The sequence below is a fragment of the Chelonia mydas genome, chromosome 8 (assembly GCF_015237465.2).
Source record: "Chelonia mydas isolate rCheMyd1 chromosome 8, rCheMyd1.pri.v2, whole genome shotgun sequence".
NCBI lineage: Eukaryota > Metazoa > Chordata > Testudines > Cheloniidae > Chelonia > Chelonia mydas.
In genome coordinates this window covers 63034575-63507551 of record NC_057854.1, presented here as the reverse complement: position 1 = coordinate 63507551, position 472977 = coordinate 63034575, and the positions used below count along the sequence as shown (strand labels likewise).

Here is a 472977-nt window from a genome sequence, read left to right as displayed (position 1 = left end):
AAGTCTAAAGCAAAACAAGGCACTCACAGTGATACTCCCGGGGGGGGGGGGGGGGGGGGGGGGGGGGTGAGAGGACCTGAAGCCAGACAATAGTGTCCAAAAGTGAGTGATGCTCGCCCTGGCTCCCAGGAGATGTTCAGATTCAATGCATTTCCCAAGGCAGCATAGTTGGCATACATGGTTCATATTTTTAACTTCAAATACATTTATTTTACAGTTTGTTTTAATTTGTTAATTAGCATCACTACTATGTTACAGTAATGTGCTGAATTTCAGATTTAAAGTGTGTATCCAGCTCACAGAAAAAATAACTGGAGTTAACAAGGTGAAAATAATGTCATTACATGATTTTCTCTAAATATTGCTTCTGGTGAAGTGTTTAAGATTTGTAATCAGCAAAGAATAAGACTACCTCAGAACCTCAAACCCAGATGAGACAGCTTCACAGATAGGCCTGATCATCAAGTCTTCCGATTGTCTTAAATCTCAATCTCATCAGTCCCAGAATTAATAAAGCTAGAAGCGACCACCCTGATGAGCTAGTCTGACCTCCGATATAACAGGCCATAGGACTTCTCTGAATTAAATTCCTGCTTGAACTAAAGCATCTTTTAGAAAGTCCCATCCAGTCTTGATTTAAAAATTGCTTGGAGAATGGTGGAGAATCTACCATGACCCTTCGTAAACTGTCCCAATAGTTAACTGCCTTCACTGTAAAAATCTGTGCTTTATTTTTTGTGTCAACTCAACTATAGCCCTATAATACTCCTCCTTTAAAGAGGACAAGAAGAACAACTGCCTATGCAGAACCTGGCTTGGAACAAAGTATTGGCTGTACTGTACTGGGAATATGTGTCTCTACAATTTATGAAGCTGTATGAAATTATGAACCCTATGTCTCTGTCAGGCTGCAAACTGTGTTTTGAATGTGCAGGCATAGCATTAAAACTGGCATAAGATGAACCAAAGTTAAGAACAAATGTCAGTTTCTTCTGTTGGGGAAGATGTCTAGTGGGGTGCTGCAAGAATTAGTATTTGGCCTGATCTTATTTAGCTCCTTATTAATGATGCAGTTGGAGGGATTACTGAGACAGGCGGTGTTGCTAACAACTATGAGGAGAGAAGCATATATAATGATTAAATTTAGGACTGGGGACTCACCCACTGCTGAAAATATCAGTTCACATAGCTTATAGTAAATCAGAATTTGAATTATTGTGCTTTCGAGGGGAATGCGGAAGATACAAGAACTGCCCGTTACCAAAGAAGGCAGACACAATGGGGTTTTCCCAGAGATATAGGAGCTCATCCTCTCATCCCAACTGACAGATCTGATTCTGCCTCCTATTCAGCCAAGGAGGAGAATCCATCATTGGAACAGTGAGTCATTATGAGATTTAGAATATACAGAATGCAGTAGTAGTCTGCACTGCCTTAATTAAAAAAAATCTTAATTTAAAAAAAATAAGTTTGTACACTTGTTTCACCAAGATAGCTGTAAGGAATATGCATAAATTCAAATTATATCTTAAATTTATAACTGTTTGGTACTCTAGGATCTGATGGATAGTGATACAGAACTACAAGAATGCTTTGTTTTTATTTTAGCCTCAAAGCCGCTCCAATGCAGGCACTGCAACAAGGAAAGTTCTACTAAAATACAATACTGTGTACAGATATGAAGACCTGGCCAAAAACAAAAAACAACTTACTTATATTGTCAAAAACTTCAGAACAACCACATGTTGCCATATCACCTTTATTATTCAGGCTAATGCTTGAAACAAACAAACAAAATTACCAGTTATGGTCCTGGTCCTGCAAAGAATTACCCAATTGTTTAACTTTACTATGAGGATTTCTATTGACTGACATGTAACTCCTCATAGTGCATAAAGCAAAGCACCTTTATAAGTTTTTGCAAGATCAGAGCTTAGAGCGTTGTTTTCCAAAGGTTTTTAAATAATGTTATTAACAGAAGCAACATTTTTAGAAGAATGTTAATAAGCAGTATGCCAACTTATCTATTGCCTGATAATCTTACCTTTGTTTTGAGTCATACCATCAATCCAACTGCAAGGATGGTTATATTTCCCTCACATCCCCTGGTCATAGAACTACTGTAACTGTGAAAAGAAAAGGAGTACTTGTGGCACCTTAGAGACTAACCAATTTATTTGAGCATAAGCTTTCGTGAGTGATGAAGTGAGCTGTAGCTCACGAAAGCTTATGCTCAAATAAATTTGTTAGTCTCTAAGGTGCCACAAGTACTCCTTTTCTTTTTGCAAATACAGACTAACACGGCTGCTACTCTGAAACCTGTAACTGTGAATCTCCCTTGTCCATTTTCAACAAGGGAGGCACTAACCCACATAGGTTCACCAATGGGAAGTGTAAGAACAGAAGGTTAAAAGGAGCAATCTGAAATAAATCTGGTAACTCTGCTATAATGTGGAAATATATAGTGTTTAGCAGCTTGATACCTCATAGGAAAACAATTACTTTCATTTTTGCCTCTCACCTCCACTCCAACTTTTCCCAGTTGGTGATGCAGTAGGAGGCAAAAAAGAAAGCAGCTTTTTTCTGTGAACTAGAGGGCTGATGGTCATTGAATTTCAAGATAACTAATGAAATATTACATTTCTTTATGGCTTCTTTTTCTCCACAAATGCCTTAGACAGAAAAATCCAAATTAAACAATCCAATATCCAAAAACACTTGATCTCATAGCATTGCATCTGATTTATTAACTACTGATGACTAATTATGTGATTCCCCAAAAGTAACTCGATTAAAATAATCAATTATTACCTTGAATACCATGCTGAACACACTAAATGCAGTAAAAACCTACCCTCTTAGAATGGCATTGTATAATGGAGAAGAAAAAGTATTCGAATACCAACAATAACCTTTTGGAATTTGTTCTGTTTGTTAATTTTAAAATGTTCTTCCATTTACTAAATCCATTTATTTCTGTTCTTGAAGACTATTAAAATTAAGTACCTGTGGTTGAAACTGTGGAACAGGAGTCCCTTGCACGCCTTGTGACTGTTCATCCATTGTATCAAACAGGGCTTTTTATGTTCTGCAAAAACAATACATGTATATTCATTAAATTGCAATTTAGTTAATGTTTATATTCACTGTACCACTTACTACTGTGCTTCAATTATAATATTGCAATTAAATTATTTTACTGTGCTTCAGTTCACAATGAATTCACAGTTAGAAAATTTTTCTAATTTGTATGCTTGACTTTGCAAGCATTAAAACATTTCAGCCCTTTTTCTGAGAGGGGATTCTCTAGTTTTTGTTTTAAAGGACCACACAAAAAAAAAGAAGAAGAAGAAGAAATTCCATCACCCCAACCGCATAAGTCATCAGCAGAGAGTTTGAATTTGGGACTGTCAGATCCATACCACAAACATCTACGACTTGAACTAAACAAGTGACTTCATTAGACAAAAGCAATAATACCCCATCATTCTCTATGTGCATCAGCCACTAAAAGTAGACAGGTGGTTGCACAAGTACTTGCTAGACAAAATATCTTGGTTCTGGGACAGGAGTGTGAGAGCGGCTAAAACGGGATAGAGTTAAGACTTCTGGGTGGTATTTGTTGTTTACATAATATTCACTCATTTCTGAATTTCATGGAAGTCGAGCCATTTTAGAGACACGTAGTCAAACATGTACATTCACTATTCTAACAAGCTGTTTGGTTAAGAGGGAGCACCTTAGATCTGCCATATTAGGGGCCTGAATTTTATTCCCAGCTATGCAAACCTCTCATATCCTGTTACCACATCTGTAAAATGCAAAGAAGAATGCTTGCCTGCATCCTAAGATAGGGGTATGAGATCTCGATTAATATGAAGCGTGCAAACAGCGCACAATTGTTAACAATGAAGGATAGGAAGGAGTAGATTTTAAAACTCAATGTGTCCTGGTTCACAGCCGAATGAACCCTTACCAAGGCAAAATGGTATTTCATTAAGGGAATGCACCTGAAGCATCTGTTTTGCCTATATGCCTTGTGGAGCTCTCTCTCTGTCCATATTGTCTGGGTATGATATAGAAGGTTCATTAGCGCCTGGGAGTATATACAATGCAGTTGGAACATTCATATAATTAAGAGACAGGAGGTGAACGTGTTCTAATGCACATGAATAGAAAGGGATTTTCAGAAGCTTGTAACTTGGCCAAATCTGGAAGGTTTTTCATAGGAACAGCAAAAGTCACTTCTCTTTCACTTCAGAACCGTTCCTTTCCCAAATTTCAAGTTCCTACTACAAACCACGGAAGCACTAAAGTTGTTTTGTAAAAACCCATCTATAGAGTGTTTTAAAATTGGGAAATCTACCTGTTTGTCCCCCCACTAACCTCATTCCGGAAAACAACTCTATCGTTTTTGCTCAAACCTTTAAAAAAAATGCAAACCAAGAGATAACAAGCATGGAAAATTTCAGTACAAATAGCTTAAGCTAACGCAACAGAAAACAGAGGCTTACAATGGAAAGAGGTAGGCAGTCTTAACCAAAGGTATCACTTATAATATACTGCATATATCAGTTTTCTATAAGATGAGACAGTTGCAGTGAAGTGTTATTTATGTAAGCATACTCCTCGAAGATTTGAAAACACTATACACTTTAATGTTGTAACTTTATCTTTAGACACACAAGCTAATTGTGTGTTTCAAGGTTTTTTCCCCCCCCACGAACAAGTTTTACATTGTATGTTGGTCCTTTTATTATCTGGATGTTTTAATAAATTTGACTAGGCCAGAAGAAAGAGCTCTTTCTCTAGAAAGGATAACCTCCAGGCACAGTACAATATAAATAGGAACACAATAATAAATAACTTTAATTTATTTATCCTTGAATTAAGCTTAATAAATACCAAGAAAATCTTGCTAAGCAAAAACAGTTTTCTTCACCCAACCCACCTACTGACTAAAACCACCTTTGAAACACAGATTATAAGATGTATTGCCTCCAAACTAAAAAATGCATTAAAGAAAACTTGCCAGGAATTTTTTAGACAATTTGAAAAAAAATAGTGTATTAGGATTAATTCCTCACTTACTAGCAAAGAGATGGTGCATTTAAAAAAAAAAAAACCACACCTCTTTCAATCTCAAATGTTACAGAAAAGGTCTAACAAATAGCTAATATTCACAGCTGCGTAATCTTCCTTAAAGGACTGCACATCATGATGATAAGGTTACCAAGAAATTTAAAAAAAAAATTGTCACAATGATAATACAACAGCCGCTTTACAGGATGTAAAAATATCCCAATACACTGCTCTTCTAGAAGTTATATATATATTAACCTTGTACATATTAATACATTAAAAAATAAACCATAAAGTCAAGCTTGTTCACCAATATATGCATGATAGCATAATATATATAATAGTATATGCATTATCCACACCATTTTTTTATATATATGTATGCATTAAGCACCAACATTAAGCACAAATATTGTAACAAGGATATAACAGAAACTGGCCTACACCATAATCCTGTTCATTTATGTTAAGCATACCATAACACCTTGAAGTTGCTGAAGCAAGCATCTGGCATAAGAAGATAGAACAAATGTATCCTGATTTTGACAAGTTCCCTATGTGTTCGGTCTGGTCTACATTACAGACCTATGTCAATATAATTACGTCGCTCAGGAGTGTGAAAAATCCACACAACCTACACCCCTTGCAGCATATTAAGTGTAGACTTGCCCTTAATACAAGCAAGGGAAGTACCTTCACGGATCAGTACCTGGAATGCTAGAATCCAAAGCAAAGATAAGAACACAACAACCCAAACAAACAGATGGGTGCGATTTTAGTGACGTGTAAAGAGATGTAGAACTTGTAAAATCATCATATAAATAATATCAGCTGAAATGTGCAACTTTGGGAGCACATCTTCCACACAAAGTGGATGTAACATTGCTGTATGAGATGGTTTATTGGAGACTGATATCATATAGAACCATTTTCCTGTACTATATTATTATTGGCTTCGAGCAATAAACCAGACACTTGTTATTTGGCCTCTTGACTATATTTCATAACGAACCAAAGTGTGATCAAGAAACTGACTATACAATTTATCAACAAGCTTGAAAATCTGTATCAAGAAGAAACATGCATGAACAAAAGTAAAGATCAGGATCCATATAAAAGTAACCAATAATGGATTATAGTTAGCTAGTTATAATTTTCTTTGTTACCATTTTAAAGGCTTAATTCATGTAGCTTTGACACACAGATGCAGAAGTACTTACCTCAAACATTTTAGTTGGAGGGAATAAAAGACTTTTCTACAAATTATTATAAAAATCAGATCACAAATGTACAAGTGTAACTTAAAAACATTTTCCCATTTAAAAAAAGTGGGAACTACCAAAGGTATGTATTTCACATTAAATGATCGTATATTTTCAAAACAATTTCCCTATGTAAAGTTTGGTTTTCCTTCAGATTAATCAGAAAAGTTCTTTATGCCACTCTAAGTACCAGTTTTATACCATAGCTCTCTTTTGGAAATTTTTAAGTTTTCAGTAATCCTTCCTGTCCAGACCATGAACAGAGAGATTAGGTAGGAATACAATTTCCACCTATTAATTCTAAAAGCAGAGGTAAATCCTTTTTAAACCCTCAGGACAGACACTCTTCTTGACGTTCTTTGTATTGAATTTCAGTAACTGTTAGTTAACAAACACTATGGAGGGGGACATTACCTTGAACTAGAGAAGTATAGCTTCTATGTCTGAAAGAAATTACCACTGGGCAGAGGGTTGAGGAATAAAATGGAGAGTACAACTTTAACCTGGTAGCAACATCAGCAATTAAATGAACAGGAGTGAGTGAGTGGATGGATAGATACTATGATAATTGCAGGAAAATAGAAACACTAGGGTTACTGGTAATAGCCAAAGCCTAAAATGCCAAGAGCAGAATTAAAGGTTGGTTTTGGCCCAACTGTAATCATTTATCAGGAATGACATATTCCTGATCTCATTTTCACTCCTTTATTTGAAGAAGTCAGCCAATATCTTACCAACGGTGGTATCAAACCATACTACTGCCCTGTGGCTGTTCCAAACCAAACGGACTGTTGGGACTCAATCTCTTTTCTCTTTATCCTCAGCATTTCTGTGCAACTAGTGCACAGTTTTGGAATGCTGGCTGCACTTAATGCAGAGATTAATGAGATCTGAAGGTAGTTCTAAACAGTACTTTCAGGGGGGTGAAACTAATCCTTAAAACAAGAAGAAACAAACAAAGATGTGGAGTAAAGACGACGCAGGGGAAAAAACAGCTAGAGGAATTGCTCAATCTGTTAATGAGAGAGTCTTTACTAATCATCTGCAAAAATTCATGATAGCCCTGGCCCCCTGCCAGGAGAAGACACTGAAAAATTATTAAGATTTCTAAAAATATTAGAATGAATATGGTGATAAAACTGGAAAATTGCTGGCAGCTGCTGTTTGTTCCAAAACACTTGGCAGTCAGACCCTGTTATTTAAAAGCCTGACAAGGCCAATACTGGCAATTCTTTGCAGGATATGTAACATCTTTCATTTGTATTTTGCAGTGGGTTAGACGAGTCACAGTACAGTGGTAGCTTCCGCTGAAAAATTAGATCTTTGTATGTTTAATCACTAAAGAACACTGAAATACCCTGATTAAGTCCATCAACGTCTTTAACACCATAGTTGTCTTGCAATCAGACAAATCCCAGAGATAACCCAAGTCGCAGATTGTGTTTTAAGAATCTATATTTTCAGTTAGTTCTTTATTTTAACAGTCCTTTAACCACTGTAATAGATCCTGGAATTTCTTTAAAAACGTGACAGATGGCAATTACAACATCATTTACAAAAACAGAACCTTTAATAACCTGTTATTGGTACTATTCCAATCATTTTCTCCTACAGTGACATCAAAACTTTCCCTCACTTTGCTCTAACTACCTTTCTGTTTAGTTTTCTTTACCAATTTGGCTTTAGTGACTGGATTTGATTATTATATAAATCAAAGAATAAATTAGGATTTTATTTTCCAGATTTGCTTTAAACAATAGGCAATAAAACTGGGCCGCCCTTTGTTAGCACACCGTTCCTATAGAGCTCATAGCTCAACGTTGCAAGGCACATCTCAAAATCTCATTACATTCAGAAAATATCTTTAACAATCACCACTCTTACTACTACAATAATAGGACTTTAAACAGATAAATGTAGGGGAATATAACCACATAGTTATGCTCTTAAGAATTTTACTGAAGTGCAGGCTCAAAACTCCTGCCTTGATTCATAAACTCTGTTGTTTCCATGGAACAAAGCATTAATACATGGTGGGTACTTATTTGATTAAATACAATTATATTTTGCAGCCAATTCCACTGACTCTGAAACAAGACTATTTGGAAATGTTGAAGAAATAGAACTACTGCAGTTTTCCTTCTAGGATGCAAAATAATCAAGGATTTTATTTCCGAGTCTGTCATGGATTACCTTTGTGATTTTAGGTAAGTTATTCAACTTCTCCATGCCTGAGTTTCCCTGTACTAGGGCCTCAATTTATTTTATGAGCCGAAAAACAACCACTGTAGACACTGAATTTCTTTTTACATACACAAACTACAATACTTACATACTAAGTGATCTTATGACTCAAAAAATACTTCAGTTCATTCATCTGACTCTTAAAAAATTAAGAGACTAAGAGATGGCGTGCAGAGCAGAAAAGGTTTGTAACACATGGCAACCATACTTCTTTCGAGCTGCTTAGAATATTTCAAACATTTTTTCCAAAATATCTGATCTTATCTCTTTATAAAAGTCATGCTGCAAAAATTGCGAATCAGAATGAAGAGCAGCCATAGAAAGCACAGACTTCAAGGTTGCTTTATACTGAAGCATTGCTTGGGAGTGACAAATACAGGTATGTCTTCACTGACGAGTTAGCTCAGGCTCTTACCTGGATGGCATTTTACCTCCTTCCTAAGTTTGACCATCAAACTTAATATTTGTATGGCTTTGGCTGAACTACAGTAGTTTGATTTTATATTTCCCCCTCTGAGGATAATATCTCCTGAGCTTGTTTTTGTTATAGGTAAAGGCCTCCTTCTATTGCTTTTTATGTCTGTACACCTTACATATTATCTGGATATCTGACCCAGCTCTGGCAGGTTACCATTCTCCACTGTCTTGGTTTCCCTTTGGAAAACAATATTTTTGGCAGAGGTTGAAATGGGATGGTTCTCGGGGCTCAGTAAGCCAGTACTTTCTCCTGGATCTGTATCATGTTCCTGAATCCAAGCTTCAATTTAAAAGAACTTGCCGCTAACCCTTGTGATTATTAAGAAATCATTCAAAATTTGAAACAGATGTGACCGTCATTGTGATGTCTGCAACAACCTGAAACGTATGAGCTGACTCCATCCATCTCAATGTGGTGGTATTTCTGAAACCTAATGATGGTGATGTAAAGGTCAACATTGTTAACTACTTTACTTTTACAGAGCATAAAAAAATACTGATCATATTATGATCATATAAACTCTGCACAACCTACTATTTACAGCATCTCATTTTGGTGCCATTCGTGGGCAGAGTTTGGAGAGTACCACTACTTCTTCTCCCCTACATCTGTCCCTTGATTTCAGGTTACCACACTACAGACCATAGCAGTATGGCATATATTCTACTTAATGTGATAACCTGACATTTACAATATCTAAACACTGTATTTCACTATATTTCACATTCTAGTATGCAAGAAGCCTCTGAGAAAGAATTAAATAGTATGTGAAGAATCCTTATTAATATTACTGACTCAAACCACCATATGAGAATGCTTATAAATCTTCCTGCCCTTTTCAAAGACTTGTCTTTTATGGCACAGCCAAGCAAAGATAGACTAGAAGATAGCATGAAAACAGCATATGTTTGGTATTCATAGCTTTTTAAGGCCAGCAGGGATCATTATGATCATCTGGTCTGACCACCGAGTATACAGGACATGCAGACTAAGAACAGTCACACCAAAACCAAAAATCCAGTATTATGACGGAAATGCAGTAAACCATCAACAAAGACTATCCTGTATGCAAGTAATCAATGTACTTTCCTTTTTTCTGACAGGCTTTGCCTGTGAACAGACAGCTGCTTTCACAGACAGTCTCCTGCACACATCAGTAGCATTCTGTTAGTGTTGTGGTTCAGGGACTAACTCCTTCTCCCTTTAATCACAGAGAGAACATGCTATGTATTATAAAACCCAGAGAGTAGAAACTCAGATTCTATTTTCCTGAAACGTTCTGGGTAACTAGCATATTGTGCAACAATGCAAAATGAACATTAATGTGTATTCTTAAGGCCTCCTCACAAAAAAACCAAACAAGTTTATTATTTTCAACTATTTTGCCCAAATAAATATTAGTACAGTTTTGCAGACTTTGCAATCAATACATTGTTTATATTATTTTTGTTTTGTTTGTTTTTACCCTTTGTAATATGCAAACACCACAAATCCTGCTTAACCTTATTACAGTCTTGGGGCGGGGGGGAGAGAGAAAAAAAACAAGGAAGATGTGGGGAAGGCCCTTCTGCAACCCTTGTGGAGTATACCACTGACATGCATGATCTTGGGCAAGTCATTTCACCTATCTGTGCCTCAGTTTCTCCATCTATAAGGAAGAAACCCACACACCTGTGAAGCACAGTTCTGTTCCATGGTGCCTTTCTCCATGGCAGTACAGTGAGGAAGAGAGTTAGGGGCATGGCAAGGGTAATGAAAATCCATAGGCTTAAATCTCCTCACACAAAAGGTGTCCAGCAACACTCTACCTGCTACTTTACCTGCTGTTACTTAAAATGCACAGGCTGTAGAAGAGGCAACAAGGCAGCTACTCATCTACTCTGCCCTGGATTTTAAGGAGATAGGAAGGTGACGATTCATTCCCGCAGCCAATTCCCTTCCATTGTTTAGCCAATAACAACTAAGACCAAAAATCATCTTTTCAGTACAGACTACTGTACCATCAGATGTAATTAATCCACACAGATAATATTTACTCTGAGTATATGTACTATTTGGAGTTACCAGCTGTAACTCAAGGCTGTAGCAAAAGCAATCATGTGCAGATGCACCAGGGTGGATAACATGATAGAGACATGAGTACAGCACAAAACATTGGCATACAAATTGGTCATTAAAACCTCTCTCTACCCTTGGGACTCATATTCCAGGCTTGTTAAGTGGTTCTAGAATACCTTCCCTCAACCTTAGATGGTTTCACTTACTCAAATGGAACACTACAAAAGTTAAGCACAGATGGCAAAAATTTTAAATGTGACAACAAAGAGAAGAAATCCCTTGTTGTATATTACAAATGATTACTGAATGAATATTGTAGGAAAAAACTCAGAGTACAGTGTCTCATATGTTCTTATTTTACTATCTGATAAACATTATCTTTTACAAGTGTAAAAAATATACATTTTTAGTATTAATTTTCAAAAATTTTCAATAATTCAATAGAAAATGCACTGCATAGTGAAGATAATGTAGCAGAAACAATTACAGATACAGAGTATTAGGGGTCAGAAAACCAAACAGATTGCAACATGTCAAAAATTACAGTAATACATGCAGAATTTTAATATTTTATCCCAAATCAGTTTTAGTATTCTGATTTTAATAAATGAGTTACAGAAACAAACCCAGCTAAAACAACGCTATCAAAATGAAATCAATTGCATAAGTGAATTAAAAAGTAGTTTCGGTTACTGCATCTACCCATGTGGTTTTATCATAACATATGCCCTTTTTTCTAAAAATTACTTTCCCAACTCCACTGCTGTGAGAAAGACCCATACAAACAGTGGAAATTCTCAGACTACAGGGGAATCGAACAAAGATGGGAGAACAAATTTTAGTCTAATTTTTGCAACTACAATAACTACCTGTTTCTTCATAAAAATAGTATGGCTGTCAAGTGATTAAAAAAATTAATCACGATTAATCGCACTGTTAAACAATAATAAAAAAATTAAATAAATGGTATTCTGTTTTCTACATTTTCAAATATATTGATTTCAATTACAACACAGAATACAAAGTGTACAGTGCTCAATTTATATTTATTTTTATTACAACTTAATACAAATACTGCAGTGCAATCTCTTTATAATGAAAGTTGAACTTACAAATGTAGAATTATGTACAAAAAATAACTGCATTCAAAAATAAAACAATGTAAAACTTTAGAACCTACAAGTCCACTCAGTGCTACTTCAGCCAATCGCTCAGACAAACAAGTTTGGTTACAATTTGCAGGAGATAATGCTGCCCACATCTTGTTTACAATGTCATCTGAAAGTGAGAACAGGCTTTTGCATAGCACTGTTGTAGACGGCATCACAAGGTATTTACGTACCAGATGCGCTAAAGATTCACATGTCTCTTCATGCTTCAGCCACCACTCCAGGGGACATGTGTCCATGCTCATGATGGGTTCTGCTCGATAACAATCCAAAGCAGAGTGGACTGAAGCATGTTCATTTTAATCGTCTGAGTCAGATGCCACCAGCAGAAGGCTGATTTTCTTTTTTGGTGGTTCGGGTTCTGTAGTTTCCACGCTGGAGTGTTGGCTCTCTTAAGACATCTGAAAGCATTCTCTACATCACGTGCCTCTCAGATTTTGGAAGGCACTTCAGATTCTTAAACCTTGGGTCAAGTGCTGTAACTATCTTTAGAAATTTCACATTGGTACCTTCTTTGCATTTTCTCAAATCTGCTCTGAAAGTGTTCATAAAACAAACATGTACTGGGTCATTATCCAAGACCGCTATAACATGAAATACATGGCAGAACGTGGGTAAAACGGAACAGGAGACACTGAACTCCTTGGGGGGAATTGTGTCACAAATGTAATTAGCCCATTATCTTTTTAACGAGCATCATCAACATGGAAGCATGTCCTCTGGAACGGTGGCTGAAGCATGAAGGGGTATATGAATGTTTAGCATATCAGGCACGTAAATACCTTGCAAAGCTGGCTACAAAAGTGCCATGCAAAAAGCCTGTTCTCACTTTCAGGTGACATTGTAAATAAGTAGCAGTCAGCAGTATCTCCCATAAATATAAACAAACTTGCTTGTCTTAGCAATTCGCTGAACAAGAAGTAGGACTGAGTGGACTTGTAGGCTCTAAAGTTTTATACTGTTTTGTTTTTGAGTGCAGTGAATTAACAACAAAAATCTACATCTGTAAGTTACACTTTCATGATAAAGAGATTACACTAAAGTACTTGTATGAGGTGAACTGAAAAATAGTATTTCTTTTATTTTTATAGTGAAAATATTTGCAATCAAAATATAAAGTGAGCACTGTACACATTTTATTCTGTGTTGTAACAGAAATCAATATATTTGAAAATGTAGAAAAACATCCAAAAATATTTAATAAATTTTAATTAGTATTCTATCCTTTAGCAATGCGATTAATCGTGATTTTTTCAATCGCAGTTAATTTTTTTCAGTTAATCAAGAGTTAACCGTGATTAATTGCCAGACCTAAAAACCAGTATTTTTTTTTAAAGTAAAAAGAATGTGATTCTTTTAAATTGATGGCATCCTGTAAACCACCAATATGTATGTTCAAAATGATGATTTATGGAAGTTGTATTCCATGAGTATCAATAAAAAACTAGGGAACAGGGTATACTAGTCCTTTGAAGTTCCAGGGGAGAATCTTTCTAGGTCAACAGAACCTAACCGGGAGCTTGTGCCTTGGGACCTACCTCTATTGCAGGGGACTGGCCAGGACTAATAAGGGCTATGCACGCAAACTGGTTTGTTTAGCTAGTTTCCCCATCAGCTAAAGAACTATACAACCTACTGACCTTACCTGGCTACTCAGAGTCAAGAGGAAGTATGTTTTTTGTATCATTTCTTTTCTTATAATTGTTGTTTGGTGGATGGGAGGGTTTTCTCTTGGGTTTGCTTTATTCTGTTATAAGACTAAAATACACAACACCCCAGGAAGAGTGCAACACTTTTTTTTTTTTTTTTTTTTTAGAGAGTACAGTGTTGCTCTTGCAGAGAAGGTGGTGAGGGCTGCTTGGCTGTATTCTCTCACAAAATGCTGCTCTTTTCCCCTCATTTTCTCTACCCCACCTCTATCTGATTTGGAAGGGGATATGCTAAATTACCATTTTAGAGTAATGCTGCATCTCGGTCAGAAAAAATGCCAAGTGCCCAAAAGATGAGTTTTGTACTGATTGTGAGGATATGAAGGAATTGGTCCTTGCTACTGAAAGAGTTCAATCTCATAGCACTCCTCATGTGGTCCAATATTTGTGTCAAAATTATGGTTTTGCTTGGCATACCAAAACAGAAGCATCAATGAGACTTGGCACCTGGGACAATTCAAGTCCTTGACCTTTACAACAGTAAGCTTGTTTTATATAGAGAGAGACAGTGTAATACATGACTGATGGAATATTTAATATTGATTTATTTAGATTCAAGAATGATAATTAATACTATTTCTGAAATAAGCTTTCAAGCTTTAATTTAAAGGTGAAGGGGAGCAAAAAAAAAAAACCATGATAAAATAAAAATGTTAATTAGCTACTTTAGTTTATAAACTGCAATGTAATTTATCAAAGGAAAAAAAGTAAAACAAGACGAACGTATGCATATATCTTCAACCATCAATATGGTAGTCCTCCTCCCGTGCTTTACCATCACAGGACACACTGGTTTTATGGAAAATAGGCACTGGATGAAGCGAGGGGGAAGACAGCTAGACCACCAGCAACACAAGCTTCACATGTACCAAAGGTGACCAATTAAAAATTCTTATACTCTGATCATGCAAAAGGCAAAGGAAAAAAAAGTTTCCTTGCCTCTACGATAGGATCTGCAAAAAATCAAACAAATGAGGGGTCTCTTTCATGTGGTGTTTAGCCCACACTAATTAGGCTATCTCCACTCAATAGTTGACTTGGGTCTCTTCTCTTGCAATCATTTCTTGTTATTGTGCAGATAACATGGCTTGAATTCAGACAAGCTATATGACTCAATGATGCCTGAGAAAAAGGGAAAAGGAACAAATGTTAAGTCTTCTATTTGATCTGTGGTTACTAGTATCCTAGAAGTTTTGGAAGAACATTGGTTCGCTTCCTACACTTTGGACCAGGTCTTTCCTGGCTGGCAAAGTAATGGGTCCATTGCCGATGAAGAGAGTAAACGCCTCCTGCTAAGGAAGAGAGTGAGAAGGAAGTGTCCCCTCCATCCAGGAAACCATCTGTAGATACTGACATTTTGGTCAATTATTGGTCCATTCCAGATCTTCCATTCTTAAAATAAGATTACTGAGAAATCTGCAGTAAAATAACTCTCAATCTCTAGATTCCTGGGACTTCCTTGATCAGCAACCTAGGTATGGTACAGCAACTGCACTTGTTTTACTGACTGATCTTCCTGATGATCAGAAATCCTAGAAATCTGTTTGCTAAGGAAAAACACAGAATTTGTGTTTTTAAAGAGAATCTTTAGTTTTTACATTTTGTGAAAAAATAAAAACATATACAGTAGAACCCCATTTATCCAAGCCTCCATTATCCTGCTCTCTGAATTAACAGAAACACGCTGCCCAGGGCTGACAGCATGAGCCCCTGCCACCCGGGTCTGACAGCCCAAACCCAGACTCTGTCAGCCCCAGGAGGCTGGTGGTTTGGTTAGTATGGAGACCCGTATAATGGAGACTCAGATCAATGGGCTCTACAGTATATAAATAAAACACTGGGGGAATTCTGTGCCACTGCACATGCGCAGAATTCATATCCCCTGCAGATTTCTTTGCTTCCATGCAAAAAAAATGACTTTCTAACAGGGAAGCAAAGGGAAACTGCAAGAGCAGTCACACGCTACTCCCTAGTTGTGCAGGTACATTGTTTCAGGCACCCGAAGCAGCCAACAGAAAGGTAAATCACTGCAGGCCTGGGGACACCCCAGCAAGTGGCTCCTACCCTGAGCCTGGATCAGGAGTGGCTGGGGCTGTGTCAGACCCACCCCCAGAAACCTCCCCCAGCTGCAGGAAGCTCAGCATGCTTTCCTGCTTCCCGCCCCCATTGCTCCTCAACTCCGGGGAAAGGGTCACTGTAAGGGGAGCTGCTCCCCCATCTGCCCAACCCCGTGCACCCAGACCTCCCATACCCAGACACCCCCGCAAGCCTCACCCTGTACACCCAGAACCCCCCTAGCTCTCCATATCTGAATCCCACGCCACTGAACCTTAACCCCTGCATCTGGAGCCCCCTACCCCCACAGCCCCTTCCTCAGGACCCCCACCCCTGCACCCGGACCGCCTCCCACTGAGCTCCCTGCACTCAAACTCCCACCCAGATGAGCCCTACCCCCCTGCACCACCCTGAGCCCCCACATCCAGACCCCCAAGTCACTGACCCCCAACTAGCTGCACCCAGACCCCAACCCCATCAAGCCTCATGCCCCCAGCCCTCCCTGCTGAAACCCCCACACCCAGACCTCTCTGCTGAGCCCTAACCACCTTCACCTGGAAGCCTCTGCAGAAGCCCATTGCCCCCACACCTAGACCCCCGGCCCCTACTGAGCGGCCTGCACCCAGATTGTCCCACACAGAATCCTCTCACCTGGATCCCCCCATACTGAGCCCTTCCACGCTTGGATCCTGCCTGGTTGAGCCTGCCCACCCCACACCTGGTGCGCCTGGCGCAAAGGGGCAGGGCCCCAGAGTGTTTATGGGGCAAGCCCAGGCCTTGTGCTGTATCAGGGTCAGGTGCAGCCTCACCACTGACTGTGTCCCGGGGATGGGGAGGCTGCAGGGTGATTTCCCACCTTCATGCAACCAGTGGCCTGTGCTCCCCATTGCCATATTGGAGCTTCTGCATTTATTTATTCACAAATAAAACTCACAGAATTTTAAAATACTGTGCCCAGAATTTTTATTTTTTTGGCGCAGAATGCCCTCAGGAGCAGTTCAACTTATACCTATATATGTTGTGGCTAAGAAAACTAAAGTGCTGTGTTTCAGTTTGCCCTCAGAAAAACAGCGGGGCAAGGGACGTTGTTTTAATCAGAGAATTTTGATTCTTTTTATCACAGAAAACTAGGATCCCTGCTGATGATGGATGATCATGATGTCATAATGAGATTAATTGCCATTGATCAAAGAGTGTTAGATTCTCCTGTGGACACCAGTAGGAGCAGATTCACCCTGAGAGACAAGTGACTGTAAGGAAAGAAGAGGAGATGTCAGACTGCAGTACTGAGCAACTGCTCTTCGGCCTCAAGGGCACTCATATGGGTACGTCAAGGTAACATCTTGTCCCCACTTCGACATGTGTAAATGGTCATTAAATAGGTTAGTGAGAAAACATGGACCATGGCTTTACTCTGCTGACAAAACAAAGTTCTATCTCCAACTGAATGAGTGCTGCATCTGAGCACCCTAACCAGCGTACACTTAAGAATAGCATATGACGAGAACTGTCTGAGGCTTAGTCTACACTACAGAGTTAGGTCGAGGTAAAGCAATTTACGTCAACTTAATTATGTCAGTGTCTACACTACAATGCTGCTTCTGCCAAAGTAAGTGGCCTGCTACTCCCACATAATAACTCCACCTCCACAAGAGGCACAGCACTTATGTTGGTGTAGTTAGGGTGACACACTGTCCATGCAGACACTGTGTGACTTAAGAATGACAGCCAACTGCTATTGTGTCAGTGTCAGGGCTGCCTCCAGCTTAAAGCAGCAGCTGGGCTCACAGCTGCAGCTGTGAAACTGACAAGAATGTCAATTTCACTGCTGATAAGCTCCCTGCTGTGAAATTGAGCCTGGCTCAGGGCTCACAGATGCAGCAGAAGGACAGTAGTGTGGACACCAACAGCCAATTGAATTACTGCAGTGGCTGCAGGTCGACTTAAACTAAGTTGACCTAAACTTGTAATGTAGACAAGCCCCGAGACTCACTTCAGATGGGAAAAAGAAGATACTAGTAGATTGGGTGAAGCAACCAAAAGAAATGGCAAAGACAGCTGCTCCCTTGATTGAAGGTATTTATTCTCCACTTACTGAGCTCCCAATACAGAAGTGATTTTCCATCCTCACCTACTTTTCGATTATCAGATGGCAGCAGCGACCAGGACAGGCTGAGAGTTTTTCTTTCACGTGCTATGATTACCCATTCCTTTATCACTTTCAAATTAGGCTACTGTAATGTGCTCTAAAAGGGGCTACACCTAAAGATTATTCAGAAATGTAGGCTAGCCCAAAATGCCCACTTGCTAAAGGAGTAACTCATTGGGAAGTATGTTACAACAAGACTCCACAATCCGCATCGGTAGTGTATTCTTTTTATGGGTGGAGTTTAAAATGTTGATCTTGTCATATATAAAGCTCTAAATGGCCCAGGACCTGCCTACCTCAGAAACTGCCTCTATCCCTGTGTGATATTGCTGGAGTTGTGACTGGCAGAAAGTGCTAAACTGGCAGTCCTACATGTTTTCTCAGAAATTAGAGCTTCCTTGATAATTATTGTGAGGGGTGTCATCTGCAGAGTCTCTGAAAGAAGCACACAGCATAAGTACTTGGGGACGCTCTTTTACAAAGGAATACTGGGGGTGGGAGGGAGGGAGGGAGGGAGGGGCACTAACATACCTTGGTTTTTTCTCTTGCCTGTTCACAAAAATAAAATTTCAATTCCACATGTGCTGTGTCAGGACTTTATATATGCATATGGGAAGTGTCTTATTCTAGAAAGTGTTTTCATTGTTTTTGGGCAAAACAAAGGGTTGCTCAGTCACATTTCATGGCCCTTTTATCACCCAATAGCTTACTTACACTTAAAAATTACTAAAGGAGAAAGGCAGATGACCTCCTATAAACTATAAATTATTGATAATCAAAGTTCTACTAAAAGACTATACTAATAGGGTAAACTAGATTAAATATTGGGCTAATCATTTTTTAGGCATTCTGGTACACTGAAAGCAACATTTCAAACTGAAAGCATCCGATGAAGTGAGTTGTAGCTCACGAAAGCGTATGCTCAAATAAATTTGTTAGTCTTTAAGGTGCCACAAGTTCTCCTTTTCTTATTTCAGACTCAAAATATCTTCTCTAGCAATTCTTAGATTAGGACTTTCTTCCTTACGAACACTGTTTGTCAAACCAAAGGACAGTTTTAATATGTTTAGCACCTAGACTGGGCTGGCAGAATAATACAGCTCCTTTCAAAAGCAATTCATTTTTAATTTGTAAATTGATCAGTTTTCAGGCTGAATGTGTAAGGATACCTTTTTTATGCCCATAATGTGCTCCGATTTCAGTCTTTTAGAAATATATGTAAACAAAACAAAACCCTCTCTTATTCTATATTTCTTTCCTGTGACTGGCTCCCATCATTACAGACTGATTCATAGTCTCTTTTCTACTTGTCAGTTAGGCAGGCAGCAACCAACAAGAGCACAGTATTTTGGTCTCTTCCAAAGGGTCTGCTTACCCCCATACATTTAGGGCTTGTTTTCACTACCAGGGTAAGTCGATCTAAGTTACGCTACTCCAGTTACGTGAATAATGTAGCTGGAGTCCACATAGCCTAAGTCAACTTTCCTTACTCTTCTCAGAGATCTGGACTACTGGGAATGACTGGAGAGTGCTCTACCATCGATTTAGCAGGTCTTCACTAGACCTGCTAAAGCAACACCCGCTGCACTGACTGAAGCAGTGCACATCTCCCCAGTAGTGAAGACAAGCCCTCAGTTAAGATTTTTCAGAGCTGTAACTTCAGAGCAAATGAACCTACCAGCCCTCATACAGGCATTGCTAAGGGCAAGCATCTGCACATGTGGGATTATGTCCCAGTAAAGAATCACCGGATACCTAATTCACTTCTAAATAAGTTGCCACCAGAGCATACTGAGGGAATGTGAATAATTGCTTGCCTCTTCCAACAACAGAAACACATACAGGGGAGTCTTTTAAAAGCCCACTGAAGTCAATGGGAATGTTTCCATTGACTTCAAAAGAGCTATTTCAGACTAAGAGAGAAAAAAAACTCTAGGCACTAGACCTCCGTTGAGGCAGTAAATTTGAAAAAATTCTATTCAGGCCCTAATAAGGCCATTGCCTAACAGGATATAAGACACAACTAGGACATGCCAATTAATATAGCCTACGTAGGGTCAGAAAGAAACAATACTAAACCACGATCCTCAAAATGCAATGCAGCAACCACAAAGGACCAAACAAGTAACCTGCACCATTTGCTGAATGTATGCAAACAGCACCAAATAGCCATCTTCCAGAACCAGTCTTAGACCACATTCCATTTTCAATCTAGAATACTGAAGGCAACGAGAAATCTAATCCACTGGGTATAAACCACAGAAGTCTGCTAATCCTCTCAGAAACTCCAAACAGGATAACAGATTTGAGGATTTTCTGAATTCATAAAAAAAAACAATGGAGATAAATCCTTAAGTCTCTTCAATACATTTAGGGAACATATATCATAGCTTTTTCAACTCAGGGTAGAAAAGACCAGGGCAAGGAAACATCCTGAATGATTATGAAAGCCAAAAAGAAAAGGAGTACTTGTGGCACCTTAGAGACTAAGCAAAGCTTATGCTCAAATAAATTGGTTAGTCTCTAAGGTGCCACAAATACTCCTTTTCTTTTTGCGAATACAGACTAAAACGGCTGTTACTCTGAAACCTGTCATTATGAAAGCCAGTGACTACTTGAAGGAAAAACTGGGCAAGATTTAAAAACTAATTAATCAGAAGAGAACATGATCCAGAGAGAGAAATGAAGAAACTCAGTTTCCGTACACAATGATACAAGATGATGGCAACTAGGAACACCACTTTCAGAACAGTAAGAGAAGGAAAGCAGAGATGTAAGACAAAAAAAGAGAAGTGTCTCTGTGAACTTAAATACCAGATTAGGAACAGAAATGGAGACATGGTAAGAGGCAAAGCCAGTCAGCAGCTTTACGGAACCTAAAAACCAAGGGAGAATAATCTCAAGGGCGCTGCAGTAAACTGAAGAGCGAAGACACTCTTTTCAACACCATGCAATATCTAACACTCCAAAATGGGAAAGTTACCAAAATAGGTACTGGAAAAGTCCTGAAGGAATTCAGCAAAGAAACAATTCTAGAAGCAGAAAGAACAAAGTACCACACTCTTTCTAACTTTCTCTTCACAGATTCTGTTCGTTTCCTATCTCTGAAGAGGAATTTGTCCTCTGGAAAGTGCCAAAACTCTATGTTTCTATTAATACCTGCCAGACTGACAAGTGGAGGAGGGACCATCCATCAGTCCATGTTGATGAAATCAAATCACCTAAGATCCTGTTTCTTGATCTGAGTGGAAAATCAATGGAGAAAAATCTATACACAGCATCTTACTAGAATATGTTCTAAAAAATGTTAGAGAAGAAAGTATTAAAACAAGGTGGGGTGAAACTGCACCCCATATTCTTTGCAGTGATATTATGATGATATAATTACAACAATCATAATGTATTTTATGCAAGTCATATGAGGCATCATTGGAGAAGTTATGATTTCCTGAATATGATTATCCTATCTGTATGCGTGTATCATTTTTGTATCTGAAGTTATGAATATTGACTACGTATCTGTATTTCAAATGTAGTTACACCTGGGTAATGCCCACTAGACAAGATGTTTTCCGTCTAGATAGTGGATGGGGAAGGGCCTATTCAGGGCAATGTCCCATTAGGAAAAAACAATAGGCCTTAGGGGAAGCTTCTATTTCACCTGGGGAGCCTTCCTGAGAATGCTACAGACAGCCTCCGAGTAATGGCAGCTATAACTCTACAAGGACATGTGATGAGACCACGTCTCTATGCTCCATCTTGGAACGTAAGTATTCTTCCACAAGCTAGTCTGGGAATCAAGCTTTGGTAACAAAGGGTTCCCGCCATATGCGAAAGCGATATAAGGCAGGGAGTGACATCATCTGGGGTTCTTCACTCCCCACACAAGACGACTCCTGGAAACACCTGAGGAACAAAGACTGACCTGGGGGAAGTGCTGGACCCAGGCTAAAGGGATTTCTAGCCTGTGCATGAAACACCTGGGAATTCCAAGCTGTAAAGCAAGTGCAGCTTGCCCCTTAAGAATCTGCAGCCTGCTTGTATCATCTCTTAGGGTGAGAATCTGCTATTCATATCTAATCTATTTAGTATAGCATGCTTAGTTTGTGTGTTTTGTTTATTTGATAAACTGCTTTGAGCTGTGTGCTATCACTTAAAATCTCTCTCTTGTAGTTAATAAACTTGTTTTTACTTTATCTAAACCAGTGAGTTGGAGTGAAGTGCGTGGGAATCATAACTCAGGGACAAAAGGCTGTTTTGCATATTCCTCTCCACATTGAGGGAGGGGGTGAATTTATGGGCTTACGCTGTACAGTTCTCTGTGCAGTGCAAGACGTATAATTTTGGGTTTATACTCTAGAGGGGGTAAAACTTAAGGAGCAGGGAGTAGCCTTCCCATGCAGGGGATGGTCAGAGAGACTGCTTGTAACTGCAGCTGGGTACGCCCCTACCTGTATGTATGCTGGTTTTCGAAAGTACAGGCTGGAGGGATTTGCAGCTTGTCACAGCAGTACAGTGTGAGAGGAAGCCAAGGATGATGGGTCGGGAGGGCTCAGTGGTACCCCAGTTCCAGGTGGCACCCTGAGGGGAACCTGTCACACAAGGAATAAGTAAAACAGGAAAAGCCCACAGAATGACTGCTGTTCTTCACTGGAGAGTACAGTCAAAAATTCTGCCTTCATTCACCAAAACATACTCAGTCACCAACTATCCCATTTTCTATAGCATATTGTTTTCCTGATTGCAAATCTAGCGTAAAGATTAAAATAAAAACAAGACTTGCATGAGAGTAAGTTTTACACGATATAGATTGCACAAATGAAATAATTTTGGTTAGCTTTCAGATGCCCAATTTTTCATTATAGATTGTATTATCTTTCTCATAATAACTAGTCAACCATTGCTTGGTAGTAAAAGCTGCAGTAGTGATAGTTTCAATGTTATTTATACTACTACTGTCAGATGGCACACGCTGTTTTTTCTTGGGGCGGAGGGGAGAGATGGCGGTTGTAAGGGAGATGTGCGGTAACTTAGATGCTAAGGAAATTAATTAAAAAAAGTTAACATTTTACACAGTATGTAACATAAGGCATAACTGAGTGGGGCTTGAATTTGCTTAGAAAGACTTATTTCTAAATGTCTCTACAAAATATACTTAAAGTGCTACACTTTCAAAAAATATTCCTAGTTCTCCCATTCCCAATCAAGGATATCTCAAGAGAAAACTTTTAAAGAAAAAAGGAGTACTTGCGGCACCTTAGAGACTAACAAATGTATTTGAGCATAAGCTTTCGTGAGCTACAGCTCACTTCATCACTCATGAAAGCTTATGCTCAAATAAATTTGTTAGTCTCTAAGGTGCCACAAGTACTCCTTTTCTTTTTGCGAATGTCCATATAGTCTATCCTGTCTAGTAGCTAACAAGCATGTGCAATATGCTTGCATGCTATAACTCTATGGATTTTTATTTTTAAAAGGGTTATTGGCCTTTCTAAAAAAATTTCCATCCACTTCCCCCAAAAATCCCAAGCGCACTGACACACAGTTTTTTTTTTTATTAAAAAAAGCACCTGGAAAGTTCTATTTTGCAATCTTACCTATTAAATATTTAAACATAATTCAGCTGAAACCACATATTTTAAAAAATTAAATGGTGACACAGGGCAGTACTTTAATAGCCGAATAGATTGAGTTGTTTCAGGAAAGCGAGATTAAAATGTTTTGTCCATTTTACTTTCTTCTACTTTCTAGAACTGCTCTTGATAATGAACACAGTTGAGCAACATCAATCAGAGCAGTGGAAGTAATGTCACTACTCTACACCTTCAGTGTTATATTTACCATGTGAGATTTACCTCACGTAGACAGTACGCAGGAAACAACAGCTTTGTATTTATTTTTAAAGAGTTCCATAAAAAAAATATATATATACTGTCAGAATCTTCCAGGTGTTTTGCAACACAGGAAGGTAAAGTACAATACATATATAATAATTTATCTCAATTCAGATCTCTTATCCAAGATATTTAAAAATATTGTCCTCTCAAGGCAAATATTACCTATGTATTTTAGTGATAGAATTAGCTCTGCAGAGTCTTATATGGCGACATAAAAAAGGTGATTTACTTAATATTTCTCCTTCACACACATCCTGCTATGTACAACCAAATTTAACTAGTGTAGAATCTTACAAATACAAGTATTCAAGTGTCACACCCAATTTCAGCCTAGAGTATGTGTGTCAAAGGTTGTCTACCCTACTATAATCCTAAAAAACATTTTCTTTAAGTCTACTCTGTTAAATGTTTTTACATGCACTCAAAATCTAGTATTTGTCAACTTTTGAAAATCAGAAGTTTCCAGAATGCTCATCACATGCATGAGAAAACAAGAAAAAAAACTGTGAAATATGGATTTTTCCCAATTTGTTTGTTTCCCAATTTCCACACCCAATATGCTCAGTTTAAAAATAAAAACTCTAAAACTTCATTGTATATTAACAAATGTTCTTTAATATAATTGATTTTAGAAAATACTGTTTAAGTAATATGAAACCTCACTATAGAACTTTACTTCTTTGCTAAGCATGTGGGAAGAGGTACAGAAAGGGTGTGGATTTAATGTGCGAATTATGGGGAGTATGTGAGCAAGGTTCTACAGTACTGATGAGAATCAAGCTTTGCTCCCACTCTATTCTCCCTAGACTTGATCCTGTGAATTTCATCCAACACTATCTCCCCCTACACATATGAACAAATGGAGGAGTACAGATGCTCAAAAGAGATACATTTGGGAGGGAGAAGGGAATAAGATAGCTGTAAATGGTTAACCCTTCAGCATTATGTCTTGTTAAAATTCAACTATGCAGGTATGTTAAATTACACAGTTTGATTTTTTTTTTTTTTTAAAGTGGCAAGCCAAAAACAGTGTCCAATAAAGCAGGTTAAAGCTGTAACTAGTGTAGCAAAAGCTAACCAAATTTTATTTTAAATTACATAGTTCATTTAAATTAATTTATATTTTTCTGATGTGCCCCATAAAATAATGTTGAGCAGGTAAATATGTATAGTAAAATATTTTAAGAGACTATTACACAGGTATTGCATGTAAACTAAATAAAAACTTCAGTTCAATGGCTGACTGAGATTTTCAGTGCATATCTAAAGGTAAATTTTGTCTAGAAGACTTCAGAAATGAAAACTACAGCTGTTTGTATAAAATGATACTTTAAGACAAAAATCACACAATCTTAAAATTCTATTTAACGCCAACACTTTGTTCCCATATACATCAAAGCACTTTGCAAGAAGGGAATCCTCACTACTGCAGTTTACTTAGCAGCTCTTCTACTGTACTTTCAATTGTTTTTCCAAGTTTAGCTGGATGGATGATACTCATCTGGGTTGTAACTGCCAAGATACATTTCAACAAAATCACTCATTCACCTTTACACCACTGGAATTCAGGATTTCCTGATGCTTAACAGGGGTGCATTTTACATTAGGGGCAAGAAAACCTGACTGAAAAAATAACTTTCCAACTAATCGGAATAGCAGCAAAGATCATATATTTTTTCAGTAATTTATTATAAAGCACCTCTTCTTTTGATTAACCTAGATTACTAAATTAAGGGTTTGCCTACACAGGGGTTTTTTAATGGATCAAACTGAGTTAAGTCTGTTTAAACACACACACACACTTAGACGTGCATACTGTCAAGTCAATCAATCATTCTATAAAATTACATGTTCAGATAATAGTTTATAACAGGATTAGAACTGATGACGAAATAGAGTGACATTCTTCAAGTATTTATAATAGCCAAGCAATTATTATTATTCCATTAAATATGAAGGAGGAGACTGTAGCTGGCCATGCTCAGGGTTCGAGTAAGTGGAAGAATGGGCCACAAGGTTCTCCTGTCACTGTAGTTAATCCACCTCCCCAAGAGGTGGTAGCTAGGTCAACAGAAGAATTCCTCTGTCGATCTAGCACTTTCTACACCAGGGGTCAGGTCAGCATAACTAGGTCTCTCAGTGGTGTGGATTTTTCACACCCCTGAGAGACGCAACTATGTCGATGTACGTTTCCAGCACAGACTAACCCTGAGTGTGCAACAGACCAAATTATCCAGGTCAGCTGGACAGCCAGCTGCACAGGGACTAAAACAGGCAGGGAGAACTAAGAGATGAACAAAGTACGGAGCAGTTCAAGAGGAGAAAAGCACGGGTTAAGAACTCAACACCTTGCATAGACTTCAGTTTCCAGCCCTGGATCTGGCCTTCTCACTTTTGCACAGGGCCACATACTCCATGTAAGTTACTCCAGTGTGCAAGCTCAGAAAACTGAAAATAGCCTGCTAGAGGGTTCTTTCATCTTTCCAATTTGTCCTGGTAGGAATAGGATAGTTCCCTTCAACCAGACCATTGTTTTCAGTGTACACACAGTAAGAAGAGGATAAACTTTGGGACATACCTAATCAAATTTAGTTTAGCTTTGTAACTGAACTGTCAGCCAGAAAAGAGGTGCTACTGGCCCTTTACATTTCTTCCCTGGTTGACTAACATCTGTCAATGAGGGGAGGAAAGTCACTACACCTCTATCTGTCAATACTGTTTCCAAAGCCGTATTACCATATGTGGCAGAAGTAGGCATGACTGAGCAGTTGTTTAAAAGGAAGTAGCAACCCTTCTTCAAAATAACGTGCATTCAAGACAGCATCACTTTAACGCAAGAGGGCTTGCAGAGCCCAAGCAGGCCAACAGCTGGTATACAAATTTGGGCTGGATAGCTGAATTAAACCGATTAAGTCTCCAGACAATCCATATCTGAAAAAGTCTTCTCTACTTATTGATTTGATAACATTATCTCATTTAAAGACATTTTTCTATCATGCTTAGTTTTCACTAAGTAACCAAGGTTGATATTATCCCTGTCCTCCCTCCCCCCTTCTTCTTGCTAACATTTTATTACCCTCTTGTTGAGTGATCTCTGAAATCAGTTTGCAAGTTGCTTTGGACAAGGCTCACATCTGTATCTGTTTTAGGACATATTTAGAACATCTGTGTTGTTAAAAATAATAAATAAAAATAAGATTCTTTACTCCAATAGCATTAGAAAACAGTGTTCAAAACAAGACCACATACATTGCATGAAAAGCCTACTCAAGGTGGCTTCTGGGACCCATATAGAATCAATTAAATAATTAACATTACATTTAATGATTTGCACTTTTCCCATCTTTGTCCACAAGCATATCGCATTATTTTACTTTGAGTTATTTGAATTGGTCTGCTGCTATTTACAATTCAGATTTCAAACTTCTATAAAAAAAATTGCAATGTAACTTAACAGCACAAATTTCAAGTTGTACAGTCCACTGTAAAATTTGCACTTTGTTGCTGTTTAGTTATGCAACTCATCCAAGGATCAGAAACAGTACTATTTAACAAGTGTGTTGGTTAGTTACTGAAGTCATTTATTGTTGTCATTCCCTAAATGGACGAGTTAGCTGATCAACAAAGCAAACTACAAGTATCTTGGTATCACACTGACCTCCAACCCAGCCAACATACTAGAGTCTGCCATTTCCCCTCCAACTCCCACAGCCTCAGAAGCGAGGGGTGGTGGAGGGAGAGGAGGCAGCGGGGAAGGGAGGATTTGTCTGAGCCAGCAGGGGAAAGACAACCTCTTGGTCCTTTTTTAAAGAGTACACTCCTCCGCCCTCTTTGTGGGCATTCAGCCTCCTTGTAGCCCCGAAAAGGAGAGCACTGCAGTGCATGGTGGTACACAAGGGTTTGGCAAGTCTACTGGTTCCCACGCATTTAATTAGAGGGTTTATAAGCCCTTTCCCCCAGCCCCGTGGGCCATTCTGCTACATATCCACCTGCAAACTGAACACAACACGCACATATTTATTCATTTCATTAAGAACTGGAAATCTCAGGCAAACTATTATACTAAACTCTGTCATTCACCCAACAAACTGAGAAACTCTTTTACTATACAGAAAATACAAAGTAGCTAATAAGACCAAACTGAAAGTTTTGCTTCCTATTAGCCAAAAATTAGTGACATTTTCAAAAATGAAAATGTTTCATTATTTGCTCCCTTATAAATCTTGAATGAACTTCTAGTCCTGAAGAGTCTGTCAACATAAGGCTGATACACAAAAACTGAACACTTAGCACATCAAATTTCATAGAGCTTGAGTTGGCCGAGCACAATTTTTGTGTTTGAGGAATTAGGCTTCAAATGGCCGCTACCACATTTTTTCTGGTGGTGGTTTTGTGGGAGCATTGTACCATTAGGCCAACATAGGAGTTACATGCAGATGAAGGCAAATGTTTCTCAAACAGTGACTATCAGTCCAGCCCACTACAACAGTTGCCCACCAGTGGACAGAGCAATTTCCAGCCAAGATACTCACCCAACTCCCCACTGTTCAGACTAGGGTGATCAGACCAGTTACCCAGCAAAAAGTACTGTCACTTTCCAGTCACAACGCTGGATCTTTCTCCCTTAGCTATTTGGTGGCCTGCAACTGAAAATTCAGCCAGCCCACTCATGACTCCTCCTCTCCAGCTCATCAGTAAGACAAGTCAGGTTCTTTTATTTACTTCCCTGTGACCTGCATAGTTTCTATTGTATCTTTTTATTTGGGTCTCACACTCAAGTTTAGACAAACGTCCTTCAAGTATGTCCTATTTATTCTTCAAAGAAGTACTCCTTGATGGTTATACATGTACTGACTTGCCTAGTCGAGTGTTGGCTTATGAATATTTACGTGCATTAAAAATGGTAACTATTTTAAAAAGGTGTTCCAATCCAATCAAACAGATACACGCACCTATTCTGAATACATGCATAACAGAAGCTTGTACCATTTCTTTAGAGAGCTTTATAATAAGTAGAGTCATGGGGATCTCACTTAAAAAAAAAAAAAAACAACCCACAAACCCTTGTCCCTGCAATTCTTGAGCGCCCCACTGGCGTAAAAATTCTGTGTATTTGCTAAGGAGCGGGACATTTTCCTCCATTTCTATTATACCTTCTCTTCAGTTCCTCAGAGGTCTAAAGAGGAACAGACACTCCAGCTTGCCATATTCAGTAAAGCCACTGGGTGAATGAAACAAAGGACAAATTAAGCTTGATTCAGGTTTTAAATATGTACAATGAAATAAGTTACTCAAGCCTGGACTAAACTAAGGGACTAGGTCGATCTGAAGTTACATAACTTAATTAGTGTAAAATATGTAACTTAATTCAACGTAGCTTAGACAACTTACAGCAGTGTCTATACCATGCTATGTTGTCAGGAGACCCTCTCCCATTGACATAGCTTCCACCTCGCAGGGTCATGTAGTACTGAAGTCGACAGGAGCATACTCTCCCATTGACTTATCGCATCTGCACCAGACCCGCTAAATTGATGCCCGCTGCATCAATTGCAGCAGCACCAATTAAGCCAGTAGTGAAGACAAGCCCTCAAAAAGAGATGCATACATTTTACTCAATTAACTAGATTTTACAAATGAGTTAAGAGGAGGCAAATGATAATTCAAAAGGCAGGAACTACCCTTAGACATACCATATTATTGTTCGATACATAAAAGCCAACCTCTAATTTTAAAATTTGGTGACACTACACTAACGAATTGAAACATCTAATTACAACTCTATAGCATAATCTTGACTGCCAGGATCTTTTCCAGATACACCAGAGCATATATATAGAAAAGAGACTCCAGAGAAACAAGTCCCACAAAACTTGTCTATGTTATGTGAAAACAATGTACTTTAACCTATGCTTTCACCCATTCCTGCAGCTTACCACCTCAAACCTTGTGCCTTTTTCTAAATGGGGTGCACACCCACAACCTTGCCATCAATAAATAAAGCACATAGCAAAAACAAAAACAAAAAAAAACAAAAAGAACAAATTCTTCCTGGAGAGATGAAAGGAAGAAGAAAAAGGAACCACAGGTGACAGCTGCTAGATCTTTTAGTGAATTTCTGGAAGATGCTCAGATACCACAGCAAAATCTGCAGACTGGGAATCTGAACAGAACAGAATCCAATGCATTTTTCTACTACTACTTTTTTTTGTCTCTCATTTCTGTATGAATTTCAACTTTCTATTATAACTATCCACTGCAGTCATTTGTACAGGAACCAATAAAACAAAGTATTTAAAAGAAAAATAACCCTCGTGTTCCTCATTAATGCCAGATATTTTATGAAGAATAAACTATTTTGGAAAAACTGGGAACTAAAGTTCTAAAACTCATTACTTGAGCTTAAAAACAGGTTTATCAAAATTTTCTGAAGCGTCCAACTGAAACATCTGCCAAACACCAAAAAAGATGCAAGAGCAAACATCCCTCAGGAAAAGAAATTTAGATCTTATCACTAGCATCTCAATGACAGTCAAATGTATGCACCTTAGACCATGAATAGGATACAAATATAAATTAATCCAATGGATCTAAAGTAAATCAAATTGTTAAATTATAAGACTTGGATCACTTTTTTTTTTAAACTACAAATAAGGTCAACAGATTTAAGTGCAAGCTCCTGAATGTCAAATAAAGTTAACAGTTAGTGAATTGCCTCCTACGTTCAATAACAAGCAAAAGCTGCTGGTCTAACAAAATTAAGTAAATACAGTTCCTTAGCATAGCAACAGAGGTTATCATAGTATTATCTTTTGAATTATAAACGTATTGTTACTTTCCCATACATTACTGCATGGAAAACTGTACTGTTTAAACAGTACTAGATAATGGCACTTAAAATGATTAACTTTTTAAACTACAAAATCATGATTATAATACTGAAATCACAGTTGTCTCACATTTAACATGTATCAAAGAAAGCTTATCTTCACTAGAGAAATAATTTGTCTAACCACAGATCTCTTTCTCATGATTCTAAAACATCCTGTAATCCAAACAAAAGAAGTCCTTCAACAGTATCTTAGCTGTGCAATGACTCATATTGACTATCTTTACACTTACCCCTAAAGTTAAGCTCAACTGAGCCGGAATCATGTCAGCTGAATCATTCTGCTGCCCATATGTGGTCAGTGTCATGTTACAACGGAAATGGCAAATCAGTCCTCCAAAGGCTGCCCACAATGCCCCAGCCACTGCAAGAGTGGCCTCTTTGGCCATCTAATTTCCACTGGCCTAGGGTCAACCTGTCCAGAAGCAACTTACTTGTATACACTTCCCAGCACACATACGTAGCCTGTGGCTACATGCTGCTTCCACAGCGACTAACTTCTTTTGGAAACTGATCCACAAAGTTATGACTGATCCACATATTTCCAGATCATTGATCTATATTAGATAATTCAATACTCAAGAAACAGTTCCTAAATAGCTGTAGGTCCATCAGGAAATTGGGGATAAATTGCAAATAATCACAGGATTTTCCCTGGGGGGACTGCAGAAGTTATAATAGTTTCTTCCCACACTTGGCTGAATTACCGCAAGATCCCTGAAAGCTCTGCAAAATCATCCATAATGCACAGCTGCTTGAAGCAGTATCAAACTCTGGAATGCATACTCACAAAGCACGCCTGAGTATAGCACGAGCATGGATGCAGAATATCACAGGAACTCCACTAAGGGCAGTCTACACATACAGCAGCATAGCTGTATCAATGCAGCTGCACCGCTGCAACATCTCTAGTGAAAACGCTCTATGCCGATGGAAGAGAGCTCTCCCATCGGCATAATAAAACCACCTCCAGCAATGGCAGAAGCTATGTTAGCAGGAGAGCGTATGTCAGTGGAAGACCTTATGTTGGTGTAACTTATGTCATTCAGGACAGAGGGGTGGTTATTCACAACCCTGAGCGACATAAATTATGTTGACATAGGCCATGTCTATGCTACAGCCTAAGTTTGTACGCCACCTGAGTGCACACTGTCTCACTAGCTACAAGTGAAATAACTGCATCGAGTTAAGTACAACAAACACAATTCTAGTTCAGATAAGCCCCCAGAAAGTTAGAGATACAGAAAAGAGCAGAACAGCCCATCTACAGCTATTGCCTTATATAGGAAAAACTCAGCAGTTACACCACACAATACCACAAGATTCACTTTTCTGAGCCAAGTGCTCTGAACAATAGTTTGAGCTCCCTAACTTTTGTATTTGAAAACATTAGTCAAAGTAGTTACGCATCATCCCTTCATTTAATTTCTTACAGATTGTTTTAGGCTTCTACGTATGCCTCACTCTTAAAGGTGATCTACTTTTAAAAAAGGACCTGTTTTTGCTTTCCTGAAATCATTTCTTTGGTGGCGATGGGGTTCTATCTGCGTAGATCTCATCGGCCCTGGAAAGACACTTTGATGACTGGGAAATTTAGTGAAGTAACAAAATCATAAGAATGAAAACTGAGCAATCGAGAGGGGGAAAGGATTTTTAGTCAGACCTGCTTATTTTTGTATTGGCAATTTGGCTTCAATGACCATCCAAAATGTTGATTAAAGGAGATCCGTGATAAAGATTCAACACCTCTACCCCTTCAGCTAAGTTGTAAGATCTAGTAAAAAACGTACTCCAAGCGCCAACAAAAGATCCTTCAGGCAAACCAGTGAAAACCTAAACTTTTATTTTAGAAATATTGGGAATGTAAAAACTAACTAAATAAAAAAAAGTGGGAAAATCAGGCCTCTTTTATATATCAAAGAAAAAAAAACAAGCATTTTTTTTAAATGCTTTGCAGGTCAAAACTGAGATTCTTCCTATTTTAAGGATAACATATCGAGAAGGTGGGGAAACCACTGAATTTCTTCACCTATATTCTAGTCTTATTGCTTTCTACTCTTTCTCCATTTCTAGTGCAGCAGAAGTGAGTACAATATTTCAAATATGGATACTTCAGTCCTTCTTACACTGCAATAATACTGAATTGCATTCTAGGTAGTCTCAGGAAGAATCAATATTTGAATGGAGTTATTTGTCTTGATTTACAGATCTCGGAATCACAATAGTTATTTTACTCCTATGCACTGTCCTAAGTGTTATATACCCTTATATACTGTGAACACTATCTAGTGTTAGTTGCACAAGGCCAGTTGACACTGAGTCACCAAAGCTTGTGAATGTAAGGGTTAATGTGCCATTCACTGTAAATTCTACATCTCGGAGCTTATCAAATAAATAATTATTTATTGCAAACCTTATTCAAATACATTTCTTATATAAAGAAAAGTTATTTAAAACCAATTTTTATCTTGCTTGAACAGCAGTGCCATCATTAACATGTTAGAAAATAGCTATCACCTCAAGAAGTGAACTCAGCACTCAACTGGCATGAGAAGTGAAAAGACTTTCAGTCTATGCAGAGGAAATAAGTATTGGACTGATTTAAGAAACTGATTAATGGGCACTAATTTGAATGTTTTTTTTTTTCCTTTCTCCAAAGCACCACAAATAAATTTAAAGTAAAAAAAAGTTTCTACTGCAACTCTGTGGAGCTCCAAAGCTTGTCTCTTTCACTAACAGAAGTTGATCCAATAAAAGATATTACCTCACGCATCTTTTGTCTCTCATATCCAGGGACCAACATAACTACACTACCCCTGCAAATGTAAATGATCAGATATTCAGCATTTTAAGAATTTTAGAACCTAAGATCAGTATTACAGTCCTGGCATTCTATTGGGCCCTTGTTTTTCTTTTAAAATTTAGTTCCACAATTTGAATTCCTCCCATATAATTAAACTTGATGAAAATTACATTTATTGCAACAAAACAAAACACAAAAAAAAGGACTCATATCTCATATATTCAAAATTACTTTGGTTTAACAGGATAGTAGATATGGTCAAAATATAAGAGATTATTCTACTATGCTTTATGAAGTATCATGGACAAGCATAAATGGGGAAAACTTCAACACAACCTAGAGGTACTGGCAAAATCCATAGTTAGATATAACATACTATAAGTTTCAACATTAATACTAAAACAATAGGTACCTCATACCACCATGAAGCTGACCCTACACAACTAACTTTTCAGTGGGACTACTCATGTGGGTAATGTTACTTACAGAATTGAGCCTATATTGACCAAAAAACTTCCTAGCACTATTTGAGCTCCAGCCCACCTGCAAGACTGGAACATCCATTCAATATTAAAAAAAACACCAGATATGCCATAAAAAGTATCACAACAAAGAGAAACGAAAATATATCATTTCTGAATGGAAAGAAGTTTCCATTTTAATTTTAACTTTAAAAATGACATGAAAAGATGAGACGAAGGAGGATGAGAATAACCTACAAAAGCCCTGTAAAGATATGCATGTGTAAAAAGTGTTTGCATGTTCAGAGCTAAAGAATGACTAAATCACAAGATGTAAAACGAGGTGGAACAGACCCCATCAACAGGATCACCTTTAAAAAAAAAAAAACAACCCTATACCACATTTTCTCCGGTTGAGGGACAGAACTCCCCCATCATCCGTAGCAAAAGAGAAAGGTATTCAAACAAGTCCTACCATGAATAAGCTAGCCTCGAAAGATAGTTTTAGCCCCAACTTAAGCAATGAAATTCCTTGACGTTAAAGCTTTTGGAGGCCTGAGCCGCCTCTATTCCCTGCGGACTGTTTTCTGCAACCCTCTCAGCCAAAGACCGAGCAAATCCGCCTTTAGAACCTGTAGCTCCAGGAAAAGAGACCCCTTAAAATGACGCCCAGTCCGAAGCGCAGCGACCCTACACACAAACAGCCCCCACCAGAACGAGCACCGGCCGGGGCTGCCGCCTCCACGCTGCTGCTGCTAAGGGCACGGGCAGGTGTTGCCGAGCATGGGACAGGGGCTCCAGAGCCCCACGGCCCAGACCGGGAAGGAGACCAGGTCTCGGCGACCCCCCGGCACTAAGCACGTGCCACCGCCACCGCCACCGCCACCGCCCCCTCCTCAGAGTTTCACTCTGCACAGGAGTCAGGCTTAGGACACACGCACGCACACACTCTCCCCACCCCCCGCCTCGGGCGGAGCGGCAGCAGCTGCAGCCAATGGGGGCCGGACCACTAGTGATGGTGGCCAATGGGGCCCGGCGGGAGGTGGAATCGTCCTCACGCCGCGGCTGCCCTGTGTGAGGTAGCTGCCTTCAAGGAAGGGAGATTCTTGGTTGCGGCCGCAGCTGCCGACAGGGGCGGTCTGGGCTCCGCACCCCAAGCTCCCGGCGCCGCGGCCCCTTCCTTCCGCCATGCCTCACCAGACAGTCCTCGGTCTCCCGCCTCCTCCGCGCGCCGGAGCCCCGGAGCCGGCCTCCCTGCCTCCGCGGAGAGATCCTGCCGAGTCAGGGCCAGGCCGGGCCGCGCCGGAGGGACGCTCGCTGCGGGGCTCCCCGTGCGCGAACCGAGCGGCCGCGGCGGTAGCAGCCCAGCCTCCTGCTGCTGCTGCCAGGACTGTAAACATCCCGGCATCCCCGAGGGGAGAGAGGCGGGGCCGGCTCCGGGCTCCTCCTCAGCGCGGGCCCCCACCCCGTCCTCCTTGCGCTGAGCGGCGCGGGCGCGTCGTGTGCTCGGACAGCCGGGTGTGCCGCCGGGAGGCCAAGCTCGCCCTGGGGAGGTAGCTAGGCCGCGCGCACCGGAGCTGCTGTATCCCCGCAACTGCTGTTGCGGCAGGAGTTTGGTCTGGCTCGCAGAGCCCTGCAGCGCCCAGCGCGTGCCTCCAGGCTGGGGGGGGTTCTGGACTGGGGAGCGCCTGGTGCTGTGGCCAGGCCGCTGTCTGTCAGAAACAACGTGCCCGGGTGCTGTGCTGCTTTGGAAGGGGCAAGAGACTGGCTGTTACGCTGTGAAGAACCTAGGGCAAACCTGCAGCCATGTTTTTGAACCCAGATCAGATGTTGGGTGCTGCGGCAATTCCAGTTCCGGTTGTGTTAGCAAACTCTGCTGCAGGGCTTTAGCAATTCATAACAGCCTAGCTCGTCCTTGGAATTGCAATGCGCTTAAAAATGAACTGGTCCAGGACCAGCTCCTAAAAAGAAGTGGAGAGTTCATCCATGCATAAGCAAATGTATTCTCAACCAGCTACCTTCTTCCTTTATGCAGTGGAGTTTGCGACCAGAGATTGTAAACTCTCTCAGGCTGGAACTTATTTTTTATGTGGTGGTACATTGCCTACCACAGAAGTATCCTAACTCGTGCCAAGAACTCCTAGGCACTACAAAATATACAGCAGCTCCCCTGACAGGATTGAAAGGGGCTCAGCAGTTTGAGCTCTTATTGAAGTAAATCAGCAATAAGAGCCCAGGATTTCTGAAAAGCAAACAATGGGTCCCTAGAGAGAACCTTTTATTAGATCAGCCATCTACCTGACTTTGTCCCTGTTTTTAGTGTAGGAAAAGCAGGTATGTTTAGCAAACGTCAGCTAGCACATGATACTTAACATGTTTTTAAACACAACTAAGCACCTAGGTTAGACAGTGGTGTTTACAAATGTTAGCTGGTCATAGTTCCCTTGAGGACTAACCATAATCCATTAGAGAAAAATGAAAGCCTCCTACCAACCAGCAAATGGAATATTCCTGGCTTTCTAATGGCATGTTTCCTGTTTCTAGCAGTTCTCTCCGAGAACTGAAGTTAAACCTTTGTTTAGGAATTAAAAATAAGAACAGCTTCCCTAAAAAGTACAGACGAGAGAGTAGGCTCTTCTCTTTCTGGAGAGATGGAGAAGCTCTCCCTCGAGATCCTGATCCTCTCTGAATGCTGAAATGAGGACTCAAGAGGCACAAAACACTGGAGTGGAAGCAACAGGAGGAGACGGTGCTAGTCTAAAGAGTTTGAGGTTCTCAGTGGGTATGTCTACAATTCAATTAAAAACATGCCAGCTAACTCAGGATTAGGGACTGTTTAATTGTGTAGATGTTTAGCTTAAGTCCTACAAGCCCGAGTCAGCCGGGCCAGCCGCAGGTGTCTAACTGCTGTGTAGACGGACCCAGTGTTCTTCCCCAGTAGATGAAACAGCAGCAGCACCTGACAGGGAGAGAAGAGAGAGTTATATGTGGGAATTTTCTGTCTCCCTCTACTGTCTGCTTCCCTTCCAGAAGAAGAATTAGGGACTAGCATATCATCCTTAAAAATCACTTCTTAATCTAAAATTCAAGAAATGGCATGAGGGTGCAATCCACAAAGGTGCTTAGATGCCTGAGTCCCATTTTTAGGAACCACTGTGATCCACAAAGCTCCCACTCAGCTGCCATTTAACCCTGTAGGTGATTATACTCACATGGCACCTAAGTTTTTGTCTCTAGGCATGTGCATTGCTGCCTCACTGTAGGTGTCCAGGCACCTATCTCCTGCCTGAGCCTCACAGCAGATCACAAACCAACAAAGTCTGCTGCCTGAGTCACACAGATTTTTATGTCCAGAAAGGGCAATCATGGTCACCTAGTCTGACCTCCTGCACATTGCAGGCCACAGAACCTCATCCACTCACTTCTGTAGTAGGCTGAGTTATTGAAATCTTTAAATCTTGATTTAAAAATTGCAAATTACAGAGAATCCACTGTTTACTGTAATTCAAACCAGCAAGGAATCCATGCCCCTCACTGCAGAGGAAGGCAAAACAAACCTCAAGATTTCTTCCAGTCTGAGCTGGAAGAAGATGGTAGTCAGTTAGATCCTGAGCATGTGGAGGAGACCCACCAGCCAACCAGATACCTGGGAAAGTATCGCAGGGACCTGATCAGAAGCAGTCTATAATAGCTCACACAAAATAGCTATGAAGTTGGGGAAGAAGGACTTCCTTTATAATTGTTTGCCTAGTGTGAGCTCACAGGATGTGAGAGACTCCTAGTTCACGTCCCCTCTCTTGAACTGTAGAAGGAATTTGAACAGGGATTGGCCACATCTCAAAGGAGTGTCCTAACCACTAAGCTACACAGTCATTCTAACTTTCTCTGGCCAAATATTTAATTACTAAAGTATTTAATCTGGAACAAATTCATTAGGCAAGCTTGAGAAAGCCCTAAACCAGCATATTACATAGCCCAGTGGCTAGGTTATGCACCTGAAAGGTAGCAGGTGCCTCTTCAAATCCCTTCTCCCCTTCAGCAAGGGGGTGGGGGACTTAAAGTTCTTGGCTGAGTACCCTATCACTTGGCTAAAAGTTATGAGGGAGGTCCACACACATATCCAGCAGTTTTGTGTGAACTTTCCAGAGGGGCTGATCCAATAGGCAGCCTTTCGGTAGGATTTGTTATACCATCAACCTTTGTGTAGACGCAAACCAAATTGGCGAGCACTCCTATTTTGACACTACTGATACTTTAGTTTGACAACATCCTGTGTAATTTTGGTGAAGTTCCTGTTTTGTAGAAAGCAAAGTAGTGTTTCTGTAGTGGGCTGTTTAAAAAAAAAAAAGAACCACTTGAAGTTTTTGATAGGTTTGGAATGTTAGAAGTAGTCTTGGCTGTGATGGATTAGCAGCAGAGTGAAGAGGACTTAGTCAAAGGTGCATGATAAATGTTATATATAAGCACCAGTTCTGCATTGTGTACGTAAACACAAATATACACAGTATATATATTTTACACTCGTATTTGTAGAGTTGGTATCTGTTCCAGTGATATTTCCCATTTTAAGTATGAAGAATATGGCTCAAACTAGTAGAGTCTGCCAAAGGAGAATGAACTTCAAGTGAGCCTATTGTATATGCAAATAAATATAGACTATTCTGGTGACCCACAGAAAAATCCAGAGGGTTTCAGCTATATTGTTTGTCTATCAACTGGACAATGACCTGAATGGTCTTTCTTGATAATTACTCATTACCTCCAGTAGAAGAGCTGACAGCAGAACTTGACGGTCAGTTATATTCACGAAACCTTAGGTGCATCTTCAGATACTTCAGGTTTCCTTCTGCCCATTCCACTGTTTCTTGTTCTTGCCTCTTAGACATAAGTGCCCACAGGATTGCCTGGCCTTAGATTATCCTTACATGTTTATGTTCTAGTGCTTTAAAGGGGAAGTCCAAGGGGTGTGTGTGTGTGGATTTTTGCCATTTTGTCAATGATATATGAATACTCATTTTTTCCCCAACAATAAAGGGTGTGGAAAGGGCGATGCTCATTTTCTATATTAGATATTTAGGGTTTGTCTTAAAGTGACACTGCGAGTTAAGTGCAGGTGAACTGTGAAGAGAAGGGATTTTTTAATCAGACTGTTTAAGGCCCCAATACTGCAAAATACATGTGCTTAAATTTACCCAAGTGACTAGTCCCATTGACTTGAATAGAACTATTCACAGTGAGTAAAGTTAAACATCTGTATAAGTCTTTGCCGAATCTGGACCTTATACTGTTTATTTTTGTTATTACCTCTTTAACTTCAGTAACTAATTAACACTTTAAATAAAGGAAGACTTTTGAAGATTCAACATCCTCACCCTTCAACTAAGGTGTTAAGAAATCACAGCAAATATTTAATCACTAGTAATCCAAGAAAACACTAAATTTTACATTCTTGATATTTCTAAGAAAAACTTCAATACACAAATAAACCTTTCAGACTGTAAAGAAGTCTTGTGTGTTTTTTAAATTCTCTTGCAAGTCTCATTTTAAAAAAATTAAGACTTAAGGATGAATTTTTAGACGGTCCAAGGTCCAGCTTTTTCTTTCTCAAACACAATTTGTGCTCACAAAATGAATTGGTACAAGTCAGATTGCTTGGTCCTCCAATTAGCTGATGAAGTCGTGAAAGGCATAAAGCAGACGGATTGTACACATGGGCACAAATGGCACAGGCACCAAGGAGGCTGCTCTTTTACTATTTTCATCATTTAATTTTACCTCACCTCTAAATAGAGTTTCACTCTCAGTTCCCTATAAATAACTTCACACACTATGGATTGGATTGTACTCCAAAGACACTATCTTGCAAGGCATTGAGCAGTCTGACCTCAATCCCCCAAATTATGCTCTAAGCATAAGAACTACTCACATGCTTCAAGTTAAGCACATGTTTAAATGCTTTGCTGGATTGAGACCAGACTACTCAACACTTGCAGGACTAAGCTATGAAAGACTGAATTCACAAAGCACTGGAGGGTTCTGAAAACTACTGAGTCTGCTTTAACTGTGAAGAGAACCAGCTATCCCAAGAAACAGAAAATAGAGCAGGATTTTGCTCTTGGAGACCAAAGACTCAGAAAGAAAAGACAAAATGAGTTTAGAAAGGTGACTATACAACTGGTATACATTTCTGTATCAAATATGCTCATTTACATGTAAGAAACACAAACTCTAAACTAACTTTCAAATGGCTCTCCAAATCAAAGACAAATATATAAATAAAATTTGAGAATGTATATAGAATGATTCTTAATGAATGTTCATCGGAGTTCCCAATCCATGAACTGTGTTGGATTCAGGTAGTTTATCCAAAGAAATGTATTCCCATCCATCTAGAGGGTTGTGGTTTTTTTAATTCTGGCTTGGAGGAAAAAAGAAAACCTTAAATGAGAAATTTTATTTCTCCAAAACAAAGTCTCTTTTCAGCCCTGGAAGAAGTAACTGAAATTTTTCCTTTATCAGTTAAGGTGTGACTTGAATCAAGTTTGTTCCAAGGTGAATGGGAAATTTTGGGTAATAAGCTTCTCAGTATTTAAATAAAGTTTGTTCATGTGCCTCTTCTCACAAAAATATACCATCTTCTTCAGCTGAGGCAAGCTCTTAAGCTTTGAGATCTACTATTTATGCAGTATATGTAGTGAGAGCTCTAACAAAGGCCCTGAGGAAATTAATAACAATTAATAAACAATAAATTAATAATAATGCTGTAACAGTCTCACTTCTCCGAAGTTGCCAGATTTATTAATAATTCAACAATTTGCTATTCAATATAGCATATCATTTGATTTTGTCAGCCAGAGAAACAGCCTTAAACATAGCAGCAAGGTGACAATTCTGACTATGGAACTGGAAGTTAGACATAAAATCCACTAAGGGTGAAAGATTATTTTTAAATATCCTACAAAAAATAGCTTGGCATCAAGATGGGAGAGAAGAATTTTTCATTTCAGGGATCATCTTTCCCAGCAAGCAGTAGGGACAACTCCCCAAAGGGTGAGGATTCAGAGGAAAGATCCTTAACCTTTTTATTTCCAGAGCTAGCTTTAATAAAGGTACCATGCAACATCTATGACCCTAAACTCTCATAAAAATAATTTTCAATTTACTAAGCCAGAAATTATTTATTACCAATTTTTCCTATAGGGGGCAGAGTATCTCAGTTTTTCCTCAGATTATAGCATGAAAACACTACAGATCAAACAGACAATTTCAATAAGTTACTTAAAAGAAATATAATCTCTCCTGAAGATTTTTCCCCCTCTACCAATCAAAAGCCTAGTCTGCAACTGGAAATTTAATCAGGCAAGCCACCATGTATCTGTAGTAATTGTGATGGAAAAAGGAGGAATTTCTCTCAATTTGGACCACAGGAGATCGTGGGACATTGAGTAGCTAAACATCAGTTGTCTGCAGCTAAAAGCAACAACAATGGCTATCATTTCCAGACACTACTGATACAAAATCCTTTCCATCTTTTCCCAGACAGAAAATCAGTTGCTCATAACCACTAGGAGAGACTGAGACATATCAGGCAGCAATTCAAATACTCCCAAGGCTGGGTGCACTCAAAAGAGAATAACCTGGGAGGTCACTTGTCCTGTTCCAGGGGGCGTTCTCACTGCTTTTCTCCCTTTGCCTGTCTTTGCTCTCCCTTTTCCCTGACCCTGTGGGTTTTGTCTTTCGCCCTCTCTCTCTGTCTTACTGCACTGCTCACATACTTTACCCAGACTCCTATTCACTCTCCCTCCCCAACTCGCCCCATTTTTCTCTCGTCTAGGGATTTCTGTGGACATCACTAAACTTTCATCAATTTTCAGCTTCTCTCCTGAGCTGTCCAAATCCAACTATCGCTCCCAATGGTCATTTCCAACTGCCATGGAACCTTCCCACTCCAATATTCCATCCTTCATCCTGTTAAAGGACGATCACTCACATGCTGTTTGCACATCATGGAAACTAGAGATGGAAGAGACCACTTAGGTCTACTCAACCGTCTTCCTGGCCATGAAAAAGATATATACCCTATTGGATATTTCCTAGTGCTTTGTCCACTAATTTTAAAATACCCCAAGTCTCAGATCTTTCATCACTTCCCTTGAGAGACTATTCCACTATCTAATAAGTTTCATTGTCAGGGTGTTGTTCCTGGTATTCAGCCTATATTTACACTTTCTTAATTTCATCCCATAACTCCTATTTAACCACCACACATACTGCCCTAAGTAACTCTTCTCCCCTTTGTGAGGTTTATGCCTTTTAGCAATTTCAATTCTGTAATTTCTACAGTGAATACCAAATTTAGAACAGTTACTAATAGTGATCACTCATGCACATAGATTTTCCTAAACATTACAGAAAAATCTTACTACCACCCTTAGCCATCTGCTGCTCTACCTTACCCACGGGCACCTGTATAAAACAGCATACAGATCTATGCAAAAATTATGAAAGCTACATCAATCCTTTATTGATCATTAAAAAATGTGAATGTATAACCCATAATTATGGTCAGAGCTCAAGGGTGCCTAAGGCCATAACTATGATAACAAAAATAAAGAAAAAAATTTTTTTTCTATTTGGAGTAAGGATTGTGGGGTGGGCAGAAGAGGGCTAAGCATGGAACTAGAGAACAGTGTTACTCATTGAGTCTAGGAAACTGGGCTCCACACTAAGGCTTCAGGTGGCTAGGCATCACCGTTATAGGATAAGTGAGGGGCTCCACTGCTTAGCCTTACCTTCCAGCTTGGCTCCCCAGCTCAGCTCTGTGCAGCTCCCCCTGATTCATTTCTCTCTTACCCATGCCCTGGGCCCTCACCCAGGTTCCTTCTTTAATCCAGACTGCATTATTGATCTATAAAACAAACTCAGTGACAAATAAAGAAAAATAAAAATTTAAAAAACACTAATTAATGTGGGGGTAGAGGTGTGGGGTCAAAGGGTAAAAGGCAGTGAATCATGGGAGTAGTGGGTAGCAAGTTAGGCAGGCTCACCCATATTCAGCTATGCAACTCCAGCCCTTTCTTATAAAGTTGCCTCCTACACTTTTGACAGCCTTCCCCACACACAGTAGTTAAACACAGCAGGTCAGCCACAGTCCAACATACCTCCTTAGTTTCCATCAGCCCCAGGATCCCTTGGAATGAACCGTAAGAAGTTACAGGGAGCAGCTGCTTCTGGACCAGAGGTGCAAGACCTGGGTTTCTGAAAACTTGGACTTCTTGTTTTCCTCTGTCTTGGACCTTTGTTACTACTAGTGGCTAGAACAGAGTAGGAAAAGAGAGCATGTTGATGCCCAAGTAAGAGACTGGGAGCTTGCAGCTCTGTTACAAAGGCAGCTGACCAGTGGAACGTTGGAAAAAGGAAGAAGCTGATGGATCCAAGCTGCTCTATCAGCTTTTGTTAGAGGAGACTGACAAGGCATAAAGAAAAGGAGTACTTGTGGCACCTTAGAGACTAACCAATTTATTTGAGCATAAGCTTTCGTGAGCTACAGCTCACTTCATCGGATGCAAGGCATAAAGACTCTCCTGAAGGGTTACAAGCTAAGTTCCTGGCCTAGCATATGGATGATCTAGGTCTAGGCTATAAAAGCCCAGGAAAGCAGCTGCAGGTGTGGGTACCTAGAGTGAAGACTGTGTCCCTTCCCTCCCAGCTTTCAGAAATTTAGAAAGGCTGCTGCTGACTATGATCAAGGGTTCTGAGTTGATTTCATTTTGTTTTGTTCTGTGTTGCGTTCATAAAGCCAGCCCTGAGGAATGGGGCTTTACTCTACCTTCTCCAGGGCTTGTATCCGCCAACCAGTTTACAAAGACCAATTCACTTATGAGGAAAAAGGAAATCTTTTTGTGTTTAACTTTAAAAGTGGCTTGTGTCAGATATATATATTCTCTCTTTGGGAGAACAATCATTTAACTAAACCAGGTTACTTAGCCTGGAGTGTTGCAACTCCCAGGGGAGTTACAAACAGGTTTCAGAGGGCCATGCATGGCCACTATTCCATTTCCAATATAGCTAAGGGGAAGAGGATTCCAAAATGGAAAAGGCTGAGAATCACTGAGCCAGAAGAACCCAAAACCCAGGAGAATATCATGGCAAAATTTCACCAAGGGATAATTTTTATGTTTCTTTTTCAAAAATACATATTCTTTTAAACTAAATTCAGTCAATAAATGTGAAAGAGGATTTTAGTCCTGCTTTCAGTTAAGGATGTACTGAGATTTTTACTATAAAGTTGTGACTGGTGCCTCCATAATATAGTAATGTTCATTAGGCTTCCTATTCATAAGGTGAAGTACAGAAAATGTACACAAAGGATGGCTATACTTATTGAAAAGTACCTTTTATTTTCAGTTTGAATTCTAATGCAGTAGTCCAAACAAAATATAAATGACACTCTTTCAGATGAACAATCACTGATAGGGCCTAAAAAATAAAACATACCTTATTCATTAGGAAAGTCAAACAGCAAAAGCTAGAAGAGGATTCCGTTTTGCAGTATTGACACGGGGGGTTGTCTGATATGAAGCCTGGCAAGAAATAGGCATTACTCAGATCAGGAATTATTACAATTAATGATTATTTAGATGTTGCACAAATTGAATGGACACTAACGTGGAACTTCAGAGTTGTTGCAAACACTCTTTAAATGACATCAGAGCAGGGGAGTTTCTCCGTACTCCAGCATCTAGTTTTGTTTTCCCAACTGATGATCTTCCTAGAAGAACTTATTATGACATCGCATTTCAAGCCCTGGATACAACAGTTTAATTCCCAAGGAGCTGATGCCAGTTTTGCTCTATTGATTAGATGGCAGGTATGCTGCAGGAGCAATGTGGTCAGTACATATTCCATCCACTTGGCTGACATGTAACTTTCATGATGTGATTAGCAGCCTGAAACCATAGATCTATTTTTAACCCTGAGTCTTTCAGTTTGGAGAACAATACACAGGATGATAGAGGCAACATTTTAAGACTTTTGTTGTTGTCGTTTTTGTTAAGAAGTGTGAAGCAGTGCAGCCTACACAGTCTGGCTTTGGGCTAGCCACTGCCTCAGTTTCCCCTGATTCAGGTTGGAGCTCCTAGCCAGGACTCATTGCCCCACCCAAGTCTCTTTCCAGGTACAGTTTTAATCTTCAAACATAAAACATAAGAAAAACATCAAAAACAATACCAGTTCCTTTGCCCACCCTGGATTACAGCCCCCAGAAGCTTTTCTCCTTGCCTCTTTGAGTACCCAAAGGATGATACAACTTTCCTGCAGGACCTACCGCAAGGACCTACCTCCCTCAACTGAGTTCTGTCAACCCTTTACAGAAAACACCTGACCCTTTCTGAGTGGGGTCTGACAATTGAACAGGGTTGGCTGACCCCAGGCATCCTGAACCTTAAGAGGGTAGACAACATAGTTACACTGTGATCGTTAAAAAAAAAAAGTAGCCAGTGTGTGCACTTGTTTTCCCCAAAGCTGTGAATGTGATATGCTGTGTACTCAGTGAATCTGGGACTCAGTTCTCTCTCCTCATTTCTGTCTTGGAGGTGGACAGAAAATTCTAATCCCCGAAGCCAGTGCTAATACCACTGAGGCCTGGTGTACACAACATATTGCTATAACTATTTCAGGTAGGGGTGCTGTTTTTTTTAAGCGGACTAGTTATTGATATAATCCTCATAATGCAAATGCAGACATATCAGTTTAAAAGTGCTTGTGGCAGTACAGCTTATTCTCTTCCTATCGGGGCATAGCTATACCAGTAGAAAGCATCTTTACACCCATAATACTACCTCCACTAATACTAATGCAGTTCCACTTTCTAGTGTAGACGATGCCTAAGTTTATCAGTATGTACAATTTTATACTTGTATAACTGCATCCACATAAGGCGTTCTCCTACTTTATGCAAACTGCTACAGTTAATACAGCACAGCTTTGGGGATAGAAGAATCCTGAACAAGCTGACCTGTAAAGGTATGCAAAATCAGCAACTTGAGTCTCCAGGGCTCTGTACAAATCTTTTCTTCAATTCTATACCATGAGGGGTGAGGAGTGGTTAGCACTGCTGAATTTCACATTGAGTTCTGGGCATCAAAACACCTACAATTCACAGTGAAATTTAGCTGAAGCCACAACTGTCACTTTGTTTGACACAAAGTCAGAAATCAGCCAAGATTAGCTGGAAACTTGGCTGATTCTTACCAACCTTGAATCTTTTGATGAACTTGGACTGAGTTTAGAATTTGAAACTCCAAACCAGTTGGAACTGCACATAGTTTCAGCTTTTGTAATGAAACTTTTCCATAGTTTTGTTGATCAATAAAATATGATGGGAAATGTGGGGACACTGGCTTCTTCCTACTACAAATTGAGTCACAGTCCTGTAGTTCTGGCTTGACATGAGTAATTGGATGGGGGGTGGGGGATGGATTGAGCATTGGCCTGTTAAACCCAGGGTTGTGAGTTCAATCCTTGAGGGGGGCATTTAGGGATCTGGAGCAAAAATTGGGGATTGGTCCTGCTTTGGTCCTGAGTAGGGGGTTGGACTAGATGACCTCCTGAGGTCCCTTCCAATCCTGATATTCTATTATTCTATTTCTTGGGAGACAGGAGTAGGGAGGTAAATGAATTAGCAAGATGAAAACAGAATGTCTGTACTAGTTCAGATAAACAGAAACAGCCAGGGAATCATTTACAGTGGACAAGATAATGGATAAAATAAGTTGAAATATAAAAATAAGGTAAAAAGTAGGTCATACATGGACAGTGTATGAGCAAAACATGCTGTACAGGGATTGGTTCTGACAAAGTAACCAAGCCAATTCCAAAATATGTAATGCAATGTACAGTGAATGTAATGTAATATGTAAAATGTATATAAAGGAGGTTAATGTGTAACTTTGGATGGGTAGTACTCCCTATACCAACCCCACACTTGAATCTAATCAAATCAGCATAATTTTGCTGTATGTCAGATTTAAAAAAGCCTAAATAACAAAACCAAAGTTCTTAAAAAAAAAAAAAAGTAAAAAAGGTCTCAAAGGCTATCCCCACAAATACCAATCTTCGTTGACACTTTTGGGCTCAGCCCAGGAGAAGGGGCAATCTAAACTGGGTCACACCCACAAGAGCATTGGGAAGGAATTCTGACACAGACTTGGGCTTGCTCTGTGCTTAAAATTTAGGTCAGCATAGTGACATCAGAGATGTGAAAAAACCACACCCTGACAGACATAGCTATGCTGACCTAACTCCCAGTGTAGATGCAGCTTTGTTTGTAGCTACCATTGTTTGAGGAGGTGGTGTTCCCACAGCAATAGAAAAACCCTTTGCATCCATGTAGGCTGCATCTACACTACAGGGCTGTCATAAATATAAAGGGAAGGGTAACCACCTTTCTGTCCACAGTGCTATAAAATCCCTCCTGGCCAGAGGCAAAACCCTTTCACCTGTAAAGGGTTAAGAAGCTAAGATAACCTCGCTGGCACCTGACCAAAATTACCAATGAGGAGACAAGATACTTTCAAAGCGGCCGGGGGGGAGGGAAGGGGGACAAAGGTTCTGTCTGTCTGTGTGATGCTTTTGCTGGGAACGGATCAGGAATGATCTTCATAACTCCTTAAATTAGTAAGTAATCTAGCTAGAAATGCGTTAGATTTCCTTTTGTTTAATGGCTGGTAAAATAGCTGTGCTGAATGGAATGTATATTCCTGTTTTTATGTCTTTTTGTAACTTAAGGTTTTGCCTAGAGGGATTCTCTATGTTTTGAATCTCTTTAGCCTGTAAGGTATTTACCATCCTGATTTTACAGAGGTGATTCTTTTACCTTTTTTTTAATTAAAATTCTTCTTTTAAGAACCTGATTGCTTTTTCATTGTTCTTAAGATCCAAGGGTTTGGGTCTGTGCAAATGGTGAGGATCTTTATCAAGCCTTCCCCAGGAAAGGGGGTGTAGGGCTTGGGGGGATATTTTGGGGGGAAGACGTCTCCAAGTGGGCTCTTTCCCTGTTCTTTGCTTAACACACTTGGTGGTGGCAGCATAGGGTTCAAGGACAAGGCAAAGTTTGTACCTTCAGGAAGTTTTTAACCTAAGCTGGTAAGAATAAGCTTAGGGGGTCTTGCACGCAGGTCCCCACATCTGTACCCTAGAGTTCAGAGTGGGGAAGGAACCTTGACAAGGGCTGTGTTGGCGAAGCAATGTCAACGTAGCTATGCCATTTAATATCCATAGTGTAGCCATGCCCTCAGACAATTCCTCCCCTGCTCCCTCCTAGCTTGAGGAAGGAGGGCAGTTTACTATACCTTCCCTGTGCCCAGTCAGCTCAGTTGGCTGGTGCATGGAGGTGAAACTAAGGCTCCATCCCCATCTACTCCCTGATCACTTGTTCTTGGGCTGCAAGGGGACCATCAGGCACACAGCTCCCATTCTTTGCCTCCTCCACCCCACCCCCCCACACACACACACACAGCCCCAGAGTCACAATCTGGGAGGTATCTAGAAGACTGCAAAGAATGGTTGGGGATCATTATTCCCCTGCACAGCCACAGAGGAAAGGTGTACAAATGAGACCTGGGTTACTGATGGGTTCATTGCTAAACCTGATTATCCAAAAGAATAAGGCAAATGCCTGGGTCCTCCCCTTTATTATTATTATTTCACAATTTAAACAAAAAACATTTTAGCCTCTAGCAGAGGTGTCTGCAGGAATAAAAATTTGGTGGCTTTTGTGTACCCCCGCTGTGGCCACAGGGTCGGATGAGCTCTGTGCCCCTGCCAATTATAGGGAGGTCTGTGCCCTTGCTTTCCGCCCCCCTTGTGCATGCCCTTTCATGCCCCTACAGTATTTTCGTAATCAAAACCAAGAACAAGTCTTGAGCATTTATTTTGCTCACATCCCATGTTGGCCTACTGAAGCCTCCTGTACACTACTCCCAGTACTGTTTTTTATTATCATTATTAATTTATTTGTATTAATAGTGCATCTACAAAGCATAGGCATAGTCCAGGACACCATTGTGCTAGGTGCTGTACTAACAGAACAAAGAGCTAGTTCCTGCCCCAAAGAGCTTGCAATCTAAGTATAGCCAAGAGAGAAAAGGTGGATATAGACAGAGAGGGAACTACAATGAAACAACATTGGTCAGTCCAATAGGCAGAGCTCTCAGTACACCAGTGACCTATATATCATAATCTTAAATGTCTCCAATAATAGAGCCTCCATTGCAGTTACTTAGGTAGGGATGAGAAAACTATTTGGATAATCCAAGAATTGACCCAAACCTTTGACTAAAAAGTTCTGAGTGAATCATTTGCAAACAAATATATTTTAAATCAACAGCTTTTTTTCATCCTTATAGAATGTGTATAATCAATTTTCTTCTTAAATCCCATTTTTGTTTTTTGTTTTTTTACTCTATGGATTGACTGTGGCTATTTAAACTTTGAATTGTGTTGATGAGTTGCAACTGGTCAAATAAGTCACATGATATTATTTCTGTTTCCTGACTGGATGGATATTCTTACACATCTCAGGGCTGAACACTTCCATATCTTAATTTGAAATGACTTCGAAATTCATTTTCAGTGAACATTTGTAGCAGAAGAATTAGATCACTCAACTGTTTGTAGAAAACCATCACTATAGCGAGACAAACATGGCCAAAGAACTCACTTACAGTTCATGCCGACAGTCTTATTTTTGCATTATTCATCCAACTCTTCCCAAAATAATCAAGAACTTTTCTGGTTTTTTTTTTTGTTTTGTTTTCATTTTTCATTTTTATAGGACTCTGTACTTCCTGCTTTCAGCCAGCATTCAGGCAGAATTAACAAAATGCCAGAAAAAGGCTAGTCACTGGATTTCTCACCTGACCAGAACCAGACAGGTTTGTAAATCTTCTTAGAACACTTGCTCTCACAGATGTTCCTGAATTTTACCCAAAGACTCAATTCAGGATAAGCCTAAGACATTTCTGTCTGTGTCCATCACTGAGTTTATGTGTATTCAAAATTCCTGCTTGTTCTTTCACAAACTTGTTAGATAATATCTAGTTCAGATGTCTCAGTTCTTCTGGATAATCAGCTCTTTTGGATGATTGCTTTCCCTCCCTACTATATGGATACAGATTTATGTGCATCTACCTTAATCTTTTTTTCTATTCTCTGCTGCACAAAATATCTGCTCAGCCCAGCTGAAGATAGTGCCAGGGAAACTGTTTCAGGTTCCTGCTTCACGGGATAAATCTGCACTGGTCCTGGCCTACACTGTGTGAAAAGCTATTTCCTTTTATCAGTTTTTAATTTGCCACCTTGTAATTTCATTGAATATGCCTCTTGGAACTGCCAGTCTGGCTCAGAGTGTTTTTTCCTCCACACCAGCAGAAATCATTGAAATCTCATATAATTGAAAGCACCAGTTCATTGTCTTAGTCAATCCTCCTCATTTACCTATTTGATCAAGGTGGAGTTTTATACAACAGTGATAAGATCATTTTATATCAGTTTCCTGGTAAACTTTATTCTGTTATTCATTAACCTCTTTCCCACACTGTTGCTATAACATTTACTGTCTCACAAATGAAAAATATGTAAGAAAAACAAAACACTTAACACTTTAGCTAGTTAAAGTGGAAATATTTTAAAAACCTGATTTTCACCATTTGTCCATTTTTGAAAATCTGCCCTTTTGCACTTTATTCAACTTGGACAATGAAAATAGACTAGTCACTTTCATTTTCAAGTTCATGCTGTAGTCCACTGCGGCAATGTTTGTGGCACAACTAGTGCAATGGATTGTTTGTCTCCAAACAAAACTGCTTGCACTGACATTTTTTAAAAGAATCTATTAGGTTCTTTTTTAAAAAAAAAAAAAAAAAAAAAAAACCCCAACATCAAAAAACCAGTTGTATAATATATTGTACCTGACAATGGCCCTTTAAACATGCAATTCCTTTTCAGAAAAAGGAAACAACATGGATTATTCATAGAAAAAGGAACTGTAATGAAGGTGGAGAAGATTTTTAAATGTCAAAATTTATGATCCAAGGTTATGCTTGTTTTTCCAATGCATTTGTGTTTTATGAGATGACAGAGCATTGGAAAGTGCACATGGTACTTGCAATGTAAAAATATCAATATCACAGATATCACGACTGGTGCCCAGATCCATAGCTAGTGTAAATCAGCAAAGGCCCTTTGACTTCCAAGCAGTTCTTCTGATTTACATCAGCAGAAGACCTGGTCTTTAGTCCTCTAAAAGTGTAAGAAGATAAATTCAATTATCTTTCAGCAGAGTTGATTCTTTGCTCCAATAAATCATGACTGCTAGAAACTGCCTTACATCTAGGTTATTGCTGAGTAAAAGCCACATTAAATTAATAAAGGAAAGACAGAGTTGTTATTGTTTTAGTCACAAACCTGTATCAGGATCTATTAACGTGTACACCCAGGCAGAGTTCCATCTGACTGTCCAGGGAGGGGGAATGTCTAAGACACCTGGAGAATGCACTGATGCCCCAACCACAGCTTACAGCTCCCCTCCCTTGCTGAACTGTTGAGAGATCTGGCTGTGATGTTATTGACATGAACTGTGACCATATAGATTATTGTTGCAACCAAGGTCCTATAGTGGCACCAAATCTTGTACAAAGGAGGTCAAGTAAGGTGTCTATGAAAAGTTTATGATTTGCTGGTTATAATTATGCTCTGTATGCATGTATCATTTTGTATTTAAAGTTATAAGTATTGGCTCTATACTGTCTGTATTTCAAACTTGTGCTATGCCTCCGGGTGACACCCCAGACAGTTTGGCATCAGCACTGCCTAGCCTGCTTGATGGCCCATTAAGGACCATCAGCTATACAACTGACTCATTGAGAGAAGGCGGATACACCTTATGACTCAGCAAGGCATGTAGGGACATGCCTCCAGAGAGGCCTCTAAGGCTTTCAGGCCATGTGCTGGGCAACTTGTTTTTGGAACAACGGAAGCACAGGCTGCATGGCAAGAGACTATAAAAGGCAGCTTCATCATCTCCATTTTGTCTTCAATCCTGCTTCTTACCTCTGGACATGGGTGGTGAGTCCTATGGGCCCATGGTGCCTGGGCACCAGGAATATTCCTGGCCTGGGGCCCAGCTCCAGAAATGTCTGAGGCCAGGTCTCTCCCTCGGCCCTGCCTTCCGCCCCGGGAGCTCCCTGCCCTGCCCTGCCCTGCCCCCGATGCATCTCCCGGGCCATTTAAAACAGGCCAGCTCAGCAGAGCTGAGCAGCTTCTTGCCTGCTTGCTCGACATGGCTGCTGGCCCCTCCCTGCAGCCTCTGGGCAGGGTGGGTCTGTGTCCCACCCCAAGCACCCCTGTGGCCAATAGTAAGCTGCGGGAGCAGTGCCTGGGGGTAGCAGCACATGGATTCCCAGCCTGTCCTGCCTAGGAGCCCCAGGTAAGCGCCGCACCCCACCACCCCCTCCAAGAGCCTGCACCCCACCCCTTTGGCTCCCCAACTCCTTCCCAGAGCCTTCACCTCCTCCCTCTGCCCCCTCCCATCCCCAAGCTCCCTCCCAGAGCCTGCACCCCCACCCCCAGCCTGCACCCAAACTCAGTCCCAGCGCCTGCACCCATCATCCCCTCCTGCATCCCCAGCCCCTGTCCCAGCCCGGAGCCTGCATAAAGCACCAAAACTCCTTCCCAGAGCCTTCACCTCCTCCCTCTGCCCCCTCCCATCCCCAAGCTCCCTCCCAGAGCCTGCACCCCCCCCCCCCCCAGCCTGCACCCAAACTCAGTCCCAGCGCCTGCACCCATCATCCCCTCCTGCATCCCCAGCCCCTGTCCCAGCCCGGAGCCTGCATAAAGCACCAAAACTCCATCCCAGAGCCTGCACCCCCAACCCCTTCCCACCCACCCCCATCCTGCCCCCAAACTCCCTCCCGGGACCTGCACACCAGCCCTCCGCACTCCCTCCCAGAGCTTGCACACCTCACCGCCTCCTGCACCCCCACCCCTTGCCCAATCACAGAGCCAGCACCCAAACTCCATCCCAGAGCTTGCACCCCAGACCCCCTCCCAGAGCCCAACCTCTCACCTGTCCTGCACCCCAATTCCCTGTCCCAGCCTATGGCCTACACCCCAGATCTCCTCCCCACACCCAACCTCCCTCCCAGAGCCTTTGGCAGGTGGGGGGTGGAGTTGGGGGGGGGGCCGGGTTCTGGGCACCACCAAAATTTCTACAAACCTGCCACTCCTATCTCTGGAGGAACTTTGCTACAAACTGAAGCTCTGAACAAAGGACTAAATGACCCATCCAAGCTGTGGATGTACTCCAGAGACTTGATTTGAGCCTGCAATTTATTCCACCACTGCTACAAGCCTGAACCAAGAACGTTGCCATTGCTGTATGCAATTGATTACTTTGACGAATTGTAGCTCTCATCTATATTTCTTTCTTTTTATGAATAAACCTTTAGATTTTAGATCCAAAAGGATTGGCAACAGCGTGATTTGTGGGAAAGATCTGACTTGTATATTGACCTGGGTCTGGGGCTTGGCCCTTTGGGATTGGGAGAACCTTTTTTCTTTTACTGGGGTACTGGTTTTCATAATGATTCATCCCAATAAGGAGTGGTGCTGGTGGTGATACTGGGAAACTGGAGTGTCTGAGGGAATTGCTTGTATGACTGCGGGTTAGCCGGTGGGGTAAAACCGAAGTCCTCTCTGGCTGGTTTGGTGTGCCTTAATAATAAAGGACGTGCAGCCTTGGGCTGTGACAGCCCTGCTCTAAGGAATCACAGAATATCAGAGTTGGAAGGGACCTCAGGAGGTCATCTAGTCCAACCCCCTGCTCAAAGCAGGACCAATCCCCAATTTTTTCCCCCAGATCCCTAAATGGCCCCCTCAAGAATTGAGCTCACAACCTTGGGTTTAGTAGGCCAATGCTCAAACCACTGAGCTGTCCCTCCCCCCATGCAATTTGTCCTGAATTGATACTCCCAGTTGTGTCCCCCCAAGAGCCTGCTTCATTACATTGGCACATAAACACACTGCCACACCTCAGGGGTGAATCCACTTGGGAATCCAGGAAAACTATTTATAACCCCCCTGCACTAGCAGAGGTGAATTTAGTTCAGTGTCTATAAAATGTGTTGAGATTGTCTAATGGAAAATGGTATACAAGATAATTGAATTATTAGGCTAGTGTTGCACACCTCAAGTGGGTTTTGAGGCCGGAGGCAAAAAAGCAGATTTTGAGAGTTTTTCCATTGACTTCAGTGGAGCCAGGATTTCTCCCCTTGATACACACCCTATCCTGGATGATAGTTAGGGCCCAATCCAACAGTCACTGAAGTCAATGGAAAGACACACTAACTTCGGTGGGCTTTGGAACAGCCCCTTACAGAGAATGGCTTCTTTTTATATTTCATTAAATATATTTAATATTTGGGGGAAGATTTCAATATATTCTGCCACCATAACCCTTCTTTTATTAGAAAGAGGGATAAGTAATAAGGACAGGTTATGAAAATATCAGGACAAATTCATCCCTGGTGTGACCCATTATGTTTTTCTAGGCATTAGAGCTGGGCAAACGATTCACAGTGAACAGTTTGCCAGATTTAGTTTTTTATTCTGTGTGGGCAAAATTCACCTCGTTGCAGATGGCCAGCCTAGGGGCCATGCATCACTTAAGTTTTATTTAAATCCTTATCTATTTTGATGGCTTATATGAGACTAAAATGGTTAATGAGTGCAGGAGACTGGACTAGATGATCTCTCAAGTTCCCTTCCAGTTCTATACTACTTTGATTCCATCAACCTTGTGTTGACTTGCTGGACAAGGGTAAATTTCCCCCTTTGTGAATGTGTCTTAACGCATCATGATTTCTGGAAATTTGTGAATTGAAATTGTTCGACCTATAATTTTATGCAATCTTCTTGTGCTACCTTCAGCAAATCTCTCTGTGCCTCAAGTCCCCCCCCCCCCCTATAAAATGGGGATACTACAACTGTCTTTCTCCTACTCTTTGTCTTAGTATAGTTAGATTATGAACACTTCAGGACAGACCTGTCTCTTTCTGTGTGTTTGTACTGTACCTACCATAATGAAGGCCCAGCCTCTCCTGAAATACAAATAATTAATAAGTCATGATGATCTTAGGAAGGGGATGACAAATGGAGACAAAGATACAATTATGTTCATCTACAAAAATAACTGTTAGCCCCCCTAAAACTAAAATTAGTTTCCAACCCTGAAATCAGTGGAAAGTACATGAATTTCAGTGGCAGTATTGCCTGAATAAGAAGTCAATCTTTCCATTGACTTCAATGGGCTCTGGATCCTACCCTTACAGAAGTTGTTGTACAATACCAATATGTGAAAAAATACTGTTTGCATTTCATAATATAATTGAAGTGTATTTTATCGCTGGCTAACAGTATGCAGTCACCCTTAGTCAAAACAATCCTTTCCCTATGCTTGTTAAAAAATGTTTCACGTGCCAGCAACCTCCCAAACAACTCAACACTGATCTCTTAACTTACATGAAAGCCTAGAAATGTCCACTTGAGTCATAGTTCTCAGTGCCAGTCCTCTTTCCATACCTGCCATTTGAATTCAGAGCCTCTGAGGGAATTAAAGCTAACACATTAGTTCCCAATTAAATCCCAAAGCGATGTGAAATGTAACCAAATTCAGCTTCATAGAATTTCTTGGGATTTTGATAATGATTGAAAGGATTATACAAATTCATGTTTCTCCTTCTTTCAATTCATCAAAAGCCTCTTGAGTGTTCTGTTGACCCCCTTTAATTTCCTCTGTTTGACTCTTCAGTTTTCCTCCTACAAAATACATTTAGAACAGATTGGTGAAGGTTTGTAATGATTTAGCAAGATTATAAAGAAATAGTCATTACTATTGCAAACCTTTTTTCTTCAATTAGTATTTCTAATCACATTAGACATGTATTACATATCCAGAGAGGATGCCTGATCCCTACAGCTATCGTGAACCATTAACTTTAATTAAAATTTACAAGTCTAATGTTGTTACATCTGCTAAAAGCATTAACTGCCATGTTAATTACCAAAATGTTAATGTTGCGTTAAAATATGAATGTTCCCTTTTGACAGTTCATCTGTGATTTAATTATTTATTTGTGGTAGAATATATCCTAAAAAAAAAAAATCCATAAAAGCAGAAAAGTATGAATGCAAACTGAATTGAGAGATACTAGCAAAACTTCATCTATGCAGAAAACTTCTTGGCTTAGAAAAGAATTTATCAGCTAAAAGTTCATTTGTAATCTTTGTCCAGCAGCTAAAATAAATATGCAGTGCTTGTCTCATGTCTGAGATGTTATTTATAATTGCAGCACATTCTTTTATTATTACTTCATAGAGATATCTAATCTACAGGATTTGGTTCCAACCTCCCCATAGTTTCAAATACTGTGCAGTCCTTCGGCTGTATAATACAAAACTTCCTCGAAAGTAGGGTTTACGGGACATTCTATTTAAAAGAATTACTGATTTTTGTATATACAAGCTATTACAAAGTAGACATATAAAAGGGGTACCCACCCACAGCCCACTCCTGAAGTTTTTGGATTCTCTATGGAATAGATTAGGTACCCAAGAAATGCAGGACCAGAGCATAAAAGTTTCTTCAAAATACTTTAAATTTGCAACTGATACAACAAATACTTGCAATGATCAATCCTCTAAAGGTAACAAAAACATCCGATTTAATAGAAGTTAGGCAGTCATCTGCTGTACTCCATGTTACAAAACTTCTCTATCTTATTATTAAGACAGACTGTCTGAAATTTATAAGTGAAAAGGTTATGATGAATCCAGTGTTCAATATAATTGTTACACATTTCTATCTTTTCAGATAATTATTTTAATGGCTGAAGTAAACAGTATGCCAACTAATTTCTTAGTATGATTGTAAATAAGTACTGTTAAACTCCATGCCATATTCTATTTCTTAATTTACATGAGCAAATCCTAATTTTGCCTGTAGATCTTCTATGCTACTTGTCAAATGCATATTCTTCACTGTGTTCTGTCTCTTGAATGTTGGAAATAGGCAGTTGTGTAGTGGGAGGCTCATAGTTCTTGTGTGGGTCTGGGGAGAAAGGGTGGACGAGAACAGAGAGTCCTAAAGATCAGATGTTCAGTTCACAAACTAAGATGATTTACTGATACAGTAAAGACAAACAAAACATGTACAAATCACACAGAACTATTCAACTTGAAGTCATTATTCTAAACTTTTTAGTAACTTTTCAAGCAGGGCTTCCACTATAGTCAAGATTCTATTCCCACAGCTCTGACAACTCAGGACTCTAGGTCTAGGAACTCCTCCTTTAACCTACAAGTAGTTGGCTTTTATTACATTATTACATTTATTATTATTTATTTTATTACTCCTTCTTTAACCTACATGTAGCTGTAGAGATTCCCATAAGGCTTGCAGCTAGCCAGTCAGAATGTAATGCCCCGTTACCATACTAATGCTAGCCACTTTCTAATGCCATGTTCCTCTCCCAGATGCCCTGTGCTGACAATAGAGTGTCCTACTCACCAACTAGGTCTTTCCTGGTAGTACATTTAGTGTTCATTTCTCAAGATGTTGTCACTGATCCATATTTTTTTCATCTCTTCTGATGAGATTTGTTTACGTTCCCTCTTCCTTTCATGTTAAGATGTTAAAACTATGAGAAAGGATTGGGATGAAGCAACACATTTATATCCATGTTTCTTCTTTCTCACCCTCAGTAATAGGCTATGTTATCTACCCCAGGATTTGATAGACCTCCATCTCCTGAACCCCAGGGCAATAACTTAAATGCCAGGGTCATCCAGTAAACTGGCCTGCTATAGAGTGAGCATCTGCAGCCTTCCCGCTATTGGATGTGTTTTTCAAAAGTGCCTGTTTGACTTAGGATTCTAAGTCTTGTTGAATGTCAATGGAACTTAGGCTCTTAAGTGCTAAGCCACTTTTGAACATAGTGTACTCCTTGTCTGCAGATGTTCTCTGCTGGATCAGCCTCCAGCACCTGCATTCTCTGGTGTGCAAAGTGATCCTAAATCATCCAGATTGCCACTGGAGCATCCCTCTGTAGAGAGAATCTTTGACAGCACAAAGTTGGCAAGGACAGCTCCACTACTTCCTGAATCAGCTATGCTGTTTCCTGTACTGGAGCTCTTGGCTTCAGAGGGAAGGGGTGGGGTGTGTTAAGCATATTCTGTTGGTGCAGCAGGGGAGGGGGCCTGCTGGAGGTTTTGCTACACCCTATTCTCTATTGCCAGAGGGTACCCAAGGGATTTTATGTTGATGGCATAAGATAGAACCACTTCCTTGCAGCTTACATTTATACAGAGTCTGTGCAGCAAAGAGCAAGGTAACTGTGACCAACTCCCTGACAGCTCCTCCTTACAACTTTGAGCAAAGCTTAGGTTCATGAATAATCAAGCTGGTAAAGGGCCCATTTCTACTAATACTGATCTCTGAGTAGCTTTGCTCACATGCAGTCCTACTCAAATTCAGTGGGACTACTCACACAAGTGAAGTTACTCTGGTGTGGAAGTGTTTGCTTGAGACTTTTTTAAAAACACAAACAGCTCCAATTAAAATAATGACTATTTTCAAGAATAGATTAGGTTGCTGGAAAAAAATGGTTTTCTAATAGTCCACCAGGAGGAAACCTACCTCCCGGGCTTTGTTAGCTTTTGTAGATTTCATTGCCTGCAGCAATATTTCTGAAGTCAAATTTACCAAAACTTTGGTATCTCTTGAGAATAGCTCTGGGAGAGGAATACCTACAGAACCTCATTATTTGTTTACTGAAAATACAAAGATTTATTTAAAATTATTGATTTGCAATGAATCTGATATTAGCTTTCCAGCCTCTATGGACCACTAACTTAGATAACTTTTTGCATATTTACACAATGCTACCAACCCTGTAATGTTAGGTTTACCTCTCTTGGAGTCTTTAAGCTCTTAAAATATCCTGGGAACTGAACCTTAAAATTCTGTTTTTCCTCAGTAAAAAATAACAAAAAACAAAAAAAATCCCACACTTTTGCACTTTGGTTGTGGCAGCTTGATTGATTGTCTTTAATATTTTACACATAATGGCCCAGCATGTGGTAGGCCCTGCACAACTGCCCAGGAGTGGAAGAGCAAACAGGAAGCATCCCCTCTCATTTAAGTAGGTGCTGACAATAACAATCCCTACACTTTGGCTGGTGTAGTACCTCCCCCCATGATCAGAAAGAAGCCCCAGCAGAAATTTTGCCTCTCAAAAGTACAATGTTTCTGGGTGTTCCTGCTGCAGCAATACATCTAAACACAATCTCTACTCAGGGCTGTGGCATTAAAGACACAATCTACCTTGTATACAGAACAGATCTTGTCAGAGACATTGCATGTGCATCAAGAAGAATAGGAGATGGACTTCTTCTAGTTGTGAAGCTCGTCCTTAAATTTTCAATCCCTGCACTGCATTTTGCTTGGTTTTCTTCATCCACCCGCATTTTTTCTTCTTCTCTCAGTGCATAAAAAGTTCCCGAGATGCAAACTTTAAAAGACTTGTCTATGTTTCATTCAGCAGCAACCTTTTGGGGTACGCCTGTCAAAATAAGTTATAGTAGTTGGGAATCAACCTACTGCAAGAACCAACTTATATCTTTGTAAAACAAAGCAGCCTTCCTACTACTGGTTAATTAAGAGGCCAAAGTAAGGACAGTGTTTATGGTTTCTTTCAAGATATGTTCACAACACTTTTTAATCTGGGAAAACATCAAGAGATAAGCTGTATAGTTTTGTTGTGCAGAACTTTTTGATAAAAAATTACTAAAAAGCAGTGACAGGCTCTCAGCTCTGCAAGTGAAATTTTCTTGACCTTGTGCATTTACTTACACTCTCCAATGAGTAAATAAAGTGAAAAATGGTGCACCTTTATAAATACAATGAAGTCCTTAAAACGTAGACGATGCAAGTTGAAAGTAATCGTGGGGGACAAACATCTGCTCTCATTATAAATCTGGAGTTACTTTAGTAAGAACAGATTTCAGTACACGTATCTAGTTCTGTCCTCAAAAGGATGTAGGCACAAGTACCTTCCTGAACTGGGGCCAAATTTTAAGCATGCGAGTAGTATGGGACTATACAACCATAATCAGTTAGCTATCTAAATATTAAAGGCCACACATTGTATTTGTCAAACAGATACCCTACTCAATTTTTATGTCCCATAATATAATCCCTGTGATCATATTATGTCAAGGATTAATCTAAAATAACCCCCAACACCAACCTTGGAACAGCTGAAGTTAATGGGGAAATTTTGCCCCTGACTTCTATAGGGCCGGATTTCACCCCAAAGGTTTAATTTTCTTCAACACCATGCCATCAACTATTCAAATTATTCATTCTCCTGTGGTTACCTGTGATATTGTTTAATGGCAGACAGCATATGCTCTGTTGACTTGACATTTAGCAGACATCTATCATCAGTCAGTCATTTTTCAAATTTGAAGTTTATACAATTTTATTGAGATTTTGAACTACTGAAAAATATGTTAGCATCTACATAGAGCAGTATTTTATTGATTAAAAACAACTTGTTATTCTAGATCTTCATCTTTCAGTTCGCATTTGAGATACTGTAATGATTATATCTCTTGATCTGCCAAGAACTGCAGGCCCCAATTCTGCAAACACTAATATACAAGAGTAGCTTTACACAGGTGAGGAGTCTCCGTTAGAAACTCTTTTGACTACATCTTACCCTAGTTTCCTGAAAGTCCTTTTTTTTTCTTTTTATTTGAAGCCTTCTTATGAGAGAACTATTTAATTCTCAGAATCTGTAAACATTAGTATCATCATTATGAACTGTGAGAGTATAGGTTTTTATTACTTGATGTTATGGTGCTTGATACATATTACATCTCTGATATATAGTTACATACTGTGGGCTCAATTTTCAAACTTGGCTTGTTGTACCAATAAAATAAAAACCAGCAGGATCTTATTAAAGGGAAAAAGGCAAAATACCACATTTATTGTGAATACAGAAAGAATCATAGTAAGCAGTTAGTTACAGCTGTAACATTCCATTCAATCTCATCTTTATTCACACATTCATTCATACACACACACACACACACAGGTTCTGCAAGGTTGTTATCATAGTAAGCAGTTAGTTATAGCTATAACTTTCCATTCAATCTCATATTCATTCATACACACACACACACACACACACACACACACACACACACACACAGGTTCTGCAAAGTTGTTATCATAGTTACCAGCCTTAGAGTTGCTCATGCCAAGCCACTGGCCAGGTGGCCTGGACATGAGGAGGGAGCAGGGCCTTGTCAGATGCTCATCTGATGCTCCTGGAAGTTGGTTTGCAGAATCAGACCCCAAAGTTCTCACTTTTTAGAGTCTATTTTTATAGGGATTTCTTCCTATGCCAGTCTATGGGAATTGCTGCATCATGCTGTTGCTGAATCAATCAGCAGATAGCACATTCCTGATGGCTCCAAGATGTTATCTTGTTCTTTGGTTCTCCCATTCTTGAGGCTGTTGGGTGGATTCCAGTCTGCCCTCCGGGGGTCCTCTGGTTATTTCCACTTCACGCCTTCTTCAGCCGATGGACAATGGATTCTTAGGCTGGCACCTCCCTGATCATTTAGTTATTATCCACACCAAGCATCCATCCACATACATCCTCTATCTCTATTTTAATCACAATTGTTAATACAACAAAAGGGCGGGGAGTTTCTGGGTGCTGTTTCTGTTGTTAGAGTATTGCTTTGAGTCTCTCTCTCTCTGTGAATTGCTTTGAGAACAGACTCTGTCTTAGAATGTACTAACACAATTAGCAGCTTGCAAGTTTCACACATAGAGGGAGAGAAACAGTACCAAAAACCAAGAGACCTCTTAATTAGTAATACCCTGGAATTTAAACTATGGGGAATCAAACTCATTTGTGATTCTAATACAGAACTTCTTTAATATGATCCAACATAATCCCCCTTTTGACACTAAGATTTATAATCGTCAGTGTCACTTTCTATGTAGCCTATTCAAGAGAAAGTACTGTGAGGCAATTTGAGTTTGTGATTCCAATTCATGCCACATATATGATCCTAGTGATGTATCTTTACTACAAGGTTCCGGGGCAACAGGCAAGGTGAGGCACACCCACTTTTGAGGAGTCCATTCGGTAGAACTTCTAGTGTCCAATAGCTTCCCTCCCTCCCCAGCCCACTGGCTCAAGGTCCAGGGTAGCCAGAAGGATCCCATGTGTAATATGGGGAGTGGGTTAACCTTCAATACCTTTGCCTCCAGGGACTGTTGGTGTGCAATTTTGACAACAATTTCTCCCATTAACAAGTCTGGTTTACAATACTGGAAACATATTGCATCCATTCATATTGCTAAGTGTCAAACAATGATCTCTTTCTTTTTTAACAAATGCATCAAACCCTTAATATTTCCCAATATGACCCAGAACATTTTGTGTTCCAAAGTAGCTAGTGCAAGTATCTGCATTTCAGTGCGTCCCATAGCTATGGCTGTGTAGTTTCCTATTTCTAATTTTTTTTTTTCTTATGGATAAGCCATGTGATAGTATTAAGCCATTACTAAAGATTCCATCGGCCTTTTAGGTTACCCAGACCAATTTGGACCAAGTCTACATTGGCATGTACTTGTTTTTGTATCAGGCTGTCCTGTAGCTGGGACAGAAAGCTTAATTTATTTTTAAGTTCCTGCAGGTCTTCAGTATTTTTTTTTTAAACACACAACAGTGCTAGCAACAAGACAAACACAAGACAAAACATAGAACACAAAACACAATTTCTATTGTGACAGTAGATTCATGGTATTGGGTTGCTTTTCAGCTGGCATCAGCTTTTCCTGATTTTCTGAAAGACAAAAAGAACATGTTTCTACCCCTTTTGGGGTGGCAGATTATTGCTTAAAATATTTCTTTTGCAAATACCCTTGCTGATTGCAGGCAAAACAGAGGAATTGCCCCCACATTTTCCTGTTTTTGTTCTATAGGCAGGCCAGGTTTCAATGGCTTTTATCTTTTAAGGGTTATGGGGAAATTATCCCACTGTTTAGTCATCCCTGAGTTTTCCTTCTTATACAGTAGACCAAGTTTATAATGTTTTTCCTGCTGTGTTAAGCTTTAAGTTTTATTTACAGGTAATAACTGAGAAGCATCATTACCATACAACCTTAACGGGTTTTTCCAAAAATCATACTCACTATACGTTGTTACAGGGATACTTATTATCATTAAATTTATTAAAATTATCTTGTTATCCCATGCCTTTTATTTAGACAGTTTGTTTGCTGACCAGGTATGTCCTTTATCTGCAGCTTGTGCTAGTTCTTTCCTTCCTTTATCATTTAGGTAATTTGCATTTTCACAGAAGCTTCCTGCTTTTGGATTTACAGCCATCAGCAGCTCAGAGACTCTATCTTAAAAGGGACACAATCAACTTTCACCAGAGTTTTGATTACTTTTAACTTCTGCTTCCAAAACACACAGCAATCTGAAAAAGAAAACCCAACCTATTGTGGCTCCCTTTGGAGCCCTAATAGCATTTTAATTAAGTAGCATGGTATTTTTGCATTTCTTTTGCCCCTTCTACAATATACCCTGCACATGTTCTGGGGCAAATGCACATTCCTTCCATAGTTTAACTTCTATAACATTATCCAAATCCATTTTTACATAAGGTGTCACTATCCAAATCCATTTTTACATAAGGTGTCACTATTTCTTTTTTTTTTTTTTTTTTGCTTACAGAGTTTTCATGTACCTTTATCAAAGTGACAGTCTGATTACTCAGAGCCATTTTAAGACTCAGTGTTTCTAACATTGCTTCTTCTTGTTTTGTGCACCTCACCCCTGCTGTTGCTTCAGAGAGGCACTGTCTTTTTTTTTTTTTTAATTTTTTTTTTTTTACTACAACTCTCATCTGCTATTTTGTTACAAAAACAAACAAACAAAAAACAAACAAACAAAAAGAATCCAGAATTTTGTTTTTATATTCTCCTGATTTTGACCGCCCTGCTGCAGCCACAACTTAAAAACATTTTAAATTTTGTAAAGCATTGAGTTACCTTTTAAGGGTTAAATGCCAAATCCCAAAGCCAAATAACACTAATTACCTGTGTCTAGCAAAAAGGTCTGTCAGTTTTGCAACTTTGAATTAAAGAGTCAAATGGATTTTTAGTGGCATTATTTAAAACAAAAACAAAACCAACTGGTCCTTAGAACTTTACATATTTACACACACATAGACAGATACATATACATTTTCTTTTCCTTAACATCCCTTCCACACTGGTCTGTTTTTTACATCTTACATTCCCTTTATACATTTGAGGCAGTTAAGTTCCAATAGAATCCTCTTATGTTCTTTTAGCAAATTTGACTAAATTGTCCAATCAAATGATTTTAATCAGATAGTTTATTTTTGCCTGGCTAATTTACAGACATTCCTTTGGAAAAGGGCCCATTTTTCTTTCAGAATGGCTGCAAAGAAACCAAGAATGCTCTTTTTCTAACACTTTTTTCCTTTTTAACATTTTCACAAAGTTTAACTGCTTAATTCCCTCCAGCCTCTGCAGAGTTAACTTTTTTTTTTACTCTCTTTTCTCTTTGTAATTATGCCTGGGGGTGCCGTACATAGGACCTTCTCCCCCTTTACCTGCCTCCCTCCAGCCTCTGCAGAGTTAACTTTTTTTTTTTTTTTTTTTTTTTTTCTCTTTTTGTATTCCTGGAGTGCCTCTTTCACTATTTTCAGCTGGCTTTGGGTATTTGTAGCCAGCACCTTCCAATTGTCTGCTCCCTTTTCCATTTGTGCCTTTTCCTCTTTACATGAAGACAAGCTGAGGGAAGAATCCTTACATGCCTCCCACAACAACCAAATTGCTGCTGCATCTCTTTTGGCAGCACTAGAAGGTTTGTATATGAGGATATACTGAGCCAATCTATCCTCTAGGTCCGAAATAGTGCAGACATCAGCTAGGGCTTGTTTAGTCCAAGGACTGTGGCCAAATTTTTGAAGGATTTGTTTAAAAGGTGTAATTTCTTTAACAAAAGGTGAGGTTGGAGTTCCTTCTGACTCCATTCCTCCCTCTGGTACTGGCTTACCCTGTTTTCTTTTAAACATCTTAACATGGATATTTCAATCTCTTTGTCACTGATGGTATTACTTAGCAAGTGACACAGCCTAGATTCTGAAATCATAGCTTAATCTATGCGTTTTTCTCCTGCTACCTTCCCGGAGGCCAGCAGGTTCCCTGCTACCTTCCCGGAGGCCAGCAGGTCCGGTTAACCTATTTCTCCCTGCTACCTTCTCGGAGGCCAGCAGGTCCGGTTAACCTGTTCTTCCCTGCTACCTTCTCGGAGGCCAGCAGGTCTGGTTTAATCTGTTTTCCCTGCTACCTTCTCGGAGGCCAGCAGGTCCCCTGCTACCTTCTCGGAGGCCAGCAGGTCTGGTTTAATCTGTTCTTCCCTGCTACCTTCTCGGAGGCCAGCAGGTCCCCTGCTACCTTCTCGGAGGCCAGCAGGTCTGGTTAACCTAATAGAAATGCCTAGCTCACTAGAGCTGGCGGTGTGCACACCAATATTTACAATAACTGAGGTTTTTTACCAATATTCCCCCTTTCGCAATTCTCCACCAAAATGTTGTACCAATAAAATAAAAACCAGCAGGATCTTATTAAAGGGAAAAAGGCAAAATACCACATTTATTGTGAATACAGAAAGAATCATAGTAAGCAGTTAGTTACAGCTGTAACATTCCATTCAATCTCATCTTTATTCACACATTCATTCATACACACACACACACACACAGGTTCTGCAAGGTTGTTATCATAGTAAGCAGTTAGTTATAGCTATAACTTTCCATTCAATCTCATATTCATTCATACACACACACACACACACACACACACAGGTTCTGCAAAGTTGTTATCATAGTTACCAGCCTTAGAGTTGCTCATGCCAAGCCACTGGCCAGGTGGCCTGGACATGAGGAGGGAGCAGGGCCTTGTCAGATGCTCATCTGATGCTCCTGGAAGTTGGTTTGCAGAATCAGACCCCAAAGTTCTCACTTTTTAGAGTCTATTTTTATAGGGATTTCTTCCTATGCCAGTCTATGGGAATTGCTGCATCATGCTGTTGCTGAATCAATCAGCAGATAGCACATTCCTGATGGCTCCAAGATGTTATCTTGTTCTTTGGTTCTCCCATTCTTGAGGCTGTTGGGTGGATTCCAGTCTGCCCTCCGGGGGTCCTCTGGTTATTTCCACTTCACGCCTTCTTCAGCCGATGGACAATGGATTCTTAGGCTGGCACCTCCCTGATCATTTAGTTATTATCCACACCAAGCATCCATCCACATACATCCTCTATCTCTATTTTAATCACAATTGTTAATACAACAAAAGGGCGGGGAGTTTCTGGGTGCTGTTTCTGTTGTTAGAGTATTGCTTTGAGTCTCTCTCTCTCTGTGAATTGCTTTGAGAACAGACTCTGTCTTAGAATGTACTAACACAATTAGCAGCTTGCAAGTTTCACACATAGAGGGAGAGAAACAGTACCAAAAACCAAGAGACCTCTTAATTAGTAATACCCTGGAATTTAAACTATGGGGAATCAAACTCATTTGTGATTCTAATACAGAACTTCTTTAATATGATCCAACAGGCTGCTCAAGGAACCTAATTATTTACTTTTGGCACCAAAGTGCCAATATGATTGCAAGATCTGGGAATAATAGGATGCCTTGTTTAGAAAATTGGGCTCCCAGTGCCTGATACTATTATCAACTATGATGCAGCAGGAGAGTGAGTTTGTGGGGGGGGAGGGGGAGGGAGTGGTGAGAAAACCTGGATTTGTGCTGGAAATGGCCCACCTTGATTATCATGCACATTGTAGGGAGAGTGGTCACTTTGGATGAGCTATTACCAGCAGGAGAGTGAGTTTGTGTGTGTATGGGGGTGAGAGGGTGAGAAAACCTGGATTTGTGCTGGAAATGGCCCACCTTGATTATCATGCACATTGTAGGGAGAGTGGTCACCTTGGATAAGCTATTACCAGCAGGAGAATGAGTTTGTCTGTGTGTGGTTTTTTTTTTTTTTTTTTTTGGGGGGGGGGGGGGGACCTGGATTTGTGCTGGAAATGGCCCACCTTGATTTTCATACACATTGTAAGGAGAGTGGTCACTTTGGATAAGCTATAACCAGCAGGAGAGTGAGTTTGTGTGTGTGGTTTTTGGAAAGTGGGGGGTGGGGGGGTGAGAAAACCTGGATTTGTGCTGGAAATGGCCCACCTTGATTATCATACACATTGTAAAGAGAATGGTCACTTTGGATGGGTTATTACCAGCAGGAGAGTGAGTTTGGGGGGGGGGGGGGGGCGGAGGGTGAGAAAACCTGGATTTGTGCTGGAAATGGCCCACCTTGATTATCATACACATTGTACGGAGAGTGATCACTTTAGATAAGCTATTACCAGCAGGAGAGTGGGATGGGAGGAGGTATTGTTTCATGGTCTCTGTGTATATAATGTCTTCTGCAGTTTCCACAGTATGCATCCAATGAACTGAGCTGTAGCTCACGAAAGCTTATGCTCAAATAAATTGGTTAGTCTCTAAGGTGCCACAAGTACTCCTTCTTTTTGCGAATACAGACTAACACGGCTGTTACTCTGAAACCAATAAAAAAAATGTAAATCCAAAACTTCAAGTATTCCAAAGCATGTTACAATATGCTTTATGAAATACCTGTGACAATACATATGTGCTAGCTATTTTTCCTATCAGGAAAAGTTCATACACAACTTTTGGAACACACTGTTAACTGGGAAGCTAAGATAACACTGAACCCAGATGCTATCTTAAGTATACTGGTATGCACATAGGTCCAGATCTTCAAAAGGTATTCAGGCACCTCACTCCCATTGATTTCAAAGGGAGTTATGCACCTAAAATCCTTGAAGATCTGGGGCATGATCTCTACCTTTAATCGGCTGGTTTATAACTGGCTTTGATTTACAGAGTTTAAATTGTTCTATTCAACAGCATGGTAAAAAAAATTTAAAATGTGGGTAGAATATCAATAATAATTATAGCCAGGTAGAGAATAACAACAAGAACATTTTAGTAATGGAAGAGTGGATATGCTTTTAACTTACCTTTGTGAAGCAAGCAAACAGTAAGAAGAAAGAATAATAATATAGTATAATTTATGTGGTAAATCATCAAATGGTAAATTGATGGTGTAAGAATAACCTTTCCCGGCCTTTAAACTATTCTAATGACAGAATGAATGCAGCATAATGCTGCTATATTTGTAATGTTGCTAACTGCCTTCTAAATTGTAGTTCTGGTCAAAATTAAGTGCTTGGATCTATTATTTTTATAGACATATGCACAAAAATATGTATAACCGATACACTTTGATACTAAATATCAGTATTAGTGTAATTTAAATTCCAATTTAACTTACATTATGTTGACATCATTAGAAAGGAATTAACAAGTTCAAAAATCATCCCAAATACTTTTACTTACCTTTCATCCAAGCATCCTCATTTTTTCAGGTTTTAGTGTGAGAAAATCTCCTTCTGACTCCCCTTCAGATTATGGAAACACAAGATTCCTTATGCTGGATTTCCCTTTGTGAGTTTTACCCCACAAACTATTGCGTTGCCACTAGTAACTTTTCACATGAAACAGTGAAACTAAACTATGCTGTGATTGTGAACTTAATGATTTCCTGCACTGGTATCCTTAAGAAAACACATTTTTACATTAATGGGAATCTTGCACCAAAATAACCAAATCAAAGCAAGCATATATTGATTCTTTCATATTCCTGTTTTGCCATACATTTGCCTTTTGTCTGATAAAAAAGTCATTTCAATTACATGCAGTATGCAGAATGAAATATATCCATGTACATGGAATATCCCCTGCTGTTTACGAAGGACATCACTGTTCAAGTGTGTTGCTATCCTTTAACCCATCATTCCAACTGATTTCACAGAGGCCTGACACAGTTAAATAATGTTTTTAAAAGTTCTCAAATTTTCCCTCATGCCATTAAAATATCAACTATATGGTTCTAAACACATGCGGCTGGATCCTCAGCTGACATGAATGGGGTAGCTCCGATAATCTGTGGAGCTATGATCATTTACACCAGCTGAGGATCTGACCTGTACCATCACTTTGGGCTCCCAGCCATGCATTCAGGAAAAAAAGAATTACTCTCCGTTGTTTATTTCTTTTCTCTGATGAAAGCATGGCTTGCTGGCTGGCTGGCTGATCCTACCCATAGGAGTGTATAATATTGCTGTGGGAATATTTTAAAATTTAATTCCGCCCCCCCCCCCATCTCTTTCTGTTTATGGCCAAACTGAGTTCTAGTAGCTCACACACAATATTGTGTTGGTCTTTATTCCTGCTCATAAGAGGAGTTATGCTCTTTGATGTTTAATTTAGCTGTTATAGAGAAGATTCCCCCATTTTTCATTACTAAACTTTGGCAGAGTTAATCTGGACAGGTGACTCAAAAGCATCATTAACAGGGTAGGAGGATCAGCCTCATTTTCAGTTTGCAGACCACCCATCTTTGAGGATTACCATCCAGGAGAGAAATGAACAGGTAAGACCATTTTTCTCTATTAGGGATCTTAGTGGCTTGGCAAGGTTCTGACTATTGCTGATAAGGACCCTCAACAAGAGGCTCGCATTAAATCCCAGCCTTTTATAGAATTGCAAAATTGATCAGGATACAGAAAAAGAAAGTTAGTTTGGCTCCCCCAAGTGTTCCTCTCCTTTACACTCACATTTCTTGCTAATCTTTTACAGGAACACTCATTTTAAATTTTCTATTACAGTTTTACAAGCCCTTAGTATTTTAGAAGGGCTTAGATTTAAAAAATAACCATCAGGCATTAATTGGAAATGTTTAGGTTTTAAAGACATTACTAGATATAGCTGTCTCGCTGGCCAACACTTCTTAGTTTAATTCTGTTAACACTCATCCTATTGGCAGTTGTAGACACAGGTCATGTCAATTTATCTTCACCAGAATGACTGGAGAACTATAAGTGTATCATTTAACAGTGTAAAGATTTTTGTGATACAGTTTGTGAAAGAAGTCACACACTTGCCACCCAGCTGGTTTTTGACCAGTCCAGCAGTCTGAAGGTCAAAAGATGTATTGTATCAGAGGGTTTTCCTGCGTGCATGTGGCGACACAAAGCAATCTTAACCACCGGTCACTCATGTCATGGCTGGGAGCATGCCATGGCCTGGCCAGCACTGGGGTCCTGCTCTGTCTGTGTGCAGCATAGTGAGCCCTCACCTGCAGGCTCCAGAAACCACAGTAGCTTCTGTCAGTGCCAGGGACTGGCCAAGAAGCAAGATGTACCCATCACCAGAGGGCAAGGCTTACCAGCAGGGAGGGTAAAGTAAGGAGAAGGGTGGGGGAGCCAGGGCTCCCTCAAAGGTTCCAGGGAGTGAGATAGAAGAGACTTGCCAGCAGGGAGGAGTAAGAAGCAGCAGTGGGATTCCCAGAGGGAAGAGGCTCCTGGGAAGAACATGGGGTGGCTGTAAGGGCTCATGGGCTTGTGGCGGGGTGACATGACCAATTTTTCTGTTTAGGAGTTGCCTTCCGATAGTGCCTTAAAGACTGAGTCTTGCAAAGCAGACTGTATTAGTTTACACCACTGATTATTAGCACTTTTCAGCATAATTTGACATTTATGGCTACAAAGGAGGTAAATATCCCCATTTTGCACTTAAAAAAAAGAGGCATGGAGATAGGAAGTGACTTGCCCAACATTATACAACAGGTCAATGGCAGAGCTTTGAATAGACTCCAGGCTACTTGAACCTAGGCTAGTCACCTATTCATTAATAACACTGCCTATCTGATAGGAACAGACTGTCAGCACAATATATGGCAAACTTCAAAGCCCTATGTGTGACAGTTCACAGGAAGTTTACTGCCCTTAGCAAGACACTTAAGGCAAAAATATTCATAGGTTTTAAGGCCAGAAGGGACTATTAGATTATGTTGTCTGATCTGTGTAACAAACCAAAACAGACTGAGCTCCTTGTCTTACTGTAAAATATTGTTGTGGCTCTTCTCGGCACCTTCTCCAATTTTTCAACAACCTTCTTAAAATATGGACCCCTGAATGAAGTATCAAACATCAATTTAACCAGTGCAATATACAGAGGTAAAAATCACCTCCCTACTCCTATCACTATTCCCTTTTTATAAATCCAAGGATCACATTAGCCCCTTTTGCCACTGCACCAGGCAAGGAGCTCATGTTGTGTTGCTTGTCCACTATGATCACTATATGCTTTGCAAAGTCACTATGTTGAAGGATACCGTCCACCATTCTGTAAGTATGGCCTGTATTCTTTAATCCTAGATATGGCTAAATGTGAAGTTGTGTGTGAAAACTCGTTTGTTTGAGTGGGCCTAGCTTACCAAGCAATCAGGATCGGTCAGTATGACTGCCCTACCCTCACCATTACTTTTCACTCCACCAGTCTGTATCATCCACATTTTTTTTTAAATCAGCAGTTATTTTATGTATATTTGATTGTTTATGAAAATATTGAATAGCATCAGGCATAGTACACATCCTCGCAGAACTCCATCAGAAACATCAGTGGTGATTCAAAATATGCATAGTTTCATTCCTTTAATGAAGTACTAAAATTTCAGTAAGGAATTGCATTCAGACTTCTTCCAAGTCTTCAGTCCAATGTCACATCCTTGAATTAGAAGGTAGCTTAGGAGCAGATTTCTGGTGAAATTGAGGACTAACATGCACTTTGAGGCTGCTTAGATTCCTTTTCTGGGATATAGATTAATTAGCAGATAAACTGGAGTCCATCATGCTTCAATTTTGTGGAAAGCAGAGAGTCCAGTTGACCTACTCAGGGCCTTAGATTAGAGCTTCAGTCTCTCTCTTGTGGATTGGATCAAGGATAAGAAAACTTGGAAAGGGAAAAGAAAGATCATTCTAATGATTCAGATATAAATAAACAAACCATTTATGAAAGATTTGTATGCATCTGCACAAATCTGAGAAAAAAATTAGGATTCATTCAAAGTTTCTCCTGTTTACCGACAGGAAATAATGATTGTTAATGAGACTGACATTTCCACAATACAATGAAAACATTCTTCAAAACAAACTGCATAATTAACTTTACTAACACACAATTCACACCAAACAATATTAAATTAGGAAGACGTATAGGTCTGCGGAGTAGTATCCTCCAGAGGATGCTACCCTGATCCTAATAATGAACCTGGGGAAGAGTTCGAAGACCAATGGGGTTTTTTTTAGTCATGGGAGTCACCATTGCCTTTTAGGTGTCACTGTGAACAGTTAGTGAGCATCACCATGAAATTCTACATGTGCTAGTACCAGGTGCAGAGGGGCACAATTCCTTCCCTGCCGCACTTGCTCAACGGGGCTAGTAAATTGTTCTTGGTTCACATCAGCGGCAAAAAAATAGCTCTGCTGGTCCCCACATTTTTGGGGGAAAAGCCATGGCTTCATGTTCTCCCCACCCACCTGCTTGGTGGGTTGAGGGTGCTGCCCCACTTGCCTGACCCAAGGCAGGAGGAGGCTGTGTGGGACTATGAGAATTCTTTAGTGGTTATGCTCTTGTATGGGCATGTAGTCCAACCCAAAATCTAGCCCATAATAAATTTCAGATGACAAAATGTCTTATAACTGGAATGTAATGTCTAGCAATAAAACTTAAGACAAATGGAAGTTGTGGGGGACTCTTGTTTTGTAAATGCATTTCTCATCTATTATCTGAGTCTAAAAAGGGCCACTTTACTAACACATGGTACCATTTTTTTTTTTGTCATAAACCTGGTTGGCTCAAGTCACGAAGTTCAGAACTAGATGTCAAACACCCAAAGTTCTGAGGTGTGCAGATGTAGTATTTTTCTGTGCCCCATTATAAATATAGAGTACTGTAACAGGGCAGAGGAGCACAACTCGCTTCCCAGTGAACAGGGTTTAACTAATATTCTATGTCCTTGATAAGAGAATATTCTATAAGACTGTCTTCACTGATAAGTATACTCAAATACTGGACTATATGCATGCTCCACGTACTTGCACAGAGTGTCCATATTATGCTGTGCTGGACATGGATATAATGCTGTGTACACGCATATACCCATTTTACACTGGTGCTATTACATAATGTTAGTACTACCAGTTCCGGGATGCATCTCAGTGTTCTGTGCAGACAAGGACACATTCTAGAGCCTCTTTGCTGTGTGTTATTGGTGCTGTCCACCACTGTCACATGTTTGCTGATGGCAGTTCCTGATCACATTGCTCCCCACAAACTTGGCTGAAGACGTGGAGCAATGGGATGATTATCTAGTTTTGCTCCTGCTCCTGTTTGTGGAAGCAGATAGTTATCCAATGGAGTAAGCAATCAGCAAGATGCTCGATGGAACTTGGACAGAATTTTCTGACAATCAAACATGTCTGATCCTGAAGATCAATGACAATTAATTCAGATCACATGGTGCAGACATGGTAAATGCTGGTGTTTGCTGTGGTATACCTGTGGGCAGACCATCACTTCCGGTGCAGAAAAACCAGCACAATGTGGTGAGATCACATCATTTTGGAAGCCTTGGATGATTAGCAGTGGCTTCAAAGCGAGGAAACACCTTCGTGGAGCTGTACAAGGAGCTCGCACCAAACTTCCAGCACCAGAACACTCGATCCAGAGAAGCCAAAGCCATTCAGAACTGGGTTGCTATTGCCTTGTGGAAGCTGGCAACACTAGACAGCTATAGGTCAGTTGAAAGCCACTTTCATTTGGGAAAAGTCAAGTCAGGGTTGTGGTGGCAGGTTTATGGGGCAATTAACACTGATGTAACCACAGGTGGTTGCCGTAAGTTCCTGAAATAATGGATTTGAAAGGATAGGGTTTCTCAACTGTGCAGCGGCTATGGATGGCACCCATATCCCAATACTTTGCCCACCAAAAGAGGCATGTGAGTGTGTGAACTGAAAAGTTTATTTTCACTTGTTCTACAAGGCTAGGTGGACCACAGAAGGGAGATTCATGAATACAAACGTGAGAAACACTGGAAAGGTTCATGATGTCAAGGTGCTGAGGAGGTCAGGATTGCACTTGAAGGGGAAAGAAGGGACTTAGTTCCCCATAAACGATATTCTTCTGTATAGTGCATCTATGCAAACTTATTTGGGGAACCCTGCCTACCCGCTCCTAACTTGGCTCGTGAAACTGTACCCTAATCATTGTACCTTTGAAAAAGGGAATTCAAGACCATTCTGGAGCTACTGAATGTAATCATGGGAATGATGTCAGCAAAACTGGCTAACGAATCAATTAAAACACAACATTGTATTATTCCTTACCTACTCTGTGTGTACAATATAATTTTAACTAGCAGTTTTATGACTGATCAAGTCTAAGAATGATGCAAGTCATTTGCAAACTTCTCATTATGAGAAACCTTGAAGACAACAATTCAACATCTTATTGTTCTTTGCAAACTCAAAAAAGGAACTTGATACCTTTTGTGTGTTTAGTTTTTGGCTATCAAGTAGTTATTAGAAACGCATGCTAAATAAAAGATCTAGGGGGAAAAAAAGAACCATAGTCGACAGACTTTGATGTTTCCAAACATTGACTGTGAATTGAATGAGAAAGGAAAAAATAAAGGAAGCTGAAACTGTGCTGTCAGGACTTTTATAGCACAAAGGGTTTTTTTTATGATTTTAATGCTCTGATGACAGACATATGAAAATGAGTGCAAAATGCACGGAAGAAAATAAATCACTGCAGAATTTACATAGACAAAGAAGAAATAATTTTATAGCACTGAAGACAGCGTAAGCATAGAGCAAATTTCAGCAGAATTATTTTTGCAAAACACAGGCATGTTTCACATGTTTCAATTTCTAATGTGTCATTGTTAAATCAAAGCTCAAGAGTGGCTTATTTTTATTCAGGCATGCAGAAGAGTTAAGAAACATGAAGCAAGATATAATCCTACCAATAAAGCTTTCTTTAAAACAAATAAGAAATTTGTTTAAATTATTGTTCAAGGTCTAGACAACTGGTATCCTATGAATGTACAGCACAGTGGGTCCCATATGGACATGCACAATGTGTAAAATTCAGTCCTGCACAGAAAGCTCATACAAGACCTAAGCACCATTTAAATTCTACTTAAACCATTTATGAAGGCTTAAGTGGAACGTAAGTGGTGCACAGGATCACATGCACCTTCTGTGCAGGACTGAATTTCACTCTATTAAGTCCTTGCTTCATATACTGTTTGACACCCAAAGGACTAAACTGTTAGTGCCAACATGAAGCCTTTGAGGAAAGAATGGAAAAGATAAAGTGGCTGCTACTAAGAGAGAGACTTTGAGAAATGGGACAGCAAAGATGTCAGTGAACCTCAGTGGTGAAGAAACAGAAATCTAGATACTTATACAGCCCTTATAGTATTTCAGTGCTTCAGTCATTCAAGGATTTTATCCTCCTAGTATCCTTATGAGGTAGGGAAGTAGGATTATCCCCATTTACAGCTCGGGAAACTGAGGCATAGTTGATTAAATGACTTGCCCACTGTTACTAAGGTAGTCTAAGCCAGTAATTGGACCCAGCTCTCTTGAATCCCATGCCCTATTGACTAGATCCTCCTTCCTACACTAGAAAGAGAGGTTACAGCTAGAAAGGTGAAAGTAATGGCTGGAGGAATAAATGGATATTAGGTCAGACATAGGGCTGAGCAAATCCCTGGAGACTTGAAAACCAGGAGAGTTCCACAGTCATAAAAAGCCATATATTCTAAGTATGTATTTGTATAGCTTACCCAATAAGTGTGAAGTCCTGTGGGTCACAGAAGGTCCATCATGTAGATGACTTTCCACAGTCCTAGCATACAAGTGGGGATGTAATGCAAGAAGGGCCACACAGGCAGACTCCAGAGCCCACTGAGTGCTACAGAACCCCTTTGCACAAGAGCATAATGAAGGCAGGTCATAGGCACAAACAATAGACCTATTTAGCTGCATGGATCTAGTGATCCATGCAGATGCATATCATGGGAGTAGTGGCCTGTGGCCATTCCTGCTGCCATCTGTTGAGGAAGCAATAGTAATAACCATCTTTGTAAAGTGCTCTGAGCTCTTCAGGTGAAAGATGCTCTACAACTGCAAAAATATTACACTTCTACAAACTGCAGCATTATTGAACAGAACACTGATAAAGAGCAAAGATGGTAAAGAAATTAAATTTGCATGACCTACTAAAAATGCTGTGGTGTTTAGCTAGCACAACGATGCTTGAACTGAAGATCAGCAGGTACTTGGGGAGAACCATTACTTACTTGTAGATACAGGGGTTTATTCTTAAATCTCTGAAGTGAAAGGCAGTGGTTCCACCACACACTTTTCTGAGGTAGCCACAGATTCTGTGTATGCAATACCATACTCATGGTTGTGTGGGCACAGCAGATTCTGGGTGCAAATATTGGTAGCTAAACTTATATTTTTATGTCTGCATATCAGATAATTAGATGTCTGACTAGTAATGTTGAACATGAAGTTCACTGTGGGTACAATTATCTGTAGACTCATAACTTCACATATTATAATTTGACCCCAGCTTCTAACTTCTTCATATTTAAACAGCAGACCATGTTGTAAAATGCCACAAGCTAGATACTAACATGCTTCCTAGAAACCTGGAGGTAGAGGTATTAAAAATACCTTTTATGTCATTTGCTTTGCAAATGCAGAATAGCTGTAGCTGTGCCAGTCCCAGGATACTAGAGAGATAAGGTGGGTGATATCTTTTATTGGACCAGTTGCTGCTGCTGAGAGACAAGCTTTTGAGCTCTGTGTGGCTCAAAAGTTTGTCTCTCTCACCAACAGAAGTTGGTCCAATAAAAGATATATCTCAACCACCTTGTCTCTTGTAAATGCAGAATCATTTCACATTATGGAGAATTAACATTTCAACAATAGATAAGGGATTGCTGAGTCTTTTTCAGCCAGATTTCCATATTTACGGGAAGAGCAGATGAGTGAGTGGACACTGGACTTCAGATTGGTTTGGTGTTCCATCACATTTACCATTAATTTTTTAATTATTCCCTTACATCCTATCAAACATGGGAATTTTTTTTAAAGTGCTGTTTCTTGGAGAAGCTCTCAGTGCTATTGTTTAAGCTGTGCAGCCAATGGTGGCTTTTTATAATTATGCAGTATGTAATTTTATAAACACTGCTTTCCAGAATTCATTGGGTCAAATCCTGCTCGTTTACACTGCTACAACCCATTATGTTTAATGGGGCTCATACTGCTGTATAAGAGAGCAAGATTTGATCCAATATTGTTTGTAGGCAATTGAATTGTTTTATTTATACAAGTTCCTTTATTGGTTTTATAAGTAGGGTTTTATAAGTAGTAGAATACTAAAAAGCAAAGATTTTATGTCTGAAGATTATTGTAATTGTCCCATTTTTGGTGCCATTAAATACTTGAGCCTGAGATTGTACAAATAGTTACTGCCTATCCTTTGCACCAGATTCTTTAGTAACTAGGACCAGTTTCAACAACCCATATGTGTATTGTCCCATTCAACATGAATAGGAACTCTAGAATCAGGCCTTAGGTTTAGCAGGTTTCTGTCTTCTTCCTCAGCTCTTTATTATGTAGCTTCCTAACACGTATCCTAATTGAAGTTGTCCCTTGTGTTTTTTCAAACACTAATATACATTCAGTTAGGAATATCCTCAACATGTTATGTAATTTACTATCCATCTTTTCATACAAAATGCAGCACAACATACTGTTAGTTTCACCCTTTCTGACATTGAGGACATTTGACTAATGGCTACTTAAAATGCCCCTCAACCAGTAATTTAGAATGCCACTGAGTTTACTATTAAGTATTCCATCACATTGATCTTGGCTATTATTTATATTGACAATATGATGTCAGTACTATAGTAAAATAGATAGTAATATAGTACTCTAGTTATGAAAAAAAGTTAATATTTCTGTAGGTGGCAGCAGTACTTAAGAATCTGAAGTTTTCCATGATTCAGGCCTACTGGAACCTAGTACAGAGTCAAATCCATACATTTCTGCAGGTATGATTGCATGGAATTCTGACTCTAGTCTTCATCAATAGTCAGTTACTGTAGAACATCAAGCCATTCTATAGAAGTTTAGTTTGGGTGAATTAACTCTTGTCACTAAACAAAGTGCTCACCGGTGGCACGGGGCTTTTCGTCCATCTTCCTTAAGCAGAGTGTGCATATGGCTGTAATTGCCATTTTAGATTATTCTGTTCATTTTTGCTGTGTTGTACAGAGCCCTGGGTGCTTTGGTGGGATGAGAGTAATAGATAAATAAGATTACTGGGTCAGATTCTATGATCTGCTATGGCATGTTTGCAGTTCCAAGAGTTGTGGAGCCAGCTTAATCAGACAGCTGAGGGGTTTTTAAACCAATTCTAGGACTCTATCATATATAGACATGATGTGAGGAATGTCAAAAACTGGGAGTCGTTCCGCCACAGGTCAAGAATACAGAGCATGCAATCATCACTCAGAGCTAGAACCATGCTAGAGAGGACCCTGAAGGATGCCATCCATTGACAGTACATGGAAAACCTGAGAGGGAAGTGGGACCAGGGCAAGGCCTTGAAGGTGATGTGCAAGTGGGACATCAGCAACCACTTCCTCCCTGCAGGCAGTTTCACCTGATTTGCTGACTGAAGATTCATCCACAGGGCCTGGCTCAATTGCATCCTGCTAAATGGAGCTGTCCACCACGGGAATCGGGACAAGTGATGCAGAAAGTGCGGCTATGCCAATGAGACGCTACCCCACGTCTTGTGTAGCTGCAAGCCCCATTCCAGAGCCTGGCCACTGTTCCACAATGCCATCCAAGTTCGCCTAGTCAAAGCCATTCTGCCACCTGTGAGGAAGATAGCTGTGAACTCTGCTATCCCTGGAACAGACAGTCAACTGCGACCAGACATCCTCATTACCAACAAGGAACAGAAAAGGATCCTCATAGCGGATGTCACAGTTCCTTTTGAGAACAGGACCCTGGCCTTCCGTGATGCCCAAGCTCAAAAAGTGGAGAAATATGCCCCTCTGGCTGATGCCTTGAGATCTAGGGGTTATGAGGTTCAAATACACATGCTGATCATCAGAGGCCTGAGCACATGGGATCCCAGTAATGAGCATGTGTTGTGAGTGTGGGAGCATTACCTCTTAGGGGAACCCAGGGGTGGTTTCTAGTTTTCCCAGATTACTGGGTGGGAGCTTGAGCTGGGTCAGTTTTGTATTGTCATTTAGAGAAAGACCCGGCTCTTGTTGCTGGCAACTCCCCCTGACGGAAGGACTCCAGGTGTTTTCTGTGTTCTTCCAGAAGCCAGTGGAGATATGACAGTGTATACTAAGTGAATATCAACCTCATGGTCTGATTTTGTCCCCTCTACCTCTTAAGTCCCTTTTTTTTTCCCGGGGAATGGATGTTGTTGGGGTTTCTTTTTATGCCCTTAAAGAAATTGTCTTGGTAACTAAATAGTTCAAAAACTAAACTTATTTTAAAAACATCAGTATGTATTTAAAAGTGTACTGTGCAGCTTTTACAATAGCAGAAAAAAGTTGGATCTCACTCTAATATATTTGGGGAAATTCTCGAGTTAAAGAATTTCTGATATTGAGATATAGGTGTATTGTCAAACAAAAGCTATGTTTATTGACAGGCAGAATTTCATCAGGACATACGACATCCACCCAAAAAACTTACTTCCATGCTTTTAAAAGGTAAAGAGCAAGTCTAGTCTTATGCATTCCTTTTCACCTTCACATTGCCTACAACACAGTCAGTAACACTCAGTTTCCTCTTAAGGCTTTTACTTCCACCTCCATGCAGTGACTCCTGAGGTCACTGTTAAGGTTTTGTATTAAAGAGCAAGTTTGACAAAGTGCGGGTACATATTGCCTATTTACATTATTTCCCTAGGGTTTTTATATAGTGGATATCTTCCCAGAGACAAGGTTAAGGGCAGCTGGGTGAGGTTCTGTGGCCTGCAATGTGCAGGAGGTCAGACTAGATGATCACAATGGTCCCTTCTGACCTTAACATCTATGAATCTATAAGCTGCACTGCCTGGGAACCAGAGGGAGAAACTGTGCTTCTGAAGCTGCTCTCAACTACATCGACCCTTCTGAAGAGGTTGAGAGGCCAAGAGTTGCTTCAGTAAATATTTTGTGTCTACAGCACTTTATCCTCATTTAAAAGGAGGTACAGCAAGAGCAGCTGTTGTGCTTCCCAGGAGTACAGAGGGCTGTGAAGCACCTCACCACAACCAGCCTTTAGCCTGAGGAAGCCTTCTCTGTGCCTGCTTAGGGTCAGTTCCCCAACACCTCCAGCCTCTGGATGCACAAGCACCACCTTCCAGGCCTCTGCAGGCCTTGCTCTCTCTCTTTACAGGTTAGCAACAGGCACACACCAACCCTCCCAGTCCTCCAAGTTTCTCCCTGAATTCCCAGGTCCTGTTCCCAAAGGAACAGTACATCCCCATCTTACCAGTTACACAACAGAACACAGCTCTGTTTTGTGACGTCGCACTCCATATGTTTTTTGGAAATATGCTTATGAGTGTGAATATGAAGTAACTGGAATATGTTTTACGCAAAAGATCTCTTGTAAGGTATCATAACAAAGATCATAACCTACTGAATATATTCCTCCTATTTGTATGCATGTATCATTCTTGTATCTGAAGCTAGAAATATGAAGTATAACTCTGAGGTCCTACTGTAATTATGCAAAGTGTGGGCCATTAATGGTGGTTTAGAAACTTGATGGCTCCCATTGACAATTGGTTGTAAATGGTTTATTTTCCTGCATGCCTTCCTGTGTACATGTGGGCCAACCCAGGAAGAATGGAGACTAGGGGGGTCTTACAGTGACATGTGACCATGTCACATGATACTGGAATCCATCTTTTCCATTGATGAGGCAGGGATGGGGACAAGCACAGACAAAAGATTCCCGCCTTGTGCCAAAGCTATAAGAGGGGGTGGAGTAGGACAAAAGAGGCGGACAGTCATGAGAAAATCCCTGCCTACTGAGATGTCTGCTGGATCTAACAAAGGCTGTACCAGGGGAAAGGACTGGGTTCAGACTAGGAAGGAGTCTAGGCTGTGAAAGAAGCTTATTGGAACATCTTTGAGGGTGAGATATTACCTGTAATCAGTTTCTTAATGTATTAGGCTTAGACTTGCGTGTTTTGTATTATTTTGCTTTGTGACTTACTTTGTTCTGGCTGTTATTACTTGAAACCACTTAAATCCTACTTTTTATACTTAATAAAACCACTTTTTGTTTATTAATAAACCCAGAGTAAGTGATTAATACCTGGGGGAGCAAACATCTCTCTATCAGTGATATAGAGGGTGAACAATTTACGAATTTACCCTGTCTAAACTTTATACAGAGTAAAACAGATTTATTTGGGGTTTGGATCCCATTGGAAGCTGGGTGTCTGGGTGCTGGAGATAGGAGACCTGCTGAGCAGTTTTTGGTTAAAGTCTGACACTTTGAGGGCATGGACCAGACCTGGGTCTGTGTTGCAGCAGGCTAGCGTGTCCAACTCAACAAGGCAGGGTTCTGAAGTCCCAAGCTGGCAGGGAAAATGGGCTCAGAGGTAATTTCAGCACATTAGGAGACAGTTCCGAGGGGATCTCTGTGACCGAACCCATCACATGCTTAACACACAGTGCTTAGATATGTTTATAGAGCAAGCAAGTGTAAGATTATTTAACAGAGATTCAAATGATAGCAAGCAGAAATATTGGAAATAATTGTTTACATCTAAAAGAAAATCATAGCATGCATACAAAAGCCTACATAGAATTAATAAGACATTGTCATGTCATAAGAGCAAAAGCTCACCCAAAATCCTTCCAGCGTATTGCATACAGATTTGGCTGTGATCTTTCATTCATGAAACAAGCATGCTGTCCTCTTACTGCCTTAGTGGAAAGATCCAGAGTTTGTCTCGCTCTACAGTTGAGGTACAAAAATCCATTGTCTGCACTTGTAAACAGGATAATCCCCGTTGCTTGTGTTTTCCTGTGTAGGGTCTCCCCTGGAGAATTTGCAATCACTTGATTTTGTGAACCAGACAATACTCAATTTACATTCAGACAAACATCTCTTGCCTGAAAAATCTGCTTCTCACCTCTTCTGGTGACCAGCCCCAAGTTGCAGACCTTAAGAACATTTTTCAGCATATATTCATAACTCCTTACATCTTATCCATACTAACATTTCACACTTAATGAGGACCAGTGTGACACAGGCTTTCAAAACAAACCTTACATGGCACTCTTGGATAAACTGGTAGGTAGGTGCTAGACCCAAGGGATCCTTGTAACCTTTATGTACCCCTGTGCTCTATACTAGTTGGCATACGTGTACGTGTACGCCATACGTGTGACAGCTGCTATCTTGGCCAACGCCAGGGATAAAACCAATCATCTCCAGAACTAAAAGTTTGTGCTAATGAGCCAGGCTCTCAAGCTGAGTTGACACAGACTTGCATCCTCTGAATTGGAGGCAGAGGGGGACACAACTCACACACTGACTTGGTTACAAAAGCAAAATGTGAGACAAATGATTGAAGTGTGAATTTTGATGATTCACACAATAATGTACAGACTAGCAGAATTGAAGTACAAAGTCTGTTTTAAAGCAGTGTTTTTCGGTGCAACTGTACCACCACCATTCCTCCATACGTCAGCAATAGGGTTTGAACCACTTGACTACAAAGGATTTCATATCCCTAAGTTAGACCCTTACACTGTTTGAGATACAGGCGTAAATTCTAGCCCCTTTATAGACCAGCCACTGCAGAAGGACTTGACACACTGCAATAGTGGATTACACAACTATTTACTCATCATTGATAGAATACTGGTGATCAGGAATCCTAGATTCTATCCCTAGGTCTCAGAGAGCAGTGTTGTTTATACTAGTTAAAGACAGGATAACCAAAACTGGGTTAAGTGGCTCTGAAAGGTATCATGGTGCAGTGGCTAGGATGGGGGTGTGTTATATTAGGGAGCTTGGTTCTGGGCCTGCAGCAACCTTGCACATGTCTCTGCTGATTTATTTTTAAAAAATGCTATGATGGTGGGAAATGTTTAGTGGCTCTTCTTTATCTGTCTTCTAGGTTGGGGTTCATGGCTGTAGTCAATAACAAGGGGTAATGAATTCCATGGGGATTTAAACAGCACTCAAGAAAGGTGAAATTATGATTCTTGATATCCTCTTTCCTACTTCAGTGAACTTTCCCCAAGGCTGTAGGGATATTTGGTCAGACACCCCCCAACTTCCTTCCATAAGTGAGGGGCAGTATTTACACCATGGCAGATTTGTTGTTAAATTATAGTTATCAGATACTCTAGAGACAAAAACTACCAATATATCTGACACAGTCCCAGAGTGTTTTGAATTTCTTGCAGAAAGTGAGACAACTCAGTGAGGGGGGGAAATTGCTAAAAGTTGATTTTTAAATTCATTATTCTCTTTGTATCAGTTCAAGTTTCATCAAATCACCATGAAAGATTATAAATTTTGGGTGCTATTTAAATTTGTTTTGGTTTTTGCTATTTCAATGAGATTTTAATGGAAGGGAGGTTTAAAGTTCCTGTTAAAAATGAATTTTGCAATGCAACCTCAACACAGCTGCCATTGCATTATAATAAGAGTATTTCAAAAGTTTACTAATTTTGCAGATGGTAAAGTTACTTCCTTAACAGACTCCGAATTTTAAAAACTTTCAGAGAAACAACATTTTGGTAAAAAGAAAAGGAGTACTTGTGGCACCTTAGAGACTAACAAATTTATTTGAGCATAAGCTTTCATGAGCTACAGCTCACTTCATTGGATGCATGCAGTGGAAAATACAGTGGAGAGATTTTATATACACAGAGAACATGAAACAATGGGTGTTACCATACAGACTGTAACAAGAGTGATCAGGTAAGGTGAGCTATTACTAGCAGGAGAGAAAAAAAACCTTTTGTAGTGATAATCAAGGTGGGCCATCAGCCACACTGTCAGAGGCTCGTTCACTTGCACATCTACCAATGTGATATATGCCATCATGTGCCAGCAATGCCCCTCTGCCATGTACATTGGCCAAACTGGACAGTCTCTACATAAAAGAATAAATGGACACAAATCAGATGTCAAGAATTATAACTGTCAAAAACCAGTCGGAGAACACTTCAATCTCTTTGGTCACTCGATTACAGACCTAAAAGTGGCAATTCTTCAACAAAAAAACTTCAGAAACAAACTCCAGCGAGAGACTGCTGAATTGGAATTAATTTGCAAACTGGATACAGTTAATTTAGGCTTGAATAAAGATTGGGAGTGGATGTATCATTACACAAAGTAAAACTATTTCCCCATGTTTATTCCCCCCCCTACTGTTCCTCACACGTTCTTGTCAACTGCTGGAAATGGCCCACCTTGATTATCACTACAAAAGGTTCCCCCCGCCCCCGCTCTCCTGCTGGTAATAGCTCACCTTACCTGATCACTCGTTACAGTGTGTATGGTAACACCCATTGTTTCATGTTCTCTGTGTACATAAAATCTCCCCACTGTATTTTCCACTGCATGTATCTAAAGAAGTGAGCTGTAGCTCACGAAAGCTTATGCTCAAATAAATGTGTTAGTCTCTAAGGTGCCACAAGTACTCCTGTTCTTTTTGTGGATACAGACTAACACAGCTGCTACTCTGAAACTTAACATTTTGGTAAATTCCTACAACAGGAACAAAATTTGAAAAATATTTATGGTCCTGCTCTATCTTCCCCAGAAGTGTCATTCTTGGACCTATTCTGAGGAAGAGAAGACATTTGAAAGTTTATATAACTCAGATTTCTTTCCTTTTATAGAATTATCTTCTACAGCCTATAGATACACCCAAAGCAGTTAGAGATTATAAAAATCTAATTCAGCATTGTTAGAAGTTAGTGCAGTAAACCAGGGATGAATCTGGGCCACTACTTCCCTCTTAAATTTTGTCTCTTTATTACACTTCAAATATAAAAAACTTCAAGGGAAAAAATCTCATATAATATATGTTTATTGGTTGCCAAGGCAATAAGTCTAAGATGATAAAAATCTGAGAACTCTAATGAAAAGGAAATGGATATCAATTCCAGAAGCAGCTTCTTATGAGATGGGAACTTGTATAGATTTCAGAACAGTGAAGACAGCTTGGCAGTACTTAGAATCTATTTTTAGATTACATGCTGTACTATTTCCTTTCACTGCTTTTTTCTCCTACTTTGTGTGTTGAGATTCTTGAATGGAAGGTGCTACAGAATTTATATATAGGAATTTCTATGGCACTCATCATTGCAAAAGTTGAGCACCACAGAAGTGATAACTCTACACTATGCTTCCTTCTTCTATTTCCTGTTCTGCTTTTCTATTTAGATAAAAGAGACCAAACTTTTTTAAAAAATCATTTCTTCATATAAAATAGTTTTTTTTAATATGATGCTATATTAATATGCTTACCTGTGGCACTGTTTTACCTTAATCTCAGATTAATCTGTATTTTAAGGAATTCAATAAAATATTGAATATTAAAAAATGTTTTCATGGTTAATACAAATTTGGTTGATTTCCTGAAAGAATCAGATTTTAAGAGAGAAAAGTCTCAAGAGGGGATATTCCCTTAGGGGCAGGAAGCATGGGCTCAGTTAAAACCAAACGGTCTGGGGGTCAACAGCTCTACCGCAGATTTGTTGTGTGACTTTGGGCAAGTCACCTAACTTCTCTGTAACTCAGTTTCTCCTTCTGTATAACATAGATGCTATTTACCTCCCTCCCTCCTGGGGTGATGAGGATTCACTAATTAATAATGTTGCAAAGACAACATGATCTAGTGACCAGGGCACTGGACTTGGTGTCAGAAGCCCATGGTTTTTATTCTCTGTTCTCACAGGCGGCAGATCTAAGAGGCCAGGGGAGGGTAAGCCTCCCCAAACAGCCGGCCTGCTGCTCTTGGAGTGCACCGCTGCTGAAAGGGTGCACAGCCTGGCCGTGGCCCCACCCGCACTCCGCCCCAAGGCCCCACTCCAGCACATCCTCTTCCCCCAAGGCTCCGCCTCTTCCCGTCCCCACTCTGCCTGCATGTGGGCCTTGCTGGAGTGGGTGAAGAGATGCGTGCAACCGGTGAGTGGCTGGTGACTTGACTGGCCAGCCAGTGGGAGGACTGGGGGAGGGGGCAAAGAGGTGCCAGTGGCAGGTGGGGGGACTCAGGGAGTAGGTGGATTGGGGCCAGGGGTGGAGCACAGGCAGTGCTTTGGGGGGAAGAGGCTTGGGGGGGTGGGCCTTAGGGCAGGGCCATGGTCTGGAGGTGTGGCCACAGTCCAGGCGCACACAGCCTCCCCAAATGCAGGAGTCACGCACTACGCATCTGCTGCTGATCTGCTTTGTGACTGTGGGCCTCTTCATCTTTGGCTTCATTCCCACTGTTTCTGTCTGTAACCCTTCTGCCCACCAGAGCTGGCAGCAACAAGAGCCGGGTTCAGTATCTAGAGGTCCCTTTTCAATAACACAATGCAAAACCGGCTTGAGCCCCCACCCAGAGACCTGGGACAATTACAGAGGCACCCCCTGGGTGCCTCTAAGAGGCAATACTTCTCCTCTCACAAGCACAGAGTCTGGGTGTAGCAAAAGCCTTTTAATAAAGGAGGGAAACAATGTGGCATTATGTTGGGGAAACACCACAAATAGGATTCATAAACACAAACCATGAACCAGAAGACCCACCCCCATGTAGATTGGGCCATGTCCTTTCCCTTTGGGTTCTTAAGTCCAGCAACCCACTCACAGTTAAGTCACACCACTCACAGTTGCTGTCCTTGGTCAGTGCAGCCCCAGAATTCAGTGTTCACCTCCCAGCCTGGGTGAAAGGGGCGGGGGGGGGGGGAGGGGGAGGTATGGAGACACCTTACACGCTCCGCGGCTTGGGCCCTCAACGACTGATTGCCATGCCTCTCTGTGGGGTTCTGCTCCTGTCCTCACAGCCAGCTGCGCCTCTCGGCCAGCTGCTCACCAATATGTCTTCAGCCCCCACCCCCCCCCCTCCACACACACACTTAACACAGCTCTCAGTGATTTCAGAGGAAATTACTGTTTGTATAATGGCTAATATGTCAGGTTTGTTGGGCCTTGGCTCAGCAGCCTCCTGCTCAGGGGCTGCAGCCTCAGCTGATGATTGGGCAAAAGCACTGGGGCAAACATTGGAAAATGTTGTGCTGTCCCATGCTATGTCAAACTCCTGTCATAAGTTAAGGTTATTTGCTGGGGGATCCCAGCCCAATACCTGGGGAAGGGGAATCTGAACCCTGGTTAGAGCATACCACTGAAATGCTGCAGGAGTGGGCCATACCAGATGCAGAAAAGCTAAGATATCTGACAGAGAGCCTTAGGGGCCCAGCATTAGATGTCTAGTTGGCAGCCAGCATCAAGCAGAGTGCCCCAAGGGTTGGTCCTGGGGCCGGTTTTGTTCAATATCTTCATAAATGATCTGGAGGATGGTGTGGATTGCACCCTCAGCAAGTTTGCAGATGACACTAAACTGGGAGGAGTGGTAGATATGCTGGAGGGTAGGGATAGGATACATAGGGCCCTAGACAAATCAGAGGATTGGGCCAAAAGAAATCTGATGAGGTTCAACAAGGACAAGTGCAGAGTCCTGCACTTAGGAAGGAAGAATCACATGCACCGCTACAGACTAGGGACCTAGTGGCTAGGCAGCAGTTCTGCAGAAAAGGACCTAGGGGTTACAGTGGACGAGAAGCTGGATATGAGTCAACAGTGTGCCCTTGTTGCCAAGACCTCTAACAGCATTTTGGGCTGTATAAGTAGGAGCATTGCCAGCAGATTGAGGGACGTGATCATTCCCCTCTATTTGGCATTGGGGAGGCCTCATAGAATCATAAAATATCAGGGTTGGAAGGGACCTCAAGAGGTCATGTAGTCCAACCCCCTGCTCAAAACAGGACCAATCCCCAACTAAATCATCCCAGCCAGGGCTTTGTCAAGCCTGATCTTAAAAACTTCTAAGGAAGGAGATTCCACCACCTCCCTAGGTAATGCATTCCAGTGCTTCACCATCCTCCTAGTGAGAAAGTTTTTCCTAACATCCAACCTAAACCTCCCTCACTGCAACTTGAGACCATTACTCCTTGTTCTGTCATCTGCTACCACTAAGAACAGTCTAGATCCATCCTCTTTGGAACCCCCTTTCAGGTAGTTGAAAGCAGCTATCAAATCCCCCCTCATTCTTCTCTCCCGCAGACTAAACTATCCCAGTTCCCTCAGCCTCTCCTCATAAGTCATGTGCTCCAGCCTCCTAATCATTTTTGTTGCCCTCCGTTGGACTCCTATAGCACAATAATATCTGCAAAGTGCTTTTAGAAACATTTATGAGAGATACTATAGAAATCCAAAATAATTTCATCCTTGTCATAGTCAGAAGGATTCATCCGTTTATCCAAATGGTATCAATCCATACCCTCAAGTCCTTCAATAGAGGGGGCGGGGAGTCATCTTCTAATTATAGAAGAAATCATTCAGAGATGGCTATAAAAACGTTTGCTTTCCCTGGCTAGGCTGCTCTTCGAACTGGAAGAACACCACCATGTATATTGGAACCCAGAGGAGGTGAGGAGTTTGGGTGGAGGGGGAACCATGGAAGAGAGAGATGCAAAATTTCATGGACAGTTCAGAATTCTGTTGAATAACTGAGCTGTTGGGCTTAATCTGCTGTTAGCATTTCTGGCAACGCTTTTAATATTTCAACTAAAATATGTCCTTTAAGGTGACATATTGCTGACTATTATCAGACATGCTTTCTCTGTTTTGTTTTACAGTTTTCTTTGTTCTTAGAATTCCAATTTAAATACACATAATAATTTGTCTCGCTCTCATTACAATCATTTTCAAACACTTCTCTATGAACTATCTCCCTCCCAGTGCCATAACATATGGAAATATATGTCTGTAGCCTATGAAAATATTCTCTGGAGCCAATTTAGCAATGCAGAAGGCAGAAGTTATGAAAGCGCACTGGTGTACTTCAGACTCAGTTGCAACCCTCCAGTATGACATTCTTAAGTGGGCCAGAGAAAATGTCATCTAAACAGTCTACTGGGATTTGGGGTCACCTTTCCAAAACAAAAGCAAAAGAACGAATACACACTTGTTGACAGAAGGGGATTCATCATTCCTCATTCTTTCAAGACCCTCACTTTGGCTTTGGTTCCTCTTATGACGGGTGCCACCAACACATGGCAGGCCACACAATTCTCTCCTCCCTCCCTCCCCAGACACTATGAGGACTATGCCTGTTGAAACATACCACTTAACCTCACACATCACCTCTGAGCACGACCCTCTATGCCAACAAACCCACTTCACTGCCCCTCCTTCCCAGGCATCAGTAACATGCCATCCAACTTGGAACCTAAGGATGAATTCACTGTCACTGCCTTAAGTGGAACAATATGCTGTAAGAGAGAATGAGAGCATACCATTTCTCTTGTCGATATTTTTAGCTTACAGTATTTGTTATTACTATTACCATAACACCTAGGAGCCCTAGACCTGGATCAGGACCCCATTGTGCCAGATCATCTGTTCCTCAAAGTTTTAAATTTAAATACAAGACATGAGACAGCAGATGGATACAGGACTCACACACAGAGGGGCACAAGGAACTAATGATTGGCCAGTATGATAGGTGGTGGTCTTAGTACAAGTTTATTGTAGGCATCATGGCAGAGGAGAGTTTTAAGGAGGGGTTTGAGGGAGGATAAGGTGATTCTGCAGAGGTGTAAGGTGGGTTCTTCCCAAGTATGTGAAGCAGATGGGGAGAGAGCACAAAGGTGCTTTTTGAAAATTTAACAAGTGTGCAATGGAGGCGGGCATCATGGTCCTATTAGAGGTGGGAGTTGACACTTCAGTGGTGAATGAGAGATGACTGATAGGGTGGGGATAAGCCATGAAGGGTCTTGAAAGACAAGCAGCTTATGTTTGGTGTGGTAGAAAAGGGAGCCCGTGGAGGGATGCAAAGAGAGGGATGACGTGGTCAAAGTGACAGGCTAGGAGAACACTCTTTGGAGCAGCATTCTGAATGGATATGAGCAGAGCAAGACTGCATCTATCAAGGCCAGAGAAAAGGCTGTGGCAGTAAACAAGATGCGACAGGATAGCCTGGATGAGAATTTAGCTGTGTGGATGGATAGAAAAGGCTCTGAGATATGTTATGTAGAAAGTATCTGCAAGATTGAGATCTAGCCTGGAAGTGAGGCTCTAGAGAGACATCCATGTCAAAGATGATGCCCAGGTAGTGGGCCCGAGTGACAGGCAGGATGGCAGTGCTGTCCATAGTACCTTTGCTACTTATTGAGTTCCGAAGTTGGCTGTTGTTTGCACGTATAAGGGAAGACGCTGGAACAACTGAAGTAAGCCTTATCAACTCTCTGTACCTATTATCGCCAAATAGTCCTTCTTCCACCTTTCCTCCCATTGTGTTCCACAGCAGCCACTGGGGCTCTGCAGTTGGGACCAGTAGCCGACGACCCAAGGGTCAGCACTGCCTACCACAGATGTCTGTTGTCCCTTCCCTTTCCCAGTTCCCACCCCACTCTTCTGTATTTAAAAATCAGTGTCATTATGGTTGGGTGTCTTGCTGATGTCCAGCTGTGCTGCTGTGCCCTTGAATAAATGCTTTGTCTCAGACCCCATCCCCCACCATGCACCCGCACAACCCAGGGTGGGCCTGGCCCCTCTTCACTCTTTCCTCCTACCTAATTCTTTCCTGGGAGCTCCATAATACACACCTGGATAGTGTGCTTCTCCATGGATCCTTGTTTCCTTGTTCAATTACAATTCTCCAGTGAGCTTGGTGTCTTGTAATCGCTATATAATGGGTCTGTGAGAGTGCAAAATCTGTAATCAAATCAAGAGTTTGCCTTATGAGTTCTGCATATCTCTTGACTAGAGCAGCACCACTTTCCTGGGCATGTGGAAACCTTGCTAGGGTTTCTGAAAAATCAACACAAGTGGCATAGCCCTTAGACATGCCCCTGTCTCACCCCTTTTTTCCCTGCTCCTACTTTGCCACACAGAGTGCCAAATTTCCCCATTTAGCCACCCAAAATGCCACTTTCATCTATACAAGGATTTTGATCTTGGTTGTGTAGTGAGGCGGTGTGGTTCCCCACCGCCCCAGAGAGAGACGAGTCCCTCCGGACACCAGAGTGCTCAGAGCCAGGGAGCTCTGAGCCCGCCCCCACAGGGTCAGGCATTGCCCCAGAAGTATAAAGGCCTGACCTCAGGGCTCACTTGGAGAGCAGCCGCCGGGGAGGCCAGGCGCCTCTGGCCTAGCTCGTGATTGGGAAACCGCAGCAGCCTGCGGTAACCCAAGGACTAGCCGAGCTGCCCTGCGCCAGCTACCCGGAGGAGTTGCCGAGCCTGCCCCGCGCCAGCTATCCTGAGGAACCCCTGGTGCTGGACCTGCCGGAGGACACCACCCTGACCCAGGAACCTCCAGAGGGAGAGTCTGGAAGTAGCCTGGGGGCAGCCAACCCTAGTCTGGCTGCAGCACTGCCAGAACCCATGTCAGTGTGTTGCGGCCAGAATCCCCACTGACTCAGCAGCGGGTCTTCTGCCGCTGCTAGGGCCCTGGGCTGGGATGCAGTGGAGTGGGAGGGCCTCTGTGTCCCCCCTGCCTCCCAACTCGCGGGTGGCAGTCTCCCCTGCTCCCAGGCCCTTTGGAACCTAGGGCCTGGGCTCACTGTTTATACACTGCCTGAGGGCCTGAGCGCCTGACTCACCAGTGCCCCGCCCTGACCTAGGGCCTGGGCTTAGTGTGTTATTTCTACCTTCACAAAGGCCGCAGAGGACAACTCCTGCAGCTGGACTAATTCCCCGCAAGACCTATTCCCCAATTTCGTGAGGCAGTGTGGTTCCCCACCACCCCACAGCGAGACGAGCCCTGGCTAACTTCTCTACAGTGAATATAAGACAGGAAGAAAAAACTCCGACTTCAAATCAATACTGTACATCTAATTAAAAAGAAAAATAACTTTACATACAACAAATCCTTAGCATTCAGACAGAAAGTAAGAAAGGAAATTTCCTAATAAGAAGAGGTCAAATTGATTATACTCAATAAGAGTCAGCCTCTGCTTTCCCACAGAGTACTGGAAATTGGCAAGTTCAAACTGTAAATTCTGTAATTTTTTAAAAGAGCTTTAAGAATGGATAAACTATTACATTCTAAAATAAGGGACAGATCCTCAAGTGGTATAAACTGGCATTGTGTTACACAGGTGCACAGACTAGATGTTTGGAATCGCCCTTCTGGCGTAAAAAAAACCCTATGACTTAAATTCCATTGACTCCATTGGAACTTGAGTCTTTCCTCCTCTGGATACTGCTGAAGTATGCAGTTGATATACACTGATTTACATAGGATCTGTCATACTGGATCAGACCCACGGTGCATTTATCTAGTTGAGTATCCTGGCTTTAACAGTACTCACAGCTATATGCTTTAAAAGGAGTGCAAGAAACCCCACTGGAGGCAGATGTCAGATAAGCTGCCCCCCAAAGAGAGTTTCCTCCATTCTCCTAATAGAGATAAGGTTAAGCCTTGAAGCATGAGGCTTTATCCTTGCTAAAAGCATTTTTATTAGTATTTACAATTATAATTCTAGTTATATTAATGTCAAATCCTACTTTGAGACTTGCTACGTTCTTGGCTTCAAAGACTCATTGTGAAAATTCATAGATTCCAAGGCCAGAAGGGACCATTGTGATCATCTAGTCCAGTGGTCTCCAACCTTTTTGTGCACAAGATCACTTTTTGAATTTAAGATCAACCCAGGATCTATCCTGCCCCTTCCCTGAGGCCCCACCCCACTCACTCCATTCCCACCTCCTTCCAATGTTCACTCTCCCCCACCCTCACTCACTTTCACCATGCTGCAGCAGGGGCTTGGGGTGTGGGAGGGGGTGCAGGCTCTGGACTCGGGCCGAGGGGTTCGGACTATGGGAGGGGGCTCTGGGCTGAGCCTGGGGCAGGGGGTTGGGGGGCAGGAGTGAGGGGTGCAAGCTCTGGGAGGGAGTTTGGGTTCAGGAGTGGGCTCCAGACTGGTGCAGGGGATTGGGGTGCAGGCTCTGGGGGGGAGTTTGGTGCAGAGGGGACTCCAGGCTGGGGCAGAGGGTTGGAGTGCAGGAGGGCGTGCAAGGTGCAGGCTCTGGCCAGGAGGCGCTTACCACAGGCTGCTCCCGGCCAGCGGTGCAGCGGGACTCAGGCAGGCTTCCTGCCTGCCGTGGCCCCACAACACTCCTGGAAGAGACTGGCTGCTGGCAGTCTCTGTGGCCCTTGGAGGGGTGGCGGGGGCAGCGGGTCTCCTTTCACCACCCCTGAAGCTCCAGGCCAATGGGAGCTGCGGGGACAGTGCTGGGGACAGGGGCAGCATGCGGAGCCGCCTCTCCCCCCTCCCAGGGGCCACAGAGATGCCAGCAGCCAGCCACTTCCTTGAGCGGCATGCAGGGCCGTCGCTAGCTATTCTGGGGCCCTATGCAGCCCCCGCCATGGGGGGGGGGGGTGGAGCCCCAGGCAACTGCGGCGGGGAAGGGCCTGCACCTGGCTTGGGGGGCAAGAGGGAACCGCCCCCCAGCACTCACTGGCGGCGCAGCTGGGGCCGGGTTGCTGCACTTCCTGCTGCTGGTGAGTGCAGGCCCGGCGCAGCTGCAGTCCTCAGGGGAGTGGGGGTGAGGGTGGGGCTGGGGCGGAGTGGGGGCGGGGCTGAGGTGGAGCAGGGGTGGGAAGAGGTGGTGCTGGGGCCATGGGGAAGACGCAGGGCAGGGGCTGGAGCAGCACACAGCTCCGCAGGGCACCAGGAAATTTGGTGCCCCAAATTTCCTGGTACCCTACTCAGCTGCGTACTTTGCATATGGGTAGGGACGGCCCTGGCAGTGTGGGGCCATGGTAGGCAGGCAGCCTGCCTGAGCACCACTGCGCCACTGGACTTTTAGCAGCCCGGAGATCGTGATCGACTGGTAGAGGCTCCAGGATCGACCAGTCGATAGCGATCGACTGGTTGGTGACCACTGATCTAGTCTGATCTCCTACATAACATGGGCCACAGAACTTCCCAAAAATAATTCCTAGAGTAGATCTTTTAAAAAAAAACACACACACACAAAAAAACAAACAATTGAGTTAAAATTGCAAGTGATGGTGAATCCATCAGGACTGTTGGTAAATTGTTCCAAGGATTAATTACTTTCACTGTTAAAAAATTTAGACCTTATTTCCAGGCTGAATTTGTCTAGCTTCAGTTTTGAGCCACTGGATCATGTTACACCTTTCTCTGCTAGAGTGAAGAGCCCATTATCAAATATTTGTTCCCCCTGTAGGTACTTACAGATTAATCAAATCACCTCTTAACCTTTTCTTTGTTAAGCTTAAATAGATTGAGCTCTTTGAATTTATCATAAGACTGTGGAACCCATTTTCATTCCTAATGCATTGTATGAAAAAGTATTTCCCTTTCTCAATGAAATTGAATGTTCCCTTGTGTATAACAAGATGGAGAATAGAAGTTCCCAATCCACTTTCTCTGTACTAGGCCATCCATTATTTTCTATACTTTTAGCATGTATCTTCTTATTCACTCATCTCTGAGGTAATCAATCACAATCTTTTCACTCTCTCCATGAGAGCTTTTCTATGCCCCAATCATTCTAGCTGTTTGTCTCTGAATTCCCTCTAATCTGCAGTATCATGTTGGCTGCTGTGTTCAGAACTGGTCATCCCAACTCCATCTGTGAATATGCCCCTAGTATTACTTAATCATGCCATTCTGCACTGTGTTTATAATGAGCATTAAGGTTTAGTTCTGTACAGACACATACCTGTTCCTCCCACCATCTTCAGTGGGAGTTGTGTGCACACCTGAGAGCAGAATTTGACCTGAAACTTGGACAGTGCAGGTTTTAATTTCTGATATTATAATGTGCTGAAGTGCAGGTCTAGACCCATAATCCTTTGTTGGTTTAAACACCTTTGTTTTTATATCTGATTAGATCTGAATGAACATGTATAGTATGCATCTGAAGAAGTAGGTTTTTTTACCCACAAAAGCTTATGCCCAAATAAATCTGTTAGTCTTTAAAATGCCACCAGACTCCTTGTTGTTTTTGTGGTTACAGACTAACACGGCTACCCTCTGATACATATACAGTATGTGCATGCAAATCTTTTAATGTCCAATTAATCTTTGCTCTGCTACCAAAAGATCCCCCTCCCACCCTTTGTTACCTCACATTTGTATGCTTGTTTTGGACTACAATCTAGCTTACATCTTAACCCTAAAAAGCTGAGATACAGTAGTGCTAATAACCCCTAACAGGTTTAAACAGATGTTTATAGGTGCTGGCATGCCTAAACTCTTGATTTACTGCAGAAAGGTACTTGTTAAAATAATGTTAGATATGGAGTTTCTGGAAGTAAAGTGGGAGGACTGGTGTATTTATTTGAATACCAACATAGAATGCCATGAATTATTGTTATACAGGATTCAAAGTGAAAGGTGACTATATCTCCATTAAATCTTAGGTTTTCCTAGTGAAATGACAGGAGGAGATTTTGTTATAATAGCAACTCAAGGCAAGATCAGTCTTATTGTCTTGGGTATTGTACAATTTTATATAATAAAAGGCATTTCCTCCCCCACCCCCAAAAGCTTATATTCTAAATAGACAAGACACACAAAGGAAGTATTACTTCTCCATTTTACAGATGGGTAAATGGTACACAGAAAGCTTAAGTGACTTGGCCACAGTCACACAGGAAGATTGTAGCTAAGCCAGGAATTGATCCCAGACTTCCCAAGTGCCAGCTCAGTGCTTTAACTACTCGGCCATCTTGTTTTCCAGTTATTTTTAAGCACAACCTTCCCATTTTTTTTGCTAATACATTAGCAGATTTTCTATTATTAAAATCAGAAAAATCAAACTTGTTATTTAGTATTGCTATTTACTGTTAAGAGAGCTTATGAAATTTGTAAGTGTTGATATGGTTAGATTTTTATAATAAAAAGTTAGGTGCAAAGCATCAAAGAGAAGAACACATAATCCGACTACAAGAACAGGTTTTGACACTGTATTACATAAACAATTCAATATTAAGTCTTGGCAACAGATTTCCAGTTCTAGATTTTACAAAATCCATACACAAACCTGCTTATTCAAACATGGGAGATCAAAGATTTTAGTAACTCCTTATTTAATTCATTAGTTTGTTCCACAGATGTCAATAAAACTTATTATGCATCTAAAAAGTCTGTAGTTTCATTATAAGTGAAAATAGATAATTTATCCTCCAATGTCACCCAAAATGTGGCTGAGAAAAAAATAACTGCTTTCCCCCCCAACTTTTGCACATTATTCCTTAAGAAATCTTTATCTCTGTCTCTAACCATGTGTTTCCTTGATCATGCTGGGAAATATTAAAACATGGTGACTCTGAAAAATTGTTTTAAAAATTTTAAATCAGTTTTAAAAAACTGTGATTATTACATTCAAAAAGAAAAAAGTTCACCACTCTATCCTTTAATCCTTCTTCCCTCATATTGATAGGCAAAAACTTTTTCTATTTTTAAAAATATGTTTACAAATTCTATACTTAAAAATCCTCTTCTAATGAAATAGGCAGAGCAGTAAGAGGATATTGGTATATAGGGAGGTGACATCATGGTGGCAAGAATGGTATTCTGAGGGAGGTTGTTAATATTGTGGGGTTTCTGGAGGAAGTCAGTTGTGTCCTGGAGGAAGCTGGCCTTCTGTGTGGTGAGTGGTTTGAGGATAGATTCTATGAATCCTGATATCCATCACATCCACCACTAAGCATGCAGCTATACAATGCCTGAAATCCAACCACCAGATAGTTATCTAACCAGCAAACAAAGAGGATGCCATCATAGTTCTCAATTGTGGTGATTAAGTTAATGAGGCCAACAGACAACTGCTACCATGAGAAGCTGAGGGAACTGGACTTGTTTAGTCTGCGGAAGAGAAGAATGAGGGGGGATCTGATAGCTACTTTCAACTACTTAAAAGAGGGTTCCAAAGAGGATGGATCTAGACTGTTCTCAGTGATAGCAGATGACAGAACAAGGACTAATGGTCTCAAGTTGCAGTGGGGGAGGTCTAGGTTGGATATTAGGAAAAACTATTTCACTAGGAGGGTGGTGAAGCACTGGAATGGATGGTGGAATCTCCATCCTTGAGGTTTTTAAGGCCCAGCTTGACAAAACTCTGGCTGGGATGATTTAGTTGGTGTTGGTCCTGCTTTGAGCCAGGGGGTGGACTAGATGACCTCCGGAGATCTCTTCCAACCATAATCTTCTATGATTCTATGTACTCTAAAAATCCCTCAAACTACCCCACAATTTAAGGATCTCATCAAATCCGTCCCCAAACAAATCTAAAATAAACTCTGCAATCTCATCCCCCACAAAACCCACCTCAGGGGCCTTCTACATGCTTCCCAAGATACACAAGCAAGGGCACCCAGGCAGACCCATCATATCTGGCCACAGAAGCCTTACTGAGGGAATATTGGGACTAACAGAAACCATTCTCAAACCACTTACCACACAAACAGCCAGCTTCCTCCAGAAACTGCAATATTAACAGCATCCCTCAAAACACCCTCCTTGCCACCATGCCTCCCTATACACCAATATCCCTCATTGACAGCATTACTGCCTGCCTCAAATATCTACAAGAAAACAGACAACTCTCAGATACCCCACACCCCTGACACTTGCCATACTCATCCTTTCATCCTCATTCAACAATTTTATATTTAATAACAAACACCTTGTCCAAACCATGGGAACAGCCATGGGTACAAGGATGGCTCCCCAATGTGTCAGCCTCTTCATAGGCCACCTTGAGGAAGAGTTTCTGGACAAATCCTCCATGAAATCAGTGATACACATGAGATACATTGATGATATTTTCATCCTCTGAACAGATGAACTAAACTGATGCATAGATTTCCACTATAGCCTCAACCATCACCACCCATCCATCAAATTTCTCTCTAGAACTATCCTAAACGAGATCTGCTTCCTTGACGCCACAATCAACTTCAGCAATGGACTTCTACAAACATCTATATACACGAAACCCACAGATCACCACACTTGCCTCCACAAATTCAGTAACCATCTCAAAACACACCAAGAAATCTGTTCTCTACAGCCAAGCACTCACACCCCAGAATAAGCTCTGAAGAAAAAAAATTCCAGGATATACACCTTAACACACCTAAAACTGCTTTCACCAAACAAGGACATTCCACCACAAAAGTAGATCACATCATGGAATAGGTCACCCAAAGACACCCAGAGAACCTGCTTCAGTACAGAAATAAAACCTCTCTGACCACCCCACCCTGGAACCCACATGGGGTATCATTAAACAGTTATAACCCATACTCCCTGGGGATCACATAGTGAGAAATATTTTCCCACATCTCCTTTTCTGGCTTTCAAACAACCTTCCAATTTCCCCAAGCTCATCAGAAACAAGGTCCCCACAGACCAGGAGACACCAACTCAGACTCCACCAGACCCTGCCAGGACAGATGCATCTTCACTGCTGGGATGGTCAACAACCCTCCTTACCCAACACATTTTTCAGGATTCAGGGGTCCTACAGATGCCTATCACAACATGTTCTGCACCTCACCCATGGCACTAAATGCCCCAATAATTATGTGGGTTAAACCAGACAGACCATCACTACGATCTCGAATATACTCACACAATAAAATGATACGACAAAAATACCATATCAAATATGGGCAAAACACTTTTCATAAAACAATCACTCCATATCAGACCTCATCCTCAACGGAAACCTGCACAGCACCTTCAAAAGACAAGCCCAGGACCTTAAATTCATAACTTAGCTAGATACAATCATGGATTTAAGGTACTGGATTTATAACTTATTACAACAATTTATAACCTACTAACCCCACCTTTTTGTCCTGTGACTCCAGAGGTGTTAATGGGCCACTTCATGCCGAGTGGTCTCCGACAATGTGTTAATTACTTATGTTAAACAATCTGTTCTACCCTGTATTTAGTTGTGACACTACCTTTCTCAGACCTGAAAAAAGAGCTGTGTAGCTCATAAGCTTGTCTCTCTCACCAGCAGAAGTTTGTCCAATAAGAAGTATTACCTCACCCACCTTGTCTTGTGGAAAACTATGTGTAGCTCACCACCTCGTGACACCTGCCATATTAATCCCCAGGCTATATTGATTGATCTATTGAGTAAAAATACTAATTGCCCTAATCAGGTCCTGTTTTTAAAGGAATAAAAAAAATCCCCTTAATTAAATGGTTTTTCGAAAAGCTCTGTTTGCCACTGAAATAATTTTAAAAAATTGCCACCAGAAAACACCACTGAATTACTCCCTCATCATCCAGAAGGTTTGAAATCCCCAATTCACAGCCATACATTAAAAAAACAAACAGCCACACTTTATTAAAAATAAAAAAAAAAAAAAAAAAAAAAAAGCTAGCTAGTTCTCAGAAACTACATCTGCCTTTGGAAGGGACATCCCCAGTGGAGTGAAATCAGGCCAGCTGCTCTGAGTAGCCCTGGTAAGAATCCCTAGCAGGTGCAGCATATTCCTGCCCTGTTCAGGACGGGGTAACAAACAATGGCCCATTCTTTGCTATCAAAATGTATGTGTGTGGGGTGTGTAGTAAGATGAGCCCTGAAACATAAACCCTTATATCAGAGGCCCGGTACGGGGACTAATGCCTGAACTAAAGTAATGGTCAAGACTTTGCTAACATAAAGCAAAGTTAAGCTGTGAGCCAGAGGCAGGCCCTGCTCACAGAAACTGGCAAGAAAAGGGCTGATGCTGCAAAAAGATACATACCTAAAAAGGTACTGGACACTAGATATCAGAACACTCCAATATTTGCACATTCCACACACATAAGGAACAAGCTGACCCATCCTAAAGACAGGGGCAAAAGGGTAATATGATGGATAGAGTTGATTTGTTCGAACCAACATGTACAAGGTGAGAGGTGGCACCTTGCTACGTAGAGGGGCTGCACCTTGTTACGTAGAGGGGTTGCACCTCAATACATCAGGAGTGATGGGTAACTTGTTTGTACCTGTGTATAAGAATGCATACCCGGGGCGGTGTCTTTGTCTGGCCTAGGGGGCAGTGGAGAGTCCCGCCACTGACTGAGCCGGTCCATTGTCAGGGGGCATGTATTCGTAATATGTCCTGTAGAGTCTGCGGGGAACTATTACTGTGCTTCGTTTGACAATAAACCTCACTGGGTGCCTCTGTACCTTATCGGAGTCTGTGGTTATTGGGGTTTCTCTCGGGGTCTGCTGTGCCAGTGATATGGAGAGCCGGGGCAGCATGCAGAGGGAACACACGCACGCAGCCGACTGTTATCAACATTGAACAGAGCAGAGCACCACACCAGTGGCATCTTGACAACAGGTTGGATTTTCTTTTTTTGCAGACTGTGAAACATTTTAAAAGAAATAATGTTTTTAAAAACTGTAAGTTACCTTTGTCTTGCGACCTCTCATGGGACACACTGGGATCCGAGGTGGCTTTTTCTCAGGGTTGTGGTGTCACTGCATAGTACCCTCCACATACGTCTGACGTGGGACTCAAATTATGGAGGAAGTTTACAATTGTGCATTTTTTGACAACTGTAATTTAGAGAACTAGGGCATTAAGATGAAAACACAACTGCACCTGTTTGTTGAAAACGTTTTAGGTCAGATGTTGATAACTAAATCTAATTACTGAATGATATTAATGCACAAAATCCTCAATTTTAATATTGAAGGATGATTATCGTGTATCTAGAATTTCTTATTGACAGGTCTGTTCTTCTTGTTCAGTGGCTAACCAGATGAAAGATGACAAACCTTTTTTAATAATGAAAAAAATCAAACTAGCATTTCACATGAAGCTGCTGTTTTCTGAATGGTCTGAGTAATTATTCTTCCACTTTCTTCCTTAAAGTATCTTGAGCGAACATAGATAATTATGTCTGAGGCAGAAAACAACAAAACTGAATGCAAGTCCTTCTTTAAGGGATACTACAGAAAAAAAATCCAGCTATGTTTCAGTGGGATTGTCTGTCATCAAATATACATGAAAGACCAGGCCCCCTACTTGACCAAACATGACAATTTAACATTGCCTTTTCCATTGTGGTGATGCGATCATAAACATATTATCAAGTCCTGCAGAGTAATAAGCAACAGATGTAAAATTGAAAGTGTTGACAAGTTTTATCAGGATTTGAGCCTTATATTTTCTACCAAACTTAATTTGCTTTTTGAAAAAGCAAGAAACTTTTTTGAAAGACCTAATAAAACATTCAATTTTCTTTTCATGATTACATTGGATCAGCAAGCATGGTATCTGTAAATGCTAGTTTTGCCATAATACAATGGTGTTTGCTTTAGGTCACAAATCCTTTTTAAGATTCACCATTTTGCTCAGGAAGACAGACTTGTTAAATCAAAATTTTGTATTTTTCCAACGAGCCCTCAGGACAACAAGCCGTGCATACATAAAGTATAAGAAATAAATAAATAAAGTACACCCTGACACAATTTATTAAAATACATCTCCAGAAGAACCTGCATGAAGATAGAATTAAAAGTCAGAATTAAGTCCTCCAGAGCAAGAAAGGAATTCTACACTCCAGCTATACATTCAGCACTACAAAACCTTTAGTGTCCCTCTTTCCCACAATGTTGACTTGCGTGATTGGCAAGCAACTTAGTCTAGCCTGGGAGTGAGCAACCACACTGCAAATCTTACCCAAGTTACCGTGTCCTCACTAACTTGTGTGTGTTGCTAGGACTTCCGGGGACACTTCCTATGGTTCTTTGTGCTCCTGTACGCTAAGCCAGTCTACGAGTCTTGCCCAGTGAATTGTAAAATAACTTGTCTGTCTTTCTGGGCACATAGGGAGAAGTATGGGAAGGCATTGGAGGACTATCAATACTTCCGTGATTTAGCCTCCAATCTGCCCACTTTGCAGGGAGGAGAACAGCCTGGGTAAAAGCAGCATGCAAACTCCAACCTATGATCCTAGTTGGGCCAGCTAGCCCAGGTTTACAGCACCAAACTCAGGTGAGAAAATTGTGTGTGTGGTTGGAAGAGAAGTTAGAGGTGACATAAGAGCCCAAGTTAACTTTCCAGTGAAGACCTACCCATACTGTACATGAACCACATAAAATCCAAAGTTTTAGGCCTCAGTCCTGAAACATGATCTGCATGGGCAGAATTCTGCCCATCTGGAGCCCCAGTGAAGTCCATGGGGCTTTGCATGACTGATCAGATCAAGATCAGGGCCTTAATTGCCTATAGATCAGGGGTTCTCAAAACTTCATTGCACCCTTCTGACAAGAAAAATTACTACAGGACCCCAGGAGGGGGGACCGAAGCCTAAGCCCACCCAAGCCTGCCCAAGCCCCACCCCCCTGGGCATGGGGGGACCATAGCCAAAGCTCCACTGCCCCAGGCTGGGGGGGCTAAAGCCCCAGGGCTTCAGCCGCAGGCAGGGGGCCTGAAACCTTGGCCCTTTCACCCAGTGCTGAAGCCCTCAGGCTTGGGCTTTGGCCCCCGGGCCCCAGCAAGTCTAAACCAGCCCCAGTGAACCCATTACAATGGGGTTGCAACCCATTTTGGGGTCTCGACCCACAGTTTGAGAACCACTGCTGTAGATCAATAAAGTCTCAATGCATCTGTTGCTCCAAACAATACTTTTATCTTTATCAGTATCAAATATTTATTTTACTACATACCTATTTTCTTAAAATTTCGGGTGACATTACTCGTCATTTACACAAGATTTGGGAGCACTTTATAGGCTTGTATTATTAATTTATATGTCTACTTCATATCCAATAAACACAACAATTAAGCAGTAAGGTGTGACAGATAATGTACTTATCTCATAGTTAACTCCTGGGGCATTATAAAGTAGAAGGTACAAATGAATGTGTCTATTGCCTACTGGTATAATTATATTTAGAAAGCTATTTCATAGAGGTGCTGTAATATTTTTTATTGTGGATAAATGTTTCCAACATACACACTATATCTATATTCATATTATATCCTAAAGCTAGGTACTGTAAGTACGTAAGTGTACTGCTGATGGGGGCAGGAGGAAGCTAAGCTGTGTTATGTTGATCTCATAGTTTAATCTACCCAACTATGATATGCCATAAATCACAACATTATGTTAATAAAACATGAAGGCAAGTCCTCTGAACTGAGTGTTAGCCCTAAGATACTGAACTTCCATCCTTCACATCTAATAGTTAAGCCCATTTAAAATTGTCTGATTCATTCATTCTTTTAATGGAGATTTACTAGACAACATATGCTATTTTTGGAAGAACAGTGGTAGCGTACTGACAATTAAATCCAGAGTGAAGTCATTAGATTGCATTTATTCAATTTATTGTAGGAAGACCTTTCACCTAATATACACAGTGTTATCTCAAAGAGACCACAGACCAAGTCAAAGGTATGGAAGAGTTCTGAGTTACACACGAGGGATGGGATTCTGACCCGCTATTCAAAGGTATAGGGAGGCCTGCTAGGGGTGGGAGGGTGTGTGTCTGGGGTAGGAGCGGGAGGGGCCATAGAACACACTGCTACGGTCAGTCATTTTGGCTTGCTCTGCAAGCTGTAGGCAGCCCTAGGGAGAGTGTTGTAACTAGAATCATAGAAGATTAGGGTAGGAAGAGACCTCAGGAGGTCATCTACTCCAATCCCCTGCTGAAAGCAGGACCAACACCATCAGCCAAGGCTTTGTCAAGCTGGGCCTTAAAAACCTCTAAGGAAGGAGGTTCCACCACCTCCGCAGGTAACACATTCGAGTGCTTCACTACCCTCCTAGTTAAATAGTATTTCCTAATATCCAACCTAGACCTCCCCCACTGCAACTTGAGACCATTGCTTCTTGTTCTGTCATCTGCCACCACTGAGAACAGCCTAGCTCCATCCTCTTTGGAACCCCCCTTAAGGTAATTGAAGGCTGCTATCAAACCCCGAGGATGGGGGAAAAAAGTGACTTGAAGCCATCTTTGGCCCTCTTCTTCTGGACTGTGCCTCAGCTTGGAACAAAAAATTCTTCCAATTATGATAGTTTAGTCATGAAGTTCTCTGCAAGGTCTAGAAGCTCTTGTTTAGTTGCCGAGTTTCCCTTCCAAATCAGTAGTATACATGGTGGAAAGGAAGGAGAAAATAGAGTGTGAAACACCCAATTACCACTAACATTGTTTATTCATTGCTATCAAAGTATAGGGGATTCTGTCAGGAGGCCCTCAGCCAAAACTCCCACTTCTAAGCCAGTGGCATATTGTATTATAGCACTGTCATAGCAAATTGTGTTGGACCAAATTGGTAAGAGATGATCTAAAAAACAATGGGTGAACAGAACGAATGAGCCCATTAAGTTCCAGGAATTCCCAAATCACTGGGCAACACCTGAAACGACAGTTAAGAGTTAAGGTGAAAGGCATAAGAATGCACTTCCAAATTAGTCCCTTTAACTAACCAGAATGGGATAAGCTGGTACTTTGGCCTTGGTTTAATTGAGATAGAAAAGTTTTAAACAAAAAACCCCAAACTTTATTCTATCTCAAGGTATCCCTGTAAAGTAGTGAGTGAGTTAGACATAGATAGTATAGTGACTGCATAGGCAAACAATAGCCATTATACTCTCAGTAAGAATTCACACACTGTCTAAGACATTAGGGCCTATCATGCAGAGAGAAGGAATGTTAATCAGGGCATAACCTTGGTGCCCTATCCATACTGAAACTCAAATGGGATCTTTAATTCACACCAAAGGCAGATAGAAAACCTAGTCTTATCCGAAGAATGGCACTTTTAATGAGGTAGCATCCCCTACCTTCCACATCAGCAATGGAAAGGAGCCTAGTAAGAGAGCTGAACCCATAACCTTTGGCCAAGAGGTGAGCATGCTACAAATAGAGCCATGCTGATAACATATGGTCATGTTCTGACCCTTTGAATGCAGAACATGGTTTTACTTCTTTTAAGGCTCTCCATGACCTTGCTTCTATCTGCTTAACATCTTTCTGTAGATTCTTCTAGGCTTATTAGTCCTGTCCTCACAGCTATTATTTAGGCTTCTCTTTTGTTTGGGGTCCTTTGTGTTTTTTTTTTTAAACTTTCTGTTCTTTTTCTTTGAAGTTTATCTACTTATAATGTTAGCCAAGTCATTTTCCTATCCCAGTCCACTTGCCTTATAAAGTTTAAGATAAAAACACCTTAGGTTTGACTACAGTTAACTGAATGCTTATTTTCTACTTTATGGCCTCCTCCATGAATGTTTTGACACTTGTATATAAATTAAATGTCTTTATGAGCTTGAAAACAAAACTGAATCATTTCATAGGGAAAAAATAATTATGATGGTAGTATAAACTACAAGTAGTGAATTCCTAAAGCAGATCAAAAGGTTATGAAATCAAGCATTATAAAAAAGGCAGTGATAAGTATAGGTAACCAATGGAGAATATTAGACTGAAAAGCTGATAATCCTATTTAAGTCATTTGGAACAAAAGCTGAGAGAATTGCAATTAATGAGTAAAACAGAATTGAGATGGGAATGGCAATAAAAGTCGTGTAAAATGAGCTTGTCACTTCCTCCAGGGAATGATGGCGACCCAGACAAAAAGTAAGTTAGGTTTCATCTGTTTTGCTGAACGGTTTCTTTTGAAAACTAGAAACAGAAATCCTGCTGACAGATTCAGGACACACCTTCCAGCAGTGAAAAGTGGTGATTGCTCCCCTACTATTCTTTCCCAATTTGCTCTATGCAGTTATGACTTCCATGACCTCGCTGTCTGCACCTTCCAAAAAGATTCCAGGACACCTGGCACAGGAAAAACAGTCCAAACCAAAAAACTTATTACGTCCCACTACTAAATAACAGATCTACTAAACTTTCAGTGCCTCTCTTTTATTGCTTTTGTTTTTTCCCCAACCCAAGCCTGGTTTTGCTCATTTTTCCTTCCTTTTTAGGCGAGAGAGGAAAAAAAAAAAAAAAAACACGAAACCTAAAAATAGTTGCAACATCTTTGTTGGTTCCACTATTCTCCCTACCATTTATAAATCTGTTAAATGGGGCCTGATCCAAAGGCCATTGAAGTAAAAGAGAAGATTACCATGGACTTCAGTGGGCCTTGGATTAAGCTCATTGTGTGCAATATCTTTGGCTTCTTACATTCCAATTTTTTTTTAAAAGGCAGAAAAGGTTAAGGAAAACATTGCATGCCAATTAAGTTGTGGGTAACTTCATAATACCTCCATGTTTCCTAACTCTACTCAGTCCCTTACCTGTATGGCAGTCCCACAATCTTTATTTCAATATTAGTTACTATCCAAATAAGTCACTTCAATATCACTGATTTTTTAAAAAATATCTACATTGTTAACAGTTGGGTACATATGGAGACCATTTCACGGCATCCCACAACCCTGACACAAAACTCTGATTTGACTCAAATGTTTTCATTTCTTAAGCCCAGGGGATGTCCAGCTTGTAAAACAGAGGCTATTTACTAAAGTATGTAAATAAATCTATAAATGATTCATAAATCAAGCCAAGCAGACTGAGTGGTTATTTTATCCCTACTGCCTTTAGGTTTTCCCCTATGTTTTAATAGTTGGGAACGGGGGTGGGGGAGGGAATCAATACCTCCTCCCCACAAAACAGTTATTTAATGAACAAAAAACTTTCAAAAAAATCCATGTAGGTAACACTCCCTTCCCTTGAGTGTTATTAAAGTAGAATGCATCCCCATTCAGAGGCCAGTCCTGTAACGTGTCTTTTCCCCAGTCCAGCAAGAAGGGGATACTGTTTATACTGTCTGGGAATTGACAGTGCTCAGCACCTCCCAGAAGATGCTCATCATCTCACAGGATCAGACCTAGACAACTGAAGAATCAGAATACCTACCCTACTGTGAGACCATTAGTCATGTCCTCAAATGACCTACTGAGCCCCTGCAGCAAACAGAGGGAAGGGAAGACGGGATATGTTGACTATAAAAAGCAACCGATTTATTTTTTATTTCCAGACAGTCTTTTCACAGCATAAAGCAGCAGCATGTTTTGCTCCTCATCTGCACCATTAAGTAGTTCTTACTTACTGAACAGCTGGTTATCTGCATACTAAGTTACTGTATCCTCCCTTGAGGAGGGTGTTATTGAATTACATGAAAGAAAGGCTTCTTCTGAATGGCAGAATTCATATTCTTGTCTGAAAACATACATAAACTGGTAAGTCTTCCATCTATCTGTTTCGTGTGAAGCTGCTGGACAGAAGGCCTCTTCCTCGCTCAACCTCAGATGTTCCCCTCTAACCATAGTGGAATGTACATCTTTCCCTTACATGATTAACGCTAGTTTCAGGTTAGGGTCCCAGCAAGGTTCTTTCAAAACCTGCTGCTGTTTCCCCAGCATTATACTGGCCAGAACTTCATTATACTGGCTTCTGTTTCCCTAACAGTATAACAGCCCAGACTCCTGCTACCATGTTCCTTTGCAGTATATCGTGCCAGAATGTCTTAGTCTACTAAAGTTCTCACCTGTAACATTGCAGGCCTTACTAGCTTTCTTGCAGTGACTGAGGAGATGAAGCTGGCCGATTACTTGATTATGAAAAATATGGTCATATTGTCATCATATAAAAGCAAGAATGGTCTTACCTTGTCAAAAGACCCTAGGCTACTATCCCTAGACTTCTTGGTGAGACAGTCAAGTTAAAATAGTACTGCCCTGTTTTTCGAGTTGGCTATTAGCATGAACTGTTTTTTAAATGATGAATGGTATTAATTAATTCAGAATATAAAATCCTGTTGTCAGGGGCTGTCTTCTCTGTGTTCTATGTAGTATGTTCACTTTATTAAAGCGAACAAAAAACCTACAAAAATAATAATAAGAGGGCTAGAGATAGCAAACTTTATTCACATGAGTGGCCAATGGGACTACTCACATGAATGAAGACTGCAGGATCAGGGCCATAATTTTTTTATACTACAGAGTTTATCAGGAATCATGGAGAGGTGGGTTTTGAAGTTTCATTTTTTCCCATTCATTAGTTAATGGCTACAGAGTACCTTGAGCATGGACAGTGGTGCCATTGCTAAGTGTTATTCTTAAGATTTTCCTCTATACAGCAAGAACCATGCAATGAAGAGTAATATTAATTTTTAATAATTGAGATTAAGTCATAATGGCCACTAGAACATCCATGGTTAAATATGGGGGCTGAGGGGGAAAAAAAGTCATACTGAGTGTTTATAATACAAGCTTTAGAATGAGAGTGATAAGTACTTTTGGTCTCAACCAGATGGTGCTTATGTGTCCACAAAGCTGCCCCTGGTAACATTTAGATTTTTTTTCTGGTATATGCTAACTAGTAAACATATATAGTAAAATGAAGGCATGGGAGCTAATAAGTTATTAAACTGTCTGTAGCAAAATTCATGCTGTTTTGCAAGACTATCATGGCTTCTGCTTTAATGAATGATCATATCATTAACATTTTATAGAACTATCCCAAAATGAGGCAGTGCTAGCTTTTCTTAGATCTCTGAGGCGAGATCCTCAATGGAGCTATGCCACTTTACACCAGCTGAGGTTCTGGCCTTTAAACTTAGTGAGTCCTTGACACTCTCACCAAAGGTATTCTGAGGGTTATATTTGCTCCTTTCTCTGTGTTCCTAATTGTACTTTCTTCCAGCTGTATGTGTCTGCTCATCTCTATTCAGATTGAATCTGTGCATCTGTCCCAAATACAGCAACTAATTTCAGTCATGACATCCCCCTTCTTTGCATACTGCAATTTCTTTGGAGACAAAACTATCAATGTATTTATTAGACATTGCAATATTAAACCTTTAATAAATAATCTATGAGAAAGTACATTCATATGTATAGTATCTATAGTTTCAACTAATCAAACTCTTATATTGCATGCTGGCCATAACTAACTATTTATATTATTACAGGTCCCTTAGTATACAGATGCCTTCCCAAAGCCATTCTACTTATTAAACATTACCTGTACAAAACTGATATGGATTATTTTATCACTCAGCACACAAGAAGTATGCTTTCTGCTTCTACTGAAATGTCGTACAATGCTAGGGAACAGGGTTTGGTTTGGTCTTCCTGCACCATGAAACTAACATCCTGTAGTACAGGTTCAATGCAAGTTACAATATTGAATAAATTTTTATTCACATTTAATGGCCTGATTCTTCACCTTGTGAAGCCATTTATGCCGGTGCAAAGTGGGTGTAAGACAGGAATATGCTGATGTGGTAATGTTTTAAATCCACTTCGCACAAGTACAAATGGCTACCTAAGGTCCAGGACAGTGGAGAATCAGGCCCTTGTAAGTACTACAAATGTAATTATTAAATCCTGATGTGTTTTAGCATGAGTAGCACCAGAAATATACACAAATGGATATATCTGGAGTACCATATTTGGATACAGCTATCTCTAGAGATCTGCAACTCAAAAAAGTGGAAAATCAGAATATATGGTCTGTCCTTTGCATGAAACATAGGGTACATGTTCACATGAATTAGCAAATATACAAGAGTGCTATGGCAAAATTGACTTTGGACCAAGTTGTCCCCTCTGGACCTGGAAGAGATGAAAATACCTATAGGGTTTCTTCTTATTTCAACCACACAGTAGCTGTGCTGGGAGCTGGATCGGTGGACAGGGAAAGGAGGTGGAACAGCAGCGGAAAGAAGCAGGATTGTCTGTTGGGACTTATTCTCATGCCTCACTCATGAGCCATTGGCTTCTCTAGAGAGCTTACAACTGCGCAGCTACATCGATGTAGCTGTGCCACTGTAAGCTCTTTAGTGTAGCCGCCCTATTATGATAGGAGAGAGCTCTCCCATCGACTTAATTAATCCACCCCCAGCGAGCAGCAGTAGCTGTCCTTGACATAGCGCTATCCATGCTGGCACTTAGGTCGGTGTAACTTTATGTCGCTTGTGGGGAGGTGGCTTATTCACACCCCTAAGCAACATAAAAGTTATATCAACATAAGTGGTAATGTAGACATAGCTTAAAACATATGAAGTGCTTCTAATTTGGATCTCACTTACACCACTGAAACCTTGTTGACATAACCAAGATTGTCTAGCCTAACTGAAAATACTGTTTCTGATTTAGTTGACAGGAAAAGCATGATCTGGTTGACATATCTGTATCCCAATATATCTGATAAAAATAAAACTTTTTTGGAGTCTTGTGTCTTTCAGTTCTTTAACATTACCTTCTGCTTTCCCAGCTTTCTCTGATCGCCTCTGATTTCTTAGACATTTCTTAGCTGCTGGTTAGACGTTATTACTGTATGACATGTTCAACCTTTAAAACAAATAATTTATTTTGAAAGTTGGGTACTATATGATGTTTCATAAGACGGATGCACTCAGGTTATTTCAAGGATGGGATCTTCATACCTGAAAATACCATATCCTCAAAGCACATTTATATCTGTAATAAAATTGTTAACCTCTTTTGAAAATCTCAGATAAAAAAGGGGTGGGTTCTTTTTGATTGCTTGCTCAGTATTATATTAGCCCGTCTGCAGATGCCACTGATATGAAAAATGCGACTTTTAGCTTTTATCTGACAGCCACATCTGAACTAGGCAAGAGATCTACCCACGCCACTGCTAGCTGCCATTCCCACTCATGCTTCTGTGGAAATGGATGTCAGATCAGATAGAGCTGGAGGCCAAGCAGAGGGACGCAAAGGAGAATGAAAAGGGTAAGATAAGTCCCAAACCCAGAACTGGGGAGCATCAGATAAGCAACAAGCTCCTTCCACTCCCAGTGAGCCCGAGGAATAACCCTGCATGAACATTGCAGGGACACGTTGAGCTTGAAGGAAAGCAGAGCCTGGGAGCTGCTGCGCTTTGGGATGTTCCCTGGCGAGCCTGCAGAAATGCCACCAGAAAACAGAAGCAGCTTTAACTTCTGCTATTCCCTTTGGTGGAGCTGGGGGTTAGTGTGTAAGGATGGCAGGGTGCCACAAAGGCTTCATGGCTCAAGAGTCATCCCACCAATAAGAATATGGCTGGTCCAGTGTTTAAAGTACAAACCTGGAACTCCGAAGATCTGGGTTCAGTTCCTATCTCAGACCTTCTTCCTGCCACAGGCTTCCTATTTTTACCTTGGGACTTAATCTCTGGGCCTCAGAGTTCTCCATCAGTAAATTGGGGATAATAGTATTTCCTACCTCACAGGGGCATTGAGAGAATATGTATGCTAAAGATTGTGAAGTGCTCGTATAGTGTTATTTATATTGCTCCTGATAGAGAGGTAGCATGAAGTCAATGGGAACTTTGCTACTGGCTTCAACAAAATCAGTTAAGCTCTGTGGTCCTGATTCTTCTCACTTGCGTCAGTTTTACCTGGTATATGTCCATAAGGCTAGAGCCTCAGCTACTGCAAATCAGCATAGAGCCTTTGAAGCTGATGGAGCTATCAATTTACGTCCGTTCCTATTGGTTTCAATGAAGCTACACCTGACTTACACAAATAAGTGAGAAGACTCAGGTAATAGAATCCGAGAGCCACAGAGTTAAAAGGAACTCTAAGGGTTATCTAGTCCAACCCCCCTGCCAAGATGAGGGTCCTATATGTATAAACCACAGCATAAACTATGGTGCTGTATAAGTGATTAGTATCATTAAATTACTGGACTTCGCAGCATTTCAAAACCATATTCCCATCCTTCTCTGTGAAACCACATACCTTTTGTCCCTCAGGGAACAAGGACAGCAATGCTAAGCGCGAGCTTGTTCGGTTTGGGCTCTATAATATGGGAATATAAAGAGCAGCCTTCTTCAGATTGGAGGGAGGCCTGGAGTAAGCAGAGACATGGAGTGGGACTCTCCATCGGGAAGGCAGATTACATGTAGTCAGAATACAGAAGGACCCCAGAGTGAATCAAAGAAAGCAGTTGTGGGCAAAAGAAGCACAGTGGTTTGAGATGAGAATAGTGCTAGCTTTCTGTTCTTGGACTTATAACAGGCTTCCAGAAAAGGAGGGAGAAAACCCCATGCAACTACAGAGGGAAGATGAGGGCAGATTCCAGGAGGAAGGAATATTGAGCTGTTTAACTTGGAGAAGGCAAGCCACTATTGGCATCACTCATTTCTGCATCAACAAGGTGAAGGCTGAGTGCCAAAGACACTAAAGATGTATTGTGTGTATAGACCTTTGTTTACCTTAGGTTGAGAAGTTTTATAGTTTGCCTGGTGGGCTAAGTCATCCAACCCCCAAAAGCAATGGGAAACTGAGGCAATTGAGTGGAAGAAAATGAGGTAGGGAAGCCTCAGGCATGGTCATGTCCTGACACCAGAAAGGCAATGCACATTACAAGCACTGCTGCTTTTTTCCTTTACCTACATCCATTTTCAGCAAGTGAACTGGTGACTTCCTTGATCTCTTCCACTACTGATCATTTTGATTCCATGAAATGCCAACAGCAAAGTTCTTAGAAGCAGACACTAAAAACCACAAGTGGGGTTCTTAGGAATTTCCCCTGTAAATTCAGACCATTGCTCTTGATTAAGATTTGAAGGGGCCCCTCTTTCAAGCAGCATTTGGGGCCTCATCCAACCCCACTGAAATCAGTGGGAGTCTTTCCACTGGACATCTATGAGTTTTGGATCAGGCCCTGACATGTTAGGGATCAATAGGAAGCTAAAATCTGTAATATTTATATTTAGAAGGAAAAAGAAACAAAAATTATAGCAGGAAAACCAGATGTTATTTCCCTTTTTGTAGGCACTGTTTTACTTCCATAAGGGAAAGTTTTACTTTGCTTTAAGGTAATACTGGGTGCCTTACATTTCCATAGAAATCAGTGGGTGATTCAGATGCTCAGCACCTTGTAGAATCACTCTCCATGGGTCTCACCACTGTATATGAGCACAGACAGCAGGGTGCTTGGACGGGCTTACACCGCTCCCCCCAAAACAATTAGAGGTTTCATTAATAAGAGAAACCCTTGAATTTGGAACAGCTCATTCATCTTACTTGACTAAATTTGTCCATTTTATTACGAGTACAAGTCTACTCAAAGCAATATTCAACATTTAAATTTTTAATTCTAGACACAAAAGAGAAGTTGTCTGTGCCCCGTGCAAACTTAGAAAGCACATTGAAATTCTTTTATACACGTTGAGCAGTTTATCTGAGATCTGAAATGGGAAAATATTTCAGCATTGTTCAGTTTGTGTACAGCAGCTATGATTAACAAAAGATTGAGAAAGTTATGAATGAAGGGCCTGGGTCATTTTGGGGGTGTGAGGAATGCTCCACAGGGCCCTCACATGCCTTTTAATGAAAATGGGGGTGGTAAGCATTGCCTCAAACTATAAATGCTCTATTGCTCCTTTGGTATTTAGGACACTACAGAAAAGAACCCATAGAAAGGGGCCAGAGATTTTTAGTGTCAGCACAAGGGAATGTCATTTGTTTCTTTTCAGCGGAAGGCCTCAAATGAGTAAGGGGACAAGAGAAACAAATCTAGAGTTATTTTTAGAAATGCAGAAACCATTGCTCACATGGTGTGTTTCACTGAATTTCTACAAATACTGTACTGTATTAGGAGTATAAATAAATGGATTTATAAACCAATAAGAACTGGGTGGGTTTTTATTAAGGCTCAATTCTGGTTAATACGCTTAAGTCCCACTGACTTTAATGGGACTACTCATATGCATAGTCCAAACCTATTTAAGGATGGAATTCTTCAGAGGGCTTACCAATAAGAAACAAAGGAAGAAATTGCTTGATGTTACAGTACCGTTTGGGATCAGATTTGTTTTAAATCACGAAAACATAATTCCTCTAAAACCAACCTATTGTTTTCTACAACCCCTCTTTTGTAAAATCTAGCTTTTATCAATTGAAAATGTGAATAGCATTTTCTTTGTGGGTTATGGAAGTCTTGAGAAAAATATCTTCTAAGAGTCTCCTTAGGGCATCAAAACATTACTTATTTATGAAGTGTTTAGTCAAGAAACATAAGACAAGCTGGTTTCCATGAGGATGAAGATAAGTTAATAGATATGAAAGGGTTTTCTGCTATAGCTTCAAAATCTAAAGACACAATACAACTGTTTGAATATACAGAACAGAAGTGATAAAAGGTTTGGAAAATGAGGAAAGGTGAGGAGAACTGAGCCTGTTCATTCTAGAGAAAGGCCTGAGAGACATAAGCCTCTGCAAATATGTAATGAGACTACATAAGAGAAGAAGCAGCTGTTTTCATTTGTCCACAAGAGGTAATGAGTGAGCTGCAGCAGGGAAATTTTGGTTAAATAATAGGAAAATGTTATAGCTGCATGAAGAGTTATGAAGTAGAACAAGCTACCAAGGGAAGGTTGTGTGGAATCACTAGCACTGGGGATAATCATCATCCACTTATCAGGTGTTGAATAGTGCAAGGGGGGACCCTTTAACCTAGATGGTTCTGTGATTCATAAAGAATTCATTCTTATCAGGAGCAGATGGACATAAATTCAAGATCTGAAATCAGAATTTTGTTTTTATTGTACTTCCCACAGAGACTTTGGGGTGGCAAACTCATCTCTGAAAAGGAAACTGAGTAACTGTCTACATTCCAGTACACTAAGCTGTGTTCATCTGCAGTGCATATTATTTCCTTATTCCCTTACAGCTTCCGACATTGCAAATGCAAATTGAAGATGCTTGCAATATTTGTTAGCCCTTTGTGTTTAGGGAAGAGGGAATGGCATACAAACACCCAGGATAATGTGTGATCGTCTGACTCACTCACAAGCTAATATACAGTGGTGCAAAATATGTGTTCTCCCTGGGACTGACTCAGTAGTCTGTACGTGCTCAAGGGTTTATTGTTTTGTAGTTGTTTCACCCTCTAGTGGCAGAGAAGCCTCAACTCTCATGGATAATGAAGCGATAGAGGCCTGTGGTTTTTATAGTCAAACAGGCTGTGCTGGCATGTTTGCAGCTAGCTGCTAATGACTAATTTTGGTGTATTTATTGTGTTGATTTGTGGCAATATATCCTCTAAACACATACACATTACTTGTCATAGAGCAATGCAATGTATACTATTCTATACTAGAAGCATTAAAGTAATTAAGATGGTAATGAAGGGCAATAGTGTGTTAAGATAAGTAGTCATAACTCTGCAGATAGCGACAACCACTGTTGTAAAAAACCACTTGGTCCCCTCTTCCCCAATTCCAAGCCACCTGATTTAGTAGCAGTAATATTGTAGTAGTGCCCAAAGATCCCAGCACTGTACAATGCTTAGCGTAATGCAGCTCCAAACTCACATCCCATATTGAATTGTCATTTAAAGAACTGAAACGCAAAACAGCTGCCACCTTCTTCAAAACCTTCTCACCTTGATCTCTAAAGTAAAAGCCTTTATCCACTAAATTTCAAAGTATTATAGAAATAGGACACTTACATTTTATATATTTCCTATAATTGGGCTCAGTTCTGCAAGGTGCTGAGTATCCTTCACTGTCACCGTCCAGCACTTTGCAGGATTAGGCCCTTTATGCAGAACATGCCCAATCCCGTTTATTTAAATCAGTGACAGTTTTGCCATTGATTTAAGTGAAAACAAGGTTAGGCTCTTAAGAGTAGAAAAGGCTCATCCTCTTACCACATAAAATATGTGGTTCTGCAAGACTGTCTTGCATGTAAGTGAATGAATGCAGAGTTCTGAAAGAACACAGTTTAGCAGGAAAGTAGAGTTCCAAATTCTGACAAATTTTTCTGTTAAATAGCACGGCCTTTGGACAATTTCTTAAAAGGAGGATGTGTAAAGTACTGCATCCCCAGGGGAGCAATAGTGGACTCACCAACAAGCCATGTGGTTTAACACATCCAGTTATGGTACTATAAAAAAAAATCCATAAATATAATCACCCATTCAGTAAGTGGGGCATATGCTGTGCCTAAGTTCAGCAACTGCCTTTAGAAGAATTCTAATATGTCATGTGAATTTGTGTATTTTAGAATGTCTCTGACTATAAAAATCTTGCAGTATAACCAATGGCTAGTATTTTATAGGTAGCACTACCTACTTATTATGAAGGTTGTACAACACTTCCCACTATAAGAGCCTATATCCATTGGGGCAAAAAAATGTATGCCATGTGTGTATCTCAGGTTGAATGTTACTGGAAAATTCCAACCAAAGCTATTAGAGATTTTGAGAATGCAGCTAAGGGGGAAAAAAGACATTCTAACATGAGCAGAACAAATTCTAGTGACCTTTTCTTTGAAGAGTTCTAGCACCCCATATTTTGGAACAAGGACAGGAAATGTGGGTTTAGAGATTGGGCAACGGGAGGACCTAGTTGGGTCAACAGACAGATCCAATTAGAGGGTGGGGAGGGACTGGGACTGGGTGGGCAAGAAGACTGGAGGCAAGGAATTGTGGGGAGGAAGCTAGATATGGATGGACAAGATGAGGCATCTTAAAAAGGTATAAGACTAGGAGACTGGGGCATGAAACCTGGGACAAGCTAGGTGAAGAGAATGTGACTGGGATGAGGAGCCAGAGGTGAAGTTGATACAGGATTGGGACAGATTATAGGGGATGGGACAGAAGGAGTCACGCTTGGAGGAACAGGCAGGTGAATCTGTGTCCACTGGATCACATTCCTCTCCTGAGTTTGGAATTAAACCCCAGATTCCTGAATCTCACCTTTCCTCTATCAGCAAATATCTGTGAAACCCACTGTCAAAGTGTAACCCCATCCTCCTCTAGTGCTGCTCCACATAGACAGACAATGACAACCTACCACTGCTATCCTGGATCAGAGTTTTGAAATTTGGCAGGCAGTGGCAAGGGGTTACTCCATTAGTTCAAGTGCCAGAGGTCTATGTGGGGGGATCTAAGGGTTCCAGACTGGCTGTAGAACTATGGGCATGTCAATATGATGTCACTTGATGACACTTCTGGTTTTTTTAAGTTGACTTTGTTAAACAATGAGAAAGTTACACACACAAAAATATCTGATGTTAAAAGAACATTAAGGTTGTGAAGTCAAGCACTCAAGAGTTAGGAAATGCCATAATTAAGGTCACATGTGCAACCTTAATTCATCCTCCTTATATATATGCATTTGGATACAGTCTTTAATTGCATGATCACATACTGTTTTTCCACAGGATTCCTTATTCATTCAGTGCACAGCATGGACCTACTCTGGAAAAGAATCAAGGATGTGTAATCAAAAAGGACCCCTGCCTCATTTATTGAGAAAGGTGGAAGATGTGTAGTGAATGAGGTAGGGGATTATAGGAAGAGAAAGGATGGTCTCATGGTTAAGGCAGTTAAATGCTGCCCTGGAGACTTGAATTGTATCCCTGCCTGGGCCAGAGTTCTTATATGATGCTGGGCAAGACATTTAAACCAAATATTTCACAGGTGGTCTCTAGAAGGATGTTCCTCATTTTCTGGGTGTCCAACTTGAGACCCTGGGGTCTGATTTGCATAAGCACACACAGCTGCAGTCAATGAGATACGGGGTTTGAACATATAAAGTGCTATATAATGCTAAGTTCTCCAAAATATCAGGTCCTATGCATCTCAAATTTGGCACCCAAAATTAGTGAATATTTTTGACCTTAATCTCTCTGTGCCTCAGCTCCCCATCTGTGAAATGGGGATAATACCCCCTCTTGTCCTGGGGTGGTGAAAATAAAATTATGAAGTACTCAGATATAGTGATGATCACCATAGTTTAATTTTGTCATGTGCTTTTCTGTCTTCAGGAGGGGGTTTAAATAGTATGCCATAAATAAGGCCTAGGGCCACAGGTTAGACAATGAGCAGAAAACAAAACATTGAATTGTTGCTCACTCTGTGTACTGTTCACTCTGTGCACTGACCATACTACCTGCCATAGAAAAAATGGTTCAGCATTGCCATTTTAGGATCACCCCATAAAAATACTCTAATGAATTGTTCAGGTCCTTTAGAGGACTAAATTTAGCTCAGTTTTTTAATTTCTGTGTAGAAAAGTGTTAGAACTAAGGTCTTATTTTTGAGTACTCAACATAATAATGTTGAAGTTGCTCGAGCAAAGATAGGACTTCCCTTGTGTGTTAAAATTTCTTCTTTAATTGTATTATTACATGCAAATTCTCAAATAATCTAAAAAGTAGCTTTAGAAAATTCTTAAGTCCTTAGGGGACAGGAACTCCATCCACCTTTATGTTTGTACAGCTCCTAGCACAATTGGGCTCCAGTCCTATCTGCGATCTCTGGGCATTACCAATTAGACTAAGCATTCTGTACCATTTACATTTGTTGTATATTTAAACTAATTTTGTTGAGATTTACCATTTGACTTAGGGACAAATCCTGGGAAGTACTGACCATTCCTAGCTCTGACTGAAGCTGTACAGCACATTACACAACAGTGAGGGGAGAGGAAACTTGTAAGAGTAGCATTTTACAAAATGCAGTCCAGGCTCTGAATGTCAATGAAGCCAATAATGCTTCAGGTCTAAATCCTGGTCTGAAAAATCCACATGGTAAATTGCATGGAACAATGTGTCCCTGCCTTGTAGATTAAGGTCTGAGTCAGCTCTGCCTACGTTTAAAACAGCAGCTGCAGAAAAAGTAAATCTCAGATCGCATTTTTAGAGCGCTGAACCACCTCATTCAACAGAGCACAAAAGCTTCATTGTACCCATGTGGACTCTCTCTTTCAGGTCAGCTTTTCTCTGTGGAAGATGTTTGGGCCAAATATTTCCCCATTCCACTCCCTTCTCTACTTAACTATCTTGAGAAGCTCTCCCTCTCTGGACTCTGAAAGGAAGATCTAGGACAGAGGGAGGCTTGCTTGTTCTTTGCCACACAAGGTTCACTGCAATTCCAAGCAGGAGGCAAATAATTTCAAACTGTGCAAGCATTCCTTATTAATCTTTTAAGTCACCAATGAGGTAGATAAGCCTCCATATCCGCATTTTACAGATGGAAAAAAACAAAGAGTAAATGAGTTCTCAGGGAATTCACACCAAATAAGTGTCAGACTCAAGAGTGAACCCACTTCCTTTCACTTGCATGTTAGGCTCAATGACTAGTGGGTTAGGCTCTATCTCCATTTTTCTAGCTGGTTTTCAAAGATGCCTAATAAGAATATGTTGCAAGCACATAGTATTTGTTCATCTGTAGGTCTCAAAAAAATAGACAATGGCAAGCATTTGATAATGGTAAGTATGAGCAACCCATTTTACCAACAGTATAACAAATACAGTTTGAAGGAGCTGCTGGCAGAGACACAGCAGTCTTGTGAGTGAGACCAGGCTTTAACCAGCACAGCCATCAGTGATAAAGAAGGCTTATTGAGGGCGCAGGAACAAACCATCCCGAAGTGCAGAAAGAATAGCAAATATGGCAGGTGACCAGCTTGGCTTCATAATGAAGTCTTCAATGAGCTTAAACTCAAAAAGAAAGCTTAAAAGAAGAAGTGGAAATTTGGACAGATGACTATGAGGAGTATACAAATATTGCATGAGTACAAGTAGAGCATGCAGGGGTGTAATCAGGAAGGCCAATGCACAGTTGGAGTTGCAGCTAGCACGGGATGTGAAGGGTAACAAGAAGGGTGTCTACAGGTACATTAGCAACGCAAGAAGGTCAGGGAAATTGTGGGACCCTTACTGAATGGGGGAGACAACATAGTGACAGATTATGTGGAAAAAGCTGAAGTACTCGATATGAAGACCAAGGCAAAAAAAGCAGACAAGGTCAGCTCTCAGACTGCTGCACTGGGCAACACAGTATGGGGAGGAGGTGAGCAGCCCTCAGTGGTGAAAGAACAGGTTACGGACTATTTAGAAGAGCTGGATGTGCACAAATCCATGGGTTCAGATATAATGCATCCAAGGGTGCTGAGGGAGCTGGCTGATGTGATTGCAGAGCCATTCGCCATTATCTTTTGAAAATTTGTGGCGATCGGGGGAGGTCCCGGCGACTGGAAAAACGCAAATATAATGCCCATATTTAAAAAGGGGAAGAAAGAGAACCCGGAGAACTACAGCCCGGTCAGCCTCACTTCAGTCCCCAGCAAAATCATGGAGCAGGTCCTCAAGAAATCCATTTTGAAACACTTGGAGGAGAGGAAGGTGCTCAGGAACAGTCAACACGGATTCACCAAGGGCAAGTCATGCCTGACCAACCTGATTGCCTTCTATGATGAGATAACTGGCTCTGTGGCTATTGGGAAAGTGGTGGATGTGATATACCTTGACTTTAGCAAAGCTTTTGATACGGTCTCCAACAGTATTCTTGCCAGCAAGTTAAAAAAGTATGGATTAGATGAATGGACTATAAGGTGGAAAGAAAGCTGGCTAGATCGTCAGGCTCAATGGGTAGCGATCAACAGCTCAACGTCTAGTTGGTAGCCGGTATCAAGCGGAGTGCCCCAGGGGTTGATCCTGGGGCTGGTTTTGTTCAACATCTTTATCAATTATCTGGATGATGGGATTAATTGCACCCTTAGCAAGTTCGCAGATGACACTAAACTGTGCGTAGAGGTAGATATGCTGGAGGGTAGGGATAGGGTCCAGAGTGACCTAGACAAATTGGAGGATTGGGCCAAAAGAAATCTGATGAGGTTCAACCAGGACAAGTGCAGAGTTCTGCACTTAGGAAGGAAGAATCCTATGCACCACTATAGGCTGGGGACCGACTGGCTAAGCAGCAGTTCTGCAGAAAAGGACCTGGGGATTACAGTGGACAAGAAGCTGGATATGAGTCAGCAGTGTGCCCTCATTGCCAAGGCCAACGGCCTTAGTAGGAGCATTGTCCAGCAGATCGAGGGAAGTGTTTATTCCCCTCTATTTGGTACTGGTGAGGCCACACCTGGAGTATTGCGTCCAGTTTTGGTCCCCCCACTACAAAAGGGATGTGGACAAATTGGAGAGAGTCCAGCGGAGGGCAATGAAAATGATTTAGGGGGCTGGGGCACATGACTTACGAGGAGAGGCTGAGGGAACAGGGGTTATTTAGTCTGCAGAAGAGAAGAGTGAGGGGAATTGGATAGCAGCCTTCAACTACTGTACCTGAAGGGGGGTTCCAAAGTGGATGGAGCTCGGCTGTTCTCAGTGGTGGCAGATGACAGAACAAGGAGCAGTGGTCTCAAGTTGCAGTGGGGGAGGTCTAGGTTGGATATTAGGAAACACTATTTCAGTAGGAGGGTGGTGAAGCACTGGAATGGGTTACCTAGGGAGGTGGTGGAATCTCCATCCTTAGAGATTTTTAAGGTCCGGCTTGACTAAGCCTTGGCTGGGACGATTTAGGTGGTGTTGGTCCCACTTTGAGCAGGGGATTGGAGTAGATGACCTCCTGAGATGTCTTTCAACCCGAATATTCTATGATAAGATGTACAGACAAGGGAGTTTCAGAGTGGTAGCCGTGTTAGTCTGGATCAGCAAAAAAAAAAATGAGGAGTTGTGACAATGGAGTTGGGAGAGGACAGGAATCAAAGACGGTTGCAAATATCATAGTCTTGGTAGGTGAGTTAGTCTGAATTAAGGCCAGCACTAACAGACACTGTGGCAGGCTGAAGTTCCATGTATGTCAGCCTGCCAACCTTTTTCCATAGATAAGCCACATTCATTGTGAATATTCCAGTCAGGTAACTAGATTACAATACAGCCATACAAATGCCAGCACTAGGAACAGTAAGCCCTATAGTATTCTACTTCTATTTTTACTGATGGATGTGTTTAGGAGTCATGAAACAAAAATTCAGAAGCTTCCTCCCCTAAAAAAAAATAAAAATGAAGATTCCCTCTGTCCCAGTGCCAATATACCAGCATTTCACCCTTACAGATGCCATACTAATGCTTAATATATGTTATAACTAAAGCTAAACTAATAGCCCCATGTAGGAAGAGTCCTGAAAGGCTTCTTGGCAACACATGGACACTGCCTGCTTTTAAAGGGCCACGCACAGGTGTTGTGTTAGCGCCCACTGTAACCCTTTTAACAGGCTGTGGATCATGAGGGCTGCTACAAGCTATATTGATTTAATTCCATTCATTCCCTGAATGTGGCTAAGAGTATACAGATTTCTCTTTCCTGTGATCCTATTCTTTCCTCCCCCCAAATAAGCCACACGCAATCAGGGGTCAAACAAAAGGAAGGACTGTAGGAAGAAAGATCTCAGTTTTGAGTCTGCAGGCCTGATTTTCTTGAAACTCACATAAGTGTAATGGAGACACTTGATTGAAGCCAAATGAAGTAACATCGCTGTGAATGAGATCACAAGCTGGAATCAATTGACAGTCTCCATAATAGGAGACTTACACACTCTGCTCTAAGAGCTGTGCACATGGGCTCTCGTCACCCTGGGTTATGCCCCAGGGTATAGGTGTCTTTACAGTGCTTCTGCATATGGAATTTCCTTTTTCGGAACACGTGGAGGTTTTTATTTCCTTGTTTGTGGCTGTCACAGGGTAACTGATCCCTTCAAGAAAGAGAGCAGGATCCAGTGCACCTCGTGACATACTTTCCCACCCCTCTTGAGCCTTCCTATGCCCAAATGTATGCTCGGTGGCCATCTTTTGTTCAAGTTCTCCAGTCATATAGGCACTACTGCTTTCTCTGGCACCAAAAGGGCTAGCAATTCTTTGTCAATAGCCTTTGTTTTGCCACTCAGAAACTGTGTGATAAAAGCCAGGCCAGCACTATGTCCAATGAACTTTATATAACTCATGTAATCCCCCAGAGTTCTTGGCATGCCATAATTTATAACAGAGTCCTTGGGCTATCTTCCAAGCCATCTACAAGATCAGGCTGTGATCCTGGTTAAGTTTGTGTAAAGCTAGGGTTGTCCTGGAGTCTCCAAGAATTAAATATGATTTTTTAATTAAAGATGCCATGTGATGAAACCTTCAGGAATATGTCCAACCAAAATTGGCAACCCTAAAGCTGTTTCACAATTCTGAGGAAGTGCCTTCTCAGTGCACCCACTTTAGCACTGAGAATGTCAGTGACAATATCCATCTTCTTCTTAGGGTTTCCAATGACTCAGGCCTGCATACCCTTATCTGGCTTTCCTTTAACTGAACCCACTTCTGTTCTTCTTCCACCCACATTGTTATGGGAGTAATATCTCCCTCCACAGACCTGCTGTGTCCTTTCATACTTTTCTCCACAGCCAGAACATACTACCCGGGGGCATTTGTTTTTCTCCATCCAATCTGGGTCCCCATCATAGGAGCTGGAACTAGGTGCTGGCGGTGTGGCAGCACCCCCTGCCTGGAAGTGGTTTCCATTATATAAAAGGTTTGCAATTTGGTTCAATGGCTCTCTGCACCCCCACTATACAAATTGTTCCAGCACCCTAGTCCCCACAGTCCTTTATTTCAATCCCATAATAGTCAAGGCCCCCATCACCCTGTAACAGTGTCTTTAACAGTCTGGGCCTCCCCAAGTTTTCATAGGGTCCTGTGCAATGGGCCAGACCTCATAATGTGGATTAGGTAGTAGAAAAAAAAACCCACCACACAAACCTTTCATGTCCTTATTGCCCACAATCCATCCATACTGTTGGGTGGGGCCATATCTCTTTCCCTTTCTGCGTTTGGGGCAGCTAATCTCTTCCTGTCAGTGGATCCCCTCAAAATGTTGCCATGGAAGCCTGGAACTCCTATGGTCATTGATTCTGCTCTACCTGCTAACTTTGTAGGGTGGCTAACTCACCCACCCAGGAAAGACAATGTCAACAGCTTTCTCTTCTCCTTTCCCTCCTTGATTTGATGGTGGGGAGGGAGGGTGTCCATCTCACAATCTTGCAAACACCACCATATGTTAAAGGCATAACTGCCTGGTAGCACTCACTTCTGGCCAAGGATAGCTCTGCTGGGGCCTGCCTCAGTGTCTCCTTAACTCAGGCTCCCTTAAAAAAGGGGCAAACATTCCCCCTTCTGGAGTCCAATTTATTACATTCAACAAGAAGTCTTTGAAAAGTAAACCTCAAATCTTTGAAGTCTTCATCCCACTTTCAGCTGGGCCCAGCCCCTCCTCCCACACATCCTATCTTCCCTTCAGCATTCAAACACTCTTCTGCTTCAGTCCCAAGCGGGGCACAGCTCCCTCCCTGAAGGGCTGTTTTCTTGCTCTCCTAATACCTCTTGCCTGGAGTTCAGGCTTCACCAATGGATTGCTGGAAATGATTGGGACATATCTGCAGACACTGCAGGGAGTATGGTGGTTCCTGTAGGTCTCTGAGCTGGCACAAGAAGCTGTCATTTAAGTAAGTAAGTAAGTAAGTAAGTAAGAAAGAAAGAAAGAAAGAAAGAAAGAAAGGCCTAGGTACCTTTCCTTAGGCCCAGTTGGGCAGAAGCTAATCTGTCCAGGTGCAGTGGACACTGCTCCCTTCCTTGCAGGGCCAGTCACTCTGTGACAGGAGCCCTGTTGCTCTTATCTGCTGTGACACTTAATCACAAAGTGTTGAATTCACCTGTGCAGAAAGCCATTCTAGTCTTTATACACCACTTACCAAGGGCTTAAGTGGAGTTTAAGTTGGTGCATAAGCCTTGTGCTGTTTCTCCCCACAGAAGTGAATATCACCCATATAGACCACAGTCACAGAATAATATCAAGAAACAACACTTGTAACACCGGAAATGGTCAGCAATCCACAGGTGGCTTTACTCTGTAATCAATGGGGAAAAGTGACAGAACCTTCAGAGGATCTGAAGAAGCTCTCTCTGAACAGGACTGTCATTAGCACTACAGGTGAAAAACCACCCCAGGACACACTCTCCTATTAGCCAGAGAGGAAATGGTAGCCTGCATTCTGACACATGTCAGCATCAAGGTTGAGCAGAAAAGCAGTGATGCACATACCAGCATGTGTACTAGTGGTGTGATTATCCTCACTGCATTTTATATTTGGAATCAATTGACAATCACCACAACAGGGGATTTACGCACTGGGCAAACGGTTATCCTGCTGAGGTGACCTGTAAAAGGGTGGAATTGTTTGTTTTGAATGTTACTGTCACGCTTGTGAGTGGATTATGAGATTCTGCTCCCCTGTAGAAACATTGGCTTGCCTGTGTGTCGCTACGTAAATGGAAGGGGCATGAAGCCGCTTTCACCTTATGCTACCAAGAAATGTATGTATCTAGATCTAAAAAAAAAAAAAAAAAAAAATTTAGATAGGCTTTTCCACCTGTCCCTCTTCCCTAATCTGAAAATCATCTAGGCTGCCTCTCTCCCACCCACTCAGAAATTGTAACCCTTCTTCGAGGCTCAGACCTTAAAATCCAAAACCCTCCACCCTCTGTGTATAAAGATATTAATGACTAGCAAATTCATCTTCACTTACTGTATAGCTACATATCTGTTGCTCTCTCATATATGGAGGAGTAGAGGAATCACCATGTCAGTAATAACCTGAAATGCCAGAAGTATGTATTTCCATACTGTGCCAGCTTCCCAAAGAACAGAGTACATACAAAGAATCTTTCCACATATGGTGGAGACATCCATATAATAAATACCATTTATCTTTGCACTTCTTGACCATTTTCACTCTACTCGCCCACTAATCCATCTGCCCCCCAAACTTCTGAGCATCGTCAAACAGCTGCCATTTAAAAAACAAAAAACAAACGAAGACATAACACAACCTGCCAGAGAAATGTTTCACCAGTGCTGTACTAATGATGCGTGAAGTGCTTTGGGATCCTTTAGAATGAAAGAGCTATTAATGAGCTAAGAAATTAGGCCCCAATTCTGCAAGGAGTTACACACATGCTTACCTTCACCACCGATGGTAGAAAACTAACTGAAATGGTCTGTAGTAGACTACCATAATAGTGAAGCTAAGCATGTGAATAAGCGTTTGCAGGATCAGGGCCTTAGAGAGCTGGTATTTGAGCTGACTTCTTTTCTCATATTTCACCCTACTGTATTATAGGCTATGTTATGAAACTGTCTATAAGAGGCAAGCACTTTTCTGAGACTCCTGCATTATTCAATCACAACAGGAGAAATTAAAGATAAAAAGATAAGCTTCACTTCAGAATTTTCTTGCTTTTGTCAGTTAAGGTTATGGCCTTAATAGTATTTCAAACTTTTTTTTAACATATTCTGGGCTTGGGCTATCTTACGCCTGACTGACATTTAGAAAACAACATGTCAGTCGTCTTTTAGAGAGAACATGCTTGCAGCATGCAGCGCAGAAAATGTTAGCATAGCAAAGAATGCTGTGAGCAACAGAACATGTCAAGGTCCTTCCTAAATCAGTTGAAAATATTTTCCTGTGAGGAGGAGGATTGGATAACTCTAAAGCAGGAGTAAAGCTAGTTAGACTATTTATTGCAAATAATTTTAATTGCTGATTATTCTGCTTGCAAATTATTTAATTTTACAAATTATTTGTTGTTTTTAAATATTCATCAGATTTTATTTGGCTGCATTTCAGTTGCTGGTTTGTTCACTTCAATTATAGAGTTAACCATTCACAGTGTGTGATTTGTCACCTGAGTCACATGGTGTTGTTACTGCTCCCTGACTGGATGGCTGAAACTTTTTTAAATAAGATAATGAAAGTGGCAAATGATGATCACCACAAGTTTTGGACAAAAAATAATTTGAAGAGGTTTTGCATTGGCAAACATTTGTAAATACCCTGTATACTCATAATAATTAATATGATACTGTGAATAACAACAAACTGAACTCATCACCTGTCTGAATTTACTTCATATGATACCTGACCAGCTCTAGCCAGAACTGATGGTCAGTAAGATAACAAGAAGCTTCAGTTAATGTCATAACCATTACAGATAGGCCCAACATGCAAAGTTCAAGTCTGGAGATAAACTTTCACAAAGATCAGAGAGACGATCCGTTCAGATCCAAACTCTTAAAGATCAGGGTGTTCAGAACTGGCATTTTAGTGTAGGTATGTCACTATTGTTTATTTCCGCCCTTTGCAATTAACTCACCTTTCTTTTTGACTGCCTGGTTTCTACTAAACCTTCCCACTGCAGGTTTGCCCTCATATAGGAACTTTTCCCTACCATGCTTTTCTAGAGGCCGGCTAGCCCTTTGACTATTGAAGAGAAACACTCCTGCAGCCTTAAAGTGGCCATTTTGCCACAGCTTGCTCTTTGTTGCTATTCCTGCTTCCTGAGCTGGTAAGAATCCTTACTTTTCCATAGTTTTTCCTTTCTTCCTCCTCACAAGAGGACACATTCTCATAGCTCCAATGACCGTTCTGGTAACTGATCCCTAAAAGTAGTTCATCCTTCTCCTTGAAGGAGTTACTGAGGAATTATGTATAGATTGTAGCTATACAAACATACTTATTGGGGAAGAAACCTGAATTTGTGGGTCATTTTCATCTCTATGGTGCTTCGGAGCACGGTATTTCCTCGTGGGGTGAACTTGTGGACATTCTTATTTACCTGTTTGTTGCCCAGTTGCTCTTGTCTGCTAATAAACTTAATCATGTAGGGTCAAATTCACCTGTGCAGAGAACCAGCATAAGAATGATTAAAAAAAAATCATTTTTGTCATCTCCTTTACAAGTGTATGAAGGTGAAGGAAATCTTACTCATGAGGGAAGTGTGACATGTACTATGGAGCAACATGATGAAAACCTTCAGGGTCTGGTTTACAAGTCACCTGTATTTTCCTATTGTTCTATTGCTGGTGAATCCTGAACATACCTGCTCCTTTTATGAGCCCATAAGGATAATTTGCAGGCAGATCACAGCTCTATATTGGGAAAATCAAAGATGGAAAAGAAGCCAGCAGGTCTCCATCTCCAACTGTGCAAAGGGGAAGTGCCAATAAACAAGCATGGATCCTAAGATGGAGAGGGGCGATATGACAGGTTCCTGGCTGAAGCCTGTAGCATTTCCCACGGCCCTCTGAAGAGGGGAGCAAGGAACTAGAGGGCAGTGTCCTTTGTGGCATAGTATGAGGTAATCACCACCTTCCTGATCTCAGTGAGCTAGGTCTTCACAGAGCTGGCTAGAAAATAATCCCACAATAATGGATGAGCTTCTTCTAAATTCCCAAAACAAAACAAAAAAGTAATAGAAAAAAAACTAGGTAAAGGTTTCTTATGGTGGTAATAATACTTAGCATTTATGTAGCTCTTCTCACATTCAACTCATTTTATAAACATTGTGGAGAATCCTGCCGGCCTTATCACCTTTGTGCAGTACTTAGAACTCTGGTTAAGCAGTTTTTAAAAGATATGTTGAATGCTATTTATGCATAAGGCATCCAGAATTACACCTATTATCTAATGACTCCTTTCAGCAATCCTTTGAGCTAGGTACAGTTAGTATTATTTCCATTTCACAGAAGGGAAAAATTGAGACAGAAGGGATAAATAACTTGTTCAAGGCCACAGAGAGAGTCGTGTCACAGCTAGAACTTGAACTCAGCAGTTCTTAGTTCTTCGGAGTATATTCACAACAGTATACCTCTTTCCTTTTCTTAGAAGGGAGGATTAAGAGAGAAATGAGGACTAACAAACTGAACACAAGTTCACCAAACAAAGCAGCTGAGAAGAAAGTCTGCTCAGTTCTGGGAGGTGTTCTTGCTGAGGGATCGTTCTTACCAATGCACTATAGCTTCGCTTGTAAGACTACACCTGAGATACTGTGCACAGCTTGGATCTCCACATTTTAAAAAGATGCGGAGAAAACAAAAAATGTTCAAGGAAACTGAAATAAGCAATAAAAGGGAATCAGATAATTTGATTTAGCTGCAGTGAAAAGTAAAGGGAAATGAATTCATTTAGCCTTATGGCACAATGCTTAAGGGGATAGATGTGAACTTTGTGTTAATTAGCTATCAGCAAACCTGTTTTTAAAAAAGAAAAGAAAAAGAAAGATAGGCTGTCCCAGCCCATCCTACTATCCTCTCAAACCTTTGCCCCTTTCTAGCACTGACCTGAACTTACCCTATTTGAAGGATCTGAAACGTTTGATTCGCTATTTATCACATAGCCCCTCACTTCTGGGTTTTGTTCAGGACCAGAAAGACCAAAATACCATAAAAAGGCAGTTCTCGTGTTTCAGGCCAGACCCCAGGCCTTTGTAATGGGACTGTAGTTGCAACCTGAAATCCCAGAAATCAGGGTCAGGGAGCTCCTGCTCTCATCAAGTTTCCCAAGTACAGTCTGTAGATATACTAAGGTCAGACAGTTTCGATAAGATTCAGACAAACAGTTCTTCTCCAGATGAACCTTTTTGAGATTTTCCCATTGCTATTATAAATACTCAATGCAATGGAGCAAAAAGAACTATTGATCTGATCGTCACCTGTAAGGGCTTGTTCCTTCGAGTCCGCTAGTCTCTGAACTCCCATTGACTTTAGTGGCAGTATCTCAAACAACGAGCTTGTAGGTTTAGGTCCAAAATGAGAAGCAGTGGTTTTAAAGTAATTAATGTTTGTGAGGTACTCAGTTATCCTAGTGATGCTTGCCACATCATTACCTCGATAAAGATTAAATTGCAGAAGAGATTAGCTTATTTGATGTGGAGAATGGGGGAAATTTTGTAATATTTTTGTGAAGAATAAGTGTGACTCAGTTTACCCACTCACTTTGTATTGCTAAGCACAGGACATGAAGGAGTTAATTTCCTCCTCTGAGACAGGGGAAGAGAAATTGGTGGATGTCATATACACCAGACTCAGCTGGGCCTATCAAGAACCAAATGGAATGCACACATGTGAGTGGAGGGTCCTGCACAAATAATGGAAACCTCAGTGCCTGACAACCAAGGAAGAAGAACAGGTGGCCACGGAGCGGTTGATTCTGAAGACAAAAGGAACCAGTTTCGAGCAGAGTTTGCTGCTATGCTCAGACAGGGACATAGATCCAAAGAGACTAAGCTGGATACCAGCCAGTGAACCATGGACAAACAGGGCAGTTGCTTCTGCCAATATAGACTTAATGTTAAGCTGAGCTTTTCCCATGCTGACCTAAGAACTCTCAAAGACTGTATACCAGTTGACTAATAATTACTGGTTTGTTTCAAAAAGGCTTCCCTGTCATTGCAGCTACTCACTGGTTGCATTGCTCCCTGAAATGATTAAAGTCTATAAAGAGGGATCTGAACTCGTTGGGACTTGCTTCTTCTTAGCATATGCGCAACATGCCTCAGGTGCCACGTGATCAGGATTCATCACCAAATTTGGTCCACTGGTTGGATCATTAGCTTCCCCAGGTTGGGCCAGGTACTGACGGGGAGCGACGTGAATGCTGATCCATGCCCCCCTTTGGGACTTGCTGTAGAGCCAGCTGTAGTGAAAAACAGGGTACTGGTATCTGAAGGCATAGTCTGAGTTTTAGACCTTTAGGCTCATCCTTGTGAAAAACTGAGCTTCGAGTTTGGTAAATAATTGGGGTACTTCCAGAAGAGAGTGTAAAGGCTCAGGCATCAAACCACTGACACTTCACTATTAGAAAAAACTTGGACTAATGGGACAAAGAAAGAGTGGAACAATTTGTCTAGCTGAGGCAGTTAAGGTTGATTCAATATAGATACATAAGTCAAGACTAAATATGTGAAAAGAACAGAATAACTAGTTTGCTTGATGCAGTAGACCCTAACCCAAGATAATCTGATTCCTGATTGCAGAGCATGAAAATAGCATCATTAAGGTTAAGAGTTTGTCACAGTTCTTTTCAGTAAAGGTCACAGACAGGTCGCAGTCAATAAAAATTCACAGAAGCCCATGACCTGTCTGTGACTTTTACTAAATGTAATGGTGGGGGGCTGATGTGGGGATGACTGAAACCTTAGCAGGGTGGGATGAGAGCCTGACCCCCACTGCAGGGGAAGGGGGCCTAGCACCCACCACCTAAAACAAATAACAGCTCTAGCAGCTTGGGGCTGCGGGGCCCCTGCCGGCTGATAGCTCCAGGCCTGCAACCCTGGGGCTGATGTGGAAAATGTCACGGAGGTCTCTGAAAGTCACAGGATCCATGACCTTTGTGACATAATCATATTCTTAAGTGTTATTTAAGTATGTAATGGTCCTCACTCAGGGTCTGGTTGGGGAGTGTGGCCTAGTAGTCATAGCTGCAACCCCTGATTGCCAAGGGGCGTGTGGGGAGGGGAGCCCGGGACCTCCCACTCCATCAGGCTCTGACCCAGGGCCCTTTGGCTACCAGTAGTCTGGCAACCAAGGCTGCTTAAGGCTGTCCTCCCGAGGCCTCTTCCTCTTATCCCTGCCCTCCCCGCACCCGGTCATGTTAGCCCAAGGCTTTCCCCTGTTGGGAAAGTCCAAACCAAAATAAGTAAAAGAGGGTTACCATTGTCCACGGTCCATAGGCAGGAGAAAGGGGAATACTTCCATCTCTGATTGTCTTGTGGGATGGGTTCTCCCTTCCCTTAGGGAGGGCCCCTTTGGGCAGCTGTGATAGAGCCTTTAGACTTGGCTCGCAAGTTTGCTCACCTCCAGTTCTGCCCCACAAATGAGCTAATTCCCTGTTTTTTAATTCCTCCAGCAGATGGAGCATTTGCGGCAGGTGTGGCGGGCCAGGCTGGCTGAGCCCAGAATAATCCCATAACCCCTTGTTGCCCAGTGTGGGGTTTGTACACCCCATCACAAAGTACCAGACATAAGAGATTTATACACAGTAAGTCTTCAGCCATATATCCCAAAGTAACAAGAGGGGGCTTATGAGGAGAAACAAGATGCCTTCGAAATGAAAGTAGAAAGAAAGTCAAGTGTTAAGAATGACACCACAACTTCACCATTTTAAGAGCCACATTCTGTAACACCTGCTCATTAGGCCCCATGTGCCACAAAATGGGCATCCAGTATCGGTCATGGACTATATAGCACCCACTCAGCTTTTTCTTATGTAGCATATGTTTTCTCAAAGTGTTAAAATTTCATGTTGTGTCTATTAAATGTGCCAGACAGTCAGACCTACATAATGAGGGCTATTTTCTACCAGCTGAAGAAGTACAGTACAAGCAATGGCAGCAAAGGCCTTAGTCTAAAAAAAAGAGAGTTTGCCTATTAATTTCAAAATCAGTTAAGTCTCCAAACTTATTCCTGTCCTTTCTGCTGAGACTGCCCCCAAAGGATGTCTGCCGTGCTAGGGGGTGTAAGAGTTTGGTGAGGTTAGTTACCTGCTATGAACTGGACTGAGCTCACCAACACCTATGTGGTATTTTTTAAATGTACAGTAGTATTTTGCACTTGTATTTTGACCTTTTTTAATTTAACTTTTTTATTGGTTTCGGATATTTGGAAGCATTCCTTTTCTCTCTTTAGGACAATTATTCACCTCACGTTCTGTCCAGAGATTGTTCGCTGTGGCTTCTTTGCCCCAGGATCAGATTGCAGGGGGCCATAGCAGGCTACCAGCTCCTAGGCTCTTGGCAAATCCACATTCCTGAAGGAACAGTTAAGCAGACCAGCTGCTACAGAGCTCCAACTTCAAGTCTATGAACATTCTTCTTTCTCCACTCCCTCAGGCACCACAGAGCCTTAATCTGTCCATATTTGGTATGCTGTCCCCACAGTAATGATATAAGGGCTAATCATATAGGCAATGAGTGGAAGAGTCCCTGTGGTGGGCATATGTGAACTCTGTAGCCCTGTTCTTATGCTGTTCCTTCTCCATTATTTGTTTGGTTTAAGACAGCTGAGGGATATATGCAGTAGCCTTGAAGACTCAAAATGTTGTGCATGTTTCCAGACAGAGATCCCTACTGAACTGTGTAGTTGAAGTGGAAGGTAGACACAGCCAACCTTCATTCACTAGAAATACATTTTAAAAATGAATAATTATTGAAAATATTTTCTCCCGTATTATAGTCCAGTTTAAAAAGAGCACAAAACAGAGATGGACATAGGATTTGCTGTACTGAACCAGACCCATTGGTCTATCAAATCTGGTACCCTACTCCTGGGAGTGGCTAACGTCAGCTACTACAAAGGATGCTTTACTAGCAGTCTCAAGGCCATAAACAAAAGAAGCCCATTTGGCCCAAAACCACAACTGAATTCGCCAGGAAATGCCAATCATTTCTAATACTAATTGCCTTAATACAAGTTAGAACTGAGTTTACTTTTAAATTGTTTAATGGTAATTCACTAGTGGAGTAGAATACTCCTTTTTAGTAGCAAACAAGCTACTTCAATGACTGCAATAAGTCGCTGTTCTAGACATTACAAAGAACATTTGTCAAAGCAGTCTAGATTCACATACTTTTCAGGGCATTACATATTTTAATGTTTTGGTCAAATACTATAAAAAGAAAAGCCATACAGCAGTGGCCCCTGCTGTCCTATATGTCGCAAGCTTGTTCTGGAGGGAACGTTTTTTAGGAGCAAGAGAGTAATTCAATTTCATTCAGAGCCTGATACAAAAGCCCACTCAAGTCAGAGGGAGACTGCATAACTTCAATGGGCTATGGATCTGATTTTCAGTCATTTGACCTGCTCCTGCAAACCATTTCTCTAGCAACCAATTCAGAGTAAGATTTTGAAGGCGTGGGCCCACTGGCCTCTCTGTTGAGAGCAAGGGCATCATGTAGTGCTGAATGTGGTGAGATGGTGGTGCTTGTCCACTACAAACTGGATTAAGCCTCCCCAACTCATTTTCTACACCCCACGTTTTTGAAAACACTGATCTGTTTTGTGTTCTATTTTTTTGTTAGTTTGTTTCCAGTGGTTCCTTCTCTTCTGTTGCAGTCCCTACCATTTTAACTTGCTCATCTTTTCCTGTACTAAACAAGTATTGTCTTGTTTGGAACAAATCTAAGTGGGCTAATGTAAAGCTCCAGATGAGCCATAGCACCATGTGTACAAAACTCACTGAAGTCAATAGTAGTTCTGAGTATGGATCGATGAGCAGAATCTGCCCCTAATAGCACTAGTTAGATGGGACAGGTGAAATCTTGGCCCTACTGAAGTCAACGGGAGTTTTGCCATTGACTTCAATGGAGCCAGGGTTTCACCTAGAGCTTTTAGCTAACACAGTTTTCTCTCCAGCCCACTTTTAAATCAGATGAAAACTGGAACCACACAGGATATGAGTTTTAATGAAAGTATGACTCTAAGAATCAATGGGGGAAAGGAGTTAATCCATTTACTAGAGACCATGAACACGTTGATTTGCACAAGATTTTCCAGGGAATAGATAGATTCCCCACTCCCGATCCCACTCAGAAGTCTCTTACTGGTTAGATCAATTTCTTAAGGTTTGTAATTGCGTTATTTGTCTAAGCACAACAGAAGGAACCAATAGTATGATGTGATATGACTCATTGCTTTCTTACCTTTAGTTGCTCCATACAGCAATGCAGTTTAAGGATTTCACAATAGAGTTTAAATTCTCAAGCTGATTTGAACTAAGTCCTCTGAACTAAATTTTTCAACAGTATTTTACCACATACTGTAAAAATGTTATTTAAACAATATTCACCATAATTGCCGCTAGTAAACAATAACTAACTGTAGCTTGCACATTCTAGATACTGGTTTTCAGACGATTATTGAAGTAATCTGTGTGAAATTTTGTGTTATGTTGTTGTTGTTAATAGTATGTACTGGGCTTGTTTGGGTTTTCTCTTTAGTCTTCAGAAACTGAGAGTTTAAGAAAACATTCAAAATGCTGAGGATACACGTAAGTGAAATATTTAATGTCTGTCAGTATTCATAAAAGTTACATCGTTTACATAGGGTTCATTTCTATATAATAAAAATTTCATCTTAATGAAAAGGTTTTCTGGCAAGTCTCGTATATGTTAATTTGTTTAACATATGCTTTGGATATACAGCTAAATAGCAATATAGTTTAAAAAAAAAAAACCTTTCTGCAAATAGTCCTTTGAACAATTACAAAACCTCATTACTAAAGAATTGGTTATCTTTACACTTGCTTGTTGGCTTGTTAAACTCAGCTGTGATTTGGAATGGGCAAAGATCAGTTCTTTCTTAACAGTTCAACAAATTTGTTCATTGCATAGTCAAGATGTAAACATCTCAGGGTTCCATAAATTATACTTCTGTATGCTAAAAAGTCATAGATGGTTTTGCATACTATGCTGCATATGCTTTCCTATGCTGATTATACTTTGTTAGTTTTGTTGTTGAGGCTGATGGAATTATTATTAATCTTGTTTTAGATATGTCAATTGTACACAACAAAGGAAGAGAAGAAAATGAAAAATTTAAACACCAAAGGAAATTATTTTACACTTTGCAACAATATTGCCACCTCATTCTTTTGGTTTTCTATATATAACATGATGGAAATGTACTGTACTGCTTCTTCTCAAAAAAATGAGTTTAAATTAATTTCAACAGTTATCTATGAGTTTACATAAAGTTAACTATGTTTGCATCAAATAAAATGTTTATTAATGAAAGCTATTTATTGTACAAGAAACATCAAAGAGAAAATGCATCATACAGAAATGTACACTATTGGTGACAGATGGAAAAGTGCATGCAGATTTCTTTGTTTTATTAAAAAAAGAAGTCAGAAACAATCGTACTAAAATTACTTGGTTTTGATCCCTATGATCTTAAATGAGTGAAAAGTTTTTTCTCTGAATTTACAATATGCCATTTAACAGATATGACTAATACACATTAGCAAGCAGGTGGAATGAATGCATTCGGATTTTATTTTACAAGTACTTGTGCTTGACAAATGTGATTTTTAATTTGTTTTTAGGAAGAATTGTCTTCAAATATGGGCTGGGTAGATTGCTGCCAGGTTGCTCTGGTTTTATACACAGTTTCTCTGAATTTGTTTTTAATACCACACAAATTGTTTAAGCCTTTTGTTCTGATAATTAAACACCATAAAATAACATGTTTTGTTAACATTCAGGAAATGACATTTGAGTCTTTTATTTTATTTTTTAAATTTTTTTGGCTCAATAAATTTTTAAATATATGATTATCATAACCTAATATTGTCTTTGTCTTCACTGCAGTGGATTTCCGATCAAACTTTTCCCCTTCTTTTAATACTTTAGGGAATTTTCAAACGTCGGGATGTTTGGCTGTAATGCCCCAAGATTTGTTCTCCCTGAAAGAAATCATAGTGACAATTTATTAAACTACAGAGCAACCTGGCTTTTAGGGGTCTGCAATTCTAGTTTGTGTTCAATATACCTAGCATTAAATCTTGATTCATTTCATCATAATTATTTGTTATATTTTTCATGCAATTACTGTAGCTGCTAGTTATCTGATTTTTAAAATCCTAAGATAAGGTTGCAATATCAAATCAGTGGGGCATTACTTTTCATGTGCAAAAAAAAAGGGGAGGGGGTTTAAAAATTAAAACCTAAGTTGCGCCATCAATGGTAAGTACATTTACTATGAAGAAAGTGAAACCTAAAAAGAAATCACATTTATAAGCTTGCATTCCCATGTTTAACACCATTCATTCATTCATCCATAATAAAAATGCAGACACATAGATACAGGTAGACTTTAAATTTAAAAAAAAAAACTGATGGGAAATAAAACTCCTTGGATCCAAAATGATTTATTCACACAAATTTAATAGGATATATCACAATTGTTTGGTCCATAAATATTTAGGGGAAATAGTTTCTATACAATGCATTTATCAATAAACAAAGAAACATGGACAATTTTGCTAGACCACTTACTGTACTATAAACACGAAGCTCAATATATAAGATTATTGAATTTATCAACTATATCTGAAAGAGTGCACAACTGCTTTCTATGACATGTTTGTCCCCTCTAACAGGATACACCATAAAAAGAGTTTCAGAAATAAGAGGTAAAACAGTACAAAACTAGTGAGGTGTCAAAAGGGCTTAAAACAGTTAATTTAACAAACAACACATATATCCTGATTTTTCACAAACTTACTCCCAAGTTATATCATAAGGCACATAGTAGAACTGAGTTATAATTAGTCTACTTAATAAAGTAGATCTATAGTACCATATATTGTTCTGTCAAAGAACAAAATTTATAAGTATCAATATTTTTACCTGTAAAAGTGTATTAATAAAGATATCAGCCTTACCAAGGTTGTTTGGTCTGGTTAGTGGTAAATGCCCATAAGGTTATAGAAATAGGAAAAGTCAAGATTTAAGCTCCATAGAAGATGATAACCATACTTGCTAAATATATAATGGCAAACACACCTTTCTTCTATTACAGTGTTAACATCTCTTCCATCATCTTTTTTTTAAAAAATAAGCTACTTTTCTGTGCTAATTTTCTAAAAACCCTGAGCAAAAGTTACAATAATGCACTTTAATGTGGGCAGTGAACTGTCAATATGTAACCACACATTTATACAGCCAAAAAGGACACCTTTGAAATATATTAAATAGCCACTTTCACCACCAAAAGAGAGATTTGATGGGGTCTAAAAAGTGGATTCTATGTGCAAAGTTATTCTTAACAATCCACGAAAGCAAGATGTAGATCTTGACTGTTTTTTTTTATTTTTGTGTCTCAGACTTTCCACAATCTAATTATTTTTAACTACAATAAAGGGGAACAAATGAACATTCACCACTGCCCAGACCATTCAGACTTTTAGTTTTATTAAAATTAAAAAAAAATTAAAAAAGAAAAAAATGCTATTGTAAACTAGGAAATGTATTTAGATCAGCATCCACAAGGTCTTCTGAGTTTATCTGCCTCAAAGCTATTCACTGCCAATTCCAAATTTCATAGGAATTCTTCTAATGCTTTTTCTTTTATACAAAAGTTAAAAAATTAAAGTATATATTAGAAATATTAATGTACTAAAGATTTAAATTCATGTATTAAACAAAGTGTCTGATACAATCTCATGAAACATCTAAAATAAATTCAAAATAGCATGAATAGAATGTCCTAAAATCAGTTTCCTTAAACATCTTAATAAATTATATTTTGCTTATTTCCATCTTCCCTGAAAAAGTTTAATTCATCGAGAATTGCCTTAGTAATAAACATAGGTATACTTTTAGAACTTCATCCTACACTCACTAAAGTTAATGACAAATCTCCCATTGGCTTTAATGGTGCAGGATCAGGGCCATATAGAGTTAATTGTTTTCATTTATTTATTTTTTAAATTAAAATCAGCGGCATTTATGGCAGAGAGGGAAAAAATGAAATCTTGCCTCGGCAATACTAAAAATTATATTGAATTATTCAGCCTTGTGGCCCAATCCCACAAACAGTCATGCAACAGAGTAACCTTACTCCTATGAAAAAACTCATTGAAATCAATGGGACTCCTCATTTGAATTGTTCCTCTGGTGTATACCTTAGTGAGCCTCCTTACATAAGTAAAGTTACTCTGGAGCATAAGCGTTTGTAGGATTAGGGCCTTTGGTGTGCATAATGCAGAATTCACAGACCAAGGGCCCGATCTTGCAGTCCTTACCTACACACCACTCCCATTAAGCCTAATCCTGCAAATCCTCCATCCATGCCCTACTCCCATTGGTGTCAATGGACATTCCACATGGATGAATGTCTTGCAGGGTTGAGATTATTGACCTGCGTGGGAATTTTGGGTGCTCAATGAATACAGGGTCAAGCTCATAACTAATATTTATACAAGAAGAAGAAGAAGCATTGACACTTGGAATGCCTCTGTCTATTCCAATTCCTAATTTGATTTGTTTTGTAGGTGTGAAAAATACATAGTATGAAACTTGAACATGTATTATAAAAATAAAGTTAGACTTAGGACTCTGAAACTCCATAAATGCACATACAACCCTGGAGTAGCAAACTATTGGCTTTAAATGAACTGTCAGAGGCTTTCTCCAATTATCAGAGTGGGAATATAATTTCCTTCTCCCTCTCCTCCCCCCAAGATTCTGGAAATAAGTAACATACAATTTTAAGAGGCACTTATTAGAATGCTTCATAACTTTCCTTTCAATTGTCTGATGAATTAAAAAAAAATCCAAATACAATTTATAGACAAAGTATGTTCATTTATAATGGAGACATATTACTGCAAACTCATTTGCCAAGTGGCTGCAGATGCTACACACCAAGCTGTTTGTTTTCCCAAATATTTTGTGGGTTTGTTTAAAAAAAATAAAGAGTCTTGTAAATAATAATAAAGAAGAATAAGAATAAAAAAAATATTCAAATGTTAGAAAAGGTTCGTTAAGGTAGTTTGTGAGGGGCTCCCGGATTCGTGGCTGTCCAAGTTAGAGGTCACTGATGTCACTACAGTGATAGTGGGATTGGTCAGGTCTGTTAAAGTGGTCGCAGTGCCGGGTGGAGTGAGAGCGCCGCTGTCTGCTGAGGGCGGTGCCGGAAGTGACGTGCCATCAGCTTTATCGACACCCCCATTCTCCTGCCGCAAAAGGTTCCTTCTGAATTTGGCTCTTGCGTTTTGGAACCAAACCTGCAAACCAATCCCAATTGATTTCTTTACCGATGTTTGCTTTTTGTTTTTGTTTTTGCTTTTATGTATTTTTTATGTTTGTTTTTTGTTTGGCAAATCATCTAAGTAACTCTACATCTTTGTTTACTACCAGTTTGCTTCATTTCCGTCATACAAAGGCATCTGTACATTAGGTCCAACACTGTGGGTGCTGATTAATGGAACATTGAAGCCCATGATGAGGATCTCTTAGAGCAGCCTTGCAGAAGTCTACTCACCCACTCATCCAAGGAGAGTAACTTTTCTGATGGGCAAGTAACATATCCTTGGGGTGGGGGGTGTTGTTCCATTACCTAGGTCATCATGGTAAAGGATGCGTAAAGTAAAGATTTTGTGCTTGGGCTGGTGAACTTTTGTGACCATTTTTAAAGACTGAAAACTTAAAAAGGGAAACTGATACCATCCCCTATAGCACTGGCTATTAATAAGGGGTTCCTAGTCCTCTTCCCTATAAAGCTGTGGGTTCATTTTAAATGTTTTAGGTGACATGTAACATGGACAAGCAATTAATGCTAATAGATTCTCTTTTTGCCTTGATCGCTGCCTTCTCTCTGCACACTGCATACAGCATTACATACCTCACTTTAATTTTGCTGAGCTAACACACAAATGAGAGGGGATTTACAGTTATTTATTTTTTCAAACTGTAATTTTTTGGGGGAAGTATCTTAGGTAGGGGAGTGACTAACTGTTGACTTTACTATGGAGGCCCTTAAGGATAGACATGGAGAAAGGGAGCAATCTGGTGCTGGAGGATCATAACAGCCAAAGCTTGTTTGCCATATCCCAGGGAAACCCAGACTTTGCCCAACCAAGGGCCACAACGACAACTTAAAGGGAGCCCAAAGGCTGCACCTCATTTATGTAAAATGGAGCAGATTGCTTCTATCCCCTTAATATAGAAGTTACCACATAGAGACTACAAGTCCCAGGGTGCATTGCTTCCCTTGCAATGTCTGGAGATAGTTCCTGCATATCAAGGATGAGGGTGATCACAAACCACATTTCAGAATTCTGTGGGCTGAATTTGGGTGGTGAGCTATACACTGGGCACTCCTGCCATTTAGTACTTTACCCATTAAGTTCTCTGCACACTTTCTAGGGACACAGCAGTGTTATACTAAGAAGAAGAGATATACATATAACAGTCTAAATAAGGGAGATACTATTGTATTGGCAGGGGGAGGAGAGTTTTGTCAAGCCTGTGATGGTGGCTTCTTACCTGCAGAACTCTCTTGGTCAGGCCCGTTTTCTGGGCAAGCTGCTTGAGGTCCTTGGCATCTGGGTTGTGGTTGATAGCAAAGTAGGACTTCATGGTGCGGAGCTGGTGGTGTTTGAAGGAAGTGCGCATGCGCTTAGTCTTCTGGGAGGGGGGGTAAGGCTGCTGGTCTCTGTCCAGGTGATCTGCCTCATTCTCATTACAACCTGATCAGTAAATAACATGACACAACAAGGAGTTGGCTGTGATCATGCATCATACTGTAGTAAATAAAACTAAGGCAAGTTTCCAGAATCACACGCTCTTTTTGGAGAAGAAAGAGGGGACTGAACTAATATGGTGTCGGGATGGGCAGGAAGTGGTATTTAGATTAACAAATAAAGGTCAGGAGGATGGCCTTTTCCTGATCTTAACATTTATTATATCCCTCAGGCTCACACCTGCTAAGGAAACAGTATATTGAGGGCAGACCTGCCAAGTTTCACTCCTTTGGCACTAATTTTCAGGTCCCTCTGGTGATGAAGGGTTTTGTTATGTTTCCAAAGAATCATTTAAAATTTCACTCATTGAAACTGCCCTCGCTTCAGAGAAGAGTAAAGATCAAACCAACATTTTGAATCTTCCCAAATCACCAGCAGGCAAAAAAAGAAGCATTAGGTGGGAAGGCTTGTTTTGACAAGTATAAATACTGAACCGTTTGATGATAAAACGCAAAATAAATGCATTTGGATTCTGCCTAGAATTTTATATGAAAAATGTTGGGGGTTGATGCCTGCAGTGTTACCACAGCTATACTGGCACCTACATAGACCATTCTGCAGAATAGCCAACTACCAGACCACAGAGCTGAAGATGTGCCTTGATTTGATGATGTTTAAAGTTGTGAATGTGACTTTGCATGACAAATATATTACAGATTACTGCCTCATGGGTGTGAGTTGCACACCAGGCCAGTGGTAGTGCTAGGTACCTGGTGTCACTGCCTATGCTTGGGACAGGAATGAGACAAATACCAAGAAAAATAACAAAGTCATCCATGTTTTACTTTTAGGCCTGAAAAATAATCTGATAATTTTCAGGATTATATTTTACAAAGCTAGCTCAATCACACAGAGGGCAAACCTGATTGTCACATAACAAAGAACATGAATTTTAAAAAATCTAATTTAAAAATTGTAAAGAATGTATCATGTAAATTAGCCCTGGCTTCATTAATTCTTCATTTGAATTTATTTTAGTCTACTTCCCTACAGTTGGATTTATTAACTAGTCTTAGCCAACTCCCAGTGTCCCCCCCACACACACACACATATATGAAAAGCACACAGTTAGCACTTTGCATTGCATCAGTCAGTAGAACCTCTGAGACTTGCAGTGCTAAAAAGAGGCAAAACAGCTTTCAACTACCCCAAAAATAAGAAGCTCAAGTCTTCTCAGAGCTTTGCTCCCTACTGAATTAAGAGACAAGTTTACAGTTACATCTGGTAGCTGCGAAACACATAAACAAAGGATCAGGTGAATGTTCACCCAGGATGGAAGCGATTCTAGCTACAATTATAGTAAATATCTGTACTTTCAAATAAAATAAACTGACAGCTCTGAAACCATCTGGACGTGGAAATTACCTTGGAAGTAACTTAGGACCAGGTTTCCAATATTTTTACTCTTTCTGAATAACACTTTATTCCACATGCAGTCCTACTGCCTTCAATGGGACTGTTTGAGTGGTAAAATACTATTCACGGTGAACAAGGATATCAAAATTTGGCTCTAAGAAGTTATTTTAGCTAATCGCAGGCCATTTTTTATTAAAGTATTCAAGTTATGCGGCAACAATGCCTATTTATCTGACTGTCTAGCCTAGCCTCTTATAGCACATGATTTCTGAGCAGTTGTTTATTTATTATGGCTTGGCTTTTCCAAAGGTGCCTAAGTCAATGGGACATGGGCTCATAACTACCTCTGGTACCTTTGAAAATCCCAATTTATATAATAATTACACCAGTCTGTTCTCTAAATGGCTGAAATAGCATTGTGTGGCTTAAACTCTTACATTATTGCCTGAAAAACTAGTCTATAGCTAAAATTCAGGCAATACATTCCTGCATGTTTCTTTGCACCATCCTTTTTTTAGTGGCCAGCACAATACACTTCCCATTGCCAAGATCTCACCAAATACACTTTGCAAAGTGATTACATTTACACACCATAAGGGATTGAGTTCTTGAGCAATAGCTGTGCAAAACATTGCCCTAGGGAAAGAAAAATTGCCTTTATTTTGAGATAATTTACATTCTTCAGATGTGATGACCTTTCTGTCCCTTGGACAATTGTTCAACACAATTGCTCTCAAAATAGAAATTATTTCTAATATATGGTAGCTAATATGGATCAAGTAAATTATTTATAGGACACTTATCACTGTAGTATCTGAGCCCCTCACAAATATTAATGGTGTTAGCTTCATAACCCTTTGAAGTATTGTTAGGTCTCCAGTTTATGGTTGAGGAACAGAGAAACAAAGAGATTAAGTGATTCATCCAAGGTCACAAAAGAGGGCTGTGTCAGAGCCAAGAACAAAACCCAGTTCTCCTAGAGCCTACTCCAGTGCTTAGCCACAACACTATCCTGCCTCTTTATGTGTGCGCGAATATATAAACTATATACACATACATACACACATAATCTAAGCAATATTCATATAATCTTGTTTGAGAATAAACTTTTTCTCCATTGTGTGGTCAAATTGTTTGCTGAAACAGGGCTAGCAACACATTTAATTCAATTTTTTAGAAGTTTGGGTTGTTTCCATAATGTCCTACACCTTGCAGTATGAATAGGATGATATATGTGTTTTGATTAAGAAAGCATCTTGATTTATTGGAAAGGTAAGTTTTTGCCCCTCTTCAGAGACTCTTACATCGTCAGTTACCACTCTAGCTTTTAACACAACAAATGGATTCCTTTGCCCAGCTGCAGAGTGCAGTCCGAAACTTGATAAGTTTTAGCACAAATACGTTATGGAAATGTTTAAGTTATGTTCTAGTGTTCAGAGATGTTTTCACAGTGAATTACAGCTAAGAGACAAAACAATCACTGAGCACTAGTGTCCATGTTTAGGAACCCATCAGGGTCTAAAATTGCAGTTAAACAGGTCTAAAGACATATATTTTGACTTTAGTAATGATCAGGCTTCTGATAAACATAGTTCTTAAACGAGTTTTCAGCCTTTACCTGAGAAATACGCCTGCCTACAGATGCCACTAGGGGTCACTAACACATTCATTTAGCTATTTGAACACGTTGGAGTTTGAAAAGTAGGAACAGACTTGAAATTGCAATATTTTAGAGGTGGAAAAACTTACTGGCTTTCTTTCGTACAGAATTTAATGAAATACCACCAAGCGGAAAACACCTTTTTGTTCCCTGCCACATACAATTGAAAGTGATATTTAGTGAGGTCTTTTAAAACCAAATCCATCCTGCCTGACAAAATACTTTCACTTCATCCTTTCTATCCTGTTGTGTTGAATTAGATTAGAGAATCAGTACCCAGGTTTCCAGCTAAATCGTTAATTACACGTGCAAAAGGCCAGCACATGTTGTGGCTAATATCTGAGAGAAAGATACCCTAGAAGACTGCCTTTTAGACTCTTTCCTGCTTCTGGAAAGTGTAAGTGTCCCACTTTTCCGATTGCTCTAAATTCACGCTTTGAATCCTCTATGTCTATTTCTATTTAGATTCGTTACCCTTTGGAGACAATTACATAAAAGAACAGTTCTCAATCCTGAAGCCAAAGGATTTTAATGTATTTTTTTAAACGACTGCCTATTGCAGGGGTGTTTTTTTTCTTCTTTCAAATAACAATTATATCTATTTCATGTCATTCTATAAGCATCAGAGATTCTGTGGCTTTCTTGAGTGTTAAATTGGTCAATGGTTGGAATTATCAGCGCTAGACCGTCTTTAGTTTAGTTGTAAAATGTACTTTCTCGAGACCACGGGCCAGCACTGGCTTTTCATAGTCTTCCCCCACAAAAAATGACGTGTTAAAGCTACAGAAATTATGGTGGCTGATCTCGACTGACTCGAAAGAAGCCGGTCCGAAGTAGCTTCGCTTTACTCAGACATTCCCCCGTGTAAACTCTGCGTTCCCATTTGGGTGAGCTACATTTTGTCTCCTAGTCCTACATGCGGCTTCTTAAGCTCCTTTGCAGAGAGTGGCCCCGCTAACTATCTGGGGACGAGGCGGAGAAAGAAAGAAAAGACTTTTTAACTTAACATACAAACGCAAACACCACATTGCCTTTATAAAGGCGTTTCACTTCACCCTCCCCCCCCCCCAATAGTATTCAAGGGGTTTTTGCCGTAGCCTATTTTTTTCGCCTTTCCCCAGGCTTGTGAGCATAATTATCACAGTGAATGGCTTCTAAATGTTTGGTTTCGAGAGGTCTGGGCGAGCTCGGACGATTGTATGCGAATAAGGAATAACATGGAACCCAAACTGAATTCCTGACTCGCAATCCCGAAGCGGGTGACTGGGCTACAGGTTCCCCTTCCGTCAGAGCCATTCGGGACTTGATTAGGAACTGCTCAGTGCCCAGGGATTCCCATGTCATCTTCAATTAACAAAGAACAATTAATGCACTGATTGCCCTGGCTCCAAGGGCCACGCATCAGAGGAGCTGAAATAGCCTCGCACAGCGCTAAGCAGTTCCACACTGAAGCCCTCTTCACAAAACCGCCCCAAAGAGAAGCGGCCGCCCGGGGAGGACTGGGGGAAGGGAGAGGGAGGACTCTTTGCGTCCCCGTGGCAATGGGGTGAACTCGGGGGAGGAATTGCAGGCCGCAGTTGGTGCGTTGTTATAGCGCACAGAGCAGTTTCTTCCAAATGAAATAGCCGGGTCCCCTTTTCTGTGCACCCCTCCGCGGTGACCGCTTTGCTTCACTGAGCCAAGTTGTGAGTCCTCGAGCACCCCCAGCTACAGGACACGGACACACCAGCCCTAGCCTTTCCCAGGCAAACTGCAGGTCACCGCCCAGAATTCAGTCCCCCAGCTCAACTGGGAGTTAAACGTCTTGCTGCCTACCCAGGAAAACACAGAGCTACCCACTCTAACACCCCCCCCACACACACACACCTTTCCTTCCCTGTTACAGGGCAATTTCACGAATAAATGGAGACTCACTACAAACATTCTTTGGGGATCGGTCATTTTTAAATTCGGTTTAAATTCGGGGAATTCTTTCGTCTGCAGGTTAGTGGAACTCCGTGTGACTTGCCCGAAACGATTTAATTCGGGCCCGTGGCGCTTTCTGGTGCAGAAATAGTTCTGATATTTGGGTGACAAAGGTACTAAAGTTAAAAGCGTTTCAGATAATAACGCTCTTCCAGCTCAGCTGTTGTCCCTTCCTTTCATTGTGAACGGAACAGACACGCGGTTTGTTAATCTGCTTGTTATTGCCCCTCTGTGGGGAGCTGTTGGCGGAGGAGGGGGTAGGGGAAAAAAACTGCCAGCAAAATAGGAAAATATTCAGCCTGAGGAATGAGTTACAATAACTGAGTATCTACAGATTCACGTGGAGGCCTACGGAAATCAGACATGTTTCCTCCAGAGTTATTTTCTGTCGATCAGTTTAGGTGACCCTGAATTGGGGTCCGAGTGGTGGAGGGTTTGATTTTGAGACAATCAAAGCAAGCACATCTCCCGCATTCCTACAGAGAGGTAGGGCTGGGTTTGGGGGCGGGAGGGGGGGGGGTGTTGTCTTCACCCTGGGAAGTGACTGTGTGGGTATTTGACATTAATAGAGGAAGACAGCTTTTTAGAAGGGCTTCTGTTCGCTTTCCTGCAAATGCTCCAACCCTCAGAGGACTGTTTGTTTGATTTTCCAATGGTTAAGCAAGATTTGGCCTGGATGAGTTACAGATACACTGCCTGGCTGGGGAGGGGAGCCTGAGAAGGCCCCCTTCTGTGGAGCGGAAGGTTCAGGGCCCTGTTCTCACCTGAGTTGTAACTGACGATGTCCACTCCTAGAGCTGGGCTTTTTCTCTTCCTGGGCCTCCCTTTCTGGACTGTGCCAGTGCCATTGAAGTAAGGCAGTGCCAGCCCTCCGCTCTTGGCAGCCAGCTCAGTATAGCTCAACTGAGGCGGGTATTCGCCTTGCAAAAGGGTCTCGAAATGGGCCCTGCAGTAAACCAGGTTGTCCTTCATGCCAAAGTGATCGCCTGTGGTCAGAGTCTTGTTGCAGGTGGTGCAGGTGAAGCAGCTCAAGTGATAAACCGACTCCCTGGCTCTCATGACCATTTCAGAGGCTGAGATCCCAAGGTGGCAGCGGGCACATCTCTGCACGGAGAACCTTCTGAAGGAAACAGAAAAGTGGGCATCAACCAGAAAGGTGATAAGTCCTGCCCAGCCCCCGGGTGCTGCCCAGCTCCCCTGACTTGAATCACGCCCCCTCTCCTTCCCCCCCCCCCCCAGTTCTGCTCCTGAGCTGAGAGCCTAACAATATTTGCTCCCCAAATCTTGCAGCTGGACCCCTTTCTACCCAACCCTCAGAGAACGGCCTTCAACGTAGGCCTCTCCTGAAGCCCCAGCCCTGGCTAATGTAAACTCTTTGGGCTTGTTAGAAACTCTGTGTATGACAAAAGGAGAATGGGCCAGAAATAGTCCACTTTAATTTTCTTCAGGAAACTGATCTTTCTGCCTGGATTTTTTTTATTTGACAACTAGATAAAATTTGACAATCTCGACTAGCGTTAATAAAGCTTAATAAAGCAGCATTGGGAGAAAACTTTGTTCTCACTTCCCCTTCGTTCCTTAAACCCTAAACCGGACTGAGAGGCTGGGAGGGAGAGAGAACTGGGCACGGTGGGGAAAAAACAGAAACTCAAAACAAATCGAGCAAGCCACGAAACTGCGCTCTGCTGGAATTCTGCCTGTCTAGAGCCCCTGACCGATGAGAATTCAAAATCTAGCCGTGAGCTGCAAGGAGTTGATTTGATTTAGCAGAAAGGATGGTTTGCTGTACCAATAAGAGCTGCCTCTGCTATTCTTTACAGCGTCTCTCCGGAGCTTTACCATTAGCTTAGATACCTGGCCAGTTCAGGAGGGTGACCCCTGCTCTTGGGAAACGGGAAAGAAATATACACGCTACAGCGAGACCGAAACTTTTGTTTGAAACTTAGGCAGCGATCCCACAGCACCTAGACTATGTGGGACTCTGTCTCCTGTTGTTGTTTATACCTTACCATGCTTTAACATCGTGTCTCTTGAAAATGTCGATCCGTATTTTACACGTGCGAGATTTACAAAGGAGGCACATTTGATGTACTTGCCCTAAAGCCACGTCTATAAAATGCGGAGTCTGCCTCTAAGAAGTTATCCCGAGCTGGACATGAGAGGTTTGGCTGCTGCTGTTCTGGGGAGGAATGGGCATTTGAACCGGTAGGGACTGAGTGCTGTACCTGTAATAATCCTCCTTGCAGTAAATACTGCCGTCCTTGGCAAAGCAGGTGAGTTCTGACTCCAAAGCCAGTTTACATTCACAGCATTTAAGACACCTGAGGTGCCATTGTTTGTCAACAGCCAGCAGGTAATATCTGTCTGAGATCTTCCCTCCACAACCAGCACACAAAGCAGGCTTCTCGGGGCTCATTGGGGGCATGTTCTGCAAAACAACCACACAAAAGTGGATGAGAAAGCAAATCAAGACAAGCGGGCGGTGTGATGCTTGGACTGGGACTGCCGCAAGAACCAAAGCCTGGGCTCACAGAAAGAACCCCCAGCTGTTTGGAACCGAACTGGCTGCATTTGCTCTGGCCTTTCAGGTGGCCAGGCTACCTCCCCTAGGGGACACGACTTGGGTGTTTAGCCCGTCAAACCTTCTCTAATGATGTAACTTAATTTCAGTACCTGTAGCCCGGTGATTAGGCCTCACTAGGACACGAGAACTGATTGTTTTCTAGTCCTGGGGAAGTTACAGAGTTGGCCGTGGCTTCCCCGTTAGCTTTGAAACTGCACCTTTTGGTGGTAGGAAATCCAGACTAGCGAGTATTTTATAAGTAGGAAAATATCGCCTTGCTGCCCTGGAAATTTGCACCAGTGGAGACATTCCCAATTCGAATTCCTGTTTAAATTTGAATACCGCTTAAACTATTTAAAATCCCTCCTCTAAATGCAAATAGGCCACTTAAAGCAGAAATGAAGGGAAAATAGTTCAGGAAGAATTAATTGAGAACAATCAAAATGTTGGAGAGTAATCCTAATGAAAAGAATGCACAGGGAGGGTTTTTTCCCCTTAAAATTATTGCCTTTTCCTTTCATTAATAAACGTTTTCAAGTGTCTGTTGGCCTGTTTTCCATAAGAAATCCCACTAATAAGAAACGGAGATGGAGGAATAGTGTACATACCAGAATAACCCCCCAAACATGAACTTAAAATAGTTGTTTTTTGTTTTGTTTTAGGAAAAGAAAAAAATCCATCTGTTCTTATCACCGAATTCTTTTCAGCTGAAAATGCAAACGCAGTTCAATGTTTTTCCTTTTTGTAACAACTGGGGGGATGAGTTGAATTAACATTGCAAAACCCTCAGGAGTTTATTTAATAGGAGAAGAGAGGGAAACCCAATAGCTCAAAGCAGTAGAGCAGTTCCCCAGGCGGTTACTTTGTGTTCCAGTGCTCAACGGAAGTCCTACAAGTAGGAGAAATGCAGAAGCTCGCTTTGCAGAAGATATTGCATGAAGCTAGGGGACCGTTTCTCCAGACGTGGGGTGTTATCATTGCTAAGGTTACAACTCGTTTGCTAAGAAAAGAGATTATTTCCAGACAATGTAGCCGAAGAAATAACATTCAGCAGGGCTGCTCCCTTTTCAAACATTAAAGCTACATTTTTACTTTAAACATCGCCCCTCGCCCCGAAGAAAACAAACAATTTTGCAGCGAAAATTTCTACAGTCCAGTTTGGAAAGTGCCAGGGCTGCTAAGGGTAAAATGCACCTTTTCAAAACCCGGCCTGTAGCCCCTTGATAAATGAGAAAGCAAGGCTCCCACTGCAAACTATGCAGGAGTCAGAAGAGGTCTGCTTCGCTATAATGAGTTAAAAAGTGTTCCTCTTATGAAACTTTAAATATTTTCCCTCTTATGACTCAGATGAGCACACACACACACACACACATATTAGACGAATGCATGGCTCAGCCTCCCAGCATAACAGACTCCATTAGAGAGCCATTGGTGTTTAACGTGAGCCTCAGAAATGTTTCTAAACTTAAGGGGTGTAAGGGAACGGGGAAGGGAGGGAAGCAGAGTCTCTCTTCCCCCAGACTGTGTCTATGAGGGTGCAGGCTCGCATCTTGCAGTGATTCCCTTTAAAGGGGTGCTAGCTTCTTTCTTACCGTTTCCCGGCCGTTCATTTGTCCGCCTTTGGCCAGGCGGGACTCGGTCTTGGATCTCCTCTCCATCTCCTCCATGATTCCTTGGATGTGGCCTCCGGAGATCCCGTGGAAAAGCATGGCTGGGGGACGGAAAGGACAAGTATTTTCTTCTGCTCTGCACCCCACTATTTCCATATACAGACCCCAGAGTCTTTAGATCATCCAAAATGTCTACACCAAGGCGCACGGCGCAGGGAGAGGGAGATTGCAATAGTGGCTTCTCTTTGCACAAGCACCGAGGGCTTCCTGAAGATGTGCAGAAAACAAACAAGAGGGAGAGGAAAAATAATATAATAAGAATAACAAAACAAACAAACAAAAAACGAAGCAGGAGAATCTGTTACTGCGGTGGAGAGCGGGGGCTCCTGACTGAAGAGACTTGGAACTAGGGGCAGCCAAATCGGTCGGGAAAGGAAATAGTTTTGAACACAAAGAAAGCAAAAAGAAGTGCTATTTTCAGCAGTCCCTGGTTGCTTTAAAGTTCCCAGTGCCTGTAGGTTGGATTGGGGACTGCTGCTTTCCGGAGCTCTGTCCAATTTGTTAAGAGACTAAAGCCAGCCCATTTTTGATAATTTAGTAGGAGGAGTTCTCTCCCTAGAGCTACCACTGATTTTTATTCAGACAACAAAGACCTGTCATCCTCCTCTCAACCCCCGGTGATAGGCAAGCGGTGACAAACATGCCAGTTGGGGATGGTGGGATCTATACCCCCACCCCACCCCACCCCAAAAACACACACATACAGAGAGAGAGAGAGGAGTCCCAGGGAACGGGTGTTACAGGGAGCAGGGAAATTCAGAGCACCCTGTGCAGGGTTGCTGAGCTGAGAATTGCGGCTGGACTGTTTTGGTGGGTCTCTCCCCCTGCCCGCCCCCCACCCCCAGTTTACCCATAGAAGTGCAGGATCTTGCAGTGTTTATTGTCTCCCCTGGCGGTGCTGAATGGCCACGGCCGCCTACAGACCCCAGATTCACCCCCCTTTGGGCCCTTTGGTGGCGGCAGGAAAATGAGAACACCTTTGTAGGCGTAGGGTGGAGGTTACTATCCTGGAGAGCCGCTGGACCTTGCTAGCAGTGTAATTAACCAAAAAGCATTAAGCAACCCCCCCCCCCCAGTTATTGTGTCCACAGAAATGATGCTGGATAATTAGCCCCCCTCGTCTCGGGTGGACCCCGGCTCCCATGTGGAAGACGTAGCCGCAGACCGGGCAGAGATCACAAGCTGGGGATAGCGCCGGTCACCTTGCTCCTGCCCAGCCGCCGGGGGATCAGTAACCCCCCTGCACCCGCTGGTGAAGTTTAAACTTCCAGCCGTGTTAACGTCCCGCCGGGCAGACCCCCGTCCTTAGCCCTCAGCCTCGCAGTGCAAGCAGAGCCCAGCCGGAGCCCCAGATTGCCCCGTGAGCTGGGGGGTGTGGGGCAGGGAGGAAGCCCGCGCTGGAACCATTCCCCGGCTGCAGCGCTGCTCCGCACCACAGCCCCCCGGGAGAAGCGGGGATTTCAGCTGACTGCCCCGGTGTCAGCGAGCGCTGCGTGCAGGGGCTGGGTGGGACAGCCAGTCTGGGCCAGCTCTCGCTTCTCCCCACTTACTTTTCACACCATTCTCCGCCTTGCCTTTCTCTGCAACAGCTGCAGGCTGTTTCCTGACACCTCAATCCCTGCTGCAGGATCTTCCTGGCGGCGGTTCTGCTCCCCTGGCTCCCTTAGGGGCCTTCCGCCCTAAACTCCAGCATGACTCGTGAAAACACCCCCTTCAGCCCCCATTTCCTTTCGAACAGGGATTCCCCACCCCCCGCCCATGTAACCCCCAAATCCTCCCTTCTCTTTCGCCCCAAGCCGCTGAAATGAATGTTATTTGCAGATTGAGTGTTGCAACATTCCTACCAGTGCCAGAATACAGCTCATAAAACACAATTTCACACAAAGATGGAGCCAATCAAGTGAAATAAGCCGGTATTTTTTTCTCTGTTGGCACACTAGATCCTGGACAGCAGGGCTGCTATTTACTGTAAGTAATGTAATTAGCCCTTTTGGATGGAAATCAAATTTTTTTTGTTGTTTTTGGTTTTGTTTTATTCTGTTTTTTTAATAGGAAAGTAATTGCTATAAAACGATACGGCAGACACAAAAGGGTCAGGGATTCTCCCTTAAAAATGGGTAGGTCCTCTCACAAATCGCAGTTTCCTGAAAAGCACTCGACGCCTGGAAAAAAACGGGGTGGGGATGTTCAGAGGGGTAGGTGTTCCTTGGAGAAAACAAGTCAATTAGCACAACAAGCCACAAGAAAGAGGTAAACAAGGCGATTCAGTCTGGGCTGCGGGTGTTGTTTGCAGTGGAATTTCGAAACTTTAAAAGTATTCATTCATGTATTGCCGTGCTGCCCAAACCAGGCCAGAAAATGAAAAAGTTGCCCCCCCCCCCCAAGAAAAAACAGTTGGGGAGAAAAAAATACACAAGCCAGGATTGCACAGCAAGTGTGGGTAGATGAAGCTTTAGGAAAGGAATCCAGAAGCAACGGCGTTGGTGCCTAATTATAAAGATTGTAATGGAAGAGAAAAGGACTAATGGCTGAAGGGAAGAGGACGAACTCCACTCTCCACAGAGATTTAAACCGTTTGCAGAAAGTGTGTGTGGATACGTGCACACACCGATTCGAGAGATTACGTGTGTGCGCGCCTATATATACGGTGTGTGTCGCATTGTAGATTACAGAGCTATTTTGGAAATGATTAAAAATCTATTCTAAACAGATGGATGATACAAATATCCCCGTTATCGCTGTAAATCTAGTGAATTCGTCTTTGCCTAACGTGTTCCTTTATCCCCTTCCAAATATTCGCGTAGCAGTGGTAACAAGCCATGACCTAACTCACTGGCTTCCCCGTGTCTTCGGGTTTATGAGAACGATCAAGATTGCCCCGCAAGGCCCTATTTTCCAGAGCGGAAGTTGCTTGCGTTTGGAATAGATACGTGCTCAAAATGTGCCCGGACTCAGCGTGGAGGGGGCCCTACTCCGGTGTGTGTTTGTTTCTCTCCTCAGCAGGGACCGCTCGACCCCTGTCCTATGTGTGGCTGTTCCCTGCCCGACTGACTGAAGCTGAGACCGAGCAAACTCATCGCCTGTGCCCGGAGCCCAGAGAGGAGTGATTTGGCGCCAGCGGGCCTCTGGGACCGCACTGAAAATAAAGGCTAGTCTCCGTGCCCGGAAACAAGTACCATGAGCTGCAGGTTTCCCTCCACCAGGTCACTCATCCGAAAGTGGCTTCTTCTTGCCCTCTCTCCTTGCCAGCCAGCCCCAGCGGAAGCGGGGTTTAAAATACCAGCTCCCGGGCGCTTTCAGGCAAAGTGCTCTTGAAAAGTTGAAGGGCTCTCTCCCCTTTTCTTCCCCATTTTGTCTGCTAATGGCTTTTTGCTGGGTTCAATGGAAAACGTGCAGGTGCAGGGGGAAAGCTTCCGAGCCAGCCAGGGCGTTTGAGAGAGAGAGACCAAGCGAAAATATATATATATATCTCATTTGTTACATTTCTATCACTATGTTAGCTCAATGGCGCTATTAGGAATAATTGGGCAGATCCCATAACAAAACTCAGAAGTGACTAAACCCCTTACAATTGGGCGCACTTAATTAATTAGAGCCCTTTCTTTCTGCTCCATCAGCTAGGGTGAAGGATACACTAGCTGCTGCGGCTGCTCCAGCAAAGAAGGCCAGGGATTTCTTAAGCCTTTTCTCGTTAACATCCTAATGTTGGCAGACCACTCCTGACCTAGAGCGATACTAAAAGTTTGTTGCTAGCATCAAACGTGATTTCTTCATTTCCAAAAGGCCCGTAGTAGACCAAGGTAAACCTGTTTCAATATTCTTAAGATTTCACTTCTCTTTGTACATTGTAACTCTGCTGCTCTCAGGCAGGTTGGTGGGCGACGGACAGCTGGCTCCCGGTGGAGTTTTGCTGATTTGGTTGGGTGGGAGAGAGAATTCATCATTTAAAACCAATCCGATAGGAAATTTCACATCCAATCGAACGATTCTCCTCTGGGAATCGATTTATCCCAGTGCCCCACTGATTCTGAATTTGGTTTCTCATTTCACACGGCCTTTCTCCCCCTCCCCCTTCTCTCTGTCAATGACATTTTAGGAAGAATACAATGGTGCTGAGTAATATCCCGGCTATGTTCATATCGTGCTATGCGATTTTAGATTTTCCCTTACAAAGACAGAGACAGGGTGCGGCTTGGACTCCCTGATTAAAGGGGTGAGATGGATTCTCTTGTTTTTGAGATCATCCCAGCAGGTACAATGTTCCCTGTCTCTGTATCGCGACACTGAACGCTTTGCAGTGGTCACAAAACGCGCCTCCGCTTCAGCGCTTCCATGGACCCTTCCCTGCGACAGTTAACGCCACTTCCAGCTTTGCAATTAGCATGCGCCCGGGGCAGATTTCGTGCATGCGAATGCGATCATTTGGATCCGTTTTGCTATCGAGACCGTATTCTTTTTGCCACGGGCTACTGCCTCAAGCCTGTTAAAGCGTGAACGGATCTTGTGTCTAGTTCTGAGGATTTAGGACAAGGTCTACATACAAAGTAATAACTGACAAATAATAATTAGAAGAAGGGGGAGGGTATTCAAGCAGGCGGGCTCTTTAAGCAGAGGAGGTTTTGCCTTAGTCTACCTTAAATCAAGCGTTTGCTTGTTTGGGGAGAATGGCACCGTGGCAATGCCAGAGGGTGTGTCGGGCTGGCTGCTTAATGCTACTCTGGCGAGCCGGATCAAGGGTCGGACAGCTGACCACAGACACAAAACCGAGCAAGCTGCGCCCCGCCTCTTTCACGTGCCCGAACTTTTCCTGCAATTTCCAATTTAATTAACTCCGGAAAATTAAATAAATTAACAAACAAGCAACCCCCCGAAGCAGCAGCACCATTGATCCTGGTGCCTTCGAGTGCGGTGGCTCCAGTGAAATCTATTTTCAAATCCTAATGCTGCTTCCTGCCCTGGAAGGTAGTGATGGGATAAATGCTTTTAACGATCAATTTAATCACCCCACAAAAGCCGCGGCTAATACAAGCACAAAGGAGGAAAACCTGAACGTAGTTACATCCCTTCTGCAGTGGCCTCAGACGTCGCGGCTTTCAGCAGTTAAATGCATTGCATTTTGAGGAAACGATATTGGCGTGTAAATATCCGCTTCGATGTCAGAAATAGCCTCTCTGCCAGCATCGCCTTTTTTCTATCAGGTGAAGTCTGCTCGGATTCCCATAAATATTCTGCGGGCAACTTTCGAATGATCCAGAAATGGAGAAAGCTGGTGCATTACAATCTCAGAGAGTCACAAAATCAGCTTCTCTTCCCCAGGCTGGCGGTACGGTGGCTCTTGGTCTTTGAGTAACACAAACACGGATTATCTTTATCTATAGAACAATTGGAGGACAAAACCCGGCCAGAGCAAAGTGCTTGTATCTCCCGGTAACCTGGAAATGTGCATGTATTAATTGGCTTGAGGAGAGGTTGTTTTAATTACAAACAATGCGGCACAGTCATGCCAAACACATAGCCAAATGGGGAGTAACCACAAACACATAATCACACATCCCAAAGAAAGAGGCAGAGCAAGATTATAGCCTAGCACCGAACTGTGTTGAGCAGCTCAGAACTGTTAGCTTGTTAATTGTTTTCTATGAACCTTGTATTTGCACCCTGGTTGTAAGCAGAACAAGGACGCAAGAAGCTTCCCAGGGAACTGGTCATATTTTAGTGTATTTGGTAAAGAAGCTTTCCAAAAAAACAAAAACCAACCAAACAAAAAAACAACCAAAACCACTTCCCCCCCTCCCAACCTCTCTTTTATTAAGAAGAATGGCTCAATCTTCGAAGGCTGCTATTTCTAGATTAAAACACACTCACATGCACCAAATGTCGCTTGCGAATACACCTGGGGAAAAGACCATTCTGTGCGGCTCACAAAAAAAAAAAAAAAAAAAAAAAAGGCAAGCAAATGACATCGGTGAGGTCTAAACAGCTGTATTCTTAGCAAAGACTCAGGCAGGATCTTACCTTAAGACCTTAGCAGCTTCCCCCAAAACTGGTCCCTTCCTAATGAGTGAGGAATGGGGTTTTGGAAGGAGAGGAGACGTAGTGATCTAGCCAGTAGATGGAGGTTGTTCCTTGTTCCTAGCAGAGAATCCCTGTGTTAATTAAAATCAACAAGCTGCTTGGTGGAAAGATATTTTTCCTCTCCCTGCCCCACGCCACAGCCTCCACCACAGAATTGACGTGAATTTCTAACCTCTGACCTCTTACCAACAGGCACTTTATACCTGCCCTTTACTTTTGTGTTTACTCTTCAAAATGTTTTTAAACAAAACAAATAAACAAAAAAGCGTGAGAAAAAAGAAAACCCAGCTCCCCGAGGTAGCTGGTTTGCGGGGTTTTCCTGGCATAGCTCTCTCAGCCATCTCTCCTGATATAGCGCTCCCTCCTCAGTAATCAGGGGAGGTGCTAATGGGGAACGGGTTGTAAATAAAACTAGTAAAGCAAATAACATATTGGGGTTTGTTTTTTAAAAAGCAGCCAGGACTGGAGGGCTGTTCAAATATTGCACTATTTCCCCATCATGTCATCATTTCGCTCTTTGCCTAGTAACAGCTGAGCAGGAGCTCCTCTGTGCTGGGGCCACCTCTGTACTTTTTAAAAAAACCGTCCCGAACCAGCCCTGAATGTATCAACCCTTCCCACTTTCATAAAAAGAACCCCTCTCAAATGGAGTCTCTAAACAGCAGACTTCAGCCTGATGTGATGTGATATGATGTACGGATGTATGGAATAACCTCGCATTGCCAAACCTGATGAAATTGGGAGTTGTCATACAATACAACGCAGACAAACCTCGGATAATTGTAAAACTGAATCTAATTTAACGCATTAGAATAAAATCAGATGCCAAGAAGAATTGGAATCATTGCTTCTTAGGTGAGGGCATGGATGACAACTGATCCACTGACTCAAAACAATAGAAAAAATATGGATCTGAGAGTCATTTTTAAGAGTCATTCTCCTTACAGGGCCATGCAAAAACCCAGCACCGCCAGGAGCCCAGGGGTTTCAACCATGCACTTAGGGGAGAGCAGTACACCCGTCTTTCTCACCAATTATTTACAGAATGGTTTTCCTGGAGATGGGTTTCCTGTAAGAATCCTAACGGCGGGGGGGCAGTTGGTTCTGGGTCAGGAATACTAGATGATTTCCCCCACCCTTCCGCCTGTGACAAGTTTCAACTCATCTCTCCTAAGCAACGTGGTCATTTAGTGTTTGTAGCCAGCGTGATTCTTTATTCCAAACAGCAAAGAATGCTAATGATCTTACAAAGTCAAAAATAACGCTTTTGTGGTACAGTCATCGACAAAAATCTGTAAGTGTCTGAAAGCAATTAATCCATCACGTGCAAGGAAGGTGCAGCGCCAGGAATGGGCTAGGGCTGATCATGCACTCTTTGGCAGTTCAGCAAGTTTCCCCTAGTTTGCCTAGACTCTGGCAGTTGTGGTAGTTGTCAACAAACAGCTGCTGGTGTGAACCGAGTTCATGCTGCAGACAAAATAATAGCATCGTGTCACTGAAGTGTTCCTCTCCACGGCACGACTTTCAGCATGTTCTTTAAAGGTGGATCTCGACAGTAATCCCACGGTTGGTGAAGGCTCCGCTCCTGGTGTATTTAATATCTCTCTCTCCGGTCCTTACAAATAGCTAGATGGCTTATATAATAATGCAGGAAAATGTCATGCTGAACGCTTGAAATCAGAGTTTCAGGGGTGACATTCGGGGAAGGCTTGTTAATTTCAGTTCCCATAGTATTTTAACTTGGACCTGCAGTAAATACCACGATCTCGTGTTACAGCAACTCATCTGAAGTGACTGATTGAGCAGGTGTCAAGGAGGGAAAGTAATTAAAGTGCTATAATACTAAAAGCGTCGCAATCTTTTTGTAGGATGGGTATTTTGTGGGTGGGTGATAAAAAATAAATACAGGAAGTTTGACTTATTGACATTAAGGAGCTGCAGGTCTATTTTATTTTCATAATATGCATGGAGATGACACGTTTTTAAAAAGTTTTTAATCGAATCCACTTACAACCAGGGAGCTTAAAGCCAGCGCTGCCAACTGCAAGAACAATCCTTAATAGTGAAGAGCTTTAATCACAGCATCGGCATCTCTGTATCTGCTTTGAAATTGGCCATGTGCACGAATAAATAGATAAAGGTATATTTAAGTGGGCGTGTTCTATTTTGAAGCTTCTTGGGACACTGCACCTTCTGTATCTTTTCTTTTCTGTTTACTTTGAAGGAGCCTTTTTCTTGCCCCATGACAATACATAGTAATGCATTGCTGCTATTGCCAGGCTGTGTCTGCATTCGCTACTTTGGCAGAAGCATTGTTCCTCTCACAAAATAGAAAGGGGGCAAAGAGAGATTCCATTCTAAAGTGAGCTCCAGCAGTTTATATGGCCAGATGGATTGCCCTTTCCGTACGCAAAACGCACCCAAAGGAGCCTTCGATGCATTTTCCCTATCTAACAATTTCGTTTAGAAAATATCATATATATAATATCTTCTTCCAATTACCGACGCCCTAATGGGAGCAGGAGGCCGAGGAATATGCAAGGCTTATAATAAGCTACCTGCTGCGTCATGCCTAAATAATGTCATGCTTTATTTCATTGTTATTATTGCGGAGATGACATAACTAGACCTTACATTGGAAATTCTCCTGCTGATAAGATAACCAAAGCCGATGGATCCCCCTATGTTGACACAAGGGGAACCAGTTGCTTGTGGGTCCTTAAATTATAGTAACTAGCATTTGATTCCCCGAGTCACAAAACTGATGAGATTCTACCTTTGGATACTTTCAAATGCAGCAGATCAGTTCATTTAGGATTTTTACGCCTCCATTTCCCTGCAATAAAAATCTCCCTCTATGTATTTGCATGCATACATGGGGCTATCTAAACACCCCTAATAATCCTAAACGTTAAGTTACTATTTGCTAGAACGGTGATTCCAAGGACTTTCAGCTATTTGCACACATTCTGTTTAATGTGGCTTCAGTCTATTTACTTGCCAGACGTGAATGTTCATTAAGATCCAATTACCAAAACTAGGCAAATGGAATTTAGCTCCGAACTGCTGCTCTCCCATCTTAATGCATAAGGAATGATATTAATAAGCAAACGAAGTCCATTTGGATGTTTAATGTTACCAGAAGGCTGCGCTGACGTTCAAACGATCTAACTCTTAGCATCTGGGAGGCTGCACAGGGAGCTTTCTAGGATGGGTTTCAAGACATTTCCTTCAACCAAAGCTGAAGTGGACCAAACTGGGACACCAAACAACTGACAATAGTTTCCAGTCTAAGTAGACTCGGGTGCTCCACAATCCACAAATGGGGAGGGGAAGGGAAATCTTTCGGTTTATTACAACAGCTAAGAGTAACCATATCTCCCCCTCCTGTCCTTTTTCTAAGATGGAAGGTCCATCTTGGAGTTCTCAGATGACATCATGATAGATAAATGCCCAATCACTGCCTACAAATAACCCAGCTCGCACATCATATCTGAGGGGAGGTAGGTAGGGAGCCACTTCGACCTTAAAGATGTTTGTCAGGTACCTGGTGGGGGTTTGTTTGTTGGAAACATACAGTGATCAATGGAAACCTTAATCAGGCATATCTGGGGGCTATTTACTCCTAATGAGAAAGAGACAAAAAAAATTGCAACAGTCAAGATACCAACAACGTTCATGGGAAATAGAACAGGACTTTAAAATAAAATAAAGCTGAGATGTCTTAGTGAGGTGTCTTCTATCATATAACAGTTAAGTACCTCCTGGGTGCTCATGAATATTTGTAGGATATTTTACATTTCATTTTATGTTTGCAAACATAGTTCTCTCCTCTTTGCAAAGGCACTTGCTAATTTAGACACCAAACAGACTGATGTTCAATCAAACACTCAGAAGTTAAATTATTCAGAAACTCAAACGCATCTGTGGGACCCCCACTGCCCCTCCTTTCAGTTCCAGAGACTTTACCTTGGAATGAGTCTGTCAGGAAGCCTCCTTTGATTTTTACCTCAAGGTAATGGCAACAACCACCCCTTTCCACAGGGGTGGAAAGATCGATGTTTGGTTCTGTGTGTGCTTTGCCACCCTTAACGATGCTACGGTGTTTCACTGAATGGCAGATGGACTTGGTAATGACACATTTGTCTTCGTTCTCCTTGGACCAGAGTGGCGGAGGAATTGATGGAGGTGAAAGCTTGATGCTGTGGTTCGATCTAGGTTTAAAGCCACTCTCGGTGTCAGTGGTACTTCAGTTCAGACTAATTTTTTTAATGGCCTATCTAATGATCTTCGAATGTCAGCACGATGTGATAAAATAGCACGGGCCGTGCTCCAAACAGACTTCTCTAAAGACTGGTTTCGATTCACACAATATAACGCAATACAAATATATGGTCTTTTAAATTCTTACTGCTAGAATAAAACCGTTTTGCAATGGGATTACACTTCTTGGGCATTCTTGTAGTTACACATGGCATCCAGTGATGTAAATAATAAAAAAAAATCATTGAAACTCCTCGATTTACTACCAAAATCAACAACATCTCTTGAAGTGATTTACGGTGTATACAGTAGCAGCGTTAAGTAAAGCGATGGTAATCTGAGTACTACCTGCACCCCTATTCTTGATTTTACTGCGAAATTAATTGTGGTCTCAGTTTGTAACCTGTGATTTATAACGCTAAGGAAAGGGAAAGGAGTATCACTAACAATGTAGCATCTGAAACACCCAGGCACACACGGTTTAGCTTGTTTTTTATTACAATTGAAATGTATTCAGATAACCCAGCATCAATAACAGGAATGCCAATATTCATGCAGTCGAAGCCACAAAGACTTAGGTTTCTGCAGTCTTCATCGTAGATGGCATATGCACTGATTGTCAAGTAAAAAAAAATGAATTGAACCGCTTCTTTTTGGATGGGTCTTTGACGTTAGCTTGATCATATGGACACTGCAGAAGAAATCAAACAAGTCATTATTGCATTACTTAGCAATCAGTAAGAAAAAGCTCAACCCTGCTACGGTTAAAGAAGAATTGTTAATTATATTATATAAATCATTTGATCTATTGTGCCCTCTAGACTAACAGGAAAATAATGGCAACCCCAAGCAAATGGTCCTAATTAGTGCCCAAGAACCATTTCCTAAATATGCCCTTCCAACTCAAAGAATTTGACTGACCAAAGCAATCTCTTCCCCCCACCCTTAAATTTCTTTAGTTGGTGCATTATTGCAAAACGTTCTGCATAACAGAGCTCCTAGCAAAGCAAAGGGGCAGACAGGACAATAACATTCGAGCCTTTCAGTCTTGTCTGTAATAAGTGTAAACATTTCCTGATCATTTTACACTTGTTTTCAAACGTCTTACCAATTGACTCTCTCTTTATAAATGTACTTAATGAGTTTTAATCAAAGAGTGAGTCTTTCGCATCATTACTCACGTATTTCACACGGCAATAGTGGTATAAGAAAACTTTTTCAACTAAGAAACCAAAGAGGAACTAGAAGTGAGCAGTGCACATTCGAACTGTAAATTACCCCGTTGTTTCCCCCCTTTCCCCTTTTTTCGTGCGCTGTTCTTTAAACCATGTTCTAATAACTAAATTTACAAAGGGGAAATATACGTTACCCACCTGGGGCGTCAAACACTACTCGCCTGAGTAAAGTGAAATTGATCAACATATTATTAAGGGCCTGATCTTGTCAGCCATTGAAAGCTACGGGACTTTTGCTATTTATGTCAATGGAAGCGGGATTGTGCAGTGTGTGCAAAATACAAAACATCGCCTTCTCACACTGCACAACTTCGATTTCTAACTGGTATTCGGAAAATACCAACACTAAGTCCTATTATTTTAAAAATCACACAATATTCCACCATAGCCTACATCTTTTGATACTTTCTCAGTCAGACTGGAAAACAGACCCTTCAACATAATGCTAGAAAACTAAACTACATTTGTGGCAAAATGTCTCGGTTATGTTATCTCATTTCTTTAAGAGGAGAAAGTTTGCTCGGAATAGACTTTCTGATATGCTGGTTCTTTTCACAGGCATCTTGCACTTGACAACGAGAACATAACTTATATAAAACAACAGTCTATTAAATAACTCCTGTGAAATTCTCCTAGCAGTTCAAGGAGATAATGTTAACCTGAAATGTTGCAACATTCTATTTTAACGTTAAGAAAATCCCTCAGTGACCTTTCCTGGACTTATTGTCCTTGGCTAGTCTAAATTTCACAGTGAAACATGCCACATAGCTTGCTAGCTTTTGCTAATGCCAGCATTTAAAATATTTTTCAAAGTTATTTTAATGCTGCAAAGCAAGGATTTCATACTCACATGTCTGCATGCAGAACCACAGCATTTACCTCTCTGCAAGTGGGCAACTTTGGTGAACACTAAATAGCCAGTAACTGGATCCACATAGTTTTGCAGGCCAGCCTTAAAAAGAACCACCCAAAACAGAGTCAACCTCAATTCTATATATTCTTCATCTCTTTGCGATTTCAAACTGGAAGTGCTTTGACATTATCTCCCTAAAATCCAACTGCTTAACTGAAACCAGTTCAACCGGTGATTCATGATTAAATGCATTAATACCACTGTTATAATCTGACCCTTATACTCTGTAACTCAGATAGAACTGACAAATAAAGAGATTTGAGGAAGTAATAGAACATCAACAGTGCATATTTTAACATAGCCACAGATCAGCCTTTGCCATTCATTTCCTTAGAGATATCTTATATATTCTCTACATTATTCTAAGCTTTTCAGAAGAAAATGGACTTTCACTCCCAGGTTGCAGATCCATTTACACTTCGAATTATAAGAAAGTGTAAATGTATGATGCTGTATTTATGCTTCCAGAAAAGGGTCTAATCAAAGAAGCAGCTGATACTGGAGAGAGAATGTGACATTTACGTTCTTCCTGTTCACTTTGGACATTATACACTTTTGGACTTTTTATGCCACATTCTTTCCCCTTTCTAAATGTACCTGAGTTTTGATTACATTGTAAATGATTTTTAAAAATGGTTATACGATGTTGACACCTTCTGCTGCTTTCAAGTGCTGCTTGATCAAAAGCAACTTTCATCACGCCAGCTTTGATGCTAAAAAGTATAACTGCAATTTGCAAACACGGTGCAACTGTTAAACTATTTTATACTGGAGGGAATGTAAATACTTGGCTGGCATCCGCCTCTGCTGCTGGACAAGGCTGTGTGGTAGCAATATATCACCTTTTAATATTTAGGTCACTTTTTGATTGTCATTTCCAGTAAGTGACCTTTGCAACAATGCTTATAGCGAGCGGAAATGTTAAGATGCCAGGGTTTTGGATCGTGTCTTCGCCGGTATGGACATAGCTTTAAAATGTTCGACACCAAATACGTCACGCCTACGTTTCGGAGAGCAAAGATAACGCTCCCCGAGTTAAGCTGGAGCTGCACATTTCAAAAGTGGTACGCGAATCAACTCCTTTGCTTCCCTGTTCTGTTGCGCCTGTGCATCCGTAAAGGCACACGTTCCCTGGTGTTTGCCTCCAGCCCCTGAAATAGCGGACGGACTAAGACAAAGAAGCCCAAAGGTATTTTTAAAATTGGGCCAGAAAGCCTGCTAAACATCAGCCATCACTAATGGCGGCAAAGGCAGAGAACCAGCCGCCTGCGACAGGGAAGGCAGGTGGGAGATCTAGCCGGGGGACAGTTCCATGCCCACGTTGAGGTCATTTACTCTAACCATGCTGACTGCCTACAACTGCCATTTGACCCTCCGGCGGGCAGCTGCCTAGGAATGGGGGAATTCCTCAGTCCACTTCTGGGCTGGTTGGGAACCTCCTGCGGGGGCCGATTTCGCTGGAGCCAACGGCAAAACTCCGCAACCGGAACAGAATCGGTCGCCCAATGGCTGTCCAGGCCAACTCAGCGACTGCTGGCGGCGGAAGAGGGGCGCGCAGCACAAGGTGCTCGGAGATGCACATCCGTGTGAGGAGGGGGAAAGGGCCAAGCGTCGCCTTGCGGTGCGAGCAGGGTGCGGTGTCTAGAGCAGGGGGAGAGGAGGTGGACGCCACTTACTGCTACAGACAGTATTTACTGCAGGTTCTCATGGGCCTTCCATGGTCTCATGTATGCTGTTCCTACCGCTAGTGATGAGCTCCGTGCACAATGACAGCAGGTTGCTTCCATCTCTCCAGAAAACAAAACAAAACAAGGCTGCCCCGCTTTCCTCCGCCCTCCGGTATGGGAGCTGAGGTACCAGCTCTGCAGCTCTCCGCGTGCAAAGGGGAGCGGAGCGGTTATTAATCATGTCAATGCCGGAGTTGGAGATGGAAGGAGAGAGTCACTTAACATGTCGGCACCCTCTCTGCCTGGAGGCTGTTATCGGGACATAGTTCCCTTCCTGCAAAACACTCGTGCATTCCATAAAAACGAGAAATACAAGCGAGTTTGTCAGGCCCGAAGTTTGGGTAAATGACTGTAAATACATTTGGTGTTCAGGCTACCAGCACTGGGCAGTTTGCCGGGCGTCCAAGAGTTGCATTGTACCAGCACGTTGTTACTTTTGGACATATTTCTCCCTGACATAATCAATAACTAAGGTCTAGTGCTGTAAGTCCCCAGTGTGCACGCAGCATGGCTCACTCAGGCTCTGCATGAGCTTTCAGGCTGGGGACTGCTGCCCCTCCCCGGAAAGATTTCGCTTTTGCTGCCTTATTTGTTCTCTTGGTCCCAGGCCTTCCGTGACTTGCCCCAACCTTACAGAAGGCTGGGACCGGGAGCGCGCTCGGAAGGCTTCTCTGCTTTCCTGTGGGGTTTTGTGACTTTATTCTCTCTACAGCTCCCGTTGCACCAGGCAGCGTCTTGTGAGCAAATGTCCATCTCTGCTCGCGCAGAGGCACGTTCAATACTTCTGGGCAGAGAAGTTGGGGCTAGAAAGGCCATCGCTGTGAAATACCCCAAATGGACCCCCCCCCCCGACCACAGCAAGCCCCTGCCCCGGGGAAGTTGAAAGGGCAAGACGGTCAGGGATCGTTAATGTGGCACAAGTATTGCTGGGACACGGAGCTCCTGTCACTCTCTCGGTGGTGCACGTCCACTCCTTCCTTGTGACCGCAGCCAGCCCCGAGAGCAGCTCCCTGCGGTCATCCGACCGCCTTCGCTGCACCCCCAGGCCACGCGCCAGTGCGCGGGCCGCGGTGTTGGGCCGACCCCGGCATGCCCCCAGCTCAGGCTGAGGGAGAGGCCCGGGGCAGCCAACCCGTTGCCAGCCTTTCCCTGCGCTTCCGTGAGGCTGGCTGCAGAGGCCCAGGCAAGGCGGCCAGTGGGCGCGGCACGGAGCAGCCCCGGGCCGCCCATTAGCCGCTGCAGCGGGGGAGCGGGTCCGCAGGGAGCCCTCGCCTGCAGCACGCCGCCTGTGTGGGGCGCCGCCAGCCCCGCGGGCCCGCCTGGGAGCAGCCCGGAGCGGTGAGGCGGCTGCACAAGCGGCGCCCCGCGGGCCCGAGCGGGAAGCGCGGGGGACTCACCGCGCAGGCCTCCCGGTGCAGCGCCACGATCCGCTTCTCCGCCGCCGTCAGCAGCTCCTCGCTGCCCGGCCGGCTCGGCTGCTCAGAGCGCTCCCCGCCGGCGCCGCCCGTGGCCCAGCGCACCCAGGGGCCGCAGCCGCTCCGGCTGCAAAGAAGGGCCCAGGGTGGGGAGCCGCTTGCAACGGGGCGCCCGGGGCGCCGCTGCCACGGGCCCAGGGGCGGGACGCGGCTGCGGCCGGGAGTCCCTGCTCTGCTGCAGCCGCAGGACAGCCCCAGCCAGCTGGAGGGCCCCATTCCTGGCGCTTCTCGCCGGGGCGCCACCCACTCCCGCCCGCAAGTCTGGGTCACAAGCCCTGAACAGCCCCAGGCTGGTCTCCCGTTGGGGCTCGTCCGCCTGGGGAGGCCGACAAGAGAAGAACCGAGGTCTGCTCCTGGTGCTGTCACCTGTCGCCCACCTCGGCTCTCCCCCTGTTTGTTCTTCAAAGAACACCCAAGGCAACGGCAGGACCGAGCGAGCTTTGGATCGGGCCTTTAGATTGTCTTGGCTGCTTGTACAGGACCTCATAATTAATTATGTCTTTGCCCCTGCAATTGTGTTAGAAATGACCCATTCTACGTGGAGAAGGGATTTACAGAAAATATTTAATTTTTGCATATTTCTGCTATGTAGACCAATAGTTTCCAAAAGGAAAAGGAGTACTTGTGGCATCTTAGAGACTAACCGATTTATTTGAGCATAAGCTTTCGTGAGCTACAGCTCACTTCATCGGATGCATACTGTGGAAAGTGTAGAAGATCTTTTTATACACACAAAGCATGAAAAAATACCTCGCCCCACCCCACTCTCCTGCTGGTAATAGCTTATCTAAAGTGATCACTCTCCTTACAATGTGTATGATAATCAAGTTGGGCCATTTCCAGCACAAATCCAGCTTTTCTCTCCTCCCCCCTACCCCCCCCACACAAACCCACTCTCCTGCTGGTAATAGCTTATCTAAAGTGACCACTCTCCTTACAATGTGTATGATAATCAAGGTGGGCCATTTTCAGCACAAATCCAGGGTTTAACAATTGGTTAGTCTCTAAGGTACCACAAGTACTCCTTTTCTTTTTGAGAATACAGACTAACACGGCTGTTACTCTGAAACCTGTCAATAGTTTCCACTACATCCCAGCCAAATCCTGCTGGTACATGTATATGTGTTTGCAGGATCAGGCCTTAAAAGGAAAATACTAAATATGTCTGTTTTTTATTCTATATTAATTCACTTTTTAATAGCTGGGTTTCCTGCCGGGGCAAGGAAGTGAATATCCAGATCAAGACACAGTAAGGAGGCAGGCAAATAGCCCACCTTAATCGATTGGTCTCGTTAAGAGTTGATATGGTAACCCCCCATTTTTTCATGTTCTCTGTATATAGATTTATATATATATCTTCCTGCTGTATTTTCCACTGCATGCATCTGATGAAGTGGGCTTTAGCCCTAGAAAGCTTACGCCCAAATAAATTTGTTAGTCTCTCAGGTGCCACAAGGCCTCCTCGTTCTTCCAGCATGTGTCCCAAGCTGCATGTACATGTAACCAACCACTGTGTTCTGCACAGGATGGACCACTTTCAAATGGTCCTAACATTGTTAAATCATAACTAACTTATTTTCAACCCCAGTAAAGACCCTACTCTGCACTGAGGACTATTCATCTGCCGAGTGTCCCCGTCCGTATTTCAGTCAATTTTGTATTCTCGGTTGTATTCAGGTTGAATTTAATTGTATTTTTCTATTTTATTTGAAAATAAAAAGTATGGCATAGAAACTTATGAAGATCTTATTGTTTTATTCCACAGCATAGGAAGATGTTCATTGTTGGTATTGTCATCTCAGAGCATTGCTAAAAGTGCCCCAAATTGTGTCATTATATTTAAAAACTTTTTTTATATTATTCAGATAGCACTGTATGTGATGCTTTAAAGTAGCAAGAATACACATAAAATATTGCACCTACCCTGAAAAACTTAGTTTACCTTCTTTCCTATAGCGTTCTTTAATTTTATCAGTAAGATGAGTGCAACACTCTGTATTGGTTATATAATAGTTATAGCCCCCACAAAAAAACCTATAACTAACTTATAGTTAGTTGAGTTCATTTCCTGTCAAGGTGATCAATAAAAAACAAGGAATTCACTAGTTAGATAATACATGTTCAATTCACAGGCTTTTTCACCCACACATCATGATAGACAAACCCACTAGGCTTGATTCTCCTCTCACTAACACCAGTTTTGCACCTGTGTAACTCTACTGGCTTCAGTAGCATATTCTTGATTTACGCCAGTCCAAGTGAGAGGGGATTCAGCCCTACAGACATAGCTCCAAAGCAAAGTCCTTTTCAATTGCAGCAGATAACCCCAATGCACATATGCGATCCCTCGCAATCACACACACACACGCGCGCACACACACACACACACAGCTTGATCTCTGACCTCAGCTAAATTAAGATATATTCCCTATACACAGTGATGAAGTCTATAGTGTGTTATTTGTATGTGGAAAAGTGTGACCTTGGAGTTAAGGCTGTGCAGTTGAGTTTGGACGATGGAAGGAGGTAGTGAAAGTTGAGATAGGGAACTGGTAAGTGGAGTGCTGAATGACTTAACTACTTACTTGCTTGTTACAGTTTGGGTTGGTGGGTTATGCAGTTTAGCAGTATGATCTCTAACAATTTTTTGTGTAGGGGAATACCTATATATACTACAATATTCAACAGCTTCACAAAATGAAGATCCCGGCTGAATATCCTATTTCAAAAGTTTCTTTGTTGTAAATATCAGTAAAGCATGCTCATATTTGCAGATGTTGGCCCCTGTCCTGCAGTTCTTGTCGGATTTAATGCGTCTTTCAAATTTTGACAGATAAATTCCTCATGAACTTCTGCTATGAAATCCTGGGCACAGCCAGAACCAGCCAGCACATGTCTCTGTAACTTTTTCAGTGAGGATTTTGCAGACCATGTTGTGTAACACCTTCCTTCGTTTGTCACCTGAAAATATTGCCTGTGCAATGAGAGACCCTGTCACAAGCACACATTTTTGTGGACTCTAGGCATAACCTTGTACCTGCTGATTTCAGTGACTTCACAGCAGGGTGAATTTTGCTGGTTAAAGGTCAAGATGTATTAGAAGCGCAGAGAGCTGAAGTCCATGGGAGCTGGTTAAGGTCTGGAGTGTGTGATGCTGCTCTGTTATCACTGTGAAAAATAGCAGTTTTGCCTGTTGTTTGGTCCTATAGAACAACCAGTTCCGACATCTAGGCTAGCACCTGCCTGTGGAGGATTGTCCCAGCCAGTATATTCAACCTTTTTTTCAGTTTTAAATTACTCAAGCAGAAGGACTTCTGCTGCTTCCCATAGGATATTCTTCCACAGCCCGCTGGAGAAGGTTTGCCTGTTCTCATCATACAGGAGAGGTAAGATGGCTGCTGCTTTTCAAGGAGCCTGTGTGGTGGGAGTCGTAGAAGCATCTGAGAGCAGAACAGTAACTGGAGTTTCCAGCAGTGAGGGGACAATCTGGAGAAGGGATTGTCAGAACCTTGGCAGAGCTGGTGTGGCCAGGGAAACAGGATGTTGGTGGAGTGCTGTGAACCACTCAGCCTGGGACGAAGCCTGAAGGTCCCAGATTGCAGCTACCTGGAGAGTTTACTCCCAGGCTTCAGATAAGCAGTTGGTCATAACAGGAGTGACAATGAAGGATTGTTTGTAGGAACTAGAGGGGACTCAGTAGTAGAGATCCTGAATCAAAGTGTGCTGGGGCCTGGGTGCCATGTGGTTGCTGGTGGAGATAGGTGGGGGTGTTGGGGTATGGAGAGCAGCAGGAAAGGGGAACTGTGGAAAAGGACCAGGAGGCTGATCTCTACCAGCAGCTGGGCTTTCTTCCTGGAAGGGAAAAGCTGATTGTTAGGGGGATTTTTCTGTTCATTTTTTATGGGGGGCATTTGTTCTGAGATGGGAGGAGTGTGATTGTTCAAAACCCTTTGGGTTTGCAAGTGGACTGGCTTTGAACTATGGTCTGGGAACGGTGTGGGAGTATAGTGTGGAAGGACATTAGTCAATGAATTTTTGGTAATCAAGGTAGGTGGGAGGAGGAGAGTAAAGCCATGCTAAAAGACAATAAGAATGGGGGATTGGCAGTGGCTAAAGTAGATTGAAAGAAGCAGGGGGGAGCTCTCACTGTACCAGGGGAGATGAGGGAAAGCTGGTTACAGGAAGGTGCCCCTTGCTTTAACATTTGTGGATGGGGAGGCCTGGCTTTCCATCTGAGTTTGATGTCAGTATAATTTCTGATTGTGGCTGTGCCATATAGGATGGGGACTTTGAATGCCCAGAATATTAGTGGTGTCAGATCTCAGGCACTAGTTTGAGATTTTAAATAGAGCGGGGCAGAAAGGACTAGAAAAGAGTTTGAAAAACGTTCCCATCCCAAATCTGAATGAAAAATCAAATCTTTAAAATTTTTGCAAACCTAAAACCTGTGGTTTGTTTATTTTTTCAGATCAGGTAAATCAAAGCATTTTGTTTTGACTTTGTCTTTTTTATTTTTAACCTTAAATTAACTTTAATTTAAAAATGAAAGTCAAAAAGGGAGCTTTTCTGAAGCTGTGTTGTTCAACAATGTTTTGAAGTGGGAAATTCATCAAAACTGACTCTTTCCTGTGAACAGTTCCAGTTTCTCTGAATCAGCAGTTTTGGTCAAAAAAGTTTAGTTGAAAAATTCCTTACTGGCTCTAGTTTTAAAGCCTTTGCCACTGGATGTCACACTTCTTCAACAACTGCTGTTTGACTCAGCAATGGGAATGGGTGCAGTAGAAAGAGACTGGCATGTAGGACCTATTGGGACAGAGGCCAGCGACAGTATAGGGATATTGCCCTACTCCCAGTAAATAACCTGCAACAGGTTCTTGAGATACAAGCTTGTCTTGTGCCTTTTCACTGCCCATCTATTAGAGTTAGTGTCAAAGTCCTCACCTGAATATCCAAGGCAGGGCATCAGCTGTGAGCATAACACCTGGGGCCAGATTAACAGGCCCTGCCCCTAGAGTAGACGTTTCTACCAGTGTAAAGTGAATGTGAAATGCTACCATTCTGATTCGGTATAGTATTTTATGTTTGGCTTTGTACTGATGTAAATGACTCCATATGGTGCAGGGCAATGGAGGACCAGGCCCCTGGGCTCACATACAGAACTCGTATTGATCATTTGTATGGCCAAGAGCAGGAGGTCACCAGAGCTGCAGACTTTAAGTTGCAGTCTGTGGAAATCTCTGAGGTGTGTGGGGAGATCTCTGGATACATGAGGTTAAGTTTTGGTTGATTTAAATATGTGGGCTCTTAGACGCTGCAGAGGTCACTGATACTGTAGCACCTGGTTTTATGTAGGCCCCAGGCTGAACGCAGTGTCCTAGGTATGGTCTTTCCAGTGTCGCAAGAAGAGGAGCACCCACCTTCCTGATTTGTGAAGTGATACCTCTGCACATGCACCTAACCATCCTGAGCAACAAGCAGAAGCAGTCTGGCAAATCAGTCGTACTTTATTGAACTTGTAGCTGCTATAATTGTGCAGGGCACTGTTAGTATATATTACACAATCACCAGATTTGGTAGTTTTACTCCATATTTCACAGTGTTTATAAGGCTTCCTTGCGTGAAACTTGTAAGCTGTAATATGTGGTACAAAGCACATTCTTACCAACTTTTCTTGTACAATTGCTTCTTCTTTGTTCAGGCTCCCTTACCAGCACAGCAGTCCCTATATGCATCCATGTTTCACCTCTCTCCTCTCCAGACGGTTAGAAGCTTTTTAGCTATGAGTAAGAGAAGCTCTTCCTGTAGATTTACTACTCATCTAGCAGAGAAATATATTTTTCCCTTTAAATGCGTGACAGTAATTTGTCTTTGTATTTCTTACTGTGTTTTGAGGAAGAGCAATCAGTATCTTCAAAATCACACTTCCAGACAGAGAGCCATCTGTGAGGGACATTTGGAAATGATAGTGTGTATCCTAGTGAGTGTGTCTTTTAGCAGACTCTGCTTTTCTGGTACGAGCTAACCTTTCTTTGAGTGGGAAGAAGACAGTTTTTCTGAAATGCTGTTCAATGAGCTCTTTTGCATTTTCAGCTCTCTAAGCTTCATAGCACACTCAAATGGGAGCCTAGAAATGCCACACATTTGTGAGTTCAGAAATGAAAACAGTCTTTCAGTTGCTATTAGTTGGTATGTAGCAAAGTCATTTTATGATGCTAAATGGACTATATCTACCCTTAGTGTTTTTGTAGCCAGCCATACTCACGTGGCCTCAGCAAGTGATTATTTCCCTCCCCCTCTCCAGCCATTTCTAATATGTTTCTGTTTGCTACACATCAGGTTCTTCTGCTGCAGCAACTGCAGTTATGCTCTGGTTGAGGATCCTTTTCATCGGTTTATTTTACAGCCAGCAATTCTTCCTGCTTTAAACTCTTTGGAATTGGGACCGTGTCCATGCATTTGCACAGTGCTTAGCACAGTGGGGAGATTTGCGCTATTGAGCACTACTCTCATATAAATAAATAGTAGTACTACTAATAAAATATAGATCAGCATTATTTAAGCCCCAAACTGTTTTATTATCTTTGCTGTGACGCCTTATTATAATTTGATCCTGAGTTCTCTATGCATGATTTCCATACTACCAGTATATATCTACCAAGTTAAACTCAGGCAGTTTGCAGAATACAAGTGCCTGATTCTCATTTACACTGGGGTTGCTTTATCCTATACCGCCAGACTAGAGTAAAGCAGTCTTAGCATATGTCTGTACTATACTTGGGGGGACACAACTGCAGCATGTGTAGCCATACCCACACTAGCTTTGATCAGGCTAGCTTGATAAAAATAGACATGTAGCTGCTGTGGCATGGGCTAGCAGCCCAAGTACAGTCCTGCCGAGGGACATACTGAGGCAGCTAGTTCATTGTGCTACCTGTACTGCTGTGGGTACACTGCTATTTTTAGCAAGCTAACCTAATCAAAGCTAGCTCGGGTATGCCTACACATGCTATTCAAACTGCAGCATAGCCATACCCTGAGTGTAGATGAGAATCAGGCTTTGATTTTCATGTTTGGCGTTCTTCTAGAGAAGGGAGTAGAGAGTTAAACATTTTACTTTTAAGTAACAGATGGGGATGTACAGTGTCTACAAAAAAATTTGGGCCCAGAAATGTTTTTATCTAGTGGAAATTTTTTCTGGAAAATAGATTAGGAAGTGGGAGCAGTTTGTGAAACTAATCAGAGTCTGGATGGTCTCCGGGGAGATCCTAAGAATTGTCATTGTAATGCTCAGAATCTTATTGGGGTAATATCCAGTGTGCTTGTTACAGAGGCAGATCAAGGAGAAGACATGCAGAATGGGGAGACCAATATTAAGTATGTTATTCCTTACTGTTATCCCTTCTTCCTTCCCCTGTAGTTGCACATGTTATGTAAGCTCATCTCCTCTGCCATTTAAATTAATACAAAATTTTGTGACAGTTGACTGTTAATAGGAAAAGTCACTTTAAGATCTGAGGGTAATTAATGAATACGGAACACCAATTTGATAGTTGGTGACTGCTGTAATTTGCTATTACATATTGCATGTGAGATCACCTCCGGTATTACAGTGTTGTCATGTTAGTGACATGGACTAATTACAGTGCTATATATGATAAGTACCTGGTGTGGGAGGAGTAGCTGGCAAGTGCCCTATCCCTTCTTTGAGTGCCTAGCATTGTATCTGGACATAGGTGTGGAACTAGGGGTGCCTGTGATGCTGCCGCACCCCCCCCCCCCCGGCTTGGAGTGGTCTCCATCATATACAGGGTTTACAGTTTGGTTCAGTGACTCTCAACACCCCCACTATACAAGTTGTTCCAGCCCCCCTGTATCTTGACAGTTTTTATGGGGTTGGTTCTCTAATCCATTATTCCATCTCTAGCAGACCTTTCTATACAGACCTGGGCTATTACAAGTCTTTCCTTTGCTTTGCCTTCTTTTGCTTGTACTCTTTAGGAAGACTTCCTCTTGGGAAGGCATGTGTTGTTACCTTCCTTTTGAAGGATGGTACAGTGAATGTGTCCCATGCAGAATAGTTCAATTCAAGTCAGGTTATAAGAAACCAAAAGTATTTAAGAATTACAAAGTGAGAAAACAGAAAGTAAACAGCGCTTTACAAGTTAACTGCAATGCATATGAATGTTTATAGACTTAGTAGAGTTATCATGCTACTTTAATTTCAATAAGGAAAATAAGCATTATTAAATGCATTTAGTAATGTTTGCTAGGAGTTAAGGTGAGCAGAGATCACTTGCATTGCTCTTCAGTCTGCTTCAAATTGGATTCTGACTCTTTATTGTCTTAGTACTGTTTTTTCCTCTATACTGTTGCAGAAATACTGTCCAGTCACTCTGGGTAAGAGGAGATGAACTAAGAGGAATCTCCTAATCCGTGATGTGAAACGGTGGTCAGTATAAAAAGATTGCTATATACTGCATAGGCAAGTAGTCCTCTCTTATTTTATACTTATTTGTAAACTGTTTGTTCTATCTGTTTGAATAACACTTAGCACAGTGGGGCGTTGGTCCATGGCTTGGGCTCCTAGGTGGTAATGCAAATAATAATGATTATTATTAATAAAGTAATTAATCTTATTCTAGTGTTCATGGTGTAGGGGGATACAGCAAAACATCAGGGGCAGGTTGATTTATTAGAAGCTTTACATGTCATATTTTACTGGTGACTGCTGTAAGCGATGTGTGTAACCTACACAAGATTAGTTGCGGCAGCCCAGTTGGTGCACCATGAAGTCTGAGTCCCCTACAGTTTCTTGCTTGGAAAAGTTGGCTGCCAGCGTGTCCCTTTGCTCCTTATTGAGGTAGGAATCAAATTTTTGTAATGATCAATTCATAGTGTTCTTCTGTTAGGCTTTACGTACACTGAAAAATGTAGGGGAATATACCAGTATAGCTCTAGCACTTGTGCACCTCCACTAGTGATACCAATAGGGTGAGCTCTAGTGTAGACAGGGCACAGGTTTTTTTTTCCTCTTTGTCATCTAACCTCTTTCAGATCCCGTTTACACTAGTGCCCTCACTGTTGCTATCACCAGTGGAGCTATGTACCAGTGCTTGTGCAATGGAGGACCATTTAAAAATATTGTAGCATAGAGAAGGCCATTGAGGGCAAATTCATTTCAGACCCTTCAGCAGTATCAGGCAAATAGAGCTGAATGACCCTGCATTATTTCTTTATGTTTAGTCTACTTACTAACCTTGTTTGCGCTAGAGAATGTTGGCATTACAAGCCCCTGTTGCATTATCATTCCATTCCATTTCAGCTCCACACACGCAAGGGCTAGCAGTGGTGCACAAGAATTGCTGATATCACTGCAACTCCATTTTTTTCAGAGCGAAGTTCACTACTATCGTGTCCACCACAGAATCATTTTGCATAATTGGTTTTGGAATTCTAGGTGTACAGGTCTTGGTTTATGAGGTGCAAAGCAGCAATCCTGAGCCTTTTGTTATTTAAAAATAAGAATATTTTGTCGTTTAATTTTACAAAATACATGTGATTTTAATACATGGAAAATTCACGTCTAAAAGGAATGTGGGCACGGTATCTCTCAACTGTGAATTGCTGTACCAACAAATACCTGCTTCAAGAACTTTGTGTTGAGAACTGGGGGATAGGTACCCACAATGAACGGGTGTTGCAAAGATGGACATGTACTATTGCCTGTTATCAACATTTGTTTGAAATACAAATTGTAAAGGTGCAATTCTCTAGTGCAGAGAAGATGGAAGGGAGCAGCCATGGTGCAACAGCAATCTTTCCCTTTATATGAGAAGTTTGAAAATTTTCCATTGGTAGACATAACAACAAGTGTATAGTTAAAAATGTGCACATCTAAGGAATAGACACAGGTTAGTCACACTTGGGATAGTAAAGTAAAACACTGGTGCATAGCAATGAAATCTAAGTTATTTTTTATCACTTGAGAACATATGAAGCAATATCAAATGCATTAGGAGTCTAAAATGATGCAGACAAATGTGTGTAACTTTGTGCTGAGTACAGAATAAGAACAGAATATTTACATACAAGGGCTGGTTATCCACAGAAGAGAATGACTGATTGTTTTAGAGCACAGGACCCCTACTAATATGGTAACCTGATCCAGTACAGAGATGTCAATACAAGAGTGGAAAAGTTACAGTGCTTTAGAATCTAGATACATGCACATCTGTTTAGCTGCGTAAATGCTCTTTGAGAGAGTCCTGCAGGGCTGGAACATCTTATGAATTAGGACTTTACTCCAGTTCCTATGTATTTAAAAAAAAACAATGTTGTTTTTGGAAGTCACTTCATTAGGATTTGCCTTCATCAACTCTTAGGGTCAGGTGGAATGGAAGTCCCAGATTTTTTCAGTACATTGAAGTGTACATACTACAGTTTGGTGAGAAAGACACTCCACTTCTAGTGATTTTTGTCTGTGGAAATAATGACTTCATTATGGGCCCCGATCTGCAGGCCTTGCTGACATAACTAAGGGATGCTGGACTGGCTGCTAAGAGGGTTTTACACTGTGTGTTTGGATGCACAAAACCAAGTTTATATACAATCAGAGCTGTTGACAGAGGCAGAAGCAAAAGGACTTAAAAACAAAACACAAATATTAAATGGGGAATGGGCAGTTGTTTGTATCTCTAACACCTTTCCTGTTTCCCCTGACTGAAGAATATCAAAACAGAGCAGAGCTAGTTAGGCAGCCTGGTGATGGCAGAGAATAATGTTGCCAGGGGGCAGATCCAAGTTTGGGGCCTGAGCTCGGCTCTGCCCTTGCATGGAGGCAGAAAATTTCTCTTTACCTGCTGAAAATGCACTTAGAGGGATGCTAAATAGTGGAATTGATTGTTTCCTGAGGGAGCTGAATCCAGCTGCCTTCTAGTAAAGTTACTGTAAATGTTATAGTATATGAGAGAAACCACAGCATGTGGAGAGGAGCAAAGTGGCGGGAGTGCGGGTGTGTGTACTTGTTCCTTCGAGAAGGTCTTGAAAAATGCCTGGAAAAAATAACAGTTGCATCATTTCAGGTAATTTCTTTCACGTCTATTGACAAAAAAGTGAATTGAGAGGGCTGTGGTCCAGAAAAACCCATTTAAAACTGGCACACAAATGCTACCTGAAGGCTGTTCAGTGATCTGGTTAAAAGGAGTTGCTGGTTGTGGCCCAGTTCTTGGAAGACAAACATCTGCATCACAGAACTCCCAGACGTGGCTCCTTCCTTGGCAGTCTCAGCAGAAGGGCCAAGGATCCGGCTTCATCCCTTGGTGATTGCATCCACCCAGGGCTGAGGTATGCTGGCAGGGTAGTGTGGCGTACTACAACCGTTCACACTGACACTCTTTAGTGGATAAGGTGGGTAGGAAGCATGATCTCATGATTCAGGCACTGGACCTGGCTCTGTCAATGACTTGTGACTTTTGGCAAGTCACTTAATCTATCCTATGCCATAGACCCCATCTGTAAAATGAGGTTAATCCCTCCCTACCCCATAGGAGTGCTGTGAGGATAAAATCCATTAATGTTTGTGCTGGATTCAGATACTATAGTTATAAGGGTCATCTGAGTACCTAGGTATCTAGAGAGCAGAGTTTAGGTTCCAGTGCTGATATTCTGACACCTATCATGAGCACTACAGTCACATACATACAGGCCCGCTGACGCCCCGGGGGGTGAGCTGGCAAAGGGGATAATTGCCCAGGGCCCCAGGTGATTTAAAAGGGCCTGGGGACCCCTGGCTGCCGCCGCTACCACTCCTAGGCATGCAGGGGGTGGTACCGGCAGTAGCAAAGGCAGCCGGGCGGACACATGGAAACCTTGGCCGTGCCGGAAGAGCGTGCCCCACAGCGCAGCCAGCAGCACCTCACTGGGCACCAGCAAGCACAGGTGCAGCATTGCCCAAATGTCAGGCGGACCGCTTCCGTACGGGCGCGGCTTGTGTGTGCCTGTGTGCACCAGCCGCCGCACATGGTCCAGCTCTGTGCCATGCTGGGCCTGGGGGGCCCTTTGACTGTTCTGCCCTGAGGCCCGGAATTGCTGTCGCCAGGCCTGCATACATATCCTCCCCCACAAAAAATGGGTACCTTAAACCTACAGTAGATAGCCAGTTAAAAAGGACTGTGGCAGTTGGCAGAACATCAAACTACCAGAGGTGCTATCAGAGCTGAAATAGGGGAGGGAGAGATGGTGGTACCCCTCTCAAGCTCCACCCAAATGCTAGGCTCTACCCCCTCACTGAGCTCTGCCCCCCACTCACAACAGATTCTGCAGATGTTGAAACTGTGATCCCGCGGGTTCTGCTGGGCTCTCTGAGTGATGTTAGGATACTCCCGAGACACAATAGGCACATGCTAATCTCTGGATCCCAGAGACTTGTGATGACATCAGAATCTAAGATTCATTTTAAAAAAAAAGTTTCCAGCCCTCATGGTTGTAAAGAAAAGCTTGAAAATGTGAACTGAGTGTAAGTGATGCAGTGCTGTCTGCCTGAGTCTGCAGGAAGCCTCCAGCAGAGGGAGGAGCAGCAGTCACTAGGGTCAGGGAGGAAGCCCGCACACCTTCAGTGCAGACTTGGCCCTTTTTATGTTTTCCTGGAATTGTTTCCCCTCCGGTGTGGCTTGGATGGCCTTTGGGCTCTGTGGGATTGCCTTCTCCTTGGTGTGACTTAGAGGCCGCACTTGGGCTCTACTCAGCCCCTTAGGCCACTTAGCTCCATGGGGCACATTAGGTACAAGAAATGCTGCTGCTCTCCCAAACACCATCTGTTATTGGCACCAAAATAAGATGCTAATGACATAGGGTGACCACTCATGCATTCCCAGAATACCAAACCTTCCGGTACCTCTGCGAATGGTATGGGCCAAAGCCCATCCCAGCCTGGGTGATCCCACTCTATCAGCATGACCTTGCAGTGGACGGGACCAGGTGCTCTTCAAAATGGAACCCCATCTGATATCAGACAAAACCACGCCCATATTTTTTCTCAGTATCAGATGGAGGACAGACCTTAGAAAAGCAACACTGTCCATCTTAAAACCCGACGAATGATCTGCCTACACTGACTGTAGATTGTGCAGGTCTGTGATCCTTCCTCTCTTTTCTTCCATGCTGTGATATCACTGAAATAGTTACAAATGTTGACATTTAAATCATCATTGGACATCTGAGTTTCCCACCATCAGGTAATTGGATGAATGGTGCAGTTCACACCTCTCAGATCTGTTGTTTCAGGCTTGCTGCAGACATTGCTACATCAATTGACACTTGTTTCATGTTTCCTTGATTTTTCTCTGCATCCATAAGGGTTAGAGACTTTTTAAAAAAAAGAAATTAGGTCCCGGAGAACAAGACGGCATCCTAAAAAAAAAAAGTGTTGGGTTGCTAACCTGGCACAACCTGCCCCAGTTTGAGGCCTCGGTGCCATGATCTGATCCATCCACACAGTGGTCAAGGAGAACATTACTGTCAAAGCTGTAGAAATGCACGGAAGCACAGCATTTTTATCACTTTCCCAGCATCACAGGATAATCAGATGCTCCTGCATCTATTGTACCTGGGGGAGCACAGTTTCCTTTTTGTGTTTGTTTACAATGCTTGTGATACTGTATTGTAAACACCAACCCGTCCATGTGAGCTGAAATAATTAATTTATTAGGATGAACACTGCCACACAGGTTGGACAAATTGACTATTTAAGTGTTTGCTCGCACTGAGGGATACTGTGAGAAGCTCTTGAGAAGGGAAGAGTTGTGCTTGGTTCAAATATGTTCTTGACCACCTCAGATTGAGAAGAGAATACTGGAGGTTTGTTTGGGCCTTTTCTTAGGAGCCCTGGGTCATCTGTTAGTGTTAAAGTGAAGAGTAGCTTAGTCTTAGAAGGAATGCTTTTGTGGTTCATTGATTTCTCCTCACTGTTTCCTGGGTAGTGCTGTTTAGTGCCTTTTCCAACCTGCTTTTGCACACAGTTGGTACATGGTAGAATAAAAAAGTGCCCCTTTTGGGGTTTGGCTTTATCAACCCAAAATGAACAATGAGATAAGTTTCAACCCCAGCCTTCTCATGAGTTGGATGCTCCTGGGGCTCCTTCTCCTAAACTGCTCAGCTCACATCCTAGATCCTCTGTGTCCAGAGAGACACTCCCACCTATCCAAGTGGGATAAGGAGTCACCTGCTTTAGTGAGTCAGTGGAATTCACTTAACTCTTTCTCAGCAGGACCAACACTTGCTACCAGTGTGAGGTGTTTCAAGTGAACATTGCTAGCCTGATACAGGATCTCTTTCCTGCTTTTTTCATAGGGGGGATATTTTGGTGTGGTGAACAGGCATTTACTCAACATCTCCAATTAATTTTAATGGATTTGCCTGGATAAATCCATGTGCAGCATAAGATCCCTTATTGCATGTGTTAATGAGCAGCCCAGAATTTTTGTCATAGAGCTTAAGAAGAAAATAATCTTCACTGTTTCACTGCATGTTTGCATGTTTCACTGCAAAATCCATGCTCCTGTTTTCCCAAGGAGCACAAAACACTTAATACCTTCTTTTTGTCCCCACCCCTTCTCCTTATGCCCATTGTTAGATACATTTTTATACCTATTTGACAAAGTCCTTTAAGATGAGGGAAACATTTAAACTCCATTGCATGGATTGGATGGCCAATAAGGAACAGTGTTTCGTTTAGGACTTGATAACTAGACACTGATCTGGGATTTTTGTGCTGCCTTCCTTTATAATTTATAAGAAAAGATACTACTCAGTTGAAATTATTATTCACATTTTAAATATTTTTTAATTCTGTAGCCACAAAAAAGATGCTACCAAGGGTTTAAAAAAAATGGTCACTTATTGATTCCCTGCTTTTTTTTGCCTGTTGGGTCGGAAGCATAATGTTCACACTTGTTCCCTAACACAAATTTTGTTAATTTCCCATGATTAAGCCTAACACAGAGTCCATTAAAGTCAGTGGCAAGACGCCCCTTGACCTTGGTGGGCTTTGGATCAGTCCTTGTGTGAGAAAGGAGGCCTTATAGCTAAGACACACAGCTGAGTCAGGATACCTGGGTTCCATTTCCTGCTCTGCCAAAGACTTCCTATGTGATTTTGGGTGAGTCTGTCTTTTAATTCCTTATCTGTCTGGTAGGAATAGTGTTGCTGTATCCACCTCACAGGTATGCTGGGAAAATAAGTTAAAGTTAGTAAAGCCCATTGAGTACCACTTAGTTGCTAAGTCTTGTTAGGTATGTTCACTAGTTTGATATTGCAGGATTGTTCATGACTGCTAAGGCTTTTTCGTTTATATAGAATATTCATTAAGGAAAAAAAAAACTAGCCCCGGAGCATTTAAAAATAACAAAGAATTACAACGTTTGCAAAAGGTTACAAAAGAGTGAAAATACACCAAAGTTGGGTTGGAATAATCTTGAATCTAGCCCTCTAGTTGTTTAGGAATCTGTTGTGTTTGTACCGATAAAGCTGTTGGCGTATGTGAATGTGCATATTTTATAAACTCTGTGTCTGAAAGAGAAACAAAACGGAATATTTATATGATAGTGTAGAGCTTTTACACCCAATGTCTGTGCCATAAACTGCTTTTCCCCCTGCAGAAAGCGGAGTTTTGAGCTGCACTCCAGTAATTGTTAAAATGATAGTGAAAGTAGATCAGTCTCTACGCTCTCTCTCTCTCTCTCTCACTGTTTTCCTTGCCATCATGACTGGTTCCTGCATAGAAGATGGCAATTTATTGAATGTAGTTAGCAGGCCACAAACACACTGAAAGGTTTGCTACATACTTAAAAATTAAGTTGGTGTCACTTCTGCTCTGCATATCCTTTCTATCTCTTTCTGTTGTGTGGTTACCTAGTACCAAAGCAGAATAATACCCAATGAAAAACGTCAGGTGTGAACGTGACTTTTCCAAAGTCAGGAGAATATATAGGGTGACCAGACAGCAAATGTGAAAAATTGGGACAGGGACAGTGGGTGGTAATAGGAGCCTATAAAAGAAAAAGACCCCAAAATTGGGACTATCCCTATAAAATCAGGACATCTGGTCACCCTAAGAATATGAGACCAGGGATGGGAGACTCTTAGGAGTTTGGATGTTGTTCTGACATTTGTATCTGAACTATCCAAGCTTTTTGCATCTTAAAATTGGACTCAGTCTCAGTGAACAAGCTTTCATGTGAGACTTCTAGCATTCCCACACACTAAAGCGTGGCAGGAAATGTGAGAGATGGGTGGGGTTTTTCTGGAGATTTTGGCACTTCTGCTGTGCAGAGGGTTGTCTAGGGACTTGGTTGATCATATCTATAACCAACTCCCTAAGGTTCTGAAACATGTGAACATTTTGGGAGAAAGAGGGTTCTTAATTAACTACCCCATTTCTACATAAATTAGAGGTAATCTCATGAAGAACCCCCTCATTCCTTCCTTTAGGAAGGAGTAAATCAATTGAACAAATACAAAATGGAAATGGCTGCCTAAGAAGGAGTACTGCAGAAAAGGATCTGGGGGTTATAGTTGATCACAAACTAAATATGAGTCAACAGTGTAACACTGTTGCAAACAAAGTGAACGTCATTCTGGGGTGTATTAGCAGCAGTGTGGTAAACAAGACAATAAATAATTCTTCCACTGTACCCAGCACTGATAAGGCTCAGCTGGAGTTTTGTGTCCAGTTCTGGGCACCACACTTCAGGAAAGATGTGGACAAATTGGAGAAAGTCCAGAGAAGAGCCACAAAAATGATTAAAGATCTAGAAAAGATGACCTATGAGGAAAAACTGAAAAACAGTTTGTTTAGTCTGGGGAAGAGAAGACTTAGGGGGGACATGATAACTGTCTTCAAGTAGATGAAAAGTTGTTGTAAAGAGCAGGTGATAAATTGTTCTCCTTATCCACTGAGGACAGGAGTAGAAGCAGTGGGCTTAAATTGCAGCAAGGGAGAGTTAAGTTAGACATTATGAAAAACTTCCCAATGGTAAGGGTAGTTAAGCATTGGAACAAATTACCTAGGAAGATTGTGGAATCCCTCTCAGTGGAAGTTTTTAAGAACAGGTTAGACAAACACCTATCAGGGATGGTCTAGATAATATTTAGTCCTGTCTCAGTGCAGGGGACCGAACTAGATGACCTCTCAAGGTCCCTCCCAGTCCTACATTTCTATGATTCTGTGTATCTGCTGACAGACTTGGAGGGATTGATGGTTTGGGGAAGGAAAGCCTGCAATCCTCTCTGCCAGTCTGTTAGGAGTAGATGAGGTCAAGTACTTAACAAGATGCAGATAAAAAGAGAGGGGAACTAAGGCTTTGTCTACACTAGCACTTTTTTCGGCAAAGCTTTTGATGGTCAGGGTGTGAAGAAACACACCCTTGACCGACATAAGTTTCACAGACAAAAGCGCCAGTGTGGACAGCGCTATGTCGGCGGGAGATGGTCTGCCACTGACATAGCTACCACCACTCATTGGGGGTGGTTTACTTATGCCAGTGAGAGAGCTTTCTGCCGCCGGCATAGAGCAGCTACACAGGAGACCTTACAGCAGCGCAGCTTCAGCGGTTCAGCTGTGCCCCTGCAAGGTCCATAGTGTAGACATAGCCTAAGTCATCAGCATAATATTTTCTCCAGTGCAATGAGCAAAACTTTCCCTCCAGATCTAAACACCAGTTTTGGCACGAGAGCTTCTGTATCAGAAACTACCATGGCAACTCAGTCACACAAGGGATTGACATCCACGGAAGAAACTGTCCAGTGGACAGAGACCCTCAGACCAAAGGGCTTAGCTGCAGTCAGTGACTGATTTTGAACCAGATACATGCATAATACAACAACCAACACACCTGCAAAATATAACAAGTTTCAATAATCTGAAGGGAAAAATGAAATGGAACAACTGGCTATCATGAGACAATTTTTTTAATAATAGAGGGGAAAAGAAAAGAGACCAAAAGGTATTGGAGAAAACTTCCTACACCTGCCTCATGAACCCGCCTGCGTGGATAGCTCTCACTCAATTCCGAGAGGGAAAAGATTGAGAAAATAGATGGCCTGCCCTTTGGTCTCTGAAGAGTGAAGTCAGACTTGGGCTGTAAAATACTCTCCTGTGGAATTGCATGTGGGGAACACCCACAATGTACTGCTTTAAAAAGCAAGTTTTAGTCCTGTCCCCTGATGACCTAACTACAAAATTTGGGCCCAGTTTTGGCTTCATTATAACTAGTGGCAAAACTTCTATTGACTTCAGTGGGAACAGGATTGGGCCCCTAACACTGAACTACTTTTATAGTCAAGTGCAGGGAGTGCCTTGTCCCACTAAACAATGAGTGTGCGCAGACTGCTGTGTCTATAGAAAAGAATAATGGCTGTGACTTTTTCAGTCTTCTATGGTCATGTCGAGACTGGAAATATAGGTGGTGTTTTAAAATGTGTCAGCTGACAGGACAGGACAAGTTGTGCTCAAAAAACATGCTAGCTGATCATGGTCAGCCGTTTTTTTTTTAAACATGACTTGCCCGGTCTCCATATTATTATTTATTTTTATGCAAGTCCCGTTTAAAATCATGTTCATTAAAAAATGTTTGGTAACATGTTTTAAAATAACATGACATCATTTCCTAGTATAAACAAGGTTAAAAGGAAAGTGAGTAGCACTGCTTTTCTGTTCCCTACCACATTGTCGTTGGAGCAATGTCCTCCAGCCCGACTCAACCAGAAAGTTGGCCAGGGGATGAAAATATAAATTCTATCTCAGAGAGCACTTTTCTTTCTCTTGGGTAAAGTTAACTGAAGTCAGATTTTAAGGAATCTAATTTTCTGCAAAGAAGATTCCTTGGGGATGACGTAGCCTGCAACCTAGTCATCATCAGCTAGCTGATTTCTGTAGGTGTCGCAGTGGAAGTGGATCTTGAGAAGGGATGTGAAGGAGGAGAGGGTACTGGTCTAATGGGTTAGTTTGGAGAGGGCATTTCATGCATGAAAGATGGAAGTGGGAGCTTTTATGGGAGAAACAGGCAAACGTGTGTTCAAGGTTGATATCATTAGGAAAAGATTACATGATGGAAATTTGAACTTCCAGGCTTCTTCAGTTTGTGTCACAAACATATTGTTCAGGCATGGGTTGTTTCATTTTTAATATCATATGTAGATCAAATGTGTCCCTGGATGAACAAAGGACTTCAATGTAATCAGATTCAACAGGCAGGATAAACCCTCAAGAGAATGTAATTCAAGCTGTTAATAAATTGTTGAAGAATCCCAACATAAAACCTAAGGTTTTGTACTCCATCTGTTTTAATATAGAGAGAATGATGACTTACCTATTTAAGGAAAGCTCATAAGTGATGACTAAAGGGGTGCAGGGTAGAGGTAGAATATTACTTTCTATGAGTTTGAGCCATTTGGAGAGAGGATGAGCCAAAAAGTCAAGACATTTTTCAAAACTTCAGAAGGAAAAATTTCAGACAACATAATTTAAAAATCCTGGCTTGTCCCAAACTTTCCAGAAACTTCCACCCTGGATTGAGATATGGCATGAAAAATTTCAGAGGGACTGGTTTTTTGGGAGGAGGAGAGAGTTTCAAGACTTGAAAATCAGGCTTATAATGGGAAGTCAGCTTCAACCTTAATTATGGACTGGCTACTACACAATCTTGCTCTTACAGTGGCTCGTCTTCTTTTATAACCCCCCCCCCCCCGCAACGATTCCTACTAGTGACTGTGCCTATTTTGTTCAACTGTGTGGTACAAAGACAAGGGGGCTTTGGCTATGCTGGGTTAATGCAGTTTACTTTTTTGGCCATGCCCTCAGCATCTTTGCTCACTGCTGGATTACAAACCCATGTAGCTAGGAGGGAACATTGCCCATTCATATTTTGAATGATAGCTTCATTGTGAAATAAAAACAAACCTGCTTCTTAGGTGAGATGGTGTCAAGGTTTCTTTCAATTAAAATCAAATTCATGTTTCTTTCTGTGCCAGGATGTACAACTTCTTTGCATAACAGAAGGCTCCTTTGTTGAAGTATAGTCAAAGACTTTTAAATGGTGTGAGGTTTAAAAATACTTCATGTTGAATTTTTGTATTTAAATCACCACATTTTTGTAACTGGGTCATCTACCCATTACCCATCATGTTCTTTATTCCTAAGTGATGCGATATTAATCTAGATATTTTACATAGTTTTAATCCTCTGTAATATGATTCTTTTTGCCTTTAGAGAAAAAAAACACATTAAACATTTGCTGATTCATACAAAAATATAGTATAATCTGATAATGTGATTAGATGGTATTTCATCTGGTAATGGTGCATAGTGGTTACTTGTCTTCATACTCTTTATTTTAATACGTAGAGAAAATTGTATTATTAAACAACAATTAATTTATCCTTTAGTATCTTTCCTTTGACAGACCTCCCACCACCTTGGAAGCATTTTCAGTAACAAATTAACTGAATCCAGGCAATAATTTGCATATGGAAATTATACATGCAATTATCTTATTTTTTTGTAGTCACAACAGACGTAGATGACAATACGACTCCCTTCAAGTTTTTGCCAAAATGTAAATCCATCCCAGAGTGAATGCACATCTGCAGCTACTGAGGTCCAGTGTGGACTAGGAAAACTAGGGTGAAATACAGGACATGAGCAGCTCTTTCTGTGATGCTGGTAAATATATATGTTTCACTTACAAATTCCCTTCTGACTTTGATTGTCTATCTGGTTCTTCACTAATTCATGTGCAATTAGTTTATCTCCAATATATTTACTGAGATATTACTATAGGTCAGGTTGTAACTTTGGGCCGCAAGAGGCACCAAAACTGGTCAAAAGAATTATACTAAAATGGGCAAGCATTCCCCTGACTATGTGGCTTTGTGGGTCAAGGGAGGTGAGGGCTGGAGGAGAGAGAGGAAACAGAACAGCAGCAACTTCTTTGAGGCTTTAGTGCAGAAGTAAGACCCTGGATCTATGGAGAGATGTCTCTTCAGCCAAGAGAAAACATAGTCCTCGAACAGCAGTGTTGAGCCTCTTGAAGAGAACTAGTTTTGCAGTTTGTTTGCCTCTGTGGAAGTCTAATCATATAACAAGAGCCCTATCAGAGCTCTGAGAGGTGTTAGGAGAGTTTCTGGTTACAGTTTCCCCTCACAGTTATCTCAGAGGGAGGCTGCTGCAATGAGTATGTGAATTTGGGAACAGTGTTTTGGTTACATGATTTCCTCATCTGTGAATGCCGCGGTTCATCAGGATTGACCTTGGTGAGCTGTGTGTCCCTGACATCATTCTGCCTGTTCTGGAAGAACTGTCCCTAAATTCATTGCCACCCCTTCATGGGATCATTTTCTGGAGATCAGGAAGCCCCAGACCTGTGAAGACTTTGTTCAAATTTCTCTGTTGATGTAAATTGGTGGAGCACCATTAGCTTCAATGGATCTTCTCCAATTGACCTGACAGCAGACATGTAGCCCTCAGCATGACCTGGATGCAGACAAATGGTTGAGTGGTAGCCACCATCCACAGCCATCTAAGGATAATTCGTTGGAGTGCTATGGACAGATATTGTAGCATCAGGGTTGTCTGAAAGAATGAGGCAAGACCAAATTGTCCAAAAAAATTGAACAAACTTAAATGCTGCCAAAATTGTCAGCAACACCTGTTTCCCCATCCAGCCTCCCGAGTCTCTCTCTTGAACCACACCCACCTGCAACCCAGCTAACGGAGGGAGAGAAGCCCATTACAATATATTTAAGTAGAGAGGGAGAGAGAGAGAGACCCACACTAGGGCCATCATTGAGGTTTGACCTTCAGTGCTAAAAACAAGCTTGAGCTAAAGTAGTAACTCTTCTAGCTGGTAGTTGGAGTAGGATTTTATCCCATATATGAACCAGCCTCTAGAACAGGACAAAGAACTACACTCTCCTAGTGTGGATTACACATGTAAGTAGTTAACTGGCTGATTACAGTAGGGACTTCTGGGAGAGGGGCAATTGGAAAACAAACGATTTCATATATTGAAATCTTTCAAGTGTTGGGTCACATTTCATCTTGTCCCCTAATCCTTTTACCTATTCCCCTATCTCCCCCATTTCTCATGCTGCTGTTTTCTTATTTGTAAGATAGTTCTCAACAAGCGAGCGAGTTTTCTCCCTCTTTATACACTTTGATCTTTCAATCATTCCAGGGTGACAGTATTCCTGCCAGTGGCTGACCCAGAAAAATAAATGAGCTGACTTCCTGGGGACCATCACTAAACCAGTTTGTCTCCTGAATCTGGAAGGACTCTCTGGGCTCAATCTTTCAAGAAAAAACTAGCACTTACTCCCAAGTCTGCAGGATTTGGCTTTGCCTGTGCTGAATTTGCTACATTCTCCAGGGACCAGGGTCCATATATGGGCCTTTTTCAAAATAACTGAGAAAAAAATGTCATTATGCTATTTATTAGTGATACTTAAACTGTAGGTAATTTTGATGACCAAAAGTTGCAAGAGGAATCATAACGGCAAATCTGTTTCAGTGCTGGGTTCTGCATGTCAAATGGGTGAACAGCGAAAGGCTACAAGAGTTTTGTTTGCAGTTGCCAAACCTTGTTTTTTAAAGTTGTTGGAAATCCAAGAAAATGTTTGTATGTGAGTCTTTTCAGACCTGGGCTTATGATTGCATTATCATTCACATGCCTGTGGCATGCTTTAAGGAACAGTTGTTGAATCCCATAAGAATAGGAACATTTTAAATGGCCAAAAGGCATGTCAGAAAATATATATTTTTCATTTTATAATGGAATAATTTGTCTAAGATTTGGACATAAATGTAGAAAATATTTTTACCAGGCTATATTGCTAATGCAAGAAAAGTAGGCCTAAAAATGGATTTTGTACCATAGTAATAAAAAAACCCCACTATTCTGATCCAATAATTTTACTTTAACATAAAATTGTCACAAATAGACAAGAGAAAGCATGCAAGGCAGTCTGAAAAGTCCAGTGCTATGCCCATATCATTAATTAGGATAGCAGTGTGGTCTAGTGGTTTGAACAGGAATCTGTGAGCCAAGATTCCTGGACGTTGTTCCTGGCTACACCAGGGCTGCTGTGTGTCTTTGGCACATCTTGTAACCTCTCTTTGCCTTAGTTTGTCCCTCTGTAAAATAACACATGGAAGAAATAGGAGTTTTTTGAGTGTGAGCTAATACTGGTAAAGTTTTTTTCAGATTCCTGGATAAAAAGTGCTATAGAAATACTTAGTGTTATAGCAAACAGACTACAAAGCCTGTGTTATAACGAGAGGGTTAAGGACCCTAACTTTAATCTAACGAAGGAAATTTAGAATTAAGTCTGGCACTTCCCACGTAGAGGAAATGCAGTGAGTTCGCACTCAGTTACCACCTGTATCATCCATTGGGTTTGAATTAGGAGTTGTTCTCCGCTTCCCTGCAGAAATAGTAGAGGGGTTGGCTTGCAGAACCTGTGTGTCTAAGGGGAACCACTGGAGGACAGGGTCATAGATGTGGAGATCTTGGGCCTACATACTGACTCCTGGCACACTTGATACACTTTCTGTGCATGGTTCTTATCTCAGGACTAGAATGTTAAAAATAAATACATATTTACTTGCTCAGATATAGTCACTCCTCCAGAAAAACAGGTTGTAGACAAGAATATTCATTGGTTTCCTATGGCCTCTTTAACAGTCTCATCTCTATTAGAGGTAGACTGTTGAGTTCCCCACTCCTCCCTTTGAATGTCCTGGTGTAACAGCAGAGTAGACTACCTCTCTGCCCAGTTATAGTCTTGGCTATGCTGCTACAGCAATAGGGGTTTTCTTCAAGGACAATCTTTCGACCAGCATATAAAAGATCAGCTATGCAAAAAGTTCGGTGCTTGCTTTCACCAACCAGTATTGAAAATGTAGACATGTGGAACACTAACCCCAAAATTCTCCAGGGACTATTGTTAAACCCTTTTAAGGTACAATAACAGTTTTCCCTGAAACAAACAACCCCCAAACAAAATGCAGCATTTTAAGGCAAAACAAGCCTTGGGCAAATCTAAGCACAGCCTCAGCATTCGTTATACATTAGAAAGCACTCACTCCTGTAGCTGCAGGTAATCCAAATACACCAGAGTGACACTCTTTCACAGCATTTCCATTATATATTGCACTATTAAAAGGAGAATGATAATTGCAGGGAATCTTCAAATACTTCAAACTTAATATATGTGCGCCTACTGGAACTATGGGAGCTAAAACTGATTTTTATAGCTCGATGTTCTGGCAACAAAGGTTATTGGAAGGGTTTTTAGCAGAACCAACCACCAACATAATTTATCTGACCACAGAACAGATATATTGGGGAAAAAGAGAGATACACATAAGGGAGGATTTCTTGTGTTGGGAAATTTAATAAAAGGTTTGAATTTAAGCCTTCAAGTAAGACTTCCTGTTAGAATTAACATCTTGATGATATACATTTTATTTTTTGCTTTAGAAATAATGATACTGGTAATATAATAAAATCTGATAAGGTGGGGAGAAATACTACAGTCAATGCAAAGCTGTTGTTAAAGGAAAAAAACACTTTGGCTCAGAAACATGAATTATACATATTGTCAGTCAACACACTAAACAAAATTCTTATTCTTAGCGTTAGAAAGATCAGAAATTACAGAGCAGCTTTTCCTAGAGGCCAAATTTAAAAAATTGTGAAGATCAGAACATCAAATATTAAAGTATATGATAACAGAAACCCAGTCAGTAAAGAATGCTTATGTCCCAGTTACTGTTCCAAAGCTATATGTTTACAAAGAAAATCTAAAAGAAAGATCATTCGCATTTGGGAATAATTGCATTTGAAAGTAAACCTTCCTTTGAATTATCCAGATGACTTTCTGACCAGATTTCCCCAACTTCCTTTTTTAAATTGCGCAGGTAATCTTTTCAGCCACTTCTGAAGTGAAATAACAGTTTATGACAAGAAGGTTGGTGGGCTAGATTCTCTGCTGGTGTAACTTCACTGACTTCAATGCATGTCTATCACGAGAGAGTTTGACCTCTCCTTGTTGCAATTGGTGGTGGAATTGTGGAGAAACAGGACACAGCTACCCAAACTGGAATTTATCTAAGGCACCAGGGATGAGGCCATAATCTTGCAAGTACCACTATGACCACAAATGCCTCAAATCCTGTATGATAAAAATAAACTTCCTTTCCCAACAGCACACTGTGGGCATTAGTTCAATAACAGACCCATTGGGGGAGACTGTTGTCTACATGATCATCAGACTTGCTTTCTGCAGCACTTAAGGTTTCTTTCTTCTGTTATTTTAGGCTTTCTTGCCACATACAGACCAGTCTCACCTAAGATCCAGTCCTGTAAACACTTAAGCACATGTGTAACTTTACTCACTGAGTACAGTTTCTCACCTGCTGAAGTATTTGCAGGATCTGGCCCTTAGCATATGTTATCCGACAAGATCACAAGTTGAGATTTGTACAATGTAAATGGTTTGTTTTGAAAATTTCCGTTGTGCAGACTAGCAAGCACCCATCTTTCTCTGCCTGGTGATACAGAGGTCCAGTACTTTGGTTTCAGTTTGCAGTTACCACAGAAGACTCTGATTATTCAGTTTTACCAATATTTTATATTTTGAAATATGAACTTATTCTGTAATTGAAAACTTCTAACATGATCAAGACCTCTTCATAGCACGGGAGCCAGCAGGCTCTTTCACAATTCTTTACCCAATGAACTTATTTTGTGTGAGTGTGTTTTTGTTGGGAATGGTTAACTGTAAGTTCTCCTGTTCTCTCCTGATTCGTATGAATTTCTTTGTTTTATTCTCTGGAGGCAACAAAATATTAAAATTAAAGAAGAAAAAAGCTTCAAGAAAAAACTATGTTGTGTCAACATCTTGGAAAAGATCTTAGAGAACGTTTTATTGTAAAAAGTTTTTAATAAGGACTTTTAAATACTGATAATTTATCTCATCTAAACACTGCAGATAGTAATCCTGAAGTAGAGCTCCCTGGGTGATGAATCAATATATATATCCCCAAGGCAAGAGAAAGTTCCATATGGGGACATAAACTGAATAACGTACAAGGAAAACCCATAGTTTTAGCAACACTTATGTCTCTGCATTACACTAAAGATAGACACAGGCCACATTTTGCATTGTCTTACAGCCACAGGATCTCACAGGGGTTATATGGGTGTAAATCAGCATAGAATTTGGCCCTTATTTCTCCTGTGCCACAAATTTTCCCTCCATCTCATGCCTGGAAAAGCAGCTAATTCTCTCACTGTCACGTTAAAAATAACACTTAGAAAAGCAACAGTTTATGCTAATAACACGAGTTAAGCTTGATGTGAATGCCCCCAACCAACAGCCTTAGCAGCATGGAAGCTGGAGTGCAATCTACAGACTGCATGTGACAAGCAAAGATAGAGGATTTTGAAATGACTAGTAGGGAGGCAGGGCATTCTTCCAGGATCTATTGGCACCCTACAGTATTAAAAGAAACACACAAAAATTATATATGGAAACTACCCACAAAGGTAGCTTAGTGGCCCACTGGTGCTATGACTGTTGCTAGGCATAAATCTGCATCCTAAAGCAGCCATATTTAGGTTCTTTAAAAGCCATGGAGTCATAGAATTTTAGGCCAGAAGGGACCAGCAGATCATTTAATCTGACTGCCTGTATATCACCGGCCACCACCAGCACCCAGCAGCTGCACACTGAATCCAGCAACTGAAATTAGATCAAGATATTAACGGTCCTCAGGAGACCAAACAAATACATGTCACAGGCAGAGAATAGAAGGGACCCAGATGGCCCATGCTCAAGGCCCTTGCAATGGCAGGGAACTGAGATATTCCAAGATGATCATGGCAAACAACTTGCACACCAGGCTGCAGAGGAAGATGAAGCCCCCAGAAGGTCACTGCCAATCTGATCTGAGGAAAAATTCCTTCCTGACCTCACATATGGCAATCAGTTAGACCCTGAGCATATGAGCAAGAACCAGGCAGCGAAGCACCCGAGAGAGAGAGAATGCTCAGTATCACATCAGAGCACGAGCACACCCCGTACAGTGTCCCATCTCCAGCTATGGCCAGATAATATAAACTTGCCTGACACCATGCTCTGACGGTCAGTGAACCTGAGATGGGGCAGACTGCCAAGGGAAGCTGAATTCCACAAATAAGGCTACTCTGTTGAGGATCCCCATCTGCTTTTCCAAGTGTCCTCCAGGTCAGGGGCATAATTTTGGGAAAAAAATATATGGGGGTTGGGGGGCAAAGTTGTGTCAGCATATAGAACATTATATGTGATTATATTATATTCCTGAAATATATTTATATGGGAGGCACAAAGTAGAAAATATAATGAAGAATATAGACCTATGAAAATTCGGGAGGGGCAAACCAAGGACTGGTGTGGGCAACTGCCCCTCTTAACCCATAGCACATGATGCCCCTGCTCAAGTGATGTCTGTGTTTGTTATAAGGTACTTTTTGTTTGTAACACTTTCTTGAAAGCTTAAAAATAAAAGGTATTTCTTTACTATTCTTGTTTTCTTTCATTTGGCAAGCCTGGTTCCTCCAGCTTCTGATGCTCCACAGGAACTCAAATCCTTGTAGTGGCCGATATTTTGTAATGACCCACCACCATGGGTTGTCAATGGGGATTGAACCTGGGACCTTTAGCATCAAAAGTATAGGTCTCCACCCCTTCAGCTAACATTGCGCAGAGTGCTGCGTGCTCACACTGCTCGACAAACTCCTATGTGGACACTCAGTAGGCTACCTTTAAAAACCTACACATCGATATTCCGGTATATGGAGGCCTCTGAAGCCATGGCCAACCTGTTGCATTAACTCGTGTTAATGGAGCATTAACATGTGCAAAATGATATTAGGTATGGCAATAAGCCAGGGTCATTCAGCATGTTGGGGCTTCCAAACTGAAAGGATAGCCTTGTCCATTAGGGGTGGGGGTGATGCTGAGAAAGTGAGACAAAGGCTTTCTCTAAGAGACCTGGTGGCCCTTAAGCCCATGTTGTAATTTCCCTCTGAAGGGACTGGAGATGAGGAAGCCGTTAGCCATTTCCACAAGGGGGAAGCCTCAGGCTTTCTGTTAAGGAGAGAGTTTAGTCTATTGGATCATTGGGGAATTCTATTATTGCATATGCTTGAAACTGGTCCATGTGGGTGGAGCTAATGTTGGCCATCTCTCTTTCAAAGCCAAGTTTGTGTTCTCTGCTTCAGATACTGGCTCTTCTTTGGTTGCTGGGTCACCCACTCTAATTCCAGTGCATGGAGATGGCCTCTCCCTGGGCTGGATATTTTATACCTGCCAAAGCCATTCCTACCTTGTATGTGCCTGATGTGGCCCTGCATAATTCTAAGAAGGGGTAGTGTATGCCAGTCTCTGTAGCTGCACCCATTAGTGCATGCTTACATTTTGGGAAGCAGAGGTTCTTCACATGCCCAGACACTCCATTTTGAACATTCTGTAATTCTGTGCATGCCTATATTCTGATTGCTCAGCCAGACTGATGCATATGCAGGCTTTTAAAAATATGGCCTGAAGTTCAGGTCTGGCTATATCCTAAATGGGGAGATCTTTGGAAAATATCCTGTGGTACTTAGCAAAACTGTCCTTTCTCCAAGACAAGCTAGGACCATCCCACAAGGTGCAACTTGGGTTTTCTTGACATAAGAGCCAGTGCTTAATGGACACTGTGTTGAAGAGTGCGTATGTGAGAAGGATCTTTGAGAATATTCAGGGTGAAATCCTGGCTCCATTGAAGACAATGGCAAGACTTCTGCTGCCTTCAGTGAGGCCAGGGTCTCACTCTAAATGGTTGCAACTTACAGTAAGTGGTCTGTCCAACCATATTTAGCCTTGAAGCTGCTGAGTGCTGGAGGCTGTGGAGACTAATCCCAGTTTGCTAGGCCAAATTTAAAATGTTCCTGCTGTTTGGTGGCCTGAGTGGTAAGCTTCTTCCTCCAGGGATTGCTACGTATACCAGCTGAACATTTTCTTCCACTATCGATGAGGAAGCGGAGGCCAAAATATATTTCCCCTGGCTGATGTTAAGAACAAATGGTCAGTCAGCCGAGGAAACACTGAAAGGGAAAAAGTCCAGAGATTTTCTTTTTAAGACACTGAAGCTCTAAAAATGGTGCAGAAACCTCCCCACATCATTTGATTGTATTAAATTATGGGAGAATTAGTACAAAGTAAGCCTAAATCCCTTCTACAGGTTCATTGGAGATTTACTCCTGTCTTTAAAATTCTCTGCACGGCTGTGGAGGGGGAAAAGAGAGGAAAGAGTTTGAAGTTGGGGCACCTCCTTCTCTGTGTTCCAACTTGGTGCTACATAAGAGTCACTCTTTATTTTTCATTTCTAGAGATTGGTCTCCCTACTGAATAGGTTGGCTCACTACAGAATCTTGATCCACCCTGTTGAGCCCTAAGTGACTATGCAACTGCTAAAACCTTGTGCAGTATTCAGAGTGTGCTGTATGAAGTCAGTATCATCAACATTTGGCAAACTGGCTTCATATTGGCATATTTATATTCACATTTTTGTAGTTATGATTGTTTAGGAATAGGATTAAGAAATGGATATTGGAGAATTTCTTTCCAAAAGCAGAGGTGTCTGAAACAGATGAAATGATTCTTCAGACCAATTTGTACAAGTCAGGGAAGGAGAGGAATAAAAGAGGAAAACAGTTTATAAGCCAGTTCAGTGAACATAGGAATAAAGAGGCCAGCAGATGCATATGACAATGAGAAAGCTGAATCTAAAAAGGTCAGTGCATTATTTTGTAGTGGGAAATAATATTTCAGAACTCACCAATGAAGAGAGTCTGCTACCCAGATGTAAGTACTGTAGTATAAAAAAGTCACAGTCCAGAACTACCAGGCCTGTTGGACTTAGAGAACAGATTGAATGCCAACACAGTCAGTCACTGTGGTTCCACACTAGAAAACTGGGCAAGAATAAAGCTCTTTTAATCCAAATGGCATGGCTGCAGTCCCTGGCTCTGGTAGAGACCCAAAGAAGAGGCTGATTATTATTTTCCCTGAAGAATACACAGTCTGGTAATGAACAGGGAATGAATTTATTCATTAGGGTATTTAGAATAAGGAATATGCACCTAAAATTGCTATCTCTCCATTGGAAAGCCATCCACAAATGCATCAAAGGGCAAGTACTTAATATTTATTTATTTAATAGCGGTATTTAATAGCACCGACCTTATGGATAGGCCTGTCAAGCAAAACAATGACTGAAGAAAGATGCTTGGCTATTTGTTTTCCTGTTAAAGCAGGCAAAACCAAGGATGGTTAAAGAAAAGAAGCAGGTGTCCATTGGTTTGGATTTGTCAGGAGACAGTGAGCTGGAATATTGTGTGGGAATGGCATTTGCCTGATCCAGTGTTCTAATCACATCCCTACCTCTGTAAGCTTGGGCAAAATATTTCACCTATCTACCTCCACAACCCTGTCTGGAAAATGGGGATTAATAGATACCTAACTCACAAGGGTAGCCTATTGGGATTAGTCTCCACAGAACTCAGCATCTGAGAGGATTAATTAGTTCAGAGGTTCTAAACATGAGAGTTGCAACTCCTGAAAGAGAGATCAAGGAGAAGGGTGACTACCTTCCCTTTTTTTAGGATTAGATGGAAAAGGGGGACAGGGGAGGTAGGGTCCTGAAACATTTTTCTGTATTAACTGCGGTCATGGTATGGAAAAGAGCTGAGAACCAGCGAATGAGTTACGATTTGCTTAGCACTTTGAACACGTAAAGTGCTCTATAAAGGTTTTGTTACTAATGACAAAATAATCAGAAAGTCAGGGTTCTAAATGGGAATTGATGATCAGCATTACACTCCATGTACAATCAGGCAGCCATATATCTAGGGTTGGGTTCAGGTTCAAATTTTAAGCCAGTATTTACTGGTACAAGTCTCCCAGAAAACATCTACCATAAATGGTGATTTGTATCAAAACATCAGAACAATTACTCATGTTGTTCCTAGTTTTCATAGTTGTGGCTGTCATCTCTATATCCTTTCTAGTCTCACTGGTAGCTGTGCAGTGTTCACTGCCAAAAGCATATGTATAAGGGGAGAGGAGAAAACACTCCAAGGCTCTCTGGCAAAATGGGCTTTTCAGTTTTGTCAATGGTTTGGAAAAGAAAAGCTGGATTTTCCCCCGGAAAAAAACAGATCCTGTATCATAGCCTGTGTGCTATTTCGCTCAGTCTATCTCTGTATGTAATTCTGTAGGTATGTCATCTTGTGACTTGTGTGAACAAATCTAGATGGCCCTAAGCTTTTGATCTTGTACAGTGTTTATGTCTGGCTGTACTGCCTATGCTTTATTTGTTAGAAAAACATTTAATAACTGTGCCTGCTTGGCTCCAGTCTCTTGGTGATCTGTGACAGTGGGGTCTTTTAGAAGATTTTATGTTTTGTTAGCCATAAGACCCTGCCAGCCACCAAAAAGCCTTTGGGTGCTTTGTGAAAGAGGCAAATACAAACCAGTTACTAAAGGTAAGAATTACTAAAGGTAAGAGTCTCATTGACTTTAATGGGACAACTCCTATGCTTATAAAGTTAAGCATCTGAATGTTTGCAAAAGCTCAAGCTATCAAGCTTCTAAGCTTGCTACGGTCTATCCTATGACTAAATCCTTTTATATCATGCTGAAAATGTACCCAAAGCTTCCCATATGCTTGATGCTTTCTAAGAATATCTTTGAAGAGCTCAGTATAGTCTCAAGACAGTTATAATGGTCTGTATTTGATTTACAACATGCCATTGAATTAGAAGGGAATTTGAAGGAGGATTTACTTAAAGCTCATGAAGACAGTGATTTAGAACATGGATTGTGGCCATCAGTGTGGGCTGAAGGAGAAAAGTTTATTGCAGAAAACAGCTTGCCTCCTCCTGCAGGCAAAACCCAGAAGTAGGAAGTTTGGAGACTATCAGATTGGCTCAATGCATCTGTCAGGGAAACACATGCTTCTTCAAAGGAAAGATGGCTTTCAACAACACCTCATGTAACTAGTGCTGGATAGAATCATCAATGAGCTGGAACTGTGATTTGGAATGGAGAACCATGAAATCAATAGACCAGCTGGGATAATGCATCCAAGAAATATAGATTTCTTGGAAAATAACTGAGCATTCTGGCAGTTACTGTTATAAATTAGTATAGAGCTCAGAATCTGACTCTCATGAGAGAACTATTTTTGCCAAATTCTTCAACACTAGTTTCATGACTCCTGCATAAACACATGCCTCAGCCTTATTAGTAAAGATTTTGGTCTTTTGAATATATTCATGAAATATTAAAAGAATACTCTGTATTTTTCATGAATCTTAAGCATTAAGACAATGTAATTTTATAGTTTCTTGTTGGAAGCTTAAAAATGAAGGACAAGATCCTCAGCAGGTGGAAATCAGCTGATTTTCATGGAGCTATGCTGATTTACACCAGCTGCAGATCTGAGCCAAAATCTGTTTTCTTCCCAACCATTCTCTTCTCTCCCTTTCAAGCACAGGCCATTGTTTTTAACGTGTAGAGTTGCTCATGGGTGCTGCACAGCTGGAACGGATTTTAAAAGACATGGCATTGAAGCAATTGTTTTGAAAAATAGAAACACATTATGAACATAACCCTGCACTTTTCAAATGGATGTAAGAAATTATTTTCAGATTACCGAAAACCAAGGAGGAATACATATAAAGTCTCCATCGAAGCAAGAAAACACAGTACCTCCTTCTGTAATGTTCTGCATATGAAATTAAACAAATTGAGTTTCCTGTTGAAGCAGTGAGGATGGTTACTCTGTGTTTAAAGATGCACTACACAGAAAAGAATGACACACATAACAAGTTCAGATTAGAGAGCTATATACAAGCAAACAAGTAGAGTAGTTTGGCCTTTAGATTTTTCAATATGTTGATACTAGGGAAACAAACCAGTAAGACTCCTGAAACAAAAGCTTAGGACTTGATGCTGCCATTGATAGTGTATGCTGTGATGACTGCACCCGCAAGGATTCCCATAGACTAACCCTAACTCTGACAAGCTAAGGCCCGGGTCCTGTAAAGATGTAAGCACACAGATAATTTTACTGATAAGAGGAGACCCATTTGTTTCAAAAGAACTAATCTCATAAGTAAAGTCACATCTGTGTAAGTCTTTGCAGGATCAGGCACCAAGGGCACGGTGGCTAAAACATAATGTAGGAGAAACACCAAGAGGAGAGCAGTCCATACAGTGAAATGGCTAATGGCACACACTAAATGGACTAAAAATTGGCTAACTGATAGATCTCAAAATGTTATTGTAAATGGGGAATCATCATCGAATGGGTGTATATCTAGTGATGTCCCACAGGGATTGGTTCTTGACCTACACTATTTAACATTTTTATTAGTTACCTGGAAGAAAACATAAAATCATCACTGATAAAGCTTGCAGATGACATAAATATTGGGAGAGTGGTCAGAAAAGAAGAGGACAAGTCACTGATATAAAGCGAATCTGAATTGCTTGGTAAACTGGGTGCAAGCAAAAAATACGTGTTTTAATATGGCTAAATGTAAATGGATATATTTAGGAAAAAACAAAGCAGGGACTACTTACATGATGGGGACTCCATCTTGGGAAGCAATGATTCATAAAGATTTGGGGGTCATGGTGGATAATCAACTGAACATGTGTTCCCAGTGCAATGCTGTGGCCAAAAGAGCTAATGCAATCACTGGATGCATGAAGAGGGGAATCTTGTGTAGGAGTAAGGAAGTTATTTTATGTCTGTAATGGCGCTGATGTGACCACTACTGGAATTCTGTGTCCAGTTCTGGTGTCCACAATTCAAGAAGGACGTTGATAAACTGGAGATGGTTCAGACAAGAGCTATGAGAATGGTTAAAGGATTAGAAAACATGCCTTATAGGGATAGATTCAAGAAGCTCAATCTATTTGGTTTAAAAAAAGGAGATTAGTATATAAGTACCCACAAGAGGAACAACTATAGTATTTAATAATGGATTCTTCAGTGTAGTAGAGAAAGATATAACATGATCCAATGGCTGGAAGCTGAAGCTAGACAAATTCAGACTGGAAATAAGGTGCACATTTTTAACAGTGAGAGTAATTAACCACTGGAACAACTTACCAAGAGGTGTGGTGGACTCTCCATCACTGACAATTTTAAAATCAAAATAGGAAGTTTTTCTAAAAGACATGGCCTAGGAATTATTTTGGAGATGTTCTATGGCTTGTGCTATACAGGAGGTCAGACTACATGTTCACAATGGTCCCTTTCTGGCCTTGGAATATACAAATATACAAATCTATGAATCCCTGGAAGTTCAGAAGGTATTATTGGCCAGCGCTCCCTCGATTCATTAGTATTCCATTTGTGCCCTTTCCAGTACGGCTCCAGGACTCAGATCTTCTTTCTAGGTTCCTCCAACATTTCTTATGTAGTGACACCTATGGGAAGGTTGTAGCTCTGCCTTTATCCTAGGCAGAAAAACGCCTCTCATTAGCAGATTTACCTATGTACTGCAAAGACTTCCATCCTTAATTTTCTGCAGACTTTTTGGCTGTACAGGGAATATAGACTACTGTCTTGGATTTCAAGATGTGGAGAAAAGCTGGATAATATACTAATTTCATGCCCCAAATGAGTAGACACTTGACGGTGCCCAAAGTTAAGCATGTGCTTAAGTCTGCAGGATTAGGGCTGGGGTTCTTATATGACCCCTGTGACAATAGCATGTGAGGCCTTCACAAGTAGTATTTTAAAATAGAAATAACAATAATGTGCTCTTTCTTTTTCTTCCTTCCCAGCCTGCAGGAGAAATAGGTTAATTAGCTTATCGTGTTGTTTAATATTGTTGTAATATTGTTTAAAACATAATTTGTGAGTGTAGTGTGTATGCGTGTACAAAGTACTTACTGATGGTAAGCTAAGTTGAATTAATGAGTCATTCTTAACTCTTGTGGGAGTGAGTTCCGTAGACTTGACCCAGCTCCTGTGAAAGTTCTATCTTCCACACTTCCTGTATTGGTCAATTGTTGCATTGTTCCAGTGGACTGTAGCTGTCATGGAAGATAATAATGGCTGCCCATCCTTGTGCTCCCAAATACCTGCAGCCAAAATATGTGTGCCCTTCTAAGATGCACTACAGTAGAAAGGCTTTTTGAGCCCTCTTCTGATCTCTCCCTCCAGCACATCCATCCTGGAGCAGCCAAAATATAGTGCTCTCTCTGTGCCCTACTTTATCAGAGGTGTTTGAAGATGAATAGGTTAGTATGAGTAATCTAAGAATTGCACTGAGCCTTTGCTCAGAACCCAATTTTATTCAAAGGTTTATACAGTTTTTTTACTTTTTTGTTTCTATTATTTTTTCTTTATCACGAGCCTCTGCTGGGAAAGGACAGCGAAGTGCAACAGTCTCTTAAGAAAAGCTTTTCATGAACAATCTCGACTTGACCTGAGGCTGGGAGTAACAGGGAATCTCATATAATATAATTTCTGCTGAGATTTCTTCTCAATCTTTCAGATTCGAGAGGGTTTGAGAGGTGGAATAGTCTTTGGAGAAGCATGCAAACTCTAGGGCAATTATCTGAATCAAAATGAATTTCCAAAGAGAGTAGTTCTTACAGAAGTGGGGGGATAAAGAGGCCCTTGTAGGGGGCCTGTGAGTATGTTTTTCCTTTTTTTTAAAATGTACATGGGCATTGGCTGAGTTAACATTATTATTTCAGTAGTGTCTATAGGCTCTGACCCTATTGTGCAAGGTACTGTACAAACATATAACTGAGACAATCCCTGATTCCAAGAGTTTACAGTCTAAGGCCTTTATCCTCCAAATATTTATGCAGCTGTTTAATTTTACTACCATCAGTAATCCTGGGAGTAAATGTTTGTAGGATAAGGGCCTTAAAGTAGCATCTTTCATTCTATTACCTTTCATTGCTCAATCATCTACACATTTTTCCCTCTAGCCAAACAGAAAGACTTGTAGCAGGAAGAGAGATGGAGTTCTGAAGAAAATGTACTGCATTTCAGAAAAAAAATCATAAATTACACAACACCTTCCATTCCGAAGAGTTTACATAGCCATCATTTCATTCTCCACTACACTGTTTTTGCAGCCATTTCTAGGTTGATACTTGGAAACTTTTTAACTTCACACACTACTACACAAGAATTCTGGAACAAGAAGTGAAGAATATTCAACTGGAACTACAAGGAGGATTTGAGGTAAGCAAAAAGGTACCATAATTACCCCAGATTGGAATCTATTCAAAGACTTCAGCGCTACTAAATCACCAACCAAGCAATACCAGCAACATAGTAGGGTTTAGCTGAGCTTAGACTTCAATGTGGATTTCAAACACCAGCAAAGTGCAAACCCTTCTTTGAAGCAAGTAAGGCAATGTGTAGTTTTAATAATTATTTGGCACCATTAAGTTGTTCTCCTTTGATACATACAGAGGAACTTGTTATTTTATATTCTTGTATTGAAGAACTGCCTCAACAATCTGCTCACTCCTGGATGCCACAGAAGCTTTTGCTGCATCTTAGGTAATATATCAAGGGCCATATATGCACTGGAATTTCACATGTTAAGTTTGGCAATGTTGTCTTAAATTTCCAGATGTTACAATTACTGATGAACAGGAGTCACCAAGTCCTACTGGTTGCTCTTTGACTGTAAAATTTTCAAAGGGAAATCCAAAAAACCTTCAGATGTGGTTTTGGAACAAAATCTTCAGCTTCATCACATCTTGACTATTCTGTGTGAGGAACTAGAAGTGAGATTTCACAGGCATTGCCAGCAAACTTCCCCTTGGAAAAAAGAAGTATGAATGGGAGACATGCTCAAAGAAGAGAGACATGAAAAAGCATTATTGCATTTCACAAATTAATAATTTATGTTTGTGTTGCCTTCCATCCCAGATAACTTTACAAATGTAACACACACACACATAGAGGAGTCTCTTCCCGCATCAGGGAAATGCAGCCATCTCTAGGGTGGAACTCACCAACTCTCTGACAGTACACAGCAATGCTACAAAACAACTGAGGACAGGAAGACAAGAGAAATATTGCAGTTAATTAAAAGTGCTGGGGGCATTTAAGTAAACAAGATGGAATTAGTCATATTGGAATGTGGCCAGTGCCTCAAGGTTAATGGTGATGGGGCTTGCTCCAGTTATATCTTATGTTCCTAAAGCTCATGCTTCAGTCTTCCCTGCCAGTGGCCGGCTGGTCAGGGAGGGACTCTCTCCTCCTGCCAATGTTTTCTGAGAGGTTTTATCTCCTTCCTCTGAAGCATCCCAGATGGCCCCAGCTGGAGATAGGACAGTGGGTAGGGTGGGCCAGGGCACTGAGCATTCTCTCCCTCTCAGGTGCTTGGCTGGCTGGTTCTTGCTCATATGCCCAGGGTCTAACTGATCACCATATGTGGGGTTGGGAAGGAATTTTCCCTCAGGTCAAATTGGCAGTGACCTTGCTGTTTTTTCACCTTCCTCTGCAACGTGTGGGTGCGGGTTACTTGACAGGATTATGTGGGTACGTTTCATTTAATCATTTTCCTGTCATTTCAGAGGCCACAGGCACTGGTCTGCCTTGGTCCTTCCTATTCTCTGCCAGTGGCCCAGAGTTGTCTAGTCTTCTGGGGGGGTGGGGGGGGGGAGGGTGTTTCCCATTTACTTTGGTCTAATTTCTGTTGTTGAGTTTAGTGTGTGGGTGCTCTGTGTTGTTGGTGGCCTGTGATGATCTAGTGATCTCTTCTGGCCTTAAACTCTATGACTCTAATATCCCTAGCCTTGCAAAAGGTGCCTGGATTCCTTAATGACAACAAGCAGCAGGACCTCTGTCTGACAAATGGCATCTGACAAATAGCAGTGCAGTCTCCCCTGTACCAAGTTGTGGCATTGGCTGAGCATTGACTCAGCAGAAGGAGAGCTGTTATGTGTTTTCACACCCAACAAACAAAATATGCATTCTTCAGGCTCTAGACAAGTTGTTTCACATTAAGGAAAACAACAACACAAATGAACAAATATATTCACCAGGCTCTCAGATGTGAAAGAGTGAACGCAGGTTCTCACTCTAACATTCTGCATCTGTTCAGAACCCAAAATGATAGCTTCCTCAGTGCTGCACCTGTAGCAGGCAAGAAAACTCCTCTGCATTTGAAGGCATAGTGCACAGACAACAGAATGATATGGCTTGTTGGTTACATAGCTACATAATCCACACAGGCCACCAACACAAACTTCCTGCATCACCTGTTTAGCTTGTGTGATTTGACCAGACAATAAGTCAAGATGTTGAGACTATATGTAGTTTCCATCTGCACTATACTTCTTGAGCAAGCTAAATTGGAGTGGATTAGAACTTTCTGGTTCCGTTGTGCTGCTTGTATTCCTGTTTCCTCATTTCTCTTTTCAGTTTACTTCCTTTCTGTCTGCACTGGATGAATCAATAACTACACATAAAGCAGTTTGTGCTGATGAATACCTTAAGTGGATACCAACCTCTGCCATGTGACAAGGGCATTGCCATATGGAACCCCCAGTCATGTATTTGGGTGCCGGAAGTAAATTCCATTCTCCTAAATACCAGGCTCCTAAGCATCAGGCCTTAATTATAAGGCGTCAGCAACAGACTAAATCTTTAGTAAAATTTGAGCCAATGAAGCTACCTGAGTCTGAAAAGTGATCAGGTGGAGAACTGTAGGAGGTGGTTTACAGTACTTCTAATTTACGTTCTGTATGTTTTATAGTAACTCTGTAATGACATGAACAGCAGTATGTTAAGCTACATGTTAGGAAAAACTACCTAGAAGGAAAACAAGATGAGAAAATATTATATAATGAAACAAGGTTGAATTGATGTTGCTGTGGGTCGTTTCCTGACTTTTACCTGTGTAACCTTAACATAGCTTTTGGCATTTAGTGCAAGATCTTCAGCTGATATAAACTGGTAGAGTTCTTGTGGCTTTAGCTGGGTGATGCTGATTTATACCAATTGACCATCTGAGCCTTAATTTCCTAGGTTGTTTTTGAAAGGGGGAGGGATAGGGAGGAATAGGAATGAATAAATGGAAACAAATAAGGTAAACAAAAAAATGAACAAAAATGCTCGCAGAACACTCAGGCAGCTATTAGATTTTGGCCACAGTGGTGCATAATTTTTTCTTAGTAAAATGGAAAACAAAAAGTGTACATGGGTGAAATTCACACACTGCTCCAAACCCTCACAAGGCCCACATTAAGGGCTTCAGTAGGACATAGGTGCTATGGAGGAATTTTTCAGGCCTTTTGCTTTAGGGTGAATTTCACCCACATTCAACAGTGCATTTCTCCACAAATGCAAATTCTCTCAGACTTGGTGATTTTTTTTTTCTACTGTGAATGATCACTATGTAATTCTGAAACTTCAGAGCTTAGTGTCCTGCAAACACTTATATGCATGTTTAATTTTCCTTTCCTATATAGTCCTATAGAAGTTAGTGGGATTCTTCATTTGAATAACATAAAATACAAGTGTTTGCAGGATTGGGCTCAAGTTTCAAAGTTCAGCTCTCTTGTGTTATTAATTTATGAAACAAGGAGGGGATTTTGCCATGATTGTTTTACATTAGGGAAAATGGTGGTTTTGGTTTTAAATAAACATACACAACTTAAGATGACTAAAAGGATTTTCTCACATATATATAAACACACAAATCTTTTTTTTTCAAAGATGAAGCTGTCAAAATTTCATCCCAAATTGAGAACTACTAAAATCCAATGCAAGTGAATAGAGGGTGTTTATAGCTGAAACTGTTTCCCAAACTTCAGCATAGTTGTTACTACTAAACATACACAATAACAAGAGAGTAATTCTCCAGAGACAATGAAACAAAAGTAACAAGTTGTCTGAATAATACTTGGTTCCCTGGTAAACTTGCCTTCTTTTATTGTAAGAAGCAGTTGTATAAATTGAGGATTAGTTTAAGAAAAGAATGGAAGAGAATGTGTAGTAGAACACAGTATTGCAGAGAGTGATGGGTTAATTTGAGCTATAAGGATTCTGTATGAAACGGAATTCAAGTGGGTGGACTTGGGAGATGCTAACTGGCTGCATCAGTTAAAGGTGAGTCATGCTGATTGTTTTGTTTCGATAAGTGAATGGACCTGAGTGATGTTTAAAGGAAAAAAGTGAAGTTGAAGAAAGACAAACTACATCTTTTGTATATTTAATAGCAGTGGCTGATTGGATCCTGCTATTGTGTAAATAAGTGACTAAAGGAGACTTGTGTCAAAGCATAATGGCTATATTTGTTGAAAATGTTGTTGGGTGACTTGTTAAACAGGTTATAGATCAGCAAACAATTGGAAACCTGAAGAACAGAGTCTGCTGGTGCTTCAGCAAATTATTTCTCTTGGACTCTACTTGTGTTCCAGACCATGGAGGGCAAAATAAGGCTATTGCTGTTTCAAGTTCAGGAGACCACGTAAGAAATTTAACTTAATTAACAGCAGGTTAATGGAGACAGCCTTGCAAAGATACCAATGGGGGAATCATGAAACATTTGGGTCAGTTTACACACACTATGATTAGAATATTACAAACATCTTTAACCGTGTCTGTTACAAAAATAGCTCCTTCATACTGAATAGGTTAATAAGGGAACATTGTACAACACTTACAATTGTAATATGTATTTCAAACTACTAGACTGGACAAATACATTGTATCACATCAGAAGACCACTATAAATAATGTGTCAGACTAAACTGGGATATCTTATTAAAGTCTTGGCCAAATCAAAATATGCTTTATTCACACAGCAAGTACCTTGCAACATCCATTTGTTTTTGCTAACAGAAGGAGATAAAGTAATTGTTTATTCTAAACCTATTTTTACTATCTACATTGTATTATAGAATAGGTCCCATTCTGACCCCAAACTTATATATTGAAGGAAGAGTCCTGCAAAGGGAAGCTTCTGATTGGTTTTTCAAAATACATATTTGAAGGACTTTCCTATGGGTTACATCTTATGAGTATGGTAATGGCAGACATATGTTCTGTGGAAAAGTAAAATAATATTTTATTTTGTGAAACTAGTCCCTGGACTTCTTCCGTTGCCAAGCTTACTATGTATTATGGGGTGGGGGGAGTGGGAATGACATGTGCAAAACGCTTTGTACTTTAAGAGAAGAAGCAGAACAAATGACTAAAATGGATCAAGATATTATGTTTCAATAGCAGATACGTTTAAATATTGGTGCCAGCAATAACTATTAATACAGTGAAAACATTTTGACATGGCACACTTTGGGTTAACTGAACTAAGTAGTTTGTACCCTGTCCAATGTGATTAATATGTAAAAACCAATGCCAGCTATGACAAGAACAGGCCATGAAGAGCTGAATTGTAGTACACTTTTTACATTGCTTTTGAAATCAGTGTTATTGGTGCTTTGTTACATGGATAACAAAGGTGTTGGGAACAAGGCATCACTTTTAACGGTTGACATAAAATGGACCTAGAAGATGTTAAAGCAGAAAGAACATGTCCAGGGAGGACCATTATAAAACAACCACAAAAACCAAAACACTGTAATTACATGTTAACATACGCTGTGACCAGAAATTCTCTGAGGTTGCAAGAAAAATAAAACACTGATACTCAGAGATGGAGTAAAACCAGATTATTCTATTTTAATATATCCCATCAGAACTCTCACCTTTGCTAATGCCAGTATTTGGATAGGAGACACCCAAGAATCAATTAGCTGTTGTAAGAAGTGGTGCTAGTGAGTTTGTAGGTAACACTACATCCTCAGATGTAGGACTGAACCAGTGACTCAGAATAATGCTAGAGGGCACTGTTTTGCTGGAAGAACCAACTTCCTGACCATTTCCTATTGAAGAGCTAAGTAAGAGATTGAGAGTACTGAGCAAAACAGACTTTACACAGGAATGATGACTTTCCTCAACTTTCTGTGCAAGTCCCTAAGGACAAGAGGGACCTGATACTGCTGCAATGTATTAAGCCACTCTTGAGAGGTACTGAATACCCTTAGTTTCCACTGAAATCAATGGGTGCTGAGGCTATCCCATGTCATGGTTGCTAACCTAGGTGCGCCTTGATCCCCTCTCTGAGAGCAGCCCCTCAGGTGTCAGAGTTTTGTCTTTACCTCTCCTGAGGTGGCACCCTGTGATTCACCCACCTTAGACTGGGCCCTGGGCTATAGTGCATTTATCAACCATGCTTACCCAGCAGGTCCAACTGGGTTCTTCTCTTCCAGGAGTCTATGACTACTAGGCTGACCAGATAGCCTCCTTAAACCAAAGTATCATTTATTTTTACAGTAGGAAGAGAGCATAAGAAAAAGAAAAGGAGTACTTGTGGCACCTTAGAGCCTAACAAATTTATTTGAGCATAAGCTTTTGTGAGCTACAGCTCACTTCATCGGATGCTCACGAAAGCTTATGCTCAAATAAATTGGTTAGTCTCTAAGGTGCCACAAGTACTCCTTTTCTTTTTGCGGATACAGACTAACACAGCTGCTACTCTGAAACCTAAGAAAAAGAAGAAGAAAAGAATGGGAGGAAGTTTAAACCAACAAACCGTGCACACACCTGTCCATTTTATCTAACACCCCCCAATAAAATCCTCCCATGTATAGGGAGTCCTTTTCAATCCAGCCAGGGCTCCTTTGTTCTTATCGGTTCCTGGGGTTTTTCCTTGCTTCTCCAAATCAGTTCTATACGATGGCTGGAGCCAGGAGCTAAAATCTTAAGAGGTAATGGTTTGAGCAGTGTCTCTTAACAACCCTGAAGTGTTTACTCAGGAGTGGCTTAACTTGATCTATTGATTCCTTCCTGCCTGTTTCCTTACAGCCAGTTATTAAACTAAACCAGAGGTTCTCAAACTGTGGTCCGCAGACCACTGGGCTCTATTCAGGCGGTCTGAGGATATTTCCCTCTGAGGTGTGCGCCTGGGTGGCTGCACGTGAGAGAATGAAGGGCCACCCACCTAATTAGTGGAGCTGTGCAGGCATGGCTCCACTAATTAGGTGCCTGGACCCTGGAGAAGACACACATGTAAGGTGAGGTGGTGGCCTTGGGGAGAATGGGGGTAGGTGGGAGGGGGAAGTGGGGTGAGAAGAGGGGGTGGAGGGAATTTGGGATGTGCAAGGCTGCGGCAGCCAGAAAAAGAGATGACTTTCCCCAGCTCCAGGGCTGCGGCTGCTGGGGAGAGACCCCCTCCTTCCCAGCCCTAGCTCAGGGGCTGCCATGGCAGGGGAGAAAGGGCACATCCATTGCATTAGAAAGGTAAGACTACTGATATTAAAATATGAGTTGTGTGCTTTTATTTGTAGAACAAAAAAGTTTATTATTATTAAGGAGGGTTTTTTTATATAGTGCTTTTATCCAAAGTGCTTTACAATAGTCAGCTAATGGTACAAACAACATTTGGAAAGATCATTAAGTGGTCTGCCAAGACCCTCAGCAATTTTCAAGTGGTCTGCAAAAAAAAAAAAAAAAAGTTTAAGACCACTGAACTAAATCAATCTAGCCATACAGGAAACATTCCAATAACTGGGTCAACATACAGTATTCAAATTATTACAGAGCAGTTCCACATCTCTCAAAAGCTGCTCAACACCTTGCAGTATCAGGCCCAATAGAGAGTTAAATGGTGGCCAGCACATGCATTGAGACAAAACAATCACACAAAGGTAACTAAGTAGATTGCCCTACTATCTTAGAGTAAAGAAGAGTGTAAAACTGCATTTTGTTTTAAGAACATCTTGAGATCCTCATGCATACCAAGCAGTTATTACAGCAAAAGCGTAGAAATACTTTTTATTTGCATTCGGGGTTAAGGCAATGCGTAATGGTACCTTTTTTAGGTTGTGGAAAAATACTGGTTAATAGATTTTGTCTTATATAAAGGCAGCTTTCTGTAGAAAGGGAGAAATGTTGGGATTGATTAGCAGTGCAATGTGATTGGGGAAGTACTGGTGGTATAATGACCAAGAAGCCAAATGGAGCCAGTTATTGGCCTAATATCTTTTTATGTTATTGGACCAGGTCAGAATGCTGGACTCCACTCAGTTATGTGTCAACTAGAATTGAGATGGGTAAGTACTGTGAGCATCAGGATGCTCAGATAAAAGCTAGACACCTGAGATGTTTGTAAGCCTTTGGTATGCAAATACATGTAATGGTAATGGCAACTCCCTCTATATTTGTAAAATGAAAACTACCTGTGTAGAGCTGAGAAACAGGTTTGTGTTGTGCAGCTAATTTCCATATATAACTTCCACCAGTAAACAGTCCCTTTATGTAGTGACACCTTAATGAAAGACTGTAATTCACCCTGAACCATCCCCTAAAAACTGTAGTTACAAAGCTAGTGCTGTATTTTGGTTAGAAATAGCAGGACGATTTCCACAATGATTTGCAAGTCCTAAGCACATCCTTATTTTAATACAGATCAGTTCCTAATTTTATGTGCTTTTGGTTTCACCACAGCAAGTACACTTCAGTGAACAATAACCTCAAGAATTTCACACTGCTGTTAGTAAAAATTGTTCTCTTGCTGACTGAATAAAGCTTTTCTCTTGCTCCAAAAATGACAAAGAAATCTTTGCTTCATCATAGTTTTACTGACAACCAGATTAGCCTGGTAAACATAAAATGCAGAATACATTTCTGGGCTTTGCTATAATTTAGAAATATGATTCCTCAATCTAAACAGAAAAACTGAATTCATTCAGCATTACTGGATTCAACCTGTCCAGTCCTCCATTCAGACTATGCACATAGTAAATTACTACCAACACAAAGAAGGGAGTCATAAACTGGCCTCTATGTTTTAAAAGGAAATTAGTATTTGTGAAAAATGTCCAGTGGACTGAAAAGTTTTTCCTAATAATCACTGCATATGAGCAGGAGCAGTGCATGCTTTCACACTATTGCTGTCAATGTCTCTCAAACCTTGCATGGAGAGAGTATCTCAAGTGGGGAATGAATGGGGGGAGTTTCTCTGCTCATTCTTTGATTTTTTTTTTTTTTGAGTATGCTAACAAGGGTGGCAGTTGTGATATGGACGTATGTAATAGGAACTGAACTATAATCATCAATCCATTTCAAATACTCCACTGAATAATCAACAGCTAGTAAGAACTGGTGGTAGCTACTGAGCTGGGCTGGTTTCAAAGCCTAGTAGGTAAACAGTTCTTTATTCCACTATCAGTTCCTTGTGCTGCTATGTTTGTAGAAAGCAGAAATTCTTCACAACGCTTTTCTACTTTTCCCAACTTGTTTTGTACATGACAGTACAATTAAATATAGAAATTGGAAAGCATGGGGAATGCATTTTTTGTCTTTCATTTAAAAAATGAAATTAATTGCAAAACACTAGTGTAATGTTAAAATGGCACAGTTTAAAAAATAAGGTAAGATATTCCCCCTGAAGGCTTATACAATATAATTTACCTGGGCATGTCACACATCTTCTGCAACTTATGGTGCACATGTAACAAACTAATACATTAAGGGCCAGATTGTGAATCTATTGCTCTCATTGGTAACTCATAGCGGATTTCACAATTGGGCCCTAAGTTACCCATTTAGAAGAAAAATAAGGCTTGAAAAATACTGCTTAAAAATATTATGTTCCAAGTTAAAATTGCTGTAACAATTTTAACATTTCAATTTCCTGTCTTTTTAAACTGTGCAATCTGAATATGACATTAATGTAAATTCTTCTGATCTCCCCAATTAATTTTACAATTTTAAGTTTAGAACAAACAGGATTTAATATGGAATGCAGACCTGCTTAAACTTATGTTCTCAGAATCAGAACAATGGATAGTCACCAGATTTATATAGAAAATATTTTGCTTTTTAACTGACACATATGTAGGTATGCAGCGATGGCACTATGGCGCTCACGATCTTAGGTAAGGTGAGACACGTATTCTGTTAGTATTCAACAGTTACCATACACTAAACAACACGTAAATGATAAAAATGTCCATATTGAACTGATGTATTGAAATACTTGGCACTCACTAATGAAGTGATGAATTGTAGGTGAATCTATCAGCTGTCCTGCTTAAGTGGAGCTGGTTTTTTAGCCCAATTGGTAGGGCACATTGATTAGAAAGCCTGGAAATCTTCATTCCTACCTTAGTACTGACCTCTCCCTGGGAGTTCACTCATTAATATGGATGTCTACCTGCTTATTTACAGAGGTGTGTGCATGTTTATGTAAAATACAGTTGTCATGTGGCACATGCATGGTGTTCAGACACAGCATTATCAAATGAGTAGTGACAGCTACCAGTTTGTTGCATTCCTGAGCATTAATGATAGCACAGTGCAATTTGCATGTAAGACTTTTATTGAACCAAACACACACCCTCACAAGATGTCTTTGGTACTCACATTTGTCCCTAAAACAAAAGTTAAATTTTTTACCATTAAAAGAAATAATCCACATAATTGGATACATAATATTAAAAAATGAGGTGGTAAAGGGGTAAGACCATGTACAGAGTTATTGTAAAGATGAAGAACAGTTTACCCAACCAAGCACATCCTGAGGACAGCTGACGGTGAATGGAATGATTTGAAATACTTTAGACATTTATTTACTAATGTCTTGCTAGTGATCTTCATAGTGTTCTAGAAATGGATCTATATTGAATCAGTGACTGAGTCTTTACCTTTCTTCTCTAAAGGCCAAATCTTTTAAGGGTTAAGATTGGTTTAGGGGATGGGCCATTAAGGATCTATTTTTTTAATATTAACTTGAGGTAAATATCATAGGCTGGGCACCCTAATTAGGAAATTCATGCTTGTGTTCTTGTTTTGGAGAATTTTGAATAGGAACTGTCATATTGTAATTGTACTGCATTTACAACTTGGAATAGCGACAGAGAAACTGAAATAAATGGTAGTCTCAGTAAAATCAATAGCAAAACTTCCAATGAGACTAGTATTTAGCCCTAAGAGATGACCGAAAGCCTGCTATGTCTCATAAGATTTTTTTTTTTTTTTAGATGAAGCGACTAGTACTGTGCACATATTCCAAATGAGGCCTTTTGAGCACCTGCACAACCTACTGCTTATTTTGTGGCCAGAACTTGGACGACTTTCCCCACTTCCTCCATTCAATCCCCAAAGAGGAGTCCAGTTTAAGTAGTTGGTTAGTTAAGGGTAGCAGGTTTCAGTGCTCCTCTTAGGAGCCTCAATTACCACAAAATCAATTAATTTATTTTTCATTAAAAAAAAAAGATGGTCTGGGTTTATAGAGATCCTGAACTCCCCACAGCTCCCATTGACTTCAGTGGGAGTGGGAGTTGCATATGCTCAGTGCTTCTGAAACTACACCCACAAATTAATGCATCATTAAGTTTGAGAAAGTAAGCACTCAAAAGTCAAGAAAATCCAAAAGCTAATGTTTCTGCTTCAACATCAAATTGGTTTTAATGCACATGGTATATGTTTTATTATTAATTTATATACCATACGGTGAATAGGATGTGCAACATGGCCAAGTTAATGTCGCAGCAGGAAAACGGTTGTTTATCATTTCCTGACTTCTTTGAGTGCTTGATTCTTCAACTTCAGTAATGTACTAGTGCTGTTTTATGTGTTTAATAGATCATTGGCTTGAATGTATTCCACTCATCAAGTGCTGATATTATGATTGATTTCAGAGGGAGCAGTGAAGGACATTTTTTATTTGGCCCAGTATTGTAAAATTTCTGCTTTATGCATTTTTCATTGCGATTATATTATGAGGTAAAGGAAATTTGGTATTGGTGGGAATTTTGCTGCACAGACCACCTAATGCGAATGGGACTTGGTGCATTCTTAGGGCCAGCTTTTGTTTTTATCCCATGCCAAACCTCAATGGGACTACTACCGTCCATAAAATTATTTGTGTATAAGTGTTTGCAGGATTGGTGATTTATTTTATAATTTCTTCCTTTGGATTACTTGTTAAGAATTTTGGGGTACTTTGTTTAAGACACAATACAAAACAAAGCTGAACTAACAGCATTATAGGCTAAAATAAAATTCTTAACTTTAAAATAATCTTAAAACCATTACTTTTTCCACTATAGAACTAACCTATACATAGCGGTAATAAAACTGTTAGGTAAAAGTGTCTAAATATATTAAATAGAAACATCCGATGTGCATCTGTGATGGTATAAAGTGGAGATGACGTGACTTGTTGCCAAAATGACTGCACTATTTGTAAACAAAATGGACCAAATTCATCTCTGGCATAAGATCTCCCCTGGAAGCAAATGCCAGTTGCACCTGTTTATGGAAGGGCTATCTATAGCCCAACAAAAGACCCTGATTCAAATTCTGCTTTTACCTACATGCTTGCTGCTCCATCTGAAGTCAAAGGAATCTGTCCCTTAGAAAGTAGGAAGGCCCTAATTTTGAAAATACACAGGAATAACTTTGTGAATAGCTGCATTGAGTTCAATGGGACTACTGGCATGCATAACTGTTCGCAGGATTAGGTTCTTGTGTATGCCTTTTCTGTTGTCCTTTTCCTCTGAAGGCTCTTCCTGGTGTGAAGGCCTAGATCCTGAAAGCTGAACCATATGAGCAGACCCATGGATCTGCTTGCAGGATCTGGGCCTTCCTAATCTGTAAAGACCAGATACTGCAAGACATGTTTAACGTTGTGTGCTGTGAAGAGTTGCATTGACACCAGACTCTTTCAATGGGAATATTTGCAGTGAGTAAAGGGTAGGAATATACTTAAATCTTTGCATGACTGGAGCCTATAGGATGAGTCTTTGGCTTAGGGAGCCAGCTTTCTGGTTGGGAGAGAGTAGAGCAGCCACCTCTGCTTTACTCTGGATTAATGAAGGCATTTCTAAAAAGTCCCCCTTTCTGTGGGGATGAAGGATTTTGCAATGCGCTTTAGTAATGAGATATTTTAAATATCTGACACAACATTTTATTTCCCTTTCCCTCTTCATTTGGTGTGTGTGTAAATGGGAACTCCACTCCTCTAAACCTGTAACAACCTGAGAACCCAGCATGAAGGGTTTGGGGCCATGAGGTGAAAAAACCCAACAATTTAGCTGTCTGTATGTCTTTCTTTCTAAATTAAACGCCTGAAGAAGGAACAGTGCCCAGTGGTGGGTTTGGGGTTTTTTTTTCCCCGTCAGTCTAGGGAAGCGTTAATTATAACGAAAGCAGAAGTTCAGGCGCCTCTCGGGGTGTTTAGAGGAAACGTGCAGGGCTGTGCTGGACGGGAACTGGACAGCCCCCATGGGGGACACAACTAGTCAGAGCTTTTGGAGCCGCACCGTGGGTCAGGCCGTGGAGCCGGGCCCCTGCCCTGTGCCTCCGAGCGCCGTCAGCGCGGGCTTGGGGCCGGGCCCCTAGGGCAGAGGCAGCTGCGGCAGGCCCGGGGCCGGTGCGGGGACCGGGCAGCCTACGCCCCGCAGCGTGTCCGCGGAGCCGTCCAGTCCCATCCCCCCCGCCCCCGGGCCCCTGCGGCAGAGCCACCCCCTGGCCCCGCGCAGGTGACACTGGCGCTGCTCCGGCCACCGCCGAGCTTCCTGCTTCCCAGAAGGTGCCGGCGCCGCGGCAACAGGAACTGAGGCTGGGAGGAGGCGGTGCCGCCGCTCCCCGCCGCGCTCACGGCCCGAGCCGGGGGAGCGGAGCAGCCATGGGCCACCGCCAGCAGCCGCTGTAACCTCCCCCGGGGCCGGCGCGTCCCTCCTTTCCCTGCCGGCCGGGCGAGGTGTTTCCCCGCGGGGGCGCGGAGCGGCCGCCCGGGGCCCGAGATGTGACCATGGACAGCAGGATCAAGTGAGTGCCGGCGGCGGGGCAGGCAGGGCGGGCGGCGCGGGGGCTGCTCGGCGGAGCGGGGCGGCCGAGGCGGCTCTGGGGGCTGCGCTGGAGGGAGAGGGGAGGAGGGACTAGGCCTCAAAGCCTCCCCCAGCCTGGCGGGGTGTGGGGCAGGGGCCTGGCTCTGCGCTGGGCACGTACAGGGGGCGGCTGAGCAGAGACCCTTGGCACGACAGGAGCGGGGCTGTCACGGGAGCCCACACGGCAAAAGCGCCCCTTCCCCGCAGGTGTGACACTGGCAGCCTCAGAGTGAACAGCTGGTGGCTCCCCACCCAGTTCTCCATCCCCCAGCGGAGACGCCCTGCCATGAATCCTGCAGCCCGCCCCACAAGGGGAGCTTGTCCCCCCTCTCTGCCGTATCATCCTTTATTCCCAGGGAGAGACTGTAGAACCCACACTCTGTCTCTGTCAAAATGACCCCCCTTCAATCATCAGAGACTGTTCTACCTGCACCTTAAAGTGAGCCTCACTGGCTAAATCCTTCATCACCAGAGGATGAGATAAAGGTACACAGAGATTTATAATAATCTTCATCCCAGTGCGGGAGTGCCCCACAAGTGGGAGAATTGACAGGCCATTGTTTCTGTCTCTGGGCTCATACACATCATAACTAGTCTTCACAGAAGACAGTGCCAGCCTAAGGTTTGGTACCTACTAAACGTCTCAGAAGAATGGCCATGATGACTTGTTTGGGTGTTAGGTGGATTACAAAAACAATACTGAACAAACTTTTACACTTCTTCTTTTTGTCTATTTATTGTCTCTTTGGATCTATTGCCAATAAATGGTGATTTTTAAAAAATATTCCAGCTATTTTACTTGACTGTCGTATTTGAGAAAATTACAGGCAAATGAGTCCTGGTTTTGAGGAACAGCTACAAAAATAGTGTGTAAAACTAGTAACATCAAAACAGAGGTTGTTTATAAACATTCTTCTAAGGAATCTAACAACATCTTTCTATTTGATTATTGAAGAAAATTACTGTTTTTCAAGATGTTAAGAGAATAATTCTACCTGGCAAGAATGTTAGTGTAACCCAGATGTGTTGACAAACTTTGATGAAGTAAATTTTCTGTGATGGTTTGAAGCTACTTGCCCATTGTAAGGAGTCCCATTGATTTCCTTAATTCAGTAATTGATGAGAGGTTAAATCTGTATTTTGTAAACTGACAGTAATCTATATTTATGATGAATAAGTGTGCTGCTATTTAATAGTTATAATAGAAATGAAAGCCAGCCTGACATATATCAGACTAGTTAGACATATTTCTTGACACTTCTAAGTCTAAGTAACACCTTTTGTGTGGGAGGTGAAGAGTAAACCTAGAACTTTTCTGTGGAAGCAGACTTTGTGGTGGTGTACTGAAGGAAGCAAACACGTTTTCACACGTAAATTCAGTTAAGAAGTTGAGCTCTGAAGTCCTAATCCTGTATTTGAGACACGGTTTTAATGGAAATGAACATGTTAAATCCAGCATTCTGATTTTCCACTCCTTTTTTAAGGAAGGGGGAAAATGAGCCAAAAGAGCAAACACATGTCTAGGTTTAAATTTCATTTAACCCTTTTATGGTAGAGGGATTCCACTCTTCTCACTACAGGCTGGGTTCTTACAGCTCAATTTTGTCCTCATTTAAACGAGTGCAACTCTGATTAGATTCATTCTGATCTTGCTAGCTGAGGGGAGAAAAAATGGATCATTTTCTTTTCTGTTACACTCCAGTAAATTTCTAGTAGTCTGGATTTACACTAGTGTAACTGGGAGCAAAACTTAGACCAAAACAAAACTAAAAACCCAATATGAGCAGAACTAGCTCATTCAGGATCCTCCTTTAAGATTTTCCAATTGAATAATTTAAAAAGTGATGCAGGGAAGGAATATGATGTGGGAAGATATGTGATTGTTGCTCAGAAATGCGATATCTCAGTCTTAATATAAATGCATATCATCAATACTTGGTGACAAAATAAATGATAGAAAACTCATTAAGTAACTGGTGACCTCTGAAAGTTTCCTTCCAGTTCAAAATCCCTCTCAAACTTTTTAAAAAAACTTGTATTGAACTATCAATATGTGATATATGCATCATTTTAGATTAATAAATTTTTAGATTTTAGATTTATATGCATCATTTTAGAAACCTGGGGCCCACTCTTGAATTCCTTACTTGTGAAAAACTGCTGACTTCTGTAGGCATTTTACTCAAGAAAAGAGTTCAACCCTGGGCCTTTTATGTGGTTACTTAGGTAAATAGTTGATATGGTGGAAGTTATAATATTTGCTTTTACTATAAATGGCAGATTGCTCATCAGAATGAGAATTTAAATAACTCAGAATGGTAAAAATAAATTAAGGGTTTCTTCTGAACCTAACATAATAAATCAAGAAATTACTGAAATGTATGAGTTTATTCTTGGTCAGAGAATGTTGTATAATAATGGTACTCACGTGTGGCTGTTCGGTTCAAATAATTATTTACATTTAGGCTAAGGTTAGGTAATGAGCTATCAGACAACATATGCAAATATAATTCATAATTACTGGATTAATATTTTCTCACTAGTTGAATTGTTGTGTACAGGATTCAATCCTTAAACATGCCAATGGCAGTAACTTCTGAAGGAGATGGTACGGTGACTGTCAAGTTTCAGTTGGTGACCAAATATATTAAAAAAGATAAATGTGTTAATGGCTCAGTTTTCAGGAATTAAGATGGAGGCCTAATCCTGGTTCACTCTCTTCATAATTTAAAAACACAAGTGGTTCAAACTGGCGAAGTAAAAAAGGCTATCAGAGAGGCCCAAACTGATAGATAACAGAGAAACTAGCAGCATTTTTTCCGTCTGTAAAGTTCAGTTTTGTAAAGCAAACTGTCAGCAAGTTTAAAATTGTATTTACTTCAACATGACTTTTTAAAATGGGGTAATGACACAATGAAATAACTGAAGAGCTCTCAAACATATAGGACTACGATTTATCAGTGTAATCACAGAATTTTGATTGTTTTAACAATCATCTAATTATCCTCAATTCTTGTTTCTGTTGCCTATTCTTTTTTGAAAAGTGTGTGAATATATTAAAGGATGTGAAGAAAAATATGACTTCTGAAATCTTACAAAACATCCAAATAATTGAGATTCTTTCTCTCATTTTCTAGTGTCAAATGGAGTGGAAAGGATATAACATTATGGACACTGTAGAGAAGGCTTGATAATCTAGATCAGTGTATGTGGTTTGTGACATATGTATGACTAATCAATTGACTTGTTTTTTATTTCCAGGGAAAATCCAGAAAGTACATTTGATTTGGTACTCAAGGTAAAATGCCAGGCTTCTGAAAATGAAGGTAATGTACTCCAACTGTTGGCATTTATTTATAGAAACTAGGGACACAAATGATCTTATTCAATTACTTAGTCCACGCACCCTCTATTTTGTCACCTCATGCTTTGAAGTGTTGATAGTGTGAAATTCTGTTAGTGCTCACTGCTATTATTCCAATTAATTTTTTCAGTTATTAATATTCTGATGATAGAAGGGGCAAGCATTTTCAGCAGTTTATTGTTTATATTGTGGTTTGTGTTACATACTTATACCATTTTAATTCCTATAATCTTTCATTCCATAAAATGTAGATTTAATAAGTCATGTCATTTTAGTGGTATGTCTCAGAACTGGGCCTTGAGTACTTTGATTTCTCCTTTTGTCTCTTTGGAGCTTTTCTCTTAACAATCACTGTTGAAGAAAGAAAGAAAAAAAACCTAAGTAGCAGAAAATAACTTTTACTGTAGCAATTTTGGAATGGTGCAAATGTTATTGTGAGCTGACTTGAATTGGTATTAGCAATTAGTTTCACACTCCTACAAGCACTCTGGTGAAAGAGATATGGTGCTGCAGGAGTACTAACAAGATCACAATCCTAATCAGTTATCTGAGCAAGTCTTTTGGTTGCAGCTTGCATGTAGGAAAACATGTAACTTCTCAGGTTGAAGTTAAAGTGCTGACTAGAATTGTGTGGAATTTCTAATGAGGGACTCAACAAGAATGATGGCATATGACTAGTTTTACGTCTTTTAGGACATCAGTATGCTCCCTTGACTTTATTTCCTATTGATTTTTCTTGCTTCCCATATTTTTCCTTGTTCACTTATTCTCCATCACATCCTCTTCTTTCAAGCACACTGCTGTATTCCCTATTCTAATAATTTTCCTTAACCCTTCCAGCCTCTCTAACTGTCAGTGTATATTCTTCCTCCCATTCATACCCAGGCTTCTTGAATTTATTGTCTGTTGCCAATGCCACAGCTCCTCTACTCTGACTTCCTCCTGGATCCTCTCTGCATGGTAGTTTCCATCCATTTCAGTCTCATGCAATTACCTTCATCGAGGCAGGATATTATATTCTGTTCCTGATCAAGTTCTTGGGTGACTTCTTTATTTTTATCTTCCTTGAATGATCAGTTTCCTTCACAGAGTTGGCTATGCTCGCTCCTGACTTGCTCTCAGTGCTTTTATGGTTCTCTGTGGGTTTGGCTTTTCTTGCTCTCTTAATTGCTCCTCTTAGCAATTCCTATAGTGGCAACTTTCTGGTCATCTCCCATTCTCCTCCTCTTTCGCTATACTCTGTCCCTTGGTAACCCTCTGTCCATTCTCATATCCTGAATGATAATGAGACCCAGATCTCTCTCTCCACACCTGATCTGTCTCCCATGATCTGTTTTTGCTTTGTGACTGTCTATCTGACATCTTTTTTTGAATGTCCAGCCATATTTCAACTCATCTTCCCCTTCATCCAGGCTTGCAACTTTCATGTCATATTCAGTTTCTTTCTCCCCAACATATAGTCTGCCAATTAATCCGTCTGGTGCTTCCTCTCTGGTATCTTTAAAATCTGTCCCTTCTCTATTCCTACTGCCAGAAGCTTGATCCATGCTCTTGTCATCTCTTGCTTTGATTACTACAGCGTCTTCATTTCTGACCATGATTCTCATGTCGTATCCTTTAAGTTTATCCAGTGTGCTGTTACCAGAAATGTTTGCCTCACCTACAGCTCTGTGATATCTGCATGGTCAAATTGTACATTGGTGTTCAGTCCCCTTTTGCATCACATTCAAACTCCTTATACTCACCTTCAGGACTGCAAGGCTTGGCTTCTGCTTACATCTCAACACTAGTTTCTTGGCACTTCCCCAGCTCTCACTGTGTGTGCTATTTCAGTTCATCTTAACGCGCCTTTGGTTGTCTTCTGCTACAAGAGACTGTGCCTTTTCTCATGAGCCCCTTACATATGGAGTATGCTCATGGCCCTGTGTGCCAGGCTGTTTTGCTCTTCTCATCTTCTCAAAACGTATTTTGGTTACTCTTCTATTCCTGTCCTCACTCCCAAATCTTCACACATTAATAAGTTTTTTTTTTTAAAAGGAAGCAACTAGATGGGTACTTACCAAGTATATATTTTGATTTCTATTCCATATAGGTTCATATATCACCCTCATCACCATAGAATATGAACATTTGACAAGTGGTGCATTAAGCAACATGACTAACATCTGTGTGGTTCAGTCTCCCTCTCCCCAGGAGGAGAATTGTGTGTCCAGTGTAGTGGGGGCTTTTTGGTAGGGTTTGGTAGATGTGATTATCCATTGTTCCTGACGGAGTTCATTTCACATTCTCGGAGTAGTCCTTAAGAAAGCTCGATCCCTTGCACAGATGAGCTTTACCTGTATGGTCCCAAGTTTTGTTGTACCTGTTGTGGCGGTCTTTTAGATATGCTTGGCCCAGGCCTTAATGCCGGGAAGTGAAAGACAGAGACTTTGAATTTGACTCACTATTTTATGAGGAAACTTTCGTAAAGAGCAGAGGACAGGTTTGTTGTGCTCACAGTAGCCTGTGTGGTGAGGTGGTGATGTGCTACAGTGTTCTGTACAAGCTGGGATTTCCTATGTGCTGAAGGCTTCATGCCCAGCTATATTGTATTGCTATTGTCCAGATAGGAGATGAAAAAGATATGAATAAATGAGGTCAGGGCACCATCCACTATGGTGGGATGGAGTCTTCTAGATAGCTAGAGATGTTGGAAAGCATCACTTGTGGATGATGCTATGTGAGCTCTCAGCATCAATGAGCAATCCAGGAACCACCCCAAAACTCCCAGCTGAACTGATGAATGATGTGGTGTGCGCCTTCCACCAGAGGAGACTGCACTTTGGGTGCAGACTCTTCAGAGTGCTTTCTTCTGCCCACCTCTGTCTTGCATGGGTTGAACTTCAGCCAGCTGTTTTTAATCCATGACCGGAGTCCAGTGCTTGGATGAGATGTTTGATGTTGAGTGGTATGGTCCTGTATGGTGATGTATAGGTAGAGCTGTGTCATCTATGTATTGCTGGCACGTAAGTCTCTCTTTTCGTACCAGTTCGCCCAGTGGCTGCATGTTGATCTTGAATAGGACTGGAGAGAGAAATGAGCCTTCTGAAATATCACAAGTGAAAGGTCTAGTGGCTGAGGTGCAGTTCCCATCACCATTCTTTGGGTGTCACCTGTATATTATAATTATCATCTTTCCATACTCTGGGCATCACATTAGATCACAAACGCCTCGGGGCAGGGACCTGTCATTGTGTTTGCCTGTAGCACAGTGAGTACAATAGTAGTGTGTCAAATAAATACATCTGAGTATTAAGACTGGATTTATTTAAGGAATTATTGTACATGTAACAAGAGATGAATGTGTAATTTCTCTAACACAGCTTTAAAAACTGAGCACAGGTTTGTTTTACTAAACAGGGAGCTTTCCAGGTCGGTTTATTATAAGGCTAATAAATTTGACAGTTACACTGTATTGAAAGACTTGCCTTTAAACAGATTTTCATGCTATGATAATGTTTTGAATATATAATATATCAAAACAAGGTCCATTCAGCTGTTTCTTTGCTCTTGCCCCTTTCTTTCCCATGAAAGAGAATTGTGTTTAAATAGGGACTTTCTCGCATCCCATCTGCTTCTTTTACTTGATCCTGCAGTGAAGTCATGGTTGAATCTGTGACATCACTGTCATCACTGTTACTGTGGAAGTATCACAAGCACAGAATTATGATCTCCCTGCATGAGTGAGCAGCAGGAGAAGTTGAGTGAGGAGGGAGAAAGACCTTAATTTGACCCATATATCTTTTAAGGTTTTCATTTCAAGTTTGTCCTAGAGTGAGCTCCTCTTTTAGATTTTTCTGCATTTTGTTTAACCACCCTTTGTTGGCTGTGCTACAGTTCAAACAAACAAGTAAAAACTAGTACATCCCTGCTGTGTCTGACTATAAATAAGCTAGTATTTTTAAATAGGATGCTGCACACCTGTACCAGTTTGTTTGTGATGTGACACACAGTAATTTGCACTTAAAATTAGCACTTTCCAAAGATGAGTTTTGACAGCTGAACATTTTTAAATAACCCCTAAAATATAACATCTTTTTTTGGAAACAGGCCTGACAACCTTGAAAGTGGTTTTTTTCAGTCATAGCTGAGCAAATACACAAACAGTGTCATCGGATTTAAATAAACTGTGAGATGGGCTTTGAGGAGTAGTTGAATGATTAAAATTTATTGCTTCTATAGCCAAGAGTAAAATCCAATAAATAAATAAAATCTAAATGCATGCTATTTTAATTAATTGAAAACTTAATTCAATTAATACAATAGAAACTCAGTTACGAACTGACCAGTCAACCACACACCTCATTTGGAACCGGAAGTATGCAATCAGGCAGCAACAGAGACAAAAAAAAAAAAAAAAAAAAAAGCAAATACAGTACAGTACTGTGTTAAACATAAATACTAAAAAATAAAGCAGCATTTTTCTTCTGCATAGTAAAGTTTGAGAGCTGTATTAAGTCAATGTCAGTTGTAAACTTTTGAAAGAACAACCACAGCATTTTGTTAAGAGTTACTAACAACCTCCATTCTCGAGGTGTTTGAAACTGAGGGTCTACTGTACAATTGAGAAACTCAAAATAGCAGTATTTGATTTACTATGGACCTTTGTTTCAACCTTCATCATTTCGCTTCAGGAAATACTTCTAGTTTTTATTTTATTAGGGGGACAATGTACTTTCTGATGATGTAAGAATACATACACAGAAAAAAGGCCTTAGCCAAGTTGGAGTATGTTGCATGTTACACTTTCAGCAGGGCTAACACTCTTGCTTTTGCCCAATAACTCAGAAAAGTGATAAAGGACTTTACAGTATATAATTGCATTTGAAACTAAATGTTAAATTTATCAGATTGAGATAAATTCTAGTAGATCATCCACAGGTAAGAAGCTCTGTTAAATCTAGGTCTACCTAGCCAATGGGAAAAGTTTGATGGCCTCATCATGGGGTCAAAACTGTGTTAGCATCAACTAGGGGTAGCTCGATTAGCACATGTTAGCTGATCACTGTGGACGGGCATTTCCCCTCCCCCCGAGATATATGTTAAGACAGAGTTCATAAAAATTAGACTAGTTTATGTGCAGCATGATTTTCTGCATGGGCCAAGAGAACAGTGCTAGCACACTCTAGCAGCAATGAGGCTGTTGCTTGCATGTTTGAAGTGCAGTGTGAACATTGTTCTGCAGTAAATAGAGTAGACATGTTTACTTTATTTCTTAGAAAACTGCAAGATTGATTATTTCTGTCAGCATGTCATACCTTGATTTATTTGGCACATTTAAAAAAAAAAAAAGCATATGGCAGTAGAAGAAACATTCTTCAGCTGGCATTCTACATTCAGTTATCACTTGTAGAAACAAGGCACGGTTCGAAACCTGTCATTAATATTGTAGAATCTGGTATGTTCGTTATATTATTCTAAGTAATGGTGTCAGTCTTCAGAATTTTATTTTTTTAACTTATATTCCAGTGTTTTTTGGTCTTCTATCTGGTAAAAGTGGCATGCAGCGTCCTTCTGCAAACTTTCTCACAGTGGTAACTTGCACATGGCTGTTGTTTAGTTATAGCTGTGCTGCTACATTGAAACAAACTTTCTCTCTCTCCCTGGAGACCTTCCTTCATTTGAAGGTTATATGCTGCGGCAGCACCTTTTACTGTCATACCTTAGTGTAGAGGTTTGCTCATAGCTTAATTGAAGCTGTCTATTTGTTCACATCATTTTATTATGAAAGACAAACAGATTTTTCACTATATTAATTTTACTGAAATGTAGCACAATAGGCAATAAAAATATGCTATTTTGAATTGGAAAGTCAGCAGGCCACACAAGTTCTATGAACATGATAAGCTTTGAACTGTTGCATAGCAAATAAATTCCTTGAACTTGACCTCCAGCATATATATCTCTAGTAGATATCGTCTCTAAACCATTCTTCTCTCGCTCCTTGAGAAGAATGTGACTCAAGTTGACCCTTTTCTGTTCAGGTGACAGTAAACCAATTTCCACCCTGGTTCTCTCACCCTGTATGCTAAGTTTGAGATGGTAAAAGGGGCCCAGAGTCCTTTAGGGGCATGAGGCTCCTGACGATATGCTGTTTTAACCATTCAAAAATCTTCTATAAACCGAAATAGGTCTAGGAGTATGCGATTTTAGAAGAAGTTGCTTTAACAGTATAGATTGCTTTGTTTCACTAACCTAGTTTAGCATTATTAATTCCAGTAACATAACTTCTTTTAGTAGGGAGCTATGTCCAAAGGTTATATCCTCAAAGGATATCCTTAAGACAGGAAAAGAAACATTTAAGAATCAGTTGGGATCCACTGAACAGTGTTAAATGCTGACTGTCTTTTGTTCATTGTTTGTACAGCACCTAGCACAGTGTATTTCAGACTGATTTAGGCACTACAATAATACAAGTAATAAATACAAATAATGTTAGTAAACCCAGGAGATTTGTGTACTCTTTATTCCAAGTGATGTTTGTTTGGAAAAGACACATTCAAAAATAATGAAATTGTGCAAATCTCTAATTAAAATGAATTTTAATATTAAGTGAAATGGTTAGTTTCACTATGGTCAGGTCTACACCAAAAAGTTAAATTGAGCTACGTGGCTCAGAGGTGTGACAAAGCCCTCCCTGGGATGATTTAGTTGGTGTTGGTCCTGCTTTGAGCAGGGGTCTGGACTAGATGACCTCCTGAGGTCTCTTCCAACCCTAATCTTCTATGATTCTTTGAAAAATTCACATCCCTGAATGACATAGTTAAGCTGACCTAGTTCCTGTTGTAGACAGCTCTAGGTTGATGGAAGAATACTTCCTATACTGTTGATCTAGCTACCACCTCTCAGGGAGGTTGGTTAACTATATCGTTGTAGTGAGTGGCTACACTGAGCAATTCAGCTGTGCTGCTGTATTGTTTTAAGTGTAGACATAGACTAAGATCCCAATCCTGCAAGCAGTGAAATGCAGGTGGAAATCCCTATTGACTTCAGTGGGGTTCTGCACGAGAGTCTATGTTCATGGAGCTGCTTGCAGGATTGGGGTCTGCGTGCTCTGTTTGTTGGTATGTTGTCTTCCTCCCACTGCACAGAGCTCTTCATTAACCACAAACACTCTGTGGGTGTAACGTGCTGATCAGATAACTGTTTTCCTCTTCCTTTTCAGAGCATTACTGAGGTCTGATAAAAAGCTAGTTAGATCAATGTAATGCACCAAGTAATCTGTAGTAATTTTTGTTTTTTCAAAATACTTGAAACATTCAGTAGAATACCCCGTTATTCTTCAATACGGATATTTTTAACTGCTGGTTTTCAAGTGGTGGGGTACTAAAGAGACATTTACCTTCAAAAGTACTGATCTCTACATTTTTAAAAATTGTCTGTGGCAGAAAGGTGAATAAAAAGCAGCCACACACTTGTCCACTGCTATCAATTAATTTGAAATAAGTTTACTGTTGAAAAATGTATTTGAACACTTCCTTAGCAGTGTAATTACTTGAATGTATAGGTTATTATAAGACTTAACCAAATGGCTATTAATATAAACATAATAGGTGCTTCAAATAAAGATTAAATACATAGTGTTTTATTAAAAAAAAATTAAGGCTTAGTTTGCCCCAATATGATGTTGGAGAAAATGTTCTGTTGCACACAGGCCTAAAGTTGTATTATGTGGTACATCCCTCTTCTAGACTTGTGTAATCTTTATGATTCTTGCTTTAAGTACTGTAATTGGATACCAGCATTTAGGTGTATGACAAGTTTGCTTTTTAAAACTTGTATCCCTTTCACAAGTTTTTGAAGTTTGTCTTTAGGTTTTCTTAAAAAATGTTTTTAGTAATATGGAGGAATTGAGATTTTTTTCATAGTTAGTCCTTAATTAAAATGTATGATGATGATTGTGGTATTGTGAATACAGTATTGTGGTGCTGCTTGTGGTAGCAGAATGCTATAGACAATGGCAACAAAGCATTTTTGTATATGGAGTTTAGGTGTGCATGTTTGGACTTGTTACAGAAGAAGCAGTAAGCTGAATGTGATTATTTGTAAAAATGTTTACCCAAAATATGCAATATTTGCTGCAACATTGACATAACTGTAAGTGCATGTTGAAAATTCACTTTAGTTACAACAAATAAAAAGGGTTATTTAATTGTGGATCTATCATTATGAGTATTTATATCAGGACTTAATATTCTAGGAGATACATATGAGTCATTCGTTACTATAGTTTAAAGTGAAGGTACCTTTTCCACTGCATGCATCCGATGAAGTAAGCTGTAGCTCACGAAAGCTTATGCTCAAATAAATTGGTTAGTCTCTAAGGTGCTACAAGTACTCCTTTTCTTTTTGCGAATACAGACTAACACGGCTGCTACTCTGAAACCTGTACCTTTATCTGTAATTTATTGACAGTGTAATTATAGCCATATCTAAGATAAGTTCCACTTCCCTTTAAGCGTTTCTTTTAATTTCCATTATTGAATTTTACAAACATAATGTGACTTAAAAAAAAAAAGTATTTACTTGTAACCTGATTCCTTTACAGTTGTTCTTAACAGATTAGGAGGATAGTTAACAAATCCTTTGTTTAATGAAGTATTACACAAATATTTTGAGGGCAAAAGCAGATGAATTGTGTCTGAGATTGTGCAGTATTTTCTAAAACCAAAGAATGATGTCCATATTGAACAATCTCAAGAATACAGACCAGAGGTGATCTTAATATTTGTCTCATGTACACCACCAGGAATGCTGTCAGCAGGTTACAAATCATAATGATCTCATGAGTATTTTTTTTAAATATTTATTTTACTGAATTTTCATTTATTTAGTCTGAAAGTTTTTAAGGGTAGGAACTAAGTCTTCCCATATGTTTGGACAGTACCTAGCACATTGTGGGTGCTATGGGAATACAAATAATAACTGAATTTTTTTTTTCAATTTACGTTTTAGGACACAGATTGGTGGCTTGGCCCCTTTCACCCTTTCCTTTCCCTTTGACAGGAGTTTGGAGAAGGGAGGAAGTTTGTAGGGCCCACCCTCTCTTCTTCATCAGGAGTAATCGAGGGGATGGAAAATTGCTACTGTGCTCTCTTATTTTCTACAGCGCTCTTCCCTCAGCCAAGATTATTCTTGGATGTGTGTGTCATGGTGGGAGTGGGGGAGCTGGGAGGAGACATAGGCTAGAGAAGCTATTTATCGTACCCAGCCCTCATTCTCCACTTTGGAGAAGAGGTCTTTGGGGGAGGGTTGACTCCATGTCTCAGCAGTTGTGGGATGTAGGCTGAGGTGGGAGGCCCAGCTGTACCTCACAGGCACCAGCCATAGCAGATGTTGGGAGCAGGCTGTCTGACATGATGTTGATGGAGATGAATTATTACCTGAAGACATTTGCTATTGCCTGGCTGTATCAGTTTTTGCTAATGCCATATGCTATTTGTAGATATGTGACCAGTTTGTAGGCAGTGGAATACAAGAAAAATATCTGATGGGTTAGGAAGCATAAATATTAATTTGCCATGAAAAGAACTATATTGTAGATTTTTAATAGGATTGCCAGTATATATTTAAGTACATCAATACTAATATAAATGTGTGAGCCAAAGATAGCAAACTTTTGTAAGTAGGGTCAACCTGTGTAAAACATGGCAGTTCTTGCTTTTTTACTGAAGTTGAATTTGTCTCATTTTAGTACTTGGATATCTGAGGTGACTCTGTTCATTTGCTAGCTTTTAAACTTCTGTGTTCAGAAGCATTAAAGAGTCTGACTGCATATTTTTCTCAGCTAGTGTCAGCATACTTCTCCCCTCCCACACACTGCACAGTCAATCTTAGAAAGATAGTCTTCTCTAAGTTGGACTTCATTCTTAGAGGAGAGTTGTTACGCTGATAGTACAGTACATTTGCTGTTAAAGTGTAACTTTAAAGGCCTCTCTTCCACTTTTGGTATGGACTTAAAATGTATTTTACTCTAACAATTTATGATGATTTTAAGCTTTACAAATCCTGTCTGCAGTCATAAGCCATCTCCCTCTGTCTCCCCACTCATTGAAGAGAGTGGAATGCCATGTTTCGTCTCTGATTCACAGAAGTGTTATTTTAATTTGTTTCTTTCCCAGCTCTGATATTGTCTGGTGATGTCCTAGGTGTGCCTATTGTAGAATTTTGTTGGGATAGGTAGTTCTATATATAAATCCAAAAAATAAATAAAATTATGCTTTTGCATTCTAAAAGTCACAAAAGAGACTACTATATAAGCTATTTTGCCACTACAAAGTACTGAAGGGTGGTGGTATTTTTTTTTACTTTTTTTTCAAAGCAAATTAGTTCTTAAAGAACTTTATGTATATTAAGAGAAACTTGTGCATACTTACACTTGAAGATCAATGTATAAAGTAGTCTCTTTTTGCATAAGAGACCTTGTCTTGTGATAACCCCTTGATACGAAGAGTCAGGATTCTCTGATGTAAATAATGTTCGTTGTTAGAAGCTTAGGTCTTCACACTCTAAGTAAACAACTGCTCTAACACAAAATTATTGGCTATAAACTTTTGCCCCTTTGCATTGACATTTCAAATAGAGAATTTTGGAATTGGGTGAAAAGGCAAAGATTGTGAAGTTAACTCTGTATTAGGAATTTAGTAAGCTCTTTGAGTGGGAGGGACTCTATCTTACTATGAGTTTGCATACTGCCTAGCTCATTGGGACTTTGGTCTCGGCTAAGGTCTCCTAGATGCTATATATAAAAATAACTTTGAAAAGGTGTTAAGTATGTATATCTGTATATTATGCCCATGGAAGCTTCAAGTGAGTTTCACTAAGCTTGAAGTGATGGGTGTTCTTAGGGAGGCAACATATTCTTGTACTGGGACTCAAGCAGTGGGAGTTAGGTGCCACTGACTTGAGTAAGGCACTTGATTTTTCTGTGTCATAGTTTCCTTATCTGTGATATTACTATTTCATTTCTTATTTGTATTACTGTAATGACTTGGAGCCCTAGTTATGAACCAGGACCCCACTGTGTTAGATGCTGTACAAACACAGAACAAAAGATGGTCCCTGCTGGAATGGGCATTTTTTTACAGGGCATCTGGCCCTTTAAGGGAAGCTGGGCCTGGCCTCAACTGTGACTGATAAGCAGCCTGAGCTAGGAGATAGCTAAGGTGGTGATAAAAGCCAGCAAGTGGCTTAGTTGGGGTGGAGAGCTGCAGAAAGCGGGTTGGCTCCTGTGGCAGGCACTGAAGCAGGGTGACTCTCAAGAGAGCAGCTGATAAGTGTGAACCTGTGGGCAAGAGGGAAGAGCTTCGTTTTTGTTTTCTACCCAACTTTCCTGAAAAATTCCTGGGTTTTGAAAAAAATATTCAGGTTACTAAGTTTTTACCTGGATTTTGCAAGAGCTGGAACTCCCGAACCAGGTACCTCCCTGCAGAGTCCCTGCTGTATAGAGGAGGGTAACTGCTGGTAGGCGGCTGCTGCTGCAGTGTAGGGAGCGACGGGGCAGGGAGCCACGTCCTGGCAGCTAAGGGGGTTCCTGCCCATCTTGCTTCCCTATCACCTGCCTCCCTGTCTGTCTTGCTTCCCCACTGCACAGTGGGGAGTGAGATGGGCGGGAAACCAGGCAATAGACCCTGTTTACTTTCCCTGCTGGGCAGAGCCGCCAGAGACCTGGACCATCAGCGAGGCCTCACCTTTTCCCCCTGCGCAATGGGGTAGTGAGATGGGCAGGGAGCTGGGTTGCAGCAGCAGAGACCAGCCAACCATCGCAGTGACATGCCCGCAGGAAGCAGAAGGATCCCTCACCCCTCTGCCTGCTCCCTCCTGTGAGTACAGGGCACCCCAATCTCCTTGCCCTCTGCCCTTTTGTCTTTGTTTTTTTACAGTTTTCACCCATTTTAAATTTTTTTAAATAAACATTTATAAATTCCTGGGAAATTTTAAACAAAAACCAAAAATGAGGGGCCTCAGGGATATATAGCCCCCTTCAGAAGATCCTCGTTCAGGGAAAAGATGGGGTTTATATGTGGAACTTGCATTGAATTGTTTTATTATGAAGAAATAAAGCGGAAGCATTGTGAAAGAGCCTGACCCAGATTTTAGGTATGGTGTCATTGTAACCCACACACCTTCTGGGTGAGGTGTTCTATCCCATCTAGTGGTAGCGAGATCACTCAGAGAGAGTTAAATGAGTCTGCTCTACAGCCTTAACTAGGAGTCAGTTGCCTTTTAGCTCATGCGGTAGAGGCTCATGCACTAAGCTCCAGAGGGCCTAGGTTCGATCCTGCCCACTGACGACCGGGGTCTGTCAGCGTTACATCAGTCCTTCCTAGACTGGAGAGGCAGGCCAGCAGCTTATACACACATTGCCTGCTTTTGTAAACAACTTCGTGATCCTCTGTTGAAAGGTGGTGATATTAATACCCTGTACTTAGTGGAGATGGGCCTAAACCAAAACTCTGGATCTCAGCATGTATACTTGAATTTAGGGCTTCAAAATTTGGATGTGAATCAGATTTTTCCAAAGTTTGGGGTACCTAGATTCAACCCATTGTGAAGAGAACCTCAGGTTGCAAACTTCTGTCTGAAAATGGCACTTTGGTTTGGGCAGTTATCTGTTATTTAGATTACATTCTTGTAAACTTTCCTTAGGTAAGGCAGTCTGCACTGATCATCATAATTAGGATGTTTCACTAAAGATCATAGCCATGAGAAAGTCAGACAATAGGTTGAGTTACCACATAGTGGTAGCTGCGGTATAGCAGTTTTCCCCGATATTCAAAATAGAAAATAACTGTTAGTAAATGTTAACTATTATAGTTTGGTTTATTGTACTGCAATTCAGTTCAGGGGTGACTGGTACTAGACATAAAGGATGATTAACAGTTCTGATCCTGCTTTCATTCTTCTAGACTCAGAATTCTAAATGAGTTTTGCATCTGACCCTAGATGTTACCCAAACCAAGAGCGTTTGTTTACTCTGTTTGTTCTACTGGTTGAATCTCTGTTAAAACTAACCCATATTTTGCAAACCTCCAGTGCTGTTAGATATAGCATCAGAATTTTGCCTTTGAAAAAGGGCAGTGATCATGTTTATTTGTTTTTCTTTTTCACAGTATACACCATGTTGATGATATAGGCCTGCTTAGAGTGATACACTTGAATACCATTCTTCAGACTAGAACCTCTTCATGTCCTGCAGGCTAAGCTCCTTATTAGGTCCCTACTGATAGGCAAATCACACAGTGGGGTTCCCAGTCCACTGCTTGTTGATGGTTGCGTGTGCTGCTGGTCCAGTGCTGGAGATAGTTATGGATGGGTGTCATTGCCAGGGCCAAATTAAGGCAATTCAGGGCTCTTGGCACACTTCAGATGTTGTGCCCAGGGCCCTCATCATTATGCCATGGGCCTGCCCTTCCTTGAGGTGGCACAAGTTTAGAGTTAAGATGAACGGGGCAGTTCCCATCTCTTTGAGATATTGTTTTTAGGCTGTGAGCAGACTCTGACAGGGATCAGTTACACTTGTTTCACATTTTCAAGCTTTTTTTATGCATCCATGAGAGCTAGAAACATGATGTTTTTAAAATGAATACTGAGCTTCTGATCTCATCTGCCTCTAGATCTGGGGCCCTAGAATGGGCCTATAGTGCCTATGACCTAATCTGGCTCTGGCCATTGCAGTGTACTGGGTCTGACATTCTCTGTGGTCTTTGTCCTCTTTCCTTTGCTCCCTATGACTGTTTGTCTTTGCATTGCTTTTCTGAGTTTTCTTACAGCATGAAACAAAGAACAGTGTAAAATACTGTTTTATGTTATAGTGACTATTTTATAATTATCTTTGTATTTTTCTTATTATATTGTCACTGTTTGGTTTTTCCTCCCGTCATACAAAAATACATTAATTTACTTGCCTTTGTGATCAATAATAGGAGTAAATGAGGTTTATAAGCCAGTTTATAAGATGGTTCCTGGGGGAATTCTGCACAACTGTGCATGTGCAGAATGTATGTCTCCCCACAGATTTCTTTGCTTCCCCTCAGAAAAATAGTTTTCTGATGGAGAAGCAAAGGGAAGCCATAAGAGCACTCATGCAATTCTCCCTAGCAGTATGTTTCATTTGCCCAGGGCAGCTGGCGAGAGGTAAATCACTGTGAGGCAGGAAATGGGACTGGGGAAGACCTAGCTGGTGGCTCCTACCCTGAGCTGCGCTCAACTGCTAGTACCATCTGGGCTGGGGAGGACAGGACTTCTTTTTCCCTGCACAGCATGCGTGCCGGGTCAGACCCACCTCCAGATTTCTCTCCAGGCTGCAGGAAGCTCTGCAAACTCCCTCACAGCCCGCTTTCTGCGCTCATCATTCCTCAGCTGCAGGGGGAGGGATCCTTGTAAAAGGTGTTGCTCCCCCATCTGCCCAACCCCTGTGCCTCCAGACCCTGTCATACCCAGACCCTCCTGCTGAGCCTTAACCCCCCCCCGCACTTAGAACCCCCCCGATGAGCCCCAACTAGCTGCACCTGAACCCCCGCCCCACTCCCCCAGCATCTGAACCCCCAACACCCAGACTCCCCTGCCGAGCTCTATTCCCCTCCACACCCAGACACCGCCTCCTGCCCCACTGAGCCCAGACCACCTTCACCTGGACTGCCATGCAGAGTCCCATTACTGTTGTACCCAGAACCCCCCAACAAGCCCCTGTGCATCCAGATCGCCCCGCATGTGAATCCCCCATGAGCTACCCACACCCAGATTGCTCCACATAGAACCCTTTCAACCCATACTTGGATTTCCCACTAAGCCCCTCCACTCTTGGATCCAGCCTGCCAGCACCTGGCATTGAGGGGCAGGGTATTGGGGTGTTTCTGGGGCAGGCCTGGTCCTTGCATTGCGTCAGAAGTTGTGTGCAGCCTCACTGCTGAGTCCATGTCTCTGGGGGCAGCTTTACAGTGAACTCCCATCTCTGTGCAGCCAGTGGCCTGTGCTCCCCAGTGCCATGCTGGAGCCTCCACGTTTATTTGACAAGTAACATTTGCAGAATTTTACAGAAATTTAAAATCTTGTGTGCGGAATTTTTAATTTTTTGGCGCAGAATGCTCTCAGAAGTAAATAGTGAAGTACAAAATATTGTGCATCCTGTATAAAGAATAACTATTTTTCCTTTTTTAAAGCTTTGTATTCAGAGGCTAGTATCCAGTGATTCATAGCCACTTTATGGCAGATCACATTTTGTTCCTAAACTAATAGATGCCTTTCACTTAATGGGAACAAAGAAAGTGATTAAGTGGTATAGTTGTGGTGATCTATATCAGGCAGTATTGTTCCTAGCATTTAGAGTTGAGAATAGTAGTTAAAGATATGAGAGTTTGTGGGAAACTCTGAAAAACACTCTTGTATAGAGGCAGTTTTGCTGGGGGTATATTTTCAGGATTTCTTCTCCCTCAAGAACACTTCCATGTAAACAGAATTTTAGTGCCTTAGCAATTCATTGGCTGCTGCTTATTCCTCAGCTGAATTCAGTGTGCTTTGTCTGTCACTTCATAGTTACATGATAATTTTCTTGTAGCAGTTAACAGCTGATGAAGCCTTCTGATGCTAGGGGCTTAATTCTGAAAGGTGCTGAGCACTGTGGCCATGATCCAACCAAGCATTTAAGCATATGCTTAACTTTAATCACAAGTGGTCTCACTGCAGTTAGTGGGACTACTCACATGCTAAAAGTGCTTAAGTGCTGTGCTTTGGATCAGGGACTGAGTGCTCTGCACCCTGGAGGATCAAGTCCAAAAATATTCACAACATCTAAATGTTGTCCATGCTAGTAGTAAAAACCAGTAATAGGAAATACAACTGAACTAGTACGTGTAGTAAATAAAGAATTCTCGCTATTTTTTCCCCTCCCACTTGTTTTCTCAGTTCTGGCCTGATGCATTGTATTCTACTTAGAATAAATTGAAATGTAGGCTCATGGGTTCTGGACGTATTGTAGCTTACAAATAACTATCAGGAGGCCATAAAGATTTAAAAAAAAAATGTGTGAGGTGATCAAAACATGGCTAAGGGTCAGCAGCTTGCATAATTAGCTGCTCATGAATGTGAGAGATTCCTTGACTGAAAAGAATAATTGTAAACTGAACTGATAAAAGCTTTATTTGGATTCTACTGAGACTCCAGTACTCCTCATTACATTAGTGGTACCAAAAAAATAGTAGGGCCAAAAAAGTCACTGTGAAGAATTCCCAAATGTAATCAAAGAAACAGTATTACTTATTCAGAATAAAGGAAAAATATTCAAAATTTTATTTTGTCGGAGTGAACACAAAAGGTAAAAAAGCCACTTCCCTCTGTGAATAAACTGAAATGTTGTTTGAAAAACAAAGTTTGCACTTACAGCAGGAATTTCTCAGGCTACTGCTGATGATGACTATCTTCCTTTTAAATAAGCAGTTGTGTGATACTGAATTAGGAAACCCCTGTGTAAGAGCTAGTGAACTCCTTTGTCTTGTATTATAGTTGCTACTGTCTTCACAGTCCTCATAGGGCATTCACTGTTACATTTTGTATTTGAACAATGAAAAAATAAAATAAATCTTTCAATTCTAATGATCAATTTGGGTAAGATTTTACCAAAATGGGCATCCAAAGCTCACTCACAAAAATATAAGATTAAATGTTTCGTCCAGAAACTCAAATGGGGAGTAAGTGAGCTGTAGCTCACGAAAGCTCATGCTCAAATAAATTGGTTAGTCTCTAAGGTGCCACAAGTACTCCTTTTCTTTTTGCGAATACAGACTAACACGGCTGTTACTCTGAAACCTATCTTTTGAAATTACTGGAGATAAACTATTTTTAAACCAGTTTAAGCGAGAGGAGAATCGGGGCCCCATGAAGACACTGGAAGTTCATGTTTCTGTGAACTGATCTTTCATAAATGAACTTTGTACCTGCTTGATCTAGTCTTTCCAAATTCAGATGGCAAAAGTTATATCACAACACTTCCCTTTTTAGCTGTTTCATGTGTTTATAAAATACAATATAATACTATGTAGTGAATGATTGTCAAGCAAATTCCATAAAGGCAGCATTGTATCAAAAAAGGCTGACTAGAAGTCTAACTTTTTCACAGTTACTGATGGGCTGTCATCTTAATGGAAAAAAAAACGTAACTCCCTATGATTTATTGGATTTAGTCAGATGATCAGTAACTAGTCAATTTTTAGTTGGGTTTCACTTTTCAGATTGGACTTTCAGTGTCATAAAAACAAGAAATTCTGTTGAACCCTATAGTCTGTTAAGCAGATCCTAATTTCAGCTACATCAGTGGAAAATTGGAATGATTCCAGTTAACTGGAGTTACATAGCTCTCTGACAGAATTTGACTCTCAGTAACTGACATTCCACTTCCTACCATAGCTTCAGTTTAAAATAATAATTTGGGTGGGTGAAGTGGAAGCTGAATGCATTTACATTTATATAGGTCTTTAGACAGCATAAACATAGATTCATGAAAACTTATTTAAAAAAATAGTGCATATTATTTTTGCATGGAAAATAAACTGTTCTTTATTTCAGATTAGCCATAGTTACTTTGTAAAGTCCAGATGCATGTCACCTTTGTAAAGTCCAGTCATGTCATCGAGCAGACCAAGGCAATTTCTTGAAATAAAAGGAAGAGTATTCAATTGAAGTAGAAGTAATATCAGTTACTGTCTTGATCCTGCGTATAGAATAACAGTTTGGAGATCTGTAATGTAAAATGTGCTAGTGTGATCCAAAGCATGACTAAAGTTGGGGAAAATCCTTGCTTCAATGTATTAACTGATTAGTTTTTTTATAAACTACAATTCTGTGCTACGTGAAACATAGGGACATTTATTTGTTGAATAAATTATATTCTAAATAATGATCTTGGTACTGATAGAATGCTGGAGAACAGTAGAGAAAAAAACTGAAGGTTTAGCCTATCTGAGTGATATTAATTTTCCTTAATTTTCTACTTGTTGAATCATGGCTATTGCTAAACATTGGTAAGACAAGCAGATTTGATCATCTTATTTTACTTTGTCTTCTCTGCTCCTTGTTACTATTGCTACATCATCTTCACTTAACTCCACAAAAATAAGTCTGGATCAGTAGATACTTTCCGATGTGAATGATACAATCCCATAGGGCTGATTTATATTCTAAAGTAGTTGAATGGGCTGTAAAGTTCATTTACCTAAAAAAAAATAAATAAAAAAAAATTCTGTCCCTTCTGTGACTGTAGACAACAAATGGGATATTACAAGCTCTTTAGAAAAATTTGGATTGCTTTGTAACTCTGCCTCTCTTTCTCCCATTGTTCAAATCCTTCCTCCTCCTGCAAAAGAAACATTTCATTCTATGTCCACTGAGGGTGAAATTCACCTGTCAAGTGGTGTGTTTTGCACTAGCCAACCATGCCACTTAAACCCTGCATTAGAGCTGTGCAAGGGGAGTCTTGGCAGAAAGGCCTGACAGGGTTGCATTTACATCTCTGATGTGGTTGGGAAAGGTCTCTGGATAGATTGACATGAAAAGCTGGAGAGGGCCAATAGCTCCAACATCTCATTCAGTTTCTGCACAGGGGCTGTTGCTGCAGTTACATGCTCTGGATTGGATCTAGCAGAGTTCACCTTGCCAGTCTACCCACAGAAAACCCAAATACTTGCTGTGTATGTGGCTGGAGAATCAGAGTTCCCTTTGCTTTCTTGTTATGTGGTCTACTCTGCAGGTTTAGAGCAAACAAGTGGGAATGCTGGAAACCTGCAAAGTTCTCTGAAGCCATGTGAAGGAGGATGTAGAACCAAAGCCTCCATCCTACTTCCTCAAAACTTACAGAATTTCCTCTGTATGCTGTCCAGACTCGATAGATTTTTTTCAGAGCTGGGATGGAACAGGAAAGTAGTTGCACTTTGGAGCAGTAGAACTCTGTGGATTTCTGAGTGGGAATCTCTAAGTAGCAGCATTAGCTCTCACAAAGGGTATGTCTACACTTACCATTTAAAGCGCAAAAAGTCCCTTTTTTGCACTAAAACCACGGGAGCATCTATACTTGTTAATGACTTTTTGCAGTGAAACTCAAAAGTTTCACCGCAAAAAGAAAACCACCTTTACAAGAGGTATACAGCTCTTACCGCTGTTCTTTTTGCGCTGCTGTGAAAGTGAAGACACGTTCTAGCAGTGTAAACACCCTTTGGCCTCTGGAGGATATCATACAATTCCAAAAGCGACCACTCTGGCCAGCATCTCTGCTGCTCTGATGCACGGATGTCCGCCCCTCCCCCTGTAAACCCTGGGAAGTTTAAAGCTGCCTTTCCCTTTGTTTGTAGATGTGGTGGGGAAAGCAGCCAGACAGCAGGAGGTTTTAAAAAAAATGCCACTGGAAGAAACCAGGAAGTAATGGGGCTCCTGAAACATGAAGCAGGGCAGCATGGGGCACTGAGCAGGGACGCAGAATGCCTTCCGCTCACCCTCCCCCTTCCCATAAGGCCTCTCTGAGAGCTGCACTGTGGGATAGCTGGCCTACAGCACTGCTCTCATCCGCGATGGAAGTGCTGGTAATGTAAACACTCTTTGATGCCTGAGGAATTGAGTGAGTACACAAACCAGCGCTTTACTTTCACCGGTTTGCTATCACCGGTGAAACTTACAGTGCAAAAACTCTGTAAGTGTAGACATATCCTTACTCCCTTTCTGCGGTATCTATTGCACACCTCTTTTGGGAACTGGGGCGGAGTACGTGCATCCTTTGGCTGAACGACTCCTGCAGGAGCCAGACTAGGGGGAAAGAGAAAAGCATTTGGTGCTGAGGCAAACAAGTTAAAAGTAATTACATGAATGTTAGTGTCTGAAGCAGTTACTTAACCAGAGGGAAAAAACTTCTGTAAATAATCCAGATTTTTTATTTTACCAGACACTTGTCTTCAAATAGAATATGTAATAGGAATTTTGATTTGTGGTTGGACAGACCAGGCACTGTACTTGATGTATACTATCCTATTTTTCAAATGCTTGATAGCCCATTTAAACATATAGCAGAGGCAGAAAGCTGTATCCAGGCTCAAAAGTAGGCTATATATGCAGTGAGCCCCCCAAAAGTCATGATTTGGAATTTAAAAATTATTAGTATACCTGAATATCAACTTCATCACTAGTGACTTCAGTAAAATTAAAGACGAAATGAATTTGACCCTTTAGGTGAGTCATGATTTGTCTTAACGCTGGACTTCAGCCTGAAGTTAGAGCCTGCTGTAAGGTGAAATGTTGTTAATGTGTATTGTTTTGTTTCCCATTTACACTTACGTAGGAATCTGGCCCACCTCTCGAAGCAAACCAGATCTACCCAAACCCTAACCTAAACACATATGGATATTGTATAAATCAGGGAAGGAGCTTTATTTTTTACTTCACATCCCATAACATACACTCCTGGCTACATTTTAATTAAAGGATGGTGCATCTGGATGCAACTATATATATATATATATATATATATATATATATATATATATATATATATATATATATATATATATATATATGTGGGTTTTCATATTGAGGTCAAAGTTATAGAACGCTTATGCTGCTATAGAATTGTTACTATATGTAAACATAAAGCAAATAAAACTTCTTTGACAAATGATTGATTGACAACCATTGATCCAAACTGGATCATGGTGTATGCATAAGAGGTCTAATCCGGTGCCTGATGACTCCGCGTATGGCTGACAAGCCCAATTCAAGAGCGACACAGTTTTTACAAATTTAGTAGATCCATGTGGTCAAGACCTTTGATGCATATGCCTAGGCAAGAATATGGAGGAGTGGAGGCTGCTCTAGACCTACCATCCTCCCTTTAGACCACTGAGATAGTGTCTGAAGGCCAGACGTTCAGTGCCTCAAGGGTTGTAGCTTCTGCCAGAGAGCAACAGATTAGAGCTGCTGCTCACTGCTTAGTACGAGGACATGTTTCTGTCAGGGTGATGTCCCTTAGCCTTACTCCAACCAAGGAATACTCACAAGGCAGTGGGGGCTAGGGTTTTGGGGCACCCTATATTCACCTTATGCTGAAGGTTGCAACATTGTGGCATTTTACAAGAGCTACCCTGCCACAAGTAGCCCCGCCACGTTGGCACCAGGGTCTCCAGTTGGATGCAGTTTGCGGTCATACCTAGGACCCAATAACAAATGAACACTCGTTAGTTTGTATAGGATGCATCAATTTCATTTAGTTAATATTTGTTCAGCATTTGACTATACAGAGCACTATATACTATATGTGCTATGTACTATTACTACGATACATCTGTACTTGGAGACTAGACGTTAATCCAAATCCTGGAAGAAGCACTGACAACCTACTTGGAGATTAAACAAGTGACTATTTAACACTCACAGGATTATGGGAAGTGAGGAAGTACCTTCCTGCTGACTTACGTTCACCCCAATATTATTTGTTCAAGTCTTTGCAATGCACATTCCAACAATCTATGTGATGTGAATATAAAAAGTTATAACATATAGAGCAACAAAAAGAAAAAAATAGATTTAACTCTTTGCAGCTCTACAAAAGATAAACTAAATTAAGCTCATGCACTATGACAGAACAAAACCAATCCATTACTGGGAGTTGCAATAAAGTAATACCACTTAGAAACCACAGTTGGAATATAAATCAATAGACCTAAAGTTAAACAACGTTATAATATTTGACATGTAGAATTAGGTATATAAAATATTCTTACATAATTTATGCTTTTAAATTAACTATATAGTGCCTAGATGCTAGGATGATGGTAGTATTGCATTTGTACCAATATATAGAGAGGCCATATTTTTTCTGCTTTGAACATGTGGAACACTAAGAAATATGAGACATATGTTTGAAATAGATATATTTCAAGCTCCTGAACTGCTATTGAATGGTAGAAAGACCACACTGAGTAGCACTAATGGAAAGCTTTGAAGGATAGGGATGTACAAAACACCCAGTAAAATATCTATATAGATGTTTGAAAATGAAATCAGGAGAAGGCACTTGGTAAAATTAAGTTATAACAAACACCAAAATATAAATGATGTGATTATATAAATTAGGAGCTGCAACAAAGTTATGGAAGATAAAGTACTGAACAGCTGGATGGATAAAATACAGTTTAATTATAGCAAATAGTAATCCTCATCCACAGAAAAGAAAGGGTAATTCTAATACAGTACTCAGGGAATCCGTCGGAGATAGTAGAAACATTGTAGTACAAAGTGTTTTATATTTAGGCTGCAACATAATATCAGCAGGAAGTATGGAAGTCAGTTTTGGATCACAATAAGTCAACAAGGAAAAGAGTTTTAAAAACAATAGATGAAATATCTTCCTAATTTAGGAGGCTGGATGGCTTAGTAATTAGAGCTAGGATACAAAAACTTTCAGCCCAAGGTCATGTTGTCAAATCTAGTCCTGATTATTGTCCTGTGATTGTTCTGATCTAACCCAGCCTCTTTGCCTCGTGCGTATTTTCATTTTGTCTTGGCTACACTAGCTTTATGCATGAAGGGGGAGGGCAAACTGAGGGCCAGAGTCACTCCTGGATCTATGCTCACTTTAAGTGATGTTGAAGCAGACAGAAAGGCAACGAGGGAGGGAAGGTATGGCTGCACAAAGTGAGCATAACCTTACTTTTGCTGGGCTAGGGGGGACAGCAGGGTCCAGAGAAACTCAAAATGGAACGATTCTGGGCAGGAGCATGGTTAGGATTTCCCTGAAATGCTGATGAAGGGAGGCATCAGTAATACTGCATGCACTCTGCTGGGTTGAATTTCTGAGCACCCACCTCCCTGTGCTATCAGTAGTACAGTATAGTAAGTTATAGGCAAGATCCATAAGCATTGATTATCTCTTCAAAAACTGTTTTTTTGTTTGTGTTGTTATTTGCAAGTTGAATAGCACTTTACTGGAAATGGATGATTGAGGCTGGAAGTGCATGAGTAACACCTCATATAGTATATTTTTGTAAGCAGTTTCCCAGTACTGAATGTAGTTACTTGGAGCTAATGTTAAACTATCCTATGTCTTCTCTTTTTATTACTCATTATGTCTTCTCATAGTCATCTCACTGAAAGCAACATTAGGAGCAAAAATATTAAGGTATATTAACTCTTGTTTAAATTTTACTAGGTAATAACAAAATGAGACGTCAGCAAATGAATATTTTCCATTTTGAATGCTACTTTACTTGCATTTGTTTTCACACTTCCTTTATTTTATTCCAGTTCATAAATTGCTACTTTGGGGTGAAATTAATCTCAGAATGACAAATGACAAACTGTGGCATGTATTAGATCTCGGAAGAACACTTGTAGGGTTATATTAAAAATCAGATAAGCTAGGAATATTTATGCGTCTGTAAGAACTGTTAAGTTTCATTCAAATCAAAACAGGAAAAAAATGTTCAAAAATAGTTATTGTCTGGCAATTCAAGGATTGTAGTTAAATTGGGATATGAAATTGTTGCAAGAATATCTATGTCATGAAACAGGTGCTAGACTCCATTAATTCTTAAATTCTTCCAAAAGCACTTAATTTTTGGACAGGTCCATGACGTTTGTAGAAGTGAGATGGGGGAATACTTCACTTTTCTAACACTAACTTGTATCTGTAATGCCTACTTTGTAAACATGGGTTGGGGTACAATGCATGTAGGAATTAATTTTCTGGTGAACTATTTGGAGATCCTTTGAGTCCTACATCCCTCATTTCTATTAATATTGATTACTGTTTGTTTGGGCCTCCCAAGGATGTTATTTTTCAAACAGACCAGCAGGCAGAACAAAAACAGTTAATGAGAAGCCAGTGGCAGACAGGGGAACAGTAAATACCACCTCTCTCTTTTTGCCTTTCTGCTCCCTCTCACCAATTTTGTGATGCTCAAAGGGATTTAATGACTTGTCTGATGGGCACTGTACTTTTGAATTGGCATTGGACTGGGAATCGGGAGACTCTAGTTTTAATCCTGGTTCTTACATTGGCTTGCTGTTTTAAAGAAGTGGTCAGTTAGATTTCTTGGTTTCAGGTATAAAATGATGGTAATGATGCTTAACAAGCTGTATGAATATCCTGTTTTTCAGACTTAAAATTTTTTTCTTAAAGAAGAGAAATGGCATCACTATGCCCTATGTCAGACTAGGTATTTTCAGCATTTGAAAAAAACTGAAGAATAAATTAACTATTTTGTTGCCCATAAACACTATGCAACTAAAAGTGAAAATATGTATGCCAGTTTTCCATTAATCTAAAAATAATTCAGCTGGCTCTGTTGCTAATTCCATTTTCCACCCTTCGTCCACCCCCACCCCCAAATGTGGAATGAACACTATTTTAGATCTTAGAATAATTATATCCATAATAATTAATCACAATACAATCAGATATTGTAAGGCTCCTGAGTGCTACAATAATACAAATAAAAACCAAGTCAAATGATGAAAATAAAGCATTTTTCAAAGAGTGTGTTAAGAGCGCTTGCCAGTTTTTCAACCCTTTTACACCATAGCTCCAGTCTATCTCAGAAAGGGTCAGAGAAGCAATAGCTGTTGATCTCAGTATAACACTAGTGAGAATTCCTCATCTTCACCTGATATCCTATAATTGCAGTTTCATTCTGGTAAGCATTTCAAAAATAAGAGATGCAGGTCACACGCTAGTGTTTTTGAACTCTTTGTTGGACTTGAAAAAAGGAAAACGCTTCACCTGGATCCTGTTAGCCAGAGCAGCATCAGGGAGAGTGGATTAAAAACAACAACAACCCCAACTCTTTCACCTCAGAAGCACAGAGTGCCTGCAGTCTGCATTCTTGTTCTCTTACCAGAAATCTGAACAATACATGCACTAAAAGATATTCTATATTTTCCAGAGTTGGGAGTTACTAGTTGTTTCACATTTTGATAAATAAAATTTTTCCTGCCTCACTAGAATAGTTTATCTGTTATTTCACCTTTCATTAAGAACTTAATCCTGCACCTCTGAAGTGAATGGGACTTTTGCAACTGACTTCAATAGGAGCAGAATCAGATCCTAGTTCCCTTCTTATTTGTTAATTTATTTTCACTGTTAACACAGCAACCAAACTTCTCCTGCCTCCAAAGTAAATATTTTTATAAAGTCATTCATAAAATTGCCAGATTTTCACCTATGTACATTTAGCTGTCAGTGATTAAACATTAATTTGCATGATAATATTTATATGTAGTTAAGCAGTTTAGTAAGAATTCCCTTTCAGGCAGGAAGTAGTGTGGGCGGAATGTGAGGTTAAGAGAGCTCTTCACCGCCAATGATCTGTGTTTGGTGGATATGTACAGGAAATAAGTTACCATATAAACTTGCAGCATTCTGAAGGGGTGGACTGAACCATTTATCATTGTAAGGAATCCATTCCAGTGTATTCTGTAATCACTGCCCTAGGAGGGCATCATGAGATTTATAACTAAAGATCTGTTGTTAGAGAAAGAACTGTGAATTTCTTAAAAATAAATGTTCCTCTGCAGCCAAGTGTACTGTGTAAGATTCCCTGTGCATCCCTGCTAATATGTCTTAGTTCTGACCTGAAACACCTGTGCCATTCCTGACCTGGCTGTCTTGTGAAAGGATACAGCCAATTGTGACAAATCATGAGACTGCTCATGATGTACTCAAAAGGAGGGTTGAAGGACATTGTGGAACTAATGTTTACTTGTGACCTAAACTGGGATTTGCACTGTCTTTTCTCAAAGAGAGCTAGTATGCTAAATTACTGTGCTGCCTAGTCCCTTTCCCCTGTGTGGCCTTATAAATTCATGCTGAAACTTATCAGATAGACAGGTTTCAGAGTGGTAGCCATGTTAGTCTGTATCAGCAAAAACGATGAGGAGTACTTGTGACACCTTAGAGACTAACAAATTTATTTGGGCGTAAGCTTTTGTGGGCTAAAATCCACTTCATCACATGCATGGAATGGAAAATACAGTAGGTGTGTACACACACACACACACACACACACACACACAAAAATACAGACAGTCCATGAAAAGAGTTGCCTTCCCAAGTGGGGGTTCAGTGCTAATGAGACAATTCAATTAAAGTAGAAGTGGGCTATTATCAACATGAGGAAAAATCACTTTTGTAGTAATGAGGCCAGTGTAATCAGGGTGGCCCATTTCAAACTGTTGACAAAAAGGTGTGAGTAACAGTAGGGGGAAATTAGCATTGGGAAATTTAGTTTTTAATTTTTGTAGTGACTCATCCACTCCCAGTCTTTATTCAGGCCTAATTTGATGGTGTCCAGTTTGCAAATTAATTCCAGTTCTGCAGTTCCTCGTTGAGTCTATTTTTGAAGTTTTTTTTGTTGAAGAATTGCCACTTTTAAGTCTGTTGTTGAGTGTCCAGGGAGATTGAAGTGTTCTACGACTGGTTTTTGAATGTTATAATTCTTGACGTCTGATTTGTGTCAATTTATTCTTTTGCATAGAGACTGTCCGGTTTGGCCAGTGTACATGGCAGAGGGGCATTGCTGGCAAATGATGGCATATATCACATTGGTAGATGTGCAGGTGAACGAGCCCCTGATGGTGTGGCTGATGTGGTTAGGTCCTATGATGGTGTCCCTTGAATAGATATGTGGACAGAGTTGGCAGTGGGGTTTATTGCAGGGATAGGTTCCTGGGTTAGTGTTTTTGTTGTGTGGTGTGTAGTTGCTGGTGAGTATTTTGCTTCAGGTTGGGGGGCTGTCTGTAAGCGAGGACTGGCCTGTCTCCCAAGGCCTGTGAGAGTGACGGATAGTCCTTCAGGATAGGTTGTAGATCCTTGATGATGCGCTGAAGAGGTTTTAGTTGGGGGCTGAAGGTGACGGCTAGTGGCGTTCTGTTACTTTCTTTGTTGGGCCTGTCTTGTAGTAGGTGACTTCTGGGTACCCTTCTGGCTCTGTCAATCTTTCTTCACTTCAGCAGTTTTAAGAATGCTTGATAAAGATCCTGTAGGTGTTTGTCTGTGTTTAAGGGATTGGAGCAAATGCTGTTTGTCGTAGAGCTTGGCTGTAGACAATGGATTGTGTGATCTGGTCTGGATGAAAGCTGGAGGCATGTAGGTAAGTATAGCGGTCAGTCGATTTCCGGTATAGGGTGGTGTTTATGTGACCATCACTTATTTGCACTGTAGTGTCCAGGAAGTGGATCTCTTTTGTGGGGTGGGGTGGAAACTGTTGAAATCATGGTGGAATTCCTCAAGGGCCTCTTTCCCATGGGTCCAGATGATGAAGATGTCATCAATGTAGCACCAGTAGAGTAGGGGCGTTAGGGGACAAGAGCTGAGGAAATGTTGTTCTAAGTCAGCCATAAAAATGTTGGCATACTGTGGGGCCATGTGGGTACCCATAGCAGTGCCACTGACTTGAAGGTATACATTGTCCCCAAATGTGAAATAGTTGTGGGTGAGGACAAAGTCACAAAGTTCAGCCACCAGGTTTTCTGTGACATTATCGGGGATACTGTTCCTGATGGCTTGTAGTCCATCTTTGTGTGGAATGTTGGTGTAGAGAGGTTCTACATCCATAGTGGCTGGGATGGTGTTTTCTGGAAGATCACCAATGGATTGTAGTTTCCTCAGGAAGTCAGTGGTGTCTCGAAGATAGCTGGGAGTGCTGGTAGCATAGGTCCTGAGGAGGAAGTCTACATAGCCAGAGAATCCTGCTGTCAGGGTGCCAATGCCTGAGATGATGGGATGTCCAGGATTCCCAGGTTATGGATCTTGGATAGCAGATAGAATACCCCTGGTCGGTGTGTCTCTGTAGATTTGTTCCTGTGCTTTTTCAGGGAGTTTCTCGAGCAGATGGTGTAGTTTCTTTTGGTAACCCTCAGTGGGGTCAGAGGGTAATGGCCTGTAGTATGGGGTGTCAGAGAGTTGCCTAGCAGCCTCTCGTTCATATTCCGACCTATTCATGATGACGACAGCACCTCACTTTGCTTCTCTCGAGAGGAAAAAGGGTACTAAACTATCTAAACTCCTACATGCCACAAGGGGCTACAACAGGGGTTCCCTTAACTCACCCAACAATATTGTTAATCTATCCAGCTATACTCTTAGCCCTGCAGAAGAGTCTGTCCTATCTGGGTCTCTCCTTCTGCCCACCATCCCCACGAACATGATACAGCTCTGAGGTGACCTAGAATCCTACTTTCGACGTCTCCTACAAACACTTTCCCCCCCCATTCCCCCATTTCTCCCCGACCAAGGGAGGAGGGGGTCACTGTACAGGGAGCAGCCGTGGAGCTTCTTGCAGCCCTGGGAGATTCCCGGAGGTGGGGCTGATCCAGCCCCAAGAGTGGATCCTGCAGGAGATAGGAAGTCCTGTCCCTCCCCCATCCTGCCAGGACTAGCAGCTGGAGCCCAGTGTATGGTAGGAGCCCCGGCTGGGGCACCCCAAGCCCTCCCCAGCAGATTTCAAGGGGAAACTAGATTTCACAGTCTGTGATGTGTTTTTCATGGCTGTAAATTTGTTAGGGTCCTAGTTATGATATAGCAACTCAGGGGAAAAGACTTAGTAGGTCAACCAAACCAGCCTTTTGCTACTGCAAGATTTTTCTCTCCTGTATAGTTTTCTAGTATTTTTGTCTAACTTTTTTACTGAAGACATGTTTAACATGTTACAAATGAGGTTTCTTTATTTTGTTCTGTACCTCAGTGAATATCTTTGTAGTGTAGTTGAACCAGCTCTGTTTTCTGCTGTCTTAGTGTTTTTTGTTGTAACTTTGGGCGTGGGTGTATGTGGGAGGAAATTGTGACTGAGACCTTTTCTTAAAGAGATGCTGTATTGTTTGAGGAGCAACAGAAATCTGTATGCTAAAAGTAGAATTTTGTGATTGAAAATTTATTGTTGTACATTTGTGAGTGAGAGTCAGAAGCCAAATCAAATCTGATTTTCTTCAGAAGTATATTTTCCTTCTTTTGATATAATAACTATATCTGCATTTCTTTGATCACAGAGATATGTACGTGATCTTTCTCCCTCTGAGGGACATGTATCCAGGCTGCAGACCAGCACTCCCCCAGCACCATTAAAACCGTTTTGTAAAACCAGCTGAAGTTTAACCAGGGTTAGATATCACATTTGCTCTCTTTGACAAAAATGGATATTCTGGTCTGAATCTGACTGAAATAGCTGGAAAACTTCTTGAGAGACGTACTCAACTCTGCCACCAAGTGGGGACAGTCTAGGATAGGTACTTCTGAATACATCTGGATAAATAGCTCCAGGAACTCCCAAACCATCAGATCCATGGCCTTTGCCAGAATGGCTCCCACCTACTTCACCTGCTCTTCGACCAGGTTGATAAAACAAAATTCAGAGAATGCTTCAAAATACTTAGTCCAATCCTAACTATGTTAGAAATTTGTTACCCTTCCTGCCCATGTCTCCCCCATCACCTATCAGTGAGACTTGGTTGGTAAAACAGGATAAAAAAGAATAACAATAAGAGTTATAAATAACTGCCATTCTTCCCTACATCAAATGCAGCCAAGGACATCAGTACATCACAAGTGGTTCCAATGCCAACATCAGAATCTCCGTGATATTCGGAGCACCTCCTCCTACAATTTTCCTCTCTCCAACTTCCTTTTATAACAACTGATGGCATTATAACTGAAGCCTGTATACACCGTTGTGACATCCTGTATCACATATGAGATTTTGTACCCCATGTTCACCACTTTTATATAGTTATGATATATGTTGTACAAAATATGCCTTGTGAGGTATCATTTGAAAGCCCATAATCTGCTGAGCATCACTGTCCTGTTTTTATCAATTCTGACTTCTATGCCTTTATCTGTTATAATCACTTAAAATCTCCCTCCCTGTCTTGTTAATAAAATTGTTTAATTTTTTATCTAAACCAGTGTGCTCTTGGTTGAAGTGTCCCTTTGATGGACTGACAAACTTTTAAGGAGCTTACACTGTTTGGGCGGGAGGGGGGTCTTGAACAGTGTAAGATGCACATTTCTGGGGTGCAAGGCTGGGACTGAGGGATATGCTGGTGTTGCCCTCTATCTGTTCATGAGTGGCTGGGAGAACATTCATGTAACTTTGCTGGGTGTGCCTTTCCATGCTAATGGCTTTATGAGCAGACCCTAGTGAGGTTGCTTTTCACTAGCGGAGCAGTGTAAGAGACATCCTGGTCTGGAGAATTAAGGTGACACAGCAGTTCAGTGGTTCAGATGTTACCCTGGGAAATGTCACACATGGTTCCAATGCCAACATCAGAACCACCATGCTGTTCAGAGCACCCTCTTCTACATCTTTCTTCTCTCCACTTTCCTTGTATAACAACTAATGGCATTATAATTAAAATCTACACACACCATATTTCTACTCTCACCCCTCTAGCACAGCTGGGCAAGGAGTGGGGGAAGCAGCCTAATATTGTATTCCATTGAGAGGATCAGGGTAAGTGTCAGATTTGGAAAAGGCTCTATATCTTTTTTTTTTTTCCAAGTGAAACGGTATTGACTGATGGCCACTAAGAGCTGCAAGCAAATCCACCACTAGCAACAAAGTCCCTTCCAAAGGGCTCATTCTCTATCACAGGCCCACATAACCATATCCCTACAGGCCGCATAACCATATCCCTATCCAGAGTGCAAACTCTTATTGTAAATATGTATCCTTACTCAACTTCCTCCCATAGATATGTCACTATGAAAACAAAACCAACCTTCTACCCATTTTAAGACTAAAACCAGTAGTCCATCTGCCTCGGTCAGGTGTAGTCCAGTTTTATAGAACCCTTCTTATGTTCCTGGAGTGGTGCTGAAGCAAGGGATCAGAATGAAACCTAGCCCAACATTATATTTTTGAACTACATGTACTGTTAATTGGTTTTCATAGGAAACAGAATTTGGGGTTAACTTAAAGTATTGGGGAAAAGCTACTATATATTTTGCTTTCAAAGTCTGAGGCCATGTTAATGTTCTCTTTTCTTTTTGTAGTCCTACTTACAACTATAACTAGGAGGGAAGAATTTAAAAATTGCTTAGCCTCCACTGCCTTATTCTTGGATCAGTGCTCTAGATTTGCTTGTTTTCTCTCTCTCGCATTTATGCCTGTCTGAAACCAATGTGGTTATGCCCACCCACGGAAACCTAGATATGTATGAAAACTTATTTCATTTGTAGGTCTGAATTCCCTTGATTTTAGATCATACACTTGGTGAGAGTCCACAAATTTGGAAAGTCCTCATATTAGCATAGAACTGGTGACTACTGAAGAGAGTCTCCTCAATTTTCCCTTCCCTAAATGCTGACACTTCCGTGTCTAGTCTGTGAAAGTACATTTGGTCTAGGGATTAAGGTACATGATATTTTGCTGCAGTGCTCCTTAGTTTGAGAGAATAATCTAGTGTGGTAATGCTGCAGGTCTGATTTTACTGCTGTCAGTTCTGATTTGAGAAATCTACCTTGTTGTTAGTGACTTGGCCAGTCTGTGTAGAAATGTTCTTTAGATTATTTTGTGTTGCATCAAAGAGTGAATGGGTTTGAAATAAATTACAGATCTTATTGATATATAATGTTCTTAGTGAGCTTATTCCTAAATTATTGTATGGAGATTGTATATGTATCTGGGGTGGAAGGGTAGGGTAAGAGGTCAGGATGCTATGGACATCAAGCAGAGGACAGACAGTATATGTCTCATCCTAGCTTGCGCAGCCAACCATTGTCCTTTTTCCTCCCCTGCTGTTCTCTCTCAATTCACCTTTGGTACTACTCCTGGATGTTGGTGAGTGATAGCGTGGTGGGAGTTGTACCTTTATGGTGCAGGTACGTTGAGTTTTGTTTGTGTGAGTTTGAAGGTACAGGTACTCTTGGCAGAAAGCAGGAGGCAGAAATCACTCATGGGTGGGAAATATGTCTTTCTAATAATTGGTCTTATATTTGTGCTTGGGAAAATTCACTGGTCCTGAAATTGTGACAGTTTATCATCCTGACTGACACACCAGAGATTGAAATGGTGACCTCCAGAGGTAAAAGCATTAACTACTTCAACATGAACCAGAGAGTCAACTCTTACCACTGCAACAGACTATCATCTTCTTTGGACTGGTCACAGAGTGAGACCTGCAACACACACTGTCCAGTGGGTTATGAAAACATTTCCACTTGACCCACAAAAATGTTTCTCTTTTTGGTAAGAAAAGAAACATTAGGCCTTAAGACATGGGTGTTGCCTGATGTGTTATTTTATTATTATGTTTTTATTGGATGTTGAGTGTGTAAAACTTGAATAGTTACAGAAGATGTAAAGGTTGGTTGTCATGTTTCCTGTGACTCTCCCTTTTAAAAAAAAAAAATGATGTTGACATGCTCATTTATAGTCTATTATGGGCCTGCATATCTTTTGTGAAGCAGGGAGATGGTGGTGTGTGTGTGGTGCCTGCTCCATCTTTACTGAGTCTCTCGGGGGTATTTGTCTTTCATTTTCCATTGATGAAGGGCCTCCCATAATTATCACCCTTGCTGGCTGTTGTGGGAAACTTCTGTTTTGTCTAATGACAAATGTCCCTGCCTGTCTCTCCATAGCTGTTGGAGGGTTTCTCTTGTCAGTTGCTGGGCTCCTTCATGGCACCTCCCACATGCTGCTGCCACGAGGGAGCCATGGGCTAAGGATTAGTGAGTGGGTGGAACTTATTCCTGTTATGGGAAGGAAGGCTCCCAACTCACCCCAACATTTTAAAATTAAACCAACAAAATCCCATTGATGCTGAGCTGCAGGTGACTCTGTCCTTTCCTTTGAGACATCCTGACTGTCTCTTTTACAAAGAAAAGTTAATGTTTGACCCTCGGCTGTGTAGCTCTCTCCCTGCAAAGCCTGAGGAGCTCGTTGAGTCTCATGCTGCTATAGCTGACTTCACAAGCAGTTCCAATATCCATATTCCAGAGGATGTACAAGAAACAAGAAAGCTGTCAATTTTATTTTTTTCAGCGCCCAATATTTTATCCAGTTAACTTCATTGGGTTATTGTAGCACTTCTTGAACATGAAAGTGGAACTGGTTCTGAGGTCAGCAGCTGGTTGTACTCAAACCTAATACATTATGTGACACTCATAATGCTTATATACACTCAAGTGCTTATATACAAATGCAAATATATACACAAATACAAATATATACACTCAAGTGCTTATATACAAATGCACAAAGCCTTGGAAACAAGCAGGGAGACCTGGAGGTCCTGGTGATGTCAAGGAATTATGACGTGATTGGAATAACAGAGACTTGGTGGGATAACTCACATGACTGGAGTACTGTCATGGATGGTTATAAACTGTTCAGGAAGGACAGGCAGGGCAGAAAAGGTGGTGGAGTAGCACTGTATGTAAGGGAGCAGTATGACTGCTCAGAGCTCCGGTACGAAACTGCAGAAAAACCTGAGTGTCTATGGATTAAGTTTAGAAGTGTGAGCAACAAGAGTGATGTAGTGGTGGGAGTCTGCTATAGACCACCGGACCAGGGGGATGAGGTGGATGAGGCTTTCTTCCGGCAACTCGCAGAAGCTACTAGATCTCACGCCCTGGTTCTCATGGGTGACTTTAATTTTCCTGATATTTGCTGGGAGAGCAATACAGCGGTGCATAGACAATCCAGGAAGTTTTTGGAAAGCGTAGGGGACAATTTCCTGGTGCAAGTGCTAGACAAGCCAACTAGGGGGGGAGCTTTTCATGACCTGCTGCTCACAAACAGGGAAGAATTAGTGGGGGAAGCAAAAGTGGACGGGAATCTGGGAGGCAGTGACCATGAGTTGGTTGAGTTCAGGATCCTGACGCAGGGAAGAAAGGTAAGCAGCAGGATACGGACGCTGGACTTCAGGAAAGCAGACTTCGACTCCCTCAGGGAGCGGATGGGTAGGATCCCCTGGGGGACTAACATGAAGGGGAAAGGAGTCCAGGAGAGCTGGCTGTATTTCAAGGAATCCCTGTTGAGGTTACAGGGACAAACCATCCCGATGAGTTGAAAGAATAGTAAATATGGCAGGCGACCAGCTTGGCTTAACGGTGAAATCCTAGCGGATCTTAAACATAAAAAAGAAGCTTACAAGAAGTGGAAGGTTGGACATATGACCAGGGAAGAGTATAAAAATATTGCTCGGGCATGTAGGAATGAAGTCAGGAGGGCCAAATCACACCTGGAGCTGCAGCTAGCAAGAGATGTCAAGAGTAACAAGAAGGGTTTCTTCAGGTATGTTGGCAACAAGAAGAAAGCCAAGGAAAGTGTGGGCCCCTTACTGAATGAGGGAGGCAACCTAGTGACAGAGGATGTGGAAAAAGCTAATGTGCTCAATGCTTTTTTTGCCTCTGTCTTCACTAACAAGGACAGCTCCCAGACTGCTGCGCTGGGCATCACAACATGGGGAGTAGATGGCCAGCCCTCTGTGGAGAAAGAGGTGGTTAGGGACTATTTAGAAAAGCTGGACGTGCACAAGTCCATGGGGCCGGACGAGTTGCATCCGAGAGTGCTAAAGGAATTGGCGGATGTGATTGCAGAGCCATTGGCCATTATCTTTGAAAACTCGTGGCGAACGGGGGAAGTCCCAGATGACTGGAAAAAGGCTAATGTAGTGCCAATCTTTAAAAAAGGGAAGAAGGAGGATCCTGGGAACTACAGGCCAGTCAGCCTCACCTCAGTCCCCGGAAAAATCATGGAGCAGGTCCTCAAGGAATCAATCCTGAAGCACTTACACGAGAGGAAAGTGATCAGGAACAGTCAGCATGGATTCACCAAGGGTAGGTCATGCCTGACTAATCTAATAGCCTTCTATGATGAGATTACTGATTCTGTGGATGAAGGGAAAGCAGTGGATGTATTGTTTCTTGACTTTCGCAAAGCTTTTGACAGTATTCTTGTCAGCAAGTTAAAGAAGTATGGGCTGGATGAATGCACTGTAAGGTGGGTAGAAAGTTGGCTAGATTGTCGGGCTCAACGGGTAGTGATCAATGGCTCCATGTCTAGTTGGCAGCCGGTGTCAAGTGGAGTGCCCCAGGGGTCGGTCCTGGGGCCGGTTTTGTTCAATATCTTCATAAATGATCTGGAGGATGGTGTGGATTGCACTCTCAGCAAATTTGCAGATGATACTAAACTGGGAGGAGTGGTAGATACGCTGGAGGGCAGGGATAGGATACAGAGGGACCTAGACAAATTGGAGGATTGGGCCAGAAGAAACCTGATGCGGTTCCATAAGGATAAGTGCAGGGTCCTGCACTTAGGACGGAAGAACCCAATGCACAGCTACAGACTAGGGACCGAATGGCTAGGCAGCAGTTCTGCGGAAAAGGAGCTAGGGGTTACAGTGGACGAGAAGCTGGATATGAGTCAGCAGTGTGCCCTTGTTGCCAAGAAGGCCAATGGCATTTTGGGATGTATAAGTAGGGGCATAGCGAGCAGATCGAGGGACGTGATCGTTCCCCTCTATTCGACATTGGTGAGGCCTCATCTGGAGTACTGTGTCCAGTTTTGGGCCCCACACTACAAGAAGGACGTGGATAAATTGGAGAGAGTCCAGCGAAGGGCAACAAAAATGATTAGGGGTCTGGAACACATGACTTATGAGGAGAGGCTGAGGGAACTGGGATTGTTTAGTCTGCGGAAGAGAAGAATGAGGGGGGATTTGATAGCTGCTTTCAACTACCTGAGAGGTGGTTCCAGAGAGGATGGTTCTAGACTATTCTCAGTGGTAGAAGAGGACAGGACAAGGAGTAATGGTCTCAAGTTGCAGTGGGGGAGGTTTAGGTTGGATATTAGGAAAAACTTTTTCACTAGGAGGGTGGTGAAACACTGGAATGCGTTACCTAGGGAGGTGGTAGAATCTCCTTCCTTGGAAGTTTTTAAGGTCAGGCTTGACAAAGCCTTGGCTGGGATGATTTGATTGGGGATTGGTCCTGCTTTGAGCAGGGGGTTGGACTAGATGACCTCCTGAGGTCCCTTCCAACCCTGATATTCTATGATTCTATGATTCATAGTTAAAATCAGGTCATCCTGAATACAGCTTTGTTTTATTCCCTCACGTCAACTCCAGACTCTTTTTCAACTTCACACATCCTCATAAAGTCCAAGAGCAACTGGGATCACACAGTTTTGCATGGTACAGTGTACAGCCTTATTTCTCGTTCTAACAGTTCTTGAGATAATGGACACTATTGAGTGTACTTGTGGTTAGTGGTGTTGTGGGAGGCAAAATGGTAATCACTAATTCTGTCTGAAACCAGAGAAAATATAATAAACATCAGTTAAAATTAATTTAAAGTCTGACATCTTGTGACCCTTCAGAACTAGAAAAAGGTGCTACATAGCATTACAAAAATTGTGGGGACACAGGTGGTGTGCCAAACTTCAGTTCAGTCATTCTGCTTGAATGTTTGCATCCCTTCCTCTTCCTCATTTAGTTTTTATCTACTTGTCTAATGATCCTGTAAATGCCTCAGTCTGCCCGTATGCTGTCAGTTGCAGGGTTAGGGTCTCAGATCGTAATTACTTCAGGACAGGGAATTGTCGTCTTACATATTTGTAAAGCACCAAGATCATAGGGGCATTATAGGCCTGATTAAATAGTAATAGTAATAATAATAATAATAATGTTGTTTGCTTTGGGTGCTGAATGACAATCACAAAACAAATTTCTAATTTATTAATAAATGAACACCCCCACCTCAACAAAATTATGATCAAGGTGGGTACAAGCCCATTGAAGCCCACAGGCTCCCACTGAGTTAAATGGGCTTTGAATTAGGATCTATATCAATAAATAATAAAAATAATAGTTTTTCTTCTGGTAGTTCACCAGCTAGTGTACCTGGAAATGGCCAGTGATCCCTCAGACCCTGTTTGTCAGGCCACAAAGCTGTTATTGTCCAAAGCCCCTGGGCCAATCTGTCCATGATAGATGCATATATTTATGCAGAGTGAATAGTGTTCTTTTTACTTTACTTTCAAAAGCATTCTTGATCTGTTTTTTTTTTTTCTGGTCTGCTTTAAGTATCTCAACAAGGAAGACTACATTAGTATTACCAGTTATCCAGTTAAATAATATTCTGTTTTCTGGGCATGATTTATACTGTAGAAAATGCAGTGGTTTTACAATGAAACATAATTAAATCATCACAACGTTTTTTAGAATTCCAGGATTTCTTTGTATCCCAGGTTTACAGGTTTTCCCCCCACATATTTCTCTTTAGATGGTGTTTAGTGTTGAACAGATGTCACTTGTATAGACCAAGAGATATGTAGATGAAAACTTTAAAAACCTTGGCTGCCATATTTCTAGTTTTTGCACAAACTGTAGCAGTTGCTAAAGGTAATAGTAATACAATATTCCAAGTTGATACTGATGCAGTGCTCTTTGTTTAAAATAGTAAGAAATAAACATTTTTATCCTGCATTGTAATTTGCCTTAGTCTTTCCTTGGATTATATAAAAATTGAGGCTGAATACATTTCTAAATACTTGGGGTTTAAATGTCATTTAATAATCTGTGTGTTGTTTTATAGGCGCGCATAGGGCAATAGCTGCCTGATAGTAAAATAAATTTACTGACCCATGATTGAATTAGTGCCAATGATTGTTTAAAGCTTTGGGCTCTAAAAGTTTTTCTCTTATCTTTATGTTAAACAATGGAAAGTTTTACCGTATGTTCAAATAACATCTTCATCAGGTTCACAACAGGATACCTTAGTTAATTTTCAGTTGAGTGCTTGACAGGATTTTCTCTTTACTGGTTGGTTGGATGAAAGTCTAGACATTGAGAGGCTAGGCTTTAGTGGGGCCTCACAATATAGTTATTGTGAATGTTAAGTAGGAGCAGCTTACTCTGATGTACAGACTCCATGCTCAAACCAGCGGTACAAAGACACAGCTTTTGTTCCAGAGGAGAGGGGCTAATCCAAATGCTGCACACTGTGAAAAACCTTTTATAGAAGAGGGAAAAACTTGCCTGGAAGGTGAGAGGTCAGCAGTTTAACCTCTGACCATAAAATAAGAGACCAATGAAAAATGGGATGAACAAGGGGGAAAAATACTTCAAGTACTCTATGCTTTGTTTATCAAAAACGGGTCAAGAGACGACTGTCAGGAATGGTTACATGAGTTCTGATAGGACATGTGGGATTCCTAAAGTATCCGCTGACTTAATTTTCTTAGTTGCATATTAGTGCTTAATTTGAAACCTTCATAGATCTCTTTTTTCAGATACTGGTAAACAAAGAGAGAGGCAATACAGAAATCTTACCTTCTGCTTCCTTTTTTAAGTCTCATATGTAAGTTTTTTCCTAAGATCAGGATATTTCTGATCTTGCTTTTTATAGATAAACCAGTCAACCTTCCTTCCCAATTCCCTTAACTGTTTTCTCTCCTCAGTTCTATTCTTCCGTAGTAAATCTCATTCTTGCTGAGGGTGGTAAAGAAGTGCAAAAGCTAGAAGCATCTCATGTGCATGTTATAACCTCCTCATTCTTGTTCAGCAGGCAGTGAGATGGGTCTCTTAAGTTAATGACATAGGTCTTTGGGTGGTCACTGCTATTGTACAACACCAGGGGAGAGCTGTTCTAAATCTTAGTGCAAGGGGAATATGGAGACTTTTCCCTCTGATCTCATTTTGGTATTATCAGTGCTGGGAATTTAGTCACAATCCAATTAGAAATGATGGAAGTTATGTTGTTAGTTAATAGCTGTGCCTTCTACACTCTAACACCAGTCTGACTAAGCGGTTACTATCCTTCCCTTCAGTCAGTCAGTAGATCCAAATTGTAAATAATATACGCGGTGCCATTGGACTCCCTGCCTGGAACACTAGTATACTGTGTGCTTCACTACAGTAGATCCACAGTAACAGCTTTGCTTTGTATTTTCTTTTCCTTGGCATGGAAAAGAGGGAAAAAGAAGAAGACATAAAGCTTTGTTAATGTACCACTGCAAGTTTTCGACTCCTGCTGACCATTGCAGGCCTTTTTGTATTGAGGAAACCCCCCCTTCCCACATTCTGTGAAAGAATCAAAGCTAGAGCTCATTGTCTACTCCCGTCAAATATTTTTAAGGTGTGTCAGGAATGAACAGAAGTTATTTTCTTATGACCAGGATGTTCTCATCACTCTAGCTTAAGAGAATTGGTCTGCAAGCACGATCCCTCTTTACCCAGCCAGCCTCATTGCCTCCTTAGTGGTGCTTAATACACTTTTTTTTTTGGGGGGGGGGGGGGGGGGGGGAAAGGGGGGAGGAGGACAGAGAGGGTAGATGCTTGATTTTAGTTTGTGTTCAGACTTAGTACAGTCTCTGACTTCTGCTTCCTTTATCTCTTACCAAAGCTTAATCCTTTTACCCCCTCAGTATGTAGGGTTATTTCTTCTCTTCAATTACAATAGAGGTACATTTCTCACAAAGACACTACTACGTGTAACTCAGTGGTCTGGCACTTTCTTAGCTGAGGGAGAAGCCCCCTTATTCTCTTTAGATTCAAGATTACTTTTGTCAAAATGCAGCACCTCTATGAACAGCTTGTCGGAAACATGGGGCTGCCAACTGAGTCAGTTTTAAATGAAAGATTCAGGAATCTGTTCCTTCGTTGGACAAGCCCGGACAGTCTGTTCTTCAGTTAAATATTTCATTTCCTCCCGTTTGCAATCTGAGTTCCACTGTAGCCAAATCCTTTTCAACTGGAGCAAACCGCTGAAAGAGAAATGATTTTTATGGGGGGGCTCTTCAAAGATGGACCTGTATGTTGCCTTCTGCATTTTTATGTCCACTGAAGTAAATGTCTGTACTCAGGATTTTCTAGAAAAGAAGTTGGTGGGGATCCTGAGAGAATGCTTTATGTGGTCGTTATCTCAGGTGGACATTTCCAAATATAGCTTATGTAGCCTGGACCTTCTTCGAAAAACTGTAAGAAATTACTTTGTTTTGAGGGAACATTCCCATGGCTCTTCAGTGGAAGTGAAACAAGTGATTTAGGGTAATCCAGATACTTCTAATAGTCTAGAATTAATAGTCTAGTTCTTAACTCCCTTTCAGAGGTCAGCTTGCTGTAGGACAGGCACTGTTGTGTCCTTGTGGGCTTTGTGAATTTGTTGTGAATAAAGTGAACTTCCTCCAGGATGACTGATAATTTTGCCCTTTAAGAAGCATTAAACCAGAAGCTAAAAGCGATCTCAAGCTTTATTAGTATAGACAACACTTCAGTAGATTTTACTTGCATTTTGAACCAAGGAGACACAGATTTACCTGTAACTGTTCCTTTTGAAAATCTTTATAGCAATCTAAACCTCTTCGCTACCTTGCTCAAGATGAAGTAACATCCTCATGTTCTAGACTAGTTCCTTAGTATAGAACATTTCTGTGTCTAAAGAAGAAAGGTCTAAAAATACCACTGAATTTTTGAGGCACTATAAGGAGGCTATAGAATCTACTGCGGAGTTCAAGTCCACCATATAATTGTCTAGTGTTCTTTCTGTTCCACGCTGGAATAGTGGAAGATATTGAACTAAGTTAGAACATGGTCTGTTTTAAGTAGCAAGTTTCAAAACATATATAATTCTGGGATGAAATCCTGACCCCACTGACTTAAATGAGGTCAGGATTTCACTCCTGGAATCTTAAAATTCCATTTGTCCTGGAGAAAGGAAAGTGTTTGTGGTTTGTTTTATCCTGTTTTTAAAATAGGAGCTCAATATTAATCAGTGGAGTGCATCCACCTGGACAGGAAATCATCTGCGGACATGGGGAAATTTTAGGTTCCAGGACTGCACTCTATATTCTCTGTTGAATAGTTGTCAAGATGCTCACTGGCATATCTCCTCTTTGATTTAGGAAGGTTAATCACGTTGGTAGAAAAGATGAACATATAGATCACAAGTAATCCAGGAGAACTTCTTAGCAAGAAAATATCTGTTCACATTGTAATAATTAGTGTTGTCTTTGGTCCCGTCTCTGTTTTCAGAAATGAGCACGTTTCCCTGGTGTGGCCAGGGTGCTGATTTTGTTCATCAGGATGGTGGGAGTTGTGGTGAACATTGTAGTTAAACCTAGGTACAGTGCTTTATTCATCTCTCCAGGGGATGTTCAAACATTTTATTTCCAGTTTCTTAATATAGTAGTGAAACAAAAGAAGAGAGAAGACAACAAATCTAGGATTAGTATTCAGTTCTTCTCTTCTAAGCAAATTTTTCTACTCTAAGAAAAGTATAGTAGAGCCTCACTAGTTGGCATACCTTAAAATGAAAAGAATACTTTTTCTCACTACTTCTGAGGATTTAACAAAAGAGCACCATAAGGAAAGTCTCTGATTACTCAGTAACTTTCAAAATGTACAACATTACTTTTACTAGCACATCATGAAGTTAAACAGTTGAATTACATTTGTCAAAAATGAGCGAGTGAGACTCACCTTGATGGTTTGTCCTTTTTTAAAAATTGTGTTGCAATTGGGTTTCGTATTTAGTGTGTGTTAGTACTGTGTTTGGATAATAAATTAAGCAACATGGCATTGAAACAAGTCAGATTCTCCTGCATTTGACTGTGTATGGTAGGTAGTTCATCATCATTCACTCATATGGATAGTACTTCATTCACATCTGCTGCAGCACTTCTTAATAATAAAAGCTAACTTGTCTAAAGACACAGAGATTAAAATTCTTACTGAAAATGTGTTTGTTCCCTGTGTCTCATACACCAGTCTGGGAAGGGATCATCCAGGGTTAATTCTTAGTATTTTCTCCAATTAGTCAGAGGAGATTTTCCACCCATCTAGAAAATTATCAGCTGTAGTAAATCCCTGGGTTCCACGTGATTATGACTGTAAATCCGAAGCCACCAAAAGTCTTGTTTTCTGCTTGTAAGTACTCTGAATGAAAATGAAAGTAGCAATTCATCAATTGATTTAGTAGATACCAACACATGTGTAGATAAGAAATTATCTGTGTACATTATTTTAAAAAACAAATAACAAATTGGAATATTTTACTTCCTTTGTTCATTACCTGGTAGCACAGTGGTTCTTAAACTGTGATCTGTGGTGTATTGCTGGTCTAAATAGCTCTCCTGGTTTTCAAGAATGATGCCTGTTGCTATTTGAAAACCAGCCCAGGTCTTTCTTTGGCTGTCCTAATGCTGTGACCGGCTAAAATTAATAAGCAAATGCATGTGCGCACACACCAGTTTGCACCCTGCACTGTTGCTTCATGTTTTCCTTTGTTGGGAGTTTCTTTGGTATACATTCAACCATGATCTTATTTACTGACAGCATTAAATTAGAGGGGTAGTAAACATACAGGTGGACAGAAGCGAAGTGACCCAAAGAGATTAGAGTGCTAGGGGCTGCAGGCAATCAGAATACATGTAAGATGGACATCAAGGGAGAAGACGTCAACAGCACAAATACAAAAAGAGAGCCGTAACCAGAGATCATGTAGCATGGAGCATTAAATGGAGAGAGATCACATAGCATGCTTTCATTTAATTGGTTTCTCCTGAGACACAGGTCTTTTATGTTTTAGGACTGGCTGTTTCAATGCAACCATACTATTGTGGTAATTTAGAGGAGAACTAAGCTCCTCCTAACGGTGCATTAAGAAAATGCTCAATTCATAAAGGGTACGTAAAACTCTAAGCTCATATTATCATTGGAAATGTGAGGGCAAATGTATCATTTTGAGCTCTGCATAAACTTGGTTCTATTGATGGTGAATTATACTATCCATTCATATAGTTTTACCAATAGAATTACAAATGGAGCATGTATGTGTATTTTAGAGGAGAACAGGAGGTGTTGAGGCAAATGCACTTCTGCAGTTTAAGAATATATTTAACTGCATTATCAAACTGATGTTCAGTAGCTTGTGTCAAATTCTGTCTATAATCCTCCGTAGTAAATGAAGAAAAGATTTAAAAAAAAAAAAAAAAAATATAGGCCTTATAAGATGCATATTCTTTACAGAAGGCATTTTTTATAACTTTCATACAGTGCAATTATCATATTATCACATCATTTAAGGTAAATTGGAGTGATACTTCCACCTGGCCTTTGTTTGCTATTCTGAAAATTCAGTGCTTTAATCATTAATAAGAGAAGAAAGTAAACTTTATTTTATTGCTGAAGGATTAGTGTTTGTAAGTACATGCAGTGCATTTTTGGTAGATTCATTTCCTATTTACTATATATGGTTTGGGAAAGATTGAGCTGTATGAAGTGACATATAGATGTACTTCCCCAACAGGAGCTCCAAGAATAAATTATGACTCAGAATGTCACAGTTCCATCCCTGCTTCCCTCCTCCTTCAGAGAGAAATAACAATTTATGCCCCTTTATAGGGTGTGGCTAGTTCCCCTCTCACAGCTCTCTCAGCTGTGCTGGCTGGCAAGTTGGTGGGAACACAGCTATGTTCTCATTGTTTACCCCCTCTTTTTGCCCTGCATCCCACTCACTTGCTTATGCTCTGCTTCCACACTAGACCTGGGACCAAGATTTGGGTAGATTTACAGGACAAGTGTTACTCCTCTGTGCTGCAGTGCAAAGGTTCAAAGCATTCTTCTTAGCTGTGTTTTGAAACAGTAGACAAAATATTCTTTTACAAATATGCTGTCATTACTTTTGTACATTGTACAATTAAATATTTTGATGACCCACATTAAATGAGAATAAGGACATTAACTGTTAGGTGTATTTGTTTTTTGTTGTGTGAGATTATTATTTCTATTGACTATTTATAATGTAACATTAAGACCTTTTTTAAACCTACCAACTGAAGTTGTTATAGAAGGTTGACTTCTATTTCACTAGGAGCGTGGTGAAGCACTGGAATGGGTTACCTAGGGAGGTGGTGGAATCTCCATCCTTAGAGGTTTTTAAGGCCTGGCTTGACAAAGCCTTGGCTGGGATGATTTAGTTGGGATTGGCCCTGCTTTGAGCAGGGGATTTGACTAGATGACCTCCTAAGGTCTCTTCCAACCCTAATATTCTATGATTTCATCTGTGCCTTTTTCTTGGGCACTGTCTGAGGAAGAGTCTATTCTTTAAAAGTCAAAATGCTTTTATCTCATTAGTCCAGTCAAATATTGCCTATAACATTTAGCATTGGGTCTACTTATTTAAAAATAACAATTATCTCTTATCTAGTGCTTTACATGTATAGTTCTCAAACCACTTTACAGAGGATAAGTATCTGTGCTCATTTTACGGATGGGGGAAATGAGGTTCAGACACGTAAAGTGACCTACCCAAGGCTACCCTGCAGGTTACTGGCAGAACTGGAAATGGGACCTTCACTTGTGATCCCCAGTCCAGTACACAGTTTGCTACTGAACTATGCTGTCTCCTCTGACAGCCTATGTTCGACTGTTCTGTCTGTTATAGATCAGAAAGGAGCAAATGTATGTGAATATGGACCAACTGTGGCGGCAGAGCATGGAAAGAATGGAATAGTGACTAATGGGCACCTTCTCTTTTCTTCTTAGCTGGTGGCCATTCCTTCATGACCTCTGTCTTTCTTTGTGGCTCAAAGGCATTGAACGTGTGACCAGCTCGAGAGGGGCAATGTGGGGGCATAGCTACTCTAGGCAATTTGCTCCACTAGTAAATTTGCATATTTTCCAGTAGGAAAACACTGCAGCAATAAGCAGTACCAATTTGCACCATGTAGTTTGTCCCCACCTTGGAGCGTTAAAAACAGGTGAGCAATTTCCATGTAGGCACCAAACTGGAAATAGAGAGCCCAGGATATTGCTAGCAGAGACATGCAGCCTATGTAGGTTTCCTGAGAGATCCACAGATATGACATGCTGATTCCATGTTGATACTTGGACTCCATATGATGTTACGGTCATGGCCTGTGCCTCTTCTGGGCTGTTCCTAATCTTCCTCTCCTTAGAAGACTGTGTCACATCTGTGCAGTCACTGACTTGGAACTTTTTGTGGAGATATTCTCTCCTTCCATGATTTTTTCTGCAGAAGGGTATGACTTGGCTCTTTCTTTGTAAATAATTTTTTTTTTAAATCCACAGATGGAACAGTTCATAGAATATTATAAACGGTGGAGGAACTGCATATCTAGATTAGACAAATAATCTTTTTTACTTATTCTAGTGGCAGCCCTCAACATAGATACTAATTTAAATATTTTCTTTCCCCCTTTATTCCCATGTAGAGTATGTGTGTGAGATACTGAGTTGTAAGAAAGTAATGCTTCATGGTATCGTGAGAATCTCAGCTGATTAAAAGGTTTATTAGCTGTTGAAGTAACACTGATCTTTCTATAAGCAACCTATTAACCTGTTTTTCTTGCTTTGTTCTTATCAAAACTTAATGTTGACTTTTAAAGATTGGTATGTGAAGAACCTCAAAACATTGATTTTTCAGCTGCATGCTGCCTGTCACAGATGAATCAAGGCTGAATGTATGTGGTGCGGCATTTTAAATTTTTGTTGTTGTTGATTCTTGCTCACATGGAGAGCCCTTGGGACAGATGGCCCCTCACTGTTGATGGTTCGATTACAGTGATCACCCACAGCTTCAGAGGAGTGCGAAGAAAAGAAATTGCTTTCTTTGTCAAGGTGTTTTCAATTCAATTCTCACCCATTAGCCCTGTTTGGTTAAGTTTTGAATTACTTCATCAGGTGACTGATGAGTTTATTTTCCCCCATGTTATTAAAATAGATCTGGTATACAATGGAAAGGAAAGGCAAAAGGAGATTTATTCTTATTGATCTGTACAGCAGTCTTCATTTGTATAGTCGCTTGATACATTATGAACAAATGATACAATGAATACTGAATCAAAAGTAGCTAGAAAAGATATTTTTAAACATACAATATTAAGGATTCTTAGATGTTCTTCATGTAAGTTCTTCAGTAAACTATATGTATAGACTATACAACTAACCTTTGGTGGTGGTGGTAGTGATGATATTTAGTCCTCTTTGTGTAAATAAGGAAAAAAATAGTGTTCTCAAGTTAAATTCCTTGTGGACTACTATTCACATCACAAAACTACAAAATGTAATCTGATACAGTTGGCACATTCACAGTTAGAGAGGTTTCTGATTATGCTATTTTAGAGACTCCCTAGAGTTGGAATTGGCCTATCAGATCAGGTTTGGGTTGTGTCACACTAGCTTTCCTGGTGCTTCCCTACCATTATCCGTGGGGGAAAAACAAAGGACTTAAATTTCATAAGTACAAAATATACATCTTGATTGGGGCAATTCAGGGTGAGGAGGAGGGGGAAAGAATTTCAAATTGAGTTTTTTTGTAAAACAAACAATTCCATTCACCGTACTCTTTCACATACAAGCCTGGTCATAATTAAAAATATCCCATCGCTGTCTTGCATTGTTGTTGAATTGTACTTACACTGAAATGTGAATCTGTTTCTTTAATTGGCTTAAATTTAATAAAAGTAATGTAGAACCCAGATCCTCAGCTGCAAACCTACTGTTCCTAAGTACATGCATCATGCAACCCCATTCATCACACCATTGCTTCTGCACGTACTGTGTTGCAGTGGCAGTATCAATGGGGCTGGGTTGCAAGGCTGACTGAAAGCTTGGGCCTCATGATCACAACCGCTAGGGGAAGGAAGGTGATTTGGCTGAGGATCATTCAGGTGTTTGCTAATTTGAGGAGACTTAGTTTTATTAGGCTGCCTGAAGGTACTCTGCCTCTGAGCAGATTTGTAGTAAATTAATATTCACAAGGACAGATAGTAACTACGTCATGGTTTCACTGTGTCTTGTATTCACAATATACTCAGGACTAAAAGGATGCTATATCATGGTATAGACATGTTGATGATAGTCACATTCTTGGTGGAGCTCCTTAAAATGTTGTAGGCAGCCCATTTCAAGACTGATAATGCCAGCCTCTGCTTTTACTTAATGCCAGCCACTGCTTGTGGCAGTGAAGAGGGGCTAGATGGTGAAAATATGAACACCCTAAGGCCTTTGGATGGTGATAAGGTAATCAATGGGTGACAGAGAACCACAATAAAATGTTTTGTCTAATGATGCATTATACAGATGAAATCTTTATTTTCTGGAGTTGTGCTACAAACACTACATCTTGCAGTACAGCTGAATTCTATTTAATGGATTCATCCATTTTCACTGTTTTGCAGTTCTTGGCACACCAGCTATGTGCCATGATTTAGAGGAAGGTCTAATATGCAGATATCAAACAGAGCCTGGTCATCACAGAGCTATGTGGTACCCCACTATTTAAGAGGTCGGGTAGATGCTGCAGTAATTCAGTAAAAGGTGCTGTAAATTATCAGGCGTATCTACTCATGTCAAGGTTCCTTCTGAACTCTAGGGTACAGATGTGGGGACCTGCATGAAAACCCCCTAAGCTTATTTTTACCAGCTTAGGTTAAAACTTCCCCAAGGTACAAACTATTTTACCTTTTGCCCTTGGACTTTATTGCTGCCACCACCAAGCGTCTAACAAATATATAACAGGGAAAGAGCCTGCTTGGAAACATCTTTCCCCCCCAAATCCTCCCAAACCCTACACCCCCTTTCCTGGGGAAGGCCTGATAAAAATCCTCACCAATTTGCATAGGTGAACACAGACCCAAACTCTTGGATCTTAAGAACAATGAAAAAGCAATCAGGTTCTTAAAAGAAGAATTTTAATTGAAGAAAAAGTAAAAGAATCACCTCTGTAAAATCAGGATGGTAAATACCTTACAGGGTAATGAGATTCAAAACATAGAGAATCCCTCTAGGCAAAACCTTAAGTTACAAAAAGACACAAAAACAGAAATATACATTTCATTCAGCGCAACTTATTTTATCAGCCATTTAAACAAAACAGAATCTAATGCATATCTAGCTAGATTACTTATAAGTTCTAAGATTCCATTCCTTTTCTGTTCCTGGCAAAAGCCTCACACAGACCGAGAGAACTTTTGTTTCTCCCTCTCTCCAGCTTTAAAAGTATCTTGTCTCCTCATTGGTCATTTTGGTCAGGTGCCAGCGAGGTTATCCTAGCTTCTTAATCCTTTACAGGTGAAAGGGTTTTTCCTCTGGCCAGGAGGGATTTTAAAGGTTTTTACCCTTCCCTTTATATTTATGACAACTCAATATCTAAAATATTGCCTTGTTCAATATGTCTCTCTTCTCCAACCATGTGAGCATTACATTAGCTTTCTTCTTTCCCTGAAAAGGTACAAGAGAGCTAGCTTTCAGTTTTGTTGCTGTTTTTAACTCTGTTTTTAATTTTATACAGAAGCATCAGTGTTTTGATTTATTTTTGCCTATTTTATTTGGACCTTTTTTTTCTTGCATGTGAAGGATCTAGACTACAGCATAGCATTGCTTTTGAATCTTTTCCAACAGCAGTCTGCTAGAAAATAGTGAATATTTATTGATACTCTTTTGCGCCAATTTTCAAGCCAGGCATTTTGCTTTAGAGAACCTTGACTATTTTTGTATATGCAGGTCCCTGGATCTGGCCCTCTCTAACTTCATGTTAGAACCTATAGATGAGCTGGCATTTCCTAAAAGGAATTAGATAGAAAAGAGCATGGCACATATATCCAAGAAGATACTAGAGATCTAGTGTCTATTAGATTCAAAAAGCTCTTTAGATTTTTCCATATGAAGTCTATAGTTTTCACAAAGTAAACATAGCCTCTTCACTACTGAAATAAAATGCTTCTTGCTCAATGTATTTTTCCAGTCAGACTCCCCATTGGAAGGGGGCATATTAAGCAATAGGATATATCAGGTACATTTAGATGCATCGGAGGTATGCTTGTTCCTAATTTACTCAGCATATATTGTTCAATAATAATTGGGTTGAAATCATCTGGATCTTTCTCAAAATCAAGCTTGCAAGAGCAATCTAGCAAAATATCTGGCTGATCTCAGGAAGGGGATGCTCTGCACGGTGTCTTTAAGGATCTTGAATACCACACTTGAATCTTGAAAGATAACTACATGCTGTGTTTTTCAACAGCGGTCTAGGTGGCATAGTGAGCTAGCTTTTCACTTTCAACAGGATGCAAAACTTGTATTTGGTTATAAGTGTAAATGGGTTTGGTAGCCTTATCCTGTTCAACAATTGTTCAGTTCACAAAACCATTGGACAACTTTGCTCATTTAGTGTTTGCTCAAGAGAGTCTTGGGACAAGGATAACGATTGTATTGTAGGTATTAACTGATGTGCATTAGCAGTGATGTGTGTGGAGGCTTGCATAGTGCCTGCCTCCCTGTCCTTCAGTTGCTAGTCCTTCAGTTGCTGATTTTAGACCCTAATTTTCATGATCAGTAAATTCACTCACAGATGAAAAATAAAAAGTAATAAGTAATGCTGCAGTTACTAACAGGGCGATAGCTGTTTACAAGTCCGCTCTAAAGAGTTGGTAGCTAAAGGAAAAGCAACTCCATCTTATCTTGCAGAAAGACCAAGTAAAGGTTGGACATACTCATTTCATCTGTGCACTTTCTGTGCAGTGAACCTTCACCCTGATTAAGGTTTTACCCAGAAGCATGGCTAATAGCATTGCAATGAAAAAAGACCCTTTCTTTATGTCCGTAGTTAGCTGAAAATGACTTATTGCTCTGTCCTTCAATGGTAACAAATTCTTGGGTAAAGGGATTGACCTATAACTCGAACGGAAATGGCAAGTTGTGGCTAGAAGTTTTTACGCTATCTGTAAGAAGGAAAAAAGTACATATTTCCTGGTTTCTGTGAGTTGCATACACACATGGCACCTTGACAACTATTTCTCAGAATTATCACAAATGCTCATAGTGCTGTCAGCTGAAACACTGGATCCAGAATGCAGTATGTTGAATCCTACAAGGTATTCGTGGGAGTAGTTAGTTTTTTGCATTTTTTTTAACAGTGTAGATTTGCTGAGTTCTTTGAGGAACCATTATGATACAGGTTAAGACAGAGGTACTTTGATACAAATCTATGGAAATTATGTCGCCATTGGCTCTAGGCAGTGCCTTTACTGTGTCAGTGAGAGCAGAATTTGGTTCACTGACTTCAAATGTGAGTTGGGCTGCTTTGACCATAGTTTAATTTGGTCTATTGTTCTTGAAACATTTTTCAGGTGAATTACTTTTGAATTGGCAAATTTGTTACTTTCCCTCACTGTCTCTTAAAAATGTCCATTTCTGAAACGTGAATGATGCACACTGGTGTCGTGAAACCATTTTTTCTTACAACTGAATCATACGTCTCCAAAAAGATAAACTGGTTATATCACAGTATCCTGGGTCCAGGTTACAAGTGAAGGAATAGAAACACATACATTTAAGACTCATACAGTATGACTCATACATTTAAAAAAAACCTTAAAAATGATCTATCATAGTTTTTGTTATAACTCCTAATGTCATAATTTTAAGCTTCATTAACTGATGACCTCCCATGTCTAGAAACAATTTCTGTGTTTAACTGGGGGAAAAGGGATTTCTAGCTCTACAGTGGTACAAGTCTCTCATTTCTCCTGGTACTGATTGTTCATTGAACCTTAGAGATAATGGAATCACATCTTTATCTTGACGTGTTACCAACCATTATTACAGGAAACACCTAAGATTACTATAATTGAAAAAGACTACTAAACAAATTATTTTCTCTTTTTCCTCTTTATTTACTTTGTGTATTTGACAGTACTTAGTGCAGTCAGTTTCACTGACTCTGTGATCAGTCATTTTCCCTTTTTAGTTTGTGTAAGCCTTTCACACAGCAACAAGGGAGTGAGTGAACAGGTAAAATTTTCAAAAGTGCCCAAGACCCATTTTCAAAAGCGATTTATGTACTTTGGTGCCTAAGCCCCATTGCCTTTCAATTACATTAGGTTTCTGAGTGCCTAAATCACTTTTGAAAGTAGGTCTTGTGAACTTTTGAAAATATACATCCAATCTGTATACACATCCACATAAGATATGTCATATGTAATTATTGTAATTTAAAAAAAATCACGTGATAAGGATATATAAATTCAATTAAACTTGAAACTTTTCTTCCCTCCTTTGCACGTTACACTCTTAATCCATCTCCTCTGGGACTACTTATAATGAAGCCTGGTTTAGTAGATGGTAAGCTTACAGTATATCACTGTTTAGAACACAGTATTTGTAATCAATCATACTCTGTCCTTTTTCCTTTGTCCAGGTTATTGAAATTGGATTTAATTTTGTAAATATGTTTTCTTACACTTTTTGTGAAGGAACCCTCTCTAACTGGGTACCTGCTTTCTGTTGTTGCCCTCCTATGAAATACTACAGTAAGAACAGACTCTTAACATTTCAGTAAAAGTTTTTTTTTTAATATTCATACTTTGATGAGCAAAAATGCATCAAGTGCATAATTTGCATACAAATGTGCTTTCATGTATTTCCTAAAGTGGCACTCTCATTTGCATATTGTCTTTAATCTGACATTTTTAAGTGCCAGAAAAGTTAGCAAGTGTTTCTTAGTTTCTCTTTTTTATGAAGTTTCTCCACTCTATTCTGTGTTTGTTCTTTCTTTTGATTACCGATGCCTGGCAAATACTGTAACTTCCTTCCCCTCCCACTCTACTCTGCTCGCCTCTCCATCCAACTGCTGGAATATGTTCCACTTTCATCCTCCAGAACCTAGGAGCCTGAGACCACTCCTAAACTCAATCTTCCTGACAACATTATATCACGTACTACTGCACCCTTGTATATACTGAGTGAAACTGTTGACAAAGAGATTTTAATGTGATATATAGAAGTCATCTTTGCTAACAGTAACTTTTATATTTATGTGAATGCTGTTTCATCACCAAATTAATTCATCTTTGAAAATACTTACATTGTACATTATGGTTGGTCTTTTCTTTTGTTTTGTTTATAAATAACTATAACAGTAGCAAGATATTATATTAGAGTGACAGCACCAATATAGTTAAGATTGAGATTCTCTATTTAGTTATGGCAGCCTGAAAGTATATAATTCTCATGCTTATTTGAGAGTCGAGGAATACTTTAAAAACTAGGCTTTAGGTACTATTTTTTGTGCAGTGAAATAAAATTTTATGCTAACAAAACCAAATATACTTAACATTTAAGTAGGTGAGCTGCTTTATCATTTTCTCCTGAGGGAATGGGTTGACAAGTTAGATTTATTCACTGCATTCTTCTATATTATATATAAAGCAGGACTGTCTGGAATAAACTTTTAACCTCAACCAGGGATTTTTTTCAATATGTGTATTTTTCTATATGTAGAACTGTGCCCACAGGAGAGACAGTTTGCTTGAAATCAAGTCTGTAAAGGCACACTTATAGCTTTTATTGAACTGCCAGATTAAGTGTCTGTGCTAATTAGGTTATATTGATTTTATGGGAATGTTAGTGATCTGTGAGTTTGACAGTGAAACAATGATTTTTGCATAACATTTATTTCCTAGTGAAATATCTGAAAAATTACATCCCAATATTTTGTACTCAATCGTTTCCATTTTTACATGTTTGAAAACACAAATTATAATAAATACGGTTTGTGATAAAATCTATTACTTTTATTTTTCTCTTGGTTTTGTTACAAATATAGCTACAGAGGCTAAAATGTATTAAAAATGCTTTCACCAAATAGACAGTTATACATGCTGTACTGCTATCACTGTAAAGAAAAGATTTTCTAGATGAGTTGCTTCCTCTGAGTGGAATATTCTTTCTCTTTTAATCTGTATCCTACTTCTTTGTATTTTTTTCTAAACTAAGCGCAAGTTTAAAACACTTTTGAACCATTTATTAAGTGTTGCATGAAGACTAAGTTTTTGTGTTCAGTGTTACCCAGGGAGAATGTATTGTGACTCGTGACACTATACAGTAGAACCTAAGAGTTACGAAGACCAGAGTTACGAACTGACCAGTCAATCACACACCTCATTTGGAACAAGAAGTGCACAATCAGGCAGCAACAGAGACAAAAAGGAAAGGGGAGGGGAAAAAAAAAGCAAACACAGTACAGTACTGTGTTAAATGTAGACTACTAAAAAAAAAAAAAGGGAAAGCAGCACTTTTCTTCTGCAGAGTATAGTTTCAAAGCTGTATTAAGTCAATGTACAGTTCTAAACTTTTGAAGGAACAACCACAACATTTTGTTCAGAGTTACGAACGTTTCAGAGTTACTAACAACATCCATACCCGAGGCGTTTGTAATGCTGAGGTTCTACTCTACATTTCTTGAGACTTAGATTTGTATTTCTTTCTTGAAGTTTTCTATTATTTTAGGCTGAAGTGGACCCAACCTGTCTCCACAGAAGTCCTGAACAATCAGGTTTCAAATACCAATTTCTCCCTGTAATCAGTGGGTGAGGTGCAGAGTGACAGTGTATCCCCTGCACAGCTTCTGTTCCAGACTATGGGCTAGACTCTAGATCCTCTTTGCACCCTGTGTGCTTATTTTTGCTCACTGTATCCATGTAAATATGGATCCTTTTTTCCCCTCAAGAGGCCTCTCCCATGCTAGCCTGTTTGGGACTTTTATTAAGAGCCTCTGCAGCAGTGGTTTTCAATCTTTTTTCCACTTGTGGATCCCAAAATTTTTTTGAATGGAGTTGTGGACCCCTTAAGGGTATGTCTACACTACGAAATTAGGTCGAATTTATAGAAGTCGGTTTTGTAGAAAGCGTTTTTATACAGTCGATTGTGTGTGTCCCCACACAAATGCTCTAAGTGCATGTAGTCGGCGGAGTGTGTCCACAGTACTGAGGCAACCGTCGACTTCTGGAGCGTTGCACTGTGGGTAGCTATCCCACACTTCCCGCAGTCTCCACCGCCCATTTGAATTCTGGGTAGAAATCCCAATGCCTGATGGGGCTAAAACATTGTCACGGGTGGTTCTGGGTACATATCGTCAGGCCCCCCTTCTCTCCCTCCTTCCGTGAAAGCAAAGGCAGACAATCGTTTTGCACCTTTTTTCTTGAGTTACCTGTGCAGATGCCATACCACGGCAAGCGTGGAGCCCGCTCAGCTAACTGTCACCGTATGTCTCCTGGGTGCTGGCATCGTGGTACTGCATTGCTAAACAGCAGCAGTTATTGCCTTTTGGCAGCAGACAGTGCAGTATGACTGGTAGCCATCGTCGACGTAGTCCTGGGTGCTCTTTTAACCGACCTTGGGTGAGGTCGGGGCACCTGGGCAAATATGGGAGTGACTCAGCCAGGTCATTTCCCTTTTAAGTTTCGTCTCATGGCGATTGAGTCCTACCGGCAGTGCACTGTCTTTTAATCAGCAGCCAGCAGAAGGTGATGGCCAGCAGTCATACTGCACCGTCTTCTGCCGAGCACCCAGGAGATAATGATGGCTAGCGGTCATACTGCACAGTCTGCTGCCAGCAAGATGTATAAAGATAGATGAAGTGGCTCAAAACAAGAAATAGACCAGATTTGTTTTGTGTTCATTTTCTCCTCCCTTCCTCCGTGAAATCAACGGCCTGCTACACCGAGTTTTGAGTTCTATCCTTGAGGTTTTGAGTTCTCTCCTTGAGGGGGCCATTCAGTTTCTTGCAAAGCCACCCCCTTTGTTGTTTTTAATTCCCTGTAAGTCAACCCTGTAAGCCATGTCGTCAGTCGCCCCTCCCTCTGTCAGGGCAACGGCAGAAATCGTTCCGTGCCTTTTTTCTGTGTAGACGCCATACCATGGCAAAAATGGAGCCCGTTCAGATCACTTTGGCAATTAGGAGCACATTAAACACCACACGCATTATCCAGCAGTATATGCAGCACCAGAACCTGGCAAAGCGAAACCGGGCAAGTAGGCGACATCAGCGCAGTGACAAGCGTGATGAGGACATGGACACAGACTTCTCTCAAAGCATGGGCCCTGGCAATGTGGGCATCATGGTGCTAATGGGGCAGGTTCATGCGGTGGAACGCCGATTCTGGGCACGGGAAACAAGCACAGACTGGTGGGACCGCATAGGGTTGCAGGTCTGGGATGATTCCCAGTGGCTGCAAAACTTTCATGGAACTTTGTGACTTGCTTTCCCCTGCCCTGAGGCGCAATAATACCAAGATGAGAGCAGCCCTCACAGTTGAGAAGCGAGTGGCAATAGCCCTTTGGAAGCTTGCAACGCCAGACAGCTACCAGTCAGTCGGGAATCAATTTGGAGTGGGCAAATCTACTGTGGGGGCTGCTGTGATGCAAGTAGCCAACGTAATCAAAGATCTGCTGATATCAAGGGTAGTGACCCTGGGAAACGTGCAGGTCATAGTGGATGGCTTTGCTGCAATGGGATTCCCTAACTGTGGTGGGGTCATAGGCGGAACTCATATCCCTATCTTGGCACCGGAGCACCAAGCCGACGAGTACATAAACCGCAAGGGGTACTTTTCAATAGTGCTGCAAACACTGGTGGATCACAAGGGACGTTTCACCAACATCAACATGGGATGGCCGGGAAAGGTACATGACGCTCACATCTTCAGGAACTCTGGTCTGTTTCAAAAGCTGCAGGAAGGGACTTTATTCCCAGACCAGAAAATAACCGTTGGGGATGTTGAAATGCCTATAGTTATCCTTGGGGACCCAACCTACCCCTTAATGGCATGGCTCATGAAGCCACACACAGGCAGCCTGGACAGTAGTCAGGAGCTGTTCAATTACAGGCTGAGCAAATGCAGAATGGTGGTAGAACGTGCATTTGGACGTTTAAAAGCGCGCTGGCGCAGTTTACTGACTCGGTTAGACCTCAGCGAAACCAATATTCCCACTGTTATTACTGCTTGCTGTGCGCTTCACAATATCTGTGAGAGTAAGGGGGAGATGTTTATGGCGGGGTGGGAGGTTGAGGCAAATCGCTTGGCTGCTGGTTACGCACAGCCACACACCAGGGCGGTTAGAAGAGCACAGGAGGGCGCGGTACGCATCAGAGAAGCTTTGAAAACCAGTTTCATGACTGGCCAGGCTACGGTGTGAAAGTTCTGTTTGTTTCTCCTTGATGAAACCCCCCCACCCCTTGGTTCACTCTACTTCCCTGTAAGCTAACCATCCTCCCCTCCTCTCTTCGATCACTACTTGCAGAGGCAATAAAGTCATTGTTGCTTCATATTCATGCATTCTTTATTAATTCTTCACACAAATAGGGGGATAACTACCAAGGTAACCCAGGAGGGGTGGTGGAGGAGAGAAGCACCAGGAGGGGTGGTGGAGGAGGGAAGGACAAGGCCAAACAGCACTTTAAAAGTTTAAAACTTTAAAACTTATTGAATGCCAGCCTTCTGTTGCTTGGGCAGTCCTCTGGGGTAGAGTGGCTGGGTGGCCGGAGGCCCCCCCACCGCGTTCTTGGGCGTCTGGGCGAGGAGGCTGTGGAACTTGGGGAGGAGGGCAGTTGGTTACACAGGGGCTGTAGCGGTGTTCTGTGCTCCTGCTGCCTTTCCTGCAGCTCAACCGTACGCTGGAGCATATTAGGTTGACCCTCCAGCGGCCTCAGCATTGAATCCTGCCTCCTCTCGTCACGCTGCTGCCACCTTTCAGCTTCAGCCCTCTCTTCAGCCCTCCACTTACTCTCTTCAGCCCGCCACCTCTCCTCCCGGTCATTTTGTGCTTTCCTGCACTCTGACATTGTCTGCCTCCACGCATTCGTCTGTGCTCTGTCAGTGTGGAAGGACAGCATGAGCTCAGAGAACATTTCATCGTGAGTGCGTTTTTTTCGCCTTCTAATCTTCGCTAGCTTCTGGGAAGGAGAAGATCCTGTGATCCTTGAAACACATGCAGCTGGTGGAGAAAAAAAAAGGGACAGTGGTATTTAAAAAGACACATTTTACGGAACAATGCGTGCACTCTTTCACGGTAAACCTTACTGTTAACATTACATACATAGCACATGTGCTTTCGTTCCAAGGTCGCATTTTGCCTCCCCCCAGCACATGGCTAGCCTCTCCCCCCTACCTCCTCCCCGTGGCTTACAGCGGGAGCATTTCTGTTCAGCCACAGGCAAACAGCCCAGCAGGAACGGGCACCTCTGAATGTCCCCTTAAGAAAAGCACCCTATTTCAACCAGGTGACAATGAATAATATCATTCTCCTGAGGATAACGCAGAGAGATAAAGAACAGATGTTGTTTGAATGCCAGCAAACATACACTGCAGTGCTTTGTTCTACAATGATTTCTGAGTATGTGCTACTGGCCTGGAGTGGTAAAGTGTCCTACCATGGTGGACGGAATAAGGCTGCCCTCCCCAGAAACCTTTTGTAAAGGTTTTGGGAGTACATCCAGGAGAGCCGTGAATGCCAGGGCAAATTAATCATTAAACATGCTTGCTTCTAAATCATGTATAGTGTTTTAAAAGGTACACTCACCAGAGGTCCCTTCTCCGCCTGGCGGGTCTGGGAGGCAGCCTTGGGTGGGTTCGGGGGGTACTGGCTCCAGGTCCAGCGTGAGAAACAGTTTCTGGCTGTCGGGAAAACCGGTTTCTCCGCTTGCTTGCTATGAGCTATCTACAACCTCCTCCTCCTCATCATCTTCCTCATCCCCAAAACCTGCTTCTGCGTTGCCTCCATCTCCATTGAAGGAGTCAAACAACACGGCTGGGGTAGTGGTGGCTGAACCCACTAAAATGGCATGCAGCTCATCATAGAAACGGCATGTTTTGGGCTCTGACCCAGAGCAGCCGTTTGTGTCTCTGGTTTTCTGGTAGGCTTGCTTCAGCTCCTTCAGTTTCATGCGGCACTGCTTCTGGTCCCTGTTATGGCCTCTGTCCTTCATGCCCCTGGAGATTTTGACAAATGTTTTGGCATTTCGAAAACTGGAACGGAGTTCTGATAGCATGGATTCCTCTCCCCATACAGCAATCAGATCCCGTACCTCCCGTTCGGTCCATGCTGGAGCTCTTTTGCGATTCTGGGACTCCATCATGGTCACCTTTGCTGATGAGCTCTGCATGGTCACCTGCAGCTTGCCACGCTGTCCAAACAGGAAATTCAAAAGTTTGCAAGCCTTTTCCTGTCTACCTGGCCAGTGCATCTGATTTGAGAGAGCTGTCCAGAGCGGTCACAATGGAGCAGTCTGGGATAGCTCCCGGAGGCCAATACCCTCTAATTGTGTCCACAGTACCCCAAATTCGACCCAGCAAGGCCGATTTCAGCGCTAATCCCCTTGTCGGGGCGGAGTAAGGAAATCGATTTTAAGAGCCCTTTAAGTCGGGAAAAAAAGGGCTTCGTCGTGTGGACGGGTGCAGGGTTAAATCGATTTAACACTGCTAAATTCGACCTCAACTCCTAGTGTAGATTATGGCTTAGTTAGTGTCCAGTGTCACCAGTTTATTAATGGTTTAATTAGCAGCCTAACCTTTTTTTCCTTCCTCTGCCCAGGGATATGTTCTCAGTTTTTTCTGTCCGAACTCAAAAAATGTCTCCACATTTTGCTGAGGAATTGCTATAGTGGCACACACCATTGATCTAGCTAGTCTTGCACCTTGTCTCCAACAGCATCCTTTATTCGATTCAGAGGAGAAGGTCATTTCCCCACGCACTGCTGGAATGCACACAGTATGAGGCTCACATTAAGCCCTGAAAAATGAGTGTTAGCTAGTAGTGACTCATAGAAGTTGAGTCCTTGTGCTGTGCTCTCCACAAACCTGAAGGAGCAGAGGTTGAGGCCAGTCTGTGATTGTACTACTACTCAGATCACTGAAATGACATTGTTCTTTATAGCCATCATACTTGTAGAGAATGGCTAATGGACTGTATCATTCTGATCTGAACACAGCATTTTTGCAATGAAACTAAAGTAATAGTTTAAGATGACCTGTACTAGGGAAACACCTACTCCGTTACTATAAAGATATAACAGATACAATCAACTTTCAAAATATGTACTCACCAATGCTAAATTATTGGCTAGATGAATGCATTCCCTCTCCCTCCCACTGAAGCAGCCAGGCTTGAACCTACGGGAATAATGCAAAATAAGAAGAGAGGGAAAAGGTGCTTTTAGAGAAGGGGAATGGGGACATTGTGAATCTCCTGTTTTCATTAGGCCAGTGGGGCAGAAAATGTGGAAAACATCTACTATGGCTTCATCAGGAAAAAAGGCTAGAGATGCCCTCCTACTTGCTTCAGATACCCAATAGCTTGATGATTAAAGGCCTGGTCTTGTAAGGCCTGGTCTACACTTAAAATTTTGCTGGCATAGATATTTTGGTTAGGGGTGTGATATCTTACTAGCAAAGCTATGCCTGTTAAAGCCCTAGGGTAAATGCAGTTATACTAGCAAAAATATTTTTGCTGGTATATCTTATTTTGCTGCAGGAACTAGTTTTTCTGGTTAAAAATCCCCCCTCCCCCTTTTTTGGTGTTATAAACTGCGTCTACACTATGAGAGTTTGTTATTATACCTGCAAACCTTTTAAGAGTAGACATGGCTTAAATAAAGGCTGAAAGATGATGCTGTGGAAATCTCTGACTGTCCTGGATCCATTGTGGGCCCATCATTTCGATCAGTTTTGCTTGTAACATTTATATACTACATTTTAAAAAAAAAACTTAAAGCTGATTTAGCTACTCAGTTACCGACCAATGGATGTCTTTATAAAAAGGAAAATGATAGAAATATGTTCCAATTCCATGCTTTAGGTGCCCCCCCTTTTATAGTTCATCCTTTAGCAAGGCCCACAAATGCTAACCCTCACCACTTGCCCTGAACTTTATCATTTCCCCCTCATTAACATAATCAATTTTTTAGAAAAAATGTTAGAAGATAGGATTATCCATTGGGGACTCCCCATGCACATTGCATTGCCTATTGAGATTCTAGACTCCTGAGACAGAGACTGTTGTTTTCTATGTTTAGGAATTGCTACCCCCAGAAGTTCAAAGATCGTGCATGAACACCCCCAAAATATCATGAGTTTGGCTCAAAACATAAGATTTTAAATATATAATGACAGCATTGTCATCTATTTCACATTTATAGTGTGTGATGCAATTTTTGGCCCCCACATCCCTACATGATTTATGTACCCCCTCAGACCCGCAATCAGTTCTGCACCTCCTCCAACCCTTTGGCTGCCTCTTTTCCCCCAGATTGCCTCCATTTCTCATGTAGCTGTAGAGGCATTTACCCCCACTTTCAGGTCTGGGGGGCCAACAGCTCCAGGGTCTTTTCTTCATTTCACAACCTCCTCCTTTCACCCCAAAGCCTCATGTGGGAAGCAGTTCCAATGGGGGTCCTCTCCTCCTCCTTTCCATGCACAGTGTCTCAGCATAGAGAGGGGAGGAGAAGCAGAGCGGAGCTGACCCATTTTTTCTCAAGAGCGAAGAGGGCAGGAGCTGCTGGGTTCTTTCTTCCTCTTCCTCCTCCACTCTCTTCTCCTCTGAAAATAGTATCAGCTGCTCCTTCTTCCCCTATCCAGAAATTCTCTCAGCTCCTGAAGGGACGTGGACAGCTCAACCTGCATGCTGCAGCATGTCTGATTGGCTGTTTTCTACCAGGAGGCAGGGAACTGGGGAAGGCAGCCAATCAGAGGAGGTTTCCCCTTGGCACTCTGAAATTTATGTGAAGGATTGCTGCTTCTCATGCCCAAATCCCATTGCTCACGATAAAATCATGAGAGCATGCAATACTGATGTCCCATACATAACTGAGTGCACTGTTTGTCATTTAGCAAACAATAAAAAAAATACATTTTTTTACAGACTTAGAGCTCTATTTTGAAGCTTCTGAAGGACACACTTGGGATAATTTGTTGATCATATATTCATCATGTTATAACATCATCTGCTTCTAGTTTAAACTAAGCAACTTTTAGGAAATGACGTACTGACTGAGTTCCTTTTAACATAAAGCTGAAGCCTCTTATTCAGCAAACATGTATTAAGTGATAAAGTTATGCAGGTGGATAGATGTTTGAATAATTGAGGCTTAACTGAGTTTTTCTAGAGACAGCTACTTTCTGACTTACTGTACTTGTGTTTCTAGGTATTGCTCTGGACAATTTTTTTCTATAGTTTATTATTCTTAAGGTTTCCATGGCAAATTAAATACTTCTCCTAGCTATGGAAGTAAGGAAGAAATTAGCTATCTATTAAAGTGTGCTTTGGGTGTAGTTCTCACCCATTTCTTTTTTGTGGAACATATGTTTGTTCGGAGGAATTTCTTTCTTAGATACAAGCAGCAAAGGAATTTCTGTAAAGGAATTTTTAAGTACAGCTTATATGGTATTATTGTATTTTCAAAGTGAAAGTGATAGTTACATTAATAATTTATTTCTAGTTTTGTAATGACTTTAGAATTTCTTTTCCAAGACAATATTGTTTCCCTCAGACTAGATTTTCAAATTAATCTTACAGCTAGTCACAGTAATACAACGTGTCTAGTAAGGTTTAAAATGAAATGTTTTCTTACTAGCCAAAGCATTATTACTGCAGGGTTTTCCAATCAAAATTGGATCATGACAATCAGCTGTGCGTGTGGCGTTTTTTTTAACTCAAAATACACTGTTAGTCTAGTTACCCTACACAATAAATAGCATTCTAGCAATATTTTCATCTAACAAATTTTGATTTAAGGTAAGCAGTTTACTATTCATTTTTGGAATGTAGGATCTGTTCCATGCAGGATTGTAGGAGCTGTAATGTAATAAAGATCCATCTAATTTTTTAAAATAAGATGTCTGGGTTATTTATTTTTTATTTTTAAAATAAAATATGGTTGCTTTGGGTGCTCACAGCTGAGGAAGAAACAAGAGACTAGTAATTGCTGTAGAGTCATATTTGTAGCTATAGTTTTATTAAATCAGGTAATATAACTGGGAGGCCACTTTATAATACTTGGTTTTTCTTAGATACATGTGAGGTGTATTTTCTAATACTTAATATTGTTTCCCTGATAAGATGTTTAAGATTTTAATTGTAAAGTATTCTTGGCCCAATGTTGAGCACGTTCTTGTTTAAGAAATGTGTACCATGGATTCAGTAGATGTGGAAAGAAATCTCTTTATATATTTAATTGAGAGTTTCTTCTCACCAACACATTTACTTAGAATTAAGGCAAGGCATGTGTGCCATGACAGGTTGGTTAGAATTAGGAAACTCAGAGACACCCAATGGTTCATCAGCCAACTATGGTAACAGCTATTCCTGCTAGCATTTCCCATCCTCTCACCCATAAAATCAGCATAAAATTGACCTAACATTGCTAGATCAGATGGAGTATCTGGAAAGTAATCCTCAGGGGAAAAGAAAAATCAGTCTTTGTGAATCTGAAGATAAAGTGCATAAAGTTGCAGAATCGGATTATTCTTTCTCTTTCTATTTTTAAATTCAGTGCCCTTTTGTTTCTTCTGCAGCACTTGTGAGAAGTTGCTACAAAGATATGTCAGATGTAGTCTGAGTCTAACCCCCAAAGGCGAAACAAGCATAATCTTTTATAAAAAAAAAAACGAAAATGGACTCAGATGATTAGAATAAAATCCAAAGAAAGAAGGGTAGGGTGGACTTTTTTTGGGTAGTGTTGGTTGGTTTCAGTGAAACAATAAAAAAAAAAAAAGAAAAGAAAACTAGTAAACTTTCTTTCTGTGGCATAAGCAATATAGATATTTTTCTTTTAGATATTATTAAATAACTTTACTACATCCATAAAAACTATTAATAACAGATGAACACAACCACATAAATATTAGTAACTACAGTTCTGTGAAGCCTGTCTCTTTGAACATTTGGAGGAGATTGAGAGGTATGTTTCCCCCCCTTCTCCTATTTGTGGGGTTGGATGCTTTTGTTTGAATTAAGATGGGGATTTTTTTTATGGGCTGTTTCGTTTTTGGGAGGGATTGGCTAATGGCCTACCATTGCTGTATTGGACTGTATAGTTTTAGAGATCTGTCAGAGTCCATAGAGCTGGAGGATAGGTGTGTCTTTTGTCTTTTTAATGTGTTTAACTGGAAATAAGTAAAGAGAGAAATCACACTGCAGTACATATAATTGTAAATCACTTACAGTTGTTGGAACATGAAAGAGAGAGTATGATAAAACCAGGTGAAAATAAGAGAGAGCTGGTATAAAATAAATATTATGTAATGAGGCAGACACATAAGGCTTTTGTCTGGCTGTACCGAAAAAAGGACAGGAGACACTTGATATGGTTTTAATCAGGCCACAACTTTATTATTACATGTCTGGGACTACCTGACAGATAAAAGTGTACAGTGCAGGTAACTCCATGATCATTCAATATCTACATGGGGACTTCAGCCAGCCCCCTCTTTTTCCATCCAGGTCCCCCAGCCAACCGATCGCTAGGACCTTACTATCTGTCCCCCTTGCCCCTGCCCCCCCCCCCCCCCCCGAATGAGGGTTAAGGTGGGCTATAAGGAAAGGGGGTTTACTCCCTGCAGTGCCAGTCATAGGAAACCTGAATCCTGCCCCCTCGGTCCTGCTCCTTCAACAAACACCTCCTTTTTAAGTCCTTTACCAAGCCATTTATCTGGTCACTGTATCCATTCCCTATTGAGCACCTGCCCTGGACTGAACTGTAGTTGTAGGATTTATATTGGTTAAGGTACTATGGAAACAAAAAGGAGTTTGTATTATCTTGTTTATCTTGTAGTTTACAATCTATAGGGCACTGTTGCAGGATGCCATTCAAGTCCATTGCTATATTATCATTGATAGATAAGTATGGTTCATTCTTCTAATGACTAAGGAAAAGTAGCTGCTAATAAATAATAAAAATAGTGCTTTTTGCATAATTTCTAGTTTACAGACTGGTTCTGAATAATAATTTAACTATAGTTAGAATATGGCAGGATGACATTTTTTTTAATGGAGAGTAATTTTACGATTGTGGGAAATTTCTATCTAGATTAACAGTACTTAATTTTTTTTTTAAAATATGTCTTAAGGTAAATACTTAGTAAATAGTAAATACTTAGTAATGCAGTAACCAATATGTATGATTTCTAGCATATCTTAGAAGTGTATGCATGTCCTCTGTATTATGGCTTATAGAACTGTTTGTAGTGAGAGTCAGAATTTGGTCTGTGTTATAGGTCACCTAAGTCACCTGATATGACTTCTGTTCTCTGAATTGATTATTTAACCTTTATGAAAAGAGCCATGGTGCTTGGAAAAAAAAATCACTCAGATACTGAATCACTCAAGGAGAGGTTGGGAGTACTTCAGGGAGATAGATAAATGAGTTAAGTAGACCTAGAAAATCTTTTGCTGTCCCCTAGAAGGGTTAAGGAGACTTGGCCTGCAATGCCTTGAGTATTCTGAGAATACCCATTTTTGCAACGCCATCATGTCTAATCCTACTGATGCAGTGGAATGGGTGGCCCAATGTGTGTGGGACAAGGCTTTCTGTCTGAGACTTACTCCAGGTAATACCTAGGTAATGGTAGACTAAGGAAACAACTGGAAAACAAAACACTCTACCCCGCACACAATTCTAGCCCTGGGGAGAGGATGAGAGAAGAAGCCACATGTTTCAGATATTAGTCCTATCGCTAATGCTCTGCTGGAAGGCACTAAGTCTAAGAACCTATATAGAATGCAACTGTGAGCTCCTGGTGGAACTGAAATTGTTTGTTTTGACCTTTAAACCGCTAGATGGTTTGAGAATGAAACAGCCTATGTTGGAAACAGCAGATGTGCTTGAACTGGAGCATCTTCTATTTAAACAGGAGGAATCTTCTATCGGGGTCTGAGGTCCCCTTCTTGAAATTTTGCTTCCCAGTCAGCTTGGTTCACGACAGCACAGATTCACTGCAAAATACATCTTTTTCATGGGGTTAGGCTGATAGGTGAAGAGGTTCATTATTGTTTACAGGTGGATAGATAATTGTAATTAGTAATTATAAAGCCAGACTACACAGTTTACCAGGAGAACTCTGATTGCTTATAGTTGTTTTAGTAAATTTCAATAAATGTATGTGGGCCATGCAGCATGGAGAGGAACAATTGTTCCTGGACATTGACCCCGCCATCCTTGTGTTAGTATCTGGCAACACCACAGATATCTTGCTATATGTTCTGAAGCTGGCACAGGTGTCAACTGGCTGCAGGCAGAGGACCTTTCAGAAGTATCCGATCCCCTGCTCCCTCTACTCTCTCCTTATTGGGCTTATGTTCAGTGAAAAAATAGCATTCTCTCTCTCTCTTGTTTCCTACCTGCCTCCTAACATTCTTGCTTCCAGACATACACAATAGTACGTATTGGGTATGTATTGAGAACTTGGGCAGGTGGGCTAGCACTTCCAGTGCATATATGCAAACTCACTTACGAATAGCTGTATTCAGATGAATAATAACTTCTCCCAAGTGTTCACATGAACAAAAACAGGTCACCTAAATGTTCTTGGTCTAGTGAACAAAAGAGGACCTGATTAGGGTTAGATTTAATAGTGAGTTGGATTTCATGAACTCATTCACAACTCCCGACTCACAACAACCAGCAGGCTTGAGGAGCAGCAGAGCAGCGTCGACACACCCTCTCAACCTCATCAAAAGTCAATAGCTTCTGGCAGGAGAATGGAAAAAAAAAAAGAAAATTCTTTTTCCCCTTTCAGCCAGTGAAGGGTGTGGGGCTTCAGATTTATCAGACAGAGATAGCCAGAGGCTGAGCTGTTCCAATAATCTCAGCCTTTGTGCAGGTAGGAATCTCAGCACCTAGGGGGAGCAGGGGTGCTGGACTTCTCATCTGGGCATTTGCCCAGGATTTTACTCATGGGCTTCCCCATCTGATGTATTTGCCTCTCCTAATTAGGCCTTTAGCCCCTGGTTTAGTAGACATCTGAAAGATTTTTCTATCCCTAGGTTGGAGTGTGGGAATGGTACTTGGGAACTTGGATTCTTATCCAAGAATATAAGAACGGCCATACTGGGTCAGACCAAAGGTCCAAAAAGCCCACTGTCCTGTCTTCTGACAGTGGCCAATGGCAGGTGCTCCAGAGGGAATGAACAGAACAGGAAATCATCAAGTGATCCATCCTCTGTCGCCCATTCCCAGCTTCTGGCAAACAAAGGCTAGGGACACCATCCCTGCCCATCCTGGCTAATAGAATTTATCTAGTTCTTTTCTGTACCTTGTTATAGTCTTGGTCTTCACAACATCCTCTGGTAAGGAGTTCCACAGGTTGACTCGGCTTTGTGTGGAAAAAATACTTCCTTTTGTTTGTTTTAAACCTGCTGCCTATTAATTTCATTTGGTGACCCCAAGTTCTTGTGTTCTGAGAAGGCGTAAATAACACTTCCTTATTTACTTTCTCCACACCAGTTGTGATTTTGTAGACCTCAATCATATCCCCCCTTAGTCGTCTCTTTTCCAAGCTGAAAAGTCCCAGTCTTAATCTCTCCTCATACGGAAGCCGTTCCATACCCCTAATAATTTTTGTTTCCCTTTTCTGAACCTTTTCCCATTGCAACATATCTTTTTTAGACGGGGCAACCACATCTGCACATAGTATTCAAGATGTGGGCATACCATGGATTTATATAGAGACAATATGATATTTTCTGTCTTATTATCTATCCCTTTCTTAATGATTCCCAACATTCTGTTTGCTTTTTTTGACTGCCGATACACATTGAGTGAATGTTTTAGAGAACTATCCACAATGACTCCAAGATCTTTCTTGGGTGGTAACAGCTAATTTAGACCCCATCATTTTATATGTATAGTTGGGATTATGTTTTCCAATGTGCATTACTTTGCATTTATCAACATTGAATTTCATCTGCCATTTTGTTGCCCAGTCATCCAGTTTTGAGAGATCCTTTTGTAGCTCTTCGCAGTCTGCGTGGGACTTAACTATCTTAAGTAGTTTTGTATCATCTGCAATTTTGCCACCTCACTGTTTACCCCTTTTTCTAGATCATTTATGAATATTTTGAATAGGACTGGTCCCAATACAGACCCCTGCGGGACACCACTATTTACCTTTCTCCATTCTGAAAACTGACCATTTAGTCAGTCTCCGTTTCCCCATCTGTAAAATTATAATAATACTTGCCAGACCTACCTCATAGGGGCATTTTAAGGATTTATTAATATTTATTAATATTTGTGAAACAGTTTGGAATAATTGGATATAAGAAACTAAAGAAGTATTTCATTTTATTAAAAGGGGTTAAAAGCTCCAAAATAAAAGGAGGTATGTCATCCTGTTTTGACAGATGTTAAGTTATGATGCTTGCACGTCATAAGTACATAACAATCAGTTTTCTAATCCATAGCTTAAATGGCATCGATATGAGTCTGAAAGGAAAACGGATAAACAAGAATCCTTGAAAATAATGGCCATTTTTGTATTCATGTAGAGTGTGTTTACAAATAGTCTATGATCTTGCCATCTTACCTGCAGTGGGTGGAAAAAAGGCTCTGTTCACTTGATGCCATAACTGAAATAGAATTTTGAATATTGGATTTACTCCTTAAAAAAAGGTTGAAGTACTCAAAGGCTAAAAAGAATATTTAAATCTGAAAATATCTCAATACATTGTAACCTACTATTGTTACATAAAAATATACTTGCAGTTCCATAAATATGAAAGAAAAGAATATTTTTAATAACCCAGTATCTTCCTCAGTTTTGAGATACATTTTTGCACTTGCCAGAGAGCTTGAAGCTATGCTGACCCTCTCTTTAATATTAATGTACTCTGACTGTACTACTCTGTTCCTTTGCCTCTGATTAATGCTGTCTGTCAATTATTTACAGAGCCGGTGGTACTGTGGAAGTTCCCGGAGGACTTCGGAGACCAGGTTGGAAACATGAGATTGAACTTTTTTTTAATGTTAGAATAATAATAAAAAAAGCTCTCCTACTCAGCTGTGGAAAGGCAGATGCTAATGATATCGGTGAGCAAGTCTTCACCAACTGATGGATTGGTAATTAGAATGCATTTGTGAGAAGAATATGAAATAGTAGTTTTGAAGCATTTTATCCATAGTAGTATCTTTAATAGATTTCACATTCTTTTTATTATATGAACTATAATGTATTCGATGAGTTTTTTATGCAGTTCAATTTTTGTGGTGTTTAGGGTTGAAAAAAAGGTACATTTCTCAACAAAGCTTTACAAAAAATCTTAATGAGACAAAAATTTGTCTCAAAAGATATATAAATAAACAAAAACATCCTGATGTCTACTTTTAATATTGGAACCTTTATAAATAATGTTGCCATAGTAGTTTACAGCTCAACATTTTGTATTGTTTTATAAAATTACTATACATTTTGCTTTGTAGGACAGTTGATTTGCACATGCCAGTAATGGACAAAGGGGGTAAACCTACTGATTGTGCAAACACTGAAGCTCTAGTTTCTTATTATGAATTGTTCTCAAAGGTAAACTTAAGTCCACTGTATCTAAAGGGTTATGTCCATACTTGATAGCATTAATAGCAAGTTTATTAATTAGGTACTCTGCTTAGATGGAGAGAATATTTTATTTGTAACTGTTTTTTAGTATTTCACTATTATTTAGATGTATGTAGTCTATTGACACCATTTTGTATGTGCATAAAAAAAGCTTATGTAGACACAGTTAATAGAAGAAGTGTTTCTGATGCCAGAGAACACCTTCCTTTGCTTGCTTTCTTATATCCATATTGAGTCAACCAAGCATTGGTAGTGTCACCACAATAGTTGCTTAGAAATGTCTGAACAGTAGATTTTGTTAAATTGTTGAAACAGTCTGAAATTAATAACACGAGTTTCTGTAAAGATAGAAATAAGATGGTTCAGGATTTAAAGGAATAGTTAGCTCATACTTTATATTTGTGACTTTATCTGGTTGGGAGATTATTACCAGTCAAGGATCTGGAGGTTATAAGTAAGGGATAAATGGAATATGAACAAAGTACACTGTCATACCTTCTTAATCATATATTCTGCAAGTTTTGATAATACCTTTCCGAGGAAAGAATGATTGTCCCTTTTCTGGTTTAAATTCAGAAGTTTTAGGAAGGACTCACTCAAAAGAGGTTAGAAATGAAGTATGAGGACAAGTTGGAATTTAATCAATAGGTTGAGGGTTAGTCAGTGAACAGTGGATGTTGAAATATGACTAGAAGATGAAGTCTACTGAAGACTGGAGGGAAACATGTAATGCTGGAATGGACGTGGCCAACCGAATTTTAAAGGCATCTGTCTGGAACCTGGCTTTGGGCTTTGCATAACCTGCATTCATACCTGTCCCACAATTTGGGGAAACTAATATTCTGGTATTATGTCAGCTTTCATGGAAAAAAGTAAATTTCAAATCCCCTTTCATGGAGAAGTTGCCTTTAAAATGTAAATTGATCAATAGGTTTTGAAAAGAACAAACCGCTGGGCTTTGCTTCTGCATCAACCAACCCCTTGCAGTTAGTGGGAGCTTTCATTTACTTCAGTAGGCTTTGGATGAAGCAACAGAAGAGGAGACTTGGAGGATCTAAATAAAGTCGTCTTGCACATTTCTATTTAGATCTAGTCAGAGCATTTGTAATGAAATAAAATGAAACTTAAATTAATGTTTTGTGTGTTTGTGTTTGAGGGGGGATTCACAAAAGAAAATCATGCATGTTTTTCTCCCCATTTTCCAATCAGCTCTGCTTTAAAAGTAAAATTTTGTTCAATTTTGAATGTATGCCAAGGAATCATCTTTCCTAAAATCCCTAGGCACTTGTGATAATAGTGAATTGGTTGCAGTTACAGAGAGTAACACAGAATTGCTTTCCTCCCATGTTAAATGCCTTGACAGCTTATTGCCTTCTCTTGCCTTCACTTTCGTGGTTCAGCAAAACCTTTTTCCTGCTTATTTCACTTGCTCTGATTTTCTCCTCCTTCTTCTCTTCTTATGCTCTTCCTAATCTTTATTGCTTCCTTACATCTTTTTCATCCTCTTGGCTTCACGTTTTTTTCCTACTAGCCCTAGGAACATTTTCCTGTCTCTTGTTTCCCAAGAGACGTTTGCTCTTTCATATCTGGCCACTTTTCTGCAAATTCTTTCTGGACGGATCTCACCAAATTTTCTCTAGGTCACTTTGCACCAGAACTATTTGGTTTTGGTTTGATTAAAAGGTCATTTCTTTGAGGCAGGAATTTTGTCATCTTATTTATTTTGTCAAGCATTCTGCACATTTAGGGCGCTATGGAAATAATAGGCACACAATCTGAAAAATGTTCTGTCAGAGTAAACTGGTTAATTATAGTCACAGTTTGCATATGTGGGAGGAAGATGGTCCAATGGTTAGGGTGCCAGCCCAGGACTCACTCTGCCACAGACTTCCTGTGTGACTGTGAACAAATCAGTTTCTCTGTGCTAATTGTTTAAATGCCTACAAAGCTATTCATGTGGCAGAGGATGCAAAAACAAAACGACACAACCCCACCCCCATTGAAATGTGGAAAAATGCTTTTACTGATACTTTGACAATATGGATCTCAACACAGAATCATAGAAATGAAGAGCTGGAAGGGACTGCCAGAAGTCATCTGGCCTAGTGCCTTGCTCAGTGGCAGGACCAAATACACCTACCTTATTCCAGCCCGTAACTATTTTCATTATATGCTCTTCAGTTTCCCCATATCTTTCTTAAAGTATGGTTCCCAAAACTTGACGTAGTACTCCAACTGAGGCCTTACCAGTAGGGGGGGACAGTTACTTCCTGGGTCTTACATACAACACTCCTGTTAATACATCCCAGAATGATATTAGCCTTTTTAGCAACTGCATCACATTGTTGGCTCATATTCAATTTGTTATCCATTGTAATCCCCAGATCCTTTTCAGCAGTGCTATGGCCTAGCTGGTTATTCCCCATTTTGTAGTTGTGCATTTAATTTTTTTTTTCTAAGTGTAGTATTTTGCACTTGTCTCTAGTGATATTTCATCTTGTCAATTTCAGACCAATTCTCTAATTTTTCCAGGTCTTTTGAATTCTAATCTTGTCCTCCAAAGTGCTTGCAACAACTTTCCAGCTTGGTGTCATCGGCAGATTTTATCGGCAGATTTTATCGGCATACTGTCCACCCCGTTATCCAAGTTAATGAAAATATAGTACTGGACCCTGACAGATTCTTGTGTGGCACCACTCAATATGTCCTTCCAGTTTGACAGTGAACCACTGATAACTATTTTTTGAGTGTGTTTTTTTCAACCAGTTTGTGCATCCATTTTATAGTAGTTTCATGTAGACCACATTTCCCTATTTTGCTTATGAGAATGTCAAAAGCATTAATAAAATCTACATAAATCATTTATGCTTCCTCACGTCTACTAGGTCAGTAACCCTGTCAGAGAGGGAAATTTGGTTAGCTTGGTATGATTTTCACCTAGAGATTGGCTGTATACCGTACAGTGAAGCTGAGCCGCAAGCAAGTTGTACAGAGTGCAGTGCAATAAAGACCTTTGTATGAAGAAACTAATCGTATCATTGAGATGTCAGACAACTGTACAACTTACCATTATGCTGGAATTTCTGCTATGGAAATGTAGTTTAACAGAGTTGGAGAAATTCTATTATAAGATACCTGGAAAAGTAGGGCATTGAAAAGCCCTTCTTTAAAACAATGGCACATCAGCATCAATTGTATATTATTCTTCCATGCAACAAACGTGGTCACAAAAGCCAGTAAAGGAATTTTTCAGAACCTGGAGTGAGATGACCAAAGTCTCAACATCAGTGTAGAAAGATGAAATCATTTAAAATAGCAAGCCAATAGAAGTCACAAATGCTTAAGTTGGGACACTCTAGTAATCAATAAAGAAATGGCAATTAAAAAGTTCATTGATTAATCTAATACTGAAGTTAAACTAGAAAGATCATGACCAATTCACTGACTGAAGTAGGAGTAAGGTACCATCAACCGAGGAAACAGTTGTCTTTACGTTTTGGGACCTATAGATAGAAAATGTATTGTGGGATGAAAACACAATTTGCAGTTAAGTTTATTCATTTAGGAAGAATACTCTGATACCCCTTTTGCCATAGTATTTCCATATCTGTTTGATGAGGGAGGTTTGGTGAAAGATGTCATCACTTTCAGAAGTACAATGATGTTTGCAAACACATTATTTTTGTCCACTACAACCTTTCATGCATTAATAAATTTGTTCATTTAGTTATCTCTTGAAAGAAAACCAAACTTCTTTCAATAGAATGTGTAGTATTGAAAGTATTTCTCTTGTATTTTGCACCATGACCCCATTCTGACAACAAAAATTACTATATGACTCCGAGGGGGGGGCCCAAAGTCTGACCTTGCCCGAGCCCCAGTGCTTCAGGTGGGAAGGCCAAAGCCCAAGGGCTTCAGCCTAAGGTGGGGGCCTGTAACCTGAGCCCCGACACACAGAGCTGAAGCTATTGGGCTTGGGCTCAGGCTTCGGCTCTGGGCCCCCGCAAATCTAATGCCAGCCCTTGTGATGCCATTAAAATGGGGTTGCGACCCACTTTGGGGACCCACAATTTGAGAGCCACTGCTCTAAAACATAGAAAAAAAAATCAGTGACAGCACATTTTGTTTGACATTTTTTTGAAGCAAGACAACAGGCCAGATCTTCAGCTGATGTAAATCACTGATCTACGCTAGTTGAGGATCTTGCACAGTATCTTTATTTTGTTAACCTTTAAAATTAAGACTACTTATGCTGTCATCACTACCTTTGTACATGCTGTGCACCCATGCAAGGGTCAGGTTAGGCAGAATCTGGTCTTCAGTTGTACTTTTAGGTAGAATAGCCTCTAATGGCTAATTAGTCTGCTCATTGTAGAAACACTCTCTTTGTATGGTTGCCTGGTAACCTCTACAAACCCAGATCTATGTGAATGGCAGCTGGTGGGCAGGTAATCTTAAATTTTAGATGGATAATATATTTTGTACATCTATGCCTGCACACCCCTTTCTGCAGTCCAATTACATTCAAAACTCCTATTTGAATTCAGTGGCAGTTTTGTGACAAGACACTGAATATTTAGGTCTGTGTTTTAGCCATTAGAATCCACACTTCTTCGAGTGCTGTTTCTGTGGGTGCTCCACTCCAGGTGATGGTGCGTTCTCCCACTGTTGATCGGAGATCTTTGGTAGCAGTGCCTGGTCAGAATGCACGTGCTCAGCTGTTGTCTCGTGGCGTCATTAGGTTCTGTCTGTGCGCGCGCGTCCCGCACCCCCTTAGTTCCTTCTTAATGTCCTTGGCTGAAGACAGGACTCGGGGCAGTGCTGAACCTCTTCCCCTGGACACTGAAGGAAACAAGTAGAAATAGTTAGCTAGAAATATCCCAGTTCTTTCCCTTCCTTTAGAATAGTCGTTCATTATTTGTTAGTTTAAAAAATAAAAAAACAAACACACTTTTTTTTCTCTCAAGTTTCTCTCCCGCTGAGACTTCCTGCCCAGGCAGTCATAGCTTCATGATGCCGGGGTCCCCTGGATTAAAAAAATGCAGCTCCTGCAATGAGTCCGTGCTGCGGTCTGATGGACATTCACTGTGTGTGAAGTGTCTAGGCGAGACACACATTCCCGCAAAGTGTGTCCATTGTAATAGCCTGAAATCCAGGGCTAGCTGCGGCAGAGACCTGCAGCTGAAAATGCTTCTTATGGAGAAATCCCTGCAGCCACCAGCAGAGACGGGCATGAGTAAACGCTTTCCCTCATGCTTCCCTGCCAGGTCGGAACTGACCAGGAGCACGGCTTCACCCTCTCATGCGAAGAGGCAGGATGCCCCAACCTCTCCACATAGGGACCTAAATAAACGAAAAAGGTCTCCGGCGAAGTCACTTCCCCCTGTGCTGACAGCACCAAAGACCGGCACAGATGACTGCCCCAGCACCTCAGGCACAGCGCACGTGGGGCGCAGAAACAAGCACTTGACCTCCCACAGCGGGTAGCTTTCCTCAGCACTGAAGCTACTGTCACCGCAGACGGACTCGGTACCAGCTGCGTGGTCCACCCCAGTGCCGACAAGACCGTCGGCACTGAGACCAACAGTAACCCCCACTGCAGATGCGCCACCAACGGAGGGCACCTATATGCGGCCACCGGCGCCCTTCAGGGCTAAACAGAAATCTCTGCGGCCATCAGCTCACACTCCAAGACCCGCGGCACCGCAGCCCAGGGAGCAGCAACAATTCTTAAACCATGCTGACATCTCCATGACCCCAGAGCCTGACTATCCCCTCCTTTCCTCTCCACCGAGCGCACACTCTTTGATCAGCTGCTCTCACCACCTGACCTGGCCACGCTCACTGACCGTGAGAATGACATACCACAGCAGGCAGAGTTTTCCCCACCTGACTGTCCTCCACCACCAGAGCCACACCTATTTCAAGGCGTGGTTCCCCACAAGAACCAGCCTCAATTTCCCTGTTTTGTCCCCCCAGGGGCAGGGCCTCACATTTCATACCCTATGCAGTGGCCACAGTGGTATCCATGGTCTGCCTATGATGCCAAACATTCTCGCGGACCCTCCATCAGACCACGGGCCCGGTCTGCACCTCTATATCCAGCTCCATCCAGAGCTACTGAGCCCCCTCTCGAAGAAGTGGGCTACAAACCTTTCCCTGAATCATCCGATCATAATTCTCTGTCAGCCCATTTCATGCAGACGCTTCCCTGATAGGCTGGGGAGCTCACCTGGGAGATTTCCAAGCAACGACTCTCCAAATGGCTATCTGAATGCATTAGGTCCTGCAGAATGCTTAGCCCCCCCGAGGGTATCAGAACACACTGTACTAGAGTGATGTCAACATCCATTGCTTTCCTGCAAAACATACCTATTACCAACATATGCAAGGCGGCCATATGGGCATCAGACCACACGTTCACCAAACATTATGCTATCACGCAGTACACTACGGCAGACACCATAGTAGGCCACACAGTACTGTCTATCGTTATCAACGACGCAACTCCAAAGTCCCACCAACCATAGTGGGTACTGCTTCACATTCACCTGGAGTGGCGCACCCACAGGGACAGCACTCGAAGAAGAAGAAGAGAAGATTACTTACCTTGCAGTAACTGAGGTTCTTTGAGATGTGTGTCCTGTGGGTGTTCCACAACCCACCCTCCTCCCCTCTACTTTGGAGTATGAATCAGATGAGTCTACGGTAGAGAAGGAACTGAGGGGGTGCGGGACACCCACGCAGGCAGACCCTAACAATGCAGCGAGACAACAGCTGAGCGCATGTGTCCCGACCAGGCACTGCTACTGAAGATCACCAATCAACGGCGTCAGGACGCACCGTCACCTGGAGTGGAGCACTCACAGGGACACACATCTTGAAGAATCTCAGTTACTGCAAGGTGAGTAACCTCTTCTGTTTTGTTTGAACACTTTTGTTGAAAAAAATACAATAGTTATATTTCAAAGTAATTTTAAAATAAAACAAGCCAAAATAACTCCAGCAAAACAAAACAACCCCCCCCAAATCCTGTATAATTGTTTAAAAACAAAAAAGGTATCTCTGGCAGAAAATGTAGTAATGCCCTGGTGCAGCACTGAGCCGCAGTAACTGGACAGACTATGGAGGAAATTTTGGTTCCACTGAAGTCACTGGCAAAAAACTATTATTGATATCAATGGGGTCAGGATTTAATTCTCAAGCTTTTCCCCAAGCAGCTTTATTCCTGGTTGTCCCTTTAATAAACTGAAAACTCATTGAGAGTGCTCCCTTCATAACATCATCAAATAACAATTTACCCTGGCAAAGATGTGGAGCTTCTTTCAGGTCATTTTGAGAGTTACAGTTCAGTTCTCCCTAGGAATATTAGAAACAACAAAATGGCACCGATAAAATAGAGAATTGATAAGTATTCAGTATAACTAGTCAGCCAAATAGCAGAAGGATGACAGATTTTTTTAATCAAATTTCAGACCGTTATAATGCACGCTTTTTAAATAATGGTTGGCCTAAGAGGTTGGCATAAGCCCTGAAGAGTAGGGTTTAATATACCTTCCAAAGTTTTTATCATAATCAATTATGATAACTCTAGATATTCTTGGTATCTATATGAACAACTGATCCCTTTTTGAATCTTACTAAGTTCTTGGTCCATGGTATAATATATGTGTTGTGTGAAGAAGTATTTCATTTGATCAGTCTTTAATTTGGTACCTTTTAATTTAATTTATTGCTCCCCTTGTTGCAAGACAGGGAGACGTTTCTGATCTGCCTTCTCTAGACCTTCTTAATTATACTGTGTAGTTTTATCATGTCGTCTCTCATTTATGTCCTTTCTAAGGTAAACAATTCCAGCCATTTCAATCTCTTCATGTGAGAGCTTTTCCATGCCCTTGCTCATTCTTGTTGTCATTCACAAAAACCTCTCTAATTCTAATATCTTTTTTGAGATGGGGTGACCAGTAATATGCACTCTATTCTATATGAGGCTGCACAACTGATTTACATAAAGGAATTCTAATAGTCCCTGGTTATTGACTGTCCCATTTCTTAGGTGTCCTAACATCCTTTCCAGTTGTGAACCATTTAGACAAGGTCTGATTTCTGTGGTATAACAGACGTCTGCTCTCGTGGTTCGATCCTACCAAGTGCTGAACATTCTGACCCTGATCCAGCAAAGCACTTAAACTCATGCTTAACTTTGGACATGTGAGTAGTTCCACTGAGGTTAATGGGATGACATTTGTGTTGAAAATTGAGCACATGCTTAAGTGTGCTGCTGGATCACAGCCAGATTGCTCTGCATCTTTTATCGAGTGCTTGGTGTCTGGAAGTATCAGTGAAGTCAGCAGTAATAGAGACCAGAGCAATGTGGAGGAGAAAATATTGTTTTCTGACTTAAATAATAATACAAGCTCTATAAAAGTACAAGCTCTATAAAAAGCTGGATTTGGTTTTCAGAAGACAAATTTGTGTTCTGGACAATGAACATTGAGTCATCTGAAATTCAATGAAGTATAAAAGAGAGACAGGGTGGGTGAGGTACTATCTTTTATTGGATCAATTTCTGTTGGTGAAAGAGACAAGTTTTTGAGCTTACACTGAGCTCTTCTTCAGGTCTGTATAAGCTTGAAAGCTTGTTTCTTTCACCATCAGATAAAAGATAAAAGATTTTACTGCACCCACCTTGTCTCTCTAATATCCTGGGACCAACACTCCTACAAGAACACTGCAAACAATAATTTATAAAAGACAGCTGTAATAGGCTTGGAATCCCAGCTCCTCACCTGTGAGACCAATACAAGCCCAGGATATCAGGTAGTTTGTACTTCTGTCAAGGCTGCAGCGATGATATGAGGAGCTGCATCTCACCATCTTTCTTCCCTTCTTGATAGGTTCGTTCTTCTGCACTGATGGGGCATTAAATGCTCTTTCACATGCTCATGGGAAATACAAGGGTGTTTGCTTCAGGGATGCAACAAATCTTTGGTTTTGTTACTTTGGTCAACCAATCTGAAAGGGGAATTTAAGATATTGGTGCTGCTCTTATGCTGGTGAGTTGATGGTGTTTTTGTTATCTGGAGAATATTTGTGTTTATGGATTTGAGATTAAGGGTATGTCTACACAGCAAAGAAAAACCCACAGTTGGCCCATGCCAGCCGACTTGGACTCGCGGGGCCCAGGCTGTTGGGCTGTTTAATTGCTGTGTAGACTTCTGGGGTTGGATTGGGGCCTGGGCTCTGGGGCCCTGCAGGGTGTGAGGGTAACAAAGCTCTGGTTCAAGCCCAAACACAGCAATGAAACAGGCCTGCAGCATGAGCCCTGTGAGTCCAAGTTGGCTAGCACAGGTCAGCTGTGGATTTTTCTTTGCTGTGTAGACGTACCCTGAATGTGTCAAACATGGGTCTCTGCTTAATCTTGAAAGTATTCTCTTATTTAAATGGTACTGTCACTGCATTGTTTAGGGAAATTTAGGAACTTGCTGAACTTGATCAGCATATAGTACCAGCTAGCCTCATTTCTACCAGCTCTTTTGTTATTGTTATAGGTCTTAATGACAGTTGTAAGCCATAGTACTGGATGTAAGTGTTAGTCCACCCTGGGGAGAATCATGACTGGTGTGGAGAAAGTAAATAAGGAAGTGTTATTTACGCCTTCTCATAACACAAGAACTATGGGTCACCAAATGAAATTAATAGGCAGCAGGTTTAAAACAAACAAAAGGAAGCATTTCTTCACACAACACACGGTCAGCCTGTGGAACTCCTTGCCAGAGGATGTTGTGAAGGCCAAGACTATGACAGGATTTTAAAAAGAACTAGATAAGTTCATGGAGGATAGGTCCATCAATGGCTATTAGCCAGGATGGACCGGGATGGTGTCCCTAGCCTCTGTTTGCCAGAAGCTGGGAATGGGCTACAGAGGATGGATCACTTGGTGATTACATTTCTGTTCATTCCCTCTGGTGCACCTGGCATTGGCCACTGTCGGAAGTCAGGATACTGGGCTATATGGACCTTTGATCTGACCCAGTATGGCCATTCTTATGTTCTAACTTATAGCCTTAAGTGACATCCAGGAAAATTCTTGGTCTAACTCAGACAATAGCAATGTTCTGCCTGCTAGCTAAACCCTGCTGAGGTTAAGGTAGATAATTTCCTATGAATTGCTGGCTCTTTCACTTCCTTTATGGCTGAAAAGCATCTAATATTTATTAAGTCAAAAGGACTTAAGGAAAAAATAATTAAGAAACTCTGTGTGTGTAAGTAAAGAATGCTTTTATTTTTCTTTCATGCGCAAATTGCAAATTGTTTCATGCGCAAACAACAGTTATTTTTAGCCATTTTATAAATGTGAGTTGCTACACTGAGTTGTTTGAACAGAAGGTTTCCACTTTGCTTTGGAAAACTTGCTTTAGGACAATTATTTGTTTAAATGTTTTAAAAGCAGTGGAGGTCACTAAAGACTCCCATAACATTCAGGATTTAAAATGTTCCAAGATGCAATCTAAGCAATGTCTTTTATCCTTTCTTTCACCCCAAAACACACAATAAATCAATTATATGGGGGCACCATTTTTAACAAAGTGAATGCAGCACTGATGTTCAAAATCAGGACTTTCCTGCACTTTTGGGGACAGGTGGCAACTGCAAGTATACTTATTGTTAGGATTGTGATGGTTTTGTTTTATAGAGCTTTTTCATGAGTTAAAAATGCTGAACTTGATCAGCATATGGTACCAGCTAGCCTCATCTCTACCAGCTCTTTTGTTATCTTGTTATTGTTATAGGTCTTAATGACAGTTGTAAGCCATAGTTCTGGATGTAGGGGTTAGTCCACCCTGGGGAGAAGAGGGAGAAACAGCAGTGTGGATTATGGAAATATGAATTGATTTAAAAAGCAGCTCTCTTGTAATAGAATGGGGCTCAAAGAAAGACGGAGAAGAAGCTGGTGAAAAGACGATGGAATATGATGTGAAAATGATCATTTGAATGCCTTCCTTTTCATTCCCAGCTGCTGTTTCTGGTGAAAAGACATGCATTTGTATATCTTAAGGCTGGGTGAAAAAGGGCCAGATGAATGGAATTACTTGTTAGTTATGTTTTCATTTTGAGTCAAATAAATTATGTGCATTTTAATAGACTGTGTGCATTTTACTAGACTGTATGCATATGTTAGTCACTTTTTTATCATACAGCTGTAATATTAGGGACTACATTTTGTAAAAATGTTCTCTTCTGTGTGTGTTCAAGTAAGTACAGTATTAGCTTAATATTTGACAGTCCTTCAGATACAGCCTTCAAAATTTAATTATGTTAGTGGTTTGACCTATCCCTATAACCCTCAGTAATGTGCAAACCAAAGGGGGAAAAATGTAGTCCATGGTCAGGTGTTGGATCAGTGATGATGAATCTTTTAGATCATCATTTTGAGCAAGAATGCCGAAAATAGTTACCTGGTGTCATTCTTAATAGACTTCTATTGCTCTCACTCCATTCCAGTTTACTGCTTACTTTTCCCTTCATTCTACTCTTCCGCTACACTGTCTTCCCTCCCTTTTCAGGTCATTCTTTCCATTTTAGCCTTCATTGTATTGACATATTTTGTCCCTCCACTGGTGATTCTGTCTCCCTCCGCTTCAGGCCATCCACTGGGGTGGGTGGGTGGGGGTGTGTGTTTGTGTGTGTGTTCCAGTTAGCTCCGCCTCCCTGGATATTTGACATTGAATGGAATACTCTGCATCACTTGGATGCATAGTTGTCTCTCTACTATTCTACTTTTCTGGGGTGGGCAGTGAGAGAGTAAGGTCATCTAATTGCTTTTGCTACCACTAGGGCAAAGTGTAACAGGTTTTAAGCTATGCTCATGAAATGTCTTTCCCCATTTGCTTCCCATTCCCACTTGGTGGTCCTCTCATCTTCATTTAATCTCTTTTGTCCTTTTTTCAACTTCAACTATGATAGCAGTATTTTGCATTGAAGAACACTGGTTCTCCCCAGTTAGTGATTCTAATTAAGTTGTATGATTCTAATTATGCTATGCCATAATAAAATTATGCATGACCTACATTGTCTGTAAAAAGTAATTAGAATCCTTCACCCATAGCTGCTATTCTAATTTTGTGTGTTACATTAGTAATGTTGTTTGTTTGCTCTTGTTCTGCTTCTGAAATGTTCCTGGATAAAAGTTAATTTCCTTTAAAACTTAAGGGAAACTTCCTTATTTTTTAACTGCTATAATTTCATTGTGACCAGATCTGTCTCATCTATCTGCCTGTAATAACATGCATGTTATGTTAAGCACTATGGCCTTTGTGCTGGTGATGCTTGACAGGAGCCTTGAAACAACTTGCATTGGTTGTCAAAAATCTGTTTCATTGGTTGCATAGCCAAAACGCTCAGTGCTCTTGAGGTACTCCATTGGAGAAATACTATTTACAGGGGGGGAAAACAGTGTCTGATTTGCAAAGAAAATAAGTTTAGCAATCCTGTACCTTCCACCCCAGGGAGTCCCCTTCTTCTTTTTCGCTTGATTTTTTTATTTTCGACCTAATCCTGAATAATGATGTGTCCTTTCAGCTCTTTCCTTCAATGGGAATTGCAGGTGCTCTGCTGTTTTTAGTATTAGGCCCTTTTATGGGACAATAACCAGACATAGTGGGGGTATGATCCATTTTTGACTCTCACTACTATATATTATTATTCACTAGGAAGTGAGACTAGGACTCATTAACAAGTAAAAACTAAAATTCAAATTTATCATTTAACTTGAGACAAAGAAAAATAAACATGTTTGGGGTTATTTAAAATAGTGGTTTCAAATATATAAAGTAATGAAAACAATACTTTAAATGTTAGATTCTGATCTTATTTCAAAAATGTACCTTCTACAGTAGCTTATTAAAATGTATAGTGATTAGTTACTACTAAAACTCTGGCTGTTTTCTACATTTTTTTTTACCAGTGTTAAATCAAGAATACTGATGTGGCTCAGTTTTTTTTGCAGATGATCTGTACTGTTAAACATAGTATACTTTTACTTTGTAGTTCAGTTGTACTCTGAAAAGTGACTCTGTGAAATTGGCACATTATTACTGACCTGTTTTTTGAGCGTATTCAAAGTAATATCTCCTTTACTGGCTAAAATAAGTGTTTACTGTGTGTACTCTTTGCAGAACCAATACAGATATGGGAGAGTTGGCTGGATTCTGTTGTTTCTTTTGCATCATAAACAGAATAGTTAAGAAAGATTCTTTATCATCATCACCATCATTTGGGCCCAGCCTGAATTTCTGATGTCAGGATGAGGGGATAAGAAGTCTTTGTACTTGTAAACCTGAGCAGTTTTGACCTGAAAGTCATTGTGGGTTCATAAGTGTGGAATCCCTTGTTGCTATTCTTACAATCACTTTTCAAAGTGAAACCACTGCTTTAAGATGGAGTTCTGAATATTTAAAGAAGGTAATAAGATTTGTGGATACTTACTCTGAGCCACTAACTTGAAATCTTGTAAATGAGATTACAAACATTACCAATGTAAACCAATACTCATATAGGAACTAATTAATTGAACTTTGTGCTCTTCTATGTGTATTCATTATATATACACCACTGAAGAGGCAAAGGAGAGCTTTGCAAAAAATCCTACTTTGTTAATGCTGGTTAAGCTCTACTAGTCTCAACTTTGGGAACCTCGAGGCTTGTGTATGCAATGCTGCAGTCCAGTTCAGTGTGATTTGTAGAGCGCTCTAAAGTGTGGTACTCTAAGTGCCCCATGTAGATCCTGCTGGGGCAAACAAAAAGATACCTAGTTTGCGTTACTGTAGTCCTGTGTGATAATGAGAACAAGGTACCTTTTAGTTCCTGCCAGTAGTGTCTACATGGGACAGTTAGAGCCCAACACTTTAGCGCACTCTGCAAATCACACCCCTGTAGTCTGGACACTGACGCCTTATAGAAGGGTCGATCACGTCAATTATGTCTGCTCTAAGACAGATTAGATGAAACAATGCTTAAAATGTGTGTGGCTATCTATACTAGAATGGAGCTATATCAGTATTAGCAACAGTGGGACATTTTGACTAGACTTATGTGATGTGGTATATTAGTACCCTTTCTGCTTGTGGAGAATGGGGAAAGGATTATAACTACATGTTAGTTATGTTTTACTTCATGAAACATTCTGCAGACAATAATTACCTTTTTATCTTTAGTTTCAACTGCTTTTCAGATCAGTTTGTGAATAAAGCCAGAGATGCTGTCATTGAAGCTGTATACTGGTGAAGACACCCCTTTTCGTTTACTGGATGATAATAGAGGAATGTTTATTATCTTTTAGCAAGTGGAGAGCCCAGAGTATTTATGAACCAGCAAGCAACATGGAAATTTTCTATCTTAAAAGATAATTATTGTCCACATAATAATCTATACAGGTGGCATTTGATGGAAGGGAGTACTCCCTGTCCCCCCCAACAATCCCCAGACCTCCCATATTGCTCAGGGAATAAGAATTTCACAAGCCAGAATCAAGAAAAAAAAACATCAGTAGAAGTTGCTTGTGGATGCATGATGTAAGAGACAGACTTCAGACTTTACTATACTAGCCCTGCAGTAACCCAGTGGTCTTTATCATACTCGTGTTTGTTCACCAATAGTTACAACAGTTATTTAACTCTGTCTGAACATGCTCTCATGGAGAAGTCCTTTGTGGAATGCAGTGTTGCTGACTCTCATGGTTTTATCATGAGTTCCATGGTATTTGGAGCTTTTTTTCCTCAAAGCCCCAGCTGCTTGACTCAGTTGATTACGTGAGAATTCCAGAGTTTAAGAAGAGTAAGTTTCTAGCCCTGATGATTGTGCTCTGAACAAATAAAGTGCTATGAAGTGTTAATAAAATCAGGTGGCAGTCACACAGGCAGCCTTAATTCTAGCATTACCTAAATTTTGAGTGCTTGACTCTGCAACCTTAACATTCTTTTAATGTAGTTTTTTATCTGTAATTTACCAGGTCTATTAAAAGAAAAAGTGGAAAAAAACCAAATTCCTAAAAAAACCAAAAAAATTCCTAAAAAACCCATCCTGCCCAGCCCCTGAGCTCCCGTCTGGGGAGGCTAGCCCCCGGCCCCTCCCTTGCTGTCCCCCCTCCCCCGCAGCCACACCACTGTGCGGGCAGCGCTCTGGGCGGCGGGGCTGTGTGCTCATGCAAGGCAGCGCAGCAGCATGTCTGGCTCCGGCTGGGTGGCGCAGGTGCCAGACATGCTGCTCTGAGTGGCATGGTAAGGGGGCTGGAGCTGGGGGGTTGGGTAAGGGGCTGGGGGTTCCAGGGGGCAGTCAGGGGACAGGGAGCAGGGGCTGGTTGGATAGAGCAGAGGTTCTTGGGGGGACAGGGGATGGGGAACGGGGGGGTTGGATAGGGGGTGGGGTTCCGGGGGTGGTTAGGGGCGGGGGTCCCAGGAGGGGGCGGTCGGGGGACAAGGAGTGTGGGGGGGGGGTTGGATGGGTGGGGATCCTGAGGGGGGCAGGAAGTGGGAGGGGTCGGATGAGGGCGGGGGCCAGGCTGTTTGGGGAGGCACAGCCTTCCCTACCCAGCCCTCCATACAGTTTTGCACCCCAATATGGCCCTTGGGCCAAAACGTTTGCCCACCCCTGCTTTAAAACATCATCAGCAAACATATATTTCTTGAATCGTTCTTATTCCCAAACTGGGTCTCTTTTATGGCCTGCTGCCATTATAAGTTTTCCCGTCTAGTGAGAGAATGGTATGGTAGACCTCAAATCAATGAAGGCTACACTCAGAAGGACCACAAGACTTCTGGAATATGCTGCTCAAACAGTTTCACTTTTGTTTCTGCTGCCTGTCCCTCCCTTCTTGCATTTATCTGCAGACTTCTTCTCCTTGTTCAGATCTATTCTGCCCCCAACAATCTTCTGTTCATTGAACTTTTTGAAACTTTGCACTTTTAGAGAGAGGTAAGTGATTGACTTTGTGTACACAATTTTGCAGCAGGACAACAAGGTTGAGGTCTGTTATTTCTCACCTCTCTCTCTCTATTTATTTATTTAAAACATTTTTGCTGTTAACAAGCATGTTATCTCTGGAGACACAAATCCACAGTTTGAGAACTGCAAAACTAAGCATTTCTGATGGCATCTTCCAGACTGAGCACTGAATCCCATTGGGTAAATGGAAAGATTAACCTAAATAATCTATACAGAAGCCCCTGGAACCCCATAATATTGGGTCCCTAATCCATGAACTACTGGAACTCATTTACAAAATTTTCTTAAACATTACAAGACTATATTGTCTCATACTATAGAATTAGAATATATAATCCCTATTCCATGATGAGATATCTTTGAGCTATTATGTATCTTAATTAAAACTATCTTTCAATAGGTTTTTTCCTCAAAAAGTTTTTTATCAAAAAAATCTGATTTAAATAAAAATCCATTTTTTTAAAAATCATTGATTTTTATCCACCCTGCATTCTAGTCTGTTAATTCCTTCTGTTTCCTCCATGATTCCAGTCCCAATAGGGAGAGCATTGAGAGCTCAGGAGAGATAGTCACTCTGCTTTAATATCTTGTGCCTGGTACCACAGCGGCTCCTGACCGCTGGGAGGAGCAATTGTAGGGCAAGTGCAGTTCCGCCCTTGCAGCCTGGGCTGGAACATACTCAGTGTAGATGGAGTCTTTGTGGAATTTAGCTTCCATAGTCTAACAAAGCTCTACTGGCCATGTAAAAACTGAGATTTTTCTGAGGCTCACAATTTGGTGGTATGGCAAGAGTGATTAGGTTATTTTTATTTTTCTCAAAATTTCAGTGGGCTGTTCTTGTTCTTTTTTTGTTTTTAAAATAAATTACTATTTCAATAAAAGCATTTCCTTTTGAGGTAAAATTATCCCTTTTTAGGGTTGGATTTGTAGAAAAAGCAATCACTTAGTTTTTTTCATGTGTCTTTTGCCGAGATTCACACAGATGATTGTTAAAGGACAATGTTATGAATCATTCTGTGTTTGGTAGCATTGTACCAAACTTAAAAATGCAAATCAAATCATTTGAAAGTATGAGCAAAAGTTTGTTTCCCTTTTTCTGTTTTTTTTAATGTATTAAACAATCCATCCAAAGAATGACACTTTTTTAAAAAAATCTTAAAATGTATGAGCTTTTGGAGTAAACTTGGTACACTATTACTTCTGGACAGTGGTGCAGCTGCTGTTTGTATGTTCAGTGGCAGGTTAGTGGTGGTTGATTTTTGGCTCCCGAGTCCCACCTCTGTACTGACAGCTTTCTTTTGTGGCATCCTCTGTGTCACTCGAGGCTGTTGTCTTCCTTTTGGCTAGGCAGCTGGGACTCCTCCCTCCTGCTGGTTTCCTGACTAGGCTGTGCCCCAATGCTCTGCAAAGCAAAGAGAGGAGCCAGGATGTGGAACCCTAACTCTGAATTTCCAGATTTCAGACCTTTTGGTTTTTCCATAAATGTAATCTAAAGTCTGGAATTTCCTGGCTTTCATGGATTTAATTTGGATTTTTTAATGTTCTGATATTTTTAGCAGAAGTAAATGATAATGTCTTTGACATTTAACAATTTTTTTTCCTGGGAATTACCTGATAAGGTGTACTGAGACCTTATCTGTGTACTATTAACAGTGTCGCTATCTATCCTGCTTCCATAGAACAGTGCAGTGGTCTGACCAGTGCATTTCTCTTGCATGCAGGAATTGTCAGGCTGGGCTAAATAGCTCTCTTCCTTCATCTTTCCACTGCTAGGGGATAATTTTATGATTCCCTCTTCTCTGCTCTCCTTCTGTTAGGTTCATGCTCCTCTGTGTGTGTTTCATACAGAGCGGGTGACCGAGAAGCCAGCAGAAGAAGATCAGAGAGAGGACTGAGCTGCCTGGCTTTGCATTGGCCATCTTATGTGGCAATATCAGGGTTTCACGCTCCTAGGGGCTTAATGGTGAAGGACTCAAACGTGAGAAATTTGGCCTTGATCCAGCAAAGAACTTAAGCATGTGCTTAACTTTAAGCATCTGAATAATTTCACTGATGTCACTGGATCAGGCCTAGGTGCTCAGCACAATAACAGCCTTTAGTGTGGCTTTTTTAATGGACAAAGGAGGAATAAAAAAATCGTAGGAACTCTGAAGAAAGGAATTGCTGTGGAGAGGGAAAAGGTTGGAATAAAGCTGGGTGGGTCCCAAGAAAGGAGAAAGTTGAGAGTTGGAGGGAAAGAGACATGAGGCAGTTCCAAGAGGGGAAAGAGCTCGGGGCCAGGAAGACCAAAGGAAACACTACGAGGATGACACCCAAACAGTGCATTTTACAGTAGAGAAAGAGAGAAACAGGGAGTGCAAGGAGGAAGAAAGGAAGAGTTGAGAGAGAAATAGGTGAGATGTACTGGAATACAGGAGAGAGCAAAGAGCAGGACCTAAGCAGCAGCAGCTGTATTCAGCAACATGGGAAAAAGCAAGGAGGTACAAAATAGAATGGGGTGGATGTGTAAGAGGTAAACGATTGAGAGAAGAGGAGTTGCTTTCTTTCAAAAAAGAGAAAAGGAGGTACAGGAAAATGAAAGAGAGTTTAAAAAAAAAAGACTGAGGGGGGAAAAAAGCCTTAGGCAGAAATGAGAAAAGGAAAAATAGTATGGTGAGAAAGAAAAAGGAAATAACGAAATAGAATAAGTGAGGGGGTAGTGAGGAAAGAAGATGTAAAAACCTGTCACTTCTAAGTTAGTGATTTTTATTTATGCTCCTATATGTGATAATATTTCCCTAGCAGATGTCCTGTCTCTTTGCAAGTTTATGGAGATGGTTAGTTATTTTGAGCACCTGTTATATGAATATTGTTTGCTATCTCATCTCAGTTCTGTAGTTAAATAATTGGTGTTGTCATGGTTGCTACTTTTTAAAAAAAATATTTTCCCCCTCTCCCCTGGGCAATTCTGAAATGTTTCTGGAGTGGACCTAGTGTACCTGTCTCTTGGTGTAGGATTAATCCCTTCTTCCTAAAGGGACACATTCTCTTTTCTATTCCTTTGCTTATAATTAGGGTGGTCACTTCGCTGAGGGTCTGCTTGTTTTCTTAAGGCCCAGTCTTGAGTTGTGGATCCTACACAGAACCAGTTGGAATGGTACTGTTCCTTTTCTTAAAAAGAAAAAAAATGTTTGAATTGAATGGGAAAATGGATTTTCCTGCCTCTGATAAAGTTCAAAATACACCAGATAGTGCATACTGGCAGCATATATTATAAAAGGAAAAATAAATAAATTTCTCTGATGGTATACCTGCAAATCCCCACCCAAGACATTTTAAAAGTTACTCAGTTCAAACAGTGTGCTGTACCAAGTAACATGTTTACTATAGTTTTAAAGAATCAAGTACAAAGAATTCTAGCAAGTTCACCACACTCAAATTTGATGTAGTATTAGGCCTTGTCTGTGTGGGAAAATTTTGTCAGTTTTACTGGTGTAGTTAAACTCCTTCCAAAGTGTCATAAACTAAGCTGGAAAAAGGCACTCTTATATTGGAATGAGAGTGTTTAAATAGTGGGTTTTGCTGGTATAACTATATTGGTTTAAATTCACACCTAAGCTACATTGGTATAACTTTCCCATGTAGACAACACCTTAGTCTCCATTCACTTATAGTTAGGTGCCAGTGTTTTTTGTTTAAAGAAAAATATAAATTTGTACATTTCCAAGTTACCTTTCCCATCAGTATGCACACCTTTCTGTTTGTTATACATGCTTTATTGTTTAATGTAATAGTCTCTCCTTTCAAGTTGGTAAATCAACTATCAAAATTCCATTATGCATTTCAGACTCCAACTTTCTGAATATGACACAATTTGAATTTCTTTGTTTATAGTGGATCATAAATCTGCTTTTAGGGATAACATTGGAGTGAGCAAAGAATATATCCTACAAAACCTTTATGAAAATGTATTGTATAGACATTATGAGTGAAATCCTGGCTCTGTTGAAGTCCATAGGAGTCTTGCCATTGACTTAAATAAGGCCAGGATTTCACCCTATTATTTTAGCCATTTGTGGTGGTCTGGTTGGGAAGAGTTTTAGTACTTTTAGTGTCTGACCAAGAGCAAATCTGATTGATCTACTCTTGATGATTGTTTTTGCACAAAACGAAGATTAATTAAAGTAGGATTTTGCATTTCTGAGTATTGATTTGTGTAAGTTAATGAAGATCCTCTTCTCTTTGCTGATGACTTCCATTATTAAAATTCCAGCCTTTTCCTTCCTAGCTAGTAATGAATAAGGCTACATTTTAGTCACGGGTATTTTTAGTAAAAGTCGTGGACAGGTCACGAGCAGTAAACATGACTTGTACTATATACCCCTAACTAAAACTTGGGCTGGAGGGCTGCAGATGCTCTGGGAGGGCAGTCCGGGGGCGCCGCGGGTGCTGGGGGGAGGCGGGCAGCGGCGCACAGCCCAGGAGCTTCGTTGATGCTGATGGGGGGTGTGGGGGGGGACATGGGCAGAGGTGGTGCGTGGCCCGGGACCCCCGCTGGTGCGGGATGGGGAGGGTTGGCAGGGCTGGGAGCTCCTCAGAAGTGGCTAGCATGTTCCTACAGCTCCTAGCGGGAGGGAGGGCTGGGGGGCTCCAGGCACTGCCCCCGCCACGAGCACCGGCTTCACAGCTTCACAGGTGCAGGGATATGCCAGCCGGTTTCGGGGAGCCCCCCAAGCTAGCCGCTGCCCCGTACCTCAACCCCCTGCACCAGCCCTGAGCGCCCTCCCACACCCAAACTGCTGCTGCTGCACCAGCTGCTGCAGAAGTCACAGAGGTCACAGAACCTTAGTAATGAATGTTATGCCAGTCGTCTAACTGAAAGGGCAGACCAGTAATATTTTCCAAAGGCAATGCTGTGAGTTGGCAGGAGATTTTCCTACAACAGATGGTCATCGTCACCTGTACATTAAGCATCATTCTTATATTCCTCAGCTCTACTTGCTTTGGATGATGCATATACCATGGTGATGGATGCCATATAATAATAACCCAGATAGATAGATGTACAGTTAAGCAAGAAAAAGAAAATCATTCTTATATTTCGGGTGCCTGCAGTGGCTTTCTCCACAGAAGAGATCTCTGTTTGTGGGAAAGCTGGAGGAATGGTAAGGTGTGGTCAGTGAAATTGTGAACTGCCAGGAACTACTGGACTGTAATCCCCATGGGAGGTGCAATATCTGCTACAACATTATATAAATAAATAGACTATGCTGAGATGCTTCATGCCCTGCCTCTGGAATGAGAAAGTGACTTCCATTCCCCTTCTACTTGGGCTTTGCACAGGGGACTGGGCTTTCGCCCACAGAGTGTGATATTTCAGGAAAATAAATCTACCCTTTTTGTAGTTGAGGGATTTTTGAAGCTTGCATAACTACACTAATGGTTTTGTTAATGTTTATATGTATATACAGAAAGTTTTCTAAAGAGTGAGGTAGTTGCCTGTTTTAACAACAAAGTTAATTTGTTTACGCAAATATAAACAAAAATTCCTATTTTTAAAGGCAACAGTGTTACTGCTTTTAGCATTAGCTAATATGTTGCAAAATAATTTTATTTCCCACGTTAAACAGTATATACTCTTCTGGAAGCACTCAAATCTAACATTACAGATTCCATAAATGAAAATAATCCACTAGAAACTAGAATTAAGGATATTTCTTGTTTGAAGATTCATGTAACTTTTTCATCAGAGAAGAATAAATATTTTTATTAAACCTTTAAAATAAAAGGGGATATAAATTAGTGTAGTGCTCTTTTTCTAATGAGTACACATCTTTCTGTCCAATAAGCAGGTATGTCTTAAATGCAGGCCCGTGGAAATGAAGATCGATTAGAAAACTGAGTTCAAGTTTCATTCAGGAGAAAGGGTCACTGTACAATAAGTGTCAATTTTAAATATGTTTTAATACTTAATATGTATGAATACATGTATAACATGATTATTTACAATTAATACACCCCAACAGTGTTTAGAAGACACCTAGAAAGCATCTTAGATGCATCTTATTTTCCCACTTTTTTAAAATCTGAATAGCACCTGTAATTAAGGGAGAAAACTGAGCCCTGGAAGCTAGGTAGGACTTCCAGCTATTGATCTGTGTAAACCCAGCTTACACTGTCAGGGGAGAAGCAGTCAACTGCTGAGCTGCTTTGTCACTGACATAAGCTGAGAGAGGATTTTTTTGTCTATACTGTTTATACACCAGTCTATAGACCTGCTGGCTGGTTGAATTTTAAAGAGTGCGGAGGTTTAAAGACTTGTCCCCTGAGGGATGCTCCTGCCAGTTGGGAAGCGAGCTGAGGCTGTGTTTTGCAGAAGTTGTGTGTGTGTATGTATGTGTGTGCCGCTCAGGGTGGGGGAGGGGTGGGAGGCAGCGCAATGGGAAAGTACTGTAGTTCATCTGAGTCTCAAAAATGTTGCAAAATGTACTGATGATTTTTATGTTGTGCTAATATCTTTCTTTTGTTTCCTTCCTTATGCAGTAATTTATTTTTTTTTAAAAAGCTCCAATGTGAAACTTAGATGAATATTGGAAATACATTTCCTTCCCTATTTTAAATAAGTCCTGTAGTCACCAAGCAGCAATTAATATTGTTGATGGTAAGACAAAAATGATGTTTTAAACTAAGATGTATATTAAAAGTGAAAATGGTTGAAGGTACCTGTGTTGAGCTTTATTACCTGAGGACCGCAAATTTAAAAATGAAATTAATTCTTTGAAAGAAGAAAATTAAAATTTTGTGAGCCTGAAAGAATGATCTATTTGAAAATTAATATATTACAAGTTTGGACTGTTTTTTCTTTAGTTTGTGTTTTTTGGTTTTGTTTTATTGCTTGTTTTCTGCTTTGTGTGTGTGTGTGTATGTTTTATTTCCTGCAATTTCCACATTGGCCCCTCGCTGCCAGCCGAAACAGAGACTGAACAGCAGTCTCTTCGGAGAATATTATATGTGCTACTACATAGAAAGAGATTTTCCATAATCAAGAGAGTTAGTATCCTTCCCCAAAACACAGCATATTACTTTCATCCTATTCTTTATCTCTGTTATCACACAGAGTGAAAGTCCCAAAGCTGCTCCAGAACTCAGGGACGATAGGCTTTTTCAGTCTTACTGTATGCACTAATGTAGTGGTCTTCCAGGACACACGCTATATCCTTGAAAAAAGCTGTACACATTTCACTCATGTTTACAGAGTTTTAAAATATACAGACCTTGCTGGTTAATATATTAATATTTTTCCATGGGTGTTTTACACTGTGTAAAATCAGGCAAATACTTAAGATAAGGTACTTATTCAGTGCAGTGCACAGGAATTTAACTGCATGACTTTCAGGATATGGGAGTTGCTGTCCCATCCTGCAAAGTGCTCAGCATTCTTTCACTTGAGTGAGTTTTGAGGATTCTCAGCACCTTGTAGGTTAAGCACCTAAATCCCGACCCTTGGCACTGGAAGTTTGGAACCTACACACTCAATCCTGCAAACACTCACTTAGTGGGATGACTGATACAGGTACCTTTATGTACATAAATGCTTGCAGGTTTGGTATAGTAAACAAGGGCTGCACATCACTGACCCAACTACATTTCATCATCAACAACCTTCCCCCTAAGTTTAAACATTTCACACAGGACTTGTTTTCCCAACTGGTTTGCTGGAAGCAAGAAAATAAATACCGTTTTTTGGATCTTATATGATCAGTATTATACATTTATTCAGATTTGCTGACAGCTGATCTGTTAGCTCTGATTTTTCTAGAGAGAGATCTTATACTTCTTAAAAACATTAGGACATTTTTATATTTGAATTAACACATTTTATTTGCCACTAAACAGCTTCTTAAATAAAAATGTCCAGAAAAGAAACACAGTATCCATTACATGATGATCTGAACACTGCAGGGATGGTCTTACTTTTAATTAATTAATAATGAGGTTTGCTTGTGAATGCCTTACTGCTCTACTGAAGGGATAACTGCATAAATTTCTACTTTATACCAACAGAAGATTTTCATCGTTTTCAGCATTTGACTATGAAACACATATAGAGTTGTTATACCTCTCAGTAATTCATTCTGCTGCCAACTTCATTCCCTTTTCTCTGCCTGCATTTTAATTGAAACAACATTTGTATTTTTGAGCCAGGATCTGTCAGAAGTCCCTGTGGCTAGTCTGTGGTACAAGTAGCAGCAGACGTGGCTTACCCATATGGTGCAGTGCTTCTTGTAAAATCCATATGGCCTTGTTGAAGGGAATCCCAGCGGGGATGTGAAGGGTGTTAATACCCTTCAGGCCAGGCCTTTCCCTCCTGGGGCTTCTATGGCATTGTCTTTGCAATCTGCCAAAGCACAAACTTAATTCCTTTTTAATAATCAATTATTTCAGTCCAGGAACGTGTGCTATATTTCTTGCAACCAAATATTTCTTTAAAATGTTTTTTCTAGCAAACAGTATAACAGAAATACTTAAAATAAAATGTCATTTTAAAATCCTAACATTATTTCTTTAATCTGTATTTACAGGAGGTGCTGCAGAGTGTGCCGAAGTTCTGCTTTCCCTTTGACGTTGAAAGGTTTGTGGTACAGTGATCATTTATTTAAAAATATTTAACTCAGTGTATTCTAAATTATGTATCTATTTAGTGAAGATGAAAATAACTTTTTGAAAGTCTAGACTTAAAGTAATAAGAACAAAATAAAATGCACTGCATCCTCTCGTCTTGCACCTGGAGGTGAAAAGAATAAAGACTAAATATTTTTTCCTTTGTTCTCAAAGTATGTATTTAGGCACTAGTAGAAAAATATCACAGTATAATACACGCTTGCTAGGATTTTAAGAATTCTCTTTTGATATAGAGCTGCATCCTGGCTCCCAACTTCCTCCAGCCCAATTGTAAACACCATCTGTGTAATATAACTATACAAGATAATTTCCTCCCAATAAAGAAATGGTGCAATATACTGAAATATAAAAACTCACTTGCAGTTTTAAAAATAACCCATGGTTTGTGTTTCACCTTATATAAGAATTAAAAGAACTTCAATTACATGCCAGTAACTGAATGTGCACGGGCAGCAATGGATTTTTCTGAGGGTAGATTCAAGACCTTTGTTTGTAAATGGTAGTTCACCTTCCTTATATCGGTTTTAGTGTGGCTTCCACATGCCAGTTGCCACTCATTTCAAATGTTTGTAGAAGATATTTTTTATAAGCACCAAATATTTATTTTACTTCATCAAAATGTTTGATCATGAATTTAATGATTATTAATTTAACCAATTGTGTAGATTTGTAGTTTGGGAAATTCACATTGTGTCTGTCTGTGAGTCAGTTGATATTGTGTTACCAGTAGAAGCTTGGTTTGTACAATTAATGAATGTGCACCCAAGTAGCCTTCAGATCTCGCTGGTCTCAATGGTATTAGCATCAGTTGCATGATGGGATTCAAAGAGAAGGGTCCCCAAAGATGTTACAATTTAGGAAACAGAAGACAGTAAAACTAATGTGTATATGGGAGCGAAGAAGGGCTTGGAAGAGAAGACAGGCGCAACATAGAACCTTACAAATACATGTTATGTGATAGTAAACTTGGTCACCTAACCTCTTAGATGTTGCGCTTCAGTTGAGTTGTTTGGCTTTTGAACTGGTTAAACACACAATCCCTTACACAAGTTTTATGACTCAGGCAACACTGTTGATAATGTTTTGTATTCGTGCATTAAAGCCTTTACGTTCTTGAGCTTACAGTATGTACGAGTATCTGTTTCAAGTTAATAGTGAAGGTGCGGCATGGAAATCAACTTTGGAGATGACAGAAGCAGGTGAGGTTCTGTTGCTGCCATCCAGTGGCAAAAACTTAGCCAGTAGCAGTAAATAAATGATTTCCACAAATTGCTGTGTGTGATTGTTAGCTATTAACAGGCAAACCAATGTCTGTAGTTTAGGTTACCTAGCATTTCCATTTTAAAGGCTCTTGTTCAGTTTACTGTTTTCTCAAAGTTTTACCTGTTGGGCTGAGGTTTGGTAGGTGTGCTCTGTGCAGGAGTGAGGAAAAGAAGCATTTATTTTTGCTAAGAAAATTTTGTTGTGAACTGTTTTTTTTTAAAGGCTGTAGTGCCCATATACAAGATAATGGAAAATTGAAATTTGTCAGGGACATATTCCCTAGGTCATAGATGTGCCAGTCAGTTTGGTGGATTTAATTTGGACAAGTTATAAAGATTTAAAATGTTCAGTTTGTGCATGTATGCTGGTTTATTCTAACCATAAAACTAAGAAACTCCCAAACTTTCTTCTGACAATGTACACGCATGATTATATAAATCTAGTAAAAATTTTCATTGAAAAGGTGACCTCTCAGAGTGCCATTGGGTGTGCTTTTTTGTGTGTATAACTAAGTAGAATGGAATCTCAGGCTTTATCGTTAGAACATTCTGGAAAACAGTCCTTGAAGGAGCATATGAACGGAGGCATGGCTCTGAAGGAGTCCTGCCGTTATACATATAAAATAGAAAGATACAAATAATTTGAGTCAAGAGCTCGTCTCATTGATTCTCCATATTGCACATTATAGAGAGTTCTGTGACTCTCTTGTATGATATGATGGAATTAAATTCTTTCTTCTTTGTTTATATTAAAAGTGGAAATTCCATAAAAAGAGTAGATTAATAATTTTTAAAGGTAAAATTTTTAAATGACGAGGTACCCTGCACATCCTAAATGTTATGATGAAGTCTTAATTGTGTGATCACATATTACATCTTTCCACAGGACACCTTCCTAATTCTGTGCACAAACTGGACAGTGAATGAGGCAAGGCTATGTAGTGAATTGGGCTGAGTCTTGCCTTATTCACCATACTAGTTGTATGGTTTGTCACAAATGAGGTAAGAGCCTGCAAGAAAGGGAAGATAAAGGTAATAGACTGGGATCTATTGTGGGTTCTATTTCTGCCTCTGCCACAGGTTTCCTGTGTGATCTTGAACTTACTCTTTGTTCCTCAGACTGGGATTTGTAAAGTGGTGATAATATTTGTCAGCCTGTTAGTAGTGATGTGAAGATAAATTATTCAAGGTGTGTGAGGCTCTCAGATACTTGATGAGAACCCTGGGAAAGCCTATAAAAGGTTGAAGTGCGTGCTTCAACCTTAATGTTCATTTGATGCAAGATTTTTGTATTTACTATATAATGTTGTTTTCCTAGACAGAAACTCCACATTGTAAACTTTTACATACTGACCTAGTCACCTCAAAGAAAGGTCACTGTTAATGTTTTGAGAGCATCCCATGGACTTTTACTGTGTAGGCCAGTGTAACTAAGTGTGCCTCAGAGATACTAGTCTTGAGGGAAGAAGGTGATAGAACACTACTTTTTTGAGCCAGTGGCAGTAGCTTCCCACAGAAAGATCTGATACCTCCTTCCTGAGCCCAGAAGGGTAAACACAGGGCTGTTGTTAAGGTCTCCCACTCACCCACATAGGCAGAAGCAGGAACTAGAGCTGCTTTCGGATTCAGCACACTCAATAGGTGGAGTTAGGGAATTTCTAAACATGTTTGTGAATGTGGTATTTTGCCTGGTCACTAGCATTGGGAACCAAATGGCTCAGTTTGCAGATAACAAAAGGAGTTTGTGTAGATGCATGAAATATCTCATTTGTGTATGTCATGTGCCAAAAATGAATGCATTGTCAGATCTGTTATCCAGCACTGCATGCATACACCAGATTGTTGTTATCCAGTTACTCAAAAGTACTGGACTATTGCCTTTGGGCCAAATCCTACATCTAGTACACAGCTTCTGGATACCCCAGATTTAGAGGGAAGATCTGTGTGGAGGGAGGGGCGTGGGTGCAGAGTCTTCATCAGGCCACCAAGCATCAGTAGGGCAACTCTGCAGCAGCTTGAGGTTGCAGTAGTCCCAGGTACTCTTACTTCCAACTCTTGCGGGGTTGAGGAATAGCCAGTGGATGACTGTAGTTAGGGACCAGTGCCCTTGCCCAGCTATTTCATCAGCTCACTATGTAAAATTTCTGAGAGCTGGGGCGCAGGGTGGTGGGTTACATGGTCCAGAATCTTTGCAGTGGTCCACTTTGCAGTGGAACTGCATCAATTCTGCTACAGCCAGGGTCTTCTGATACCATAAACTTTGTCTCTTTAATCTATTTGTTTTTGTATAGAATGCTCTTTTGGGATGAAAACTTAAAAAAAAAAAAAAAAACAACCAAAACCATAAACACATAAATAAGGCTAGGAGAAGCCGGGCAAATGTGGTAAATACTTAAGACGTTATTCCTTCTAATTTTCAAAAGTAAATAATATGACTGGAGGCTAAAAATCTGTGATCAGTACTTAATTTAGCCATTGTACAATAAATAAAGCCTGAAAAGCAAACCAGAGGAGGACACGGTTGTATAAAGTGCATATCAGAATTTTACTTTTTAACTTCAATTTCTGTACTATTGGTGATTTAACTCAGACCCTGAATTTCATTAGTGATGATTGTGGTTGATTATTTTTTAAGGGAAAAAATAAAACCCATACATATAAGTGCTTATGAGTTTACTCAGTTGGCGCTAAGAGTTCTAGGTCTGGTGTGTAAATAAATAATTTCATACTTTAATAAATGACACTCAGTTGTATAATAGTTGTAATAGCTCCTTTGGTGCCATTAATGGGGCTAATTTCACTTCTGTTTGTCATGGGGATTCCCTTCTCCTCTCCTTTTTGTCTGGGGCAGATGGATTCTACCATTCAGGGTACAGGGTATTTCCGCATTTCTTTTGTATTGTTTGGCAAAACAACTCTAACACAGCTTGCTTCTTCCTTCCTTCCTTCCTTCCTTCACCAAATTAAACTAATCAGTTCTGTTTCTCCTCCTTCTCCACGTCTTCGTGTTCTTTGCCTGTAACTGCTAGTCTCTGTCTGTCTGTCTGTCTCTCCTGTTTCTTCAGGGGCCTCACATTCCCCATTTACTCCATCAACCTCTGTTCCTTGTGGTTATCCTCCCTCCAGCCAAAGAGTCTCAGCTGTGGCTCCCTATAGAGTCCATGACTGCAGGTCCCTTTAATTGGTCAGAGGGTCACTAAAGTGCCATGCAAGCTGTGTCATCTCTCCTGTGGCTGCCTTCATGGTATTTGTAGCCCAGGGTGTGAAGGATCAAAGTCAGTCCCAAACTGCAATATGTAACCCCTAGACGACTCAGTCTTCTGTCTGCTTTGAATCTCCTCTCCTTTCATTTGTCTCTGCCCTCTAATCCTTTCTTCCTATCTTCTGTTTATCTCTTTTCCCCCCTTCAGCTTGTGATCCTTCTACAGAGCACCTCCCAGAAGAAGAGAGTACAGTAAATATGCGCTTGCAGGTAGCACGTTCCCAGAAGTATCACAAAGAGTAGCAAAGTGACACTGATAGGTACCTCATTAATTTCACCTGTTGCTCTTGTGGTGTCACTTCGGAAGCATTATGTGCCGGAGTCCTACTACCCCTGCTGGTACATGAGGAGAAGGAAGAAATCTAGCAATGGAGGGTCACTCCTATGCTTTTGGATCACACCTGGGCTCCTGTGCATAGCATTTCCCCTGTGACCAAGTAGGATCAACAAGTGAAAACGGTGGGGATGATGTCACTTTCGCTCTGCTGCTCCTGGTTGATGCTGTTTTTGTTGATGTGTCTAAGGGAATTGCTAGGTGCAGAAGCCAGGTGTGATCTGAAAGCATGGTAGTCGGTGGAAGTGGGAGGTCACTGGATCTACAGTCCTCACCAAAAGTACCTATGTAATTTATCACATACAGAAAACTTTGCTTTAGAAGTAAGTAATGAAAGTGCATTTTTAATCCAGGCAAACACTGAAAATAAAGGAAATGTAGAGTTAAAGTGATTCCACTATATACAGCATTCCCTTTATACTTTGTTCATCCCAGATCAATGTACAATTTTAGCTGTGACCATAATATATACCAGTTATCTAGTCTGTTACTGTATACTTTATTAATAAAGACAATGTTTATTAAAGATTCAGTCCATATTTGCTTATACATAGATGGTCTTTGGATGGAAGATTATATAAGTTTTCTGGGCTATGGAAAACAAATGTTAGCTTGTAGTTGAATACTTGTGTTTATAAGATTGTATTCGAATATCTATTGAAAATGGCTATTCTATTACATTTTGTGTTAAGACTTTTTTGGTCAAGTAACTAATTTGGTCAAAGAAAGGTTAGAATTAAGGTTGTGATCCAAATGGGTCATTTAGTTATTTTGTGCAAACTGAACATATAGATGTGGATAAATTATCAAATGAACGATGGAATCACTGTATCCTGTTCAATTTTGTTTCTTTCAGTTTTTATGTTGATTGAAAAATACATTTTAGCAACCTTAACTCTGTTAACTATTTTTTTAATGTGGGAGTTTCCTAGATTGGAAACTTTTATAATTTGAGCTGTTTAAATCTTTCTTTGCTTTCAGGCTGCTGCCTGTTTCTGCTGGAGGCATAAGAGATCAGGGAAGCTGGGAAACAGCTACTCTGAGTTGGCTGGAGCTAGAGTCAAATCTTAGAAAAGTGTGCCTGAGTGCTAGAGTTACAGAATATGGATTGGAATTGGGGAGGCGGGACGGGGGCCTGGTTCTGGAGTCATGGAAAGGAATTCGTTGGGGACTGAGGACCCAAAGCTGGAGATTGCCAGAGGTCTTTATCTCACCATTCCCTCAACCTGTTTCTAGCCTCATCTCCCAAACCTCAGTTAGAACAGCTCCTTCGAGTGTCTGTGGAAATTGGCCTTCCTTACAGTTCATCCAGATAAATGCTGAACTGCTGAAAGATTTTTGTGTTTAGAACTTTAAGTGTTTCAAAACCTAACTGGCTGAGCTGTAAGCAGAATAGTGCCATAGCCATCAGTTTTCCTTGGCATAATAGACACAGTTAGGATAAATAATGGTATTATATTTTATTTCACATTTTCTTTAAATATATCCTCAAATCCTAGCCCAAGTATGAAAATTTGTTTAACTGTGTTACATATCTTTCTTAAGTTTCACAGATGAAAACAAAGCCATTTAGAGGGATCCTAAAACTTCAACAAGGAGTCAGTTTTAATGTTTTCAGTCTCCTAAACTGTTAAAAAGATTTGCATATAATCACAGAAAAATAGTTCTGTCTCTTAGAGTAAGTGGTGTAAGCTTGGGGATGATGCACACTAATTTCTGTATGCGAGGAAGGGATTTAATTCCAACGTTACCCAAAGATCTCAAGTTTATGCCTCTATAATATGAATAAGGATATTTAAAAGTACTCCCTATCTACTGTATAATCCAAAGAGCTGTTTCAGTATTATTTAAAAATGGATGTAGACAATTTAAAAAACTTGATTTATTTATGTGATAGATTATAGTGACCCTGAAAGAGCCCTTTGTAGTCTGTAGTTAATAGGTGTTTATACACATTCTTCACTATTTTATGATTTATTACTGTTAAACTAAAATTATATATAAGCATGCATTGCAGGAGTTGCGTATAAAAAGAAAGGCAGAAAAGAGGAATGAGAGAGTGAGTAAAAGGTCAGTAACAGAATATGTAACAATTTGCATCTGTTCATTTTGCTCAAGAAGAGTGGACTACATTCAGTTAAAATTATCTGCTTTTGACCAACACTTTAGAAAATATTTTTTCAACCAGAGCTAGACCAGTTAATTCTGTGCTCTGTAATGAAATGTGGAACTATATATAATAATTTATATATGTCAAAGATCTGAGGGGAATTTTCACAATGAGGAAAGCTTGCAGCAGCCATCTTTCTTGTTCTCTGGTAATTGCATAAAGGACTGTTAAGTATTTCCGTAAGAGAGACTTGGGTCCAAAGAAGTTGATAATATTAAACTAAATGACATCACTCAAAATCTCTGTAGTCAGAGAATTTATCACAGAATAATGTATACAGTAGGTACACGAATTGGAAGTGTCAGCATTTGTTTGTATTGGTAACATCTGCTGAATTTTCATAAAATTTACAATATATAGTTAAGTTGAATTATTATTTATATTTAGAAGACTCCTATCACCATCGTGTCTCAGAATTTAGTTATGAGGCTTGAATTGGATCAGCCTGTGCTCTAAATAAGAGGAGAAAACACCAAGCACTCCTTATTCAGATAGGAACCCAGGAATTAATACTATAGTTTAGGCTTTGATCCTGCAATCTGATCCAGGTTGGGGGACACTCATGTCTATGTGCAGCTGCACAGAAGCAAATAGAGCCCCACATAAGCTTGAAGGTTTGCTTGCACAGATTTGATTGCAGCGTCAGAGCCTTCATCTTCTTGCACTTTTTTTTCTTAATGTGCTAGGTCTGAGCGTAAGTGTTTTTCTTTGGGAAGCAATTTCCAGAGATAGTGGCCTGCTACTGAGAATGTCTTATCTCCAGCATAAAGCTCTTTTGGCTCAGACAAGTGTAGATGGTATGGTGGATCAAAGATGCTGAGGTGGTCCTTTAATGTAACCTCCTACTGAAACAGTAAGTTGGAAACACATATTGCTATGTATAGGAGAAATTATTAATTTTATTTATTTGTATTGCTATACTGCCTAGTGGCTGCAACCCCACTGTATACTCATACAACAAAAAGAAAATTTCTGCCCCCAAATGCTTCAATTTGCAGTATAAGACTTTGGACAATAGGATACAACAAGCAAATAGGGAAAGCACAAGTAAGTGAGATGATTATGCTAAATATGCTGTGATCAGTGTGTAACTACAGACCAGCCATTGCTGAGTGAATTATGGGTATCAAAGAAGCTGTGAGTTCAGGAAGAGATTTGAAAGAAGATATTCCAGTGCAGATTTTTATAGGGACATCCTCTGTCGCAAAGGGGCAAGGTGTAGGAGAAAGCACAGAGGTGTTCACTGGAAAAGTTAACTGATAGGCAATGAAGGTTGATGTTGGCAGAGCAAAGACGGGGTTGACAGCTATATACCATATTAGAGGTTCTAAGCTGTGAGAAAGGGCCTTGAAAGTAAAGACAAGTAGTTGATTATTTACTTGCATACTCAAATAGGGCTCATGTTTCAGTACAGCCAATTTATGTGCAGATCGGACCTAATCCAGTTGGTCCTTTGGAGGACCAATTTGTTATGAATGCCAAACCGGACATGTTGTTGCTTGTTCTATATGGGTTTTTTATACGGGCATGGTGCTGTAGAATCTGAGCACCTTCCAGATGTGCATTAAACAATGTGACTAACATTCATTGAATGTAGTTCATTCTTTCTCTCATCTTCTCGCAGGAAGAGAATTGTGTGTGCAGTGTAGAGGTCATTTCCTCCTCCCCCCCTTTATATGTTCATGCTGCTATGTGACAGAAGGCAGCTTATAGAAGTGTATCTTGTATTTGGAGTGGAAGGTGGTAAAGCTTGTAATGGTCCTTTGTTCCTATGGGAGTTCATTCCATAGTCTCAGACAGGCCTCTGAGAGGGAACAAACCACACGTGATAGATGTTACTCACTGAATGCAGTGTTGTTTTAGTCTTGTCAGTCCCTGGATATTAGAGAGACAAGGTGAGTCAGGGAATATCTTTTGTTGGACCAACTCTGAGTAAGTTTTCTAGACCTGAAGAAGAGCTCTGTGTAAGCTCAAAAGCTTGTGTCTCTCACCAACAGAAGTTGATCCAATAAAATATATTACCTCACCTACCTTGTCTCTCTAAGATGTTACTTGTGTTACTTAAAGAAGTAGATTGGGACAAGGAGCCTGGGAGGGTGTGGGGCTGACAGGAATGGGAACCCCAGGGGTAGAGACTGGGACTTGCTGGGCAAGAAGACTTGGGCAAGGAGTTTCGGGGTGAGAGAAATGAGAAGCTTGGAGGGTTACTGCTATACAACCTTAACTCGGCCTCCTTGTGTGTATGCATTATGATACAGTCTTTAATTAAATTATCTCACACTTTTTTTTTCACAGGCACTTAGTGACTTTTGAGTGCTTGATTTTGCAATATTAACATAACTTTAACGTGTGTGTGTTTGTAATAAATTAGAAAGCGCTGTCTCCTGCACAGACAAGCTTTCCCTTTGTGGTAGAATGTTCCACTGTGCATGAGGTGTGGTATGGTGGATCAGTCCTCATCTTGGAGTGTTATGTGATCTTAGGTATTCAGGACCTAAGCCATTGAGCACCTTGAAGATTAGGATCAAAACTTGCTTAGTTTTGATTACAGGATTTGTGAAAACTTATCACTGTGTTCTCATTTTTCATAGTTTAAAATACTGTTTTTTCCTAGAAAAGGTATTGTCCATGCTGCTAACTGATTTAAATATTTGTAAAATTTTAAAACTGTTGTTTTCTTTTTCAGTGTATTGTCATATATGATTTAGCCATTTTACAATCTGTTTTTAATTTTTTTTAGGGTGTCCCAAAATCAAGTAGGACAGCACTTTACCTTTGTGCTTACAGACATTGAAAGTAAACAAAAGTTTGGATTTTGCCGGTTAACATCAGGAGGCAAAGTCTGCCTCTGTATTGTAAGGTGAGTGAATATAAGAGAAACTGGAGTTTCTTACTCCATGGACTTGTTATTTTTAGGGTTATAGTCTGTTGTGCTTTAAAATGCATAGAGACTGTTTTTATAGCTCAAAAATCTTCTAAATGATGATGAATACTCACATACCACTGTGTTTCCTTTGTCCATAATAATATTAACAATTAATTTTTGACAAAGGAATAAGTTAAATGATTTTTATAAAATTGAACCGAGGGATAAGCTAAATATTCCTACATAAATAATAGGAAAGATCTGCTTTAAAGAGATATTTGAGAATATTATGTAGCTTTTCTGGCTTGAAATGTTACATGTGTGCTAATATTGATACAGATGTTTCAAGTAGTTCAATTATTATTATTAGTTGTATTAATTCTGATGCTATATTCCAGAGTAATCAGTAGGAATTCTTGAGTCCTGAAGATCATTGCATCACAGCAACATTTCTATATACATTCCTTTATGTGTGCATAATTTTCACCAAAAACGAAAGTTAAAATATCAAACATTTGCGGATCAAAACATTTTGAAAAATTTTGATTCAGAAATGACAAAACATTTTGTTTCAGCATTTTCAATTAAAAACGTTTTGATATTCCTGAATCAAAATGATTTGATTTGGTTTGTTATACTGACCTGAGATGTGCCCTTTCATGTTAGTTTGACATTAAATTGCATTGCCTTGTGGTGGCGTATTGTCTTCTGGGCTGTGTAGTTTTGGGTGCCTGATGCCGCCATTTTCTCCTGTGGTCTGAGCTCCTTGGCTGGACGACACCTGGTATAAGGCACCTGCAGACAGGTGATTCTTACAATGCACCATGCTGCTTGGTTACAGGAGAGACTGCATTGCATCATAGGAGATGTAGTTCTTGTACCAAATATTTCAAACTGACCAGAGCTAAATATTTTGTTTTGGTTTTCCTTATGGAAAATAATTTAAAAAAAGGCCAGTCAAAATTTTCTCATGGGGAAATTTTAATTTTACAGAAACTTCATTTTCCATTGAAAAATCATTCTGACTGAAAATTCCTGACAAGTTTTAACGAGCAGCTCAAAAGCTGACAAAACCTAAAGAACAAGAATGCAGCAAACTACTTAATTAAAAGTAGAGCAAAACAAACATCATCCTCTTTAAAAAGGAGCCTGGCTGCTTGTAAAACCAACTAGGAAAAAATTGGAGGAGCCAGTCTAGCTGCAGTGTAGTACAAGGACAGGAAACAGAAGTTGGTCTCAAAATGAGAGCCAGCAGCAGTACTTTGTGCGATTCTCGTCTGCAGGCACCGCCACCCCTCCGCTCCCATTGGCCGGTTCCCGGCCAATGGGAGTGCAGACCTGGTGCTCAGGGTGGGGGCAGTGTGCGGAGCCCCGTGGCCGCACTGCCTAGAAGCCGGACCCGCTGCTGGCCGCTTCTGGGGTGCAGCACAGTGTTGGAGCAGGTGGGCACTAGCCTGCCTTAGTTGGGCAGCGCTCCCAACAGAACTTTTAACAACCCGGTTGGCAGTGCTGACCAGAGCAAGGCAACCCAGTGCCTGGAATGCCGCGACCCAGTACCAAGTCTTGATCCACGATTTGAAAAACACTGGTCTAGAGGAGCTGGTGAAGGGCATCAGGAGGTTAGGTGATGTGCTAGGGAAAAGGCCTAGCACCATGTATAGGGAAGACGGGCATAAGTAGGCTGGATACAAAGGGAGAAAGGGAACAGGCAGCAAAGAAGTTTGTAGAAAGAGCATTTTTGTTGTTGCTGAAAATGCCCAATCAAGTCTTTACTGGGATATTCAGCAGCCTCTAATGTAATGACATTGCCTTGCAGGCAGGGTTTTTGGAGTGATTAAAAAATCAATATATTAATGACAAACTGTCTGGTGTTCACTTTTTGCTTTGTCCAAACCAGTGAATAAGGAACTGGGTATGAATGTGAAAGTCTGTATTTTTCTTATGTGTATATTAATTGGCTTTTTTACAGTAATAATGATAACTATTTAATAAAAACACTTGAAAAATATATCCATCTTGGCTTTTGTGGAGCGTGAGGCTACTGAACCATTTTCTTTGTTATACCTTTTGCTGGCATGTCTTGTTTATGCTCAGGGAAAATTTATTCATGTGCTTTAGCTTAGTGGTTCTCAACCAGGGGTACATATATCCCTGGGATACGTAAAGGTCTTCCAGGGGGTACATCAACTCATCTAGATATTTGCCTAGTTGTACAACAGGCTACATAAAAAGCACTAGTGAAGTCAGTACAAACTAAATTTTCATACAGACAATGACTTGTTTATACTGCTCTATATACTATATTATACTTACCTTTCAGTATATTTATAGTCCAATTGATTTATTTCATAATTATATAGTAAAAATGAGAAAGTAAGCAATTTTTCAGTACTAGTGTGCTGTGATACTTCTGTATTTTTATGTCTGATTTTTGTAAGCAAATAGTTTTTAAGTGAGGTGTAACTTGGGGGTATGCGAGACAAATCAGACTTCTGAAAGGGGTACAGTAGTCTGGAAAGACTGAGAGTGACTGTTTTAGCTCACTCCCTTTGCCCACAACCCTTCCTTTCCACATCAGACTAAGAAATAACATTTTCTACTTGTTCTTCTAACGTTGTCTGACTTATCTCTAATGTTATCATAATAAATGCTTCATCAGTTCCACACACTGTAGTTCTTTCTACTTAAAAATAAGTACTGGAGCCAGATCCTAAGCTGGTGTAAATTGGCATAGCTCGACTGTAATCAGTGGAACCTACGTTGATATGAATCAGCTGAGGATCTGGCTGATGGTCTGCTACTTTGTAGAAATAACTAGTGAAATGAAAAGTGGCAAGCTATAATTTTTCACTGAGTCATAATAAAAACATTGCCTTTATTGCTTCTGTTGTGACAATTTCAAATTTACAATGCAATGCTGAATACATAGTTGTACCAACTTTTATAAAACTGTACTTCTGGATTGGTAAAATATTCATCTTTAACTCGAGAGGGAGGGTGTGGAAAAACATCGTTAACGCTGAGTGCAAAGAAAACTTTTCAGGAGTAGAATGCTGCCTTTTCGTTTTCAAAAAGATCATGCTGTTACTTTGTAACACATTAAATCTTTATCTCCAACAGGATGAGTATTGTTTTTCCATTGTTTTCTTCGTACAAATGGAGTACAATATAAAAGCATCAAGTACTGTAAGGTGATTGTATTAAGTAGTCCTTAATACTGAAAATGCGCAGTTCACAAATATGAGATTTCATTTGCTTTAGCAGCTGGCTGTTTGAGATTGCATTGAAACTTTGCTGATAAAATGTATGTATTTCTGATAGATACATATTCACATCCAATGTGGTCTGTACTGTGCATCCAAAATTCATTAGCTTGGCCAAATGTATTAGTATTCACACACAGATTTGTGCTAGAATTGCATCTGAGTATCCACAGTGTATGCTTTTTTTTATTTTAAAGATTGACCACATACAAAGGAAATCTTAAACTGATGCAAGTTCTTGAACAAAAGATTAATTTTTGATTGCATCAACATTATCTGTTCTTTTAAGGATTGCTTAAGATTGTTTCCTGTAGCTTTAATAAAGGCAAATTGGGGGAAGATCAAGGGCAGAAGATGAAGAGGGCCCCATTTAGCAAACTGAAATGGTAACTGTGATGGATTCCCCCCAGGATGCCACTTGGAACAGGGGTACCACTGAGCCTGCCTAATCCACCAGCCTAGGTTCGCTTTACACTGTACTGCTGTGCAGTCTGCTGAGCCCTCCTTCAGGCTTCAGACTGCACTTTACCACCACACATAGAGGTAGGGACATATCCAGCTGCAGCTTCACACAGATGCTGAGCTTGGCTCTGAATGGAAAGGCTCAGCTAAGGAACTGCCCGGTACTCAAGTACACCCCTCCATAGGGCAAGCCCAAAATTGTACCATCTTGTGCTGCGCAGAGATCTGTAGAGCATAAACTCATGAAATTCACCCCCTCCCTCAATGTGGAGAGGAATATACAGTTTTCTGCCCCACAGTTATGATTTCCACACATTGGTTTTAGACAAAACAAAACAAGTTTATTAACTACAAAAGATAGATTTTAGGTGATTATAAGGGATAGCAAACAGATCAAAGCAGATTACCTAGCAAATAAAACAAACACGCAATCTAAGTTTAATATACTAAAGAAATTGGATACGTGTAGCAAATTCTCACCCCTAATGTTTTAGCCAGATTCTTGAAGGTAAGTTACACTTGTTGCAGCTTAAAACTCCGGTAATTCCTTTCACAGGCTAGACAACCATCTAGTTTGGGTTGAGCCCTTTTCCCCCAGTTCAGTCTTTTTGTTTCTCAGGTGTTTCCAGCAGTCCTCTTTCTTGGGCAGGGAGTCAGTGAAGAACGAACCACGATGATGTCACTCCTCTGCCTTAAATAGCTTTTGCTTATGTTGGAAACCTTTGTCTCGCAGTTTGATTCCCACTCCCATCAGTGGAAAAACACTAGCATTATGATGGAGTCCAGTACCAGGTGACTTGGTCACATGTCCCTGTAGGGCCACCTTAGCCATGACTCAGAGGCTGTTTGCAGCATCCCCAGGAAGGCTTCCCGGTGAGAGCTTAGAATCTTCAAAGACCTATTGTTCTCCCTACTGGTCCTTCCCAACCTGCCATCTAGACTGATTGCCTTCTGCCTATGGGCATTCCCCAGGTGTAAACACATTTGTAATAGATGCATAGACAATATTCCTAACTTCAGATACAAAAATGATACATGCATACAAATAGGATAATCATATTCAGTAAATCATAACTTTTCAATGATATGTCACATGACCTATCGTGTATAAGATACATCATAGTTATGCCCTAATCATATCATAACAATATCTCTGTGAAGAATATGGGGCGTAATGCCACAGTTACATGTAACTAAATTCAGTACAGCCTGTGAAGGTTGTATGGGGAAGCAGGAGCAGGCCAAGCAGAAAGTAAAGAGATTGGGTGGGTTGTTGAGTGGGCAGGTGGAAAGCAGAACTAAAGCAGGGATCCTTCCTTTCACCTGTAGCTTCCTTTTATGGATGGCACCTTGCTATGTGCTAGTCAGTCCCAGACCTCTAAAGAAATAGATTTGTTCGGTGGCAGTCCTGCTGAGGTAAACATGATGTCATTGAGTGGCGGCTTCTAGCTGGCTGTGAAATACTGCCCGTCTTGTAGTTAATGGGTTCACTTCTCTTGTAGTTTATTCTTCACTTGAAACTTTAATATGAGGAAACCAGTTTTGACATTTTAGACACAGGAGAATAAATACCACAAGATGTACTCTTCTTGTACTCATGAAAATGCTTACAGTAATAAAAGAAGAGGAAGAAAAATGCAGACTGTAGGTGGGTGGGTGTATACAGGGAGAATTGTCTCTAAGATAGAATGTTTTTTTTCAAAGTTTTCTATAAGGTGGCATCTAGTGTAAGTATATTTTGTTTATGTTGACAAAGTGAAAGAAAAATAACCCAATATATAGATTTAACATCTTTTAATTTTAAAGAAAGAGACATTGATACAATGTACCTTAAATGATTGTGCAGATTCTGATTCCAGCTACCAAACCCAAAGCCCATTAGAAATAAGTGGGAAACCAACCATATAGTGAATCCAGAAAAAAAATCTGTTGCATTTACGTCCATTAGTTGTGCATGATTCTTTGCAGGACTCTTTAAGACTGCTTTGTGAAGCTCACAATGTAGACTCCTGCTGTGTGCGTGGTCCCCTCCGAACTTTTCAGCTAACATGCCCTCTAGTATGTAAGCACAATGGGGTGCCCCTTCAGAGTGTTTTTTAAATATACCCTGTTGTGCCTGTGTGCTAGATTGGGTCTTTTTTCCAATTCACTTCTTTATATGAATAATGGCAAATGTTTGCAAATTCAGATTTGATTGATATCCTATAATATGTTTGTAAATTTTAAGTATTCTTCTGTTATCATGGGGGGAAATGTGATTCTTTTATATTTTATTACTAAATATTTTGATAATATTTAGAAAAAACATGTACTACAAATATTGAGCAATACTAAATTAATGTTTTATTGTCTACAACTACATTGTTTGAATAGAAAGGCCAACTATTACAGCTGTGATTCATTTTGTTAAAATTTTGCAGTTGCTGACTGCTTCTAATGTTGACCTTATGTACACTGAGAAATGCAAGACATCATTAAAAATTTTCTGCCTTAGATTTGATTAATGAAATTTTATGACTGTAAAATTGTCACCTACGTTTCCAAATGAAATGCTCTAATAAGGAAGACAGGTTTATATGGTAAGCCTTTGTAGTTCTTCAACTCAGACCATGCTTGAAGCTTTCTCACTCTTCCTTTAGGCAAATCCCTTAGAAGCAGAATGTTTCAATTTTGCACATTTTGTGTCAATTTTCCAGACAGAAAAGTAGCCCCTAGACATTAGACATTTAGCTACGGAAAGGCGGTTTCCTTAGTTTTATTTGATTACTAGAAGTTAGATTCCTGCTGCTAGTTCAGGACTGTTAGTGGTTACCTGACTATTTGACAGAAAACATTTCCTTTCCTTTATTTAACCTTTGACTCATGAATGTAAAAGTTTTATCAGAGCTATTGTAGAAGCATAAGTGAGGTGGAAGTCTACTTACTGCAACAAAGATGATGCATGACTTTGAATAAAAGTTTGAGCTCCTGCCTTGTTGCTACTTTGGATTAGAAAAAAATGCTAAATACACTTTTTAAATTACCCATGAAATATCTTGTGGTAGTGTTTTTTTCATGACAGCAATGTGCACATTTTTAGATACAATCTCCTGGATTTTAAAAGCATTAAATTTTCATTTTCATGATCTGTGTTGCAGAAGTTGAGTTATAGAATTTATTCTTTTCATTCCAAGAAAAATTTGTCATAGCACCTCATACACCAGTGAATGAAGAGATTGTCAAGTTTTTCCATATTTGCTTTTCAGAAGCTTATACATAGTAAACTCTTCAGGGCAGAGACCATGAGTAAAGTTTTCAAAAGTGATAGGAGCTGAAGTCCTATTTTCAAAGGTAATTTAGACATTTAGAAGCTCACATCTCATTGCAAATCAATGAGATTTAGTCTCCCAAGAGTCTGAGGGCTTGTCTGCATGGTAGGGAGTTGCGCACTGTGGGAGTGTGATTCCTGAAGTGCACAAATTAGTTGGTCTGTGCAGATGCATGCACCAACAGGGTCTTCATGGACCGATAATGCACAACACGTGAGTATGCTTTGGAAATCACTCCCCCATAGCGTGCAGTATCGCACCCTGAGCCCTCTCTGGAGAGGGGACTTAGCAGCCTAAGTCACTTAGGTACTTATGAAAACTCCATTGCATATCTTCCTTTGTGTTTCTACAGTGGCTACCACAATGGGGCTTCAAGCCTTTTGTTGTTATTGTAAGGCAGTGAAATAATAATATAATAAATTGATCATACATATGTGTATGAGTTCAAACTTGGGTAGCAAGCGCTTCCTTATTTAGAGACTTCTCTTTTTAACTGCACTCAAAATAAATCAGTGTGGCAGTTTTGAGCCCATATTTATTTTTAATAAAAGCATTAAGGCTCATTTTCTATCAAGATTGTCCGAATCCTGCAAATACTTTCACAAGTAATCCTGTTCAAATCAATGACATTATTAATGGGAATAAGTGTTTGCAAGCTCAGGCTTTGATATTAGGCTACCGTTGCTCGACAAGAGCCTCTATTGTCCAGTGACAAATAACACTGTATCACATCACTTTTAAAGTAATTTTTAAACACGTATAGTCGTCTCTGTGAGCTTGAAACTGACACATTTCCTCACTGATATTTTTTCTGTTATGCACACATGCTGACTTTTTTTGCAGTGGTGCATATGAATGCAGTGCTGCTTTTACATGTATTTTCTTTTCTTTTTCAATATAAAGAGAAAGAATCAGTTAAGCATTTGTTTTAAGAATAAAATTCTTATATAATTACTAGCACCTATTAGACAATCACACCCAAGAAAAAAAATATTCAGGAGGTGCAATTGCCTTTTTTTCCCCTCTTCGCAGTGCACTGTTGGAGTATTTTAAAGAAAGTAAAGTTAAAAATCTGGGCAGAAACACTGGACTTAATTTGCACTATTGGATACCTGAAAAAAAGATTTGCTTAAAAACCACTCTGAGGGTTTTTTTTTTTTTAATTAGTTTTGTGCTGTCAGGATGATGTGTATATTTTGTTCTTTTTGTTTTCTGCAACTGTGTGCATTAAGATTTGCTTCCCTTGCTCTTTTGGTTATAAGTGGCATGCTTAAAATTATTTTAACCTAATTTTCTATGGTTTTAACAGTTTTTAAGCTAAAGGTAATTATTGTTTTAGTATTCCAACTATGAAGTAAAAGGCTTTCTACTGTAGTATTTAAAACACTGTATTCAATTAAGATTTTTACTTTGTTTTCCTTCACTTTATTTTTTATAATTCAAATTTTTGTTAGCAGCTAGAATGTGGGCATATAAAATTAGTTTATTTTTTCTTAAAGGAAGAAATATTTGAAGTACAGTAAGTATGCCTACTTATAAGGAAGGAAAACCTGTCTTAGCTGTGTGCTAAGCATCACTAGTTTCAGAATATGAATATGACCTTTTTCTCTGCATCTATTTTAATATTGTATCAATTTGTGTTTTTGTAGTAAGTGGGAGCTAAGTTCATGGATTGTTAGAGATAAATATAAGCATTATGTGAGATTAAAATGGGAACACTTGTTTTTAAAGTGTGCTCTTGATAATGAAAAATGAAGGCTCAGAAGTCAAGGGACATATGTTTAGAGCTTTGTGTTTTCTATTGAAAAGAGAAACATAGTAGGAAAAGGTTTCAGAGTAGCAGCCGTGTTAGTCTGTATTTGCAAAAAGAAAAGGAGTACTTGTGGCACCTTAGAGACTAACCAATTTATTTGAGCATGAGTTTTCGTCAGCTACAGCTCACTTCAGTAGGAAAAGATGCTGTAGTACTACTGCTGAGATGTTGCTACATGGCACAACACAGGAAAATTGATGGATAGTCTAAACTAACCCTACGTGACCAGTATGAAAAATGATTCTGTAATTTATAAATTGTACAGTGATTTTGTAGATAAATACTTAGAACAAAACATGAATCTACATCACTATATTAGACTGAGAAAGTCACTTTTTATTTGCTATATGGTACAGTGTTTGCTTTGTGTTGGGTTTTGCAGTTAACACTTTCCCCATTAGACATATATGTTGCATTTCAGTCACCAAATAAACTCTACTATTAACATATTTCCAAAAGATAACAGAAAAGATAATCTATCAGGAAGAAACTTCCAGGAGCAATCATTTTGTGGAATTTTATAGTCCGTGTTTCACCATAACACACAACACTCACTGAGTGCCCTTTAGTTAAGTGTGGTGGGGTACACTGAACAATTATATCCTAGGGTATTGAAGAGCAAATACTGTAATCAAGTTATGCAGTAAAGTCACACTTTAACTACCATAAATACTACCAGGTAACATAAACGTCTGTTAAAGCACTGAGATATGGACTCAGATGTAGTTAACAGACGGCACAATGTGCATTAAAGCCTTTTAAAAAAGGCTAACTGTCTAGAGTGTGTCTGTAGCAGCTTTCAAGAAACAGGCTGCTTCAGCCCAAACTCTGCTGACTTGCGGACTCTCTGCAGGAGCCTAAAGCCTCTAGCAGATTTCAGAAAGACATCTGCTTCAATGTGAGCTGCAGTCACATATTGGGCAGGACATCTGAAGTCGTCACAGTTTGGGGAGATGTCTGTTTCTTCAGACAGAAGCAGATTCTTGAAATCTTTATTTTTATTTTTTATCACATCAAATTTTCCAATATTTTAAACTTTACCCATCATCTATATTAAAAAAATAAATACTAGTTCAAATTTATCAACTCTCTTGGACAGGTCAGTGTCTCTGAACTACACAGAACTGGGATTATCGACTCTTGTGAATTAGCTAGGGTGCAGGCATATATTTCCTAAAAGCTGCTTCAGGGAAAAATATTTTCATTCAAAGTCAAAGCTAATCAGCCTCAGCTGAAATAATGAGAGATGTTAACACATTGCCACTTGTTTTCGTGAGCATATTGATATATGAACAGCTAAAATAGCTAAGTCGTTTCAAACTCTGCCATTTTAAAGATACAGTAGAACCTCAGAGTTATGAACACCTCGGGAATGGAGGCTGTTTGTAACTCTGAAATGTTCGCAAAAAGAAAAGGAGTACTTGTGGCACCTTAGAGACTAACAAATGTATTTGAGCATAAGCTTTCATGAGCTACAGCTCACTTCATCGGATGCTGTAGCTCGCGAAAGCTTATGCTCAAATACATTTGTTAGTCTCTAAGGTGCCACAGGTACTCCTTTTCTTTTTGCGAATACAGACTAACACGGCTGCTACTCTGAAATCTAAAATGTTCATAACTCTGAACAGAACGTTATGGTTGTTCTTTCAAAAGTTTACAACTGAACATTGACTTAATACAGCTTTGAAGCTTTACTATACAGAAGAAAATGCTGCTTTTAACCATTTTAATTTAAATGAAACAGGCACAGAAACAGTTTCCTTACCTTGTCAAATCTTTTTTTAAACTTTCCCTTTATTTTTCTAGTAGTTTACATTTAACACAGTTCTGTAACATATCTGGTTTTGTTTGTTTGTTTGTTGTCTCTGCTGCTGCCTGATTGTGTACTTCTGGTTACAAATGAGATGTGTGTTTGGTCAGTTCGTAACTCTGAGGTTCTACTGTATGCTAGATACGCTTGGTACAGAACTACCATCAGTCAGTTTATCCCACTTTTTAAAAACCAGTTCAAATTTTAAAACCTTGAGTTTGATAAAATTGCTATGTGGGGGAGAGGTAATATTTGACATATACATTTAAAAATCTCTTTAAATAGGAAAGTTTTCAAAATAAATGCTCCCTTTTGCATGCTTGCCTCTGAAAATTTGCATATTATTGATCCTTTTTTGGGTTATAGCCTTTCATAAATAAATGTTAGAATTATGAAACCAGGCAGTTTTAAATCAGATGGTATAGATGCCATATTTTATGTGTATTGTATAGTCATACTTGCAGAATAGTGTGTGCTTTTTAAAAAAACTAACAAACAAATAATGGTGAGATATTCGGAACTGGCATAATATGCCAAATGGAAAATATTGGTTTTTCTGTCTTCATTTGTGGAAACAATCAACCCCTCACAACCCTCCATTAATTTATTCTTACAGACATGTCTGGTTAGACACATGGAAAACATAGGATGGGCTTTTATATTCTGTGGAAAGCTTTCTGATGGTCAAAGATCAGATTTTAAATCCTGAAACTCCTTGGAGTAAAATCCTTGGATAAAAGTCAGTCAGAATCAATGAAGTTTTTCTTAGGTAGATAAATTGAACACCTTACAGTTTCCTCTGGGTTTCACCTGACCCATGGATCATGAATTGTCATTCTTCAGAAGTGCAGATACAGACAACACCATTTATTTCCTTCTGCTGGTCCGCTATCTTTGTGCATTTTTCTGCATCGCCTCTTTGACATGGAATAACTTCCTATTTCTGATTCTCCAGGCAAACCATCCTTTCCCTTATCCCTCCAGAAGTCTTATTTTTAAACCCTGCCTACAGGAAGCAAATGCAAAATAATATTTAAGAAAAAGAAAAACATTGCAAGTTAGCTTTGGCTTCCAATGTATCCCGTCTCCTCTATGTCAGCCTTCTACAATTTAAACTCCATGAGGCAGGGACTGTTTTTATGCTTGTCTTATGCAGCTCCAAACACTCTGTAGGCATGTAACTAATACTAATAATGTTGTTTATTTCCATGGCTTAATAATCTTCTTTTTGGATTTCTCTTACAGTATTTAGTAGTGTGCTGCAAAGGCAGTAAAATCAGCTGCTATTTCATCCCTTTTGAACACTGCTACTATTATTTTTAATAAAACATTCTCCATAAGATGTGGGAAAATAGATTAGAAGATAACATTGATTCTCAGACTATAACTTTAGTAATGGGCTGTTCCCAAACATACAAAGATAGAAAAGGAAAACTGAATCAGGCAAAAGAGGAATTACTATAAGAACCAACAGTGAAGTAACTATAAGAATAGCAAACTAAAATTACTTTTTTCAGAGTAGCAGCCGTGTTAGTCTCTATCCGTAAAAAGAAAAGGAGGACTTGTGGCACCTTAGAGACTAACAAATTTATTAAAGCATAAGCTTTTGTGAGCTAGAGCTACAGGTACAGCTCACAGAAGCTTATGGTCTAATAAATTTGTTAGTCTCTAAGGTACCACAAGTACTCCTTAAAATTATTTTGTAATGTAAACAATCATCATGTCCCAAACTCAAACTAAAATAATAAATTCATACCATTCCCTGACTTGAAAACTGGAGATTCTGTTTCTTCAGCCTGGCCCTCTATTTACTTGGCTTGATCAACTGAGCTTTTATGAAAAAATCTTAACTCTTCAGTCCACTCATTGGACAAGACTGGCTTCCACACCAACCCAGGTCTCCATGAAAACTACTTTAACAGGTTTCCCTTTCCTCTGAGGAAAAGCTTCTAGAATCTTTATCCTGGGTGTTTTCTTTGGCAATTGGCATGCAGCTAGCATAATACTCTCTGATGCATAGCCTTTAAACTTCACAAATATATCCAAAACAGGTATTGGCTGTTATAAATGCAGTATTTCACAGTATTTTTTAATATCCTGTACAATGTGCATCTGTGGGTTTCTATGTGATAAAATTACATTACAATATTTTGCTAATGAAATAATGTTCAGTTTTTTAAAAAAAGGCTTCCTCCCAAAACTTTTAAACCAATTATAGAATTTGTAGTATTCAATTGGCAGTATTCTAGTGGTACCATTATGTTTGCGATGAAATAATAAAACAGAAGAAAATGTACATAGTAGCTTGTACATATGTAATTTATTTTGGTATTGTTTTGGGTAATAATGGTAAGATTTACTAAATTTAAATTGTGTGCATGAAAAATTATATATATTTTTTTACATTTTAAAAGAATTAATGTCCAGTCATTAGTGACGTCAGAGATAAAAGCCCACCATCTGGACACACAATAGTTTGCTGATGCAAAGTTACCGATATGTGTAAGGACTGGAAAGATTGGGACCACGTTTGTTATCTGATAACTACCTTGAGGTCTGAGAATGCCGCATGCATGCGAACTGCAGACTTGGGTTTGAAGATTATTAAATATTCTTTATGTTCATATATTTGTACATGTACATGACTAATATCTGTACATGAACATGGATTCTAAAGTCTCTATGTAGACATTATTTTGCAGAGAGACCAATATTTATTTGAAATATTTTTGAATGTATAATAGTGCTTTAGGGACCCAATCTTGCATGGGCTATTGTGTGTGTGGGCTGTTTTGTCCACAGAAAGCCCTAGAGACTTCATGGGGGTTCCATACAGTTATGGCAGTCTGCTCATGAACTACACAATATAGGACTGGGGTCTAAGGCAAATCTAATTTTCATAAAAACAAATCGCATGAGTGCATGGAACTATAGCCACTAAGCACATGATGAATTACATTTATATCCACTCAGGAATGTTTGAAATGCTTTTGGTCTTAAAATATAGTTAGAAAAATCAAACAGTTTTGAGATCTTTCTTCACTTTTGTGTCTGTAATGCTTGTTTGTCTTACTGTATAACCAGAAATGGCTTACCTATTGCATTTTTCCTATGAAGTGCTGAAATATAAGCATTAATGGTACTGCTGAACTGGATGTTTAAAAGTATAGTTTTGTATAATAAGCACAACTTTAAGAAATGTAATTAGTATGCTTCCTGGAAATAATATACTGTCATAAATAAAAAAATACGCAAGTTAGCATTTGCTCAAAATGTTTATGATGGAAGTATGATTAAAGTTAATCTGCAATAATATTATGGGACACTGGAAAATAGACAATAATTTTCTTATTATATTTGGTAAAAATAGTAACAATATACATATTTCTATTTTACAGTTACCTGCCATGGTTTGAGGTATACTACAAGTTGTTAAATACTCTGGCAGATTATTTGGCTAAAGAACAGGTACTTTTAGATACTTGTTTACATCTAATAAACTATTTTACTTGAAATTAATCGTAATAATTTTAAATCCTACAAAACTGTTTCATACTGTCTGCATGTTTGAACAATGTATTTAAAATTTGCAACAAAATAAAAAATGTATGCATTTTAATTTTGTAAGTTGTCAGAAGTTTGACATATCCCAATGGATTAAAAAAAAATTGGATATGCTGCTGCCACTATTATGTGGATGTCATGTATTAATTTTTAAAAGCTGCTGAGAACATACTACAGCAAAGTGTCAGAGTCCTTCTGTAAACAAATCCTGGGCTAAGTGTGAGCAGAGTGTCAAGCCACTGGAGAACTCTATGATATCTTGATTGTTAACCAGATAGTTCCTGAGATTTGGGGTTTATCAGATACAAACACTTTTTCTGAACTGCATTAGATTTGATGTACTACTTTGCCCTTCATATTAACTAAAAACTACTTCATCATACTGTCATCTTGACTAGAAGGGGGAAACTGCTTGCAGCACTCAGTGAAGAATCATGATAGTTTAGTTTGCATATTCATGAGCAATTAGATACATTCACAGGATTACTCAGGAAAAAAGATACTGGCAAGATAAACTTTCCTGCTTCAAGTATCTAGGTATACTAGATGGTTGTTTTCAAAAGAGAAAAAAGTTAGCCATATGCTGTCGGCTGCAGATGTTGAGATTGAAAGAATATACATGCAATAATTATATCTATTGGAAACAGACTAAAGAAAACAATAAAATTTTATATATAAAGAAAATATAATAGCCCAGTTGCATTAACTTAAGTAAAACAGATTGTAATGGTCACTGAAGTCCCGTTGTTAGCATATTAAATCATATTAAATTTTGTTTTGTCTTAATCTTACTATTTAATTGTAATACTCGGGGCTTTTTATTGAGGTTATGCTTGAAAGACGAGGCTCATGCAGGGCAAGGGCTGTCTTTACCTTTGGGTCTTTCTCATTGCTTGTTGGCACTAAACAAATAAATAGTAGTTCAATGTATAGCTGACAAAGCTGCAACTTTATTATAGTATATGTTAAAGAACTCTACGTTTTAGTGGGCCAGAAGTTCTTTCTGGCACTGTACAAAGTGAAAGTATTTGATTTGGTGTACTGCCTCGTCACCTGTCTCTTGGACTAATAAATCTATCAGAGAGCTCCTTCTTGTCTCCCTGACCCAGTCAAAGATCTAAACCTAAGGCCTTATTTGCTACCTGAGTAATTCCACCCATCTTTGCATAGAGAGATGGCAGCCCTCTTCAGACAAATTGGATCAGTTTATATGAAAGTTGAATGTACAGTTCTGCTGACATGCTGAACCTTTCTCCACATTTAGCTTGATCTCATTAGCCAAACTATTTTATAATATTTCAAGCTGTTGTGCTTTTCCTGTTCAATTTAGGACCGAATTTATGAATATAAAAATCGTGATCTAGGTTCCATTATCACTCCTAAGTACAATTCCATTTTGGAAACCAGGTTGTGACACCATAAACAGACCCAGTAACAAAAAACACATTGGAGTTATGTTTCCACAGCAACTTTATATACTGTACTACCGTATGACATCTGTATGCATTCACATGCACCGCTCTGCCTAATGATGTTTGCGTTAATGCATTTTGGGAAATTCAGAGGCGCTACCCCATCGTCTAAGTGGGGGTTAGAGTGCCTGTAGGACATATACATGGAGCGCCACAAGCAATCCAAAGGGAAATGCATCCTGTGAGACCTTATTATATGTAGAGCTGGGAGGAAAGAAGACCCAGACAACTCAGTAGCACAGATATGATTAGGGAGAATTGTCTTTGAAGCAACATAAGTATAGTGACCCGTTCAGGTCACAGAAAGACAACCATGTGGCAGCCTAGGCACATTAACTGCCATGGTGATTAAACTTGTGCTAACCATGTTGTGTACAGATCCAAGCCATATGTAGAGTCCACCATATCTTTGCTTGATTATAAATTCAGTTAAATGTTGTATAGAGAGATCCAAAGGCTAATACAATTTTAGAAAGGTGTTGTCAGGCCAGATAAATTGCGTTAATACCATTTTTAGCTTGAACCATTTTGAAGGGGTTCAAGTAACGTGGTTAAATTACATGTGTATATCAGGAAGTGTAGAGAAAGAAAATAAATGTTAAAGAAACTGACTTCAGAACTTGCAAGTGATGATCATTCTTTGAGCCATAAAAGTAGATTGTGCTTGTACTTTAATATATGGCAGTTGCACTATGAGATTATCTGTGATGAAATGAAAATATATTTGTTAAAATGGAATATGTATTCTTTGTATATGATTATTAAGTACTTCTTTTTAAATATTTCCTGTAGGAAAATGACTTGAATGATATGTTAAAATCACTGTATAGCCACCCTGTGCCAAAGGCAAACACTCCTGTCAGTTTAAACGTGGTAGGTATCCTGTGTAATGTGTCTCTATTGTAAAAATGTACTCAGTTTCTTGTCAAAAACCCCAGACAAAACCTGGGTATTGGTGCTAAATTATTATCATCTCATCATATTGCCTCCTATTGTTAAATGGCTTACCATACTGTATTCACTTACTATGTAAAATGTGTGTGTGTGTGTCTATGCAGACTCCAATCCTAACCTAGCAGAAATTGAGGTTTGCTGCATGGGTAAGAGGGCAAGCTACCATAGCAACTGGCAATGCTACTCCCTATCTTGTTCATTGCCAGCTGTCTCAGATGAGTATCTTTAGTTCCTCCTGCTGTGGATCAAGATCCGCTCCATGGCCTCTGAACACCTGAGTAGGGAAGGGTATGTCATATGTCAGTCTGAGCTTGGCTTTTCTACTGCCTGCCTGCAGTTGCACCCTTTTCCCATTTGTGCTTGATCATACCAGGGTGGGGTGCGGAAAAGGGTAGGGAGGGTTTTACTGAACTGTGTAAAGATTTCTGCAGGTCCAGACCAATGAACTTGCACACATGTAAGCTGATGTGGGAATGTGTCCTAAAATTTTAGAGGATTATGGCTCCCACAGGAGCAGCAAACTGTTGTACTCATCACTTACTGCTATCATACTGGATTTGCTTTTCAAAGAGTACAACTCCCTGAGATAGGGTGACCAGATGTCCTGATTTTATAGGGACAGTCACGATATTTGGGGCTTTGTCTTATATAGACGCCTATTACACCCCACCCCACCCGATTTTTGATACTTGCACCTTTCATAATTAATATTTTTTTCTGGGTGAAATGGTATTTTTGAATGGCATGCTAAAATATATACTGGTTGGGTAGAAAAATAAAGCAGCATGCCAAATGTGGGCAAGTTAATGTTAATATGAGACCAAAATTTTTGCAGTTCTTGACCTTTTTTGTCTTTTGAATTTGTAATGTTAATGAAGCATTAGGTTGTAAGTTTTTTGCATATAATATATAGTATTTCCGATTTGTGTTTAGAATTGTTTGGGGTAATATTTTCAATTGACTCAAAATGTGAACTGTCCTTAAAATGATTGGAATCTGGTTGCTGACTGCATCTGGATTAACAGTATTGGGGTCTTCCTTTTTTTTAAATTTAAACTTCTTCATTGTTGAGAAGTTTAACCTAAAATGACATTTTTATTACAGCCTGGATAAAACAGTGTTTTGTGATTCTTCTGTTGGCCTAATGTACAGTTCTTGGAGCATCTTCTAGCTCACATCATCAGTGATGCTGGTACATATGTAAGGAAGTGACTACAAATCTCAGTTGTTTTTTGCTGCTTTGCAAATAAGCGTTTCCCAAATGAAATATCATAAATAGCAATACAAAAAGAATCAAGTTTCTTAGATTCATAGAGTTTAAGAACTGATGGGACCATTGGACCATCTAGTTGGACCTGTATATGACAGGTCGTTACATTTCACCCAGTTATCCCTGTGTTGAACCTGATAACTTGTGTCTGACTAAAGTATAACTTGTGTTTGGCGAAAGCATATCTTTCATAGATTCCAAGGCCAGAAGGAATCATTGTGATGATCTAGTCTCTCCTCCTGTATAACACAGGCCATACAACTTCCCCAAAATAATTCCTAGACCACATATTTTAGAAAAACATCCAATCTTGATTTAAAAATTATCAGTGATGGACAGTCTACCATGACTCTTGGTATGTTGTTCCAGTGGTTAATTACTCTCACAGTTAAAAATTTACACCTTACTTCCAGTCTGAATTTGTTTAGCTTTGGCTTCCAGCAATTGGGTTGTGTTATATCTTTCTCTGCTAGATTGTATATCCCATTATTAAATATTTGTTCCTCATGTAAATACTTGTAGACTGTAATAAAATCACCCCATAACCTTCTCTTTGTTAAGCTAACTAGATTGAGCTCCTTGAGTCTACCCCATAAGGCATGTTTTCTAATCCTTTAATCATTCTTAAAAAGGAAAGGAGTACTTGTGGCACCTTAGAGACTAACAAATTTATTTGAGCATAAGCTTTCGTGAGCTACAGCTCACTTAATCATTCTTGTGGCTCTTCTCTGAACCCTGTCCAATTTATCTACATCCTTCTTAAATTGTGGACACCAGAACTGGGCACAGTGTTCCAGCAATAGTCACACCAGTGCCAAATACGGAGGTAAAATAACTTCTCTACTCCTACATGAGTTTTCCCCTGTTTGTGCATCCAATGATTATATTACCCCTTTTGGCCACACTGGCAGCTCATGTTCAGCTGATTATTGACCATGCCCCCAGTCTTTTTCAAAGTCATTGCTTCCCAGGGTAGAGTCCCCTGTCTTGTAAGTGTGGCCTACATTCTTAGGTCCTAGATGTATACATTTACATTTAGTGATATTAAAATGCATATTGTTTGCTTGCTTGCTGACAAAATGATCCAGATTGCTCTATGGTATTGACCTGTCCTCTTCATTATTTACCACTCCCCCAAATTTTGTGTCATCTGCAAACTTTATCAGTGACGATTTTATGGATTCTTCCAGATTATTAATAAAAACATTAAAGAGCATAGGGTCAAGAACTGATCCTGTGGGTCCTAGAAATACCTCCATTTGATGATGATTCAGTCTTTTCAATTACATTTGTGACCTATCAGTAGCCAGCTCTTAATCCATTTAATGTGTGCCATGTTAATTTTATATCTGTATAATTTTTTCATCAAAATGTCATGTGATACCAAGTCAAGCACCTTACAGAAGTCTAAATATATTACATCAACCAAACTTGTAATATCATCCAAAAAAAATCAAGTTACTTTGACACTATCTTTTTTCCCATATAACCGTGTTGATTTGCATTAATTCCAGTACCAATTCATTCTGTATTAATTGAGACCCATATTGGCTGATCCATTATTTTGCCCAGGATTGATGTCATCCCGTTTACCCTTTTTAAAAATTGGCACAACATTAGCTTTCTTCTAGTCTTCTGGAACTTTCCCAGTGTTCCAAGATTTATTGAAAATAAACTAACGGTCCAGTGAGCTCCTCAGCCAGCTCTTTTAAAACTCTTGGATGGAAGGTATTTGGACGTGCTGATTTAGAAATGTCTAACTTTAGTAGCTGCTGTTTAACATTCTTCTGAGATATTAGTGGAGTGGAAAGAGAGTTGTTGTATGATATGACTGCATAATCTGTTTTTTCCCAAGTACCAAAATAGAAATATGTATTGAATACTTAAGCCTTTTCTGTATTATTATTGATATTTCAACTATTTCCATCTACTAATGAACTGGTTCTGTTATTAGGATTCTTTTTGTTCCTGTTGTACTTAAAAAAGTTGTCCTTTACTCTATTGGCCATAGATTTCACCTTGTTCCCTTTGCTTCCCTTATCAGTTTTCTACAGTTCCTATTTTATGATTTATATTCATCTTCTAAAAGGACATCCAGTCTTGATTTAGAGTCACTGAGAGATAGAGAATCTACCACTTAGTACTTGTGCCAATGGTTAATCAACCTTACTGTTGAAAATTTGTGCCAAATTTCTAATTTGAATTTGTCTGGCTTGAGCTTCCAGCTGTTGTTTTTGTTATATTTTTCTCTGATAGATTGAAGTCATTTAGTACCTAGTATTTCTGCCCATACTGTAATCAAATTACCTCTCACTCTTCTTCCCGCCCCCCCCCCCCCCCAAACTAAACAGATTGCGCTCTTTGTCTTTCACTTTATCCAGCCCTCAAATAATTTTTATGGCTCTCAAATGTTTCAACATCTTCAAAATATTTCAAATTATTTTAAAGAGAACAACCAAGTGGAATATATTTTAGAAAAGAAAACCAATATATCATTTAATACTATACCTTGGCACTTTTTGCAAGAGTATTGTAGTATTGTGTTGCAAAAGTATTGCAATTTACATTCTTCCTATTTAAAATTTCTACTATAGTCACAATTGGATATAGCAAGCTTCTTCATTCCCTCTCTTACCTCTTGAGAATTGCTACAGTTCTCCTTTACAGTTGTTGCATTTCATCTTAGAGAGATTGCCGGTGTTAAAATGTGTTCCATGCTACTTTAAAGGGGTGGGGCTTTGTCTGGCCAGCGGCAAGAAAGGGATCATGGCTTCTCCTATGGGTTCCCTTCTCCTTTGGGTTAAGAGGATGGAGGGAAGAGGTGGGATTAGCTAAACTGTGGGCTGACTGGAAGGGAAGCTGTTCCTTTGGCCGTCATCCCCTGCGTGTCTGGGGGAAGGAGAGAGTACTGTGCTAAACAATTTTTGCTTTGGAATCCATTTAGATGAAAGGTACTTATATAAATGCAAGTCCCAATGCAAATAAAGACAGGAAGTGGTGTGGGACCAAATTTTAGGACCTTTAACAAATAAACATATGGACTAAATCAGTCAAACTGTGTGAGAAGTCCTTGCTGAACTTGATCTAGAGCCATGTGCCCTGGTAACTGGCACTGTTGCAGGACTCCAGAAACTGTTTTAGTCTGCAGCCTGGCTTAAATTTTTATGTCTGTTTGTTATGTCCCTTTCTCCCATATTGTAAGTGGCAAGGTCTTAACCTGTGGATGCTAATAGATTTAAAGTTAAGTTGTAGTCTGAAAAATGACTATAAAAATGGCACTGTGGAATTCCATGTTGACTGTCCCTGAGTGGGTCTAGATCAGATTTCTTGGTGCAGAAGTAAAAAGATGCTGACATTTGGAAAAAACTCCACAAACTCATCCTGGGATGTGGAAGCCAAGCTGTGGTCTTTCTGTCTCACACATCAGCACTAGTTAAAAAAAAAAAAAAAAGATTCTTCAGATGGAACTTACCATATCAAAGCATTCTGTTGATATGTGAGCCATACTGGAATCCAGGTCACACACTCTCAGACTCTGTTTACAACGCCCTTCAGCCGTACTGCTGAGGTGTCAGCTGCAGAGCTCACTAAAACACGGAATGCAAACTGCTCCACATGGATGCTACTGGTGCAAACTAAAAAGTACCTAGTTTGTGTTAACATCCTGTTTTGGAAGCACTACATTACTGTGAAGTAAACGTCTTTTAGTTTGCACCGGGACCATCTACACAAGGCAGCTAGCACGTCACGCTTCGTGAGCTCTCCAGTTCACACTCTGTTTGTCACTGTGGTGCCGTGTAGACAAGCCCTTTGATGTTTTGGCCCTGTGTAGCTAACAGGAATAAAAAGTAATAATGGTTCGCTTTTGTCAGAAATGTTAGCCAGTTGTGGTCTGAATATACACGGGTAACAAATCTGATGAGTGAGTTACCCTTCTGACTATTACCACACTTCAAGCCTGTCCATTCCCCCGATTACATGTACATTGGAGTGTGTGAGTCATAAAGCTGCACCTCTAGATAGAGCTTTATTGGGGGGTGGTAGAAAGTTATGGACTCTTACTGATACCTATACTTCAACTGCACTGAGATGCTTTTATATCACAGTGTGACTGCTTTGATGCTAAGGAGGTGAAATCAGAACTGTCCAACCAAGGAAATTTGTTTCAATATATGGAACCCAGGCATGGGTGATGTCATCATTAATTGTTAAAAAACTAAAGTCTAACTCCTAGGTAGATACACCACACAACGTAATGAGATTTTCTACTCTGTCAACCAACAAAAATACAAAAAACCCCAATCTTTAACTTTGCTTAATCACCCTGCAGATACATTTTATGCCCTGCCATTTTATTCATGGCTATTATGCATTCTCTGTTGATCTGTTATATTATTCTAGTTAATTATATTCAACAAATGAGTCTTGCATTGTTATGTAGAAGGTCAGAACCTGAAAGTCTACTGATTAAGTCATTCAGCATTTTCATTCTTCTAAAAAGATTATCGCATATGAAATCTTTGCCCCAGTTCCTTTTATAGTTAAAATGTTATGAATCAGATGTAATTTTTTGGTTTAAAAAACAAAATGTTCGATTTTTCTCTCATGTTGCATAAGAATCAAGAGATGTTTTTTGCAAGTGAGCAAGTTCTGAAAAATCAGCCGTACCTAGTATCGGTGAGTTTAAAAGAACTGGCTACCTAAATCCTACCGATGAAAGAAATAATTACTTGCCAGATAATGTCTCTGTTGATTTCAGGATGTTCATATATGGTCTTTTGGAAAATGATTATTCTGTGGTTTTCTAGTCTTAAAAACCCAATCTTTATTAATATATTTCTGTTTATACTAACCTTATTTTAAAACTGCAGTATGTGTGAATTATAATCCGACTACAAAAGCAAAACAAAATTTAAAATGGAATAAATATCCTACATTTAATCTCACTGCCACTTTTTAAGTAGCAGAAGCATGACAGTGGCCAGCACTGGTTAATTTCATACCTAATACAAGATCTTGTGTGTCTCCCTAGGAGACCTCATAATACGTTGCAGTACTTGGAGTATAAATTATTTCCACTGGAAATACAGTAAAACCTCAGAGTTACCAACACCTCAGGAATGGAGGTTGTTCATAACTCTGAACAAAACGGTATGGTGGTTCTTTCAAAGGTTTACAACTGAACATTGGCTTAATACAGCTTTGAAACTTTACTATGCTGAAGAAAAAATGCTGTTTTTAACCATCTTAATTTAAATGAAACAAGCACAGAAACAGTTTACTTACCTTGTCAAATCTATTTTTTTAAACTTTCCCTTTATTTTTTTTAGTAGTGTACATTTAACACTGTACTGTATGGTATTTGCTTTTTTTTTTTTTTTTTTTTTGTCGTCTCTGCTGCCTGATTTTGTACTCCTGGTTCCAAATGAAGTGTGTGGTTGACTGGTCAGTTCATAACTCTGGTGTCCATAACTCTGAGGTTCTACTGTAGCAAATCATGGCTCTGGTGTCTGGCAGTAGTGGGTGATGGCTTCCCATAGCACATCTCTGCTGTTCTGATCATTGAACTGATTATTTCTCTGTTAAAATTATGAACAGTTAGAAAATCATTGATTGTTTCACTTCTAAGTTACTACTGAATAATATTATGTGGCCTTAAATACTGTGTGTGTGTGTGGCAGTGAGGGAGGAGAAAAGAATTCAACGTTTGGTATAAACAGAAAACAGAGGACTTTTTCATTGATCTGGGTGTATTCTTGGTCTTAGCAAATGGAAAAATAATTTTCGTCTTTCATAAATATATTAATGCACATCTGTACCTTGGTTTATTTATTGTGTACAGGGCACAGTGTTCATGTAATGTATTGTTTTTTGTATAGCTAGTGTTTGGACTTTTTAGCTAGTGTCAAATAAACTAATTATTGTTAAGGGGAAAATGTTCTTTAAGTCCATCAATCTGGTGCAGTAACATCTTCCTACATGCACATAGTAAATAGCAATAATAAATTACATTAGCTATACTAAAATTTTTATATACTTCATCATGTTCTAGTTAATCTTTTTAAAGTTTGATGAGAGATACATTTGATTTTTATATTGGTTGTTCAAATATCTATATCTAGATATAGATATAAATCTATAGATTGATATAAACAGAGGCAGTTATTTTAAATTGTAGAGTACATGCTCACTAAGAAAATGGGATAAATAAAGTTTTTTCTCCTAAAAGATTTAGGCTAGGACACTAATGATATGTTAAACTAATTGAACCAAATTCATTCCTTGTCTAAGTATTGAAGTCACTGGATTAATGTAAATTAGTGAATTACATCTGTACTGAGTTTAATCTGGTCTGTATTTAAATCCTGACTTATGCTCAACCTTTAAATATATAAAGTTGTATAAGGTTGTTAATATTTGTCATAGATTAATGTGGGAAAGTCAAGTAGTCTTATCCTAATTTTCTGTTTAAAGATTGTTGTTAAATTGAGGGGAACTGTACCTGCAATAACGTTCTCTCTGTCCTAATGAATTTATTTTCTTAGGTGAATGATTTTTCCTCCTATAAATTTTTGTTGGGGGGAAATTATGGGTCATAAACTCTTAATTGTTAGTCCCAAATTGAATCTGCTGTTTCTTACACTCAGTCTTGGCACAGTATTTAAAATTTGCATAATTTCAATATGACTCTAAAACAATGGCATGTTGATTTTTGATCTACTGATCTTTGGTGTTCTGGTCTGCTTTATTTTATCTCTCTCACACACACACACTCTCTCTCTCTCTTAGTCTCTTTCTGCACAAAATATTAATTTTGTTTTCCCTCCACCCCATTGATTAGCATTCGTACTTCATTACTCCTGATGTAACTGGATTGCCAACAATCCCAGAAAGTGTAAGTATGTTTGTTTGTTTTTAAATATCTAACCAGCAGTGTTAACCTTGTTCGATGGGTGTGGCTGAATTAAATTAGTAATTATGGTCTATAGCTGGGCCTACAAAGTTAGAGCCATATACTGCTTTCCACAGCAGATCTCATACTGGTGTCAGTCAGAGGTTTTTACAAAGAATGAGGGGAGAATACAGCCTTTGTCTAATTACAGAATCTTTAGTTAGTGAAAGAACTACTGCATTGAGCATCATCCAGTGGTAAAAAATTATACAAGGTATTTTTATGACTACCATTTCTGTACATTGTTTGATCATTTGCACATTCAGTTACTCAATTTGTATGTGCATTTATGGTAATTATGTATAGAAATCATGCCTGCCACTTATGCACCTGAGTTATTTGAATATCTGGCCCCCCAAAATTGCATATTTAAGTGCCAGAATTAACATCCCATTGAGATGAATGGAAGCAATTTATTTTTCTGAGTGCTGTTGTTTCAAGCTACCTAAGACACACGGGTTCACATTTGGAAGGTCATCTTGACAGCTCTAACGGTTAAAAGATTTTTCTTTGTTTAAGTGAAGGTTTGCATTCTACAGAATTCAAATATGTGATGGAGGCCAGATAAATACATTAAGCAGGCTGCAAATGTAGTGTCTGTGATCTTCAAGTGTGTGCTTGACTGCATGTTTAATAGCTAGCCATTGAAAGCGTAGCTTATTTAAATAGCCCACCTTCTTTAAATCTTGCATTTAAATGTGGGATCAAGGGCATTCATGCTATAGCTGGCCATTTGCTACAGTTTTGAAATTATGATATCCTCCCCTCCTGCCCAGAAAATTAAGTCTGCATGGTGGCATGAAGAAATTATGTGATGCACATAGCAGAATATTGATTCACTGAAGTATTTCAGATCTGTGCCTGTGGTTGATAGATGCTGTGGTTGTTGTGAAAGTGATGCTGTATACTTTTATACAGTTCACAGGAAGGAAAGGAAATGGAAATGGAAGTAGAGGTGCCTTTCTCTACCATCTCTTTCCCACTGATTCCATTTGTAACTGTGTGTCCCATCCTTTCAGTCTGAGAAGAAGTAATAAGATGCTGTGATTTTACATGGGGAGTAAATAGGTGGGGGCAAACAGTAGTAAATTAATAATAAACTGTAGTCCACTAATTCTTTGCTGTGAAACTTAAAATATTGCAATGAACACTTACTTTTAAAATATAAATAAATCTGACATTTTTAGCAAAAATAAATAAATCTACATAGCAATGTAGAGTGCTTTACTGAAGTGAAGAGCTAGATGTACCTTTTGACTTTTCTGCAGCTTTAGCAACACAGAACCGCGATATAAATAAGATGCTATGCAGCTAGTCCTTGGTAATTTAGAATCAATCCAGTTATCATGGCACACATCTCTCAGATGGGATATTAACATGCTGTTCAAAGAGCCACGGTTCCTTTCTCCACACAGCAATTTGGGTCCTAGCAGCCCCTGCCTTCATCTTGTTCATCAGCTCTGAGCCCTGACGCCCCAGGGCCAGGGATTACTTTGTAGGCCTTCTCCTGGGATTTATGCAGTATGCCCCAATTTATGTGAAATTGCGCCCTACACAGTTGCATCCTCATGCTTTGAAAATGTCAAGGCCTCACCTTACAATTTTTACTCACTCTCCTTTCTCTACCTCATGCCCCAAAGTACAATCACAAGGGAGAAGGTGACCATTCTTACCCAAGCAAAATGTAAACAAATATTTATTTATTTATTTAAGGTTTATTTGCAGTATTAGCCCAGTTCTGGTGAACAGGAATTTCCCCTCTCTTTCCAGCCCGGTGCAGTCTGGAAGTAATCTTGTTCCCGCTACCCCTTAGAGGGGGTGATTGTGTTTGGCATCTTGTCATATGAAGGGAGGTAATGGCAGAGGGACTCAGCATCTTCTCTAAACCCCCCAGGATACTGAGGGCACAGGACCTGTGGGCCAACCAGTAGAGCTGAGAGTAACATTAATCATCATGCCCCTGCTCTTTTTGGCATTGTGAGAGCCTGGCAGGGTAGCACACTTTGATGTCATAGCTAGACCAAGGGACAAATTCCGCAGGTGTGGAATTGCAGGAAACCTGGAGTAGGGGGGAAGGTTTGACCATACAATTGGTTGGGGGTGATGGAATGTGAGATGGACTTCAGGAAGAAACTCTACTTGCACTCTGAGCCCCCTGGCTGGCCAGTGATAGCTGCTTTTCTGTTCAGTTTAGGACCTATGAAATTAAGACTCATCATCCCTGATCATGCAATCTGAGACACCCCTTCTCCCCCCCGTAATTAGTGAACCATGAGGTCAGATGCTGGGCCACACCATCCGTAGAGGCTGGAGAAACCTAACTGACAGCTGTGAGTCCCATTTGGGTTCCTTGTCCCCACCAACCATGGCGTACCCTAAACCATGGGATTCAGCCCATTATGGAGTAAATGGTTACCCTGTATAGGTACTGCCAATGGCCAGCTGTCAGGATGAAATTAAGGCAGCTGTCTAGTCAGATCCATTCTACCATTTCACATTAATAAAAATACTAGTAGCTGAAAGCCCGTGCTGTTACACAGGTGTAATACATAAAGTCATGCATATAAAAGCTGAAAATGTCTGAGAACATCGACAGTGACAGACCACAAATCCCAGGTAGTGGTGGTGTGTGTGATTGTGTTGATTTTCATTTGGTGGGGGTGGGGTTGTGCTGGAGATTTGTGTTGTTTCGTGCAGCTGGCAGATCAGAAGTGTGTACTACAGTGAGGGGTTATATATATTCGTAGTTACTGTATGTGCTGGTTCTGTTGTTGTGTGGGTGATTCTACAGAACAATGGCAGCTGGGTCAAATAATCCACCATCTGTGTAGTCTCCTTCAGACAACCAATGATATTGTTGTGTGCATATTAGCTGTAGAGTAAGGCTAATGATTGGTTGAGTTACCACTGATATCACAATGGTCTAGGACAGAGGTTCTCAAACTTTTGTACTGGTGACCCCTTTCACATAGTAAGCCCCCGAGTGCAACCCCCCCTTATAAATTAAAAACACTTCTTAATCTATTTAACACTATTATAAATGTTGGAGGCAAAGCAGGGTTTGGGGTGGAGGTTGATAGCTCCCGACCCCCCATGTAATAACCTCACGACCGCCTGAGGTATCCCGACACCCAGTTTGAGAACCCCTGGTTTAGGAATCTTGACATAGTATACATACATGCCTTACCAGCTGGATGCCACATGGGAATAATTTGTCAAGTCAAAATGGCTGAGAACTTAAAAATTTGACAATAACAGACCAAGAATCCCAGTGATGAATGAACCTGGTGATATTCTGAACAAGAAGTGCCCTTAGCAACACTTGTAGCTGTTTCCAGTGCTTCACACTGACTCAACAGACATTTTAAGCTTCAGAGTGACATACAGAGTGACATATCTGGAATCTTCTTATATGGATTAAACTTCTTGGTTTATGCATTAATGAGGAGGAATTTACTAACGAGACAAAGTGAGTGAGGTTATCTTTTACTGGGCCAACTTCTGTTGGTGAGAGAGACAAGCTTTCAAGCTTACAGAAATTGGTCCAATAAAAGATATTACCTCCCCCACCTTTTCTCTCTAATATCCTGGGACCAAGATGGCTACAACAACACTGCATACAACGAGGAATTTACTAGTTGAATTTATTAGGGTTGGTATTAAGTCTTTGTGAATGCTTTTGTATATATTTTACAAAGTAATGCATTTTTAAAAATTTTCATGTATAGTCACCTAGGGTCCACGATGCATTCATACTAAAAACCCAAAATATAAATAAAAATGAATAGCTGTTTTAAACAGAACTAGCACATATTATTGCAAAGTTTCCATGTTTCCAAATTTGTTGAAAATACAAAGTTCCCCTCCACCCAGAAGGATAATTAAACATACAAAATGAAGAGATGATCTTAAAGTTAATTTTACTTTGTGTTTAAAATGGCAAGGAATTGTATGAATGCAGATATTTAATGAACAGACACTTTTCTCTGGCAGGATTGATTTTCATTTGTATTGTAAGAAATTTTATAAATAATGTAAAAATGTTCCAATCAATTACCGTTGTTAATATATGTTAACATTTTTATTTATTTATTTAAACAGAGAAATCTTACTGAATATTTTGTTGCTGTGGATGTGAACAACATGATGCAACTTTATGCCAGTATGTTGCATGAGAGACGAATCATTATTACCTCTAGCAAACTAAGCACTGTAAGTACTTCACACATCTCCTTTTAAGTAGAATATATTGAGCACTTCATAAAAAGACCTACAGACCTCTGCAGATTTAGATATGTTCCATGTGTACTTGTAAGACAATATCTACATACTTTTTTGATATATGGTTTTAATCTGGCTCTTGAAGTACCAAAGTCTGATTTATATAAGACCTACTCAGATACATTAAGTCAGGTTAATTATTTTTTCTTATCAGGAGATGAGAGTTCTTTAACTCTCCAGAGTTCATTTCTGTGCCTGCTCCCTATAAAGAATTCTTAAGGGCTATTATAAGATCTTTATTATTCACTTGTGGCTTATTCCATTGGAGCTACTTGAAGGAAATCAAGGGGCCATGATAATAGCTGCTATCCTAACCAGGTAATAGGTAGATTCATCTTTGTTGCAGAGTAGTGGTTTGGGGTATATACTGTAATAGCTCTGATTTGGAACAGCTCTTGTGGCTGATAGTAATTTACAACTCAAAATAGCATTTTTATTACAGGTTTTAGGGTACTGCCCACATTGAACTGTTTTTCCTTATGTCAATGGGAAAACGAAAGAATGTCTATGTTTGGTTACAAAAACATATCTAAATATTCAGATATTCTTTTGTTTTAAACTTTGAGATTTTCTTATAGTTTGATGCATGCTTGAGAGGTTAACTCAGGTTGCAAGTGACTATCATTTTACAAACCAATTTGTGTCATAATATATATTTGTCATTTAGAAGCTTTAATCTTTTGTTAAAACTCAATCACAGAAAATCCTTTTATTTCTTTTAAGCAGTGCTATATAAAGCCTTTTGTCTGACACATTTTCCATAGTAGTAATTCAACATTACTAAGTTTACTGAAGAGTAAATGAACAGTTTTGTTTGGGAGCAGGATTTAGATGCAGTTTTAAAAACACAATTCGGAGCAACTTTTCAGAGAGATACAGATGTACTGTTATGTTTCTAAAAACAAATTTCTATGTTATGTAATATTTTTTGAGAACTCAGAGAATATATGGTGTATAAAGAGTAATTTAAATTCCATTGAGCCAAAAATGTTGTGTGGGAAAAACCCTGTGTTGCCAAAGGATGCTAGTAAGTAGCAGCAGTTCCTACAATTAAAAAAGAAAAAGAAAATATCACAAGTCCCCAAATATACAACTTGTGTGGCTGCTGCATTGTGCAGAGTCCCACATGACTTTAGTGGGTCTTAATGCAAGCACATCAGTTCGCATGCCACAAGGTGCAGGAGGAGAGCCAAACTAAATAACCCATAAATAGTTTGATATTGAATCAGTGATGTGCAGCTTTTAGAAAGCAGTTGATGATGTAAGTACTGTAAGCTTGCAAAAAAAGATTCTTCTATTCAAATCCCAGTACCTTTGACTTTTAAAAGCTAGATCTTTTCTGTTAAATTCAGAGTAGGCTAGAATCACCCATTTCACTCATACAGTCCAATAGTTATTTCAGTTTATCTAAAATGCATCCATCAAGAGTAGTGCATATACAAAACTTATCAATAAAAGATAAGCAATAAACAGTTTGAACTGATATCCAAATGCAGAAGTCCTCCCTGTCTCCCCTACCCCATACCAACATTTCACATCATCAGCTTCCCATCACTTCACCCATCCTTCCTCCCTGAAAAAGCCTAGGAGAACAGACGAGCATCACACCATGAACAACAAATTTGGACTTTGTCAAACCCGTGAGGGAAGAGAATTCTAAAATGGTGGCTCCTTCACAGAAAACATCTTGATCCTCACCCTCTAGGCTGGCCAAACTCTGACCTATATTCTGAAGTCCAGAGGGGTTGGGCAATAGGTACCATTAAGCCATCTTTGCAACTCACCAATCCAGCTGCATGCTTGGTCCCTGATAAGAGATATAAGAGCCATAAGGGTCCAATAAATAGCCCCAGTGCTGCTGTAGGAGAAGAGATGTGTAGGATGTATGGTGTTCCTTATGCCCCTATAAGAATCCTGTATTAGTCAGTTAAGCCAGGTTTAAGTCTGCTTTGTCCTGGAAAGCTTAATGGGATGTATAATCGGACCTGTTTTTGCCTCTAGCTCCCTCCCATTTAAGACCAGGGCTGTTAGCCTTAGTATCTCAGTTGATCTCAACGGCATAGTAAGACACTGTGACCAAAGAACCTCTTAGTGCCAACTGGCAAGGGGCACGTAGGAGCTACAGGAATCTCCTGAGTCTGATATGAACATTCTAGTTCACCAAAGAATGTCCTGTGAGATCTCAAATAAAAGCCAGTGTCATGTGCATCATCAGTATCATTGTAAAACACATGTGCAAATGTTGTGCAAGAAATATATGTGTATATATACAGAAAATATGTTCTTAATGTCTGTGTCTAGGAACTGGTCAGCAGCAGAGGTGAGAAACAGATTCTCTGTCAGACAACAGATGTATTTCCATCTATCTTTTTACATGTAAATTGAGTATGGTCTTGTTCACAATGGGTCTCCTATCACCAGTCTGAACTGAATGCAAATGAAGGATTGTGAGCACTTCAGAAAGAAACTAACTGAGGTAGAGGGGGAGAGAACCTTATCTTGAGGTGCTCTTCAAAGGTTTGCTGTATTATATTTGGGGGGCAAAGAAAACACCCCTATCGTCCTTCACTGAGAAACTAAACGTGCAATGAGTTTGCTTCATGACAAAGGGGTCTCAACCAGAATTGGTTGAAAACACTGTAGAGAACTTTGGGTGAAATAAACTTCTTTAGACAGTAGGTTAACCTGTTACTTTGAATTTAGTCTCTAGAAAATGAATCATGATTTTGTTTTATATGTAATCATTTGTTTCTAATATTCTTACTCTCTATCACTTGAATCTCCGTTTTCTTATAATAAACTTATTCTTGTTTTCACTATAAATGTATCTAAGTGCTATGGTACTAAGTGATGATTCTGAGTTGAAACTTGCATGCTGGTGTACTATTCCTTGGGGAACTGCAGGCCTGATAATTTTGTGAGTGTTTAGTGGATGAACCCTCAGGGGTTGGTGTATGCCCGTTGCTATCTGTACAGGGAGAACAAGGCCTGTGGGGGTCTGGAAGGGCTGGGCAGCTGTGTTCTGAACTATCTGAAGTTTCTGATCAGTTTTAAGATACAGCCCCATAAAAATTGCATTGCAGTAATCCACTAGTGAAGTGACATAGATACTGTTGTGGAATCTTCACCAGAAAGAAAATGTTGCAATCTCTCGACCAACTACAGGTGAAAAGATATTCTTGTCCAGATAGTAATTGAGACCATCCCAAAACAGCTTAAGATACAATAAAATCCCCAAGTTGTCAACCCGAATAACAGATCGCAGACAAATTCCCATGAATGATGGAGCTGATATCACTTCCTCAGTTTCTTCTGATTATTTTTCCCAACCTACCAACAATATCAGAGTCTTAACTGGATTAAATGTTAGTCAGCTAGCCCATTTCCAAGGCACAGTACTGGCAAAGACAATGTTCCCTCTAAATTTTCTTTGTATTGAGTGGGCTATAAACTCCATTGAGTGTTACATTTTTGTCCTTGGGCAAGCTTACAATTTATTATTAAGGACAAAAAAAAAAAAAAAGAGAGAGAGAGAGAAATCCCTCACAGAACTATGTGAGAGTATACAAAATGGATTGCAATTGCTTTTTAGAAAGATTACGTTCTAGTGTATAAGTGAATATTTCAGGACTGTTTAAAGTATGGATTATGTAAATGTGTAGTTAAGGTCTTGAAAAAATGTGTACTACGATACGGTATCATGTGTATGTGTGTCCAGGGAGTTTTAAAGACATGTATTATTGTGCAGTAGTTGGACATTCAGTTGGAATGCTTGAGACCTTCTTTCACATCTAGTAGCAATGACACCCATGATTAAGTTATGAGCTGTTGCTAATAATAATTTTGTTCAGAATTCTTAATTTAATCATTAAACTCAGGATCATGGGTGAAACTAAAAATACCACATTTGGCATTTGTTGGTACTCTGGATAACTGTACTCACAAACAAAACCGATTTTTGCCATCTTCAAGCAGTAATTAATAATAATACAAGAAAGGAAAACAGTCTCATAACTGATATTTGAAAATTGGCTACTGTAATTGTTACCTAAGATATTTTAGGAACGTCTGTGTCACGTTCAGGAGCCTCAGCCCTCGAGAGAGCCATCTTACCATCTCCTCCTAGGAGCCCCTATCTCCCCGAACCCAACTCCTTATCCCTCCCTGTTGCGCTGAGAAGAGGGTGCTAAGATGCCCTGTCCTGCCAAGGGAGGGGGGAGTAAGCCCATCTGCTACCTACATCCTATTTCTGCAAGTGCTGCTCATTGGGGGTAACTTTTTTTTCTTGCTGTCCCTCGCTGTCCTGGGATTTTCCCCTCTGCCACTCTCAGGCAGCACATCTCCCTCTTTCTTAACCGTGGCTCCTACCCTGTCTTTAATTTTGCCTATCTGCCTCTCTCTTTTCTCTGCTTGCACCTGTTTGACTCCCCTGCACATACAATCTGACTTCCCTACATAAATTCAGGCTATCCCTCCCCTCCAATTTGCTCTCTCTGCACTCTGGTATCCCCCATTAATATCAGGGAGCCAATTTTAGTTCTGAGTGAGGGAAGAGTCAGCAGCGGCTTCAGCAGATGTTACTGAGCATGCTCAGATTGCCCAACCAGGATCAATAACAGCAAAGTAGCAAATCATGGCAGGGAGCAGTTTGTGCCGCTACACCACCTGTGCTTCCAGCAATGTGATGTGTGGTGGATACAGAACAGTTGCTTGGCTGTGCATACGTGCAGTTTACAGGGAATGTTGGGCAAAGGACTTGGTAAATTGGTCAACTGCACTAGTGAGGTCTGATAAAATAGAGATGTAGAGTTGAGGGTCACTGACATAAGACTTCAGTACACATTGCCTCCCCATCTCCCATAACAGCCTCTCTTACAAATTGAACAGGACTGCTGGTAGAATTACTTACTGCTGTACTTTACTGTTATATATAAATATATATAATCACTCTTCTAAATTATTCTATCAAAACTATTTTCAACAGTTAAGAATGATTAAATTTGCTTTTTGGTATGATTAATACATTGCTTCATTAAAATGATTGACTGCTGGATTTAAATATGCATGTGTCTTAATAAAAATATTCCAAATAAACAAACAGTCTCTATTTGAGTGATGTGTATGCCAGATTTAGTTCTCTTGGCTACTGCGTGTATAAAATAGTATTTTGTTGACTGTGCTGAAAAGGTATCCTTTTGATATTCCTAAATTAAAGTTTGATTCTTAAGCAGATTTATCTTTCAAAGGTAGTGATATCAGATGCATTTTATTGTTAAGGGAATTGTCCCTTATTTTGGGGGTTAACTTAATACCAAGTGTTTATGACAGTTCATGAAGACTGGGTTGTGATGTCACTTTCAAGTTATCAGCTCTGTTTCGGTTCACTATCTCAGGGCAGTAAGGACGGATAACAAAAGGCATAATTCAAGGCTTCTCTCAATCTCTCCTTACCCTTCTTTTGTGGGGGATGCAAAATTACTTGAATATATCTGGAAAAAAATTCTTTTAAGTCTAGGACTTCTCTGCTATAAATTTGATGTGTTTGTTGTATTCAAGATAAAGGACTGGCCCTGACATGAAAGCAAGAGAAAAATACGATATTGCATTTATAAAGAAGGTTTACTCTGAGGGAGGGAGTATACAGAAGAGAAGGTTGAGTCATTAAGTTATCAATTAGCCTTTTTAATTGGTGATTGTACCATTTGCATTTTTAATCTAATTTGTTCGAATAGGTTTAATGCAATGAGATGCTTGCATTTCATTCCCAACCAAGCAGGCTTCTGTTTTGTATGCATCTTTTCATAATTGCAACTCTGTTTAATCTTTTGCATGTTTCTATAAACTGATTTGCAAGGGTTATTCCTCTATTTTTAAAAACTCCCTCTGCTTGAATTTTAATAGCAATCTGCATGGCGAGCACAAAAAGGTGTAGGTGGAAACTTCCCTGTACTCAATTCTATTACAGCTTCATGGTCATTATTTGCCCTAGCTGTTGACTCTTTTACTAGTACAGCTTTCCAGCTCCCTTTAATAATATGGTTGTTATCAACCTTGCAGCTTGCTTGGGGTTTAGTATTAGAGTGGGCTAGATTCACCTAGCCTGAGGATCATGTTCTGTAAGATCTTTTTGTAGCAAAAACTACAATTTGTAGCTTTTGAACAGGTTATCTATAAAAGAAAAGCAAATTACGCTTTGGAATGAGTGAACGAAACAATGCGTGGGATATATTCAGAGGTGATTTTTGTTGTTTCACTTTTACTGAATAAGGAGGACTGGTTTAAGATGTCATGTTAAAATATTGAGTATTTTTGTATATTGGTATTTTAGCATCCACTGCTATATTTGTATGAATTGTTTTATTAATTAAATGGGGATATAGTAGTTTTAATGCAGTTTATTTTTTATTCAATCTTTGCATAAATTATTAAGCTAGAGTGGAAAGCTTTTCTAGTAAGGCTGAGCGAGAACATTGATTTTATGCATGCTGTAGGCAGGCCCTAGATGTTTAGGCCCCAAGTGAACCTGCTGTGGTAGTCTACCAGAACATCATACCATAGTCTCATGTATTCAAAGCAAAGGAATAAATCATGATTTTACAACAGTGCATCAGTTGACTTATTGCTGTTTTGTGACCGGAGGTAGGAAGGATTGCTGTTTAAAGCCATGTCATCGGTTCTCAAGTCAGTCAAGCATGAAGGCCTGTCATATGCCTCTATAATTGTACCTCACCAGACTTTCTCTAACTAGTCAGCTGGGGCTGTGCATTTTGTCTCAAACACCCGGCTGGCCAGCGTCTGACAGGAGCTTTCTCATCATGCTGTCAGTAATATGTTAACTAGAGTGTATCTTTTGTGGCCTATGTGGCAGGTGGAAAGGAAGCTTCACTTTAAAGCAGATGTCTAAATGTTATCTCCATTTTGACCAATATTTGTTTTAGCTAATACCAGCCTGATCAGTCTGTAAGCACTGTAGTTAAAGTTTTGACTTCACTGTCTGTGAGCCCTTTCTGGAGAAGCTCACATATAAAGGAATGCACTAGGAATTCTTTCATTATGTTAACAATACATGCAACTGTTTTTTGTAGGTATTTGACTGTGGGCTTTTCCTTGCTTTTATGCAAAGAGAGCAGCCCCACTCAGTCACTGAATACAGTATAGTTAGTTGGATTGAATGGGGTCTTTAGAATCTTGTTGAGTCCGTATGGATTACTGTTACCCATTACATTCTATTCAGTTCCCTTGCCTTGACAGTCATGGTATCTATAGTCAACCAGGGACTAGGAAGACAAGACAACAAGGACTCCTTTAAGGTGTAAACTGAAGGAGCCAAAACAGTACCTGGGGGTCAGCTCCAGTTGTGCCCATATGCTGGGGGAAGGCATTGGCACAGGAATTGCTATGATGGCTCTGTGCCTGCAGAGTGATCCCCCTGCACTGGGGTGATCCTCCCATGGCTAGTTATACCAGCTCTTTAAGCAGATTCTGCTGGTGACGCAGTGCAATATGGCTGCTCTTCATCTGAGAAACTGATTGTAAACTTTATAGCAGCAATCATGTTGAGTAGAGTTATCCTGATAATTCTATGCAAAATACAGACATAGGATGAAATTCTGCTCTCAGATATATGCACAAAATTCCAGTAAGGTCAGTAGGGTGTGTGTGGACGTAGCTGAGGGCTGAATTTAGCTCTGGAAAGTAGGAAAGTGATATTAATTTGTTATCCCATTCATAAAGCATTGCAAAGATTTAACTGATATTAAGCGAATGCCCAGAAATCTCATTAAAACACACACACACCCCATTATTACCACTGTTGGTGCCTGCAAAAAATGATGAACAACAGCATTACAAAAACAAATGTCATTTTACAGGTGGGGAACTGACACACACAGAGGCTAAGTGACTTGCCTAAGGTGACACCAAAAGACCTGGGCAGAGGAGGGAATTGAACCTACAATACAATAGCAAGATGAATGACACTAGAGATGAATTGGGGAAAAGCAGTGAAGCCTGTGATCAGGAATTATGCTGTTGACAATTCTGTTTTTATCTGATTAGGTGGAAGTTGCATAACAGTATTGTAGTTTTTCTCCCCTTACCTGCCATCTGTACAGAAACATAAATAATAGTACTATTGTGCCTAAAAATAAGAGCTCGTTTTTGTTTCTAGAAAAGGTCATGATTCAAAGGTGGATCAGCAAATTACCTTTTTTTAAAAAAAACACCATCTGCAGTTTAACACTAAGGCAAAAAAAAAAAATTCCTCGTCTGACTGGGACTCCTCCTCACTTTCAATGTCCAGTAATCCCTGGCAATTCGGTAAGGACTGCCAAACAAGAGCACCAGTAAGTGCCAAATATAGTGGCGGTTTTTGTGGACCTGGGCTGAAGGTCAGTAAAAAAACAACTCTTCAGGTGCTGAGTCACTATTTAGCTGGGCCATATTTGGACTGGTGACCTAAAAGTGGAATGCCCCAGATTCCATTATGAATTGCCAGAGCAATCAGGTCCCTTGAAAAAACTATTACTCAGTTGATCAGTGGCTGTGTAAAAGTAGGAGATGTGATCAGTGCCTGAACTGAACTGGTATATCACACTGGCACTTTTTGCCCGCATACCATACCAGCAGTATTTAGCTATCTGCTTTTTCCTACTTAGCACAGCTCCTCACCCATCCCATCACTTCTCTTCCTCATATTCACTATTCAAAAGATGAATTACAACATAGCCAATGATGCTCTCTGGTCTTGCTTGCAGTAAATAAGTCACTTGTCAACTATTCACCAGGATCGTTGTTCCCTGCTGCTCCTTAATTAGTGGACAGCAGGAGAGCATGCCATGGAGTTCCTCTACTTTTTGAGGGAGGATACAAAAATTATTCTTGGGAACTTCCCCTTCAGAGGGGAGAAACATATGCAGACCCCCCTTGTTTTACGGTAGAGCCACTCCTTTTGCATAGAGAGGGGAAGTAGTGCGGGGGGAGGGGGAGAAAGGAAGAGGGAGAGACAGGATTATCGGTGAGACAGAAGGTAGTAAGAGGGGGGAAATGGGTGAGGAAACCTGCATGTGGGAGAAAGAGAGGTTGGGGGAGCTGGGAAAAATTAGGGAGCGATTTAGAAAGTAGGGTATAAGTGAGCAAGAGGGGAAGGAAGGATAGCACATGGAAGTGGAAAGAATACAGGGAGACTGAAAGTGAACATTAGAAAAGACAAAAAAGTGAGAAGAAAGAAGTGGTAGGCGGAGTTAGCTTTTTCAAGATTAAAGCAGCACCAGAATGGAGAGACATTCTTTATTTAGTCTAAAACTTAAGGGGACACTCAATTTGAACTTGAACTTGTGTTAAACTTGACTAATATTTTTCAAAACACTCTTTTCTAAAGAGCACCCTTTAAAATATGTTCTAGCTTGTTTTGGAGGAAAAACATTTTAAAAAATTTACAAAGAGCTGGTCTCTGCTACCCCTTATGCCCCCACTTCCACTTATGCCTAGAAAGGTGTTTTGTGCAGGCAAATAAGCTCATTTTCCTCCTTCCACCTGCTCCTTTCTGGGCACTCACCTGCACACTGCATCTTCAATTTCATTTTCTGCTCTGCTGCTATTACTGGGAAACATCCTTTTCTTGAGCTCATAAGGCTCGGCAAGAATTGTGTGAGCTCTTCTCCCTTCCAAGGTAGTATACAAGGGTGATATCACCATGCTGCATCATGAGAGAAATAGCAACTGCCCATCAGCAACACAACGAAATGACTGTACACAAAATGCTGTCAAATGCACAGAATAAACATATTGAAAATACAGATAAAAAGAGGACAAAATCTGAAAAATAGGAGGTTGTTTTTAAAATATGCCTACGAGTTTAAACTTAATGTTTTCATGTAATTTATTCAAAGTACAACATTTCATTTTATTTCCTTGGTTGAAAAGGTGAATTTAAATAGAGGGGTCTGATCATCATCCTTGAGGTGGGATTGGGAGGGAGACAAACCATTAGGCCTATGGGACTTTGAGAAAGAGTGTGCCAGTGCTCATTTCTAGACATGACATTCAAAGCCACTGATAACATTAGAGAATGTTTTGGGGAATTAATTTTTAATGCTGTAGCTCATATGGTAGATTTTTTTAAAGGTGATTGTAGGCTCCACAGGTTCATTTTACTTGCACATTTTATCTAATTTGAGTCACTGTGTTTGGCTTGCAGATAACATTCTGCTAGTAAATTTTCATAAATTCTTATTTTTCATATTGTCATGATTGTAAATCTTGTCATTTGTATTCTCCCAGTGTTGGTTTCACTGGAGGTTGTGGAAAGTGCTTTGAACAAAGTAATTTATCCTGATAGAATGTTAACTGTCAGATAAGAAAAATGGTTTGTGTGATATATGGAGTTATTGTTTTCAGATCATTCACTTGAATTAGATGAATCTGCAAATAGCTATCAAATAAATATATTGTAGAAATCAGTTAACAAAAAGCTTTCAACTCAAAATAGCATTGTTTCAAAAAGATAGCAGTGTTTCTGCAGAAATTAAAAAAATGTAACTTTAAATATTGTAGAAAATTGCTTTTCTTGTTGACATAGACCCAGACTACAAAAAGGTATAAACTTAAGTCAGTCTCTATTGCTACTTTTAAATAAATTAGTTTACTAGAGAGGTGTATTTCCAAAAGGCAAATCCTTCTGGCTTGTCAAAAGGTTTAGCATGTAAACTTGCATTATTGTGCATTAAATATTGTTAACTAGTGCTCAGATGCCATGGTGCTGGGTATTGTTGTAAGAACCTAAATAGAAATAATATAAAATCAAAATAGAGGTACAAATGTAAAGATTTCCTGAGGATACTTTACTGACTGACAGTTCTCAGCTAGTCAATGTTTTTTAGAGATAAATCTGACATGTTTGAGCATGTACTACTGCTGAGAGAGCATACAGTATTAAACGTGTGTCCCCTGTGTGCAAAGTCAGATGATTAGGTTACAGTTTTCCCACAATTCCTGACAGAACATTGACTTTACTGTGTACAGGTCATACAAACTTCTGAAAGTATAGTCAAGTTTTGTTTGTTGGTTTGTTTTAAGGATATGTTCCTTTATGCCATATAAAGACTCATGCATTTGACAGTCTGGAATTGACAAATGACCTTTTAAAACATATTATTGTATTGAATCTTTCCAAAAAGGTAACACACAAGCAGAACTGGAAATATTTTTTAAATTATATACTTCTCTTGCAGCCATAATCACCTTCTTAATAATAATAATAAAATCTAGCTTTTATATAGTTCTTTTCGTCTGTAGGTATTAAAACACCTTACAAAGGAGTTAAGTATAATCATTCTCATTTTACAAATGGAGAAACCAAGGCACAAAGGTGCAGTGACTTGCCCAGCACCAGAAATAGAACCCAGGTCTCCTGAGTCTGTCCACTGCTTTTTCCACTGGGTTCCAACGCCTCCTATATAGTATGTGGATATTCAATAAATATAAACATTTTGGACTAGGAAATGAGTTTAGGAACTCTTTAAATTGATTTCGAACATGATTCTGACATGATTTGGTTGCCAATTATAAACATGATTTTAAAACATGATTCTAATACAGTTTAATACCATTCTTTCTGACTTGACAAACCATATAAGAAAATAGTTTAACTGGAGACTTGTTTAAGCTGGTTTTAAACACAGTTCCAAATTCAGTTCCTTGCCCAGTTACAATGGAATCTTAGAAGACAAGAAGATATATAGAACCCCAGACCCTCAATAACATACTTGTTGTCCACCATGAGCTTTAAATATTAAGATCAAAATCTGAAACATAATCTGTACCCAAGCAGGCAACCAGTACAGAGTATAACCGCAGGTAGGCAGAATCCTCTCTGTTGACACCATAGACAGTTGTTTGCCCTAGCTGCAGGCAGTTGACCAGTTATTTTGAAAGCTCATAGTAAAGGTTCATTGATAGGGTTGAACATTAGAGTACCAAAGGCACATATCAGAATTGTCAAGTCCTCATGTGTGTGTGAGAGAAAGAAAGCTATAGTCTTTTGATGTTCTTAGGGAAAGAATAAACTTGCCTTGACCACATCTGACCTAGCACCATCTAACAGCAGTCGCTCTTCAAGGGTGCCTCAGTTTTTGAACATTGTCAGGCTTCTGAAGAGACTACTTATCTGAAATAGGAAGATGTAAGGAAACTCTGACTTGCCTCATGTTTCTTGCCCAACTTGCTCAGCATAATTTCAAACTTGTTGGGATTCAGTCTCTACTAATTTAGTGCCATATTGTCATTAATTTCGCTAAGTAAATTTCTTAAACAATGAAATCCCCTAAGTGTCTGGAGAAAGTAGCATATGTAGCTTGGTATTATCAGTAAGCACCTACTTCCTACACACTTTTCAAAGCGGTAGCAGATAGAATTAAAGAGCACTAGAGTTATTATACATCTCATGGGAACACAACACAAGATTTCAGGGGTGCTGGAACAATTTTTATAGTGGGGGTGCTGTGAGCCATTGAACCAAACTGTAAATCCCATATATAATGGAAACCACTTCAAGTCAGGGGGTGCTACAGCACCCCATGTACCTTTAGTTCCAGCACCTACGATTGATGTTGATGATACTGACTAGAATCCTTTGTCAGGTAGCACCGGAAACAGATGTAAACATTCCCAGTCATACTTGAAAATGCAATAGAATCTATTGACAGTATCAAATGATTCTGACGGTTATAAAATACCAGCAAAGGCAGACCTTCTCTTTCATGTTATTTGTGACTGACAAAGGCTATCTCAGCACCATATTTCAGCTCCCTGCCTGAAAACAGGCAAAAAGTTATCAAACATTTCTGTCTAGATGCTTTTATAGCTGTTTTGCCACCACTTTCAAGACCTAGAAAATCAAATACTGGTATAGAAATACCAAACAGTCAGGTCTAGCAAAGTTCATGCAACAAACTTTCTCCATCTTCTTTAAAACCATAGAATTATGTGCCAATCAAAACATCTCATGTTACAAAAGGAATTTTGCCAGACAAGAATGTAAGCCACAAGTTTTTGCAGGGGAATGGAATACCAGTTTCAACATATTGCATTGGACTGTTCTGACTCTGAAACTAAGTAATCCCTATTAAACATGTTGGATTGTTGCCTCAACAATCCAACATATTTAATAGGGAAGTTCTGCATGCATCATTTTCATATCTAAAATCAGATCTTTAGAAATAATTATGCAGAAATTGATCAGATTTTGCAGTTGATGTAATCTCCAGTAGCAACTGACAGGATGGGTAGGACTGGCCACAACCTTGAAGACAACTCCAAGACAGTTTACTAAAGATGCTTTCTGCCCTGAAAAATATCTGAACCACACTCTCTTTTGTAATTCTTAATCATCCCGGCTGAAATGGAATTCAGTCTGGATGCAGTCTCCAGTTAAATGCACTCTTCTCCTCAGATAGCAAAAACAGTCCTGCATTCTGCCAGGGACTCACATAAACCACACTGTTCACAACTTGTTTCAGCCACAGTCATTGTTTCCTATACCACTTTTCTCTGCATCAGCACCATGGGACTCAGACTCTGCTTTCTGCCCCATGTCTTCATTACTCAGTTCCCCACAGCATGCTAAATACTGCACTCTGGTGGTCATATATTACCATTCCTTGCAGTCCTGTGAACAACAACTCTTCGATACCCAATTAATTGCTCCCTTAGCAGTCACCACCGGAACCTAGAGTCAGGTTGTCCACTCCCCTCTAAGACTTTCAGCGGTTTCTCCTGTATCCCACTGAATGCAATGGTGGACTTATAAACTGCTGAGCTCATAAGAGGTCAAATGGTCAAGTATAGAATGTCCCTTAAATATTTTTCAATTTTTCCTTAAATATCTGGTTATTTAAAGGTAAAGATAGTTTTATCCCAATATCTACAGAATTCCCTATATTTTCCTGTACCTAGTGGGGGAATACTACAAATATTGAAATGCAGTTATTTAGATGGATGATGAATTTGGGATATAACATTACAGTTTGTAATTTTTTGAAAAAGTAAAATCACAAGGTAAACCAAAAGCAAAATAAAATATCAAGATAAAAGTGCAAAATCCTTTCATACACAAAGGCCACAGTTATCACTTTACAAATGTTGTAATGTAGAGTGACACAGTATTCAGTGTCATTCAGCTGATAAGCATCTTTGTTCCATATATGCTTAAATTACCAAATTTCATTAGAAGTTAGAATGCACACTAAATTTTTATATACCTACCAATGGTATGTTTATAAATCCACTTACTCTTGTTTAAAGAATAGATAGAAATGTTAAAACAGTACACTTTTGGTGTATTAAGTACAAAATGTAAGGAGAAATATAATGAACTTTGTTAAATGAATAAACCAGTTAAGTCCATACTTTCACTGCTAGAAAAGAGTAAAGTTGTCATGTTATGCATTAATTTAACATTTAACATTTTTATCTTCTGAATGTCAGCCCAAAACATGGATCACAAAGTAGTAAAGACCAATTATAAAACTTTAAATATCTTGTGCAATGTAATTATTCATTTCCTAGATTGTTTTGGTAATGAGCGCGAACCAAAACATAATGCACATTTTTCAATTTTTTGCATAACTAGAAATAGAAATGCTTGTGTGCATGTATCTATTTTTTATGTACGTGTAAACATAAGATATACAATTTTAGAATCTTGAATAACACAACTTCATTAACTAGATAAAGAGATCTTTATCTAAATTTTGGGAATCTTCTAATGAGCACTTCGCTTTATTTCAGTCTGTGATTGAAATGTCTGCAACAATAATTTTTATATGGATAGTTTGGCTTGAAGTACAAAATATAATATAAATATTTTAATTTGTGAATCCACATCTGTTTTGTATAAAATACTTAAAAATAGTACTGAATTGGTTGTACAGCTTCAAGAATATTACTTAAAGTGTAAAGGAAAACAATCCTAGGTAAATCCAACAAATAATAATGAGTGCAAGAGAAAAAGGATGTTCATTTGCCAAAAGATAACTGAATAATTAACTCTTTGTAACAAAGCAATAATTATTAAATTGGACATTACCTTAATGCCAAAAACAGTACAATTGTAGTTGTTTAACATAAAGCTAAGAAACAAAATGTTAATCTGAAATGAACAGTTTAAATATGGAATTATGATATACTTGGCTTCCTGTAGTATAGCTGTCAAGCTTGGGCAGTTCGTTGGTCAATAGTGACATTCTATGTGTCAGTGAACAGAGTCTCTTGATACCGTAACCTGCAGTTCACACATTACTGAAGCTCCAACTGTCGAACATTCAAGTCCCTTGGTATTATTGCAGTTTCCAGACTCTCCTGACTGGCTCATGTTTCATTCTTTGGCAATTTGCCCTAATGATATCCCTCAGGAGCTTTCAGACCCTCTTTTTTTCCATACTTAATCGTATTATATTAATCTGAGTGATGAGCAAACTGTGCTGCACAAATTGTAATTGTCTATGATTTCTGCCAAGATGCTCTTATAATTATTTTTTCCATTTTTATTATAAAAATGTATATGCAAAATTGTTCTATAATTTTTATAAACAAGTATAACTGTCCAAGATACCCAGGATGCTAAAGCTTTAATTGCTGCTTTGTTCCATGAAGAGATTTCCCCTATAAAATCCATAACATTTCAGCACTGTACTAGCAGGATCCACATTTTTTTAGCTCTTACATTTGCTACAGTAGAAATGCATGCTTAATAAAGACCAGTACTAATTAAGTCAATATTGGATAGTCACTTTATCGATGACCTAATAAAACATTATAACCATCTTTTTTCTTCCATAAACAAGGTGGCTTTCTAAACCTCCTTCTGTCTGTGCTATTATCATAGATCTCCATTGGATTATCTGTGGCAAATCAAGTACCAGGGAAGGCAATTGTAGCACCAGTAGTGGAACTAAAGAGATAAGATTTTGAGTCCTATTATGTCTGGGTTTCTGAAATCCTCTGCGTAGGAAAGATGTCTCCCCCCCTCCCCCCTTCTTTTACTCCATCTGAGAACTTTAGATCAGTAGGATTGTGTTCTTGGTGATGCCTCATGTGCTGGATCTGGGCTACCTCTGTTTGGAAACAATGTTGATATTTTCTCATTTTGTGCAATTTCTCACCTATTTTATGAATAAAATCAACCAGATTCAGTTCAGTTTATCTGTCTTCATGGTAGGAGAGCAAATGCAAAGTAATTATTGGTTGTTTCAAATGATTTTATTCACAATAGTGTGTAGAGGTAGGTCCTCCAGGTAAGGATCTGTGGCATACAGCCCGCAAGATAGCACCTCATGAATGGTAAAACAAACTGGGCTGCTGGGACCAATATTAGTGTAGACTAACCTCTCTTTACAGGATACCAAGGTGCTAGCTTGCCTCATACAAGACGTTGTTCACTTACTGGTCAGGGAACCATTTCTTGTCAACTTCTGTCCTGTCTCTCACCACGAGTTTTTTGGGAGGGGTTATTTGAAAAGGTGACAAAGCTGGTCTCATATCATTTGGAGTATCCTGATTTACTGGACTCTTTTTTTCAAAAGGTGTTTAGAGATGAAGACAGAGAAAGACTAAGGAGAATTTAGTTCAGCCCTTAGGAATACTCTCTGAAAGTTACTTATTCTCCTTCTCAGATGAATTGAATGTTGTGCAAGTTCACTTGAGTCCCAAATGTCCACAATGATGATACCCGATCTGTCTTCTACCTTTGACACTGTTGATTATGACATGGTGTTGAGTTACAGGAGTAGAGGGAGCTTCTCTTTTGTGGCTCAGGTCTTTTATCCAAGATTACCAAGGGTGATTTGCAGGAAATTGCATCATTTCCCCAAAGACAAAGACTATTTGTTTGCTAAGATTTTTGTGGAAAGCTGAAGGTTTGGGTATTTGGCTCTTTAAATTATTGGCTGGGAAACTATTTCAGTTTTGGGGCATGTGATGGGCTTGTTACGCTATTGGGTGGCTATCCTTTGTATGGCCTGTTAATGGGGATTTTAAAAAAAATTAAAATAAATAAATTGTAGGATTCATTTCTGATGTTACTCCGACGTATCTGAGTTTGTTGACTTTGCAGGCATGATGCAAGTACATCTGTTTGCTCAGGCTTTTTCTTTTTTTTTTTCTTTTTGAGGGAGTATGGCTGAGGAAGGATAACTATGAGGGGCATCCTTTTCAAATTGTGTCAGTTCATCATTTTATAAATGTTTGTACACTTGAAGTCTTTAAATCCAGATTTGAGGATGTCAGTAGCCCAGCCAGAGGTTAAAGGCCTACTGTAGAAGTGGGTGGGTGAGGTTCTGTAGTGTGCAATGTGCAGGGGATCACACTAGGTGATCATGATGGTCCTTCTTGCCTTAAAGTCTATGAGTCTGTGTCCGGAGGTTATGATGGTCTGTAATACTTTACTTTGGTTGTTGGGTTTAGTGTGTGGGTACTGGGTGGTGTTGATGGCCTGTGATATACAGGAGGCCAGACTAGATGATCTGGTGGTCAGTTCTAGCCCTAAACTCTGACATCTTAACAATTAAAAATAATATTAACAATGCTACATTTCAACATTTATTTTTTTCATGCAATTGAGGCTTTAAGGATATAAACATTTCATTTTAAATTTTGTACTTTCTTCGTGTTAAAAATTTTTTGTTGTCAATTCTGTGTATATATTTTTATTTTCAGTTAACTGCTTGTGTTCATGGGTCAGCGGCATTGTTATATCCAATGTATTGGCAACACATATACATCCCAGTGCTTCCTCCACACCTTTTGGATTACTGCTGGTAAGATAGCTAATATATTATATAATGTTTAATTCTGAGATACTTAGCCATAATAATGCTTAGCTTTGTCAATCTAAGTAACTCATGAAAACATTAATAAATTGTGTGAATGAATACACTAATAATGATGCATGCCCCAATTCAGGAAGGCACTTAAGCTGGAACAAAGATGAACTTAAGCATGTGGTTAAGTGTTTTCCTGTATTGTGACCTTAAACTGTCACCATCAGGACCCCCTCCAGTTCCTGCCCCAAAGAACTTAGTCTTCTTTTGGGTATCCCAGTGTCTTTGGGGAGAAATTTTTTTTGTCAACAAATACTGCTGTTAAAGAATTGAGCCAAACTGCAGTGTGCTGATCATATGACAGACTTTGTATTCTTGGCAAGTTAGAGTTGAAAGTTGTGCTTTTGGTCTCTGTGGCCACTTCTCACAGTCACTGAAGAGAAAGTGGCTCCAGTTATACATATTTGGTGGCCACGAATTATTAGGATTGTCAGAGTATTTTCAGAAGTAATTTACTATTCAAAAAGGCTGGGGCTTTAAGACTTAGGAGTACCAATGATTTATTATTCATTTATTTCTATTACCATAGTCCTTAGTGATGCAACTGAAATAGAGGCTTCATTGGGCTATACATACACATAGCAAGAGATAGTCCCTGCCCAAAGGAGCATATAATTTAAATAGACAATTCAGAAAAGAATGGGAGAAAGAATGATTATGCCCATTTTACAGATAGGGAACTGCAGCCTAGACATGTAGAGTAACTTGTCCAAGTTCAGACAGGAAGTGTGTGATAGAGCCAGGAATAGAGCCCAGATCTCCTGAGTGCCTTAACAACAATATCTGCCGCCTTTCCTATATTTAGTTAATGTTTCCTGTATTTCCCACATTTGAAATAATGTTTACGTGTTTGATAGGTTGCTGGATTTTCTATAGAACCTATGAGTATTGGTGTTTGTTTCATTGAGTTTTGTTCAATACATCAGTAACTTCTTGATTTCTAAAGAAGTTCTAAATATTTTTGCTTAAAGCTTCTTGGTTGCTGTCTTCTTAAGCAGATGGTTGATCTTTGTGGATTGTTTTTTCTTTCCATGGTAGTATCTTTACTTTATTAGTAAATTATCTTTTCTCTTTTTTTTCCCTTCAAAGCATACCCAAGCCCTTCATTTCAAATGATACATTTCTTTTGGAGAAACTCATTCCTGTTTGCTTTCTCTTCAGCATTTGAGAAAATGATTCAAGACAGGAGTATAGCTTCGACACGGTTCTTTTAGTTTTGGTGTCATTTGAACTTAGCATCAGAACTCCTGACTCTTCTTCAATATCATCCATCTTTTCTCTTCTCAGAAAGAAGGCAGATTTGTGAACCTCAATTCTCACCCTTTTCTTCACCTGGTACCCTATGATATTTATCTTGTACCGCAGGGCTTTTATTTCTCACTACTAAGCTGTGGATAGTATACCCAGACATTGTAGTGGCAGGTCCTGTACACAGTTGATTGTCATGTTATTAGTTGAGATTCTAGGTCTTTATGGCATGATCCAAACATTTGATTCACTCACTAAAGAAGCAAGAGGTTTCTAAACTTGTAAGTCTTGTTTATATCCTCTTTCTTTTTTTCTTTAGCACTATAGAGGAAAACAAGTAAATAAAGTGTTCAAGTTACAACATAAAAATCACAAAAGCAACGGTATGATAGGGGAAATTACCACAGCAATTATGATTCAACTTTTTGTTGCATATATATGTTTCTCTATCTGAGTGCTTCTAATACAGGGCTGTGTTCTTTTTAGGCAGATAGAAGTATTACAATAAGGGTTACATGAAATACTTCTCCTTCCCCAGGTTCTTGGCTCTTATTAGGAAAGTAAATATTTTCCCCTTAGGCATAAAACATGACTCAGTGTTGAGGAACACTAGTTAGATGTAGGACCATACTGTATGATTTCAGGGCCTAAATGTAATGAGAACAATTTGTGGGTGCTGCCACAATTCAGAACCAGTAAATTGACCTTCATAGACTTTCTTGTGCATTGTTATTATGTTGCCATTGTCTTGACATAAAAATATTGTTTTTATTTTTACAGTGTTGTCATTATTTCCTTTTGGCTCAAAATGTCATGTCATAACCAGAGATTGCATCAATATTATGTCACTTGGTCTTCATTATGATGTCTCCCATAGACTTAGTCAGATTGTCACAGCATCATTGTAACACGAAACTCAATTCAAGAAACAGAGGTATTAGCAGCTTGTCACAAAACTTGTTTGTGCCAGAGAGGTTTGGCTGTTTTAAAATCGTAGTTAAAAACCCCAAAATAACTAAGATGATTTAGTCTACTTAAAGGATGTAGGCCCTGATCTTGCAAACACTTACACACAAATAGAAATCATACAATATAGGGCTGGAAGGAAACTCAAGAGATCATCTACTCCAGCATCCTGGGCTGAGGCAGGACCAAGTATGCCTAGATCATCCCTTTGTCCAACCTGTTCCTAAAAACCACCACAACCTCCACTGGAACCTATTCCAGTACTTAACTATCCTTATAGTTAGAATAAATGTTTTTTCTAATTCTAACCTAAATCTCCCTTCCTGCTGATTAATTCTAATTGATTACTACTTGTCCCATCCTGAGTAGGCATGGAAAATAATTGATCACTATCCTCTTTATAACAGCCCTTAACATGTTTGAAGACTCTTATGAAATTCCCCCTCCCCTCCAGTCTTCCTTTCTCAGGACTAAACATATCCCGTTTTTTTTTAACATTTTCTCATAATCTGGTTTTTACTCCAGCTAAAGCCTCACCAGTGACCTGTAGAGCAGGACAGTTACCTCACAGGTCTTACATATGACACTCCTATTAATAAACCCCAAATGGTATTAGCCTTTTAACAACTGCATCACACTGGTGACTCATATTCAGTTTGTGATCCGTTATAACCCCCAGATCCTTTTCAGTGGTACTACCAATTTTCCCCCATTTTGTAGTTATGCATTTGAATTTACTTTCCTAAGTGTAGTACTTTGCATTTGTCTTTATTGAATTTCATCTTGTTGATTTCCCATCAATTCTCTAATTCGTCAAGGTCATTTTGGATTCTAATCCTGTCCTCCAGAGTGCTTGCAAACTCTCCCAGCTTGGTGTCCTCCACTAATTTTATAAGAATGCTTTCCACTCTGTTGCCAAGTCATGAATGAAAATATCGAATAGTACTGGACCTTGGACAGACCCCTGTGAGTCCCCACTAGATATGTCTTCCCAGTTTGACAGCGAACTGATAACTACTCTGAGGACAGTCTTTCAACCGCTTTTGCACCTTTTTATAGTAATTTAATTTTTAGACCATATTTCCCTAGGTTGCTTATAAGACTAATATGGGCCCATGTCAAAAGCCTAATATCAAGATATATCACATCTACAACTTTCTCCGTAACTACTACACTGGTAACCTTCTCAAAGAAGGAAATTAGGTTGGTTTGGCATGATTTGTTGTTGACAAATCCATGTTGACTATTATCTGCAACCCAGTTATCAATTTAGGTGCTTACAAATTGATTGTTTAATCATTTCATAGATTCCAAGGTAGAAGGGACCATTGTGATCATCCAGTCTGACCTCCTTTACAGCATAGACCTTATAACTCCCCCAAAATAATTCCTACAGCATATCTTTTAGAAATCATCCAGTCTTGATTTAAAAATTGTCCATGGTGGAACATCACCACCCCCTTTGGTAAATTGTTCCAATGGTTAATTACCCTCACTGTCAAAAATGCATGCCTTTTTTTCAGTCTAAATTTGTTAGCTTTGACTTCCAGCCTGGATTGAAGAGCTCATTATTAAATATTTTTCCCCATGTAGGTACTTAGATTGTAATCAAGTCATCCCTTTGTTAAGCTAAATAGACTGAACTACTTAACTCTATTGCTATAAGACATGTTTTCTAACCCTTTAATCATTTTCATGGCTCTTCTCTGAACCTGCTCCAATTTATCCATATCCTTCTTGACTTGTGTGCACCAGAACTGGACGCAGTTTTCTGGCAATGGTCACACCATTGCCAAACACAGAGGTAAAATAACATCTTTGCTCCTACTCTAGATGTCCTGCTTATACATCCCAGGATCACATTAGCTTTTTTGGCCAGAACGTCACAGTGGGAGCTCACGTGCTGCTGATTACCCACCACAATCCCCAAATCTTTTTCAGAGTCACTGCTTCCCAGCTTAGAGCTCCCCATTTTCTAAATATGGCCTACATTCTCTGTTCTTAGATATATACATTTATATTTAGCTGTATTTAAAGGCACATTGTTTGCTTGTGCCCAGTTTACTAAGTGATCCAGATCACTGTGAATCAATGATATGTTCTCTTCATTATTTACCACTCTTTCAATGTTTGTATCATCTGAAAACTTTATTAATTATGATAGTATGTTGTCTTCCAGGTCATTGATAAAATGGTAAGTAGCGTAGGCCCAAGAACCTATCCCTGCTGGACCCCACTCGAAAAAAAACTGCTTTATGACAATTCCCTGTTTACAGTTACATTCTGAAACCTATCAGCCAGTTTTCATCCATTTTATGTGTGCCATATTAATTTTATATCATTCTAGTTTTTTAATCAAAATGTCATGTGATAGCTATTTTGATTTACATTAATTACACACCCTCTTTTAAGTATTTATGAATCAAGTCCCATATCTCTTGCTTGGGACTGATGTTAGACTGACAGGCCATAATTTCCCAGGTCATCCCATTTATCCTTTTTAAAAATTGGCAAACCATTTGCTTTCTTCCAGTCTCCTGGAACTTTCCCACTGTTCCAAGACTTATTGAAAAATCAACATTAGTGGTCCAGTGTGTTCCGCAGCTGGCTCTTAAGATGCAACTTACCTGGATCTGCTTATTGAAAAATGTCTAACTTTAGTAGCTTTTGTTTAATATCCTCCAGAGTACTAGTGGAATGGAAAGAGTGTATCAACAATTTGTGATGAGACTGTGTCATCTGTTTTCCCCCCCCAAATACATAACAGAAATATTTCTTGAACATTTCTTTTCTGCATTATTATTGATAATTCTACCATCTCCATTTAGTAGTGGATCAATAGCATTGTCAGGATTCTGTTTTTTCCTCATATATTTTAAAAAACTCCTTAGCTCTGCTAGCCATAGATTTGTACTTGTATCCTTTTGCTTCTCTTATCAATTTTCTACAATTTCTAACTTCTGATTTATGTTCGTTACTATCAACTGCTGCTTTCTTACATTTCTTCCATTCTAAATAATATATATTTTATATTTTATGCTTTCACTTCCCTTCTGACCCAGGTTATTTTTTTAAACCAGCACAGCTGGTTTGTGGCTGATTATGGCTTTTGGGGCATCTAATAACATATTCTTAACTGATTCCCAATTATCACTCACAGTTTTCTGACTAAACTCTTCCTCACAGCTGATTTGGCTTGTAACTGTTCTCAGCTTTGTGCAGTTGGTCCTATTTAAGTACCAAGTATGTGTGTATGTATAGATATTACTAGTCTGGACTTTTTTTTTGCTTGCGATCAGGTCATGATCACTTGTACCTAAGTGACCATTAATTTTTAGTTTTCTGATTAGTTCCTCTTCATCTGTTAGGACAAGGTCTACTAAAGAATTCACCTGTGTTGGCTACAACACTTTGAGTTCATACATAATCATCTATAATGTTCAGAAATTCCAAGGATGTTGTAGTACTGACTGTGTGACTATGTGAGAATATGACACTTAAATTGAAGTCCTCCATGATCATGCAGGTTTTTTGCCTACACATTATAGGTAGAGGTATAAGGAGGTGGTCATCCTGTTCCCTAGTGTGATTTAGTTGTGGTGTAGCAGACACCAACTAATACCCCATCTTGGGCTTTATCTGTTAGGGCATTTATCCATAAACATTCAAGATGATTTTCTTCAGAGTTATCAGTGACTCAGAAACACTTACTGCTATTTTTAACTTAGAGTGCCACTCCCCCACGCCTTTTGCTCACACTGGATCCTTCCTAAATAGGTTGATTTTTTTTAACATTCCATTCATGTGCATCATCACATCAGGTTTCAGTAATACAAACTAGAGCAATTCCAGTTCCTCTTGCTTGTTACCCAGGATCCTAGCATTGGTGTATAAGCAATTCAGGAATTTTTTCTCTTCATGTCTTTTAATTCCTTGAATAATTTTTTCTCAACATCTTGATTTCGTGCTGAGTGCTCATATCTTCCATCTTTTACCCTCCCCTTTCACTATTAATTTAACTCCTTCCTGACTACTCTAGTCAGCCTGTCCCCAAGAAGATTGGTTCTCCTTCTACTGAGGTGGATGCCTTCCAAGCTATACAGCCCCCTCTCTGCACAGAAGGGGGACCAATGTTCCACAAAAACAAAACTCTCCACCCTACACCACTTACCCAGCCTAGCCAGTATTTTTCCAGGTGTCAAAGTTAGGCTGAATGGTCTGTAAGTCCCCAAGTCGTCGTCCTAATCTGTTTTAAAGATAGGTAATATGTTTGCCTTTCTCTAGTCCTCTGGGACTTCACCCGTCCTCCATCAGTTCTCAAAGTAAATCACTGATTGTTCCCAGACTGCTTCAGCTATTTCCTTAAGAACTTTAGGGTGAGTTTCATCAGGCCCTGCCAACTTGAATACATCTAACTTGTCTAAATATTCTTTAACCTGTCTTTTCCTTCTTCTGACTTGTATGCCCTCCTCCTCTTTGTTAATATTAGTTACATTAAGCATCTGTTCACAATTAACACTTTTAGTGAAGAATGAAGCAAAATAGGCATTAAACTCGTCAGCCTTCTTGATGTCATCTGTCATTAGCTCTTCTTCCCCATTGGCTGGGAACGGTGAATCGCGGCCTTGGTGAGCTGTGGGGGGCTGTGCCTGTGGAGGATCAACGTAAACAAAATATCTCGTGGCCCGCCAGCGGATTACCCTGGTGGGCCGCATGCCGAAGGTTGCTGACCACTGTTCTACTTTTTTAAAATAGCACAGTTGTTAATGGAGCAGATCCTCAGCTGTTGTCAGTCAGAGTAGTTCCTTTGAAGCCAATAGAGCTATGTCAGTTTACTCCAGATGAGAATCAGTGTGTGTAAACTGACTACTAGACATAGGTAACTTTTCCCCTAGTAGCTTTTTCAGCTCACATCATCATTAACATTTAAATAGCTTGACATGATGAACTGAGGGAGTTATTTTGCAGAATTTCCCTTTTTAACAATGTCTTCATATACTATTCAAGAAGCTGCTTAAGGGTTTACACAACAATTGAACTCAGTGTTTTCTGAGAATCTTCAAATCCATTTGTTAGTCATTCTAGTAGTCTTGGTTAAATACTTTATGTCAGGCAATTTGAAAATGTTTATAGGGTGTTTTAAAGACATGAAGTTATGAGTTTCCATTATTTTTAAGCTAATGTTTGCAATACTTATGCATATTAAAAGGGCACACGGATAGATTAACTGAAAAGAGATGAATTTGGGTTTACGTCAGTTACTATAATTAATACTTTAGGGAAGTAAGTCCTTATAAGCTGAGTTTGGGGAGCATCATACTACTTATCCTTTATCCCCAATGCCTTTATCAGAAGGACCCCATATTCTTGTTCAACACTAGTTGAGCAATAGAGTGCTGAGGAGAACCTGGGAGAAGTTTCTGCCAAACCAGTCTGTTTTTTGGAAACACCTGCTACAGTGCAGTTCTGCCCTGTTCACCTTGACCAACAGTCCCATGCTGGCCCTTGATTACACATTATTGCCTCCCAGGGGAATCTGGTGTCAGGTCATCTGTGCCTACATTGTATATCTTGCATGAGACATGTAACCTGGCACATCTTCCCTGGTGATCCAGACTGTTCCCCTGTGGAATCCCTGCTAGGATACCCCTCCCCCATTGCCTGGATTTTGCCAGACATTTGCATCTGAACCCATGAGCCCAGAAAGTAACATTTTCAAAATCACTTAAAAGTGGCTTGGAGTGAAACCAACGAGACTTAGCCTCCTAAGATCTCAAGTCACTTTTGAAAATAGGACTGAATCTCCTAAATCACTTAAAAGTCTTTCAAAAATTTTACCCCTGACCAATATCAGTAATGTCAGAGTGGTGCCAATTCTGGAAAATACTGGGAAGGAAGTGTGAGGTATGAGTCAAAAGTGTATGGAGGAAGGGCCCAAGCAGTACCTTGTAAGAGCCTCATCTGTAAGCCTGTGGTGGCTGTTGTAGCAGCATAAATGGAAGAGTGCTTTTCATTCTCACCACAGGAGAGGAGGTCCTGCAGAGAGTGTTCAAGGGCGGGTAAAGCCTAGTCAGTGGAGCAATAGAGTTCTAAACACAAGTTTCATTCTGGCTCTTCCTCATGCTGTCTTCGGGCAATCGCACTCCCATGATCTGTTACTGGCTGCTTGGCCACGAAGTAGTCTGTCCATGGGCAGATCCATCACACAGTCCAATCTGAATTAGAGCGAATCTCAGTGCCATTTTCCTGGCTACACTTGGGCCAGCATGCCTACCCCATACACTGTATGCAGTGTAGTTGTAGCCATGTTGGTCCCAGAATATTAGAGAGGTAAGTTGGGTGAGGTAGTATCTTTTATAGGACCAGTTTCTATTGGTGAGAGAAACAGGCATATTCACAATGCGATTATCCTATATCTGGCCTATCAGTCTTCATCCTCAAAAGAAACCGGTACAACACTTTCAATAGACGAGCCTGGGAGCTTAAAGTCATAACTTTGCTAGACACTAAAAATCATGGACCAAACAGAGATGCTTGATTTATGGCTTATTACAACAATCTGTAACCCACTGCACCTCCCTTTTGTTCTATGACTGCAGAGGTGACCGTGGGCCAGGCCCTTAGAATATGTGCTAATTACTTATGCTAAACAATCTGTTCCATTTTGCATTTAGCTGTGATACTTGGAGTACCTTTCCCAGCCCTGAAGAAGAGCTCTGTGTGGCTCGAAAGCTTGTCTCTCTCATGTGAATCATCAACTGAAGTTGATCCAATAAAAGATACTACCTCACATACCTTGTCTTCCCCATATGCTGTCAAGAGTGCTTGTTAATGCCAGAGGTTGCTGAATCTTTATACCTGTCTTAAGACTTTCTCATCTACCTACCCTTTTAGCACTCTAAGCATGAGACTTAAGAATAAATTAAACAATGTTTTTAAAAAATGGAACTAATAGAATGTTTGCAAATCATCATATTGTTCATTTTGCTTGTATGTTAGATGTTTTATGTCTGCTTTTACACATTCACACTCAGTCCTCCTTCTGTGTTACCTGTTTACTCTGTAAGCTCTGCTAGGCAGGGACTGTTTCTGTGCTGTACTGTGTCTAGAACAGTGGGGATCCAGTCTCATTTGGGTCCTGTAGGCACTATGGTAGTTCATCTATTCCCACAGCTAACCAGCGCTGCCAAGGAGTAGGGAGCACTGTGGTACTACTTGTATGGTTGCTGAAGGCTCTAGTGATAGTGCCACTTTCTGCAGTTGCATTTCAAAATGCCTAGAAACAGGTATCCCATAGAAACAGTGTTGACCATCATGGGTGAAGGGAGGGGACAAGAGAACTAGGTTCTCCATCATAGCATGACAGCCCTTTATGAGTAGGCAAATGTGGCAGGCTGGTCAGTCTGAAATGTCACTGCTGTTTCCCATACCTTGACCCCTGTAAAGTTATTGGGCTACTGTTTCCCTTTATCCTTCCTCACACACCTGGCAAAACAGCTGGAGGGCTGACCTGAATGAGGAAAAATAGAAGAAATTCATACACACAGACTACAAAATGTAATAATAATAAAAGTCTGATTTAGATTATTGGAAAATCAGCATTATGCCATAATGCTATTGTTAATTTAGCTTTGAATCAGGGAGGTCTTAGAAAATGTGGGGAATTTACAACATATCAGTGTGGAGTGTGCTAAGCACAGAGTTGTTCAGCCATAACTTTGAACTGCATTGTTTTTATTAGCTAAAACTAGGTTTTAATATTCTGTGACTTTTTCATGTGAATGAACATGCTACCATCACATTTGGTTTGTTTACTCATTGCTGAAAGTTTATGTTCAAAAGTGGTATATGCTTATTTATTTCAACTTAAAAACTTGTCATCAGGCTATGACCCATGTAACATTTGAACCCAAACTCTGCAACAGTGATTAAGGAGAATTTATATTTTGTGTCCATTAATTCTGATTTTCTTCAGGACCTCATTGTAATCTGGGTTTTTTTCATAGTATTCTTAAGCAGGGTTTGATACCTCCATAACTGGGATAGGCCTCCCCCTGATAAGAATAATTCTAGTTGTCACATAGCATCAATGGAAAAGAATGCTGGAAAGCACATTTGGAAGACTATTTGACAGAATATTTTCTTTATGAAAAAATTCACAACCTTAAACTTTCTTTATTATACGGTTATGTGCAAAATGTGGTTCTTTGAAGTACATCCCTAGCTTGTTTTATATTTATTCAACTATTCTCTAATGATCACCGTGCACAAGTTTGTTTCATATATCTAAGTTAGCGTGCTATTATGCTGTACACCTTTGGTAGTTACCTTGCTGTTCAGTGTTTGCATGCTGGTTCTTGGATCTTTTTTCCACCATTTATAGTTGTTTTCTTACAGATATGGGTATTGTCAGTGTAGCTAACTCTAATTAATTTCTCCACATTAGTTTTGTCAATATTTTCCCCTGATATCAAGCATTGGCTGTAGTCTTATGGAAATTAAATTCAAGTAAAACGATGTTATTAATTAGTACAATGGGTCATATGCACTCTTTAAATGATGCTCCTTTCTCTAATTCCCAATGATAGCATTGCTTTAACTTTTTCTTTGAGCATGAAGTCTTAGTATGCATCCAATCTTTCTTTTGATAATCAGTTTACTTGTGAGACTGAATAAGCTACTGGTTTGGAAAGAGATAGAAATGGTGATAAACGCTTTTATCATCTCAACTTGACTACAATATCTTACTGATACTGTACTCTCAGAGGTCTAAATCTGGTGGCTTCACCTGAATTGGAATGCATCATTTCATGTTCTACTTTGGGTGGTTGTTGGACAGCGTATAGTTTCTTGTCTTAGTTCACCATTGAAATGACAGACTTATGATATGGAATGAGAGACTTACGGTATAGAGTTCAGTATTATGCAACTTTAAAACTCCCAATAACAAAGATAGGCATTAGCATCTGGGCTAATGTAAAGGGTGTAAGGCCTGGATTGTAGCCACAAAGCATAGAGAACCCAAACTGGCATCACATCTTTATGATATTTATGGTACAATATGGTGATGTAATCATTCCCATTACATCAGCCAAGAAGAACACATTCTCCAGAATGGCAGATAAAAGTCTTCTTAAATCAACTTTCCTCATGCAGCTCTCACTCTGGAGCCAAACTTATGGGGTATGGGCTCCCTCAGGTTAGCACTACAGCTGTGTCTGCTGAACCTGAACTTGCGCTACTCAGGTTAAGTTCAAGCCAAGTCAAAGAGATCTGATTCAGGCTGGCGAGAATGTATGTCCCGCCAAGCTGCTCAGCCAGCCTTACACATCTGATTTTATCTGTCTTAATTCCCATAGTTGGGTACTGTGTCTTGAGTTCTACAGAGTCCGCTTCTGTTGGAGATTTAAAAACAGAATAAATTCCTCTGCTTAATTTAGACTAAAGATGTGTATGCTCAGTACTGCTTTAAATGGTGAAAACCAGTTGGAGTCTGCTTTATGTAGAGCTTTTCTATATTTGTTTATCATATTATGATGATGAAGATACTGGTGGTTTGTATTTCAAGAAAAAATGATTTTTTTTTTCATTTTTTATTTCAGTGCACCAATGCCGTATCTAATTGGAGTCCACTTAAGCTTAATAGAAGTGAGTAATTTTCAAACTAACCCTTTATATTTCATATATGTGTGTGAGAATGGAAAAGATTACAGGGGGCATTATTTTTCTCCTCGTGGAGAAAGGATTGGTGAGCATTTTGTCAATTGTTTTATTAAGAACATACATATTATAGAGAATAATTTTAACGAAGTTCCTTAGAGAATGATTACCAGTTTAATTAGCATAATGAAATGACTGACTTCAAACACTGGAAGCACCATGGAAGTAGAAATGTCCTTGGTAAAAGTTGTGTTTTCAAATGTGCTCTGTGGATATTCAGGGCTTGCATTATGTGCTTTTGCTTATACTTAGTTTAACTATCTTTGTATGAATTTTCTTGTGCATTATGTTAGGTGTATTTGACCTCATGTGTAAAATAGAGTATACCTGCTTTACTAGTCTTTAGTGGAAAGTCAACTTAATTAACATATGTCTACACTGCCGTAAAACACCCACGGTTGGCCAGTGTCAGCTGACTCAGGCTTGCGGGACTCGGGCTGCAGAGCTATAAATTTGTAGTGTAGACATTTTGGCCATAGCGTGGGCTCTGGGGCCCTCCCCCCTCATGGAGTCCCTGCCCATGAACCTGGACTCCAGCCCAAACCTGAATGTCTATGCTGCAATTTTATAGCCCTGCAAACCAAGTCAGATCACATAGGCCAGCCACAAATATTTTGTTGCAGTGTAGACATACCCTCAGGCTACAATACTTCATTTAATAGAATGAGAAAGAAAGGTTGAAGAAACTGCTGCTTTTCATCTCCTTGTATACAGTTGTCATCCCATAAACTATTATGGAATCTCTAACCTTTAAAAAACTTAGAAAAACTGGTTCACTAGTGCTGTAGACATTGCAAATGTGCCTGAATGCTTAAGCTTTTTTTGATAACAAAATTAATGATAATAGTAAATTAGACTGTCATTCAGTAGTCATGGAAGATTCAGGTTAATTTTAGGATGGTTAATGTAAAATTGCCCATGTGCTTCATGTTCCATTTAAGTACATTTGCAGAGTTCTAGACATACTTTGTGGAGACATTAGTGCATTGATTCGAAGGAGAATTTTGATAGTGCAATCTCACATTTACTTTTCCTTAAGTAACCTTCATTAGCTCACCTCATAATGTTCCCTGTTTGCTAATCTGTGAGACAGGAATTCTCCGAATGTGTCTCTTTTCTGAGACAAAGTGAATGGGGTAATAACTTTTATTGGACCAGCTTCTCTCTCCCATATTCTTGCATAATAATGGAGTTTGTGAAAATAAGTAAAGAATAAAGAGGCAGATTCATGTCCTAAAGTATTTAATAATAGGGTCACATGCTAGGTTGTGTACATTTAGTAAAATGAACAGCAGACAAATCTCTGGTTTCAGACACTGTCTGTAAGTGTAGTTAATTGGGGCAGAAGACATTGGAAAACCTAAGTTGTACTGTTTTACCAACAAGATCAACTGTTTAAGGAAAGCAATGTCAGGAGGGCAGATGTGGGGACGGCAGACACTCGCTGAGAATTGGGGCAAAGGGATGAGAGGGGGAGCAAGGGCAGTTCCATAGCCTACTCCAGGCTGGATAGGGGAAGAGTTTTTATTTCTGGTCCTATGGCAGTTCCTTGGTCGCTGGTGCCCTGTGTTTCCACATTCCATCGGCGGCTGGTCTCCTGTGTGCTGATGCGCCCTGCCTAGATGCTGGTGCCCTGTCTCCCACTCCATCCTGGTGGCACACATGTGTGCTCCTGGGCCTAGTGTCTCCTCTAGGACCCTTGGTGGCCCAAAGACTGACCTGGCTTGACCAGGGAGTCACATGAGCAGCCAGCTCCCCCAGCCAGCTCAGGGCATAAGCTGTGTCACCCCTGTGTGGTCGCTGCCCACCAACCCTGGATGCCACAGCCTCTACTGCTAGTCAAGTGAAATAAAAGAGGAAGAGGATAATTGTTCCTACATACTCCCCAACAGGTGGTGGGCCTGATCCCATGCCCCATGGCAGCCAGTCCCCCAGCCAGCTCAGGGCATAAGCTGTGTCACCCCTGTGTGGTCGCTGCCCACCAACCCTGGATGCCACAGCCTCTACTGCTAGTCAAGTGAAATAAAAGAGGAAGAGGATAATTGTTCCTACATACTCCCCAACAGGTGGTGGGCCTGATCCCATGCCCCATGGCAGCCAGTCCCGCTCTTCCTCCAGGCCCCACTCTTATTTCCCCCTTCCCTCCTGTTGTATGCAAGGGGTTAGAAACACACCGGGATTCTGCTCTTGCCTCTATGAGGTATTGTGGGGCAGAAGACATGGCAGGACAGAAACATACATCAGCCCCTACAATATTTCGATTGTGGTGGCACTAGTGCCTCGTTGACTTCCCTGTTCCATCGCTCCTAATGATAGAAACAACTACAAGTTCACCTGATCTGCTTCCTGTCATTTATAGATTTCAAATAATGATGATACCTAACGTTTCTGATTTTAGTTTAAAAGAATGCTAACAGTTTAATTTGATATTTAATTAGTGCTGAACCTGTTGACTAGTCCTTTCACAGTAAGGATTTTGAGATCGTTTGCTTTCCTCTTCCTTATATTTTATGCCATGCCCTTCCCATCTATAGTTCAACTGCTATTCAGCACCTTCCTTTGTTTCAGTAGTAAATGAATTGTAGCTGCAGCTGTCTCACCAATCGTCATGCTCTTTGGCTGGCTGGCAGACAATGCTATTCTGACATGCTGATGTAAAAGACGTCAAACTGCTGTAGCATTATGGTCACCCAAATCATTTGTTCGGCTCCCGTGATAGAGTTTATTAGGCAAATCTTCACATTTTTTCCTCATTGTAAGCTTAATTTTTTTCTTTAAAAATAAAAGGCAAACTGGGTGCATATATTATGTCACAGATTACAGTATATTCATTTTACCTTTTATAATTTCCCTGAAATTAAATGGTGATTGTGTACTGTTTTTTAAACCCAATTTTGCCACTTTCACAATCTCCATACTTCTTGGGGCTACATAATTCATTTGTGATTTTGAAAACTTTGAAACACATAATGATAGATACTAGGCGTAAATATCATCAACCAATTGTTAAAGTATAATGCTGTGTCCCCTAAGTGCCCACTCATAGTTTCATCCCACATTATTTTAGTACTGGGGTCAAAATAAACAAATGAAAACTCTTTGAACTGGTTAATAGTTATCCAAACAGTTTCAGCATGAAGGATCCAAGTGCACCTTCAGTTATATCTGTGCAACCCGATTGCCAGCAACAGGATTGCGTGGATGTAAATTGAGGACAGAAATTGTCCAGAAAAATATCTGAATAAATTTACGGATTTTAATTTTGAGGTTCCATACAGTACATTCTGCTATTTCAAAGTGTATGCAGTTTTTGCACTATTGCTGTTTACTGAAGAGGAAAGTACTTTTTAAAACTTCATATAATGATATCCTTGATCCAAAACATGAAAATGTTTCTTTTTCATTTATTTGTAAATTGTTATAATCCTCATATAATCCTCAGTTAAGCATAGAAAATTGTGTAATTTATGAGGACAATGTATTAAAATACGAATACCCTCTCTTGCATTTTTCTTGAACAGAGAGTAAAAAATAGATCACTGGAGGATGTGGTTATGCTAAATGTTGACACAAACACTCTAGAAAACCCATTTAATGACCTGAACAACCTACCTAGTGAAGTGGTAAGTCTGATGGGTATTTCATGTTGTTGTTGTTTTTTCTCTTCTAGTAGCTTGAATTACTAATAGTGATTTTTGCCTGCTTTTGCTAACTGAAATAAAAGGAATAAGGAAAAAAAGTACCAGCTGTGGCCCCATATTTAAGATTTTAACTTTTTTTGACAGTTGAGGAGATGTTGAATGGAACATCATATTCCTTATTGTAAAAGCAGGATCATAATTATAAAGCTAGCTGCATTCATTAGGCATTGCTGCTTTAAACGCAAGAGTCTCTTCATCTCATCTTAATCATTATATTACAAAGTAGGCATTTCTGTCTGCCTAGTGGCATGTCTTGCAAAAGAACGAGAGAGTTTTTGAAGGCAAAAAGAAGAAGGGGGCCAATTATCGGCTTCTGCTTCCCTGCCACCTGCCAGCGCTTTTCCTTTTAATTAATGATCTGATGGCACTGGTCAATATAATAAGAAATGCTTGTACAGTTGGGGTCAGAAAATTCAGGCTTTGATCAACTTCAACTTTCTGAAACATTTATTTGTTTTCTCTAAATTATTTCAGTTTTATTTTAATCTCTTCTATCCTGCTGAGGGTCGCATGAATGAAAACCTACACTGTTTGTCATTTGCTTTGGCAGAGCAAAGACTGCTTACTTAGAATTCTATTTGTAAATTAAACTGCTAACCCAGTTTGTCATAAAAGACATCTGATCCTTTTGAAATGACGAAAACTGTCTTTTGTCTGTAAAGGATGATAAATTAAGTGCCAGTTCTTTCTGGACTTTGATCTTGCAAAGATTTTTTTTTCCCCTGCTGCTTATAATGGAACATATTCTGTATTTCATGTTAAATACTCTCAAAAATGCATTACACTTACCTTGCTTTTCCTTAATATAGTGCTGAAAGGATACCCTTTTGATACCAATGTGTGTATTTCAAGTTTTAGATATTCAAGATATAATAGTAGTATGCTATTTTAAATGTGTGTCAACAAAAAGTATTTTATAGAAAGGAGTGAAATCAAATAGTAGCCTGTTTCCAAAATAGCAGTCTTTTTAAAACTCAGTATTTTAACCAAACTAAGGCACTACAGTGACTGATGAGCCCTATCTTTATCTCAGTGGTAATTTGTCTGAGTACAAATATAATAGAAAGCAAAATCCTGATGCATACATTAATGGTCACAGATAGTTTATTTTAATATTATTACTTTCTTAACTTTTCTGAGATAATGAAGGCATAGTTTGACCAGATAAAGTGTCAAATACAGCAATCTCCAAGATCTAATAAAAGAATTTGATATTGTTTATATTTAATCTGATTGTGGTATATTTGTCAGTCATTTAAAATGTATTGTATTTTTTATAAGAATAACAAGTTAAATCAAAAACTACCAGTCATTCATTGTTGTGTCAGTAAGTCTGGCTGACTTTGCATTAAGTGAAAAATGTTATTTTGTTGAGGTTAGAATATATGCCATAAAGCATATATCCTTTGTGACGTAATAGTTAGATGTGAAATTCAGAATTAAGCGTAATCTTCAGTTATAGACCAGTACTGTAAGTGACAATGATTTCAAATTGTAAAAAAGAGTGCACACATTGAAGGAAATCTGTTTGTTTTTAAACATGCTTATCAAAATACTCTGATTAGGCAGGCTGGATTAAAATAAAATTAGTGAACACAAACTCCCATACTTTTAGAGGTATGCTGTCCCCCAGGATGTGTGCGGGTAAGTGCTGTTAATGTTAATAAGGGTTACCCAGGTACATAGAGTGCACAATGGACTTTTTATAAAATACAACATTCCATATACAGTATGGAACAAAACAGGGAAACTGTGTTTTTATAGATGTCTCACTTGCCAGATTTTATTGGAACATATTTTTCTGGATGAAACAAGTTTTAGTAGGTTACTTTATATTTTGTTTGAGTCTCCCCATCTCTTTCTGACTTGAGCAGTGAAACAGTTTTCTGTGTGGAACTAATTTGTTAATTAAAAACACGTACAAATGTGAGTGAAAAATCCTAAACAAAGGGTACAGACAGTATACAGATTTGGGCATATAACATGACCGGGGAGAGCAAACTGTCTTTCGTTCGTAAGAGAAATTACAGTTGCTAATATATGGATTTTAATATTTCAAGTATATTATAAACAATATAGAACAAAAATGATAGATCAAATTGAAAAGATCACAGCATATATTTGCAGATGTAAAACATATAAATACATATAAATAAAGCCCACAAATGTACAGACAAGGGTAATAAACCTTTTGATGAAAAAATATATAATCAGGAATAGCAATTAAGAGTGTTAAACCAGAACAAACTGCTGAAAGTATAAAGGCAGCTTTAAGTTTACCATCCCCCTCCAAAAACTGATTTCAGACAAATTAACAAGCCACCATAATAAATTTAACATTTTCAAAGGATGTTCTAAAACTGTCTCTTGTGTCTAAAAGGAAATTGGATAACAGCTTTCTTAATCAATAAGCCTGAAGATAATATGTTTTCAGTGGCGAGGCATATAACAGTTTAGCAAAGTCTAGTAATACGACTATTAAAATGTTAATATTTCTTGTATTGTGAATGGATTTCTTAAAAAAATATAATATGAAATCTGAAAAAATTACTATTTGATATTATGTCTAATTCATTATAATTAACTGAGATTTAAAGGACCTTTTAAAATCATTCACTTAAGCATTTAAATTATACTTACAGGCTAGATAACTTTCTGTGCATGTGAACTCTATTATTTTGTCAGATTGACCAGTGGTCTTGACTGTTCAAAGGTCAGTGGTCACAGTTGTCCTGAATTACCAGTCCTTTTTTCATGTGGACCCTCTGCTGAGTTGCATGCTGTAATCTTCTTAATGGCTTCATTCCAATATTCACACATAATATTCTAGATTTATTGACTGTTAGAAATACTACCATGCCAGTAGCAGTTCCGCTATTCCTAAGGTATTTAAAATTGGAAAAATAAATCAGTGCAAGACTTTCAGGAATCCTTTGTTTTCCTTAAGGGGGGAAAAAGCCTTCTTCCTGTCTTCTAACAAGAACACTTGTTTTTAGATTTCATCATTTCACTATAGATTTGTCTCATTTCTTTAAAGAAAAATAAGCAGCTATTTCAGTAAGAGTAAATTTTCTAATACAATAGTCCTTAGAACACCATTTTTTCTTCTTGTAAGGCCTTATAAGTTTTCAGTGGTGGTTGAAGTTCCAAGAACCTCAAAATTATAAATGCTGTGCCCAATCCAGCAGTGACTTACACACATGCTTAACTTTGTCAGTGGGACTACTCATGTACTTAAAGCTCAGCACGTTCATAAAGACTTGCAAGACTGATGTCATGTGTTTAATACCATGAGCAGTTCCATTGACCTCAGGATTGGGCCCTCTGCTTGTCTTGCTGTGTGTCAATGCTTTGCGAAATATTTATATGATTTGTGGAAAATTATGATTTCTTTAATATTTTCTGCATTTTGTTAAATAATGGTGTCAAGTACTAAAAAACTATAGAGCAACTGAAAGAGAGATGGTCTGTATAGCATTTAGAAACTAGAATGCAGAACAGTACCTATGTGTGTCCTTTTCATCAAGAATTACATTTTAGATACGTAAAGTAAACCTGTTTTAACACCGTAAATCCACTCCATATTTGATAAGTAGACTCTAATTTATTCAGAAAACTGAGTATTTGCTTTGAATAGTAGTTCTTGTGAATGTTATTCCTCAAAGTACAACAGTTAGTGCTGTTGTAAACTAAAGTGTGATTAGTTCCTAACTGTGACACTGATTGCATTAGTCAGAATATTTAAATTTTTTTACTTATGAAGTGTGAGTAGGAAAATGTATTATAAAAATAATTATTAATCCATTAGAAATTCAGAATGGCTGGCTAGCAAAGTAGGCAATATTGTGAGAGCCAGTTGCTTACGTGCAGAGATTTTTACAGTCATTTGGCATCACAGTGAACCTTGGTATACGTTTAGAATTTAGAATATTAGGTTAAAAATTACAGCATTCTTTGAACCCTATTTGGTTTTGGAAATATCTACATTTAAGCAGATACCTGTCATTGTTAAAAATAAATGGATATTTAGTGTTAGATGATGAAGGGCTGAGATGTCCAAAGTCTGTGCGTAGAGAAACTCTTTTCATTAAAATAATGATCTCCATATTCTGAGGTTACCTTTTGTTTAAGTAAATTTGTTTTAATCTGCCCTCCACTTCTCTTCTTTAGCCAATCCACTTTCTCACTGCTAGTCACTTGTCTTATTCTTACAGTGGCCTGATTTTAATAGGAATGCTGATTGAAACATAAGCAGTTCCCACTCATGCTGGAATAATATCTTGAATATCCACCTGGAAGATTCGAGAACTTTGTGCTTAGGTTTGTAGACAAACAAACATGTGATTTGTGTCAAGAGGCCTGTGACAAGTTTATTTTACAGAATTTACAATCAAACTTTAAAGGAATACTGGATCCAGTCCGGCAGTCTCTGAAGCTCTAATCGTGCAGGCCAAATTCATGCAGGTGGTTTCTGAAATCAGTGGGACTACTCACCCAACTTTGATTCTGTAAACATTTGAGCACTTGGTTTACTTAGGTACTATGGAGTAGGGACTATGCACATGTATAAGTGTTTGCAGGATCAAGGCCTGGGTGAGTAATCCCATTGATTTCAGAGAGACGACTTGCATGAATTTGGCCTGCAGGATTGAAGTTTTACAGACTACAAAGATTGGATCCCGTATTCTATTAAAGTTTGTTTGTAAATTCTCTAAAGTAAACTTGTGAAAACTTTTGTAAATTTTGGTGCAGGACTGGGTCCACAGTGAGATTAAAAATAAACATTTTAAACTATGTTAACAATTTAAATGATGAAAACTGAGAAAATTTTATGAATTTATTTTGCATCATTCATTCTGTTTTTACTTTTATATTTATTTCTACTTGGGCAATAAAAAGAAACTAATCTGTTTCACTTTTATTTCTAGTCAGTTTCTTGTCATCTTTACTTTTTTGCCCTCATGCACTATGTAGCACAAAGTATGTGGGTTGCAAGAACCCCAAGGGAATGTTTCAATTAAAAATCCCCCCAAAATGTTTTCATTGGAATATTAAATATAAATGAGTATTTATATTGATCATAAAATATTTATTTATTCTTCTTATGAAGGGTGAATTTTGGCTTCAATCACCTTTACAGGGTTCATTGGCATACATCAAGCAATCAGGGTACAAGTCACATGTGTTTAAACTGATGATATTTTATCCTGAGTCAGTTGCATTTTTGAAAGTTTAAAATCTTCAGGGGAATACAGTGAATATTTCCAAAGTTGTGACACATTCTTTGCTTACCTCTTTAATATGTCTAGATTTTACGTTTCAGAATGTCCCAGCATGTGGTAAAAAGCACCAGCCAACCAACCAGAAATCCCGACAGTCTCTTGATGATATCCTATTAGTTCCAACTTTTCCACATCTCTGCTTTACCCTTGCTTGCTAGTGTTTAACAGTCAGTGAAGTGACCTTCCCAAGAGGATCCAAGAATGGTCAGGGCAAGATAAAGATAAACATTTTGCTTTCAGTGCAGTTTAAGAACCCCATCTCTGACTGCCCTAATGGATCACTAGTGTCTCCTGGAAGCAAACTTGATTGTTATTCCTGCCTCCTGTGAATTGCTTGATTCCAGTTTTAGCTTTTGTGGCTTCCTGAGCACCAACTGCCATACAAGCTACATAACAATTCACTTTCAACCTTATAACATGTTAGGTTTTGTTACTGATATTGTATAAATATACATTTGAAATTTGTTAATCTTTGTTTTATCCATTTGTGTTACTAATATTGCCACTATCATGTCACCCCAGGCGACTCACATTTCCCCTCTTTGGCTTACCACCTCTCGCAAATTATTTTTCCACCTTTCCCTGTTAACATGCTCCAAGATTCCACCCCACAGCCAAGTAATTGAAATTAATCCTTTCAGGAGCACTTCACAGCACCTTTCCCCTCCTCTGTTCACACTTGAATCACTCCTCAAGTACTGATTTATCCTAGTTCAGTCTGGCTTACTTTCAGGCTTCTCCTTTGTTTTAACCACTGCTTTCTTTAGCTAGGTTCTTTTTGGAGAACCTTGTGCCGATACTACGCCAATGACACAGCTCTTGTGGGGACACTGCTAAAGAAGCTCTTGCCGCTGCATATGGTCTGTGGGAAAGACCTGAACTACTGGCAAACCATAATTGCCAAGAGTGGGAAGTCCATTATGATCTAGTGGAGCTACCCCTTGCCTGTAGCCCAGTGTTCTTGGGGAAGGTGGGAACTTGTGGGAGCTTCCCTTGAACTATAAAATAATCTTTTGGAGGATAGATTTGCCTTCATTAGCAGTCTGTATGGGAGCTGTTAACCCAACTCTTACTGCTAGAGCACAGTCTGTCTTGGAGTGAGTAGAATTCTTACCATATTTTATAGGGGAGTACCTTTGTCTTTATGCTGACACACCCTGCTCTTATTTATACCAGATAGACCCACGAGATGGTGAAGTTCTCCCATGTGTATAGCTTACTAGCTTACTTCTTACCATACAAGGCTTTGACCATATTGATTGCTTATCTTTAACGTCTCTGATTGACTGAACATATAGGCTGGTCCCTCCCTCACCAAGCTTTATTTAATCCTTACATCCTTTCTCCTCCCTCACCTCTACCCTTACACACCCTCTCTTCCCACAAGCTCCCTTATCTCCCATCCAACTCTTTCTCCTGTACTCACTGCAACGTTGTCTCTCCTCTCAACAGAAAATGTACCTTCCCGTGCTCTTCAGTCTGTCATTGCTGACTATGTGTTTTGTCCTTGCTTACAAAGATAGTTGGGTGGGTGAATTATCAACATACATTGGTAATCTCTAGCTCTCCCATCCATCCATATGAAAAAATAAATAGAGACATCAAGATCCATGTATGTCATGCCAAAGCAACATATTTTTTTAATAATCCATGCCCTCCCTTCTTCTGACATTTCCATTACTTAATTTAATCATTAGTGATCTTTAAACTTGGAGCTTGCTTATGCATGTAACTATACTATGTTTGCAAGATGGGGTCTTAGACAGTAAGCTCTTCAGGGGAGTGGTCTATTATTTTTAAATGTCTGTAGAGCACACCCGTGGCACTGCAGAAGTAATAATCATATTTAAGATAAATTTATTACTTGGTTAACCTTGTGGTGAAGCTGGTGATGCATCAACAGAGTGTGGTTTATCCCTTTTTCATCAGTGAGATAGACACTTGTGTCAGGTGCTAATTGTTCCATTGGGCTCAGTTTTTTCTAGCAGCAATACTTCTTTAGGACTCTGGGCAAAAAATAAGTATCAGTCCATCAGAAGCTACATTAGAACATTAAGGGTTGTCCTCTAGTTTGGGTAGCTGGATCTTACATTGGGATGAGGAAGGAGTTGCCTAAGTGGCAGTCCACAAAGAGATTCTGGCTCACCACCCAGAATGCCTCAGAGGGATGAGAGGGATATGTGACAGAAAGGGAGCTGTAACACCATTTCAGATGGGTGCAGCATAAGGTCCTCCATTGTTGACCTTTCTTTGCAGGCTGATGTATAGGGAGTAAGCTTGAGGTCTTATTTCCTCTGGTCGTCAAGTTCACTGCCAGCACTAAACACTCCTGGTTCTTGTATATGGCAGCTTGAGCCCGAAAGGTGCTCAGCATTCTGGCACTTATCCAGTAAAACACTTTAGCACATAAATAGCTTAAAACCATGCATAGTTCTATTGATTTCAAGCAGTAAGGTAAATTACACCTTTCTCACCAGTATGTAATAGAATGCATTCTTTAAAAAGGTCCTGTCTCAATAACCATTTTTACCATAAACCAATTAATTCAGTTGACATAATTATGTTGGAAACTAAAGTCTCCTAATTCATTATTTGGGAGGTGAGAAAAATTTTCAATTACATTTTAAAATGTCTGAGCTTTTTGTAATACGTTTCCATTTTGTGAAAACCTGCCAGATTTGTATTGTGTTTATTTTCTGTTATTGCTTTTGCTCAAAAAATGAACCCCTAACATTTGTTTAAAAAATTAGACCAAATACTCTGTTTTAAAGAGTGAAATTTCAATTTGATGAAGATCAGCTTTCATATGAAAACACACAAGACATGACATTATACAAAAAAAATTAAATTGCAATATGCAAAATTTTGCTGTCCAAAGATGGCTTGGAATCACATGAACATTTTTTCACAATCTTTTTTTCACAGCCCTATTTATAATATATAATTTACATGAATGCAAATTTATCTTTTTAAGGAGGAAAGGGGGGAAACTTCTGTCTCTTGCATTTAGGAAATGTTCTACTGGATTTAAAAAAGTGGAAATCTGGTTTTCATTTTTGACAAACCAGGTTTCTATACACTGACCCTTGCTCTCTTATTTCAACATTAGTGAAATATAACTGTAATTGCTGACACATCTCTCCGTTTAAAAGAACTTATGAATGTTTTTACCCTTGAATTAAATAAGCTTCAATTTTAATAACTTTCAAAATAATCAAACTACAGAACAAAGAAAGTGAAATGACAAGCATTTATTTTTGCAGCCTTGAACTGTGTAACTGTTTCTTGTACTCTCTCCTTTTTTTTTTTTTTCTTTTGAGGTGTAAGTAAAAATACTTAAATGAGCATTGGTGTGTGCTCTCCATGGGCTAACTGAATCAGACTCTAAACTTTTATCTGGATCTATGGAGCTTGGATATAAATTGAAAAGATCACAGCTATGGGGAGAAGACCTATACTGTAAAGGCCTTTCTGCATAGATTATGAACATCAGAACTCAATAATTTTTTTTCAAAACTATAGTTATAATTGGACCCAATGGGGGTCTCTCTCTTTGATCAGATCACAGTAACTGTGACTTTACAGTGGAAAATGTCACTGCTGTGAAGGTTTATCACCTGTAGAGCTGGTCTTTTCTCTGATGCCGTGTTCAGTTCTCATTAGCATTATTCAAAGTTTAGTTGTTAATTAGGTTGACACTTCAATTACAATCATCATCTACAAGAACAGTCATGACTGCTTGCATAAAGAAACAAAAAGATATTCATTCTTGCATACATTTATAAAAGAATGAAACCTGTTTTGGTGATACTTTGTGCTTATAAGGGTAGCCTAAATGTTCTGGTTAAACAACTGAAAATAAATGATGCTTTGGACAGAATCTGATAACTTATGTATTGTTTTGCAAGGCACTTTGCAATAAAAATTAATATGGAAATACATCTTCATAATAATTGCAATTGATTTTTTTCTCCAACTGTCTGGTATTCAGCATCTTAAAACAAGGGTGGAAGAACTGCTCTTATTAACTGCATTCACACATCTTTCTTGTTTTTAGGAATATCAGAATAATTCCAAAATATATGATCTTGCTCCAAAGCTTCCTTAACAAAAGAATGGCCTTTTAATCTAATGTTACTCATGCCTTCCAGAGTTGTACAATCAGAACTTGTTTACCACATAAAACAGGGTAGATCTTCAGAAATCAGATGCTGGAATTAATGTTTTTCTTAATGCAGGTGCCTCATCACTAATAAAAGGATCCTGTCCCCTTCCTTCTCCATCCTTTTCACCCCCTCCACCCCATTCAGATGTTTTATTCCTTAGGCCAATTCTAAAGACACTGCACTATTGAATTTATACAGGCTTTCCCCAACTAGCAAACAATAGTGGCAACAGCTCCCATGATGCATGAAAAATGATGTATGCTAAGAAGTTGGCAACAAAAAAACTAAAATTGAGTGGTAAGTGAGCTTTAAGTGCCCTTAAAAAATAACCCTCCACAGCATAAATGAAAGATGCCCAACTGGCTTCATCTCAGACAAGCAGACACATGTTATGATTGCAAAAAATCTGCAGAAAAATGGCTCACAAGCAGTTTACTGTAAAATAATTAAAGCTTATTTATGTCAAGAGGCCTTGGGAAAAAAAAAGAGAGCATAAACCAATTTACATTAGCACTTTACCATCATCCCCTGCTTTCGTTTCAATTAACAGACCAGCAGGTGCTCTTTGCAGTTAAAAAGATAAGCTATCAAGGAGGAGGATGAATTTTTGGCTGACCTGTAGACACTGTGGTTTGCCTGCTGATTGGGTTCATACCTTGCTGTACCAATTTCTGAGGTGTTAATTTAACTGTTCCTCTCTGTCATGCAGGTCTCAGCCTTGAAAAATAAACTGAAGAAGCAGTCTACAGCTACAGGTGATGGAGTAGCTAGGGCCTTCCTTAGGACACAGGCAGCATTGTTTGGATCCTACAGAGATGCACTAAGATACAAACCTGTAAGGCTTTTTATTATTTTAATTTGTTTTCCTTTATTCATAAGAACAGAAACTCATTATTTTGCTGTCTGCAAGAAAAGTACTAAAGTCTTATCACAATCTTAAGGGTTTCAAAAAATAAAATGTCCTAAATGTTATCTTAAACTTGATAATAAGGTGGTAATCTAGAAGTTGCTTCTTTGACTTTTGAACCTTGAGCATCTGAATGATCTGTGTTTTACTTACAGTAGGTACTTGCCCGCCAGCAAACTACTTTCCCTTTGTCTCATTCATTGAAACTAAAAATGGAGCTATAATAAAGAAACTACTTGTATGACTCACTTAGGATTATTGATGGACTGTAGGAACTGACAAAGTTGGGAAAGGGGCCGGCTAATTTGGAGGTTGGTCATTTTCTCTACTTAGAATCCACCAAAAGTGAGCTTGGTAGAAGCCAAGAATCTTTTACTACCTCCTAGCAAAGGCTTGGAATCATCTAGTGGAACTGTTTTAGGTCTGGCTGTGTCAGGAAGCAGGGCCTGTGGAAGAGCCAGTCTCCTGGCAAATTAAGGAGCACAGCTGGCCGATAGTAGGCTGCCTGATTGGCTACGCTGACTGATTGGTTAGAAGAGGAAGCACACCAGCTCTTAAGCCCTGCAGCAGAAGCCCTTCAGCAGTTGCTCAAAATATTTGCCAGTGGCTGTGTTAGTGCCTGTGCCTGCCAATGGCCCCAGCCTTGTGCCTGCCTTGTCTAACTCCAGATAACCTGCTCCTGATTCTTGGCTTCAATTCCTGATTCTCTTCTCTGGCATCTGGCCTCTGATTCGGTCTTTGACACCGGGCTCCAATTCCTGACTACCAGCTCCTGCTCTAACCACTCGGTACAACCGCCCGTGCCCTGGTCACTGGTGAATCTAGCATGCTCATGACCTGTGACATTCCTACTTTGATATCAGTAATAGAGCAGGAAGGGATGAAAGCCCAGTCTGTCTGAGCAAAATTTCAGAATGTGTGTGTTTCTGAGGCTCAATTGGTGCTTCATAGACTGGAGCTAGAATGGATCTTTGTCTTTTCTGTTTTGTTAATGCTAGTGGAGTAATGCTGAGCCTATTGCTGACAGATGTGGTTAATGCCTATCAAAAGATGGCACTTTCACAGCTGCAAGTAGATGTTCAGAGAAGCAGCCTACTTAAAATACTTTCCTCTAACACTGACTTATTTGCAAACTACTGAGTGGTCTCTAATCTCCGTTTGGGGAAGGATAGTGAGATCATGTTGGTTTGGTAACTCCAGTATTATCATGATCTGATATTTCTGACACTTTTGTCTAAATTCTGCCTGCTTGATGTCCTGGATTCAGCTCTAGTTAACAGAATTGTTGGTGATCTTATGATAGACATGAGGGATCTGTCCTTTGAAATCTGTCAACCTCTGATTCAGATGATCACTAGATGTAAGAGGGTAGGCTGTGGTTCCTGATACTAATAGGCAGAATTGTTTGTTGATCTCTGATTACACTCATTCTGGGATGTGACATATCAGAAGTAATGATGGGTGCCTTCTTGTTGCCCAAGCCTCTCTTTTACAGGCTGTCTTGTTTGTCGTTGACCTTTTTCGTACTGACCCCTCACTGTCATTCTGACTGGCAGAGACAAGGCAAGTGAGGGAATATCTTTTATTGGACCAAATTCTGTTGGTGAGACAGATAAGCTTTCGAGCCACACAGAGCTCTTCTTCAGGTTTTCTGTGTGGCTCGAAAGCTTGTCTCTCTCACCAACCAGACATTGGTCCAATAAAAGATATTGCCTCAACCACCTTGTCTCTCTACTGTCCTGGGACTGACATAACTACAACTACACTGCATTCTGACTGGCAGGCATTTTTCTTTAGATGAAAGACAACTGACTAAGTTGAACCCCTATAAGACTGAAATGGTGTACCAGGTATAAGCAATCGAGATAAGCAATTTTAAGGAATGTGTGAATGCGCTATTTTTTTCAGTGGGTGGCCTCTGGCAACTACAGAATTTTAGAGTTAAAGTAATTGCTATTTGACCTGAAAGTCCACGTTGCAATAGTATCTAAAATGGCTATGCAAAATTTCAAGATCTGTAGAATCCAGTGCAGGACTCAAGTTATGAGTGCATTTCAGACACCCAAAGTTCTCCCCATTACAGACCTTCACAGTTATTTACTTTTGCTGTCTCCATAATAGAATGATGTAATTTGTTCCAAATGAGATTTATATGAAATTGCTTTGGAAGCTGCAGCCGTTGCAGAATGGGGTTGCCCATCTGCTCACTGGTATAAGAGTGGACCTTTAAGGGAGTCTTTAGCGTTGATTCTCTGCAGTTTGCATTGACTGTTGGTGAACAAACAAGTAAATTTCAGTGTCTCGTTCACATATATCAGATGTAGATTAAGACAGTGTTTTTGAGGTGGAGGAGGCTCTCCTTACGTTCTGACCTGATGTTTGGTCCTGGAAATGACCAAGGAACAGGTCCTTTTTGGTTCAGTAAGTCTGCTGGAGTTCGTCTATAACTGTCTTCAAGATGCTGCACAAGGTCCCTTTTTACTTTGGTGGTTTTAAAAAGTCACAATTTTTCAGTTTTCAGTTTACAATTTTTCATCAATTGCTCCATTGCAATTTGAGAAACCCATGTTTTCCATTGTACTGATAATATGAAATTGTAATACAAGTTGGCAAACATTTTTTAATAATAACCTGTGTAGCTCCTCCTTTCAAGATTATTTGCTTTTGCGCCCCCCCCCCCCCTTTTTTTTTTTAATCCAGTGGTCATATATAAGAGAAATTTATTTGTGGAATCACTATGGAAAAGGGTCTAATTAGGGGTACCATTCTGGAATTTCTCAGCCTGCTGGCCATTGTCAGCCTGTCTTAGGTTGGCAGATACCAGTTAAAAGTGGAAAAATATAACTTAAGAAATACCTAATATAGCTAAAACTTAACATTATTTCAAGTGTTAATATTCGATGTCAATTGCTGTTCATATTGTTTTAACTAATATAGATCCCACCATGCCCAGAAGCTATTTTTCCTTGGAGATAAATCTGACCTCTTCTAAATTGCTGTATAAAATAGAAATGCAGTACACAGTATTTGTTTATGAAATTCATATATTATTTCTTTAGGTTTCTGATTTACAGGATTCTTAGTGTGTTGTTACAGCTGTGACAAAGTTCCTTCTCTACCTTGGTGGGTCCTGTGCTTATTGGTGGATTTGCTTGCCTCAGAGATTTACGGCAGCGATCAGTTTGGCCACTTTTGTGGCTCAGATCTGCTGTTCGCTCAGATAACCTCATCACTGGCCCTCATGGGGAAAAAGAGAAGAACAACCCCCACAGTCTCTGCTGATCCACCATGTAGGTTGGGGAACAGAGACCTCCCCTCTGGTGGAACCCACAGTCCAGGTCAACTCCTCCTGTGTCTGATCAGGAGTTGGGAGGTTTGGGGGGAACCCGGGCGCAACCACTACTCTGGGTTCCAGCTCAAGGCACTGTGGATTGCGGCTGTCTAGAGTGCCTCCTGTAATAGCTGCGTGACAGCTAAACTCCCTGGGCTACGTCCCCTGTGGCCTCCTCCCAACACCTTCTTTATCCTCACCACAGGACCTTCCTCCTGGTGTCTGATAATGCTTGTACTCCTCAGTCCTCCAGCAGCACGTCCTCTCATTCCCAGCTCCTTACATGCCCCCCTACTAACTGATGGGAGGTCCTGTTTAAACCAGGTGTCCTGATTAGCCTGCCTGCCATAACTGAGTCTAGAAAGTTCTTAATTGGCTCCAGGTGTCTTGATTAGCTTGCCTGTCTTAATTGGTTCTAGCAGGTTCCTGATTGCTCTCGGGCAGCCCCTGTTCTGGTTACTCAGGGAACAGAAAACTATTCATCCAGTGGCAAGTATATTTGCCTTTTACCAGACTCCTGTACCTGGGGGGGAGGGATAGCTCAGTGGTTTGAGCATTGGCCTGCTAAACCCAGGGTTGAGAGTTCAATCCTTGAGGGGGCCATTGGGATCTGGGGCAAAAATTGTGGATTGATCCTGCTTTGAGCAGGGGGTTGCACTAGATGACCTCCTGAGGTCCCTTCCAACCCTGGTATTCTATGATTCTGTTTGTGGTAATGCAAATTACCAGACTCCTGTACCTGGTCTGGGTCTGTCACAGGTTTTATCTCTGGATTACCAATTTGAACTTTGGGCAGGTTAATAGTGACTGAGAGTTGTTGTCTAATGACTGATCAAAGACCTACATGAAATGAGTTGATCTCAGTTCAAAAGCTAGTGGATGTGGATCTATATCACAAAAAAACCTCATCACAATTAATTGGCACCATTTGGCAGTATTCTCAGAAGAGATGTGTCCTGTACTGCATGGGTATAGAGAATGTACTCTCTCTCATTCCAGAAACCATAGTGATGGGTGCAGTATGAAAACTCAAATATGAGTCACAGACAGTATCTACTTTCATACTGGAGTTCATATAATGTTTCACATTGGTATTTTAAAGGAATATACTTAAAAGAGAAGCTTCACTCTATAATGTTAAAACAATTATAATGATATAAATTGACCATATTTTCAGAATCAAAACCTGGAGTGCTTTTGTGGCACCATTTTTATGGTCACAAAACAGCCATACAAAAGTACACTTTTTTAATTGTATGTTGGGGTTACTACTGTTTGCTTTTGACTCAAAAGCATATATTTCAGTTTGGTGGATTTTTTTCCAATATCCTAATGCACTGAATGAGTTTAGCTTGAAACATGGAATATTCACTTTGGGTAAAAGAACAGCTTTGTTAGGGTTTGCACTCATTCAACTTTCCCGTTCACTCCAAACACTGTTCTTCACAGTAAACGCTTATTTCATGGGACTGTTTGTTTCTAGTAAACAGAGAACAAAGTTTCCTCAGCATAACAGTATGTCTTGAACATACATATTATGGTTATTAAAAAAAATAGATTGATGAAATGGAAAAGTGGAATACTGAAAGAAGTTCTGGGACACCAGCACATCATATGAAAACTTGGGACTGTCCTGTTAAAGGCAGGACATCTATAAAGGTGATAGTTCGTATCACTTGAAAAGAATAATTGTAAGAAATACATTCTTGCTCATAAAAGTTTACTTTGGTGTTATTCCTTGTAAAAGCAATAATAATCCATTGCTCTCACTTAATACAGTACTACAACAAACTAATATAAAACAATCACGTTGATACTGCTCCAAACATTGGTAATTTCAGTAATGGTAAAAAGACAGACAGACTCTCTCTCTCTCTCTCTCTCTCTCTCTCTCTCTCTCTCTCTGTGTCTTTCTATCTGTAACCCTACAACTTTAAAACCTACAACTTCCCCATATTTACCATTGCCTTTCCAATATTTCCAATGAAGTGGAGGATGAGGGGGGATCTGATAGCTGCTTTCAACTACCTGAAAGGGGGTTCCAAAGAGGATGGATCTAGACTGTTCTCAGTGGTAGCTGATGACAGAACAAGGAGTAATGGTCTCAAGTTACAGTGGGGGAGGTTTAGGTTGAATATTAGGAAAAACTTTTTCACTAGGAGGGTGGTGAAACACTGGAATGCTTTACCTAGGGAGGTGGTGGAATCTCCTTCCTTAGATATTTTTAAGGTCAGGTTTGACAAAGTCCTGGCTGGGATGATTTAGTTGGGGATTGGTCCTGCTTTGAGCAGGGGATTGGACTAGATGACCTCCTGAGGTCCCTTCCAACCCTGATATTCTATGATTCTAGATCCTAAGAGAAAATAATAAAATTGATTTTGTTCTTAATTTCTCTTTATTTCTTCCCTATTATTTGGTAAATGGCTATAAAAATGGGAAATGAAATCAAAACTAAACCTCTTAATTGGCTCACTGAGTAATGATGAGTTTGTACACAACTCCTGCACAAGCAAGATTTGAGTCAGATTCTTTATGCCAGAGGAATTTGGCCATAAAATTTACTTACCTGGCCCATCAGGAATTATCCCACTATAAGGGTGATTCTCTACTAGAGTAGAGCTGATGTAGGGGAAGTTAGGCCACTCCCCCTTTTTGCTGCCATGAAAACAACCATCAGAAGAAGAAAAGGAGGTGGCTGGGATATCCCTGTGCCATGCCAATTCTCAGCTGTTAATTTTTGACCTTTTGGGCTGTTTGCAACTGTTGTAAGCTAGAAATACCCATATACACCTCTACCCTGATATAACATGACCCGATATAACACGAATTCAGATATAACATGGTAAAGCAGCGCTCTGGGGGGTGGGGCTGCGCGCTTCGGCGGGTCAGCGTGTCTGGCTCAGAGACGCCACTCTGAGCGGCGTGTTAAGGGTGCCGGGCCGGGGCTGAGGGATTGGATAAGGGGCAGAGGGTCTCGGGGGGTGGTCAGGGGACAGGGAGTGAGGGGCTTGGATGTTTCGGAGGTTCTGGGGGCGGGACGGTCAGGGGACGGGGAACGGGGGCGTTGGATGGGGCTTGGGAGTCCTGGGGGGCCTGTCAGGGGGCAGGGGTGTGGATAGGGGTCGGGGCAGTCAGGGGACAGGGAGCAGGGTGGTTGGGTAGGGGGTGGGGTCCTGGGGGTGATTAGGGATTGGGGGGTCTCTGGAGGAGGCGGTCAGGGGACAGGGAGCAGGGGGGCTTAAATAGAGGCTGGGGTCTTGGGAGGCGTAGTTAGGGACGGGGGTCTCTGGAGAGGGTAGTCAGGGGACAAGGAACGGGGGGGATTGGATGGGTCGGGGGTTCTGAGGGGTCAGTCAGGGTGTGGGAAGTGACTATTAAAACGGAAATGCTTCAGGTCAAAGCAAGTTCGATATAACGCGGATTCACCTATAACGCGGTAAGATTTTTTTGGCTCCCGAGGACTGCGTTATATCGGGGTAGAGGTGTATTGCTCTAGCTCAGCACAGGAGACCATCCCTGCCCAGAGACATCGCTAGGATTGGGGGATTGTGAAGGTGAGTTTTAAATCACTTGTGCACATGCAAACCCAACTTGTTATTCAGTACAGGTGTAACCCAGAGTCCCGCCTTCCATTCTCAAGTCTTCCTTTTCAGATTAGGTTCCATAATATTTGAGCATTTATCATGAGAACAGTGGTCCATATAGCCAAATATCCTGTCTTCCAGCAGTAGCAAGTGCCAGATGTTTTTGAATGAACAGAACAGGGCAATTTCAAGTAATCCATTCCCTGTCACCAGTCCCAGCTTCTGGTATTTGGAGGTTTAGGAACACTAGGAGCATGGGTTTGCATCCCTGACCATTTTGAGTAATAGCCATTGATGGACCTATCCTCCATGAATTTATCTAATTCTTTTTTGAACCCAGTTATGCTGCTGGCGTTTCAGCCTCCCATGGCAACAAGTTTCACAGGTTGACTGTGTGTTGTGTGAAGAAGTACTTTCTTTTGTTTGTTTAAAACTGTCTGCCTATTAATTTAATTGGGTGCCCCCTAGTTCGTGTATTTATATGAAGGGGTTAATAACACTTCCCTATTCATTTTCTCGACACCATTCATGATTTTATAAACCTCTATCATATCTTCTCTAAGATGAGCAATCCCAGTCTTTTAAAGTTCCCCTTGTATGGAAGCTGTTCCATACCTCTGATCATTTTTGTTGCCCTTTTTCTGTACCGTTTCCAACTCTAACATAGTTTTTTTGAGATGGGGTAATCTGAACTGCACGTATTCAAAGTATTCAAAGTGTGGGCATTCCATGGATTTATAGAGTGGCATTATGATATTTTCTGTCTTCTTATCTGTCCCTTTCCTTATGGTTCCTAACATTCTGTTAACTTTTTTGACTGCCGCTGCACATGGAGTGGATATTTTCAGAGAATTGTCCACAATGACTCCAAGATCGCTTTATTGAGTGTTAACAGCTAATTTAGACCCCATCATTTAGTATGTATAGTTGGGATTATTCTTTCCTATGGGCATTAGTTCGCATTTATCAACATTGAATTTCATCTGCCATTTTGTTGTCCAGTTACTCAATTTAGTAAGGTCCCTTTGTAACTTTTAGCAAACAGCTTTGGATTTAACTATCTGGTGTAATTTTGTGTCATCTGCAAATTTTTCCATCTCACTGTTCACCCCTTTTTCCAGATCATTTATGAATATATTCCTTTAGGAATACCAATCCATAACTTTACATAATGGTTCAGATATTGCAGTTACGTAAACCGAGATATGAGTTACACATCAGATGCAAAGGTTATAGGAGCGTAATTAGCATAAAGATGTTGTCATCCAATTTGTGTGCAAAATTGGTATTCTTTCTCTCCCCTTTATTTTCACTTTCTTGTTATGTTGTGTTTATGCTACAGGCCCTTTTATCCCACCATGTGAACTTTGCAATCATTTCTCTCAACACTTGAAACTTACTTTATGCAATGCATACTGCTAGACTGTTTGCATCAGATATGTAATTGATGTCACTATTTATGCCACTGCTGAATTTGACCCAAAGACTCCTATGGGGTGGTATCCAATTAGACCAGGTCTCAGTTTTTGCCAAGATATCCTGTTCCAAAGTTGCAAATTATCTCCTTTGCAGCACTAGGACACAGGTATAGTTTAAGAACTGTAACACCTAGTCTTCAGAAACTGAGCAATCTGTTAGCCTTTCTTTTAATTTCCTTTTCACATATGATGTCTGAGCCTTATCATTACTCAAAGTTTTGTTTGGGTCAATTTCCTTTCTGTTTTAATGTTAGGTGGTTTATTCTCCCTCCACTCCTACCCCAACCCAAAGGGGAGGTAACTTCAATATATTTTTCTTTTGTATGACTTAATCTTTCTGTGCTGCCTAACTTTTTGAAGGAAAGCCAGAATTTTTTAGCATAGAAAATAAATCATGCCAGTTTATACTCTTAACTCTTTTTTAAATGAGATATGTTTTTTAAGGAAGATGATTTGTTTTGTTATTTTATGTAAAATAGATTATTTCCCCCCCCCCACTTTATCATGATGAATTACACTTTTATCACACAAGTGTTTTTTCCCCTCCAATATTTTTAACAAATTCGTAAACAGATTTATCCATTGCTTATTTTTATGATGTCATGTTTAGTCTTTAACAAGCATAGACTTCCACTCCCATTCATTACAAACATTCACCCTCTTCTTTGCCAGGATCAACCTGTTTTGCTTACACAACCTTTCCTGTTCTGAACACAGACTGGGGATAGGCATACCTGGTTAAGCAAGAAGTTTGTATACCCTGAAAAGAGGTATTAGCTGACTGGTATTAGGTATATTTAATGCTTGGGATTGGTGATTGCTGTTCTTATACCCTGGTTTTAACCAGCAAAGTGTATGTGTGAACCATGGCATTCTGTTAGGATCTGCAGCCAGGTTATCTGGTTACACCTTCAGCATGGCATACAGGTTCACTTATCTGTGGGGAAATATTTGCTTATGGTTTATTTAGGCTTAAGTTTCAGAATTTGATTGTTATAGTTTAGAGGGCAAGAGTACCTTGCAATGGGATCTGATTTGCCTTAACCCTTCTCCCAGAATTTGGGCATGGCTTTGGCAGTGGGTGCAGCTAAGGCACTTTTGGAGGAAAGAAAATCTGATGCAAGAATAGGCCTTTTGATTAGGTGCAGTACTCTCATGCTTGATCCTAACACACACCACACTAAGGTTTTTAGGTTGAGGAGTGTATTAAGGGCCACAACTTCATTTACAGGGAAAACATACTTTGGGCCTGTAGGGTCTTCAGTATGGCTTAGTTGTGATTCCAGGAGGTGCTAGGTAATCTAGATTTTGCTTTAGGTAAATAACATTGATGACAGAGGACTTTCAACTCAGACATTTGTTTGTAAATTTTATTGGCACCATCGCAAGTGGAAACAACAATAAAGTCCTGCTTTGTTCTTGGTTAGTATCTGGATCTTTATCTGCTAAGAATGCTAGAAATTGTGGTATTTTCATCCTGGTACTATTAGATGCACTCTTGTTACAAAGCGCAATGGTTTAATGTAAAAGTAGAGATGGTTTTTAAAGACTCAGAGTTTGGTTAATGCAGAGTTGGAGTCTACAGTTCCCCTTGTTCTCATAATGCAACCAGCATAGAGCTACTGTATAGCAAAACGGAATTAAATATGTTAAATAAACTTTAATATTAACAATAATGAGTAACTGACACAAGTGTCAGACTTTTTTGGTAGGAAAAGAAAACCAAATAAGAAATTTCTGAACTACTTCTGTGCATGGAAATAATTGAAATGTGTTTATTGCTGTTGTTAAATATTACGAGATTTGGAAAGCAACAATATCTCTGCTAACCAAGATTGATTCTGATTTTAGTATAATCATATAGGGTTAGTTTAATGTTTTATGTTTAACTTGAATGTTTCATCTGAGTCTGTATAAATAGCTTAATGAAAATGTGAATGCAACTTAGAGGAACTGATTCCTGCTGTGTGCGGCAACCCATAAAAGGGCAAAAAAATTCTATAGCAACTGTTGTTAAAAGGACAGATATCTTGTATGGGCATAGATTGTTTGGTCTGAGTATTAGCTGTCTAGTTTTCAATATAGAATCCCTACTGGGTTTTGATCGAACTTGCTTTGAAAGTACATTGTAGATCAATACTAAAGGGGCTAATGGACTGTGTGCTAGTTAAATATCAGTGAAATATTCCTCCAAAACTCAAAGTTTCTGAATTTATTTAATAGTATTTGTAAAAATAAATCTGTTAGAAATGTGCATTCATAAATATTTTTATTCATATTTAGTAATTCACTCTACTTTTTGTAATAAAGCATTTCAGAGTCCTTTTATAATTACAGTACTTCAGGGTTATTCCTAATGCAATCTTATGTTAATCAAAATATTTTACCCAATAAAATATAAGACATAAGGGTTTGAAAAACTCTGGTGTGAGTTCAATTGCTAGATGGAGTTTCAGAAGTACAAGGGATGCCCCGAAAAATTGCACTGATTTGAAAAATTCTGCTGGTTCTAAAGGAATTCTTATTCTGTATTTTTGATTTCCTGAGTAGAATCTTTCAAACGGTAAAACTTTTAAAGCAAGCCTGCTTTATACAGGTAAGAATAACAATAAATTAATGTAGTCTTAAAGGCTTTTGTTTTTGAATGTAAACTGTTTATGGATCTAAATAAAATTACATTTAACATGCAGTTATTCTGCTTGTGAATCTGAGTTGCACTGCAAAGGGAGCGCAGATAGAACAGTGCTTACTGGAAATATGATGTCCCCGTGGATGCTAGAAAAAGCCTGCTGGGGAACATCCCTCTCTATGCTTTAAAAATATGGATGAAACACGCTCCCCAACAAGGTCATCACATCACAAAGGTAGATGGTGCCTTAGAGCCAACATCTCTTACGCTGCTAATGCCTTTAGTATTGCTCGCCGCCATCCCATCCATGCTTTACACTGCCTCATACTGGGACTAGCCTCTTGTATATGGATGCACTGGAAGGGAAAAATTCATTTGTGCTCACTTCCTCTCTTCAGAACTCTTACACATTGGGGGCATAGTTTAGACCTTATATTTTCAAATCAAAATATTTGAAAATAATTTTCTTAGTTATTTACCTGTCATGCCCTGAGTTTGAAGTTCTAGGGTACTTCCCTGGTATATGCTGGTAACATCAGAGGGTCTATCTGTTCTCTACGTGCAGCTTTAGATGCTTTTTTTATTTATAAAATAAGCCTCTTTGAAATTTCTAGGTGCATGTATGTATTTAAAGAGTAATCATTACAAGCTGACTCAATGTCTCGAAAAGAATCAACAACTTTCCATTCCCAAAAGTGTGCCACAGGTCAGTTCCTCAGGTAAAGGCCTATGTAAAGAGGTGGACCTTGCAGTGAACTTGTGATGTATTGAACAAATGGGGGAAGTAAGTTCTAGATGAGAAATGCTCTCTCAAAGACATCATGCTTCCAGTTTGCAGCCATTTAAATCTGAGGATTCAGTTTAAGCATTTCTGCTATCTCAGCTGTTGTGATCTTTTGTGACAAATCTGCTGAACAAAGAAAGGTTCTGTGGAATTGGGGGGCTGGTTGGTGATGAGCTGGTCAGAGAGGCAGATGATTGGGGGTGTCTGGGGGGAGGGTGGCATTTTGAAGATATTTGGTAGATCGCTTATTCAGATCTAATATGTACTACAGCTTACCAGTTACGGCAACTTAAATTGTTTGCCCTGAGATGTGGTATAGCTGGTGAGCTACCAAGTACTGCATTGAAAAGGGATCGTGCACCACAGCTTCCATCCATCCCATGAAGAAGGGAGGATTGTACAATAAAAATTAAGCATGCACTTTAGTGCTGTGCTGAATAGGGATGAACTTAACCATGTTCTTATGTGCTTTGATGAACTGGAGCCTAAGGCATCCAAGATCTAGTCTTTGAAAAATCAATATGCAAGGGAGCGCTTGGAAATATCAAAACAAGGTTTTAAAATGACATCAGTGGCTTTAATGTAACATCTCTTTAGATAATACTCTTACCATTTACAAATAAATATAACATAAAGATCATTTGAAGCTGATTTAGGGATACTTTTGGACAAACTCAATAAAGTGCTGACAGATCACATGAGGGAAACTCATTCTCTCAATCCTTAAGCATTGAATTACATTGTAAACTAGAATTTAGGACAATTTGTGTAAAGCAGCACCTAAGGTTGCCGGAGTTAATAGGAATAGGAGCAGGAGGAGGCAGTGATCATTGGCAGAAATATGTTTGTCTTCAAAGTGGCCTGCAGTTTGTGTCTGAAAGGTTCCTCTGTTTCATTATGGTAAGGATCCACATAAGGGATGGCTTTTGATCCAGGGGTATCTTTTACCCCATTCTGGGCTTTTACCATGTGTAAAAGTCCATGGTAATAAAATGTTCTATTAGCTGAGTCAGTTGTGCATTCTAATATTTTATGCAGGACCTCAAATTGTCTGATTTACCTAAATCTAGGATAAACTCCTCCAACCTGGTGTATTTTTTTTTTTTAAACCATGAAGGCATATGCTCTTGATGGGTAGGTCCTTTGCCTGCATGACAATACTCCCTGCAGTATATCTCTCTGAATCATTATCATGGAAATAATATGCAGACTATACATTGATGTATTAAAATATTTAGAACCTTCTCTATGCTAGCGGAGTTTATGGAAATTAAACAGTTAGCAGAATAATATAATTTAAGGGAGTCTTCTTCCTGTAATTTGATTTGGTCACTATACAGTAGAGATAGATACTCTTTTATGCAGTTAAGGGATAACACAGGAGTTACAATATAATTTTACTGTTCTCAGTTACTTTGATTAGCATATATTAGCTTGCAGTAAAGACTATATGTATTTACCTTGTCTCATCACTGTATGTTTTTGACGTGTCTACTCAGTATTCTTCATATTATTCTTACCTTCTTTTCCAAAAGCCGCACAATTTACTGCATTAACAATTCATCTGACCTCTTTTAAACCTTTTGTATGACTATGTAATAACTCCCAGAAATGACAGGAGGAGCCTTTAATTTGACAGTGAAATTGGTGACAGAAAATAGTTATGTTTTCTTAATTATTTCCTGGTTAATCAAATTAGCTGCACACACATTAATGTTATATTTAGCACAACAAATAGACAAAAAATCTGGTGATAATCATAACATGTTGGTGTCCATTCAGAGTTTCTGCTTGCTTCTGCCATTGGTTTAAGTGCAGTTAAATCAGAGTAATGTTATACAGTAGTTAAGATTCATAACTCAAGCAGAACATTGTCACCATCAAAATGCATTTTGGTGAAAACTTTAAAGTGTTTGCAATGTTTTATTACACTGTCTCTGCCTACTTTCCTTTTGAATTCAGTAAATACTTCTTTGATTGAAGGGCAGTAACTGTACGTGCTAACTTTTAAGGGGGGAAAATTGATGAAGGAGAATTTTAAATGTGCCAGTACTGGTTATAGCTAGGAGTACCTTCTAACTCGCTCTGTTTAAATTTAGGGAGAGCCTATCACTTTCTGTGAGGACAGTTTTGTGAAGCATCGTTCAAGTACTACCAAACAGTTCCTGGAAACTGCAGTGAATCTTCAACTTTTTAAACAGGTATGACAGGCCAATTGACCTCGTGATCTAAAAGTTTCCTTCTAACAGATATCAGACATATATCTTCTCCTCTCTGCCTCTGTATCCATTGCCTGTCAGCTTTTGAAAGCTCTCAGGAAGACCATTTTGAGAGGAAGTATAGAAGAGAGAGGGGAATGGCAAATGTTTAACTCCTATAAGTGTGGAAAGAATCCTCCCAATCCCATTGTATCTCAGCGCAGGCACAAACACAGTCCCCACTTTTACCCGAAAATGACTGGCTGTGTCTGCCTCTGGAGCCAATCAAGAACTCCCTTGAAAAGGAAAAAGCAAGGAGCTCCCTGAACTTTAGCAGCTGAACTTTTCAGCCTCTTCAGTATAGTCAGGCTCTGTTGGTCAACGGACAAAGGACCAAAGCACTTAACACTTTGTTACACAGAATTTTTCAAAATCAGGACCTCAGCCAAACAAATAAATTAATAGTTTCATGAAAATTCCTCCGTATTGAGTTTGGTTGACCACAAAACAACAGTTCCTATGGAGGATTTACAGCTCAGTAATAACTATTGTAGTATTAGACAACATGGCTTCAGCACGATCCATGATACACTTTTTTCATGCTATTATCTCCTGGCTTTTCTCTTTGTCCTCCCTTTCGATTCCCTTATGTAATTTAGTTGTTTGAAAGAGGGTCAAGAGACCGACCATAAACTTGTAGATCAGTAAGCTTATCTTTGTTTGCGCGCAAATCTGAGAAAACATCTTCTGGGATAAGGTGGGAAAACTTCTAGAAAAAACATGGTTTGATTGAAGCTAGCCTAAATGAATTCAGGCAGGGGAGTAAATGCTTAACTAATCTGCTAGAGTTCTTTGAAGATATACTACCATAATAGATAAGGAAAATTCATTGGATGTAGAATACTTTGATTTTCAAAAAGCATTTGACAAGTTTCTGTATCAAAGATTAATGGCTAAGGTAGAGATTTATAAACTACAAGGATGCTAGCTTGTAGTAGTCATAGGTAGACACTTTTCTAATTGGACAACATTATGGAAATACCTACAAATAAATAACATAAATACAGACTTTAAAAATAATAGAGTAATAGATGGAGTACTCCAGGGATCAACTCTTAGAATCCAATTTATTTTATTTAATTGTATTATATCTGCAGGGGCAAAGGTTTCATTTATATGAAGTGTTAAAAGAGGTATTTTAAACATTTAGAAGTGTTTACCAGATTAAGATTGGTGGTAGAGAAAGTAATATAACATGGAAACATCATTATTTTTATTGCTGTGATCCAGGGTTATATGTTTCTGAGTATCTTCAGCTATCAGGGATATTTGTCAATAGAAGGCTACTGCTCATGGCAAAGAGTCTGAATTATGATATGAGTATTGTGGCCAGATCCTCAGATGGAGTAAATTAGAGTAGTTCCACTGAAGTTATTAGAGCTCTGTCAGTTTCCATCTAGCTGTTCAAGTGTACTTTATATGTAATTTTAAAGAACACTTAACAATTTTATTATTTTTCTAATGTTTCTTCATACCGAGGAAGTAATATACCTTTGAAGATGAGAATATCTTAAAATTATTATATTTTAAATGTTTTTAATAGCTAATATGTTGCCTTTTCTTTAGTTCTGATCTGCTGTGTTTCCTCTCACTTCTCTAATTAATCCACAGCCCAGCTGCCTCATCTCCAGCAGTTCCCCACTGACAACTGGGCTGCTTTCAAGGTTGTTTGTGTTTTCAAAAGCTAACATGAGTTTACTGGGTTCCTGATACTGAGCATTATTTTTAGCAGAAAATAATTCCTGAAAGCAGCCTAGACACCTAGGCTGGACTGCCTGGAGGTGTTTTAACTGCAGTTTTTTTGCTGCATATAAGCTTTGTCTGCCACTTTCAGAAGTGCTGCCCTGGCACTTATTCTTTTTTTGTTTTTGCAACTGAGGTCCATTCTTACCACCAAACTCTGCAACACTTCTCAATGGATGCAGTACTTTCAATGGTGGATTTGCACCAGGGAATAGCTAAATCAAGAACCATTACATGACTATACTAGCTCCCAGTAAAGTTCATCTTCTGATAGCTGACCTAAATTATCTGTAGCTCCTTGTTATCCAGAACAAACACTTGTCTTCATTGTCTGTTGTTTACTTTATTATGTATTTGACCAAACTTATTCTATATCCCACATACTATTTGAATAATAATATGAATTATTAAGCTTTGTAATAGACATTTAATATCAAAGATGGCCTGGCCACTGTTGAGAGCAGTGGTTGTGAAGTGTGTTTTTCAAGATCTCTGAGGTTGGTTGGGGAAGAATCTATAGACTGTAATGTTGCACCTAACACCTCTGCTATCTTTTGTTATAATTAGTTTCTTTCTTTTGTTTAGCACATAAACTGTGTCTCAGATACTGCAGTTCCTTCATATCAAAAGTGTATCTGAACATTGTGTTACTGCAGTGGATAACTTCGCAAATGCTGACATTTAACCAGTAGTCTGTAAACAAGTTCAAGACATACCTATATTTGTTTTGTGGAAAAGAAAAGGAAGAAGGGGGAAGTAAAAAGAAGAAGCCATTGGAATTAAGTAAACTAAAAAGGGCAAGCATTCTGTGTTTAGTTGCCTTTTTTCTTTTCCTAAAGCTTCTTAGATTATTAATGTATTGACTGCTTTGACTCTAAGAAGTGACTGTGTACAAATTTAACATTCTTACTCAGCAGATCTGCTCCTTATGTATGTCCAGAGTCAGATCTTTTCACTTTAGTGACAAAAACATTTTTTTAAACTATTTTTTCCTCCTGTTGGCCTTGCATCTGTTGTAGAGGCAGTTGGATTATTTGATCATCAGAGACATTGACTACACTCCAATTGCAGGGCAAACTTTTACCCACAGACACATTTGCATTACTCTATTGAAGTCAATGGTGTAGCATTGGTGTAATGGATGGCAGACTTTGACTGACATATTCTTTGTTACAGATGATGATGCATTAGCCACAGAGAACACAGATTTCAAATCCCAGGATAAAATTTCATAAGTGGAAATTGGTCTGTCTGCTTAAAAACTGATATTTTCAAGACAAAAATACAGTAAGCTTGATTAGGGTACACATTACAGGAGTCTTGTAATGATCCCCAAATCAAGCATAAATAAATCCTGGAAATTCACAGTTTAGGTTAAATTTACAAGAAATCTAGCCACCTTCACTATGCTCTGTAGTGACACTATGCAGTAAGAATACAATTATGATTCATGCATAGTAGGGTTTGTGGTCCCAGATCAGATTAAATTTATTTTTAAAGACCCACTAGAATGTTTTTCATTATATCCGTAGAAGACTGCTGCCTTCGTAACTGAAATCATTAAAGTCCTCTCAGTTGTATAATTTTTAGCATAGAATCTGGCCTTCCTCCTGCTATACTTCCCCATTGACATGGCAATATTTTAACGAAAAGCATGTTATATGGAACAGGGTTCATAGCCCTGTGGCATTTGGTGCCCTTTTTTATAACCCATTTGTGGATTTTTAGAGTTTCCCTCAGCCCTGATCAAGACTTTTCATGTTTAAAACCAAGATAGCCTTATGCTTTAGTTCTAAGAGGAGATTTCATTTCAGTAGATAAAGCTTTGTACCTGAGAAGAGGTCCATATTTTAATTAAATAAGTCAGATATGCCAATTTTTCCTTCAGGCTCAACAGCTTGTATTTCCTTAGATTTGATGGCTGTGTTACTCCTTTTCCAGCTTTTCTTCAGCCTTTTGGGATGACTTATTAATATACGGTATCTATACCCTGGGTTTTTTTCCAGTCCAGTCTCCTGTTATTAGGATGATGTAATATTACTGTTGTTAAACCTCATGCTAGAAGTCTGGAGTTTAGCTACTGCTTGTTCCCAGCTTCAAACGCCAGCTATAAGTCGTTGTATTTTGGACCTTAAATATTTTTGATGGGTGTCCAATGAAAATAATAACTCATTCATAAGGAATATCTGGACCAGCATGGAGATTTTCTAAGGTACATACTGTTAACTATAAATTCCCATTATATAACATATTGGTATTTTTCCTCACTGAACTCTGCCTTCCTCCAGTTCTTCCCACTGCTTATATCTTTCTCATTCTTTCTACAAACATCCAGCTGGCTTGGCAAGTTGCCTGAATTGTGAGACCTTTGCCTGAGCACTCAGATGCATTTTTTAGTGTGTTGGTGTTTATTGTTTTGGGGTTCCAATGTACATTTTCCTTTTTCGTTGCATCAGCAACCTCTTAGTGTTTCCAGCATCTTTTTTCTCTTTATGTACCCCATCTTCAAAGGAGGAAAGAGCTCTGCTCCGCAACTTAAAGCCATGCAGCAGAACTATATTCAGTATAGACAACCATACTCTTTGCACTGTGCCTAGAAGTCAACCCCAGTGCACAAGTGTTAGATTTGCATTCAGATATCACCCTATTTGATAAGGAAACATGGGCAGCACCTCTCAAGCCTCTTTGGAACATCCCAGGAAAACACCTATAAGTCTACCACGAAATGACCCAGCTAGAGCAAAGTGTAAACCCTTGAAAGAAAAAGCTTGAGTCAGCCAAGACCAGTGAGCATCAGAAACACAGTGCTAGCACCCTCCCTAACGGCTCTAGCAAAATCAGTGTGAATGCTTTATGAAGTTCTGTTGATGCTCCAGGCCCCCACTTCACTTACAGAATTCTAGCTGCTTGAGTCAGAGCAGGCAGAAGTTCAGGGTGATAAGGACTGCTATCTGGACTCAGATACATATCCTTTTTGAAGGGGCACCAAGACAGCAACTTCATGAGAAAAGAAACTGTTCCCTCGAGATTTTGCAGAAGCTGTTAAACCTTGGCTATTTTTTGTTATGAGTCGCTCCTTAAGCTTCCTCCTCCTCGAAAATGAGAATACTCACAGATTATATCTATAGAGAAGTGGAAATTACTTACCTTTAATTCTGCTTTCCTGAAGATACAATTTACGATAGGTTTCAGAGTAGCAGCCATGTTAGTCTGTATGTGCAAAAAGAACAGGAGTACTTGTGGCACCTTAGAGACTAACAAATTTATTTGAGCATAAATTTTCATGAGCTCACACTGCATGCATCCGATGAAGTGAGCTATAGCTCATGAAAGCTTATGCTCAAATAAATTTGTTAGTCTCTATGGTGCCACAAGTCCTCCTTTTCAATTTACGATAGGATTTTCATTCATTCTCCTATATCACTTCAGAAATTATTTTCTTTAAAGTGATTTCTTTCTCATACCTGATTGGTTTTTTCCTCTGAAGCATACTTTTAGATTGCAGTACCTAATTTTGAATTGACTTATCATGGGAGCTTTGTCTTCTGCACAACCAAATGAATTGGCTGGCATCTCCTGTTCGCTACAGGCAGTGGCACACAAAGTTTCACAAGGGAATTGGCTCATATTTTATCCTCAAAGGGCAAAATTTTTAAAGAACTCTGGGAGTCCTGCTATTCTTTTACTGAGGAGCTAAGACCCAAAGGAAGAATCCTATCAGAATGATGTCTTCAGAGAAGCAAAATTGCAGATAAGTATTTTTCCTTCTGAGTTAATTATGCAGTGCTACTGAGTGGTTTGTCAATAGTGGGTATCAAACTCAGGTTCTGTGGATCTAAAAGCATGAGCTTCTACTGCCTTAACTAAAAGACCGTGATCTAATAGCTCAAAGACCATACAGAATCAGAAGCCTTTCTGAGGTCCATCCTACAGAAGGGGACAGAGAGCCATGCTGATTATACTGGACTGTACTAACGTTAGCCAAGCTTTCTGCTATGTACTGCTTTTAAAAAAACAAAAAAAACCCCAAAAACTGGAATAGCTTTACTCTCACTTCTGATACTCAATATAATTAATAATAATACTATTACTTCCTTCAAATAAGTTTCTATCATTTCTGTTAACAATTATATTTGGCAGTATTTACTTTTAAATGTTTTGCTAGACTAATCCGTGCACTGAAAACTAAAAGTCAGCCTCTCCATTTTCTGTTGATATTTTACCAAATGATGAGAGTGCCCATAAATCATGGGTTGGTTTATGGCATGGAATGAATTCATAACTTTCCCCAAAGAGATAATGTCTTGCAGTTCAAAGTCTGTTTTCTGCACAGCAGTAGCTAAAGATGCTCTTATTGCTCTTATCTCTTTTTCTTACTGTGAAATAATCCAGTGATCCCATAGTGGTCTGACCATGAACCAAACCCATTTGGAAAGAAGCCTACTTGGAGTCAGAATGAAAAAATAAAACAGAGTTTAGCCAAGAAAGAACATGGAATGATTATCTTCTACAGCATGTGCTCTATTATTATTGCTGCTGGAATTTTTTGTACTTGAAGAATGGTGTTTGTTTCATGTCATCAGTCTATCCATTGACAAGCATCAGATTGTCACTGACAGTACTGTTTGGATAATCTGTGATAATGTATGACACTCAGCCAAATAATTAATTTCTGTTAGCTTCTATGTGCTATTTTAGTAACTGGGAATATCTAGTAACTCCTGCTAGCAAACGAATAATCAGTAAAATGTTTTCTCAATTTATCTCTGTACAGACTTGAGCTAGCCTACTCAAACTAAAATGCATAGATTAGTTCTTGAAAGCATTCTAGAAATGCCAACGTTTCTAGTCTTAATCCTGAAAGGCAAACTGAATCTTTAAAAGAATGTGTTCATTTCTTCTGGGAGGTTATAGTAGATGATCGTTTATTTTATGTTCACCGTTCTTGGTTTCTGACATGTTTGGGCATATGCACCTGAATATGGACATGTGTTAGAATCTGTATCTGCAAATCCCATTAAGTGAAAGTTGTTTTGTGGGTGAAAATTCTGACACTTCCATGGATTCATGCACGTACACACAAACGCGCAGGTGTTAGAATTTTCAAACATGCAGGCATGTATGTGTTTGCACTTGAAAAGTGTGGCTGTATGGACCAGTATGAGCACACAGTCAGGTGTAGACTGGCAGAGGTCAAGCTTAAAATATGGTTCTGTATTACACAGTACTTCTATGTTGGCAGTTCAGTGCATTGAGTTCTCCTACATTTAAATAAAATATCCTTCCATCCCTCTTGTTGCTGTTGCCACTGTTCCTTAAAGGCTGCAGCTACCAGCTTCTCTCCATCCATATAAAATGATTGTGATCCAAACTCTTCTCAGTTTGCATAACTCCTCACCCAGAAGAGTTTCAATCCTCAGCCAGAATCGTCAAGTGCACAGTCAGTGGGCATCAGATATCCCAGCTCAGCCTTGCTTTGAACTAGAGATGGTCAAAATTTGTCCAAATTTCAGCTACAAAGCTTCCTCATTTTTCAACTAGCTTTTTCTTCTGATTCAATGATGCTTATCTGGAAAGGCATGAGGGACATGACATGAGGCCAGTTCATGATCCTTCAAACACGACATGAGTGAATGTCTCAATATCCATAAGTGATTATAATTTTAAACTTGAAATTAAACATTTATTATGAAATAAATTTAATAAACTTTCACATCATCTCCTGTGAAAAAGAATGAGCTAAAAAGCAACTTAAAATACTTTCAAAGCAACAAGTTATTTGGAATTTCATTCCAGGAATAACCTTGTTAGTTTAAAATATATTAAGTTTTATATTTGTTCACACACACCTCAAACAACATTAGAAAAGAATACTAAAACCACTCGTAAAATGGTGATAATATTTCTGCCACTTGCATTTATATCCATTGTTACAATATCTATTCAAAATCATTACAGCATTCTTGTGATCTGTTATATTCTTGTTAACATAGATATTTTACATATAACGTATATATACTTTAATTTAATATTGTGAAACCTAAGGAAGGCCAACATAGTTTTGACTCATGTTTTTTATATTGCAGTTTATTGATGGTCGACTATCAAAGCTAAATGCAGGAAGAGGGTTCTCGGATGTTTTTGAAGAAGAGATCACTTCTGGAGGCTTCTGTGGAGGTACAGAATTATTTTAGGAACATTTGTTTCGATATATCATTGCCTCTTCCACAGGAGCTGTTGAGGACGATATCATATTGACTTGAACATAGTCAGATAATCACTTATCCAGTTTAAATGCCTCTGATTCATTCTTAGCAGGGTTTCAGTCTGTTATATATTGGTAGCAGAATAGCGAATTAGCTATTTAGCCAAACATTTGCAGTGCATTAAATGAAAATAAATGGAATTGTTTTACTGTAATTAACTAGTTTTTATAAAATCAAGATCAGATGAGATTTTATTAGATGTTTTTAAAGTATTGGCTTGCTTAATAACTGATTAGATATTTACTGGCTAAAGTATATTTTTTGTAATAATTAGAAGACTTTAGTTCCCTAGTTCCCTTCCTTTTTAATAACGGTTAATTTAGTTATTTTCTAATGTCTCTTTTAAAAATTCCTTCATGTATCTCATGTAGTTCTGCAATATACCGAAGTCAAATTTCTCCAAAATATGAGTAATTATTATCTCAAGCAAAATGCACTATGCTTAAATAAATAATCTTAATGTGCAGTTCGAGTCTAAAAAGTGACAGTATAAAAATATATCTTCTTCTTAAGCATATCTACTATTTCCTGCTTGTATTCAGTCATATCCATTGACTTCAGTGACTGAAATAAATTTTACCCGTACTACTTTTAACTCCTGCTAGCCTTGCCAAGCCAGTACATATAAGAAAGCATAAGGTGGATACAATTCTATGTTCTGCATTTCTAACAGGATTGTCTAACCATTTCCATGGCAAGTCAGTTATACCTTTTTAGTTATAAACCAGCTCTATTTCCTTCAATAATGTGATCCCCCACAATGCCATTTTTACAGTCAATTTTCATAGCAGAACCTCAGTTTTTTGTATAAATGTGAATTGTGTGAGTTGAAGCAAATCATGTCTCTTAGGGCAGCTTTGTGACAGTCTTCTGCTACAAAGCTACCCTCAAGCTAGCAGATCTGGCCAATGGAGGATTTGTCCTGGAGAGCCACCATAAGAGATTCTGTGTGATGTCCCCTGGACTCTCGACATAGAAACCTACTTGTCTAGAGTCTGACTATAAAGTGGCCTTGCTCCCTTCTTTCTCCCATCTTCCTAGACTTCTGCTGAGATCTGGCCTGCAGTCTGTTTTTTCCTGAAGAGGTTAGGAGAGAATGGAAGTAACACCAAGATTTAGTCTGTTCCCCTCTCACTCCTGCCCTTTAGGGCAACTTACTCATACAACTTTATGAATAGCTTTTATGCAGTGGACATGTCCATTCAGATAGGTAATGTCAGTGCTTAAAGTTCCTTTGCTCTTTGCAGTTAAGAGGTCAAAAGGGTGCAGTGAAATAACATTAGAACTTGGATAAAGTTAGGTTCTTGGCTCTACATTGATATGTTTTGTCAACTACATGTCTTATCTGGCTATGCTCAGGAGGGAATATTCACCTTCACTAGCAGTTTTGTGTTAGAATTTATTGTATCCTTACTTTTCAAGTCAGACAAGCTGTACCACGTTGTGGACAAATTGCTTAGGGCACATATTCAATATTTACATAGCTGCTGTCTCATTGTCATTATGAGGTGCAGTCAGAGCAACAAGTATGGAATTGAGGGTGACATTTTGTGACACTAATGGGGTAGAACTGTGGTATTTTTCATAGTTAAATCCCATCAACTTTGCCATTGGTTCAAGACTACACAACTGGGTGGAGACCAGCTTTCAGAAAGGTTACTAAAAGTCAAAGTAACCTATGCATTGTTGAAGGGGCAGGTGAACACATCATGAAGAACAGTGATAAGATTTTCATGCTATTGAGTCAAAAGAAAGGACTTTCTTTCAGCCTCTCCATTTTCGTTAATATTTTATTGCATTTTCCAACAAATACAAACATAGCTAAACTAAGTAGAAATTTTAACTGAAAATTTGAAGCAATGCTTGCATTAAATCCGTTTTATATCTATAAATAGATTTTTCTTTAAATATAGTGATTTGAAAATACACTTTTTTAGTCTGAAGGATGGAAAAAAATTGTCTACCATATCAAAATGGCATTCTGTATCATGCAACGTTTCCATTAAAACTTTTTCACAAGTTTACACCTTCCGTCACATGCATTCTCCTGCAAAGATAAATATAAGAATCATCAGTGCGAATGTAATTTTCAGTGCACTGCGAGGATTATTGATAGTACACCCTGTGGCCTTTTTCTTCTACTCTGTGTTAGCTCTGCTGGAGGGGCAGAGTTGTTGAGTCCTTATTGTACCTTCTAGGTGTGCCACATGAAAAAACAATTGTTAGCTAGTAGAAAGTTTGATCCCCACCTGCTGCAAAACTTTTTTCAATCAATTTTTTTCCAAGGTAAATGTAAAGTAGAGGCAGGGAATGGGGAACGGTATGTCATTGGAGTCAAAGGCCTGGGAATAATGTTGAGAATCAGGTGTTCAACACCCTACCTCCCAGAAGCCTACCAATTGCAGGGGTATTAGGATTGCTAATCATCTTAATGTTCCCTTTGGGCCGTCTGCTTTTTCTTTTTTTTTCTCTTGCACACTTTCACACTATGCTTCACTGCATTCCCTTTCACAATGGAAAAACATTTTTTATTGATGGAAAAAGTATCTCATGTTTATTCCCAAAACCTATGAAATTAATTTCATCCGTAGAGCTTTCTTTAATATGGTCATATTGGAAAACAGGCTAAAACCCAGTGTCAGCTTGTGTTGCATTGCTGCTGTTCAATTAAAACTTTATGCACAGTTATTTAAACTTGTTTGCCCCTGGTCACAGCTGGCTGCTCAGAAATAAAACTACAAGTCTTGTAATTCCCAGCAAATTGCCTTCGTACATAAATAAGTATTAGCAAGAAATTTAACTGGGAATTTTTCCTGCTTCTATAAGAGCAAACCATCTGCACCTTTGCACCTATCACCTATTTTTTTCTTGGACTGGGGCTTGGTAATAATTTTGACAGATACATTTTATTCATCCAGAGAGGGTTTTTTTCATAACCCAAACGTATTGGCAAATTTAGTGAAGAAAATATCAGCAAACATTCGTATTTTATCAGTACACTAATTTTTTTAGTTGTGGTGACAACCTTGGAGCTACTGGTGGAAAAAGATTCTACTTAACAGTAAAGAAGTCACGAGACTTTGAACCTCTGTTGGGAATGTGAGATTTATAATAAGAATTCAACATTTTCCTATTTAAATTTGAGGTAGTTCAGATATTGGCTCAGCATAAATGGTGTTTGCTTCATGTTTTCCCTGGTTGAGTATGTATCTGTTTTTCTTCACTAGTAAATGGTAGAACTCAAGAAGGATTTGTGATCTGCAAGCCTCCCCACCAGTGTACTGGTCTAATAAACCTATTATTAAATTACAAAATCTCATCTACTGTAATCTCTGGTAACAAATGGAATTCAGAGGGGCCCTGATAAACACACTTCAAGTGCGGAAATTTCTTTCTTAAGCAAGAGCCGATGGTAGTCCATTATTTCAATGGGTTTTTGATCAAGCCCATAATCATTATTTGGTTAACTTTGCCATAACCCTGAGCAATAAATTGTTACATTAGCAAGTTCATTATATTAGTGAATGAATAGTGGCTACATTCTACTTTATGGTGAGGAAATAGTTTTTGTGTGTATTCTATGTGTCCTCCACTAACACTAGTGAGTAGCTTACGAAAGCTTATGCTCAAATAAATTTGTTAGTCTCTAAGGTGCCACAAGTACTCCTTTTCTTTTTGCGAATACAGACTAACTCGGCTGCTACTCTGAAACTAGTGAGCCTAGTCAATCTTAAAAAGACAACTGTTCAGTCTTTGTGAATGTAGCATATTGATTAAGACACTTCTGCTGTGGATAAGTGCACAGTCAACTCTAGTAAGCTCTCTTTTCCAACCTGGCATCCCTTTCACTCACTGCACTGTTTCTGAGAACTTGGGTATTGCAGAATTGCTTGCAAGGAATTTAGTGCAATGGTATGGAACGTTTAAATGAAAGCATTTCTACAAGTCCAAACAACTAAATCCCTTCACTTGTTTCCCTCAGAAATTGCGGTATTACCTTTTACGATTATCCAGTTAGTCCTCAGACATGTTCCATGAGAGCTAGATTGTTGGTGTTTTGGCTTTCCACCAGCCAATCCAGGTTCTAGTTATTAGATTTATTTCAGAGCTTAAACTTTTGAAATCTCCTATTAAAAAGCTGATGTTTTGTCAAAGGATATCAGTGTGTTCTTTGCAAAGCTGATAAATTCTCTCTTTGAGCAACATGATTTTTGTGATCTCAGATTTTTTGCTTGGAAGTATTCATTCATAGTAACTGTCGTTGTACTTCACAATATTAGTAAATTCAAGTCATTAAGTTACTCTTAACATTTCTCAAAGGTAAGGAAGTCAGTCTTGCATGTTCAACTGAAGTGTCTTCTGAAACTGATGTTTCAGTTCTACCTCAACCACCTTATCAAATTTTAGCATATCTTCTGTAGCCAATTTAATAATATAATAGCACCCAATGATTTTGTCTATGTTGGTAGTTGTCTTACTCATCCACTTGCCTTCTACACTGTGAAAGAAAGAACAGGTAATTTACATTTCCAATTACAGTGGGTTTCCCTGCAAAGGAGATGTGAAGCGATATTAAAGTCCTTATTCCTGTTGCTAGTCCTTTTCCCTCTGATATTAAGATGGTAGTGTCTGTAGCTCAATTCATTTTCTCACTGCAAGTTTTTCTTTTTGCCCAGAGGAATAGGGGAAGGACCCTAGTTCTGGGTAAAAAGGGGGAAATCACCATATCCAGTACAAAATATATTCTTAGCACAATATATACACACTCCTCCTTCAGACTTTTTTTGTATAATTTTTTCCTTTCGTTTTTAGTGAGTCTGAATATTTGATGGCGACTTTAATTTCTCATCATACTTGAGTCAGAGTTAGCAGTTTTCTTCCGAGAAAACGATTGGGTATGGTGAAAAAGAAGCACTATTAGAAAGAAAACAAGGGGGTTCATAATAGGGTAGCCCCATTTTTGCTTTTTGTGTACATGGATTTCCCTCCTTCACAGTATTGGAAGACTCAAACTCATGTTTAACAATCTATGGGTTTTTTTTTAAATACAAAGTGTATTGTGGAGGGGGCAGGAACACCCAAAAATGTGCTGAATGTGTTTCTGATTATTTTATTTTATTTTACATTCACATCTTAGGAAATTCAAGATCTTATCAGCAGTGGGTGCATACAGTAAAGGTATAACAATTTTATTTTTATTTGACTAGTTTATTTATCTTTGAAAAAGTCAGCATACCTAACGTCGAGCTTTAAAAGGATATTTGACTTTATATGGTCAATTAGCCGCATTCTCTAAATTTTTGCAGTGTTCCTTGTATTATTGTAACAGAGAAAGTATATTACATTAGTAAGGAAGTTATTTTTACCCAAATATTTTTGTCATAAACTAGTGTCTTTGTCATGACAATATGTTTATATTAGTTTAAAAATGAGAAAATGTCTCCTGCACAAAATAAATGCCAAATTTTGGAAAGCACAGAATGTTTTTCTGTTTATCTAGCCAAGGTTTTTTCTGTATGCTATATTTTGTTACATTCCATAACTGTGAGTTAGGTGTGGCACTAGGATTTGATAGGAATTTTATCACTTCTAGTAAACAGCAGTTTGGTTAATATTAGTGTTTTTACATAGTCTGACTAACAGAGGACCTGTGTTGCACAACGTTGTTACTAGGCAGGATTAGTAAAAGATAGTACTGTTGACAAAACTCTTGTGATTAAATAAGACCTAATTACCTCAATGTGATAGAAATAGATTTTTTTAAATGATACAATATATACATTAATAAGCCAAGGAAAACTTCCAATATGACATGTAATATGGTAACGGTTCATGCATGGGTATGAGAATACGTCATTATGTTAGAATGCATTGATAAATATGTGTCAGCCATGATAATGACATACTGTAACCCTTGTGTAGATGTAGACAGTAGGATGTAGATAGAATGCAGCTGTGGAAATTTTTCCTAATTTAAAAAGAGGGCTATTATTTTTGTACTTTATTTTATGTCAGCCTGTCATCTATTTTTCTTGCTATTGTCTTAACTTTTAACCTGTATTGTAAGGGTTATTAAAATATGCTTTTGTATGTTTCAGAAAGGAGGTGCACTAATCAACACAGCGATGACCAAAGCCAGCCCTGCTGTGAAGACAGCATACAAATTTGTAAGATCAACGCAATCTGTGCATAAAAAATTGCAGAAACCACCTATAATCTCCAGTTATTGTCAAAAACTGAAAAATCTGTATCCTTCCAATATGTATTACAGAAAAACACTACAGCCTAAGAAATTGTTTTCAGCTTTTATTCCTATCTTGTGGAGAACAGTAACCACTCCCTGTTACTGTTTTGAGTGGTTCAGTATGCTATTTTTGGCTTCATTCAAAATATACAGTAGATTCTTATTTGAATACCTGTTACATATTTGAAATACAGCTGAAAACCTCTACTTAGCAGATGATATTAAAATATGGACTCTGAAAATACTAAATCTCATTTACACTAAGGCCCCTTTACTCCTCCCTGGCAGTGTAAATTAAAAGTCAGTATAAATGTTGTTTACAGTTTTGGGTGGTGTAAAGGAGTCTCTGTATAAATAACAATAAGACCCTAACGACTCCACTTTGACACTAAGTAGTAACCTATCCAAAGTAGGTTTGGAAGCATTTATATTGTGTGCAGGGAACGATTGCAGTCCAAAATTTCCACCATAAGCAAGCTATTACTTATTTTGTTGTGAGCATCTTTTAAACTTATCGCTATAGTGTTAATAAAATAGCACTAATTCAAAAAGTTATGGACTTGCACTCTTGGCCATTGATTTACAGCTTATCTAGATGAAGCTGGGGTGTAAATCTGCACTGCTCTAGCATGCCACATGCCAACTGTCCACATGAACCACGCTACAGTAAAAGTTACCTGATGCATTTTGATCTAGCCCGCTTTGAAACAGGAATAGGATCCAAGTGTTCCAGGGAACTTTTAGTGCATGGTAGCAGGGTCCACACTGGCAGTGCGCAGCAGGCTTGTGCAGTGAAGATTTACACCCCCGCTCACCACACGCTGTTTAACTAGTTTTATGTCTTCCGTCTGACAAGCAGTCCAGTTTTTAAATTATCTTTAAATATCCCTAGATTATAAAGAATGTGAATTACATTATATTATCCAGGGTATAGAAACAGTGTGGTAGCTCATAAGAAATGACACAATGATTAAGTATTTTAAGATTGGGTTCAAAGCACACAGGGGAAGAATCTTCTCTGCCTTCCTTTTGGCTTTTCCAAGGGCTCTTTAGATTGATGCATAGTACAGTAGTTCTGAATAAATCAATGCTACAGTGTGATGCTAGTAGATTTTAAATAAAACTTTAAAAGAGAATTTTTAATTATACATCAATTCAAACTCTCACAAAAGTCATGAGGAGAGAAACAGGTAAATAAATTAAAGGTACTATATATCCACACACTCATTTATAATTTAAAAATGGTTCATTAACAGGCTAGCAGGAAATTATTCTCCTCCTCTGTTTTTCATGATCTTAGATGAGGTTTCATGATTTCCTCGCAGCCACCCATTTTTCCCATTGTGTCCCTGATCCTACAACTTTTTCTGCATCAGTAGACGCCTTTGTGTGCAAGAAGCCTTATTAATTTCAGTGGGAATCTGTGCATGTTCAGGCATGGAACAAAGTGCAGGAGCAGGTCTATATGTCCTCTATTGCCCTTTCGCCTTCCATACATGTGTGCATCTACTACATGGCACCCTGTTGCTTGTTATTGAGCTACTGAGTTTATGATTTCAGGGTCACATTTTCAAAAGTTCCCTAATCTGGCCTTCAAAACTGTCCCAAGTTGTTGTATATGGAAACACTCATAACTCTCCCCACAAACTACATCTCCTCAGGTGCAAAATCAATAATTGAGATGTGTATGTCACTGATTTTCATGTGTAGATTCTGAAGTTTTTCATATATGGCCTTTAAATGTGAAAAGGCATGAGCATAATTTTCAAGGCTACTTTTGAAAATTTGGTTCTAAAAGTTAACTTGAATCTATCTAACTTTTCCTGTAAGGAAAACTTTCCTATTTCTCTTAAGACCAGGTTAGCATTTTTTCTAGCAAAAATAAAATGTAGAAAACTTAGAATATAATTACTTGTCATCTAGAATGGTAATTCATCTCTAAATAGAGGGATGCCCGTGGGTCCATTTTCTGTGCAAATTATTGTCATGAACAATCATGGGACTTGGCTGTCTATTTTAATGCACACAGTTTCCTCCTATCAGCACTATGCTGTTCAGCGGCGCTGGAGAAATTCTCCATCTGCATATAAAACCACTTCATTTCTTTTAAGATTGATGTTGCCTTGCAAGTTACCACACTGGAACACTATAGCAGTGAGCTTGAAAATCTTAACAGTTTTCCAACATGAGTTGCTATTAAAATACTACTTCAGATTTAAAGTACCATCTCAAATAAGGGGATGGACACAAGAGACCAGTAGGATGGTTCATTTTTAGCAATAGGTGAGGATACATTGGCTAAATTAATGTGTTTTCACAACATTGGCATGTATGTACATCTCTTACTAACTGACTGCTATTAGTATAGCTAACTGGGACAGCCCATGTGAAATTAGTGATAGAGAGTATTATCCTTATAGCACATAGAATTAAAAAAAATAATTTCTCATTAAGTAGGCCTTACGAAGCATATTCTTTGAACAAAGCCTATCTCTTGCACCACCAGTTAAGTCCTTTTGTTTTAATTTTCTAGGCAAAAAGTCATGCAAAGCAGGGAATAAAAGAAGTGAGGAGTAAGTTAAAACACAAGGTATGTAATACAATTTTACTTCTTACCTTGCTTCTTGTATCAGTTTGAAGCTTATACTTTACAAATCACATGAGATTTGTGTTTTTAATGACTTTTGAAATATGCTTAGCCCTTTGTTCAAGAATACATTTTTCATAACGAGCCCTCTGGCAACTATCTGTCATTCTATGCATCCACTGAATAATCTCTTTATTGTTTGCATATTTTATCATAGAACAACAGAGCTCTTCAAAGATACATTAACAGGATGTATGTTTTCATAAAGTTGATTGCTTTGATATCACAATTGAAGCCTTTGCTTCAAGCTGAGAATTTAAGACAGGATAGTCTTGCAGTACAATGTAATTCAGAAGGTGTAGTTGTCTGTTTTGGATTTATAAGATCCAAGCACAATGTTAATGTTTTAAAATAGAGAAACATTTCAACTTTGAAAAGTAACACAGAAATATCAGAATGAAGCTTGATTTAGGCATTTAAGGACAGTTTTCCTAATGAGTTTTATTTCTTTACTTACGATTTTCCTTGTGGGAAGGGGGAACTAACTACAATGTTATTTTATACTTTTCTCAAATATAAAGTTTTAAAAAATATGTCATAAACATGAATGGATTTAAATTGTTTTATATACATTCTAAAAGCTTAATTGGAAAACTTCACACTGGGAAAGATGCATTTGATAACTATTAACTTTTTGGAATGCTGTATTTCATTTTGTTAATAGATATGATCTTATGACGATATTTAATAACAAATGATCTGTATTAACAATGATTTTTAGTACTCTAAGTATACATCGGATATGTAGATAAATATTATAAACATGGGATTTTAAATCTATTCTGTTATGTAGGAGAGTGATGAAGAATATGGAACTTGTAGCTCTGGTGTACTACAGTGTGCGCCAGTGTACACATTACACAATCAGAAAAGAGGAAACTCAGAAAAACGAAGACTTGCTCAGGTAAGTCACCTGAAATCTGTGCTATCGCTTTCTTAAAATATGGGGGGAAACTGTTTTCCTGTTACAGTAGTGTGTTAAAATATTATGGTAAATACCTTTATTACCATCTGTATTCAGGAAATATGATAAGTAGTATTCACAATAATATTGCTTGCATAATATGCTGTTTTGAGAGTAGAGAGAATGGCTTATCATATATCATCCTCCTGGAGGGAAAAAAATAGGAAATTCAACAGGGAGATGAGGTTGCCAGGTACATCTCCAGGAAAAGAAATCTCAATTGATTCTTAGAAATAGGACTATTTTCAAAAAAATATTTAAAATTATTTAATAACTACTGTTTAAAAGTACTATAAGAATCAGTTAGATAAATGCTAGGCATATTGACGGTGTGATCTGTTGAAAAGTTTACTTAGTAGTCTGTATCTTTTATGGATTTCCATTAGATAAAATAATTTCATAGGCATAAAACACACATTTCAGATCAGGCATGAATATTAGTATTTGAATAAAGGAATTCTGGTATATTCATATATACCCAAGCCGATTTTCACTGCTAAGCTATCTTTTTACAGCCCTAAAATATAGTGGCATGTGTTAATACTTTACCTAAAGCCAGTTGATTTTGAGAGAGGGCATGCCTTTAATTCAGACCTTGCTCAAGCTGATTATCATATAGTGAATTTACTACTAAGTCAACTAGCTAACAGTGTGTCAGATGTCTTGTCTTTCTGTTCTCAGTTCCTTTAATGGGTCTGATTCTCTGTAACAGGTGTAATATCTCAATTTTAACCCAGTACTAATTCCCGAATGCCCAAATTCTATTCGAATTATTGCTTTATTCTGTATAGAGTAATAAACAGTTTGGGGGGTTTTGTGATCTCTTTTGAATAAGAATATATATTTTTAATAATATATACAGACTCCTGTTTTTGATACCACAAATGTTTCTTCCTTAGATAAGATGGGTGTACTGTAGGTCAAATGAGTACCTCTTCGAATTGAAAGTTGTATTTACCTGACTATTGACACTATTTACTTTATATATAATAATAATAATGTTATGATAACATTCTAGTTTTGTAAGCCCATGCATTCAGGTTCTTTGAATGATAAAAAAGAAAGTGTTTGTGGAAACTAATATACAATTAGAGTAGATCAATGACTTGCTCAGTAGAATGTTAGAAAATATATGGTAATACTAAAGCCATTTGTTCCAGTGGTATAAATAATTTAGGCATATCTGTTTTAATTATGCAGGCGGATTCTCTTCTGTAACATGTTTTTCAGGTTTCTTTTTAAATACAGTAATACTAAAGTCTGCAGTGTATTTCACCTAGACTAACACAGTGCATCCTTTCTTTCAAGAACCTTGTATAGGTTAAATTTCTTATCTTGACTGTTGAGACAGAAGATATGCAGATACATTTAGAATTTTAAAAATGTAGTATTTATAGCAGAAATTGATACTTAACATATTTATTTTTAATTGGTAACTGTCATTCTAATATACAGAAACTTTTTCTTTAACCACATCTGTGTCGCATAACACTGCTTTTTTCAGGACACCATAGAAACACATACCCAAATCTGTTTATATGTTCACTTAAACTTTTATGCAAATGTACAACACAAATGTAGCTAAAATATGTGTCTGCACATTCAGATGCTTTTAAATGCTGCGCATATACAAAAACTGTGAGTTTATTAATTTACTTCATGGTCAGGTCTGTCTGCTGTTCCACTTTAATTGTTTAATTTTAGTACTGGAGTCTACATCAATAAATTGTACCAAAGTAAATTTTATTATTAGATATTAATGTTTCTTCTGAAGGACTGTGTTGTTGCAGAATACTTCAACATTTATCTGATTTTTCATTCATACAATCGTATACTACTGAGATTTAGTACATCGTTTCTGCCAACTAGCCAACTTTTTATTTTTGAAACAGCATACACTTCTTTCTGAATGATACAGTGTATCAGGTCAGAACAGCAGAGATTTTTTTGTCCTATATAGAGCAAGGAAAATCTTAATGTGCTTTAAAAAGCCAGGATTTGTTTACAAGACAAGCTCTCTTACTAAGGGCTCCGTATCTGTGCCGAGCTGAGAGAGCAGCATGACCTATGTCCCCACCCCATCCTCACCCTGACTGTCACATGCACTCAGTGGGCAGGAAACAACAAGCTATAATCACTGACCAAGAAGTTTGGTCTTGTACAGTTCCAAAAAATGCAAACTGGGCTTTGTGGTCCCAAAACATCATTATCTATATGGAGTCTCAGGCTGTCCTATGTGTTATAACTGGTGCTGTTTTTAAACATGGATGCTATTAGCATCAGCTAACAATAATGCAAGATCCATTGAACTAACTGCTGGCTTTGAAAGCTTGCATCTATATAAATTATATTACTTATTATTAAAAGCAAGTGAATTGCATTCAAACTGCACTTCATAATTGTAGGGCTTTGTCTGGAGCTTTCCTTCCTGCTGATTAATCTTTTTGTCCAGGTTTCTAAAATGGCACCGCTCACTGTCCTCTCAGTGTAGTAACTGAAAAATAAGATAGTGCTAATGGTCACACAGTAGCTTATTCATTTAAATATACATTTTAAATAATGGATAAAGATTGGTTCATTGAAAAATCAACTATCAGAATACTTCTAAAATCCCAGACAGTTTAGATTTTTACGTCTTCTTACCTCAAGACAATGTGGGCTTCCCCCACCTCCAACCCCCTCATTATTAACCATCTCACAGTAAGTCTTTTTAAAGTACTGCAACATAAAGAATTTAATGTTGCACTTTCTGTTTCATGTCAGGCCTATGGATGGGAGTTTTTATTTCCCCATTGCTGCTTTCCAGTAAATCATAAATGTCAAATTAGTCATTTGAAATTAATTCAAAAATATTGTTGATAATTTAAAAAAAAACTTTTATAAAATAGTGTATAATGCTGAAGTTCTCTTGATTCTAGAGATCAGTTTAATGACTGTTTCATTACCAGGAGATTTTGTACAATAGAATGTGAATCTGCTTTTTACCCCAACAAATAGTAGTTTGTATGCTGGTCTACTAATTAGTACGGTTATTTCCTGTTTTGTTGATGAGGCTTAAATAAATGTCAAGGGTACAGCCATGAAGATCTTCCAATTAGGCCTTGCGTTTGTAAGACCCAACCCCTTTGCTTTTGTGTGAAGATGACAGTTCCAACTGCAGCCTCAGCCTAACAGGGCTCCAGGGAAAGGATTCTTCTCTGGTTTTATTGAAAACAAGGCCAGTTTGGCCCAGTGAGAATACCAGCACTGGTCACAATGCAGAGCCATTTTTAACAATGAATATTTACTAATCTTTATCATTGCTCTTGTGGTTGTTTTAAAAAAAATTAGACTTTTAAAAAAATAATAAATCAGAATGAATTATGATATGTAAAATAGCCGTTGAAGCTTAATCAGAGGATAAATAATTAAATCTGTTATCACAAACTATAGTGATTATATTGGTTTCCTTTCATTAGCATTTGGAAAATCTTTCCCAAAGAAAGCAAAACAAAACAAAAAAAACCCCCACAATTCAACTTAATGTAAGATAGTGTTAGAAGAATTGTTCTCTCTCTCTCTCTCATATATGTTTGAGCCCACACTTGCTTAGGTTAGCTATTCTGGGCTTTTTGTGTGTGCGTGAGCTTAGCTGTATTGCAAGTCAACATTAACAGATGGATTGCCCTAAGCAAGGGAAAACCACAACAACAAAATCTAGTGAAAGTAGAGGATTGAAGCTTTTTATTGTTAAGCCTTATTAAAACCTTGGCATGTACACTGCTGTTAACTGTTTCATGCCTTAAACTAATAGCATTTCTCTGATATTTTCTATATTCTAAGTGGACAAGGTACCTGAGATAGTATGAGAAATTTCTAGTTAAATGTTTTCAACGACAAACTAAAGCAAAACATGAGATTGTTTCAGCCCATGTTTACATTATTGTGCCACATATTATTAGCAAATTACACTGTGTCGACTGTCTTTTTACTATTTACCAACATTTTTTGGTAATGCATGAATTAAACTACTGAGAACTCAGTTTTTCAGAATTCATTTTAATTCCTTTTCTTTACATGCATTGATGCAGTGCAGATTTCGGGGTGGGGGGGAGTGTACACAGACACAACTATTTTTCTACCATATTGCTTAAAATACAACCCCCCCCCAATAAAAAAAAAAAAAAAGAGTTTCAATAAGAAAAAAGGAGGAATACCAGGAAGATCTGTTTGTTTTCATGAATATGATCTATGTAGTTTTACCATATGTAACCATTATCCCAGGTGATTGGTGGCTTATTTAAAAGGGAACATTGCTGGGTTTAAATAGTTCTTATGTATTCAGTGGCTTATAAAACATGCTAGCAGGTTTGCAGAGTACTGTGTAATGGCTATGAGCTCACTTGATAATTAATAAGCTACCAATGCACCCTTGTCTCAAAGGAAATAGACGTAAGACTTATAGGCATGCAGTAACTTGTAGCCATAATAAAAAATAGGGAATTTGGACTGTAAGTGTGGATTTACTGGGAATCCCAATGTGTCCCTGCTACTTTACTACACATATATCGAAGCAACCAGGTGAACTACTTCTCACAACTGTGCAGTATTTTAAATATAATGTTTTAAAAATCTCATTTATAATTGAAACTTCTTTATGTAACAAGTGTAACTAAAACCAGTTGAGATTAAACCTTTTATCTTGCTTTCCCCAAACATAAGTGAATTGACCAAATAAAAGTATTTTCCTCTTTTCTTTTTAAAGCAGAACATAGAGGTGAATTTCAGATACATAGTACAATATATCATAATGAATAGAACACACACAATTCAAGTGAAAGAATGTGTACTTTGGCTCGTCCTCAACAACTATAGCAAGTCTTGCTGGAGGAGGCAGTATTTGGCATCTTCAGGAGACTACCGAATGCCCCATACATTAATACCATCTCCAATGGCTAGCAAAAAAATGACATAAATATTAGCTGCAAAGAGCCTCCAGTGCCTGACTACCCTCCAAAACTGGCAAAAGGTGATTATGGCGAGTCATGGTGGGAATAGAAAGGAAATGGGAGAAGAGGAGACTGGAGCAAAATTGGGCCATTGGAGTGCTGCTGAATATAAATACTGCAAAAGAGTCCCACTATCAAACACGAATCAAACACCTTCATAATTTAAAAAATATAAAAGTTGTGGTTCCATGCTTTCTATTTTATTTGGATTCAGCTGAAATGTTTGGGATCACATTTGGGAAACAGAATAGCAGCTTCTGTCCACATGCCTCATATCTACTGAAAATCCTCCATGGAGCTTGGGTAGCTTTAATCCTCATTGAATAATTAAATTAATGTAGATAAAATATTACAATTGACAGATGTCATATACAGTAACAATTAGCAGTTTTGAATTCATAATTTAAGAGTGTGCTTCATCTTTAGGGAAAATTTTCCTATAAAATATTTGTTCTGCAATAAAGTTTGGTCAATTAGTAAATTATGTATTTTGAACAAAAGAGGGCATAATTTGAAAATATTGCGGGCAATTTTAGTTTTTTTAATTTATGGGGAAGGTTTTTTGTCTTTGTATGTCAAGTAAATCTCTTCACTCTGCAAATTGTTCAGCTTTTCTTTTAATTAAAAATGAAAAACCTAGACAGCAAAAAATTCAAATTATAGATTACGAGACTGCCCTCTGGTGGTCCTGATATCTTCCCATATACTACAAGCATATATGTAGCCAATCTCATATGGTGAGCGCTTGCTCTTTACATCAAAAGATCTTTTAGAAACAAAACAGTAACCATTATCTTAATAGAATTCTTATCTAAAAGAGTATCCAGACTTATAGACATTTGTCATATCCATATCCTTCAAACAGAACAATCTTTATTTTTGTAGATGTACTCTCTGAACAGTAACAATCTATTTGTTTCCTTATTTTACTTAAAATATTTCTGGCATAACCATACTATTGAATTAATTATGAAAAATATTGAAGGGGGACTACCTCATTTCAGTGATTTATTTAGCAAATTGATGTATTTAAAACAAAAAGAGACAATGCAGATATCATAAAGTTTTTTATTTTTATCTCTGATTGTTTCTCTTCTATTCTCAGCCCATTCATTTTTTCTTCCTGTTAAGGTCTTACCAAAACAGAAAGAACTCTTATGGTACTAGCTGCATTATGGTGCAAGTTTCTCCTTTACTCATTATTGACTTGTAGTCTTATGTTTCATTTTATTCCATAGAAGACATCTGCCCTATTTTGGTTTTGCCTCCCCAGTGGAAAACCATACTTGAGAGCCATCTCTGTCAGTCATCAAGTTTCCAAACAAAAAAAAGGAGGGCCTGGAAGCTGGTCCAGAAGCTCTTGCTGGCCTTTGTGGCATTTAGATGAGTATTTGGCCTTTTCATGGCAAAGGCACCAACACATACTGCATCAGCTTTATCCAAATGAGAAACCTAGAAAGTGAAAGCTTGGCAGGTGGATTCTTTTGACATATGCAATCTATTTTAGTTCTGGAACTAATGAATGAAAAGGCAGTTCAGCTGTGAGTCTGTCACAAAAACAACCTTAGTGTTGCACAAACAAAGGATTCTTTTAAGGGTCTAAAAGAGAAACACTGTTGTGCTGAGTATGCTGTAGAGAATCAGAAGAAGCTCTTTAATATTTGATAATTAACTGAAGTAACTAGGGGTAGACTACTAATCAAGATAAATTACACTGATATTTATATCTTACTTTTATTTGCCATGCAGCCCTCTTCTCCCATCCTACCTAAGAATAGCAGTTACAGATAGTGTTATGGCTCCACCTAGCAGAAGGAAGGAGTCAAAAGTTCCGTCAGTTCAAGACACCAATCCATCTGCTTCCTTTCCAACTTAATTTTGCCTCCTGACCTTGAAGCACGGAGAGAGCAGCCTTAAGGCTCCAGCTTCAGCTCTCGTTCTGTCTATTCTCTAACCTCCTGTATGTTAGAGGGAAGCAATGAAAAAAAGAAGTGATTCAGTTATAGGACAATGAGTATGGCTGATGGAAAAAGCCGGGAGAAGAAGAGCAACAGGAAAAATCCTTTCCTGAAGAGACCTTACAGCTAGTAGAGTTGGCTGCTGGAAGGGAGAAATGTACATGGAACTAGCAGGAAGATTTCCTCCTCATGATTAAATCTTCTGGTCATGGACTCTGAACTGAGATGATGTTGAAATCACCCCTAAGGCTCAACTCCATTGCCCCGCAACACAGATTTGCTTCTTAGATTGCATAGTCAGCCTGAGAGTTCCTCACCTGGATAGGCTCTAACAGAGCCTGTAGGTCTGTGTGACAGAGTTGCAGCTGATGCAATGTTGTCAACTCTCCTGGTTTTATTGTGAGTCTTATTTGGATCTGTTCCTAAAGCTCCAGCTGCTGGACTCCTGTGATTGATGTGAAAATCTCAGTTTTCATTTTTAAAAAAGTTTATAGTCCTCATGGTTGTATAGAAAAGCTTGAAAACATGAACCCTCTGCAGGCTTCAAAAGTCAGAAGGGAAATAAAAAGAACTCAACATTTATTATTTGTGGGGGGGAAACAACCTTAATGGTTTTTAAGCCAATTGCAAACATTGGGCTCCAAAAATCATGACTTTTGTATGTTTGGGATTGGTAATATTAATGCCAAAACTACCAGCACATCAGCCCTCTTTGTTTTCAGAGCCTCCATGCTTCCCAATTTGGGCTTATGTATACTGGATGAAATCAGGGTGTTGCCCAGCTTCTCATGGCAATGACCCTTCTGGAAGAGTTACTCCCACCCCTGGGGTTGATGCCCTTCTTCTCCTCATGGAGGGAGCTTGAAGCTGATAGGCTATCTTCCTCCTCCCACATTCCAGCCAGCAGAGGCAACAGGGTCCCTTTGGCTCTGGGGCTCTGAATGTATAATGCTTTTCTGGGAATCATTACAACATCCCTGTAATCTCTTTTACTCCAAATTGCTCATATGTACCCTTAACCTTAGCTCTATTTTCACATAGGTTTTGGTTTGGTAATTTCCCTTTTAGCAATAATTTTGTATATGAACTATTAACAGAAATCCCAAAGAGAATGTTATCATGTGATATTTCTAATGATTTGAAGATACGGTGTATCAACTTGAAATTCATTTTTCTTTACTTTAACATTTTAGGATCAGATTAACTGATATGTTCTGGCTGCTTCACCCTCCTTAGCAGCAGTGCAAAGCAACCCGAGTGTTCTGGCCATGTAAACTGGGTTTACAGCTGTTTTGTATCATCAGAGTAGCACAAAACAGCCAGATTGTATATCCCAGGTTCCCCAATCTCCTGATCTCTGCATCCCCAAATTTCGTCTTCCTCCCCGTGTTTCCCTACACACATACCAGTTTCACTCTCCTGTCGCCAGCATTCCCTGGCGCACACACATCCTTCACTCTATTTAATTCCTTGCTCTACTTGGTGAGTAGTTTACCTTTAAGGGAAGGACATCATCACAGAGAACTAGTTTAGCATGAGCCGCTATTAACTATAACAGTAATCATCCCTGGGAAAGGAACCTGTGTCCTCATGTTTTTCAGAAGGTTTGTTAATATCTGGGCTACAGCTCCCAGACTAGTATTGTTTTAATTCTGTCTGATTTCAAGAAAGGTCTGTAAGACCTTTACATCTGCTTTAAATTGATTCTCTCCAGGTCCATTCTTCAGCCTTCTGAACTATTCATAGTCCCATTAAAAGTAGAGAAATTGATTCTCATCGTTATGCCCCAAAGCTTCTTTATTCCCTTTCTTCACAGAAACCTAAATACCAGCAAGTAGTTTTCAAATTTCCCGTGGTTCATGGAACCACATTCAAACTTTGAGAGACATATCCCTGAAATTATAAGTACGGTTCTCTTAAGGTAGCATTTCAGTTGCTGTCAAGATATCCCACAGAGAGGGGGGAATTAAACTCACTGATTATTTCTCCTTCGGTGGTTTGCGTCTTTCAAAACCAGACAGTTCACTGACTTTCCCACTGAGTTTGTTCTGGGGATTAATTCAGAGTTGTATATTAACGAGCCTATTGGTTTACTTAGGTTGTGCCCTTATCTGTATTTGCTGCTGCAGAGAAAGTGTCTTTTCCCACAGCTTTGAAGTCATTTTCTATCTTGCACTCATAGTTTTAGAAGTTTCCTGTTTGTGATGGTTATAACAAGTGGCAAAAGGTACGAAAACTACAATGTTTTGGCTGATTAAAGACTATATCCTATTAATTTATGTCCAGAGCAAACAGCCAAATGCCATTTTGTACGAAGCCTGGATTGTTCCAGACTCTCAGAGCAGAAGTACACGATACTGAAATTTGTGAAGTGGCCATTTGTTCATCTCCTCCCATCTGCATCTGCCATTTCCAGTTGGATCAGTCCTTGCCTACTGAAATGTATTAGCTATTAGGTGCTCTGAGCACTATTGTCAAGTAAGCATAACTCCTGTGGCTCACTTCTTATGATATCATTTGCCTGTAATTGTGGTTGCTTGGTATAATGGGGAAGAGGAACACTGAACGAGGGAAAATTTACTCAACTGTAATCCGATTTGTCATAGTCCTCTCTTTTCCTCCCATTTCCTGCATCATTCTAGTCTGCCGTTGAGGAGTGTAACTAAAAGTATTTTCCCTATGATGTCATTGTCCTTTACTATAGCCTGGAAGTCTCTAACTGGAAAGGAGTGGGTAGCTTAGTGCTTACATAGTACCCTGAACTAACTGATTTTTTTGCCTCCTTGCTTCTGTCTGTAATTCTTGCTATTGGATAGGATGGGAGAAGGAGAGGACTCAGAGAAATAGAATTTCTGATGACTGAGTTTTCCTTAGCTAGCTTTCTCATATTAAATGAGCAACTTTCATACCATAAACCAGCAGGAAATTTACTTCACATATTTTATTTTAAACACAGTTGAAAACTTTAAATGTTGATATATTGAATAGTTAGTCAATGTGAAACTATATATGAGCTGCCATTTTTCAAAGGTTTATTTGTTTCTCACGTTGAAGACAATTAATGGCAGTAGCCTTATCAAACTTCCTGTGTTTGTACTGATTAATAAGGGCTCATTACCTGAAAGTTATGATCCTGAAAGTTGCAGTATTAAATTAAAAAGCTGACATCTCAAAGATTGGCTTTCATGCCCAATCAAAAACGTAACAATTTAACTTTTAAATCCTTTAGTATTTATGTATTTCTCCTACATTTTTGAGATTTTTGGGCCATCATAGCAAGTTTATGAAACCACTGCCATATGTAAGAGAACCTTTTTCCTTTTGTAACTTTCCTCATTTTATTTGGTTCTGTCCATATTTATAGTTGCTGCTATAATCTTCGCTTTATTCACAGTTGCCAGCATCCACCTCAGTCCTCTAGACAGCAAACCTTGTAAAGATGGAGGTTTTCCAAAGAAGCAGAAACCAGAAAAGACAGAGTTGTGAAAATTATGGCTAAACAGTCATAACTTTATTAAAATAACATACATTATTGATGAAAGGAAACATGTCTTGACAGTAGGGAAGAAGCAACAGCATCACAGATATGTCACCAGCCCACCAATTCCAGTGCTCCATAGAGGCTCCAGGATGGGTGAATGGCCCAAGCTATAGTGGCATCAGCTGGCACCATGATGCCATCTGGGAGTTGGAGATGGGCCTCTGAACTCATTCCCACGCTGGCTACAATTGGACCTTCCCCATAGCTCCTGTACAGGCCAGTTAAGCTTGACGGGTGGTTCAGTGAAGTGGCTTATGGAGTCCACCAACTGGTCATTTCTTAAATTGTTTCTTTGTGGAACTTACACTATATTTCACAGAGAGGAAGGAAAAGATAACATAGCTAATAATCTGTGTGAGCCAGACGAGGTGGGGATATCTATCAGAGAAACCTTCACTTTACTCTTATAAGTAAAGTAAGAAAAATGTAGAATTCATGAAACATGTGTGTGCGTGTGTGTGTGTGTGTGTATGTGTATATATATATATATATATATTTTATGAATATTTTATTATTAAATTTATTATATAAACAGTACCAACTGGAAGAAGCCATATGAGTGTAGTAATTGTGGGAAGTTTTACTTACTTTATAAAGCAAATTATGACAGCAGTTTATTAAGTCTTTATAAAGTTTTGGTGCAGCAACAAAGGAGGGTTACGATCTTGTTTTTTCTGGTAATGAATTTAAGAGGTCTGTTTATTAGAACTCTGATCAGGAAGGAAACAAAGGTCTGTCCCTTTTTTTATGAAATGGTATAAAAAGTGTGCACACTTCAAAATGCAGAAAAGACAGAAATTAAAAGCTTAAATAACTCCAAACAGCAGGGTTCATCAGTAATGGAAGGTTTTCTTAAATGTCTTTGACAGCTTTTGCAGGTGCACATACTATGTCACTTCATCTAGTGGAGCTTTGAAAAAGATTTATGGCTCTCCATTTAGAATTTATTAAGAGGGTTTTTTTCTTTTTTGCAAAGCAGTCTGGACATACTCCTCCCTCCTCATCATTTTTTTTGCAACTCTGAGAGGAAAGTCATCTATTCAAAAACATATGTTGCATTTTGTCTCAGTGGCTATTTCATGGTGCCTTAAATGATTGTGAATGTGCTTGTTTAGTCCTGGCAATGTGACTGTAGTATATTTCTTTCTTTTAAAATTTTTAATCAGGATTTTAAATATTTTTTATGTACATCTCATTGTATTTGTGTTAGCATTCACCAAATGGATGTAAAAAAAAATTTCCTCCTATAATACCACACCCATAAAAATTCAAAAATCCGTCTCCAAAGAGAGAGTGAAAGTCAAGGGGAAAGGCAGAAATGTTTCTCTTATTTTTATTTACTTCATCGGCATATGTTGTGTCATACTCATGTACTATTCTATTGCTGCTGTTATCCACTAATGTGCAGAGTAATGGCAAACTGTAATACTTTCAGAAGACCTCTCAAAAGAGCCCAGGCAAGGGTAACTGTTAAGCCCTGTGGCATTTACCAGTTGTAATCAGTTTGTTCAGTTCCTATTTCCCAAAGAGACACCTTTTTTTTTTTTTTTTAACCTGATGCATTCACTGTTTGCAACTATTTTTACTGTTTGTTTCTAGGAGCCAGTCAGTGTAATCCCATGGCAGTTTATTCTGTTGATAGAATTAATGCTTCCGTATAAAAAGCCTGTTGCAGTTGCTCTTTTTAATTTGTATTTTCGGTGAGCTAGAGCATCTAAATTTTTTAAAAATGGAATGAATTCTTCATTTTGAAATAGCCCTTCTTCTCTTGAAGACTTCTTGTTTCATCACTGGGATGATTTATGGTTGCAACAACTAAATCTGATGTGTCTACAGGACTGGGCTCTGCAGAGCCACTTGCAGGACTGGAGCCTTTATTTGAATTAAATGAGAAATTTATCCGGAATCAACACATCAGTGGGAAGCTCCATTGAGAATTAATTCATTCCCTATGGAATCAAAGTATTTTAATGGCCCCAACACAGATAAATGCTTAGACAACTGAGTGTCACTGCTGCTAACCATAAAGAGGATATGTTTCAAAAGATACTTTCAGTAGCATTAGTCACTGACGAGTCAGCTGTCCACTATTTCATTAGATATTGACTGTACAGAACTCTGTTCCATGCTCAAATATTGGTTCCATTGTAAAGTTTAGTCTGGGTTCTTTGCCTGATTTCACCCATAAAATAGAAAACTCAGTAATAAGTAATACCTCCTCAGAAAAGGTATATTAGAAATAGAAGAAGGTACAGAGAGGGCAATAAAAATTATTAGAGGTATGGAACACTGAGACTGTTCAGCTTGGAAAAGAGACGACGGGGGTGGGATATTATAGAGGTGTATAAAATCATGCATGGTGTGGGAAAAGTGAATAGGGAAGTGTTATTTACGCTTCACATAACACAAAAACCAGGAGTCACCCGATGAAGTTAGTAGGCAGCAGGCTTAAACCAAACAAAAGGAAGTACTTCACACAACACACAGTCAGTCTGTAGAGCACATTGCCAGGGGATGCTGTGAAGGCCAAGTCTATAACTAGGTTAAAAAAAAAATTTGGTGAGTTCATGGAGGTTAGGTCCCTTTGACTGCCAGAGGCTGGGACTGAACAACAGGGAGTGGATCTCTTGATGATTGACTTGTTCTGTTCATTCCCTTTGAAACATCTGGCATTGGCCACTTTTGGGAGATGAGATAATAGGCTAGAACAGGGATGGGCAACCTTTGGCATGCGGCCCACCAGGGAAAGCCAGGCTGGTTTGTTTTCCTGCCACGTCCGCAGGTTCAGCCGATCGCAGCTCCCAGTGGCCGTGGTTCACCGCTCCAGGCCAATGGGGGCTGCGGGAAGCGGCGCAGGCCGAGGGAACTGCTGGTTTATGCAGAACCAGCACCTGAAAAACCAGGCGAGGAGGCGACAGCAGCGCGGTGATGAGGACATGAACACAGATTTCTCTAAAACCGCGGTCCCCAGCAATTTGGAGATCATGGTGTTACTGGGGCAGGCTCATGCCATGGAACGCCAATTCTGGGCCCGGGAAACAAGCACAGAGCCTGGGAAACAAGCCGGGAAGGGTTCATGATACTTGCGTCTTCAGGAACTCTGGTCTGTTTAAACGGCTGCAGGAAGGGATTTACTTCCCAGACCAGAAAATAACTGTTGGGGATGTTGAAATGCCTATAGTTATCCTTGGGGACCCAGCCTACCCTTTAATGCCCTGGATCATGAAGCCATACACAGGCACCCTGGATAGTAGTAAGGAGCTGTTCAACTATAGGTTGAGCAAGTGCAGAATGGTGGTAGAGTGTGCATTTGGACGTTTAAAGGGTTGCTGGCACAGTTTACTGACTCACTCAGACCTCAGCAAAACCAATATTCCCATTGTTATTGCTGCTTGCTCTGTGCTGCACAATCTCTGTGAGAGTAAGGGGGAGATGTTTATGGCGGGGTGGGAGGTTGAGGCAAATCGCCTGGCCGTTGAATACGCACAGCCAGACACCAGGGCGGTTAGAAGACCACAGCAGGAAGCGCTGTGCATCAGAGAAGCTTTGAAAACCAGTTTCATGATGTGACACTTCTGTTTGTTTCTCCTTGATGAAAACCCGCCCCCTTGGTTGCTTCTAAATTCCCAGTAAGCCACCCGCCCTCCCCCCTTCGATCACAGCTTGCTTGCAAAGGAAATAGTCACTATCGTTTAAAAAATATGTATTCTTTATTAATTGATTATAAAAATATGGAGATAACTCACAAGGTAGCCCTGGTGGGGTGTGGAGGAGGGAAGGAGGGAAGGAAAAGGCCACTTTAAAACTTCTTGAATGCCAGCCATCTGTTGCTTGGGCTGTCCACTGGGGTGGAGTGGTTGGGTGCCCGGAGCCTTCCCCCCCCCCAGACCCCACCCCCCCATTCTTGGGCATCTGGGTAAGGAGGCTATGGAACTTGGGGAGGAGGGAGGGCGATTAAACAGGGGCTGCAGCAGCAGTCTCTGATCCTGCTGCCGTTCATGAACCTCCACCAGACGCCGGAGCATGTCCGTTTGATCCCGCAGTAGCCCCAGCGTTGCCTCATGCCTCCTCTGATCTTCCTGCTGCCACCTCTCCTCACGTTCATCGGCCACTTTCCTGTACTCTGCTACTGTGTCCCTCCACACATTCTGTTGAGCTCTGTCAGTGCCGGACGATTGCATGAGCTCAGAGAACATTTCATCGCGCGTGCTGTTTTTTCGCCGCCTTATCTGAGATAGCCTTTGGGACAGAGGAGGGAGGCTTGAAACATCTGCAGCTGCTGGAGGGAAAAAAGGGAGTGAACTATTTTGAAAGATACATTTTACAGAACAATGGCTATACTCTTTCATGGTGAACAACACTATTCACATTACATAGCACATGTGATTTTGGTACAAAGTCGCATTTTGCATCCTATATTGAGTGCCTGCGGCTTTGGTGTTAGAGATCACACACGCAGTCCTGGGCAACAGAATTCGGCTTGCAGGTGGCCATGGTAAGCCATAGTCTTTTGGCTTCTGCAACCTTCATAACAGCAGCGCCTCCTCTCCAATACCAAGCAAAGCCCATTGAGTTGGCCATTTAGTGCTGCAGTTTTCGTGTTAACGTGCAGCAGCAGAAACCAAACTAACCCCCCCGCCCATCCCATTCTCTGGGATGATCGCTTTACCCCACTGCGTGGCTGGTATCAGGGAAGATCCCTGCTAGCCAAACGCGAACAGCTCAGCGCCAATGGCGTGGCTAACTGCGGGGAGGATTTCTTTTCGAGCCACAGGCAAATAGACCAGTAGGAACAGCTACCTCTGAGTGTCCCCTTAATTAAATTCCCCTATTTCAACCAGGGTACCATGAACGATATCACTCTCCTCAGGATAACACAGAGAGATAAAGAACGGATGTTGCTTGAATGCCAGCAAACACCGGGACCGTACGCTACCAGCCTTTGTCACGCAATGATACCAAATTACTTGCTACTAGCAACGCGTGATAAAGTGTCCTACCTTGGAGGATGGAATAAGGCTGCTCTCCCCAGAAACCTTCTGCAAAGGCTTTTAGAGTACCTCCAAGAGAGCTTCATGGAGATGTCCCTGGAGGATTTCCACTCCCTCCTCAGACACGTTAACAGACTTTTCCAGTAGCTGTACTGGCCACGAATGCATCCCAAGTCCTCAGGGCTACTTAATCATTAAAAAACGCTTGTTTTTATAACATGTATTATCTTTAAAACGGTACACTCACCAGAGGTCCCTTCCCTGGCTTCGTTGGGTTGGGAGGGTATTTCAGTCAGGGTGATAAAAAGATCCTGGCTGTTGGGGAGAATGGTGTGCTGTCTGCTGTCCTCAAGCTCATCCTCCTCCTCCTCATCTTCCCCGTCCGCAAAATTCTCGGGCATGGGGGAGAGTACACCATCATCGGAGTCCATGGAAAGGGGTGGGGTAGTGGTGGAGGCCCCCCCTAGAATTGCATGCAGCTCAGCATAGAAGCGGCATGTCTGGGACTCTGTCCCGGAGCGTCCGTTTGATTCTTTGGTTTTCTGGTACGCTTGTCTGAGCTCCTTAAGTTTCACGCGGCACTGTGTTGCATCCCTGCTGTAGCCTCTGTCCCTCCTGGCCTCAGAGATTTTTTGAAATGTTTTGGCATTTTGTCTTTTGGAACGTAGTTCTGATAGCACAGATTCCTCTCCCCATACAGCGATCAGATCCAGTACCTCTCATTCGGTCCATGCTGGAGTTCTTTTTCGATTCTGGGACTGCACGGTCACCTGTGCTGATGAGCTCGCCTGTCCAAACAGGAAATGAGATTCAAAAGTTCCCGGGGCTTTTCCTGTACACCTGGCCAGTGCATCCGAGTTCAGAGCGCTGTCCAGAGTGGTCACAATGGTGCACTGTGGGATAGCTCCCGGAGGTCAATACCTTCGAATTGCATCCACACTAACCCTAATTCGAAATGGCGACGTAGATTTCAGCGCTAATCCCCTCGTTGTGAAGGAGTACAGAAATCAGTTTTAAGAGCCCTTTATGTCGAAAAAAAATGGCTTTGTTATGTGGACGGGTGCAGGGTTAATTCGATTTAACGCTGCTAAATCTGACATAAACTCATAGTGTAGACTAGCCCTTAGACATTCACTGAACCATCTGCCATAATGATGTATGGATTTCTGGCAGTAGCACTTCTCTATAGTAGTGTATAGTTGGTTTGTTTTGGTTTTGTTTTTTTTAAGTTAGCTAACCTAGGTACTTTGGCTTTGCACACATTTCACAATGGTCAGTTTTCCGATATGTGAAGATCTTTTCTGTGGCTCTTCTGCATAGGTTAATTGTCACATAAGTATTAAAGCTGCATAGAATTTTGAGGCAGGTTTCTGCCCTTTCCACTGTACAAACCACCAAAATTTCTGTCCCATAGTTTTTATTAAGGTAATTGAGACATTTGTTCAAGTAGAGTAAAACACTTCAACAGAATACTGCATTCTACATGGTAAAGAAGATACATAAAGAGCCTCATGCTTCATTTAATAGTCACTATTCCCAGAAATGACTTATTCTCATACACATTTGGCCACTTAAACTTGAGAACTTCACACAAGTACATGTCTGGAGACTTTGAACCACAGTTCTTTGTCTAAGATGCTTGCAAGAAAAAATAGCCCGTGCTCTCCAGTGCAGTTTCTTCATCTTCAATGGTCAGTCTTCAACTGGTGTTAAGGGTTTACATGAATTATTCGGCTATCTATGTCCATAAAGAAAAATGTACTGTGTTGTTTGCTCTTTTATCGGTGATGTTTGAGTTCTTTTGGTCCTCCTGTGAGAATCCCTAAAGGACCTCTCTTATCAATACATAATGCTGCCCATCAAGGGCTCAATTCTTTTAGGTGCTCAGAGCCTCTACTCTCATTGAAATAAATGAACAGAGTGTGGTCTGACCCCAAATGAACAGTGATCAGAAGGCAAGAAAATAAAGAAAGATCACAATGTTGATTTTTCCTCTCCAGACGCGTTTCAACCAACACCTCGCCAATGTCAGCAATCATGATTCTGCCCTGGATGATGACGACGATGATGAAATGGACAGAACAAGCAAGTAAGCAACCTCTGTGTGTGTGTGTGTGTGTGTGAGAGAGAGAGAGAGAGAGAGAGAGAGAGAATATATGTATGTCAGTCTGTCCCACAAATGGATTTTTAAACCAGTTGAGTTCATGTGAGTGACTATTTTGCCAGTGTGACTCCTGACCTAAAAATTGCTACATGTTCTAGTGTCTAATATGGAAATAAAATCCTACTTTTAGTAGCAGAGGAACAAGGGCAGCATATTATTATTACTATTATTATTATTATTTATTATTTTATTTATTTGTATTATTATAGCACCAATGAGCCCTAGTCATGGACTAGGACCCCTTTCTGCTTGGCACCGTATACTCAACAAAAGGATGGTCCCTCTCCCAAAGAGCTTATATGTACATGCAAGACGAGACAACAGACTGATACAAACAAGTAGATGAGGTAGTGCCAGGAAACAAGGAGACAGTATTATCAGCATGAAAGTCAGTGATCTCAGTGCACAACCAGCCTAACCATTTTAAGTCTTTTTAAGGCATCACAGCAATGGAGAGCTTTTAGGAGGGTTTTGAAGAAGAATAATGAGGTAGTTTTGTGGATCTTTATACACAAATGTAAGGCATCTGGGGAATGAACATTCTCATAAGCAGACTAGGGAAGTGTGGTCTTCATGAAATTACTATAAGGGGAGGTCACAACGGATTGAAAGACTTTACTCAACGTGTAGTTATCAGTGGTTCACTGTCAAACTGATGGGATATATCTGGCGGGGTCCAGCAGGAGTCTGTCGTGGATCCAGCACTATTCAATATTTTCATAAATGACGGATAATGGAGTGGAGAGTATTCTTATAACATTTGCAGTTGACACCAAGCTGGAGGGTTTGCAAGCACTTTGGAGGACAGAATTAGAATTCAGAAGAACCTGGATAAATTGGAGAATTGATCTGAACTCAATAAGATGAAATTCAATAAAGACGACTGCAAAGTACTACAGATAGGAAGGAAAAATCAAGTGCACAACTACAAAATGAGAATAATTGGCTAGGCTATAGTACTGCTGAAAAGGATCTGGGAATTATAGTGGATCATGAATTGAATGAGTCAGCAATGTGATTCTGTTGCAAAAAAGGCTAATCATATTCTGGGGTGTATTAACAGAAGTGTTGTATGTAAGACCTGGGAGGTAGTTGTTCTTCTCTAGTTTCCACTGGTGAGGCCCCAGGAGCTGAAGTACTGTGTCCAATTCTGGGCACCACATTTTAAGCAAGGCAAATTGGACAGAGTCCAGAAGAGAGCTACAAAAATGATAAAAGTTTAGAAAACCTGATCTATGAGGAAAGGTTAAAAAAACTGGGTATGTTTAGTCTTGAAAAAAGAAGACTGAGGGGGGACCTGATAAATGTCTCCAAATATGCTAAGCACTGTTATAAAGAGGATGGTGATAGATTGTTCTCCGTGTCCATTGAAGTAGGACAAGAAGTAATTGGCTTAATCTGCAGCAACAGAAATGTAGGTTATATATGAGGAAAAACTTTCTAATCATAAGGACGGTTAAGCACTGGAACAGGCTTCCAAGGGATGTTATGGAATCCCATTACTGGAAGCTTTTAAGAACAGGTTAGACAGACACCTGTCAGGGGTGATCTCCCTTCAAGGTCCCTTGCCTCCCTGCATTTCTATGTTTATAAGGGCTTTTTCCAAGCAGGAGGAACAGCATGGGAGAAAGCATAAAGGTATTTGTTTGGAAAAATGATGAGTGGGCAATGAAGGCTGGCATCATGGGCTAACCAGAGACATGAGTCAACATCTCAATAGTGAATGAAAGATGATAAATAGGATGGGGATACATCATGAAGGGTCATGGAAGTGAAATCAGGCAGCATATGTTTGATGTGAGGGCACTGAAACTTGTGCCTAAGGGGTCAGGTGGGACATCAACATCAAAGTTGAAGTCACCGAGGATAAATTTGGGAGATTGTGAGGAGAATAGAGAGAGTGTCAGGAGACAAAATCAGAGAGGAAGGCTGATGAGGAGGAGTTGGGTGGATGATAGATGAGAGCAACAAAGGGAGTTGGGGAAGGGTTGCATGCAGTGCTGTCCAGAAGGAAAGGAGGAGGGTGAAGGGCTTGGAAGTGTCAGGAACAGGAGAGGAGAATCTCAACACCCGTAGCACGATCCAAAGCAGGGAGTTTGTGAGGAGGAGAGGCCTCCATAAGAGAGGAGAGCTGCAAAGACAGAGTGAGAAGAAAGGATCCAGATCCCTGTGAGAGTCAGGGGCTGGAGGTAGCCAGCTATGAAGAAGTTGTGATCTTTTTAGAGTTGGAGTAAGCATTCCAGAATTGGTAAGAGAAAGGGAGAAACAAAGGAGTGGGGAAGAAGGGGAATGAGTACGAGTGTAGAAATGGTGGTGGTGATGAGGGTGGGAAGTGGAGAGGGTGGGAGGGCTAGGACTGGGGTAAATGTGGGACCTAAATTAAGAGGAAAGTAGATGTGGGACCTATATTTGTGCTGCTGGGAGTCACTGACTTTCATTCTCCCCTTCCAGCCGCTTGGCTACAGTTATTGCATCCTGCTGTACTTTTTAACCAGAATGGTAATAAGCATTAAGACTGAAGTTACAGTTGGTGCTGATCTCCTTTACTTTGATGAACAGAAAAAATATCTACATGCTACCAGTAGCAACATGATTTTTCTCCGTATCTATTAATGGTGTCTGTGTTATCATTTTCCAGTCAAATACTGTTAATATGTAGACCATATTCGAAAAGGCTATTTGTACTCTGTGAACTTTATTTTCGTAATGCTACGCATAAAATAAATCCATCACTACTTAATGCTGGCTTTACAAGACGTGGCCTCCTTTTTTGTTTCTGTATGTTACTGGTGCATGTAGATACCTACTCCCTGATTGCACCTACATCTGTCTGCATGTTCTTATTTGCAGGTGAAATTGTTGGAACAAACGCCAGGTTAAGTCCACTTTCAAATTCAAATGGCCTCTGAATAAGCTATCCTTATTTACTTACAGAAGTGGCCATTCTGACATCATAAAATATTTAACGTTTTTAGCTGATGGAAAGTTTATTGTTTTTAGGTTATCGTCTGAAGACAGCGAGGAAGCTTCCGCTTATTTTTATGATAGCGACGATTCTGGTGAAACAGGAGTAATGTCGTATCACACAGGAGAAATGGACTTGCTGGGAGAGATTTTGGACACGCTGAGCACACACAGTTCAGATCAAGGAAAGCTCTCAGGAGCAAAGAGCCTGGATTTCTTTAGATCAACGGATGATATTGATTATAAGGCTATGGTTAGTCATCTTTTTCATGTGTAAAACAACCTCATTAATTTAGAATAGAAGCTGGCACTCGCTGGTGGAAACTGCATGTATGGCCCAGTATATGGAAGAATGGTTCATACGTCACAACTGTGCCTTGCTGCTGCTCCAAAAACCAAAAGCATGTTTTTCTAACAAACTCATGCTGCTAGCCACAGTATGAATGCTCCTCAGCTGAGGATTTGGGTATACTCCTTTCCAGTTTATCAGTGGTGTGCCATTAGATGCTGTAACCACATCTAGGGCTTGTTGGGAATCCTACCCTGCTGCTGCACAGGGGTCTTATGTTCTCTCCCTCTATCCCCTGGGCAGGAATTGGTCTCAGTTATCATTGTAGAGGCTGTTGATATTAATTTGGACTCCCCCATTGAAAGTAGGGGTAAGTATATCACTCTGGGGAAGTTTCCCAACTTGTTTAAGTCATGGGATCCAAGGAGTCATTGCTTTACAAACAATTTCATTTTCAGTGTAGCAGTCTAAGGCTCCACCCTACAAATGGGTCTGCCCACTCAAGGCTTCTCATTCACGGTCCCATTGGACCCAGGGCACAGATTCTTTTGCAGGATCAGAGCTTCTGCTTGAATCTTTAAAGTCTTCATTAGATCAGCTCCCTGGAGTTGGTGACCACTGTCAAAAGACTTTTGTATCTGTAAGTTTCAACTTCTGTGTTTGGTGCTTAAGATTTGCTGTTGTCAAAAGCACTCCCATATTAGCGATCCTTTGCTGGAACAATGAACTCTGATGCTAATCCAGATCAACATTGATGTTATAAGCACCATACAAGGATTGCATTAATAAAATATCCATTTTGTTTGTGAACTAAAAGATTAATAATAAATGTGTGTGGAACTGATTACTGAAACGAAGAATAGAAATCCCAGTAATTATGGGTGAGACAAGGTGGGTGAGGTGATATTTTATTGGATCAGCTTCTGCTGGTGAAAGAGACAAGCTTTTGAGCTTACACAGAGCTCTTCTTCAGATCCGAGAAATGTACTGAGACTGTCGCAGCTAAATACAAGGTGGAAGTAGATATACCCTGGGAAAATCTGCTTCAGTATAGGCAGGGGTCCTCTGACCACACACCTCTAGTTGTCACCTACCACTTTACACTGAAACCCACATGAGGTATCATTAAACAATTAAAACCCATACTCCATGAGGACCACATCCTGTAAGAAGAATTTCCCAAACCTCCTCTTCTGGCCTTCAAACAACCCCCCAACATCGTCATCAGATGCAAGCTCTCCAGAGATCAGACATATCAATTCAAAGCAGCACCAACCTGCCAGAACATCATGCAAAACCAGTAGACATATCTCTGCTGCTAAAATGAGCAATATCCCCCACAACACACCTTTCAAGATTTGTGGGTACTACACATGCCTATCACAACATGTGGTGTACCTCATCCAATGCACTAAATGGCTCAATAACAATTATGAGGTGAAACCAGACAGTCACTACGCTCTCGAATGCACTCACACAGAAAAGTGATAAAAGACAAAAACACCCTATCATCTAGGGGCAAACACTTTTCACAAAGTCATCACTCTATATCTGACCTGTCAGTCCTCATTCTCAAAGGAAGCCTGCACAGCACTTTCAAAAGATGAGCCCAGGATCTAAAGTCATAGCTGTGCTAGACACTAAAAATCATGGTCTTATAAAAACACTGGATTTATGGCTTATTACAACAACCTGTAACCCACTAACCCCCCTTTTTTGTCCTATGACTGGAGAGGAGTTAACTGTCCACTTCACCTTGAAAGGTATTACAGTGTGTTTTAACTACTTATGCTAAACAACCTGTTCCACCTTGCATTTAGCTGTGACCTTGGGAATACCTTTCCCAAACCTGGAGAAGAGTTCCATGGAGCTTGAAAGCTTGTCTCTTTCACCAACAAAAATTGGTCTAATAAAAGATATTATCTCACCCACTTGTCTCTCTAATATCCTGGGGCCAACACTGCCAACAGTGGCCATGGGTCTGAATCTCAATTTCTTATCTCATAATGCAAAACCACAATTGCAACTGACACAGGCTATACCTTTGTGGTCAAGGTTGAATGGGCAATGGAGACTGAACTCCTTTGTCATTCCTAGAGGTGATCTTTAAATGTCGGGATGAGGCAGTGTCAAAAAGCTTGCATTGCAGTTTCCCAGCTATGCTATTCTGTATCTAGGGAAATTCAGGGGATGTATATCCTTTCATGAAAACAGGATTTTTATTTCAGTGATGTGAGAGGAAGGGTTCTTCTTGTAAGATTAACTGTAACAACACATGTTCTTTGTTTCAGAACAAGTCTAGTGCACCTAGTGAGAGCAACCTCGCTCTGCTCTGTAGTGGTACTAATGACCCAGTGGAGTGGAATCTTGGTCAGGATGATAGTGTTCTCCATGGGAAACAGCTCCCTCCATCGCCAAGGAAGCAAGTTGATTTTAGTGACCATATGGAATCTGTCTCTGTGCTGCAGGAAGAAAACAGTGACAAAACCCTTAGTGCTGACCACGTGGATTTCCCTAAAGATTTTGTAAAGTCAGCTTCTCCAACACGATCAGTTGCACAACTTGCTTCTCTGGAATTTTCCCAAGTAGAAGACTCCTTCCATAGGAAGATAAAACCGAATGAAACACTAAGCAATACCTCAGAGGATCAGCTCCCTGTGAACCTTTGTCAACATCCATCCATTCTAATTCCTTGGCAAAAAGACGGGGATGAAGGAAAGGAAACCCCAGAAGAAAGTGGGCTTCTTCATGAAGTTGTATCATTATGTAAAGTGACCTCTGCTTTTCACCACAGTTTAAACATTTCAGAGGATAATTACTCCAGTAATAGCAGTGGAAATAAAGCATAAAGGAACTTTGAAACTACTTCCATGGGAGGTTAAAGAGAGACTACTCAGGAGTCCACATAATACATGATAACCAAAAGATCCCAAAGGAATAATTACTTTTACATTTTAAAATCCTTGTGTTTTGATTAGTACATGGATTTAGACATCTGCTTATATGTTTCTCAGTTAATTTGTTGGCTGTGTTTAAGTCTACAAGATGGAACTAAATATACTAATGCACTCTTAAATCAGGTACTAGTTTGTATGTATGTGGAATATACAACTGGTGCATGGTGCTTACTAATGTTCCTTTGTGCAGCAGGAAGTGTATCACCTTTGCATATATCCAGATACTGAAGGTACCGTATTAATCCTGTTGGGCATGAAATGAACAAAACAGTTTAGATTTGTCTGAAACTTACAAATATCGATGTTTGTAATGAGTTAATTGCCTTAATCATTTGGGGGAAAGGTTTAAATATCTTAGAAGGTGACTTGCAAATGTTCAGAAGAGTAATAATGATTTTCCATGGCAGGTATCTGCTTGAGCAAAGGGGAAAAAGACCTTTTCTAAACTAAAGGATCTCTTGTGAATAATAGGGAGCTTGTTATAAACAGAAACTGTGGCCATGTCTTCTAGACCTTGAAAAGGTGGTGCATACTTTTCTCTTATGAAGTGCTGAATGATAATGTGAAGTTACTTAACTTCTGTTTACAACTAAGGCACTTTAAAGACATATTATCCAGTGTCCCAATGTAGATGTTTTCATCTAGGAATTTTCAGAAAGGAAAGTGTAAGTGAAATTGATAGATTTTATTGCTGTTTTTAAAATTTCTACGATTTAATAATTCTGTACTAACATTAATTTGTGCCACTGCTGAACATGACCATTCGATTTTTACAAGCCACCTTTAAAAGAAACATTAAATTATCACTTTGCTTCTTAGGAGTTTTGTTTTGTTGAGCTGTGCAGTATTTTAAAGAGCAGTGAATGAAGATTACTTATAACACTAGATATCTAAAGTAATTGGTTCAGCAATTAAGAACGCAAATACCCCACTCTCATGTATACAAGAGAATCTTTTTGCAATTACAAGGAAGGGAATTAAATGGATGCTGCATGTACTATATTTAGGCATAAACATTTATCCCCTTTCAAGCACATAGCATTCCTAGAGGATATTTCTGTATTTAAAATTCAAAAAGTAGATTACTCCCTGAGTAGAGCACATCTATTCATTCTCCTTGTCCACCCCTCTTCGTCCCCTGCCCTCTGTAGATCAGAATGAGTACATTCTGGGGTGAACCACACTAAGCCAAAAATAGCAACTTTGAATACTGTGAATTGGCATGTGTAACACAAAACAAGGAGTAACAGGATTTGTCATTGCGAGGAATGCTGTCCCACTCTTCCTCACCAACAGCAGGAATCTTCTTCTGTGGCAAAGACGGCTTAGTGGTATCCTCAGCACAGACCAGGGAGAGCAAGTTGAAGTCAGGGGTTGGGGCAGGTTGGGCTGCAGTACTTTGGTAGGGGATCACTGCACAGGTTAACACCAGTTGCCATGTGTGGGTTTACAAAGGAAGTTTCCTTTTGACTAAAGCGATTTGGCTTTTCTTTTCCCATTTTATCACCACGAGCATCAGGCAATTGGTTATGTCAGGTGGCTCAAGGGAATTGGTGTGTGATCCCTTTGAGGAGGTTGTGGAGGGAGGGGTGGCTGTTTGATGCTCTGCCCATGAGATCTAGTGTCTAATACTATCTTGTCATTTCACATAACTTTGTTGGCAATATCCCTGGCATTGTAAAAGAAGGTCTTGTATCCCAAACTACAGACTCTGAATAGGAGAAAAGGAGGGTGGAGGCAGATTTCAGCCACACCACTGGTGAGGATGGGCCACATTACTGGGTAATGGTATGAGGCCCCTTCACCAAAGTGCCCCGTTTTACATGCAAGGGAAAAGGTCAGGTTGTGGACTCACAATTCATAATATAATGACTTTGGAAAGTTTTTATAGGTGTGTTCAGTATATATTTCTGAAGAGGACCTCAGCAGCTTATTGGTGCTGAGGATGATTGTAAGATTTGCATCCTGATCTGCCTTAGGGTTTTCTGTAGTACATATCACCATAGTATCTGAGAGTCAGGTGGCGTCTTTATTTGTATTATCCCAAAAAGGGGCACTTGGCAAAATTGTGTTTGAGTTACTGAGGACCAAAATTATTATTAACCCATAAACTATTAAACATTTTAGCTGCGTTATCAGATATCAAGAAATAGGAAGTGTCAGGTCTGAACAGTGTTTAGATGGGGGAGCTCCAAGGAAAACACAAGATGTTGCAGGAGGTGGTTCAGGGAGTCAGGAAGTGGCATGCTGCTTTGTTGGTCCTGAATCAGTACCCAACTAGGTTATGCTGTGCTGTTAGGTGCGTTTAGGATAAGACAGGAAAAAGAAAAGTCCTACCAATCTCATAGCACTTCTTGTTTGATTGTTACTCTGATAACACTAGAAACATGAAATGCTCAGTTGCATTCTTATTTGTGTAACTGCATTTTGCAAACCTTAATTCCATATACCAGTGGCTGGCAGGGGAACCCGGACCCACCTGTTTTACCATGTTCCAGCTCAGGGACCTTATAACCAGCAATCCAGGTCCTCATTCCCATTCCCTGTCACTGTTTCCCCAGTCTCCTTCCTACCAAGCTTCTGTATCTTCTCTTTCTTGGTTCTCTGTTTACCACTGGAGCCTACTCTACTCCCCGTGGCTACTTCACCCCTCCTAGCCTCGTTCGAGACTCCTTACACTGCCTGCTACTTTCAGCCTCTTGGTTTTTTAGTGCTGACCCAGCCCTCCCCCAAGCGGGGCTTCCCTCTCAGTTAACCCTGGCCCTCCTTTTCTCAGGTGATGTCAAGTGACCTAATTAGCTTCTCAGGCCCTCATTAACCCAATCAGGGCTGGTGTGGTGTGCACACCCTATCATAGTAGGTGAAGTGCATTCTTGGGTAGAACTGCGAGGAATCAGAATGAGATAATGTGAAAAGACATTAGGAATCTACTAGGATAATAAGCGCTATGCACATTTGTAAGATGTTATATTAAATGCTTTTATATCTTATAGACTTATCAGTTTCTGTCTTGGAGAAAAAAATAAGCTTATCAGAAATTCTAGTGATGTTTACTTTTAAATCTATAAAAGCATCTTTCAGGAATGCAGCATGAGATTTAAGAATGGGGTTTTCAAAAACATCTAATGGACCAGCTTTCACTGACTTTTGATACGAGTTGGGCACCTGACTCCCTTAGGCACTTCAGTGGAGGAGAATTTGGAAGCCATACCAGGTTGCTAATGTCCCTTTAATGATTATTAGGAGTATAGCACTGAAAAAAATGATTTGGGAATTGTACAACATTGATGCCTTGATGGGTTATTGCTTTATAAGTAATATTCATGTCTCTGATAAGTGAAATTGCTGAAGTAGAAAGTTAAAAGATGGCTGGTAAAATTCAACTTTTTGAATTATTTTTTATTGCAATAGCCATGAATGTGTTAGGATTGCCACACTAATGTCAAATCCTTCTCATATTGCTGATGTGATTCGTAGAATGTTTACAGTATTTTGACTATTGTGTCTTCCTTCTTTTCGAACCCTAAATACCTTAAAATATAGCCTCGTTGTTTATGTTTGATTAATTTAAATTTAGCCACATTTTTAGATTCTTTACCACTTGATATCAAAGATCTTTTTCAAAGGCTAATATTGGTGCCTTATTTAAACATACAAAATTACCAAGCATCTTCCATATTAACAACAAAAAACCAGTTAACCATGCCAAATTTATCAAATAGAGTAGCAACTCTGATATCTCCAGCCAACGCAGTTCTACTCTGTTCTTAGTGCAGTATCAGTCTGTCTGTAGGCCACGTCTACAGTATTTTGATTGTCACAGACAGTCCCATGGTAAGAAAAAGTGTCCAAGTCAAGAATTTTACAAGTTTTCAACTATTCTCATCTGTGTGAATTCTCCCAATGCCTTCTAAAGCATCAGCATTAATCTCCATCTACTGGTGAGAGCTGAACTCAGTTCAGTGAAAAAGCTCCTCAGGACTCCAGTAGAGGCACCTGTTTTGTAGCTGAATCAGTATCTTTCTGAGCTTCCTATTTTTCCCCGGTGAGGGAAATATGAGATTTTTTTATTTAACTTTGCACTCTCTTATCCATACTTAGGGACAAAGTCCTGACCTAGTCAGTTACACTGGGACTTGAATTTCAGGTCTTCCGGTTCATCTCTAATAGATTATGCACCGTGCCTCCATGATGTGAGTCATATCCCCATTCTGCTTAGAAAAAAACAAAGTGAGAGCATTCGAAGGGAGAGATGCTCTCCAGGATTCCCCTCTCTGACTTTTCCCTGTATTGTTCCATTGGGGTGATACAGCTGGGCCCCTCAACCCAGGAGCAGAGGGTTGAGCCCCCAGAACCTATGGATCTCAGTGGGTATTCTGGAGTCCTGAGCCTTGTCTCATTCTAGCTGTTTTGCAGCATGACTCCAATGAAGCCTTTTCATCAAATCCCCCACAGGGGGAAGGATGATCTGTGGCCCCCATTATCGCCTTCCCATCTCTCCATGTGTAAATCCCCAATACTGTGAAAATCCTTTACAGAAGTCCAGGGATGGACAGAACCATGGATGCACAACCAGTCACTGCCCTCCCTGTATACATGTGGAGCGAGATCTGTACAGGAGATGATTGAGAACAGTGTGTCAGTCACAGTGCCATGTTTTGGGGTAGCATCACTTCCAAAATAGCCTTGTTTTGAAGGAAGAGTGTAGTTCGAGAAGCTGTGAAATAACTGTCATGACTGAAACCTTCAGTCACGTAGCATTTCTGAGAGTGATATTGCTGATTGGCTAAAGGTGGGATTTTCACAAAGTCTCAGCATTAGCTAGACTCTGCTTTCAGGGAAGTCCACGGGCATTTTAACATTGACTTCAATGGGAGCAGACTTAGACCAATGCTGAGCACTGTTGAAATCCTACCTAACTGTTAAATTTTTTAAAGATTTTAAAATTTGAGTTTGTGTGTCTTTCAGGCTGTAGAATGAGTTTTTCCTAACCCCATGTTATTATTAATTATATATTTCTAGGCAAAGAAATTTTAAGCCAGTTAAACTGCTGATCTATGGAAGCTTTGCCATCCATCTTCCCTGTCAATACTATTAAAAGGATAGTGTCTGTTCCAAGGGGTTTACATGGGGGTTTTTGTCTTAGCAGATGTTTATTGTCACATGGGGCACCATGGGCTGACTGCCCAAAAGGAGTTAGGTGCCTAAGTCTCCAGTTTTGGGATCACTGCAATCCCCAATATTCCTACTCAAACCCTGTAGGCACCTAAACTCACTCGGCGACTTAAGTTTTTGTAGTAAAAGTTCCCTAGGAGTCCATGTTTCTGCCTCTGAGCACACACAGTGCTTCTTCCCTGTGGGCAACCAGACACCTATTTCCTGCGTAAGCCCCAGAATGATGTACAAACCAGGAGAAAACAAGCTTTTGGCGTTGAACTTGCTTGAGGGGCCCAATCCAGTAGGCGTGCTCAAAGAATGCCCACTGAATTAGGCCCCCATAGATGAGTTTTTACAGAACAGCCAGAGGAGGCGGAAGAAGACCTCTCTCGTAACTTTTCGCACAGTGGTTAGGGTACGCCCCTGGGAGGTGGGAGAAGGGGTTGGAACAGGGATCTGCACCTGTCAGGTGAGTGCTCTAATCGTGGGCCTGTGAGATTTTAGGGGGTTAGGGGGTTCAACCAAAACAATTTGGTGAAGTTACGCAAATTCATTAAATGTTTTGATGTCACTGAATCTGCATTTTTCACCAAAACAAGTTTAGGTTGAAAAATTTTGCCCAGCTGTAGTTGGGATGAAAAGTTCAAAGTATGAACTATATCCCAGGCTTTACTACATGGGCTCAACGGAAGCTAGTTTGTACATTACTTGGGTCAGTTTTAACAGGATTCATATTTAGAGTCCAGTAACAGTATTAGCCCTGGAACAACAGAAGTGGAATTCAAGTAAATTGACATTTGATTCTGATTGTGTAAAATGCAATTATGTTTCTGTTAAAATAAGGGAGCTACTTGGATGTGGAGGAACACGTATTGACTTTCAAAAAATTACTGGATTTTGTGCAATATTTTTCCTTTTCTCTTTTTAAAGTAATTTAGTTCCAACAAATATGCACATCTGCTTTTCAAGCCGATCCTTGAGATCATATTTTTTGGAACTGTATAAAATTACATGTAGCATTTAATATGGTTGTATGATAAAAACATAAACAGTACGTTGTCACCAGGCAAATGTGCATCTCCAGATGTGACTGAAAATGATTGTGGTTGTCATGTTATTGTACTATAGTCATAAACATGGTTTCAGCAATGATTAATATACAAGTACTTAAAAGTAATAATCCCTATATTCTACTCACAGTATGTTAGAAGAACATAGTGGGAGTAATTTCTGTTTATACATTTAGAACTTCTGATGCTTAGTTTATCTCTTGATTTTTTTAACAAGTTAAGCGTCTCTTATTAATACAATCAATTCTAGATAATAATTTATGGTGGTGACTGTATGTATATCCAGAATCTAGTTTGTGGCAGCCCTAATTGTGATAAATCATTGCTTAAATCAATTGTTGCAAGTACCTTTTAATTTTTTGTAAATTAAATTATGTATTGATGTACATTTTGTTGTAACCTTCAAGCTTCTGTCAAGAACTGGTTTAAATTAATTTACTTGAATGGAGCGATAAAGCACTGTGGAATAGTTAGTTTTGGATGCAACACACAAACAAGCATATATTGTGTTAATTCACCATTTTGTTTAGAAGATAAGTAAAAATGTTTCATTTGGTCAAGGAAATAACTGTTTTTTTTTAATCTGTGTCTGAAAGAGAGAAGGAAAGAGCATCAGCATTGAACAGAGAGTAATAACCTATCCTGGCATTATTCCAGAATTTTTTTTCAGAGCTTTTTTTAGCCATCTTTGGGAAAAGTTTTTATAAAGCTCTTATGGGCCAGTAGGGACATCTTTAATTACCTACAGGAAAGACATGAAGTACAGGATGTTTTGAGATGTAATGCTTTTATTGATCCTTTCAGTAATCACAGAGGTTTTTAAATAAATTAACACTGTGTTCTAACATGTTTACAAATAGGATCAGTCACTGGCTTTTATTAAAACTGCCACCAAATTTAGGACTTTACTCTGTGCTGTTGCACACTTTAGCCTACAGTATGAAGTCATCTCCAGAATTCCAGACCAGACCTTAGACTACTACCAGCAGCACACTGTGTATGTACTATAAATTGTGTTTTTTCCAAGTTACAGTGTCAGTGCAAATTTTTCTGTGAACTCCACATTACCATGAAGTGCCCCACATTGTGTTATAAAATAAAATTTACCAAAATCAAAGCCATTGTGGTGTGCAGGTTTTTGTTTGATGTAGTGATCTGATTTACATATTTCATGCAAAAGGATGCGAGATTATCTTTTTCCAGCAGAAGTGTAGTTTACAGCAACATGGTGATGTTGTTATGCTACGAGCTTTTGACAACCCGCTGGATGATCATTTCCGCTTCTCCGTTTTGGAGACGCTAATCAAGTGTTTATTATTAATAATTAGCATTTATATAATGCATCTTCAAAGTGTATAAATATTAACTATCACAATGTCCTGTGAGATAGACAGTTGATAGGCACATTATCCCCAAGCTAGACTCAGAAATGTTACGTGATTTGACCGAGCCTACGCAGAGAGAGCCAGCAGCAAAGCAGGCATTACAACTCAGTAGTTCCTAGCTCCTAGCCCCAGGTTCAGACGACTACATTATACAGCCCCTGCAAATACTGGAAAACCAGAAAACATTCAGTTTCAGTTCTGTCACACATCCCTTCAGAAACATCAGTGTTTCAACAAAAAGCAAACCACAACCAGAAAGAAATCCCAGGAAATACACAGTTATGGTAGCACTACCCAGACAAACGTAACTCTGCCTGCTTTGGGATGCTAACATATGCAGACATGATAGCTAGCAAGAGATGTTAAGAATAACAAGAAGGGTTTCTTCAGGTATGTTAGCAACAAGAAGAAAGCCAAGGAAAGTGTGGGCCCCTTACTGAATGAGGGAGGTAACCTAGTGACAGAGGATGTAGAAAAAGCTAATGTACTCAATGCTTTTATTGCCTCTGTCTTCACGAACAAGGTCAGCTCCCAGACTACTGCACTGGGCAGCACAGCATGGGGAGGAGGTGACCAGCCCTCTGTGAAGAAAGAAGTGGTTCGGGACTATTTAGAAAAGCTGGATGAGCACAAGTCCATGGGGCCGGATGCGCAGCATCCAAGAGTGCTAAAGGAGTTGGTGGATGTGATTGCAGAGCCATTGGCCATTATCTTTGAAAACTCATGGCGATCGGGGGAGGTCCCGGATGACTGGAAAAAGGCTAATGTAGTGCCCATCTTTAAAAAAGGGAAGGAGGAGGATCCGGGGAACTACAGGCCAGTCAGCCTCACCTCAGTCCCTGGAAAAATCATAGAGCAGGTCCTCAAGGAATCAATTCTGAAGCACTTAGAGGAGAGGAAAGTGATCAGGAACAGTCAGCATGGATTCACCAAGGGCAAGTCATGCCTGACTAATCTAATTGCCTTCTATGATGAGATAACTGGCTCTGTGGATGAGGGGAAAGCAGTGCATGTGTTGTTCCTTGACTTTAGCAAAGCTTTTGACACGGTCTCCCACAGTATTCTTGCCAGTAAGTTAAAGAAGTATGGGCTGGATGAATGGACTAGAAGGTGGATAGAAAGCTGGCTAGATTGTCGGGCTCAACCGGTAGTCATCAATGGCTCCACGTCTAGTTGGCAGCTGGTATCAAGTGGAGTGCCCCAAGGGTCGGTCCTCGGGCCGGTTTTGTTCAATATCTTCATTAATGATCTGGCGGATGGTGTGGATTGCACCTCAGCAAGTTTGCAGATGACACTAAACTGGGAGGAGAGGTAGATATGCTGGAGGGTAGGAATAGAGGGCCCTAGACAAATTAGAGGATTGGGCCAAAAGAAATCTGATGAGGTTCAACAAGGACAACTTAGGATGGAAGAATCCCATGCACTGCTACAGACTAGGGACCGAACGGCTAGGCAGCAGTTCTGCAGAAAAGGACCTAGGGGTTACAGTGGACGAGAAGTTGGATATGAGTCAACAGTGTGCCCTTGTTGCCAAGAAGGCTAACAGCATTTTGGGCTGTATAAGTAGCGGCGTTGCCAGCAGATCGAGGGACGTGATCGTTCCCCTCTATTCGACATTGGTGAGGCCTCATCTGGAGTACTGTGTCCAGTTTTGGGCCCCACACTTCAAGAAGGATGTGGAAAAATTGGAAAACGTCCAGCGGAGAGCAACAAAAATGATTAGGGGACTGGAGCACGACTTATGAGGAGAGGCTGAGGGAACTGGGATTGTTTAATCTGCGGAAGAGAAGAATGAGGGGGGATTTGATAGCTGCTTTCAACTACCTGAAAGGGGGTTCCAAAGAGGATGGATTCTCAGTGGTGGCAGATGACAGAATGAGGACTAATGGTCTCAAGTTGCAGTGGGGGAGGTTTAGGTTGGATATTAGGAAAACCCTTTTCACTAGGAGGGTGGTGAAACACTGGAATGCGTTACCTAGGGAGGTGGTGGAATTTCCTTCCTTAGACGTTTTTAAGGTCAGGCTTGACAAAGCCCTGGCTAGGATGATTTAGTTGGGGATTGGTCCTGCTGTGAGCAGGGGGTTGGACTAGATGACCTCCTGAGGTCCCTTCCAACCCTGATATTCTATGATTCTATGATAGCTCTTTATCTAATGCTTCTTGGTAAATTAGATGTCCCATTTCATCAGTGTGCTCTTTCTTAGAATTAAATTTATAATAATAATAAGGGCTGGGCTTTTCTAAGGAGCCTAACACAGTTTGGTGCACAGATCTCATAGAATTCCAATGGATTTGGGGCCCAAACTCCCTTAGGCCCCTTTGAAAATCCCAGCCAATTATAACCAGTGTTTATATAGCATTTTTCATCTGTAGATCTCCAAGCACTTTACAGAAGAAGCAGTTTGCAAAGGAAGCAAACATTTTCCCCATTTTGCAGATGGGGAAACTGAGGTACTAAAAAGTGTCGTTACTTGTCAAAGGTCATATAGCAGGCCAGTGTCACAGCCAGTAGAACCCAAGTCTTCTGAATCTACCCAGTCCAGTGGGATCACGCTGTCCACTACAAAGTGTAAAGACCGCAAAGGTAGCTCTTTCCAGCCATTAGTCACTTTCTATATGGCAGGACACAGAGCAATGAGAGAAAATCCCTCAGTCCCCCAAACACCATAACATGAGGTGCTTGCACAGTTGTCAATCAGCCTCTCATAGGATCTAACCTCCCTGAGCCAGTTCATGTAGAATTACAACCAGAATCCACACAGGCAGTGTGACACAAAATGGCCACACAGCAGAATCTGGTCAGTGATTTAAACAATGATTCCTTTGTCTGAACTGGAAAAGAATGCCAAAAGTATTTTGCTATGTTATACAAACAAAACATACAGATCACCAGATCGTTTTTGATACCGTTGATCATCAGTCAATTTTTTAAAAGTTACATCCATGTATTCATCTCTTAATACAGTCGGTTACAACAACAAAATCTTTGTCATCTGTCCAAGTTGTGATGCAACAGAAGACACAATGAAAATGAACAGCGACAGGGAGTCCTGTGGCACCTATAGACTACTTTGCCGCTTTTACAGATCCAGACTAACACGGCTACCCCTCTGATAATGAAAATGAAAACAATCTAGCTGTGAGACTCGGAGTACCTTTCCCAGACCTGAAGAAGACCTCTGTGGAGCTCGAAAGTTTGTCTCTCTCACCAGCAGAAATTGGTCCAATGAAAGATATTACCTCACACATTTTGTCTCTTGAATTACTCCTGTGAGAATTGTAGTGACATTGTCACCACGAGCAGACAGTTGCTTCTTGGATGCAGTGTGAGAGAGCAAAGTACTCATCCAAGTATGAAAATAGCTTAATATAATTCACAATTGATTCATTGGTTTTCTTTCAGCTTCAGCTTGCCCATTTGCTTTACAGTGTAGGTGCAGTTGAATCCCTTAAATGTTGCAATTACTGGTTATTTCCTATAGTAAGTATAGAGGAGTACAGGGGATACAGCGGATAGTGAAGCAGCCTGATCTTTTGACCTTAAAGTGGCAAATTTTAAAGCAGCAGCACTATAGGGCTACTCTAATCCTGTCAAGTAAAATTATGTCAAGCATTTGTGGAAAGAAGAATTTTTCAGAGTGCTTTGGTAAAACAGTCAGATGGGACACACCAGGTAATATCCAGGTTGGTACATTATTAAGAATTGTGGTTTATTAGGAAAAAATGTAACTCAAAATTCAGTCATTTTGTGGCATTGCTTAGGTATGGAGGTCATGAAATCGCTATTCATTAATGGCCACCATATCATGTGTGTGCTCCCTAAGCAGCTGAGAACATTGCTATTGCAACATACACGTATACAATGCTGCTGCAACCATACGTTAATGACGGGCAAAGCATTTCATTTTCTTTCCAGAACACCCAGTGCCTGAACCCTCATGATCCCAAAAGAAAAAGTAACTTTTATCAAATGCAGGGATTTAGATTTGTATTTGATGTGACAAGTCCTAACAACAACAGAAACAAAAGCAATGCCTCAAGTTATGATGTGGGTCTGTTGGTACCCAGTAAAAGCAAAGGGGAGTGAGTTTGTGGTTTTTCATCAATCAGAAAAAATGCTGACAGCTTCTTTCTTAAACTTTAAAACCCTGAAGGTTGTCAATCCTGTTACAAATTGTGCATGAAATATAAACAAGAGCTAGTGCTAAAAATAAAGGTTAGGGACTACATTTGAAATATAGACTATCATTGACTTAACACCCTCTCCTTTAAGTTTCCTCTTGTAGTATAAGGGCCAGATTCTCAGCTGGTGTATATTGGCATTGCTCCATTGGCTTCTTTCAGGAGGTCTATAAATCCTACTTCTCCCCTCAAATAACTGTGAATAGATGATAAAACAAAAATGAGGGTTATAGGAAACCCTAAACTTCACTGCAAATTGCTTCCTTTCTGCCATATTATCAGTTCTTATTTGTTAAGTACTGCTGATGGGCTCAGTGCTGTGGAAGACATAATTAAAGATGGCTCCTGTCCTGTAGCGCTCACAGTATTAAACTTCCCCTCCCCACAAAACACAGGGCTTGTCTGCAGGGGGAAGCGTTATCAGTTACACCAGTGTAACCTCTCCACGTGGACACTTGTATTCTAGTATAAGAGCGCCTTTTTGTGGTTTAGCTTAGACCCCTTCCCAAGAGATATAAGCTAACAGAAAAGAGACCATCTCATACCTGAGTAAGAGTGTCCCCATGTGGGCTATACTAGTATAACCACCATGGTGTAATGCATAACTTGAGTTATGCTGAAAAAACTTTCCCATGTAGACAAGGCCTCCGATCACAAGAAGTTGCTGGGAGATCCAGAGAAATGTGTTCGTTTTTTGGTTGTTTTTGTTTTTTGTTTTTCTTCCTTCCAGTTTCTTGGGGTGGAGAAAGCATTAGGCTGACATGGCTCAGCGTCCTGGGGCCTCTTAGAGGAAGTTTTTAGCAGTGGTTTGGACTGATGGGCAGCTGGTCTTGCTGGAGGTAGTTCCAAGAACAGGAGGCAGCATGGAAGAAGGGGCAGAGATGAGGGATAGGAGGAGGACATCATGGTGACTTTAACATCACTGGCAGAGCGAAGAAGATGAGGGAGAACTCAGATCCATGTTGTAGCTTGGGGTGCTTTTGCAGAGCTTTGAAGATGGGCAAAGGGAAGCCAACGGAGGGAATTGAAGGAAGATGTGTTGTCAATTTAGACTGCAAGCTCTCCATGTTTGTCTGTTTAAAGACTAGTACACTTATGGTGGTAGGGAAATAAAAACCATTGGGGACCAAATAATGGCTGCTCTGGGTAGGGGGACTGCACAGGGATCTTCCACCAATAATAGTGCTGCTGCTTGCATTCCCAGTGCTCAAAGGGATGCCGGGTGCTGCTGCTATCAGCACTGGACAGCTCAAGGTCATAGGCCAAAATGTTTCCGAATGGCTCCTGACTCGGGGAGCTCTCCTTTCGGGTCTCCATCTTTAGATTCTTTGGGCCTGATTTTCACTGGTGCTGAGTGCCGTTAATGAGTTCAACTTGAATTGTGAGTGCTCATCATCTGAGACTTAGGTGGGCCCAAGATATCTTGAGATGGGTTCCAAAAATCAGAGGTCACTGTTAACTTTTGTCCACTACTTTTCCCTTCCTTCCCTCATACACCCCTCTTCATCTCAGCTTGGGCTCTGAGAACCATAATATAACTCCTAATATCAGCAATTTCTTTTATTCAGCACTAACCTGTTCCCTGTCATGAGGATAACCTATTAATATAATACAACCTGTTTAGCAGTGTGGAAGATTATGTGTTTTAAATGTTCACCTGAATAAAACATACAAACAGCTGACATTCAGTCTGCTCCCAGAATAGGCGACATGCTTATTTAATGATTCTGAAAATGTTAAAATGGCGAGCTTGAAATTCAAATGTCATTTTAAAATATTTGTATTTAACTTCACTGAGTCAGTCCTTTGCTATCTCTCCCTCTGGCATATTCAAATCGGGGGTTAGGGCAGCAGTCTGACACTACGGATACTTTGAACAATGTATTGAGCAATGTTGGCATTTCAGTCTAATTAGTTACAGCCTATTTTGACTTGTCTTTGGTCCTTTTGGTTGCTGGCCAAGTATTTTTTATATCTTTTTTTTTGTATACTCCTCATTGTCTCATTTTGAATGTCAACAGACCAGTATTTGTGTAACTGTTTTTTGTTTTTTTATTTTGTCTTCTCTCCACTCCGATCTGTGTCAGGAAGTCTGACTCAGCAGTTCTATGTCTCAGCCCCACCGTCCGAGAAAAATGCAGCTCAGGATTGATTGGCATGCACAACACAGTTTGGTAAATCCACATCTTCTGCGGGACCATCTATTTTTCTTGCTAGTGTTTAACAGCCATTGTTTTTCCTGAAAGTAGTGTTTTCCTGGGCTGGTTAAATCAGCTTGAGGCTACATTACATCAGTGCTACAATGCAGCTGTATCAAGAGCTGGATCTGAATTATGCTTGTCAGGCCCAGCTCTAATTTAAACAGACTAATGTAGATTCCATCTCTGGCATCTGATGGGAAGGGTAGGTAGGTATATTGAGCTAAAGCCCTCACACAGATCACTGGCTGAAAGGATATTCTGGGAGGGGGAGCACCTGACTAGTTTACCTGGAAATTGGGAGGTATGGGGGAGGGGCATTAAAGGTGAAAAGGTGAGCACCAGCCTGCGAATTTACGGTTAATGTTCTCAAATTGACACACCTAGGCACCGAGTAACACATTTTCATCTGTGGGGTCAGTGAGGCAACAACAAATGAGGGGCAACATCCAGCAGTTGAGAGAGAAAAGGAAGGGCAAATATGTTCATAACATTTCTGTTTCAGATTCTGTTTGACTGTCATGGTTTTCAATGTGGTTCACTCAATGGTTCTCTGATCACTTGGACATTGTGTCCAATTCTTGAAATGTCTGTCTTGCTAGATTTGGCACCAGTACTTTAGGCAGCCTCAAGAGGGTTGTAGGAAAGTCTAGTATTTTCTGCCCTTAGGTGGGATGTGTCATGCCCTAACCTTTCTAGTCTTGGCTGAGGGCAGCAGAAAGGGTGGCCCATCACTGCTGGGTGCACACAGACTTGCAGCTTTGGGTGGTGTTTCTGCACAGAAGGGAGAAGCTTGCAGGCAAAGCAGTTTCCAGTAGTTTAAGCTCATTTTCACTGTGGCAAAAATGCATCAACAAATCCCATTAATTTTCTTCCACATAAGCTCGCACTTTGCCAATTTGACTGTGATCGTGAAGTTGGCTATTGACTGACATTCTGTGTACTACTGCGCAGTGACATGGGCGCGCAGCACACATTAAACCAATGATTGTAGGGGACATAAAGTTGATGTTTAACCTGTGAGTCCTTCACGCTGCAACCACATATGCACTGCAAACAAGCTGTAGATGTATATTCATGCAGATGAAAATGTCATTGTGGGAGGGTTAGAAAGTACTGTCATCCAAACAACTTGATGTACCAGTGCAAATTTTCTGTCCTTAAGGTTTGCACTCCTCCTTCAAAACCTATTTTGCTGACAGCATTTTCATATTTCTGCAGAAAAGTAAAATTCAGCACAGGTGCGAAATGAAACTAGGTGGGTTTAAATTGGAAACACACACTTTTGTCATCACTATTTATTACAATACATGCCAATGAAAATTGCACTTCTGGTGAAACTACAGGTGAAATTTGAAAGGTCATACACACTACTGAGCTAAGAAAAATGTCACACTTTGAACAGTACCATGAAGAGCACAAAACCAGATGAATGCCTGCGTAGTTTGTTATGATCAAAAGAAGGATTTAAAGTTTTGGAAATGTCAATCTTACTGTTCTTAGACAATGTTGGATGAATGTAATTGCTTTGCCAAACAATGTTAAGGAAAAAACTTGCAAGATAATAAAAACAGGAATAAAAAACAACTTTTGTGAAACCAAGTTGAAATGTAACCCAAAATGGTTTGGATTGGTTACAGTATAAAAACCCAGTAATTTTTTATTCCAGAAATAACATTTAAAGGAAATCCGCAGGAAGCCATCTCACCAATGAAATGAGAATGCTTATTCTGGTCTTTGGGATTCCCACCTCTGCCTTGATTCATAATTTAAACTCTGCAATAGGCCTTGGCGCTTCATGGCATCCATCATAGCTGGAGGTTAGGTTAGAACATGATTTTATTGGGGTGCATGGGGTATTGCCTATTTTTCATATCAAATGCATGTGCACAATTTAAACAAGACCTTACTCTGCTCCCAAGAAATACACACCAGATCTGTCTTTTATAAATGTTACATTTTGCAGCATCTTGACACATGCCAGTAGGTTGAAGGCTGTGCATGCTCCATTGGGGCATGAAAGCCCCTTTCGTGCACTCAACTGTGATGTTTTGTAATAGGCAAAAATTTTAGTTTTGTCAACGACTCAGTGTTCACTTTATTGACTTACACTGCGCGATCTGATGTTCTTATTTGAATCATATACAGAAGTGTCAGGTTTTGTTATTTGCAAGACAATCAGATAAAATAGGGAAAAGGAACATTGCCAGCATCCTATGATTCCTGGGGCTCTGCATTTGCAGCTGCAATGCTTGTCCTGAAAAGAGTGGGTTCCCAGCTCAAGGCTTAAATTAATAAAATGCAATGAAGAATTTTTCAGTTGCTTTGCTAGCTGGGGAAAGAGAATAGGGTAGAAGTTTTCAGCTATAGGTTTATTGTGCTTGTCTCACTCATCTCCTTAAGTTGCATCAATCACCACCACCTTCTTTATTTAAGTTGTCACATGTATTATGTCCATCATCTGGGTGTTTATAAAAATGAACAGTTAACATTGATTGCTAACTGGCTACTAAACCGGTGTCTCTCACACTCACATGTGCACTCACACTCTGATACTGACAATAAATACTAGCTCAGCTATTGAACAACAGGCCGGATGAACCAGATGGATCTTGCATCCTAAAAGGTTATTAGACCTGGATTCTGCCAGACCTCAAAGGGGTGTGGCTTCCAGATATAAGGACACTCTGCTGAGAATGGCCTGCCACAGCTGGAAAACTGAAGTGGAGTTTCTTGAATGGCAGACTAGCCTGTTAACATAAGTCACATAACACAGCAATTTCTCAGGTAAAATAATATTTTATTGAGCGGCGAAAGAATCCTTGAGAATTACTCTTTCAGGGTTTCTTGGCAACACAGTAAAATGTTTCCTTTATTTTCTTATCATTCACCTTTCACAGTGCTACTTTAAGGCAAGGCAGTGTTTTCTTTTTATTTAAAGTCCACTGCGGTGAATCCTCATCATTTGTGTTACTTTGAGGAGATCAGAATCCCTTCGCGTTCAGTTACTAATATGACGGCATAGTTTGGTTTTAAGTTATGGTGATTTAATTCAGCTTGCAACTTGTCCTGACATCCAGGATTAAATAGGTACTGACTCGAAACACTGAGAGTATTCATTGTCCAACACAGAGTTAAGATTGACCAGCAGTGGCTTGTACCCTTCCAGAGTGTTGATTGCACCAGTACTTGAAACTCTGAAAACCAGGAAATACAGAGTTAAGGTACACTCCAGCTCTGCCCTGAAAATCTAACTCTATTCCGTGTGTTAGCCAGGGCTGCCATTTACTAAGCAGACATGAGGATTGACTAAATGTGCCACTTTATGTGGCATGTTGTCCCACAGAACTATATTCTATAATTCGTCTGCGTGCGCTGCAACTGCCCTTCACTGTCCTAGGGACTGGTGCAGGGATGACCTGTTGCGATAGGAGGAAAGGTGCATCTACACTGAAAGGGATTGCAGATGGCTTATTTCTGTGCTGAGTTACGTCGGTTGTGTTTCTAGAGGACCAAAGTAATCTGTTTGTGATGTGGGAATTTGTAACAATCTGATAGCATATAGGACCGTGCACTGCAGGTTAGAGATGATATTTCAGAGGGAAACCTTGGAACAAGGGGTGGTAACATCTGACAACCCTCGGGTGGTTTATGCAAAGTAGATGCAGGGGTTGAGGATAGGTCAGGCACAACCAGCTGATGTTCAAATTTTCCTTAGTGAGGACATAGTATGACAGTTTCTCCTATTGTTCCATAACATCCATCTGGTGGGTGGGTTGGGGCATCACTCAAGGAGGGCAGAGTTAAGGCTGTGAGGCAGGGCAGGTGTGTACCTGAACTCTGCACCATCACAGAGTGTGCTGGGGATCACAGCCACTGCAACCCTTTTTGAAAAGTGCCGCTTGCATTTCCCAGAGAGGGAAACATAGCCCAACCTCTCCCTTGGGGAAGTTAATGCCACTGCAGGCTGAAAATGTTCAGTGGGTTCCTAGTAGTTCCAGCTGGCTACTTGGTTTGAGGCAATGGGTCTGCTGCCTCCTGAGGCTCCTGGCCCTCCAGGAGAAATCAGCAGAGACCAGTAGACACCAGATGAAGGATTGGAATGTTTCCTAAGGCTGTGAAATGTGCTCATCTCTTCCTCCGGGACAAAAGTGGGTGTGGAACTCTTGCCGTTAAGCACCTGCACAGGACCAAGAAGAGTTGGCCCCAATTATCTCTATTTGACCTACTCTCCAATTCCACGCTTAGTGTGAGTAACAACAGGAGCAGGAAACAGGAAACAACATAGGAAAGACCAAAGTCAATTAGGAAATGGAGAGCTAGATTCTCAACCGATGTAAATCAGCATAATTTCATGGACTCCAATGGAACTTTGCTCATTTCCACCACGTGATCACCTGGTCTTAAATATTGTCCCTTAAACACATATAATGCAACCTCTCAGCATGAACATATTACCAAAGCCATGTAGGCAGCAGGAGACTGATGCAAACAGCCCCAGATCCCAGCTACAAAGCACTTTCATATGATTTCCGTAGATGGTAAATGTTTATGGATCACTTGGTTCCAAACGGAATATTTCTTGATTTTTGAGCAGCAAATACGGTTCTGGCCTGGGGTTAATTTTATTTTTAAATGTCTGATCACATAGTCCCACAGAACAAAACAAAAACATGGCCAGTTCTTGTGCACGATTTGCCACAGTCCCTATTTGTTTGCCATTTCTGTATTTTAAGGCTGCACATAGAAAATAATAACATTATGTACCACCCATGCTATAAAATTATATTCGCAGAGAGAATTGAGTTAATTTTACATTTAAAAAAATGCAGAAGGCACATACTGTCATAATGTATAGTTCTATTAAACCTTGTATCCTGGCCAGGTTCCAGATGGGATAATTAGATGCTGCCTAGTTTAAATCTCCATGGAGTTTCACTGGGATGCAGGCCTCACTATCTCTTCCTATCCTACACTACTGGATATGTGCTCTTTACCATATGTGCTCTGGATATGTGCTCATATGGTATGTGCTCTTTAATAGGTACTGGGTCCCACCTCTTTCCACTAGAGGTATGTGAGGAGCAGCTTGGGGCGGTGATGATGCCAAAACGGTGGATGGGATTATTGTGTTTGGGGCTCGGTGGGTGTGTTGCATGTGTTGGTTGATCCAAATCTTCAGTTTTTTGGTGAAATAAGTTTTATCTGAAAAATTTTGCCTAGCTCTATACATACCAAATCTCCTTGTGTTCCTTATTCGTCTGAATCATCAGGACTAGTCTCATACTATGTTGGCTAAGCTAAGTTATAAGCTAGTGCTGAGGGCCTCAGTGTCAGTCATCTGAATATAATAATAAACAAATCAAACCCTGCCAACGGCTCAGCTAAAGCTCCACTGTATCTACTATAATATTTTTGGTTTCTTGCTTTCTGTTAGTAGCTGTCATTTGGGTTCATTGAAGTCAGGAGCAGCTTAAAAGATAACTGACATTTACCCATTCAAAATACAGGGTGCACCAAATTCTACCCTAGCTTTATAGTCTGTGCAATTGCATTGAGTATAAGGTATTTGACTTCAGTGGAGCTGTAGGAGTTGTAACTAAGGAGCTTCTGTGCTGGTTTCCTGATTCACTAGGTGTTTTAGGGCTGGACAGAAGTTTGTTCCGCCCCCCTCCCCCCTCCCCGATTGTTCTCTGTGATCAGCTGATAGTCCATAAAGAATATAAGCTTTGGTCAGATTTGGTCCTCAGTAGCCCATTGAGAATTGTGGTTTAGCCATTTAAAAAGTGGGATGCTTAGCAGTAGATCCCAGCTGATCTCAGTTGTAGTACTGGCATAACCATTTGAGCTATCTACATGTCAAAATCTGGGGAAGGATTGAGGGGATATGAAAAACGCTATGCACTTGGAACTCCAGGAGAAGTAATCTGGGGGAGGGGGCAAATTTTCACTGGCCTCAACTCCATTCTGCGAGCATTTGTGGGAGCTTAAAGCTTAGTTACGCTTTAACTACCCGACTGTATATGCAAATCAGCTAGCCAGATGTGTGCTTACAATACCTGCACCTACATTTAACTTATAAGCACAAAACAGTGTGGATGCATTTTGGCAGGTGCTAGTTACCCCCACCAATGGGGTAGTTGAGCCTTAAGTCCTGTTGAAAAATTACCCCTTTGTGTCTGTATTGTTCGGAGACTTTCCAAACTTTCCTTTGCTCCATCAATTATATTCTACATTTCTCTAGCTCTTCCAACAAAAGTTTTGACACATATCAAGGAAATGAGATAGGCAAATAGTATCATCCCTCGTTGGAGGGAAACCGAGGCACAGAAAGGTGAATGACTTGCCCAAGGTCACATGTGAAATCTTTTGAAGAGCTGGGAACCCATATCTCATGATTCCCAGTCTGGTGCTTTTGGTACAAGACAATTCTTCTCCTTTTCTGATATCTTCCGGCAATCTTGGGCAACACATTTTTGAGCAAGCTTGTCTGTTTTGTACTTAATGTATATTTATGACCTGGGTTGCATGAGGGCTAGTAGTGCACGTTAGTGTAGTGATGTAGTCAGAACAAGACAGTGGGGAATGCAGGGTTGAAATGATGTTTGGATTCCATGCATTGAAAGAGGTCTGGTTAAATAACCTGTGTCACCTTAACAGTTTGGAGTGCCGTTTCTGATGCTTGTGTAAGCGGGGGAATAGTCCCGCTATTGTGGGGAACTTTCCTGGCTTCTGCACTACCCCAGTGAAGCGGGCTAGTGAAAGGATCTGAGTCCTCACTCCCACTTCCTTTACCCAGTGGCCTCCCTGCCCTTGAGGACTCCCCTTCCACTTTCCTGTCTGGCAGAGTCCTCGTAACCCTGACAAGGTGGGCCCAGGATTCCTGCGGGGCTCGACCCCCAACCCTGCTGTGGTCACTTAGGACAGGGGCTAGGGTATCCCCACTCCGGGGTACTCTCTCTGCACTGGGCATTTCCCTGACCCACTGATCATTACATACAATTTAAAGCAAATACAAGTTATTTAATCAACAATTAATTTTAAAAAGAATAAGGAAAAATGGGAAAGGTTAAAGGAAAACACATCACCCCGCTCTGTGGCAGGGAACATCACGAACAGTGCTCTGGAATGTCAGGGCAGTTCACGGCCTGTTCCTTGTAAGTCCCCGGCCTTCTTCTCAGGCCCTGGCTGTGGGTTGGACACTTGCTCTGGTGGTGGCCACACGCTCTCAGGCTCT

The 472977-nt window shown here is 40.1% G+C and overlaps 4 protein-coding genes and 2 long non-coding RNA genes across 25 annotated transcripts in view; 2 read left to right on the top strand and 4 right to left on the bottom strand.

Annotated features, from left to right (window-relative positions):
* NEK7 (NIMA related kinase 7) overlaps positions 1–35677 on the bottom strand; it is a 127151-nt gene extending 91474 nt beyond the window's left edge. For 4 of the 8 annotated variants that reach the window (XM_037908000.2, XM_037908004.2, XM_037908002.2 and 1 more), the window contains exons 1-2: positions 35454–35677; positions 3007–3088 (exon numbers count right to left, since the gene is read on the bottom strand). In XM_037908000.2, coding sequence (XP_037763928.1) covers positions 3007–3063 — 57 coding nt within the window. In that variant the 5' untranslated portion in view covers positions 3064–3088; positions 35454–35677. Of the gene's footprint in view, positions 1–2044; positions 2127–3006; positions 3089–34731; positions 35220–35453 lie in introns of those variants that run through there. The other 4 variants (XM_043552683.1, XM_007063661.4, XM_027826109.3 and 1 more) reach the window with 4 other exon arrangements.
* Positions 35678–82469: 46792 nt separating this feature from the next.
* LOC122461512 lies at positions 82470–132214 on the bottom strand. The gene is made up of 3 exons (XR_006283449.1): positions 132080–132214; positions 91393–91501; positions 82470–82598 (listed from the first exon to the last, which is right to left on the bottom strand). It is a non-coding gene; the product is annotated as an uncharacterized LOC122461512 (long non-coding RNA).
* Positions 132215–136126: 3912 nt separating this feature from the next.
* On the bottom strand, positions 136127–157861 carry LHX9 (LIM homeobox 9). 8 transcript variants are annotated; one of them, XM_043520961.1, is made up of 7 exons: positions 156903–157579; positions 155933–156319; positions 150810–150928; positions 148880–149082; positions 147419–147774; positions 141417–141619; positions 136838–140155 (listed from the first exon to the last, which is right to left on the bottom strand). In XM_043520961.1, the coding sequence occupies exons 3-7, from the start codon at positions 150924–150926 to the stop codon at positions 139898–139900; spliced, it is 1137 nt and encodes a 378-aa protein (XP_043376896.1). In that variant the 5' UTR covers positions 150927–150928; positions 155933–156319; positions 156903–157579; the 3' UTR covers positions 136838–139897. The 8 variants fall into 8 exon arrangements, with proteins under 8 accessions (XP_043376899.1, XP_007063722.1, XP_043376900.1 ...); XM_043520963.1 differs by having other exon boundaries at positions 155933–157019; positions 157135–157579; XM_043520959.1 differs by lacking the exon at positions 155933–156319 and having other exon boundaries at positions 150810–151094; positions 156903–157019; positions 157135–157574.
* Positions 157862–161700: 3839 nt separating this feature from the next.
* C8H1orf53 (chromosome 8 C1orf53 homolog) lies at positions 161701–167062 on the bottom strand. The gene is made up of 4 exons (XM_043520787.1): positions 166757–167062; positions 166498–166713; positions 163311–163412; positions 161701–161916 (listed from the first exon to the last, which is right to left on the bottom strand). The coding sequence occupies exons 1-4, from the start codon at positions 167060–167062 to the stop codon at positions 161845–161847; spliced, it is 696 nt and encodes a 231-aa protein (XP_043376722.1). The 3' UTR covers positions 161701–161844.
* Positions 167063–167655: 593 nt separating this feature from the next.
* On the top strand, positions 167656–194192 carry LOC122461420. 2 transcript variants are annotated; one of them, XR_006283293.1, is made up of 4 exons: positions 167656–167824; positions 169409–169961; positions 187134–187291; positions 188805–194192. It is a non-coding gene; the product is annotated as an uncharacterized LOC122461420 (long non-coding RNA). The 2 variants fall into 2 exon arrangements; XR_006283294.1 differs by lacking the exon at positions 169409–169961 and having other exon boundaries at positions 188805–192994.
* A 21752-nt stretch (positions 194193–215944) lies between these two features.
* On the top strand, positions 215945–459092 carry DENND1B (DENN domain containing 1B). Of its 5 annotated transcripts, none has more exons than XM_043552708.1 (23): positions 215945–216559; positions 219880–219944; positions 287734–287777; positions 312960–313009; positions 322828–322947; positions 337008–337077; positions 339438–339518; positions 347711–347764; positions 351923–352033; positions 369815–369915; positions 381795–381840; positions 385434–385535; positions 395771–395896; positions 409874–409975; positions 417862–417952; positions 423179–423219; positions 424140–424208; positions 426819–426875; positions 427726–427836; positions 445375–445463; positions 448539–448755; positions 449095–449161; positions 451083–459092. In XM_043552708.1, the coding sequence occupies exons 1-23, from the start codon at positions 216543–216545 to the stop codon at positions 451091–451093; spliced, it is 1842 nt and encodes a 613-aa protein (XP_043408643.1). In that variant the 5' UTR covers positions 215945–216542; the 3' UTR covers positions 451094–459092. The 5 variants fall into 5 exon arrangements, with proteins under 5 accessions (XP_043408643.1, XP_043408640.1, XP_043408642.1 ...); XM_043552705.1 differs by lacking the exon at positions 449095–449161 and adding an exon at positions 345487–345546; XM_043552707.1 differs by lacking the exon at positions 451083–459092 and adding an exon at positions 345487–345546 and having other exon boundaries at positions 449095–450214.
* Positions 459093–472977: the final 13885 nt, after the last annotated feature.

Coding starts and splice junctions, on each gene's coding strand:
- DENND1B (XM_043552705.1), top strand. Junction 322,948..337,007: donor GTCTGCCTCTGTATTGTAAG/GTGAGTGAATAT, acceptor TCTATTTTACAG/TTACCTGCCATGGTTTGAGG. Junction 347,765..351,922: donor TGCCAACAATCCCAGAAAGT/GTAAGTATGTTT, acceptor TTATTTAAACAG/AGAAATCTTACTGAATATTT.
- C8H1orf53 (XM_043520787.1), bottom strand. CDS start 167,062: ATGAGGTCCTGTACAAGCAGCCAAGACAATCTAAAGGCCCGATCCAAA. Junction 163,413..166,497: donor TGCACCGGGAGGCCTGCGCG/GTGAGTCCCCCG, acceptor GTTCTTTTTAAG/GCTGGCCTGCAAAACTATGT. Junction 161,917..163,310: donor GTGGTTCTGCATGCAGACAT/GTGAGTATGAAA, acceptor TTTCTTCTGCAG/TGTCCATATGATCAAGCTAA.
- LHX9 (XM_043520959.1), bottom strand. CDS start 150,983: ATGGAAATAGTGGGGTGCAGAGCAGAAGAAAATACTTGTCCTTTCCGT. Junction 147,775..148,879: donor TGCAAGGAGGATTATTACAG/GTACAGCACTCA, acceptor TGTTTCCTTCAG/AAGGTTCTCCGTGCAGAGAT. Junction 140,156..141,416: donor TGACCAAGAGAGTTCTGCAG/GTAAGAAGCCAC, acceptor ATTGGTTTGCAG/GTTTGGTTCCAAAACGCAAG.